This window comes from Pelophylax lessonae, assembly GCF_965119305.1.
Source record: "Pelophylax lessonae genome assembly, chromosome: 5".
NCBI lineage: Eukaryota > Metazoa > Chordata > Amphibia > Anura > Ranidae > Pelophylax > Pelophylax lessonae.
Genome location: NC_138772.1, coordinates 354984418 through 355561133, shown reverse-complemented (window position 1 = coordinate 355561133; position 576716 = coordinate 354984418). Strand labels below are relative to the sequence as shown.

The 576716-nt window shown below is 42.2% G+C and overlaps 2 protein-coding genes across 4 annotated transcripts in view; one reads left to right on the top strand and one right to left on the bottom strand.

Moving 5' to 3' along the window:
• The first annotated feature begins 103556 nt into the window (after nucleotides 1–103556).
• Nucleotides 103557–357455, top strand: KCNG2 (potassium voltage-gated channel modifier subfamily G member 2). 2 transcript variants are annotated; one of them, XM_082258197.1, is made up of 3 exons: nucleotides 103557–103719; nucleotides 279278–280115; nucleotides 356187–357455. In XM_082258197.1, exons 2-3 carry the CDS (start codon nucleotides 279357–279359, stop codon nucleotides 356889–356891), a joined length of 1464 nt encoding a protein of 487 aa, XP_082114323.1. In that variant the 5' UTR covers nucleotides 103557–103719; nucleotides 279278–279356; the 3' UTR covers nucleotides 356892–357455. The 2 variants fall into 2 exon arrangements, with proteins under 2 accessions (XP_082114323.1, XP_082114322.1); XM_082258196.1 differs by lacking the exon at nucleotides 103557–103719 and adding an exon at nucleotides 121439–121528.
• Nucleotides 357456–495244: 137789 nt separating this feature from the next.
• Nucleotides 495245–576716, bottom strand: part of SLC66A2 (solute carrier family 66 member 2) — a 217625-nt gene continuing 136153 nt past the window's right edge. For both annotated transcript variants that reach the window (XM_082258198.1, XM_082258199.1), the window contains one exon: nucleotides 495245–495571. In XM_082258198.1, the coding sequence (XP_082114324.1) occupies nucleotides 495364–495571 (208 nt within the window). In that variant the 3' untranslated portion in view covers nucleotides 495245–495363. The remainder of the gene's footprint in view (nucleotides 495572–576716) is intronic.

The window sequence follows — 576716 nt, the reverse complement described above, 5'->3', positions numbered from 1 at the left end:
GAGGATTATAACTGACAGTTATAATGGTGCATAAGTGTTGGGTTATAGACCCAAAGTGCGTAGAGGAAAGGTAAGTTCAGAAAAGGATTTCCGTGACACTGGTGAAATGAGGCGACTTTTATTGGATGAAGAACTCTGTTTTTCCAGGCTAACTTGCTTGGAATTGTGTTCACAGAGATCATCCGGTATTAATCCTACGCGTTTCGGCTAACAATGTAGCCTTTTTCAAGGATATTCGAATCACCGGTTATTTTGCCTATTCTTGTGAATTTCTCTGTGTCTGGAGATGATTCGCAACAGGAACCAATGGGATGCAGCTATGTATGGTACGGTCGTCTATTCGAGCCTTCATATAGTTTGTGAAAGTTGAACGACAAAAAGGATGTCTGGGTATTTCTAAGGTGGTTGACAATAGTGTATACTGCAAGGTCACAATCACCATGCAGCTCAAATTGCTCAGGTGGTCTTCCTTTAGGATGTGTTGTTTGCAGGGTGCAAAAGTGCAGCCGTCATCATAGTCCACCCAAGATTCTTCTATAGGTATCTGAGGTGTTTCACTGTATAGCTGCTGTTGCATCCGCTCTGTCTCCTCGCTTCCCTCATCAGATACCTATAGAAGAATCTTGCACACAAGCATTGGGTGGACTATGATGACGGAATCTAGATACAAGAACTTTTGACATCTTAATGATGTCAATTCTGCCCAACCAAGTGATTGGAATTTCTTCCACGCCTTCAGTTCAGATTGGAGTGAAAGCAATAAGGGGCCAAAATCTTTCCTATAGAGGTCTCTGAGGTCTGCCGGTAACTTAATACCAAGGTATGTAAGGGGAGATTCTTGCCGTTTAAAAGGAAACAAACTCTCTAAAGCTCATTGTCCGGACATGGAGATATTTAAGGGCATAATGATCGATTTCCCAAGATTCATTTGGAAGCGTCCTATTTCGCTCAGAAGATCAGGCAAAGTAGTCCGGTGGGTACTAAGAAAGAAAAGCACATCATCCACAAATGCAGCCAATTCATGTTCTGTAGAGCCTACCCTAATCCCAGACACTTTTGGGTTCAATCTAATCTGACGTAGGAAAGCCTCCATGACCAGAGCAAACAGTAGTGGTGATAAGGGGCAATAAAAAAGAAAAAATGAAGGATATGCTAGCCTGTCTTACAGATTGCAGAACCTAGAACTCCCTGAATACCGGGAGATAGATGGATAAAATAAAATAAAAAATGAAAAAAACAAGTGCGCTATTTTGCACAAAATAAACCAAAAAACACAATAGCAAATGTTTTAACGTTAAAAACTCATAGTGGAAACACAAGAGAAACAAGTGATATTATATACAGTATACATACCCAACCACCTGATGCTCCTGTAAATATTTCACCTCAATGCAAAAAATAAATGTGACAAATGTGATGTATTGGGTACCAATACAGATAGCAAAGCAGTGAAACAATATCATGTGGTGAAAAAAGCTTTCAAACTTCTATCATTGGAAAAAAGTTCCATATGAAAGCTGTGAATGATTGTAAAACAGTCTCAAATCTGTGAAAAAAAACTGGAAAGGTACTCCAATCCCAGTTGACGCCTTCTGAGGGGAAACCCGTCGGGCAGAGCCAGCAGCACACTGACCATACTGCAGGCGGCCGTGCTTTCACGAGTTTGACTTTATTATCAAGTTTTCTTATGTAAGTGCGACGCTTTTTCAATAAATGTTTTTTGAAAGATAATGCACTATTAGGCCTCTTCTCTCCCCCTGAAAAAGGTGGTTTTACAAAGAATTGACTATTGACACTTTTCACATATTTATCTGTAAAAAATGTTGAACACCGTTTAATATTTTCCTTCTACTTCACAATTATGTGCCACTCTGTATTGGTCTATCACATAAAATGCCAATAAAATAAATTTACGTTTTTGGTTGTAACATGACAAAATGTTGAAAATTTAAAGGGGTATGAATATTTTCAAGGCACTATACAACCTTATTTCGCAGAAAATAATGTAGATAATACTTTTTAGAACCACCCTTTCACTGCAATTACAGCTGCAAGTCTTTTTGGGTATGTGTCTACTAGCTTTGCACATCTAGAGAGTGACATTTTTGCCCATTCTTCTTTGGAAAATAGCTCAAGCTCTGTCAGAATGGATGGAGAGCATCTGTGAACAGCAAATTTCAAGTCTTGCCACAGATTCTCAATTGGATTTAGGTCTGGACTTTGACTGGGCCATTGTAACACATGAATATGCTTTGATCTAAACCATTCCATTGTAGCTCTGGCTGTATATTTAGGGTCATTGTCCTGCTGGAAGGTGAACTTACACCCCAGGCTCAAGTCTTTTGCAGATTCTAACAGATTTTCTTTCAAGATTCCACTGTATTTGGCTCCATCCATCTTCCCACCAACTCTGACCAACTTCCCTGTCCCTGCTGAAGAAAAGCATGCCCACAACATGATGCAGCCATCACCATGTTTCACGGTGGGGATGGTGTGTTCAGAGTGATGTGCAGTGTTCGTTTTTCGCCTCAAAAGTTTATTTTGGTTTCATCTGACCAGAGCACCTTCTTCCACATGTTTGCTTCTTCCACATGGCTTCTCTCAAACTATCGGACTTCATGGCTTTCTTTTAACAATGGCTTTCTTCTTGCCACTCCTCCATACATGCCAATTTTGTGGAGTGCATGACTAATAGTTGTTCTGTGGACAGATTCTCCAACCTGAGCTGTAAATCTCTGCAGCTCCTCCAAAGTTATCATAGACCTCTTGGCTGCTTCTCTGATTAATGCTTTCCTTGCCCGGCCTGTCAGTTTAGGTGGACAGCCGAGTCTTGGTAAGTTTGCAGTTGTACCATACTCTTTCCATTTTCAGATGATGGATTAAACAGCTAGCACATTTCTCCCATGTAAGGAGTAAGTATCTCCCATGGGTTAAGAGAAGTGGGATTTATCTTTCATTCTATGGATAGTGTAGGACCCACTGAAAATGTGATACTATGACACAGTGGTGGGCTTATGCATGGTATGGTCATATGGTGTGACTAAATCCCCATATTTACCTATAAGTATATATTTATACTTTAAATTTATAAGATCAGGATTTTTAACCACTTTAGCCCCGGAGGATTTTCCTGCTTAACGTCCAGGCCACTTTTTGCAACTTGGCACTGCGTGACTTTAACTGACAATTGCGCGGTCATGCAATGGCGTACCCAAACAAAATTTACGTCCTTTCTTTTCCACAAATAGCCTTTCTTTTTGTGGTATTTGATCACCTCTGCGCTTTTCATTTTTTGCGATATTAATAAAAAAAGAGCGTCTACTTTGACAGTTAAAAAATATCCAATATATTCGATTTTTGTCATATATTTAGGCCAAAATGTATTTAGCTACGTGTCTTTGACAAAAAAATTCTCAATGAGCGTATTCTTAACCGCTTTAAGACCGGAAGATTTTACCCCATTCCTGACCAGGCTATATTGTGCTATTCGGCACTGCGTTATTTTAACGGACAATTGCGCGGTCGTGCGACGCTGTACCCAAATTAAATTCATTTCCTTTTTTTCCCCACAAATAGAGCTTTCTTTTGATGGTATTTCATCACCTGTGTGATTTTTAATTTTTGAAAAAAAGAGCGACAATTTTTAAAAAAAAAACAATATTTTTTACATTCTGATATATAACATTCCCAAAATAAAAATGTATAAATCAAAATTTTTTAACATTTTAGGCCAATTTGTTTTCTGCTACAAATTTTTGGTAAAATAAAATCCCAATAAGCGTATTTTGATTGGTTTGCGCAAAAGTTATTGCGTTTACTAACTATGGGAAAGATTTATGTCATTTTTATTGTTTTTTTTTTTAACTAGTAATGGCGGCGATCTGCGATTTCTTTTGCGGGACTGCGACATTGCGGCGGACAGATCGGACCCCTAACTGACATTTTTGACACTTTTGGGGGTACCAGTGACATTAATACAGTAATCAGTGCTATAAATATGCACTGTTACTGTAATAATGACACTGGCAGGGAAGGGGTTAACACTGTTTGTGATCAAGAGGTTAAATGTATGCCTCATGCTTACTGACGTGTGTGGGGGGAGGGGGTTGTGTGACAGAGACACAAATCGCAGGTTCAGCTATGCTGAATCCTGTAATCTCTCACTGTCTGTCACAGAGGAGATCCGTCCGCTTTGTTTACACAAGCGGGCGGATTTCCTCACTCGGTACCCGACGATCGGGGAAGAGCGGCGGTGATCACTGCCTCTCCTCCCCTGGCTCGACTCCCGCTGTGTCTGAATACAGCGGAAGCGAGCCTCAGGGCACCCCGCGCACGCGCCGCCGAGAGAGAGGAGAGTCTGGTGACATAGGTCTACGTCGCCAGACCTTAACAAGCCACTTTGCCGCAGTACTGTCAATGTGAGCAGTCGGCAAGTGGTTAAATAGCCTTGTAATATTTGAAAGTAACTCTTTTTGTATGTGTGCACTATTCTCTGTGGGTCTATATATATATATATATATATATATATATATATATATATATGTATACAGTGCCTTGCGAAAGTATTCAGCCCCCTTGAACTTTGCGACCTTTTGCCACATTTCAGGCTTCAAGCATAAGATATAAAACTGTATTTTTTTGTGAAGAATCAACAACAAGTGGGACACAATCATGAAGTGGAACAAAATTTATTGGATATTTCAAACTTTTTTAAGAAATAAAAAACTGAAAAATTGGGCGTGCAAAATTATTCAGCCCCCTTAAGTTAATACTTTGTAGCGCCACCTTTTGCTGCGATTACAGCTGTAAGTCACTTGGGGTATGTCTCTATCAGTTTTACACATAGAGAGACTGAAATCTTTGCCTATTCCTCCTTGCAAAACAGCTCGAGCTCAGTGAAGTTAGATGGAGAGCGTTTGTGAACAGCAATTTTCAGTTCTTTCCACAGATTCTCGATTGGATTCAGGTCTGGACATTGACTTGGCCATTCTAACACCTAGATATGTTTATTTGTGAACCATTCCATTGTAGATTTTGCTTTATGTTTTGGATCATTGTCTTGTTGGAAGACATATCTCCATCAGGTTTTCTTCCAGAATGGTCCTGTATTTGGCTCCATCCATCTTCCCATCAATTTTAACCATCTTCCCTGTCCCTGCTGAAGAAAAGTAGGCCCAAACCATTATGCTGCCACCACCATGTTTGACAGTGGGGATGGTGTGTTCAGGGTAATGAGCTGTGTTGCTTTTACGCCAAACATAACGTTTTGCGTTGTTGCCAAAAGGTTCGATTTTGGTTTCATCTGACCAGAGCACCTTCTTCCACATGTTTGGTGTGGCAAACTTTAAACAACATTTTTTATGGATATCTTTAAGAAATGGCTTTCTTCTTGCCACTCTTCCATAGAGGCCAGATTTGTGCAGTATACAACTGATTGTTGTCCTATGGACAGAGTCTCCCACCTCAGCTGTAGATCTCTGCAGTTCATCCAGAGTGATCATGGGCCTCTTGGCTGCATCTCTGATCAGTCTTCTCCTTGTATGAGCTGAAAGTTTAGAGGGACGGCCAGGTCTTCGTAGATTTGCAGTGGTCTGATTCTCCTTCCATTTCAATATTATCGCTTGCACAGTGCTCCTTGGGATGTTTAAAGCTTGGGAAATCTTTTTGGATCCAAATCCGGCTTTAAACTTCTCCACAACAGTATCTCGGACCTGCCTGGTGTGTTCCTTGTTCTTCATGATGCTCTCTGCGCTTTAAACGGACCTCTGAGACTATCACAGTGCAGGTGCATTTATACGGAGACTTGATTACACACAGGTGGATTCTATTTATCATCATTAGTAATTTAGGTCAACATTGGATCATTCAGAGATCCTCACTGAACTTCTGGAGAGAGTTTGCTGCACTGAAAGTAAAGGGGCTGAATAATTTTGCACTGCCAATTTTTCTGTTTTTTATTTGTTAACAGAGTTTGAAATATCCAATACATTTTGTTCCACTTCATGATTGTGTCCCACTTGTTGTTGATTCTTCACAAAAAATTACAGTTTTATATCTTTATGTTTGAAGCCTGAAATGTGGCAAAAGGTCGCAAAGTTCAAGGGGGCAGAATACTTTCGCAAGGCACTGTATATATATATATATATATATATATATATATATATATATATATATATATATCTACAGTATAAATATAGTCTATCTAGTGGTTGGTGTCTTGACATCCATCTATATTTAGTAAGCAATGAATATCCTTTTATTATTTTAACACCAAAAAGCTGTGATCAACATTACTATACACATTATTAATAAATAGAGTAGCCTTTCTAAAGATGGAAAAATCCTGTAGGTGATTTTCAAATGTAGCTCAGTTACAACATTTTCTTTGGAATAGGAATTGCCATAAAATAAAATATTTAGGCAGACTTTGGCTGTGCAAAAAATAAAAAACATGATTTTTTTTAAAGTTTTGACAAAAGTGCCTTGAAGGTAGGGACTGGGCCAGTGGACTATGCATTGTAATAGCAAGGATAGTTCCTTCACTTCCAGCCTATGCAGAGACACAGTAAGAACTACAGAACATGAATATAATGGTAACAATATAATGCAGGTCCTTTCATAGCCAGACATTGCAGAGGCATGATAAGAATTAGGTATGGTACAAACTGTTTTTCTGTTGATTTCTTTGTAACATCTGCTCACATGCTGATATGCAGTTTTGCACACCTATTTGTTCCGTATACTTTATGTCTCATTTAAAAATATCCTTTGATTTCACTTATGAAAAGCATATATGTCTATTCGCTGAACTGTTTTTGTAGGTAAAGCACATACATTTGGCAACCACATAAAAGATTTCCATATTGTGTGCATATATTGTATACATTATACACTAAGCTGGTTTACAGCACTAGTATTTTTGGAACAGGTATTTCACTGTCAAAAACAATTTAGAATAGAAGAACAAAACAAAATTAACTATTTGCATTAAACTTCCTTTTTACATTTTGTTTTACCATTTTTTTGTTGAAATTTTTTCAAACAAAATGAAAATTACAAGCAATTGAATAGAACATGTTAAATTTCCTGTCTAAAGCAGGATAGGCACATGAAAACGAAACTTGGTCTTTATAATGTAATAAAAAATCCACAACAAAGTAGTGATATTGGTCATGTCATCAATATGTCTGGACACCCCTATGGGAAAAAACTGTGTCCGGGTGTGAACATGGCCAATCATCACTCCCATGTATAATTCTTTCTCATCAAGAAATACATTTGTATTTTTAAATTTTGAATTTCTGAGTGTTGTTCCGTGTTATATAAAAGTTAAAGTGGAGTTAAGGGAAATATTAAACAAGTTAGTATCGTATATGTACATAAAGGAAGCCTTTACAACTTCAAATACAGGTATACTGTAATATTTTTGAGACCATAAGTCATGGTCAATGTTATCATTGAGGTGTACCGATTAAGTGGTATCTCTGGTACGATTTATTTGTTCAACGAGGAGGGAACATTTTGAACTTTTTTCTACTTAATTAAAGTGGGAAATGTTTTTTACTGCTCTTTGTGGCCCCATTGTGGAGACATTTTCCCATTTCCTGTCCTGATACCCCAGGCTGCAATAAATCCTGGGATAAATTCCTAGCCTTTCCTATTCTAAAACTAAAAAAAATTAAGACAGAAGTCACCTTTTTTAACATAATGATGACATTTAACACTTACCCCTCTGAACTCCAACTGTAACCTCTTGTGAGCACTGAAGAAAATATAATTTATTATTTTGTGTGTTTTTTTGTTTTTGGCTGCCTTGTTTATTTCATAATGGAAAATCTGTAAAGCTGGCTGCAGCTAGTTTGAAGCCTAAACTGCTATGTGGACTCTATGGATGGAGACTACCTGTGCAAAAACTCCATTGAGTCTACCTGTTTTGTTTTGCATTTTTACTTCAGTTTGCAGTAAAGCAAGAAAGCATAAACCTCTGTAGTATAATGCGCTTTACTAAATAATAATATTGTACCTACAAACTACTTGCAATTTTAGGCACACAATGCACGACATAAAGAGTATTATACATATGCATACAGTATACACATACACAAGCTATCTATCCTTTCTAGCAAATAAACATGGGCAATGTATGCGATAGGGATATACACATGCTTTTGCAAATGCATGTCAACTAAACCCCTGTTTTTTACCTATATATTGTGAGACAGGTCTACTTGGTTGGTTGGCAGACTGGTGGGTGAGTACATCAGACTGGGGGCCGGCTGGTTTCCCTGCACCACTCTTAATCCCCTTAATTTTCAGTTTTTCTGATACAGGGATGGAGACGCTAAGCATTTCCTGCTTGTGCCTCATGTAAAGTCCCAAACAGCCTATATTTATTTATTTATTTATTTATTTATTTCAGGTACTTATATAGCGCTGTCAATTTACGCAGCGCTTTACATATACATTGCACATTCACATCAGTCCCTGCCCTCAAGGAGCTTACAATCTAAGGTCCCTAACTCACATACATACACAGTAGGGCCAATTTTTTATTTTTTTTATACAGGATCCAATTAACCTACCATCATGTCTTTGGAGTGTGGGAGGAAACCGGAGTACCCGGAGGAAACCCACGCAGGCACAGGGAGAACATGCAAACTCCAGGCAGGTAGTGTCGTGGTTGGGATTTGAACCAGTGACCCTCTTGCTGCTAGGTGAAAGTGCTAACCACTACACCACTGTGCCGCCCATCCCTCTGCCTCCCTATATTCTTCATATACTAAAATTTTCTTAACTTGGGATATAGTGTAGATTTTGTGTCATCCCCAGGTAAAGTGCAAGCCTTTCTTGCACAGGTTTTCTTTGGACTTTTGGAGTTCCCTGCATTCTTTGTTCTGCCTGGTGATATTGAGTTGTATCCCTTCTACCCAGGATCACTTTCAAACTTCTCCTTGCTTCTAAGAGTCCTCCAAAACGAGTGCTGCCCTTGAGTTGAACACATAACTGTGTTCAAATCCTTTCTTCCCTCCCCCTATTTCCTGCCAACATCACTTCCTGTTTTACTAGCCTTCATGAACCAGTCAACAAGTTAATTAGCAATTCAATAGAGAAAGCCTAGCTTCTGCTAGAGGGTAGCTAAAATGTATTACTCAATATATTCATGCAATAAAAAATCAATAAAATATCCATAGTAACAGCCTACCCCAAGTGACATTGACAGCAAGCCTGCTATAATTACACTATATTTCAATATATTATATTACTTATTAAACAGTACATTGAATGATGTTTCTGCCAATTTATAACAATTTCATTTTCCTAAAGAAATATAAAAGACATATATAAAAAACATACTCTTTGGCCACACAAATAAATAACATATACTATTATTACATGAAATATAAAATGATCAAATAAAAATGGCTAGACATAGAAGAATAGATAGTCAGGTGTCTAATTTCTCTGACCTGGATTGTCAAACTATATCACTGACATCCTTTTTGAAGTAACACATCCTTTAGATATAAGCTGACAAGTAAAACTGGTCTTAAATACAAAACAAGCATATTACATTGTTTTAAATGTCTGCTTTTTAGTCTTATTTCTGACAGGAAAAGTTGCGAATATTTTTTGCTTTAGATGATTTTTTTAAAATTAAAGTATATTTAAATGCACTCAACTCAAAGTATCTAATTGTATGACCTATAATACATCTCATTTGTTTGTCATTTAACTGTATTAACAGTTTCCCAGAAAAAAAAAATGGTAGCTCTTTTATTTTTTAATCTTAAGGTCACATGACCGCACAGTTTTCTCTACTGCATGCTGGGAGTGACATCACAGAGGGAAGACTTTCCATCACCTGTGTACATTTTCTACTGTGAATGTCAATGGTTCACAGCCATTGTCACAGCCTTCCTGAAACTGTGGTGCCAAGTGGGGGATAAATCAATAAATCTGACTACAAAGTCACATATCTGTGCATGGTGTCTCTATCAAGGGAAAGAATTAAATACAAACTGACCACTCCAGCACAGATCTGCTTACAAGCTTAAGATGACATTAAACTGATTAAAATTTGGCCTGTTCAGCAGGGACAAGCTGAATTTTGATCCATGTGTGATTGTCTCTGACCGATAGAAGTCAATCGTTAAATTCTACCAAATGGGAATGTCGGAAATGTTTTCAAGATCAGTGGCTGCAGCAATTAAAGCCCCACTTTCAGAAAACAATGACCTCCTGGTAAGGATTCATCCATCCATCTCGCTTGTGTGGATGGAGGAATCCATTTGCTTTAATTCATTCAGCCTGCTGGCTGATCGAAAAGAAAATCAGTCATCTATGGCCAGCTTTAGTGTGGTCAGTTTTTTAAATGTATATGAGAGGGACTGGCAGGATTATGAGGTATTTAAATCAAAGGCACACATTGAAACACAAGGGGCTTCTGTTTGTGACAAAACCTACCTTATTAGACACATATATATTAATTATTAATCATTTACGCAGTAAAAAATACTTTAATATAGTGTTTATAAGCTATTTTTAAGTCAAGCCACCCTTAAAAATTTTGCGCAATTTTGAGTCACTCCATTATATTATGTTAAAAAATAACTTTACATAATGCAGCAACATCTACACACGTAGGACACCCAACGTTGGGGGTGACTTATTCTTCCAAAGAAACACACCTTTGCATTCAAATACTGACTAGTATTGCAATGTTTCTCTTCTCCCTTGATTTCTCTCCCTCACTCAGCTAACATGAATCCAGTGTTGATGGAGAGGGGAAGGGGAGAGGCAACCAAGGATGCTATGCAGGTGCCCGATGTCCTCCTTATCTACCAATGACATCACTGGTTGTTAGGATGCCAGCTGCTGGAAGATTGTAATAGTGCACAATGAAAACCAGTGGCTTTATGTAACTAAAAGGCAGGCATGATCCACCCACTGGCTTGGGCACAATTTTGGGGAAATTTCTAGACATTTTACCAAAGCACCCCTGAAAAAACCTGAAGGCACCTCCGGGTGCTTGAAAAAGACTGTTTCCCTATATATATATATAAGTTTGTCCAATAACTAAAATCTCAAATAGGCTTAGAAAATTAAATGCAGACTTCATTGTACCTCTGTAGAGGGCCATGTTTACTGTCACAGGGATGCACAAGTGTTCTGTTCATCCTCTTGCGGGCGGTTACATTGCTGTCAATTGGGACGAAGAAGCTGCACAGACACACCTGCTGCACCAAATTTGATATCAATGTGCTCAGGGCCATACACCTGCACAGATGTTAGATTGGGAGCATCAGCTGTGTCTATGCAGCCACTGCACCCCAAATCACAGCAATGGGACTGCCTGTACCGGGATGCACATAAAACCTCCGTGGGGGTACGCCTATGTACTCCCCATGTGAACAAGGCCTAAATGGCTTTTATTAAAATAATACCAGGTCATCCTGCCATAAAGGTGCTTGTAGACGGGGCCCAAATGTGACCCACATGCACTCCACCAAGGCCCACCTAAAAGAGGCAGACTAAGGCCTATCTTCCAGGCCACACACAGCCCACAGCCCTCTTAGTACTCTATTTCACCCGTACACTTGCATGTACAGTGTGTATGCACTCTCTCACCATACTTCTGGTCATTTCTGTCAGCACTGCTCCTGGAAACATTTACTGCACTGGGTCAGTGTCTTGCACGAAGTTCTAGAATAGAGCTCCTACTCCCATTTCCATCTCCATCCCCTATCAGGCTTGCACATATTTGGAATCTGCTTCTTCAAGTGTGTACCTCATGAAATGCACTGTCTAGCATAGCCTAAATGGGGCACTATCTAACTTCACAGCAGCAAGGGTTGTATGCATCCACGTCAGACACTGGAAGCAGACACAGGCTCAGTCCAACTCATTTTTATTGAGGTAGTCACATACAATTCAATTAAATTATTGTCTTCTTGTTCAGTAAATCACAGTCTTTTTCTCTTTGTGGATGGATACCTTCTGTCCCCACAAACAGGGATTCCTATCCCTGGGGTAACAAGGAAAAGGTTTATGCCCTCGACCTCTGGAAGTTTACCCCCCTTCATGACCAGGCCATTTTTTGCAATACTGCACTGCGTTACTTTACCACTTAAGCTCCAGAAGATTTACCCCTTCATAATCAGGCCATTTTTTGTGCTACAGCACTGCGTTACTTTAACTGACAATTGCGCGGTCATGTGACACTGTAAATAAAGTTTATGTCATTTTTTTCCCACAAATAGAGCTTTCTTTTGGTGGTATTTGATCACCGCTGCAATTTTTTTTTTTTTGCCCTATAAACAAAAAAGGCAGACAATTTTGAAGAAAAAAAACAATATTTTTTACTTTCTGTTATATTACATATACAATACAAAAAATGTAAAAAAAAAATCCAATTACTTCATAAATCTAGGCCAATATGTATTTTGCTGCATGTTTTTGGTAAAAAAAAAAATCCCAATAAGCTTGTATTGATTGATTTACGTGAACGTTATAGCGTCTACAAACTATGAGATATATTTATGGAGTTTGTATTTATTATTTTTTTATACCAGTAATGGTGGCGATCAGGGACTTATAACAGGACTGCGATATTGCGGTGGACAGTTGGACACTAACTGACACTTTTGAAACTTTTCGGGAACCAGTGATCAGTACTAAAAATACAGTATACACTGTCACTGTACTATTGACACTGTCTGGGAAGTGGTTAAACATCTAGGGCTGTCAAACGGTTAAACGTGTGCCTAGCTAATGTTTGTGTTTACTATTTATGCTGTTTTTACTGGGGGAAGACATGGATTCTAGTCCCTGCTTTGCAAGAACACCAAATCTATGCCTTCCCCTCTGTCAAAACCAGGGTCTGCCTTTTCTGTGTAGTTTATCTGCGATTGGCGTGTGCCGGAGAACATCGAGTGCCCCACATTCACAGATCGGTTCATGCTGTGAATTTTCACTGCAGTAGCGGCCTGCCGGTGGCTCGCACATGTCCCCTGCAGCCAGAAGTCCCGAATCACAAATATATACTGTAAGTATATATATGTGATCCACAGTGTTGGGGTAGTTACTCAAAAAATGTAACTAGTTACTAGTTACTAGTTACTTCTGTAAATTGTAATGAGATTACTTTACTAGTTACTGCATTTGAAAAGTAACTTCACTACTTATTACTTTACTTTCCTCTTTCTTAATTGACCGTGTAGAAGAAGATACATGATACTCTTTCTGCACAGGCTTTGGGAAACATGAGAACAAAACCTGAAAAAACAGAATAAAACATAAAGTGCAACAAAAAGTCATAAACTTCATCCCTCTCTATTCTTCGAAATAACGATTGTATCGCACGGCTTGGGTAACGCAGGAAAGCGCGTTCCTATAGTCTAGTAAAGTAGTGTAGTTACCTCCTATTGCCTAGTAAAGTAGTGTAGTTACCAATATTAGTATTGTAACTAGTTACTTTACTTAGTTACCAAAAAAAGTAATGTAGTTACTGTAATCAGTTACTTTGTAACTAGTGACCCCCAACACTGGTGATCCAGTGCACAGCTGCCGCCCTTTAGCAGTGAAACTGCTATAGGGCAGCCGCTAAGTGGTTAAGCTTCTCAATCCAATTCTCTCTGTCTCGGCTCTTTTCATTCCACGAGCCAGACAAGTCTGCCCTGAGCTAAACTCCACCCCAAGCTTATATATGATCCTTCCAGGAAGTAAATGAAATAATTCCCCTTCCTGGAAGAATTTTTTTAATCAAAAATCAGCATCCCATATGACAGGGAGATCAAAAAACGAACTTTTGTAAAATATATAAAATATATATTTAAAATATATAAAGCAATTTCAAACTATCGGCTTGAACTATCTGGGATGGTTTACAGCACATCAAGAAAATACATTTCCTAAAAAAGCATGGACCTATACCTTTAGTGCCTCAGTATACAAATGCTATCTCTACAATGACTGAAATCAAAGAGTAGGAAGGCATGACCCAGGTGTACCTGTATCTACCAAACACTGCCATATATTCTTAAATATTTTAGGGGAATTTTAATGTTATGTTATGTTATGTTATGTTAATAAAATTTCTATGATAAGTATCCTTCTCCCGAATTAGGATTGAGTTTACTTGTTCAACCAACTTGCAACAAGTGGGTGGATGTGGTGAGAGCCAGTATCATGCTATCAATTTTCTGGAAAGGTATATTAGTCGTGTAAGTAATATATAAACTGCAGGGGTATACAATTTAGGGATCGACCGATTATCGGCAAGGCCGATATATCGAGGGCCGATATGCACGTTCCCCAATATATCGTTAACGATATTGCCGATATTACTGTATGTAATATTAGTGTATGTAAAATCCTAGCATCCACTTTATTAGTGTTTTATATAATGTCCAGTGTGTGTTTTTGTAATCTAATAGTGTGAAATACCTTCATTACATCGCCGCTTGGCCCTTATAACACACTCTGGACATTATATAAAACACTAATAAAGTGGATTCTAGGATTTTAAAGACACTAAACACACGGGATTCCTGGCAGGCAGGGAGAGAAAGGAAGACCGCACATTAAAGCTAAAAGATCTACCCCACATGTTCAGTACCAGATTTGTGCCAAAAATTGTCTTTATTTTTCAAAACTTTAAATGTACAAAATATCGGCCCATATCGGCCGATACCGATATGCAATGGCCAAAATATTGGTATCAGTACCGGCAACGAAAAACCGATATCGGTCGATCCCTAATACCATTCCTCATCCAAGGCCCCAAGGAGACATACCAATGGATCTAATGGTATTTGAACCGTGTAGGTCTGGCCTTTAACAATATCAATATCCTTCCCGTATTGTACCAGTTTAAGACACTCCCATAGCATGTGCAACAGGTGTCCAGCATTGCATTTGGGACACAATGGGGAGTCCTGCCTACCCAAAGTAAAGAGCTGCAGCGGCGTCCTATATGATCAGTGTAGAATGAAAGGCAGGAGAAGCTCAAATGCGACCCCTGCCTAAGGGAACAAGGACCAAAACAAATTGGCAAAGTTAAAGTTTAAATATGATATGATTGGTCACTTATTTGTTAAACCTTATTCAAATTTTCTGGAAGCTTCTGTGGTAGTCAGGTGACTTGAAGAACCTATGAGAAAAAAGAACAATTTTAACAGTCATCAGAACAACAGCAGCAGTACAAGAAGAAACCCGCCCCCCCTCCTCCATGTCACAGTCCTTTGTTATGTGAATTTGTCCCTTCTGCTGTAAGGGGATAGTTGGTCTATTGGTTTTATAAATTTAGTTTGAGCTTTCATGGCTGAACTATTGCTATGAATAAGATTTCCCAAGTTGTTGGTGTATTTATAGTAACGTAATATGGTCATAAGTAAATAACCTATTATTGGTGAAACTTATTTATTATACCAATAATAAAGGACTGCGGCCATTTAAGCCACAAGCAATGTGTGATTGCATTATTTATTAGGCAAATAATATTTGTGTTCGGTCTCTGGTCCCATAAGGGGGTTGAGACAAATTTTTGTGCAGCAGAGACAAAGACCATTAGTACAGATGCCTACCTGGCAGAGTCGTATGAAAGTGAAAGGGGATGTGAGTATATGTATGAAATAATGTTTTATCAGTCTCAAACATATCAGATGTAAAAAACCAAGACTCTGCTGCAGGTTGGAGTATCTAGCTCAGTGTTTCTCAACCTTTTTTCCATCAAGGCACCCTTTAAACATATGGACAATCTCAAGGCACCCTTTAACATTATGGACAGTCTCAAGGCACCCTAAAATGTAAAAAACTATTCTAAAAGTTTTACATATTGTGCCAGCCTCAACACACGTAGGACACCCAATATTAGAGGTGATAATTCACTTTTGCACACTAGTACCGACCAGTATTCCAGTGTTTCTCTTCTCCCCCTTTCCATCACTCAGCTAATGTGACTCCGGTGTTGATGGAGAGGGGCATGGGAGGGTCAAACAAGGATGCTGTGCAGGTGATCATCAACCGTCTTATCAACACTGAGGACATCACTGGTTGTTAGGTTGAAATAGTGCACAAAAAAAACCTGTGGCTTTGTAGAACTAAAAGGCAGGCCTGATCCCTTGCTGGTTTGTATACATTTTTGGGCAATTTTTAGTCATTATGCCAAGGAACCCATGAAGAAACCTCAAGGCACCCCAGGGTGCCTGGGCACCCTGGTTGAAAAAGGCTGATCTAGCTTGATCTAGGAGGGCATGGCGCTGTTGTAAAAATAAAAAAAAATGTTGTCTGGGTATAGGAAACTCTGCTCGCAGTTGATCAAAGGATATCAACACAATACCAATGTAAAGCTGGGAGAGATATTTAACACCACCCGCTAACCACTTATGAAAATCTGTCAAATTGATTAGTTCCATATAATGCATGTTACACCAAATAGGGGTACACTGGAGAAATCCAGAGAGGCCAAGCTTGTGCCTCCAGGTTCCCCACAGCTTTAACGATAAGAACACCGTAGGACATTGGGCTTACAGTATACATTAGGGAGGCCCATTGCAAATGGGAAAAGGCCATGTAGTTTGTATAAAGACCAGTCAGCATGTTATGAGATGGATCATCGGTGTTAGGCAGATCCCATTCTAGAAATTGAGCAGCCATAAAATAATACTGTAAATGCGACACTGCCATGCCCCCTGATCCTTAGTATATTTCAAAGCCTAGCCTAGCTATCTTTTTTTGTGGAAGGATTTTTAAGAGAAATCCCTCTAAAAGGGGCCACAAAGTGACCCCTGCCTATATGCCCTTTTTAGGCAATTCCTGTTATATGGTAAAAATCTTCTGTCCCTGTCTTAGATTATGCTTCTGCTTTGCGACCTAAAAGGGTTTTTTTTAAAACACATTATGCAGGGATTTTCCACTGTTGTTATCATGAGGAAACTCACTCCAAAAAAATGCCATGCAGCCATTGTTGGAGTGCAAGCATGTGAACGGGAAGTGTTTGCATACAGCCCATAAGAGATCAGCAGCAATAAAGTGCAGGATGACAAATAATTAAAAACAGGTCGTTTATTTTTAAAAAGGTAATTGTTTATGCTACACTGTGATTTACGTCTACTTTAAGACACAGTGTTATACTTTGAGTATAAAAAATAACTATTGTGTTTTTTCATACTCTATATGACAGAAATGCCCAATAGGAAACAACAGTAGGAATGTCTGTTTCATTCTTAGTAATACAAAAGCAAAGCCTTACTGTCCAGACAATAACAGTTATTCACACAGTACTCAGGAATATGTGACCAAAACGCCCACTAGTACAGTTCGTGAATATGTGTATAGCAGTAGCAGAGACTTGTTGCCCAGGTAACAATAATTATTTTACAGACAACAGTGGCAATTATGAAGCACAAAAGCAACCTATGCACCATAGAATGATTACAGAATTGTGAAAAATTGTACAATGAATGAATACAGAACAAACAGTCAAGATTAAAACTTCTTTGCAAAGCAGTGCTATTGATAAATCATGCAATGGGAGTTAAGCTAATACCTTTTGTTTCTGAATCAATGTACATATATGTGAGAATTCTGTATTGCTCAGGCTCTCAGTCTGGGATATGCAAACACCAGTAGTCCACCTACATCTCATCCTTGGCATGCTGATACCTGGAGTTCACTTGTGCTCTTAAAATAATATAGCATTGTTTTGGGAATTATTTCTGGTCATTGTGCCAACTTTTCAAGATGTCTAGGGATAGAAGTGATCGCTCAATACAGACAGGACCTCAAGGAAGAGGCAAAAGAATGCCTTAGTGGTTCAGGAGCCATGAAGAAAAAGAAGAGCGTCTTTTTCAATATGCTTGACTTTCTACGAAATGTCATAGACTTAAGATTGTAAGTGTCACCTATTGAAACATGTCATATTGACCTGTTCATAGCAATGGTTTTGCCAAGAGCAGTTCGATCCTCCTCTTCTCAGGTCCTATGAAGATAGCAGCTTGCTATGTGGGCATTTGTGCATGCTCACTACCTAGACTCACTGCCTGTGTTCACTGACACAGCCAGTGCTTTAGGCCGCCTAGGCTGAGGCGGGGCTGGTGCGCACTGCGCAGATGCGCGCCGCCGCCGCGCACTCTCCGTCTAGCGAGCCAGCGCCACGTGACGTCGTGCCGCTCCTCCGCTGTGCACACACAGATCTGATAATACACAGAAATCAATAAAGCCACATAGAGAACAGTCCTTAAAATGGAAGTTCACCTTTACATAAAATCTGTAAGGTGACGCCAAGGGGATTTTAAATCCCCGCAGCTTAACCACTTGCCGACCAGCTGCCAGCTGCCATGTATTTACTGCGGCAATTTGATGCTATTGTGCGAAACGACATACCTATATGTCCTTTAGTTCAATAGCCACTAGATCTCGTCGTGATTGGCTAGCAGGCATGTCAATCAATTGGTCCAGCAGACCCGCTGTCCGCCAGCCACCCCCAATCATCCCCTGGAGAGGCAGAACGGGGATGTGCCCATCTAAACAAGGCAGATCGCCATTCTACAAGGGGACATCTTGTGTTCCTGCTAAGTGAAACCCCCTCCCACACTTAGTAAGAACCCCCTATGGGCACACTTAACCCTTTCATTTGCATGCTAATCTTCATATCAAAAAAGAAGTGGTTACTAAAGTACAAAAATTATCGTATGACAGAATAAAAATTCTTAAGTGATGTAATGTATTGTATTTATTCCATTTGTATTGTGTTTTTGGACAAAAATTGTACTGATTAAATTAAAATCATGCGATCTGGTATTGTACAAGAAAAAACTTTGTTTTTGTCACTTCAGATAATTTCAGAGGAAAGCTGTGTACTAGTGATCAGATTATCAGTCGATCACTTCAAAAGCGGTATTTTCCACTCAAATTTCTGATCGTGTGTACAGGCCTTTAGGACTTAGGTAACCAATGCTAGAAGGTTTTGGTCCCCCAGTTTGTCCAGTGAGTGGGAGGCAGGGGCCATTGATGTGGGGTCACCCAGCTTTGAGTATCAATATGGATCCCTGGAAGAGGGAATTGATAACCGGGGATCAGAAGTGGAGGCTGAGTGGGGCTGGGAAACTGAAGGAAAAAGAAGCCCTGCAAGTTCCAGTTTGCTTTGTGAAGAAACTTAGGTCGTTCGGATGAGGTGCGCCAGGAATCTTGGGTTCTGTGAGGCCTATGCCACAGGGGGTCCCAGACCTATCCCCTTCCCACACCTATGCCCAGGCTCAGACAGAGAACGACACCTACTCCAAACTGATCGCAAAAGTGGAGACCCCTTACTCTTCAACTGGGAGAGGAGACAAGCAGAAACTTCCTAGATTCTCTCGTTTTCAACAACTTGACCAAAGGAAGGTGGCTATGGAATAGGGATACGATTATCCATATGCTCCCCAGGAGATAATGGAGGAAAATGAGAGTAAGAGGGGGGTTTGGTGTGAAGAGGCTGTTTGTGACTTCTTAAACATCCCCAAGCCGCATTGGAATCTGTCCAGGCCTCAGTTATGGGACACCTTCCTGTACATCAAGGAGAACTGGAATCTGGGGCAGTTGATATACATTGATCAAATGGAGGTCAACCACCCAGACGGAAAAGGCCAAGCTTGGGCCATCAGTCACCTGCGTCCTGAAGGAAAGATCATCCGTATACCTCATCCTGACCACTACTACTGAGGTATGCTGAGTTCTGGATTCAGTTACAAAAGTTAGAGTTACAAAGGAGCTAGTGAGCCCGAATAATTTTATTTGTTGAAGTGTGGCTGTTAGGGCTAGGAGCCCTCTTCCCAAATCTCCTTTCCCTTCTATACTTACAAAAGAAGATAGGGATCATCCAAACTGCTATAGTTTTATCACCTGGGAGAAAAGAACTTCTGCCACAGAGGACTTCTTCTTTTCAAGCCAGGGGCCGCTACATGGAGGGGGAGAGACACCTTGCTAAAGGACACTTTATAAAGATCTTTTGGGCCATGGGTAATTACTGTCGCTGAAAGGAATACTGAGAAAGGACACTTTGCAAAGATACCTTATTTAAAGGACACTTTGTGAAGACTCCTTTGGGCCAGTGGGCCAGAGTAATGTTAAAGAAAAAATTGTGCGAGTTGCTACCTTGAGAGAAAAGGGTAGTGGCTCATTGTCTATTCAGAGAGAGGGGTGCCAGAGTGAAAGGATCCCTTGAAGAGTTTTTACAGACACTCACATATAGGCAAGCTTTGCTAAGGATCCAGCAATAACAGCATGCCACCAGACGTGTTGCCGCAGTGTTGCAGAGAGAAGGACACTGTGAACACCAGTCGGATGGACTCTGCACTTCTTCATCCTAACTTGTGGGTCTGACTAGAATAGGAAAGAGTCAGTGCCCTGGTAATTGAGAGGGACTGTGCCTATTGCTAGTCATATGGTTCCCAATCTGAATAAGTACAGAAATGTTTAGTTAATTCGATTGGCAGGTTATTCTGTTTGTCTATTACAGGAACACAACAGGACGTTGAGTCAAGCGTGCCCTTAAGGGGCCAGATCTATCTGATGTCTCTACGGGAAAGCTAGTGTTAGAGCTTCCTCAGGTGAGAAGGTCGCTCACTGTTAGTATATAGAATGCAAAGTTACTACATGCTCACCCTTTTCCTTTGCAAGCGATCTTCATGCCTTTGAGAGGTTGCCTATTGCCTATCTTGTGTATACAGTATACACAAGATAGGCAATAGGCAACCTCTCAAAGGCATGAAGATCGCTTGCAAAGGAAAAGGGTGAGCATGTAGTAACTTTGCATTCTATATATGTACAAATGTTATTTGTAGTATAGTTAGTCAGGATGTTTAACCTTTACCTGTCAGACAGATTTTTGTTCAGCAGGGGGGGGGGGGTGCATTGATATATTGCACCTGGTGAAGCACTGTGTAAATTTGTAAATTTTGTACAGCAGATGTCTATATTTTTTCACGTAACTTATTGTATCTACTGGCCACATATGGGGTATGCCCCATGGCCCTGTACATATGTTATTCCCCTTTTCTCCCTTTTCATGTTTGTGGGATACCCCTTGTAAATTTTGTACAGGTATTTTTGTAGGGGTGGATGCCCGGAGCCAGTAAAGAACGTGGCTCAGTTTGGCGGGAGGGGGGGGGGATTGGATGTAGCACCCTCCTAGGTAGTTGCTAGAAGAGAGAGTATAGTTTTTGAGTCTTTCTGCTTACCAGAGAGATTGCCAGGTACATTTATATTGCTCTCTGCCTTCCAGAGAGCAGGATCTATTAGCTCAGTTTGTTTGAAGTGTTTCACACTGGTCCATTGGGAGGAAACCTGACAAATGAATGTACAGGCATTTACTACAGCCCTGGTGATTGGCAGAGGAAGGTGCCTCGGTGCATGGTGGGATACTGTATAAATGCCAGGGGCACATGTGCTTGGAGTCTTTCAGCTGAAGAGCGGGGTCCCGGAGGGAGGGGGTAGCTGCCCCTCCTCTGTAGAAGCTGCCATGTGACCTCAGGTGGTCGACCTGAGGGCCAGAGAGTCAGAGAGAAGCTGAACCCAGAGGTCCTGCAGAACTGACTGCAAGGGAGACACTGGAAAGGATTCGATTCTGCATTCATGAGTACAGATCTGTGTCATGGGGCCTGTCCTGTGAGGGCCACCCCCTTCTGCTAGAAGGGTCAGTGGATGGGTGTCAGTCAAGGGGATGCTAGAAAGTGTCCTGAAGATAATCTGTTGCATCAAGTCTGCTGCTATAGAGAGCAAGAGTACTTCAATTCTTCAATACAAGTGGCATCATGGTATAAAAAGTGTGTCTGCTTCCACAAATAACCTGGTGAGGCCAAGTGAGAGTTACTGTATCCTTATCTATAGTGAATAGTTCAACCTGGAGTATCCCACTATTCCCTTCTCCCATCCAAGTTCCAAAATAAATATAAAACCAAAGCCACCAACAGTACCTGCCAGCAGTACCTACCAGCAGTACCAGCCAGCAGTACCCACCAACATAACCCACCAGCAGTACCCACCAGCAGAACCAGCCAGCAGTACCAACCAGCAGTACCCACCAACACTAGCCGCCAGCAGTACCAGCCAGCAGTACCAGCCAGCAGTACCCGCCAGCAGCACCAGCCAGCAGTACCAGCCAGCAGTACCCACCAGCAATACAAGCCAATAGTACCCGCCTGCAGTACCAGCAACAGTACCGGCCAGCAGTATTCACCAACAGTACCAGCCAGCAGTACCAGCCAGCAGAACCCGCCAACAGCACTAGCCAGCAGTACCAGCCATCAATACAAGCCAGTAGTACCCACCAACAGTACCAGACAGCAGTACCACAGTACCAGCCAGCATTACCTGCCAACAGAAAAAACCAGCAGTACTCACCTGCAGAACCTGCCAACAGTACAAGCCAGAAGTACCAGTCAGCAGTAACAGCCAGCAGTACCCTCCCGCAGTACCCACAAACAGTACCAGCCAGCAGTACCCACCAACAGTACCTGCCAGCAGTACCAGCCAGCAGTACCCACCAACACTACCCACCAGCAGTATCAGCCAGCAATATCCATACCCACCAGCAGTACAAGCCAGCAGTACCCACCAGCAGTATCAGCCAGCAGTTCCCCCACCAGCAGTACCAGCCAGCAGTACCCACCAGCATTATCCGCCAGCAGTACCAGCCAAAAGTAGCCACCAGTAGGACCCTCCAGCAGTACCAGCCAGCAGTTTCCCCACCAGCAGTATCAGCATGCAGTATTCACCAGCAGTGTCCACCAGCAGTACCAGCCAGAAGCACCCACAAGCAGTATCAGCCAGCAATACCCACCAGCAGTACCCACCAGCACTGTCAGGCAGCGGTACTCGTCAGCAGTACCCATCAGCAGTAACAGCCAGCAGTACCCATTAACAGTACCCACCAGCAGAACCAGCCAGAAGTACCCACCAGCAGTACCAGCCAGCAATACCAGCTAGCAGTATCCACCAACAGTACCCGCCAGCAGTACCCATCGGCAGTGTCTGCCAGAAGTACCCCCCAGCAGTACCCACCGATAGTAGCTGCCAGCAGTACTCACCAGCAGTTCCCACCAGCAGTACCCACCAGCAGTACCTGCCAGCAATATCTGTCAGCAGTACCCACAAGCTTTACCCACCAACAGTAGCTGCCAGCAGTACCCATCAGTAGTACCCACCATCATTTCCTACGAGCAGCACCCACCAGCAGTACCAGCCAGCAGTACCCACCAGCAGTACAAGCTAGCAGTACCCGCCAGCAGTACCAGCTAGCAGTATCCACCAACAGTAGCTGCCAGCAGTACCAACCAGCAGTACCCACCAACAGTACCCACCAGCAGTATCAGCCAGTAGTACCTATCAACAGTAGCTCCCAGCAGTACCTGCCAGCAGTTCCCACCAGCAGTACCAGCCAGCAGTATCGGCCAGAAGTACCCGCCAGCATTACCCATCAGCAGTACCAGCCAGCAGTACCTACCAGCTGTACCAGCCAGCAGTACCCACCAATAGTACCAGCCAGCAGTACCCACCAACAGTACCCACCAGTAGTACCAGCCAACAGTACCCACCAACAGTACCCGCCAGCAGTACTAGCCATCAGTACTCACCAACAGTATCCTCCTCCAGCAGTACCAGCCAGCAGTACCCACCAGCAGTTTCCACCAGCAGTACCAGCCAGCAGTACCAGCCAGCAGTACCAGCCAGCAGTACCCGCCAGCAGCACCAGCCAGCAGTACCAGCCAGCAGTACCCACCAGCAATACAAGCCAATAGTACCCGCCTGCAGTACCAGCAACAGTACCGGCCAGCAGTATTCACCAACAGTACCAGCCAGCAGTACCAGCCAGCAGAACCCGCCAACAGCACTAGCCAGCAGTACCAGCCATCAATACAAGCCAGTAGTACCCACCAACAGTACCAGACAGCAGTACCACAGTACCAGCCAGCATTACCTGCCAACAGAAAAAACCAGCAGTACTCACCTGCAGAACCTGCCAACAGTACAAGCCAGAAGTACCAGTCAGCAGTAACAGCCAGCAGTACCCTCCCGCAGTACCCACAAACAGTACCAGCCAGCAGTACCCACCAACAGTACCTGCCAGCAGTACCAGCCAGCAGTACCCACCAACACTACCCACCAGCAGTATCAGCCAGCAATATCCATACCCACCAGCAGTACAAGCCAGCAGTACCCACCAACAGTATCAGCCAGCAGTTCCCCCACCAGCAGTACCAGCCAGCAGTACCCACCAGCATTATCCGCCAGCAGTACCAGCCAAAAGTAGCCACCAGTAGGACCCTCCAGCAGTACCAGCCAGCAGTTTCCCCACCAGCAGTATCAGCATGCAGTATTCACCAGCAGTGTCCACCAGCAGTACCAGCCAGAAGCACCCACAAGCAGTATCAGCCAGCAATACCCACCAGCAGTACCCACCAGCACTGTCAGGCAGCGGTACTCGTCAGCAGTACCCATCAGCAGTAACAGCCAGCAGTACCCATTAACAGTACCCACCAGCAGAACCAGCCAGAAGTACCCACCAGCAGTACCAGCCAGCAATACCAGCTAGCAGTATCCACCAACAGTACCCGCCAGCAGTACCCATCGGCAGTGTCTGCCAGAAGTACCCCCCAGCAGTACCCACCGATAGTAGCTGCCAGCAGTACTCACCAGCAGTTCCCACCAGCAGTACCCACCAGCAGTACCTGCCAGCAATATCTGTCAGCAGTACCCACAAGCTTTACCCACCAACAGTAGCTGCCAGCAGTACCCATCAGTAGTACCCACCATCATTTCCTACGAGCAGCACCCACCAGCAGTACCAGCCAGCAGTACCCACCAGCAGTACAAGCTAGCAGTACCCGCCAGCAGTACCAGCTAGCAGTATCCACCAACAGTAGCTGCCAGCAGTACCAACCAGCAGTACCCACCAACAGTACCCACCAGCAGTATCAGCCAGTAGTACCTATCAACAGTAGCTCCCAGCAGTACCTGCCAGCAGTTCCCACCAGCAGTACCAGCCAGCAGTATCGGCCAGAAGTACCCGCCAGCATTACCCATCAGCAGTACCAGCCAGCAGTACCTACCAGCTGTACCAGCCAGCAGTACCCACCAATAGTACCAGCCAGCAGTACCCACCAACAGTACCCACCAGTAGTACCAGCCAACAGTACCCACCAACAGTACCCGCCAGCAGTACTAGCCATCAGTACTCACCAACAGTATCCTCCTCCAGCAGTACCAGCCAGCAGTACCCACCAGCAGTTTCCACCAGCAGTACCAGCCAGCAGTATCCATCAGCAGGACCCGCCAACATTACCCACTAGCAGTACCAGCCAGCAGTACCCTCCAGCAGTACCTACCAGCAGTACCCACCAACAGTAGCCACCAGCAGTACCAGCCAACAGTACCCACCAACAGTACCCACCAGCAGTACCCTCCAACCGTACCCTTCAGCAGTACCCACCAGCAGCACCAGCCAGCAGTACCAACCAGCAGTACCCACCAACAGTACCAGCCAACAGTACCCGCCAGCAGCACTGGCCCTGGAGGATGGGCAGCAGCAGCCACCAGCCATACCCACCTGGGGGACAGTAGCAGCCAGAGATACTTGCAGTAATCTTGAGGAAGAAGTGAAGATTGAGGTCAGTTGAGGTGCAGGTAAACTGCAGTGCATTCATGTGAAAGCAGCCTTAGGCCCCTTTTACATGATCGGTCCGATTGGGTCCTCACGTATGTTTTTCCAGGTGGACCCAATCGGACACTCTATTCGCCTCTATAGAGTGGCAGATGTTAATGGACTTGTGTCTATTTACACCCGCCTATCTCCAATTTGATCCACTTAAAAAAAACTGAAGGGGATCCGTCCCCCTCTGTCTGAGCGGATCAGATCGGAGGGCCCATAGAGTAGAGCGGGATGCGTCCAAGTCTGCTCTGCATATGCTGAGTGGACACGGACCTGTCATCTGCCCGCTCAGCTCATTGTGGCCCATGACTGGTTACCAAGTCGCTAAAGTGGCCTTCGCACCTCAAAAGGTGTGTATATATATATATATATATATATATATACAGTAAAACCTTGGATTGAGAGTAACTTGGTTAGAGAGTGTTTTGCAAGACCAGCACATTTTTTTTTTTTTTAAATTTTGACGATAAATGAGCAAAGTCTTGATATACAAGTAGCCTCATGTCACAACTGAGTATAAAAGAGAAGAGAGGCGCCTCTAAGTGTAGCAATATGGTTACATTTAATGATAGTACAACATTTAGCAACTCACATGGTTAATGATAAAAGAGGAACATCTAAGTATGCAGGCATCCGGGGTAAAGCTGTCCACATATACCAGGGCTCAAATTTAAAGTCCTGAGCTACTAGCCAGGCCTTAAGGGTTACTCGGCACCAGTTGCCACACCCAACTCCTACCCTGCCCCGCCCCTAATTCCGCCCCTAAACACGCCCTCATAAATTATCTCATACAATTACACTGTTAAAAATTTTTACATTAATGCAGAAGTTACAAAAATAAATATTGATAACAACGTTTTCAGTGCCCATCAGTGCAGCCTCATCAGTGCCCATCAAGGGTCTGGAGGGCGGGGGGCTGAAGAGCATGGGGGGGGCTGAAAAGCACTAAGGGGCTGGAGGGGGGCTAATAGCACTGGGGGGCTGAAGAGCCCTGGGGGGGTGGAGGGGGGGACTGAAGAGCACTAAGGGGCTGGAGGGGGGCTGAAGAGCACTAAGGGGCTGGAGGGGGGGTTGAAGAGCACTGGGGGGCTATAGAGGGGGGGCTGAAGAGCATTAGGGGGGCTGGAGGGGGGACTGGAGAGCACTAAGGGGCTGGAGGGGGCTGAAGAGCACTAAGGGGCTGGAGGGGGGGCTGAAGGGCACTGGGGGGCTTGAGGGAGGGCTGAAGAGCACTGGGGGGCTGGAGGGGGGGGGCTGAAGAGCACTGGGAGGCTGAAGAGCACTGGGGGGCTTAAGAGCACTGGGGGGCTGGAGGGGGGGGGGGCTGAAGAGCACTGGGGGCTGGAGGGGGGCTGAAGAGCACTGGGGGGCTGAAGGGGGGCTGAAGAGCACGGGGGGCTGGAGGGGGAGCTAAAGAGAACTGGGAGGGCTGAAGGGGGGCTTAAGAGCACTGGTGGGCTGGAGGGGGGAACTTAAGAGCATTAGGTGGGCTGGAGGGGGGGGCTGAAGAGCACTGGGGGGCTAGAGAGGGGGGGCTGAAGAGCATTAGGTGGGCTGGAGGGGGGCTGAAGAGCACTGGGGGGGCTGTACAGCACTGGGGGGCCAGCAAAAGAAAAAAAGAAGTTGGATAGGAGGAGCTGTGGGGCGGCTGCATATAGACAAATTGATCTTTCCATATTCCTCCTGCAGAGAGGAGAATCAGGCATCCAACAGCTGCAGCAGTAATATGGAAAGATCAATTACTCTATATGCAGCCGCCCCACCGCTGCTCCTATCCAGTCACACAGGGGTGCTGCTAAATCCTTGGACACTTACCTGCTTCCAGCCCCTGCGAGCAGCTCAGCACAGACCGAGGGAGCAGCGCAACATGAGATGATCGGCGCGAGTACCGGCTTGACCCCCTCCATCGGTATGCCACTGCTGGCCGGATAATGTCAGAGCGGCAGATCATCCCACTGTAACAGCTTTAATTGTAATTGCCGGGCGCTCGCTGACACACACAGTCCCGCCTCCTAGCCCGGCTTCTTTGATAGACGTCACACGTCCTGGTTGGCCAGGTGTTCTGTCTATCAAAGAAGCCCGGCTAGGAGGCGGGACTGTGTGTGTCAGCGAGCGCCCAGCAATTACAATTAAAGCTGTTACAGTGGGATGATCCGCCGCTCTTACATTATCCAATCCTTCGCCTGGCCGGCTTTCCTCTCCTCTCTTCCCCTGACCGGAGCTCGCCCTACATAATTTTTCACTCGCAAAATGCGAGCAGGCGAGTGGAAAATTTGAGGGCTGACATATATACATCCTCTGCACTGCCATCAATGTCATTCCTTCCACACTGCGCTCCACGAGCGCTTTGAGCCTTGCTTTCAGATCGCTTTACTGCAGGGCAGTCTTCCCGGTCACAACTGCAGACTGACAGCGGTGAGAGTTGGCGGTGTGGAGGACGGTCTATGTGGACAGCTTTACCCCGGATGCCTGCATTTTTAGATGTGCCTCTTTCAATCATCGAGTTGCTAAATGTTGTACCTTCATTAAATGTAACCATATTGCTACACTTAGAGGCACCTCTCTTCTCTTTTATACTCTGTAGCTCCTGCTGGATTTTGCTTCTAATACCCTTGTGGAGGCTGCCATTTGTGGATATGGTTACTCAACCGATCACATTGCTATAATATTTTTATATTGACTATAAACTGAAGGACTTATGAATAAATGGTTGTGGAACGAATCATCATGAGTTTTCATTATTTCTTACGGGGAAAATAGCTTTGATATACGAGTGCTTTGGTTTACAAGCATGTTTCAAGAACGAATTATGCTCACAATCCAAGGTTGTACTGTGTATATATATATATATATATATATATATATATATATATATATCCCAAACACGAAGCTACCTGCCTGGAGTTTTCATGTTCTCCCTGTGCCTAAGTGGGTTTCCTCTGGGTACTCCGGTTTCCTCCCACACCCCAAAGACATGCTGGTAGGTTAATTGGATACTGTATAAAATTGGCCCTACTATGTATGTATGAATGTGAGTTAGGGACCTTAGATTGTACGCTCCTTGAGGGCAGGGACTGATGTGAATGTGTAATGTATATGTAAAGCGCTGCGTAAATTGACAGTGCTATATAAGTACCTGAAATAATAATAATAATAATAATATACACACTCACACAGTTTTTTATTTTTGAGGTGGGGGGGATCTTGGTGAGTTCCTACACTTTTTTTTCCAGGACTTGACCCCTGCCCTGAACTGTTTATTGAGTAACGAGCAACTTGGAGTAAGGGTGGATGAGTGAACGGTCTCTTAGCGACTATCTGCAGGTAATTAGAGGTGACCCAAGAAGTCATCAAATTGATCTGTTTCATATTTCCTTGTGGAGCCCTTGATATCCTGCACCTAAGCTGTATGTGGAGCATTAAAAAATGGCCAAGTTAAAATTAAGACCTGCCAATTATCAAAGCAGAATCTCTGTATGCACTAAAGTTCATAACGATTTCTGAAGTAAATTTAAAGGGTGATAAAACATATCTCAGCACAGATTATGTTTCTGCTAATAATCTTCTAGTGCATGTTAGATGAATGGTCAAACTAAGTAATGCGAAAGCATTGTTCTAGTCTTGAGAAAAATTATTGATTTGAACCTGTCTGGTTTATACTACTATATGGGTCTTCAGTAGGGAGATTTCTACTATTATGCTGCCATGATAAATGTTTAGGGGCCTCTGCTCTGGCTGACAAGGTGTAATAAGTTGGATGACGCTGATTAGTAAGGGTGCAGGCTGGGGGGAGGTTTGTCACTTTGCCCCTTTATGATTGATTGAAAGCTTTTCTCCTGTCTTTCTATAGATTTTTTTTTTAGTTTTTCTTTATTATATATTTTTATAGTGAACACTGATAAAGTAATTAACATTTTTAACTAGGAAATTAAGCTTTTGTAAGGTCACTTGTAGCAGTTTGGTATTATTCTTTCTTTCTTCTTCATCGATTCTTTGCATTTAATATGCAATTCTATTATTTACATTTTTCTTAACTTATTGTTTTTAGTCCCTATTTACCTTTTGCGCCTGTGTATGCATTCCTCTAAATTGTCAATTAGTTCCTATTGTTGCTATACGACACGTGAAGTTCCTGACTGTGGTTGCGTTTTGGGGGCTTGGGCTCATATGCTACATGGTGCATTTTTCATTCACCTACGGCTTTACATTTTTTGAGTGCTTTACTTATACCAATACTGAGGCGGCTGATAATCTTATTTATTCCCCTGCCACCAGCAGACCCCGATCTCCATGGCTAAGCCCTGAGGTCAGAGCGAAACATGTTGGGGGGCGTGGCCTGGATGAATAGAGCTTAGTCTGCTTTTACCTGCTAACTACTCAGGCAGTACAAGGTGTGAGACGGCCAAGCTATTTCTTTCTTTTCTGCTACTATTACTGATATGTTGTTTGTGAGAAGAAAGGGACCTTCAGCTGGTTAATTATATTTCTGTAATGTTAGGAAAATTCCAGTATAGTATCATCAGAATAATGTGTGAGGAGCTACAGTAGTCTAGGTCTTTAATCTAAAGCTTTAGCCCCTTTGGATTCCAATACAGATTGCAGCCAGTTACCAGGACTTGATGAGTTTTGAACTCTGTACCACTGCTAAAGATAGAAATATTTGGTGCATTTAAGGCATGCATTCTCTATGTTCATCCAAAATGATTTTGTGACCTGCTTTCATGCTGTGGTAAATCAGTGGCGGAGCTAGACTTTTAAAACAGGGGTGGCAAAGGGGTGGCAAGGTATTATTTTGGGGGGTCAATATACATGCGTGTGTGTGTGTGTATATATATATATATATATATATATATATATATATATATATATATATATATATATATATATATATACACACATACATATACACACACTTTTATAAATAAATGTAAACAAACATTCTAAGCGGTATTAAAACATTTTTAATTAAATAAACAATTATCAAAGTAAACATTATTCTTTTAAGGCCGCACACCGATCACAGGGCTATGCTCTAAAGGGGGATCTATGGCATATATCCCCCTTTACAGCAGGCTAGGGCAGGTCGCCCATAGATCCTCCTTGACAGCAGGCCAGGGTGAGGTGAGGTCCCCTATATAGATCCCCACTAACAGCAGGCCAGGGTCCTCCCCCAGACAGTCCCTCTCAGTCTCCGCACCGACAGAATTGGGTTCGGGAGCTGAGCAGCCAGGGGCAGAAAGCAGCAGACACAGCGGCGGCGGCCATGGCAGAAGCACTGCACGAGGGTGATTAGGGTGTGCCTAGGCACACCCGGCACACCCCGTGCGCACGCCTATGAGTAGGGCTGCACAATATTGCCCCCCATCAATGTAGGGACCAGCATGCCCCCCCCCATCAATTGACGATGCAGTAACCAGCATCCCAACCCATCAATGTAGTGAATTTGCATCGCATTTGGACACAACTCACACAGGAACCTTTTTTGGGTCCGCAGCAGAATCAGATCTCATGGGTGTTCACACCTATGTGATCCGATTCATGTCCAAACTGACAGTTCGCACTGCGATATGCCAACTGATCTGGGGGGGTTATTAACTTTGTATTGACAGCCCCAGTGTTTCGCATATGGCAGTGTGAACTGTCTTAGAGTTGAATGTGATGTGGGAACCCGCAGTGGATTTGCAGGGTTCCCGCATCGCATATGTGTGGACCGAGACTAATTGATTATGTTTTTGTAGGGGGGTAAGTGCACTTTGTACAAAATTATTCTATTACCTCAGCTATGTACATGCTAATGAAACATTTAGTGTTGGTTCACACTGGTGCGATGGGAAAAAATTGCATGTGATTCGGAGTGCACTGCTATGCAAATCACATGCAATGTCTTTGCGATGCAAATTCAGCCATACAGATTGTATGGCTGAATTCGCATCGCATTTGGACCAAAGTCATGCAGGACCCTTTTTTTAGTCCGCACCAACATCAGATTGCATGGGTGTTCACACCTAATGCGATCCAATTCCTGTCAGAATTGACAGTTCACACTGCAATATGTAAACTAATCTGGGGGTATAGTTACCTTTGTATTGACACTCCCAGCGATTCGCATATGGCAGTGTGAACTGCCTGCGAGTCGGGTGCAATGTGGGAACCCGCAGTGGATTTTCAGGAGTTATGGTTTCCTTTCCAAGTGTCGGTTCACATTGCACATTGGTGTGATGCGGTAACCCTGCAAATCCACTGCGGGTTCCCGCATCGCACCGGACTCGCAGGAAGTTCACACTTCCATATGCGAATCGCTTGGAGTGTCAATACAAAGGTACTGATACCCCCAGATTAATTCACATATTGCAGTGCAAACTGTCAGTTCAGGCAGTAATGGAATCGCATAGGTGTGAACACCCACGCGATCTGATTCTGGGGCAGACCAAAAAAGGGTCTTGCATGACTTTGGTCCAAATGCAATGCAAATTCAGCCATGCAATCTGTACAATCTGTATGGCTGAATTTGCATTGCAAAGACATCGCATGTGATTTGCACAGCAGTGTGGTGCGAATCACATGCAATGTCTTCCATTGCACCAGTGTAAATCTAAGTGTCTGTAAAAAAAAATGTTGAAGTCCTGGAAGTATTAGACATGCATTTGCATTTCTTTTTTTAGTCAAGAAATCAACTTTGAACACCACAATTCCTGCCAGTGACAAAAATGTTTTACACTGTCTGACCTGCTGCTGCTCTGGCTCTGCACACAGGTTAGGGTGGTTGGGGGATGGGTGGGGGGCTGGCTCCTCCGAGACCTCTTGTCCTCTTCCACTCTCTTCACTCTGCACTCTCTCTGTCTGCAGCATCCGACGATCTCCTGGCTGTCCCCCACGGCAGGGATGTGTGGCCCCGCCCCTCAGCTGAATTCTTCAGGAGGAGAGGTGGCCAGAGCGCCTGTCACTATCATCATTCCACAGCTCCAATAAAGCACTCTGATCCCGGCCAGCACCTGACTCCTCTCCTATAGCCGCATCCACCGCCGGCAAGGATCCATTCTTCACTGCCTTATTGGAGCACAGATGTCCTCTATTCTGCAGTGCAAGCTGTGTGGGCACCTCCAGGGACAGACTGCTGAGCCTCTCATGGGACCCCCCCCGAATGGTCAGTCCGCCCCTGCAAACAGTCACAGAGAACTTGCTGCAAAGGCGCCCTCTCGTTCAGCTAATGTTATGAGCATAAGCCAGCGGGGTGGCAACAGGGCTGGCATGGATGTCGTCTGGGGTGTCCATTGCCACCCCAGCTAGCCCTCTGGCTCCGCCACTGTGGTAAATGAATCAATAAGGACAATGGGAAGTAATTGATTGTAATAATTGGAAATTGTATATGCACCATCTAACATTCTATTTATGTCATAGACCATGGCATAATTTCAAAGACATAAGCTTAAAGCAATATTTAACCCAAAAGCAAACATTTATTATATTGCAGCTTACCAAATTTTTAGATGTGATGGCTGCATTCGATTTTTTTAAGGCTTTCTTTCCTTTATTTTCACCTGAGGATCCAACCAGCAAGTCTCTTCTTTTTCAAAATAACAAGCTTTTCTGCATATGTAGCAGTTAGTGCGTACAATGATTGGATTTTACAGTATTTATTTATGTAAAACCTTAATCCCAAAAGAAAAAAAAAAAAACAGTTGCGGTAACTGCTTGTGTAACTGCAGTGTGAGCTAGAGTTTGTCTTTATTTTGTTAGCGTAATTAAATCTGCTGGTCCATCTAACACTCCCCTTCCCCCAGATTAATGATGCTACTGTCCAAACGTGCCCCTGTACCCCTTCATCTAGAGTGGGGTTACTCAAATACAGGAAGTGTATTACTGGCCAGATCACCAGGTGAAAACAGAGGGAAAAAAGCCTAAAAGAAAAAAAAAGAAAGTGAATGCAGCCACCACATCTAATGACTAGTAAACTGCTATATTTTACATTTTTGATTTTGGTTTTTTACAGCTTTAATATTCTAGTATACCACTCTTTTATACACACAAACCTTATGAATATATAACATACTGTATATATAGTAAATATACATCATTACAACAATTATTTTTTAGTTTCTACAATAAATGTACCAAAAACAACTGTATATTTTATTTATTTATTTCAGGTACTTATATAGCGCTGTCAATTTACGCAGCGCTTTACATATACATTGCACATTCACATCAGTCCCTGCCCTCAAGGAGCTTACAATCTAAGGTCCCTAACTTGCATACATACACAGTAGGGCCATATATGACTTTAAAATGATGAAGGTAGTCAGTATGGAAGGCTAAAAATATGTATACAGCCCACCGTAAAATAATATGCTAATAAAGATGATTGTTGAAGACAATGAATATAGTAATGAGGATATTTTTGATGACAACAATATTATGATAGTAAACTTATTTGTCCATAATAATGAAATACCTTTGGTCCTCCTGTGCTACCACATACTTATTGTCCCCATTGATATGTTGTTATTTGCTCATTTTAAATCTTCTCTAAACATAATGTGCTAGGCCTTCCATAGTCTATTTTACTTCCGTTCTCTGTCCTATGGTATTCACTACATTGTGATCTTCAGGAAACTCCATTTTAGTAGGTGCCCAAAGTAACCAGACAAATAAAACCTGCCTTCCAGCAACTTGAAGCCATCTCTCTGCAAGTTTATTCAACAGGAGACACTGTTTTGTAGGTAATGCAGAAAATTATTTGCATCCGTCATTTACTACGTATCATCACATATTCAATTTATGAGTTACTCTTTTATTTTTCACTAGCATAGGTTATGATGGGCAAGACGATGACATCTTCAACTTCGCACCATTTGATGTAGTTGACCATATTGGTTTGCAATACTACTGCTGATACATTACATGTTGACTTTTTATATTGCCATCTTTTGTGGACAAAGTTGTTGACAGGAGGTGACCGTTGCTTGACCAACATCCCTTATGCCTCGTACACACGCAACGATTATCGGCCAACCGATCGGTCGACTTTTGTCCAGTGTTGTTTTGTTGGTTGAAATGTGCTCTAGACTGCACACAAATTTTCTCGGCCAACAAAAAACAACTTCAGAAGTGATGTCATGTGCTGGTTTACTTTCCGTGTGTTTTTTCTTCTCTGAGCATGCCCAGTCTTGCTCATCACATTTTTGTCTGCCGAAATCTGTACTGACTGACAAAAAATGGGCCGTTGTGGTGACGGCCAACAAAAATTTTATAGCATGCACACCAGATTTTATTCGGCCGAAAAGTCGCAGTCGGTTGGCGAAAGCATCATACTAACAACCCGAAAATCGGCCGATTGGACGTTGGCCGAAAATTCACGGCCAACAATCGTTGCGTGTGTACGAGGCATTACTCTTAAACCAGTTTTACATTTAGCTTCTATAGCTTGCTTCTCTAGAAGTGTTGCATCAACTGCATTAGGTTACTGTCCATGTAATACAGTATAGTAAACTTTTCTAGAGATCAACGGGACTATAATGCTAATGTGGCGCTACCCCTGCAGGAGTCGCTTGATTTTCTGTGCCCGGGTCTTCCACTGATTAATCCAAAGCCAGTATTTTCACACAGCCAGGTGCACACAAGCTTCCGCTCATTGTCTCCAATAACCAGTCTAGGGGATTTGTTTTTTATGTTTTATTTTGAGAACTTGGATAGGAGAAGGGATTTAGTAGGATAATCCAAAAGAACTATTCACAAGTGAGGACAACTTCTTCAATAGAACTGTGTAACAGACTGTCAGTAGCACTATGCAGCAGGCTATACAGAATTAAGCAAGTCCCTTTGCAGTAAAAGGAATTTGGTAGACCTTGCTTCTTCAAAACACTAGCCAGTGTCCCCTTTAGATTACACCCAGTATGTTGACTTCTAGAACAAGGAGGGGGATTTTAGCAACAACAGTCTATAGGATCCCTTTAGGAGGGTCTGTACTCACAAGGCCCTGGCTGCAGGTCACCTTCCTCCTTGATACCAGACAGGATATATGGACATCCTCCCTCAGTCAGCTTGCAAAGGAACCATGGGCTTCACCTGAGGCCATATGGCAGCCTGTGCTGGGGATAGGGCAGCAGCCCCCTCCCCTACTGGACCTATATCTGTAGAGGAAGACCCAGAGGTCATGTGCTCTTCAGATATAAATACAGTCACCCAGCATGCTTAGGGGCACTCCCCCTCTAATTGACTAGGGCTGTATAAATATTCATGCTCTCATCTGCATGGTTTCTACTCACTATCCAGGACCTCCCAAAGCTACTAGACCAGTGTGAAACTTCAAGACAGCATGAGCAGCACTAGAGAACACTAAGTAGCCTCTGCTAAACAATCACATCTTATGTTAAGAAAACAGGATATAAATTTGCCTAGCTGTCTCCCTGTTAGGGAGAGAAACCAAAAACGATATACACTCACTCTAGCACCCACCTAGGAGGGCGCTACACTAATTTTTGCATTTTCTGATGTTATTCTTTCTTGCAGTTTGACAATCATTCCTCGCCTCCAGGTGTTCAAAATCAGCTAGTATATGTTCTGCAATAATGGCAGCACTGGTGTTGCCTGTTTTAAGAGTTCTGCTGGTATATAAACAAAACAAAATGGTGCAGCGCAAAAAATAATAAATCCTAAATCATAAAATGTCTATCAGTGTTTCCGTTAAACAGTGTTTAAAATGAATGATGATTAGGATAAAATTTTCTTTCTGAGTGTTACACTGCATACAATGCAGCCTATGTGCAAATGGACGCTCACCTCCTTAACCACTTTCCGTCTGCTCACAGTAATATTACTGCGGCAGAGTGGCTCGTTATCGTCTGACGACGTAGTACTACATCGTCAGACACTCCCACTTCTGGGCGGCGCTTGCGCGCCGCCGGAGGCTCGCTCCTGCTGTTTTCATTCACAGCGGGAGTCGGGCCAGGGGAGGAGCAGCGGCGATCGCCGCTGCTCTTACCCGATCGTCGGGGATCGAGTCTGGAGATCCGCCCGCTGTGTGTAAACACAGCGGGCGGATCTCCATAGTGACAGGGAGTGACAGATCGGACTGTTCAGCATAGCTGGACATCCGATCTGTCCATGACTCACTCAGTCACCTCCCCCCCTACACGTCAGTAAGCACCAGGCATACATTAACCCCTCCCTCTCCAATAAAATTAACCCCTTCCCTGCCAGTGTCATTTTTACAGTAACAGTGCATATATATATAGCACTGATTACTGCAGTAATGTCACTGGTACCCCCAAAAGTGTCAAAAATGTCAGTCAAGGGTCCGATCTGTCCGCCGCAATGTCGCAGTCCCGCAAAAAAAATCGCAGATCGCCGCCATTACGCGTTAAAAAAAAAACGCCAAAAATGACAGAAATCTTTCCCTTTGTTAGTAAACGCAATAACTTTTGCGCAAACCAATCAAAATACGCTTATTGCGATTTTTTTTTACCAAACATATGTAGCAGAAAACAAATTGGCCAAAAATTTTTAAAAATTTGGTTTTTACATCTTTTTTGGGGGGAATTTCATATAAAAAAATGTGAAAAATATTGTTATTTTTTCAAAATAAACGCTTTTTTTTGTTTATAGCGCAAAAAGTAAAAATCGCACAGGTGATCAAATACCACCAAAAGAAAGCTCTGTTTGTGGGAAAAAAAGGACGTAAATTTCGTTTGGGTACGGCGTCGCACGACCGCGCAATTGTCAGTTGAAGTCGCACAGCGCCGAATCGCAAAAAGTGGCCTGGACGGAAGACAGCAAAATCCTCCGGTGGTAAAGTGGTTAAATGACCTCTCTGTACAAATAAGGTCAAACAAGCACTCAAAGATGTCTCCTGATGGGGTTTAAACCCTCGATGACCCGTAACATATGGACAGCTGTTGACAGGTATTACAAAGCTCTCTCGTTCAGTCAAAGCACAACAGGTGCAAAAACCATGCTCTAAGATGTGATACATATCTCTAAATGTCCCCAAGCATGCAGACACCACATGCAAAAATGGACGCTCACCTCCTTCCAAGACTTCCCAATCACATGAGGTCTATAAGCGCTTTAGGGTGTTTTCTGCTGGGCCTCTATACCCTTAAAGACCAGTGGTGCTTGGGCAAAGGATGACGGGTATCACATTACTTTTTCCTTAAAGCAGTTCATGATATATGTAAAGCAAAACATGGAGGACAAACCATGATCTGAATGCGGCTCTCTTTCCTAAGAGTAGTAAAGAGAGGAAAGAGAGCCACATTTATGATGCCATTTCTGGTTTGGCGGTGAGATATCCAGACCTGTGATGTTATTTTAATGGGCTATTTAACCACTTGTTGTGCTTCAGTTTTATGTGAGTGTTTTTATGCCATTTGTTTATTAAATTGAGTATATACAGAGAGCACTATTTGTCCTCTACTTTATGCTTTACATATGCCATGAACTGCTTTAAGGCAAGAGTGATGCGATACCTGTCATCGTTTTCCCAAACACCACTGGCCTTTGAGGGTATAGAGCCCTAGCAGGAAAAACCCTAAAGTGCTTAAAGACCTCATGTGATTGGGAGGTCTTGAAAAATGTTTGCATGTGGTGTTTGCATGCTTAGGGACATCCGGGAAAGAATCACATCTTAGAGCACGGTTTTGGGACCTGTTGTGCTTTCACTTTGTCATACCTGCCAACAGCCGCCCATATGCTAAGGGTCATTGAGGGTTTGAGCCCCAGCAGGAGACATCTTTTAGCGCTTGTTTGACCTCATTTGCACAGAAAGGTCATTTGCACATAGGCTGTATGTATGCAAGGTGACACTCGTGTGGAAGATTTGATCCTTATCAACATATTGATTTTAGGCACTGGTTAATAGACACGCTGATGGACATTTTTTTTTATTTATGATTTATTATTTGTTGCCCTGCACCCTTTTGCTTTGTTTATTTTGTAAGTAAGGGGAAATCTCTACGGGTGTTACAGCCTGCAACATACAATTTTATTTTATTTTTGGTCACTGGATATATAGAGTGTGGTGGTGCTGATTGTTTATATGTATATATTTCTGCTGGAATTTGGTTAAGATCTGCAGCTGTTGTTCTTCAAACTATGATTGGCTTTTTGCTGTAAAGCAAAATTGTGCGAAAATACAGATGGTCACCCTAGAAAAACAATCTATACTTATGAAATAGTATACAGTAACCATAACAGCATCAATACTTGAAAACCTAAATATAATATTTTCTGCTAGAATAATAATTAATTTGCACAGTCAGTAGAGAGCAAAGATCTGCATATTCCGAAAAACAAACAAAATAATTGTGTCATGTTAAAAAGACAGTGAAATACATTAGTTCTTAGGCTTACTCTTACCTCTAGAGATCATTAAACATGGGCTCATTAGATTTCTAATCACGAGATGTTACTATGTTTATGACAGCACTGATTGTTCTTCTATTTGTTTTTGATCAAATTACATCTCCCAATAAACAACTGAATAACATATTTACTCAACATTTCTCCAACTAGTGGCTTAGGATGTGGCCTTTAACTCTTTCTGAAGTGTCACCCAGCAGTCTGTAAAATGGTTCTTGGGTAACTATTTCAGAACCTACTAAATAAAAAATTTCTATTAGCATGAAGTCGAACTGACCCCCAGAACCCTAGCCATAAAGGAATACTGTCAGGGCACTTTTCGCAACAAAGGTGCGTAAAGACCTGGCATCCCTGCAAGTACTTTGCATGGCCGCAGGAATTCTTACTGGCGCATAACAGGTGCACAAAGGCAAACGCATGCACACTGGTGGATGCATAGATGCACGCTGAGCGAGGCATGCGCACTGGAACCCAGTTACGAATGCCCCCAGCCTAGTTTGGAGCCAAACGGCCTTTATAAGGAAGCCAATCAGTCTCTGTAGTTGCTTGTTGATCTTTAGGTCTCCAGTCCGTTTGTTCCTGTGTTCCCTTTGCCTCTGTGGTTTCTTGTTACCGACTCGGCTTGCCCTTGGACCTGTCTCCTGCCTGCCTCCTGACCTGACCCTGGCTTGTCGAACGGATCTTCTCTCTGCTCTCCTGTGGGTTTTACCCCAGCTATCCTCCTGACTACGCTTGCTCTGATCATCACCTGGCACCTGACCTGGGCTTCGAACTGACTTCTCTTCTGCTCTCTACTCTACTAAAGACCTGCTGCTTCCCTCAGGTGTCACCTGCCTGCAGATAACCATTCCAGTGCATCAGCTGTATACTGGGTGTTCCTCTGACAAGCATCCCAGCCAGACCATCCCTGCAAGCATCCCAGCAGGCAACCCGTGCTACTTTGGGCCTGTCTTCTTCTGTTCCATCTACAGGGAAGTCTGGAACTTAGCCACAGGGGAAGCCCTCTCTCCATTGGCCTCCAGCACAAGATATGTGATAATTACAATGCAGAAAGTACTATAATCTACAAAAATCAGGTTACAGTTTACAGTGATAAATATAGTTTACTACACTATTTACTCACCATGTTCTAGTAGTTCAGATGCAGTTGAAGGCCAATGTGAATCTTTGGACACGCACACGGGGAGCATACATTCAGCTTCCCTCACTCACTTGGGAGCTTGGAGAAGCCACACCTAATGAGACAGAGGTAGCTGGTTCAAGTGATCTGCAACCAGGTGAGCATCCCTCCACTGTAAGAACTAGTGTGCAGACAGCCAGGCAAGAGTCTAATAGAACACAGCTTTACTGGAAGATCCAGCTGCTGTTAGGAGCACCTCCCCAACTGTTAAAGTGAATTCCAGTTCATGTGGGGTGGCCCTATGTCTTCAGGCCTTGAATCCCTCCAGCTGTTTGCCTGTTTTACCAAAGCTACCCTACATTACACTGATTGTGAGAAAAATCACAAGTAGCTGTTTTTGTCCTGGACTGCTTTACTGAGATAGGAATTATCAACGTTCTTATAGAGTCTTATATAGACTGTGCTATGCAGCCATATGTTACCCTGATTAAGTCACAGAAACATTGCTGTGGAGTCCATGTTTGTGCAGTTTTTATAATCAAACTTTGTAGTGTATGCATGTTCTTTGCTATCCTAACCCTGTTATTGCTTTTAACTTTGCATCTGTTTTGTAAACTGCAAGTTATAGTTACTAATCATTAGGTTTACTCTTTTGAATTACTCTTTTTCCTAATGAACAGGTTCCCTAATTTAATTGGTTCATCTAAGAACTGCTAAAATATACAGTATTTGCCTACTAACATAAAATTGTGACCTCTGAATTGTTAATAAAATAAAATGATTATTTGAATTGAAGGTAGAGACCCTCTGTGTGTCTTCTGAGTGGTTTAAAATGGTTCCAAACTAGTAATATAGATTTTGGTTTATCGATGTTGCGCTGTCAATTAGGGAACAGGAAAAATAAATGACCTTAGCATCTGATTTAAAAGTAATAGTATATGTCAAATTTCCCTCAGGATACTGACTGTTCCAACAGCCCTAGTTAGAATGCCTAGAGTCTTTGAGACTAGTAATAGGAAGATGATGTTGGTCAATGTTCATTTGCATGTGTAGGGACCAATTGCATTCATATATTCCTCAGTATAAAAATCTTGCAGCGCTGTGAATTTTAAAGTGCAAAGTGCATATCAATATATATTAATACATTCATTCAATATGTGACAGAGGTGCATCAACCTCCTATATATAGTATAAACAGCATTGATCACAATAAAGTGTAAAAAGTGTGCATATAATCATATTAAAACTAATATATAAAGAATACAAAAACATTCCATGTATAATGTGTATAACAAAAAGTCCAAAGATAAACTTAAAAGAGATTAAGCCCAGAAGTAGTCCTTCAGAACTAAACAAAATTGGTATTTTCAACCAGCCAGTATACAGCAGTCCATATGTAATTGAAAATGATCAACAGAGAGAAAGGTGTAAGGATACCCTGGAAAGCCCTCTAGGAAAGATCACTCCACCACGTGCTGAAAAATAGGGGACTTACCAGATAATTTTGATCCCTAGTTAAGGTGGTCAAAATGGACTTTAGAGAACGAGATGGAACCACAATAGGCTTTAGTAAACATAATGGAACATCAATGGCCTCGTCCCTGGTATATAAAAGGTTTCAGGCACACTTTCCTGTTATTGAAGATATATGTGCTCAATCAGACCCCTGACGCTCTCTGCCAGGTTAAAGAATCATGTATGAAGGTTAAATTACTCGCGCCTAGGTAATGTTGTTAATCTAATGTAATAGGAAGTAGCTAGTAATCAAAAGCACTAACTGGTATAGTTTGTGGTTTCAAAATTGTGAAAATTGTATAATACTGCGCTAACCTGATAAATAAGTTGGTGAAATAAATAAGTAAAGTGCACGTGCAAACGTGTAACAATACTAATACTTATGCTGATAAATAGAATACAAATTATTAAATAAACAATAAATAAGCCGTGTATATTATTATTAAAGTGCACGTGCAAACATGTAAACCATATACTGCTAATATTGATGGTAGATCAATACATAAAAACAGTTCAAATATAGTCTGTGAAAGTGAACACAACTTGATAATGTGCCAAAAAAACGTGCTCAGAAAAGTCTCTGGTGCAAGATTGGGGTCGTGCGTGACGGTGATCCTTTGGGTTTTATCACTCTGTGCCCAGGGGTAAGGTAGCACACTTACCAGAGGATGTGGATTCCAATGGCGTACGCCAAAAGGAATCTAAAGCGCTTAAGCTGCTGCTCCCGTGTATGGATAGGTGGGTGGACGATCTCCTTATGGATAAGACTGGACACTCGGCATGGAAGAAAAAAGGTAGAGGCTTTTTTTTGGCATGCACGTTGCCTCGCTTTGAGCTAGCAGCCGGACCGCACGCCGAGACTCTTACTTCCGGGTTCGGCAAGACTAGCGGAGAGAGCCAGCGTCCTATCCAGCCGCGAGGCAACATAGGAGCTCAATAGCGGCTTTTTATTGCCCCTTTTTTTCATATTGGGCCAAGTTTGTTTTTGATGTGTTACCCACATTTTATTTGGAGTGGTTTTATCACCTTGGAGAGTTTTTAAAGTTTGCTGCAGTACCGATCGGGGGTTTTATGGATAATTTTTATGGACGTTGTATGTGAAGTTTTGTTGTGCATTTTTTGGAGTTCAATAAAAGGAAAACCTTTTTACACTATGAGGAGCCTCTACCTTTTTTCTTCCATGCCGAGTGTCCAGTCTTATCCATAAGGAGATCGTCCACCCACCTATCCATACACGGGAGCAGCAGCTTAAGCGCTTTAGATTCCTTTTGGCGTACGCCATTGGAATCCACATCCTCTGGTAAGTGTGCTACCTTACCCCTGGGCACAGAGTGATAAAACCCAAAGGATCACCGTCACGCACGACCCCAATCTTGCACCAGAGACTTTTCTGAGCACGTTTTTTTGGCACATTATCAAGTTGTGTTCACTTTCACGGACTATATTTGAACTGTTTTTATGTATTGATCTACCATCAATATTAGCAGTATATGGTTTACATGTTTGCACGTGCACTTTAATAATAATATACACGGCTTATTTATTGTTTATTTAATAATTTGTATTCTATTTATCAGCATAAGTATTAGTATTGTTACACGTTTGCACGTGCACTTTACTTATTTATTTCACCAACTTATTTATCAGGTTAGAGCAGTATTATACAATTTAAAGAATCATGTGTATTAAATTTGAAAGTGACCATAGCGTAATCCAGTAAAAAATGTTTATTAAAACTAAAGTATTGCACTTACATAGTAAACAGGCACAAATTATGTAATTACATCAAACAAATTCCCCTTTGCCAGTATCCAAGATAGCCACGAACGGCCTCCGCGGTATGTTCCGCATCGTATGTCCTAGCTCCACCCTATATGCCTTTCGTCATAAAGGACGTCATCAGTGCTTATACTTGGTATGCTTATACCAGAGTATAGCGCTAGCTGCTAAATTAGGAACAGAGGCCCAATCGTGGGGAGTACTCTTTTTTTTGCATGATCATGTATTCCTGCATGCATCTTGTAATATACTGTACTATTTATAAAGTGTGATGAATTACAGTTTCAGCTATTTGTTACCCTTTTTTGCTGGGTAAAATAAAGTGGATTGGCTGATTTCCTTCAGCAAATGTTAAAAAATCTTTCTTTGCAAATTAATATATTTCAGAAAGACATGAAGAAGAATCATTGTATGTACTTCATAAACACCATGTTCTTTTTAAATTTCTAATCCGTTTTTCTGCTTTTTCCACTTTTTCTACTGCAACACAGTTTGAACCACATAACTGAGACAAAGCATTCTGAACAACATAACAGAAGTTATTTTACCTAACAATCATTTTAAAAATGCTCTCTCTCATTTCTCTCTGCAGTGAAATTCTTCGGAAGTGTTATCACCCTGTGGACAGGGTAATCTTTGACTTTTTAGATGTTTTACGTAAGCAACAAACAAATAAAAACCTAATTCCAGCTAACACCTTTAAGCAGTAATAGGTGTTATTTTCTTCTGGAAAAAGGATTAAGCCATATGAATAAAAACTAACCACTGTAAAATTGTTTGTCTCAAACCATTCTAAAAACACACTTTTACTGGACAGACTGTTGAAAAGAGTTAAAAAATAGCTGGTCTACTGTCTGCTTCCTCATAGGTAACATTCACTTTCTCTATTTGTTCTGATGACCATCTCGGTGAAATAAATTGAAGGGAAATCAAAAATTGCCATCACAACAGGAGCTAGGGTGAAAATGTTCTCCAAAACTTCTGCTCTGGTGATAACTGCCTATGTTTGGCTTTGAACCAATGTATGTGCAGTTTGACATACATTATCAGACATTAGTAATAGATATCGCACATTGATTTCTAATACACCACAGTGCATTTCAGCACAGTAAACAATGCACCAAAATACATAGATTTAAGTACACATTTGTTGGGGTGCACTGCTTAAAGAAACAATACTGTAATTTGGGTATGTTTTTTGTTACACTGAGGCCTTAGGAAATGAATGGGCCAATGCAATGCTTATGAATACACATTTGGAAAGATTTCTTCTCATTTCCTGTTGTGTCTTCGGGACAGAAAGTGATTATAAGCAATCACTTATAAATAAATTTAACCCAAATCCATAAAGTTTTGCTTAATCTGGATTTTTACAGGTACTTTCAAATTGTTCTACAGGTCTTAGAGTGCAGGCATCTGAGATTGCCTACATTGCACTGTAATTTTGGAGGCTTTGCTGTGATGAATATGTTACTTTAACGTTAGCGATAGATTGACCAAATTCAGCCATCAACACAAGTGGATCATTTGAAAACTTCTGTCGATCAGTGGCTGTATCGGCTGCAGCTGCTGATCAGTGTATTCTGACAGTGTCTGGTGTCCGCTTTCAGAATACAATGTCCCTGTGAGGTGGGGGGGATTCCTCCATGTCTCTCCTTTGTGTGGCTGGAGGAATCAGATTTATTTCATTCACCCCTCTAGCTGAATGAAAACAAAACTACCTGTCTATGACCAGCTTAAGCTGTGCTATAGCTATCATCTCTCTAGATAACCTCACTATAATCATTAGATCTATCATGAAGTAGTGGTGAATACTTAAGCTGGTTACACACTGTGAGTTTTTTTCAGGGCTGGACAAAAAAAAAAAAACAACTAAGGTGGATGCAGGAATCTCCTCCACTGCGTTATTGTATTCTGACAGTGGGGACCCCTTCCCCTGCCAGAATACACTGATCAGCACTGTAGCCATTGGCTAGACACAGATCACAATTCATCTAGATCCTGCTGAAAGATATGTAAGCAATCTTCTCAATGTGTTAGCATATTAAATACCTTTTTTTAGTCAAAGTTTGTAATTTAATATATACATGGGTGTAGTCTTTTTGATTGCTTTCCCTTTCAATATATTCTTTGCAGCAAAGTTTTCTAACCAAAGACAATGTGATTTAGACTGAATCAATAGGTTTCATGACAAGAAGGTGATACTTTTTAACCCAACATAATAATATGATTTGGTAACACTGAACTATTGATTCATGTGTATTTTTGATAATAGGTCATTGTTAGAAAGACACAGAGCAATGTTCATAGTCCAGTAATCCCCTAGCCACACATCGTAAATCATTTTTCATTGTTCCTTGTACTCTAGACTAATGAAATGGAAAATCTGGTTGGTTGATACAGTTAACTACTCTTTCCATTTTCTTTAAGTGAAAGTCCACCTTTACAATCATTTCATTTCTTAAAGTTAATGCATAATGTGTTAATTTCAGCCTTCCACAGTTCCATAATCTTTCAGCCTTCCACAGTTCCATAATCTTTGCTTTCTATTTTCAATTTAGAAGTCGTCTACCATCTGTTTTTTTTTCACTAGTGTCTGGATATGGCTGCTTTCCTTTGCAAAGAGTGGGAATTATTATTGATCTGAACTGCTCTCACACTTGCTCTTGAGTTGATTATGCATGGTTACACATCAAGATCTGTATAATTACTAACAAAGGAAATACAAGAAAATGGTCTTTCTTTTATTTGTATTTGGTAGATGGACAACCTATTTTGAAGGTTCCCTTGAAAATGGCCAATCATCAGGGACACACTGATCTCAGAAGATGAATGAATGAGAGTATAATTTCCATAATAATATTCTAGCCAAGACAGATATGATTACCATAGACCTAAAGTGTATCCAAACCCAAGAACAAAACTGTAATGTATGGCAGCTTATCAGTCCTTAGACGTTTGTTTTCTATTTTTTCAGGGTTTTCTTCCTTGACTTTTCACTGTACTTCCTTTACTTTCACTGGAGAAGTGCTAATTAGATTGCTAATCTAAAACAGGAGGTGTTAGAACTACAGAAACATCCTCACTTTCCCTGATCACCAAAGAATAGGGGAAGGCGTTCTGTAACTCTCATAAATAAACTGGGGAAGGCTGATAACATTGATTAAGAGAAGACTGCAAACTGCACAGGACAGAACTGGATTTCTGACAGAATTAAAAGATCATTTTTAGTACACGTTTTCAATTGTATAATTAACAGGTTAAAAGGTGCACATAAGAAAAGTTCTTAGTTAAGGTTTAAAAAAATGAAATTTATAGTTGAACATACAGGCAGTGAACACAGACATATTACTTGGGTCACTTAACGTTGTATGGCCAACTGATTGTGGAAGGGAGAAGGAGAGCTACTGGGATAGATAGCTATTATGTCAACTCCTCCTGGGGGGGTCAGTAGCCGGCAGACAAGGTTCTTAAAGTAGACCTATAGGCAAAAATGTTTTTTTGTAATTTTGGATAGAGTAAGACAGGGTCATAACCCATGTCAATTTATTTTTTGCCATCTGTGTCCCATTGGGGATATTTCCTTTCTCTTCCTGTCCTATAGTCAAAACAGGAAGTGAGATGAAATCCCTCCAAATTTAGGGAATCCCTTGGGGACCCCAGGTCACCAGAACTGGTGTACTGATGTGGAAATGTAACAAACAACCAGGCAATACATTTAACAAAAAAAAAAAACAGGAGGTTTTATTACAGCTGCAACTGGGAACATTCATTATTTGTTCAAAGAAAGAAAGGCACTCAAGCCTTCTTATAACAATGTTTGACCATAGAATTACATGTGGTACATTATGATTGGTTGTCAAAGTATACGTCAATGTAATAACCATATATAAAAAAATAATGGACACCTGCAGTTCAGACACAGATATATGGAACTTTCTGGAACTGGCTGAACTTTATTCTAGTAAACTTTCACCAAATAAACTTGTAACTATCTTAAAATAAATACCAGTATGAAACAGAGAGGTCATCTAGAGTTCAACGTTAAAAAAAAGAAGATTTTCTATATTATGAAATAATATAGTGTATATTACTAAAGTCTAATAACTATTGCATTAATATTGAATTAATAATAGAGACAATTGAGTACTGTCCGTTGTACTTTTTTTATTTGCACTAACATACAATTTTTCAGGGCAAGCTTTCAGGGTATGTCCCCTTCATCAAGATCCAAGCAGTACTCTTGAGTACTGCTTGGATCTTGATGAAGGGGACATACCCCGAAAGCTTGTCATGAAAAATTGTATGTTAGTGCAAATATAAAAAAGTATCACGGACAGTACTCAATTGTCTCTGTCGCACTAATACGGCTACAATGACCTCAAGCATGATGGAATTAATAATAATATTGATGATAATTCCACTACTACTACTATTATAGTAATATTATAAATATCTTAATAATTATAATGATAATAATAGTTATATTAATAACATATGCAAGTTAATATGAATAATACGAAATGCATAGGTTAATATGAAATTCTACAACAGTACCCATTGAAAGATTTCCCCTCTATTACTTTTCTGGGGACAACCCAAAATTTCAGGTTTTCTTTTACTTTTAATGATAATGGTAAACATTACAAATAGAGAGGGTGGATCTCCTTAGCCAGGACACAGACAGCAATGAAAAATGACAGGTGTTCTAATTCATTTCCACTTTGTCCAAAACAAACAAAAGGTTTTTTGCTTTAAAAAGAAGCGGCTGTCCGTTCTCATCCGATCCCATCCGATCCGATCAGCCAGACGGATGGAATAAAGGGTTTCCATCCGTCCGGATTTGACAGACAGGATCGGATCGGATGTCAGCGGACATGTCTCCTCTGACATCCGCTGCCCCATAGGGATGCATAGGGCATCCATTCATATCTGCCTAAAAAACTGACAGGCGGATCTGAACGGTCCGCATGTGTGAAAGGGGCGTTAGGGTCTGGCGCGGTACGCTCTCTGCTCAGCAGGATCGATCCGCCGATCCCCGCTGAGCAGGCAGGTGACAGCTCCGTCTCTGCTCTGTGTGCGGAGACAGAGTTGTTAGATCTCCGTTGTCCTCTGTGGGGGAATTGGATGAGAATGGACCGCCTGTCCATTCTCATCCAATCCGATCCGCTGGACGGATGGAAAATAGGGTTTCCATCCGTCCGGATTTCAAGGACAGGATCGGAATCGGATAGCAGCGGGTGTCAGTGGAGATGTCTCCGCTGACATCCGCTGCCCCATAGGGATGCATGAAGGATTCGATCAGGTACGCCTGAAAACTGACAGGCGGATCTGATCGGATCGTTCGTGTGAAAAGACCCTTAGTTGTACTTGAAATTTGCCCAGCTGTCTGCTATTACCACAGGCATGAGACTCTCAATGTGTTGATCTGAAGATGGCTAGATAGGGTATCAGCAGATAAACCTGGCTGACCATTCTCGGACTTGAATAATTAGCCAGATTGTATTTTCCTCCTGCTTACCTATAGGATAGATAGTGATTGTGTCTAAGCACTCCCCATCCTCCACTACACCGTGATGCATTAGTACCATGTAAAATAAAATGCATAAATTATGAATTTGTAAAAGAATATATAATAAGAATATATGAAATATTAAAATAATGTAAAAGGATTACCATATCACTTGTACTGTCAAACTGTGATTCTTTTTGTCACCTGCAGTGATAAAACTAGCAAACCCTGCAAGTACAGATAGCTCCCAAACACTTTATAATTTTTTTAATATATACATTAAGTATATTGTCTTTTAAGTTCTTCCAAAAATATTTGGAAGCATATATTGATCATTATCTGATACATTGGTAGCTCTAAATTATAATTACTTTCTCTTTCAGCCTTAGGGGAGATGGTTTCCCTTTTGCAGTGTCCTACCATGGGAATTAATTAACAACTAAGCTGAGCAAAATGTGCAGCAACAATATCAATGATGGTTGCTTTGTGTGAATGCCACATAAATACAATGTTGAATGGCACTGTACACCCTGAAGCCATGTGGTGTATCTGTCAGTTCTGGGATTTTTCTTTCATATCTGCATCACCAGGAACTAGCAGAGAAATGTCTGAACATCCTCACAGCTGGGAAAAGTATCTTTACTATCATTCCAAGTGTATCAGAGTAGACAACATATCTCTGTAATAATGTGTACATAAATCAACCTTGAGCAATGGAAAACATTCAGCAATGTTTTGGTCTACATGTGACAGCATGACTTGTTATAGGCCCACTTAAGGGTATTTTTAACAAATTCCTTGTTGTTGATAACGAAAGTCACTGTCAAAAGATATTGTGCTTATTGTTGTGAGACTGCTCACTTTCTATACAATAATCCCAATACAGTGCTATGAGATTTTTTTTTTCTATATCTGATATTGGGAGATATAAAAATCCCAGCACATAAAAATTAAAAAAAAAAAACGTTCTCTGTCCACATCCTAAAATATATATAGAGCAAAAAAATTTTTGTAGCAAAAGATTTTTTTTCTGGGCATTTAGTAATTGACATCACAAAATAAATTCATAAAAACAAAGAATTTTGCACAAATATTAAAAATATATATAGCTGACTGAAGTCATATCCCATTTAAAAGTGATTGACGCATACGAAAGGTTATTCAAGGAAGGCTATGTCCACTTGTACAATGTAAACTGGTCACCTTGGCACCGCGCATTAGCTGATGGACTGTGTTAGTCGATATTAATGAAAGTTACTTACACTTACCATGTTAAATGCTGCTGAATATTGCTTTGGAACTGTACTTTTCTTTTTAATTTCGAGAGCACTCACTTGTTTAAATGACCTAGACCTAAGCTCCCGTGCGTCCCATAGCCCCGCCTGGCTAGGCGCACCCTCTGGGACCGTAATTGAGAGATCTCTGGGGGTGTCCTGGCCCGGTTATGTCTCACCTAGCGGGAATCGCACAGGGAAGCTGGCTCTCATGTATGTAAACATTTGTTTCTCCTTTCCTGGTCATTTTACGACGTTATTGTTGTTTTTATCATAACCTCACGTGATAAGCCTGTTGTACTTTCTGATTCCTGTTACTTATCGCTTACTTGTTACATGTTGAAAATTCAATAAAAATTTATATTAAAAAAAAAAAAAAAATATATATATATATATATATATATATATATATAGCACATAGGCGTGCGCACAGGGTGTGCCAGGTGTGCGGGCACACCCTAATCACCCCATGTACATTAACATTATCACTTTTTGTGCAGGTAGGAAGATGGGAAAAATCTCTCTTACTGGCTCTGCCATAAGAGAAGTCTTTAGGCACTTGCCTTTCAATGTGCCGGCAGGGAGATAAATGTGCTGGGGTCATATATATGTAGACACACACAAACACGTGTGTTTGAGCTTTGGGGTGCACACCCTAATTTAATAGGCTGCGCATGCCTATGATATAGCACCATATATAATATTTGCAAAGCAGAGTTTGAGCTTAAAAAATACATTAGTGTGCATGGAGCCTAACTGCTTTTTGTAGAGTACATGGATATAATGGATATGATGGGTAGAATACCATAATGACAGGTACACCTCTACCCATCCTGACTCTGATCCTTTTGGGCATATGCAATTTTTTTTTTTGGTACACTTTTTGGTATATTACCCATTTATTCTAGATGACTTTATGTCTTCGTTTTGTATCTGTGTGATTTTTTTAAAATGCATTCATTTATTTATTTATTTATTTGGTGGATTATGATTTTTATTTTACTATTGCTGCATATTATTATACACACGTTCACAAACATGTATGTGAATGAGAATGTTTGTGCAATTTAACCATTTTTTGTCTTGCTATATGGTGCCAGCTTTTGTCTTATATGTGTTCATTATCTCCACTTGATGCATGGGATTTTCCTATTTTAATCTGTCACAAATCACTGTCATGATTCACTATCTGTTCCTATATAGCATACACTGAGGGTCTGAGGTGCTATTATTCAGTGCTATGGATTGATAGCATGCTCCATTGGCTAAGGTATCCCAGCGGCTCCAGCAAGATTCCATACAAGCATGCTGCTGGGGTAGGGGGATCTACTTTCGATCATAAGGTAAATTGTTTATAATAGCTGTGACCCCCATGCTGCCACCACACAGCATTTATACATTCTTTAAAACACTAGTGGCAATTAATCTTGAAGCCTTTTTTATAGTGCCATCAGTACAAAGGTTTTTTTTGTGGTGTGTTGGAAATATAGATGTCTACATTGGATTGGTTATGCTGGAAAAGTATACTTTAACTTTACTTCATCTGAAGTCTTTTAATGACCAAGAGATCAGTCATAATAAGAAAACAATCTTTTTTCTCAGGTTTTCTCAGTCTTTTTACTTTCTCTATTGTGATGATCCTGATAAGATGCACTCTCTAGGTAAAGTGGGGTACATACTAGTAGAAAATCTGCCAAAAATTCCCATCCGAGGTAAAATCGTACAATTTTTGGCTAGTGTGTACACAACTTTCAGCAGCCGATGCCGACATTTTCAACAAAAAAAACGGAGGGACAAACACCTAAATTTTTATCGTCCACGACCAATTTTCATTTAATGTGTATGCAGTACGTCCGTGAAAAATCTGATACGAAAGACCGCGCATGATCTGAAGTTGCTGACAACCCAGAAGTCTAGAAACAAATGTCCCAAAAAAAAAAACGGACGAGAAATTTTTTGAACATTTATGCACTGTCAACTAAAAACGGCATGAACGCTGAGCGAGAGAGAGAAAAATCGGAGGATATTTCATCCGATTTCCGTCAAGTGTGTATGGGCCTTAAGATCCTAAGACTCAATTGCCACACCTAGGATGACCTTGTAAGACTATTCTGCTCTGGGAATATTATGACAGTCTCCTAGAGAAATGTGGCCAAATGTGGGGGGATACCCTCTTTCTCGTATATTTTATTGGTAAATCTCTCCTTTAGTGCAGAGGACAAGATGTGCATACGTCCTTCTATCTACACCTCCACGGCTATTTAAACTCCCACTCTCCCAGTCCTAATTTCTGATTAAAGTCAAGTCCCCCATCACCAGAGACAGCTGCATATTGTCATATACTCTGCAGGAAGATAAATCGTTCACCTTAAACGGCCCTGTATGCAAACATAGAGTATATCATATTTATACCATAAAATATATTTTTTACTATAAAATACGAAATAATATTAATAGTAGTAATAATAATAACAATAAAAAATAATATATTAGTCCATTATAATAAAGAAAGGCCAGGTATAAATTTAAAAGGGGAATATTTTAAGGAGATAAGAGGTGTAAACTAAATACTGTATCTAGACACATGTCATTTTCTTTGATTCTCGTGGCAGAGCTGTTTAGATATGTAAATATAACATACAGATAATTATGTCTCATTTTCTGTAGACAGAATGGCTGCTAATATTGCAGATTTCCTAAACCAGACAGTAAAAGTACCCAGAACACACCTGCACAAACCAGCCCCCCAAAAAATGATCAAAGGGTCAAATGTAAATCCACATGGAGATGTAGTAAGGACTCAGCAACCATTCCGCAGCTCCCAGTAGATAACGGTCTACACAACAAAAATCCCCCCCCCCCCCCAGTGCTGTAAAAACAAAATCAACAGGCTGACAGATTTGCAGTAAACTTTTTATTACAAATAAAAATAATATGCAATACAGTTTACGAAGTAAAAAACAGAAAAGGGTTATCTATGAACCAGAGTTAAGCCCTTCATCCAGTCCAGAAAAAACTCCAGCCATGGCCAGAAGCATGATTGGAGCTGAAAGGTTTCTGGGGCACTGGGATCAGCTCGGTAAACTAGATGTCACAAATGGCCAGGTGCAGTATTTAGGTGAGAGGAGATGGAATCCTCCCACTTTCAGGTCAAAGTTTGAGTGGTAACCACCACTGGATTGGATACAGTATATCATTCTGGGCTACAGGTAAACTTTTTTTAATTTCTGCTTTTGTGAGTGCATTACTCTCTGCCAATTGCTTTACCAAAAATAACTTGTTCTTCATGCTCATCCTATTTAAAATCCATCTTTATTCTATTATTTGTATTGTTAAATATCCTCCTGCCCCTCCTGTAGTTGCCTTCTAAAATATTACATGCCCTGTCCAGGAAGAAGAGAAATTGTTTTTTAGCCTTGTTGATGCTATCTCAGAGGCTGCAAAGTTTGGGCTGATATTACAAATCCTGAGGTTGGGTGATATATGAGGTTGTGTTGAATTAAAACATGCAATCATGAGCAGAGAAATTTTAAAACTTTGAAATTTCCATTGAACATGATTGAATGAACATGGATTTCTTCTTTAGTCTTTACTGTACTTTATATTTTAATAAGTCAGGCTCATAGCCTGTGAAAAGCTTAATTACACATAATGACTGCCACATGCTAGACTGAAGAATATTTCTAGTATAATATTCACTGCTTTAGGGTCAAAATACAGCGGGGGTTCATTGTTAAATATACTGGATTACCTCTTACATGTTTAGGTTCATAACAATGGAAATTAAAAAAAAAAAATCTTGCCAGGTTATCCTATCCCCCAAGAGCTCATTTGGGATATACCACATAGAAGATTATTTAGGCAACACCAATAAAATTAGAGATTATTACTGAAAGATGGGACTATGGAGGGTTAGCATAACGATGAAGGTAAAAACTGTGAACGCAATGATAAATGGTTTAAAGGCTTGGAGCATTAACACAATAAGGAATCCAGCAATAAACCGCTGTGCATTATAGATTAAATATAAAGAAGCATAACTAGTGGGTACACTGGGAGAAATTGAGCAATGTCTAATATAGCCTATGTTTATGCTAGGATATTACTAATCAAGACAATTTAATAAGGTCATAACATGTCTAGGTAGAATTATTATATTAGTGGTTTAAGTAGCAAGGTACTAAATGCATCACAATGGCATGCACTAATAATAGAAATATAATACTGCTAATATTCATTTTAATTATTACTACCATCATCAAAACAGGACATTCTAAAATTTTACCTAAACATTAATACACTTCCTAGACAATAAATGCACAGATGTCGTTATTAAAATATGTTATTATATTACACAATTAGAATATTGCCCGATCATTCGACCACTGACTAATGAAAAAGTGTTCGTTGGTCGAAAATGTTGCCAACATACACGGCCGAATATCGCCCGACCGTTGTCTGCTGACAATCGAAACTGTGTTCAGCGTGATGATGTTCTGCAGATTTCAAATGAACGACCTTAACACCAACGTATAGAATTTTGTTCATTCGCAAACGAGACGACAGATTTTTTCCAAACGGTATTTTTCGTTCACAATATCAATATCGGTCATTGATGGCTGGGCATTAACGAGTAGAATATCGGCCGATCGTTCGCTGAACGGAAATTTTTTGCCAATTTTCTTATCGTGTATTCCGGCCATAAGTATAACTCTAAATTTTGTTTCTTTTTTTATAATTGATAAATTCAGGCAGGGCAAAGAGAAATTACTTTTTAACGATGTCCCTTTCCTATCTTATTTCTTTATGTTTTCTTTATGTTTTTATATGTCCTTATTTTCTTTATTGAGGTTGATAGGTTGTTCACTTTGAAAGGGAATTTTCTCTTAGTTTAGAAAATGTGGTGAAAAGTCACTTTTCAAAGAATACCTAATGACATACAAAATAAAAAATGTAATTTATTTTTTCACATACCTGAATGATGGAAGTCAGCAGAGCTTCACTTCATTCATGAAGTTTAGGAAACATTCCCTTGTAAAGCAAGCTTATTTGCCTTCAGTAAATCAACCCCATTGTCCTTAAATAAAAAGGTTCAAATCTAGCTGGTAGTTAAATTTGATTATTTATTTGTTCATATCATATAACCCAAAAGATACATGGACATTCTCTAAATTCCTATATAATATTGAAATCAGTAATTATTTTTATAACTTATCTCAACATGAATTATGACAAAAAATGTTTGAAAACACTACTTTAGAGGAAAATTCTATAAAATGAATACATTCTAGCAATGTTAATGCTAATAGGGAAACTACTGTAACAAAAAGGTATAGGATGAAGGGCTCTGCTATGGGGAACATGTACCAATGCAGAAAAAAAAAATTCAAAATTGATTTAAAGCAGAAAATGGTCTGTTCATGCAGTTTTGAGAGCATTATTGAAAAAAACATACAAATACAAATTCTATAAATTCTATAAATAACATGCTTTTAGAATGCCTTAAAGCATTGTGTAATGGTATGAAACAGTATAATTTTCACAGACAGTCTCATTGACAGCATACATTGGTAGTGCATATATGGCTGTTGAATTGATTTTATTTTTCTTTTACAACTAGCTTGGCTATATAGCTGCAACAACATATGCTTTGTCATCAATTGGTAAGGCTCTGTTTCCACTAGTACGACTTGTCATGCGACCTTGGACACAAAAAGACGCATGACAAGTCACAGCCCATGGATTTCAATGGCACCAGTTCAATCCATGCGACTTAAAGTTGAAGCAGCTTTGAAAAGGTACCTGCACTACTTTGATGTGACTTTTGATGCGACTTTAAATCATGGAGTGTAAAGTCAGATCAAAATTGCACTCAAAGCTGCATCAAAGTCTCATTACAAAGTCACACTCTAAATCGCGCAACTTTGGAGTCGCACTAGTGGAAACGTAGCCTAATAGGCCCACTTTGGCTGGCAGATATAAACTGGTAAGCAGTTTGTTGAGGCTGTCCCTGTTCTCATTAATAAAAAAGCGTCATGCTGCTGCCCAATTTTTATCAAGCTCTCATTAAGAATTAGGAGACTGCAGATGATAAAGCAGTGTACAATTGACCAGCAACAGGACATTTTTATTAAAGAAAATTGTCTGAAATATACTAGAAAAAAAAAAAAGGAGTACAGGCAATTGTTTTTCTCCAAGAAAGACCGCAGATGACATAGCATTGTAAAATTAGCCAACAGAAGGAACATTTTTAAATAGCAAGGCTAGGCCCAATATTACTAAAGACAAAGATCAAAGACTGGGGCTTTACTACAAGAATTAGGATCCTGCAGGGAATATACAGAAGTAGTGTACAATTGAGCTTTATATAAAGCCTTACATTGAAAAGTTTGTTATGGACAGGACAGTATCTAAAAGGAACTTCTGACATTAAAATTAAGCACAAGATTAAAGGTAAGACTAAAAAAAACCCAGTATTAACAAAAAAAGCAGAAAATGGGCTGTTTGCTGAAAAGAGCTAGCATTTAGTATTAACGTACATTTATACATTAAGCTTTCTGGCCATAGTTCAAGTTATGCAGTAGATTATGGTTTAAAAAAATAATTTCAGATTAGTCGGGAAAAAATCTTTCCAGAACCACGAACCTCAATCTCACAGATTCTTCACAAATCCATGGTAGCGGTAAAATTGAACCTCATCCCTAGGTACTAAGTAACAGAAGCTCTGTTTTTTTTTAAATGCTACCATAAACATTTAAGGTAGCTCAGTATGCATACTTGGTTTGACCTCCCTGAGGCATCTGTGCCTGCATTTTGAAATATACATAATATTTAGGCCTATAGAGGAGAACGTTTTGCAAAAATCCTGGTGCTGGTGTATCAGCAGAAAAATATTAGGGATTACCAGTAAGTCTCCAGGTATGTCTGCTGGTGACCAACTTTCTACGGCTTTGGTGCCCAACATGCAGCCCTATGGCAGTTATTGTGTGGCCTTCAGAGCATTTGCAGAAAGTGATCTGTGTTTTACTTAGCTAGATTCCTACTCAAGCAAGTAAGGAAATGTATTCTTTAAACTGAGTCCTAATAGTTAAATTACTTTCTTTATGTTTATAACACTTTCTTACTTTTTCTGATTTTCTTATCTTTTAAGAATGGATCTAGGTAAAAGAAATATCAACAAGTGACACAAGTAATTTTTAAAAAACGTGTAAGCATCACTTTGTAAAAGGGAAATAATAACAGTGATCTTAACAGTCTCATGTAAGGTGCAAGTATAATCATATTTTTCTCGATGCTTTACAGAAATGCTTTCTCCATGGTGAGACATCCACCCTCGGCATCTTGTGATGCCCATAGACATGCCACCACCAGTCCTAACAAAACATGGAAACAGCAACTAATAGAAATACAGACTGAACCAGAGGCGTAACTAGAACCTTCAGGGCCCCGATGCAAGAAACCACGAAGGGCCCCCCAAACCCCTGGCCGGGGCCCTTCCGTTCAAGCCCGGGGCTTTTCCCATCAATCCTGGGGCTCTTTACTCTCGTTGCATGGCCTTTTATTATGGTCCTGCAGAAGGATCCTTTCACAAGTTCTGCAGTGGGCCCCCTTCCTGCAATCTTGGGGCCTCTCCACAGTGGTGCAATGCCAGGGCCCAGTTGCAAGTGTGACCTTTGGGATCCTGGAAGTTCACCCACTGGTTTGCTACTGGGCCCCCTGGAGCATGGGGCCCGGTAGCAATCGCAACCCCTGCAACCCCTGTAGTTACGCCCCTGGACTGAACTATACAATGATATTTTTATTTTGCTTTAGATTGGCCAACTAGAAACAATATATGCAAGCTATACAAGAGATTAGATTGTAAGCTCTTTTGAGCAGGGCCCTCTTAATCCTTTTGTATTTTATTGTATTGTATATGTACTGTCTCCCTCTAATATTGTAAAGCGCTGCGTAAACTGCTGGCGCTATAGAAATCCTTAATAATAATAATAATAATAATTCAAACATTGCTTCTGATACTCACAAAAATACTGAGCCATGTATACAACTTTACTTGTATACTGGAGAGTTAAAATAGGAAGTTCACCATATAATATATAGGTGAAGATTTACTAAAACCGGTGCACACAGAATCTGGTGCAGCTGTGCAAAGGAACCAATCAGCTTCTAGGCTTTGTTGTTAAAGCCTAATTGAACAAGCTGAAATTAGAAGACAATAGGTTACTATGCACTGCTCCAGCAGATTCTGTGTGCGCTAGTTTTAGTAACTCTCCCTCATAGATATTTTCTAACGTATGGGAATAGGTTTTCTATGAAGAAAATGAAATACAGTGTTCATTGCATGTGCTTTGTATCTACCCACTGAGTCAGAGGGAAGACGACAGCAGATTCCAGCCCTTTTCCAATTTGAGGGAGGAGAGAAAAATACCTCACCATGCACTCTCAGTAAGGCATCGCCCATTAGTGACTGGACCATCTAAGAGACATGTGTCAAACACAGGGCCTGCAGGGTAAATCCATCCTGCCAGGCTATTTAATGTGGTCCTTGCACCTCTCTTGTAGCTGCAGCACCCTCTTTGTTTCTGCTCCCACCTTCGTTTACCAGTCAGCAGCAGAGAGGAGGACAGAACTCCTCCTATAGATCCTGAGTATTTCTGTGCAAGACCAGCACCCTCTCGTCTCTGCCTCCCAGCATTCAGCAGACTCCAGCAGCTGACTCCAGGCCTCCTCTGGTCCTCCTTCAGACCCTTCACTTTCTGCTTCCCAGCTCCGCCCCCAGATTATTCCTAGTAGCAACAAGGTAAGGGGGAGCACTGTAATGTTGGGAAGGATGGGGGACTCTGGACTTCTGATGGTAGGACTCGTACATCTAGTCTTACAGATATGACCAGTCCTTTGAGAGCAGCCATAATGCTGATGGGGCCCATAATGAAAAATAATTTGACACCTTTAATCTAAGGGAATTTAAAATGTAAAGGCAATTTAATACACTGATTTTAGAATGGGGTTGGATTTATGAAAGGCAAATAGACTGTGCACTTTGAAAGTGCAGTTGCATCCTGCAATGGCAGTTCCTCCAGAGCTTAGTAAATGGGGAGAAGCTCTGCTGACTTCCATCATTCAATCATGTGCAAGCAAATATGCAGTTTTTTGTTTTTTTTTATTTTGCATGACATTGGGTATTCATTGTAAAGTGAAGCTTTACCTCATTTACTAAGCTCTGGTGCAACTGCACTAGCAGAGTGTGACTGCGCATCCAAAGTGCAAAGTCTATTTGCCTTTAGTAAAACCATCCCTATGTCCAGGTATATTTGAAAAGGCAGTGCAAAGACAAATAATTCTTAAAAAATTCTAAAAGTTGATCAATCAGAAATAACCTTTATTGCTATAGATTATCAAACTTTAAAAAAAAATTACTGGAATTTGCATGGATTTATATAATGAGGAAGTACAAAGTGCAATTACCAATAGCAACCATTCTTCTACCAGTTGACAGAAACTGGTAAAACTGTTGACTGGTTGCTGTGAGTTGTTTTGCATTGCTCCCTTACAATTTTTATTGAATTATCCATAACATGTGCTACTAAGTATTACACCAGCAGCGATAAAGGGACTGCTTTGGGTTCAACATTTTTTCTATTGTGTGTTTGAATTAAATCATAATCAGACTGTCTTATGTAAAAACTAAAGAGGACAGCTGTTCATAGCTTTGTCATACTAGGGTTTTAGTCCCAGCATATAAAATAGATAAAATAAGAGTAAGCAGAAAATTGAATTTGCTGGGAAATGACACAATTATATTTATTAGAACATGCACACTGACACTGAAGATCAGCCACCTAATGCGGAGCGGCAAACTAGTTAAAAGCTTTCATGCTTTGACTTATAATAACCTACAGTGTATTCTGGGGAGAGCCAGAGATTGTGTGACTAGCAATATAATGAAAATGATGAACATGTCAATAGAAAGGCATAAGTCTTATTTAACAATGCTGCTACCCTGTGTGTGCCTTCTAAAGCAGAATGTATGCAATGTGACTGATTCATGACTAAAACAAAAGGTGATTTCAAATCCACTTATTGCCTCCCTGCTTTACATGTGCTGATAAAATCATATTACCAACTAATGCCTATTATTATTATTATTATTATTATTAATAATAATAATAATAATAATAACAATTATTATAATAATAGTAATAGAATTTCCCTAATGGTATTCATTTGCCTGCTTGTGCATGTTTGCCTAAAGTGGTTGTAAAAGCTCAAGGTCTTTTTACCTTCATGCATTTTATACTTGAAGGTAAAAAAATCTTCTGTGTGTAGCAGCGCCCCCCCTTCCCCAGCCCTCCGTAATACTTACCTGAGCCTGATCTTGATCCAGAGATGAGCAGCTCTCCCGGGTCTCTTCTTCCTCATTGCCTGAGACAGCAGCGGAAACCATTGACTTCTGCATCCCAGGAGGCACCGGGGCACCAAGTCATTTGCTTAGGCGAATTTCAGAAACCGGGGGGCGGGCCCATCCTTTGAAAACGTGGGTAAACAAAAAAAAACCCTGATATCAGTGGAGGGGGAGCAGGATTGAGAGGAGGAGAGTGCCAAGGGAGGGTAAAGGTCCACTTTATGTTGTTGGGTTGTAGACCTCAAAGGTATTGAGATTACTATGTGTCCAGGATATTTGTGTTTTTAGCCTTGTTTTTAAAACATTGGTGAATAAAATGAGGAATATTTTAACAGTAGAATAGAATTAATAAAAGTGGTACTAAACCCAGGACCCTGCATTTGCTATATCTGGTCCCACACAGTACACAGAACATGGAAATGCAATTATTTTAGTAACTATAAACTGCTAAATACCTTTTCTCATCTGCAGTTGGAGCAGTCTTGTGACTTCTATCAGTGTCCATCCAAGCACTGGTTAAAGCTTGTAGGAGGGGTTTTATAAATGTCCTATGAGACTGCAAAACTCCTGACCCTCTTCCTGGACAGTGATAATTGGGCCTCTGCTGATCACATGCACACTCCCAAAAAAAAGAAAAATCTCTCTAGCAATACACACTGAGCATGTGCAGCCTAACTCCATAGACTCTGTGTTATCAGGAAATTCTCAGGGGACACTGGAAGGAGAGGAGAATCAGAGAAGACAGGACCAAACAGCCTTTTTTATGCAATGCAGAGGATTAAACCCTTAGGTTCCACATTGAGTATAACAAGCATGCTTGAATGCATATAAAGACTAATATTATTGTTGTGGGTTTAGCAACACTTTAAACACTTGGCGCCCATGCTATAGCCGAAAAACAGCTACAGTGTGGGCTTTAATGCCAGGAGGGCATACATGGAAATCCTCCCCTTCTCACAAGTGGCACGCTCTGTGATTGCCAAGTTCTTGTGACTCGGCTAATCACTTATCGTTGTAAAGGGCCAATCACAGCGGGCCCTTTACCCTGTGATCAGCTCTCAACCAATGACAACTGATCGCAGAGGTAAACAGAAGCCGGTTATTGGCTTTTTTTTTTCGCTGTTCATGAAACGCAATAATATTAACGTAAAACATTGGATTTAAATTGAAGTGCACTTAAGTGGAAGGCTATGCTTTTTTTTAAAAAACTTTGTGTGAGGAATGCGGTGTCAGATGACTGTCCTTCTCACCAACTCGTGACAAATGCCTGGTCAACCTCACACCATGATGTCACTGATACGCAACAATGACGGCGCACCCTACACAAAGATTTTCTAACTTGCGTGGCCACCATCTAAGTGCCAGCAGGCTAACAGCGATTGTCACTGGGATTTGTTAACTAAGCAATTAACCCTTTAAACTGCCACCACCTACTTTAAAAGTAGGAAACTTTCACAAATTTAGCAAAAATATTTATGATTTTAAAATAAACGTCTGTACACACACTGTCACCACAGACAGGTATATTCCGGGATTTATCATGTAGTAGCGCTCTTTAAGAGACAAGGATTCTTTAAGTTTGCATTAGGGCAATAGAGACAGTTTTAATACTTTTTAAAATATTGTTTAGTAATAAAAAGATAAAAAATGGTACAAAGTAAAATACATAGAGAAAAAGGGAATTGCAAAGCCGCAATAATGCAACCGAGAAATATAAAGGAGTTAAAAATAAAACACTTGCAAGTTCTGGTTTCAGCAGAGTCCAAATCAGTCAAGCAAGATGGTACATTGGCTTTCATATGAATTGACAGGTGTTCCTTGGTTTGATGTCATCTGAGAGCTGTCAATTATGGTTGCAGCCCCATTTACTTGACATCAAGGAGGTGTTGACAGAGACCATCTGACCAACCAAAAGGCTGGGAAGTGGCTGATAGAATGTCACAAGTTAACAACTGTAACGTGGCCATTCCCTGCAAACAGTTTTATACCGATATTAATATCTTCATATACTGTATGTACAGACTGCATTCTCGAAATTGGTTGATTATTGTGAGCTAGATAGGGGTAGACCAGTGGATGTGGTGTACCTGGATTTCGCTAAGGCGTTTGATACGGTTCCCCACGAGCGCTTAATTTATAAAATAAGGTCTGCAGGTATCGACCGCAAGATTTGCTCTTGGATACGGAAGGGGCTAAAAGGGCGTGTCCAAAGGGTGGTAATAAATAGGGCATACTCAGACTGGTCTGAGGTGGTAAGTGGGGTCCCCCAAGGCTCAGTCCTGGGACCAACCTTGTTCAATTTATTCACAAACAGCATTGAGGACGGGATCAGTAGTTCTATATCAGTTTTTGCAGAGGACACAAAATTGGGCAGGGCAATACCTGCACAGCATGAAGCAGATATCCTACAGAATGACCTGAACAAAATAACAGAGTAGGCAACGACATGGCAAATGAGGTTTAATGTGGAGAAGTGTAAGGTTTTGCACTTGGGGACTAAAAACATAAAAGCACAATACACTTTAGGGGGGGAAACCTTTGGGGTAATCAAAAACAGAGAAAGATCTGGGAGTCTTGGTAGAGGATAGGCTAAATAATAGCATGCAATGTCAAGCGGCAGCTGCCAAGGCCAGCAGAATTTTGGCATGCATAAAGAAAGGGATGTATTCCAGAGATAAGACTATAATCCTTCCACTTTATAAAACTCTGGTCCGACCTCATCTGGAGTATTCTGTCCAGTTCTGGTCACCAGTCCTCAGGAGGGATGTGTTGGAGCTGGAAAGAGTCCAGAGAAGAGCAACTAAACTAATTAGGGGATTGGAGGACCTTAATTATGAAGAGCGTCTGCAATCGCTTGATTTATTCTCCCTGGAGAAGAGACGCCTGAGAGGGGAAATTATAGCAATTTATAAATATCTCAATGGTGATCTCAGGATAGAAAAAAAGCTTACGAAATGACCCCTGCGCTATCACTTAGTAACAGAGAAATATCTTGCAGGAATCAGGTGTAAAGGACAGGATCTGCTGCAGCTCTCAACTCAGCCTTTCAATTAAAACTGAATCAATCAAAGTAGGTATATAATAATAAAACAGCGCTTATCCTAACATAATTAATATCTATAATCAATAAATATAAGTGAATAAACAATTAATAATGTGCTTGATCAATAATAAATGATTAATATATTCAAAGTGCTCCTAGTGCCATCCAATGTGTAAAAATAAAATATATAATAGCATGAATAGTCCATGAGGTGCAAACTGCTGTGACAAAGGTGCTAAGTGCAAGGAGATTATATATAAATCCAGGGACATCAATACATATACACTCTTCGTCCCAGTGTGACGGCTAACTGTACCTCCAAAATATATATAGTGAACAAAATGACAAGTGCACAACAGCTGCATAACAGAAGGATGATAATACGATGTATAAAACTAATAAACAATGAAATAAAAAAAAAATCCCATAAAACAAGTCCATTCAGTGATCTGTTGCAGCTTCAATCATCATGCAGTGAAAGTGGCATCAAATCAGGTGGTGTAAAATCTTTGTGACTACCTCTCCAGTGTTTTTGATATGGTGTAATCCCCCAAAATTTCAAATGTTTGGGGTCCTTGTTATGTACCAGAGCAAAGTGTTTAGAAACACTGTGCTTATCATATCCATTCATGATGTTTTTTCACATGCTCTTTGATGCTTACCCTGAGAGGTCTCTTGGTCCTGCCAACATACTGCAAACCACAGTCACATTCGAATGCATAAACTGCACCCTCAGTGTTGCAGCATATAAACTCTTTAATATTGTACTGTATTCCTGTGCTAGTTGCAATGAATTGTTTTTTCAAACGTTAGTACATTTTTATGCCCCTCGTTTTTGGCACCATATTCTATTTTTTGAGCTGCCATATGAGATTGTTCATAGCCCTAGTGCAGCGTCCTGGTCTTCCACAAGATGGCGCCAACCGGCACAATACTATTTAAGCCAGTCCTCTCCAGCCAATCACGATCTCCTGAAGAAGTCACGTGGGCCATGACGATACGCGTAGAGACGCAGGGACAGAGACTGGATGCGGAAGTGCGGCATCACTGACCACTCGTAACGGACAGCTGTATACACTGACTACTGTGAATTTAAATGTAAGTTGCTACTTTTTTTGGTCAATAAATGTTGTGAAATACTACACCAGAGGAAGTTTTTCTGCTTGTCTGCCCCCATTTGAAAGCACACAGGACACAAACAGCTCCCTCCCTCACCCCTGGAAGGTGGAAGTCAGATAGGATGCAATTTAAATACCCCCTCCCAGCATCCCCTTTGGATACACATAGGAACACGGGATTGACACCATCCAAATGCTGTAACCTTACAGCAGTAAGGTAAGGGTGTAGCACACCCAGAAGCTTTGCACATCTCGATATTACACCTCACTGGTTGATTCCTGGAATCACTCACCTGATTTTACACCACCTGATTTGATGCCACTTTCACTGCATGATGATTGAAGCTGCAACAGATCACTGAAATGGTTTTATGGGATTTTTTTTTTTTAATTTCATTGTTTATTAGTTTTATACATCATATTATCATCCTACTGTTACGCAGCTGTTGTGCACTTGTCACTTTGTTCACTATATATATTTTGGAGGTACAGTTAGCCGTCACACTGGGACGAAGAGTGTATATGTATTGACGTCCCTGGATTTATATATAATCTTCTTGCACTTAGCACCTTTGTCACAGCAGTTTGCACCTCACGGATTTTTCATGCTATTATATATTTTATTTTTACACATTGGATGGCACTAGGAGCACTTTGAATATATTAATCATTTATTATTGATCAAGCACATTATTAATTGTTTATTCACTTATATTTATTGATTATAGATATTAATTATGTTAGGATAAGCACAGCTTTATTATTATATACCTATATAGAAAAAAAGCTATTCAGTCGAAAGGATTGCATGAGGACTCGAGGGCATACAATGCGATTAGAGAAGAAGCGTTTTAACCTCAGGCAACGTGGGGGGTTCTTTACTGTTAGGGCTACAAGATTGTGGAATTCTCTACCACAAGAGGTGGTTTCTGCGGGTAGTATGGTGGCTTTCAAAAGACTCTTAGACGTACATCTCAAGGATCAGAACATTCAGGGGTATGAGAGATGATTACGGCCATACACACCTACACAGGTTGAACTGGATGGACTATTGTCTTTATTCAACCTCAACTACTATGTAACTATTGTACAGCACTGAATTTTTTGCCCAGAGATACCAAACATGGTGTCTCTTGGACAGGCCTGTTATCCAGGAAGTAGGAGGCTACTGTCTCCCCTTCGGTATACTATAGCTTAGTCATGCATGATCTCAATTTGTTCGGTATGATTTTACGCATTTAAATATATACTTAATATTATTGTGTCTTGGTCCTGTTTGATTTTATGAATTGTGTGTAGAATCTTTGAAATAGTGAATGAGGCAGGGGTCTCTGAAAGGTTGCCTCCCGCTCTGAATGGCTTTTACGTTACCCATTAGTCCTGGGTAGACTTTTTACACCACACTGTGTATTCCCAATGGGTTTAATTGCCCTACAAACCATAGGTGACAGAACTGAAGGATTTTTGTGATTGTTTTACGATGGGTCAGAGGGAAGTGATAATCTGCAGATGTTTATGTTTAGCAGAAATTAACAGACATCCTCCCAGAACCTCAATTAGATATTTACAGCTCTGGTAAAGGCCTGTGTACTGGTGTCTGCTACCTCTAAGTTGAGATAACAGGCTCTTTAAAATGTGGCTAAGATAAAAGGCTACTGAGGAACACTCCTATCTCCTGCAATGTGTATTGTTCTACAAAACCAGCATGACTGACCTATGATCCCTGAACAACATGGCCACCAGACACAGCCTTTCATGCACCCAGTATGTGATATCATTACACTTTGCTATCTGTGCTGCATCTCAGGGTCCTTTATGCAATGCAAAATATATGGGCATAAGAGATTTGCCATATTTCCATTTTTACCATATATCTGAGAGTCAAAGAACCAGTTTAAGTATGCTAAGACATCCAGATACCAAATTAAAGTAGTTTTAAAGGCAGAAGGTTTTTTTTTAACCTTTCTGCATTCTTTGCAGTAAGGTAAAAAAAAACTTCTGTCAATCAGTGGCAGTGTCGAGAGAGCAGGGGGTGGGGCCAAGCCCCGCTCTGTGTTTCTTATGGGCACACAGAGCAGGGCTCTGAAGTGAGCCTGCATGAGTGACCCCAGTCACAGGCTCCCTGCTCACTGAAGTCCGAGAACCGAGCGATCAATGGTTTTTGATCACTCGGTTCTCGATCTTAGAGGCAGCGGGGGACAGATGCAGCATCAGAGCAATGCTGCATCCATCTAGATGAGTATTTATTTATTATAGTTTATTTTTTATATTCCCATACCTTTCTTTTAACAAGAGCTTATTTACATTGCTCCATGTATATGGCACAAGAAGCCTTCAGTGCGCCACAATAATAACCCAAACCTTATTATGTTAAAAAGAACTCACACAAATGCAATAATCCACACTGAAAGAATTCAGTAGCGCAACAATAAAGTAAATACATGAATCAACTAGCCATGCAAGAAAAAAGACAGAGCAAAATCAATAAAAATTAGTCCATAAATTTCTATAATAGAGAGAAAAGTCCACTGATTTATATAATGGAGAACCCTAGTATCCCACTGTGAATGTAGAAATAGAACACCTTCAATGTCCACCACCGATACGTGTTCACACTCACAATGGGGGGGGGCCCACTTACCGGAAACTATTGCCCCCCACTCTCGTGGAGAAAGACAAACAGCGCTTGTTACTATCACTCCAATCAGCTGGACAACCGCTGGGACCACCTCCTCACTGTTATCCTCATCACAGCCAGATAGGTTGAGTGTATGAAAAATAAATAATCTCTCGTAATGCAATACCGTTTAACTATCCTTATTTTTATTAATAAACATATGGTAATACACTCACATTGTACACTAATAATAAAAGCCTTTAATAAGCCCAAGATGGGGCATGACTGCACGGCATTCAGAAATAGCCGAAGTTAACCGAAGGTGTCTCCGGCAGACTAACTCACCAGCGTGGAGAGGGTGAGAGACGCCGGACCCATTCCGGTCTTGGGCTTATTAAAGGCTTTTATTATTAGCGTACAATGTGAGTGTATTACCATATGTTTATTAATAAAAATAAGGATAGTTATACAGTTTAATATGATTACATAATATCAGGGAATCAAATATATCTGTGTATTTCATGAAGACTTTTAAAATGGTAATCAAAAAACTTGTTAAAGCAATGTTAAAGCAGAAGTCTTGTCAAAGACTTGCCAAAGAATGTTAAAGCAGAAATCTGGGGTCACCTTTTTGCCCCATCTGCTTCTGTCTCTGGTCCTTTATCTTTATCCCTCGCCTCCCCATTGTGTCCTATGTGGTGTGCACAACTTCCTTAGAGCCAGTTTCATCTGGAGGGGAAGCATCACTGCAGAGCTTGCCTTCAGTACACACTGAAGATCAGGATTCTGGAACTTTGACCTCTATGTGTGAATACAGTGTTGTTCTCAGCCAGAAAACCTGACTCTCTGCCTATACAGGAGCAGTAAAGTGTATGGAAGAGTAGTGTATCTTTTGCAGTATGATCTGGACCGCAGATTACACATTAGGCCAAAGCTGAGTGTATTGATTCAGGTAAGCATTATGTCTGCTAAATGTAAATCACTGTTAAGTAGGTTTGAAAATAACGAATATACGAATGAATCTGAATATACAAAACAAATTCCAAAAACAAATCATTCCAACATAACAAAACAAAATGATCAACTTAACAAATTCATTTGAAACTAAACAAATTTTTCCATTGTGCAGATCACTTTTTCTTAGGACGCTCCAGGCTAGTCACGTGATCTCCCTAGGAGCTGGTTTCAGGGGAGAGGATAGAGCACCAACAACAGATGGAATGTCTGGGCAGGGACATCACCCATAGGCTTAGTATGGGGCATCCATTGTCGGCTGTCCCTCCTCTTTCCTGAAGCCGCCCCCTGGGAGCCAATCGCATGACTGGACCTTGAGTAAGTATAAGCATCTTCCTTTTACTAATTAGTATAGTAGTTAGGATGGGGAGGGGAGCTGTTTTAAGCTTAGTTACTGTAGATCTAGGCTGGACTTCCACTTTAAGGGTTTCATCGGCTTATCATTTTAAAGCATTATCCAGTTTTTCTGCTGGAACAGATCTTTATTGTCTTACAAGCAACATTTGTTTGCACACATGAGCACAAAGTTGTTAAAATGCAGCTGTATTTTAAAATAAATCTGCCCACTTAATATATAGTTACTTTTTTAAGGTTTACTTTTTGCAGTCTTCTTTCTAACAGTTGCACGCAAGCTATGATTATCAGTATTTTGTCTTCTGCCCAGAATAAAATAACAATGTAGTCAAAAATTAATATTGAAGACAGTATCATTTTTTACACGCTACATTAACAAACCTTGTTTGTTCACACAAGAGTGGCCCTGAGGCCCGTTAAGAGACCCTCCACTGCTATACATATGCCTTAACATATACTTATAAAGGATTTCCTGAGTGATTCTTTACTGTCCATCTGCATCTTGTTATTTTCACCCATCCCTTTCAAAGAGGATTTGCCCATCACATTTAACAAGATTAATTTATCAGCAGTCACATACAACATCACAGAGAGAGTCTAATAACAAATAACATTTACCAGTTTAGCAATCATTTTCAAAGAGATTTTCCCTTTTCATTTATCATTTTCAAAGAGGATACGTTCCTATGTGTAATGGGGGGAGCTGATGGGAGAATTTTATATGTAAATGTAATTTCCTGGAATGTATATGTAATTGGGTGGGGGGGTTACATGTACATTTAATGGTAAGGGGGCTGATGAGGGAATTTTATATTTAAATGTATATGTAATTTCCTGAAATGTATATGTAAATGTAATGGGGTATTCCCATTTTCAAAGAGGACATGACCTATGTGTAATGGGGGGAGCTGATGGTAGAATTTCATATGTAAATGTATATGTATTTTCCTGAAATGTAAATGTAAATTTAATGGGGGTTTCCATTTTTTTCAAAGAGGATATGTCTTATGTGTAATTGGGGGGGGGGGGGGTGATGGGAGATTTTTATTTGTGAATTTATATGTAATTTTTCGAAATTTATATGTAGCTGGGGGGGGGGGCATCACAATTATATGTAATCAGGGGGCTGATGATAAAGGTTTATATTTACATTTATATGTAATTTCCTAAAATATATATGGAAGTGTAATGGTGGATTCCCATTTTCAGGGGATATCTCCTTTGTGTAATGGGGGGGGGGGGGAGAATTTTGGTAAATGTAACGGTGAATTCTTTGTTTGTTTGGAATCTCTCTGTTGTGCTGCATGCAACTGTTGACAGGTAAATCTTGTTAAATGTGATAGGTAAATCCTCTTTAAAAACGATGTGATAGGGAAATCCACTTTAAAGATGATGGACAAATAGGGCAAATCCACTTTGATAATTATGGGTCAATTCCACCAAATAAAGACAAGTAAATGTCCAGCAAATCATTTAAAAAAAGACTCCACAGTTTTGAACGCATTTTACATAACTGGTAAAACACCAAAACCCCATGTATTTACATTATTAGGGTCACATCAGTAGTGTGGACAGTACTATTCAATAGAATGTGCTGTATTTTCATTGGGTATTGTTAAATATTGGACTACACAGAGAAGCATACTTCTGTGAACATCTACTTATAATTAACCCCTTTGCACCTAAGGGTAAAACAAATGCTAATGCTTAAGCAAAATTTTGCAATTTTGTTAGTAAAACTGTACATAACATAACTACTTTGGGTATCCAGGTGTATATCTTGTTTTTTTTTTCTTCAGGAAAAATTGGGCTTTCTTTTGATGTTAAATGGTAATGGATATCTACTGATTCTTTTTTTTTAATCAAAGGAAAACTGGCAGAAAATAGTAAAAAAAATATATATATTTTTTAAACTTTAGCTGTATAGTTCTTGCTATCACCATAATTTAGCACCAAAAAACAACCCATAATAAATTCTCCTGCTCTTGATGATCGTAGCAACACCACATATGTTGGTTGTTGTTTGTACCCGTAGTAGGGCCCAGAAACAATGGTTGGCATTTTGTATTTTTTTTTATCCTGCCTAAGGCTCGATGTACACTGGTGTCATGCGGGAAACCCTGCGATCCCTATGCGGGTTCCTGTATTGCAGCTGAATTGCAGACGAATCACTCTGACATCTGTAAAGTTAATGATACCCCCAGAGCGGTTCACAGATTGCAGTGCTAACTGTGAAATGGTACAGGCATTGGAACACCCAATCGATCCGATTCCAGTGCAGACCAAAAAAAGGGTCCTGTACCATATTGGTCCGAATGCAATTCGAATTTAACTATACAAACTTGTATGGCTGAATTCACATCACACAGACATCACATGTGATCTGCACAGCAATGCGGTGCAAATCATATGTGATTTCTGTGTTCGCACCAGTGTAAACCCAGCCTCAAACACACTTACACTATAGAAGCAAAAGAGTAAGAACAACATTCTCCTGCACTCAAGTGTAGAGCAATGGTAGTGGATGGATCACAGGTCCTTGTTACTTCCAATGAAGGCACAGGCTTTGCTGCCCCCTAAGGGTCGGGGGGCAAAACCCAGTGGGCACACTGTAAGATAAAGAAGAGGGCGCACAAGCCTTGCGCATTACCCAAGTCATATCTTTAATAATGCAATAAAAAAAAGTATGCTCACAAACAACTTAATGGTAAAAGCATTTAAAAGTCCATATTACGCACAAAGCAACCAGGTCACCAAGAAAAGTTCCAGCACACCGGAGGACCTTGTAGACCTTGTAGCCCATATGAAGCCCAATCTCTCTACACTAAGCGCCTTTAGAAAAAATTAAAATTTGAGAGGTATGGAGAAAAACAAGAATACAGTAGGGCAGTGAAATTGATTATTGTTCCCTATGCAAAAATGTATTTGTTAAAAACGCATCCTGAAAACAATGGATGTCGGAGGACTTGGTTATGTTCATTTTTTACACTCTACACGCACTTCTACAATGGAAACTGCTTCTTAAGGATTACAATTGGTAATCCTAATCAAAAAGTGTGTACACTACAGGGAACCAATATGAATGATCAGGATTAGTCTTCTTCCTCATTATGATCTGAAGTGAACACCACAGTAAGCTTTTTCACCTCTGAAGCTTGAACTTGAAAATTCTACATCAACACAGAAATTTAATAGATGCAATGTCATTCGATTAGTCCTGATTCTAATTATTAGCCACTGGAATAATCCTACAATCATTTAAAAAAATACAATTAGCATTCTAATTTTCTAAAATAAAAGAGTACATCTCAGCTGTGTGTCTTTTAGATGACAAGTCTAGTCATTTTGCAATATATCTCCACCCAATAACAAATATAATAATGAGTAAAATTGGAACTTCACACTCTCAATCAACATTGATTCTTTTTATTCGTTATGCTACTAGCATTTGTAAATATATAGAAAAGTATTTTAGATTTACTTGTTTTAAACTTTTTTATACATTTCTTCATTTACTTCCTAGTTTCAATGCCTAGGCAAATTATGTCGTATATCCCAGGAGTCTTTACTAGGGGAGGAGGGGAGGGGGTTCTTTCTCAACTAAGCATACACTCGCCTGATAGCATGCCTGAACTAAGGGCAGGTGGATTACAGTAAGTAAATTCTACATGATTAATCTGCCCTTACTCCAGATGGCCACAGCCAGAAATGCTACGGGGTGTTTTTCAAAGTGATTTCTCAACAAAATAAAGGATGGAGACATGGGTGGAAGGGTGAGTTTGCTTTGAACATTAAAAATGAATTAAAAGATAAATTCAGGATTTAAACATCACCTAGGGGGATGCAATATCAATCCTATGCTGCATCTGCCCCCTGTAGCTCTGCACCGAGAACTGAGCAATTAAACCTTGCTGTCAGTCAGCAGCTCTCTGCTCACCCCTCCAGTGCTCACTGGAGCTCCATGCTGTGGAGGGGGCAGGAGGGCTGGCTCAGGCACTCAGCAGATCACTGAAAGGCTGATCCAGGTCCTGGTACAGGGTACTGGGCAGATACAAACCATAAGGTCGAACAAAGGTTGAGTTCTTTCTGAGCTTGGAGCGGCTGAGTGATGTCAGCCAGTAAAAGGATTTAATCTGCTGTTGGCTGAAAACGGGTCACAGGAGTGCAGAACGATTTGCAATCCTGTGATCCATTGGAGGAGTATGGCCAAAAAAGCTTTTACCTCCCCTTTTGAACATGTTCTGGCATGAGAGTTTAAAGGCACATGAGCGCTGCTACTGACAGTTTGTCCTAGGATGCTCCTTTTTTGACAGCAGATTAATGCAAGTGGAATCATCAAATACCCAATGCTGTTTTTGACTGCACGTAATAGAGGTCAAAAAAGTTCTGGTGAGTGGGCAGTGTGCTTGCATGTTGGTGAAGAGTAGACACTAAGCCTGGGTTCACACGTATGCAATGCAGGAACCAGCGCGATTCTAGTGCGGGTTCCCACATCGCATCTCCCCGCAGGCAGTTCACACTGCCCTCTGCTAACCGCTGTGAGTGTCAATACAAAGTTAATGACACCCCCAGATCGATTCACGGATCGCAGTGCCAACTGTGAATTCAGACAGGAATCAGATCGCATCAGTGTGAACACCCATGCGATCTAATTCCAGTGGGGGAAAAAAAATGTTTCTGCACCTTTTTGTTGCAAATCCAATGTGAGTTCAGCCATACAATTGTATGGCTGAATTTGCATTCGCACGGACATCGCTTGTGATCTGCACAGCAATGTGGAGCGAATCACATTCGATGTCTGATATTGCATATGTGTGAACCCAGGCTTACGTTTACTGGTGTTGGTGGATACATTTGGAGATTTTTTGAAAAGGACACTGTGTTTAGTTTAATTTGACACAATTTCTTTATGAGTTTTTTAGTTCACCTGTGTAAGTGAGAGCGTGGTTAAATAACTTATGATTCAACAAAAAAGCTTTAGCTATACTTCTCCTTTAAACAGCATTTTTAGTTTGTGGTGCTCCGTTGAAGTGTATTTCTTTAAGTACTTTAAGAAAAGTCATGGTCTATATTTAAAAAGCTATTAATCTTTATGGTGCATGTGTTTTACATTACAGTGATTGGTTTACCTACAGTAATTGTTTGTTGAATGTCACATTACTGATTTAGGACCTGTTAACACTTGCAGCAAGGACTGCTGTGCCTTTCAAAAGCGATCGCTTTTCAGAGGTGTTTGACAGGCTGTGAGGAGGCAATATTTTGCTTTGTCACTGCCTGTTTTAACCACCTAAATGCAGCACCAACGAGCCACAACTGTGAGAATTGCACTCTTTTGTGGGCTGATTAGAGCATGGCCGCATGCACTTTAATGAATAGCGCTCACCAATAGGGGGTATAATTCCTACCATGGCCGTGATGCCTTGCTTGCATGTGCACACCTCCGGCTGATGCCTTTGTAGCTAAAGGAGGAGCAGTTGGAGGCAGTAAAAACACAACTTAATCAATATAGAAGAAATGGCTGCACTCCAAGTATCATCAAAATTCTGTTTTATTTAACCAAGCATCCTAATGTGGCAAACAACAGGAAGACGCGTTTACACACTAGCAAGATTAAGCACACTTGCTAGTGTGTGAAACGCGTCTACTTGTTGTTTGCCACATTGGGATGTTCGGTTAAATAAAACAGAATTTTGATGATACTTGGAGTGCAGCCATTTCTTCTATATTGATTATCTGCGGAGGCGAGCCGAGGCGTGCACCTGTACATCATCAGGCTTCTGAATCCACCTGGAGCAGTGAGTTTTCCTTGTCTTTAAAAACACAGCTTAACTGCAGTATTTTATCGCATCCCAACCTCAAGTGTAAATAAACCCTTAAAATATGCCCCATAGTCTTTAATGCATATATATTAAAAAGTGATCAGAGCAATGCAATGCAACCATATCAATATGTATTAATATTTTAAAACTGTGTATCTACGTATATAGAGATTGGAACTATATACACATATTGGGTCAGCCCAATATTATAGAAAATATTATACCCCCTTGTGCAAAGAGAGATCACACAAACACTTATAAGTATAACATTTAATTAAGTAATGACAGATATAGATAACAATATTATTAGGAAATTAAGGATGCCTTGTCTGCCAAGGAGTCCCGCCTGCTTGCACAGATAATCAGACCAGACGCTTGCATGATGCAGCTTTGGAGACGAGACTGAAAATCCCATGTTATATCTGTAGTAAATAGGACTTGTGTGTAAGGAATGGCCAACTACCCTTGCAAGCAAAAATTACCATTTAAGGACTTGGTCCGTTTATAATGACAATTCTTTGGTATGAAGTCAGCTAAGATAACCAGAATATTGGAGGCTTTCTAAGATATTATGCGACAACTTTAATAGGGAAATATGAACTATGCAATTTCCCCATTAGTGTGATTGATATTTTATCTTAACTATTGTTATGCATGCAGAGAGTGGGGGAGTGAGTAAAAAATAGATCTCTCTTTTATGGCTAATCTACAAGTCTCTACATTTTAAGCGGTAGAAAGACAATGTCATAATGTGCTAGCACATTATGAAATGCTAACCTTAGAATGAATCCCTGTCAGCGGTGACAATGCACCGCTGACAGGCGTTCCATCTTTGCCTGGTCTTCCTTCTGGGTTCAAGTTCTCTGGCCGCCCGATTGGCTGAGCCGCGCTGGAGTTATAACTGCAGCACAGAGCTCTGAAGGGACAGCACGGGTATGCCGTCCCTTCAGAGTGCATGCGCCGGTGATGTCACCGACTGCATGCAATGTGAATATTTCCCAAACAGTGCGAGTTTAGGAGATATTCACTGTATTTACAGATAAGCCTTATTATAGGTCAATATCTAATAGTCACAGAATTATTTTAAGGGGAACACTAAAATAATACATAAAAATATGTGCTTACTGAAAATACATTCCCTTTAATGTTTAATGGTGAACTCTCGTGCTTCACAAATAAAAACCCTTTCAGTGCGTTTTTTAATATTCAGTTCTGACATAAAGGGTCTCTTCTTCATTCAAAATTAATTTCCACGCAGGCGTGGCGTAGGTTTGTAGAGAGGTTATGCAGACCAGACCACTACTTAGCATGGGATACCAGACTGCTCCTAGCATACTTCTTTCTTACATAAAGAGCTAGCGTTATTTATTTTTTATTGATGATGAAGATGGACCCACACATTCCACAGCACCGTACAAATTATAAAAAAGGAGTGCCCATGTAACTAACATTTCATACAAAATACAGACAGCAGTAAAAATAACAACGCTACCTAAAATGCACTGTGAACCAGTCATAAATGTCTGTGGTAAAAGAGGCTCTCTAGTAAATAGATGCCCATGGATGATGGGAATAGAAATGCATTCTGAATCTTAGATAAATCATGAGCTATTCTGGTTGCATTTTGATTTCTTGACTACATGCATTTGTACAGCCCTGCAGTCCCTATTAATAAAAAATAGATGCAAGGTTTACGCACAGTTACAATACAGAAAACATATGTTTAACACTGTGATGTTCTCATGTTAAAAGCTTTCATTTAAATGTATTGTAATTGATAAAACTCAATTTTTTTTGTATAACGTCTTGATTATCTGTACTAGATAAATTGCCATAAGAGAAATGTTAAAACATTTAACCTATAATATTGCACATTATTATAATAGATCTCACGATTTGCAGCCTACCTCCCTTTCAGATCCAGCTGCCTGAGTCAACTGCTACAGTTTTCAGTCTTATAAAAAACACTTGTGGTTGCCATGTAACATTTAAAGATAAATGTGAATTAGAAATTTAAATCCTAGAACTGACTCAGCATGATTGCAGATTTTGTTTTAATATTAGTCACCAGTGTTCTGCTGTAATTTAATAATCAAATGCGATTTTCTATTGTACTGCATTCTGCTCAGCAGATGTAACTAGTCTTCTGGTGTATAATTATCTCATTACATCACTCTGACATTCTCTGAAACATCAACAAGGTTGAAAAACAAAGTAAAATGCCTATTGGGACCACACCTTGTTGATATGACCATTTTAACAATTGCTGCAATTTGGCATTGCACATACAGTATATGCATATGACAGGCATATGAGACTCATAGGGATCAGATTCACAACATGTTAGAAATGAATGAACATTTTTTTTCAGCAGCAGACATAGTAAGCTTTGACTGATTTATTTTGAGGAAGGTTCATACTTCATATGTATTGGTTTGGCAAAAAGAAGAAAAAAACACCCGCGCCTGGATGCACAAATGATGGTACTAATGTTTGCAGGTGCTGTCTATTATGTCCAGCAAAGGGTTAATCAATAAAAATCTCAGGCAGCACTTGCTATACCATATAAATATGTTGATACGTGCTACAATTGATAAACTGTAAACATCAGTAGTGAGTATGCACAATAGTGACAAGAAATCAGGAATAAAGTGACACAGTGCAATAAAAGTGCAAAAAAGTGCAAAAAAGTCTCTAGTGCAATCTTGAATGCTTTGTGCCTAATACTAGGGGTCTCCCTGTATATTCCCTGTAATGGCTACACACCACACTCAAGGCTTTTAGGTCTCTATGGGGGACCTGTCCCACAGTTCCTGATGTCTCCTGTGGCTCTCGGGGATCCTTGCTTCTCCCCTTTACAGTCAAATATGTTCTCTCCAACGTGGTTAGGCAGGTAAAATATAAATGGAGAGACAGCCTCTCATAGTGTAAAATTACTTAGGTATGTTTATTTTAAAATAACAATTGTAAAAAGAGTCACAAATGCAATAACAATTAGAGTAAATCGGCCCTGTGGAATATGCAAAAAGATGGACACCGCCTATGCTCTGGCGTGCATTCCACTTGCTGGGCCGGAAGTGAGGCACAGGAACACGCATTTTGTCATCATTTAGCGATGTCTTCAAAACCCCATCTTGGCAAGCCATTCATGTTCCTCTACCCCAAACACGCTCATCCATGTCTTTATGGACCTTGCTTTGTGCACTGGTGCACAGTCATTCCCAAACCGTTCCCACAAAGTTGGGAGCATAAAATTGTCAAATATGTCTTGGTATGCTGATGCCTTAAGAGTTCCCTTCACTGAAACTAAGGGGCCAAGCCCAACCCCTGATAAACAAACCCACACCATGATCCTCCCTCCACCAAATGATTTGGACCAGTGCACAAAGCAAGGTCCATAAAGACATGGACAAGCAAGTTTGTTGTTTCAAGAACTTTACTGGCCTGCAGGGAGTCCTGACCTCAACCCGATAGAACACCTTCGGGATGTATCAGAGTGGAAAGTGCGAGCCTGGCCATCTTTTCCAACAAAATGCACTTCTGGAAGAATGGTCAAACATTTCCATAGACACACTCCTGAACCATGTGGACAGCCTTCTCAGAAGAGTTGATGCTGTTATAAGTGGAGAGGGTGGGCCAACTCAATATTGAACCCTACGGATTAAGACTGGGATGCTATTAAAGTTCATGTGTGTGTAAAGGCAGGTGTCCCAATACTTTTGACAATATAGTGTGTATATATATATATATATATATATATATATATATATATATATATATATATATACAGTCAGGTCCATCAATACAATTCTAATCTTTTTGGCTCTATACACCACCGCAATGGATTTGAAATGAAACAAACAAGATGTGCTTTAACTGCAGACTTTCAGCTTTAATTTGAGGGTATTTACATCCAAATCAGGTGAACAGTGTATCAATTACAACAGTTTGTATATGTGCCTCCCACTTTTTCAGCCTAATGATGGCTTGCTTCACTGATAGTGACAGCTCTTTTGAACTCATATTGAGAGTTGACAGCAACAGATTCCAAATGCAAATAGCACACTTGAAATGAACTCTGGACCTTTTATCTGCTCCTTGTAAATGAGATAATGAGGGAATAACACACACCTGGCCATGGAACAGCTGAGCAGCCAATTGTCCCATTACTTTTGGTCCCCTAAAAAGTGGGAGGCACCTATACAAACTGTTGTAATTCCTACATCTTTCACCTGATTTGGATGTAAATACCCTCAAATTAAAGCTGAAAGTCTGCAGTTAAAGAACATCTTGTTTGTTTCATTTCAAATCCATTGTGGTGGTGTATAGAGCCAAAAAGATTTGAATTGTGTCGATGTCCCAATATTTATGGACCTGACTGTATATATATTTATATTTATATTTCATAAATACAAATGTAGCCGGGACCGGACTACCATTATCTGAAAGTGCAGACTCACCTTCTGTTCCTTCGGATTGTCTTTGTATCCCTCTAGTGTTGGTTTCAGGATTAAATCATCATATTGCAGAGACTGGGAGAACGGCATTGTGGGAATTGTGGTCTTCTGTAAAGCTATGACTATGCGGCTGCATTGTTTAGGAACTATCTTTCCCAGCATGCTTTGGAACAGCGGAGTAACTTGGGAGAGGCTATAAAGGGATTGGCTAAACTGGGTTGGGGCCTCTTGCTTCCTGGAACCTATCGTGTGCACATCAGTCTGCTGTACAGAAAATGAAATAGCAGACTGCAGCCTACTACACACCGCCCCATACGCCTGCAGACTCAGCCCGAGCGGAACGGATGTTCATCGCAGCATTGCAGACATCCCTGCAGCATCTCTGATTGGACAGAGTCGACAGGACACCCTGAGACAGCAGAGTGCAGCCATATCGAGGCCACAGAGTGTGGAGGATTGCCATCGAGTGTTTCCCCAGGATCCTCATTGATGGACATCAGGATTTGGTGAGAGGGCACCTGCTCAGAGTTCAGACCGCAATTATTACAGTTCTAGTTACACTGAACACAGACCTTTTGCAGTTGAATCAGCCACCAGATCACTTAGGATTATGATCAACTATATTGCATTGCTTGCCATATCCTGTGTCCTATTGGAAATTGTTCATTTTTTGATCTCCAACTGCCGGTGAAGACTTTAGCAAAACGCCTTGCGAGTAGGACATAATTATACTATTGTTTCTTAACCAGTTCCCGACCACCCGCTGCCTTTTTACTGTGGCAGGGTGGCTCGTACAGGCAAAACGACGTAGCTCTACATCCCTCGCCTGGGAAGAGCTAGGGGGCAAATGCGCGGCGCCCGCAGCGTGCTCCCGCCCCCGCCGGTCGTCAGCGGGGAAGCCGATGTGGGTGTCAGGCGGCCCTGATTGCTGTCTGACACCCGCAATTGCTACCCGCTGAGAGAGAAGGATGGTCGGCTGTTGTAAACACAGCCGACCGTCCTTCTCCCTGAAATGATCACAGAGCTCATGTGCTCTTTCTATATAGGACTACATGTCTCTGTGGTCATCTCAGAAGCCACGCCCCCCCAAAGTAAGAATCACTCCCCTAGGGTCACATTTAACCCCTTTATCACCTATACTGTTAGCCCCTTCCCTGCCAGTGTCATTATTACAGTAGCAGCGCATATTTTTAGCACTGATTATTGTAGTAATGTCACTGGTACCCCCAAAAATGTCAAAAATGTCAGTTAGGGGTCTGATCTGCCCGCCGCAATGTCGCAGTCCCGCAAAAAAAATCACAGGTCGCCGTCATTGCTAGTTAAAAAAAAAAAAACAATAAAAATGACATAAATCTTTCGTCGTAGTTAGTAGACACGATAACTTTTGTGCAAACCATTTACAATACGCTTATTGCGTTTTTTGTTTTTTTTTTACCAAAAATATGTAGCAGAAAACAAATTGGCCTAAAATGTTTTAAAATGTTGGTTTTTACATTTTTGTTGGGGGGGGGGGGGGGAATGTTATATAACAGAAAGTGAAAAATTGTCGCTAATTTTTTTGTTTATAACGCAAAAAATAAAAATCGCACAGGTGATCAAATACCACCAAAAGAAAGCTCTATTTGTGGGGAAAAAAAGGATGGGTAAAGCGTTGCACGACCGCACAATTGTCTGTTAACGTAATGCAGTGCCGAAACACAAAATAGGGCCTGGTCATTAAGGGGGCAAATCCTTCCGCTCTTAAAGTGGTTAAAGGGGACACGTTACTGGTATCTAGATCACCCTATCTCTCATTAGGATAAAGGTTCCCCTTTAGCCTAAGTGCTTCATAGTGATAATATATAGTCATTTGATAGGTCTGTGTGCATATTCTAAGACAGATTGTGTTTAATATTATCATTGGTGTTATTACAACCTGTTTTTTCACTGTCTTTTTCATGTCAGTTCAGCTAAACCCTGGCAGTTTATTCAGGGTCTAGTTGACTAATACAATTTTACAAGTTCATCTTCTGAGTAAAATTAAAGCTCATTCACATTGTGTCAGTGTGTTACTTAAAGGTATGTACAACGTGTCTGAACTCCAGAGAGAGAGATATCATTTTGCCCCTGTACAAATCATTAGTAAGACCTCATCTGGAATATGCAGTTCAGTTTTGGGCACCAGTTCTTAAAAAGGATATCGGGGAACTGGAGAAAGTGCAGAGAAGGGCAACCAAACTGATAAGAGGCATGGAGGAGCTCAGCTATGAGAAAAGATTAGAGGAACTGAATTTATTCTCTCTTGAGAAGAGGAGATTAACCACTTGCCTACAGTGCACTTTCACCCCCTTCCTGCCCAGACCGATTTTCAGCTTTCAGCGCTCTCACACTTTGACTGAGAATTACTCAGACATGCAACACTGTACCCATACAAAAATTGTGTCCTTTTTTTCACACAAATAGAGCTTTCTTTTGATGGTATTTGATCAATACTGGGTTTTTTATTTTTTGTGCTATAAATAAAAAAAGACTGAAAATATCGTGAAAAAACGCATTTTTCTTTGTTTCTGTCATAAAATTTTGCAAATTAGTCATTTTTCTTCAAAAATTTTGGCCAAAATTTATACTGCTACTTATCTTTGGTAAAAAAAACCCAAATAAGTGTATATTATTTGGTCTTTGTGAAAGTTATAGAGTCCACAAGTTATGGTGCTATTCATTGAAAATTGATCACACTTGATCACACCTGATGTACTGAAGGCCTATCTCATTTCTTGAGACACTAAAAGGTCAGGAAAGTACAAATACCCCCCAAATGACCCCTTTTTGGAAAGTAGACATTCCAAGGTATTTAATAAGGGGCATGATGAGTTTTTTGAAGTTGTAATTTTTTCCCACAATGCTTTGCAAAATGAAGATTTATTTTTTTTTATTTTTATTTTTTTACAAATTGCCGTATTAACAGGTTATTTCTCTCACACAGCACATGTATACTTGCAACTACACCCCAAAACACATTCTACTACTCCTCCTGAGTATGGCGATACCACATGTGTGAGACTTTTTCACAGCCTGGCCACATACAGAGGCCTAACATCCGAGTAGCAGCGTCCGGCATTCTAGGAGCACAAATTACACATATCATTTCCTGACAACCTATCGCACTTTTGAAGGCCCTGGAGCACCAGGACAATGGAAACCCCCATAAAATGACCCCATTTTGGAAAGCAAACAGCCCAACGTATAATTGTTGAGGCATAATGAGTCTTTTGAATATGTCATTTTTTTCCACAAGTTTTTGGAAAATGTGGAAAGAAAATGAAAACACATTTTTTTTACACAAAGCTGTCCATTTATGCAATATTTCTAACACATCGCATGTACATAGCAAAACTTGCACCCCAAAATACATTCTGCTATTCCTCCTGAGTATGGCGATACCACATGTGTAACACTTTTTCACAGCCTGGCCACATACATAGGCCTCACATCCAAGTAGCACTTTACACAAAGTTGTCCATTTATCCACTTTAAGACTGGGCCTATTTTTGACACTTGGTGTTTACAAGCTAAAATCATTTTTTTTGCTAGAAAACTACTTTGAACCCCCAAACATTATATATTTTTTTTTAGCAGAGACCCTAGAGAATAAAATGGAGATCGTTGCAATATTTTTTATCACACCATATTTGCGCAGCAGTCTTCCAAATGCGATTTTTTTGAAAAAAATTCACTTTTTTGAACTAAAAAATAAGAAAACAGTAAATTTAGCCCAATTTTTTTCCATAATGTGAAAGATAATGTTACGCCGAGTAATTAGATACCCAACATGTCATGCTTCAAAATTGCGCATGCTCACAGAATGGCGCCAAACATTGGTACTTAAAAATCCCCATAGGCAACATTTTAAAAATTTCTGCAGGTTACTAGCTTAGAGTTACAGAGGAGGTCTAGGGCTCAAATTATTGCACTCGCTCTAACGATCGCGGCGATACCTTGCATGTATGGTTTGAACACCGTTTACATATGTGGGCGGGACTTGCGTATGCGTTTGCTTCTGCGCGTGAGCTAACGGGGACAGGGCGCTTTAATTTTTTTTTTTTTTTCCTATTTATTTTATTTATTATTTTTTTATTTTTACACAGTTTAAAAAAAAAAAATGTTTTGATCATTTTTATTCCTATTACAAGGAATGTAAACATCCCTTGTAATAGAAATAGGCATGACAGGTCCTCTTTATTGTGAGATCTGGGGTCAAAAAGACCTCACACCTCACAACTACACTAAAAAAGAAAAAAAAAAAAAAATTGTTGAAAGAGGAAAAAAAAAAAGCAAAAAAAAAAAGCGGCCCTTTAAACCGGTTGCTAGGCAACGTCTTTTGACGTAGCTCCGGTCCTCCAAGACCATAGAGTTGAGTGAGGGCCATCTTCCCCTCACTCGACTTCCTGTCTCTGAGGATCCGGGACCGGATAGTTTTCCCCGCTGCCGGCGGGTCCGGTAAGCTGGGAAAACGTCTGGGACGCGGCAGGAGGGGGGGGGCACCTCTTCCCCTGCACCGTAAGGGTAATTCCGCGGCGAATCCGCCACTGGGACCACCCTTATCTGAAAGCCGACCGCCCGCCGTTTCAAAAAATACCGGGGTTATGGGGGCTATCTGCTGCCATAACCCCAGTATTTAGCTTTTAATGGCCGACGCATATAGTCGTTAGGCGGTCAGTAAGTGATTGCATGTATATGGCAAACAGGTGACGATGACTGACGGGGTGACAGGTGACGATGACTGATGGGGTGACAGGTGACGATGATTGATGAGGTGACAGGTGATGATGATTGATGAGGTGACAGGTGACGATGATTGATGGGGTGACAGGTGACGATGATTGATGGGGTGACAGATGACAGTCACTGACGGGGTGACGTGTGACGATGATTGATGGGGTGACAAGTGACGATCACTGATGGGGTGTCAAGTGACGATGACTGATGGGGTGACAGGTGACGATGACTGATGGGGTGACAGGTGACGGTGATTGATGGGGTGACAGGTGACGGGCGATGGTCACTGATGGGTGACAGGTGATGGGCGATGGTGCACGGCGGTACTGATGGCAGTCTCTGGTGACCGGTGAACTTTAGGCTATGTTCACATGTGAGCGTAGCGATCACGGGCAGAATCACTGCGATTCTGCCCGTGATCCAGAAATCATTGCAAATTGCGGGGCGCCTGTGCGTTGCCCGTGATTTGCAATAGCACCCCAAATGCTGTGCGATGTTGCTGCGATTTCCGCCTGCCGAATCGCGGTAACATCGCGCAAACAACGCATGACGCTCCAAAGAAACTCTTGTACCTTTTTTGGGCGTCATGCGATGTTTGCGCGATGTTACCGCGATTCGGCAGGCGGAAATGGCGGCAACATCGCACAGTGTTTGGGGTGCTATTGCAAATCAGGGGCAACGCACAGGCGTCCCGCGATTTGCAATGATTTCCGGATCGCGGGCAGAATCGCAGTGATTCTGCCCGCGATCGCTGCGCTCACATGTGAACGTTATGGGTGTCAATTTCTGGGCACTGATGAGGTGACTGTTGGGTGACAGGTGACATTGGGGGGGGCTGAGGACTGTGTGGGGACCTTTATTAGTGTGATTTTTACTTTCTGACAGGTACACAGAGCAGTAACTCACTGTTTCTAGTTCTTCTCCCCTCATACTGGAAACTGTATGAGGGGAGAAGAGCTAGTAACACTGAGTTACTGCTCTTTGTTTACATTTTGTGATCGGCTGTGAATGGATTCACAGCCGATCACATAGTAAACAGTCACTGTCAGTGACTGTTTACTACCGCCGGTGACAGCTGTGTTCCTACGGAACACAGTGCCACCGACATGACCGCGCTGCGCGCTCCCGATCGCGCATGCGCGGTCATCTTGTGGGCGCCTTCATTGTGATCGGCTGTGTCATTGGAACACAGCCGATCACGTGGGAAACAGCCACGCCCATTGGCTGTTTCCCCCCTGCCGGTGACGGGGGGTGTCCCGGGGACACCCCGACACCGGCAGTGCAGGGCGGCGCGCACGCGATCGCGCGCCTGCCCTGCTTAAAGTGCCGCCGTCATATGACGGCGGCCCAGGATAATGGTCGCTCCGCTCCGCCGTCATATGACGGCGGGCGGGCGGCAAGCGGTTAAGGGGGGATATAATCAACATGTATAAATACATAAGGGGGTCCATATGGTGAATTTGGTGTTGAGTTGTTCACTTTAAGGTCAACACAGAGGACAAGGGAGCACTCTTTCCGTCTAGAGGAAAACAGATTTCGTCTCCAAATACGGAAAGGTTTCTTCACCGTAAGAGCTGTGAAAATGTGTAATAGACTCCCTCCAGAGGTGGTTCTGGCTAGCTCACTAGATTGCTTTAAAAAAGGTCTGGATTCTTTCCTAGGTGTACATAATATAAATGGGTATTAAAAAATGTTTTAGGTAAAGTTGATCCAGGGAATATCCGATTGCCTCTTGGGGGATCAGGAAGGAATTTTTTTCCCCTGCTTTAGCAAATTGGATCATGCTTTGCTGGGGTTTATTTTCGCCTTCCTCTGGATCAACAACAGGTATAGGATTGTGCATATGGGATTGTATGGTTGGGTTTTCAATACTGTTTTTTGTTTTTTTTCTTTGGACCCGATGGACTTTTTAACCTGACTAACTATGTAACTATGTAACTATGAACCTAGAGTGTCAGGAGGGCTGGACGGTTTACAGGGTCAAAGCGGTGCAGAAGAACATTCACTTAACAGCAACCCCCAAGGGGGCAGTGCTACACGAAATACAAACAAAATAATAAAAGTTACATGTATTTTCTTTCAGAAAAAGTCCTTTCACATTTATTTCATACTTTTTGCAACTCATTCCGGCTGATCTCCTTCAGTCTCTTTGCAACTTCCAGTTTACAGGCATACATTCCAACAAAGGCTGGATATCGTGACTCATGGCGGGAATCCTGATGGTGACAACAGTGCAACACGCCTGCACAACAAATGTTGGCATTGTCGTTTACATCTACTTTAAGAACATTGGAAGACTGAGTAGTGCATCTCCATTACCTGAAGGTTTCTGTAAGCACAGCAACAGATTCTCATCAGTGGCTAGAGAAAAAAGCATACATCTGGCTTTATCTGTACTCTTCCCCTGCTGTTGCTGCATCTCCTCAATCTATGAAAGTTTTATCACTATTGATGCTATACCCAGGGGTTTCTAGGATCCTAATAGGCCGAGGACATCACTAGGCACACAAATTAAAACGTTGAGGGTCTGGTATGATACAATAATGACCATTTGAATCAAATCTAAGACTAATGTAATGTAAATGTAATGTAAAATTAATTGGTGTAAACACTGTATTAATCTAAATGATTTCACATTATGACTACAAAAAAATAATAGATTGATTGAACTGTAGATTAAATATACAATGTTTCAAAACTGTGAAATGTATAGAATGCATCATCTCCATATCTCAAACAAGTCCCAGGGCACTCAGTAGAACATCAGGGGCATGTGCCTTGGGTGCTAGAATCTAGCAACCTGACTATACCATATAATGCAAATATAGTCTAACACATTCAGCCTTAGCTATGAATAATCCTGTTTATGGAATCTATATTTTTGAAATCTGTTTTTTTTTTATATATATATATAATTTCTTTATTTAGCAAAAGGTTGTGATACAAACATAAGAAAGAGTTACATCAGGTACAGTGAAATAACACAAATTGGCAACAGTACCAGAGATAACGCTCCACAAAATTTAGGGTGGCAGGAGAGTGAACATTATCATTTGACAAGAGGTGGGAGCAATGCCAATAGGGTAGAGTATATTGACAAACATAACAAGTAATACACAGTCAGGAATATGAAACAATCAACAACCAGGTTTTATAATATTAATGGGTGTCGTGTACAGAAACAGTACCGACGGGTGGACTCACAGTCAATACCAGTATAGAAATTAGACTTCAAACCATGGGGTCAGTTAAAGGAAGTATGGGGAGTAGAAGGGAGTGAGTGGGTAGGTCCCAAGGAATAGGGACATAGCATGAGGAATATACAGAGGGGACATCCAAGACAGATATGTAGTAGAGCACAAAGGGTGGAAAACAGGAAAAGAAAAAGGGGGGGGGGGGCAACAGCAGAAGGAAGGAGACATGTGAAAGGCAGGACAAGGAGAAGAGGCAGTGTCCAGGCCCCCCAGACCCGCATCCCCCACGCCCCCGTTCATCAGCAGGGGCAGAAGAGCTCCCATAAATAGGCATCAGTACAGGTGATGTAGTCCCATGGTCCCCACTTGTCTTGAAAAGCACTTTCCCGGTTGTACTGAATTATTATTATTATTTATTTATTTTTTTTGGTTGTACTGAATTCTGGTTTTTAAATATTTATAAAAGACCCTTAAATCCTTGAAGACCCAAGGCTTTACACCTTCTCCCACTTATCTGTACAATGAAAGAAGGATAGTATGGAGCACACCGCATGTCAGGCTGGGTATGCAAATGAGTGAACTGGGAAAACAATTTTGTACGTTTTTGGTACACTAATCTGGAGACAATCCTCAATATACAATGGCCTTCCAGTGACCTCCATTTCTGAAAGAAATTATTGGACAGCCACAGGCAGCTGCTAATGGCTTATAAAGTAAGCACAAGAGAATGGGCAAGAAGTTCCTAGAGCTTTACATCTTTAACTCCTGTTTCACATGATCTTGCCTTCATAAAAAACACTAGACCTTTTCTGACACCTTAATCATCTCATAAAAGTATTTTCCTTTTTGCCTCATTATAGCATTTCCTGTATGTGTGTACAGTATCTCACTTAAGTGAATACACTCCTCACATTTTTGTAAATATTTTATTATATCTCTGGATATGACGCTGAGCACATGAACTCAACTTCTTTAGTCGACCATGGTGAGGCCTGTTCTGAGTGGAACCTGTCCTGTTAAACCATTGTATGGTCTTGGCCACCATGCTGCAGCTCAGGGTCTTGGCAATCTTCTTATATATAAAAAAGGTGCGTATGGGAGCCACAGCCCACATAAACACTAGCAGCGCTAGAAAACAACCTCTAACTAGGTTGAGGGTATATGGCAAAATGGTGGATATTATAAAGCCAAAAGTTCATATGTCCATGGTACTCTCAGGGTAAAGACACACGAAAGGATAGGGTGCATAGGAAACTTGTTATATAGTATTTGACAAGACTTCTTTGCTGGTCACTCTGCAACTACCGTATCCTTCACCTCACCACTGTGCTCCCCCCCTTAAGAGTGAACACGTACCCTTAACGCTAGGGTCTAGCGCTTTGTTCAACAGATGATCATCCACTCCCAGATGGCGATCCCCTCAGGACTCCACTCCAACTGGTAGAGATATGAACAGCACCTCCTCCTCTCCTCTCACATAAAGGGGGACAAATAGGGACCCACAGCGTAATATGTACATACAAGGCTTTATTAAAAGGTTAAAATCACACTCACATGAAATCGGATGTAGTTAAGCAAAACAAATGTCCAAGGCACAAAACCCGGTCCTCCCGCTGCAAACGTCCCCACTGAGCCACACGGTACGGGTGATCCAGCCACCTGATCGCGATGTTGCCCGGACTCAATGGGCGTTATAGCTGGGGATCCTCTGGGATGTCCTTGGTATAAAACAGAATGGCCGCGTGCTCACGTCCTGACGCGTTTCATCGGCACTGCAATTCTACTGAGGGCGTCTTCTTATAGCCTAGGCCATCTTTATGTAGAGCAACAATTCTTTTTTTCAGATCCTCAGAGAGATCTTTGCCATAAGGGGCCATGTTGAACATTCAGTGACCAGTATGAGAGAATGAGAGCAATAACACCAAATTTAACACACCTGCTCCTCATTCACACCTGAGACCTTGTAACACTGAGTCACATGACAACGGGAAGGAAAAGATGGCTAATTGGGCCCAGTTTGAACACTTTCACTTAAGCTGGATACACACTATATGATTTTCTGAAGACTTTTTCCTTCAGATTTACCTTTTCTATGTAGTGCAAGGGCCTGCCAGATTGCATACAAATTGAAAGTGTTTAGGTTTGTCCTCATATTATATGGTTTTGGTAAATCTAAAGGAAAAAGTCTTCAGAAAATCTTATAGTGTGTATGGGCCATTAGGCTGGCCATACATGTTCAACTTTTGTTGTACAATTTTCTGTTAGATTTACCACAAACCACATAATATGAGGTCAAAGCTAAACAAAACTTTCACTTGTATCTAATTAGGCAGGTCTTTGAACTACATAGTTGAAGGTAAATTTCAAGAAAATTGTTCAGAAAATTGTAAGAAAATTGTATCGTGTATGGCCAGCCTTAGGTGTGTACTCACTTTTGTTGCCAGCAGTTTAGACATTAATGGCTGTGTGTTGAGTTATTTTGAGGGGACAGCAAATGTACACTGTTATACCATCTGTACACTCACTACTTTACATTGTAGCAAACTGTAAATTCTTCAGTGTTGTCACATGAAAAGATATAATAAAATATTTAAAAACGTGAGGGGTTCACTCACTTTTGTGAGATATTGTATGTGTCATGCATGCCGGATTATGATCCTAATAAATTTATAACTTATTGCATATTGAATTAATTTTGGGTTCTCAGTTGGTCAATATTTTGCTGGCCTGGCCAGTGAAAATAAGACTTGTTGCCAATGCTATTATTAGGAAAGAGATCTTAAGGCTAGTTTTTTTTTTTTTTTTTTTTCTGCAGAAAAGGTGGGAATCTTACTTGAATCACAAGCAGTTATGTATGTGTTATTGGACACAGCAGTGTAGCTCCCATTGGAATGCACAATCCACTTACAGGGGGCCTGTTGAAAAAGAGAAGCTATGCATATACATATAACCATGAATTCTTAAAGTCAATTTTCTTTTTAATGTATTAGTCATCTCAGGGCAAGGATCAATCTAGTGGGCAAGATATCATTTTGATTTTTCAAGTAAATTACTCATTGCAACTATATCCATCACTTTACTTTCTGGTGCAGGAAAGGCATATCACCACACTGTTAGGACTTGATAAACATTTTCTGGGACACAGGGATATGCTTTCACCTCTACTTTGAGTGGCACCATAAGCACTTCACTTCATTTATTACTTTTGTTCTCATCACTTGGCATAACTTTATGGAAATGAGATCTGCACCCAAAAATAAAGTACACATGAAATCACCCTAAACAATATCCTGATACCATATACAGTATATAATCAATAAAAAACAAAGGTGTGGCGCTGTGTACACAAGGTGGCTTACCAGAAAGCTATGATCCTCATACATGGAGTAGTTACAAAGGCTGTGATGATTAAAACTCTCCCCAGGTGGAGCACAGCTTAAAACCCCTCTAAATTCCTTTTACCCATAGGACACAGAGAGTAGTGATCTTGATGTAACACCCTGCACTAGTTAGGCTGCTTAGCTAAATCTATTATTTGGCTTCACTGTAATGAATGGAGCAATGATTGATTGTTTAGGTCTGCTCAGGGTTTCCTGAGCTGAGAGCTTGATTACTTCCATGAGTCTCAAAAAGATATTTCCAGAACATAGGGCTGGGAGATTCAAATGATTAGTTTAATATTTATCATGCCCCAGCCAATCACTGGAAGAAGGCATCCAGAATGTGGACAGAGTGTTCTTTCCCCTAAAGGGAGTGTTCTGGTTCTTTTGAGGCTGCTGCCCCTGGAGGCAGGTTCACTATAAACATGAAACTGCAGTCTGGGCCTCAACAGCTGCTGGGCTGATGGCCTGATTAAATGAAGACTACATTTGCTAGAGGGCGCTGTGCTGAAGTCCTGGGTCTGGAGAAGGATCTAGTTAACCTCCCTCACTTAGGATATACCTGAGGATTCTGGGGGGCAGACAGCTCCTGGGACACTGTGAGGAAAGAACTTGTTGGGGACTGATAGCTGTGAGAGTGCCATAAGGGAACTAAGTGCCAGAAGTGGTTTTATGGACTGCTGCAGTAGGGTCCTAGATACAGTATACTGGCCCTTCCCTGCTACCTTCATAAAAGTTGCTATTTGAATATTAGAGAGAGAAGTTTGTCCTCCTACTGTTGTTACTGATCATTTTGGCATATCCTGTGACCCAAAACCCCTCTCCTGTTAAAGCTCTGTAGCAATAAATACTAAAAACACATAATCTAGACTGAGCCTGGATTATCAGTGTGTGTGGGACTAAGCTTGTGTGACTAGCAGCCTCTGTACAATTTGGGAGAATATAGGCACATTCTCAGCAGCCCCTTTGGGGGTAAGCTCTACATCTATACAGAGGTCACCCTGGCTCCACACATCAGTGTGAATGATATTACAAAAAGTATTTTAAAAATATAAAGCAAAGGAATTGCTACTAATAGTGTAAAACCATATGAGAATTTTTTATTTAGTAAATGTAGTTCACTTACATATCATAGAAGTTAACAGCACCGCTATACAGGTAAAAAGCACAAGTTTTCCAATCCAAAAGGGATTACGCATGTCTTCACGCACACTGACTGGCCAGCTGCCATCTTGGCATGGAAAACTTATGCTTTTTATCTGTATAACAGAGCTGTTAACTTCTATTATATGTGTGTGCACTACTTTTACTAAATAAAGATTTTACACATTTGAGAGCACTTCCCTTGCTTTATATTTTTACATGCAATATAGATCCCATTGATATGTGGATCCAGGACGACCTCTGTATATTAAGATCACTGCTCTCTATGTCCTATGGATTAGAAGAATTTAGAGGAGTTTTACAGCCCTTTATGTAAGAGGGTCACTGTTTTCTAGTAAGCTGCTTTGTGTACACAGTGGTGGTTTGTTCCAACTAGACATATTGTTTACAAGATCCATTGCACTGGCACCAGACGAGGGATTGTTTACAAGCTTTGTTTTCACCGGCACAGCAGAATACGTTAGGTTAACTGACGGGCAGGTAAACCTCACCTATGACCATTAACTTACACAACAATAAGATTAAGCCAACCATAAAAGCATGGATGGCATAAAAGAAACATCACTGTAATCCCTAGCAATAGTTTCTCAAACAATGTTCATGGGCAGACTTTAAGCATACTGCCCCAATGGCCGGGGGGTGTATGCGTTACTGGCAAAGGGGTACCCCTGTTGGTGTTTAGAGTACCTGGCGCCTAATTGTCAGTGTTGGCAGGCTTTCATTGGGGCCCTTTTGTAGGGGGTGCACATATAGCTGTCTCCTAATTGCTGTTTGCAAAAGATGGCTGATGGGCTGCTAGGTTAGAATCTCTCTCTATTGCAACTGGGGGTGGTAAGGGTTTAAACTCTATAGTTCACTTTACCAATCTTAGCATGCAACAGGTCCAATCTAAAGGCCCGTACACACGTACCGATCGTCGGCATACAAACGTCGGTGGACGAAGGATCTGCCGATTGTACGCGTGTTAGTATGGTGCCTCCGACAGATGTCTGCGCACAATCCGCGGACAAAAGTCTTTCGTGCAAACATGAAAATATTTGTATGCCGACACCAGAACGGACGATTGTTCGCCTGTCAGTACACAATTCGGCCGACAGACCGCAGATTTGCAAGACTGGGCATGCTCAGAAAATAGAAAACACAGGGAAAGTTAACCATTACATGACATCACTTCTGCAGTCGGCGGACAAAATTCTTGTGCTGTCCTTGTGCTGTCTTTGCACTTTTCAGCAGACACCGACATCCCGGGGAGAAAAGAGGAACATTTGTAAGCCGACCATCGGTACGTGTGTACGGGGCTTTATATGCTTGATGGTCAGTTGGCTCAGCAGTCTTAGTTCTCATGATCAGCTCCTCATGATTAGATCCTCATGATTGCAGTCCTCTCTCAGGTGGACATACACAGCAACCGGTGTCCCCAGCGTGGATTCAGAAGGAACAGCAACTCTCTCTGTGGCTCAGTCTCTCGCTTTGGTACTCATAAGCTCTGTCCTTGGTGTAGGCAGCTGGTTGCTCTTTGGTGGTAAATTATGTTAACAGCCAGAAATATACAGCTAAATAATAAAAAAAAAAATTTTAAATTATTTTGGGACAGTTTTTCTTTGATAATAAAAACAAAATCGGGAGATATTAGTTACCACTTACCAGCAAAAGAAAGCCCAATTTGTCCTGAAAAAAAACCCCAAAGTATTATCCACCTGGATACACAACATAGTTTTGATGATATGTACAGTTTTACTTACACATGTCAAAGTTGCAACATTGTGCTTAGGCATTAACATTTGTTTTACCCTTAGGCAGGAAGGGGTTAATAAATGTGCTGGGCTCATTACAATATTGATTTTTAAAACAAAGGTGCAGTTGTCCTCCAGGTTGGAGTGCCCCTAGTTGCACCTTGCACTGCAAGCATTTATTCATTATTATTATAGAGCAGCTTAAATAATACTACTGGCCCTTTTACATACACAGTCCGAAATTCCTATTTAGGTTTTACGTGATGCAGTTGATTGTGATCCTACTGCTTTCTCCTCCTTAATCTAGATCCTGTCCCACCTAAGATCATCATCACCAAGCACTTGTTTGACACACTCATTTAAGTATTGGGACTCTATAAAATAATATGGAGGGCTTTTCTCGTCTTATCTATCCTTGCTAGGCTTGGTAAGATGCTCAATGTTTCCGCTTGGACAGCAGACCCTTAAAGCGGAACTACACTGCATCTGAGCATCATATATACCCAAAAACGCTATTTTGTTTATTTTTAATATTTAAACCAAAATTATTCATTCATTAATGTCCTTATGCTTTCATTTGATGAGAAATCACTTTGAAAAACACCCCCAAGCATTTCTGGCAGTGGCCATCTTGAGTAAGGGCAAATGATTAATGTAGCATTTACTTCCTGGAGTCCATTTGCCCTTAGCTCAGGCATGCATACAGGAGGGTGTGCTGCACTGTCAAAACCCCTCCTGAAGACTCCTGGAATATATTACTTTATTTGCCTAGACCTAGAGACCAGAAATTAACTTAAGAAATGTGGATAAAATGTTAAAACTAGTAAATATAATATACTTTCATATCTATTTACTAATGCTAGCAGATATAAATTGATTTAAAAAGGCTTTACTAATGTCTATTCGTTTCTTACCATTTATTAAATCTTTTGCTTATTTTCAATAGAAGTTTTCAAATACATACAGCTACGTCAATATGCTGCTATCTAAAACTGAAACCCTGCTAGTTTTTACTGGTTTTGAAGTACAAAGTAAATGCCAAACTGCACCCTTTTTCCATGGACTCCCCTCTCCTATACAAGTATTTTTATGCTTCTCAAAGGCGCCATTCACACTTTATTCAATTCAATATGTGTTCCCGTTTGTGATTTTGTTCAGAGCAATTTACACCTATTTTTGCGTATTGCTCATAGGGCAGACCATTCATTTGAATGCAAAAGGAAACAACGTTTTAAAAAAGCACAGGCTTAGTTTAAAGCACAGGACATTGATAATTATGTGTAAACAATAACCACAGCTACATCTAAAATAGAAAGTGTGCATGTGTCCCTGTGGTTTTCAATATGTTGGAAGGGCCACAAGAAAGCTAGGTATCACAATAGATGAACATGTGAACAACATTAAAAGAGGCTTCCTCAAACATAGTGTCTTAACCCACTTTAGGCTTTACCATAACGGTGACCCCAGATTACACACTTTTGTGGGATTGATAAGGTGGAAAAACATTGGAGGGGCACAGATATGAAAATAGCAGTATCTAGAAATTCGACAAAATGGATCTATGAGTTGGACACCTTGGCCCCTTTGGGCTTAAATATAGATAAAAATCTAAATTCTTTCATTTTTAATTATCAGTAGGAGTTTGTTTTTTTCCACCTTATATATTTTCTTTTACCAAGTTTATGAACACATTTTTTAAGTTTGTAACATTTTAAATATTACATTTGTTTTTGTATTTTTAATCCTATTTGCATTTACTTATGTTGCACTTTTATGATAGGGAAGCAGGGGTCACCTCCAGTAAAACACTAGAGGTGACCCCTGCTGATTTTGTTTTAATAATATATAAGATGTTCTTATGTCCAAATTTTTGTGTAAGATATCTCCATTAGTGAGAGGGTCTTTCAGGTATACATCTGAGGCATTTAGGTTTATTCTGTGAAATTGGGTGTACTAGGATGGCAGATAAGGTGCAGTAGAAGATCTGTGAAATATATAACATTGGATCTAGCTCCTGAGGGCATTACATTCTTATGATGAAACACGTAGGGAGGAACTTCAACCTGACCATAACCTAAGGAGTATGGTAGCCATCTTGGTTAAGGCGCCTCTTGGTTTTTTAGGCTACCAACAATTTTATATATTGTAAGTGCAAAATATTTTATTCTATTTAATAAACAGCAGTAATTTTAACTATATGGAACCTCTCTCTTTTTGTTGCATGTAGTTTGGCATAACTTTTCTGAGCAATATTAAAGGGGACACTGCATTACATCGTGAAACTGGAAGGAGACCAATTAAAGGGCAGAGCTGCAAGAAACCAAGACTCCAGTTTAGAGAACTATATTGAGATATTGAGGGGTCAATATCATCTGGTGAGTGCAGTGTGATACCATTTGGTCTTCCTATCTCTGGATCTATCCTGTCTTGGAGCGCAAATACTGAAGCACATTTTTTATTACCTTAATTACATGTGGATTGAAGTCGGTGAGTACTGACACATATGTGGACATTCAAATTTTAGTTATGGAGTGTTGCTCCTCTATGCATTCAATTTGTTGTTATAATTAACAACTTAAGCCCCGGAGGATTTGGCTGCTAAAAGACCAGGCCCTATTTTGCGATTTGGCACTGCGTGATTTTAACGGACAATTGCGCGGCCGTGCGACATTGTACCCAAATTAAATTGGCGTCCTTTTTTTCCCCACAAACAGAGCTTTCTTTTGGTGGTATTTGATCACCAGTGCGATTTTTATTTTTTGCGCTATAAACAAAAAAATGTGACAATTTTTAAAAAATAACAATATTTTTTACATTTGTTTATATGAAATTCTCCAAAAAAATGTAAAAATCAAAATTTTTTAAAGTTTTAGGCCAATTTGTTTTCTGCCACATATTTTTGGTAAAATAAAATGCAATAAGCGTATTTTGATAGGTTTGTGCAAAAGTTATTGCGTTTACTAACTACGGGAAAGATTTATATCATTTTTATTGTTTTTTTTTTAACTAGTAATCTGCAATCTGCGATCTGCAATTTTTTTTTTGTGGGACTGCGACATTGCGGTGGACAGGAAAAATTGCAAGAAATGTTGGACCCGGCGCTACCACTTTTAAATTAGTATTGTGCAAATATGTGCTTTATGTGTTATAAAAGTGCATGTAGTGCAATCAATACATAGAAAGTGCTACGTGCCGTTAAAAACATCAATAGGTTTAACCTGTGCTCAGTGTACCACATTAAAAGTGTCATATATCATACATCTGTATAAAGTGCCAAGCGCTAATAATACCAAGTGCCACGTGTTGTGATCCGTGCTAAAAACAATATATGGCGCCGGCGGATGGTCCACCAAAAAGCACCGCTGCTTACCGCACTCTTAAGCCTTTGACTCCACACTTCTTGGTCACTAGAACAAAGAATAAACCTCCATTGCGTAGCATATGTTGTATGTAGCAAAATAACTTAGCATCCACTCACAGTTTGGGGAGTTCACTGTCAGCTTGAAAGGTGTTCGCCGGGCCGCTTCCGCGTTCCACCGGCTCAAACCACCATTCCCGGAAGTGACGTATTGACGTAAACAAGCCACGCCCTACGCGTTTCGTCATACAACGTCATCTGGAGCGTGCCATCTCTCGCTACTCCCGGTCTTTTTATAGGCTGGGATGGCGCCATCTTGGTATACCCAATTTAAGGCCGGACACAGCGGCCATCTTGGTGCACCTATCCCATATCCTAAAAGAATGTTTATTCATCATGTGAACTCCCTTCATGTTGTGTTTGCCGTACATAAAAACAATATTCTTTATTAAACACAAAGTACGACTAAACCAATTAATAGGTTTAAAATAAATTTGTGCAAATAGTGATGTGTCTGGTTTAATCGGGGTGAACCGATAACCAGTGTGTGCCGTGATTGTGGAAATAATAGATATTTGTTAAAATAGTTTTATTATTATAGTGACAAAGTGATCAAGTGATACGTGTCTTGACTATACTTCATACATAAAACATAAAATCGTGGGCCCATGTGTCTATGCAATAGGTGCTAGACTATGAAAAAGTGCCCATACATGTAACAATTAGTCGGTGAGATAAAATCGTGCTAAAACAAAAAATGTTTTTTAATGTAAAATAGTTCTGATTAAAATCCAGAGACCTCATGAGCAGGTTCTCACGTTTTTAGACGAAAAAATATAAAAAAATAAGAATAAAATTGTATATTATAAATCCAGAAAATCCAGAAAAAACAGAAAAAACGCGTTAAAATAGAGGAACCATTGCAATAGGACACTTGAAATATTCTTATATGACGGGGAAGTCCGTGGGAGGAGAACATTGGAACAGATTACATATAGAATAAAGAATAAAATTCCAAAAATTAAAATTATATAAAATTAAAAATTCAAAAAAGTTCCAAAAAATGTGAGTTGCTATAATCCATAAAAGGAGAACTTGTAAAAAGAGAACTTGTAAAAAGGCTAGATCTACATCAGAACTCCATAGCGCTGGTACACAACCCCCCTTTTTTCATTGCGGTGGACAGATCGGACCCCTGACTGACATTTTTGACACTTTTCGGAGTACTAGAGTAATTAGTGCTATAAATATGCACTGTTACTGTAAAAATGACACTGGCAGGGAAGGGGTTAACTTTATTGGTGATCAGTGGGTTAAATGTATCCCTAGGGGCGTGATTCTAACTGTGAGGGGGCATGGCTTGTGATGTAACCACAGAGACATACGATCCTACATAGCAGGATCGCATAGCCTCTGTGCTTACATCAGGGAGAATGACAGACGGCTGTGTTTACATCAGCCGTCCGTCCTTCTCCCTCTCTTGTGGAAGATTGCGAGTGGCCGGCGGACATCGGAGCCACCGGTCACACGCGCAGGGAAGGCAGGGAACGAGTGGGGGCGGGAGCGTGCCTTCGGCGGCGCGCGCTCGCCCCCTACAGGCTCCTGGGCGAGCAACGTAGATCTACGCCGCTTTGCCCAGGAGTGGCTGACTGCCGCAGTTAATAGTCGTGCGGCGGTCGGCAAGTGGTTAATTCACCAATATACAAAAGCAACCCTGTCACCCATTGGGAGAGTTGGCATTTATTAATTTGCATCTGAGGTGGTTATCACTTTAAGACTGCAGCTACCCTTTGTAAGTTCACACAATAATTATAGCACAGGTATATCTCTTTGACATTTAATCCTCTAAAGTTAATTATATGATATGATATGATATGATATGATATGATATGATGGGAAGAAGAAATAAACAAAAGCAACTCAGTTGAAGATTGGGTTGACATCTGGTCTTCCACAGCCAGGAGCTCTTTTAATATCCTTGCTCTAGAGAACACCTATAAAGTCCTATTTAGATGGTACCTAACTCCTGTTTATTTTTCCAAGTATGTCTCCATATATTAACTCCATTGCTGTTGATGCTGTGGAGAAGAGAGGAACTATGCTACATATCGGGTGGTCATACACTAAAGCTTGAAGGCTCAGGATTAGTGGTTATTCTTTACCTAGTTTAGCTCAAGAAGATTTAAACCCCTGCATGACCAGGCCTTTTTTTTTGCTATACCAAACGGCAAATACTTTAACTGGAAATTGTGCGGTCTTGCAATGCTGCAACCAAACAAAATGTATATAATTTTTTCACACAAATAGAGCTTTCTTTTGGTGATATGTGATCACCACTGGGTTTTTATTTTTTGCGATATAAACGAAAAAAGTCTAAACATTTAGCAAAATGTATTCAGCTACATGTCTTTAGTAAAAATAAACCCAATAAGTGTATATTGATTGGTTTGTGTGAAGGTTATAGTGCCTACAAATATGGTATATATACTGGAATTTTTCTTTAAACTACTAATAGTGGTGATCAGCGACTTATAATGGGAGTGTGGTGGGCAATCTGACACTAAATGACAGCTGGGGAAACTGATTAAATTCCACTGACATCACCAGTGACATTAATCACTGATAATACTATACACTGGTACTGTACTAATGACACTAGCTGGGAAGGGGGGTAACATCTAGGGCGATCAAGGGGTTAAACGTGTGCCTAACTATGTTTAATGTGTGTAAAGTGTGCTGCTTTTACTAATTTATCTTTAAGCAAAGCAGGGATGAGAAACATAGAGATAGTTCCCTGTGTAAAGAGCTCTGTGCTGAATTTCAACACAGAGCTCTGTGCTGTGATTGTATAGAGCCGATCAGCAGGTCCTGGCAGTGAATCATTGGCCAGGACTTGCTGATAGGCTCTTCATGTGTACAATCACAGTGGGTGCCAGCCCGGGGGCGTGCATGCACGCACCTGAAACTCAGATGTAGGCGGCAACGTAGGGGTATGTTGCTTTGCCTATAGCGCCCACGGGTCCGCAGTACATTGGACGTTAAATACACACAGTCTTAAATATCAACCTGTGCAAAGACCCTATGGAAGCCCTCTTAAACAAACCAATTCAGAATATCCAAAAAAACACACCTAAAAGGAATGAATGTATATTCATGGGATTATACAACTCCACAAATAACCACTCTGATTCAACTCACACCATAACCATCTGATCACTCATGTTAATAAAGAAAATTTTGTTAACTGTTATTACTCCAGACCTTTACCATTTAATACAAAGACCAATACCACCAATACAATTTTAACCAAACCCCTTGCTCTGTTTTTCAGGACTTGAGCACCAAGTAACTGTACTAACTACCAGGTACTACCATAAACACTACCCACCAACACCTGTGGGGTGACATTGCCCCCAATAAAGTTAGAGCCACGACAAAGGGAGGGGAGATGACATCTTGACTGAAGATTCAGACCGTTCTACCTGACCACAGATGTTGCAACCTATAAAGTAAGACACTTCACCCCCTTGGGTTGCTTGATTCGCATTCAAATTTAACTTTTTTTTTTTTTTTTTTTCTTAACTGCCCAGCAGTGAGGCTCTTTTGGTAGTAGCTGTTTTCTGTGACTTCTTATGAGTGACCAGGATGTGAGGTGGGAGCAAGGAGCTACAGGACCTGAAAAGATAAACAGAGAAAGCCATCAGAAATATTCTGTACCTTTTATTACCTTAAAGGAGAGATACGTTTTTTTGCCATACTTCTCTTGGGGATCACAGGAGTGCATTTAGTTCTGCACTCCTGTGACCCATATTTGGCTGACAGTGGGCTAAAGTCCACTTTTGATTGACATCACTCAGCCAGACCCCAGTCCAAGCTCTGGGGAGATCCCGACTTTAATGTTGGGATCCACCCAGATGCCTGACCAGCAGCTGGCTCAGCCTTTCAGTAAACTGCTGAGAGACTAGGGCAGCCGTTCCCACCCCCTGCACAGTCCGACACTCCAGAGAGCACTGGAGGGGCAGAGCACAGAGACAGTGACTGACAGTCACGGAGGAGCAGAGCACAGATCCAGTGACTGACAGGCATGAAGGGGGAGAGCAGAGAGCCAGTGACTGATAGTCATGAAGGGGCAGAGCAGAGTGCTGCTGAATGACAATCATGGAGGGGCAGAGCAGAGAGCCAATGACTGACAGTCATAGAGGAGCAGAATAGAGAGCCAATGACTGACAGTCATGGAGGAGCAGAGAAGAGAGCCAGTGACTGACAGTCATGGAAGAGCAGAGTAGAGAGCCAGTGACTGACAGTCATGGAGGAGCAGTTTAGAGAGCCAGTGACTGACAGACATGGAGGAGCCGAGTAGAGACCCAGTGACTGACAGCCATGATGGGGCAGAGCAGAGTGCCGCTGAATGACAGTCATCAAGGGGCAGAGCAGAGTGCCGCTGAATGACAATCATTAAGGGGCAGAGCAGAGAGCCAGTGACTGACAGTCATGGAGGAGGAGAGTAGAGAGCCAGTGACTGACAGTCATGGAGGAGCAGAGTAGAGACGCAGTGACTGACATCCATGATGGGGCAGAGCAGAGTGCCGCTGAATGACAGTCATGAAGGGGCAGAGCAGAGAGCCAGTGACTGACAGTCATGGAGGAGCAGAGTAGAGAGCCAGTGACTGACAGTCATGGAGGAGCAGAGTAGAGAGCCTGTGACTGACAGTCATGGAGTAGCAGAGTAGAGAGCCAGTGACTGACAGTCATGGAGGAGCAGAGTAGAGAGCCAGTGACTGACAGTCATGAAGGGACAGAGCAGAGTGCCACTGAATGACAGTCATGGAGGGGCAGAGCAGGGAGCCAGTGACTGAAAGTCATGGGAAAAGCAGAGCAGAGAGCCATAGAGCCAGTGACTGACAGTCACTGGTTCTCTGTTCACTGAAAGCAGTAGAAAACACTGCTTGGTCAGTTGTATCCATAGATAAGCTTACAATAAAGCTTACCTGTAGGTACAGTGAATATCTCCTAAATTTGCACCATTTAGGAGATATTCACAGCTTTAGCAGCCGTTAATGTCACTGGCGCATGTGCACTGCGCTCTCAATGGATTGCATGGTGTCCATTGAGAGAGCTGTGCCGCGACCATGACTCCCGTGCATATGCACGGAAGAGACGTCATCTCAGCTCGGCCATTCATACGGCTGGAACCCGTGAACCCAGAAGGAAGACTGGGTTAAGATGGAATCTCTGTCACCAGTGACAGAGCCCTGTTGGAGGGATTCGTTTTATAGGTAAGCCTTTCATAATGTGCTACTATGTGGTGAATGCTAGCACATTATGTCATTATCTTGCAGAGAAAACCTTTTTTTATCGAAAGACTTAACTACCACTTGAAGACCAAAAACTGAGTGATCAGTGGTCTTTGATCGCTCAGTTCTCAATCTTAGCGGCTGCGGGGGACAGATGCGGCATTGAACCAATGGTGGGTCCACCTAGGTGAAAATATGTGGTTATTTTTTTAAATTGCTGCACTTCTCTTTTAATTAATTCAAAACTGTTAACCATGAAGACAATACAGAAAGAAATAGGAGGTGATTGGTTGTAAGGGGTGACACTTGGTTAGCCCCATGTTCACAGCAATCCCATCAAATAAACTCCAGCCCAATCATTAAAACCCTCATGCTTGGCTATTCAGAGAAGAAACCATGGGACCCCCAGGTACATACAGTAGTTGTTAGCTGTGAGATTTTTGTTGCAGGGGATGCCTGAAATCTGACTTGTATCTTAGTGCAGACTTTGGGAAAATCAATGAGCCAATCACACAAACAGGAAATTATGTTTCCGGGGGGAGGGAGGGGGGTCGTTCTTTACTCATTCTGTGTACAGAACAGCTCCAGGTAGCCACATTGCTTTGCATTTTCAGAAAATGACAGCAGCCGCAGATTGAAAAGGAAAGGTTATTTTTAATAACATTCAATTTCAATATGACTTGTGTCGCAATTGCATACTCTATTATTTTTACTTTATTTGCTATTTTTTTCCCCACGACAGTAGAGTTACCCTTTAGGCCCCTTTCACACTTGTGCGATCTAAAAGTCACGCGACTTTGCCTGGACTTGAAGCAAAGCCCATGTAATCTTAACAGCTATGGACCTCAAAACTCATCAAAGTTGTACCAAAGTACAAGCGTCGCCTATGGAGATTTTTAAGTACTGTCGTTTTTCGCCATTCCACGAGCATGTGCAAATTTAAAGTGTGACATGTTAGGTATCTATTTACTTGGTGTAACATCATTTTTCAAATTATACAAAAAAATTGGGGTAAACATTGTGTTTTATTGTATTTTTTTATTCATAACATTTTTTTTTCCCCAAAAAAATTGCTTTGCAAATACCTCATGACATAACAAAATTGCAATGACCGCCATTTTATTCCCTAAGGTCTCTGCTAAATATATATATATATATATATATATATATATATATATATATATATATATATATATATATATATATATAATGTTTGGGTGTTCTGAGTAATTTTCTAGCAAAAAAAAAATGATAATTTTTACATGTAGGAGAGAAATGAAATAATTGCCTTGGGTGGAAAAAAAAAAAACTCCGACAGGAAAGGGTTAAGAAGCATTCACCAGCAGCAGAGTGACTGGATGGGGGTCTGCCATTGCTGACTAGAATGCTCGTTGCCCGGCTGTCAGCCATGCACATGAGAAGTTGTGGAGTGCAGCTTGCTGTGGTTGTAGACGGTTATGGAGGAGTTATGTGTGGAGAAGTTGGTGTCCGGCAGCATGCTATCACCTAGGAAGGTGTGAGAGAAGTGTCTCCAGGCTCACAGCGCCGTGTCCCCGCCACATACATGCACTGTCAGGGGCGGTGCTGAGGGCGGGCGGGTGAGAGCCGGTGCCTGTGTTTGTTTCTGAGGCACAGAGCGGAGTGTACGGCACAGAGCGGGGTGTAGAGCGCCGGGATTCCTCTCCGCTCCTGACTGCTGGAGGAGTGTGCGGGACAGAGCGGAGCACGGAGGAGGAGAAGAGGAGAGAGCTCTTCACTGGACCGTCCCATAGTAAGTACCTGTCTACCTTCACTTTATTACTAGCGGATACAGGAGAGGGGAACCTATTAGACGTCATGTGTGCTAATGAGTGTGGTGTGTGTATTCATGTACTAGTGACGAGGAATGGAGCTGGGCACTGCATTGGGGGCCCATTCACATGTTGGCACTCTGGTATTTTTGCACACGCTGCCACATGTTACCTTAAGACAGAACTTAATAGGTATTAGCCCACCAGAACCTCCTAGAGATCACACATGTACTGTTATTGTACAACATGACGCATGGTAACACATGTGTTCTCCTAGTGTGTCAGGTACCATAGAAAATGAATGGCACAACAGGGGGAACGTCCCTATGTATTAGAAGACTTCAAGGTGTTCACTTTCCACCATCGATAATTGGGGTGAAAGGGGGTGTGGCTGGGTGGAGGTAAGATTTAGCTGGATAAAGGTGCGGTCTGGCTTGGTAGAAGTGTGATCTAACTGGGTAGAGGTAAGATTTGGGCAGGTACGGTCTGGCTGGGTAGAGGTAAGATTTGACTGGTTACGGGTACGGTCTGGCTGGGTAGAGGTAATATTTAGCTGGTTACGGGTACGGTTTTCCTGGGTAGATGTAAGATTTGGCTGGTTACAGGTACTGTCTGGCAGGGTAGAGGTAAGATTTGGCTGGTTACAGGTACGGTCTGGCAGGGTAGAGGTAAGATTTGGCTGGTTACAGGTTTGGTCTGGCAGGGTAGAGGTAAGATTTGGCTGGTTACAGGTACGATCTGGCAGGTTAGAGGTAAGATTTGGCTGGTTACAGGTACGGTCTGGCAGGGTAGAGGTAAGATTTGGCTGGTTACAGGTACGATCTGGCAGGGTAGATGTAAGATTTGGCTGGTTACAGGTACGGTCTGGCAGGGTAGAGGTAAGATTTGGCTGGTTACAGGTACGATCTGGCTGGGTAGAGGTAAGATTTGGCTGGTTACAGGTACGATCTGGCAGGGTAGATGTAAGATTTGGCTGGTTACAGGTACGATCTGGCAGGGTAGAGGTAAGATTTGGCTGGTTACAGGTACGATCTGGCTGGGTAGAGGTAAGATTTGGCTGGTTACAGGTACGATCTGGCAGGGTAGAGGTAAGATTTGGCTGGTTACAGGTACGGTCTGGCAGGGTAGATGTAAGATTTGGCTGGTTACAGGTACGATCTGGCAGGGTAGAGGTAAGATTTGGCTGGTTACAGGTACGATCTGGCTGGGTAGAGGTAAGATTTGGCTGGTTACAGGTACGATCTGGCAGGGTAGATGTAAGATTTGGCTGGTTACAGGTACGATCTGGCAGGGTAGAGGTAAGATTTGGCTGGTTACAGGTACGATCTGGCTGGGTAGAGGTAAGATTTGGCTGGTTACAGGTACGATCTGGCAGGGTAGAGGTAAGATTTGGCTGGTTACAGGTACGGTCTGGCAGGGTAGATGTAAGATTTGGCTGGTTACAGGTACGATCTGGCAGGGTAGAGGTAAGATTTGGCTGGTTACAGGTACGATCTGGCTGGGTAGAGGTAAGATTTGGCTGGTTACAGGTACGATCTGGCAGGGTAGAGGTAAGATTTGGCTGGTTACAGGTACGGTCTGGCAGGGTAGATGTAAGATTTGACTGGTTACGGGTACGGTCTGGCTGGGTAGAGGTAAGATTTGACTGGTTACGGGTACGGTCTGGCTGGGTAGAGGTAATATTTAGCTGGTTACGGGTACGGTTTTCCTGGGTAGATGTAAGATTTGGCTGGTTACAGGTACTGTCTGGCAGGGTAGAGGTAAGATTTGGCTGGTTACAGGTACGGTCTGGCAGGGTAGAGGTAAGATTTGGCTGGTTACAGGTACGATCTGGCAGGTTAGAGGTAAGATTTGGCTGGTTACAGGTACAGTCTGGCAGGGTAGAGGTAAGATTTGGCTGGTTACAGGTACGATCTGGCAGGGTAAATGTAAGATTTGGCTGGTTACAGGTACGGTCTGGCTGGGTAGATGTAAGATTTGGCTGGTTACAGGTACGATCTGGCAGGGTAGATGTAAGATTTGGCTGGTTACAGGTACGATCTGGCAGGGTAGAGGTAAGATTTGGCTGGTTACAGGTACGATCTGGCTGGGTAGAGGTAAGATTTGGCTGGTTACAGGTACGATCTGGCAGGGTAGATGTAAGATTTGGCTGGTTACAGGTACGATCTGGCAGGGTAGAGGTAAGATTTGGCTGGTTACAGGTACGATCTGGCAGGGTAGAGGTAAGATTTGGCTGGTTACAGGTACGGTCTGGCTGGGTAGATGTAAGATTTGGCTGGTTACAGGTACGATCTGGCAGGGTAGAGGTAAGATTTGGCTGGTTACAGGTACGATCTGGCAGGGTAGATGTAAGATTTGGCTGGTTACAGGTACGGTCTGGCTGGGTAGATGTAAGATTTGGCTGGTTACAGGTACGATCTGGCAGGGTAGAGGTAAGATTTGGCTGGTTACAGGTACGATCTGGCTGGGTAGAGGTAAGATTTGGCTGGTTACAGGTACGGTCTGGCTGGGTAGAGGTAAGATTTGGCTGGTTACAGGTACAATCTGGCTGGGTAGAGGTAAGATTTGGCTGGTTACGGGTACTGTCCGGCTGGGTAGAGGTAAGATATGTCTGGGTAGAGGTAAGATTTGGCAGGTTACAGGTACGGTCTGGCTGGGTAGAGGTACGATTTGGCCAGACAGAGGTGCGGTCTGGCTGGGTAGAGGTAAGATTTGGCCAGATAGAGGTGCGGTCTGGCTGGGTAGAGGTAAGATTTGGCCAGATAGAGGTGCGGTCTGGCTGGATAGAGGTGCGGTCTGGCTGGATAGAGGTGTGGTCTGGCTGGGTAGGGGTAAGATTCTGGTGGATAGAGGTGCGGTCTGGCTGGGTTGAAGTTCAATCTTGTTGGGCACAGTTGCAGTTTGGCTGGGTAGAGTTGTGGTCTGGCTGCATAGCCGTGTGGTCTGGTTGTGTAGAAGGGTAGTCTGGTTGGGTAGATATGTGGTCTGCCTAAGTAGAAGTATGTTCTGGCTAGTAGCTATGCAATCTGTCTAGAAAGAGGTGCCTTTTGGCTGGGTAGAGGTGTGGTCTGTCTAGGTATGGGTGCAGTTTGGCTGGCTAGAGGTGCAGTCTAGCTGGGTTGAAGTTTGGCCTGCCTGGGTAGAAGCATGTTCTAACTGGTAGAGATGAGGTCTGGCTAGGTAGGCATGCTGTCTGGCTGGGTAGAGGTGCGGTCTGGCCAGGTAGGGGTGCCGTTTGGCTGGGTAGAAGGGCGGTCTGCCTGAGTAGAAATAGGGTCTGGCTGGTAGAGATGTGGTCAAGCTAGGTAGGGGTGCCATTTGGCTGGGTGGAGGTGCGGTCTGGCTGGATTGAAGTTGGGTAGAGTTGTGGGATGGCTGGGGAGAGCTCTGGTTTGTCCAGTGATTGGGAAAGGACAAGCCTAGGTAGAGCATCCCTCTTATCCCAGCAGGAGACTAGCAAGGAGTAGGTAGGACTACACACTGTGTATGACTAGGTACAGTTCATCAGGAATGGGAAAATAATTACCAGGGCTGATGTCTGCTTGTCTGACTCATATGATTTGACCATTTGTATCCTGAGAATGTTCAGCAGCAGCCAGAGCATTGAGTACACAGACCATCCTCCCTCACCCATGCTGTTATCAGTGCACTGTATATGAAGACATGATCGTACAGGCTAACACACATGTGCTGGTATACTTTTTGGGTTTTTTTTGTTTACTTTGTACTTCAGTGCATTGCAGCACATTACCTTGTGTCGGAAAGCACTGCACAAAAAGCGGCATGCCCATTTTCCCAGCGTTTTCTCAGATCATAGTGAAGTGATGAGCTCCTTTTTACTCTGTGTGGTTGATGAAGTGAAGGTAGTTAGCTGTGCATCCTCATGAACTGAAGCCATAGGACAAATTACCTTGTTCTTGTGCTGCCCAACTATTGGTGTTAAAGAGCTCTGACTGTCTGTGATAGAAGCATTGTGTGTTGTATTATTTTGTGATAGAAGCATTGTGTGTTGTATTATTTTGTGATAGAAGCATTGTGTGTTGTATTATTTTGTAACTTAATACAATGTTTTTAGCAGTGTGTATTTTGTAGCAGAAAGTTCTAACTTTAAATTGACAGTACCGTCATATAATGGAGGAAGTGTGATGATGATCTCTAGAATTATTATTTATTTGTTTTATTGTCATTAAAGCAAACAAAACATTGGGTGCCCCTAGTGCGCTATTTGTGATAATAGAAGTGTGGAAGCAAATACAATGAATGTACTGACAACTGGATCTTCAATATCAGGAATAAAACTGCTGCTAATGGAAACCGCAACAGCACAGGGAGCTCCCATCTGCTAAAAAAGGACATGAAGAAAGTGCAGACAGGGCATTAAAAGTAATACGTTAGTTCTTAATAAAACCAGTGATCACATTCTCATGATCCTGAGTATACAGCGCTTGTCAGTCTTCGAATGATATTTTGTACTGACCGTGGCAAGTGATTGGCCCTAATGCAGGTGCAGCTCTCCCCACATACAAAGAGCCTGTAGGCTGGAGACCCACTTGTACAGTATCTCACAAAAGTGAGTACACCCCTCACATTTTTGTAAATATTTTATTATATCTTTTCATGTGACAACACTGAAGAAATGGCACTTTGCTACAATGTAATATAGTGAGTGTACAGCTTGTAAAACAGTGTAAATTTGCTGTACCCTCAAAATAACTCAACACACAGCCATTTATGTCTAAACCACTGGCAACAAAAGTGAGTACACCCATAAGTAAAAATGTCCAAATTGGGTCCAAAGTGTCAATATTTTGTGTGGCCACCATTATTTTCCAGCACTGCCTTAACCCTCCTGGGCATGGAGTTCAACAGAGCTTCACAGGTTGCCACCAGAGTCCTCTTCTATTCATCCATGATGACATCACGGAGCTGGTGGATGTTGGAGACCTTGCGCTCCTCCACCTTCCATTTGAGGATGCTCCACAGATGCTCAATAGCGTTTACGTCTGGAGACATGTTTGGTCAGTTCATCACCTTTACCCTCAGCTTCTTTAGTAAGGCAGTGGTCGTTTTGGAGGTGTGTTTGGGGTTGTTATCATTTTGGAATACTGCCCTGCGGCCCAGTCTCTGAAGGGAAGGGTTTATTCTCTGCTTCAGTATGTCACAGTACATGTTGGCATTCATGGTTCCCTCAATGAACTGTAGCTTCCCAGTGCTAGCAGCACTCATGCAGCCCCAGACCATGACACTCCCACCACTATGCTTGACTGTAGGCAAGACACACTTGTCTTTGTACACCTCACACACGCTTGACACCATCTGAACCAAATGAGTTTATCTTGGTCTCATCAAACCACAGGACATGGTTCCAGTAATCCATGCCCTTAGTCTGCTTGTCTTCAGCAAACTGTTTGTGGGCTTTCTTGTCCATCATCTTTAGAAGAGGCTTCCTTCTGGGACAACAGCCATGCAGACCAATTTGATGCAGTGTGCAGCGTATGGTCTGAGCACTGACAGGCTGACATCCCCACCCCTTCAACCTCTGCAGCAATGATGGCAGCACTCATATGTCTATTTCCCAAAGACAAACTCTGGATATGATGCTGAGCACATGCACTCAACCTCTTTGGTCAACCTCAGCGAAGCCTGTTCTGAGTGGAACCTGTCCTGTTAAACCGCTGTATGGTCTTAGCCACCATGCTGCAGCTCAGTTTTAGGGTCTTGGCAATCTTCTTATAGCTTAGGCCATGTTTTTGTAGAGCAGCAATTATTTTTTTGCCATGAGGTGCCATGTTGAACTTCCAATGACCAGTATGAGAGAGTGAGAGTGATAACACCAAATTTAACACACCTGCTCCCCATTCACACCTGAGACCTTGTAACACTAACGAGTCACATGACACAGGGGAGGGAAAATGGCTAATTGGGCCCAATTTGGACATTGTCACTTAGGGGTGTACTCACTTTTGTTGCCAGCGGTTTAGACATTAATGGCTGTGTGTTGAGTCATTTTGAGGGGACAGCAAATTTACACTGATATACAAGCTGTACACTCACTACTTTACATTGCAGCAAAGTGTAATTTCTTCAGTGTTGTCACATGAAAATATATTATAAAATATTTACAAAAATGTGACTTTTGTAAGATACTGTATTTCTCAGGGGGCCCTGTTTGTAGCTGGCCCCATCTTAGCTGTATCTCTGGGGCCCCAACTGTAGCTGTATCTCTGGGCCCCCAGCTGTAGCTGTATCTCTGGGGTCCCACCTGTAGCTGTATCTCTGGGGTCCCACCTGTAGCTGTATCTCTGGGGTCCCACCTGTAGCTGTATCTCTGGGGTCCCACCTGTAGCTGTATCTCTGCAGCCCTATGTGTAGGTATATCTCTGTGGCCCTACTTCCAACTATATCTCTGGGGCCCCACCTGTAACTCAAGTTCTGTGGCTCCGTCTGTAGCCACACCTCTGTAGGGCTGCTTGTAGCTGTATCTCTGTAGCCACACCTGTAGCTGCACCTCTGCAGGGCAACTTGTAGCTGTATCTCTTTGGCTCTGCTTATAGCTATACCTCTGTGGCTCCACCTATAGCTGTATTTTTTTGGTTTCACCTTTTAGTTTTACCTCTTTGGCTCCACCTATAGCTGTATCCATTTGGCTCCACCTATAGCTGTATATCTGTGGCTTCGCCTATAGTTGTATATCTGTGGCTTCGCTTATAGCTGTATCTCTGTGGCTCTGCTTATAGCTGTATTTCCTGTGGCTCTGCCTATAGCTGTATCTCCGTGGCTCTGCCTATAGCTGTATCTCTGGCTCTGCTTATAGCTGAATTTCTGTGGCTCTATGGCTGTATCTCTGTGGCTTTGCCTATATCTGTATCTCTGTGGCTCTGCTTATAGCTGTATCTCTGTGGCTCTTGGCTCTTCTTATAGCTTTATCTCTGTGGCTCTGCCTATATCTGTATCTCTGTGGCTCTGCTTATAGCTGTATATCTGTGGCTCTGCCTATAGCTGTATCTCTGTGTCTCTGCCTATATCTGTATCTCTGTGGCTCTGCTTATATCTGTATCTCTGTGGCTCTGCTTATAGCTGTATCTCTGTGGCGCCTATGGCTGTATCCATGTGGCTCTGCTTATAGCTGTATCTCTGTGGCTCTGCCTATATCTGTATCTCTGTGGCTCTGCCTATATCTGTATCTCTGTGGCTCTGCCTATATCTGTATCTCTGTGGCTCTGCCTATAGCTGTTTCTCTGTGGCTCTGCCTATAGCTGTATCTCTGTGGCTCTGCCTATAGCTGTATCTCTGTGGCTCTGCCTATAGCTGTATCTCTGTGGCTCTGCCTATATCTGTATCTCTGTGGCTCTGCCTATATCTGTATCTCTGTGGCTCTGCCTATATCTGTATCTCTGTGGCTCTGCCTATATCTGTATCTCTGTGACTCTGCCTATAGCTGTATCTCTGTGACTCTGCCTATAGCTGTATCTCTGTGGCTCTGCCTATAGCTGTATCTCTGTGGCTCTGCCTATAGCTGTATCTCTGTGGCTCTGCCTATAGCTGTATCTATGTGACTCTGCCTATAGCGGTATCTCTGTGACTCTGCCTATAGCTGTATCTCTGTGGCCCTGCTTATAGCTGTATCTCTGTGGCCCTGCTTATAGCTGTATCTCTGTGGCCCTGCTTATAGCTGTATCTCTGTGGCCCTGCTTATAGCGGTATCTCTATGGCCCTGCTTATAGCGGTATCTCTGTGGCCCTGCTTATAGCGGTATCTCTGTGGCCCTGCTTATAGCGGTATCTCTGTGGCCCTGCTTATAGCGGTATCTCTGTGGCCCTGCTTATAGCTGTATCTCTGTGGCCCTGCTTATAGCTGTATCTCTGTGGCCCTGCTTATAGCAGTATCTCTGTGGCCCTGCTTATAGCGGTATCTCTGTGGCTCTGCTTATAGCTGTATCTATCTGGCTCTGCTTATAGCTGTATCTCTGTGGTTCCGCCTGTAACTGTATCCTTATGACCCTGCTTGTAGCTGTATCTCTATAGCTGTATCTCTGCTGCTTCACCTGTACTTTATCTCTCTGGCTCCATCTGTAGCTGTATATCTTCAGGACAACTGCTGCCCTGTTTATAATTCGCCAGCATTTATTCAGAATGATGAGTGCATGGTGTAGTGTTTTCTCATTTCATTTACTTAGTTTAGTAGTAATCTGATATTTTTGGCTGTTCATATTTGATGAATGCAGGTAGTTATTTGAGCATCCTAGCATGATATATATTAATCAGTAAAAGACTGCTTCTGTACAAAGTGCAAATTCCATAGCAACCAATCAGATTCCATTTTGTGATTTAAGCGAGTAAAGTGAATTTTGATTGGTGCTGTAGGTTAGTACACTTTTCACATAGTGATTTTTCCCAGTTTATGGAATAGGTGACTCAAAGGGAAACCAGGTGTATTTTTCCAGATCAATACAAAAATGACATATTTTTATGGTCTGGTTTCTATTTAAGCTACGAGATACATACAGGTTACTATTCCAGCTCCATGTGTTTTAAAGCTGAACTCTAGCCAAACTATTTTTAACTTGTGTGCTGTAACTTGAATGGGCTGCCCTATGAGCGACAAACGCGGCAGAGAAACGCCCAACCCTTTTTGGATGTGGAGCGCCATGTGTTTTTTCAGTGCGTGTTTGCCACAATTGTTGTGTGGCAAAATCACACCACATTTGGGGTGCCTTAGGAAATAATGGCACCATTAGCATGTTGCACGTTTTGCTGCATTTCTGAAAACACAGGCAGAAACACACGATTCTGCCCACAATTTCACAGCAGTCAAGTGTGAATGGGGCCTTTATGACAGTAATTGATTCTCCAGCTAAGAATGGTTGGTGAAAGTTGCATTCACTGCTTTATAATTAAAACTCATACTAAACCAATGCAACATAAAATCGAGTTTGCACAGCATCAAAATGAAATGTGCAACACTTATACCTTTTCAGACAGTGACGTAGCTTTGTTTCTACTCTCCTAATACTTGCAGATTGACATGCAGTACTGGATTTCTCTTAGTTCATTAGGAAAGTCATTACTGACTCATTAGAATGGACCAACAGAGGAGACCTAACTAAAACCGTTCAGTGGTCCCTAATTTTACTGAACAAGTGTAAGTTCCCGTAAGATAAAAATGTAAATATAGTTCTATATATTCAGCAATTTTGGTAGGGCAGAAAAAACCGAACTTTCTTGTTGCTCTACAAGCTTTTGTAGGAAATATTGAGTCACGTGAGAAATGCTCAAATTTTGCTTGTTATTAGGAGTTTTGTGTATAGCTGTTGTCTAAAGAATGTTGATTAGGCAAGGTATCCATGTGGCAGCAGGCAAACTGTGATCTTTCACTGTGCGCAGTGTATTATTTAACCCCTTTAAAGTATAACCAAAGGCAAAACTGTTTTTTTTAGTTGAGAGGGTTGAGAGAGATTTGAACATCTGCCTGTTATTTTATTGCTGTCTTTGCCTCTATTAAGGCGATTCTCCCTCTCTATTTGTCCTGTTTACCTTTTACCCTTGCTAGTGAAAGTAAAAAAAATCCCAAATTTTGGGCTGTCCCCAGAAAAGAAATAGAGGGGAAATCTTCCAATGGAGATATTAGTTCTGGTGACCGGGGGGGTCCCTAAGGGATTCCCCTAATTTTGCAGGGATTTCATCTCACTTCTTGTTTGGCTTTGGGACAGTAAGTGAAGGTGAATCTCTCCGAAGGTATACAAATGGCAAAAAATAAAAATGACGGGTTATAACCCTCCCTTACTCTATTCAAATGGGGAAAAAAATAAGTTTTGCCTATAGTTCTACTTTAATGATGAAGGTAGAACAAACCGTAAAGCCTGAACCCAGTTTAGTTTGTGTTAGTAAAACTGTACATGTCTTTGCAACTTTTTTTTAATTGAATTATAGCTTCTTTTTTATTCAGGACAAATCATGCCTTCATATGGTGGTAAATTGTAAAGGATATCTCTCAATGGTGTGAATGTAGTTTTTTTATTTTTTTCTTTTATCCTGTCTAAAACACATTAGCACTAAAGCTGGTCAAAGTGTAATTTTTATTTATTTTTTTTCAACTAGCAGGCTGAATGAAAAAAAAAAAAAGAAAAAAGAATGAATTCCTCCATCCACACAAGTGAGGAAGGGAGGTGAATGAAGTAATCCCCTTTCTAGCTTGTTGAGCAATTATTGAAATTTGTATGGTCTTTGCTATTACTAAAGCCCTGTACACACGCAACGATTGTTGGCCGTGAATTTTCAGCCAACGTCCGATCGGCCGATTGTCGGCTTGTTAGTATGATGCTTCCGACAACCAACTGCGACTTTTCGGCCGAACAAAATCTGGTGTGCATGCTATAAAATTTTTGTTGGCCGTCACCAGAACGGCCGATTGTTCTTCAGTCAGTACAGATTTCGTCAGACAAAACTATGATGAGCAAGACTGGGCATGCTCAGAGAAGAAAAAACACACGAAAAGTAAACCATCACATGACATCACTTCTGCAGTTGGTTGTTGTTGGCCGACAAAATTCATGTGCAGTCTAGAGCACATTTCAACCAACACAACAACACTGGACAAAAGACGGCCGATCGGTCGGCCAACAATCGGTGCGTGTGTACGAGGCTTAACTCTGACACCAACACTATCACTGACCCTATCACTAACACTGACACTAACATTAACTTAGAACAAGCCATGATTGAACTATTTTATCTTTTTTTTTTTTTTAATAGATTTTTTTTCTTTTTATGCTGGCTTCTCTTCTTGAGAAACTCTTTAAACATAAAATATCATAACACAGTGGGCAGATTCCTTAGCTGCTTTAAACCAAAGGAGACTTAGGTGGTGGGTGGTGTAGAGTCACCACATGCAAATTTGCATACTGCTATCTGATTGTCTGGATCCACCAATCATTTTGATTAGGGAAATAAGTGCCCAGGTATGAATACCAAGAACACAAGCAGTCTATATTTTGGGCATTTGATCCCTGGGCGCATATTGTCCCAAATGTTAGTACCACTCAGTGCATGCGTGCCTGGGTCCTATTATCAGTTCAACAGGGGACCAGGTTCAGAAAGTGGGCTATTTACTTACTTTCAGTGCTGGCAGATTAATCCACGGTTCTCGACAATTAAATGATAGTGCCGGTCTGCCTGGAGGTGGAAACTTTAATTGTCAGGAGCTAAGGCATGGAGGATCACTGAGCTTGCTCCCGAAAATCATTAGTCCCTCTTCTGCCCCTGGCCCCTGCTTAACTGATGGGGCCTTGGGAAGTTTTTTTTTAATAGCTGGAGACTACAGGATTACTCTACCGGTGCCCAGATTTAAAGAGCCCTGTCTCTGCTCCCTGGCTCTATCAACTCTATTGGAGGCCCAGCCTGCAGCGCTAACATTCAGAGTGGACAGGAAGTACTGTGAGACCTATAATACACCTGACATGCAATCAAACTGATCTGGGGGTTTCATGATGGTGATTGGCTTTTGAGGAACAAGAATGTTGGTAATCCTGGTAAAAGGGAATTTTCTTTGCCAAACAGACGGTCTGCATTTATGCAAGCACCCTTTCCTCCCAACACAAATGGTGTTAAAAAGCTGATCACTTGGGGAAAAACTGATCACTTGGGGATAAACCGATCACTTGGGGAAAAAACATTGCCTGTCACAGCCTTTGTTTCTGGGGAGCACCTGTGATGCCATCATCCCTCATCGCTGGGGTAGCTGAGCATTCAAAACCCCTTGGGAATTCACTCTTGTAATGGACTGGATTCATTCTCATAGAATTCTGAGCTTCCAGCTCTTAAGGAAGGCACCATGATGTCCATGACCATGATTAACCACTTCAATACAGGGCCTTTTCACCCTCTTCCTGTCCAGTCCAATTTTCATCTTTTAGCGCTGTCACACTGTGAATGACAATTGCGCGGTCATGCTACACTGTATCCATATGAATTTTTTATCAAAATAGAGCTTTCTTTTAGTGGTATTTAATCACCGCTGGGTTTTTTATTTCTTACTAAAAAAAAAGAAAAAAGACAAAAAATATTGACCACAAACTTTGAAAATAAGTAATTTTTCTCCTTCACTGATGTGCGCTGATGAGGCGGCACTGATGTGCGCTGATGAGGCGGCACTGATGTGCGCTGATGAGGCGGCACTGATGTGCGCTGATAAGGCGGCACTGATTTGCACTGATAGGCTGCACTGATGGGCACTGATGAGGTGGCAACCAAATGAGCACTGATGAGGAGGTACTAATATGCTTCACTGATGGGCACTGATAGGTGGCACTGATGGGCACTGATAGGCGGCACTGATGGGCACTGATAGGCAGCACTGATGGGCACTGACTGGCAGCACTATAGGCACTCACTATGGGCACTTTGGGCACTGTTTTTTTTACTTTACTGTAATCAGGACACTGATGATCAGTGCCCTGATTATCTGTCCTAGACTCCCCTTTGAGGAGGAGCCGCTGATCAGCTCTCCTCACCACACACTCTGACAGTGTGAGGTGAGGAGAGTCGGTAAATGGCACTTCCTCATTTACATGTGACCAGCTGTGATTGGACACAGCCGATCACATGGGTAAAAAGCCAAGTCATTGGCTCTTTACCAAGATCGGGGTCACGCCGTGTCCTAGAAGACGGTGCAACCATGATCGCTGCACTGCGTGCCCATTCTGGGGCGCCGTCATATGATGTCGTCCCAGAATGAGAGCCGCACCAATCCGCAGTCATTTGACGTTGGGTGGGCAGTAAGTGGTTGAAGGTAATTTTTTTTTCTGGGCAATCTTTTAATTTAGCAGTGGCTTTTAAAAGCCATTTGTGTTGAGGTAGATGGGGGCTTGCAAAAATGCGTTCCTTCAGTTCCCTTCAAAAGTGGTGCTTTAAGGTAATCATGTCCGGAGTTGGGCTTTAATTTATGGCTCGATCTGGGTTAACTGCTTGCCGACCGCCGCAAGTAGATTTACTGCGGCGGTCAGCCCCTGCCAGGCAGAGTGACGTTAATTAACGTCACTAGCCTGGGAGGGTCTGGGGAGCGAGCGCGCGCCTGTGGAGGCGCGCTCCCGCGCGGTCACGCACCCCCCCCCGCGCGTGTGACCAGCGGACCCGATGTCCGCCGGCCACTCGGCGATCGTCGGGGGAAGAGGGAGAATGTCAGGCAGCTTGTGTAAACAAGCTGCCTGTCATTCTCCTCGCTGTAAAGACACTGATTACACGGATCTAGTATGTAGATCCGTTGATCAGTGTCCTTACAGCTAGAGCCACAGCCAATCACAGTAAGAATCACGCCCCTAGGGACACACACAGCCCCTCCCTCCCAAATAAAGTTAACCCCTTCACTGCCAGTGTATTTTTACAGTAACAGTGCATATGTATAGCACTGATTACTGTAGAAATGTCACTGGTAACCCCAAAAGTGTCAAAAATGTCAGTCAAGGGTCCGATCTGTCCGCCGCAATGTCGCAGTACCGCAAAAAAAATCGCAGATCGCCGCCATTACACGTTAAAAAAAAAAACAACAAAAATGACAAAAATCTTTCCCTTTGTTAGTAAACGCGATAACTTTTGCGCAAACCAATCAAAATACGCTTTTTGTGATTTTTTTTTTACCAAACATAGGTAGGATAAAACAAATTGGCCAAAAATGTTAAAAAATTTTGATTTTTACATTTTTTTTTGGGGGAATTTCATATAAAAAAATGTGAAAAATATTGCTATTTTTGCAAAATTGTCGCTCTTTTTTTGTTTATAGCGCGTGATCAAAAAATCGCACAGGTGATCAAATACCACCAAAAGAAAGCTCTGTTTGTGGGAAAAAAAGGACGTCAAATTCGTTTAGGTACAGTGTCGCACAACCGCGCAATTGTCCGTTAAAGTCACGCAGTGCCGAATCGCAAAATACCCCCTGGTCTTTTAGCAGGAAAATCCTCCGGGGCTTAAGTGGTTAAACAATGGTAGTTAAATATTTTTATATTCCTATACTTTAATTGCAATCTTATGTCTGTAAGGTAGCAAGATATTGTCTGCTTGTTTCACTTTAAGCCAAGACAAACTAGTTTATACTAACAGATGTAACTAATAAGGTCTAGGCAGAAGTTCAGCCTATTATATTTGCAGTATTATATAGAAAGCTGTGTGTTTACATTTGTTTAGTTTGTAATATGCTTACAGAACAACTATTGTATAAAATATACGTTTAATTAAAGTAAGGGCTCTTTCACACAGCCTGTCCGTCGGACAGACTCCGTTTATCTCAGCGGGGGATCGATCCGCCGATCCCCCGCTGAGCAGGAGGATGACATCTCTATGGAACCGACGGCCCGTTCTCATCCGATCCCATCCGCTGGACGGATGGAAAATAGGGTTTCCATCAATCCAGATTTGACGGATCGGATGTCAGTGGACATGTCTCCGCTGCCATCCGATGCCCCATAGGGATGCATGGGGTGACCGTTCAGATCTGCCAAAAAAAATGACAGGCAGATCTGAACGGTCCACCTGTGTGAAAGGGGCCTTAGGCTTTAACTTTGGATTTGTTATTCAATAGAAGTAGTAACTTGGGGATACAAACAAAGAAGACCTATGCCTCTGTTTACAGGGAAGTTATGTTGTGAAATATTGCTTTAAAAATGTTAAAATGAAACTCCAAATTTGGTGAGCAAAAAAGACGTAAATAAACAATTCCTTTCATGGTGGACTATATAAATTACCAGGATTTTACCAAACATTGCAGAATCTAAGAATTCTCTGTTCTGAACAAATCAATGTTTTCTAAGGGCTCTTTAACACGGGCTTTCCGTGTGAGAGCTCCGCTGCGGTCCTTTTTTTTTTTTTCACGGAGCGGATGACATTTCTGTCATCCGCTCCGTAGGTCCGCATATCATCCCATCCGTTTGCGGATGATATGCGGACCTAATGTAAGTCTATGGGGATTGCGGATGTCAGCGGATGACACCGCTGACATCCGCTTTTCCTTCCTTTCCATTTTTTGAATGGAGGAAAAATAGGGTTCTGTTCCGTTCGAAAAAAACGGAACAGAACTGAAAGGAAGGAAATCGGATATCAGCGGATGGTATTCCGCTGACATCCGCAATGCCATAGACTTACATTATGTGCGCAAATCATCCGCAAAAAAATAGGATGATTTGCGGACATACAGAAAGCCCGTGTGAAAGAGCCCTTAGTGTGTCCTTTCCCAAAATAACTGTTAAACCAGAGGGACATTATCAGTGTATAAAGGGTAAGTTCACTTTTAAATAAATGAAGGTAAAATACTTAGTGCAATCGAGTTCTCAATGTACGCTGTGTCTTAAAGTGATTGTAAAGGCAGAAGGTTTTTTATCTTAATGCATTAAGATAAAAAAACCTTCTGTGTACAGCTGCCCCCCTCAGCCCCCCCCCCCAATACTTACCTGACCCCATCTATATCCAGCGATGTTGCAGGAGAGACTTGGCTACCCGGGGATCGTCATTGGCTCCCAAAGTCAGTGAGTCAATGAGGAGAGAGAGGGGGGTGGGCCTAGCCAGGGCTCCATGTCTGAACGGACACACAGAGCTGCGGTACCCCAATAACAAACTGCTTGCTGTGGGGGCACACGTCAGGAGGGAGGGGCAAGGAGAGCTGAAGAGGGACCTGAGAAGAGGAGAATCTGGGCTGCTCTGTGCAAAACCACTTCACAGGGCAGGTAGGTATAACATGTTTGTTATTTTTAAGAAAAAAAAAATTTAGATTTTACAATTACTTTAACACATAGCCAGAATGGGGAATGCAAAAAATTGGAGTTTTTCTGCCAGGCTTTGAGGGTTAACCTACTGAGGCCTATTCCATTTTATTCAAAAAGTGAACTCAAAAGCGGAGCTCTCCCTCGCCTCCTTGTATAGTATACTGTAGATGAGTTTTTCCATGGAGAACCTGTAAAAAAAAAAGTATTTTAGAAAAAAGTTAAACCTGTTGAAGGGGTTGCTTCTAATTTGGCTTTCAGCTCTGTGCAGATTCCTAGTAAAAGTAGTAAATCTTTCTCAAACACATCTGGAGTTTTCCTTTAACCACTTCAGCCCTGGAAGGTTTTACCCCCTTAATGACCAGGCCATTTTTTGCGATTCGGCACTGCGGTATTTTAACAGAAAATTGCGCGGTCGTGCGATGCTGTACCCAAATACAATTGATGTCCTTTTTTCCCACAAATAGAGCTTTCTTTTGGTGGTATTTGATCACCTCTGCGGTTTTTAGATTTTGCGATATAAACAGAAAAAGAGCGACAATTTGAAAATAACGCCATATTTTTTACTTTCTGCTATAAAACATTCCCAACAAAAAAAATTTAAACATTTTTTATTTTTTTATCAGTTTAGGCCAATTTGTATTCTGCTACATATTTTTGGAAAAAACAATCCCAAAAAGCGTATTTTAATTGGTTTGCGCAAAAGTTATAGCGTTTACAAACTACGGGATAGATTTTTGGACTTTTTATTTATTTATTTTTTTATTAGTAATGGCAGCGATCTGCGATTTTTAGCAGGACTGTGACATTGCAGCGGACAGATCGGACTCCTAACTGAAATTTTTGACACTTGACACTAATACAGTAATCAGTGCTAAATAATATGCACTGGTTCTGTATAAATGACACTGGCAGGGAAGGGTTAATACTGGGGGTGATCAAAGGGGTTAAATGTATGCTTACTGACTGTGTGGGGGGTTCTGTGACAGGCACAGACAGATCGCAGTTTCAGCTTAGCTGAAACTGCTGATCTGTCCCTGCCTGTATGACAGAAAATCTGTCTGCTTTGTTTACATAAGCAGGCGGGTCTTCTCTTGGGTTCTCGGACGATCGTGGGAGGGCAGCGGCAATCGCCGCCACTCCTCCCGTGGCCCGCCCTCCCACACGCTGTGTTTAGAGCGGCTTCGGCAGCGCAAACCACATGCACTCCAGACACGTAGTACTACATGACTGGACACAGCTGAGCCGCCCTGCTGCAGTAATATTATGGTGAGCAGTCGGCAAGTGGTTTAAGTGGCAATAAACTTACAACAGTAAAATCAGTCTGTATATGAAGTAAAGCATGCTTGTTATTCCCACAATGGAACCTAAGGGGTAATCCTCTGCATTGTGTGAAAGGGCTGTTTGGTCCTGTTTTCTCTGATCCTCCCTTTTAGTGTCTCTGATCCATCTGCTAATAGAACAGAGCCTTGCAGGCACTCTGCACATGATCAGTTTGGTGTGCATTGCTAAAGAGTTTTTCCTTTTTTTTTGGGGGGGGGGGGGCATGTGATCAGCACAGGTCCAATCAGCACTGTCCAAACAGAAGTTCAGGAGTCATGCAGCTTCATGGGACAGTCAGAGGCAAATGAAAACTCCTACAAGCTTTAACCAGTGCTCGACCAGACAGTCACAAGACTAATATATACTACTGATGACAAAAGGTATTTAACAGTTTACTGTATATTTACAAAAAATACTTGCATTTCCATTTTCTGTGTACTGTGGGAGACCAGCTATAGTGAATGCAGGCTCCTGGGTTTAGTAACACTTAAAGGATAACATAAACAGATCTTCCCACGCTTTTGGAAAACAATATTGAGGGGTGGAGCATCTGGATTTTGTTCCACCTTTTTTGCAAACCAGCCTCCAGTTTTACCAACGCTTATAGTCAAACCCTGAGATAAATTTTCAGTTGACAGAACTACAGAAGCAATGTAAAGATGCTAAACTTAGGATGAGATGAAGCAGTTAGCAACATGCTGGAAAGGTCTGGTTTGCAGCAAAAGGTTTGTGAACCAATCCAATATGCTTTAATCCTATTTTTCTTACTTCTATGTATTTCTGGTATTTTCCTCTCTTTCATTTGTATATATAGCTATGACTTCTACTTTTAAAGTGGAAAACATTTCTGGTAGTTTAGTCTTTCATTCCTCTTTTATGTTAAGAACAGTTGATTGCTAGTGGAAGTAACAAATTATAGCTCAGAATTTCCTTTTTAGCATACTACATTTTTTTATATACACAACTGATCAGTCTTCTATTAAATGCCTAGGCCATGACTATTTTAAGGGAGTCTAACTCTGCTTGCTTAGTTTTTTTTATTTTTCTTAATGTATAATGAAGCAGGAGCAGTAAGAGTCCAATTGGTTTATTAGGAATAGTGAGACTCAGTAATGTAGGTAGAGGCAGAAACATTGCTACAGGCATCTTTCAGCTAGAGATCCTGAAAGATCATTGAATAACTGAGTATGCTAAAGTCCACTTTTGGGTGGACTGGCTTTTTTTAACTTAAATCACTTTTGGGTGGACTTGCTTTTGTTTCAGTGTTTTACATCATGATTTCTCAACCAGTAGTACATAAAGTATGAAAAATCAGGGGTACCTATATGTACACATACCACAGGGTGTTTAAAGTGTTATTTTTCTTTTTAGTTTCCGATACTATTGGCAAAGCGTAAAAGCCCTGCTGTTTTTGTGTCTGTGTCCCATTGGGAGATATTTCCTTTTACTTTTCGTCCCATACACAACAAGAAACAAGAAAAAATCTCTACAAAGCGTGGGACATCCTCACAATAGTCACTAAGACAAATAGAGAGATAGATAGATAGATAGCAATAATAATCTGACAGGGTTGCTAACCCTGCGCAACTCTTGACAAAACAAAGAAATTTTGCTTAAAGCCTGGTACACACGATGAGATTATCAGATGACTGACTGTCCTTTTTTTTTTATATCGAAAATTAAGAGGTTACTAAAAATTCTCCTACGACAGAATAAAAATTTGGAAGTGATATAATGAATTGCATTGTATTTGTATTGTATTTTCGGATGAAAACTGTGCTGATTACCTAAAATCTTACGATCTGGTATCGAACGAGAAATTTTTTTGTGTTTGTCCCTTGGATAACTTTGGACGAACTGTCATGATTGGCATTCGAAAGTTGTGTACTAACGATCAGATAATATTACGATCAATTCGAAAGCGGTATTTTTCGTCTGATTTTCTGTTCGTGTGTACTAGGCTTTAAATGTAGTTCAAGATTAGCGTACCAAGGATAAACATTTCAAAGCATTGTCTTTTAAGTTGACAAAAATAGTGAGAATCATTACTTATTAAAGCGGGTGACCTAGTACTTTATTTCCCTGCTTGCCTTTGGTTTATTCACAGTATTACACACATGATACTTTAAGATAACAGAAAAAAAATGTGGCTTAATGCATCTCGCTCCATACAGTGTTAATTTCACATAATGGGGAATAAGATTGAACTGAAGCCAACAGTACGGCACAAATCAGTGAACAGTCTGTGGGCACAGTGGATTGTTTTTAGCATGAGTTGCAAATTTGTAAATGAAAAGGTTCTTAAAAACAAATCTGCAGGTTAGGGCTGGTTTCAGTCCAATACTCTTGTGACATACAGCTGGTCCATGTCCATATTTTATCTTTAGTGCTTTGCAAACATATTCACTTAGGCAGTTCAAAGAGCCATCATGTTGTACACAGTGCAGAAACCCAAGTCTGTTACCAAAATGTGGACAACATCATTCTTACTGTGTTCTTTCTGCAGCACTTCCCTACTAAATACTTTAAGAAAAAAGGTATAGGAGATTTCCATAAACTGTTAACGCTGATGTTTTTTTTTTGTCTTTTAATATCTGCAAACTGCTATCCCATTACTGCAGTCATTTTTTATTTAATGTATCATTTCATGTCTCTAAGTCACAGTTCACTTGCAATTGGGATTTCACTGGCACTGTCACCTGCATAAGAATGATATAAAATGTGTTTAGAGTGGAGTTTAATAATGAACTGTAATTTTTAAAAGAACGGTAGCAAATGGCTGTTTTAGCACTTACCAGATATGCCAAGTATTCGCTGGCATATTCACTAACTTTAAAAGCCAAATTTGTCAATGACTTTGCAAAATTTAATTTGCTAATCACAGTAGTGCAAACAGTGGGAAACCTGTATTGTGCCATTACTCCCACATGCACAATGGATAGCAGTCACCAAAATGGAACCTGTCCAGAAAGAAATATGCCTGGGCTGATTTTTTTTGAAGATGTATGTTCTGGGGCTGTCATCGTTTTGGTCACTGACCTGGAACTAGTAAATATATCATGGAACAAACATGTATATTTAACTGCATATCAGATAGCGGGGCACCCTTATTTTCATGTGCATATTCCTAGTCTATAACTTAAGCTGCCATACACAAAGATTTCTCTCATTCAGCCCAGTAAGCAGAAAGAGAGAAATCCATAGACTCCCTTGCTAAACAGTTTGTATAAATGAATCTCACTGTTGCTAATGTATTCTGCCAACTGCTGATGCAGCTGTCAGAATACCTGAACAATGACTGCAACTGATTTGGCCAACTTTATTTTTGCCTGGCTCCTTCGATTTCTCGGTTAAAGTTTTCAAGAAATGGCAGGGCCACCCATGGTATAAATTTTAGCTGATTCACAGGAATCAAACAAAATATAAATCAGCTAGTTGGCAGCTTTACAAAGCAGACCTTGCACCTTCAAAACCAAAAACAAACAAAATCTCCTGCGCTCAAAAGGGATGTGATGGCGGTGGATATTGCCTAGGATCTCTATGGTTCTAACGTAAATGCACAGACCTTGCTGACCACCAGGGTCGGGGGGATACTGACCTTCGGTTCTGAGGAATAGGGGATCTACCCTTGAAACATGTCAGTCATTTATAAGGTCCTCCGGTGTGCTGGACACGGTCCTGATGACCTGGTCACTTTGTGTTCATTGTGGACTTTGAAATGCTTTTATAATTGACTTGTTTGTGAGTATATTTCCTTTCTTTTTATACCAATAAACATCAATTGGGTAATGCACAAGATTGGTGTGCCCTCTCCTCATTTATTTCCGCATGACACCTTCAAAACCAAGTTAGCAATTGCTATTTTATTTTTCTCATCTTTATAGTAGAGCTGCACAATTCTGGATAAAATGAGAATCACAATTTTTTTGCTTAGAATAAAGATCACGATTCTCAGAGTTACATCCTCTTTTACATTATACAAAAAAATTGGGCTAACTTTACTGTTTAGTTTTTTAAATTCATTAAAGTGTATTTTTCCCCAAAAAACTGCATTTGAAAGACTTCTTCCAAATACAGTGTGACATAAAAGATTGCAAAGATCGCCATTTTATTCTCTATGGTCTCTGCTAAAAAAATATATATATATATATATATATATATATATATATATATATATATATATATATATATATATAAGTAATTTTCTAGCAAAAAATACTGATTTTAACTTGTAAGCAAAAACTGTCAGAAAAAGGCTTAGTCTTTAAGAGGTTAAACTGCCCTCACTTACAGACGGAAGTTCATTCCTTTGATCTAAAACATGGGTGTCCAACCTTTTGGCTTCTCTGGGCCACATTGAGTGTAGAGAAATTTTCTCGGGCCGCATCTAAAATATATACTATAGTTAAGGTATGTAATAAAATGCTGCTGCGCCCTTCCCACGCCGCCGCGCCCCCCAGCACTAATTTAACACAACTAGAGGATGATCAAATGAAATGGAATCAGTATACAGAGGGTTACTTCTTCTGAGAGATAATAAAGGAACACTCCAACCACCATAACCACTTCAGTGATTTGAAGTGGTCACTGTGGTAGGAGTCAGAAACACTGCACATGCTAGCCTCTGCCTACCATTAGTTGGAAGCTGCTGGGGCTGTGGCTGTGGCCCCGACCCGACTTCCTTCCCCCTTAGCAAAAATAAATTGTCAGGGGGCAGTGGGCTGCATTGCCTGCAGCTCTGGGCTGCATGTGGCCCTCGGGCCGCAGGTTGGACATGCCTGATCTAAAGAACCAAAAGATACATTGTAAAGCATTATGTTTATAGTTATCTAGCAGCCTTAACAATGTTGATAAACATTTACGGGGCTAATGTATTTTTTAACTATTAATCATGCAGCTCTACTTTATAGATTCTCCATAACTGTACCCTTCATTCCTATGGAGAGTTAAACCGGCTATAGATGGATTGAACCTCGGCCGGTTCAGCAGGGATTGGCTGAAATTCAATCATTTATGGGAGGCTGATTGAAGTCAATCCATTAATCGACTTCAGTACAACCAGCCTGTGGATTTTTTTTTTTTTATTGGATCACTGCCGGCGGCCATAGCCAACATCAGTAACATTTGTGTTCTGCCAGCAGGGAATGTTCCTCGCCGGCAGAACACAATAGCGCTGCTGGAGGTATTCCCCCATGAACACTGACTGTAGTGGAAGGAAAAAAAAATTACATAATCCATTAGTTTGGATTACAAACTTTTCCCACTTCTGCTTCCATTGGAATAAATGGAGGACCTGTTGTGTAATATAGTAACTAATATCTCATTGAAGATAGACAGGTTTTTTATAGGAATAAGAGAGGATCTGAGAGCAGGAGGGGGAAAATGAAGAGGTTACTCAAGCTACGAAAATTTATGAGGATAACGGTTTACAGTGCTAGTAAACTTTTATCAATATACTTTATTCTAACCATCAGTGGTAAATATCCCAATCATATCACAGATGAGCACAGATAATCCTTTACCTCACAGTATGGGGCAAAGAACTGCTAATTAAAGTACAGTATCAGCAGTGACCTGTGCTTTAACCACTTCCTATCTGCCCTATAGCAGGTTTACTGCTACAGGATGGCACCTGTGTGCCAGGTAGGGGATACACAGAGCTGGAGCCCAGAGGCAGGTATTGCAGACTCTGTCTGCCAGCACCCACTGATGATTGGGCAGATGGGCACAATGGCAATCTGCCAATGTAAACAAGACAAAACGCCATTCTGACAGGAGGGAAGGCATGGATCATGTGTCTCTGCAAAGCAGGGACTAGGATCCATGTCTTCCCCTAGTAAAAGCACCTCCCACAGTTTAGAAAAACACAGGCTAGGCACAGTGAACCCTTTGATCGACAATGATATTAACCCCTTCCCAGCCAGTGTCATTAGTGCAGTGACAGTGCATATAATTTATCACTGATCACTGTATTAGTGCCACTGGTCCCCAAAAAGTGTCAGTGTCAGAATGCCCACCACAATATTGCAGTCCCTCTATAAGTCACTGATCGCTGCTATTATTAGAAAGAAATATACAAATAAAAATATCCCATAGTTTGTAGACACAAAAATATGTAGCAGAATACATATTGGCCTACATTTATGAAGACATTTGATTTATTTTTTAAAATTTTTTTATTGGATATGTTCTATAGCAGAAGGTAAAAAATATTATTTTTATTTTTTTTTCAAAATGGTCAGTCTTTTTTTTTTTTTTTTTTTTATAGGGCAAAAAAATAAAAAATGTGATCAAATACCACTAAAAGAAAGCTTTATTTGTGGGAAAAAGGGACATAAAATTTGGGTACAGTGTCGCATGAATGTGCAATTGTCAGTTAAAATAACACAGTACCGTATTGCAAAAAATGGCCTGCTCATGAAGGGGGGAGGGGGGTAAATCTTACGGAGGTTAAATGTAGTAATAGATAAACAAGGTACTCATAGACACAGACAGTGGTCAAGAAAAAATATACCCAGATATAGGGCAAGAGGTCTTGCAGACAAGACCATCTGTGCATTTGAGTGTTTTAAAGAACATAAGAGATAAGTATATTTGTTGCTAGATCCTGGGAACCCTCTGAACTGCATCTTAATTCTGGATGGTGCTTTTAGTTAATATTGGGTCATTTTATAGTCATCTGCGTTACAGAGCTTGCCTCATTGCCTGAGCCTAATATCCACATTTTTTGCAGTGCTGTTTTTATCGCAGTGTGAGGTCTCTGCAGAAGGATTTGCTATGCAGTTGAGTGCACTAAAGGATATATAGGATATATTTTGTATCAAAACAGTATTCAGTTACTTATCAAGAACTTATTTAGGCCTCATTCACATAGGAGTACTGATCGGTATACAGGTGCAGAGGGCTGTGTTTACCCGCCTGGGAAGCACAGGTGGTACATGCAGCCTCATGCAGCCAGCTTGTTTGAATCAATGATAGACGAACAGTTGTATTAGTCTTCATGCTCATCCCTGAGTGCACATCTGTGCGGGACCGATGCAGCATATTTTGGTTCTGAGCCTTCCCACTTTCATCCTCTTTCTATATCTTCCTTTCCTCCTCTCTCACTTGCTTTTTTCAGTCGCCTTCTCTCATCCTGACAGCTGCACTCTACTGTACAGGCTGTGTTGTACATTATAAAGTCCTGATCAAAGTGTTTACTGTCTTACCTGTTTCTGTTTTTCCTAAAAGTGGAGCTCCACCCAAAAGGGGAAGTTCAGCTTTAAGGACTTATTCCCCACTCCTCTTAAACAATTGGCACTTTTGCAGAGTGGGGGGGAGTGGGTACCTGATTTTGACAGGTACCCACTTCCCAATTCGCTCGGCAACGGAAGTTCTTCTTCCTCCTCCACCCCCTTTCCCCCTCAATCTTCTGGGACACTGACAGGTCCCAGAAGACTGCATACACTACTCGCGCATGCGCAGTGGGCACCCGGCTGTGAAGCCTGCAAGCTGTCACAGCCGGGTGCCCATAGTGAAGATGCCGGGGACAGGGGATGAGACCAACTGGGGTGAGCTCACTGCTGGATCCTGGGACAGGTGAGTGGCTGTTTTTTTAAAAGTCAGTAGCTACAGTTTTTTTTTTTTTTTTTACCACAGGTCACTGGAACTCCTCTTTAAGTTCATTCAATTATTCTTTAACCACTTAAGTACCAGACCTATTTCTGACACTTGTTGCTTGCAAGTTAAAATCAGTATTTTTTGCAAAAAAATTACCTAGAACCCCAACATATTATATATTTAGGTTTAGCAGAGACGCTAGAGAATAAAATGGAAAAAATTGCAATTCTATGTCACACTGTATTTGCGCAGCAGTCTTACAAACGCAACTTTTTTGGAAAAAATAAAATTTTTGAATTAAAAAAATAAGAAAACAGTAAATTTAGCAAAATTTTGTCTATAATGTGAAAGATAATGTTATGCCGGGTAAATAGATACCCAACATGTCATCCTTCAAAATTGTGCATGGTCGTGGAATGGTGACAAACATTGGTACCTAAAAATCTCCATAGCTGACAGTTTACAAATTTTTACAGGTTACCAGTTTAGAGTTATGGAGGAGATCTAGGGCTAGAATTATTGCTCTCACTCTTAAGATCGTGGCAATACCTCACATGTGTGGTTTGAACTCCATTTACATATGTGAGCGTGACTTGCGTATGCATTCGCTTCTGCGCACAAGCTCAGAGGGACAGGGCGCTTTACTTTTTTTTTTTTTTACATTTTTTGATCACTTTTATTCCTATTACAAGAAATGTAAACAACCCTTGTAATAGAAATAAGCAGGATAGATCCTCTTTAATGTGAGATCTGGGGTCAAAAAGACCCCAGATCTCACATCTACACTTAAAAGCAAAAAAAAGTCTTTTTTTTTTCAGCATGAAAAAAAAATGGGCCCTTTAAGGCCGTTGGGAGGAAGCAACATATGATGTCGCTCTGGTCCTCCAAGGCCATAGAGTCGAGTGGGGGCCATCTTGCTCTCACTCGAATTCCTACCTACGACCCGCAAGGACCGGATCGTTTTGGGTAAGTAAGGAAAACAACCAGGAAGTGGCGGGAGGGGGGCACCTCTCCCACTGCCCATAAAAGTGATCCCGCTGTAAATATGCTGCTGGGACCACTTTTATGTGAAAGAGGACTGTCCTCCCTGTAAGAAAATACCGGAGTTATGGCAGATCAAATAGGGAAGACATCGCCCTGATCGAATGAGAAAAATTCTAACATTAACCATCTCAAACAAAATTGTAACTTCATCATGAGATATGACACCCATTATAGTAACATAAAAAGAGATACAATCCCACAGGCACATTCTCCTACAGGACTCACATTTAAAGCCAACATTACCAAATAATCTAAAATGCACTTTAGACATGTAACAACCATAATAAAACATTATTGCACCAAGCAGTACTAAAGCAAAACAAGAACAGAAAGTGTTGTCTCAGAAAGCCCTCCAAGATTACACCTTGATTGGCAGTAACCACCCTCGATTTCTCACTTGTGAGAAAAAGACATGAAAGCAAAATAACATCCATCAGTCTACAGTATCTTCTCACAAAAGTGAGTACACCCCTCACATTTTTTTAAAATATTTTATTATATCTTTTCATGTGACCACACTAAAGAAATTATACTTTGCTACAATGTAAAGTGAGTATAGTATAGTATAGTGAGTGTATAGCTTGTATAACGGTGTAAATGTACTGTCCCCTCAAAATAACTCTACACACAGCCATTAATGTCTAAACTGCTGGCAAAAAAAGTGAGTACACCCCTTAGTAATAATGTTTAAATTGGGCCCAATTAGCAAAACTCCCTCTCAGGTGTCATGTGACTCGTTAGTGTTACAAGGTCTCAGGTTTGAATGGGTGCAGGTGTGTTAAATTTGGTGTTATCGCTCTCACTCTGTCATAATGGTCACTGGAAGTTCAACATGGCACCTCATGGCAAAGAACTCTCTGAGGATCTGAAAAAAAGAATTGTTGCTCTACATAAAGATGGCCTAGGCTATAAGAAGATTGCCAAGACCCTAAAACTGAGCTGCAGCACAGTGGCCAAGACCATACAGCGGTTTAACAAGGCAGGTTCCACTCAGAACAGGCCTCGCCATGGTCGACCAAAGAAGTTGAGTGCACATGCTCAGAGTGATATCCAGAGGTTGTCTTTGGGAAATAGACATATGAGTGCTGCCAGCATTGCAGTAGAGTTTGAAGGGGTGGGGGGTCAGCCTGTCAGTGCTCAGACCAAACGCTGCACACTGCATCAAATTGGTCTGCATGGCTGTCGTCCCAGAAGGACTAAGGACATGGATTACTGGAACCGTGTCCTGTGGTCTGATGAGACCAAGATAAACGTATTTGGTTCAGATGGAGTCAAGCATGTGTGGCGGCAACCAGGTGAGGAGTACAAAGACTAGTGTGTCTTGCCTACAGTCAAGCATAGTGGTGGGAGTGTCATGGTCTGGGGCTGCATGAGTGCTGCTGGCACTGAGAAGCAACAGTTCATTGAGGGAACCATGAATGCCAATATGTACTGTGATATACTGAAGCAGAGCATGATCCCCTCCCTCCGAAGACTGGGCCACAGGGCAGTATTCCAAGGTGATAACGACCCCAAACACACCTCCAAGATAACCACTGCCTGGCTAAAGAAGCTAAAGGGTAAAAGTAATGGACTGGCCAAGCATGTCTCTAGACCTAAACCCTATTGCGCATCTGTGGGGCATCCTCAAATGGAAGGTGGAGGAGCGCAAGGTCTTTAACATCCACCAGCCCTGTGATGTAGTCATGGAGGAGTGGAAGAGGACTCGAGTGGCAACCTGTGAAGCTCTGGTGAACGCCATGCCTAAGAGGGTTATGGCAGTACTGGAAAAAAATAGTGGCCACACAAAATATTGACACTTTGGACCCAATTTTGACATTTTCACTTGACAGCAGTTTAGACATTAATGACTGTGTGTTGAGTTTTTGAGGGGACAGCAAATTTACACTGTTAGGCAAGCTGTACACTCACTACTTTACATTGCAGCAAAGTGTCATTTTGTCAATGTTGTCACATGAAAGGATATAATAAAATATTTACAAAAATGTGAGGGGTGTGCTCACTTTTGTGAGATACTGTATATCCAATTAAATCTCTCATAACTTGCAACACTGACTATTATAGTATATCTTCTGGAGTGCCCATGTGGCTTGCAGTACATGGGCAGGACAATTAACAAATTAAGAGTCAGAGGGGGCCAACATAGACGGAATATCAGAAATGGCTTCACAAAGCACGGTGTCTCAAAACATTACTCTCTAATACACAATAAAACAGCCAGCCAACTACAAATGACACCTATAGAACAAATCAAAATATCAGACCAGCATGATAGATACAGAAGATTAAAATCACAAGAATCCTACTGGATCTTCACTTTAAAAACACTGCACAGGAGGTTTAAGTTCATTGAAATTATAGAAAAATGACAGGACCGTTGTTATATGTTCATTTTTTCATTGCAACTTAAAGTCACACTTTATTTAGACACATCCTGAGGAGCTTTGAGCTTGGGGTCCCATATTACCTTTGCTATTAATTTGCTATTAATTTTCTATAATGAAATTAGGCCTCCTTTTTATGTCTATAAGTCTGGAAACATTTATCGCTTACTATCACCGTTCTGTTAAGCACACATTGCATTATCTGTACTCCTTTTTATACTAATTGCCTAGAAATCCCAATTCATAGGAAGCATTATTTATTTATTTATTTATCTTTTCTATCTTATTATTTATTGTCTATCTGAATTCACACCCATGCAGCTTTTAGATTGCAGAGGACAGGGTAAATTGCTCACTGGACATGCCTCTACAATAGCAACATCATGCTTTCGTTTTTAGGAACTTAAAGTGTTACTAAACTCACAACACCAAAAAATTGGTTTGTATATGCAGTAAAGCATGCTTATTATACTCAGTGTGGAACCTAAGGGGTTAACCCTGCACATTGTGTAAACATGCTGTTTTATCTTGTCTTCTCTGATCCTCCCCTTCTTCCACAATCCCCTATCCATTTTCTGATAGTAGAGCCTTGGGGGCACTATGCACATGCTCGGTTTGGTGTATATGGAGTACATTGAGAGTTTTTTTATTGTAGAGGGGGAGGGTGCATGTGAATGGCACAGGGTCAATCAGCACTGTCCAGACAGAGGGTCAGGAGTCATGCAGCCTCATAGGACAGTCAGAGGTGAATGGAAACTCCTCCTACAAGCTTTAACCAGTGCTTGGCCAGACACTGATAGAAATCACAAGACTGCTCTATATACTGCTGATGAAAAAAGGTATTTAGCAGGTTATGTTTACTAAAATAATTGCATTTATATGTCCTGTGTACTGTGGGAGATCAGATATAGTGAATGCAGGGTCCTGGGTTTAGCAACACATAAAGAAGGGGAAAAAAACGTACAGATCCCTGCATTCACACAAGCAATGTAGATATTCCCTGCCGTGTCATTATATTCTGACAGAAGGAACACCCCCCCCCTGCCAGAATACATAGGTCAGTGCTGCAGATCAACAGCAGGTGTACATGGCTTAAAGAGGAGCTCCACCCAAAAGAGGAAGCTCCACTTGTTCGCACCCTCTCCCCTGCCATAATTGGCACTTTTCTTTTGGGGGGGGGGGGGGGATCGGGTACCTTTTTTTGACAGGTACAGGTCCCGGTAACATTGCTGAATGGCGATCTACATCAATTCTGCCTCCCCCCCCCCCCCACCCCCGCTGCCTTCTGAGGCCCACAGAGGTCCCAGAAGACAGTGGGACCATTCTAAAAAGCGCAGCGCAACTCACACATGCACAGTAAGAAACAGGCTGTGAATCCGCAAGGCCTCACTTCTTGTTTCCCTTACTACAGGTGCTGGTACCTGCACCCAAAGCCAATTGACAAATTGACTAGGGGTGTCAACATCATGGGACCCCTGGACAGGGAAGTGTCCTTATATTAAAAGTTAGCAGCTACAATATTGGTTAGCTGCTGACTTTTATTTTATTTTTTTTACAGACTGCTTTAAGATTCACCCTCAGATAACACTGTTCAGACTTTTCTCTTTCGTTCATTGATAGGCACAGCTCCTCATCTTCATAACCGTAGGGTTATACTGCCCCCTACAGGTGTAGGACACTAGGCAGAGAAAAGCTTGAGCACCCCTATGGGACAATCCCTGGGGGTATACTCCCATTCAGTTTTTTACTGCCTAGTCAGGAGTAAGGTCCTAGCTCCTTGCTGGGATCTCTGGTTCTAGCAATTTTTTTTTTAAAACTGATTTTTTTTCTTCTTTTATTATTTGATTCCTGTGAGCATCTACTATCAACTGCCGGACTGGGTGACGAACAGAATATTTCTAGATCCTTAGGGTCCCCCCCACTAGACGGGGGCTGGCCTGCGAGTTAAACATCTTACAAAGGGCACATATGAACTGGCTTTGGCCTGAGTCGCAGTGCTTTCTCCCGGCCTACAGCACCCACATTACGATGGAGTGGTGTCCTGTCCAGAGCAGTGCCCACCCTGTTCCTGGTGTGGTAATTAGCTGTTCCTCATCTACCCCTGGCAGGTTTTGGGGCGGACGTGGGCCCCTCCCTGGGATGGTCGGACCTCCGGGTTCCCCTCCTTTCCAATCGCATCTCCCCTCCCCTGAGCACGGTGGTCTATGTGGCCTGTGGCCCCCATCTGCTTTGGAACCTGCTTTGGCAATCAGGGTGTACTTTGCAGCTATGGAGTCGTTTAGAAAGTCAGACTCACTGTTTGTCCTAACGGATGGACCTCGTAAGGTGCTGGCTGCTTCTGCTGCGACCATTTCCAGATGGATCAGGAAAACTGCGGTTCAGGCTATTCTATTAAGGGTCAGGTTCCTTCTTTCCCTTTCAGGGCGTATTCTACTCAGGCGCTTAGTGCCTCCTGGGCCTCCTGGGCCTTCCATCATCAGGCGTCAATGGTGCAAGTTTGCAAAGCGGCCACTTGGTCGTCTGTGCACACATTCCCAACATTTTTTAAAGTAGATGTGTTGGCATCTGCGGATACTTCTTTTGGCTGCAAAGTTTTGCAGGCTGTTGTTTAGAGGATTTGTCCTCTTTGAGGGTGTTTTCTGGTGTTCCCACCCCTCATGTTTGACACTGCTTTGGGACGTATCTACGGTCAGGAAGATGGGGAGCTGTGTCTGTCAATGAACAAAAGAGAAAATGGGATTTTTGACTTACCGTAAATCATTTCTTTGGAGTTGGGTTTTTTCTTCTGACACTGCTTGTTACAAAACTGAATACCCATAGAGGGAAGTGGGAGTATACCCCCAGGGACTGCCCTATAGGGTGCTCAGGCTTTTCTCTGCTTAGTGTCCTACATGAATATGAGGAGCTGTGTCCGTCAATGAACAAAAGAGAAAAGGTTAAACAGTGTTACTGTAAGTCAAAAATCCAATTTTATCACCACCTGCACAAACTTTCATTAACCAGACCTTCCTCTGCAGTGATGGGTCAAATCATTTTTGCAAAAAGTCCCCTTCCAGTACGCAAGATTTAGCTCCCTCTACAGGATGCACCAATTTGCAACTATTTTTCTGCACATGCACACTAGCTGGAAGGCAGGCAAAGGAAAGAAAACAAATCCTGGTTACACAGGCAGATAATTTATACAGAAAGTATGCATAGCCTGCAAATATAATATACTCTGGGTTAAAGGAATGCCTACAGATCCCACCTTTAAAGGTAACTCTTCACATTTATTAAAAAACAATATATATTTTCCACCTTTTACCAAGATAGTCACTTCTGGATACTTTCATCAGAGCAAGACCTCTATCACTCTATCTGTATTTATTCAAAACCTATAGTAAGAAAACATAAAAAATCTAATTTTATTTAGGATACTATTATACTGATTCAGGATATGGAATGTCCTGGTGTATATTGTGCCTGTAGAATATGTGGCAAGGTTAGGAATATACCCTTCATGTAAATATGTGTTTTGGGTCATATTCAATGTTTTGGGCCATGTTCAGAAGGAGGATTTGTGTGCTAATTCTGCATATAGGAACATATGGGATAGCCCTACTTTTCTTGGGCTGGGAATTATCAATATTAGTAATCTGTCACAGGCTAAATTATCATCCCACCATGCAATGGGATGCCTGATATGAGAATATACCCATACAACAATCGCTACATAAAATTATGGTAAAAACCATCACTTTATGCATAATGATATTAAAAAGTGGTGCCGCGCTCCCAAATGCTAATGTGCTAGTATCCCTTTAAATTGGTTTGCATAGCAATTTTTTGAATGAGCATATCATATCAAACCATATATACCAGAAACAAAAAAAAACCAATGCATCAGTCCATAAAGTATCCTTTGGTATGAATTTGCTTGCATATGCTCAATCTTTCATAAAAAAAAAAAAACAGGCTTGTCTTCACATATCCAAACGACTGCTTCCTTAAAGCGGAGTTCCACCCTATTTTACAACTTTGCAGTTTCCGTTCGCTTAAAACAACCTGAAAAAGAATTAGATAGTTTTTCTTTTTTTTTTGTTTCACTTACCTTATTTTTTCTGAAAATTAACTTACCTTCCTTCCACTTCATCCCTCTTTGGCCGCGGCCCCGACATCACTTCCTCCTTTGCATTGACTCCTGGGAGATGAGCGTTATCAATCCCAGGAGTCAATGCGCCTGCGCCGCTGTCACTCGTCACCGCTGTCACTCGTCACTTCCGGTGCAGGCGTGTCATTCCCTGCAGAATCAATTAGAACAGCTTCTGGGCATGCACTAACGAGTCACATGACACCGGGGAGGGAAAATGGCTAAATGGGCCCAATTTGGACATTTTGACTTAGGTGTGTTCTCACTTTTGTTACCAGCGGTTTAGACATTAATGGCTGTTTGTTGAGTTATTTTGAGGGGATGGCAAATTGACAATATTATACAAGCTGTACAATCACTGCCTAGCATTGTAGCAAAGTGTCATTTCTTCAGTGTTGTCACGTGAAAAGATATAATAAAGTATTTACAAAAATGTGCGGGGTGTACTCACTTTTGTGAGATACTGTATTTCTACCCTTTTGATTCATATTAGAAAAGTTTGGCATATTTTTATGTATTTTATCTACTGTACTGTACTGTACACCTTTTCCTGACAATGTAGCCACAAAATGTGTTGATGGTATTCACACCTGCTTTTATGATCAGTAAATACCAACCTTCCTGAAGAATCCTCTTGGAAGCACCTTTTCATTTAATGGGTGCCTCTGCTGACCACACATTGCTCCATTTTGGGGCCCCATCATTTTTACCATTATTCACCAGATCTTATCGCACATGCAACAACTTTTAGAAAACCCTAACATTGAGTTTGACTGCGTACATGTGCTAAAATGGGTTGCTTGACCCTAGGACAGGTATCTAGAAACCTTATGAATATGAGTATATACTTACTACACTTTTTGACATACTTTTTACATACCTCCAACTCAATTCTACTCTTAGAAGAATCTCTTGTGACTTTTTATCCCTCTCTTTTTCTTCACCTCTGCTCATTTAGAGAATCACTGATGTTTTTTTTTTTTTTTTTTTGGGGGGGTTGTTAGTAAAAAAATGTGCTCTGTCAATACATTTTTCATGTTTTGTCAGTAAAAAGTTTGTGGGGGGGTTGCAGCCCTAATCAGTACACATTTTCATGTGTTTTTATTCCTACAAAAGATGTGCATGTAAAATCTTAACAGTAGTCAGCTAAAGCAAAAATGAATCACATTTATATTTTAGGCACGCCACTGCTTATGCTTGGACACTGGGGCATACACTCCATAGCAAAACACTAGTGTGTATTACTATGGAGTGTACGCCTCAGTGTCCAAGCCTAACAGCGGTGTGGTGTGTGCGTGCATATTACAGACACTTAGGATATACTGTGGAACAAGATAATTGGCAATCCACATGCAATGGGTTAAAAATATGTCCATCAGAAATATCATCATCAAGACAATAGAGCTCCTGGAGTTGCAGTTCTCAGTGCAACAGGAGGCCTGGGGGAGCCAGAATCCAGCATAGAGCATCACAAGGCTGACTGTTGAAGTACCTATGGGACTGAGGAAACACCAGAGGGCACCATACCAAGTGTAGCATTTACAATGGTACAGGTGGCACTCGCTTCCTGCCTCCTGCGTTGCAGCTGGTCTTTTCTTAAGACTAAAGGGCCATACACACTATAAGATTTTCTGAAGACTTTTTCCTTCAGATTTGCCTTTTCTGTGTAGTGCAAGGGCCTGCCAGATTGTAGACCATTCTAAAAAGCGCAGCGCAACTCACACATGCACAGTAAGAAACAGGCTGTGAATCCGCAAGGCCTCACTTCTTGTTTCCCTTACTACAGGTGCTGGTACCTGCACCCAAAGCCAATTGACAAATTGACTAGGGGTGTCAACATCATGGGACCCCTGGACAGGGAAGTGTCCTTATATTAAAAGTTAGCAGCTACAATATTGGTTAGCTGCTGACTTTTATTTTATTTTTTTTACAGACTGCTTTAAGATTCACCCTCAGATAACACTGTTCAGACTTTTCTCTTTCGTTCATTGATAGGCACAGCTCCTCATCTTCATAACCGTAGGGTTATACTGCCCCCTACAGGTGTAGGACACTAGGCAGAGAAAAGCTTGAGCACCCCTATGGGACAATCCCTGGGGGTATACTCCCATTCAGTTTTTTACTGCCTAGTCAGGAGTAAGGTCCTAGCTCCTTGCTGGGATCTCTGGTTCTAGCAATTTTTTTTTTAAAACTGATTTTTTTTCTTCTTTTATTATTTGATTCCTGTGAGCATCTACTATCAACTGCCGGACTGGGTGACGAACAGAATATTTCTAGATCCTTAGGGTCCCCCCCACTAGACGGGGGCTGGCCTGCGAGTTAAACATCTTACAAAGGGCACATATGAACTGGCTTTGGCCTGAGTCGCAGTGCTTTCTCCCGGCCTACAGCACCCACATTACGATGGAGTGGTGTCCTGTCCAGAGCAGTGCCCACCCTGTTCCTGGTGTGGTAATTAGCTGTTCCTCATCTACCCCTGGCAGGTTTTGGGGCGGACGTGGGCCCCTCCCTGGGATGGTCGGACCTCCGGGTTCCCCTCCTTTCCAATCGCATCTCCCCTCCCCTGAGCACGGTGGTCTATGTGGCCTGTGGCCCCCATCTGCTTTGGAACCTGCTTTGGCAATCAGGGTGTACTTTGCAGCTATGGAGTCGTTTAGAAAGTCAGACTCACTGTTTGTCCTAACGGATGGACCTCGTAAGGTGCTGGCTGCTTCTGCTGCGACCATTTCCAGATGGATCAGGAAAACTGCGGTTCAGGCTATTCTATTAAGGGTCAGGTTCCTTCTTTCCCTTTCAGGGCGTATTCTACTCAGGCGCTTAGTGCCTCCTGGGCCTCCTGGGCCTTCCATCATCAGGCGTCAATGGTGCAAGTTTGCAAAGCGGCCACTTGGTCGTCTGTGCACACATTCCCAACATTTTTTAAAGTAGATGTGTTGGCATCTGCGGATACTTCTTTTGGCTGCAAAGTTTTGCAGGCTGTTGTTTAGAGGATTTGTCCTCTTTGAGGGTGTTTTCTGGTGTTCCCACCCCTCATGTTTGACACTGCTTTGGGACGTATCTACGGTCAGGAAGATGGGGAGCTGTGTCTGTCAATGAACAAAAGAGAAAATGGGATTTTTGACTTACCGTAAATCATTTCTTTGGAGTTGGGTTTTTTCTTCTGACACTGCTTGTTACAAAACTGAATACCCATAGAGGGAAGTGGGAGTATACCCCCAGGGACTGCCCTATAGGGTGCTCAGGCTTTTCTCTGCTTAGTGTCCTACATGAATATGAGGAGCTGTGTCCGTCAATGAACAAAAGAGAAAAGGTTAAACAGTGTTACTGTAAGTCAAAAATCCAATTTTATCACCACCTGCACAAACTTTCATTAACCAGACCTTCCTCTGCAGTGATGGGTCAAATCATTTTTGCAAAAAGTCCCCTTCCAGTACGCAAGATTTAGCTCCCTCTACAGGATGCACCAATTTGCAACTATTTTTCTGCACATGCACACTAGCTGGAAGGCAGGCAAAGGAAAGAAAACAAATCCTGGTTACACAGGCAGATAATTTATACAGAAAGTATGCATAGCCTGCAAATATAATATACTCTGGGTTAAAGGAATGCCTACAGATCCCACCTTTAAAGGTAACTCTTCACATTTATTAAAAAACAATATATATTTTCCACCTTTTACCAAGATAGTCACTTCTGGATACTTTCATCAGAGCAAGACCTCTATCACTCTATCTGTATTTATTCAAAACCTATAGTAAGAAAACATAAAAAATCTAATTTTATTTAGGATACTATTATACTGATTCAGGATATGGAATGTCCTGGTGTATATTGTGCCTGTAGAATATGTGGCAAGGTTAGGAATATACCCTTCATGTAAATATGTGTTTTGGGTCATATTCAATGTTTTGGGCCATGTTCAGAAGGAGGATTTGTGTGCTAATTCTGCATATAGGAACATATGGGATAGCCCTACTTTTCTTGGGCTGGGAATTATCAATATTAGTAATCTGTCACAGGCTAAATTATCATCCCACCATGCAATGGGATGCCTGATATGAGAATATACCCATACAACAATCGCTACATAAAATTATGGTAAAAACCATCACTTTATGCATAATGATATTAAAAAGTGGTGCCGCGCTCCCAAATGCTAATGTGCTAGTATCCCTTTAAATTGGTTTGCATAGCAATTTTTTGAATGAGCATATCATATCAAACCATATATACCAGAAACAAAAAAAAACCAATGCATCAGTCCATAAAGTATCCTTTGGTATGAATTTGCTTGCATATGCTCAATCTTTCATAAAAAAAAAAAAACAGGCTTGTCTTCACATATCCAAACGACTGCTTCCTTAAAGCGGAGTTCCACCCTATTTTACAACTTTGCAGTTTCCGTTCGCTTAAAACAACCTGAAAAAGAATTAGATAGTTTTTCTTTTTTTTTTGTTTCACTTACCTTATTTTTTCTGAAAATTAACTTACCTTCCTTCCACTTCATCCCTCTTTGGCCGCGGCCCCGACATCACTTCCTCCTTTGCATTGACTCCTGGGAGATGAGCGTTATCAATCCCAGGAGTCAATGCGCCTGCGCCGCTGTCACTCGTCACCGCTGTCACTCGTCACTTCCGGTGCAGGCGTGTCATTCCCTGCAGAATCAATTAGAACAGCTTCTGGGCATGCACTAACGAGTCACATGACACCGGGGAGGGAAAATGGCTAAATGGGCCCAATTTGGACATTTTGACTTAGGTGTGTTCTCACTTTTGTTACCAGCGGTTTAGACATTAATGGCTGTTTGTTGAGTTATTTTGAGGGGATGGCAAATTGACAATATTATACAAGCTGTACAATCACTGCCTAGCATTGTAGCAAAGTGTCATTTCTTCAGTGTTGTCACGTGAAAAGATATAATAAAGTATTTACAAAAATGTGCGGGGTGTACTCACTTTTGTGAGATACTGTATTTCTACCCTTTTGATTCATATTAGAAAAGTTTGGCATATTTTTATGTATTTTATCTACTGTACTGTACTGTACACCTTTTCCTGACAATGTAGCCACAAAATGTGTTGATGGTATTCACACCTGCTTTTATGATCAGTAAATACCAACCTTCCTGAAGAATCCTCTTGGAAGCACCTTTTCATTTAATGGGTGCCTCTGCTGACCACACATTGCTCCATTTTGGGGCCCCATCATTTTTACCATTATTCACCAGATCTTATCGCACATGCAACAACTTTTAGAAAACCCTAACATTGAGTTTGACTGCGTACATGTGCTAAAATGGGTTGCTTGACCCTAGGACAGGTATCTAGAAACCTTATGAATATGAGTATATACTTACTACACTTTTTGACATACTTTTTACATACCTCCAACTCAATTCTACTCTTAGAAGAATCTCTTGTGACTTTTTATCCCTCTCTTTTTCTTCACCTCTGCTCATTTAGAGAATCACTGATGTTTTTTTTTTTTTTTTTTTGGGGGGGTTGTTAGTAAAAAAATGTGCTCTGTCAATACATTTTTCATGTTTTGTCAGTAAAAAGTTTGTGGGGGGGTTGCAGCCCTAATCAGTACACATTTTCATGTGTTTTTATTCCTACAAAAGATGTGCATGTAAAATCTTAACAGTAGTCAGCTAAAGCAAAAATGAATCACATTTATATTTTAGGCACGCCACTGCTTATGCTTGGACACTGGGGCATACACTCCATAGCAAAACACTAGTGTGTATTACTATGGAGTGTACGCCTCAGTGTCCAAGCCTAACAGCGGTGTGGTGTGTGCGTGCATATTACAGACACTTAGGATATACTGTGGAACAAGATAATTGGCAATCCACATGCAATGGGTTAAAAATATGTCCATCAGAAATATCATCATCAAGACAATAGAGCTCCTGGAGTTGCAGTTCTCAGTGCAACAGGAGGCCTGGGGGAGCCAGAATCCAGCATAGAGCATCACAAGGCTGACTGTTGAAGTACCTATGGGACTGAGGAAACACCAGAGGGCACCATACCAAGTGTAGCATTTACAATGGTACAGGTGGCACTCGCTTCCTGCCTCCTGCGTTGCAGCTGGTCTTTTCTTAAGACTAAAGGGCCATACACACTATAAGATTTTCTGAAGACTTTTTCCTTCAGATTTGCCTTTTCTGTGTAGTGCAAGGGCCTGCCAGATTGTATACAAATTGAAAGTGTTTAGGTTTGACCTCATATTATATGGTTTTGGTAAGTCTAAAGGAAAAAGTCTTCAGAAAATCTTATAGTGTGTATGGCCCATTAGACAGCTACAGCAGCTGAATTTTGAGTGATTCTTGTTCCATCTTCAGTGCAGAAGGACAACAAAGGCTTGATCTAGCATGAAAGCACAAATTCTTTCTACCCTATGTGAGTAGTCTTATCTTTTCTGCACCTGTACCATTGAACGCCCTTTTGATTTTTTGATTACTTTTCTGATGAGCATACATTTTAACCTATGTGAGTAGCCAATTATCTTGTAAAGTGATAAAATGCCAACACTGGACACCTTTCGGCCAATGATTACTGCCATATCCCTTTCAAACGTAGTAAAAAATATATTGTTAGGGTGTTCCTCAACTGTACCAATCCTTAGATTGGCCCCTCAAGGGGAAATGTACAGTGATGGAACCACCAAACCTGGGACTTTGGAGGCAGTGATCTTGATGGCATGAAATAGATAACTATAAACACCACAATTAAAAAGGTATAATTTTATTATCAAAAATGGTCAATCAATTGTTTAAAAACATAGACGCAAATTAGCATAAAAAACATAAATGAAATACAATACAGAGTTGATGCATGAAGTTGTGAACCAGTGAATATAGTCAGGGGTTCACCAAGGTCCGACATGTTTCGCCAACATGGTGGGCTTCTTCGGGGACCAATGATGAGGGTGACCTCTTTAGTGGTTCAGTAGTTCATAATTAGGGGCATATAACCGTTAGACAACGACAGGTATCGTAGTGTGCATGCACAGCCACAGGATAAACCCAAACCCAGGGCCCAGAGACCAGGGGGATAGTGTCCTCAGGGGATAGCAGATACCGGACCGGATTTGGACCAACAACAGATCAAGTATGCCAGAGGGGAGCAAACTTAAGTGCTTGGCACCTCAGAAAAGGTTATTGCAGAGTATATCGGTAGCTCCACAAGATTGCAGCGTCAGGTAGTCGTGTTGTGTTTCAGGACACGGCTACCTGATGCTGCAATCTTGTGGAGCTACCGATATACTCTGCAATAACCTTTTCTGAGGTGGCAAGCACTTAAAATTGCTCCCCTCTGGCATACTTGATCCGTTGTTGGTCCAAATCCAGTCTGGTATCTGCTATCCCCTGAGGACATTATCCCCCTGGTCTCTGGGACCTGGGTTTGGGTTATCCTGTGGCTGTGCATGCACACTAGGATACCTGTCGTCTAACGGTTATATGCCCCTAATTATGAACTACTGAACCACTAAAGAGGTCACCCTCATCATTGGTCCCCGAAGAAGCCCACCATGTCGGCCAAACATGTCGGACCTTGGTGAGCCCCTGACTATATTCTCTGGTTCACAACTTCATGTATCAACTCTGTATTGTATTTCATTTATATTTTTTTTAATGCTAATTTGCATCTATGTTTTTAAACAATTGATTGACCATTTTTGATAATAAAATTATACCTTTTTAATTGTGATGTTTATAGTTATCTATTTCATGCCATCAAGATCACTGCCTCCAAAGTCCCAGGTTTGGTGGTTCCATCACTGTACATTTCCCCTTGAGGGGCCAATCTAGGGATTGGTACAGTTGAGGAACACCCTAACAATATATTTTTAGCCAATTATCTTGTTTCCCAATACATTTTTTAATGTGTTACACCCACATTGCACCCTCTATTGTCCTTAACTGTTATCCTAAGAGTTATTTCAGTCTCCTTGAGGTGCTGCACAGCCAGCAATGCTCAACCCTGGAAACTCCAACTTGGACTGTTTTGATGAACTTAATGTACATCCCTACTATTTCACACTGCATTTTTGCACCATTTCCTCCCTTTTCTTTTTAGTACTGCGTAGGATATACTGTAAGGTGAACATTTTAGATATCTGTGCAATGGTCAATGCATCAGTGTATTTGCACAGGATTTAGTAACTTGGATTCTTTTTCTTTAGATAGTTTTAAATTTAGTAAAATACAACTGGACAGAAATTGGTTCAAATTCTGCCCAACATCCATAAATAGCTCTTTATTATGATATTCCTAAGTAACAAACTTCAAGTTATTTTGCTTCCTTCTGTCAGCATAAGTCTGTAACGTCTACCTGTTTGCAAGCCTCTCAGTATGAAGCAGTGAAAGAAACAAAAAAATCACCCAAAAGCTATTTCATATTGTAGTGACACTTGTAGAAAACATTGTGGAATCCCACTGTCCAATTGCTGCAATGAGGTTACAAAAAAAGGAAAACAGTACAGCCTTTAACAAAATAGCATACTGCCAAGTAAAATAGAAAGAGACAGAGGAATGGACATGAAAACTTATTCTGAAATTGACCGGAAAGAAGCATGGGGATAAAATGCTGTGAATCCCCTCCTGAAATCAGTGTGAACATACAGCTCTTCGTTATCAAAGGACTAGGCTTTCACTTATGTCAGATCTGTTTAATGGAAGTCTACATCCCCTGGTGTCTCCATTAGCTCATACCACAATCAATCTCATTAATGATGTCGACACTAGACATCTTAAAGATTAGCCTAGAAGTGTTAGATAAAATAGCAACATCCATTCTATTCAGAATGCATTCGGAAATAAAACATAGCAAATTAATGGTGTGTAGTAATCTAAATTGCAATCCCAGGAGCAGAAACTTTTTAAGATAGTAGAGTATTGGTACATCATGTGCCAGCATCATAAAAAGATTTTGTTTTGTTTAAAATAAAGTACTTATTTATAACTTACCTTGTGTGAACAATAGCTGAACCCTACTGGGGGATGCTGCATGCTTTAGTGCATGGCAACAGCTGAGTGAATTAGGGACTACAAAGCGAACACCAAAGTCCTCCACTAACTTGAATTTTTGACATCGACATACAGCTGCATTGTACTTTTAGGATATATAATTATATGTTTAGGGCTCATGCACACTGCATCTCAAAGAAGCTGCTCCTACAGGCTTTTGAGCTTTATTGAGCTCTCATTTTTTTCTGCCTGTAAACTTCCCTCCATTTTAGCCAATATTTCCATGCACAACACTATAGCTTTTTCAGGAGTTTACAGGAATATGCTCTTACAGGCAGAAAAAACAACCCCCACCAAAAATGCATTTTTGGGAGGAGCTTTGGAGCAGAAAAGACGCCGAAGTCCCCAAAAACGTGTGAAAAAGCACGCAAGCTCGAAAACGCACAAAAAATTGGTAAAATGAGCTACAGGGAAGGGTTTGTGAAAAAAAAGCTTATACTCAAAAAAGCTCAAAGAAGTTCACTCTCCAGCTACAGTATTTGTAGATGCTGACTTTTCTTATTTTGGAGGGAGCCTTGAGCTCCTCTTTTAGTCTAGGACCTGTTAAACCTGGGATACATGTGTAAACTATACAGTTCAGTTTTTGTAAGTACACCTAAACTAAAACCAGGAACCACTCGCCCATGTTTACATTGTAGTTTCATTATTAGTGTTAATAACACTTCGAGAGACAGCAGCATGGGAAAATTGGTTAGGTAAAAAAACTACTGACACCAATAATCTCAACTTCCTGACCCTGCCACCAACATTGGGGTAATTTAAAATGCCACATTAGAGCTTGTGTGAATCGGGAATGGGAAATGCAGCATTTTTTTCAGGTGCATTTTACATTTTAGATCATTCAAAGTTCATTGACCTGCAATTGGTCTTCCTCTGACATACAGTTGGATAAATCCCATGGCGCAGAGAGGAGGAGGGGGGGAGTTGTTGTGAATAGCAGTTTGAACTGAGGAGTAACGTTTGTCAGAGACACCTGTGGGGACATAATTACTGGTACCAGAGAGAAACTGCCCAGAGTGAGGACGCCCAGGATAGAGGACAAGAACCATCCAGGAGAATTTAAGATCAAGCTCTATAATATCCATTGTCTGGTAAGAGGCTTATCCTCCTATTTGAGTGGCTCACATCCTCTCCTGAGCACCTATTCCACATCTGGAGTTCCTATATACGCCCTTAACATTCTGCTCTCTGGTAAGGGGCCAGTCCTTAACATGGTGGCGGGATCTGTACCTTAAAGTTGAAGTGGATTTTTCATCTGGATATCTCCACATCTAACTGAGAATATTGTTTTGGACTTTATGCACCTTTACTTTTATTTTTCACCTTCACTTTCACTGCACCTTAAAGTTGTAGTGGATACCTCACCTGGGTATTTCCATATCCAACTGAGAGTATTATTTTGGACTCTATGCACCTTTACTTCAATTTTCACTTTCACTTGAGTGTGATTTTGTTATTAACATTGTTGATATAGTAACCATATTGTTATATTTGATGCTCATCAGTGTATCATTTACCATATATACCAGATTTGTGTGACTATTTGCTCATCATATTGGTGTTTTGGTTCACTTCAACCTGATCGGTTGACATTCATCAGTTTAGCGCACCTGCTTCGTTATATACATATTTTATCCCCGATTGGTTCTAAGGTTGCAGCTTTATCTGATTTCACATCCTGCGCACTTTTTTTACATACAGACATACAGTTGACCTCCTTATAAGCTACATGAACTTCCTTCAAGGGGTTTTTGCATTCCCATGGATTTGTATCGAGAGAAAACAAAAGCCTGTTGACACAGACCCTAATATTAGTTAACAGTGGCAAGATGCTGAGATCATTGGTGTCATTGGTTATTTATGTCTTATGCTGCTACTCTGCAGATTGTTTGCACTAGAACTATGTCATCTGTTGCGGCTAGCACATTTAATTGGAACAGGCCCAGGATGAGCCAACAGCCGATGGTGACCGTAGAGTTCTGGCACAGACATGGGCAATTGACAATTTTACTGTCAAAAGCATTGTCATTCATAAATAAGTGTGGGGATGGGGCAACACCATACATTTTGCTGCACATTCCATAGTCTGGACCTGTGGATGCCGTTCTGTATATTACACAATCTAGTGGATCTCCAAACTATGACCCAAGGGCCACATCTGCCTGCTAAGAGATTTTATCTGGCCTGTAGGTAGTCAGTTGTATATCCTCAATGTGCAAAGATTGATGATTAAGGTCAGCTGAGTTGAATAAACAAAAGGATAAAATTGCTCCTGGATTATCTCACTATATAGTAAAGTAGGGGTGAAGTTAATGGCATTCATTGTCAACTGTGTGTACCGACACACCTGAAAATAAAGCACAGGTGTGATCCTAAAGACTCAAGCATATATTAAATTAAGAATACTAAAGGTCCACAAGGTAGTCATAGGAAGGATCGAGCAGGTAAAGTATAGATGATCACAGCTTTATTGAACACTATTAAATAGCAATCCACATAGAAACAACCTCCACCAAACCACTAGTTTAAATTGATAACTTTGTCATTAGCAGTCCTAGCAGCTGCTAACATCACGCATACACACACACACACACATGCTCCCATCACTATCGGACTAGTGGAAAATAAGGCTGTAGGGAATGTTGGAAATAAATCTAAAGATTACCAAGCCTGAAGAAGCTCGATCTGATTGGTGAGTGAAACACATCAGCGTGGCGTCATCACATCTGTGATATTATATTATATTAGTGGCCGACCACTGCGAGCATGCACACCTGAGCCTGGAGGCTTGGGCATTTAAACAGTACATGCAGCTGGAAGAGTGCTGCTGTATACAGAATCCTTTGCATCGCATCAACCCATGAGCTGTACCTTTCGCATGGGTGACAGCATTAATATATACTGCTCAAAAAGAAAAAAAAAAAAGGAACACTTGGAAAACACATTAAATCTCAATGGGGAAAAATATCATGCTGGATATCTATACGGATATGGACTGGGTAATGTGTTAGGAACGTAAGGATGCCACATCGTTTAATGGAAATGAAAATTGTCAACCTACAGAGGGCTGAATTCAAAGACACAACGAAAATCGAAGTGACAAAATGATGCAGCAGGCTAGTCCATTTTGCTGAAATTTCATTGGTACTCAGTAGTTTGTATGGCCCCCGCGTACTTGTATGCATGTCTGGCAATGATACTCAGTAGTTTGTATGGCCCCACGTGCTTGTATGCATGCCTGACAACATCAGGGCATGCTCCTAAACAGACGAATCGTGGGACACCTGTCTCCCAAAAAAAACGTATTTTGGGTGACCGACGTCCCGCGATTTGCTTTGTGCGAATTTACCGTGATTCATCAGCCGACAATCGTGGCAAAATCGCACCGCGTTTGGGATGCCATTGCAAGTCACCGGAATCGCATGGGTGTCCCACGATTTGCAATGATTTGGGATTGAATCCTAGACACCAGTATGTGAACGGAGCCCCAAACCTCTGTCAGGTTACCTTCTTCCGGCCCGCGCTATAGCCGAAGTACGGCTACAGCGCGGGCTCTAATTTCCAGGAGGCCGTCTTTATACGGCCTCCCAGAAACAGGATCCCGCGAGTGCGCATCAGGGAAAATCTGTGTCGGCCGTGTCCCTTGGACACAGCCAATCACAGATCGTGGTAAATGGCCAATCACAGCGGCCATTTACCACGTGATCGGCCCATGCAATGAGAGATGATCTCATATGTAAACATATGAGATCATCTCTTATCGCCAGCTCTCCTTCCTCACACAGAGGCTGCAGTGTGAGGAAGGAGCAGAGCCGATCAGCCGTTCAGGGACACAGAAAAATGTAATCAGGGCACTGATCACCAGAGGTAAATAAAATACAATGTGCCCACCATCAGTGCCCCCCATCAATTGCGCGGTCATGCAATGCTGTACCCAAATGAAATTTGCGTCCTTTTTCCCCCACAAATAGAGCTTTCTTTTGGTGGTATTTGATCACCTCTGTGCTTTTTATTTTTTGCGATAATAATAAAAAAAGAGCAGAAATTTTGCGAAAAATTTAAATTTTCTACTTTGTTAAAAAATATGCAATATATTCAATTTTTGTCATATATTTAGGCCAAAATGTATTTAGCTACATGTCTTTGACAAAAAAATTCTCAATGAGCATATTTTTATCCACTTTACCCCCTTCTTGGGCCATATTTTGCGATTTAATGGACAATTGCGCGGTCGTGCGACGCTGTACCCAAGTGAAATTGATGTCCTTTTTTTTACTCACAAATAGAGCTTTCTTTTGGTGGTATTTGATCACCTGTGCGATTTTTTTTAATTTTTGAAAAAAAGAGTGACAATTTTGAAAAAAAAAAATATATATATTTTTCACATTCTGCTATATAACATTACCAAAAAAAATTTATAAATCAAAATTTTTTAACATTTTAGGCCAATTTGTTTTCTGCTACATATTTTGGTTTAAAAAATCGCAATAAGTGTATTTTGATTGGTTTGCGCAAAAGTTATCGCGTTTACTAACTACGGGAAAGATTTGTCATTTTTATTGTTTTTTTTTTTTTTACTAGTAATGGCAGCGATCTGCGATTTTTTTTTTTTTTTTTTGCAGGACTGCGACATTGCGGCGGACAGATCGGACCCCTAACTGACATTTTTGACACTTTTGGGGGGACCAGTGACCCCTTTCAATGCACAGTGACCAGCGTGCCCCCTTTCGATGCAGAGAGACCAGCGAGCCCCCTTTCGATGCAGAGAGACCAGCGTGCCCCCTTTCAATGCACAGTGACCAGCGTGCCCCCTTTCAATGCACAGTGACCAGCGTGCCCCCTTTCAATGCACAGTGACCAGCGTGCCCCCTTTCAATGCACAGTGACCAGTGTGCCCCCCTTTTAATGCACAGTGACCAGCGTGCCCCCTTTCAATGCACAGTGACCAGCGTGCCCCCTTTCGATGCACAGTGACCAGTGTACATGCCCCCTTCAATGCAGAGATCAGGGTACATGCCCCCAATGCAGAGACCAGCATACATGCCCCCTTCAATGCAGAGACCAGCATACATGCCCCCTTCAATGCAGAGACCAGCATACATGCCCCCAATGTAGTGACCAGCATACATGCCCCCAATGCAGTGATCAGCGTACATGCCCCCAATGTAGTGACCAGCGTACATGCCCCCAATGTAGTGACCAGCGTACATGCCCCCAATGTAGTGACCAGCGTACATGCCCCCAATGTAGTGACCAGCATCCATGCCCCCAATGTAGTGACCAGCGTACATGCTCCCAATGTAGTGACCAGCGTACATGCCCCCAATGTAGTGACCAGCGTACATGCCCCCAATGTAGTGACCAGCGTACATGCCCCCAATGTAGTGACCAGCGTACATGCCCCCAATGCAGAGATCAGCGTGTGTGCCTCCAATGCAGTGACCAGCATACATGCCCCCAATGCAGAGATCAGCGTGCGTGCCCACTTACTTACCTGGAGCAGCAGCGGCGGCGATCGACTTCTCCTCAGTCCCCCGAACGGCAACTTCTCCTCGGTCCCAGCGGCGGGTCTCCTCCAGTCCTTCCGCTCCCGCCTCCTCCTCGGTCAATGGCATGGGGTTTGCCTTGTGGCCAATCAGGGAGGGGCGCATATTGGACGCGCTTTCTGATTAGCCAGGAGGAGGATCGGTATGACAATAGCGAATTTTCATTCGCTATTGTCACACAATGGGTGGGCTCGGGACACACTTCTCTGCGCCCCGGGGCCATCCTTTGCATCGCCCTATTAGAGCCTCTGGCTCTAATCAGGTGATGCAAAAAAAAAAAATCCCCATTAAACTCCATGCATCCGGCGCCCCTAACGAACCGGCCGCCACTGGTTAAACCTTATTTGCCACATAGTTGCCCAATTAAACAGTGCATTAGGGTCAGCTTGTAAGTTGGAGACATCCTGTAAAGATTTTATTCCACTGCTTAGCTTGGTGTCATCTGCAAAGACTGAAATAGACCCTATATCAGATATTTAAAAGTAAGGGTCCCAATACTGAACATTGGGGTACACCACTGATAACCTTAGACCATTCAGAGTAAGAATAATTTACCACTACTCTCTGAATTTTAGCCAGTTTTCTATCCATTTACAAACTGATCTTTCCAAGCCTGTAGACTTTACCTTAGACGTTAGCTGTGTGTGGGGAACTGTGTCAAACGCTTTTGCTAAATCCAAGTATACTACATCCACAGCCACCCCTCTGTCCAAGGTTTTACTTACCTCCTCATAAAAATAAATCGGGTTTGTTTGACAACTTCTGTCTTTCATGAATTCATGTCGTCTGTTGCTTAAAATATTTTTTCCAGCAAGAACTCATCTATGTGGTCTTTTATTAAACTCTCCAGTATCTTCTCGACTATAGAAGTTAAACTAACAGGTTTATAGTTACTTGGTAAAGACTTTTAATTCCTTTTTAAATACAGATACCACATTAGCCCTACGCCAATCCAGTGGCACTATTTCAGTCATTAACGAGTCCCAAAAAATTAGAAACCATGGCTTTGAAATGACAGAGCTCAATTATTTTAGGATCCATGGGTGGATGCCATCTGGTCCAGGTGCTTTATCCACCCTAATGCTGTCTAAATATTTCGTTGTCCCCACTGGAGGCAGCATCCATATTCGCCCACCCTCTTTCTGGGTCTGCGGACTCCGGCTGTGCTACTGGCCGGAGCTGGGTAACGTCACTCCTGCACCAGTCATGGCACAGGGCTCTGAAGAAATGGCACAGGCGGCCGTTCCTTCAGAGCACATGCGCCAATGATGTCATCGGGGCAATATACAGTAAATATCTTAGAAACGGTGCAAGTTTAGGAGATATTACCAGTACCTATAGGTAAGCTTTATTATTTGCTTTATTATATGCTCTCTTAGTGCCCATTCACACTAGGGCGACTCATGAGGCGACTTGTGTCGCCCCAGGTCGCTTGACATAACCAAAGCAATGTAATTCAATCAGTGCCATCTTAATTGCCGCTACTAAGGTTGCTCTGACTTCAGAAAAGGGTTCGGTACTACTTTGAGGCGGCCAGTGATCCGACCTGTCCCATATACTTCAATGGGAGTCGCCTCCTTATCTTAATTGAAGCGACTTGTGATCCGACTTTGCAAAAAAATGGTATTGAACAAGAAAAGAGCATAATTTTTATTAAAACATGAATATGTCTTCTGTCAACCAGGCATGTGTAACGCTCCTGCGTTTTACGTATGATGTGGATTTTCAGCTGCAGAAATATTCCACTTCAGTAGTCATGTAGAGAAACGCTGAGACACCAATCCCAACTCTCAATGACTCATCATGTGTGGAGGATCTCAATTCAGCAAGTAAATACACACACTCAATAAGATGTTTCCTAGAGTGACTTATGTATATAGTAACACAGTGATGATAGGCTGAAGAGACAGGTTGGGTAGAGATGGTAGATGACATACACTTGAAAGGAAATGTTCTTGAAAGTAAGATAGTAGCAGATGGGATGCAGATAGGTTTAGCAATCATGTATGGTAGTAGATGACAGAGTAGCAGGTGGACATACAAGAGAGATCAACCCAGTGCAAGAACAGGTGGTAGTAGGCTCAAGAGCTAGCAATCTTAGATAATGCAGATGTAGTAATAGTCCTTAGTATGCAGAGCTAGATAGTGTAAGCTTTAGTATAAAGGTTATAGAGGTTTCCCCTGTGGGGTACTTATCACTAATAGCAATGTAGCAGAGGAGAGGTTCGGCAAGAGCGGATGATCCGGTAGCGGGATACAGGGATCAGCGCAGCGTGGTTCCGACAGCGAGGTATGCTTGCAAGCATGAGAGCTTCAAGACAGGTTAGCATCAAGGCACAAAGCAGTTTGAACGAACACATGTGAGTGAGAGCCGGCGATCTAAATAGCCATCCAGTCCGGCGCTCAGTGATGACAGCATCAGTCTTAAAGGTGTATGCGCACCTTACCAAAAGAGAATGGTGGGGCGCATACACTTATGAAAGAGTAATTAGGGTACCCAAAAGGTACCAGAACATTACAGTACCCCCCCCCCTTAAGGCCGGCTCCTGAAGGCCTCTGGAGCTGGTTTGTCTGGGTACTTCGCATGAAAATTGCGGATTAATCTAGAGGCATGTATGTCAGAGGTGTTTAGCCAGGTGTCGTCTTGGGGCCCATAGTTCTTCCATTGAACCAAGTACTGAAGTCTTCCTCTGTGGATACGAGAATCCAGAATCTCTTTTATCTCATATTCTTCTCCACCTTCAACTTGTACCCGAGGAGGAGGTGGGATAGTAGGCCTTATTCCTTGGTCAGGAACATGGGGCTTCAGTAGCGACACATGGAAAATGGGATGTATTTTGAGGTCTATTGGCAATGTAAGCTGTACTGCAGCTTTTCCAATAAGTTTCTTGATTGGGAAAGGTCCCAAGAACAGAGGTCCAAGCTTTTTGCTAGGGATTTTCAGTCTTAAATTTTTTGTTGAGAGCCAAACGAGGTCCCCGATAGCGTACTGAGGAGAAGGTCTTCTGCAAAGATCATAGTACTTCTTTTGTTGACTATGAGCGTGTGCAATGGTAGTATTAAGCAAACCCAGAGAGTCCTTTATTTGGGTAAGATAGTCTGAAGCTACTGGGTTATTTGAAGGAAGGATGCGTGGTGGAAGAATAGAGGGATGAAACCCATAGTTCAAGTAGAACGGACTCTGCTTGGTCGTACTGTGGGTTGCGTTGTTGTAGGCAAATTCTGCCAGAGGGAGAAGATCCACCCAATCATCCTGTTGGTAAGAAGTGTAACAACGTAAATATTGCTCGATGCATTGGTTGACTCTTTCAGTCTGTCCGTTGGTCTGCGGATGGTAAGGAGAAGTGAGCTTCCTCTTGATCCGTAGTATGTGACATAGTTCTTGCCAGAACTTGGAAATAAATTGTGATCCACGGTCAGACAGAAGAATTTTTGGGATACCATGTAACTTAAAGACATGTTTCATCAGGAGTTCTGCCGTTTGTTTGGACGAAGGTAGTCTGCGAATAGCAATGAAATGTGCCATTTTTGTCAGATGGTCCACTGACACCAAGATGGTATCAAATCCCTTGGAAGGAGGCAATTCCACTATAAAGTCCAAGGACACAACTTCCCATGGAGTTTGGGGTATTGGTAGACTGCATAGTAGACCGGATGGTCTCGTAGTGTCAATTTTGGACCTGGCACAGACATTGCATGAAGAGACAAATTTTTGTATAGATGTTTTCATGTCAGGCCACCAGAATTGCCTGGTAATCAGATTAAGAGTCTTTGTCATACCCATATGTCCTGCCATAGGCACATCATGCGATAATTCCAAGATCTTGGTGCGTATGGTAGGTGGTATGTAAAGTTTGTCGTTGTAGTAGAGGAAGCCTTCTGCATCAGTATTTAGTTGTGGAGGGGGTGAATCCAAACTTATACCATGCAAAACCTCTTCCTTCAAGGAACGGACAACTTCAATAATGCGTTTGTGAGATATTATAGGAACGGAAGGGATTTCGAAGTAGTTTTCTTCAGTTAGTCGTGATAGTGCATCCGCCTTTTTGTTGTTATCTGCAGGTGTATAGGTCACTAGGAAGTTAAACCTTAGAAAAAATAGTGACCATCGTACCTGTCGGTGCGAGAGAGTTTTGTTAGTCTGAAGATATTGGAGATTTTTATGGTCCGTGTATATAAGTATTGGTAATTAGGTGCCTTCGAGTAGATGTCGCCAATTCTCCAGAGCCAATTTTATAGCAAGCAGTTCCTTTTCACCCACTGGGTAATTTATCTCTGGACTGCTTAGAGATTTAGAAAAAAAGGCGACTGGATGAAGTGGTGAAGTGTGAGTTGGTCGTTGGGAGAGTATTGCTCCTACTGCCATGTTTGACACATCTACTTCCAGAATGTATTGGAGGGATGGGTCTGGATGGCGTAGTATGGGAGCAGAAGTAAACCTTGTCTTTAACAGGTGAAAAGCTTTATTTGCTTCATCTGACCATTTGAATGGTTTTTTAATGCTAGTGAGCTGTGTGAGGGGTCTCACAATGGCAGAGAAGTTTCTAATGAACTTCCTGTAGAAATTCGAAAATCCAAGGAATCGCTGTAGCGCCTTGCGTGTGGTTGGTGTAGGCCAATCCTGAATGCAGGATATCTTACTCATGTCCATCTCGATTCCTGTTTTGGATATGATGTAGCCTAGAAACAGTACCTCTTCTTTATGAAACAAGCATTTTTTCAGTTTCACATAAAGGTTGTGTGCAAGCAATCTCGATAATACTAGTCTTACATGTCTTATGTGTTCAGACAGGGATCGTGAATATATAAGTATATCGTCCAGATATACCACAACACAGACATCTAGTAAGTCTCTAAAAATATCGTTTATAAATCGTTGAAAAACTGCAGGGGCGTTGCATAGCCCGAATGGCATTACAAGATATTCGAACAATCCGTATCTGGTTCTGAATGCAGTCTTCCACTCGTATCCATCACGGATTCGAATGAGATTGTATGCTCCTTTCAGGTCCAATTTTGAAAAATAGGTAGCTTCACGCACCTGCTCAATGAGCTCAGGGATAAGCGGTAGAGGATAGTGATCTTTTATTGTAATAGCATTCAATTGCCTATAGTCGATGATAGGCCTGAGACTTGAGTCCTTATTGCGGACAAAAAAGAGTCCTGCTGCTGTGGAAGAAGTGGAAGGTCTAATAAAACCTTTTTCCAAATTCTCATCCAAATAGTCTTTGAGATGGGAAAGTTCATCCTGTGAAAGAGGATAAACATGACCGAACGGCAATTTGCTATTTGGGAGTAGATCAATGCTACAATCATAGTCTCGATGGGGAGGTAGTGCTTGAGCATTTTTCTCAAGAAAAACCTCAGAGAGATCCTGATAAAATAGTGGTGCAATCTCATCTGTCACCACAGACAGGATCTTCCCGAAAGACGGGAGGTTACACGTACCCTCGCAATAGCAAGAGAGGAAGGTCAGGGTCCGTTCCTTCCAATCTATGGTTGGTTGATGTGTGTGCAACCAGGGAAGTCCCAAAACAATGGGAAAGTGGGGTGAAGGTATTAGATCGAAGGTAGTGGTCTCCATATGAGACCCGTTAGTAGTGACTAGGAGTGCCTGTGTCTGATCAGTGATCGGACCAGAGGATAAAGGAACACCGTTAATAAGACTCACTGAGATAGGTTTAAGTTTAGAAATAATAGGAACTTTATTTAAAGCAGCAAAACATATGTCAATATAATTTCCACAAGATCCTGTGTCAATCATGGCCTTAGTAGTAATCCTGTTCTGGTCCCACTGTAATGTTAAGCAAACAGAAAGGTAAGGGTTAGTGATTGAAGTTGTCAATCCCCCTAGGAGGACATGTGAACACTCACCCTCCTTTTTGTAGACTAGGGGACAGACGTTTATCTTGTGATCCGGGGATGCACAGTACAAGCAGAGATTACCAGATCGTCTTTGGGCTCTTTCCATAGTTGATAGAGGTGGGCGTATGGTTCCTACCTCCATAGGAACGGGGTCAACGGCCGAAATCCGAGAAGAACTGGATAATGGCATTCCCATTTGTCTCAGCCTTTCTTCTCGTAGTCTTCTATCTATGGTGATACTGAGTTGTATCAATGCATCCAGGGTTTTTGGCAGATCCGCTCGGGCGAGCTCGTCTTTAACGGCCTCTGATAGGCCAAGCCTAAATTGGGTTTTCAGAGATGCATCATTCCATTCTGAATCAAGGGTCCATCTCTTGAATTCTGCGACAAAGTCTTCTACAGGTCTCCCACCTTGTTTCAAGGATCTTAATTGAAGATCGGCAGTACTCTGCCTATTGGGATCATCATATAGGCTAGTGAGTTCTGCTAGGAACAAGGCATAGGAGTTGAGAAGCTGGTCGCTTTTCTCAAAAAGGGAGTCTGCCCAGGCCCGAGGATCGCCTGTTAGGTAAGAAATAATAGTACAAACCTTAATGTGATCAGTAAGGTAGGTACGGGGTTTTAGCAAGAAAAGTAACTCACATGCGTTTTTAAATTCGCGAATTTTTTTGCGATCGCCTGTAAATACCAAAGGAGGATTTATTTTGGGTTCAGGGGACTGAGCAGTGGTAAGTTGTGTCAGTCTAATTACCTGCTGCGACAGAGCCTGATTGTCTTCTTTTAATTCAGCAAGTGCGTGTATTAACGCAGGTACTTGCTGTTTTAATTGTGTCATCTGAGTGGTTATTTCTGCTGAATCCATTTGTGGTTCGTTCAATCTGTAACGCTCCTGCGTTTTACGTATGATGTGGATTTTCAGCTGCAGAAATATTCCACTTCATTAGTCATGTAGAGAAACGCTGAGACACCAATCCCAACTCTCAATGACTCATCATGTGTGGAGGATCTCAATTCAGCAAGTAAATACACACACTCAATAAGATGTTTCCTAGAGTGACTTATGTATATAGTAACACAGTGATGATAGGCTGAAGAGACAGGTTGGGTAGAGATGGTAGATGACAGACACTTGAAAGGAAATGTTATTGAAAGTAAGATAGTAGCAGATGTGATGCAGATAGGTTTAGCAATCATGTATGGTAGTAGATGACAGAGTAGCAGGTGGACATACAAGAGAGATCAACCCAGTGCAAGAACAGGTGGTAGTAGGCTCAAGAGCTAGCAATCTTAGATAATGCAGATGTAGTAATAGTCCTTAGTATGCAGAGCTAGATAGTGTAAGCTTTAGTATAAAGGTTATAGAGGTTTCCCCTGTGGGGTACTTATCACTAATAGCAATGTAGCAGAGGAGAGGTTCGGCAAGAGCGGATGATCCGGTAGCGGGATACAGGGATCAGCGCAGCGTGGTTCCGACAGCGAGGTATGCTTGCAAGCATGAGAGCTTCAAGACAGGTTAGCATCAAGGCACAAAGCAGTTTGAACGAACACATGTGAGTGAGAGGCGGCGATCTAAATAGCCATCCAGTCCGGCGCTCAGTGATGACAGCATCAGTCTTAAAGGTGTATGCGCACCTTACCAAAAGAGAATGGTGGGGCGCATACACTTATGAAAGAGTAATTAGGGTACCCAAAGGTACCAGAACATTACAGCATGTCATTTTTTGTATTTAGTGTCTGGGGGGGTCTAAAAAGTGTATCTGTCAAGTTTCAGCTCTGTAGCATGTCCAGAACCCCTAAAAAACAGCATTTTTATTATATTTTCAGTAATACGGCTTCTCTGCGGCTGGCTTTTTTTCTTTCTGGCATTTATCGGGCATTTTTTTAGGCAGGCATGTCATTTTTTGTATTTAGTGTCTGGGGGGTCTAAAAAGTGTACCTGTCAAGTTTCAGCTCTGTAGCATGTCCAGAACCCCTAAAAAACAGCATTTTTATTATATTTTCAGTAATACAGCTTCTCTGCGGCTGGCTTTTTTTTCTTGCAGGCATTTAGCAGGCATTTTTTTAGGCAGGCATGTCATATTTTGTATTTAGTATCTGGGGGGTCTAAAAAGTGTACCTGTCAAGTTTCAGCTCTGTAGCATGTCCAGAACCCCTAAAAAACAGCATTTTTCTTATAATTTCAGTAATACAGCTTCTCTGCGGCTGGCTTTTTTTCTTGCAGGCATTTATCGGGCATTTTTTTAGGCAGGCATGTCATTTTTTGTATTTAGTGTCTGGGGGGTCTAAAAAGTATACCTGTCAAGTTTCAGCTCTGTAGCATGTCCAGAACCCCTAAAAAACAGAATTTTTCTTATAATTTTTAGTAGAAAACTAATGCAGTGTCTTTCCAGCTGTCTTTTTCTTTTTTTCAAAACATCATATTGTGATTGGCCAAATAAAAAGTCGCGCTAAGTCGCGCCAAAGTCGCACCAAAGTCGCGCTGGAAGCAACGCGACTTTAGTGGTCGCGGCAGTGTGAACCGGCACTTAAAGTTAAGTGTTTTTAAATTTCCCGTATGTTTTCGCTTACAGCTAACATTAAATTAAATAAGGTTATGGACACTGCTACCCAGATGATCTTTTATATGAATATTGGTAAAAAGGTGTGCATGGTTTGAGATTACCAGGTACAGCAGAGCATCATTCCTAGTTGGGGCCTCGATAAACTGCACTATAACATTTTCTTGTAATAGGTTTATACATTTTTGCTCTTTAACTGTTCCAGCAGTGCCACTAGTCAATTTCTGGGTAGTTAAAATCCCCAATTATTATCCCTGTCCCAGCCTTTGCAGCCCTTTCTATCTGTTCAAGGAGCTGAGTCTCCACCTCTTCATTAACACTGGGAGGTCTATAACAAACTCCAATGATAACCTTTGTAGTACACAAACCCATGTACATTTCCCCCCATAATTCTTCAGACTCATCACACTCTCCATCGGCTAGGTCCTCTTTCACACTCGCTTTGAGATGGCTTTGCACATAGAGACAGACACCGATACTTTTCCTTTTTACCCTGTCTCTCCGAAAGAGAGCATAGCCTGGAATATTAATAGCCCATTCATGCGAAAAATGAAGCCAAGATTCAGCAATACCAATTAAATCATACTTCTCTTCATGCATCAAAGCTTCCAACTCACCTATTTTTCTTGGCAGACTTCTGGCATTGGTGAACAAACACTTTAATGCATTATTACATTTTGCTTTTGTGTTTTGCATAGCATTTTTAGTAGTATAAATAGCACTATAATTTCCAATGGTTGTTTGTAACATGGGAACCTTCTTGTCACCTGCCATAACCCTCCACCATCTATCCCCATTCCACCCTCCATTAATGTCTGACTCCTAACTGACCTGTCTTCCCGACTGAATTCTAGTTCACCCTCCTCCTCATAGTTTAAATACTCCTTCAGCCTCCCAAAAACCTCTCACCCTCGGCACAGAAGACCCCCCTTCCATTTAGGTGCAAACCATCTTTAGCGTATAGGTTGCACCCCAATGAAAAGTCAGCCCTCTAGGAACTCAAACCCTTTGTTCTTACACCAGGTCTTTAGCCATGCATTCAGCTCTCTAATCCCCCCTTGTCGTCTTTCCTGAGTTGCGCATGGCACAGGCAATATTTCAGAGACTATTACCTTGGTGGTCCCTCCCTTCAACTTGCAGCTCAGTTCGTTAAATTGATTCCTAAGGAACTTCCACCTTCCATGTATTCTGTCATTGGTTTCAACATGGATCAAAACAGCTGGATCATGCACAGCCCCTTCCAGTAATTTATCAATCCGGTCCACCACATTCCAAACCCCACCACCAGGGAGACAGCAAACATTCAGTTGAGGTGATTCTGGTGACAAATTATTCTATCAGTCCTTCTAATTATTCTATTCAGTCCTTCTTCTCTCCCTTCTGTTAGGGGTAGCAGTGACATCCAGGGCTGCCTCTGTGTTTGCCACCTCCACATCTTCACTCAACATGGCAAATCTGTTCTGGTGCACAAACACAGGACTGGCCTTCTTTTTCTGTGAGTCCCTACCACTCCCTCTAACTACATTAACCCATCTTCCTAACTGATAATCCTGGCTTGCCCCTCCACCCTCCACATCAACCCCACTGACCACCTGCTCAGTGAGCAGAGGACCCCTTTCAAGCTTGTCCTTTCTGCTCAGTGTTGCAACTTGCTCCTCCAGATCTCTAATGTGGGATTCCAGAAGGGCAATCCGCTCACATCTATCACAGCGGTATGCATCCTGGAGCTGTTGCACCATTTTTGCATACATGTGGCACACTGTGCACTGAGCAAAACCTTCAGCCTTGCTTGCACTGTTACAATATAATTACTTATAGGAAGTTTAAGATGTTACTTACAGGTTAGAAGACTAACATCTTAACTCCTGTTTTCAACTCCTGGTTATTAACCTCCCTGGCGGTAATCTCAAGTGTGGCTCGGGGTTAATTTTCAGTACCAAAAGCAGTAACCCTGAGCCACCCTCAGGATTTCCCTGTAGTGAAACTTACCTCGTCCCTGCGATCCCCTGATGTCTTCCTGCTGTGTCCTCCGGCTGATGCCGGCATCCGTCTACTGTGTTCCCTTCCCTGCGAGCGCCGCAACGCAGGGGGGCAGAACTCATCGGGAAATCTAAAAAAAATAAACAAAACATGACACATACACATTGTAATACATTGTAATCTGTTAGGATTACATTACTGTGTAAAACCATTTCACCTCAGTTTTGTCCCTAGTGCTTTGTTCAGTGCCCTGCCTGCACTTTTACTGTTTTTTCTGCCTAGAAACTTGAGAACGTCCCTTGCGTCCAAAAAGCATTCCTTTAGGTCAAAAGCGGGTTTAGACCAGCTAAAAAACGGTGATAGTGAATTGGAATTACTTGAAGAATTGAGCAATAGTGATTCGTGGGGAAATTCATCAAACACTGAATGTGACGACAGCGACGATTCTGCGACTGAGCTCAGTGATGTGTGAACTTGGTGCTCTATTGACTGCGGTACAGATCAGGCAGCGCCCCCAAGATTCCCTTTTACTGGAGCACCTGGTATGAAAGTAGACATTGAGCACGTAAGCATGCCAAGGGGTTGTCAACTATTTCTGATCAATGAGGTTATTGAAAAAATAGTTACTGAGACAAACCGGTACAAAGAGCAACAATTAGCTACTCTGCATCAGAGGTTTTCAAGATGCAGAAAGTGGGAACCAGTGACCAAAGAGGACATTTTGGAAATTTCTGGGCCTAATAATACGTCAGGGAGTGGTAGGGAAACCCCTGCAGAAGTGGTATTGGACAACTAATACATTTTTTGCCACTCCATACTTTGGCATGGTCATGTCAGAGTACAGATTTTCCCTGATCATTAAATATTTACACTTTGAAAACAACAAACAATTTGATGAAACTACTCATCCTGCACCAAATTAAAGAAAATTTGGGAAGTATCTCAAATGATTCTAAAGAATTTATAATGAAGCTATGTGCCAGAAAGGGATATCAGCATAGATGAAAGTCTAATGACCTACAAGGGAAGGCTCAGCTGGGTACAATACATTTCATCAAAGAGGGCACAATTTGGCGTAAAACCCTACATGCTATGGAAATCGTCAACTGGCCACATTTGGAATTCAGTCATATGCACTGGAAAAGGAACAAAATTCAATCCAAAATACAGTAACTATTGAATGGCAACATCTTCTGTTCTTTGACTCATTGAGCCATTGCTAAATCAGGGCTATTGTGTAACAATCAACAACTTTTATATGTCTCCTGAACTTTGAGTTTCTTTTGCAAAACAAAACAGATGCCTATGGAACCGTTAGGGCTAACCAGCGTGACATGCCGCCAACGTTTGGCAATAAGAAGCTTAAGATTGGATAAATGGTTGCCTGGCAGAAAGGCAAAATGATGGCACTGTGATGGTGTGACAAAAAAATGTGTCCCTATTGAGTACAGTTCATAATACCTCCACTTTTATGGTACGCACAAAAGGTGGGAATGAAATTATGAAGCCACAAGTAGTAATAGACTACAATAACACCATGGGAGGTGTCGACAGAGCCGACCCAGCAATGAGGAAGCAGTAAAATAAGTACTACAAGAAGATCTTCGGACATCTTCTTGAGTAATGCTTGTGGAATGCCTACATTCTGTTGAAAAAAAAAAAGTGACAAGCCTGTGATTCATTCTGACGTCATTTGAAAAGTTGCCGAACGTATCTTTGTGAACCACCAAACGCCATCAATGGCTGTGAATAGAGCTGGACAGCGTGCTGTTGGCATTGTCAACCCGGAACGTCAGACTGGCCGTCACTTCTTGGACTATATCCCACCAACCGAGGAAAAAGTCATCACCTACAAGGATGTGCGTGATTTGTTGCTTGAAGCAAGATGACAGTGGAAGGAAAATCAGAAAGGAAACCAGGTTCCATTGTCCCAATTGTGACGTCAGACATTGTGCAGTCCCATGTTTTCAAAATTTTTTATACCCGGGATGTTTACTAAACCAATATGCAGTGTCTAGTAATACAGTCATAAGTAATATTGCACACTTGTTTGGACAATTTTCAGTGGTTTTGGTTTGATTACATTATTGAATATAATGTATTATTATTAGGGTCCTTTCACATGGGTGGGGTCCGTATGTCTGTTTTTCCCCCCATCCGTTTGCGGATAAAAAACGGACCTAATGTATGTCTATGAGATTGCGGACGTTAGCAGATGAGCATCCGTTTTGCGTCCATTCCGTTCAGTTCCGTTTTTTGAGATGGAAGAGAACCCTATTTTTCTTCAGTTTAAAAAACAGAGCGGACGCAAAAACGGTTGTCAGCGGATGTCATCCGCTAACGTCCGCAATCCCATAGACATACATCCGCAAACGGATGGATGAAAAACGGACATACGGAACGGACCCTACTGAAGTGTCATCTATGTCCGTTTAAAAAAAAAAAAAACAATATAAAACAGATTTCCATGCAAAACAATGTACCGCTTTGACATTCAAAAATACTGACCTAATCAGACCGCTAGGGAGGTTAACTCCACTTTTGTTCCTTAATTCCACAGGCAAACCAGCATCAGCAGTGAGCTGTATAGAAACTTATGTACACCTGTGATCAATAAACCACTTCCCTTAATTAGCAGAAAAAAGTTTGCTGTTAACCACTTGCCGACTGCTCACAGTAATCCTACTGCGGCAGTGTGGCTCTCCTGGGTTCATGTGATTATGTAAACAAAGCAGGCGGATCTTCTCAGTGACAGACAGGAGGAGATCACAGGATTCAGCATAGCTGAACCTGCGATCTCTGTCTCTGTCACAGAACCCCCTCCCCCCACACACGTCAATAAGCATGAGGCATACATTTAACCCCTTGATCACCCACAGTGTTAACCCCTTCGATGCCAGTGTTATTATTACAGTAACAGTGCATATTGTTAGCTTAGAGTAGTAGTAATGCCACTGGTCCCCCCAAAAGTGTCAAAAATGTCAGTTAGGGGTCTGATCTGTCCCACAAAAAAAAAATCGCAGATCGCCGCCATTACTGGAAAAAAAAAAACAATAAAAATTACATAAAAATGACATAAATCTTTGCCGTAGTTAGTAAACTTTTGCGCAAACCAATCAAAATACGCTTATTGCAATTTTTTTTTTTTTTTACCAAAAATATGTAACAGAAAACAAATTGGCCTAATATGTTAAAAAATGTAGATTTTAAAATTGTATTTTTTGGGAATGTTATATATATATATAAAATATATATCAAATATATATCAAATATTGGACTTTTTTTTTTTTTTCAAAATTGACAATTTTTTTGTTTATAGCGCAAAAAATAAAAATCCTACAGGTCTTCAAATACCACCAAAAGAAAGCTCTATTTCTTGGAAAAAAAGGACGTAAATTTAATTTGGGTACAGTTTTGCATGACCGTGCAATTGTCAGTTAAAAAATGCAGTGCCGAATTGTAAAATAGGGCCTGGTCAGGAAGGGGTAAAATCTTCCGGTCTTAAAGTGGTTAAAAAGGGTCAGAAAAAGGAGGGGAAGTGTTTAAAAACTGATAGCAAACTTATCAAATAAGGGAAAAAAACAACAATTGCAACCACAAGCAGTCCCCAAACACGCAGAAGCACAATTCCTGGGTATTAACTCTCCACTTTGGTTCAAAATTAAACAGGCAAGCCCAGCATTAGCAGTGAGCAAGCTCAAATGTGAGCTGTATAGAATCCTATATACACCTGTGAACAAGTAACCACTCCTCTTAATTAATAGACAGAGAAAGGGAAAATAAGTGTGCAGGTTCTTATTGGTGTCTTTACTGTAAGGCCCCTTCCACATGAACGATCAGATCAGATCCACCTGTCAGTTTTTTAGGCGGACCTGATCGGATCCTCCATGCATCCCTATGGGGGAGCAGATATCAGCGGTGACATGTCCGCCAGGGCCGGTACAAGGCGTGGGCGGAAGGGACAGATGCCCTGGGCGGTACCATTTAATAGAGGAGGGGGGGCGCAGATGAAGTGCCGGCAGAGTACACTGTCTGTGTGTGTGACTGTACACATCATTGGCTTCATATCTGCAAAAATGTGCTTAGTGCGCTCCTGCAGTCGGCACAAGCCTGGAACAGCAGAGCCTTTCCCTTCCCTGTCAGCGGAGATACTCCCCCTGACAGGACCTTCACAATTCACAGTGCCTGTTTTGTGTGATGTCACTGAGACGCCGGCCGGAGGCGGGATGGCAGGGGACCGCTGCCAGGGCTGAAACCTAGAGGAGGAACCGATTGTGTATCCCACACAGGGGCAGACTGACCATTAGGGCGCTTGGACATTGCCCATGAGAGGCTCAGTCCGCCCCTCCCTGACATTGGTTTCTGCAGCGCTCGGAGGGGACTCTGGTGCTGGTGGGGATGAGAGAGCAGGGATAATTGCAGCTGTAGCCTCTCTGGGCACTTCTTGCCCTGGGGAATTCAGCTGAGGGCGGGGCCACAATCCACATCCCCGCCATGGAGAGTGCACTGCAGAGCGGATCAGTCTCGAAGCTGGTAGCAACCTGTTTGCAGCACAGCAGCAGGTTAGTGTATGATGGCCAGCCCTCTTCCCATTAGTTTAGTATATCACTCTGCTTTAATCTATACCATCCAGGCTGAGTGTTGATTTCTGTATACACTGATAACTGTATAGTGAGTGCCACTCAGTGTACAGATATCAGTGTTATATATAGGGAATAACACTCAGATTACAGTCACGGGTATTAGCACTCTGTACAGTGATGAGTGTTATAAATAGGGAATAGCACTTAGTGAGTGCTATTCCCTATATATAACACTGATATCTGTACTCTTAGTGCTATTCCTTATAACACTGATATCTGTACTCTTAGCTCTATTCCTTATAACAGGGATATCTGTACTCTTAGTGCTATTCCTTATATATAACTCTTATATCTGTACACTGAGTGGCACTTAGTATACAGATATCAGTTTTATATATATATATATAGGGAATAGCAGTCACTGTACAGATATCGAGGAACGGCCTGACCATTTGGGCACCAGCACGGGGGCATGGGGCCATTAGGGTACCCCATGAGAGGCTCCTGTCCTAAATTTCACTCCACTCCTCCTTCATATGGAAAGGGTCAAGTTGAAGAGGAGCGGGCTGACATGGATTGGGGGTGGTGTGTACATGGAGGGCACAGTCTGTACGACTGAGGACAGTATACACTCTCACAGGTGAAGGGTCCTGTGATGAGAGGAGATGTGAGGAGAGAACCCACCCATTGTCCTATGCGGTGTCTGGTAGGGCTGAACGATAGTCTATGTGATATCGACTATCGTTCTGCGGGCGTTGGCGATATTCACATCTCCGAAGACACGATATTTAGGCATTAGGCAGGGAGGCAGAGAGAAGTCGGGACTCGGGGGGAGGAGGAGGACTCACAGTGATTGCAGCCGACACATCCGTCCCACACGTTCAGCGGTGAGCAGCGCGCCGTGAGCAGCTGCACAGCTAACCAATCACGCGTGCCTGCACACCTGATTGGTTCGATGTGTCGCTACTCACGGCGTGATTGGTTCGCTGTGTCGGTGAAGAAAACTAGCTGCAGGGAGTGTGGGCTGCACGGAAGTCGAGTGAGTCACTGTATGGCTGTGTTCTTCTACCGGCTCCTAGTCCTCCTACCACCACTGTGAGTCCCGAGAGTGAGACTGTGAATAATCCACAATTCCACACACTGACTGTCTCTGAGTGAGTACAATCCCAGAAGGCTGTGCTGCTGCCTGCATACAATCAGAAGAAACGGGTCTCTCAATATCGCAATATATATAGTTGAAAACAAAATATCGCAATTGTACTTTTTTTCCCAATATCGTGCAGCCCTAGTGTCTTGGGACAACCCCACTCATGTTCCTTCCTCCCAGGGCTCGACCCGATCACACTGTCCATCCAGTTTGGGCTCTGCTTCTCCTGCCTGTCTTTTTGTTTCTCCACCTGACTCTGAAATATGTGGCAGGGAAAAGCCTCTGCTATGCCTGAGTTGGGGGACAGCCCCCGGTGCCAGTGCCATTGCTGGGGATCATTGTCGCAGAAACTGATGCGAATGCTGTGGGTTATTTTTGCGTAAATTGGGAGCTGTTTTAAATATTCTCTTGTTTTGAAATGACACAGAATCTTTCTTTACACGGGTGGGGGGGGGGGCCCTGGGCACCAAAGTACCTTGTCCCAGCACTGATGTCTGCTAACACCCGCTGCCATCCGCATCCGATCTTGTCCGTGATGGATGGAAACCCTATTTTCCATCCGTCCAGGGGATCGGATGGGATCGGATGAGAGCTGACAGGCGGTCCGCTCTCATCCGATTCCCCCATAGAGAGCAGCGGGGCTCTGACACCTCCCTCTCCGCACACAGAGCAGAGAGGGAACTGTCACCTGACTGCTCAGCGGGGATCGGCGGATCAATCCACCGCTGAGCAGCACAGAGTCCGCCGACGGAGGCAGACCATGTTAAAGAGCACTAAGTCTGTTGGAAAAGGTTTCTTCTCATGCTTCAAGCCTGAAATTGATTCATTCAGTAGAATAGGGATAGGTTCCACAGCTTTTTGAAATCAAGCTGATTTCTTTACATATGAACAAAAGTATTCACGAGTCAGATACCACCCCTCACCTAACTTCTCTACCAGCAAATATTTTATTACCTACATGTGGCAATATCCTGAAATTGGTATGGTTGAACTATCCCATGCACAGTGTACAGTATTAATATAAATTAAATTAGCTATATAAAAGCAGCAATAGCTTGTAGCTAAAATATGTCTGTTTTATACTCCCATCCAATTAGCTGTCACACTACAACACATTTACAGTAGATTCTTGAGCAGATTACAGCAAATAAAGAATCTCAGACACAAATTTGTTAGTAGCAAAATTCCTTTTCTCCCTGTACTTCCCACTTTTTTGCCAGCACTTTAAAATCTTTACGTTAGTTTTTCTGTAGCAGGGTTGCAGTTTCATCTTTAAAGAGCAAATCAATTTGCATCAAGCACACATTCATCCACAGGCGTTGAACACAACATTTTCATTTACATTACAGGTAATTCCCAGGAGAAAGCACAGCATTATTTAGCATTTTATCCTTTGCAGAGATAGTTATTTACTCTATTTATAATTATACCTCAAGGTGTCAGGCTGAAGGTAAGGTGTCATCACCAGGAGGGTATGAGGGTTTTACATTCTAAAACTTGTTTCAGCAGATGATACCAGATCAGCAAGGACAGTTACCAGACTATATTGTGATATTGTAGCTGTGAAGTATGTTTAATTACGTCAATAAAGGGCACAGTCACCCCCTTCCTGCCCAGGACAATTTTCAGCTTTCAGCGCTGTCGCACCTTGAATGACAATTGCGTGGTCATGCAACACCCTCTCAAATGACATTTTTATAATTTTCTTCACACAAATAGAGCTTTCTTTTGGTGGTATTTAACCACTTACGGACCGGCCGCCGCAGTTTTAGGTTGGTACTTTGACGTTAAATACCGGGGTTATGAGCTGCCATAACCCCAATATTTTTTTTAAATGGCGAGTGGTCTGCTTTAACAGAAAAGTGGTCCAAGCGGCGGATTCACAGTGGGATCACTTTTATGGGCGGCGGAGGAGGTAGGAGCTCCCCCCGCTTCCCGGTCATTTTCCCTGCTTACCGGAGCCGTCGGTAGCGGGGAAAACGATCCGGTCCGATGGAGTCTTAGTCCAGTGAGGGGAAGCTAGCCTCCACTCAACTCTATTTCCTTGGAGGACCGGAGCGACGTCATATGTTGCTTCCTCCCAACGGCCTTAGAGGGCCCATATTTTTTCTTGCAGGTCTTTTTGACCCCAGATCTCACATTAAAGAGGACCTGTCCTGCTTATTTCTATTTCAAGGGATGTTTACATTCCTTGTATTAGGAATAAAAGTGATCAAAATTTTTTTTTAAGGGACATTTGAAAAATAAAAGGTTAACTATTTAAGAAAAAAATAATTTAAAGCGCCCCATCCCCCTGAGCTCGCGCGCAGAAGAGAACGCATTTGCAAGTCACGCCCACATATGTAAAAAACCACACATGTCAGGTATCACCGCGATCGTTAGAGTGCGAGCAACAATTCTAACTCTAGACCTCCTCTGTAACTCTAAACTGGTAACCTGTAGAAATTTTTAAAACTTCACCTATGGAGATTTTCAAGTATCAAAATTTGCCACCATTCTACGAGCATGCGCAATTTTGAAGCATGACATGTTAGGTATCAATTTACTCGGCATAGCATTCTCTTTCACATTATAGAAACAAATTCTGCTAACTTTACTGTTTACTTATTTTTAAATTCAAAAAAGTGTATGTTTCCCAAAAAAATTGCGTTTGTAAGATGCCACGCAAATACAGTGTGACATATAGTATTGCAACAATCTCCATTTTTTTCTCTAGGGTCTCTGTTAGAAAATGTATAATGTTTGGGGGTTTTAAGCAAATTTCTAGCAAAAAATACTGATTTTAACTTGTAAACAACAAGTGTCATAAAAAAGCCTGGTCCTTAAGTGGTTAATCACTAATGGGTTTTTTAATTTTTGCAAAAAAAAAAAAATACCAAAAATGTGGAGAAAAAAAAAGTTTTTCTTAGGCTGGCCATACACTATACAATTTTCTTATTCAATTTCCTATAGATTTACCTTAAACTATGTAGTTCAAGGGCCTGCCTGATTGCATACAAATGTGTTTAGGTTTGACCTCATATTATATGTTTTTGGTAAATCTAAAGGAAAGTTGAACAAGAAAATTGTATAGTGTATGGCCAGCCTTAGTCTATGCAAGCAAATTTTTTAAATTAGTAATTTTGCTCCTACATTGATGTCTGCTGATGAGGCTGCACTGATGGGCACTAATGAGGCGGCACTGATGGGGTGGCAGGGATGAGGAGGCACTAATGTGCAGCACTGATGGGCACTGATATACAGCACTGATGACGAGTTGTCCCAGAATGAGAGCCGCAACCCTCCACCGTCATTTGGGGGCTTTTGGGCAGGAATTAGTTAGTTAATTTAGTTATTCTGCAAGGTTTCTTTTTGTTCATGTGAAATCATACAGTAGGATAATTACTAGCCAGTTTAGTACATAGTGTGAGTATCCAAGCCAAGAAAGGTGAATGTTTGCAAACAAATTGTTCTCATGTTGTATTTATGTATTGTATGTATTGAAACAATATTACAGAATTTATAGACAAAAAAAAAAATTACTAAATGTTGATTTGCTGGACTGCTTTATGATAGCTTTAACAAATTGTGTAATGGATGGCGTTTGACATTTCCTGTGCTGGTGACACTGGTAAATATTCCAAATGGGGACATCTGCAGCAATAAAAGCCTGGCAAATATGCTAACCCTTCCTTACTTTAGTAGTTTTCGTTGGAATTATTCTTTAATAAACAAAGAACAACCAACATTTCATTTTGCTTCAGGTCAGAGAGGAAAGAATGATACATTCTAATGGCAGATTGGCATTATAAGCTAACGCACTTTGCACATTTTATAGTGGCCATTTTGAGCACTTTCCTGTGATGAAGAAAGAGCTACTTCTATACTGTCGCCATATGCACAGTGCACAATTTTTTTCAAACAGAGTTCTCTAAATAATATTGTAGTGCACTTACCATGTAAATGAATATTTGACTTTCGGGTTCTTTAAGGGAATCTGTCAGGAAGGAAGCCACTTGAGTGTTTAGGCTCCAACCTTGCCACTATTCATAAATGTATCTGCTGCACATTTGCTCTGGAGCAATAGGCCCCTTTCACACATATGGTCCGTTCAGTTCATCAATTCAGTCACGTCAAAATGTATCAGTTTTTCATTCGTTTTTTCATCCGTTGTTTTTTACATCCACTACCAATGCAAAAACAGATGAAAAACTAACCGTTTGTCCGTTTACAACCATTTTTCGTCCGATCCGTTTTTTTAACGGAATAAAAATAGGGCATTCATCCATTAAAAAAAACAGATATTGACGGAAGCGGATGAAAACGGATGTAAATGGATGATCATCCGTTGTCATCCGTTTTTCCATAGGAATGCATTGATGTCCGTTTTTCATCCATCAACAAATGGATGAAAAACAGACAAACGGTCCGTATGTGTGAAAGGGGCCATAATGGTAAACTTTTCAATGGATGTCTGTTTGAAACTAGCAGGCTGCACGAGTCAGGAAGTGGTTTCTTTGATGGGAGTCCGACCACACAGGTGTTTTTTTACCTAATTGCAAAGCCTCTTTAGAAGAACAGCCAAAGCTGCTTATGTGTTAATAAATTGAGAATAGGATTAGAATTAATATAATGTTAAGACAGTTCTTCGGGCCTGTTTGAAAAAAGTTAAATGTCAGCAGCTCCAAATACTGCAGCTACTGACTTTTAATAAAAAGCACTATCCAGGGGTCCAACACCGTCCTCACTCAAACCTGTTCTTTGCTGGTCTTCAGGTCACTGACGCTGGCATGTCCGGTATTAAATATCAAAGTAGCGACGTACATACACAGTGGGCGGTTAAGAAGTGGTTAAAGTATGACATGTTGGGTATCTATTTACTCGGCATAACATAATTTTTCACATAAAAAAAAAAAAAATTGGACTAACTTTACTGTTTTTTGTTTTTTTTTTAATTTATGAAAGTGTAACTTTTCCCAAAGATTGCGTTTGAAAGACCGCTGCGCAAATACTGTGTGACATAAAATATTGCAACGATCACCATTTTATTCTCTAGGGTCTCTGCTAAAATATATATATATATATGTAATGTTTAGGAGTTATAAGTAATTTTTACAGATTTTACCTTGTAGACAACAAAGGTCAGAAAAAGGCATAGGCATGAAAGGGTTAATAGAGGCTTTTTATGCAATAAAAAGGATCTGATTTATTTTAGATACATATACAGTGATACCTCTTAATTTCATGAACTGACTCTGGTCGCGAACCGAATTGGTCGTGAATCGAGGCACGTTTTCCCATAGGGGTCAATGTAAATCCGGTTAATCCATTCTGACCTTTTTTTTTGTTTTTGAAGCACAAAAATATAAAACAAATTACAATACACATTAGTACAGTATAGTAATGTATAAAGAGAGAACACTAACCTTGCTTGAGATCACTTCTGGCATGGAGGAAGGCAGGTGGGAGGCGGTTATTGTTTGGAGGTACAGTCCCCCTCCATAAGGACATCAGGGGGATCTCCTTCAGGGGTTTCCTCTCTCCTTTGTCTCCTAGCTGCATTTCCACTTGCACATTGTCACCTGCATTGCTGTTCTTGTCACGTTCATTGCTGCTCCGCACTTTCTTCTTTCCACCATGCTTCTTTGGAGCCATATTGGGAGTCCAGTACAGTAAGCACTCAAATGGATGAACTGTACAATACAGTAAGTACAGTATTGTACAGAAGTACTGTACAGTATTGTATAGTACAGTAGTACAGTACTGTATGTGCTAAAAAGCACACCAAAAAGCAAAAAGTCACTGAAAGTGTCTTCACAGTACTCGCAGTACTTCTTTCTGTGTCTCTTCTTCTCTCCACGATCTTCCTACAGGAAGTCACGACCATGTGACAGCCTGGAAATAGCATTAAAATGGCCGCGGCTCTTGTTCGTGAACCGAAGCGGAGTTCGTGAACCGGAGCATATTTTTATGAACTTTTCTGTTCGTGAACCAAGTTGTTTGTGAACAAAAGCGGTCGTGAACCGAGGTATCACTGTAGTTGGAGTTGGAAGTTGGAAACTGCATTGATGCAGAAAACGGATTATTTTCAGTGCTTAGCATTACACAGTAAGGCAAGTGTAAAAAATCTTAACTGCCCATTTCATTCCCATATGATTTTCATACTATAACAGATGTTTCCTATCTGGGATGAATTCCAAGAGGTATGGAATTATTCATGTATGTAAACTAGTTCCCAGTAATCATATTATATTGATTTTGTTCCTCAAAGGGGTTTATTAGCATGAAACATTACCTTAAAAATCACTTTTACCGGTATGACATTACAAATAGTTGACTACTCATACATCTGGATATATTTCCATATACATTTTTATTGTATCTTTCTTTTTAAGCCATGTTTAATTTTAAAAGGCATGACACCTCATCGGCATACTGTTTTACTGCTCAGATTATTAATAATATTACTCCTTTGTGGAATGAGCTGATCAGCCTGTTAGGAAAGCGAGCAAAGTCAATATGTTCGAATTGTTGGTAACTCACATGTAATTGTGCTTGAAAAAACATGTGCTTATATGTAGCCTGACAATACCGCCATGCTTCAGAAAACAATAGTTGCCTGACTGCAGTGCAATATGTTTGATTTTTAAAATGTATGTAAAGCCAAGACTTTTTTTCAGTTCATTGGGGTTAAAGCCCCTGTCAGGTTATTTTTTGGCTCCTGTGTCCTGCTGGGGAGATTTCTACTCACTGTCTGTTCTGGTGAGGCAACATGAAATATTGAAAGAGTAAAATCTCTTTAGTGTAAATATAAGTTCCATATTTGACAGTTATAATAGAAACAGGTGTCCCAATTTACCTCCTTTTCTGCTTTGGTGACTACTGTAAAATTGTGGAGTTTCCATCTTTCTGTCTCCTAAAATGGTCACCAGGACAAATAGAGTTATGAATCTGCCTACGAGGTACAAAGAGCAATAAAAACTTGACACAGTCTAGCCCTTCCCCATTTTCTCTAAAACTAAACAAAAAAATGTTTTTACATACACTTTAATATTTTCTGAGTCACTGACCTAAAGTTTGCATATTGGCATTTAGATAAATAAAGTTTGGCTGGAAATGGAGTCACATTGAAACTCCCTTGTCACACCTCTATCATCAGCTGTAATCTGACCTGCAGAGACTGTGGCATTTGAGAACTGATTGGTAGAAAGTATTGTTTAGTGTTTGAAGGGGGCAAAGATTCATATTGACTTTAAAAAGGTGGGGACCCGGTGAACATCATTGGCCTTGTACTGAAGGGGCTGCATAGTTACCCAGAGATCAATTTTAAAGTCTAAAAAAAGGATTTGCAGGCACCACAAGGTACATTACCTGTATTACAGCATTGTTGTTACATTGGGCACTTTTTTCTTTTAGTTTCACCTTAAGATCTAAGCAAATGGAGTATACTACAATAAGAAGACTCTTTGATGTTATTCCATTACTGAAGGTTTTTTGAACATTACAGAAATGTGTATAATAGACCTTTGTCCCTTTATATTGTTTGACTGTTACCATGACAGCACGCGGATAGGCTGTGGCAGTGTTTGGTGTTATAAATTCAACCATCATTTAACATCTAATATTATCAGTACAGTAGACAGGGTTCAACATCCTCTTTTAAAAATAACATAAAACCTTATTATTGTATAAAAAAACAGTCCCATTTCCTTTTACCTAACCCTGCAGATGCTCTTTGTGTTTCCCTCTGAATTTTCCGGGAATACTTTGTGGTCAGAGCTTTTTCACATGCATGCAATGTTCTGATGTTTTCACTTTTACCTACAAAGTTACCCGAATGTCTAGTACACACAATGAGAAAATCGGACGAACAATACCACTTTCTAAGCGATTGTACATTAATCTGATCATTAGTACACAGCTTTCAAGAGCCGATCACGACAGTTCATGTGAAAATATCCAAAGGGACAAGCACAACATTTTTTTCTAGTACGATACCAGAACTAACGATTTTAGTTTAATCAGCACAGTATTCGAATAAAATCGAGTGACCAAGACTGCGCAAGCTCTGAAGTGATAGAATACATTAAAATACAATACATTACATCACTTCCGACTTTGTATTCTGTCTTCTGAGAATTTTCATAACTTTTGTAACCTCTTCATTTTCAATATGAGACCAGCATGCAAAAATAAATGGACGATCATTCGTCCGCTTTTCTCATTATGTGTACGAGGCTTTAGTAATGCCAGATTTTTGCCTAGGGGCATATGAAATGAGGGTTTGTGGATCACTGTAGTAAGTGCAAAAGGGGCTTCTGTCTGTTTCATGAAACACAAGCAAAAGGAGCCTATATCAAAGAAAACGAGAAATTTAAACAAGTTCAATTGCCATTTAGCCCATTTGAGTTTCAGTTATAAGTTTACCACATTATCATATTAATGCCAACCTCAGTTAGATAGCAGTCTTAATGGTCAATGATGATTCATTTCCAACACACCTGTGAAAAAAGTGACTGGAAGTCCTGCTAAATAGCAGCAGAATCAATGTTCATTTAGGTTAGTGAATCAGGTAAAACTGTGTCCATGTGCAAGCAAAATTCCCCTGTTTTTTGGTTAGATGCTCAAACTTAACACAACTTCACCATATACTGTATTTACTAAGCTGAATGGTTTCTACTCCTTCAGTAAATCAACTGCAATAGATTTGGATTATCCACTTTACATCTAGACATTGTAAGTGAACAGCCTGACAGCTCCCGTAAGCCATACACAAGGGCTGAATGACAGACGACATCGACCGATTTAATAACAACCGGCCAACATTCGGGTTGTGTGTATGGCAGCCAGTCTGACAGAAGCCCGCCGTTTGGCTGAGAGTGCTGGGGGGGGGGGAGGCGGGCTGTGCCCCCTGTCAGAACACAATGGAACAGCAGGGAAGATAGCTGTACTAATATCAGCTTGTTAGTACAGTGGCTCCGACCAGAGCTGCCAGCTTTTTTTTTTGTTCAACCCACTGGGTTGAACGAAAGAAATACTAGTGGTATGTAGCTGGCTTTACGAGGTCAAATAGACATATCTGTACACCCTACACCCTTTGCTTACCTTTGTTTGTGTGTTCTGTGAACGTACAAAACCGCTGCTCCCGCTGTCATTAGTTAGCTGTCATTAGCTCTACTGAAGAGCATCAGCTAAAGATGATCACTGTGGGAGCCAATCACAGCAGTAACCAATGTAAATGGTGTAGCACTGTTTACATTGGTGAACGCTCCCCTTCCCCTGTAAATGAAGGTGGGGGGTTTAAAAGCCTTTGTCCACCACTCTTGTGGAATTTTTTTGGGGAGGGGGATTCAAAGTGCCAGCAACCACCAATAATTGGGGTAGGGGGTTTTAAAAAAGCCACTGACCACCAATGTCGTAGGATTGTTTTGGAGGAGTAAGTGTCGCTGACCACCAGTGATGGGGTGTGGAGAGTTTAAAATGCCTCCTACCACCAATTATTATGGGGTTGTTTTGGGGAGGGGGATTCAAAGTGCCAGCAACCACCAATAATTAGGGTGGTGGGGGTTTAAAATGTCACTGACCACCAATGTTAGGGGATTGTTTTGGGGCAGATTGTGCCGCTGACCACCAGTAATGGTGGGTAGAGGGTTTTAAAAATTCACCAACCACTAATAATTGTGGGATTGATTTGGGGGGAGGTTTAATATGTATAGAATTTATCTATGCCATCTAGCCTTTACATGCAATGCAATTTCAACCTAATAATGGAAGACTTGTACTTGTCTTCAGAGGGTGACAATGCCAACATGTTTCTTATTTTCTAAAAAAGTGTGGCAAAAAATGAGTTTACCTTGGGCTTTCACTTTCCAAAATGGGATCATTTTAAAAGGTGCTCATACCTGGCATTTTTTTTTTTATAAATCTTATAGTAGAAACTAAGGAAAACTTTTTTTTTTTTTGCAATACGTTCTTTATTTTTTTAAAGCCCAACTCGGGAAACTTGAAAACTCTTTTTTGCAGTGGGGCTAAATCCATGCTACAAGGATTGACTGGTTGGGTCTAGGGGCATAAAGGAGGTTTACTCACCCAAATCTCTTCTCCTTCACACTGCTAGACCAGTCCTCCCAGCGTCTTCTCCCTCATGCCCTAGTGGTCTAAGGTCCTGATGTCATTAGGACCAATTCAGGGAAAGTGGAGGATCAAGCAAGTAAAAGTTCCTTTACTCTCTCCCAGTGGCATAGCGTGGGTTGTTAGCGCCCGGGGCAAGGTAAGTAATTTGCGCCCCCTACACAAATCTACACGGACCACTACACTGACACCTACACTGACCTAGCTGACCACTACAGAGACCTACCTTATTCTTACACTGACCTACCTGATTACTATACTAACCACTACACAGACCTACCTGACCACTACACAGACACCTACACTGACCTATCTTATTCCTACACTGACCTACCTTATTCCTGCACTAACCAACCTGATCACTACACAAACCTACCTGACAATTACACTGACCCCTACACTAACCTACCTGATCACTATACTGACCACTACAGAGACCTATCTGACCACTACAGAGGCCTATCTGACCACTACAGAGACCTATCTGACCACTGCAGAGACTTACCTGATTCCTACACTAACCTACCTGATTACTATACTGACACCTACACAGACCTACCTGACCACTACACAGACCTACCTGATTCCTACACTAACCAACCCTGATCACTACACTGACCCCCTACACTGACCTACCTGATACCTTCACTGACCCCTACACTTACACCCCTACACTGACCCCCCCCCCACCACACACTGACCCCTTTACTGACCCCTTCATTGACACCTACACTGACACCTACACTGGCCCCCCTTCTTCCCTGCCCCTCCTTCACTAACCCCCCTAGACTGAAACCCCCTACACTGACCCCTTCACTGACACCTACACTGACACTTACAATGGCCCCCCTTCACTGACACTTCTTCATTGACACCTACACTAACCCCTACACTGACATTCCTGATTCCTACACTGACCTACCTGACACCTTCACTGCCCCCTACACTTACACCCCTACACTGACCCTCCCTACACTGACCCCTTTACTAACACCTACACTGACACCTACACTGACACTGACCCCCTTCACTGACCCTTCTTCCCTGCCCCTCCTTCACTGACCCCCCTAGACTGACCCCCCATAAACTGAACCCCCCCCTACACTGACACCTACACCGACCCCTTCACTGACACATACACTTGCCCCCCATCACTGACCCTTCTTCCCTGCCCCCTAGACTGACCTCTAGACTGCCCCCCCCCCTACACTGACCCCCCCTACACTGACCCCCCCTACACTGACCCCCCTACACTGCCCCCCCTACACTGACCCCCCTACACTGACACCTACACTGACATTCCTGATTCCTACACTGACCTACCTGACACCTTCACTGCCCCCTACACTTACACCCCTACACTGACCCTCCCTACACTGACCCCTTCACTAACACCTACACTGACTCTGACCCCCTTCACTGCCCCTTCTTCCCTGCCCCTCCTTCACTGACCCCCCTAGACTGAACCTCCCCTACACTGACACCTACACCGACCCCTTCACTGACACATACACTTGCCCCCCATCATTGACCCTTCTTCCCTGCCCCCTAGACTGACCCCTCCCCTACACTGACCCCCCCCTACACTGACCCCCTTTCACTGAACCCTTACATTGACCCCCCCTACATTGACCCCTTACACTGACCCCCCACATTGAAACCTACACTTAACCCCCCCCACATTGACACCTACACTGACCCCTTCACTGACACATACACTTGCCCCCCATCATTGACCCTTCTTCCCTGCCCCCTAGACTGACCCCTCCCCTACACTGACCCCCCCTACATTGACCCCCCCTACACTGACCCCCCTTCACTGAACCCTTACACTGACCCCCCCTACATTGACCCCTTACACTGACCCCCCCTACATTGACCCCTTACACTGACCCCCTCCACTGACCCCCCACATTGAAACCTACACTGACCCCCCCCCCCCACATTGACACCTACACTGACCCCCCCTTCACTGACCCACCCCCCACTGACACCTACACTGACCTCCCCTACAGTTCCACTTTCACTTTACTGCAGGCAGTGCTCTCCAGTCCAGGCTGCCCCCCCCTCCTCCTCCCTCCCTAGATGCCTTGTGTGTCTGTCAGTCCAGAAAAGCTTCTCATGGCCTCACCTCACCTCTCACAACTCTCTCTTCAGTCCTCTTCACGCTGTGCTTTCAGTGCCACAACTGGAAAGATAGAGATGAATGATTCCTGTGACAGCGCCGGGCGGCTGTGTGAAAAGAAGGCTGCTGATTCGCTGAGCTGACAGAGCTGTGCAGAACACGCCGCCAACAGGCGGGGCTTGGCTTGCAATGCTACGTCAATGGGCAGGGGAGGCACAGACCAGCTCCGCCCCGCCTCGACCCGCAATTTCCAGCCATAGGGCGCCCCCTGGCTATCTCCCAGCCTAAAGATGGCGGCAGAAGCAAACAGTGTGCGATGACACCGTGTTAGTAATATATATAATGTCAGACAGAGCGACACTGCAGGATGCGCCCCCCCAGATGTTGCGCCCGGTGCGGCCGGCCCCCCCTGCACCCCCCACGCTACGCCACTGCTCTCTCCTAGAATAAAATAGCAGTTAATCCCCTGCAGTGCAGATACAGCCCCACTGCAAGGAAGAGTTATTACATTTCCCGGAATGGGGCTTTAAATAACAACTAAAGAAAGCTCTATCTGTCACCAAAAATTATATAATTTATTTAGGTACAATGTTGCATGACCAAGTGATTGTGAGTCAACTATCAAAACTGAAAACTGAAAAATGGCCTTGACAGGAGGAGGGTGTATCAGGCGAAGTGGTTAAAAAAGGTATCATAAAATAAGTGTAACTGTTCATTTAGTAAATATATTGAATGTTTTTTTTTTACTACCCTTAATCATGTACAAGGTTAATAAAAATTAATATGTCCTCTGCCTGCCTTTTTGGGAACAGCTTCCGGAGTTTAATTCTTCTTTAGGACAGGGCTCAACAAACCCCCATGTCACCATGGCGTCAAGAAATTTTGTGCTGGCGCCAGGGGTGCCGCTTGAGTTCTTCTCACACCCAGTGCATGAACCCCCCCCCCCTCTCTCCCGCTATGTATCCCGGGCTTCACTTGCACATCTGCAGGCCCGGGACCGACAAAGCTGGTGCCGCCGGGTAGAGGGGAGGGAGAAGAGCTTTCCGTTTTATCACAACTCCCTGTCACACATGCAGTAAGGTGACTCCAGTAAGGCAAACTAATGTAATATTCTATAAACTTTCATGCATAGAATATTTTACCAAATAACCCAATCATCTGTACAATGATTGCATTTATTTTACATGAAAAGGGATTTAGGGTTGAAGGAATGGAGAAATAAGTCTTTAAGCCTCTTCTGAATTGTGAGTTGATAGCAGTTTTACATCCTAGCATTGTAAGTGATATTTTACTGAAATGGAAATAAGACAGTGTTATATAAAACTGAACAATGTCCATGGTTTAGCATTAAATGCTAACATTAAAGTTATTAATGTTATCTTTGTCTGTTTGCTAGACTTTAGTCTTAACTTTGCACTAGTTGATAATTTTCAGCAGCTCTCTTAAATGAGAAGTATAGATGAAGATTTTTTGGCAATGCTTCTCATGTGGGTCACAGGAGTGCACTTGTGCTCTATTGTGACCTAGAATCAGTCGCTCCCGACTGTGTACGGATCCTGACCATATTGTCAGAATCCACCCAGATTCCTGAACGGCAGCTGGCTCAGCCTCTCAGAGTGCCATTGAAGTGAGCACTGGAGGGGAGAGTTCTCTAGCTGGCAGGGGATGGCTGCGGCATCAGTGGTTAGAACTTTCGCCTTGCAGCAAAAGGGTCGCTGGTTCAAATCCCAACCCTGACACTACCTGCCTGGAGTTTTCCTGTTCTCCCTGTGCCTGCGTGGGTTTCCTCAGGGTACTCTGGTTTCCTCACACACTCCAAAGACTTGCTGGTAGGTTGCTTGGATCCTGTCTAAATTGGCCCTACTATGTATGTATGAATGTGAGTGAGATGATAAGCTCCTTGAGGGCAGGGATTGATGTGAATGTACAATGTATAAGTAAATTGTTGCGTAAATTGAGGCCCCGTTCACATACAAGCGACGCTACTTCCTGGGGCGACCTCCGAGGTCGCGGTGCGAGCAGCGCGCCGCGACCTCGGAGCGGCTGGCACGAACTTCATAACATTGAAGTCTATGACGGTCGCTCCGGGTCGCCCCAAAGAAGCTCCGGACCCTTTTTCTAAGTCGGAGCGACATGTGTTGCTCCTATTAGAACGGGTCCGCAGCTTCCCTATGGAAGGCGACCTACGGCGACCTGTGAGGCGGGGACTTAGTGTGAACGGGGACTGACAGCACTATATAAGTACCTGAAATAAAATAAAAAAATAAATAAAATTAATTTATTCAGAGAAGTTTGCCTTGGTCTTGGCATAGCAAAGGTGGAAGAAGGGGAACTTTTTAGTTATCCATTTATTCATTTATTTTATATTTGCCAATTCTCGGACAGAAATGGATGTGAACCACAAATGTGTTCTTTTTATGGACAGCTACTGAAAAACTATGAGCAGACACATTGCTTTAATTACCTCATACAAATAATGACCAGTGGTGACTCCATTGATAAACGTTACAGGTTGTCAAGGTTTTTAAAACATTGATTTTTGTATTCAATAAATCAGTGATCCATAATCTGCCCTTGTTCCACTATTTTAAATGCATGCCACCTTTTTTTTTCTGTGAAAGAATTAAAGCCTAAGTGCATAGAAGCCATACTACAGCTTCTATGAATCATCAGTCATTTCCTGTTCTTCATTCAGAGATCCTGTTTTATTCATAGAAGCTGCACTGCAGCTTCTATGAATGGCAGCTCAGGCAGGAAAAGGCGGGTATAGTTAGGCTCTCTTGTTAAGAACTCCAGACAGCCCCTCATCTTTATTAACCTCTGCCACACTGAAAATGTTGTCAGGGGGGTTCCAGAGCCGAGTGGATTACTACTAAAAGAAAAAGAATTGAGATGGGAGGGGGACATAAAATGTCCCCCCCAACATATGGGATGGTGGCAGACAGAAAAAAATTTCTAGATTAAACTTGTCAGTTATGTACTTACCTGTGATTTGTATTTGGTATTTCACATGATTTCTTCAATGGTTTTGGGACACGTTGACCCCTATAAAAAGAGAAAAGTGCGTCACTGGAGATGCAGTTAAATCTGGAAGAAAAGGCACATCCCACCCCTTGTCGCGACTCATGTTATGAGGTCTTGTCTCTTTCTTATGAAAGGGGACTTTAAGTTGTAGTAATTATTAGCTCGAGCTTCAATAGTTGAGCTAAATATGTTGTTGGTAAAATTAAAGATTGGTTTTACAGTGTATGTTATTTAATACAATTTTAATCAATAACTATAATAAAGGGCCGCGGCCTATTGAATCCACAAGTTTTGAGTCCAGTGTTTTGATTTTATGTTATTATATTTGTTCTGCCTACAGTCCCATTAAGATAAGGGACACATTATACTAACTGTTATGCAAAAAGTTATGTTACCTTTGCTGATTTTTCTATTTGTGTTTTTGGCTGCACTTAGATTTTAATGTTTCACATTTCAGATATGCAGTTGTACTCCTACGTTTACCTACCCTGGCAGAATTCGATTTCTTCTTTTTTTCAGAGAATATAAATGATAACACAAAAACTTTTCTTTCACTCACCGTTAGTGTTTGGCTGAAGCCATTTATTATCAATCGAGTGTGTTTACTCTTTTTAAATCATAATGACAACAGAAACTACCCAAATGACCCTGATCAAAAGTTTACATACCCCAGTTCTTAGCCTCCTAGGCGATAATCCCGAGCGTGACTCGGGGTTGATTTTTCATATCAGGATCGGTAACCCCGAGTCACGCTCGGGGTGGATTGCAGAGAGCGCAGCGGTGTTCTCTTACCTTATCCTGGCGATCCAGCGATGATCTCTCATTGCTGAGATCGCCAGCCGAGAGTCCCGCCGCTCCTCTGTCCCTCCGTCGGTCTGATCACTTCCTAGTTCCGTTCCCTGCAGCAGCAATGCTGCATGGGAGAGGAACTAGGGAGGGAAATTAAAAAAAAAAAAAAACGTTGCACAAAACACAAAACACATTTTATATTATATATATATATATATATATATATATATATATATGCATGTATGCATATATATATATATATATATATATATATGCATATACATATATGCATATATATATATATATATATATATATATATATATGCGCATATATATACACCGGTGTATATATATATATATATATATATATATATATATATATATATATATATATATATATATATATATATATATATATATATATACATATATATATAAATATATATATATATATATATATATATATATATATATATATATATACACACATATATCAATATATAATGCATGAATTATAATCTAATCAATAATATAATTTTATTATATATATATTATATATTAAATAATAAAATAATATTATTGATTCGATTATAATTCATGCGTTTGTGTTTCAAATTTATCACATCTGGGATGTCTACTAGACTCTTGTTTTGGTCAGGTTTAAGTCAGTAATTACTAAGAATTGTAGGCCTATAATACATAACGCCAAATTTCCATGAAAACAATTGTACCGCTTTTGGTATGTAATTCCTGACATAATCATACCGCCAGGGAGGTTAATACCGTGTATTGCCCCCTTTAACATCAATGACAGCTTGAAATCTTTTGTGGTATTTGTGGATGAGGCTCTTTATCTACTCAGATGGTAAAGCTGCCCATTCTTCCTGGCAAAAAGCCTCCACTTCTTGTAAATTCTTGGGCTGTCTTGCATGAACTGCACATTTTGAGATCTCCCCAGAGTGGCTCAATGATATTGAAGTCAGGAGACTGAGATGGCCACTCCAGAACCCTCACTTTATTCTGCTGTAGCCAATGATAGGTCGACTTGGCCTTGTGTTGAGGATCATTGTCATGTTGAAATGTCCAAGTACGTCCCATGCGCAGCTTCCGGGTTAATAAATGCAAATTTTCTTTCAGTATTTTTTGATAACATACTGCATTCATCTTGCCATCATGTCTGACCAAATTTCCTGTGCCTTTGTAGCTCACACATCCCCAAAACATCAGCGATCCAGCTCTGTGTTTCACAGTAAGAATGGTGTACCTTTCATCATAGGCCTTGTTGACTCCTCTCCAAATGTAGCGTTTATGGTTGTGGCCAAAAAGTGCCTCCTTATTGTGCATCTTGAAACAGCCACAACACATGTTTTCAGAATCCTGTATTTCACCTGAAGTTGTTTGTGGGTTTTTCTTTGCATCCCAAACTATTTTCCTGGCAGTTGTGGCTGAAATTTTAGTTGGTCTACCTGACCGTGGTTTGGTTTCAACCGAACTCCTAATTTTCAACTTCTTGATTAGAGTTTGAACACTGCTGATTGGCATTCTTAATTCCTTGGATATCTTTTTATATCCCTTTCATGTTTTATACAGTTCAACTACCTTTTTCCCGTTGATCCTTTGACAATTCTTTTGCTTTCCCCACTGGATGAAAGATGCAAGGGTCTGTCAGGAGTCCAGAAACTCATTGACCTTTTATGCACACACACACTAATTACAAGCAAACAGATCACAGATGGGGATGGTTACTAGGAATCACCGATTATCGGCAAAGCTGATATATCGAGGGCCGATCTGCACTTTCCTCGATATATCAGAATCAGCCCCTGAGGTTACCGATATTTCGGGAAAGTGCTGTACCGGAATGATGCCTGCAGCTAGAGGCATCCCCCCAGTACAGACGTCCATAGCCAATGGTCGGCTGTCTTGTAATGACAACTGATGTGGCTGAGAAGCCGCTCGGCTGTCATTACAAGGAGCGGGAGGGGACGCTCCCCCCTCCCGCCGCTTTCCGCGGTTCGCCCGGGTCGCCCATCCCTCCGGGAGACCCGGACATCCTACCTGCACGGCTGCCGAAGAGAAGACCCAATCAAAGACTCATTCGGGTCTCCATGTAAAAACCCGGAAGTGATGTCATGACGTCACTTCCGGGTATTCGGCGCCGGATTTTAAAAAAATGACAGCATTCAAAACAGCCAAACTTGGCTGTTTTGAATGCCTTTAAGTGCAGAGGAGAGGTTTGGGGTCTTTTAGACCCCCCCCCCATTTGGGTAGTTTCTGTTGTCATTATGATTTAAAAAGAGAGGACACAGTTGATTGATAATAAATGGCTTCAGCCAAACACTAACCATGAGTGAAAGAAAGGTTTTTGTGTTATTCATATTCTCTGAAAAATGGCCAAGAAATCATAAATTCTGCCAGGGTATGTAAACTTATGTGCACAACTGTACAATCTGAATTTTGAGAAGAAATCCAGCAAGCTTTATACATATTTAACCAAGCCATATGCCATTACCTCCCTTCTGTCTCAGCAAAACAATGTGAATAAAATAATGTTTATAGGTTCTACATTAGTTGACTACACTCATGGAAGAACTGAAACAAGATTATGACCAATGCCTAGGTCATGAATTTTAGCTGGCCAGTGTTTCTTTTGCATTTAGCAGCTCTTTTCCCTTAGGGCAGCCCTTTTCAACCAGGGTGCCCTCAGGTTTCTTCAGTGGTACCTTAAGCATAATACTTAAAAATTGCCCAAAATTATATACAAACCAGCTTGTAGATTAAGCCTTCCTTTAAGTTACACAAAGCCACAAGTTTTGACTGTGCACCATTACAACCTTCTAGGTGCTGGAGTCCTAGCAACCAATGATGTCACTGGGTGATGAGGAGAATTTCGGGCATCTGCACAGCATCCTTTTTGCCCCTCCCCTGCCCCTCTTACAGGGGTTACGTTAGCTGAGTGTGGGAGAGAAACTGAGGGAAAAGAGAAAAACAGGAATACTATCAATACCAGTGTGCCACAGTGTCTTAAACTTATAACGAGATGTGTGTCTGCTTTTCAGCTGAGCAGTTCTGAATCAAGAACAAAAAATGCCCACTTCTATAAACAAACTGGAGCTTTCTGTGTGCCGTGTCAGCCATGATGATGCAATGGCTAGCCCTCCTAGCTTTGTAAATGGACACAAAATGTGTAATACATACTTTCAGTTAGACACTTTGTGATAGTGATCCTGCTGCTTTAGTACTCTTTTGAAAGCAAAACATGTCTGTAAAAGCTTACCTTTTTTACTGCTTGTGACTTCGAAACTAGTTCCAATCATGAGAAGTTGCGTGCAAAACAAGCAGCAAGAAAGGTAAGTATATACCGTACATTGTTATTTGACAGATATGCATGTTTTTGAAAAGTGTACTTTAGCCACAGGGTTGCTTTAACCACTTGCCTACTGGGCACCTAAACCCCCTTCCTGCCCAGGCCAATTCTCTACTTGCAGAGCTTTTAAATGACAATTGCGAAGTCATGCAACACTGTACTCAAATTAAATGTTGTTTATAATTTTTTTTTAAAACAAATAGAGCTTTCTTTTAGTGGTATTTAATCACTACTGAGTTTTCTTTTTTTTTTAACAAAAACAGTTTTTTTAGTTCGTTATAATATTTTGCAAACAGGTAATTTTTCTCCTTCATTGATGTGCGCTGATGAGGCGGCACTGATGGGCACTGATATGGCGGCACTGGTAGGCACTGATAGGTATCACTGATGAGTGGCACTTGTAGGTGGCACTAATAGGTGGCGGTGATAGGTGTCACTCATGGGCACAGATGGGCACAAATAGGTGGCACTTATGGGCGATGATGGGCACTGGTAGGTGACAATGATTCAGCACTGATGATGGGGCACTGATAGGTAGCACTGGTGGGCATTGATGGGTGGCACTGGTGGGCACTGATAGGTAGTACCAGTGGGCACTGGCAGGTGGCACTGACCTTCAGTGGTCGGTGGTGCTGGTGTGCACTGGTAGGTGGCACTGGGGCACAGATTATTCTCTCCTCTTCGGGACCAATGTCCTTCTAACAGCAGTCGGCGATCTGCTTTTTTTTCTCCTCACGCTGACAGCGTGAAGAGGGAAAAAAAAGCTGATCTCCGGCTGCTGTTTACATCACGTGATCAGCTGTCATTGACTGACAGCTGATCACGTGGTAAGGGGAGTCGCACATGCTCCGCAGGGAGTGTGCAGGCAGCTCATACATGGGAGGACGTGCATGGACGCAATTAAGGTCCACGCTGTAGCCGTCTTTCGGCTATAGCGTGGACAGGAAGTGGTTAAACCAGGGCTTGACAAATTTGCTTTAAATCTAGGAGCCTGCTTAAAAAGGTAGGAGCCATCTTTTTTACTTACAAAGCTTACAGGTGGAATATGTACCATGTTTCGAAGGTTAAATTATCCTTTAACCCTTTTACGAAACGTTTTTGCTGTGTTTTCAGGCATAGGCGCCCCTCTGCATGCGTTTACGTTTGTACGTGTATATGTGGGGATTAGGGGCCTCCATTTTTTTTTTTCATGGAAGGGGATTTTATGTTTTTGAATTTTTTTTAATTAAACATTTTTTTTGTACTTAACTTTTTTTTTTTTTTTATCATATAGGGAACAGTCCCCTATGTGATGATTTTTTTAGGGACAGGTTCTAAAAGACCCTGCATGTCTCCCCTGTGCTCCAGTTAATGTAATGCAATGCGCATTACACTGCATTACATTCTTTTCTGGCCCTGATGGCTGGGGAAACTGTCAACAGGGACAACAAGAAGGGGAGGAGAGCGGATGTGTGTCCGCTCTCCTCCCTCTCCTCTACCCAGTCCCGCAGATGGGAAAGTGGAGCCCGGGATATATAGCGGGAAGGGGGGCGCACTGGATGTGTGGAGTGATCGGGCAGGTGCCCGGGCAAAATTTCTTGTCGCCATGGCGACCTGGAACCGGGGATTTGTCGAGCCCTGCTTTAAACTGTAGAAAAGCTCCTATTAGACTGGAGTTCTTCTTTTGGTACACCTCCCTTAACCCCAGAAGCTTGGCATCACAATCTGATTGGCAATTGTGCCTCTTTTCAGTGACTTTAATCTGCCCCAACACCTGTGTTCTTAAGAAGAAATGTATGTGCTTGTGCAACTGCTGTCATACTTATAAGAATATAATCTAAAAACACACATACAAAAAGGAATGCACATATGTGGGAGTCTTTTTTTACATGATCTCTGTACTTTCTGTACCTTGATGAGAAAATAATCTAGCCATTTCAGGTAAAAACATTTGTAGAATTGCCAGACAACACCACTGTTCAGATAGAATGTGCAGATCACTCTTGTAGTTAACTACTGCACACTCTTTCCCTGGAAATCTCTCATCCATTTGCAAGATTTACAAGGATTAAATCCATTAGTGCTCTTATTAATGTGGACTGTGTACTAAGCTCTGCATAATGGACACTCCTGCTGTTCTGACATCTTAGCTTGCTTTTTATGATTCAGCATTCTAGTTGTTTATATTTTCATTGAATGGTTTATAATAAGCAGCCGTTTCAACTCTCTTAAGGTAGATTGTGTTCTAAATCTACGTGTATTAAGACTAACATAATATGTATGTATTTACCAGCAGTATGTCAGTCTGTCTTATTTTTGTGCTTATTTGCTTTAGAAATCTCACATTATTTATTAGTTGTCTCTCTCTTTAGGTAGTATGGTCCATATTTGCAGCTTCAAATGTATTGCAGAATCAATTGCTCTCAGTTTATGGCTCATTAAAAAACACCACTAAATTGGCTGACAGATGGCCTTCTCATTTTGTAAGCATTATCATTTTTATTATATGAAACAGTGATTTATCAAAATGGAGGAGGAACTGTTATTGTTAACCTGTGCAAGTTGTTCTATTTCTTAAAGTGGTTGTAAAGGCAGAAGGTTTTTATCTTAATGTATTCTATGCAATAAAATAAAAAAATATTCTGTCTGCAGCCCCCTAATACTTACCTGAGCCCCATTTCGATCCACCGATGTTGCACGAGAGACTCAGCTGTCCAGGTCTCCCCTCTTCATTGGCTGAGACAGCAGCGTAGAGCCATTAGCTCCCACTGCTGTCAAAGTCACTAAGCCAATGAGGAGCAAAAGGGGGCGGGCCAGGCCAGGCCGTGACTCCTTGTCTGAATGAACACAGGGAGCTACGACTCAGCTCAGGTTCCCTCATAGCAAGCTGCTTGCTACTGGGCACTCAACAGGAGGGGGGCAGGAGCAAGAGAACCCAAGAATAGGAAGATATGGGCTGCTCTATGCAAAACCATCACACAGAGCAGGTGAGTATAACATGTTTGTTATTTTCAAACCAAAAAAAATTGACTTTAGTATCACTTTAAAGTCATTCAAAACCATTTTTAATAAAGAGAGAATCTGATTGGTAGAAGTTGGCAAGATGAGCAGTTTCTCTTCTAGACTTGGAGACATTGTGATAATACAGTATCAGGGCTGCTCTGTACAAAACCATTGCACAAAACAAGTAAGTATAACATGTTTGTTATTAACCTTCTCCCATCCGCGCTACAGCCTATATACGGCTGCAGCGCGGACTCACATTTTCTGGAGGCCGTCTTTATACGGACTCCCACTAACACGCTCCCCGCACGCTCCCGCGAGCGCTCATCGGGGAAAAGCTGTGTTGGCCATGTCCCTTGGACACAGCCAATCACAGATCGTGACGAATGGCCAATCACAGCGGCATTTCGTCACTCGATCGAGGCATCCAATGAGAGATGATCTCAAATGTAAACATATGAGATCATCTCTCATTGCCTCGTAGTAACAGTCTCCCCGCGCGCTCCCGCGAGCGCGCACCGGGGATAATCTGTGTTGGCCGTGTCCCTTGGACACAGCCAATCACAGATCGTGGCGAATGGCCAATCACAGCGGCCATTCGTCACTCGATCGAGGCATCCAATGAGAGATGATCTCAAATGTAAACATATGAGATCATCTCTCATTGCCAGCTCTCCTTCCTCACACACAGACTGCAGTGTGAGGAGAGGAGAGATCGTGAGTGTTCGACAGTGTATCATCTGAGTTGCCCACAGTGCCCACCAGTGTGCCCATCAGTGCCCATCTGTGCCCACAGATCAGTGTGCCCAGTGCTCATCAGTGTGCCCAGTGCCCGCCCAGTGCTCATCAGTGCCCACCCAGTGCTCATCAGTGTGCCCACAGCGCTAATCAGTGTGCCCACAGTGCTCATCAGTGTGCCCACAGTGCTCATCAGTGTGCTCATCAGTGTGCCCATCACAGTGCCCATCAGTGTGCCAGTGTCACAGTGCCCATCAGTGTCACCGTGCCCATCAGTGTCACCGTGCCCATCAGTGTCACCAACGATGGCAAAAAATTTTTTTCAGCCGAGGAGGCCTTCAATATCCTCAGTGTGGACATGGATTTCAACAGGGAGCTTTCTGCTTCGGAATCTTCTTCGGAGTCAGAGTCTGACTCCGAAGTAAATTACGAGTCGGTCATAAGCAGCGGGACGCAGACCGACTCCGAAGAGTAAGAATACTGCGCGCCTGCCAAACTAAGACGTTCTGGTGAGGAGGAGGCAGTGCCATCCACCAGCTCCGCAGTGCCATCCACCAGCTCTGCAGTGCCATCCACCAGCTCCACAGTGTCATCCACCAGCACCACAGTGCCTCGGCAAGAAAGGCCAAGTTCAAGTGGAGTGTCACCTCGCCCCCAAAGGGTTAGGACCAACGCCAGCCTTCCCTATGCCCTTCCACTCACTGCCAGTCCCTCTGCTAGGATAAAATGTAGTATATACTGTCTGCTGTTTTGTAAAATGAATCTTCTAAATACCTTAATCCTTCTCCCTGATCAGCGGTCATGTGACCGCCCGTCACTCTCTTCCTCCAATGTATACACTACAGAGGGAGGTCATGTGACCACCCGGCAGCCCTCAGAGGGAGATCTCGGCCCTTCCCTCTGTTGTACATACATCGGAGAAAGAGAGCAATGAGCAGCCACGTAACCGCTGATCGGGGAGAAGGATTAAGGTATTTAGAAGATGAATTTTACAAAACGGCATACAGTATAAACTACATGTTATTCTAGGAGAGGGGCTGACAGTGATTGGGAGCACTGCTTTAACCATTTTAAGCACTGCAGCAATCAGCCTGTGCCTGTTTTATTCAGACGGCTGCATACTTGAAAGTGAAAGTGATCTGACAGCTGTATAGCCACCGATCATTCAGTGTGGGTGCCCCGGCCGAAGCTCCCCCTTGTGGTTTCCGGTCTTTCTCGTTCTAAACTTCAGGATGGAGAGTGGAGGGAGACCAAGACACAGCCATGCCTCAATCTCCCCTGTACTGAAAGCAACTGGAAGTGACAATGATTTTGTCACTTCTGGTTTCAGATTCTCCATTTCCTGACCGGTACAGCCAGGGAACACATCTAACCTGTGCAGATCTGTGCTCAGGTAGCGGCTGTGAAGGGCAGGGGAGACATTGGGGTCTATTAGACTCCTAATGTCTCCATAAAGAGTACCTGTCACCTGCTCAATGCTATCACAAGGGGATTTATTACCCCTTTGTGCTAGCAATAAAGTAATAATAAATAGAAGACAAGCAACAGCGAGCACAGCATCCCCAGAGCCTGTACTCTCCAACATCACCAGTGAGGCCCAGGGGACAGGCCGACTGAGGGCCCAGAGGACAGGCCGACTGGGGGCCCAGATGACAGGCTGACTTGGGGCCCAGAGGACGAGTTCAGGTGGGAGGCGCAAGCTGCCAGGGAGCAACCCTAGCTCCCCTGGATCAAGAAGGAGACTGGCATTGAAGGTACCAGCCATCATACACAGACCTATCTGCAAACAGAGACTGGGACAGTGGGGAAAAACTGCAGATAGGGACAGAGCCAGGGGTCTCTCTCTCATCTCACCTCTCTCTCTCTCAGCCTTCACTCTCTCCGCCCCCTCCCTCTCTCTCAGCCCCCTCTCTCTCTTTCAGCCCCCCTCACTCTCAGCCCCCCTCTTTCTCTCAGCCCCCCTCTCTCTCAGATCACCTGTTAACCTGTGTGAGCCAGTAGTGTATGCAGTGGAAAGTTGGGAGCACCAACAACAGATGGGTTATTTCACTGCTCCATTCTTAACTGCCCATTGTCAATCACTCTTTCCTCTACCCTGCAGCCACCGCTGTCTTACATCGGATCATGTGATTAGACTGGAGCGAGCTGAGAATAGGTAAGTCCACGGGTTAGGGGGAGCAAATTACTTGCCTTGCTCCGGGCGCCGACAACACTTGCTAAGCCACTGCCTTTCAGTAGCAAAAAAAAAGGGAGAAGAGACTTGCATAGCGTAAAAAACAATATAAAAATAACTCACATTCCCGTGAGCAATACAGCAGTGTTTACCAAACGTCTTACTGGACACTGCTGTAATATTCCTTAGGGTGCGCACAAATGTGTATTTTAACTTTTTCTACTGGATACACACTTATATATTCTCTTTTTCATGTTCTACAAAGTTTTGTTTTCAGCACAATAGCAATTACTGGCAGCTAGGTTATACAATTTCTTCTTGTTTGGGTTAGACTTTTGCAACTTTTATTTTTCTTTTTAAGCAAGTTATCTTGTCTTTAGTCTTTGCTATTGTTTCCCTGGGTTACTTTAAATAATGTATGGTTTAATATATGAGCAAACTGGACCTTGTACGCTCCCATTTTAAAAGGCGACCTTCCTTCAGGAGGTAAGCTTGAGCTGTGCTTGATAAAAATGTTGCAAAAATTATGTTTGTTTTCTCCCAGGACTGTGTCTGTCTTGAGTCAGCAGAACAAGCTTCGAGTATTTGTCCTCTGGGAATGTCTGTGAGGCTCAAACTTTTTAGCTGCCAGGGAAAATTTGTGTTACTCTTGCCTTTTTCTGACACATTTGTTGACTAGCATATAGTAAATATAGCCTGTTAGTAAAACTAAAACTAACTAAATAGAGCAGCAGGACTATACAGTACAGTATATTGTATTGGTATTAAGCAGGCCATAGATTATTTTTTTTTTTGTGTTCAACAGGTTAAACAAAAAAAAAACTGACCCGGTTCTCCCTTTCACACATTCAAGGTGGATGGGGGAATCACTCCTACCAGGCTTTTTCTGTTCTGAATGCAGGGAAGACTTCCCAGCCCTCAGAATACACTATTCAGCGCTGCTGGCTATAGCCAGTGACTCAAATTGAGCTACATTTATCCCACAGGATGGTCAGTCAGAAGCTGTCCCTGCTGAACTGGCTGAGTTTGCCCATGAATGGCCAGCTTTAGTAAACAAGTTGTATGTTTTATTGATAACTATTAAGAAATGCTTAGAGTATAATATTATGTAACATGTTAATATTGGCAAATTACCCGCTTTGCAGCTGACGTTAATGAAACATTCTTTGGGCTCCGTGTACAAGGATTCTAGTTCTCCTATAGCACTACAATTTATGTTTTTTTTCTGATACTGTTAATTTGCCACTATAGATATGGACAGTATTTATTATATCTAAGAAAAAAAAAACAGGGTAGTATCAGGGAATAGGCATTTAGTAGAAGAGAGGGGGCACTACACAGACCACAAAGTAAGGGCCCATTCACACCATCTATTTGCGATAATTCACATGTTGCTGCTCATGGTAAAGAGGAAGTAAAGCTTCTTCTGTAACTTGTACCTATAGATAAGCCCTATGATAAGGCTTACCTATAGGTACTGTAAATATCTCCTAAACATGCACTGTTTAGGAGATATTTACTTTGCATGCACCCAGTGACATCACTGTGCCATTCCTTCAGAGCCCTGTGCCGTGAACGATGCAATGCATACTAGCTCATTATGCCTTTGTCTTTCTGGTTTTTTTTTTCTTTTTCTGAGGTTTACAACCTTTTTAAGACAGTGCACCAAACACACCTAATTTTGGGAAAAATACAATTTCATGAATTAAAAAAACTAAACACAATATAAACCCCCATTTTTTTTGTAAAATATGAAAGATGTTGTTATGCAGAGTAAATAGATACCTAACCTGTCACACTTTAAATCTGTGCATGCTCGATGAATGGCAACAAATTACGGCACTTAAAAATCTCCATTAGCGACGCTTTAAAATTTTTTTTAGGTTTCCTGTTTAGTTACAGTTAAGGTAGAATTATTGCTCTCATTCCAACATTCATGGCGATACCTCATGTGGTGCAAACACCGTTTACATGTGCATGTGCGACTTACGTATGTGTTCGTTTGTGCACGTGAGCACAGAGGGATGGGGCACTTTACCTGTTTGGGTTTTTTTTTACACGGCCCCTTTTTTTTTATCACTTTTATTCCTATTACAAGGAATGTAAACATCCCTTGTGATAGAAATAAGCATGACAGGTCCTCTTTTTGGAGAGTTCTGGAGGTCAAGAAGACCCCAAATCTCTTCTTTATCTTTAAAAGCACTTTGGTCCTCCAAGGCCATAGAGGCGATCAGAGACGATCTGGTCTGTGATGGCCTCTGTGCCCATCCAACTGCACCGAAGATCATTTCTCGGGCATGCCAGTAAAAATGGTAAGCTTGAGAAACACCGGCGAGCAGTGGGAGGGGGGAGCTTTCCCTCCCGCTGCTTCGGAAAGTGAACCTGCAGCTAATAAACTGCTCGGACAACTTTCATGAGAAAGCCAGTTGCCGGCTGAAAAAAACAATACCAGGGTTATGGCTGATAGCTTCCTCTTGTAAACCTCAACGTATATATACATATTTCGGTTGGCAAGTGGGTAAATGTTATATTTACCTGCTCTGTGGAATGGAATTTCACAGAGTGGCTCTGATCCTCCTCTTCTGGGGACCTCAATGGTGCTGTCCACTCCTCCTCTTCTAGGTGCACCTCTATTGGAAGCCACTTGGCTATTGCGGGAAACCCGCTGGCTCTCTCCCAACTTGGGCTGTGTGAGTCTACTGACCCACACAGTGCAAATTGGCACTGCTCCCAGCTCCCTCCTCACAGCTCTTGATTGACATCAGTGGGAGCCAAAAAAAACCTTTTGTCTTTAGAACCACTTTATAAATAACACCTGCAGTAATACAAATAGATGTTGTGAAAGGGACCTGAGGGTCTTGCATAGGAAAAGTGGGCTAACCAGACATTTTTTGTCAACCACAGCAGTCAGCCAAAATATCTGTTTCATTTTCAAACAATGAAAGGTAGAAACAACCACTGTAAACCAACTGGTTGCCAATAATAACAATACATGTTTCTGCTTGCCACACTTTTCATACGTAAGCCCCTGGGTGGTATGACAAAATCATCTGGTGATATGTGGACAGACCTGTTAGAATTGGAAATGATGACGCTAAAAGTGGAGGTGTTGGTGAAGACCCATCTGTGACAGTAGAGGTGGTGAGGGGGATAAAATGACAAAGTTGTGTGGAGAGCTGTGTCGCACATCAATTCAAGTAACATTTGGACAAGGAAGCATATACATTGCAGCACTAATAGATGGCCACTAAATGGAGATTGAATCTTTTTTCTACAAAAGTGAACAGTATGGTAAATTAGGCAGACCGTGACTGCATTTTATTAATTATGGAACATCAGGTTTATTATGGATAACATCAGTACATTTAAACGTTCATGTGGTCAAAAAATATACATCATGTAAAAAATGTGAACCATCATTGGAGCGGATTGCCTTGCTTGTGGCGCATTTCCAATCTCTCCACAACCAACTTGATGTAATTTGGAATCTGACCAAATGTTATATGTGCTTAAGTGATCAATAAGCATCATCTTTAACTGTTCCGTGTAGAGTTAAATTAAATCAAATAGATTGCAGTGGGCTACTGCACTTTTCACATTATCATTGCACTTTGCCCTGCTTCATTGGATAAGCCCAATAGCATGGTTACTGCGTTTTCTGTGTTCCTATTCATTCTGGAACATAAACTAAGACTATACATTTTTTACAAAGCACTGCGGTGCAGTTCTTGTCAAATCCCTGTGAACAAAAAAAACAAACTGTTAAATCACAGCACACAAAAAAATGTGAGGTTACAGAATAGGTCCATTCTCCGAAAGGAGAGGGCCTGCATCTATGGACCCCCTGGATCGCAAGGCTCCTGACAGGGGCAAGATACTTTTGGCCTACCTAGGCCATAGCCAGGTGGACCCTGTTCCCTAGGGACATGCTGAAACTGGTCCTCCAAGTACTTTGTGAGGGCTCTCCCAGAAAGAGATCCCCAGTTGAGGAAAGTAAAAAGGCCCGAAGGTCACTGATAATTTCCTTGACATCAGGGCAGGCCCCAAAAAACCTGCACCCTCTGTCTGTGAAGAAAAAAAAACACGTTCAGTGTAAGTGCCAATGATAAACACATGCATAAATAAAAAGTTCACAAGAAAAGTAAAATTGATGTGACTTAGTGCCATTAAAAATCCAGTGAGATCCCAAACCCATAGTGTTTTTCTGGCACCCTGGGCCGCCACTCCCAGGGGGTAGATTACTGGTAGCTGCCTGTGCCTCCGAGCACCTGACCAGACAAATGTAGCAGCATTCCCCAATAGAAAGGGAATTGCACTTAAGGAGAGCCTGCCTGCAACTGGTGACAAGCCCAGCTAACCAGGTCAGAATTTGCCCAGGAAAGAAAAGGATCCCTCCCCCAGTACCCACCTTTTTATATCAGGAATTACTAACCGGCATCCCAATTGGGAATAGGAACCGGAATTTTGTTCTGTTTTGTATTCAGCCTGGGATGTAAATCAACAACGTTTAGGCCTCATGCATACTTGAGATCAAAAACACTGCTTTTACAAGTGTTTAGACTTTATTTTTTCTCTGCCTCTAAATGTCCCTCCATGCTAGCACGTGACCACACACTATAAGCGTTTACAGGATGTTAGAGGCAGGGGAGTTTAGAGGCATAAAAACTAGAAGAGCTTTTGAGCATAAAAAAAAGGCTCAAAATTACCTAATGCCTTGTTTCCACTGAGCGGTATGGTTCGTTTCGGTACAGTTCAGTACGGTTCGGAATGGTACACCTTGATCAGGTTTGCGTTTCCACTGCCAACAGTACTTCAGCTCAACAGTACCTCAACAGTATAGTTCCACCCTGTTGGTACGGTACTTGGTACCCCAACGAAAGGGTCTCAAAAAAGTGGTACGGTACGGTTCGGAATTAGGGTACCATTCACAACTTTTGACAATGGAAACGGCAAAAATTGCGTACCGTACCGAAAAACAAACCAAACCGTACTGCTCAATGGAAACTAGGCATAATCGTACATAAATGCGCTTTAGTAAGACTTCCAGGAACACTATGGGGTTTCTAAACAAAGAGCCCACAAGTACTGTATATCTTTAAAAGCTTCGGCAGAGTGAAGCTTGAATAGGAACACAAATACACAGTTTCAGACCTGCAGAAAACAGCAACATACAGATGCCAGTTCATTAATGTATCTTGTATCTCATGGCTTCATGGTGCTTAAGCCAGCCATTCATGAATCAAAATTGACGCTTCAGCAGGAACCATCCGAATTTCGATGCGTGTATGGTATGGGCAGGTAGGTTATACAGCACAACCGCCCTGTCATTTTTTTGTCGCTCAAATACAGTAGATGCTGCAGGTTATGTCAAATGTGTGGATGTGTCAGTTTTTTTTTTTTTCAACTTGCTGGTTTAATTAAAAAATTACTTCTGTATAGGCTGCTTTATTCATAAATTACATAGGGTACAGTAGTTTCAGCACTTTTAGGTTGTTTAAATCAATATGATAGAATTTGGGATACCCCTATACAGTGTTTTAGTACATCTGTGTACATGATGATGACATTTAAAGGAAACTCAGTACCAGATGTAAAGTTATTATATTTAGTGACATACTCTATAATGAGAAACGAGGGAGTCTTTTTTTAACTTGATCTCTCAGATGGTCAAAAAAAGACTTAAGCTTAAGCTTTCTTTCTTTGAGATCCAGCTAAAGCTGTCATTTGTAGGTTTAGATATTAACTCACTGAAATATTTCTTACTGGATGTCATAACCACTAGTTTTTATTAGGTTATATTTACATTCGATTGAATAAAATTAGAATAACTAACACAAAATGATGATAGTCATCATATTGATAATTCTTGCAAATATTTGCAGCAATATTTTTTCTTCAGATATTTCATAATTTGCAACCTGTTAAAGAAATTATACAGATGAGGTTGCCTTTGCTGGTATTGTAGACACGCTATCCACCAGTTTCTTTCTTTTTATTGTGAAAATACATTATTTCAGTAACATTCTGGCTACTCTGTCAGTACTGCCACATTCAGTATTAGCACAAAACTTGAGATTTCTGACAGTTTCCACAATTGTAACCAGCAGCTTAATATTTCTGATGATAGAAAGATGAAGGAAAGGATTTATGAAATTAAAGGATTTTAATAAGTCACACATATTTTACCTTGTTTTTAGTTGCTTCATTGATAACCATCAATGAAGTATAGACCAGTGATAATGTGTGCTGTGCACTAACCCATAGCAATGAAAACAGATTGTCCAAACCCGTCTAAGAGATTATATAGGATTATTAGCTATATGTTAACCTTTAACAGTAACAATAAAAATATAATTATTGCACTTGCAATATAATAAAGGACCAATGCTTACCAGGAGTGTGTTGATCACCATGAGCGGACCCATAGAATTGGATAGTGATTAATTCAAAAAGCCAGTACAGAAGATACATCATGTGGGACAATGGCTTAGCACAACACTCATAAACACAATTCATGAAGACTTTGCAGATTAAAAAAAAAATGGTAGCGTTATCAACTTAAACAGGTATATATATTTCATTGTATTAAAAAACATGAAGGTGGAAAATCAGCTCTCCTTAAGGTGGTACAATTCATTGTATATTTTGTACAATCCACCATTTTTCCGTCAATATATGCCAGTTACAAATAACTTTTCTATTTGACTATCTCCACTTTGCAATTCCCTCCTCCACACTTTCCCCAGTGGATCAGCCATGTAAAAAAATCTGTATGTATTTTTCTACACGTGCTTTCAGTTTGGTCTGATGCTCTTCAACTGGCAGTGGGCAGTTCCTAATTTTTGCAGAAAATTGTGTAATATTTTAAAGGAGATCTTCACCCAAAAGGGGAAGTTCCATTATTTTTCCTCCTCCCTCTCTCCTTTGCCACATTTGGATCTGCTCCCGCTCGTATTACCTTGGGGATACAAGCAGACGTTTTCCTCCCCCTCTCCCTGCCCACAGCCTTCTGGGACATGTCCCAGAAGGCTGCAGGATCACTCACAAAGGGCAGAGGGCAGCTGACTGTGAAGCTGCAAGGAGTCTCAGCCAGCTACCCACAGTTAACATGCTGGCACAGAGGACCGAAGACCGGTGAAGAAACCGGCTTGGGTGAGGACAGTGCTGGATCCTTGGGCAGGTGAATGTCTGTTTATTAAAAGTGAGCAGCTACAGCTATTGTAGCTGCTGACTTTTAATTTTCACACACGTGACTGAAGCTCCTCTTTAATTCCTTGCCGCCAAGTGCACGCAAATATGCTGCCTCTCGGCGGCTGGGCCTTGGCGCTAAGTGGCTGCATATTTGCGTGCAATAGTGCTGGTAGAGCTGTGCCGAGAGCGCGCTCTGCACGCTCCCAGAATAGTTAGCGGCGGCTAACTGAAAGCTCCCGTGATCTTGTGATCTCCGTGACAGCCAGTCACTATGGTCACATGACCGTAAGCCCCACCCCGCCTTCCAGCATACTAAACTCCTTAAAGGGCCAGACAGACGCCTGCTCTAAGTGGTAAGTGGTGTCATTCTCAACTTTATTCTCCTGAGTTCACGGTGAAAGACGATGAAATTCTGCTGTAAATCATGGGTGGGATTGTGCCTTGACACCCTGGGCCCACAGGAATTAGGTTGTATGAATAAATGAACGGAGAGGTGTCACATTGCTAGATAGTTAAGTCTGCAGGGGCAGCAACAAAGATCAAATGAGTATGTTTGTTTGTTTATTTAGGTTTATAGGCTTCTGAGGACTGGACATGTTGCTTTTCTTTTCTACCAAACCTACAGTTATGCATTAAAATGAATCTATTTTTTGTCTAAAAGTGAAAAATAAAGCTACATCCCCAATACTAGGCACAATGAGGTAGACTGTTCCTTGACCCTTTCAGAAAAAACAGGGCATGGGTGTCTACTCCCCCCCCCCCCCCTTCCTTCCTTCCTTCCTTCGATTCTTTCCAAAATTAGGCAAATTCAATATTGCATATGAACATTCTATCTGGCTGCACTTGAAACCAGTGGACTGTAAATTCTAAGCATATGTGTCAACTCAGATAACAGGTGATGTTATGGAATAGACCTGAATAGTAGAGATATCAGATGACATACTGTGGAACACTGGAGAATGATTTAAAGTGTTACTAAACCTGGGACCCCGAATTCACTATATCTGGCCTCCCACAGTACACAGAACATGAAAATGCAATAGCTTTAGTAAATATAAACTGCTAAGATTACTAATAATACTGCTAAATAGCGCCATATCAAAATGCAGAGTATTTTGTTACCATAAAATGGAGAAAGGCCACCTAAACTCAAACCATTGCAACATTCAGTCCCTACTTTAAAAATACTATCAAAAAACATTAATATAGCACGGTTTCGATCATATCATCAATATCCACATATCAGACAAGTAAATACAACGTAACACCCATGATTAGTTGAGGCGTGTAATAAACATTCATGTTTTGTTATCATGTGTTTTGGCATGTGTTAGGAATTATTATCTTTGCTTCCTAGCTCTGAATGCCAGACAAAGGGGAATCGGTGATGAAAAACGGGAGATTCGTTCGACTAGAAGCTATGGAGGGCGACCTTTCATGACTAACCAATCCTAAGCAGCTCCTGGTGTTGTAAAGAAATGAACTCTGCCACCGTCAATCACTCTCAAGTGAGCCGTGTAAGCCATGGAATATACTCTCCCAGATTCCCTCATCTTCCTCTTGATTTCAGTGAAGATGGCTCTCTCAAGAATAGGTCCTGGTCTTTGCAATTGAGCATTCTGGCAAGTAGAGGCTGTGGAGCAGCACCAGGAACAGGGGGTTGTGCTGGCACTGTATGAGCCCGGTCCACAGCAAGAGCAGCAGAAAAGTTTGCATCAGGGAAGGGGTGCTTGAGCCACATTTCAGCAAAGTCCTCCGAATTCTGACCCTCTGCCTTCTCAGGGAAACCCACAATTCTGAGATTATTCCACCGCAGACGGTTTTCAAGGTCGTCAGCTTTCTGACACCAGAAAGAGATCTGTTTCTCTCCTGCTGACACCCTTCTAGGGAAAGGTGAAAATTCATCCTCAAGAGAAGAGATTCTTTGTTCAGTCTTAGTCTCTTTCTCTCTCACCCTCTGCATATCCTGCCTCAACAGGCTTATATCCACCTTGATTTCATCCATCTTACCTGTGAGAGAGGTGCCACAAGCGGATATAACATTCAGTAAATTGCGTGTTGACCTGTTCCAGGGTGAGTTTACCCACTTTCTCTGTGGTGGATGCATGTTTAGGTGTCTCAATACCAGCTGTCCTGCTGCTCCTTGTGTGAGGAGGGCTGCGGACTCCATCTTGCTTCTCGGCCCAAGCAAATTCTTTCAGCCGTTCTGCAGCCATAGAGGAGCGATCTTTACTCATGGAGGCAGCTGGGCACTTGAGCAATCCAGGGAGCTGTGTGATGTTGCAGGAGCAGCTAAGAATAAGCAAAATGTTGATGGATTCTAAAGGTAGCAGACATAGCTCTCTCTATACACGTCCAGCCATCTTGGCTTTAGCCACGCCCCCCTGTTAGGAATTATTTACATCACTGCACATGTGCTAAAGGGTAGCTCATGTTTCTCTGAAGCTAGAAAGCGCTTGATTTTTTTTTTGTGCATTCCAGCAATGCACAAGTATGAATTTATACAAAGTTTTCTTTCTTACTGTATTTTCATGATCTTTTCTACGTTGTTATTTAAACACCCTTTTGCCTTTCTGTTACTTTTTCAACAGCATTTTTTGTTTTTAGTTCACTAATTAAGGGGAATGGTTTAAAGTGTTACTAAACCCAGGACCCTGCATCCACTATATCTGGTCGCCCACAGTACATAGAACGGGGAAATGCAATAGTTTTAGTAAATACAAACTGCTAAATACTTTTTCTCATCGGCAGTCTTGTAACTTCTATCATTGTCCAGCAGAGCACTGGTTAAAGCTTGTAGGAGTTTTTACTCTCCCTTGATTGACCTATCAGGCTGCAGGACCCCTGACCCTATGTCTGGACAGTGCTGATCAGCCCTGTGCTGGTCACATGCATCTCCAAAGAAAAAAAAGACTCTAGCAATACACCCCATGAGCATGTGCAGCTTACCCCCAAGGCTCTGTTCTATCAGCAGATGGATTGGGACTGTAAGAGAAGGGGAGGATCAGATGGGAGGGGTGCAGGAAATGTAGGTTACCGAAGAGAGTTAATGGGATGGTTATCAAAAGGAGGGGTGCAGAAGTTTGTGGGCACCCAAGGAAGGAGATGGCACCTAATCCCCCGTTTCTAGCTCACTTGGAGGGGGCACCCTCATATTAACACAGACTGCGCCCATCACCATCACCATCTTACCTAGTACACCCTCCCGCCTACAGCTGGTTAAGAGGTGGGTTACAAATGTACAATTTTTCACAAGCAGCTTCTGCCATGGCTTAGAGGGAAAATGCACATCACTCGAGCCATGGGAGTGGTTGTCAAAATAGGGGGTACAGAAGTTGTGGGGTACCCAAGGGAGTAGATTAGGGGTATCAAATGCAGGGGTGTAGGAGTCTGTGGGGATACCCAAGGGAGTTGAGAGGAGTGCAAGAGTTGTGGGGTTCCCAAGGAAGGAGATAGAACCTACTACCCTATTTCTAGCACCACACTTGTGGGGAGCACCCTTATATTACCACAGAGTGACCGTCTCCACCTACCATCTAACTCAGCCAACATGACCACTGCCTTGCTAAAGAAGCTGAGGGTAAAGGTGATGGACTGGCCAAACATGTTTCCAGACCTAAACCCTATTGAGCATCTGTGGGGCATCCTCAAACGGAAGGTGGAGGAGCGCAAGGTCTCTAACATCCACCAGCTCCGTTATGTCGTCATGGAGGAGTGGAAGAGGACTCCAGTGGCAACCTGTGAAGCTCTGGCGAACGCCATGCCCAAGAGGTTAAGGCAGTGCTGGAAAATAATGGTGGCCACACAAAACATTGACACTTTGGCCCCCAATTTGGACATTTTCACTTAGAGTTGTACTCACTTTTTTTGCCAGCTGCACATTTATACTGTTATACAAGCTGTGCACTCACTACCTTATATTGTAGCAAAGTGTAATTTCTTCAGTGTTGTCACATGAAAATATATAATAAAATATTTACAAAAATGTGAGGGGTGTACTCTCTTTTGTGAGATACTGTATATACATGATCAACCTCATAAACTAAAAAATCCATATGGAGACCATATAAAATTCATATAAAAGTAATATAAAAGCATGTGCATAGTATGACATCTTAAGGCCATAAACTTGACTGCTAGAGCCTCACAGTTTGTGTTTGCTCAAATGCAGCATTTCCTAATTGGAGTTCCACGAGAACAACATTGGGGTTCTATGGCATTTTGCCACATCAAAGATGGCCACCGCTACCTGCTGTTTCCAGAAGGTCGGAAACAGCAGATATCGAGCAACCGCAATCTCATAAGATGGGCGGGACAATTCTAGACTGGGGGCAGGACCATCACTGAGGCAGCTGTCTGAATGAACTTTTCACATTAATCAGGAGGTGATTGGCTGCTAGGAGGCGGTCCAAGCAACCAATCACCAGCTTGCTAATATGAGAGGTTAAAGAGGTTAAACCAGCAGCTCCCGCACCCCATCCAGTGCTGCTGTGTCTCTGCCTTCAGTTCAGGATTGTCCCGCCTCCTTCTCCTCGCTCTATGTAAGGTAGGAGAGTGCAGGGAGGAAAGGACATGGCTGTGAACATGTGAAGGATGGGGAGCAGGGTCATGTAAATGGGGCAGTGCTGTGGGGGGGATATGAAGGGGGACAATGTTGTGGGGGGTATGTAAAAAGGGGCAGTGCTGTGGGGGGGTATGTGAAAGGGGCAGTGCTGTGGGGGGGCGGGTATGTGTAGGGGGCAGTGCTGTGGGGGGGATGTGAAGGGAGACAGTGCTGTGGGGGGATGTGAAGGGGCAGTGCTGTTGTAGGGATGTGAAGGGAGACAGTGCTGTGGGGGGGATGTGAAGGGAGACTGTGCTGTGGGGGGGGGTGTGAAAGGAGACAGTGCTATGGGGGGATGTGAAGGGGGCAGTGTTGTGGGGGATGTAAAGGGGGCAGTGCTGTGGGGGGCATGTAAAGAGGACAGTGTTTTGGGGTGATGTGAAGGGGGCAGTGCTGTGGGGGGATGTAAAGGGGCAGTGCTGTAGGGCTGACATGTGAAGGATGTGAAGGGGGACAATGTTGTGGGGGGGGATGAGAAGGGGGCAGTGCTGTGGGGGGATGTGAAAGGGGCAGTGCTTTGGGGGTGATATGTGAGGGGGGACAGTGTTGTGGGGGCATGTGAGGGGAGACAGTGTTGTGGGGGGATGTGAAGGGGGCAGTGCTGTGGGGGGGGATGTGAAAGGGGCACTGCTTTGGGGGTGATATGTGAGGGGGGACAGTGTTGTGGGGGCATGTGAGGGGAGACAGTGTTGTGGGGGGATGTGAAGGGGGCAGTGCTGTGGGGGGATGTGAAGGGAGCAGTGCTGTGGGGGGATGTGAAGGGGCAGTGCTTTGGGGGTGATATGTGAGGGGGGACAGTGTTGTGGGGGCATGTGAGGGGAGACAGTGTTGTGGGGGAGATGTGAAGGGGGTAGTGCTGTGGGGGGATGTGAAGGGGGCAGTGCTGTGGGGGGGATGTGAAGGGAGCAGTGCTGTGGGGGGATGTGAAGGGGACAGTGCTGTGGGGGGGTGTGAAGGGGGCAGTGCTGTGGGGGGGGGATGTGAAGGGGGAAGTGCTGTGGGGGGGATGTGAAGGGGGCAGTGCTGTGGGGGGATGTGTGAGGGGGGACAGTGTTGTGGGGGCATGTGAGGGGAGACAGTGTTGGGGGGATGTGAAGGGGCAGTGCTGTGGGGGGATGTGAAGGGGGCAGTGCTCTGGGGGGGGTGTGAAGGGGGCAGTGCTGTGGGGGGGAATGTGAAGGGGGCAGTGCTGTGGGGGGATGTGAAGGGGGCAGTGCTTACCAGATATAAGGAAATTGAAGGTGTAGCGCTAATCTTAAATGTATATAGCAGATATGCAAGTCCATATAATTAGGAAAATCCACAACATGAGAGTGTCCACTCCACAAGTAGATGTGAAAAGCCAGAAGAACTGCCACCGAGCCCGGAAGACACACTGCCTCTTACCAGAAAACAAGGACCCTCATTACAAAGGTCTTGTACAGCATTCAGGTTAACAGTCAAACGACTCCTACATTAAGCTGGCAAGTCAAATCTCCTCCAAGGGAAAATGGCTCAGATAAAACACAAACCAGGCGTCCTCATAGCGTATTAAGCATAAACATTTTATTTCACACACTAAATTAAAAGGCTTACATTGGAGCGGAATCTCGGCAGCATTGGGGATTTTCTTGAATTGCGCTCTGCATCCGGGTATACCACCAGAAAGATGGCTGCCGTGTCTCCGCCTCATGATAGCGAGCGTCGCCGTAGGCTCCTCCCGACGTGTTTCATCATAGGCTGACATCATCAAGGGGTCTTGCCAGATATAAACCCAGATATAAAAAAAATTTGCCAGCAAAAGAGAACATTACACTCTGCTCATTGAAAGGTTTGCGCTGCACCGTGCCGTGCCACACCGCGCTACTCTACGGCACATATTTTTTTGTTGGGATTCCAAATTTTTGCTATACCATGTCAAAGGGTTCCATGGGAAAAATGAATTGGGAAACCCTGCTCTAATGCTCCAGATTGTAACTCCTAGTCCCATTATAACACACTCCGATATTCACTCTTCTGGGGTGCTTCCATTCTAACTCCATTAATAAAAACACAGATCTTTTTGTTGTTTCTCTTTTTTCCTGTTTTTCGGGGCTGGAACGCAGCCCTTGTGTGCCTTCCCTGTCAAACCGATGTACGAGTCACGTGATGTGCTGCAGTGTGCAGCGCTCCACAGTCATTATTGAGAGAGTCCCCAGTGGCCAAAGGAGTGCATAGCGATCGCCATGCCCGCTATACCCCAAACTCCAAGTGTTGTAAAACACACAATGGCCTCTCCTCTGTGTCAGCATGCCATCCCGGAGAATGATGGCAAAAAAAAAAACTAACATATAATGGGCAAAGACAACAATGACTCTACCCTATTTCATCTTATTACATTAATACTTGGCCATCGAAGTGCTAGTTATAACAGGGAGATGAAATATGAGCACAATAGTATTTAACATTATTCTTAGTATTGATCTCTAGATACGTCTCCTATCTCCAGTTTCTGTCCGGATGTCAAACTATTATCTATACATGCGAGAATATCTGAAGGCATACCACAACTGTACTATACAAGTGTATGCATATATGCTTAAATACGCAAAACATACACGTACGCGCACACGTGTATCAAGCAACAACAAACTGCCTATATACACACAAATACATATACATGTCCTCATGTATTTAACCTCATCCCATATCTCTGTGTGAGTCAAAAATGTGTTTTAATATGTGTTCAAAATATGTGTGTCCATAATGCATTTTTGATTCTAAAACGGTAGCGTGTTGATACTTTTCTATGCCACCTATCAGTTTACTGCTCCATGAGTGAAGCAGTACTCTTAATCCCTAACTCTCTCACCAAGGCTACTATACTCGTTGTCAAATGTTTTTCCAATTGCTACAATATAGTACTGTTTTCTGTTTTCCTGGTCCCTTATATAACTGAAGATACCTAGTTATCACACTTGCTAACTCAAACTACTCCTAGTGTGTTAGGTTTCAGAAGCTATGTGAAAGGGAAACGTATTGGATTTCTACTTTAAGTTTCCTCAGACCAGGGAGATTGAACGAGGATCTGGAGATTCAAGGGGTGGACCATTGATCTATCTTTAAATTATAAGAAGTTTCTGGTTGGACCCAATCAATATAATATAACATGGTTACTTCCTTAATTTACAACAGTAACCATACACACTAGGAGTAGCAGATGGATGTCAGGTAAACCCGCTGGGCTATTCATTTTTACACAGCTTGATTCCAAGTGTGCAGGCAATGTGAATTTTCCAAATACATACCTGTGAAAACTGAGTAGCATGAATGCACCTTGTTGTAAACTTTTGTCTATAAATAAATATTTTATATAATTAACTAGGAAAGGTACAGTTTGTTTTCAATCCTAACAAATCAGAACCCATTATAGTTTTTGTTTAACCACTTAAGCCCCGGAGGATTTGGCTGCTAAAGGACCAGACCCCTTTTTTCAACTTGGCACTTCGTGATTTTAACTGATAATTGCGCGGTCATGCAATGCAGTACCTAAACGAAATTTACGTCCTTTTTTTCCCACAAACAGAGCTTTCTTTTGGTGGTATTTGATCACCTCTGCGCTTTTTATTTTTTGCGATATTAATAAAAAAAGAGCGAAAATTTTGCAAAAAAATGACATTTTCAACTTTGTCTTTTAAAAAATATCCAATATACTCAATTTATGTCATTTTTTTTTGGCCAAAATATATTTAGCTACATGTCTTTGACAAAAAAAAATCAATGAGCGTATTTTTATTGGTTTGCGCAAAAGTTATAGCGTCTACAAACTATGGTGTAAATACTGAAATTTACGAAGCTTTAATTTCTGACTGCCTATCTCATTTCATGAAGTGCTAAAATGGCGGGGCAGTACAAAACCCCCCCAAACTACCACTTTTTGGAAAGTAGACATCCTAAGGAATGTTCTGAGGGGCATGTTGAGCTCATTGAATATTTTATTTTTTTGTCACAGGTGTTTGAAAAATGACAAAAATAATTTTTTTTTTTTTTTTTTACACAAAGTTGTCATTGAAATGATATATTGCTCACACATGCCATGGGTATATGTGTAATTACACCCCAAAATATATTCTGCTGCTTCTCCTGAGTACAGGGATACCACATATGTGAGACTTTTTGGGAGCGTAGCTGTGTACGGGAGCCGGAAAACAAATCACCACCATCAGAATTTCAAAGGGCGTACATTTTTCATTGCATTTTCTCACTACCTATAACGGTTTTGGAGGCCCTGAAATGTCAAGATACCACAAAACCCCCCCAAATGACCCCATTTTGGAAAGTAGACACCCCAAGCTGTTTGCTGAGAGGCATGGTGAGTCCATGGAATATTTTATATTTTGCCACAAGTTTCGGGAAAATTACAATTTTTTTTTTTAATTTTTTTTTTTTACACAACGTTGTCACTAAAAGATAAATTTCTCACACATGACATGGGTATTTGTGGAATGTCACCCCAAAATACATTCTGCCACTTCTCCTGAGTATGGGGATGCCCCATGTGTGAGACTTTTTGGGAGCCTAGCTGTGTACAGGACCGCGAAAACCAATCAACACTCTCAGGTTTTCTAATGGCGTAAATTGTTCATGTCACCTCTGCACTACCTGTCGCAGTTTCGGAGGCCCTAAAATTCCAAAATAGCACAAAACCCCCCCAAATGACCCCATTTTGCAAAGTAGACACCCTAAGCTATTTGCTGAGAGGCATGGTGAGTCCATGGAATATTTTATATTTTGCCACAAGTTCCGGGAAATATATATATATATATATATATATATATATATATATATATATTTTTTTTTTTTACACAAAGTTGTCAGTAAATGATATATTGCTCACACATGCCATGGGTATATGTGAAATGACACCCCAAAATACATTCTGCTGCTTTTCCTGAGTACAAGGATACCCCATGTGTGAGACTTTTTTGCAGTCTAGCCGCGTACAGGACCCGGAAAACCAATCTGCACCTTCTGGCTTTCTAAGGGCGTAAATTGTTGATCTCACTCCTTACTACCTATCACACTTTTGAAGTCCATAAAAGGCCAAGATGGCACAAAACCCCCCCAAATGACCCCATTTTGCAAAGTAGACACTCCAATCTATTTGCTGAGAGGCATGGTGAGTATTTTGCAGCTCTCATTTTTTTTGGAAAATGAAGAAAAAACAGGAAAATGCATTTTTTTTCCTCTTTTTTCAATTTCCAAAACTTTGTGACAAAAAGTGAGATCTGCAAAACACTCAACATGCCTCTCTGCAAATAGCTCAGGGTGTCTACTTTCCAAAATGGGGTCATTTGGGGGGGTTTTGTGCTATCTTGGAATTTTAGGGCCTCCGAAACTGTGATAGGTAGTCAGGAGTGAAATCAACAATTTACGCCCTTGGAAAGCCTGAAAGTGGAGGTTGGTTTTCGGGGTCCTGTACTCGGCTAGACTGCAAAAAAGTCTCACACATGGGGTATCCCTGTACTCAGGAGAAGCAGCAGAATGTATTTTGGGGTGTCATTTCACATATACCCGTGGCATGTGTGAGCAATATATCATTTACTGACAGCTTTGTGTAAAAAAAAAAAAAAATATATATATATATATATTTCCCGGAACTTGTGGTAAAATATAAAATATTCCATGGACTCACCATGCCTCTCAGCAAACATCTTGGGGTGTCTACTTTCCAAAATGGGGTCATTTGGGGGGGTTTTGTGCTATCTTAGAATTTTAGGGCCTCTGAAACTGTGATAGGTAGTCAGGAGTGAAATCAACAATTTACGCCCTTGGAAAGCCTGAAAGTGGAGGTTGGTTTTCGGGGTCCTGTACTCGGCTAGACTGCAAAAAAGTCTCACACATGGGGTATCCCTGTACTCAGGAGAAGCAGCAGAATGTATTTTGGGGTGTCATTTCACATATACCCATGGCATGTGTGAGCAATATATCATTTACTGACAGCTTTGTGTAAAAAAAAATATATATATATATATATTTCCCGGAACTTGTGGCAAAATATAAAATATTCCATGGACTCACCATGCCTCTCAGCAAACAGCTTGGGGTGTCTACTTTCCAAAATGGGGTCATTTGGGGGGGTTTTGTGCTATCTTGGAATTTTAGGGCCTCCGAAACTGTGATAGGTAGTCAGGAGTGAAATCAACAATTTACGCCTTTGGAAAGCCTGAAAGTGGGGACTGGTTTTCGGGGACCTGTACTCGGCTAGACTGCAAAAAAGTTTCACACATGGGGTATCCCTGTACTCAGGATAAGCAGCAGAATGTATTTTGGGGTGTCATTTCACATATACCCATGGCATGGGTGAGCATTATATCATTTACTGACAACTTTGTGTAAAAAAAAAAAATAAAAAAAAAAAAAAATTATTTTCCCGAAACTTGTGGCAAAATATAAACCATTCCATGGACTCCCCATGCTTCTCAGCCAATAGCTTGGAGTGTCTACTTTGCAAAATGGGGTAATTTGGTGGGGTTTTGTGCTATCTTGAAATTTCAGGGCCTCTGAAACTGTGACGGGTAGTCAGGGGTAAAATCAGCAATTTACGCCATTAGAAAACCTGAAGATGTGGATTGGTTTTCGGGGGCACGTACACAGCTAGGCTGCCAAAAAGTCTCACACATGGGGTATCCCTGTACTCAGGAGAAGCAGCAGAATGTATTTTGGGGTGTCATTTCACATATACACATGGCATGTGTGAGCAATATATCATTTAGTGACAACTTTCTGTAAAAAAACAACAAAAAAAAAAAGAAATAATAATTTTCCCGACACTTGTAGCAAAATATAAAATATTCCATGGACTCACCATGCCTCTCAGCAAATAGCTTTGGGTGTCTACTTTTCAAAAAGGGGTCATTTGGGGGGTGTTTGAACAGTCCCGGCATTTTACGCTCAATCTTAGCCACACATCACCCACTCTTCTAACCACTTGAAAACCAAGCCTTTTCTGTGCCTTTTTGTTTACATGAAAAAATATTTTTTTTTTACTAGAAAATTACTTTGAACCCCCAAACATTATATATTTCTTTAAAGCAGAGGCCCTATAGAATAAAATGGTGGATGTTGCAAATTTTTTTGTCACACGGTATTTGCGCACAGATTTTCCAAACGCAATTTTTGCGAAAAAAATACATTTTTTTTAAATTTATTGCACAAATACACTATATAATTCCAATTTGTTTGGTAAAATTTAAAAGATGATCTTATGCCGAGTTCATAGACACCTGACATGACATGCTTTAAAAATTGCGCACACCTGCGCAGCGGCAAAAACGTACGTACATTTTTAAAAACCTTTAAAAGTCTCTACAGGTTACTACTTTAGACTTACAGAGGAGGTCTACTGCAAGAATTACTGCACTCGATCTGGCGATCGCGGCGATACCTCACATGCATGCTGAAATTGCGGTTTACATATGACACTAGACCAACGCTTGCGTGTGCCATTGCGCGCAAGCACAGGGGAAAGGGGGCGGAGCTCGATTTTTTTTTTTTTTTTGCTCTTTTATGTTATTTTGACACCTTTCCTTTAATTTTTTTTTTTTTTTAAATCATTTTTATTGCTATCACAGTGAATTTAGATATCCCCTATGATAGCAATCGGTAGTGACAGGTACTCTTTTTTTTTAAAATTGGGGTCTTTTATACTCTAGATCTCTCCTCTGACCTTAATGCTTCTGACCACGCCAAAATTGGTGTGATAAAATACTTTCCCAATTTCCCAATGGCCCTGTTTATTTCTGGCGAAAAAGAAGTCATGAAATGCTCGTAGCCTCCGGCATCTTAGGCCATAGAGATGATTGGAGCCATTCTAATCTTCAATTAGCTCTATGGTTAGATAACTGAACCACCGGCTGCACTCTCGGGTTAACCGGTGGGACAGGAGAGCCCGAGAAAAACCACGGAAGGCTGCGGGCGGCGGCGGTGGGGGGGGGAGGCCCCTCCCACTGCATGTAAAAGCAGTCTAGCGGCCAATTACCTGCTAGGATTGCTTTTACATGTAAGCCGACCGCTGGCTGTAAAAAACGATACCAAGATGATGCCTAAATCTGCAGGCATCATCCTGGTATAACCACTCAAAGTCCAGCAACGTACCAGTACATTGCTAGTCCTTGTTTGGCATATAGGTTTTTTTTTTTTTTCATGCAGCCTGTGGGCTGAACGGAAAAAAAGAGAACCTATCAGAAATCAGCACAGGAATAATGCGTAGTATTACTCATCATTAACCGCCCAAACAACCACCCACTGAATTTAATGATGGGTATACACGGCACTATCCACGTATACCAAAATAGGATTTTAACTGCAGTGCTGAAATCAGAAAATCACCACAGCTGCTATCAGCAAAGGTATCCATATATGCTGAGCGCAAACACTGTTTGTGTCAGAATATATAAAATCAATGCGTGGTAGCCGACGAGTACCTGCAAGAGAAACAGGTCACAAAAGAATGAAAAAACAAAGTACATTAAAAAAAAAGTACATTAGGAAGAGTAGGACATATAAAATGACTGACAACAACAAACGTTTTTGGATTCTCATCATTAACCGCCCAAACAACCACCCACTGAATTTAATGATGGGTATACACGGCACTATCCACGTATACCAAAATAGGATTTTAACTGCAGTGCTGAAATCAGAAAATCACCACAGCTGCTATCAGCAAAGGTATCCATATATGCTGAGCGCAAACACTGTTTGTGTCAGAATATATAAAATCAATGCGTGGTAGCCGACGAGTACCTGCAAGAAAAACAGGTCACAAAAGAATGAAAAAACAAACAAAGGACATTTAAATGTACAGTAAGAAGAGTAGAAGGACATATAAAATGACTGACACAACAACAGTTTTTGGATCCTTTTATTTTTCTTTCTAACTGTTTCTTCATGTCTTGATTTGGGACTGCGATCTTCTGCGATCTTCTCTTCCAGCTTGGGTCTCTCAAAATGTCGATGGACATCCAACATCCTTCGAGACCCTGTGTTTGTGTGCCCTACACTGTGTCGTGCTGTACCCTACACTAATACTCCACTAGTGTATGGTAGCGCTCAAAACATTCCCCGATGCAGAGACCAGGTTGGTCAGGACATTTGGGACAATAATAACGGGTGTCACGCCTAAATCCGCGCCTGCGACAGACACGACATCTTCTTTGGGGCCATCTTTGGGTAGGGGTACTCGGGAGGGCATAAGGAAAATGCCTCTCATGCAGCCGGCTCACTGCATCTGGAAGGGGAAGTTGGGCAGGCATGCCTCCTGGGTACAGGTAGGCAAGGATGATCTCTTCCTGGAATTCCCGGAAAGATCCAGTTCGTCCTGACGCCTTGTATAGGACAAAGGCGTTCAGCATCGCCAATTGGAATAAATAAACAGACACTTTTTTGTACCAGCGTCTGGCTTTACGGGCAACTAAATACGGCGCCAAAATCTGGTCGTTAAGGTCCACCCCTCCCATGTTAAGGTTATATTCGTGGACACAGAGGGGTTTCTCCACAACGCCAGTTGCCGTAGTGATTTGGATTGTCGTGTCTGCGTGAAGGGAGGACAGAACATAAACATCCCGTGTATCCTTCCACTTCACCGCAAGCAATTTGTCCGTTTTCAAGCAGGCTCTCGCCCCCCGACTAAGACGGGAATCTACAAGCCGTTGGGGGAAGCCCCGGCGATTAGGTCGCACGGTGGCACATGCGCCAATTTGTAATTCGAGCAGGTGACTAAATAGTGGCACGCTTGTATAAAAGTTGTCCACGTACAAATGGTACCCCTTTCCGGATAAGGGTGACACCAAGTCCCAAACGATCTTACCGCTGCTCCCTATGTAGTCTGGGCAGTTGGGGGGCTCCACAGTGCTATCTTTTCCCTCATAGACCCGGAAACTAACTGTATAGCCTGTGGCCCTGTCACACAATTTATACAGTTTGACCCCGTATCTGGCACGCTTGCTGGGGAGGTACTGTTTCATAGCAAGGCGGCCAGTAAATTTAATCAGGGACTCGTCAACGCAGACAACTTGTTCGGGGGTAAACAAGGCTGCAAACCGCTGATTGAAGTGGTCTATGAGGGGCCGAATTTTGTGGAGCCGATCGTATGCAGGGTCTCCCCGAGGACGACAGATTTCATTGTCGCTGAAATGCATAAATCGCAGAATTTGCTCATATCTCGCCCTGGACATGGAGGCAGAGTACATGCGCATATGGTGAAGTGGGCTAGTGGACCAATATAGCCGCAATTCACTCTGTTTAGTTATGCCCATGTGGAGGGAAAGGCCCAGAAAGATCTTAAATTCGGAAACCGTTAAAGGTTTCCAGCCGAATTGTCTGGCAAGGGGCGAATTTGGGTTGGCGGCGATGAATTGTTGTGCATATAAATTTGATTGATCCACAATAGATCTGAAAAGATCTTCAGTGAATAACAGCTCAAAAAAGTTCAGGGGCATAAAACCAGCTGTCTCCACGTGGATTCCAGGTTGGGCGGTGAATGGGGGAAGTACTGGCGCTGTAGTATCAGTGGGTTGCCAATTAGGAAATGCCAGCGCATCAGGGAGGGCACTATGGGCTCTACGGGCCTGTCTTCGAATACGCGGTGGCTGCGGGCCACTACTTGTGCTAGCCACCGCACCAGCTTCAACTGCACTTAGGGGACTCGCCACGTCACCAGGTCTTACTGCAGTGCTGGTTGTACTAGGTCCAGGGTGTACTAGGCCGCTGGCGCTTGCCAGGTCGCCAGAAGGATGAGCGGCACTAGTACCCACACTCTGCTCCATACGAGCACCCTGCGATTCCTGCATCTCATCAACTCCAGAATGGGGTCGGGTACGCCTGGGTCTAACAGGGACCCATCTGTCGTCGGAGCTATCTGTCAAGGAGCCGCTGCCGTCATCAGGTTCATATACTGACCCTGATTTGGTCATTGTAGCTTCCCCTTCGCTATCAGATGACTCGGTCAGCATAAAACTGATAAGCTCTTCATCTCTGTACGAACGTTTGGTCATTTTGGTAACTAAATTTACCCGTACAGTGATGCGACTTACAGGTAATAAAAGCACCTGGTTGTCGAAGATTATTTCAAGCGCTACCAAAAAAACTGCTAATGCTAGCAGGGATCAGGCCTGACTCTGCTAACACAGCGGTTTTGTGTCTTGTGTTTTTTTGTAAGTGACAGTAATCTATTGATTACTACACTTACCTGGGTGAAAGGGTTAAACGCAGGTGCTGGCAGGAATCAGTGCTGATCGTGCAAACACTGCGTTTTGGGAACCCTAAACTATGGGGGCGCTAGTATAGTTCTGATCAGATCAGATATTGATCTGTTCAAACACTATACTAGAAATGGAAGTGTAGGTGCGTGCGTGCGTGTGTGTGTGGCAATCAAGGGGTTATTTCTAAACTATGCGCTGGGGATCTGGGGGGGGGTGGCGGAGACCCTAAACCTCCTTTGGGAAAGAAACTAGCTAGCTAGCACAACCTCAAGTCACAATGACACCAATACAAAATACAGTAAAAACAGTATATTATGTGTGTATTAGTGCTAATGTGACAGAGGGTGTAGGGGTTAACGGGATGTGATCAGGGGGGGATCAGGGGTTAAATCTTTATTGGAAGGGGCTGGCGGGTATCCTAAGGATAAAAGGAACGGTGGCAAGCGCTAAACCTGGTCACAAGTCACACTTATACGGGTATATAGAAAATGCTATATACTGTATACAGTGTGCGTTGTGGCAGGGGGTGATCAGGGGGGGATCAGGGGATTAAATCTTTATTGGGCGGGTGGGGGGGACCCTAAACCTGCTTGGGACACAAACTTAGTCGCCTGCGCTAATTCTGATCACAATCACACTAATACAAAAATACAAAAACACAGTATATTACGTTTGTATTATTGCTGATGTGACAGAGGGTGTAGGGGTTAACTAGCGGTGATCAGGAGGGGATCAGGGGGGATCAGGGGCTCAAATCTTTATTAGGGGGGGTGGCGGGTAATTCAAGTGGAAAAGGGGGGGTCGCAAGCGCTAGACCTGACCACAAATCACACTTATACGGGTATATAGCAAAATGCTATATACTGTATACGGTGTGTGTTATGGCAGGGGGTGTAGGGGTGATCAGGGGGGGTCAGGGGCTTAAATCTTTATTGGGCGGGTGGCGGGGACCCTAAACCTTCTTGGGACAGAAACTTAGTCGCCTGCGCTAATTCTGATCACAATGACACTAATACAAAAATACAATAACACCGTATATTGCGTTTGTATTAGTGCTGATGTGACAGAGGGTGTAGGGGTTAACGGCGGTGATCAGGGGGGGTTCAGGGGGGATCAGTGGGTTAAATCTTTATTAGGGGGGGTGGGGGGTAATTTGAGTGGAAAAGGGGGGGTCGCAAGGGCTACACCTGTTCACAAATCACACTTATACAGGTATATAGGTATATGCTATATGCTGTATATAGTGTGTGTTGTGTCAGGTGCTGTAGGGGTTAATTGGGGGCGCGATCGGGGGTGAAATGTGCCTATCTAACTGTGTGTGGGTGTGCTTGGTGCAATACTCACAGTAAGATGTGCTCTCCTCTCACGCTGGATCCAAAAAGACCGTTGTGGGGGGAGGGCACATCTCCTCTAAGCCTGTGTTTACATTTCACAGGCTTAGAGGATGATCTGATTGGGCAGGACCGATCAACAGGTCCAGACCAAAAATGATTGGCCTGGACCTGATGACTGATCGGTTCTGAACCCAATCGAGTCATCGGCGGCGGCGGCAGGGCGCGGGAGCGCGCACATGGCCGGCAAAAAGTGCTGACGTAGGCCTACGTCAGTTTGCCTGGCCGGGGCTGAGTGCCGACGTAGATCGTCGTGCGCCGGTCGTTAAGTGGTTAAATTGTTTTTTTATGGTTTCTGAATATTAAAAAGTGAATACAACTCAATATTATTGAGTATTTTATTATTCTTTCAAGCACTTCCCATGGTCATTCTTTAAAAAGGAATGCTATTTGCTTCTACCGCCTTGGACCATGTAGTATAAGAAAAAAGCTGCCTTAGTTTTTTGTTTTTTCTTTGCTTGTTTGCTGTTCAGTTTGTAGTCCCTATAATTGTATTCTACACAGTTACATGCTCCTTTACCTCTTCTATGCGGGTTGCCGTACAAATTATCTTGCCCTGTGTTGCAGGTCAGTGTGTTAGTAAAGCAGTTAAGTGTTATCTGCACTTGCATTATCATTATTATTATTATTAACATCAATTTTATTTCTAACTTACTGGTGTCAAAAAATAATTTTAGCTAGAGACATTTTCATAGCTATCAAGCATCTGATTTTCTCTGAGCTCTTCGAAAGCCTGAGTTAGAGCGATTGGGGGATTGGAATGAAGCAAAGCATTTGTTGCTCTTTCAAGATTATTCCTTAAGTAGTAAAGAAAATATATTTTCTACGTGATTGTACTTATTAAATCTAATCCACATTCTGTGATATTAAGAAATGCTGCAGGCTTGGAACCTTGCATGGAACTTCTTGCACAGTTATTTCTTAATCTTGAATGAGAAAATGTGTCCTTTCAGACAAACGGAAAGAAAGAAAGAAACATGAAGGCAGCAATGAAAATAGAGATAGGGAGAAGCCGGGCTGCTGAATGAGAAGAACAGGGGAACAATATTGGGAAAGATGTGGCGTGGGAGAATGAAGAAACAAATTATGTGACAAAAAAAGCTGCTGCAAAATAGATGAGAGGCTGAGAAAGCAGAAAATAAAATGCACAAGGGTACAGTGTGGAAAGGGACCTGCAAAGCAGTGATTACATGAGCAGCCAGAAAAGAAAGGATGTGCCAACAACTGAAAAGTTAGATTCAAAGGTTTACTTAATAGCTTCATTAAATAATGAGCAGCAGCTCTGTAGTCAGACTAAAGGATGTTGATTTACAATTGGCGGTTTTGTGTTGCTATATACTTGTTAACCAAGTGTACAGTATGTTAAGCCAAAAAAGTTTTTTTTTTTTTTTTCATTTTAGATAGAGTAGGGACAATTAGAACCTATGTCAGTTATATGGTTATTGACTTTTACAAAAGAAAAACATACAAAAAGGTAGGTGCAGGAGTGCCAATGATCACTGTCTGTTTTTTACTGCTATATAGGGCTTTATAAGGGAGATCTTCCCTCACTTTCTGTCGTGCTGAAAATGATTTCACCAGACAGGAAGTGAAGGAAAACAGGGACAAAGACAGCAATAAAAATCTATCTTTGTTGCTGTCGAGAGTTCCCCTCCCTTCCTGTCTAGTAAAATGTTCCCACTGGGACAGGTAGTGAGGTGAAATCTCTCTAATGAGATTGTAGTAAAGCCCGGAAGGAATTCCGACCCTTCTCCAGTATACCTGCGCTATCAAAAACTAAGAAAAGCTTTGGCTAAATATACACTTTAAATGATACCATAAGGACATTGTCAACATTTGTTTGATGTTCGATAAGGCCCCTCTTAATCATGCTAAAAATATTATCAGCTAATATCTTCATGTGCCCTCCACCTGTGCTACAGTCGTATCAGTAACATTGGTTCCAATTATCTCTAAAAACAAAAAAAGCCCTCCTATCTATGTTATGCATAAGAAGAGGAGGAAGGTCTCTGTAGCTCTGCCCTAGAGTAATAATGCTACTTCTTCATAGACGCCAGTAAATGGGTATTATCAGGACAGGAAGTGTATCACTGGCAAAATGGTCAGATAAAATAAAGGAAAAAAACAAAAACAAACAAATAAAAATAAAAAAATGCTTGTTGCAACCCATGTCTTTTCCTGTGGAGATAGCTATATGGGAGCTGCCATCACCAACTGGCTTCACTACATAGCAGATCACTGACCTGTCAGAATCATGTAGGGCCAGACCTCCCTTTTAAGGCTTTATTTGCTGCATAGTTGCTCCAGATCAAAGACACACTAGGCAATAAAAACATGTTAAGGATGATGGCGTTGGAGCCATTAAAACCAGCAATGGCAGCTACTACATCTCAGTTCTTACATGTAACAAAAGATGCCACCAATAAATGCCAATCTACAGCATTCCCTTGTTTTCAGTGAATTTGTGCCTTCTGTACATACTGTATTTTAAGCATTCATCCCTTTGATGTAACAAGAGAAAATCGAGCCTTGCATGGCAACATGTCTTTCTTTGTATTACTAGAACAGAAGACTGAGAAAATAGTTATATTAAGGCCCTTTTTGTGCAGCCCTTGAGGCCCCTACAGACACTTTGTTTCCCTATTGCCCTGATACAGCAGTGATTTCCAGCAGTCTCATGTAATATGTCTGTAGTGAGTCTATGCCTGTCTTCTAAAGCATGTCCACAGTCTCCAACAACTCCTATGACACGAAAAACCTAGTTAAAGACCAATGCAATCAGTATATTATGAAATGTGCTCAACTTAAAAAACATCAGTATACAGGCGGTCCCCGGGTTACAAACAAGATAGGGTCTGTAGGTTTGTTCTTAAGTTGAATTTGTATGTAAGCCAGAACAGGTACATTTTTTTTAGTGTAGCTACAGCCAAAAAATTATTTTTTATGTTTTTTGGATAGCATAGGGAGTAGGGAAGGGTTAACACCCCTGAACCATTAGTTTAGCTGTCTGTGCCCCGGTTCAGAAGATTTCCTTCATTTTTAGTCCCTATGACAATTGGATTTGAAAATGTTGGGTTGCTGTGAAAACAAGGATTGGTGATAAGGCTTCAGTGGAGACACCTTTTTTCGATGCAAACTCTTACATACTGTAAGTGAATTTTCCTTCCTAGAGGTAGATGTCCTCTCACTTCCTGTTTGTTTGTTTGTAAGTAGGAGTCGGATGTTTCTAACCCGGGGACCGCCTGTATTTAAAAAAAAAAAAAAAAAAACACACACACTATGTTAAAAATGTGCAAAATAAATCACAGAAATACTGCGGCAGACACTCTATGTGTTTCCAAATGTGATTAAGAAATATATACCGGTATATATATCTTTATGTACCAGTGCCACGCAGTAGGGGTGTTATCCCTGGAGGAAATCACGTGACTCTGTGATGCAACATGTTGGGAGGAGCCTATGACACCACACCACAAAACACAAAGTATACGGGCTGCTATTTTCCATGTGCCTTTTCCTATACATTCCCTTGATTCTGATATGCACCAGCACAGTGCATCATATACAGTAAGTTGAGTTTTTAATTGTTGGAGGTAGATTTTAATAAAAATAATTGTGTATATATACAGAGAGTACTACATCTAATATCCTTCTTTGAGCTTCCCATGAATTTATATTGGGGGATTCTCGAGGATGGAGACAGATTAAAGTATACCCGCAGGAGTGAAGGTGTACAGCAGGCATCACTAAATGGCAGACCGCGGTCCGAAAACAGCCCACAATCCTGTCTAGACCTCGGCTTCGCCACTTAGCAGCCTGGGTATCCCCTCCCCACTGCATCTTCCTTCTCCCACCGCCACCGCCACAGCATTCATCCGTATCAGATGGAAGGGAGAAGGCATGGCATGTCCGGACAGAGGGTGGGACATGCTTTTTAAGTTTACAAGCCGACGACTTATTGGTGGGATGCGGAGCAGTCCTAGCAACCAATCACCTGCCTGTTAACATGAAAAGCATGTCCAGCCCTCTGTCCAGACATGCCATGCTTTCTGCCTGCTTTTCTGCTATGTAAGGTAGGATTGCAAGAAAGGAAGTGGGGCTTTGATGGGGACCAGTATATAAAAGAGGGGGACGCTGTGAAGGGGACTTGGATACAATTAAGAGGGAGGCTGTGAAGGGGACTGAGATGAAAATAAGGGGCTGTAAAGGGGACTAGAGTCCATGGAAGGGGGGCTGTTAAGTGGACTAGGGTGCCAGGAGGGGGGGGTTGTGAAGGGGACTGGGGTGCAAGTAAGGGGGGGCCTTAGATGCAAGTAAATTGGGGCTATAAAGGGGACTGGGGTCCTAGGAAGTGGGGCTGTGAAGGGGACTGGGATACAAGGAGGGGGGCTGTGAAGGGGACTGAGATGCAAGTGAGGGGGATCTGAGATGGAAGTAAAAGGAGATGTTAAATGGGACAGGGGTGCTAGGAAGGAGGCTTGGAAGGAGACTGGGATACAAGGAGGGGGGTTGTGAAGGGAGTTGGGATGCAAGTAAAGGGGGACTGTGAGGGGTACTGGGACACAAGAAGGGGCTGTGAAAGGGATTAGGGTGCAAGTGGGGGGGGTGTGAAGGGGACTGAGATGCAAGGAAGGGTGTAAAGGGGACTAGGGTGCAAGAATTAGGACTGTGAAGTGGACTGGAGTGCAAGTAAATAGGAGCTATAAAGGGAGCTGGGGTGCAAGTAAAGGAGGCTGTGAAGGGGACTGGGAACCAAGGAAGGGGGAGGGCAGATTTGAAGGGTGGAGGTCTCTTATGTAAGGTGGGGGTGCTGTGATGTGAAGGGGGACAGAGGACATTTAAGTAAAGGAGGTGCTGGGATTTAAAGGGGGGATGCAAAGGGGGTCTGTGATGTAAAACAGGCATTGTAATGTGAAGGGCTGTATGTGTTGTATGTAAAGGGGGGTGTTGTGATGTAAAGGGGAGCAATCTAATGTAAATTTTTTTTGGGGGGGGGGTTCTGTAATGTAAGGGGGAAGGGCTGTGATGTGAAGAAACCAAGTCATAGCACAAACATAAGACTCCGACCTCTGCTGGATGAAAATTTTAATGGCCGGATCTCCATGAATTTTTTTTTAATAAGCCTGGTGTACAGGATTCCTGGTTTACCATACCTAGTTTAAAGCAAAGGTGCATGAGATCTGATGTACATTGGGTCTAATCGGAAGGTGAGAGCATTGGCGCATTGGTGATGGTTTTTGCACAATAAGAATTAAAGAGAAGCACATGTATATTTATGGCATATAGTAGAAGAATATAGTATTTTTTTTTTTTAGCACAAGCAGTTGTAATATTTATGGACACAATCTTTTGATAGGGTGACTGGGTGGACTTTGATTTAACTCACTTGTACATTTGTTTTATATTTTTTTGTATATACTGTACATGTTCGCATGTTTAATGCTAATATATAAGGAGGAGTTTAGGATAAACTGACATTGTTGATATATGGTTTTTACTTTTATTTATATATGTAGAAATTGTTATACTATGCGGCACTGGTATAAACCGTACATCTTTAACTCCTATAACATGTTCACAGTCCTGAACAACTCCTATAGCATGTGCAGTCTGATAGCATCCTGCGGCATGTTCTCAGTATCTCACCATCTCCTGCATAATGTCTGCAATATCTGACTATCTCTTGTATTATGTTCAGTCTATGACAATTTCTGTTATCATGTCTACAGACACTGACAATCTTTTGCATCATAAAGGCAAGCAATCCCTTCCGGTGCTAAGAGGTCTTCTGTAGTAAAAAGCAACACGGACAAAGGTACTCCAGGACTAGACGGCTGCTGCCCTCCTCAGATGGGGTAATCCGACAGATACTACAAAAACAAAACAAAATGGAAGGTGCACGCACCTAGTGCATTACCAAATACATTTAATGAATAATAAAATCAATAAAAAGTGGGTACTAACAAAGTAGCAATAAGCCATAAAACCACACAATGTTGAGCAATAGGTACACATGTGCCATGTCACATCAAGGGGTACAAGCTGACGCGTTTCTGGGCAAACGCCCTTCCTTAGAGCTAAGCTACTGAGTAGCTTAACTCTAAGGAAGGGGGCACACCCCTGAAACGCGTCAGTTTTCCCCCTTGATGTTATACAACACATTGTGTGGTTTTATGGCTCATTAATATTTTCTACTTTGTGAGTACCTGCTAATCTTTTGCATCATGCCTGTAGTCTTTGTCTATATCCTGTTGTGTCTCTGCTGTCTATGACATATTCACTGAATTCTATGTGTGGCCCTTTGGTGATGTCTGGTTTGCACTTAAGGTCCCCAAATCGAGAAAGATGTTCACCACTGTTTTAAGGTATTTACTAACTGGCTATTGGTATAAGTTTCCCAATGCAGCTGACACTTATTCATAATAGTTTACTGTAGATAAAAATAATTGTTAAAGTAACTGCATGTGCCTACATATTACATTTAGTTTTTGGCAAATGCATGTTGTTGCTTGCTTATGTTCAGGTGCAAGAGTCCTGACCCATGCTCTCCATTAACTGCTCAAAGACCCACACTAGGGTTTCAAGAAAACGTAAGGTAAATCACAGTTATTAAAAGGTCAGCGACACAGAAGTGCCTAGAAAGTAATGACCCATTCATAGTTCTAGTTCTACAAATACTACTGTCCAAACATCATATTCAAAATCTAGTTTTTAGAGTCTGTGTTTGAAAAAAAGAGGCAATGTACTGTAACTTATTCAAAATCTCAAGTAATTGACCATGTGGTTTGTAAGTTATTCAGATATTCTCTTTCTAAAACCGTTATACAATGGGAGTTAAGCTTCTTTATGATGTGATTGACCCAGGCTTTAAAGAGGTTGTAAACTCGTTTGAGGTTTTTTTTTTTTTTTTACACCCTGCAAAAGAAAGACATAATGAGCTAGTATGCATCGCATATTAGCTCATTATGCAATACTTACCTCAGAACGAGCCCCCGCCGTGCCGCTCACTCACCTCTATGACGAGCGACATGTCTAGTCGCCCGTCTTCCGGGATCGCGGCATCCGGCCATCTGATTGGCCGGAGCCGCGGTGACGTCACTCCCGCGCACACGCGCGGGAGCCGACAGTCACGGCACGGGGCTCTGAAGGAACGGCACGATCGGCCGTTCCTTCAGAGCGCATGCGCCAGTGACGTCACTGGCGACATGTAAGGTAAATATCTCCTAAACGGTACATGTTTAGGAGATATTTACAGTACCTATAGGTAAGCCTTATCATAGGCTTGCCTATAGGTACAAGTTGTAGAGGAGGGTTTACTTCCTCTTTAAGCTTCTCAATGATGACAGATTATTTGAACATCATTTTTTTTTTTACATAAACACTGTGTTAGAGGAAATACACAAGCAATACATTCATTAGTAAAATGTGATTAAGTAAAACGTGATTTAAGCCTGTATCCCAGCACTCTGGAAGAAGGAGTCTCTCCCCACACTTTGTCAATAGTTTTCTAGAATAGCTAAAATTCACTCAGTGGAAAACCTATCAGCATCCTTACATCGTAAGGAGGAAATATTTAGACCGAAGTGTTTCACTGGACGCTCTTCACATGACTATATTTCACTGTTCTTGCTGCAGAAGAGTGAGGTTCCATTTCTCCGTTCCCCCTACCCCCATTTTTTTTTTTTTTTTTTTTTTTGCTTTTTTTTCCCTTTCCTTCTCTTCTCTTCCTTGATCCTTGATTCCCCTTTTAACAGTGGCCCCCATCTAAGGGAAGTCACACATTTCCAATCCTGTGTATCTTACAAAAAAATTTCAGACCGGAAGTAGGCCAGCTAGGATGTCACGACTGTGATGCACTGTAACAAAGTACAGACTTCTACAATGGCTTGTTTTAACACTGGACGGACATGTTATTATCTTGGGTTTGTCCAATCCTTGGACTGCTGTATTTTCCCATCTGCCTTCCTGTCTGTGTGAAAATATAAATAAAATGTAAAAAAATATTTAAAATATTTCAATATCTGTACAACTGTATTGCTATGATGCTGTTCATAACAATGTAAATAAACCAGAGATTTCCATTTGCCTTGTAATGCTGTTAACCCAATTGAGCCATCTAGAACAGACAATTGGAGATCCAGTACTAAACTGGACTTTGCTTAAAATGGTTGTTAAGCCACTACTCTAAAATAATCTAATTTTGTTGAGTTGAGTTGATGATGTGGATAGCTACAGTTGCAACATCTGAGCACATTCAGTGCTTCTTGGAGAGTCTACATTAGCCACTATTATTCAGGTACTTGTATCCTGTTACATTGTTTATAAGGTTAAATAAAGACATCAGTTCATCCAGTTTATACTATCTGTGTATATGTTCCTTTTTTTTCTAGCAATTTCCAATAGCCCTGTGTGTTCTGCTTCCTGAGAGGGGAAACTAAAAGTTTTTTTGAAGATGTCAACACTCTTGGCTAGTGCCACTTCTTTGGAAGAGGGAGTTCCACATTTGAACTGCTCTAACTTTCTGCAATCTGAGCTTCAACAAGATATCACATAATCCACTGTTTTCAAGATACATAAAATAGTTTAACATGATTAGTTGTGCAATATATTTCTTACTTAAAGGGTAACTTCACTTTCATGGGAAAATAAATAGAAAATAATACAAAATAATATAGCATATACAATTGGACTCAGGTCATATTGTCATTGAATTTTAATAAAAAAATACCTTTCCATTTCATTCTGCAGCTCTCTAATTTTCTGTAAAATGCAATGCAATATGGCTACCTGGAGGTGTTCTGTACACAGTAACATCATTTCCTGCTTGTGTGATTGGGTCACTGATTTTCCCATGAGTCTACACTAAGATACAAATCAGATTTTAGGTATCCCTTGCAACAAAAATGCAATTTTTACTGAGATACTCCCAATAGGAAATCACATCTAAAGGGATGCAGGCCCAGCAATTTCCCTCATTAGAGCCCTGCAGGTGCAGAAGCTGATTGATAATTATGAAACCACTCCCATTAGATTTATTTTCCACATGAGCACAGACAAACATAGTTATTTCTTCAGAAGAACAAAAGATAGGAATCTGCAACAAATATTGTTATAATCCTTGCAATGTAAATAGATTACCCATAGGGGAATGTTTTTTTCTCAACAAAAGTGAGAGTTACTCTTTCAACCCAGCTTCAGCAAATAAGTTAAAGCCCAACTCCAGGATGCAGAAAAAAAACCCTTGCAAGAGACCTGGCTTAGATATGAGGCTTTGCAGTAGCAGTTGCAGGAATATAGGGAGCCTATAGGAGTAAAGAGTAGGGTAAGTTTTACACCGTATTCCCATACTCTTAAAACTAATGAACAGTTCATTCTTGCAGTACAAGAAGCCCCGCTGTGAAGGCACTTTTTTTTCTTGTGCCCAGAACTGTTTTTTAAATCTGTCTGTGAACTGCTAATGCTTTCCAGCACTGTTGCTGTGGAAAAAAAGTAGAATATCTATTAGCTTCTGGTCACATTACTTTCTTTCTCTTTGTTAGAAGGTTACAGTGAGAGGGATTGTGAATATGTCCTGGATATTTACATGACTAAATACATGGTGTTTTCATAACACTAGCAATTTATTTTTAGGGAGGAGATGGCTTGATGCAATACAGGTATCTTGGAAAAGAAAGCTGAAGTCCTGATCAGGTAGGCTGTGTTAAGCCAGCCATAGATGGATCAAATCTTGGCTGGTTCAGTATTATTCGATCCATCTATGGGCAGGCTGGTTGTACTAAAGTTGATCAATCGATCGACTTCAGTACGGCCAGCCCATCTGATTTTTTTGACATGCGATTACTAATCATTGTGTCCCCACGCTCCCCACTGGCAGGACATGATAGCACTGCGGAAGGGCTTTCCCCATCAACATTTACTTGTGTTGATAGGGAAATCTAGTAATTTTCTTTCCTGAAACCCGTGGTTGCAGGAAAGAAATTCACATTATATATATCTTGCTTTAGACTTCGTTCTCTAAAGCTGGATACACACTATACAACTTTTGTTGGTAGATTTCCATTAGATTTACCTTCAACTATGTAGTGTAAGGTGCTGCCTGATTGCATACAAATTGAAAGTATTTAGGTCTGACCTCATATTATATGGTTTTGGTAAGTCTCAAGGAAAAAAATCTAAAGAAAATTGTATAGTGTGTATCCAGCTTAAGTGTTTTTCCAAGACAAAATATTCAGCTTTGCCAGGTTATACCTTTAAAATGTGCAGTCAGTGCTGTAATTTAAGAGTGCCTTCTGTTTATGCATACCTTTCATGAGATGGCGTGGAACCTACTTGGCATTGTGTGGGTGAGGCTCCCACATTATGACATTTCTTTCAGCAATGGAGGTGTTTGATGTAACAGTGTGATTCCACAGTTTAGTAAATGTGCGTTGTATATCAGTCTATAAGATGACTGCTTGAGATATGTACAGATGGCACATGTTTCCTGAAATCAAAAGGACTGCTGCCGTTTGGCATCATTTTAGATACATCCCTGTTGAGATAAGTGAATGACACACTGGCTTCCATTAAACTCAACTAGCTGCTGGATTTAACTTTACTTCAAATATCTTAGAGGAAAAAAAAAGGTTCAACCACGTGAAACAGACAAGGTACACAGTGTTCCTAATTATATTCTGGATGGATCATCTCATTATTTTTTTTATGCGCTATTGTTAGGATTTCACTTTTTTGAAGTGATCATGCTAATATGCATATTATCTACACAATCAAAATTTTGTACAGACAGTTTTATTGTCAATTTTATTGTGACAAACTGGATGAAATCCCGTATCATAGGACCCGTTTACATTTGGGAATGCTGCAATCATTTTCTTTATTGGAAAATAAATAGGTGCAACTTTTTCTTTAAGAAGAAAGTTTGTTTTTTAAAATATTATGTATTCATAAATATTAAATAGGAGAAAATATTTCTTTGGCGCAGGACTTAGTAATAAAAAGTAGTTTACACCATTCCTGTATACATCAATTTGTTTTATGATTTATAGCATTTCATGTGTTTCCCAAAACACTAACATTAAAGCGCATCTATTATGTGTGAAGCATAGTGGGTACCATTGATGTCTACTTATGAATGGGCTGGCAGCGCACCATAACAAGCAACAAATTGCACCTGCACCATTTTTACTATTCACACCACAATGCACTCTATGGTTGAAGTGAATCTGTGAAGTCAAAACAGGTTGTGGCTTGTGAGGTATCCAGAAGACATCTAATACTAAATACTAAAAGTTTGTGCAGATGATTGTCAGCATCAGAAACAAGTAAAACTCATTCTCATGATTTGAGATGCTTTTTGATTTTACGTTTTCAATGCGTTATTATTTTACATTTTGATCTGCTTTGACTTGTTCTGTTTGCAATAAAGCCCAACTCCTGGCATTTTTTTCCCCCCATGCAGTGGGTGGAATGTTCTTACCAATGGATTGTGCTCTGAGCGTGCTGACCTCAGAAACATTCCTTTTTCAATATCACAGGAGCACAGGGTGTCGAACTGGTCTTGTGCGTGCAGATCAGGTAAGTATATCTCTGCTGTCCTCTCCCCTAGGACACAACAATCAGTTAACTCATGCAGTGCATACACAGCCCACTACACAGGAAAAATAAATTTGCTCTTCTGCTTTAACAAAAAGTTAAAATGCTGCAGAAAAGAACATGCCACATTTTCCAAGACATGAGGCAACACAAATGCAGTAGTTAACATGAACACTACTTTACATATTCAAAATTCAAACATAACTCATCTACCTTACCAAACACTCAGTGTCTGCCACCCTTCTCTGCCAATCCCTCCACTGGCTTCTGATTGCCCAGCAAATTAAAGTGATTGTAAAGGAAAACATTTTCTGTAAAAAAACAAAAAACAAACCTGTCATACTTACCTGCTCTGTGTAATGGTTTTGCACAATGCAGCCCCAATCCTCCACTTGAGTATCCTGACGGTGCTCTGGGCCCCTCTCCCTTGTCAAGTGCGCCCATAGCAAGCCGCTTGCTGTGGGGGCACTTGTGCGTGCTTGCTCCCGAGCTCTGAGCTGGCTCTCTGTGTCCATAAAACACAAAGAGCGTGGCTCAGCCCTGCCCCCCACTCCTGCCTCACTGGCTGTGATTGACAGCAGCGGGAGCTAATATCTCCTGCTGCTGCATCTCAGCCAATCAAGAGGGGGAGACCAAGGAGAGCCTCGGGCTCATGCACATCGCTGGATTGGAATCGGGCTTAGGTAACTTTTAGGGGGGGCTGAGGGGGGAGCTGCACACTGAAGGTTGTTTTACCTTCATGCAAAAATAGCATGAAGGTAAAAAACCTTCAGCCTTTACAACCACTTTAAACTCAAAATACTAACAACAACATACAAAGCCAATTACAAATCTGCCCCAAGCTATATCACCAATCTTCTCTCCAAATATGACCCAAACCATCCTCTCCGCTCCTCTCAAGACCTCCAGCTCTTAAGCTACCTTATCTCCTCTTCCCATGCTTGTCCCCAGGACTTCTCCAGAAACCCTTGCATCCTCTGGAGCGCTCTACCTCAGTTTTTCTAGCTATCTCCTACTCTGGCTGCCTTTAGGCGATCCCTGAAAACACATCTCTTCAGGGAAGTCTATCACACCTCCAGCTAACTGAACTTTTACCTCTTAAATTAGCTCATCCCCCACAGTTATAACCTTTTGTACCATTTGCCCCACCCTATTAGATTGTAAGCTCTTATGAGCAGGACCCTCTTAACCCTCCTATATTTTATTGTGTTATAACTGTACTGTCTCCCTTATTATTGTAAAGCGCTGTGCAAACACTGGCTCTAAATAAATCCTGTATAATAATAATAATAATAATATTACAAATCCTTCCAAACTGTTTTAGGCCTCATCCTCACAGCCATACTTAAGCGTATATCCATGCAAGGGCTGTATTTGCCCACATGGCATGCACAGGTGTTCCGTACATCTGTGTGCAAGCAGGCCATTTCATGTCTATTGGGACACAGCCGCTGCTCCCAGTTTGACATCTATGTGGTGTGCGTTCAGGTGTGTGTTCTCGAATTCACATTATCTGCATTCGGGGACACGCACCCACATGGATGTCAAAGTTAGAGTAGCGCTTGTGTCAATGCAGCCACTGTGTCCTAACAGATATGAATTGGAATGCCTGCATGCGGATGCATGAAACACCTGTGCATCCCGTGCGGGTGAACACAGCCCTTGTACTCTTCACCCATGTGAATGAGGCCTATGAAGCAAAAAAAAAAAAAAACAAGTTTGTGCTATTACCCTTGATATAATAATTGTAATTGTAAGTACATTGTAATAAAAGCTGCATAGTTTATGGAATCTGTGAAATCCAGGTCAGATTTAGTCATTTTAGATCTTGGATCTGTATATCTATTATACTGCACATATTCTATACACTTGTCAGATAAGCTATAAAGCTGTTAAAATTGTGTGTAATACAATACTTTTTTACTCAGATCCATGGTTTTATTTTATTGCATTTTAGTGCAGCAGGTATTTCTTTTTCTATAGCCTTGTTGTTCTACTTACTTTGCAAAGTTATAACTTCCTTTTCAGACCATTACTTACATGTTTCTGCATGAGCAACTTGCAGTGTTAAACAAAAGTACTAAGCAGATGTTTTCATGATTCACCCAATTCATATACTAGATTAGCAGTTATATATAGTGCTTGCCATAGCAATTTTTGTCTATAAATAATAAACACATAAAATGGTTGCAAGAAGCCTTTAAAGTGTCAGTGAATTTGGCACATAGCCCTTTGTTTTTAATGTTTGCTCATGTTGCTTGGGCAGGGTAAGAAGGAAGGGAGTATACAGATCAATTTGGAGAAGATACAGTACACATGGTGTGTCCTGCTTTATCCACTTTACAGCCACAAGTCATTTAAAAAGTGCTGATAATTTTCCTTGACTCTGTGCCATGTGTATATCAAGCAACCAGGTTATTAGATTCAACTGGGAATATCTGACCAAAAGCAAGATTTTAAAGATAAAGCAAGATTAAAATAAAAATGTTAGCTGGCACTTTGTATTTAAATAGTCAAATCAATATGCTCAGAACTGGACACATTTTATATTGTATAGCTTGCCATGTTAAAATCAATGTTTAAAGATATCCAAATTAAATGAACAGCATATTGTATACTCAGTCAGTAGTGTTCCCCTAATCCGACCTAAGAAAATACACAAAGGACTTTTCATTGTAGAAAGTGAGATTTATCACACCGCAGCTGCAGTATACTTTCCTTCTATAGTATTATTTCAGTATCGTAAGTTATGCCTTGGAACACCTTTTCTTTCAACTACTTCCTAAATTTTTGGGAGTATTGTTGCATATGCACCAAATTTCAATAACCTGAAAATAAAAGTACCTGTGACAGTATCACAGATATGTTAAACTAATACATTGATTAATAGAACATGTTGGAAAAATTGCATTTTTCCTAGATAATATCTTATGTTAAGCCTGGTGCACATGGGCCAAATATTCGGCCCGTGTGTAGGCCATCTTCTGTCGAAGGGGCATGCTGGAAAACAAGCATCCAATTGGTATTTGATCAGCGCTGGCAGCCAATGACTGAGAGCGCTGACTGGTGTGTTCTGGCGAGGGCAGTCCCCAGGCCCCCTGTCAGAACATGATCGCACAGTGGGGAGATCGCTGTACTAACATCAGATAGTACAGTTGACTCCTCCCGAGCGCCTCAGTTGTTTTTTTTTCCTTCAACCCAGCGGGTTGAACAAAAAAACTGATAGTGTGTACCAGGCTGAAGAGTGATGGAAATCCAATTTCTGTTTTTGATACCAATCACAAAAAGAGTAATGCAACATCATTCTAACAATGAAAGCTTGCTTACAAGAGACGTTCACAGAGGGATTACCTAATCATTGTGCTCGCTGCTCAATCATTTTCCAGTTTTCAGCCTAGGATTCAATGCTTTCACCATTTTTCAATCATCCCCTTAATATTCCTGGATATATACAAAGGAAAAAAAAAAAAACCCTGTACTTTCAAAACCTCCTGTGGTTCACCAGATGCAGTTTATAAAAAAAGGGAAGGTGTACAAGAAATGTTTGTGGGAGTACCTAAATATTTTTGAGTATTTCTTGCAAAAATGGTACTCACTTTGTCATTTTACACTTCCATTTTCTTTCTAATCAAATTGATGGAGTTTTTATAAGACTTAAGTTAATGTAGCAGTCAAACATTTCATGTGAACTGTAAAAGTGCATAGGTTTTGATTTAATATCTTTGGACAAGTTTTTGACACCTGCCAAAATTTTCTACATTGTACATGATCCCTGATGTCAACATGACATGGTTTAGCAGAAAATGCACTCCCATTTGAGCAGTTTACACTAGAGCTAAAACGTGACTGTATATCTAGCACAGAATAGAAGGCTTATATGTTTAGTCCTAACTTCAAAATGTATTTTCTGTATGTTAGTGTACAGTACATTGTTTTAAATTCAATGCATGTTTACACAAATGACCGCAGTAAAAAAAGTTCAGCCACTGATTACATATTGTTATTTATATAGACTCTTATTGTGCCTTTATAGGGTATTACATTTTCCTGTCAAGATATCTAAATATTTTGTTAGATATGGTATCAAGAAATTCATTGCTAAAATAAAAGATGCAGAGAATACCATATATAGCACAAAACAAACCCATTTTCAGCCAAAGCAACAATGTTTTGATTTCGATTGTAGTAAAAAAACTGTATATAGAAACCTAGGTCCATTTTGGCTCTGCAACTATGGTTAAAATATACCAGCAAGCTGCAACATTATAGCATAACTAAAGGCAAAACTTTTTTTTTAGTTTTGAAAGGAGTGGAGAGGAATTAGAACATCTGTCAGATTGTATTGCTCTGTGACCCCATTATTCACCATCTCTACTGTGTTTGTCCTGTTTACCATTATCATTAAAAGTGAAAGTAAAAGAAAATCCCAAATTTTAGGTTGTCCCCATTGTCTTTCAAAGGGGACACTAGTTCTGGTGACCTGGGGGTCCCCAAGGAATTCCCTTAATTTGCAGGGATTTCCTCTCACTTCCTGTTTCGCTATGGGACAGGAAGTGAAGGAAAATCTCCCCAGTGGGACAAAGATGGCGAAACAGGGGTATACTTACTGTATCCAAAATGAATTCAAAAGTTTTGCCTTTAGTTCTACTTTAATTTAAGTGGATCATGTCATTTAAATGAACACAAGGTAAAATATTAAGAAAATGGCCCAAAAAATGAATGCTAGAATAATTTGCAGAAGACAAACAAGACTTCACATTTGTTTGAAGCTCTGTAAACATTAGCAGCAGAATTTTGGATGGCTTTAACCATTGATCAAAGCAAAAGACTCATGTTTCGCTATAGTAAAACTTACTATGCAATGGAGGCACCTCCAGGTGCCTAAAAGTCTGTTGATATTTTCTGCAGCATGCCCTATGAGCTCCAAATACCAGAGTACGCTGCTGTGTGAATAAAGACCACCTCCCATGGTTACCCACCTTTCCCAGTTTCTAAGCAGTACCTCTGACTATCACCTTGGTTTTACAAACCCTTTTGCCTCACCTCTGTGGGTATACTACTTGCAGTTAGTACCAACAACACACAGCCATAAGCTGCCTTGCAAACTGTAAAATAAGGGGGAAGAAGTAAATAATTTAGCAAGATTGTTTTGTTGATAGACTCTTCCTCTGCTGTTGCTAATAGGTGCAAATCGGCCTTATCCACAAGATGCAGGCAACCAAGTGAGGAGGGTCTTCTGATTGAGAATGATGGCCCACACCTCTTTTTCTGCAGCCTGCAGGTGTGACTGGGCACTCACAAAACAAGCAGTGGAGGGTGAATCTGTCAGTACTGTGCACAGGTTGCCCAGTGCAGTGGAACTGGTGCTGAGAAAGCAAAGCACTTATTTATTGATTGCTAGGCAGCCCAAGGCTGCTTGATGCTGACTGATGCATTTTTGTCAATAGTACTGTTATCCTTCACAAATTAATTCATTTGTTTAGCTGATATGCAAATTATTATAGAAGACTTATTTTCCCTGATTATTATATTATACACTAGCTGAAGCGTCTAAGCACTCATACATCTCTACTGATACAGTTGATTTACTAATTATAAATTACACTATTTCTAAAAGTATTTGAAACATGAGTCTTGTTGTCAAGTAGTTCCTTATTGCTTTCTCTGCAAAAAAGTTTATGGTCCCTTAGTAAAAATCCTTAGTCTTGAAAATCCATAATCTGTGTCATGCTAATTATACGAGAGAACCCTAAAAATAAACAAAGTAGACAGATATTTATATTGCTATATTCTTTTTGAACTAATAGTTTAAATAATTAGGATTATTGATGGAATAGGTACTGGGTAATTGTAGGGTTGGGTAATTAATGGCAGGGATTCCAATCAATTACACAGGTGTTTAATTTATTTTTGGATTTCCTGAAGCATAAGCGAATTAAAAGGTTTGAAAAAAAAATCCCGAAGACTTGGATGCCGTATGTTCACAGTCAGGCAGATAATTTGTATAGAAAGAAATTCAGCATCAGTGCTATTCTTCCTAGGAATGAATGTTCTACAAAGATCAAAGCATGGACACACTTCTGTCCTCGGACGATAATACCAAATCCTGGGATGATCGCTAAAGATCTGCTCTTTTGCACATGATGAATCTGTGTTTATGAGCCTATTTAGGCCTCATTCACACTAGCACTTCTGCTTTTAGCTTTTCTAAATGCAAGAGAAGTCTTCTGAAAAGTATAAACAACTTCCATACCTCGCAGATCACTTTATTTTCTATGTTTGGAAACTCCTGCTTTAAAGCAGATTTAGGTGTGTTTACATGCAGTTAGCTGCATTTAGAGTGTCCTGTATGCACAGAATTCTCTTTTCTCTAAACACAGCTAAACTAACCACACCTAAATGCAGGTACTCACAGTAAATAGCACCATTGAAAAATCAATAAATGCATTTAGACCCTTTGCACACAGGGCTGTCTAGTGCATCCCTCCTGGTGTTTAAATGCACCCGGAAGAGACAGTGGCCAGCCCTGCTGCAGGCAGCCTGTCAGAGTCTATGGTAGACTGTGACTGGCAGGGACTGAACACTGTACCAAGTCGTACTCTCTTTTAGATAGGACCTTATGCTTTCAGGGACTGAAACACAAAAGACCTCCATCCACACAAGCAAGGTGGATGGTGGACTCTCCCCCTATGGATAGCACCTACCACTGTTAGCAAATACTAGTTAGTGGCTTCAGCTCAGCCAATTGGCTGCAGATTAAGGAAAATGTCCCAAAATTCTACAGAAAACGATCAAGTTATAGAATTCTATCAAACAAGGATGGAAAAGCACTAATCATAATTCGTCCTGTCCCTACTGAACCATCTGAATTTCGATAAGTGTATGGTCAGCTTTATGTTTTGTGAAAACAAGACACCCCATACTAATATAACCACATCCCAGCTGTAAAACATAATAGAGAAAATAAAACTGTTTTGAGCTGTTTTACTGTTTTCAGGACCTGGATTGCATTTATTTAACTTGCTTTTAGAAATTCTGCAGTAGAACGTCAAAGGTGTCTATCTGCGATCTAGATGGGACACGGATAAATTAGAGTTAAAACATTACTTTCCAGAATGGGAAAACTGAGTGTCTCAAACAGAAAAATCATGTGATCTGAGGCAGGTCATGTATGCAAGACATCCAACTGCATTGATCAAAGACTTGCTAAAGAGATTATTGACAATAAAGGGGTCTCTAATAGTTCACATATGGGGCCAGTATATGAAAAGTTGTGAAAATAAGTTTTCCATTAAACTGGAGAACTTGCCCATAGTCACCAGTCAGGTTTTACCTTTTATTCTAATTAACTAATCTGATAAGGGAACTTTCTATTTTCTCTTTTTTTTTTTTTAATTCTAGGTTTCTGGGACGCTGGACAATGCCCTGAAGGGGGGGGGGGGGGTGAGGACAGTGCTCCTAAGAGGGGTGAATGAGGGGTGAGGACAGGGCTCTGAAGGGGGGTGAATGGGGGAGTGAAGACATTGCTATAAAGGGGGGGGCTCAAGGCCCTTCTATAAAAGGGGGGGTCACTGCTGGAAAGGGGGATAGGGTGAGGAGAGTACTATGAAAGGGGAGCTGAGAACGCTGCTTTGAAAGGGTGGGGGCACAGGATACTGATATGAAGGGGGAGCTGCAACATAAAGAGAGAGAGCTGTGACATAAAAAGAGGGGGATGATGATGATCGTGTATGAACTTTTGCCTGAATTCTTGACTCCTGTCCAGCCTGCCAATATCGTACTTACTGGCCAGCTTGTGTATGACCTCTGCCTGCCTGACCATTCTCTGGATTTCGTTTGTATACCGCTTTGACCGATCTGTTGCTGGCCCAACCTCCCTGACTACGTCTTCACCTGAATCCTCAGCACTCAAGCTCCACTTCGGACTTTACCTCACAGGTACCTAACATTCTATCAGGTTGAGGTCAGGACTGTCAGGGACTCAATACCCTGCGCACGCGCACTGGCGTCGCTAACCGGCGACCGCCTATGCGCATGCGCTGAGACTACCTTGGTAGAGTTCGAGGCTACCTTGGTAGAGTTCGGGACTACCTTGGTAGAGTTCGAGGCTACCTTGGCAGAGTTCGAGGCTACCTTGGCGGAGTTCAAGGCTACCTCGGCAGAGTTCGAGGCTACCTCAGTGTAGTTCGAGGCTACCAAATTGGCGCCAAAACGGCCTATTTAAACACAGCTGTCACTCTAGGTGATTGCTGTGTTGTGTTCAGCTCTCCTGTATCCTGTGCCTGTTATATCTGCTGTTCCTGTTTACCTGACCCAGCTTGTCTTTGGATTCTGATTACCTGCTGCTCGCCCTGACCTTGGCTTGTCCTGACTATCCTCCTGTCTCGTCCTGATCTGTTTACCTGCTAACGGCTATTGGTCCTGGACGTGTTCCTGGCTCTCCCAGGGAATCCGGGGGGCCGCGACCTGGTGTTAGCAAGCAGCCAAGTCCATTCCCACCATCTGGGGCCCTGGTGAAAACCGGCTAACACTTAGACTCCGCGCCTCTGGTGAACCTGTGCCACGCCAGTTACCCGGTAAGCCACTCCTCTTACGTCAGGTTCTGCCACGTTACCCCGTGACAAGGACTCTGTGCAGGCCAGTCAAGTTCCTCCACCCCAAACTCGCTTATCCATGTCTTTATGGACCTTGATTTGTGCACTGGTGTGCAGTCATGTTGGAACACGACTGTTGGAACACTGGTTAAATAAAAAGTTAGCACTGTACAATAATAGTAATTACAAAATGCATTTCCTATATTTGCCCCAAACTATTAATCTTAATAGTTCATGTCATTCATTATTTTAAACATGTTCAAGGTCAGTTATAAAGTATATTTTAACCTTAACAATGAATAGGAGTTTGACCTCCTGTCACATTTAGGCATGGCAGCAAGGCAGGGCAACGATAATGGGGAACTTCAATTATCTAGATATCGACTGGGCAGATAGAACTTCTCACTCATTTAAGGCTCACCATTTCTTAAATGTCTTGTAGGACAACTTCATGTGTCAGTTGGTGCATGCCCTAACTAGAAATAATGCTCTGCTAGATCTACTAATTACAAACAGCATAGATCTGATTGCGGATGTGGAAATAAAGCATAACTTAGGGAACAGCGCTCACTGAGTAATTTCACTCAGTGTAAATGATAGGGACAGGAGGCATGGGTGTAGTGCAAGAACACTTAAAGTGATTGTAAAGTATCATTGTTTTTTCTATAAAAATAACAAGCATGTTATACTTACCTACTCTGTGTAATGGTTTTGCACAGAGCAGCCAAGATCCTCCATTTCCTGGGTCCCTATTTGGTGCTCCTAGTCCCTCTCTTCTGTTGAGTGCCCCCACAACAAGCAGCTTGCTATGGGGGCAACGAAGCCAAGCCACAGCTTCCTGTATCCATTCAGACACGGAGCTGCGGTTCGGCCCTGCCCTCTCTCTCTCCTGTTTGCTGACTGACTTTGATTGACAGCAGTGGGAGCCAATGGCACCGTTGTTGAGTCTCAGCCAATCAGGAGTCACAGATGGCTGAGGGACTCTTGGAAATCGCTGGATCAAGATGGGGCTCAGAAAAAGTATTAGGGGGGCTGATGGGGGCTGTGAACACAGCAGGTTTTTTTTTTTTTTATCTTAATGCATAGACTGCATTAAGATAAAAAAAAAAAAAGAAACTTTTCTAAACTGTACTCCATACTACATGATAGTAAATGGGATTGAAGTCTAGAAACATTGAATGCTGAGGAAAAATGGGAGTGCATTAAGAATAATGGCATTAGTCGGTGTATTAAAATAAAAATGGACGGAGTCGCGCTAAAATTGGACTGGCCAATTACATCATAAATTATTCAATTTGTCAGAAAAAAAGCATAGTAAAAGCATATGGCATTAACAGTAGAATGAAGCTGTATAGTCCACTCTCAGCTCAAAAAGTTCCAACACTGTTCATGTAATATGGTACAATGAGAGATATATCCACCCTGGTGTGTATTAGGATGACAAAAACGACTTTGTGAATCCCTCCACCACATAGAGCCTCTTGCCAGAGGAGGAAAGGTGATACGCAGTGAGTAGTTGAGGACTACTACCACCTATATCCAGCCTAACAGCTCCGATGGATCAGCTACAAGGGGTACACCACCACAGATAGACCGCCAAACAGACAGGATTGGACTGGATCAACTCACTGCACCTTTTAAGGCGCTTTATGCTGGTATCTAGCTTTTGGATACTGGGCTTCTCCGGTGGCTCCAACCTCCACTTTTCATTCGATAATTGTCCATCCCACTTTTACTTGTGCGGTACCAGTATAATCTGGAAAAAGAAGCAATAATGCCCAAATAGTGAAGTATACAGTATAAGGACTCACTTTTATTGGTAAAATCAGGGGAAACAGGAACACTCACATTTAATGCAGATAAAACGGGCACAATGATCCAGCTAGCCGCACTCTTGCAGTGTTGGTTCCTCTGGGTACTTCCGGCCACGGCCGTAAAACTGAAAGTCGACGTCACCCGATGCCTCCCGACTAGTTGCGTCACAGATCACGTGGCTTTATCAAGGGATAACTGGTAATTGCGCGGTTATGCAACACCGTACCCAAACAAAATTTGCGTTCTTTTTTTCCCGACAAATAGAGCTTTCTTTTGGCAGTGTTTGATCACCACTCAGATTTTTATTTTTTTGCAATATAAAGACCAAAATTATTTATGATTATGATATTTGTTATAAAAAAATCCAATAAACTAAATTTTTGTCATACATTTAGGCCAAAATGTATTCAGCCACATGCCTTGGGAAAAAATTTAATTAAGTCTATATTTATTGGTTTGAGCAAAGGTTATAGCGTCTAGAAACTATGGTACATTTACTTGAATTTACGCAGCTTTTAGTTTATTACTGCCTATCTCATTTCTTGAGGTGCTAAAATGTCAGGACAGTACAAACCCCCCCTTTTTTTTTTATAAAGTAGACACCCCAAGAAATTTGCTGGGAGGCATGTTGAGCCCATTGCATATTTCATTTTTTTTGTCTCAAGTGATTGAAAAATGACAAAAAAATTGTTTTACACAAAAGTATTAGTGAAATAATATATTTCTCACACATGCCACGGCTATTTATGGATTTACGCCCCAAAATAATTCTTCTGCTTTTCCTGAGTACAGGGATACCACTATGCCCACCTTTAGAATACCGCACTGCATCCACCCACTTCTAGCAATGAGCATACATGCACTGTTCTTTTTTTTTTGTACAGCCCATGAGCTGAATGAAAAAAAAAACACCTAACAGATTCCTCTATTCACTTTGATCGATGTGGATGAAGAAATCTCTGCCAAGAAAAGTGAATATAAATATTGCCGAAGCAAAGGAGAGATCCACTCTCTGTGTCCACCCTATCCCCTATGCTTCCGCATATATGCTCTTTTTTTAACTGCGGTGGTGAAATCACCTCCTACAGCGCTGGAGTTATGAATTTATGTATCGTGAGAGCAAACCCTGTTGCTGTCAAAATGAACAGATCCATGCTGCAGCTGAATGGCGTTCCTGCAAAGCAAACAATAGTTAATAAAACACAGTATCAATAAAACATTGACTCAATAAAACAACTTTTTCTTTTTTTGCAATCTGTGCCAAAAAAAGAGTAAAAAATATATGGCGAAGCATAGGGGCAATCTGCCCTTACAGTATGTCCACCCCTGCCCATATGCTTTGCCATATACAGTAAAACCTTGGTTTGAGAGTAACTTGGTTTGAGAGCGCTTTGTAAGACAAGCACATTTTTTAAATAAATTTTGACTTGATATACAAGCGATGTCTTGATATACAAGTAGCGTCATGTATAAAAAAGAAGAGAGGAGCCTCTAAAGTGTAGCAATATGGTTACATTTAATGAAGGTTCAGTATTTAGCAACTCACATGGTTGATGATTAAAACAGGCACATCTAAGTATGCAGGCATCTGGGGTAAAGCTGTCCACATAGACCATCCTCTGCACAGCCATCTTCATCATCCCTTCCCCGCTGCACTCCACGAGTGATTCAAAGCCTCACTTTCAGATCACTCTACTGCAGGCTATTCTTCCCGGTCATGATTGCAGACTGACAGTGGTGAGAGCCGGTGGTTCAGAAGATGGTCTATGTGGACAGCTTTACCCCGGATGCCTGCATACTTAGGTGTGCCTATTTTAATCATCAACCATGTGAGTTGCTAATAGTTGAACCTTTATTAAATGTAACCATATTGCTACACTCTCATCTCTCTTATATTCTGTAGTTCTGCTAGATTTTGCTTCTAATCCCCTTGGGAAGGCTGCATATTGTGGATGGACATTTTATGGTTACACAACCTATCACATTGCTATAATCTTTGTATATAGACTATAAACTGAAAGACTTGTGGAACGAATCATCTGAGTTTCCATTATTTCTTATGGGGAAATTCGCTTTGATATAAGAGTGCTTTGGATTACAAGCATGTTTCCAGAATGAATTTTGCTCGCAATCCAAGGTTTTACTGTATATTCTTTTTTTTAACTGTGGTGGTGAAATCACCTCCTACAGCGCTGGAGTCACTGATTTTACGTATTGTGAGAGCAAACCATGTTGCTGTCAAAATAAGCAAATCATTGCTGCAGCTAAATCGCGTACCTGCAAAGCGAACAAGGGTTAACAATAAAACACAGTAACAGTACAGTAAAACAGTAGAATGCCATACCTGCAAAGCAAACAATGGTTAACAATAAAACACAGTAACAATAAAACATTACAGTATAGCATAAAATACAGTAAAACAGTAGGAATAATAAAATTACAACTATTTTTGGCTTTTTTATTTTTTTTATTTTTTGAATGTTTTTTTGTCTTTTTTTTACACTTTTATTGTAACTTTAAACGTTCCAGGTTAGGGTCTCTCAAAATGTGATAGCCATCTAACATCTTTCGAGACCCTGTGTGGAAGTGTGCCCTAGAATGTGCCGTGCTGTACCCTATACTAATACTCCACTAGTGTGTGATAGCGACAGAAACCGACGCATAGAGCAGGTTCGACAGGACAGGGGGGACAAAAAATAGTCACGCCTATATCCGCGCTTGCTACAGACACAGCATCTTTTTTGGGGTGTTCTTTGGGTAGGGGTACCAAGGACGACATCCAAAAAATGCCTTTAATGCAGCCGGCTCACTGGATCTTGATTTGAAAATTGGGCCACAGCACCCTCTGGATACAGAAGGTCTGTGATGATCTCTTCCTGGAGTTTTATTAGGGATCCACTTCTTCCAGACGCTTATAGTACATAAGCAAAGAGGCAATTGGAATAAGTATACAGACACTTTTTTTGTACCAGTGTCTGGCCAATTAAGTACAGCCCCATCATCTGGTCGTTGAAGTCTACCCCTCCGATTTTACGATTGTAGTCTTTGACACAGGGGGACTTCTCAATAACACCAGTCGCCATTGTAATTTGGCCTGCTGTGTCTGCATAAATGGAAGACAGAATGAAAACTTTCCGTTTGTCCCTCCACTTCACTGCAAGCAATTCATTGCACCTCAAGCAGGCTCTCTCCCCCTGACTAAGTGGGGCATTTACAAGCCATTGGGGCAGTTGGGGGACTCCACATTGCTATATTTTTCCTTGTAAACCATAAAACTACATGTATAGCCTGTTGCCCTGTCACTAAGCTTATACATGTTGACCCCATATCTGGCACGCTTCCTGGAGAAACTGTTTGAAAGCAAGGCGGCCAGAAAGCGTTATCAGGGACTCGTCAACGCAGACATCTTGTTGGTGGATAAACAAGGCTGCAAATCTTTGAAGTGGTTTACGAGGAGCCGAATTTTGTGGAGCTGGTTATATCCAGGGTCACCCGGAGGATGACAGAGTCCATTGTCACTGAAGTGCATGAACCGCAATATTTGCTTGTATTGAGCCCTGGCCATGGCAGCAGAGAACATGGGCATATGATGAACTGGAAGACAGATCAGGGATGAAGTTGTGGAGATGTTTAAAGCAGGGTTAGGTTTTAAAAAATATCCCAAGCTTTAAACATCTCACAGAGCACTGTTCAATCCATCATCTGAAAATGTAAAGAGTATGGCACAGCTGCAAACCTACCAAGACATGGCTGTCCACATTAACTGACAGGCCAGGCAAGGAGAGCATTAATCAGAGAAGCAGCCAAGAGGCCCATGGTAACTCTGGAGGAGCTGCAGAGATCCACATCTTAGGTGGCAGAATCTGTCCACAGGACAACTATTAGTCGAGCACTCCACAAATCTGGCCTTTGTGGAAGAGTGGCAAGAAGTCATTTTTGAAAGAAAGTCATAAGAAGTCTCATTTGCCAGAAGCCATGTGGGGGGACACAGAAAATATGTGGAAGAAGGTGCTCTGGTCAGATGAGACCAAAATTGAACTTTTTAGCCTAAAAGTAAAACGCCTAAAGGTAAAACGCTATGTGTGGCGGAAAACTAACACTGCACATCATCCTAAACGCACCATCCCCACCGTGAAACATGGTGGTGGCAGTATCATAATGTGGGAATGCTTTTCTTCAGCAAGGAGGGGGAAGCTGGTCAGAGTTAATGGAAAGATGGATTGAGCCAAATACAGGGCAATCTTAGAAGAAAAACTGTTAGAGTGTGTAAAAGACTTGAGATGGGGCAGAGGTTCACCTTCCAGCAGGAGAATGACGCTAAGAATAAAAAGCATTTGATACAGTTCCCCATAAGTGCTTGATTTACAAACTGAGGTTTGTTGGCATTGGTGAAAGTGTATGTACCCTGTTTGGAAAACTGGTTACAGGGGCGCGTTCAAACAGTGGTTATAAATAGTGTGTACTCAGAATGGTCTGGAGTTGTAAGTGAAGTACCCTAAGGCTCTGTTCTGGGACCGATTCTGTTAAATGTATTCATAAATGGTATAGAGGTTAGTACAGATACTTTAATCACAGTGTTTGCTGATAATGCAAAGCTAATCAGGGCAATAACTTTGCAGCAGGATGTAGAAAATTTACAAGAAAAGCCTAATAAGATAAAGGGATGGGCAACTACATGGCAGATGAGGTTAAATTTGGAAAAATGATAAGGGGAGAACCGTTGGGGGAATCAGAGATGAAAAAAATGTGGGTGTTCTAGTAGTTCACAGACTTAACAATAGCATGTAATCCCAATCTGCAGAAAGCAAAGCTCAGAGACTGTTAGTGTGCATTAAAAAGGGATTTACTCAAGAGATAAGACTATAATGCTACCACTTTACAAAACTCTGGTCCGGCCACATCTGGACTATGCTGTCCAGTTCTGGTCACTGGTCCTCAGGAAGGATGTGCTGGAACTGGAGAGAGTCCAGAGAAGAGCAACAAAGCTTGAGCACCTCAGTTATGAGGAATGACTAAAAACATTAAACGTATACCCCCTGGAGAAGAGATACTTCCTAATGGTGATTCTAGCATAAGGAGGAAGCTATTCAGTCTCAGGTCACAAAACTTAGTATTGGAAATAATAAAAAGAAACAAAAAGCACTTAGATGGGCATCTTAGTAAAACCCAATATACAGGGATATGGCAAATGGTTATAACATAAACACACACACAGGTTGAACTGGATGGGCTGATGTTTTTATTCAACCCTACCAACTATGTAATTGGCATGGTTTCAGTGATAAATATTCTTGTCATTGTTTCCTCTAGGTAGAGGCACATACAAACTGAAACTCCTGTAATTAATATGCATATTTAATTTCAACTTCCTATAATAATAAGGTGCACAAAGGACGGCTGTAAAAAAAACTTTTTAAACAATAAATGGGAAATGAATAAGAGTAAGAATGAAAAGTGAAAATGAGCTTGGCTTGGCTTGGACCATTGGCATCAGGATGTGTTACTAATTTCATGAGAATTGGAATGGACTGTGGAAGCTGAGCTACATTCTTGGAACACACAGGGTTCTGCAGTAGATTGGAATTCATTCATTGAGGTTCATTTATCTTTTTAGAACAATGTTTTTGTTTTGTCAGAACCAGATATATTTGTGTGTGTTGGTCTGCTGACCATAATTTAACATTCTGGGAAATGCATCAATCTCCCTCACTCTGCTAATAACGAACTGATACAACTGATAGAGCTTCAGATATCAGAGATATGTTTCCCCTCTGGTAGCAATAATCAGTCTTTTTCAACTCAGATCTGGCACAAGTTTCATTAGGAATAGAACACTGTATCAGATTCACATGCATCATCGATAGTCCTTTAGGCAGGACTAGTTCAACATTTTTCCATGGCAACAATTTTATTTATTATTAGGGCATGAGGGAAGCAAACGCTAAAAAAATGTAATTGGTTGAAAATCATCAGATTGCAATATGGATACTAGGAGATATTGATAGTATTCTTTATTTAATACAAGAGACTTCTTAAAGATAGTAGTTATTACAAAACACAACATTTTTACATGTGTAAACTAGAGCTTAAATGTTTGCATTGCTACATATAAAGTAGAAATACATTCACATTTATAGATTGTTCCAGTGGGTGTAACTTCAAAATTGTGACGCTAGTACAACTGCCAAAATGTTAGCCCCATCTGCTTGTCACTGACACCTGTTAGACAGTCAGTAATGAACAATGTGAACACTGAAACATATTTATATTTCTTCCTCCTGTGTTGAATGAAGGTGTCCTGATGTGTGTTTTACTTGCTGTTTCTGGATAACAGATTTCATAACACTATCTGTTGTCAAAACGTAGATAGATGCAGGAAATTGGCAAATATAATTTTATGAGCTGTGGGTCATTTAGCTAAAAAGAAATGGTAACCACCCCAATTTATAACTAGCATTTGGAGTAAGGCACACATGGAAGGGCTTTGCACAGAACAAAGACAGAAAAATGTATTTCCCAGAACACTTTCTCACACAAGCTAACCAGCAAAAAAAGAACAAATGACACTGCCTCCTAACAACATGGTTAACCACTTGCAGACCAGCCGCTGTACATATACTGCAGCAGGTCATTTCATTCCCACAAAATGACGTACCTGTAGGTCGCTTAGCTGAGCTGCGAGTGGGGGCGCGCCACGCCCATTCGCCACAGGGAAAGCTGATCTACGGGTCCGGCGGCCTCGATTGCTGTTGAGGACCCGCGATCGCTCCCCGTGGAGACAGAACAGCGTTCTGGCGTTTTAAACATGGCAGACCGCCGTTCTGTTAGCAATGAACACAGAGCTCCTGTGTTCCTCCAATTTGGGAACACAGGTCCCTGTGTTCATTCCATAAGCCCATTCCCCACATAGTTAGAAAGCACCCCCTAGGGACACATTTAACCCTTTGATCGCCCCTGGTGTTAACCCCTTCCCTGCCAGTGTCATTATTACAGTAACAGTGCAAATTTTTACACTGATTACTGTAGTAATGTCACTGGTCCCCCCAAAAGTGTCAAAAATGTCCACCGCAATGTTGCAGTCCCGCTAAAAATCGCTGATCGCTGCCATTACTAGTAAAAATAAATAATAATAAAAATGACATAAATCTTTCCCCTAGTTTGTGGACATGATAACTTTTGCGCAAAACAATCAATATACACTTATTGGGATTTTTGTTTTATTTTTATTTCCTTTATTTTTTTTATTTGGAATGTTCTATAGCAGAAAGTAAAAAATTGTAGGTGAATGGTCTATAGGACCAAATACAGCGCTTGCTGTGATATAAATTATTGGATAGCAATATCCATTAAAATAAATGTGATTAAATATACAAAATATATGTCATAAATTAATAAAATTATATATGTATAATGTGAATCATCAATTTTTCAATAAATATTTAAAACAGTGTCATAAAGTGCATATGTGATTCAAAAATTGTGAAAAAAGTCTATTAGAACTAATAGTGGCGAGGAGAAAGAAAAAACTTATTAAACTGAATGAAATTATAAAGAATCTTAAAGAACAACTAGATCCCCATATGAGTACAAATGAATATAAAGAGAAATACAAACAACTTAAAGAATACCTTGATAAACTTGACAAAGACACACAATATAAAATAACAAAAAAATATCAAAGAGATATTGGCGACAACAATCGCAATTTAGTTTATAAATGGCAGGAGAATAAAGTAGAGACCAATATCAACTCCAGAACCTCATCACCAGAAAGGGAACAATACCCTAATCTAGGCTATACACAGTCTAGCCCACAGGAGGAACCACTCACCCCGATACCCACACCTAGACCCATGGAAGATATACGACCACCTAAAACACCACACCAACCAAAGGAAACAAATAGGAATAGGCATCCATCACATCAATATGTAAGGTACAATGTACCCACATATAATTCTTACCAACCATTGGACCAATCACAAGGGTACTATACACCCAATAGACCATACAATCTGGATTTTCCAAGATGGGAACCCAGAGAACCCCCATCGGGGAATTGCCACCAATACAGGGAACCTTATTATCATCGCCCCTACAGGGGACACAGAAACTGGGATCGGCCCTATTATGGGAGGGGGAAGGGGGGGCTATTGGCAACAACACCCCTCCCACCACCACCACAACATTACAAACCCTACCCCCCAGCACCCCAACAAGGAAGAGAGGGGGAAAGAGGCGGAGAGGCTGCAGAGGGAGCAGGATCCAAAAGAAAAAGAGATCAATAGGCCAAGGCATTTTTAACCTTAGCGGCAAAACCTTTTCAGAGACAGAATTAGCAGTTTTAGATCTAGGCTTGAAATTTGCCCCTGATGTTTTATTAGATCCTTTTAATGTTTTTATTGATATACAAAAATTTATTAGAAAAATTAATATTAAGAAGCATTTTTTTAAATAAAACCAACACTAATCAGATCCCAACTGAAACCAAGCATCAACACAGTGGACTTAGAAATTCCTCCACGTTCAACCCCAAATGCGGAACAAACCACTTTGTAGACTCATTCAAATCCCTCCTAGAACAAGACTTACATAAACTGAAGAAGAAATGGCAAAAATCAAAAGAAGATATCCTGACAGGAATTAAGGAGTTAGAAAAAAAGAAAAATATCGTCATCCGACTGGCAGACAAAGGGGGGGGGGGGGGGAATAGTCATACTAAAAACTGAAGATTATTATGAACAATTAAATAAACTTGTGCAAGACGAGGACACGTATCAAAAACTAAAAGGAAATCCCTTCATACAATACAGGACAAAATGTAAGAAAATGTTAAAAAGAGCACACAAGAAGGGAATTTTAAATAAGAAAGAATATAAGTATCTTTTACCAGAAGCACCTCGATCACCTATAATCTACCAATTACCAAAAATTCACAAAAATCCCACTAAACCACCAGGTAGGCCGATCATTCGTGGGATAGACTCCCTTTTCTCGAGGATTGGGGAGTACATCGACAAATATCTACATCCTTTGGTCAACCAATACCCTTCACATCTAAAGGACAGCAAACATCTAATCAACATACTCAATACTATTCCTAGAGATAAAGAACAAAAAGTTATACTCGCCACAATAGATGTGTAGTCCTTATATACAAATATCGATCAAGAAGATGCACTTTCAGCCATTGATTGGGCTTTACAACAAAAATCAACTCTAGAACCTGAACAAAAGAGTTTCCTCCTTAAGCTTTTAAAAACCACTATGAACCAAAACTATTTTTGGCATCAAGGATGTTTTTATAGACAACACAAAGATGTAGCTATGGGCGCGAGGTACGCAACCAGCGTCGCCAACCTCTTCCTAAGTAAGTGGGAAGAGGAAGAGATATTTGGTAAACACATAGGACTACACACATACAAAAGGTTCATAGACAACATTTTTATTATGTGGACGGGTTCAGAGGAAACCTTACAACAATTCCTTCAAGATATCAATATTAACAACTACAAAATAAAGTTTATGGGATCATGGAGTATGGACGAAGTGAATTTCTTGGATCTCACTGTATCACAGCAGGATGGAGAAATATCTACTAGAATGCACTTTAAGTCTACCGACAGGAATAGTTATATACCCACCCATAGCTGTCACCATAGAAACTGGATTAAAGGTATTCCGAAAAAACAAATGATGAGACTAAAAAGGAACTGTGGAAATCAACAAATATTGGATAAACAAATTGAAACCCTCATGACAAAATTTAGGGAAAAGGGATGTAAAGGGAGTGAATTGGAAAAGGTGAAAAACTAGGTTGATCAAATGGATAGAGAGAAGCTACTGGAAGATAAAAAAAAGATTATGGATTAGCCTTCATTACTAATTACAATATTCGTCATCGAGAAATTGAAGAAATGATACACAAACATTGGCATCTACTCCTAAGGGACGAACAATTGAAAGACATCCTACCAGAGCGACCGAAGTTTATATATAGGAGAGGCCCCAACCTGAGGAATAAACTAGCAAAAAATGTCCCAAACCCCCCAAAAAAACTCTTCACCTTTCTTGATGTAAAGGGATTTTACACCTGTGGAAGATGCAAACCTTGCAAAACAGTAACAAATCGGAACAAGAGAACGTTTGAATTTACATCGAATACTACCAATAAAACCTATAAAATTAAGTCTAATAACTTGCCAAAGTACACACGTTACCTATCTATTGTCCTGCCCCTGCAAATTACAGTATGTGGGGCGCACTACGAGAAATCTGAAAACACGTATTGGGGAACACATAGATAATATAAGAAAAGGTTTCAGATACCATAGCGTCTCTAATCATTTCCGCTTAAAACATAACAGAGACCCAACCTTACTCACATTTTGTGGAATAGATAAAATTGAACCCCACTGGAGGGGGAAAAACATGAGGATTGCGGTCTCACGCAATGAATCAAAATGAATTTACCAATTGTCCACACTACATCCGAAAGGAATGAACATAGATATGGACATAAACTGCTTCATATCAAATCCATAAAATGATACATTTCTTATTTTATATAATTTTAAAAATCCTGTTCCCTCCTCCCTTCTTTTTAGTATTTTTAGTATTTTTAATATAAGGAACCTCCCCATAAGATTAAAAACCATTTAATAAAATATACATAGATGAACTATCCACTATTTATAATTATCACTATTGATTTTACTAATAATACACATCTTTATATAAATGTATTATTTTTTATCACAAAATACACTGTTAATTACAATTTTATTAAACACTATTAGATTATTATATTTAATTCATACATTAATAAATAAAAATAATTTTAAGTATTTTACACACAATTTTTTAATATCACTTTTATATTTAATGTTCACAATGTTGCACTTTCATCTTTTATATGGGGTATATTTGATAAATATATCAGGGTAATAACGCAATTTGGGCAGCCTTATTGCTAATTTATTTATTTGGGGTTTATCTAAATATGTCCAATTTAATATATATTACCTTTGTAATTTTTTAGCCCTATTTTCTGGTTTTAATATATCGCATATGAATCTTGATATTTATTGTGTCACTTATATATGTATGTACTGCGTGGCTGCATGCCCACCCATATAACCAAATCTAATTTTGGGCTTATTTGAGGATGAATCGGCTATTCATAAGAGAATCCATACTATGGGGACACCTCCGTAATACCCTTTCCTTCCGGATTTCCAATTTGCATAATTGCGGGCAGGAGTAGGGTCGGAACTCTTACTATTTAATCCTGTATCTCGCTATGCACTCCAAGCTCTGAGGACGTCACCGGAAGTGACGAAACGCGTCAGCTTGGACCGCATAGTGTCGTTGCGTCACGTAGGTGGAGCGCAAGCTGGAAGCCAGCTCACTATTCCGCGAGGAGGATGTGCAGCCCGCACCGCTGACCACCAGTGACATTGTCTACTTGCCTTTTATTGCTATAACCCATATATTGGGTAAATAAACTCTTTTTCAATTAATTTACTACACTATTTGGAGCATTCTTTCTCCCTCCCCACTACATCTGGCTGTTTTATACTGGAGCCTAAGAAGCCGCTACCAGCCCATAGGACCACGCTTAGAGGGAATCCACTTAGCCTAGGGGGCTTACAAGCTCGAATGGTCCTAGTGCCATATGGCATTTAGGACCCACTACATCTGGTAAGTGACCCAACTTATTATTCACTTGGAACCAGAAACTACTGAGATATAATCAATCAAGCCTGAGCACGTGCACTTTTGATCTTTGAAGATTCACTTCCACTTCCTTCCAAGGACATTTGTATATATTTTTGAGCACAAAAGTCACTGTTTACTCTGGACTGTTCATTTTTAATGCTGATTGTGATTTATTTACTCCTCAATTTTATATATTTATACCTATCACATATGCACTTTATGACACTGTTTTAAATATTTTATTGAAAAATTGATGATTCACATTATACATATATAATTTTATTAATTTATGACATATATTTTGTATATTTAATCACATTTATTTTAATGGATATTGCTATCCAATAATTGATATCACAGCAAGCGCTGTATTTGGTCCTATAGACCATTCACCAACAACTACCTCATTTTTCCTACAGCAGCTGCTTTCTCACTTATCTATTTATTTTACTCTCCGGTATATAGACAGATTGCACTTTATATCATACCCTTTCCCAGTGGCGCGTGGAAATATACTTTGTATATTTATCTACAAGAAAGTAAAAAATATTATTTTTTTTTTTTTCTTCAGAATTATAGCTTTTTTTTCTTTATAATGCAAAAAAATAAAAATCGCACAGGTGATCAAACACCACCAAAAGAAAGCTCTATTTGTGGGAAAAAAGGACATTCATTTTATTTGGGTACAGCGTCCCACGCGCGCAATTGTCAGTTAAAATAACGCATTGCCGAATTTCAAATAATGGCCAGGTCATTAAGGGGGAAAACCTTCCGGTCCAGAAGTGGTTAAACAACAGAGATTTAGGTTGCACAACATTTGCAAACATGTGGAAGACTCTCTGCCTTGTCAAGACTCTTCTATATAATGCAGTTTCAACTCTAGTCTTTGAGAGCCTCCATGTTGGAGCATATATAGCAATAGATAAATGCCTGGAGGCAGCGCATTTTTCCTTAAAGCAGGCCACTAATAGTTCGTATCTGGGCTGGTTAAGCAGGTAGTGACTGGGATTCTAACCATGCAGGCTGAATGAGCATGTCAAATTTTTAGTATGCGATTATTGCCAGCATCTATAGCCACCACTGACAATAATCATTGTGTTTTCCCGGTAGGGAAGGTTCCCCCCCGGGAGAACACAATAGCTCCAAACGTCCTGCTGCAACCTGTGGTTAGAAGAAAGAAAATAATATAATCTTTGGCTGTCTTAGGGCAGGCTATACACTTTGCAATTTTCTTTCCTTCAACCATGAGTTGAAGGAAAGAAAATTGCTCAATTCCCCAACAAGACAGTGAGTGTTAATGGGGAATCCCTCCCACGGGGCTATTGTATTCTGAAAATGGGAGGTTTTTCCAGCTGTACTGAAGTTGGTCGGCACTGAACCAGCCGAATTTCAATCAGTCTATGGCCGGCTTAAAGCACAGGGGCACATAAGGAGCCCAGCAGAGGACAATGGCAGCTGAAGTTATTCCCACACCAATTTCATGGGTTGATTAAACCTGGCTATTTTTGAATGATGTTGTTTGTATAGCAGCCTATTTGTAGGATAGATTGTTACGTTCTCTGGTTAAATTGTGGCATTGTACAGATTAGTATGGAATGTTAGATGTGATTTTTCTTTTCAAATGATGTGTGCAAGTACAAAGAATAATAGATATGGTGCGTGTTCAGGAACTAATCTACAAAAACCAACATAACCAAAGTGAATATGAACCAGCCACCCTTTCATTACCCTGATAAAGCACAGTTATGTTTTGACATCTTTAGGCACCTTACACATGATACTCCTGTTAGAGCATCTGCGTTTTCTGGCGTAATTGTAATGCGCGCATTTTCGCGCTTACGCGCTCGCGCGAATTCGTGTAAATGCGTGCAAATGCGCATAATTGTGTGCAAATTTATTCTAGCGTTCTGGATATTCAATTGACATTTTGGGTCATTTGAGCGCATTCACGCGTTTTTGCATGAGGCGCAAATTACTGACCAAAAATGCTGATTTTTCTATTTTGTTCTTACTGAAGAAAACGCTGCGCTCATTTACGCGGCTGTGTGCATAGGCACATTAAGAATGAATGGGCTCTATTTTAGCTCAGAAAAAAAACCGCTGTACTGAGCATTTTTAAGCTGCAGTGTGCAAGAGGCCTTAAAGCATTTGTTACCCCCAAAAAATATATAAATAAAGATCCTATTCCTTTAAAGCATGTTATACATGTGCTGTGTAATTTGGCACCCTGTATGACCTAAAAAACCTGACTGATCCTGCCAGTTTCTGCCCTCCCCCTGTAAACTGACCACAATGTATCATGGCTGCTGAGCCCTGACACCGTGGTCAGTGTATGTGCCTCCGTCAGCGGCAGCTCTCCTATCCTCCTCTGTCCCCCTCCCCTCCCTGCTTCCTGCTTTCCTGTGTCAGGTACCCATCCCCTCCCCTCCTGCTGCTTAAAAACCTTTTTATATCTTATATAATCCTCTTTCTTTCCCAATGCTAGGCGCTCCTGTCACTGTGTTTTATTAAAAAAATCCAGTCTCTACCTGTTTTCAGAGCGCCGCTTGGCCGTCACATAACTGACCGGCTCTCTCCTCCTCCCCTCCTGACTGACGTCAGCGGGGGAATCTCAGCCCTGTTTGCTGCAGCTGTCAGACGCAGAGAGGCAGCGGGTCACGTGACGGCCGATCGGCACTCTGAAAAAAGGGAGAAACTGCATTTTTTACATAAAACACAGTGATAGAAGCACCTAGCATTGGGAAAGAAAGAGGATTATATCAATTTAGCAGTGTGGGTTAACAACCACTTTAAAATGTATATGAAGTCAGTTTTCATGTAAACCCAGTTAATTTTAAAAGCTTAAAAGCTTTGGTTTTCAAACCTGTCCTGAGGCCATACATCTGGATTTCTAGTTCTTAAAAGGATGAAATGGGTACAGCTATGGAAGAGAAGCAGCACTTGACTGCTGCGATAGAATGCCACTGTTACTCATATATAGGAGGCTAGAAATAAGATAAGTAATATTTACAATATTTACGACTTTGCAGCAGCCAATATCTCAAGTCTAGCATATCTGTCTTGTATTTCACACCAAATTACTAACCCATCCAAATTAATCTGATTTGTAAATCACAAAGTAAAATATAATTTAATAAATAAACTTTAAGAACTGTTAAACCAGAAGTAATATAAAAACTGTATATTGTTTTCAAAGCAGCTTGGATTACTATGGATAAAGAAGACTTAATTGTTCTACTGTTTGCTGTTTTACTTGTAGTTGCTGGACTTGGTGTGGATATACAGGGAGTGCAGAATTATTAGGCAAATGAGTATTTTTGAGGATTAATTTTATTATTGAACAACAACCATGTTCTCAATGAACCCAAAAAACTCATTAATATCAAAGCTGACTATTTTTGGAAGTAGTTTTTAGTTTGTTTTTAGTTTTAGCTATTTTAGGGGGATATCTGTGTGTGCAGGTGACTATTACTGTGCATAATTATTAGGCAACTTAACAAAAATCAAATATAAAGTACAGTATACCCATTTCAATTATTTATTTTTACCAGTGAAACCAATATAAAATATACATTTCTGACATTCAAAAACAAAACAAAAACAAATCAGTGACCAATATAGCCACCTTTCTTTGCAAGGACACTCAAAAGCCTGCCATCCATGGATTCTGTCAGTGTTTTGATCTGTTCACCATCAACATTGCGTGCAGCAGCAACCACAGCCTCCCAGACACTGTTCAGAGAGGTGTATTGTTTTCCCTCCTTGTAAATCTCACATTTGATGATGGACCACAGGTTCTCAATGGGGTTCAGATCAGGTGAACAAGGAGGCCATGTCATTAGCTTTTCTTCTTTTATACCCTTTCTTGCCAGCCACGCTGTGGAGTACTTGGACGCGTGTGATGGAGCATTGTCCTGCATGAAAATCATGTTTTTCTTGAAGGATGCAGACTTCTTCCTGTACCACTGCTTGAAGAAGGTGTCTTCCAGAAACTGGCAGTAGGACTGGGAGTTGAGCTTGACTCCATCCTCAACCCGAAAAGGCCCCACAAGCTCATCTTTGATGATACCAGCCCAAACCAGTACTCCACCTCCACCTTGCTGGCGTCTGAGTCGGACTGGAGCTCTCTGCCCTTTACCAATCCAGCCACGGGCCCATCCATCTGGCCCATCAAGACTCACTCTCATTTCATCAGTCCATAAAACCTTTGAAAAATCAGTCTTGAGATATTTCTTGGCCCAGTCTTGACGTTTCAGCTTGTGTGTCTTGTTCAGTGGTGGTCGTCTTTCAGCCTTTCTTACCTTGGCCATGTCTCTGAGTATTGCACACCTTGTGCTTTTGGGCACTCCAGTGATGTTGCAGAAATATGGCCAAACTGGTGGCAAGTGGCATCTTGGCAGCTGCACGCTTGACTTTTCTCAGTTCATGGGCTGTTATTTTGCGCCTTGGCTTTTCCACACGCTTCTTGCGACCCTGTTGACTATTTTGAATGAAATGCTTGATTGTTCGATGATCACGCTTCAGAAGCTTTGCAATTTTAAGAGTGCTGCATCCCTCTGCAAGATATCTCACTATTTTTGACTTTTCTGAGCCTGTCAAGTCCTTCTTTTGACCCATTTTGCCCAAGGAAAGGAAGTTGCCTAATAATTATGCACACCTGATATAGGGTGTTGATGTCATTAGACCACACCCCTTTTCATTACAGAGATGCACATCACCTAATATGCTTAATTGGTAGTAGGCTTTCGAGCCTATACAGCTTGGAGTAAGACAACATGCATAAAGAGGATGATGTGGTCAAAATACTCATTTGCCTAATAATTCTGCACTCCCTGTACTGTGTGCATATACTGTGAGCCTGTTTCTATTTTCTTGCACTTTATATATAATTTCCAGGATGCTGGTCAGCATTCTTTTTTTGGCATTTTGACTGATAATTGCACTACAGTCTACACACCTTTTAGGTATTGACATTCACATATTGCACAGGCACTTTCCTTGCACAGAACATTTTGTTATTAGCATTCTTACTAGAGTAATTCAAAGAAAAAAAATTTCCGATAATATATTTCCGTTCTAGTCATATTGCACAGGCATCTTTATCACATGGAATATTTTGTTATTAACTACTTATAAGATTATTTCCACCATTTTCCGGCATCACATTTCCGTAATAGGTATTTTTTACATGGTGCACTTTTTATGCACTATGCACTTTGTTTCAGGCTTTATATAATAATTGTTTCAACATTGTTGATATACATATTTGGCTCACACATACACACATAGTGTACACATTTTTTATCATTAGTGGCATAATATTTAGATAATTTTTTTATTACATTATGACAGAATTCTACTTCAGAAGTGATGTCACGTGCTGGATTGTTTTGTATGTGCACTTTCTTTCTTTTTTTTTTTTGAAAATATTTTTATTGAAGTATAAAAGTACATAAAAACAACAGTAGAAAACAGGCACAATTTAACACATTTGCGTACAAAGAACGGCGTTGAAAACAAAGATAACACAGGACAACTATCCAATGCGTAATACATGGAAGTTTGGTGGGGACCTGAAGTGCGTAAAAGGAAGCAGCATAAAAAACGTTATGGCAGGAAACTAAGCAATATAGCAACCATCAGGCTTTATAACAAAGATTGGCAGAGCCAATCTCCAGCAGTCCACCAAGCTGAGAAGAGAAAAAGAAAAGCTCAGAGGAGTTAGGAAACCTCAAAGGGAGCACAGCTACTTGAGTTGGGTAGGTCCTCAGTAAGGCCCATGCCCTGGGCGAACAGCGCCCAGGGATAGGGAAGAGGGGAGTTGTCCGTAAAATAAAATAACAGTCAAGCTACTAATGTGTAGAGGACAGGAGGGGTGCCAGTCGCCCGGGCCTGCCCGGTGACAACTATGCGCCCAGCACGAAACGAGAAAAAGCGGAGAAAGGGGAGTAAGGACAGGTGGGGGAGGAGAGGAGGGGGGGAAGAAGAAAGAAAAAAAAAGGGGGGGAGAATGAGGTCCAAAATGAGCAGTGTAGTCGTGGAGCGGCAAGGTCCAGGGACACAAGGTCCTTATTGGCAGAGGCGGGCATATTCAGGTGTGGAGGTGTAGTGAATCCAACAGGCCCATTTTTTGTGGTATTTAGAAGGAGCGTAAATAAGTTCTTCCAACTCCGCCACCTTTTTAAGGCGTTGGAGCCATTGTTTGACTGAAGGGGTTCGTGTAGATTTCCAAAGCGCGGGGATACATTGCCTAGCAGCATTAACCATAAGTATCGTGAGGGACTTCGAGTAAGTTCTGCTAGAAGTAGGGGAGTGGTGCAAGAGATATTGGGCAGGCGTGAAGGCTAGATCAGATGTGGTCACTTGCGTGATGATCCAATGAACGTCCTGCCAAATAAAGAAAGGCGAGGGCAGGACCAAAAGGCGTGCAAAAGTGTGCCAGGTTCAGCCAAACATCGCCAACAAGTCGGCGAGGTACAGGGGAAAAGTTTGTGCAACAGTGTAGGAGTGCGATACCAAAGGGACACAAGTTTGTACCCGCTTTCTTGCGTAGTAATGTTGAGGGAACATTTGTGGTTATTGGTGAAAATATTTTCCCATTCCTCCGGGGAAAATGAAACGGTGAGCTCCGTTTCCCACACTTCACAGCGTTTAAGCTTCTGCTGGTCAGGGTTATCCAACAAGAGGGAGTGAATAGTGGATATAAGCCGGCGGATCGGACCATCCTGTTGGCAGAGACAGTCAAACGGCATCATGGATGACATAGAGGGACATGTGCGGGCTAAAGATTTGAGATATTGTTCGAGTAGTAAGTATGACCATTGAGGTATGGGGGGTGTACCCGACGTTTCCGATATAGAATAGGCAGAGAGGGGCGCGCTATCCCCCCACAAGTGATGGGCTCTCAGTTGGTCAAGAGACCAATTTGCGGCCAGGTATGTACGATGCATACCAGGTGGGAAGTCGGGGTTCAGCCGGATAGGGGTCATCGGACCTGGAATCGCGGAAATATTCCATTTCGCACACATCGACCGGAAGACTCTAAGAGAGGGGCCAATAAGGGGATGGAGCTTAAGTGCGTTAGGGACATGCATGTCCCTAAGCCAAGGCAACGATCTTAGATCCAAGGAGGTGAAACCCCCTTTGATGGATACCCAGTCTTTGTGGAGCGTGTGTACGTTCCAGTCCACTATTCTGGTGAGTGTATGTGCACTTTCGTCTCTGAGCATGCCTAGTCTTGCTCTTAAGATTTTTTTCCATCGAAATCTGTACTAATGAGACAAAAATCTGACGTTGTTTTGACGGACGACAAAAACTATATAGCCTGCACATCAGGATTTTGTCCGCCGAAAAGTCGGAGTCGGCTGTCCAAAGCACCATACTATAGACAAAAAATGCAGCGCTCATAGAATAACATATGGTGTAAATGAATATATGAAAGTCCACTTCAAGCTGTTGAAATGAGTTGTATAGTCCACCGACAACACCCTTAATGTGTGACAATCCGTCTATGAAATCACAGGGACAGTGACAACCTCCACCACACACAAAGTAGCCTGCTGGCCTCTTACCAGATGGGTATGACCACCGCTCTCACAATGGTCACACAACGCTTGTTGTTATAAAGCTTGATAATCGACCCTGAAAGCCTTCCAATAGGTGCTCCCAATTCAAATTTCGGATCCCAAAGTAGAAGTAGCCAGGCACAGTCACTCCCAAAAGTTAAAAAACTGGGAAGACCATGGTGAAGTACGTTTTTACAGGTGTATATTTATTGAAAGTAAAATGCACTCACCAGATACATCATCATAAATCAGCCTTGAATCAAAAAACAGCCTTGAATCAATAAAACCACTGTAGCAGTAAAGCACTTCCAGCTTGTGACGTCGAACCGTGCTGAAGCTCCGCCTACATGTTTCGCAGGCAACTGCGTCATCAGGGGGGGAGGAATCGGCATCGGGAGACGTCTTAAATAGTGATTGAAACAGGAAAGAGGAAGCATAAACATCCGGACACGCCCACTAGAGCCCTTGACCCGGAACGTTGGATGCTTTCGAGTGGAGAGAGGGCCTGCTGCTGGCCACAGCAGATGTGAGCTCCCTCTACACTATCATCTCCCATCAGCACGGTCGGGAGGCAGTGCAATTTTTCCTTTGGGAGGATGCTTCTCTCCCTAGAAGGCAGCAAAATTTTATTCTTGACCTCATGGATTATGCGATGGGGCATAATTTCTTTTGGTTCGGGGGTAACCACTACGTCCAATGCAGAGGTGTGGCCATGGGGGCGAAATTTGCCCCTTCAATGGCCAACCTATTTATGGCAAGGTGGGAGGAGGAGGTGATTTATGTACCTAGTATCCCTGAACTTCTCTACTGGGGGCGCTATATCGACTGATTTGGGGTGGAGATAGGGACTCCTTGGAGTCCTTTTTTTCCACGCTGAACAGCAATGATCGTGGTATAGCCCTCAAATATGACATCAGTGGAGAAGAAATACATTTCCTGGACTTGAAGATCCGGGTCCAGGATAATACACTCGTTACATCCACGTTCTTCAAAGAAACGGATCGTAACGGGTTTATTAGTCTGGAGAGCTGCCACCACAGACCATGGCTGAAAGGAGTACCTAGGAGCCAATCTCGGCGACTTAGGAGAAATTGTACCTTATTGCAGGACTATCATGCAGAGGCTCAAGTCTTGAGGGAGCGGTTTCTGGACAGAGGCTATGGTTCGGATGAACTTGACTCTATCATCCAAACGGTGGCAGAGACTGATAGGAATCTGATTCTAAATCCAGTAAGGGAGAACCTTTCAAATGATACGATAGTGGCTGAATCCTCCAGGTTTTCGCCCAGGTTCTCTTTTTTTACATCTTTTTCTTCACACCATTATATGGTAAAGAGGATTCTGTCTAGGCATTGGGACATTCTGAAGGGGGATAAGGTTCTGGGACCCATTATCCCGGATCACCCATCTGTAATTTTTAGGAGTGCCCCCCCTCTGAAGTTGACAATAGCTCCAAATATCATTGAGCCTCCTGTCAGACCTAAATTCTTTGTTGATAAAGATGGTTTTATCCCTGCAGACTTTGTGCCGTCTGCTCCATCAACCATTTGAAGCAGAGGAGGTACACCCAATTTTCGTGCAATAAGACCAGCATAACATATGACATCAAATGTTTTGCCACTTGCGCAACAAAAAGGGTGGTGTATTTGATAACTTGCCCCTGTGGGCTACACTACGTAGGGCGTACAATTAGAGAATTTAGAGTGCGAATGAATGAGCACATTGGGAATATCCGGAGGGGATTCCCGAAACACAATTTGTCTAAACATTATGACAAGCACCATGGGAGGGACCCCTCGGGGACCTCTTTTATGGTGATTGATCTCTTCCAATCCAACTGGAGAGGAGAACACCTACGTAGGGGTATCTCGCGGTTGGAGACTAAATGGATATATCTTCTAAAAAGTCTTAGGCCGTCAGGCTTGAATGTCGAACTTGACATCAATTCTTTTATCAACAATAGCTGATTCTGATTCATTTAATGTCATGTACTTACTGGTATTTTATATATTTATGATATATTTATATTTTTATTCATGATATTTCACATTATGTCTTTTACATTCTTATATGTAATGTGACAGATTTATGATATGTTAATAATGTGTGCCTTGTTTTGTTATAAGATTTCTTGCATTTTCCTGCTTGTGACCTCGTCCCTGCTACATGCTATATGTTTTCACCTTTAGCCTTTTAAATATATTAATTGCGGTCCACCAATTCCTTTTATTCCTTGTCTGTGGTTTAGAGGAAGTTCTGGGTCAAGGGCTCCAGCGGGCGTGTCCGGATGTTTATGCTTCCTCTTTCCCGTTTCAATCACTGTGGTTTACAGGACGTTCCGGGTCAAGGGCTCCAGCGGGCGTGTCCGGATGTTTATGCTTCCTCTTTCCTGTTTCAATCACTGTGGTTTACAGGAAGTTCCGGGTCAAGGGCTCTAGTGGGCGTGTCCGGATGTTTATGCTTCCTCTTTCCTGTTTCAATCACTGTGGTTTACAGGAAGTTCCGGGTCAAGGGCTCCAGTGGGCGTGTCCGGATGTTTATGCTTCCTCTTTCCTGTTTCAATCACTGTGGTTTACAGGAAGTTCCAGGTCAAGGGCTCCAGCGGGCGTGTCCGGATGTTTATGCTTCCTCTTTCCTGTTTCAATCACTATTTAAGACGTCTCCCGATGCCGATTCCTCCCCCCCTGATGATGCAGTTGCCTGCGAAACATGTAGGCGGAGCTTCAGCACGGTTCGACGTCACAAGCTGGAAGTGCTTTACTGCTACAGTGGTTTTATTGATTCAAGGCTGTTTTATTGATTCAAGGCTGATTTATGATGATGTATCTGGTGAGTGCATTTTACTTTCAATAAATATACACCTGTAAAAACGTACTTCACCATGGTCTTCCCCCTGTTTTTTAACTTTTGGGAGTGACTGTGCCTGGCTACTTCTACTTTGGGATCCGAAATTTGAATTGGGAGCACCTATTGGAAGGCTTTCAGGGTCGATTATCAAGCTTTATAACAACAAGTGTTGTGTGACCATTGTGAGAGCGGTGGTCATACCCATCTGGTAAGAGGCCAGCAGGCTACTTTGTGTGTGGTGGAGGTCGTCACTGTCCCTGTGATTTCATAGACGGATTGTCACACATTAAGGGTGTTGTCGGTGGACTATACAACTCATTTCAACAGCTTGAAGTGGACTTTCATATATTCATTTACACCATATGTTATTCTATGAGCGCTGCATTTTTTGTCTATAGTTTTTTATCACATTGTGGTTAATGCTGGCTGCTAATCTTTGAGAGCGCGGATATTCAACAATTTTACAAAGCACCATACTACCAATCCGAAAATCGGCAGATCGGTCGTCGGACGAAATTTCCCTTTAGATTTTCTTATTGTGTGTACGGGCCTTTACTATTTATTTCACTTATATGCAGATTATCTGCAATTAACCAGCTGCACTTCCTCATCCCTTGAATAATTGGCCTGGAGGTTCTTGGCGCTTGATTCTCTTTTTTCTTACTGTGAGCCTGTAGTCCGGAGGTACGTACTAAGCACGCAAAATGTGTGTATACAAATCTTACATCCTGTAAACACTATTGAATCCATCCTATTGTAGTAGAAATAATTACCGCTGGTTTACAGTAATACAAAGCTTTTAATATTTTTATTTTATTTACAGTTTTTATGAATAAATGTATGTTATTTTAGAAAAATTTATATTCTGAAATACTTCTTTGAATTGTTTGCCAACATTATTGAATAAAGGTTAATTCAAATAGTTTCTAAGTCTTTTATTTTCTCCACTTCCCTTCCCCTTACAATCCATTCCATTCTTTTCCTCTTCTTTACCTTTCTTTTTTCCTTGATTCCCTTCTCCCTGTGCCCTTTATTGAAAGTGCCAGTAGTCGATTGTTATTATTTTCTTGATGAAACAACTGTACAGCTTTCTTTTCATATATTATTGTGAGTGCTTTTACTGAATAACAATCTTCGGATGCTTCCAAATATATTATTACTTATAAATAAAGACTGACTCTATTGTGAAAGACACGCCAAGTGTCTAGACTCTAAGTAAGTGTGCTGGTGGAACATATCCAGAGTTAGTCCTGAAGATGGTGCATGCAAGACAATTTTTAACACCTCTGAGATGTATTAAATATCATTCTGCTTATTAGCCCATTGCAATGTAACATTAAAGCATAACTCCACTTTTGTTGAGAAAAAAACATTCCCCTCTGGGTGATATATGCACATTGTAAGGATTTTAACAAACTTTGTTGCAGATTCCTACCTTTTGTTATTCTGAAGAAATTGCAGTTTGTTCCTCTGTGCTCCTGTGCTGGGTGGGTCTAATGGGAGTGGTTTAATAATTAATATACAGCTGTGGCAGCTGCAGTGCACTAATGAGAAAAGCTGGTGAGTCTGCATCCCTTTAGATGTGTTCCTATTGGGAGTATCTTATCAAAAATTACATTTCTCTTTCATTCATTGACCGATACAGCTCTCCATTATTCAGAACCAATGGGTTATATTCCCCCCTACAGGAGTAGGACAGTAGGCAGAAAAAAGACATGGCTATGCATATGGGCAGTCCAAAGTTGTATACATCCACCTCTCTGCTGTAGGCTTTAAGTTTTTTTTCTGCCTAGTCAGGAGTCAGGACCTAGTTCCCTGCCTGGATCTCTGGTTCTGGCATTTTTTGCCTTTTACATGGCATTTTTTCTTCAGTTTTTTTCCTGTGAGATCTAAAATCAACTGCCAGACTGGGCGACGGGCTGCATATATAGATCCAGTGGTCCCCCCAGTCTGGCCAGTGAGCGTGCACACACCAGAGCTCCGTGCTGGGTTGGCTGTGACATAGCCCCACTGGACGGGGGCTGGACTGCGAGTTAAATGCCTTGCAAGGTCGCATACGACCAGGTCTCAGCCCAAGTCGCAGCATTCCTCTTGATCCACACCCTCCCCATATCGATGGTAAGGAAGTTCTGTCTTGAGTGGTACCCACCTGGTTCTTGGTATAATGATTAGCTGTCCCCCCTCTCCCCCTGGATGGGTTTGGAGTGGATAGTTCGATCTGCGATTTTTTTCTCCTTTCCCCTCAGAGCCCCCTTTTTGTTTGGTGGTCCCTTTGGGCCAGCTTGGTAACCCCCCCCCCCTCTGGGGTAACACAGTGGGTTGGCACGCTGCCAGTGGATGGGCTTTACAGCTGGGGGGAGCGCTGGCCGCTGATGGTGGTCCGAATCCCCCTCGCCACAGTGGCTATTGTCAGGGCTCCAGGGATCCCTCCTTGTTCCCTGGGAGCCTCGTGGATGTAGCGTCTAGCAGCCATTTTGCCATGGTCAGTGCCATTTCTTTGGGGCCTGTGTGTTTCTATTAACCGGCGTCCATGTTTTTGTAGTCCCGCAACCATGTTTGGTTGGTCCGGCGTGCTTGTGGAGTGGCTACTCTTGTGGGGTGGTGAGTATGGTGATGTTCCTCCCTCTCTCTGCTGCAGGTTGTGGGGTGTTCTGCTTGCTGGTGCCCTTGTAGTGTTACTGCTGTGGTGGGGGGTGTCCCAAAGCGGTGTGTCCCCTGCCTTCCCCTGCCTTATCAGTCTTGTTGGATTCTGAATCTGACTCTGCCACAGCGGACGTAGCCCGCCCTGCAGGGTTTGCAGCCTTGCTCCCTGATCTATCAGATAGTGAGGATGATTCCTCCACACCTGTAGCTGCACACGAGAAGGCGCTGGTTGATGCACTGATTACATCTGTGCAAGAGACTTTAAAAATAGAGGATGCAGCAGAGACTTCGGTGGAGGTGCCTGTACCCTTTTGGCACCCACAAGCCTTCTTCACGGCAAAAGTGTTTCCTTATCCCTCCTATTATGACAAGTTTGTCTATAGAGATTGGGAGTGTCCAAAGCGCCCCTTTGCGATTCCTAAATGCTTTGTCTTTGAAGAATCTCTTCTAAAGAAGTGGACTATCCCACCAGTAGTGGACCCCCCTGTCTCCAGGTTGCACAAGGCAACCATGATTCCGGTAGAGGAATCTCAGGCTTTTAAAGATCCAAGTGACAGGAAGGCGGAGTCTGTGGCCTGCAATATGTTCACTATTGCTGGTTCGGGGCCGAGGCCAGTCCTGGCCTTTGCCCTGGTGTCGGAAACACTAACTAGTGGGCTAACTTTTTGCAGTTTGTCTGCGATGCCTCTTTGGATGCAGCTCCCCTGACTTCTAAGTTATCTGCTTCGACAGTGGTGCAGCAGACGTGTATTGTGGCTTAAGTGTTGGTCTGTGGACCAGACTTCTAAAGAAGCTCCTTTTGCTGTACCCTTTCAAGGCGATAGCCTGTTTGGGGCTACCCTGGATGACATAATTTGGAGTTTCACAGGGGGGGATGAGTACCATTCTTCCACAGTCTTGGAAGGGAAAAGAACCTCGTTGCAGACGTGGACCATCTTTGTCGGCTCAAAAAAAGATTTTTTGTCCCTCGGGGTCCACTGACAATGGTTCAAAACCTTTTAAGTCCTCTTCGGTAGGTTACAAGCGGCCCTGGTCCGGCAAGCAAAGAGCGGGATTCTCTAGACCCATGGACAAGGCTCCTTCAGGATGAAGTTGCTCCCATTCCTGGGGTGGGCGGATGTCTTTGCTGGTTTCCAGGCCCATGGACCTCCCTGGTAAATGAAAAATGGGTCCATGAAGTGATACTGTCCAGTTACAAGATAGATTTTCATTCTTGCCTTCCAGAAAGGTGCTTTCCTTCGAATGTGTGCAAGCTCTCTTCGGGGCAGTGCAAGACCTGTTTCTTCAAGCTGTGATTGTCCCCATTCCGGTGTTGGAACAGTTTCAATGTTTTAATTCTAACCTGTTCACTGTCCCAAAAAGGGAGGGCAAGGTTTGTCTGATCCTGGACTACTTTGTGCGGGTACAGAAATTCAGAATGGAGCCCATTCTCACGGTGGTGGCATCCCTACATCTGGGGGACTTCCTTGCCTCTATGCTTACCTGCACATTCCAATATGTGCCCGACACCAGCGTTTCCTCTGCTTTGCTGTGGGAGAGGAGCACTATCTGTTCATGGCGGTACCCTTTGGTCTCCCCTCTGCTCCTCGGGTCTTCACAAAAGTGTCTGACTCTGGACTCAGCTCTAGCCAGAGTGTTCTTTCCTCTGGTCTGGAATAACTCCTGAAGTTGCACACTGGCATTCATCTAATGCTGTCCAGCAGGTGGTCCTTCCTCTGGACTTGCATGTGGCTGCTGGGCCTGATGGTATCCACCTTTGAGGCGGTTCCGTTTGCACAGTTCCGTACACGGTCCCTTCAAAGGGATATCCTGGTGAAATGGGGCAAGTGTCTGAGGTCTCTCGATAATCAGATTTGACTGAGCCAGGAAACCAGGGGGTTCCCTGGTCTGGGGGCTTCGCTCTTCAGCAAGGCAAATCTATTCTCCCTTTTGTATTGTACAGTGGTCACCATAGATGCCAGTTTGTCCAGGTGGGGAAGTGTCCTGGGACTAAGCTCCGCTCAGGGTTGTCCAGACTACCGGTCGATGTCTTGGAACTTCGGGCGATCAGGCTGTGCCTGGAACACTGGACGCATCGACTCCAGGGGCTCCTGCTACGAATCCAGTCGGACAATGCCACGGCGGTGGCTTATGTCAATCACCAGGCTCGAAAGAGTGTGTTGGCACCCTGGAAGTAGTCAGCATCATCCTGTGGGCAGAATGCTTTGTTCTGGCCCTCTCCGCCGTACACATTCCATGAGTGGAAAACTGGCAGGTGTCAGGCCTTGGACTAAAGGGAGTGGTCCCTTCATCCGGGCATGTTTCATTAGATCTGTCTCTGGTGGGGCACCCTGTGGTGATACTGTTGGCATCTCAGCTCAAAAGAAAGGTACAGAGGTTTGTGGCAAGGTCACGGGATCCTCTGGTGGATGCCACAAATGCTATGGTGGCCCCAAGGGGCCAGTATCGTCTGTTCTACACCTTCCTTCCTCTCAAGCTTCTGCCGCAGCTTTTGCACAGGATTGAGGCTGAAGGGATTTCAGCCGATCTAGTGGCCCCTGTTCCGTGAAAAAACCATACCCGTGAGAAAACCATACCCTCGTCACTTCCGGTGCACCTACGGAGGGTATGGATTTCTCACGGTAGTTACATTTGCTGCGGTTACATTAAAACAGCTCCTCTGCAACATTAATCATCTCCGCTCCTTCCCCTGTCACTTCCCTGATCTCAAGTAATAAATATAAAAGCGGATCACGGAGCCGCGATCGCCGTAATTTACATCTCATACACCCGCCACCGCTTTTATATTTATTAGGCGAGATCAGGGAAGTGACAGGGATAGGAGAGGAGATTATTGATGTTGCAGCCGAACTGTTTTAATGTACCCGCCGCAAGTATAACATTACACACAGTGCCGTGATAATTTCATGCCCTCCGAGCATGCGCACTTGTCAAATTCTTTGATGTTCAATTACGTATCCGGGGCTCTGAGCATGCGCACTGCTGCGCTGCTCAGCTGTTTCACACAGGAAGTGACGAGGGTATGGAAATCTAACGAGGTATGGAATTCTAACGTTACAGCCCCTAAATGGCTTTGCTGAACGATAGAGGTTTGCTTGGGTCAGTGATTCCAACACTACTGAAGGCTAAGAAGTCTATCTCTAGGAAGATCTACTATCGTACGTGGAAAGTGTACATTTCTTGGTGTGAGTCGATCGATATTCACCATCGTTCTTTTTTGGTGGCTTGGATTTTGACCTTCCTTAAACGAGCCATTGTGCAGAAGTTGGTCTTGAGTACCATCAAGGGTCAAGTGTCAGGCTTGGCAGTCTTCTTTCAGCGACCCCTGGCCACGCATTCCTTGGTGCGTACTTCTATTCAAAGGGCTCGACATCTGACTCCACCGATGTGGTTCCCCCTACCTCCATGGGATTTGAACTTGGTCCTTTCGGTTCTCCAGAAGCCTCTCTTTGAAAATATTCGGGAGATTCCCCTGCTTACGCTGTCCCAAAAGGTGGCCTTTTTGGTGGCTATCACCTCTGCTCGCAGGGTGTCGGAGCTGGTGGCGTTATCTTGTCGTACCCCTTACTTGGTGGTCCACAAATATAAGGTGGTTCTGCACCCGTGCCCATCATTCCTTCCTAATGTAGTCTCTGATTTCCATTTGAATGAAGACATTGTGTTGCCTTCCCTGTGTCCCGGGCCCAAACATCCTAAGGAATTTGTATTGCATGCCCTGGATGTGTTTCGGGCAATTCAGCTGTATTTGGCAGCCACTGAGTCTTTTCAGAGGTCAGACTCACTATTTCTGATCATGGACGGACCGAGGAAAGGGCTGTCCGCTTCTTCTGTGACCATTTCCAAATGGATCACACAGACCTATTCTATCAAGGTTCAGGTTCCTCCTTTCCCTGTAATGGCGCACTCTACTCCGGTGCTTAGATCTGGCGTCAGTGGCACAGGTTTGCAAGGCGGTCACTTGGTCATTGGTGCACACTTTCACTAAATTCTATAAAGAGGATGTGTTGGCATCTGTGGATGCTTCCTTTGGCCTCAAGGATTTGCAGACTGCTGTTTATAGGGTCTGTTCCCTCTTTGGGGGTGTATTGTTCAGGTTGGGTTCCAGTTGTTTTTTGTTAAGCTTCTGTTTACCTGGTTGGCTATTGTGTTTAGCCTTGGGATTGTTTGTTGTCCCACCCCTCATGTTTGGCATTGCTTGGGGACATCCCTGTGGTTCTGAATGATGAGAGCTGTGTCCGTCAAAAAACGAAAGAGAAAATCAATTTCCCTGAGTTCATTAACCACGTGCTGGCCGCCCCATGCAGCTATACTGCAGCAGGGCAACTCGACTGCGCATAATCTATGTGTTTATGAGCACATGGTCTCGGCTGCGCACGTGCGCACAGCCGGAGCCACGCTTCCACTGTGATTAGACCAGTTTTTCTCAACTCTGGTCCTCAGGGCACACTAACAGGCCATGTTTGCAAGAAAACTGAAATACATCACAGGTGATATCATTTGCTGCTCAGTGATTGCAGTATTCTAGTCTGCATCTCCCCAAGGTAATACTTAAAATCTGGCCTGTTGGTGTGCCCTGAGGACCGGAGTTGAGAAACAGTGGATTAGACACAGCAGGATCCAGACCGAGGGAGGAGCGGTAGCAATCGCCGCCGGCCTCCCGCAATCTTCAGAGAAACTGACTGGAGAGCTAAGCTGAAAAACCGATCTCTGTGTGCCTGTCACAGAGCCTTCCCCCCCTCAGTTAGTAAGCACAATTTAGGCTCACACTTAACCCCTTGATCACCCCCAGTATTAACCCCTTCCATGCCAGTGTCATTTATACAGTAACAGTGCATATTATTTTGCACTGATCACTGTATTGGTGTCACTGGTCCCCAAAAAGTGTCACTTAGTGTCAGATTTGTCTGCCGCAATGTCACAGTCCCGCTAAAAATCACTGATCGCCACCATTACTAATAAAAACAACAAAAAAAATTAAAAGTCCAAAAATCTATCCCATAGTTTGTAAACGCTATAACTTTTGCGCAAACCAATTAATATACGCTTTTTAGGATTTTTTTTTTTACCAAAAATATGTAGCAGAATACAAATTGGCCTAAACTGAAAAAAAAAAATGTACTTTTTTAAAAAAATTTTATTGGGAATGTTATATAGCAGAAAGTAAAAAAATATTGTTTGTTACTTTTTTTCAAAATTGTCGCTCTTTTTTTGTTTATAGCACAAAATCTAAAAACCGCAGAGATGATCAAATGCCACCAAAAGAAATCTCTATTTGTGGAAAAAAAGGACATCAATTGTATCTGGGTACAGCGTTGCACGACCGCGCAATTGTCAGTTAAAGCAACGCAGTGCCAAATCGCAAAAAATGCCCTGGTCATTAAGGGGGTAAAACCTTCCTGTCCAGAAGTGGTTAATAGACACAGCACCCACCCCTCTATGAAGTTTTGATACTTCTGACACAGCTTGTAACTAAACTGAAGGCCTTTAGCAGAGAGGGGGATGTATACCATCTAGGACTACCCATAGGCGAAGCCAAGTCTTTTTTCTGCATAGTGTTCTACTCCTGTAGGGGGCAATATAACCATGTGGTTTTGAATGGAGAGCTGTGTCCGTTAATTAACTCAGAGAAATGGATTTTACGGTAAGTACAAAAATCCAATTTTCTATTCCAGGGGATGCAATAAATCTGACTTGTATCTTAGTGCAGACTTCTGGGAAAATCGTTGAGCCAATCACACAAGCGGGAAATGATGTTTCTGGGGTGTGGTCAGTATACATTCTGTGTACAGAACACCTTCAGGTAGCCATATAACATTGCATTTTCAGAAAATGACGACGGCTGCAGATTGAAAAGGAAAGGTCATTTTTAATAACATTCAATTACAATATGATTTGGGTCGGAATTGTATACGCTCTATTATTTTTTCTTTATTTGCTATTTTTTCCCCCCACGAAAGTGGAGTTACTCTGTATTTGAATAATCACTGTCAAGCATGTTTCCTTTTCTAAGTGTTAGTTATAATACATATATCTTCTAAAATATAGTAATTCAAAAGTAAGAGTGACTTTTTTCTTGCTGTCCTGGAGATAGGAACCCTGTCAGCAATAAATATAATTTATGAGATTTTCATTATACTAGTGGTAACAAGGTTGATCTGTTGGTTGGTTATTTAAGCAGTTCTTTGCCATCATTTGTAAGTAGTCTGTTCCTTTTTTTTTTTTTTTTTTGCCTTGCCTAGTAAATATTTAACAAACCTTTATTAGGTAATGGAAGACTTGTTCACATAAGGTACACATATGTACCAGTGATTTGCTTCTTTTCAAGTACATTACCTAATGCAATATAACCACAAGCTTGGATATAAACCAAAGCTCTTTAGCTGCTCCTTAGTCCTATTAGTTCTTCTATACTGTGGTATTACAGCCACTACCCACCTTTTAGTCAGCACTATCCCAGTTATTTACTATTTACAATCCATGCCCTGTAATGAGAAACTTGCATCATTGAGGACCTTAGGTTTTGCTTTATAATATAAAATATACTTAAATCAAAAACTTTTTTTATTCACCATATACACCCTTGTAACAACCATTATTTACCAATAACCTGTGGTATAGGTCAAATCTAATAGTAAAGTCTGCACATCTGTTGCTGATGCCTACTTCAATATTATTAATTTTAAAGGTTTATTATATTTCCTATATGTTTTAGGTTGCTGAGGAAAACATGTTAAAATGGATTTGGGTTACAATCTATTATTTCCTATTACTTCAAACTTAGAGTGAGAAAAAAATTGTTAAAAACCAATAACCCAAATTAATTTTTTTTTTTTTAACATTGAACTTAAGCTATGGTTTTTTCTATATTATGTCACCCTAGAGGTTCTCTCTTTGGACTGGAACTTAAAGTGGAGCTCTACCCAAAAGGGGAATTTCCACTTTAAGGACTCAGCCCCCTGCTCCTCTTAAAGAAATGGCACTTTTAAGGAGCAGGGGGGGGGGGGTCGGACAAAAAATTCTGACAGGTATTCCCTCCCACTTCTGCTCCGACCACCTAGGCGCTGGGTGATTGGAAGTCCCCCCCCCCCTGCAGTCTTTTGGAACATATGACAGATCCCAGAAGACTGCTCGACCATTCACGATGCACAGCGCTGCTTGCGAATGTGCAGTGGGCACCCGGCTGTGGAGCCGCAAGCTGCTAAGATGCTGGAAAGAAGACAGCGGGTGAAATCAGCTGGAGTCAGCACACCGCTGGATCGTGGGACAGGTGAGTGGCTGTTTTTTTAAGTCAGCTGCTACAGTTTTTGTACCTGCTGACTTTTATTTTTTTCACAGGAGACTGGAGTTCCTCTTTAACATTTTAAACTGCTGTGAAATAGAAGGTGCGCAGAAGAGTTTAGTTTTTCCTATAGATCTTGGAGGAATAGGTTGAAACTGAAATACTGTATGTAAATGAATAATACTATTTTGGGCTCACACATACAGTACATTCATATAAGACCTTTTATTCTGTGCCTGATTACACTCATACACAGGGACTGCATTTCTTCTGAAGGCAGAATCAAGTGTTATATTAACAGGACTAGAAAAACAGAAATCATGATGTTTATTCTATTAACTGGCACCCGTGGTTAAAGCTCTTTGTAAAAGAACATATTTCAATTGAAATGTAAACTGGGCTCCATTTGGTTTGTTTGTGAATGAAAAATCTCATGAGCTACCGTGAGCGCTGAGTGATATGCAGGCAGTGGCGTAACTAGAGCATTTGGCACCGGGGCGGATCCTATATCTGGCACCCACCCCCCAACTTTAAAATTTCACAGCCCCCCATCACAGTGCCCCTTGCAGTCTGTCCCACGTCTCTCTAATCACAGTTCCCCCTTTTGCACTCTCTGCCTCCCCTGTACAGTCCTACCTTCAGCATAAATAGATAGCTAATGTGTTTAAGTTTGAGTAAGAGATTGGAGACTTGCTAAAGGAGATGGTCAGAGACTGCAGACATGATACAGGAGATGGTCAGAGACTGCAGACATGGTACAGGAGATGGTCAGAGACTACGGACTTGATACAGGAGACGTTCAGAGACTACAGACATGATACAAAAGATGGTCAGAGATTGCAGACATGATACAAGAGATGGTCAGAGACTGAGGACATGATACAGGAGATGGTCAGAGACTGAGGACATGATACAGGAGATGCTCAGAGACTGAGGACATGATACAGGAGATGCTCAGAGACTGAGGACATGATACAGGAGATGCTCAGAGACTGTAGACATGATACAGTAGATAGTCAGAGACTGCAGACATGATAGAGTAGACGGTCAGAGACTGCAGACATGATACAGTAGATGGTCAGAGACTGGCTACAGACGTGATACAGGAGTTGGTCAGAGACTGAGGACATGATACAAGAGATTGTCAGAGACTGCAGACGTGATACAGGAGATGCTCAGAGACTGCAGACATGATACACTAGATGGTCAGAGACTGCAGACATGATACAGTAGATGGTCAGAGACTGCAGACATGATACAGGAGGTGGTCAGAGACTGCAGACGTGATACAGGAGATAGTCAGAGACTGCCGACGTGATACAGGAGATGGTCAGAGACTACAGACATGATACAGGAGATGCTCAGAGACTGCAGACATGATACAGGAGATGCTCAGAGACTGCAGACATGATACAGTAGATAGTCAGAGACTGCACACATGATACAAGAGATGGTCAGAGACTGAGGACATGATACAAGAGATTGTCAGAGACTGCAGACATGATACAGGAGATGCTCAGAGACTGCAGACATGATACAGTAGATAGTCAGAGACTGCAGACATGATACAAGAGATGGTCAGAGACTGAGGACATGATACAAGAGATTGTCAGAGACTGCAGACATGATACAGGAGATGCTCAGAGACTGCAGACATGATACAGTAGATGGTCAGAGACTGAAGACGTGATACAGGAGATAGTCAGAGACTGCAGACATGATACAGTAGATGGTCAGAGACTGCAGACGTGATACAGGAGATGGTCAGAGACTGCAGACATGATACAGTAGATGGTCAGAGACTGCAGACGTGATACAGGAGATGGTCAGAGACTGCAGACCTGACACAGGAGATGGTCAGAGACTACAGACATGATACAGGAGATGCTCAGAGACTGCAGACATGATACAGGAGATGCTCAGAGACTGCAGACATGATACAGTAGATGGTCAGAGACTGCAGACGTGATACAGGAGATAGTCAGAGACTGCAGACATGATACAGTAGATGGTCAGAGACTGCAGACGTGATACAGTAGATGGTCAGAGACTGCAGACGTGATACAGGAGATGGTCAGAGACTGCAGATGTGATACAGGAGATGGTCAGAGACTACAGACATGATACAGGAGATGGTCAGAGGCTGAATACGTGATACAGGAGATAGTCAGAGACTGCAGACGTGATACAGGAGATGGTCAGAGACTGCAGATGTGATACAGGAGATGGTCAGAGACTGCAGACATGATACAGGAGATGCTTAGAAACTGAAGACGTGATACAGGAGATAGTCAGAGACTGCAGACATTATGCAGTAGATGGTCAGAGACTGCAGACATTATACAGGAGATGGACAGAGACTGCAGACATGATACAGTAGATGGTCAGAGACTGCAGAGATGATACAGTAGATGGTCAGAGACTGCAGATGTGATACAGGAGATGGACAGAGACTGCAGACATGATACAGTAGATGGTCAGAGACTGCAGACGTGATACAGGAGATGGTCAGAGACTGCAGACGTGATACAGGAGATGATCAGATACTGCAAATATGATACAGGAGATGGTCAGAGACTGCAGACGTGATACAGGGGATGGTCAGAGACTGCAGACATGATACAGGAGATGCTCAGAGACTGCAGATATGATACAGTAGATGGTTAGAGACTGCAGACATGATACAGTAGATGGTCAGAGACTGCAGACGTGATACAGGAGATGGTCAGAGACTGCAGACGTGATACAGGAGATGGTCAGAGACTGCAGACGTGATACAGGAGATGGTCAGAGACTGCAGACGTGATACAGGAGATGGTCAGAGACTGCAGACATGATACAGGAGATGGTCAGAGACTGTAGACATGATACAGTAGATGGTCAGAGACTGCAGATATGATACAGGAGATGGTCAGAGACTGAGGACATGATACAGTAGATGGACAGAGACTGAGGACATGATACAGAAGATGGTCAGAGACTGCAGACATGGTACAGGAGATGGTCATAGACTGCAGACATGATACAGGAGATGGTCAGAGACTGAGGACATGATAGAAGATAGAAGAGCACTAGGGGGGCCAGACAGCACAGGTGAAGCAGAGAGCACTGGAGGAGCTGAAGGGCACGGTGGGGGGGGGGTGGGACTGGAGAGAATTAAGAGGGGGTTTGGAAAGCATTGCAGGGGGGTTGGAAGGCGCAGGGGGTGGAGAGCACTGGGGGGGGGGCAGGGAGCATAGGGGGGAGGGAGATGAAGAGCACCGGGGGGCTAAAGAACAGGGGGGGGTCCAGTGCACTGGGGGGGTTAAGAGCCCTGAGGGGGGGTAAGAGCACTGGAGGGGCGGGTTAAGAGCACTGAGGGGGAATATGAGCACTGAGGGGGGATAAGAGCACTGGAAGGGGGGTTAAGAGCACTGGAGGGGGTGTTAAGAGCACTGAGGGGGGGGGATAAGAGCACTGAGGGGGGGGATAAGAGCACTGGAGGGGGGGCTAAGAGCACTGGGGAGCCAGAAAAATAAGTTGTATAGGAGGGGGATGGGGCAGCTGCATATAGATGAATTGATCTTTCCCTATTCTTCCTGCAGGAGGGAGAGGAGGAGAATCAGTTATTCAGCAGCTGCAGAAGAGAATAGGGAAAGATGAATTCCTCTATATGCATAATGCAGCTGCCCCATCCCTCTCCTATCCAGCACACACACTTGGGCAATGGGCACTCACCTTCTTCCCGCCGAGGCTCCATCCCTTCTTCCCGCCGAGGCTTCGCCCCCTTCTTCCCGCCGAGGCTCCGCACCCTTCTTCCCGCTGAGGCTCCGCACCCTTTTTCCCGCCGAGGCTCCCCCCTTCTTCCCGCCGCGGCTCCGCCCCCCCCACCCCCCGCTAGCAGCGCGGACTGAAGGAGCTGCCACCGCAGCTGCCTTCACACTGCAATACGGGATCTGTTAGAGGAACACGCCGGGCAGGACACCAGCTGACACCCCCCATTGGTACGCCACTGTATGCAGGGTTCATAGTTCCTGAGATTCATATTTTTGCAGTGTAACAATTTGTTATAATTTTTGTCCTTTTTAGGCTCAGTTGAGGAATTATTATTATTATTATACAGGATTTATACAGCGCCAACAGTTTGCGCAGCGCTTTACAATGTGAGGGAAGACAATACAGTTACAATACAATTCAATACAGGAGGAATTGGAGGGCCCTGCTCATTAGAGTTTACAATCTAGAAGTGAGGGTCAAGTGAAACAAAAGGCAATAACTGTGGGGGATGGGCTGATGGAGAAAATGCAAGTATAGTTGTGGGTAGGATAGGCTTCTCTGAAGAGGAGGGTTTACAGGGATCGTCTAAAAGCTAATAGAGTAGGAGATAATCGGACAGATTGAGGTAGGGAGTTCCATACGATTGGAGAGGCTCTGCAAAAGTCCTGGAGGCCAGCATGGGAGGAGGTGACTAGGGAGATAGAGAGCAGGAGGTTTTGAGAGGACCGAAGAGAGCGATTAGGTTGGTAATTTGAGACTAGGCTAGTGATGTAGCTGGGGGCTAAATTGTGGATGGCTTTGTAAGTTGTTGTTAGTATTTTGAATTTAATTTGTTGGGTGAGCGGAAGCCAGTGGAGGGCTTGAAAGAGAGGAGTAGCGGACACTGAGCGATTGGTAAGGTGGATGAGTCTGGCAGCAGCATTCATGATGGATTGAAGGGGGGATAGCTTGTGTAGAGGTAAGCCAATGAGAAGGGAATTGCAGTAGTTGAGGTGCAAGATGACCAGGGAGTGAACTAGGAGCTTTGTTGTGGCATTGGTTAGAAAGGGGCGTATTTTGGAGATGTTGTGGAGGTTGAGGCGGCAAGATTTGGACAGTGCTTGGATGTGGGGCTTGGAGAGTTCAGAGTCCAGGACAACACCTAGGACCTTGGCATGCGGGGAAGGGCTGATAGTTGTGCCATCGATATTGACAGAGAGAATGGGGGAAGGGGCATGTGGTGGAGGAAAAACTATAAGTTCGGTTTCGGATAGATTGAGTTTGAGGAAGTGGTGTGACATCCAGACTGATATATCGGATAGTAAATTAGTGATACGTGAGGAGACTGAGGGAGAGAGCTGAGATGCCCAATAAAATCTATGAATAAAAGAATACATTTTTCCGTAGGTATTTACAGTACATGTTGATGGATCACATTTGTAAAAAGAAATTGTGGGCTGACAGAGCCTTATGTTATATGAATACAGAATGATGTAGTGTAAAGGGCCCTGCTTATAACTTTTTACTCAACAAACAGATGACCTTGATAATGTCTAAATTGCCATTTTCAGGGCTATTCTTTGACCTATATGGTTAACATTTAAAAATCTGTAAAGCAGTGGCGGCTGGTGAAGTTTTAAGATGGGGGGGCGCAAGACCCCGTCCTTTTATTTTGACCCATCCCATTTCTCAGAAGCCACACCCCTTATAGACTCCATCCATTTTGTCCCCTGTATTTTGCTTGCGTGAACAAATTCTCCCAATATATCACATATTAAGGGGTCCATCAGTACTAGTATATCCTATAATAGGGAGCATATACTGTGAGAGACACCCTATTATGGGATACACTGACTGAGAGTGGCACAAACCCCACAGTACAGACCCCCTAGCACAAACCCCACAGTACAGACCCCCTTTCAATGTAGTGACAAGCGTACAGGCCCCCTTTCAATGTAGTGACCAGTATACATGTACCCTTTCAATGTAGTGACCAGTATACATGTACCCTTTCAATGTAGTGACCAGTGTACAGGCCCCCTTTCAATGCAGTGACCAGCGTGCATGCCCCTTTCAATGTAGTGACCAGCGTACATGCCCCCTTTCAATGTAGTGATCAGCGTACTGCCCCCTTTCAATGTAGTGACAAGCGTACATGCCCCTCAATGTAGTGACCAGCGTACATGCCCCCTTTCAATGCAGTGACCAGTGTACATGCCCCTTTCAATGTAGTGACCAGCGTACATGCCCCTCAATGTAGTGACCAGCGTACATGCCCCTCAATGTAGTGACCAGCGTACATGCCCCCTTTCAATGCAGTGACCAGTGTACATGCCCCTTTCAATGTAGTGACCAGCCCCTATGTGTTTAAGGAAGTAAATGTTTGGAATTTTTCGCAAAATATACAAACTTTACAATTGTTGAGATTATTAGTAGGAGGGTAGAAATTATTGAAATATGATGTGATATATGATTTTACATTTTGACCATAGATACGCTTTCATTTTTTATAGTTATTAATAGGAACATATACCACAACATTTATATGATTTGCTATGCATGCATCACAGTTTATTGTTGTTTTTGGGTTTATTTTGATTTGTTGATTTACTTTCACATGTTTACTGGTTGAGATAGATAGATAGATAGATAGATAGATAGATAGATAGATAGATAGATAGATAGATAGATAGATAGATAGATAGATAGATAGATAGATAGATAGATAGATAGATAGATAGATAGATAGATAGATAGATAGATAGATAGATAGATAGATAGATAGATAGATAGATAGATAGATAGATAGATAGATAGATACACACACAGTATGTAAGATATCAGCTTGAAAACATATAAAACTTAAATCAAACATTTTTAAAAGTGACCGGAAAACATTATAGTTATGTGATGCATAGTAGCAAACTATATTACCTTGCAGGCAAACCAGACTTTTTTTTTTTTTATATTAACTTTATTACCGCTTTAATACCGTGTTGAATAGAGGCACCATAAGATACTTACATTTTCCTCCTGTAATAAACACATATGCTGCCACATGTCCAACTACCAGCATTCGCAGATTTTAGGAGAAAAGACATGCGTCTTCCCCATTCCAGTAAAACCCACCAATAACAGTTCTTTCACCCCTCACCCCCCAAACTTAACACTTACCTCGTCCTCTCTTAAGCCAGCGCTGTGACAATCTGCAGCGCTGCTCTCTCTTCTTCCTCTTCTCAAAGGAAACACAGGCAGCAGCAGTCGGTCAAAACCTGTGATGAGGAAGATGGGGGCATGACCAAGCCGCACTGTGTGTGCCTTTAAATGCACACAGCCCAGATTGGGAGCGTGCCTTGCCCGCACAAGTGCATGACCAAGCCGCACTGTGTGTGTGCCTTTAAATGCACACAGCCCAGATTGAGAGCGTGCCTTGCCCGCACAAGTGCATGACCAAGCCGCACTGTGTGTGCCTTTAAATGCACACAGCCCAGATTGGGAGCGTGCCCTGCCCGCACAAGTGCCCCCCTCGGCAGCCGGCTTGCTGAGGGGATGCTCAGAGAAGAGGAGGAACAGAGAGTGCCAGCAGGGGACTCCAGAAGAGAAGGTAAGAGACCACTCTGTGCAATACCATTTTAAGTGCAGAATAAAAATTTTTTAATTTTAATTTAAAAAATATAGCCTTTAACCACTTGCTGACCAGCCACCACAGATATACAGCGGCAGGTTCCCGCAAATCACTGTACCTGTATGGTGCTCCGCGAGATCGATCGTGGAGGCATGCGTGCGCTGCCGTAGGGGCCTGCGCACGCCCATTCACCAGTGGGGAAGCTGATCCGCGGGGCCGGCGGCCGCGGTTTCCACCGGGCACCCATGATCGCTCCCCATGGAGAGAGAACAGGGTTTGGGAATGTTATATAGCAGAAAGTGAAAAATATTGATTTTTTTTTTTTTTTTTCAGAATTGTCGCTTTTTTTTATTGATAGTGTAGAAAATAAAAATCGCAGAGGTGATCGAATACCACCAAAAGAAACCTCTATTTGTGGTTAAAAAAAGGACATCAATTTTATTTGGGTACAGCGTTGCACAACCGGGCAATTGTCAGTTAAAGTAACGTAGAGCTGAATCGCTAAAAATGGCCTGGTCAATAGGGGGATAATCTTCAGGTCCAGAAGTAGTTAAAATCACTTTAAGCTGCCCTTGGGGTCTGAGCGACCTATCACCAGTTACAACTGTGGTCATGTGTGGGGTCTACCAAGGCAATGGAAAAACTGTTTTGCAGAAGGTCATTATTTGTATAGAATATACTCTGGGCTCCATCACTGATAAGGATTTTCTTTACAAGAAGTAGTATAAAATGGTACCTGTTATTTAACGCTGTATTCATCTTGGGCTAGGTTAACATCTGTGTGGGGGATTCCTGCTGGATAACCACACAGCTGCAGCTGCAACCACCCACACAGAAAAATGTGCTGGATGCATGCGGTTGCCAATAAACCTAATGGCACGCTGCACGCACTGGAAATATGCACCCACAATGGGAACCGCACCGCACTTGCTATTCTTGTGCAGGCTGCAATTCCACAAATGGTGCAGGGACCTTTTCCCTGCCTTTCAGGAGGCATGGCAGCTCATTCAAATGAATGGGCTGCCGTGACTACGCAAAATGCGGCTTGCAGAGCTGCATCAGTACGAACATAGCCTTAAAATGTTTCTTTCCAAAAAAAAGTTTATTCTTAAATACCACAAATAAAATGTAAAATCTTGGTTTAACAAGCATATTATACCAACACAAATACTGGCCTTGTCACAAAAACACAGTGACCTTGTATTAAATTGGTTAAGCAGACTCCCTGCTGAGTATGCTTTTTTCTTCTCATTTACCCTGTGGTATGCAGAGGGAAAGAAGGCAATAAATCATAAATCATAATCATTTCTTCATACACAGTCACCAAAAGCAGCTTTCCCTAGTACATGCAAGACTGAACAGCAGTTGAAGTTAATTGATTATGGATGTCCTATGTCTGGAACACGATTATATTTATTTGCTGTACTTTGGTCCCATAAACTGTGCCAACCAACAAACACATTTTCTTCTCTTTCAGATCTGCAGCTGTTTTGCTCAATAGGGTCTCTCCACCTGTTTTCCTCTAGAAATAGTGGTAGCTTCAATGAAGAAAACCAATGTATCAGGAAATGGCATTATTGGCGGGGAAAGCAGAGGCCGACTTTACCTCCTTCAGATTCAAAAATATAGAGAACCTGTGTGAGGTACGGACCAGAAAGGGGGTCTTCTATAAAACAGCTAAGCTGCTTCGTCCCGGTGAGGAGAGATTTTACAGAGGACAAGTGGAAGACAGAATTCGACATGTCATTATAAATGTAGGTGGCATCAAGTACTGCATCCCATGGACCACTCTCGAAGACTGTCCATTGACGAGGCTTGGAAAACTAAGAAGCTGTAATAATTATGATGAAATAATGGATGTGTGTGACGATTATGACATTAACTGCAATGAATTCTTTTTTGATCGTAACCCATGTGCCTTTAGGACTATTATGACTTTCATGGCAGCTGGGAAACTGAGGATACTAAGAGAAATGTGTGCCCTTTCCTTCCAGGAAGAGCTTATTTATTGGGGAATAGAGGAGGAACAACTGGAATGGTGCTGCCTTAGAAAACTGCAGCAGAAAGAAGAAGAACTGGCTGAGGCCAAGATGTATGAGGGAGAATTTGGCACCTCAAAGGAAAATTCCCAAAGTGCCTTGGAGGACAGCGGACGATTGGCCCAGTGCATGAAGCATCTCAGGGATATGGTTGAGAACCCGCACTCAGGTATTCCTGGGAAGATTTTTGCCTGTTTATCAGTATCCTTTGTGGCCATCACAGCAGTCAGCCTCTGTATCAGCACCATGCCAGACTTTAGAGAAGAGGAAGACAGGGTAAGTGTGATATTGTACTTTTATATCCAGCTGTTTACAAGACACTAAAAATACAGCTGCAGAGGGTTATCTATGTAAATTAGTGCATAGGAACCTGAAGTTTAAAGGAAATATATGGTGACAGCACACACATTCATCTTATAAAATTAGCATTGTAATAGCAATACAAACATTGGTTAGTGTATACGCTTGCGTAAAGAATATCCTGTCATGTTGTGAGTGCTTCTGTCTGTTGGCCATCTCTTTCCTCAACTTCCTAGACTCCTTGCTTGCTTTGCAGCCTCCCCTCTGCTGTCTCCTTTGCATCTCTAAGTACTACATTTCTCATAAGCAGGCCATGCCTGCAACCAGTGATTGGTGTACTGACACTGCCTCCTAAAACCCCCCTTCTCAGAAACCTCTGTAGTTCAGAAGGAAGGCTCTGTGGATTCTGTAATACAGCAGTGCCTATAACCAGGGCATAGTAAATACATGTCACAGAGTTCAAGGAAGAAAATATGTCAGGAACTTGAAATATAATTTTGAAATGAATAAATGATTTTAGATTTTGGCCATGAATAGATTTTAACTATATTTATCTCATTTTACCGTTAATTCCCTTACCAAAATATGTTCCGTTTTAAAATAAATAAAAATGTAGGAAGGAGTAATAATATTTTTCATTACTGGACTGAACTGTACAGAAGCTAATTCACCTGATGACTAGTTTATGAGTTTATAAGTAGTTAAAGAAGTCTGGTAGTACATAAAAAAACACAGGCAAGTAGCATTATGTGTGGTTGGATTTGAAGTGTTTTTTTGTGGTTAATGCTGCATTCTATAGGAATGTTTGAAAACAATGCTCCTAATGGGCAATATGTTTGAATATAGTCACAATAAAGTGCATTCAAATTATAGTGCATAAATAAATATCTGAAAACAGTGTAAAAATCATCTATATATAATAAATTAATTAGTAACGTAAGAACATCTTTTCTTTTGAATATATATACAAACCATCAATAAATGATTCAATGTCCGTGAAAAAAAGGGGTGCAGTCCCATACACCAGAAACTCTTCAGTAATTGCCTCTGATCACCACAGTGCCCTTCACCCCACCTATGGGTGTCTTCTCACCTGCTTGAATGGACCTAACTAATTAAAGGAGGTCTATATGCACTTTGCAGTGTTATAAGTGCCACCGCTCCCACTGGCTGTACACTCCAAATCTGTGGCTCTCAGCAGCTCTCAATCTTATAGGAGACAAGAGGAAAGAACCATAGTGCAAATCACTAATAAAAAGCATTTATTTCCATATAAATTCCACTCACATTTCAGAAGTAAAAAACAAGCATTTCACAATACAATCCTCTGCATACACAGCTCCACCTTGTCCTAGCGTGATTACGTCACCGCCCACCTTACGCGTAATGCCCAATGGCAGAGCCTGAACCTTTGAGAAAGGCCTTTGGGCACTATGCGTAAGGTGGGCGGTGACGTAATCACGCTAGGACAAGGTGGAGCTGTGTATGCAGAGGATTGTATTGTGAAATGCTCATTTTATACTTCTGAAATGTGAGTGGTTTTGTATATGGAAATAAATGCTTTTTATTAGCGATTTGCACTATGGTTCTTTCCTCTTGTCTCCTATATGATTGACACCACGCTGAGAGCTGCTGAGAGCCACAGATTTGGAGTGTACAGCCAGTGGGAGCGGTGCCACTTATAACACTGCAAAGTGCATATAGACCTCCTTTAATTAGTTAGGTCCATTCAAGCAGGTGAGAAGACACCCATAGGTGGGGTGAAGGGCACTGTGGTGATCAGAGACCATTTCTGAAGAGTTTCTGGTGACAAGGAGGGCTTCGTTTGCAGATAAGTTTCACATAATGTGCTAGTATGCAATGCATACTACCATATTATGCCTTTACTTTGCAGATCAGGGGAAAAAAGCAGCGCTTTTAAATATCCAGTGCATGTAATTTGAATAATTATAGTCTTATTATGCAAATTATTATCCCTGTTGTGTTAGTTATGATGATTAAACAAAAAAAATTGGTTTGCTGGATAGTAGACACTCTCAAGTGCTTGTATTAAGGTTATTCACCAGAGCAAGGGTCTCTGAACTTAGGATCATTGGCCAGCTTGGCCTGAATCAAACTATTTAATGTGAAATGCTGCTTTACACGTGGAGGCTGGTGCAAATCCTACACAGTTTAGTAAATTGCTTGCTATGCACTTATTTATTTCTTTTTGTATTTTTGTGCTTTTTACTCTTAATGAAGTGTGTTTTAAAAATAATTTAGAAATTTTACTCAGATGACAGGAGTAAAATCTTTATTGATATTACATTTTTTTCAAGATGTTGTATGACTCAGAGAAGGGTAAAGGTAAGACATAAGAAAAGGGGGCATATTTAGAGAAACAGTCAATGTTGCTTTCACAAAATATATGTGGCCAAATAAATAGACCCTTTTCCAGCAAAATGACTGATTTTCAGATAAGAAAAAAGGTTTTTGAACAAGGAACAATTGGGTGCCACTATGGACACTGGTTAACCAGTGCCACATCCCGAGATTCACTCAAAAGACACGACCAAAATTAATTGACCCGCAGTCCATGGACTTTATGGGCACCACCAGACATTGCTATATATAATAATACAATAAAACAATGCCCATAAACTGCGATTCAATTAATTTCGGTTGTGTCCATTGAGTGATTTTTAGATTATAACCAATCATTAAAATACATAAAAAAGGTGTGTAAAATAGCTTATATTTCAGTATTTTCTTCCTTTTAGACTGATATCCAAAAGAATAATGATGGACCTTTTTACTTAAAGTAATTTAATATTTCTTCTACATTTTACTAAGCAGTAAAACATGACATAAATCTTGTTAAGATCTCTAAACTTGCTCTATTTACTAATCTGAAGGCTGTGCATAAAACACACTTGTATACAGTTCAGAGGCTATTGTAAGATTAAAACTGTTGGGTCTAAACTCTGGCCTTTGGAGAACAATATTACTCTTTGGGACCTTGAAGGTATGTGTTTTGTTAGTACAATGACATGGCATCATTGATGCAGTTGCTATAGGTTATAACATATTATGACAAACTTCCATATGTAGGGCAGTGCAGCAAAATAATCTTTGTGATCTTTTTTTGTTGCCATATGCTTCTGAATACTTTAGGTGTTGATGGCACAGTGAAGCAGGAAACCACACATGTTCCCCTGAAGGAGTATTCCTGGCATTGTCCCTGGAATCCCACTGTGAACAATTTACAGCACAAGTGCCCACTCAGCAATCAGCCTGCACAATCTTCTATCCAGTTTCCAAAATGGTACTGCTTGAGCTATCTATGCATGCCTAGCAGCCTCACTGCACGTGCAAGTGCAGATGGCTCCAGTGGCACCATCCTGAAATCTGGATGGATAGTTGCTGAGTGGACACCTGCACTGTGCAATATTTGTTGTGGACTGCTGGGATGGCGGGGACTGTTGAACTAGAACTTGCTCAGTGTTTACATTGTGCAGCACCTTGGGGGAATGCCCTGGGACACCTGCATGAATTATACATAAAAAGCCAGACAAATGGAAGGGGGGAAGAAATGGATGCTGGACTTTCACACAGGTCATGAGCCATGGTCCACCACCAAGCCAATGGGCAAGGTGGAGTATCTTTAAAACACAATGCTGCAGTTGTATTAATTCCCTGCATTCTGCGCATTACTTGCTCCTGACCTCTGCAATTTGTGTTTTGCACACTCCTGATCACTAAATTCTGTGCATTACATACACCTGACCCCTGCATTCAGTATGTTACACACACCTGACCCCTGCATTCAGTACGCTACACACTCCTGACCCCTGCGCTCAATATAGTACATACTCCTGACCCATGCATTCTTTGCATTGCTTGAATTTGATCTCTGCAATCTGTGCATTACACTCTTTTGACCTCTGCACTCTGATCTCCGCACCTCTATGCTCTGTGCTGTCCTGGATCATTTATGTCCACTCTCCTTGAATGTATCAGATACTTTATCCCTCTTCAGGGAATCTCTGGTATAATCTGATAACTCCTCTCCCTGTAGATCCCCTTCTTGTTCTATCTCTCTATCCAGTGTGATTCTCCTACTATGTTAGAGTTCTCTCAGGGGATGCATCTTCTCAGCCACTCATTGAGTATAGTGGAATCTGGTTCTACTGATATTTTTCAGATTTATGATTCCAATGCTCCTCGGTGGATTCCTAACCTTGGCTCCTCTACAGTGTATTCTACCCTCTACAAGACCTGGTATCTCAAATCTTTGAATCTTATATTTAACATTCATCAGTCAAGCAGGTTATGGTATGGCTAGCACATCTTTTCATATAGATACAGTATAATTCATCAGCTCACCCTATGTTTCCACTAGATTCAGGGTTACTTGTCCTCTTTGCTGATCAGAGGACTCTAATTATCAATACTTATATTTTTTAAAAATTACTTTTCTTTCAGATGACATCCTTTATATATGTAGTGAGTAATGTAGTGGAAAAGTTAATCTCTTTACTAGCCCTAAAGTGGAGCATGCATTCTGGGGTCCTAAATTGGCCCATGACAACTATTTTAGAAAGCAAATACAGTTATTTAAAAATATCTTATCTGATATGGCAGTACTGGAGTATATAGAAGGATAAACGCTCATGTTTTCCCAGAGATCAGCTTTAATGAATACAATTTCATAATATGTGAACCATTTAGAATTTGATTTCTTTCACTTTTGCACAGGGTTTTTTATATGACTGAACATCATTGTCTTCCTTTCTCTATCGATAATATGTATTCCCTCTGAGATGCAGTCTGTTTAAACTTGGCATAAAAAGAGTGATTGAGTGCAGGATAAAACAAGAAAGACAGCTTCAACCACTGTATGCATTTATGTAACTATCCACTATGTATATATACTGATTTGTATAGCAAGTGCTTTTATCTACTTCTAACAGATGTAACTTATTGAATAGATGTAACATTGTAATTCAATAAGATTATACAATTCATTTTATGCTTCTGTAATATATCACAGCATCCTCAGTATTTGATGTCACAATTTTTCATATGCTTGAGGAAGCAGATAGTAAGGTACTGGATTTGTATATTATTGTATGAAGATAGTCTGCTTCAGCAATGGCTTTTATAAACTTTAGTAAAAACTTTATTGAAAGCAAACTATACTCCAATAACTCTTTGACATTATAGAGTTTCTAAAAGCAGTAGATAAGAATGAAACAAGGGGATATATGCAATGTTAACTGCAGCCTAAGATTGCATACATTATTGGACTCAGAGCCAGTACATTATGGTAACAAATTATGGTAGGGTCACATGAACAGTAGTGACTTAAGGTTTTTGCAGCACATATGTAATTTAAAAAATGCAAGGAAAAAAAAACACGGGCTTTACAGTATACAGTATATATATATATATGCAGCTATACAGTATATATATAAGTAACAGCTCCACCTGCTGTTTGTGTAATGCTACCAGACTCCACTCCACCGCGTTATGTCCTAATGGACTTTGTCAAGGGTATGACCTTGGTATCGTGGTTGTACTAGCCCAGAGCAGTGGTATAGGTGTGGGGTGTAGCAGAGATGGGTTTACAGACAAACTGCAGGCAGAAGGAAAAGCTATATGGGTATCTGCTGCTTTGGGCTGTTATATATATAGCCCACGACCACGGCTGTATATATACAGCCGTGGCCGAAAGTTTTGAGAATGACACAAATATTTTTACAAAGTCTGCTGCCTAGTTTTTATGATGGCAATTTGCATTTACTCCAGAATGTTATGAAGAGTGATCTGATGCTTTGCAATTAATTGCAAAGTCCCTCTTTGCCCTAAAAATGAACTTAATCCCGAAAAAACACATTTTCACTGCATTTATAAAAAAGGCTTCAGGGCACCCAAGAAAGTCCAGCAAGTGCCAAGACCGTCTCCTACAGTTGATTCAGCTGTGGGATCTGGGCACCATCATTGCAGAGCTTGCTCAGGAATGGCAGCAGGCAGGTGTGAGTGCATCTGGTGTCAAGAAGGGCAACAAAGAAGCCACTTGTCTCCAGGAAAAACATCAGGGACAGACTGATATTCTGAAAAAGGTACAGTGATTTGACTGCTGAGAACTGGGGTAAAGAAATTTTCCCTGATGAATTCCCTTTACGATTGTTTGGGGCATACAGAAAAGGTCTTGTCTGGAGAAGAAAAGATGAGCGCTACCATCGGTCCTGTCTAATGCTAGCAGTAAAGCATCCTGAGACCATTCATGTGTAGGGTTGCTTCTCAGCCAAGGGAGCGGTCTCACTCACAATTTTGTCTTAGAACACAGCCATGAATAAAGAATGGTACAAAAACATCAGTTTGTCAGGTTGAAAAAAGACACAAGTCCATCCAGCTCAACCAATAAAAAACAAAAAAGAAAACACAACCATACAATCCCATATACACAATCCTATACCCACAGTTGATACAAAGGAAGGCAAAACCCCAGCAAAGCATGATCCAGTTTTCTACAGCCAGGAAAGAAATTCCTTCCTGATCCCCTGAGAGGTAATCTGATATTCCCTGGATCAACTTTACCTATAAATATTAGTACCCAGTTATATTATGTACACCAAGGAAAGAATCCAGGCCTTTTTTAAAGCCATCTATAGTTACATAGGTAAATCTCCAAGAGCAACTTCTCCCAACCATCCCAGAACAGTTTGGTGACAATGTCATTGATTATGCAAGAATGGGCTGCCGTCAATCAGTCAGGAAGTGACCCAGAAGTTTATTGACAGCATGCCAGGGGGAATTGCAAAGGTCTTTAAAAAGAAGGGTCAACATTGCAAATATTGACTCTTTGCATAAACCTAATGTAATTGTCTATTAAAGCCTTTGACACCTATGACATGCTTGTAATTATACTTCAGTATACCATAGTAACATCTGACCAAAAGATCTAAAAACACTGAAGCAGCAGACTTTGTGAAAATTATTATTTGCATCATTCTCAAAAATTTTTGGCCACGGCTCTATTGCTAATGGGCATAAAACCCATGTTATTGTATTATTTTTTATATTTCTTTAATAAATTAATAAGGATATTATACTTTGTGCAATTCTCCTGCTGTCATGAATTGATTGCCATACATATGATAGGCGGATACATATAGAGAAGCGGTTGTCAGCAGCATGCATCACTTGAATGTACTGTGACTTGATAACTGAAACAGGGAGAAGGAGAGATGGTTTGCAACCCAGAGAAGTGATATATATAAAACATGATTGTCTTTTAATAATTAGAGGGGTGAAGTTTTGCTTTTAGGTGGAGGCATTCACAATTTGTGGTGGAAAGGAAGGAGGTGTTCGATACTGAGTGTAGCTGCTGTCTGCATGAGAAATGTAACATTAGATCTCTTTGAAGTGACTGTATTCACATCTTGGAGTGACTGTTTATACAGATTTTTGTGGTTGAGATTCATCAAAGGGGATCATATTTGTTTTAAGGTAGTTCTGTTTGCATCTTTGTTACCACACAGTATTGATACATAGTAGAAGCTGCAAGTGTTAAGTTATTGATATTTGTCACAGAGGTTATGTGTAAAAGCAAATCGTGCTGTGTAATTTATACATAGGCATGCTGTGTAACTTTTGTCAGAACTCATAGGATAGAAGTACAAAGTCTGTGGCAGATAAAATGACTATGTATGTATATACAGTATGTATTCTGTGAATATAGATGAACCAAGAGAAAAAGGGTGAGAGGGAGGGATCTCCAGCTGATTGACAGTCTCTGCTCTGTTCCTGTGTGCTTTGTGGAGAGTGGTATGTCTCTTCCATCCAATCAGCTCTCAGAGCTCTCCTCACTGAGCTCTGCAGAGTGTAACTTCAGCTCTCCGCCTCCTTTTCTGAACTCTCAGACAAGCTTATAAGTTCAGCAGTTTGAATGGATATAGAGAATAAAAGACTGCAGATAGTTAGATAGAACTTATGTAGGAGTATTTTTTTTATCTCTGTGATTCACTGAGGATAGTCCTTTCACTAAGTATATGTAAGGGTTTACAACCACTTTAATTTGCACTGTGAATAACACAAGCTTCGGTTTTAGGGAAACAGACATAAAAAATAGACTTCTGGAACTTTTCTTTCATCCTGTAACACTGTTGCGTTGTGATTGTACATTCTCTGTACAATTTTCCTTACCAATAACCAGGGCCGAGACAAGGGGTGGGTGGAAGGAATGGCTGCCCTGGGCATTGTGGTATCATGTGAGGTGAGGGGGCACCACAAGGAGATTGGGGGGTGGGGGGATTTATGTTGGAAGAGGGAATTTGGGGCAGCAGGGGGTAAGTATTGCAGATAGGGAAACTTCTATAGGATTCCTATAAAAAAATTTTCTCCACCCTGTGCAGTAGATATCAATACAAAATAACAGAAAGTCTAAAAGACTACAAAAAAGCAGCTGCCATAAATAATAAATAATAATTGAAAATGAAATGCTGTCATTCAAAGGAATGTACAACATTAAGCAGCGCTCATATGTAAGCATCACTCATAAAGATGGGACACTGATAGGAGTCCTCTGAGGAAAGTCCATATGTTTAATGTTAAACAGTCCAAAACACCAGGTGAAACAATGACTTGTTGGGGAAGGTAAGTGTGGCAATTCAAACTGATAGCTGTACCATCACCGCACCTCGTGGATCCCTCTCCCCATGGTAGAAAACTCACCATAATCCACCCAAAACAGGTGTTTTGGGTCACATAACCATAGGTATTCAAATAAGCCAACATTCCTCTAGGCAGAACTCCTTCCTCACAAGAACAGGATACGAGGGCACACTCAGCGATAGTACAGATAAAACTCCAGAGTGTAATCCTTATCCAAGCTGAATTCCTCACTTACATGCTCGTATAGTGAAAACAAAAGGGGAACGACACATAGCGTAATACTGCATAGTTTAATAAAGAAATCCCCCCTCCTCGGTTGAACTTACAAGCAGAATGAATATTTATACATTTAAAAGATGAATGCAGATAACGTCTGCCTCTCACCCATGGACCATCCCACGGTATCCTCTGGGCAGAGGAGAGATCAGACGTGGAACGCAGAAGCCGTGTGGTCACACCCTAACGCATTTCGTCATCACTTCGTTAGAGGGCGTCAAGGGAGTAAGTATTGTTCTAGGAGGGGAAATTTGGGGGGGGGGTGAGTGGTGGTTTGGGGGATTTGTGTTAGGAAAGGGGGGTGGGGGAATGAAGGTTTGTGCTAGAATGGGGGGATTTGTGGGGAATTTGTGCTGGGAGGGGAAAATTTGAAGTGGGGGAGAGAAAATGTGTACCAGGAGGGCACATCTAGGGTCAGGGGATTTGTACTAGGAGGGATACATTTTTCTTGGGGGGGGGCATCTGAGTTTAGGTGATTTGGGGGATGGGGGGCAAAGATTAGTGCTGGGAGGGGGTATTTCAGCAGGGGGGCGGATTTGTACTAGGAGGTGGGGAGTTTATGCTAAGGGAGTAATTGTGCAGATTAATGCTCAGTCTTTTTTTGGGGGGATTTTTGCTGACACATAATGTTCATACATCTTGTGGGGGGGGGGGCAGTTTGGCATGTTCGCCCTGGGCTCTAGAGAACCTTGTTCCAGCACTGCCAATAACTGCATATTGCAAAGGCTTCGCTGAGGCTCATTCATGCCATTTTTTCTTGCGGTTGCACGTTACCGTGTGCATGACTGCAGAGCATGGTAATTGAGTTGGTGTGATGCAATGCTGTTAATTATGCATGGCACTCCAACACACCTTGTGACGGATGTGCCCTGCAGAGCAACATGCGGCAAAGCATTAACATGCACACGTCCATCCGCAGATGTGTCAGAGTGCCATCTGCATCACACTAGCGCATGTTATTGCAGCAACATGGTGTGAACGGGCCCTAAACAGTCCATATAATTTACAGGCTCACCTTTCAAAGAAAAAATAATAAATGCACATATCTTTGCACTGATCAGCAGTCTCGCAATCCAATAGAACTACAAGTCTGTCTGCTACAATGAATCATGGGGGAACATGTCCTGGAACATGTTAAATATTACACCCTAAATACAGGTGTAAAATGTAACATGTTCGAAAAGGTGGACCCATCGTTTAAATCCAAATTGGAGTTCCTTAGAACTATATTGTTATTAGTAACTCTAAAGGAGATTGTATAATTAGGTTGAAATGTATGTGATCAACTTTACACTTGATTGAAACTTCAGTAGTATAGTTGTGTGCATTGAATTGTATTTCTTACTGTAAAAGTTTATGCTGGAAAAGTGATTGGTTCAAAATAGCCTCTAAATACCTTTGCCTGCAGTGATATGGGCACAAGTTTATTAGCTGTTGCCTATCAAGGAGAGGTACATTAGCTGGACTGTATGACCTAGAAACAAAAAAGCAGCATGCATGTGGATCTGTGAGCACTGGCTGTCCTACTTCAAAGATTTGTGTGTTTGGTACAAGGACACGTATACCAAGCCTTTGTTTTAAGCACAAATTGTTGTTAGGACTGAAGTCGTTACATATTTTGTTCCTTGCCTGTTGAACAGCATTTATTTCACAATACTAAAAGTCTTCTTAAAAAGAACACAGCACTTACCCCCTCCTATTCTTCACAATGTGCAAATGACATAATTAAGTCAATATAACTCTAATTACTGCAAGCATAGATGGAAAGAAAGCATAAAAACATTTTATGCACTCAATAAAGCAAACAGACACTTTCTCTAAATCTTCAGTTTTAAGCTCATCTGCGGTTAGGGCTTAGATAAGTACTGTAAAACCCACAGTAAACAGAAAACCAATACAAATGACAGCTAGATAATGAGTTTGCACAAAGCCTCTACATGGCCACCTACTTCTGCTCTTGTTATCGGAGTGCGTTGAAAGGCTCAGCTTCGTGGTAGAAAAGGAAGTAGGCTCAGCGCTAATTGTGAGCACAAAGACAATTCATTCAGCTGTAAATATTCAGAACCACAGACTGTACATTCAGACCAATAGAACCAAAACATTACTATTACTTGTCTCATCACCATATACAAAGCCAGTCGAATTGGGTCAGCAAGTTTAAAACAAAAAAATATATTAGTTAAAGGGTAGCCAGCCAAAAATGATGTAATGTAAAAATATATATATATTATTTCAAAATGTGTTTATAGTCAAAACTTTTTTTTTAATTATGAAGAGTAGGGAAGGATAAAAACTCCTATAAGCTCCATTTTTGCTGTTTGTCCTTATTGGAAGATTTCCACTGACTTTGTGTTATGGTGACAATAGTAAAATACTAGATATCTCATCACTTTCATTTTTAATGACAATGGTCACAGGACATAGGCAGCAAAAAAAAAAAAAAACTGAAGGGGGTTCTAATCTTTCCCCACTCCATCCAAAAAAAAGTTTTGATTATACATACCCCAAAAATATGGTACTACATTGAATCTCCGCTTGAGTTCTGGAAATTGCCATGTGTTTTTTTTTTTAAATGAAACCATTTTAGATGCTTCTACATTATGAGATATAACTTCCTATATAAGCAGACTTCCCAATGTTGTGGGTCTTTTGTCTGCCTGGGTTGATCCCTAAAACCCAACTTACCTCAGAAGTGTATTGGTGAAGCCACATTAGGGCCACACCTATTTTTATATTTGTTACATGCCCCCATTCATATATTGTTGTTCAGTTGTTTAGTCATGTCCAAACCTTCATGACCTCATGGACCATAGCGTGGCAGGCTTTTCTGTCCTCCACTACCTCCGGGAGATTGTTTCGATGATGCTTTCTATCCAACTTGTTTTCTGTCGTTCTCTTCTCCTTTTTCCTTCCATGTTTCCCAGCTTCAGGGTCTTTTACACTGAGTCCTTTCTTTGCATTTGATGGCCAAAGTATTCAGGTTTCAGCTTCAGGATCCTTCCAGTGAATATTCAGGGTTAATTTCCTTCAGGATTGACTGGTTTCATCTTCTTGCCATCCAAGGGACTTTCAAGAGTCTTCAACACCATAGTTCAAAAGCATCAATTCTTCGGCATTCAGCCTTCCTTATGGTCCAACTTTCACAGCCATAGGTTACTACTGGGAATACAATAGCTTTGACTATACGGCACTTTGTCGGTAGGGGGATGTCTCTGCTTTTTATAATGTTGTCTAGGTTTGCCATTGCAAGCGTCTCTTAATTTCATGACTAAAGTCACTGTCTGCCGTGATCTTGGAGCCTAGGAAGAAAACGCTTGTCACTGTTTCCATTTGTTCTCCTTCTATTTGCCAAGGAGTGATGGGACCGGTTTCCATGATCTTAGTCTTCTTAATGTTTAATTTTAGGCCAGCTTTTGCTCTCTCATCTTTCTCCTTCATTAAGAGACTCTTTAGTTCTTCACTTTCTACCTTTAGTGTGGTATCGTGTGCATATCTCAAGTTGTTGATATTTCTCCCTGCTATCCATCATATAGCATAACACAAAAAATATTTAAAAATTGGAGCTTGCCTTTTTTAGATGCTCTATTCTGGACCCTCCAGCAAGGAAAAATGCTACATGGTTCTCTTTGTTTATGAGGGGATTGGGGGGATTCATAATCAGTTGTAACTAGATTTGAATACTGACTGTCCTAACAAAGGGTTAGAGTTTTAGGATCTGGGTTTGTTAATAAGGACAGAGTCACGTGAGAATTGTTCAAAAAATCTTGCAGTCAGCCATGACACCTTGTCCTGGGAAACATCTAAAACATAAGAAATATTTTTAAAACATTTAGATATGCTGTATGAATGGAACTCATAACAAACATATAGTGGGGTTTTCTCAAATTTTTGGCAAAACTGGAAATACACTTTAAGTTTAAATTAGCCAAGTACATTGCTGGTACATCAACACATAGGTGTGCAAAGTCTTCCTGTTTGTTTTCTTATTGCAGTTAAGGAAGCCTATGTTATGCCTGTATCCTGTTACGAATGAACCTTGTTCTCCGTGGGGAAGCTGTTATCTTAGAGGTCAGATCTGCCGATGTTTGACTTACCATCTGCTAAGTCAGAACCAGAGCTCTCCAATCAGCAGTGATCATGGGCTTTGTCATTGTGAAGCTATAGGTTTAAAGCGGTAAAACCAAAAATGACTCTGACTGGTACATCTGCGGAACAGCTTGTTCTGTTGGAAATATGCAGACTTACTGGCTAGATCACCAGGTGAAAATAAAAGAAATTGAATGTAAAAAAAGAAATTGAATGCAGCCATCACATTTGAGAATTTGTAAGTTCAAATGTAATAAATTATTGCTTTTGGGTTTAATACTACTTTAATTTAGTAGGAGACATGTTGGACCTGTGCAGTGAGAATATTGTTTCACCAAAGAGAAGAAGGCGCCACTCTTCAGCTTTTAGAGGAGAAAGGTTTTTCTATTTAGACTGTTGCTGCTTTACAAAGAAAACAATTTGCAAGACATTAAACACCTTTTATTTTGCTTAAATGTATATGGCTAATAAAAATTGGGAGTTTAATTGCACTTTAATCCTTTTACTGCCAGGTCCATATGGCATATGGACCTACAGCACTGCTTTACTGCTATCCAGGTCCGTACAGCGGGGGGGATCACAGAATGTCCCCCACTGGAAGGCTGATCCCCCCTCTCTACTGGCCCCTGGACCCCCCATTCATCCATCCCCCAGCGGCATCCCTCCCTTTCCTTCCACACTATGTCCGGCCAGCTGTCATTCTGACTGGGGGGGTGCTGAGGCCTGGGGGGGCTTGCTAAACATGTGTTTACCAGCCCTCTCCCTATAGTGCAGTGGACCGAAGCAGCCATCGCTTCTGATGGCTCCTGTATCCACTGACAACTCAGCTGATCAGAGTAAACCAAGAGTTTACTATGTGTCAGACTGACAGTTTATGAATGAATAAGGAGTCTTTATACAGACTCCTTAGTTCATTCATGTAAAGTGCTGCACACAAATAGAGCTTTCTTTGAATTACCATTGTTTTTCTTTGTTTTTGTTATAGAATATTGCAAATAAATATCTTTTTTTTTTTTGTGAATTTAGGCCAAACTGTATTCTGCTACATTTCTCCAGGGGAAAATAACCCAAATCAGTGTATATTATTTAGTCTGTAGGAAAGTTATAGAATCCAAAAACGATGGTATATATCTGAAAATTGATCAATCCTGATGTACTGGCTGCCTCTCATTTCTTGAGGCCTGAAAATACCAGGACAGTACAAATATCTCCCAAATGACCTCTTTTTGGAAAGTAGACAGTCCCAGGTATTTAGTAAGAGGCATAGCGAGTTTTTTGAAGTTGTAATTTTTGTCACAATTTTTATGGAAATTAAAGAAATTAAAAAGAAATGTTGTTTTTTCTTTTTTACATACTGTCACAAGTGCAGTACAGTGGCATCATATAACTGCAGTGGCAGTGATTAAGGACACTGACTGGTGACAGTATGTAAAAAAAAAAAAAAAAAAAAAAATTTTAATCGGTTACCATAGTAACACTGTACTACTTTGGGAAAGTAATCAGGATTTTTTTTTTTTACACATTATGATTGCTTTTACAAATTAATTTCATTGGTATAAGTAACCATTTTTTTACTGAATGACATTGATTCATTTAGTGTTTTCTGTGGTGAGTTGCTGTGGTTGGCAACAGCTAATCACATGGTACAGATGGGCTGTGATTGGCTGTCTGTACTGTGTGATCACTGTGATCAATCACAGCTAGCAACACAAATGTACACAATGAATGGCATGAAAGGAAGCCATCAATGTTTACAAATGTCATGTTATCTGCTGTGATCGGTTCACAGGGATCAAATAGTACTGGCAGCGGGCTAGTAAACAAATCAGTTTTCAGGTGACCGAATGCACCGCAGCGCGACCCCTTGGGCACAGGGAATGTGCATTTCAGGAGGACATCATATGATGTCCACCTGGAATGACGATTGTCCTACCTGGCCGTCATTTGACAATACGCTGGGCGGGAAGTGGTTAACAAGTAAAAAACAGCCTTCATTGCCCTCCACAGTCTCACTACTCTGCAATCCAGCACCAGTCCTCTGAATGATACTGAAGCCATCATGGAAACACACGCATCTACACACCAGCCAGGACTCAGTACTACTGAACAGAATGGTGATAATGTGTGATTACATGATGAGCACCAGGAGTAAGGTCTGCTCATCATCAATGCCAGATAAAGGATGTCATATGGCCAGCCAGAGGACTGCAGGATTAGAAGTATGTAGAAATAGATTTTTCTTTAAATAGGTGCAGAGGGGCTTCAGTGGGGAGTGAGGGAGGGATCCTTCAAAACTTGGAGTTTGGCTTTAAATGCAGAAGTCATAAGGAAGCAATTTCTTTGGCTCTGGAAGTGACATCGCACATCACATGACTTACCTTGGAGAATGCCTAATTACAAGTGTGCAATCAGAGGCTGGTTAAGAACCAGACTAGATGCTTCCCTGCACAAACATATATGATTTAACAAGAATGACAGTCTATGATTGACTTGACAGTGACAACCTGACATAGCAGTGTTGCCTACACAATACTTTGTCATAAAAGTTCTCTTCCCCAAAGTATCTATAACAGACAGACTACTAATCAGTGCCTGAGCAAATACGCAGATAAATATAAGAAGACAAAATGAGAGGGGTACCATTCATATTTTTTATCAGGCTCTGCAGTGTTTGGTAATGCATTTAATATGATTTTTTTTCTTAAACTTTATGTTACTTTTCTTTTCTTTCTTATACTTGAACTCTTTCCCAAGATCTAATGAGCCATTAAAACACACAAAAGGTAATGAACGCAAAATTAACTAAGTATACATAATAGAGGTCAGATTATCTATTATTTATTTATTTTTGTTCTTCAGTAAAACCTTTTTTTGTACATTTGGTAACGTGTTTTACTAATAAACAAGGTATGTACACAATGAACATACGGTATAAAGGTGGTGGAAATGCTAGATCAGCTGGAAGTTTCCACAGGGTCTTCCATCTTGTCAGATCACATGTTCTATGGCCTAATTATCACACGCAAACACAAAAGTATTGCTTGTTATTGTTATTTTGTTTTCATCAAAACATGACGCAAGTGTCACAACTAATATAAGCACTTCGGCTACAGAGAGGTTCTGTGGAGACTCTGCTGCACATGAAAGGATCGTCAGATAGCAAAGTGCTGAATTCGCATCTAATGTCTGGAGCCCTTTCAAGGCTAAAACTGCAGAGCATCAGTGTAAAAAGGAGATTGTGGACCAAATTAAGATGTTAATTCTTAACCACTTGCCGATCAGCTGCCGCAGTAATACGGCGGCAGGTTCCCCGTTCCTGTACGGCAGTCCGCGGGAGTGATCCTTGGGGCAAGCCCACCCGCCAGTGGGGAAGCCGATCAATATTGCCACCGGGCACCCGTGATCGCTCCCTGTGAAGAGAGAACAGCGGTCCATTGTTCTCTCAGGAATCAATACAGAGCGCCTGTGATCCTCCTATTTAGGAACACAGGTTTCTGTATTGATTTCACAAGCCCATCCCCCCACAGTTTGAAAACACCTTCTAGGCTCACATTTAACCCTTTGATTGCCCCTGGGTTAACCCCTTCCCTGCTGGTGTCATTATTACAGTAACAGTTCATATTTTTAGCACTGATTACTGTAAAATTTCACTGGTTCCCCCAAAAGTGTCAATGTCAGTTAGGGGTCCGATCTGTCCACCGAAATGTGGCAGTCCTGCCAAAAATCGCTGATTGCTGCCATTATTGGTAAAATAAATAAATAAATAAAAATAACATAAAGCTTTCCCCTAGTTTGTAGACATGATAACTTTTGCGCAAACCAATCCAAATACACTTATTGAGATTTTTTTTACCAACAATATGTAGTAGAATACAAATTGGCCTAAAAGGATGAAAAAGATTTTTAAAAGTTTTTTTTTTTTTTTTGGGGGGGGGGGGGATGTTGTATAGCAAAAAGTGAAAAATCTTTTTTTTTTTTTGTTTATAGTGCAAAAAATAAAAATTTGTAGAAAAGTGATCAATTACCACCAAAAGAAAGCTCTTTTTTGTGGGAAAAAAATGACATAAATTTTATTTGGATACAGCATTGCATGACCGCGCAATTGTCTGTTAAATTAACGCAGTTCAGAATCGCAAAAAATGCCCTGGTCATTAAGGGGGAAAATCTTTCGGTCCAGAAGTGGTTAACCAGAAATACTTCAGTAGTATCTGAACAACTAAAGGTATCAGTAGACACAATGGCTCTGAAAACGAAGAACTAAAAGAAAACAAATGTGAACATATGGTCCTTCAAATAAGGATGTGTGGTATAACAGAATTTGTGATAGAGAAACAAGAAACATTAGGCCCAGAGTAAAGCTTTCTTTGTCACACTAAGGATTCAAAGAATAGAGACAGATGTATAAATCCCAACAGATCGACAGTGGTGGAAGAGATGCTTTGTAGTTTTCTCTGAGGCAGTTTTAGCACGGGGAACAATGGTATACACTGGTGAGGTAATTCCAGTGTTTGAGATAAAGTAACAGAACATTTCATCAGTGTGCGAGTGTATGTAGCCTTCCTATATGGGGTCAATAGAAAACAGTTGGTGAAGTAAGGGAAGATATATCAGTTTTAGTGCATCCTTTTAAGGGGAAAGCATAGTGTGTGGTTATCTATCTTCAGATATTATTGCAGTGTTTACCTCAAAGCGGAACTCCACTTCATCTGAGCACCTCAAAAGAAAAATCCTATTTAATTCATTTTTACTATTCAAAGCAAACTCACCCCTCCATCCATGTCTCCATGCTTTCATTTGCTGAGAAATCACTCCACTAGCATTTCTGGCCATGGCCATCTTGAGTAAGAGCAGATGATTCATGTAGCTGATTGGCATCTATTAGCCCTTAACTCAGGCATGTAGGCAGGGGATTGTGCTTAGCTGAGTAAGCCCCTCTTACCCTCCTGAAGACTCCCAGGATAATTGAGAGAGTGAAGTTCCACATTAAAGTAATTTTTTAAGTGATTTCCCACATTTAAAGCGGAGTTCCGGGCACAAAAACGATATTTTTTTTTGTGCCCCTCCGCTAGTTCGACAGTACCTGAAAAGGAATTGGATAGTTATTTTTTTTTTTTGTTTACTCACCTTGTAATTGAAGATCGTAATCACTCACCTCAGAGTACTTCCTCCCTCAGCGCCGCGGCTCACCCCGTCACTTCCTGTCTCGCGATGATTCCTGGGAGCCGAACGTCATCGCTCCCAGGAATCAATGCGACGGCACCGGCCCCGCTCGTCACTTCCGGGCGACGCCGCATTCCCCTGCTAAACAGCTTCTGGGCATGCCCAGAAGCTGTGGAGGAATGCGGCGCCGCACCGGAAGTGACGAGAGGGGCCGGTGCAGGCGCATTCTGGGACAGGAAGACGTGGAAGAAGATACAGAAGAGGACCGCGCCGGCTTCACCTGCCCACAAGAGAGATGGAAACGCTGTGGAAGAAATTTTATAAGTAAGTATTTCTTCTAAAAGGTAAGTGCGAACCGGGACAGATCAGAGGCTAGCCATTGTGGAATGTGCTAGCCCTGACTGTCCCGGGGGTATGTCTATTAAAAAATGACTTCTGTGCCCGGAACTCCGCTTTAAGTGATTTCTTCTTGTTTTTATCTGAAGTGCATTGTTTTTAATGAGCCATGCAACTTATAAACTTAATTTGTGAGAAGGGACAGTAAAGCACAACTACTGTGCAGTGCTACAAAGCAGAAAGCAGTGCCTGCATATGTATATAGCGAATATCACTTTCCCCCATGTACATACAATATATAGTTATCAACTCAGTATTTTGCAGATCTCGTTTTTTGTCACAAAGAAAAACAAAATTGTTTCCAAAACAAAGGAGAGCTGCAAAAAACCCACCATGCCTCTTAGCAAATACCCTGGGGTGTCTACTTTCCAAAAGAGGTCATTTAGGGGGGTTTTGTGCTAACTTGTCATTTCATGGCCTCCAAAACTGTGATAGATAGTGAGGAGTGAAATCAACAATTTACTCCCTTAGAAAGCCTAAAGGCAGTGATTGGTTTTCGGGGTCCTGTACGTGGCTAGACTGCCAAAAAGTCTCACAAATGGGGTATCCCCATACTCAGGAGAAGCAGCAGAATGTATTTTTGGGTGTAATTTCACATATAGCCATGGCATGTTTTAACAGTATATCAACTCTGTGTAAATATAACCACTTTGTGTACAAAAAAAAAGTGTTTTTTTCCGAAACTTGTGGCAAAATATAAAATATTCCATGAACTCAATATGCCTCTCAGCAAATAGCTTGGAGTGTCTACTTTCACAAATTTGGGGGGGTTTCATGCTTTCTAGACATTTCAGGGCCTCCAGAACTGTGATCGGTAGCAAGGAAGTAAAATGAGCAATTTACGCCCTTAGAAAACCTGAAGGCGATGATTGGTTTTCGGGGATCTGTACACAGCTAGGCTCCCAAAAAGTCTCACACTTGTGGTATTTTTGTACTCAGGAGAAGCAGCAGACTGTATTTTGGGGTGTAATTCCAATGGCATGTGTGAGCAATATATCATTTAGTGACAACTTTGTGCAAAATATAAAATATACCATGGACTCAACATGCCTCTCAGAAAATAGCTTGGGGTGTCTACTTTTTAAAAAGGGGTAATTTGGTTGGTGTTTGAACTGTCCTGGGATTTTATGCCCAATATTAGAAGCGTATACCGCACATCACCCACTCTTCTTACCACTTGAATACCAAGCCTTTTCTGACACTTTTTGTTTTGTTTCAATAATTTTATTAGAAAGTTTTGTAAAAGAGGCACAACAATACAAGTATAAAAGCAAGGCACAATGCCATACATGGAAAACATGAGAACGGCCCCCGCGTAGGAGACAATAACATAAACTGACGGCATCAAACAGATAAAGGGTCCATGACTATAGAGACTGTCAATCTGTGAAAACATATTTTAGCAACGTGCTAATATGGGTGGGCTCAAGAGAAACAACCCAAAACATGCACACCCCCCCCCCCCCCCGTCCATCCCCTTCAGCTCTAACTCCACACCACCCTAGACAAAAAACAATATGGGGGAATGAAAGTATAGGGGAGTGGGGGGACCCACCGCCTTTGACCCATAGGCCACCATGAACCGTTGTCCCCATGGGGAGACCTATAAACTAGTACCTTGAGGGGGAGGAGAAGAAGGAAGAAGGGAAAGGAGAAAGAGAGAAAGAAAGAAGAAAAGGGGAAAAAAATTACATTTACGAGCTTGCTTGAGCTCACATTAGGGGCCGATCTAAAGGACAAGCCTTGGATATTTTTTTAGGTGTACCTTATTTGCTCAAGGTCTATAATCATGTAAAGGGTTTGTAACCCTAAATTTTGATTTGCTGTAAGCCCCTCTATTTCAGGCTCTCATCCTGCACTGTATAGGTGTTTGCAAGAAACAAAGGCTCTAAATACCTTTTTGAGAAGTGTCTTCAGGCCGGTCACATGACTCCCGGCTGCTCTGCTATTACTATCCAGGGCTACAGTAGGAGGAGTCGAGCTTTCCCTTTGACGTCAGCCAGGAGTCACATGACCATCAAGCTGCCACTTGGCTCCTTCTGCTGTAGCCCTGGATTGTGTTATCAGAGCAGCCGGGAGTCACATGACCGGCCTGAAGCTACTTCACAAAAAGGTATTTAGAGCCTTAGTTTCTTACAAACACGTAAAAAGTGCAGGGTGGGAGCTTGGAAGAGAGGGGCCGGTAGTGATATTTTACTTTTTTTTTATTAACAGCAGCAGGGGGCGGGGGCAGTGACAGAGACATAGGTTCCTTAGCTGACAGGCAGGGAGGGGAGGGGTACAATAATTAAACACAAGGTGGGGTTTTGGTCATCCACAATAACTCCAAATGTCCAAATCACTAGGTTAGTGTCTTGCCCTCTAATCTAAAGCATACATAGAAGAAAAAGGAGGCAGTTAATTCCAAGAGGGAGTAAGGCTCCCCCCAGGAATAACCCAGCAGTCTTGCCCAAATAACCGCTGGGATATTCCTGGGGGGAGCCTCACTCCTTTTTGGAATTAACCACCTCCTTTTTCTTCTAGGGAGGGGAGGGGGTAGAGCAGAGAGGAAAGCTGCAGATGACAGAGGCACGCAGGCAGACCACAGTAGTCAGGGCTCAGCAGCCATGATTATCGTGGTTAGCACACAGAGGGAAGGGCAGAAACTGTCAGGATCAGCCAGGTTTTTTACAGTTTCCAGAGGCGAAGTTTAGAAACCCAAGCACTGTGCTCTTTAACCTGCAATAAGGAAACAGGATCGCTTATTGCAGTTTGAGCGCTTGTCAGTTTTTATTGTTGGCTGTGCCCCGATTAGGGAGATTCACATTTTCTACATGTCCTGCTTACTATTATAAGTGAAAGTAAAAGAAAATCCCAAATTTTGGGTTGTCCCCAGAAAAGTGATAGTAGGGAAATCTTCCAATGGGGGCAATAGTTATGGTGGCCTGGGGGGCCCCAAGGATTTCCCTTAATTTGCAGGTATTTCCTCTCATTTCCTGTTTGGTTATGTGACAGGAAATTAAGGGAAATCTCTGCAATGGGACACAAATGGTGAGGAAAAATCTGACAGGGGTTATAACCCTGTCTTTCTTTTTCCAAAATGAAAAAAAAATGTGTCTATAGTTCTACTTTAAGGCCCCTGACTCCAGTAAAAAGAAACCTACTTGGTTAATAGGGGTTATTATTGCTCTCCTTTCTGCTTTATGAAATGAGCTTACAAATACTGTAAACTTTTTCCTGTAAATACTGTACTGTAATGTGTCCCATGTTGATGTGTCCTAATAAGTAACCAGAATAAATATGAGTCTAACCAACTCCAGTACATGGAAGAGCTCTATAAAGAATCCAATAGTGGAATTCCTGGCAAGGATGTGCATGTCATGCTCTGGATACCAAATATGGTACGTATTGACTGCAAAATCAGTGGTTCACCTAAAAGTCAGTCTTTTAAAAAATGTTATAAAATGTAGACGGTGTTCTTGGAATCTAATTTAAAAAAGTACTGCACATCTAACTATGCACCAAAGAAAGAAAACATCAATTATTAGAAATGGTAATGCACAAAAGCAGCAATAATATTGTATCTGAAAAATATGGAAATCATATGCAATTTAAACGTTTGACCATAACTGCATATTAACTGTGCAAGAGAGAATAAAACTACTAGGATGCATAAGCAAATGTGTAAAACACAAGAAGATTAAGGAAATGTTGATGCAAACAGCTCACCCCTGTGAATGTTGGATAGGTTCATTCATTATGTTAATAGATTCAATATGCAGTCATTTATCTTGTGACTTATCCACTGTCCAGTGCATGCAGAGGTATTATGGTAATGCATTGCTTGCAGTGTAGTATTGGAATGTGAATGATCACACATCAGGCTCATTATATAATTTATTTTAGGGCTTTCTCTTAAAGAGACTATTTCAGTATAAAAAGGAAAACTGCTACAGGTACAAAGTTCATGCACCAAGAGGTTCCGCGTTTAAGAGCTTTTTTGTTTACAAGTGTTTGTTTTTTTTCAAACACTTCCCTGTGCTAATTTTTCACTCCCAAATGACCACAAAACTTTGCAAAACCTTACCTATTTATTATCAGGTGCCATTTGACTGATAGAGTAAGCACTGTAAGAACAGATAGCTGCCTGTCTTGCATTCAGCATGGATCCCCTTACCGACATGATTCATGAAGTAATCCTGTCTATTTTGTTGCGGAGGGTGAGAAGACAGAGACAACTTGAAGACAAGCAAACCCATCATCGCTAATGGACACTTCCTATGCTGCCACAGCGTCTTTCTTCAGGATACTTTGCAAGCATGTATGATGAACTGCAAAAATATCCCATGGTACCTTTGATGAGCTCACCCACATGGACACCAAACAGAGGATAAGTGTTTCTGCCATGGGTCGTCTGCTACGTGAAGGATGTCTATGGATTCCCCCAATAGAGCCTCTCCCATGCACAACAGAGCCAAGTCTTCCACTTGTCATCGTAACAGATGAGGCTTTTGGACTTGAAGAGAATTTAATACAGTGAACATGGCCTTATCCACAAAAAAATATTCAAGTACCGACTGGGCTGTGCCTGTCAAGTAGTTGAATGTGCATTTGGAGTCTGTACTGCAAAGTGGTGTGTACTCTTTTCTGCCATACAATTGGATGTGAAAACACCCTGAAAGGAGTGCTGGCCTGCTTTGTGCTACACAATTATCTTATTGAAAAGGAGAGATGCTCCATTAAACCTGCACCCCCAAACCCTGTTAAGAATGTACAGTTTATGGACTTATACTCCACTTCTCAAATAATGCAAATTAGAAATCAATTGGCTGATGTCTTTGTTTCCTCAGAAGGTCGACTGTTTTGGTAAGATGACCATGTGTAAATTTCTCCAGATTGAAGTTGACTTTGAATTTACGCTAATGTTTTTTACCTAATAATAAATAATATCTTTTTTCATTGGAATAAAGTTTTTAAAAATAGTATTTGTGTGCGTTTTTTTTTTCTCACCATTGCAAAGTTATGCTTTTCACTAGTGTGAGGTAAGACTTCTTTCTCAGAGAGTAGAAACGTTATCCTATGCGGGTGCAAAAGACAGCTGAACTTTTCTATCAGTGTTAGCCAGTGTGACCAGGCGCTGCAAGCTGAGGCAGAGGATGGGCATCGAAGCTCAAGTGCCAGAGTCTTCCGCTTCCTATCTCCTTCTCTCCTTGTGTGTGTCACACACAGTGGGCATCTCCCGCTGTGACACGGAACTTGGGTCTGAATTGCCACTGAAACAAAGTCCCGCTACCTAGCCTGGCTCCTGTGATAAGCGGCACACTGATCAGATGCCGAGAAATAGGATCAGTGGGATGTGTATCATAGGAGCCGGTCTAGGAGGCGGGACTTTGTTACAGTGGTTGCCTGGGACATTCAAGGTCGCTCTGTGATCCAGGCACTGATAAGGCTGCATTTGATGGAAACTGATAGGGCTGCATTTGGTGGGCACTGGTAGGCTGCATTTAGTGGGCACTGGTAGGCTGCATTTAGTGGGCACTGATAAGGCTGCATTTGGTGGACACTGGTAGGCTGCATTTGATGGGCACTGGTAGGCTCCTTTTGGTGGGCACTGGTAGGCTGCAATTGGTGGAAACTAGTTGCTTGCTTTTAGTGGGCACTGGTAGGCTGCATTTGATGGGCACTGATAAGGCTGCATTTGATGGGCACTGATTAGGCTGTATTTGGTGGGCACTGTAGGCTCCATTTGGTGGGCACTGCTAGGCTGCATTTGATGGGCACTGGTAGGCTGTATTTGGTTGGCACTGGTAAGCTGCATTTGATGGGCACTGGTAGGCTGTATTTGGTTGGCACTGGTAAGCTGCATTTGATGGGCACAGGTAGGCTGGATTTGGTTGGCACTGGTAGGCTGCATTTGATGGGCACTGGTAGGCTGCCTTTGGTGGGCACTAGTAGGCTGCCTTTGATGGGCACTGGTAGTCTGTATTTGGTTGGCATTGGTAGGCTGCATTTGATGGGCACTGATAAGGCTGCATTTGGAGGGCACTGGTAGGTTGCATGTGATAGGCATTGAAAGGCTGCATTTAGTGGGCACTGGTAGGCTGCATTTGATAGGCACTGATAGGCTGCATTTGATGGGCACTAATAAGGCTGCATTTGATGGGCACTGATGAGGCTGCATTAGGTGGGCAGTGATAAGTCTGCATTTGATGGGCACTGATGAGGCTGAATTTGATGGGCACTAATAAGACTGCATTTGGTTGGCACTGATGAAGCTGCATTTGATAAGCACTGATAAAAGTACATTTGATAGACACTGATGAGGCTGCATTTGATGGGCACTGATGAGGCTGCATTTGATGGGCACTGTTAAGGCTGCATTTGATGGGCACTAATGAAGCTGCATTTGATGGGCACTGATGAGGCTGCATTTGATGGGCACTGATGAGGCTATGTTTAATGGGCACTGTTGAGGCTGCATTTGATGGGCACTGATGATGCTGTATTTGGTGGGCACTGATGAGGCTGAATTTGGTGGGCAGTGATGAAGCTGCATTTGATGGGCACTGATGAGGCTGAATTTGGTGGGCAGTGATGAAGCTGCATTTGATGGGCACTGATGAGGCTGAATTTGTTGGGCACTGATGAAGCTGCATTTGATGGGCACTGTTGAGGCGGCATTTGATTGACACTGGTAGGCTGCATTTGATGGGCACTGGTGAGGCTGCATTGATGCATTGATCTCTTGTATCAAGTCCACAGTCTCTTACCATCTCTTGTATCCTATCCGCAGTCTTCGACCATCTCTTGTATCATGTCTGCAGTCTCTGACCATCTTCTGTAGTATGTCTGCAGTCTCTGGAAGCTGATTGTTTTCTATGCAGAGCTGCAACCCCATAGACTAACATGGAGGGGCGCATAGAGGCAGAAGGGGAAAAAAAAGCTCTAATGCCTGTAAATCAGGCATTTATAAGCGTTGGAGACTGCTGCAGCTCTGTACATACATCTCTAGGTGCAGTCATGTTTGTAATTTGTTTTGTGTTGTGTTTTTATGTATTGACAAAATCTTACTCATACTCAGAGGTTGACTTTCGATTTTGGCTGTATTAGACAGCAATCCCCGTTTCTTTGGATGCCATTTTTTGAGGACATAATCTAGCACAGGGGTCCCCAACCCCTGGGCCACAGACCAGTGCTGGTCCTTGAAAAACAACAAAGAATGGAAAGCACATTCAAAGCTGAAAGGATTTCCCCCTAAATACAATCAAAAAGAGAAGGGAGGAAAAATGGACCCTCTCACTCATAGATGTACCCCAATTATAGCTGAGTGGTACTCATATGGCCACAATAAGCATACAACAAATTAGGGACAACAGAAAAAAGAAAAATTGCCACAAAGCGCCATAATGATTTGAGTAACCGGAGTCAATAAGAGCAGCTATTTGCTAAAATTTACACCAGAACAGTACTTAAATAAAAAAAACAAGTATTTATTGAACCATCAAAGAACAAACGGTGATTGAAAAAAAAAAACAGTAAAAAACCTTCCACCTTACCAACAATAATAGACTACATAGTCATGCGACTGCTGCACACACACCACTATGGAGCAATAAGAAAAAATTAGATTGAAGCACAAGGCAACATCAAATCACATAAAGGAACTTACACAGAGCCCAGTCCAAAGTCAGAGATATCTAAAGACTAGCAAACCACACAATGCAGTCCCAAGAAGCCCGACAATCAGACTGAGCCCGGAGCGGGGCTGAAAAAGAGCAGCGATGTGAGTGAGTTCACCATACACAAGCCGATTAGGAGTATATCGTCAGTAATAAAATTCCAAATGCTCAGGCTTGTGTGGTAAAGCAATCCAGTGACACTGCTCATCATATAATAGGACCAACAAAGGCGGTTGAAAAATGACTAAATAATAAATGAAGGTCAAAAAAGATCATCTTGTGACAAATGGTAATGCGGACAAACTAGAGCTAGAGAAATAGTAACTAGCTCGAAGCATGGCCACACACGGTGTTTCCCCCAGATACTGATCTAGCCAGGCTTAAGAGTACATGGAGCAAAAAGGCAACATCCTTAAACATTAATAAGAGATAATAGCAAAACAAACAATGAGACAGCTCAATAGAGAATGACCGCTGAATGTTCATGTGCATAGCATCGGGGTCATAATGAGCACATTCCCAGAACAGCCTCCAGATACAATGATTTATGAAAGGAGCAACTAGAATGATTGTTGTCGATAGTTCAGTGATAACCAAAAAGTTATTATATTATTGCCACATTATATGCAGTCATAGTGAAGAAGAAGCTCCCGGCACATAAATAGAAATGTTCCCAATCCCATGTATCTATCGTAAAAGTATAATGGAAATTGACCAGGGCATGAGACTACACATTAGCATTGCATGGAGTCATCAGGTGTTCAGGACCTCATAATGATCACTAGTCGTCCATACATATGAATATGATGAGATCCGGGATATATTTCCGAAACACTCATAAAGTAGACTGACTGTGAGTGGTTAAGTTCATAGCCCCACTATATATTCACTGAAGCACTTCAAGCTCATAGAATGGACTGACTGTGAATGAGGAAGTACATAACCCCACTATATATTCACTGAGGTATTTAGAGCATCCATCCATCCAGGGATCTCTCACTCTATAAATGCAGTCCAGTACAGCTATGTGTGCAGATCAGGCAGGAGTACCGATGGCAGGAGTAAGTATCAAAGGCTTGTACTCACTAGGATGTTGCTGATCAAACCTCCACGATTAGGACCAGAGGAATGATCCATGGTACTCGGCCGCCATGCTGGCCATGACACCGCAACTACAGCCATAGTACTGGTCATTGATGCTCAGCTCTCCTGCTCAGGTGTGTAGCAGCAGACAGGTGGCGTGACGTCAACGCGTTTCACTGACCAATCAGCTTCGTCAGGATGAAGGTGAGGAGGTGAGGTTAACGTAGATATTGGGCATTTTAGTATGTGTGTACGAAATTAAATATCTGCTCTAGAAGCAAAAGAGTTCAAGTCCATTTAAAACCACTTGTCCACCTAGGAATACCCTGTTAGGTGACAATGTTGCTGCGTGATTTCACTGCAGAATGAGTAGTTTTCGTACACTAGTACAGGAAGTGGAAAAATTTAAAAATCTATTGACAGGACCAACAGGTAGCAGGTACCTGGCAGGACCAACAGATAATAAAAGTGTTACTTCAAACTGTTTACTTTATGAATTGGGTTGAGCAAACGCGGACTGTATTGTTCGGGATCGTACCGGACTTTTGGGTGTTCGGTACCCGGACACGGACCCAAACATTTTACTGTATATTCGGGATACAGTCCGTTGTTCGGTAATTTTATTTCATGTTTTGGCGCGGTTTTAATGTTTTGGCATGGTTTCAATGGCGCGGTTTCAACAGCTGCAGGCAGCCAATCAACAAGCGTTTAACTAGTGTGCCCTTAGAAGCCATCACAGCCATGCCTACTAATGGCCAGTGCAGCATGTGACCCAGCCTCTATATAAGCTGGAGTCACGTAGCGCCACACGTCACTCTGCTATAACTACTGTAGGATAGGAGATTATTGTAGGGGCAGGCTGGAGATTGCTTTCAGGGAAAGAATAGGAGAGTCTTCTTTAATCAGACAGCAATCGACATCAATTTTATTGTGTGGGGGTGCAGTGCACGATCTTTTTGCCCTGACCTGAGCCCAGTGAGGAGGAGGGAGAAAAAAAAAACTTTTATCGGTCTGTTAGGTGGGCGGCGTGTAGCGGCCATGTAATGCAAGCTCAGTGCATATGTGTCTGCCTAATCTGGATTTAAAAATCTGCTGAAACAGACCACCCCAAGTACTAGGTGGGGCTCTCCCGAAGAGAGACCCCATGAGAGAGGGCGAACCAAGCCAGAAGGCCATATCCACCCCCTCCCAAGACTTTCAGGGATAGGCCCAAGGACCTACACCCTACTAATCGCGCTGTGCAAAATAAAGTGTACCGCCACAATAAAAAACACAAAACGTGAGACGCACAACACATAAAAGTGGGGAAAGGGATAGTGGAGAAGTGCAAGGTTAGTGCCACGTTGCAATACTATGGCAGGCCCTTCGGCCAGGAATAAAAAATTCCTCGGGTCCAGACTCCTGACCAAAAGGCCCGGCCCTAGAGGCAGGTGTGAAAAATGTGTGTAGGAAGTGCAGTGTCCTTGGTGCCATATTCATAGTTTTGCCATCCACCGTGAATTATGGCACCCCTGGACTGCCACTCCAGGGGCACATACATCACAGGCTTTTCAGAATCCCGGTCCCTGGCAAGACCAGTGCAGCCCCATCCCTACCAGAAAGCCTCAGAACTTAGACAGCTTTGGGATAGCCCGGCCCACAACCTTTTGGGCCGGGCACAACCTTTTGAGCCCAGGACACATACCTTTTCCAAGGCCAGACTCAACCCAGAAGGGGAAAAAAAGAGCCCCCCCCCCCCCCACCGCCATTACTGTTCCTTACCATATACCATATACAGTTCCTTACCGTTCCCTACGTACTGAATGACGGGTCTGCCCCCTTCAACTTCTGGGTCTCCAAATTGGGCACATGGCCTGAGCTTGCCCTTTACGCCTTGGAGGTGCTGGCCTGAACTGCAGCCAGTGTATTATCTGAACGCGTATTTAGCACGGCTGGGGGCTTTATCACAGACAAGCGCAGCCGCTTGTCCAGAGCCAATGTGGACAAGCTCACATTCATTAAAATGAACCAGGCATGGATCCCACAGGACTTGTCTGTACCTTGTGCAGAATAGACATGTATATACCGGCCTTACCCAGCCATTGTATTTTTGATCTTTCTCACTCTTTTGGGGTGTACCCTAATTTAAAAACAAATAAAATTAAAAACAAAAACCAGTGTTGGCTACCTCGTCCTCCTCCACCGCCGCTTCCACCTACACCGCCACATCCACCGCCACCTCAACCTCCTATTCCAATAGGTGCCTCATCCTCCTAGATCAAGATGATTATTTTTTTTTTCAGTTTTTTATGTTATTTTAAGTTATTTCCCTATCCACATTTGTTTGCAGAGCACTTGCCATGCTCTTAAGAAGATTTTGCTGCCATTTGCAGCCCTCTAGCCCTTTCCATGTTTTTTTAGAGCCATTTTAGTGCTTGAAAGTTCGGGTCACCATTGACTTCAATGGGGTTCGGGATCGAGGTAAAGTTCGGGTGAAGTTCGGGTCACGAACTCTGACTTTTTTTTCAAGTTCGGCCGAACCCACCGCACCTGTGCAAAGTTAATGCACAGCACCTGTAGCAAATTCCAATCACAGAGATCATCACAATAATACACAATGAATGGCATGAAGAAGCCATCCAATGTGTACAATTGTCATGTGATCTGCTGTGATTGGTCAAAGTGATTACATGGTACTGACAGCGGCCCTGCACAATGATCTGTCATCCGCTGTGTCTGCTTAATACAGCGGGTGACAGATCACAGTGCGACCGGATTCTGGGAGGAGAGCATTGCATACAGCATTGCATGACCCCACAATCGCCAGTTAAATTAGCACAGTGCCTGGCCATGAAGGGGGTAAAATCTTCCAGCGCTCAAGTGTGTTAAAGTGAGCCCCGTCACCTTGCCTATTCAGGTCTAATTGACAAAATCACATTAACGTCTACCCCCTAACCCAATTATACTCACCTTCAAAGCGCTCCCCTGCCACTTTTACTTTGCTCACAGTCACTGCAAAATACCAGTTGTTCCTCTTTTTATATTTTTTGCTAAATAAACAAAAAAAGACCGAAAGTTTGGAAAAAACACATTTTTCTTTGTTTTATTTTTATCTTTTGTGATTTAAATGAAAAAAAAATACCAACAATTTAAAAAACACATTTTTCTTTGTTTCTGTTATAAAATTTTGCAAATAAATAATCTTTGTTCTTAAATTTAGGACAAAATGTGTAGTGCTACATTTCTTTAGTGAAAATAAACAAAATCAGTGTATATTATTTAGTCTGTAGGAAAGTAAGAAGAGTCCACAAACGAAGGTGTGTATATATATATATATATATATATATATATATATATATATATATATACAGTAGATCTAAAAGTCGATCAGTTCTGATGTACTGACGAGCCGTCTCATTTCTTGAGGCCGAAAAAGGCCAGGACAGTACAAATACCCTCCATTTGACCCCTTTTTGGAAAGTGGACAGTCCAAGGTATGACGTCCCCCAAAGACATTATTGATGATGAACGCATCGGGAGTGGTTTGACAGTGATGACATAACGCACGCTTTGTCTGTGTTTGCGGCTCTACCTATACACGAGCCGTCAGCTTGCTGGATTCTCGTTATGGAATGATTACAAGTCATTTGAAGGTACCTTTTTATTACTTTTAAATAAAGATGGAGAGTTAAAAGAGACACTATGTTCTCTTTTTCTTTCATCTTTTGATATATACTTGGATTCGCTACCGAGTGGTAATCGCTTCTATCTGATGCTGGCTCCTTTAAGTTTTGTCACATGCGTACATGACCATTATAATTTATGGTCCAACACATTTGGTAAGAAGCATACGCCTAGTCTTTATGCCTGGTGGTGGATCTTTTCATTCAACTTCATTGAGCATTGCACTTTCTGGATAATCCAATGTTGTTTTCACCTTTTTAAAGGACTGTTTATATTTCATATTTTGATTTTGCATTCTTTGTTGCACCTTCACTTTTGCACCCTGGATTGTGTGTAATTATATTAATTTGTTCACTTGATATGTAAAGGATTGTTTGTGTCCATATGAATTTTTATTGTATTTGTAATTTCTGTTTGCATTTTTGCACTTTATGTATGTATACTCATTTTTTCACTTGGTATTTAATAGCGCTGCTTATTATTTACATATATTGTTAAGAGCTGGCATCGCTGTTGACTAATTGGCTGCTTGTTATACAGCATTCTCTGACCTAGCACAGATCTCAAGGAATTAATTTATTAGGAGGCATGGCAAGTTTTTTGAAGATGTAATTTGCTGTCACAATTTTATGGAAATTTTATGGAAAATTAAGAAATTTAAAAAAAGCTTTTTTTACATTTTTTTTTTACATACTGTCACCAGTGCTAATCAATTAGCAATCAGTGCTAATGTTGAATTTTGAATCAGTCGCTATGCAGTCATGCAATTCTTCAGTGAAAAAAGGCTGTCACCACCAAACGTGAATCCTTCACCAAAAACAGATGGCACCTTACCAAAAAAGACGTGACCATCAAGGTCATCAGCGCTTAAGGTATAGCCCGACTAGGGCCTCTGGAATGGGAAGTAGAACTGTATGGTTCCAAAAGGTATTCAAACCTCCACATCCGCCTCCACTAACTACGGTTGGTGTTGTTCGCCATGAAAGAAACAACAATCCTCCATAGTGTAAAATTGTTACTACCTTTATTAAAAGATCTAGAAATGCCCTTACAGAAATCCAACAGAAGAACGCATAAAAAAAAAAGCCAGCCGGGGGGCGTACCCGGAAGCGGCCATGTGAAGGCGCGCTCAGTGACTCCCTCCGTAGCCGGCTGCACCTCCGACGCTGGAGGAATAAGGAAACGCCGAGGAGAGGTACGAGGGACTCGGGAGCCATACGGAGTCATACGGAGGAGGATTCCGGGTGGAGGAGTGTGCCACCGCAGGCTCTGAGCATCCACATCGCTCCCACACTGCTGAAGGAGGGAGAGAGTGGAGGCGCTGGTGCAGCAGGAGCGGTCTCCATACGCCGATACCGGCCGGGGGTTGACAGCTGCGGCATAGGAAGAAGGGAGAGGTACCTTCACCGCTTGTTTCAGCGGGGCTGTGGGGAGAGGCGAGAGAGGCAAAAACCGAGGGGAAGGCTGCGGGATGAAGGGGTGAGTCACCCGCAGCACTGAGTACCCACACCTCCGGCACAGGGATAGGCGGACACCACTCTTCAAATGCTTTGTATGGGTGACTAAAGAGAGAGCAAGAGACTGCCAAATTAATAAAGAAAAAGTCGTTTATTGAAGGGTGTTGGACTGCCAGGAGGGCGTGTGAAGGGCTGGAGAGCAGAGAGGGGGCTGTCCGCTCTAGCAGTCCACAAATCTAAATGGGATACATAAAGAAACACACCACTGAAGTAGAAAGACAAGAGACAACAGGTGAAGGCCATAACTACTAGGCTGGGCTAAGTAAAAGGAGACAGAAGGAAGCTTAAGGTCCCCGAAGTATATCTGGAGAGGAAAAGCCTCAATTCTTTAAGGGATAAGGAAAGCGGATGACACTTACTAAAAAACGGAAAGGAAGGAAGGGTGCAGGAAAAACAGGAAAAACAAAGACAAATAAAACGGAAGGAGAAATTGACCGTTTTTTCACTAACAACCAGAAATCCTCTAAAGGTGTAAAACTGGCATTTACAAGTCCAGAAGCCAGTGATATACCAAATTCACTGGAAACCACCCCCTCTATAGAAGGAGAGGTTAATAGTACAATGAGCAGCCAAAGAGAGACCCCGATATCCTGCATACTCACACAGACCGCTACACAGAATTCCGAACTTAAAGCCATGTTACAGGCATTACCGACAAAAGCAGACATTGAACAAACGATTAGTAGAATAGAGGAAAAACATCAGCAAGAAATACAAGAGGTAAAGAAAGATATACAAGACATCACAGCCCGCCTAGTAGAAGAGGAGACATCCATTAACTCAATAAAAGAAAGATTGCTAGCTTTAGAGTTAAAACAAGACGCTCAAAAAGAAACAGAAGATGCTATACAACTACAGTTGGAGGATATAGAGAAGTCGTCGTAGTAACCTGCGACTACGAGGTATAGCTGAATCTGTTGGTAATGAAAAACTAACCGAGGCAGCGAAGGAGATCTTTAAACAGGTATTAAAAGACAAATACCCAGGGAACCTTGAAATAGAGAGGATCCATAGAACCAGCGGCCCTAGAAGTAAAGAAGAAAAGAGACCTAGAGACGTGATCTGTAAAATACACCACTACACGCACAAAGAGATGATCCTGAGACTAGCCTGGGAGGTCCAAGACATAACAATGGAAGGGGCACCAGTAAAGATATACTCAGATATATCCAGATGAACATTGTGGAGAAGAGCGATCCTAAGACCATTACTGGATATGACTAGAAAAGCGGGGTGCACGTACAGATGGGGATTCCCCTTCCACGTAACGTTCCATAGAAATGGTAGATACTTCAACCTTAGAACCTATCAGGATAGAGCTGCATTCTTTCAATTTATAGAGACAGAACCCATACAGGTTACCAACTGGCTGAGCCGTATACCTAGGGAAGGAGTTTCTGTGTACCCCCAGCAACAAAAGAAAGGGACTGATACATTAGAAGAAAGAGCGACAAGAGAGAGATGAATAATCTTGGAAGAAATATGGCAGAGGAGAGACTTTCTTAACTGTTAACATATCTTAGATACATTTTGGTGAAGAAAGGGGTTTTCCCCTTTTTTCCCCTCCCCCCTTTTTTTTTTTTTTACACAACACATCCTTTCACTATTAAGTAATTCATTTTTTGTAATCTAATGAGAGGACTTTTTTTTTTTTCCTCTCTCTTATAATTCTAAACACTCACAAGAGTATGGCCAGCACTTTAACACTATTTTTTTCCCCCTTCGTCTTTTTTTTTTTTTTTCCCTCGCCGCCCTATACACAACACATTTCCTCACTATTAAGTAATTTATTTTTGTAATTTAATGAGAGGACCTTTTTTTTTTTTTTTTTTTGGGGAACCTCCTTTTTAATCAAACACATAGTATTTCACTATCTCACCATGTAACTATTAGGCATTATTAAGTAATCATTTTAACAATTTAATGGGAGGTAATTTTATTTTTCCACCTGGTTTAGATATAGTCACGAGTGCTTTTTTTTTTTTTTTTATAAATGTTTCTCTTTTTTGGAAATATGGGGATAAGAATATTATATGTGTATCAAGATGTGATGATATAGGAAACTATATAAGAGAATGGTAGCATTGAAAGCATAAGATAGGGAAAATGTGGTGTTTACATATTCCCTGCAGGCGTCTGCGGGGTTGGGGAGGGACGGAGGAAACAGTTGGATCTTTCTTCCCTCTCTCCCCCCCTCCTTGTCGAGTTATCTTTTTCCCGTTTCCCCCCTAGCCCATTTCATCTGGGAGGTGGGGGGGGGAACGGGGGAGGGACTAGAATAGAGGTACCGGTAGGATTATTATCTTTTCTCTCCTTTTATATTAAATTGAATAAGTCGGAGGTGCAAGAGGGCAGCGGAGGGTCACGCCGGGGTAGGCCCCTATTTAGTAAAAAAATCCACACAAGTTGCATTCAGCAACGCCGTGTGAGATAAGGATAGAATAACTATCCAGTTTGACGAGGGGAGGAATCGGCACCTTTTAGGTGCCGGAACCTCTTGGTCGTCAATTAGTTGGGGGCTTTTTTTTTTTCTTGCCTGAACGGAGATGGAGGATGTAAAAATAATTTCTTATAATGTTAAAGGGCTAAATGTGCCAGAAAAAAGACAGATACTATTAAGGGAATTGAAACAGCATAAAGTCAGTATAGCATTAATACAAGAGACGCATTTCAGGACAGATAAATTACCTTACCTTAAAAATAGATTTTTCCCATATACAGTGGGTACAGAAAGTATTCAAACCCCCTTAAATTTTTCACTCTTTGTTATATTGCAGCCATTTGCTAAAATCATTTAAGTTCATTCTTCTTCCTCATGAATGTACACATAGCACCCCATACTGACAGAAAAACACAGAATTGTTGACATTGTTGCAGATTTATTAAAAAAGAAAAACTGAAATATCACATGGTCCTAAGTATTCAGACCCTTTGCTCAGTATTTAGTAGAAGCCCCCTTTTGATCTAATACAGCCAGGAGTCTTTTTGGGAAAGATGCAACAAGTCTTTCACACCTGGATTTGGGGATCCTCTGCCATTCCTCCTTGCAGATCCTCTCCAGTTCTGTCAGGTTGGATGGTAAACGTTGGTGGACAGCCATTTTTAGGTCTCTCCAGAGGTGCTCAATTGGGTTTAAGTCAGGGCTCTGGGTGGGCCATTCAAGAACAGTCACGGAGTTGTTGTGAAGCCACTTCTTCGTTATTTTAGCTGTGTGCTTAGGGTCATTGTCTTGTTGGAAGGTAACCCTTCGGCCCAGTCTGAGGTCCAGAGCACTCTGGAGAAGGTTTTTGTCCAGGATATCCCTGTACTTGGCCGCATTCATCTTTCCCTCGATTGCAACCAGTCGTCCTGTCCCTGCAGCTAAAAAACACCCCCACAGCATGATGCTGCCACCACCATGCTTCACTGTTGGGACTGTATTGGACAGGTGATGAGCAGTGCCTGGTTTTCTCCACACATACCGCTTAGAATTAAGGCCAAAAAGTTCTATTTTGGTCTCATGAGACCAGAGAATCTTATTTCTCACCATCTTGGAGTCCTTCAGGTGTTTATTAGCAAACTCCATGCGGGCTTTCATGTGTCTTACACTGAGGAGAGGCTTCCGTCGGGCCACTCTGCCATAAGGCCCTGACTGGTGGAGGGCTGCAGTGATGGTTGACTTTCTACAACTTTCTCCCATCTCTTGACTGCATCTCTGGAGCTCAGCCACAGTGATCTTTGGGTTCTTCTTTACCTCTCTCACCAAGGCTCTTCTCCCCCGATAGCTCAGTTTGGCCGGACGGCCAGCTCTAGGATGGGTTCTGGTCGTCCCAAACATCTTCCATTTGAGGATTATGGAGGCCACTGTGCTCTTAGGAACCTTAAGTGCAGCAGAAATCTTTTTGTAACCTTGGCCAGATCTGTGCCTTGCCACAATTCTGTCTCTGAGCTCTTCAGGCAGTTCCTTTGACCTCATGATTCTCATTTGCTCTGACATGCATTGTGATCTGGAAGGTCTTATATAGACAGGTGTGTGGCTTTCCTAATCAAGTCCAATCAGTATAATCAAACACAGCTGGACTCAAATGAAGGTGTAGAACCATCTCAAGGATGATCAGAAGAAATGGAAAGCACCGGAGTTAAATATATGAGTGTCACAGCAAAGGGTCTGAATACTTAGGACCATGTGATATTTCAGTTTTTCTTTTTTAATAAATCTGCAACAATGTCAACAATTCTGTGTTTTTCTGTCAGTATGGGGTGCTATGTGTACATTCATGAGGAAGAAGAATGAACTTAAATGATTTTAGCAAATGGCTGCAATATAACAAAGAGTGAAAAATTTAAGGGGGTCTGAATACTTTCCGTACCCACTGCACATATCACTCTACGAATTTGCATGCAAAATCAAGTGGAGTATCGATACTGATAGCTAAGGATGTTCCATGGACCCTCCAGGATAGTAGATTAGACCCAGAGGGAAGATTCTTATTCGTAAAAGGACAGATAGGCGAAAATCAAGTAACGCTAGCAACATTGTACGCGCCTAACAAACGACAGGATGTGTTTATATCGAGAACTTTAGCTAACCTTATGAGCTTCGCAGAGGGCCAATTGATATTAGGAGGGGACTTTAATGCACCCCTGATGCCGGCAGTGGATACCTCCTCTGGGACCTCGGCACCCTCCACTGGAATAAGCAGACGCATATCAAAGGCATTCTACAAATTCCAGTTGATTGATGTATGGAGATTACAGCACCCCTCTAGGAAAGACTATACGTTTTACTCGATACCGCATAAGAACTATTCGAGAATTGACTATTTTGTAATACCTCACGCTCAGCTGCAGGCAGTAAAAAAATCTGACATTAACAGTATCACCTGGTCAGATCATGCACCTATAACAATAGTATATAGCTTAACAGAGAACCCTTTGCAGAAAAGACAATGCTGGAGGCTGAACGAGAGCTTATTACAAAAGGAAGAAATAGTTAGGGAAGTAACGCAAGAGCTAAAAGCTTATTTTGAGATTAATGACCAAATCGACTGCAAGATGGGCACCCTATGGGAGGCCCATAAGGCAGTAATTAGAGGGATCCTCATCAAACACGGGGCGCGTATAAAAAGGGAAAGAAGTAAACAAATGGGGCAATTATTAGATTGAGGATACTGGAAACAGAACACAAACAATCTCCTTCAGGAACAATATGGACAGACTTAGTGACGACCAGAAAGCAGATTACAGATTTGCTACAATATAAGGCTAAGGCAGATATACAAAGGTGCCGTAAATTAAATTATGAAGCGGGAAATAAATGTGGAAAACTACTCGCTAAGACGGTCCAGGGGCAGAAGTTGAGATCATATATACCTCACATAGTGACAGCAGATGGGACTAAGAAAACACTACCAATACAAATAACGGAAACATCTGAGAAATATTATGCCTCACTATACAATTTAAAAGGGGAGACACCTACACAACGGGAAATTGAAAGGTATCTAAGTCAGTTTCAATTACCTAAACTGTCAGAGGAAGAACAAGAATTTTTAGAAGAGGAAATCACTATAGAGGAAGTACAACAAGCAATAAGGTCAATGAAGCCAGGGAAAGCGCCAGGACCGGATGGCTTAACAACACAATATTATCAGTTACTGTTCCATACTTTAGGCCCATATATGGTAAAGTTGTACAATGCGACAGAACTACATGGGACACTAAATAGGGATACACTGACGGCACATATCTCATTAATATTAAAAGAAGGTAAAGACCCAGCTACCTGTGGAAGCTATAGACCAATATCTTTATTGAATGTAGATCTGAAGATATTCACCAAGGTGTTAGCAGACAGACTGGCAAGAATTTTACCAAAATTAATACATTTAGACCAGGTAGGCTTTATGTCATCAAGAGAGGCAAAAGACAATACCACAAGAATACTCAACCTGATTCAAATAGTAAATGAGAGGAAGACCCCGTGTGTGGTGCTGAGCACGGACGCAGAGAAGGCATTTGACAGGGTCGGATGGCCCTTCCTGTTTGCGGTGCTCAAACATATCGGACTGGGAAACTCGATGCTAGATAAGATAACCAGAGCATATACAAACCCAGTAGCTAGAGTGAAAGCCAATGGGATAATATCAGACGCGTTCCCAATAAAGAATGGCACAAGGCAGGGGTGCCCATTGTCACCCCATCTTTTTGCCTTGACATTGGAACCCTTCCTTTGCAGAGTCCGTATGAATTCAGACATCGAGGGAGTGAGAATAAAGGGAAAACAATATAAAATAGCCGCTTACGCAGACGATATGTTGTTTTCACTGTCTAACCCGGGTATCTCACTGCCGAACCTGATACAAGAATTCAAAAGATATGGAGCTGTATCAAATTTGAAAATCAATTTTGGGAAGTCGGAGGCAATGGGGGGTGGGGATGTCTTCGAACCAAATACAAATACTGAAAAATAGCTTTGGCTTCAAGTGGAGCGAGACGGCGGTGAGATACTTGGGGACATACATACCAGCAAAATTAACACGAGTTTATGATCTCAACTTCTTGCCCCTGATAGCAACGACTAAGAGACTTTTAGAACAATGGCACGGAGGGATGCAGTCATGGTTCGGTAAATGTAATTTGTTGAAGATGATTGTATTGCCAAAATTTTTATACCTCTTCCGAGCACTGCCAGTTAAGATACCAAGCAGATTTTTCAAGGCGATACACTCGTTATTCATAAAGTATATTAGGTCACACAAAAAAGCACGTATAGCAAGAGGAATTCTGACCTTACCAAAAAAAAAAGGGGGGGTTTAGCATTCCCAGATATACGAGCATACTACCAGGCTACATAAGTAAGTAGGATCCTGGATTGGTGGCACCATTCGGAGTCTAAACTTTGGGTAGAATTGGAACAGGCACAAACAGAGGTAAATTTGAAAAGAGCTATATGGTGCTACCGAGATCTGCCCAAAAACTTAAAACACCATTTAATAATAGGAAATACATTATGTATTTGTACAAGACCAAACATATTCCCTAAACTGACAATGGACAGATCCCCCTTATTTCCAATATTAGGTAATCCTCAGTTCCCACCGGGACTAGATAATAGACAGTTCACAACATTAAGGGAAAAAGAACAGGAACAGGCATCATCATTTTTAATACAAAAAAAGTGGCCCTCAGTGACCAAACTGATGGAGGAGGAAGGACCATATAATATGCCATTTTGGAAGGCAATCCAAGTACACCACTATTTGATATCCATACCGAAACCAGAAGATTTCGATAGAGCACTAACGAGATTTGAGCAGGCCTGCGTAAAGCCAGGGACCCTACTACGTACCCTATCGATAGCATATGGTATATTGACAAATCCAGAGGAACAACCGGAACTGCCTTGGGTGAGAGAGTGGGAGCAGATTTGAACTGTACCTTGACAAAGGAACAGATCCAGAGGATATTGAGGTTTACCTTTGGCCCAGCTAGATGTACCAGAACACAAGAGATGAATTATAAGCTTATAACAAGATGGTACATCCCGCCCAAAAAATTACAAAAGTGGTACCCAAATCAATCTAATCAATGCTGGAGATGTGGAAAAGAAGTAGACACACTGTATTATATCTTCTGGACCTGCTCTAAGATAAAAATATACTGGGCGGGAGTGAAATCTATAGTTCAGAAAGTTGTGGAATATGAAATAGAAGAGAGCCCGACCTTTTTTTTATTAAATATATCGGACACACCAGCATCTAAGTATGAAAGATCGGTGATCCCACACTTGATAAATGCGGCAAGGGCAGGCATTTCGGGTTGCTGGAAAAAAATACAACCTCCATCGATAACTGATTGGATAAATAGGATAGAAGATAATAGGAGATTAGAAGAATTAATCGCCACGACACAAAATAGGCAAGAAAAATATGAGAAAATCTGGAAATCATGGAATGATTTTATAAGCTCTGAAGAAGGGAAACAATATTTGTAAAATAAAACCAAGGAGTGACTCCATCTCTGTTGGCAAGATTATAAATAGGGTTTTTTTTTTTTTTTTTTATTATGGGGTGGGAGGGAGGGAAGGGAAAAAGGAAAAAGAAGGGAATTTAATGTATTAGCAAAAGAAGATTTCATATTGTACATTAAGTTGGAAAAGTATGAGACACTGAAAAAAAACTATGTATACTTTTTTATTGCAAATTCCTGAATAAAAAGTTGATATTTGAAAAAAAAAAAAGCCAGCCAGCTGCCTGATAGCTGACGTCACCGCGTGCTATCCCAGAACGACGGGCGATGTTGAGGCAGCCAGCTGGCTTTATTTTTATGCGTTCTTCTATTGGATTTCTGTAAGTACATTTCTAGATCTTTTAATAAATGTAGTACAGTTTTACACTATGGAGGATTATTGTTTCTTTCATGGCAAGCAACACCAACCGTAGTTAGTGGAGGTTTGAATACCTTTTGGAACTGTACAGTTCTACTTCCCATTCCAGAGGCCCTGGTCGGGCTATACTTTAAGCGCTGATGACCTTGATGGTTGTGTCATTTTGGTAAGGAGCCATCTGTTTTTGGTGAAGGATTCTCGTTTAGTGGTGACGGCCTTTTTTCACTGAAGAATTGACTGGCTGCATAGCGGCTGATTCAAAATTGAACATTATCACTGATTTATCTCTATGCACATCAATAGGAACTTGTTTTCATATTCTTATCACAATATAGATGTTCAATATAGATGTTCAACTAATGATGATTTACTTTATCAATTTTTGTCATGATATTCAGCGCAACCTTTTTGATTTGTATTGTGCTTGTCTTACACTTTTACTTGCCACTTTTACTTCTAGGTTTTTTTTATTCTTATTTATTATATGATAATTTTGGAGCTGCCAGCTACTGTCCCTGCCCGCTGGGCGTCTAGCACAAAGCCAGGGAGTTTTAGAGCACAGCACTTTTTTCTGCTTTGTGCTATAGCTCTGATAGGCAGCGGACAGGAGCTGGCAGCTGTATAATAGAAGATATAGAATTTATAGGGAAAGAAAAAGGCGCAAGATGTGGTGTGTCTGATCATTTCCCGATGCTCTGTCTAAAAATGTTCTGTTATATGCTGGAATTTCCATCAAAGGATCAGTGTGTAAAGTTCTGTGGACAAATCTGTAGATATATCTCTCGTGAATGTCCTCTGGGCTGCATGCATGTGGCAGAAGTAAGCCTACTTTTTCAGATGGGCAATGATGTAGCTGATGGTGGTGTGCAGTGAGCTCTAGGTGTTTAAGATCTTTGCTCAGGACATACTGCTTGTTCAGTGTGCCTGCTATTCATGTTTACTCAATCTATGTCTGTGAAGAGGATAGCGCAGTATGGCAGTTGTGCAAAGGGGCCTTTCACACACAAGACTTTTAACATTGACATTTGTGAAAAACAGACATCAATGCATCTCTATGTAAAAACGAATGACAACGGATGATCATCCGTTAACATCCGTTTTCATCCGCTTCCGTCAATGTCTGTTTTTTGGAACGGATGAATGCCCTATTTTTCATCCGTCAAAAAAACGGATCGGACGAAAAACGTATGTAAACGGACAAATGGTCAATTTTTCATCCGTTTTTGCATTGGTAGTGGATGTAAAAAAAATCGATGAAAAATGGATGAAAAACTGATAAAAAATGGATGAAAAATGGATGAAAACGGACAAAAAACGGATGAAAAATTGATGAAAAACGGATGAAAAATTGATGAAAAAACGGATGAAAAACTGATACATTTTGACGTGACTGAACTGATGAACTGAATGGACCGTATGTGTGAAAGGGGCCTTAGGATGAAGAGAGTTATGGGGGCTCAGATCAGTGTAGGCTAAAATTGAAAACAGTCATCAGGTTACTGTGCCTGTGTTTTTTGTCACAATTTGATAGCATGTATCTTTTTTTTTTTTTTTGCACTATTCATATTCAAACAAATATTCACAGGTCATATTTCATAACATATAATAAAAAGTATGAAGACTAATATTCATTTTAGGGCAGTGGGTAGATCCATGCAAATCATTTTTTTTTTTTTGCCCCTCTAGCCAGATGTACATCCAGAATCGCTGTGTAATGTAAACATAGCCTTTATTATGTACAGTAGGTAATACTCCAAGCTGCACGCAGCTGTTTCCAGCTATTTGACAATCCTCAGGTTAAGTAATTGGGTGAGGGGGCATAAATTACAGGGTGTTACTTGAATTGCCAGCATACAGTTTTTGCCTTTTTCTATAGAACTCCATAAATGTAGTGTGGGCCTGACACACAAATGGCCAGCTTACTGGATGCCATATGGGAACCAGCTTATAAACCTGTAACAAGTAATATGTCTATAATAAACATTTGACACCAAAACAAATCAAAATACTACATAGAACAGAGTGGAGGTCCAATTACAATTTTTATGCCAATGAATATACTGTTGGTTTGCTCGCAAATGTTTGATTTAGTTTAAATTACAGAACGATATTGCACTCTTACAGTTGTATAAAGCTAGTTGTAATTAGATGTCCTTGTTATTGTGCCCCAGAGATTTTCTGTGTGTTTTCAGAGACCCGGCAGTAGCACAATATTATCTACTCCCCTAAGTGCTTGCTGTGAATATTGCATTGCACACTGTAATAAGCATACAGCAAGGTCAGATTTATGACAGTTATAGATTATTTAGGGCTAATTGGTCTACATTAATGCATAGGAGAATATAGTATTAAATATTGTGATTTCTTATTCTAACATGCCACCATTTTCATGTCTCCATTCATTTAAAATATAAAAGCGCTTGTTACCCTATAAATAAAAAAAATAAAATAAAAGGATCCTGTTCCCTTAAAGCATGAATAACAGCACAGTGCTTATGCTGTGTAATTTGCCCCCCCCCCCCCCTGTATCATATAAAAAATCTGGCGGATCCTGCCAGTTTCTGCCCTCCCCTCTGTAAACTGACTACGGTAATCATGGCTGTTGAGCCCTGACACCATGGTCAGTTTATGTGCCTCCATCATCCGCAGCTCTTCTGTCTCTTCTCTGTCCTCCTCTCCCCCCTCCCTTCTCCCTGCCTTTCAGCTCTGTGTGTGAGCCACCCCTCCTCTCCCCTTGTAGCACCGTTCCAAGCAGTGCAAACATTACTGCTCACAATTACTGCCAGCCCCACTGCTAGTATAACCTCTAGTATATACTGCATGCGTTTTTTTTTAATTCATCTTCTAAATACCTTATTTATTCTCCCCAATCAGCCGCCCATCGCTCTCTCCCTCCGATGTATACACTACAGAGGGAGGTCACGTGACTGCCCGGCAGACGTCAGAGGGAGATCTTTGCCCCTCCCTCTGTAGTGTATACATAAGAGGGAGAGAGCTATGGGCAGTCACGTTACTGCTGATCGGGGAGAATAAATAAGGTATTTAGAAGATGAATTTTAAAATACGGCATGCAAGTTCTGAAACGCGTCGCAGTTTTGGTGACGTCACTACCCCACCCTGCTGGAGCCTTGCATCCCAAGCCTCGCTTCTAGATCCTTTCCCTCTGGTATGCCTGAACATAGACGAGGCAGAGAGAGACTGCTCTGCGGGACACCACTACATCTCTACACCAGGGAATGACCTTCCCCTGGATCTTTTGATCCGTTATGTACATCTATATGCCTGCAAACACTTACTGCATGTAAGTTACTATTGTTTTTAATCGCTATTACATTTTCAACTGCACTCAGAGGCACCTCTTCTTTCTCCTCATCACTACAGGAGAACTGTCAGTAAGAGCTACAGGAGAACTGTCAATAAAAAACAAAACATTATTTTGTTTCAGAGAAATAAAGTTTTGGGGGAGCTGATATATTTAACTCTGGACACAAAAACTCTCATTTAAATGCATTTCTCAATAACCACATTTTGTGTGCACCAAATCCCTTTGCAAACTTCTAAAATTAGCAGGAACATCAGCAAGGTGCTGTCCATAGCATGTGCAGAGATCAGAGATGTGGGAAGGACCCAGCAGGCCCACCCACTACAGGTTGCCTGCATTGAACTACAGGAGGGGGCATTGACAAGACAAGTTTTAAGTTGTACAACTAGAAGTAGGTCTCTAGAGAGCCCACAGGTAAGTATGTATTGTTACAACCATACTGTAGGAGTAAAAAAGTGGTAAAGTGCTCTGATCCCTTGACGGGAGCCTGTCATGATAGAATTTTTATCGCCAACTTGTTTGTAAACTCATCATAATGATAAAGGCACTGGACAGGTTGCAGCACCACATGCAAATACCTTTATATGCCTTCTTAAAGCTGAAGTTTAGTCAAAAATAATTTTCCCTGCATTCATATCACTTACCTGTAATGAATCACTGTATGTCCTATATTGTGCAGGCTGCTGCATCAAGTAGAAATCTTTTCTGCAAGGTCCTCTTCCTGGTGCTGAACTTTCAGAATTACGGGGATTAATAGCTTCAAGCTGAGTGACATTCAAGGTGGTCCATCTCCCCTCTCATCCATTGAGAAATGCCTGTGCATCGTTTCCACTGAATATAACATGATCTCTGAATGGGGGATAGAACCCTGTCATTTATTCACAAACTCACCTTTTTCCCCCCTACCATTCAGAGATTGTGTTACATTCATTGTAAACAATGCACAGGCTTTTCTCAATGGGTGAGAGGGGTACTGGAGGCAAATTTCATTCGGAACATCTTGAATGCAACTCTGCCCAAATATTTGAAGCTATTAACCACCACTATGCTGGAAGTTCAGGGCTAGGAAGAGGACTGGGAATTCTGTAGAGAAGATTTCTACGTGAAACAACTGCCTGCACAATGTTAGACACAATTCATTTCCGATAACTAATTTGACTGCAGGTATAGGATAAAAGTCATTTTTTACTCACCGTAAGCTTTAAGCACTTTGGTGACTTCAGTTTGGAGTGCTGTCATTGTGATTTTAAACACTTCCTGATGTTGTTCAGTGTTCAGAGTATTGAGAGCTGGTTTGTCTCCTCCCACTTTCCTTTCGACCCATCTCTATAATAGATGTCCTTACGAGCTAATAGACAATTGTGGGATTTAGGGCAACTGGGGCACTGAAGTAGGCATGAAATGGCACCACAAGGTGTCTGTATGAAAATTTTGCAGCCAGACCCGACTTTTTACTTTTAATGTCCGTTTCCATTTTTGCAGTCAAATTTGAGAAAACACACTTAGCTGTTTTATTTTCAAAGTTTAACCGAACAAGCTGAAGTTAGAAGATAATTGGTTACCATGCACAGCTGCACCACATTCTGTGAGCACCAGTTTTAGTAAATCTCTACCTATATGTTGATGTGTTCCTACTTATATGGCGGCAAAAAGGCCAGTTTTAACTAACCCTTTTTTGCTCACTGCGTGCCTACCACAGAGTGACCAAGGTTTCAAAGCCAGCTCTTGGTACCTACTAACGATCGGGAGCAGACAGGACCGGTTCACAATCATGTGATCACTGTGACAGCCAATCAAAATTTGCAGTTTTCAAAAAAAGAGCAAGAAACATGTAAGCAGCATTTTCTTAAGTTATGATAGGTGAATGAGAACAAATATAGGTGTTATCCCAATTTAGCCAAACTTAATACTACAATTTTCTCTTTCATTCATTGATAGACACAGCTCCATATCTTTTTTGACCGCTGGGTTATGCTGCCCTCTACAGGAGGAGGACACTAGTTGGAAAAAAATGGACTACTCCTATAGGGCAGTCCTAGGGGGGTATACTCCCACTTCCTGATATAGGACTTCAGTTTTTTTCTGCCTAGTCAGGAGTAAGGACTAGTTCTTTGCTGGGATCTCTGGTACTAGAATTTTTTCCTTTTTAAACGGAACTTTTTTTTCTTTTGTTGTTTTCTTTCTACAATCAAGTCTGTTCCTGTGAGAACTACAATCAACTGATGAACTGGGTGATGCACTGGATATCCTAGATCCTTACGGTCTCCCCAGTCTGACCAGTGAGCGCATGCAGACCGCAGCTCTGTACTAGGTTGGCCGCGACATAGCCCCGCTGGACAAGGGCTGGCCGGCGGGTGAAACACCCCATGAGGACGCATGCGACTGGTTTGCAGCCTGAGTCGCAGAGCACTTCTGGCCCGCAGCACCCCCCATTCCAAGATGGGGAGGTGATCTGCCCAGAGTGGTGCCCGCCCGGTTCCAAAGGTGTGATGAGTAGTGTCTTCCCCTCACCTTTGGGAAATTTTGGGGTGGACATGGGCCCCTTCTCGGGTTGGTAGGCCCCCCATGTGTCCTTCCTACCTTAATGGCACCCCCCTCACTAGCGGGGTTCCCCCTGCGCAAACACCTCCCACCTATTCCCCCTTCTAGGGTGGCAATGCTATCACTTGGTGTGGGTGTGAGGTGAGCTGTGACTGGAGGGGGGAAGGGAGCATGCGGCGGCAGCTCCATTTGCACTACGTGTGTGGTAAATGCCCTGGGGGTCCCTGTCTAGGCCCCCCTTGCCAGACTTCAGTACCTGAGGGGTCCCTGGGGGTCCAGGGAGTCGCGCACCCCTCGCGTGACACCATAATTTCCCCATAGCCTGCTGTATGAGTGCTCGGCGGCCATGTTTTTGGTGGTCTCAGTTAATGTGGTGGCCATTTTCTTGTAGCCGAATGGAGCGGTGCTCGGCAGGAAGCCTCTAGTGCCGGTTCATCAGTTTCCTCTTACTCTGATCGGCCTGCAGCAGGCAGCTTGGCACTCTCTGTCCTTCCTAATATCGGTGGTGGTGAGTTCCTGGGTTCCAAAGGTGTGATGAGTAGTGTCTTCCCCTCACCTCTGGGAAATTTTGGGGTGGGCATGGGCCCCTTCTCGGGTTGGTAGGCCCCCCATGTGTCCTTCCTACCTTAATGGCACCCCCCTCACTAGCGGGGTTCCCCCTGCGCTAACACCTCCCACCTATTCTCCCTTCTAGGGTGGCGATGCTATCACTTGGTGTGGGTGTGAGGTGAGCTGTGACTGGAGGGGGGAAGGGAGCATGCGGCGGCAGCTCCATTTGCACTACGTGTGTGGTAAATGCCCTGGGGGTCCCTGTCTAGGCCCCCCTTGCCAGACTTCAGTACCTGAGGGGTCCCTGGGGGTCCAGGGAGTCGCACACCCCTCGCGTGACACCATAATTTCCCCATAGCCTGCTGTATGAGTGCTCGGCGGCCATGTTTTTGGTGGTCTCAGTTAATGTGGTGGCCATTTTCTTGTAGCCGAATGGAGCGGTGCTCGGCAGGAAGCCTCTAGTGCCGGTTCATCAGTTTCCTCTTACTCTGATCGGCCTGCAGCAGGCAGCTTGGCACTCTCTGTCCTTCCTAATATCGGTGGTGGTGAGTTCCTGGGACTGTAAATATCTCCCTCTTTCTGTTATAGCAGCGCTGATTGGTGTGCTGGGACCTGTGTTGCCATCGGTGCAGCGGTGGGGGGGGGGTTTCAGCGTTCTTCTTTGTACAGAACATGCTGGCAGGCCCCAGGTTATTATGGAGCCCCCAGAGCACGTGTCCCCACCAGACCCACTCTCAGAAGCTGCGGGACCCTCTGGATCTCAGTCTGCTCTGGCGGCCATGATGGTGGTCCTGCAGTCACTGGTGTCCAAAGTGGATTTAGCTCTTCAAAAGAGATCCAGTAAAAATCACCTGCTTCCTCTGCATCTTCAAATTCTGAGGCTGATTTGGCCACCGCAGACGCACTTCGAGTGCTCTGATAGTGGGGATGAATCCTCTTCCACTACATCTGCGCAAGAAAAGGCGCTTGTGGATGCACTGATTGTATCAGTGCTGGAAACTTTAAAAATGGAGGACACAGCAAATGCTGCGTCAGCTGCGCCAGTGCAATTTGGCACCTGCAGACAGTCCAAGGTGTCAAAGGTGTTCCCCTTTCCTGCCTATTTTGACAAAATTGTCACTAGTCAGTGGGGTTCCCTGAAATGCATGTTGAGATACCTCAGCTCCTCAGGTGTTCACAAACGTTTTGGCCCAGGTGTTAGCCTTGCTCAGGCAGAGGATGATTGCGGTACTGGGGTACCTGGATGATCTTCTTCTGCGAGTAGAGTCTCCGTCTGTCCTACAGGATGATGTGGACATCACTGTGCGAACAAGAGTTCGGCTGGATGCTGAATTTTCAAAAATCAGTCCTGACTTCATCCAATAAATTGGACTACCTGGGCCTGACCCTAGATTCGGCCTCGGCTCAGGTGTTTCTTCTGGAAACAAAATTGCTGAAGTTGCAGCATGTGATTCGGCTCCTGTTGTCTAATCGCCGGTCATCTCTCAGGACTTGCATGCAAGTGCTGGGTCTAAAGGTCTCGCCTTTCGAGTCGTTTCCGTTTGCTCAGTTCCATACCAGACCTCTGCAAAAGGAGATTTTGACCAAATGGGACAAGAATTCTCAGTCCCTGGACAATCTGACCCTGTTGAGCCGGGGTACGAAGGGGTCCTTGATATGGTGGCTCCGTTTCCCAGTGCTCCTGCAGGGAAAATCTTTTCTTCCCCTGTATTGGAAGGTGGTTTCCCCAGACACTAGCCTGTCCAGATGAGGAGGTATCTTGGACACGGAATCGGCCCAGGGAGTTTGGTCTCGGAAGAAGTCCAGCCTGACGATAAATATCCTGGAAATTCGGGCAATCAGGTTTTGCCTGTCCCAGTGGATGGTTCATTTGCAGGGGTATCTGGTAAGGATTCAATCGGACAACACCATGGCTGTGGCATATGTCAATCATCAAGGGGGCACCAAGAGTGCCCTGGTGACAAAAGAAGTGGCCGGCATTCTAAGGTGGGCAGAACGCTTTGTTCCAGCCCTCTCTGCTGTGCATATTCCAGGGGTGGAAAATTGGCAGGCAGACTACCTCAGTCAGCAGGCTCTGAGTCCGGGCGAATGGTCCCTTCACCCAGAGGGGTTTCAACAGCTGTCTCCAGGTGGGGGACCCCTGATGTTGGCCTCTTGCCTCAACCAGAAGGTTCTGAGGTTTGTGGCAAGATATCGGGATCCTCTGGCAGACTCCAGGGATGCTCTGGTGGCTCCTTGGGGCCAGTATTGTCTAAAACTTGCCTTTCCCTTGATTCAGCTACTGCTGAGACTTCTGCGCAGAATAGAGGCAGAAGGGATTACAGTTATTCTGGTGGCCCCAGACTGGCCTCGACGGTCCTGGTACACAGGCCTGGTAAGACTGGTAGCCGATGCTCCTTGGCAACTCCCTCCCAGGGAAGATCTTTTGTCTCAAGGACCGATCTTCCATTCTGCTTTATTATCGCTGGCTTAGCTATTGAAAGCCAAGTACAGAAGGACAGAGAGTTGTCTGATTTGGTAATTCTTACTCTGTTAAAAGCTAGGAAATCTACTTCTAGGAAGATTTATCACAGAGTTTGGAAGGCGTACATTACTTGGTGTGAGTCTCGGGGGGTTTCCCCCCGTTCCTTTTCAGTGTCACGTCTTCTGGATTTTTTAAAGGAAGATGTAGATCAGCGTTTGGCCCTGGGCACCATCAAGGGCCAGATTTCAGCTTTGGCAATTTTCTTCCAACACCCATTGGCCATGAATGAGTTTGGTTCACACTTTCATGCAGAGGGTACGCCACTTGGCTCTTTCGGTAAGGTCCCAGTGCCTCTGTGAGATCTTAATCTGGTACTGTTGGTTCTTCAAAAACCACCTTTTGAAAATATTAGTGAACTTCCTCTGCTTACTTTGTCACAGAAGGTGGCTTTCTTGGTAGCTATTACTTTGGCACGCAGGGTTTCAGAGCTGGCTGTGTTGTCCTATTGGTCACCTTATCTGGTGGTTCACAGGGACAAAGTGGTACTATGTCCCTGTCTGGCGTTCCTTCCTAAGGTTGTCTCGGGGTTCCACTTAAATGAAGACTTCGTTTTGCCTTCATTGTGTCCTAAGCCAAAACATCCAAAAGAAATTGCCTTGCATTCCCTGGATGTGGTTCAGGCTATCAGGGTGTACCTGGCAGTGACTGAGTCGATTCACAAATCTGATACCTTGTTTGTCCTTATGGATGGTTCCCGTAAGGGGCAGGCCGCATCTGCTATGAGCATTTCCAGATGGATCAGGGAGACGGTGATGCAGGCCTATTCCATCAAGGGTCAGGTTCCTCCTTTCCCTGTTAAGGTGCATTCTACAAGGGCGCTTTCGTCATCAGGCGTCAGTCATTCAGGTTTGCAAGGTGACCACCTGGTCGTCTGTTTTGCACGCCACTGCAGAGGCTCCTGCCTCTTGAGGTTGTGTTTTTTCTTGGTAGGTGAGCTCCAGTTGTTCATGGTTGAACTGGATTACCTGGTTGGCTACGTTTAGCCCTTTTGGAAATTCAGTTTTTTTGCTGTGTTTCCCACCCCTCACTGCTTTGGGACATCCCAATGGTCAAAGAAGATATGAAGCTGTGTCCGTCAATGAACGAAAGAGAAAACTGGATTTTTGTCTTACCATAAAATCCTTTTCTCTGATGTTCATTGACGGACACAGCACCCACCCCTCTATGGAGTTTGGGTTATGTATTCTTCTGACATTGTTTGTTACAAAACTGAAGTCCTATAGCAGGAATTGGGAGTATACCCCCTAGGACCGCCCTAGTTTCCTACTTCTGTAGGGGGCAGCATAACCCAACAGTCAAAGAAGATATGGAGCTGTGTCTATCAATGAACATCAGAGAAAAGGATTTTATGATAGGACAAAAATCCATTTTTTTCTATCAATAATTTGTACTTTTTAGTTGCAAGCACTATTGAGTATTTTTTTAAAAAAACATTTGCAGCACAATTAGTCCTGTGAAACTGGATGTACATTTTTTCCAAGAAAATGGGGCAAAATCAAATGAATCAAAGGCAATTTTCTTTCCAGGTCAAATGTATGAATCAGGAAAATACTGCATTATGGCCACCAATGGATGATAATCACTAAATACTAAACTAAAGAACTAAATACTTATCGAATATAAGCATCATCTCCATCTAGCAGCCATAATGCATTATTTTCCTGATTCACACATTTTACCTGGAGAGAAAATAGCCTAATAACATGTATTTTCCCCCTTTCCCTCAGAATGAATGTACATGAAGTTCCCCAGGACAAGTACACAATATTACCAAAAGTATTGGGATGCCTGCCTTTACACCCACATGAAATTTAATGGTATCCCAGTCTCAGTCCGTAGGGTTCAATATTGAGTTGGCCCACCCTTTGCAGCTATAACAGCTTCAACTCTTCTGGGAAGGCTGTCCACAAGGTTTTGAAGTGTGTCTATGGCAATGTTTGACCATTCTTCCAGAAGCGCATTTGTGAGGTTAGGCACTGATGTTGGAGAGAAGGCCTGGTTCGCAGTCTGCACTCAAATTCATCCCAAAGGTGTTCTATCGGGTTGAGGTTAGGATCTTGTGCAGGCCAGTCAAGTCCCCCCCCCCCCCCAAACTTGCCCACCCATGTCTTTATGGACCTTGCTTTGTGCACTGGTTCAAATCATTTGATGTGGGGGGGGGGGAATTATAGTGTGGGGTTGATTTCAGAGGTTGGACTTGGCCCCTTAGTTCCAGTAAAGGGAACTCTTAAGGTGTCAGCATACCAAGACATTTCATGCTCCCAACTTTGTGGGAACAGATTGGAGGGTGGCTCCTTCCTGTTCCAATATGACTGCACACCAGTGCACAAAGCAAGGTCCATAAAGACATGGATGAGCAAGTTTGGGATGAAAGAACTTGGCTGGCCTGCACAAAATCCTGACCTCAACCCAATAGAACACCTTTGGGATGAATTAGAGCATAGACTGCAAGCCAGGCCTTCTCGTCCACATCAGTGCCTGTCCTCACAAATGCGCTTCTGGAAGAATGGTCAAACATTCCCATAGACCCACTCCTAAACCTTGTGCACAGCCTTCCCAGAATAGTTAAAGCTGGTATAGCTGCAAAGGGTGGGCCAACTCAATATTAAACCATATGGACACAAAACTGGGATGCCATTAAAGTTAATGTAGATGTAAAGGCAGGTCCCAATACTTTTGGTAATGTAGCTCTGCCATTTTTTTTTTTAGAAATACACCCCTTTGGAATTTTTTTGCCTGTCACAGTTCCTGATGCTCTTCCGTATTACCCACTCCTGCTGCTTATATAACCCAAATCTCATATATACTTATATAACCCAATCTCATATATGTATTAGGCTCCCCACAGCGGGAGCAGCACAGAGGAGAGCCAGCAACAGTAGCACAGATACTGTTATTCGTCTCAGAGATATCAGAAGCTCTCCTGTGTGCATTGTCTGCACTTCGCTAAAAGGACAAGCTGAGACAAATATCAGCATCTTTGCTCCTGCTGCCGACTCTCATCTGTGTGGCTCTCCTTGTCATCCTCAGTATGATATATAAGACAGTGTAAGGATCCTAATACAAACATTAGAATATGTAGTGGCAGTGGGGAATGAGGAGGGAAGAGCAGTAGGAGGTTTACTTCAAAGCTTAATTCTGAGAGTAATAAATTACAGATAATTAGTTGATTCATGACATAACTGTCACACATCCATACTTTAAATCTTTGGGGGCACAATTACTGTATCCGATCCCCCTGTGGACCCCCCTGCAGCAGGTGAAAGCCAACGAGTGGGAGAGGAGGAGAAGCCAGAAGTAGGAACAACCATAAAGGGATCAGTTCCCGTAAGTTGCCTGCCAGCTGCTCTGATCAATCCCCTCCTGCTGCCAGGGTCCCTCTATTGAACTGATGGGCACCAGGCCCCATAAAGGAGGGCCAGACATACCCCTATATCAGTGGCCCTCACTGAACGGATAGTTGTCTCAGGCAGTGCTGGTATCATTACATCTGCTTTGCCTGTAATGGTTAAAGACCAGGTGCTGGTTAAGTATATACAGTCCCCCACTCTCCAGCACCATCCTACTCTTCATAACTCTGCCCCTTCCACTCTGCTAAATATCTCCCCACCCACCTGTGGCTGTAGGATTGGTTGAGTCTCTGTAAAATCACAAGGGCTACAAAGAATAAATCCACAGCACTGGAAAGAGGTAAATAAAAACAGGGGCATGCTCTGCAAGTTGGAGTTTGTATTTATTTTTAGTGCAAGCTCATATTCATTCATGTAAATTTTTGCTTTCGTTTTTAGTGAGGTAATGAGCCAGAAAGAGTATGCAGATTAGGAGTTCCTACTTTACTGTAGGGTGACCAGATGTCCACAGCTTCTAGGGACAGTCCCTGCACTGAGGACACTGTCCCCGGACCACTGCTGTCCCCGGATTTGTCTCCGTTTTGCAGGGCCAACCCTGACCTGGGCGGGCAGTTTCTTGGTGGACGAGGGCCACATTGGCTGTCAGTCTCACAGTGTGAGAGGTGTCAGTTCCAGCTCTGTGCACTGTGACTGTGTGCTGTTTGTAGAATGTAGCGCCATAGCCGCCACTCCTCCGCATTTGTCAGCGCGATTCCGCCCCGGGGACAGTGACATGACTGTCCTTTCCGCCTAGCATCCCGCCCCTCTCCTCTTATGCCTGTTTCCTCCTCCCATCTCTCTCGGTGCAGCTGTAGTACATAGGGGAGAGAACAGAGCACAGTGTTCCTCCCTCCCCCTCCCTCCTTGATGATGTACTGCAAGGAATTATGAGCAATGTAGTCCAGAGGGGTGGGATTGCCTTTAATGAATTGAGCTACAGACTAAATTTAATGGTCACATGCCAGGAGGAGGTGAGTTTCTGATTTAGAATTTTTCAAAAAGGTAATTTTCTTCACTGATGGGCACTGATAGGCTGCAATGATGGGCACTGATGATGTGACACTGATGAGGTGGCACTGATAGGCTGCACTGATGGGCACTAAGGAGGTGGCACTGATGGGCTGCACTGATAGGCTGCAAATATGGGCACTGATAGGCTGTACTAATGGGCACTGATGAGGCTGCACTGATGGGCACTGATGAGGCTGCACTGATGGGCACTGATGAGGTGGCACTGATAGGCTCTGAGGAGGTGGTACTGATAGACAGTGATAGGCTGCACTAATGGGCACTGATGAGCCTGCACTGATGGGCATCAATAGGCTACACTGATGGGCTCTGATGAGGTGGTACTGATAGGCACTGTTGGTACTGATGGGCACTGATAGGCTGCACTGATGAGGTGGCACTACTGGGCACCAATAGGCTGCACTGTTGAGGTGGCACTGAGGCTGCACTGATGAGCACTAATGAGGTGGCACTGATAGGTTGCACTGATGAGGCCGCACTAATAGGCGGCACTGATAGAGATTGGTAGGTGGCACTAATGGGCACTGATAGGTATGTATAATTTGAGTAAAATATTCTTAGAAAATAGTTTACTATTTGCCAATAAAAAAAAATGTCCCCCGATTTCATTTTGAAAATCTGGTCATCTTACTTAACTGGCTACTTGTTCTTGGGCAATAACCTTCTGGATAGAGTAAAAGTGTAACAGTCCTATGGCTTACTCTGACATAGAGGATTTCATTTCAGAGTAAATAGCTCTTTTAATTCCATTTTATCCATCAGTAGCAAAACACAGCATATACAGTATTTCACAAAACTGAGTACATTCCTCACATTTTTGTAAATATTTTATTATATCTTTCCATGTGACAATGAAGAAATTACACTTTGCTACCATGTAAAGTAGTGAGTGTACAGCTTGTATAACAGTGTAAATTTGCTGTCCCCTCAAAATAACTCAATACACAGCCATTAATGTCTAAACCGCTGGCAACAAAAGTGAGTACACCCCTAATAAAAAAACACCTCCAAATTGGGCCCAAAGTGTCAATATTTTGTGTAGCCACCATTATTTTCCAGCACTGCCTTAACCCTCTTGGGCATGGAGTTCACCAGAGCTTCACAGGTTGCCACTGGAGTCCTCTTCCACTCCTCCATGACGACATCAGGGAGCTGGTGGATGTTAGAGACCTTGAGCTCCTCCACCTTCTGTTTGATGCTCAATAGGATTTAGGTCTAGAGAAATGTTTGGCCAGTACATCACCTGTACCCTCAGCTTCTTTAGCACGGCAGTGGTCATCTTGGAGGTGTGTTTGGGGTTGTTATCATGTTGGAATACTGCCCTGCGGCCCAGTCTCCTGAAGAGAGGGGATCATGCTCTGCTTCAGTATGTCAAAGTACATGTTGGCATTCATGGTTCCCTCAATGAACTGTAGCTCCCCAGTACCGGCAGCCCCAGACCATGACACTCCCACCACCATGCTTGACTGTATGCAAGACACACTTGTCTTTCTTGTGCATCATCTTTAGAAGAGGCTTCCTTCTGGGACGACTTTTGTGAGATACTGTAAATGGTACAATAAAACAATCACTTTATGCACTTTTACATTGCAACATTTCATGTCCGTTCAATCCTTTCCCAAGCTCCGAGTTATACACAGTACTGGAATCCCATAATGTATATATTGTATAGAAATATAAATAGCAATTAATGCTCTTGAACCTGCAAGTCCTTTAAGCTGGCCTTTTTGCATATAGTTGGATGATGCCCTGGTCCTGCCTAAGTAGCTGGGTTAACGCACAGGGGTGATAGAGTTTGTAGGGTATGCAAGCTTCTGATTTGTTAACAACTCCTTTAGTTTTGTTTTGGCAGGTACTCTTTGGGGGCTTGAAAGTTCAGTTTTCTTTGTGATGAATGCAACCTCCAGTTCTTATAAAGCCAGAAGGGCCACAGGTTAGCCATGGCCTGTGATTATTCCTGATCAATGCATAGCTTTAAAAAATATATTTAAAAGTAGAAATCAATGTTTAAGGACTGAACATTACAGAAGATTGAGAAAAGCAGTCTTGTGACACTTATATTTAGGAAAAGGGTTGAACACTAATATTTTTGCTTCAGTTTGGCAATCCATTACTAGCAGCTCCTTGAAAGCCTGTAAAATGTTGTTTGAAAATCAGACAGTAATGCAGCCACCTGCAGTCTTTTTGATAAATGACTCTTCAAATATAATAAAAAAACACATCCTAAAACATTGACTATGCATCTGAATTTGCTCCGTCTCTTCTTTCTGGAAGGCATACTGCTTTACTACATCCCAAACCTTTCTTTTTATTGTGAAGTTACTTCAATTAAGCTTTTTTTCTCAGCTTTTTCACATTGGTATTGTTTAATTGTAATCTCCACAGGAAGGTTAACAGCTATACAATTACAGGAACTGTCATACCCTACTGTGGAGAGCAATTGTAATTTCATGGCTCTAGTACAGTGATAGCAATAATCTGAGTCTGCAATACTTTACCAGTACCTCTGCACCAACAGTATGATTTGTAGTCTACAGCAAGCGTGAAACTGAACAGACACTGTTGTAATTGGATTTTGTTTACTTATGTGTTTTTGGGCTTGTAGCATACAGGTTATGTGATGTCAAAAAATAAATTGTCAGTACAATTTTAGTTCCCAAGATAATACAGTTAAAAGGGGTTTTCCGCCTAAAGCCTAAATCTGCCACCCTCTGTCTTTCTAAAAATTGATTTTCATTGCCGATATCTCCCTAGGGGATTAAATGCTAATCCATTCTTTCTTTGGCTTTCTGATAGAACTGACATATATATATATATATATATGTTTCTACAAAGAAAACCAGTGGCACCTTGTGGGCGGGAGACAATATTTACAGTGCTAATTGATTCCAGGGAAAGAGCTTACTGATGTTTTTGTGACTAAGGTGATTTTCCAGATACAGTATGTACGGTAGTGCTGTTCACATTCAAATTTGAACCAATATTTATGGCTGATTTATCATATCACAACATACAGTGTAATCCAGATATGAGGTTGGGATTGGCTTTGTTATATTTAGTTATGGCATGAATCATCTTGTCTACTTTCACTGCCAAAAGAGGACTCAAGTGGGGATCACCTTTCCTGGGAATAAGGCAGTCCAACAGCAGGTCATTTCATAAAATTTCAACTCATAGTCTGTCACGGTCTGGAGTCCGGCTCGGAGGCCCATAGCTATAGCAGTGAAGCAGTACCCACTGACAACTGAAACAGATATTCCCGCAGGTTACCCTGGCTGATGAAACAGATTCACCTGAGGTGCGGGGTCTAAGTACTAACCGGTATTTACCAGGGCTCCTGATGGTGGAGATGGGCTGGTGAAGGCACAATAATCAGGCAACCAGGAAGTGCAGAGACGTGGCTTAAATCAGGAAGTTCATGGAAGTTCCATGTGGCTCAGCAAGCAGAGTCATTGCCAAACACAGCAGAGGTCCCAGGTTCAAGTCCAGTTCCTGACAGTACTGCCCTCCTTCTAGGATGTCCCCTGGATGTCTTAGGGCCATGTTTGTGAGAAACCTGTGGTGGAGTTCCCTTGTTAATTTAGGGACATGAACATTTTCTTCAGGCTCCCAAGAATTTTCTTCTGGCCCATAACCTTACTATTAAACAAGATATTGTAATTTGTTCCTAAAGATCCTGGAGTCAAGAATTTTCACCACAAATTCTTCTTCACCCTGTACATGAGCAGGTGGAAGAGGAGGATGAATTCTTCCAGAAAAAGGATTTTCCTTAAATGGTTTGAGTAGCTATATGTGAAAACAGGGTGAATCTTCATATTGTCAGGACGTTTTAAGTGAAAAGTGACCAGGTTGATTTGAGCAGAAATTTCAAAAGGTCAACAAACATTTGACCCAACTTAGTAGATGGAACATGAACCTTCACATTTTTGGTAGACATGTTTGTAATGTGCTGCACAATGGGTATTGGGGATAATGCAGAGGCCCTTCCATTTTTCTTTATTTTAAAACGTATTTCATAACTGTGTACTCCTTCTTACTGAGCTGAGTGGAGATAATTAGAGATGTTTGTTTTGTTGTTTACCTGAAGCCGAGGAATGCCCAGAGGCTCTATTTTGTACCACTTAATTCTTTAGCTCCTTTACGACCGCCCGCTGCAGATGTACTGCGGCAGGCAGCCGCTCCTGGGCGAATCGCTGTACATGTACGGTGCTCGCTCTCAGGAGTCTAGGGGGCGAGCGCGCGCTGCCGCCGGTGTGCACCCACCCCCGCTCGTCAGCGGGAAAGCCGATGCGTGTGTCAGGCAGCTCCGATTGCCGCCTGACATCCGCGATCCTTCCTCGCTGAGAGAGGAGGGCGGTCGGCTGTTGTAAACACAGCTGACCGTCCTTCTCCCTGGGATGATAACAGAGCTCATGTGATCCTGCTATATAGGATCACATGTCTCTATGGTCATCTCAGAAGCCATGCCCCCCCCCCCCCCACAGTTAGAATCACTCTCCTAGGGTCACATTTAACCCCTTGATCACCTATACTGTTTACCCCTTCCTTGCCAATGCCTTTATAACAGTAACAGTGCATATTTCTAGCACTGATTACTGTAGTAATGTCACTGGTACCCCCAAAAGTGTCAAAAATTTCAGTCAGGGTTCCAATCTGTCTGCTGCAATGTTGCAGTCCCGCAAATAATTGCAGATCGCCGCCATTACTAGTAAAAAAAAATCAATAAAAATTACATAAATCTTTCCCGTAGTTAGTAGACGCGATAACTTTTGCATAAACCAATCAAAAAACTCTTATTGCGATTTTTATTACCATAAATATGTAGCAGAATACAAATTGGCCTAAAATGTTAAACAAAAATGTATTTAAATTTTTTTTTTGGGAATGTCATATAGCAGAATGTGAAAAATATTGTTTTTTTTTTTTTCAAAATAGACCACCAAAAGAAAGCTCTATTTGTAGGAAAAAAAGAACGTAAATTTTGTTTGGGTACAGTGTCGCACGACTGCGCAATTGGCAGTTAAAGTAACGCAGTGCCGAAACGCAAAATAGGGCCTGGTCAGGAAGGGGGTAAATCTTCCGGGGCTGAAGTGGTTAAAACCAAGAAAATAATTTTCCAATAAAAAAAAAAGCTTTCGGTGGATAACCAAACTTTCCCCTTACGTGAAAGGTGGGAATTGCTCTACAATGTCTAGGGCTGCAACTAACGATTATTTTAATAATCGATTAGTTGCCGATTATTTTTTCGATTAATCGATTAATCGGATAAAATCATAAAAAAACTCAATATGCCTTTTTTTTTCATTTATTTACAATAATAATGAACAAACAGAGTGTTAGTGCCGGTTCACACTTGTGCAGTTTGCAAAATCGTATGTAATTCGGAGCGCACTGCTCCTAAATTACATGCGATCTCATGCGCGGATGCGAGTTCATCCATACACTTTGTATGGCTGAATTCGCAGTGCAACCACAGCAAACTCGCAAACTCGCACATGAGGCTTTTTTTGAGCCGCCTCAGAATCGAATCGCACAGTGGTAAGTGGTTCACACTTGTGCGATCTGATTCTTTGCAAACTTGCAGATCGCACTGCAATATGCAATCGCAACTGGGGGTGTCGTTAACTTTTAATTGACACTCCCTGCGTATCGCATATGGCAGCGTTCCCGCATCGCACAAATGTGAACCGGAACTAAGGCCATCGCATCCGCACATCTGGCAGTTCACACTGCCATATGCAATACGCAGGGGGTGCAAATTAAAAGTTAACGACATACCCAGTTGCGATTGCATATTGCAGTGCGATCTGCAAGTTCGCACAGAATCGGATCGCACAAATGTGAACCACTTACCACTGTGCGATCCGATTCTGAGGCAGCTCAAAAAAAGCCTCATGTATGGCTGAACTCGCATCCGCACATGAGATCGCATGTAATTTAGGAGCAGTGCGCTCCGAATTACATGCAATCTCGCAAACCGCACAAGTGTGAACTGGCACTTATACCAAAACTTTTTTTTTTAATTAAGCTGCTATATACTGTAAATAATATAATAAATGCTTATCTAGATAAAAGAGTTAATATTCCTTATAAGGTGCAATATTACAATAGAAAAATAAGTGAATAAAACGTCCATGTCAACCATAGATATGAAATAGGGAGCAAAGAAAGACAACCTATATGTGTTATATGGACGTTTATAATCACTTATTTCTCTATTATAATATTGCACTTTATAAGGACTATTAACTCTTTTATCTGGATAAGCTTTTATTCTGTTTTTTGGCGGGCTGCATTGCATGGAATGGACACTAACTAGTACTAAGCTCGGCACTCACGTTTTGCTGCTTCTCCCTCTGCTCGATATGACTCACTCCCTCACTCACTGACTCAGCAAGAAGGCAGAGAGGAAAGGAGGAGGGAGGAGGGAGGGGGGAGGTCACGGAAGTGCCGAGCTGTGAGAGAGACAGAGAGGGCACACTGCTGCTTCACAGAGCAGACGGAGCTCGCTGACAGTCGGGGAATGTCAAGAATGCAGCACAACTAATCGACGGAGCAACTAATCGATAATGACAATCGTTGACAACGATTGTAATTATCGATTATTATCGATTTAGTCGATTAGTTGTTTCAGCCCTAACAATGTCTATCAGCTGCCTTCTTGTAATATTTCTTAGCCTCCTTCAATGTATCAATCAATTTCTTCTGAATCTCCTGTAATGTAGTTAGTCAGTTGGTAACAGCAGGAATTGAGATAGGGAGATCAGGAATAAAAACTGGATGATACATAGTGTTTAAGAAAAAGGGGCTTTGGGAAGTGGAGCTATGTTTAGAGTTAATATAACCAAACTCTGCCGTAGGAAAGTAGTCCACCCAATCATCCTGAAGATAACTGACAAAACATCAAAGGTATTGCTCCAAAGTTTGATTGGTCCTCTCAGTCTCACTATTAGACTGAGGATGAAAACCCGAGGACGGAATAATTGTTACACCCAAAGCTGAGCAAAATCTTCTCCTGTACTCCTCTGTCAGACACTACATCATCAGGAATTCCATGTAGTTTAAAAACTTCTCAAGCCATTACCTCTGCAGTATGTTTGGCAGAGGCTACCCCCTTAACTGGTATAAAATGAGACATCTTAGTGAGACAGTCAACAACCACAAAAATAGTGGCCATCCCTTTTGAAAAGAAAAAGTGCAACCACAAAGTCCAAAGAAATAACCCCCATGGTCTTCATGGAACAGGCAGTGGTTAAAGTAACCCCAGGGAAAAAGATTGTGGTGTCTTTTTGCGAGCACAGGTTAGACATGAGCCCACATAATTCCGGGCCACCAAAAGGCACGTGATAAGAGTTTTTCTGTCTTAGAAACCCTAAAATGACCAGCAAGTTTAGAGTCGTGAACCAACCTGAGGGCTTCTACCCGAACTGATTCAGGTACATAGAGTCGATGCGCTTGAGTCCAAAAGCCGTTTTTGTACTTGAGGTTAATGTCCTTAGTAGGATGATTAAGAAGTGGATCATTCTCATACCCCTCCTTGAGAAGATTTAAAAAATGTCTTAGAACTCGTGGCCCCTAGAAAGTTCTTTTGAGGCAGGATCGCACATTGCTTTCCTGGAGAGGCCTAGACAACATTTGTGATAGGGTACCAGCCATACCATTGCTTGATCCAGGGTGGTACAAAATAATGAAATTGAACCTGGGGAAGAACAGGGTCATATGTGCTTGTCTAGATGACAATCTTTTTGGAATAAATTTCTAAATTTTTATGATTCGTGACAATGGCTACCGGGTGCTTAGCCTCTTCCAGCAGATGCCTCCACTCAGAAAATGCTCCCTAATTGCCAGCAGCTCCTTGTTTCCAATGTCATAATTCTTCTCAGCTGAAGAAATCAGTCGAGATAAATAAGCACAAGGATGAAGCTGCATTGTTTTTCTCCAATTCGCTGAGAAATGAAAGCTCCAAACAGCAGAATCTGAAGCATCAACTTCTAAGATGAAAGGTAGTTCAGGATCTGGGTGTACAAGTATTGGTGCAGAAGTGAAAAGAGTCTTTAGTTTACTAAAGGCAGCCTGTGCCTCAGGTAACCACAAAAAGGACATCCCTTTCTTTGTCAGCTGTGTAATTTTAGCAATTACCTTGGAGAAATTCCATACAAATTTTCTGTAGAAGTTGGCAAATCCAACAAATCGTTGTATCTCCTTAGCATTTCTAGGGACAGGCCAATCCACCACTGCTTTGATCTTATCGGGATCCATGCTTACTCCTTCAGAAGAAATAATGTTTTCCAAGAACTGGATCTGAGTTTGTTCAAACTCGCATTTCTCTAGTTTGATGTAAAACGGATTCCTCCTTAGTCTTTCGAAGACAGTACAAACATGCTTGCGGTGTTCTTCCAAATTATCAGAAAAAAATTGAATATCATCCAACTATGCTATTACAAACTGATCCAGCAAATCTCGAAAAACATCATTAATGAAATGTTGAAGAGTTGCAGGAGCATTGCAAAGTCCAAAGGGCATAACCAAAGACTCAAGAAGTCCATATCTGGTTCTGAAAGCAGTTTTCCACTCATATCTGGGACGAATACGGACAAGGTTGTAGGCTCTTGAGCATTTCTTGAATCAGTAGGAGTAAATAGCGATTTTTTAATTGTGACCCTGTCTAAATCCCTGTAGTCGATACATGGATGCAGGGTGGAGTCCTTTTACTCCACGAAGAATAAGGCTGCACCAGCAGTAGAGGTTGAAAGTCTGAAGAAACCCTTCTCATCAAGCGACTCACTGAGCACCTTCAGTTCAGGTTCTGATAAAGAATAAAGGTGATCAAAGGGTATTTCTGCCCCTGGAAGCAATTCAATGGGACAATAATAAGAGCGATGAGGAGGCTGCCGATCTGCATTCTTTTTATCACAAACCTCCCGGAACTCAAGATAGTGGGGAGGCAGCTTGTCGTATGACTGGGTAGTTACCATAACTGCTTGTGAATGCTTGGTTGGGGGAGGGCTTATTTGATAAGAATGTGTCTCCCAGTTTATGGATGGATTGTGGATAGAGAACCAAGGAATGCCCAGGATGATAGGGAACTTGGATGATGTGATCAGCTGAAAGTCTCCTGAAGGTCAGTCTCAATTAGAATTTCAAATGGGACGATCTCGTAGGTAACAGGTCCTGCAGATAAAAGTGAGCCATCCACAGTTTCCAAATCAATAGGGGCAAGTTTATTTCTTATTTGAATGTCATTTTTTTAGGCAAATTCAATGTCCATGAAGTTTTCCCTGGCCCCTGAGTCCAGCATAGCAGAGCAAGGCATTTCACCACTTATAACGATAAACTTTATAGGAATGACAAAATGAGATGATAAAGAATTAACTTTATTTGCTTCCTGAATCAAAGAGAAGACTGAGAAATAGTTTATTTATTCCGATACTGTAACATCAGTTTTCGCAATTGTTCTTTTAAATTTATTGGGACAATTAACTGCGTAATGTCCAGATTCTCCACGATAAAGACATACATTCTCTGAACATTGTCTTTCTTTCTCCTGAGTAGTAATAGATCATTTAATAGCATCCACCTGCATAGGTTCAGGAGTGTCAGAATCCGGAAGAACTCTTGGACCCTTGGGAGTAAACAGACTAAACGCATGCCACCATTACAATCTAGAATTCCTAGTCTCTCCTATCGCCTTTCAGTAAGTCTCTGATCAATTTGAATACATAATTTAATAAAAGCTTCAATGTTGTCAGGATTTTCTACTCTGGCAAGCTCATCTTTTGCTTGTTCAGAGAGTCCTTGACAGAACTGACTCTTTTGCGCGGCTGGATTCCAATTGGTATCTGAGCGCCAACGTCGGAATTCAGTTGTGTACTCTGCAAAAGAGCATCTACCCTGCTGTAAATTGTGCAATTATGCCTCAGCGGTAGCTCAAATGTTAGGATCATCAAAAACTTGATTTCTAGCAGCCACAAAAGAATTGAAATTATCCAGGATGGCCCAGGCTAAGGCTTCCACAGTCAGGAGGTTGATAATAAACAGCATCTTTTTCCTGTCAGAAGTAAATGCAGCAGGTTGCATCTGAAAGTACAAACGACATTGATTTAGGAAACCCTCTGTAATGCTGACGGTCTCCATTAAACTGGAGTGGTAGGGGCATCCCTGCATTAGTATCTAAGGCAGCAATATCTCAAAAACATATGTCACGCAATTGTTAATGAAGATCAAGGGTGTCCTCTTGTAGCCCTTTCACTTCGATTTGTAATTCAGAAAGCGTTTCCTGATAGGTAACACCAAACGCTTGCATCCTTAGAGATTTGCACCCTGAGAGGAGCCACAGCAGCTGCTACAATGGCCTCCATGTTTTGGGCCAGAATTTTCTGTCACAGTCTGGAGTCAGGCTCCGGAAAGTCTGTAGCTATAGCAGTGGAGCAGCAACCACTGACAAGTGGAACAGATATTTACGCAAGTTACCCTGGCTGATGACACGGGTTCACCTGAGGTGCGGGGTCTAAGTACTAACCTGTATTCACCAGAGTTCCTGATGGTGGTGATGGAATTTGCTGCGTGTTAGTACCAGGCCGCGGTCCTCAGGCTAGCCCCATCAGGAGGTGAGTAAGCCAGGGTCCAGTAGCAGATATAGCAGGTAGGGATCAAGCAGAAGCGTAGTCGAGGAACAAGCCAAAGGTCGGTAATGAATAGTTGCAGGTTGGGATTAAGCAGAAGCATAGTCAAGGAAAAAGCCAAATGTCGGTAGCAGTGAAGATATGGTCGGCAGCAGGCGAGACAAGAGCGAGATATTCGCTGTTGAAGACACAATATTCTGGAAACCAGGAAGTGCAGAAACATAGCTTAAATCAGGAAGTTTGTGGGAGGAGCAAAGAGTTCAAAGTTCAAGGTAAGCAGAGTCACTGCCAGACACAGCACAGGTCCCAGGTTCAAGGCCAGCTGCTGACAATGTCAGTTTTATGTAAAAGGTTGCACAGAAAACAAGCAAAACAAAACCGAAAATAAATCCTTGCCATCCAGGCACTAACTAAACAGCACAGGTTCCTACCTCACAGGTGAAGGGCTTCCCCCAGTCACCAACATAAACACATTTTGCAAATCTTTTCCTTCTCTTACAGAGCAATCTCCACATATAGCTCTCTCAGGTATTAGCTTCCTTGAGTCCCAGGCCAGAGCAACCTCTTGCTCCAGTCCTTCCTTATTTATACCACCAGCTGCTGGTCACAATTGGGAAGCAAAACCTGGCTTGGATCCTACACAGCCAAGGTGGCCTGGAAAACCTGGAGTCCACCTTCGTTTCCCACTTATGAAAACATGCAAGGTGATACATTGCATCCCTCAATCACCTTGCCTTTTATTTTGTTACATGTCCCCCCCCCCCCCCCGCTCAAGCCACTGTGGCTGAGCAACTGTCCCGACCAGACAATGGACACGAGAAAGGGCATCTACGTTGTCTTTAAGTTTCCCAGCTCTATACACAACTGTAAATTTAAATGCTTATAGAGCTGATATTAAAAAGTGACAGCTAGTATGAGAAACTTCTTCCCATACTGCTGCCACAGGGAGGGGTGGGTAACGGGCAGCAGCTGCAGCATTGGGAGCATGTTACATGTTCCACCCTAAAAACAGGTGGAACGTTTACCATGTTCCCAGATATGACTTTATCCTTTAAGCTTTCTACTTAGGTAGACCACTGGGTGCTCCTCCCCATTTCAGATTTGGGACAGTTCAGCACCCAGTCCAACATCAGAGGCAACTGTACTGTACCACAAACTCTTTTGTGAAGTCCAGGCTCATGAGCACAGGTTGCGCACAAAGAGCTTGCTTTAACACGTGAAATGCTTTCTCTGCCTCATGATTCCACTTAATCATAACTAGTGGTGCACCAAAATTAAAATTCTGGACCGAAACCGAAAATTCTAAATGCACTTGGCCGACAATCAAAACTGAAATGGACATTTAAAAAATGTATATATATTTTTTTTACATATAGTTGTATTGTATTTGATTTTTTAATTAATAGTTTTTGAAGTGCTTTTGTGTTAAAAAAAAGCGCAAGAAAAGCTCAAGAAAAATGCATCTCTTTACATTCTAATGTACGCCTGCACACTGGCTTGTTGTGGTGTAATGCAGCTTCCCATTGAAATGCATTGAAAACGTGGCAAAAATGCACCCATGTGGCATTTTTGATGCGTTTTTTGAGTCACATGACTTCTGAAAATCGCCGTAAATTTGCCGCAAAATATTGTGCATTTTCCAGTGGCCATTATCGGCACCTTTTTTTCTATCTGCAAAATGCTGATAACCCTATTTTCGGCCGATACTTTTCGCCAACAAATATATCAGTGCATCCCTAAACAGGACTGACCCCCTACCTTTCGTCAGATCTGTCAGTGGGGCTGAAAAGGTGGCAAAGTTGGAAATAAAACATCTATAGTAGCCTGTGATTCCAAGAAATGCAAAGACTTGCTTTTTATTCATAGGTTAGGGCCACTTTTCAATTGCCTCCAGCTTATTGATCTGTCCTTGACCAATAATGTAGCCAAGGTATTTGGCCTCCTCCAAGCCCATGGCTCACTTTTTGGGGTTAGCAGTAAGTCCTACTGTCCTAAGGGAATCTACTACTGCTTGCACCCGGGGCAAAAGAGACTCTCAATCAGGGCTGTGGATGACTACATTGTCCAAATAAGCAGCTGTGTATTGGGGATGTGGCTTTAACATCTTGTCCATCATTCTTTGGAATGAGGAAGGAGCACCATGCAAACAAACAAGCATCCGCTTCTACTGGAATGATCCCTCAGGAGTAGAGAATGGCATCTTTTCTTTCTCAGATTTCATTAGGGGAATCCGCCAATAACCTTTAGTCAGATCTAAAGTAGTTATGTACCTGGCAGTTCCCAATCTGTCGACAAGCTCGTCCACCTGAGGCATCAGGAAAGCATTAAATTTGGACACGCTATTCAACTTTCTGAAATCATTACAAAATCCTATGGTTCTGTCTGGCTTTGCGACCAACACTATTTGACTTGACTAATCACTGTGGGACTCTTCTATCACTCCCAGTTCTAACATGTTCTTTATTTCGTTTGCAACTGCTTACTTCCCGGGTTTAGGTATTCTATAGGGCTTTACATTTACACGGACAACTGGTTCCGTAATTATGTCATGCTGTAGAACTGTGGTCAGTCCGGGTAGGTGAGAGAAAAAGACTTTATTCTTTCTTACAAACTCTTTAACTGCCAAACAAGCTGCTGATTATGGCTGTGCTTTTAACTAATACTGGATTAAATGCCATTGAAGGTCCAGTTCACTACTGGTTTGTTCACTTTTTTGCCAGTCAAGCCCTGATAAAGAGGGCACCTAGCCGTCCGAAACACGTTAGATATTTCTTGAATTGTACCCCTGACTATAATGGAATAAAGTTGTATCTAGACATCTTAGCAGTGGTGTGGAACCTAAATTTCAACCCTTTTCACATTACACTACAAGGTTTCAGTTATGGGCACCTCAGGTGTTATGGGGGCCATAACCTTTTGGGGGGGTTGGTATTTCCAGCAAAGTCTTTCTGTCCTTCCAAGGTTTTAAGAGATTAACGTGATACATTTGCTCTGGTTTCCTTCTCTCTGGCTGGTGGACTTTACTTTAGTTTACTTCCCCTACTTCTTCCATAATTTCAAAGGGACCTTGCCGCTTTGCTAGGAATGTACTCTCAACTGTGGGGACTAGCACCAGCACTCAATCCCCAGGGTTGAAGGTACGGATCTTGGCACCCTGATTATAAACCCTTTTCTGGGCTTGCACCATATGTTCCCATACAAGCAGCATGACAGCCACAATTCTATTCTGCACCATCAAGATATACTCAATGATGACCACCTTTTTTAACATATTTTGAGCGTCTTGTTAAATCTCTCCACAAGACCATCAGTTTGGGGGTGGTAGATAGAGGTGCAGAGATGGGAGATTTTGAACAACTTACACAGCTCTTTAGTGACTCTGGACATTAATGGTGTGGCCTGATCTGTTAATTTCTCTTTCAGAATACCCACACAACTAAATACTTGGACAAGCTCTTTAAAAATAGCCTTAGCTGAGGTGTTACACCAGGGAATGGTTTCAGGATACCATGTGGCATAGTCCAGTATTAGCAGTATGTGCTGATGGCCCCGGGCAGACTTTACCACTGGTCCCATCAGATCCATTCCAATTCTTTACAAAGGCACTTCAATATGGACTGTGATAATGGGGCAATGGTGCAGAATATTGACACTCTGGGCACAACTCACAATATTGTTTTACATCTGCATGTAAACCAGGCCAAAATAATCTCTGGCTTATTCTCTTCTTAGTTTTCACTATACCCAGGTGTCCACCCATTATATGGCCATGGGCTAATACCACCCAGCAATATGGTTTGGGAACCGATAGCTGTTCTACCACTTCCTCCCCTTGCTTTACCTACTTGATACAGCAAGTTATTTTAAAGATCCATGTAGGGAAAAGACACCCCAAGGTCAGGTTATTTGGGTTCCCCATCTATCATTTTAACATTTTCTCTGGCTCTAGTAAGTGTTGAATCTTTCAGTTCTGTACAAAAATTATCTTTTCTGACTTCTGAGTCAGGCACCACATTCTGTCAACTATTAGAGTCAGAGATAATATCTTGGTAATTATTTTCAAGCTGGGGGCCTGATTCCAGCTCTTCCTGTGCCCCAGTCAGGCCAGAAAATTCAGCTGTGTGTGTGACTGCAACAATGGGGCAGTCAAAGCGGGAAAAGGCTGCCATCCTTGCTGAGGCAAAGAAAAGAATACTGGCACTAGAGGGTATTTCACCATATGCCTACATCCTCCACTATTTGTGGGGGTTAGCTCAGGTGGGGGATCACCTTCCCTGGGAAATAGGCAGTCTAACGGCAGGTCTTTTCTTAAAATTCAGATTCGTCATCAGTTTTTTTTTTTAAAGGGTGCATAGAAAACAAAAAAAAAACATTTTGCAAATCTTTTACTTCTCTTACAGAAGAATCTTCACATGTAGCTCTGTCAGGTATTAGCTATCATGAGTCCCAGGCCAGAGCAACCCCTTGCTTCAGTCCTTCTTTATTTATACTACCTGCTGCTGGTCACAAGTGGGAAGCAAACCCCAGCTCAGATCCTACACTGCTAAGGTGGCTCGGAAAGCCTGGACCAGATTCCACCTTAGTTTCTCACATATGAAAGCATGCTAGGTGATAGGTAGTGTCCCTCAATCACCTTGTCTTTAATTATGTCACAGGGACCTTAAAGTGAATGATATGGCCTAGGTAATAATCAGAATATTTAAATATAAACCTTTGTTCACTGACTGTGAAGACTTAGAAAAGAAAGTTTTAAAGTTTAAACTTAACCTCCCCTCCCATCCACCAGCCCTCATGTTGCAGGAACTTTATAAATTTGCCCCATGTTCTCAGTATTCTTTAGTCCTCTGAATATCTCTTTAGTTCCCCAAAATCCCTGTTTAAAAATTAAATGTGCAAATAAAACACACTTGTGGTATTGGAATATTTTGTACAGTAAACAGAAATGTAATCTGCTACTACTGTGATGGCTAAGAAGACTCTCCTTCTCAGCACTCAGGAAGTGGCTGCAGAAATAGGAAGTGAAGGGAACCCATTTGAGCATTTCAATTCAAATGGCAGCAGGCATGGATAATAATAAAATCTGTTCAAATACTTGCAATGCATGCAGCTGATGATTTTTTTTTCAGCAAAAGTTGAGTAATGCTTAAAGTGGTAATATAAACACAAAGCAAGCATTTTTTATTTTGCAGCTCACCATTTAATAAATGTGATGGCTGCATTAATTTTCTTTTCTCTTTCGTTCACTGACGGACACAGCTCAATGTCTTCTAGACATTGGGCTTCATGCTGCTCTCTCTAGGAGTAAGACTAGGCAGAAATCTTATAGGGTACGCCCCTGAGGCAGTCCCAGAGGGTACACCTTCACTTCCTGCTATAAGACGTCAATTTTTTCTGCCTAGTCAGGAGTAAGGACCTGGCTCTCTGCTAGGATTTGAGGTCCTGGCAGTTTTTCCTTTTTAAATGGAATTTGTTACTTTTCTTTATTATTTTTGTTCCTGTGTGAACTACAATCAACTTGTTCCTGTGTAAACTACAATCAACAGCCTGACTGGGCGACACACTGGATATCCTAGATCCTTATGGTCTTCCCAGTCTGGCCTGCGAGCGCGACCCAAATATTAGCTCCGCATTAGGTTGGCCGCGAGATAGCCCCACTGGGGGCTAGCTGGTGACTGAAACACATCGTGAGGTCACATAACCCTGGTCACGACAGCAGTCACGATCAGAGTCGCTGCATACCTCAGGCCGCAGCACCCCCATTCCAAGATGGTGCGGTGGGCTGCTGGGAGAGCGCCTGCCTGTTGCCATGGTGTGGTGAGTAGGGTCCTCCCTACTTTCTTACGGAATTGCTGGGGAGGTCACGGGACCTCCCTGGGGATGGTAGGCCCCCCTCCTGTGTCCTCCCTCCCCTCATGTCTTTCCCCCATCTCCACAGCGGGGTTCCCCCTGCCTAGGTTGCCCTCACCTGCCTCCTGTCCCCCCTGTTAGCCCCTCTTGGGAGGTACGGGTGCATTTGGGTAGGGGGCTTATCTGGTGTTGGACTGGAGAGTGGTGGTTTGGTTCCAGCCTTTCGGCCCCCCTTTTCCCCCTGGGTGCTGCGGGGGGGGGGGTCCCTGTGGGGTCCCCTCCTGATGCATGACCTTTTCCGTGGGATCCAGTGGGGTCCCGGATCCTGTGTAGCGCCATTATTTTTTTGTGGATTCTGAATTTCCAGCTTTGGCGGCCATGTTTGTTTAGTCCAGCGGCCATTTTTTTTGGTTTTCCTATAGAGCACAACAACGGCCATTTCCTTGTGGTCTGAGTTTGGCGTGGCTCAGCTTAACCCCTGGTTCCGCAGACAAGCCTTCACCAGCCTGCAGGGATGCCCTTACCCACCTCTGGGGTGGGGGGACGTCTTCACCTTTTTCCGGATCCGTGGACCTTGCTCATTCAGGACAGATTGATCCACGAGTTGATTCGGTTTGGTTACACGATTGAGTTTCGGTCCTTGCCTCTGGCTTTCCTTCCAACTTACACCTGTCTCACGAGCAGCTACAGGTCCTCTACGGGACAGTGCCGGTTCAAAGGTCAGAAAGTTTTCAAGCATGTTATTCCAATCTGTTTACAGTCCCGGGAAGGAAGGAAAGGTTTGCCGATCTTGAATCTCAAGGCTCTGAACCACTTTGTGCGGGTTCGGAAATTTTGGATCTAGTCCATCTGCTCGGTAGTAGCTTTCCTTCATCAAGGGGATCTTTTGGTTCTATGGATCTCAAGGACGCTTACCTTCATATTCCAATATATGACGGGCATCAGCGTTTTCTTTGTTTTCCCGTGGGCGAGGGGCACTATCAATACAAGGCGTGACCTTTTGGTCTCGCCTCAGCTCCTCGGTTGTTCACAACGGTTTTGGCCCCAGTTCTGGCCTTGCTTCATCAGAAGGGGTTTGCGGTACTGTGTTACTTGGACGATCTGCTTCTGCGTGCAGAGTCTACCTCTAGAAGCCGACTAGGACATTACTGTGCAAACTCTACAGGAGTTTGGATGGACACTAAATTTTTAGAAATCGGCACTGACTCCATCCACCAAGCTGGACTACTTGGGTCTTACTCAGCGTCAGCCCAGGTTTTTCCTCCTCAGGCAAAACTTCTGAAGCTACAGGATGCGGTTTGGCTCCTGTTGTCCAACCATCGGTTGTCGCTCAGAACTTACATGCAAGTCCTGGGTCTGATGGTTTCAACCTTCGAGGCAATTCCATTTGCGCAGTTCCACACCAGACCTCTGCAAAGGGAGATTCTGACCAAATGGAAGAAGAATCCGCTAGCTTTGGACAATTTGATCCTGTTGAGTCAGGGTTCAAGGGAGTCTCTGCTATAGTGGCTCTGCTCCCTGGCCCTTCGTCTGGGAAAATCCTTTCTTCCCCTGTATTGGACTGTGATCACTATGGATGCCAGTCTTCAAGTCTCCAGAGGGAATTTTGTTGCCATCGCTCAAACTTTTTGAAAAGACCCTTTAAACTCTTCATCTCTACAGACCACATTTCTGGATCTCAGTATCGACAGTTCATCACTTGTTCTGGATGTAATAACTCCATAATAATAAAAGACAAAAAAAAAAAAAAAAAATAGGGTCTTAGTTCTCAATAGTCCAATAATGATAGTGCGAAAGTCCATAATGCAAATCTGGTCATGTTGCTTTTGCTTCTGGGACAGTCTTCCATGGGGATTCCAATTGGATACAGTGTATTCAGCAACAGGCTTTGACCAGCTTTCCTGGCTTTCTGAGATTATACTTTATTAATGTGGACACAGGTATCCTGAAGAGTGCTCCTAAGACATGTTCATATAAATAAATACTTATCTTGTAATTCTGAGTAGTAAGGACCTTTGTTTAGGACTGCTATAGATGTACTGTGACATAATAATGAGACCCTCTCTCATTGACACATTTAACAATTTGAATAGTTACCCCTTTCAGCCAGTTGCTCTCAGATTTTCATCACCCCTCCTTATTCATCTATTGTCATTGTCATATATGCCTGCCTTGTGCTGGTTACCACTGTGTGTGTGGGACCCTTCAAGTCTCCAGGGGGGATTTTGTTGCCGTCACAACTCACCACTAACTCCTTTTACTGAAACTTTGTTCAGTTATCCAAACCCTGATGGGCCAAAACCTTGGCTGGTTTTGTGCACATAGTTTAGTCCTTTGCCACTGTGTGTAGCTACTGTAGGAGTCATGCCTTTAGCAGGCTGAGGAAGAGGAAGAGGTCATACCTTTAGCAAGTCCAGAACAGAGTAGGCAGTTTCAACCAGCAGACAAAATAACTTGATTTAAGAATGTGGATACGTGCGATGTCACCAGTTACTTGCGGCTTCAGGAATAATCAAACTAAATTTCTCTTAAGTACAATTGTATTATACTATACTTGCTATTTGGCAATCACTATGAGTCTCATAATTCCTAGTATAACTTTATGATATTAAAGCCATGCTATTTGAACTTAGGTATGGCAACTGTCCCAAAGAAGAAACTGTTTGCTGTATTACACTAAAAGAGGAATACGAAAAACATACAGAATTCAAACCCCTATACCTTAGCCTATATCCATATAATTTTTTACTGCCATTTAATTTCTGAGGTGCTGCCAATGTACCAAAAAGTCCCAGAAATCATACGTGCCTCAAAATTTAAGTATACATGAATGTGAATGTGAATGTGTCGGCAGATAAGAACCATTTGGCCCATCTAGTCTGCCCAGATTGGCTGCAGTATTAAAGGCAAGTTTGTTTTTACCTCCCAGATCACATTTTCCTGCTTTTAAATAAAATAATTGCAGAAGACTTGTGTAAATGAGGGCAAGTGGGACATATAGAAATGCATGGAATTACATAATGCATACTGTTCAGGTCCATTCAGTTTAGCTGTGTTAAAAAAAAAAAAACAGAAATCTGTGTGTCCAGAGGCAGATTGAATACCCTGAATGCATTTAAACCCATGTAAAGGCATATACATTTAAACACAGTATGAATTGATCTAATAAGTATAAAGTTTGTTCATACTTCCCAGATCAGAAAAAACTCACAGAATGCCTATGTAAACGAGGTCTTACCTAATTTTTACTTCAAGGCAGTTTGCAAAGAAACAGTACCTCTGCCTAAAATGTGTGTGTGTATATATATATATATATATATATATATATATAATGACAATGCCTTTAATACTGCAGCCAATCTGCAGTTATTTTAGATTTGGAGGCAATTATGTATGTACATGATTGATATCTATGGACATCTACAAAGGTGCTTAAAGGAGATCTAATGCAAAATTCTCATTAAAGCTGTAATGTCCAATTCCACCCCCTTCATCCCTGCCTGGTCTTTCCCCAGCATGTGTTTCTCCACTTTTTTTGGTTATAGCTAACTTTTTACAGAAGTCTTGAACCCAGTCACGTGACATGCTGGGTCTTCTTCCTCTTTGCCTCTTCATCAATGCTGGATGGTCATAAGTGATGCATAGAGTGTTGCAGTGTACTGGGGTGGGGGCAGCTCAATTGCACAATGCAATCGAAGATGTTAGTTAAATGTTACAAGGTGTCATTCAACCTGGAAGAAGACTGGTGCTGGATGCCAGAGCCAGTCAGACTGCTGGGGAGTATAGGTGAGTAGTGCACTTGAGTGAGGGGGGCTGAGTTTTCTTTTAGAAATGGTGGGCTACTGATTTTTAAAGGACAGAAAGCTACACCATAGCTTTAAATGTTTAGCTAATTCCAAAATAAATAAATTCCACTGTTGTAACTATCAGTAAACTGCTGAAGAGCAATAATATACAGCAAATGTATGAGCAAGTGCGTGTATAAAGTAAGTGGCTGAAAAAAAGACTGGAGACTGAAATGCAGCAGCACTGATATGCACAAATTAATTTAAAAACATTTTTTTTATAAAACAAAAAAAAAAAGACATTTGTTTATGATACACAGTACTTTAGGGTTTGGATCTACTTTAACAGTATTGATGCTATAACCCTAAGGGATGCTGCATTTAAATAGAACAGACATAGAATGTTTTTCGTTGTCCTGGGACCCCTAGGAAGTATTTAATAAACTACATAGTTTGCACATTTATCGGCTTAGAATTGGAGAATCCCAAAAAACGATTTCAGTGCATCTGTGCTTTGCATAAAAATATCCAAATGTTCTTTATATGAAGTAATGTTATAGTTACATAAATATCATTTAAATTTGTTTTATTCTGTGGTATTTGGTTATGGCTAAAGGCTTGCACATTTAAAATGATTAACAGGGATCATCAGAGCACGTGGCTTTAAATATGATCCCTGGCTAGGAAATCAAAGACATTGCACACATCGAGACACTTCAACTCATCAAGACAGTAGCAGGATGACAAATTATTCCATTGGTTTCACTATATATTTATCAGCTATCTGCAGGCTAGAACACCGTTGCTGATATAGCGTACAGCTATGCTTGAAATTATATCCGACGTCTGTCAATGATTTCCTGTGACCTTACTTGTCTCACTGATTTTCATCAACCTCACAAGTTTCACCTGAGTTTTCAAAAGCAGGGTAGGAAGATTACACTTAAATCTGACATCTATAACAATTTCAGCCCTCGGTACAGACAGTAACCTGATTTATAAAGAAGAAAGTTGACATTTTGAGCACATTTTTATCTGAGTTAACTTTGAGTAGGGACTAATTCTTAATCAGCGATGCACATGTTTAAATTACAATAATATAAAAGCAAGGTGAAGCCTCATGACACATCTATACACTTGACTATATTTTGTTAAAAAAAAAATACCATTGCATAGGTAATATAACATTGAAAGGGTGCATGGCTTAAACATGGATACAAAAGTTGCATGATGTCTGTTGCCCTATTAAGTTACCTGTCATAATGACACATCTTTGTAGACTCATCCCTCTATCATGGTGTTTGAAGGCAGTTACATTTATTGCAGAAGATTTTAAGCTATTTTCTGACGATTGTAAAGTTACACACCTGGGACTTTCTCTGTTACCCAAGCTATTCTTCCATTATTTAAGCAGCACTAAAATATGCACCGAATAAGGTGATTGGGTACTATGAGAAACACGGTTATTCAAAAAAAAAAAAATGTATACACTGACATGTTGAGTCAAACCTTGTTTTATCATATGATGGTAAGAAATATGTTAACTCATAATTTTTCATGTTTTCTATTTGCAGGGTGAATGTTCGCAGAAGTGCCACGATATTTTTGTTCTAGAGACAGTTTGCGTAGCTTGGTTTTCCTTGGAGTTCATTCTACGTTTTATCCAGGCTGAGAGTAAGTGTGTATTCCTAAGAACACCTCTTAACATCATCGACATGATGGCCATCTTGCCTTATTATATCACTCTGATAGTTGATTCACTATCAGGAGAAAAAACTGGAGGAACAGGAAATAACTACTTGGAAAAGGTGGGACTGGTACTTCGTGTATTGCGGGCTTTGCGAATCTTGTATGTCATGAGACTAGCAAGGCACTCTCTAGGACTGCAGACCCTTGGACTCACGGTCAGAAGGTGCACCAGAGAATTTGGGCTACTTCTGCTGTTTTTGTGTGTTGCAATGGCACTCTTTTCTCCTCTAGTATATCTTGCAGAGAATGAACTAGGTGCCAAACAAGAATTTACCAGTATCCCTGGAAGTTACTGGTGGGCAGTAATCTCCATGACAACTGTAGGCTATGGTGACATGGTTCCCCGAAGCATCCCAGGACAGGTGGTGGCCCTAAGCAGCATACTGAGCGGTATTTTGCTTATGGCATTTCCTGTGACGTCCATATTTCACACATTCTCTCGCTCTTACACTGAACTGAAAGAGCAGCAGCAAAGAGCAAGCAGGCAGCTGCACAGACTAGAAGAAAGAGAGTTAACTGGGACTGAGTAAGATCTCCACCTAAGTAAGTTCAGCACCTAATGGGCCTTTGGTGTTCACAAACAGTACCATAGACTGTAGCGAATGGTGGTATCCTATAGGCACCAAAATGTCAGACATGGAACAATTTAAAAAGTTTAATTAAACATTTTCTTCATTCACCTTTTGTTGGATTTTAAGTTGTTCAGTTGTAGGTTGAAACTTGTTATCCATTAATAGAATTAAATTACTATATTTGGTTACGTACTGGATTAATATAAAGGAGAAACCTAAGTGACTTTTTAGTCTCATTATTTCCAGTTTTCATCAGTCATCTGAGGACATGTGCAGAATAGTTTGGACATTGGGTTTGTTTTGTTATAGTCTTGTTCTTTTAAGTAATAACTAATTCATCACTGAATTTTTGTCTTATTTTAAATCTACATTTTGAAGTAAGCTTTATTGGAAATCAAATGTTTTTAAATTAGTATATTTATATGTTACTATTCTGTAAATTAATTTATATTTTCACAAACTGCAAAAATGCTTTTCCTGTAGTAAAGGAAATTCAGCCTTCAAATAAGTTAATTTATAAAATATTTACCCTTGTTTTTGTTTTTATTATCTTTTATAAGAGAAATATTCTTTGGGGTTTATTCAATAAACGTAAAGTAAAGTTCAAAGTACAGTATCTATAACAACCAATCAGAATTAATGCTGTACTGGTCCAATTTCAGTAAAATGGATTCTGATGGGATGCTATAGGTTATTGCACTTGACACTTTCTCTTTTTGCACGGTTTATTGAATAAAGCATTTAAAATAAAAGCAAGATAAGCTGCAATATATTATATGTATGTTCTTGAGTTTAGATATACTATATACAGGCTCATAATCCAATTCTAAGTAATTTAACTTCATACCACTCCCTGGATTAACATAACTGTAAACTGAATGACACCAGTACATTTTTTAGATGCAATGCCAGTATTAATGACAGCAGGAAATTAGTTATTTTGCACAATGAAGGAAATATGCTATTATCATCAAAGCTATCTGTTTGATGTAGCTATTTTTAATTCACTGCTAATATAATCACAATCATTCTTCTGCTACAGTTTTGGATGTGTATGGGATTGGAATGAAGCATCTTGCTAACTTTGTAGAAATTTCAGAACCTTGCAACACAAGGCGATGACCCTCATCAGCGTGGGGAAAGAGAGTCAGTGTCTCTAAGCAATCTCTCCTGCTCACCTGTAAATAGTTCGGAGTTACCATAACACTGTGCTTTACTGTCAGAATACTCAATTTCCCCAGCTGACCTAGTCATTCAGTTCCTTTGATAATAATAAGTTCTATGTGGCTTACTTCATAGGATGTATTAGTTTAGACTCCTTCCTTGAGTGTGAATCATGCAGATATGTCTTTCTTGTAAGAACAAAGCTCAAATAAGAGATGGAAAGTTATGACCTCAGGTAAGTAAACATTTGCAAATTTTGTTTTTATAATATTTTATTCATTATGTATTTAAATGCAGATGGTAATATTTTAGTATTTCTTTTAATCAGGTAAAAGGGATATATTGAATATGAATGAACTCACAACTAGCAAATATAGCACTGCAATAGCAGATAAACTGTAAGGAATGTTTCTATGGCTGTTGTGGTAAAATAGAGCAGAACCACAGGCAACATTCCCATTTCTGTCCTAGTAGGGACAGATGTGACCTATCTAATTAGTGCACACAAACAGCCATATAGAATCCAAGTATTGCTGGGCTATTAGAAAGTCAAGCATTTTTTTTTGCAAAACAAATGGCTTAGTAGGCACCTGTATTAAATGTATATTTGTAAAATGAACAATTTACATAAAACATATGAATCATCAGTTTATCATTAGTCAAAATTTATTTTTTCTCTTTATTCTTTTGGGAGCAAGTAGTCTTTACCCACTTGCCTCCCAAGCCTATTCTGAAACTTCTCATGTATACTGTATGTAAAATTCTGTGTTTTTTTTTTTTTGCTAGATAATTACTAAGAACCCAAAACATTATATATTTTCTGAAAGCAAAGGCCCAGGAGAAAAAAATATTGGTTGTTGCAAATTGTTATGTTACACGCAGCTGTTTTTCAAATGCAAATTATTGGGAAAAATACACTTTTTAACCACTTTACCACTAGAGGATTTTGCTGTCTTACGTCTGGGCCACTTTTTGCGATTCGGCGCTGTGCGACTTTAACTGACAATTGCGCGGTCGTGCGATGCCATACTCAAATGAAATTTACGTCCTTTTTTTCCCACAAACAGAGCTTTCTTTTGGTGGTATTTGATCACCTGTGCGATTTTTACTTTTTGCGCTATAAACAAAAAAAGAGCGTACATTTTGAAAAAAACACAATATTTTTCACATTTTTTTTATATGAAATTCCCCCCAAAAAAATGTAAAAATCAAAATTTTTTAAAATTTTTGGCCAATTTGTTTTCTGCTACCTATGTTTGGTAAAAAAAATTCACAATAAGCGTATTTTGATTGGTTTGCGCAAAAGTTATTGCGTTTACTAACTAAGGGAAAGATTTCTGTCATTTTTGGTGTTTTTTTTTTTTTTAACGAGTAATGGCGGCGATCTGCGATTTTTTTTGCGGGACTGCGACATTTCGGCGGACAGATCGGACCCTTGACTGACATTTTTGACACTTTTGGGGGTACCAGTGACATTACTGCAGCAATCAGTGCTATATATATGCACTGTTACTGTAAAAATGACACTGGAAGGGAAGGGGTTAATTTTATTGGAGAGGGAGGGGTTAATGTATGCCTGGTGCTTACTGACGTGTGTGGGGGGAGGTGACTGTGTGACACAAGGACAGATCCAGGGTTCAGCTATGCTGAACCCTGCAATCTGACCCTGCCTGTCACTTAGGAGATCCACCCGCTTGTGTTTACACAAGCAGGCGGATCTCCACACTAGATCCCCGATGATCAGGGAAGAGCAGCGGCGATCGCCGCTGCTCCTCCCCTGGCCCGACTCCCGCTGTGACTGAATACAGCGGGAGCGAGCCTCCGGCGGCCGAGAAAGGGGAGTGTCTAATGACGTAGATCTACGTCGTCAGACGATAACAGACCACTTTGCCGCAGTACTATCAACGTAAGCAGACGGCAAGTGGTTAATGTATTTTAGTGCACACAAATACAATATAATACCCTATTGTTTGATAAAGTCTAAAAGTTGATGTTGCACTAAGTAAATAGATACCTAACATGTCACGGTTTCAAAATTGTGCGCTCCCATGGAAGGCAAAGGACAGTAGTTAAAAATCTCCATAAGCGACACTTTAAAAGCCTTTACAGGTTACAAGTTTAGAGTTATACTGGAGGTCTGGTGCTAAAATTATTACTCTTACTCTGACATTTGCGGCTCTTGAGATTTGGAGTCCGTTTGAGGGGGTCTGCCTGAACCGAGATCGGTTTGATTAGATGCTTTCACAAGCCGTAACGGCCTGTAAATACAAAACCGAAAGTGACAAAATATTTATCACTTCCAGTTTTATTAACCATAGATATGATTGGGGAACTTCCGTTCTGCCGTCGACTCTGTAGTCAGCCAGCGGAACAAGTGAAATGGAAGAGGTCAGGAAAGAGGGGCAAGGCAGCGGAGGAGGGGGACCCCTTTCACCACAGGTAAAAGCGATCTAGCGGCTTGTAGCATAGTTGTTAAAGTGGTTGTAAAGGCTAATGTTTTTTTTTACCCTAATACATTCTCTGCATTAGGTTCAGCCCCCCTTAATACTTACCTGAGCCCGATCTCAGACCAGCGCTAGGCTGTGGACTCAGTGAGAGCAGTGACTGCCATTGGCTCTTGCTGCTGTCAATCCAATCCAGGGGGGCAGAGCCGAGCCACACTGTGTGTATCAATAGAAGAAGGCTTATGGGAGTATGCAAAAGGAGCCAGGAGTGCCAGTGGGGGACATCAGAATAGGAGGATCAGGACTGCTCTGTGAAAAACCATTGCACAGAGCAGGTAAGTATAACATGTTATTGAAATGAAAAAGATCCTTTAATATCACATTAATGTTTGTGCTGTATATATTTAGACCAACCAAGACCTGGTTGGTGACATTTCATTCATTTGTCTAGCCTTATTTTTTAGAATTTAAAAAGGAAAAATCAGTCACCCAAGCGATCCACAGAAGCCAGCCAGATTCTACTATTCATTCTGCTAATGACGTATGAAAGAATAAAAGAACGTTTCTAAATGGTTACTGTTGGGAAAAAGACCAATTCTACCTTCCTTTAATAAATTAAATCTATACTGCTCTAGAGAGGTATGTTCTTATTGCATAATATACAGTACTTCCATCAAGGAACTTCACACACATTTGCCATGATGGAAAAAAGTTATTCTTAAAATACGTTGGTCTCCATGGTGCGCTATTTTTAATGTGTGTTCTAAATCAGAGCTGCTGTCGAATATAGAATATATGTGTGCTGGAAAAGAAAATACTTGTCATGCACACCGTCATATTGCTGTAACACATACATTGCAGATGTGCATTGTATGAGTTTCTGCTTGGCAAGGTGACAGCTGCTACATCCTTTCTGCCTTTTCTTATTTCTTTGTTAAAGAGGCTACTGGCATCTAATAGAAAATACTATTTAAATTATTATTTAAACTATTTTGTCAAGGGTATTTTCATTTTTTGTTTTATCAATTTTTCTGAGAAAATAAAAGATGACTAAAAAGATGATGACCAATTTGAATGCTTTTTTTTTTAACTGGGTATAAGGCTGCCAAATGTATTTTATATTCAGGTATTAAAATATTTTAGATTCCTCAAGTAAGTAATATATTGTATTGAATGCTGAGATTTTAATCCCTTTCGTTTTATGAAAAAGTTAAACAATTATATTAAATTTATCAAAAAGTGTTATGTTCACATTCTTGAGACTGTTAAATATGAACTGATCTTCTTTTCCTAAAGCGGGCCTTTCCCTGATTTCACTTTAGGTCACATCAACATGGTTTTACTAACAATTCTTGTTTTCTACTTCCTGTTTGAATAAGGTACTGGGGATGTAGCTCTGGCTTTACGAATGCATCCTGGAAGGTCTATATCACCATTGCCTACCTTTTAGAAGATGTGCATTGCCAAATGTTCCAGAAGGTAGACACAAATTTCCAAGAAGTAAACGGAGATGGATTCATCTGCCATTAGTGAAAATGGCCACTATAGGAACCTTTCTAAAGGTGCCTTTGTTGTAATTTTTAGGATAAGGGTAATGTTCCTCTTTAGGAGGCACTTTTACAGGTCAAATAGCATTGGTGATAAGGCCATTGTTTCCCTGCCAGTATTGCTCTTGGAAAGGTTTTCATAGCTATGAGATGATGATTGCTTAATCTAGATGGTCAGGTAACACTCTCATGTCTCATGAGGTACCAGTCAATACCCAATCAGAAAAGACATGAGTAGGAAGTACTAGTATTAGGAAATGTAGTATTACATTGGCAGTATCTCAATGTACATCACACTGGGTCTGATGTTTTGTTGACACATTTGATGTATATTAGCCATGTCAATTTTTATTAAGTAGCAGAATTTTTTTATAACAATACAATTATTTTATTTAATTATAAGAAAATCAGGACAAAATCATAGAGAGGCATCGTTCTAACCATCTCACTTGATATGTATACTGAGAGCACTGCCTAACATGCAAAGTCCATGAAATTCCTCTTGAATATACAGCGAATGTTTTTGGCCTATCCAGATTTTAGCATTTATTCCAAAATTGTTAAAGTGTAACTACAAGAAACAAGTAAAATCATTGATTTGCTAAAGCCATCTAGGAAAAACTACCAGGAAACTGCTTAAAGAAGAACTTCAATCCACTGATATTTTTGCCCTGCGCCTCCTCTTTTGCGCCATCATCTTTGAGTATCTCCTGCATGCACAGATGTGCCAGAAGTCTCTTCAAGTACCCATTAGAGACCTGTAGCACATCTGTACACATGTAGAGTTTCCCATGGATGTACTGTATCAATGGTGGAGCAGCGTTGTCATCCTAGGACGGGAAGTGTGATAGGACTACAGGACACCCCCTCATCTCTATAACAGAGTTGGGGGTGTTCTCTAGCCCACCAAAGTCAATTTGCCAGGGCAATAAACTGATAGAGCTGGTACGTGGACAGGCCAATCCAAAACATTGATCCTCTTCTAGTGAAGCCATTCTTCTGGTCCAGGAGGCCGCCAAGAGGCCTACAGCAACATTAAAAGGAGCTGCAGAAATTTCTGGAAAGTACTGGTTGTGTACTACATGTGACAACAATCTCCTGTATTTGTCATATGCCTGGGTTGTGGGGTAGGGTGACAAGACTTTAGCCTTTTTTTTTTGTTACTAGGAACAACATCCAAGCCTGACTACATTTTGCAAAAACCTAAATCAAGTCTGCCAAAAGCACGTGGTAAAATGTGTTATGGTCTGATGTGACCAAGATTGAACTTTTTGTCCATAATTCCAAAAAGTAGGTTTGCCGCAAAACCAACACTGCTCAACCATAACCACAGTAAAGCATAGTGGTGGCAGCATTATTCTTTGGGGCTATGTTTCTTTAACTGGAACTGAAGCTTTATTCAAGGTGGAGGGACTTATAAAGAATGGCTTCACCAGATGAGAATCAAAGTTTTGGAACGACCCAGCCAAAACTCGGACCTGAATCCAATGAAAATCTGTGAGGTGACCTGATAAGGGCTGTGCACAGTTGATGCCCTCACAATCGAACAGATTTGGAGTCAGTGGTTACTGGTGCTCAAAATTTTTGGGGGGTCGCAAACAGAAAAATGTAATAGGCATTGCTTCAGGGCAAAAAACACGGTAAAAAATTGCGTGACTTTGAGGTCACACAAGTGTGAAAGAGGCCTTCAGTAATCAAGGTACAAAAAGCAGAAAACAAATTGGCCTAAAAATTAAAAAAAAAAATTTGGCTAACAAAACAAAAAAAGTAGAACTCCTTCTAAATCAGACTTCCTCTTTTACTTTTTGGAGGCATTTAAAGCGGAGTTCCGGCCACAAAAATCGCTAAAATAGATTTTGGGCCATCTGCTTGCTAAGGGGAACCTGAAAGAGAAATAGATAGTGCAGATTTTTTTTTTTGGTCACTTACCTTATTATAGAAGAAAATATACTCACCTTCCTTCCACTTCTTCCCTCCGCACCATCACTTCCGGTTTGCGATGATTCCTGGGAGCTAAACGGCATCTCTCCCAGGAATCAATGCGCCTTCACCGGCCCCGCTCGTCACTTCCGGTGACTTCACTTCAGAAGCTGTGCAGGGATGCCATGCCTGCACCGGAAGTGACGAGCGGGGCCGGTGCAGTGCATTGTGGGACTCCGACGTCACGAAAGAGGACACGAAGAGGGACGCTGCGGCTTCAGCTGCCCACACCTGAGATGGCAGCGCTGGAGAAGAAATTTTCAATGTAAGTATTTCTTCTTACAGGTAAGGGCAACCCGGGACAGTTCAGAGGCTATCCATTATGGAATGTACTAGCCCTGACTGTCCCGGGGGTATTTTTAGCTCAAATTGACCCCCGAGGCCGGAACTCCGCTTTAAAGAGAATGTAAAAGGTAAAATCACATACATTTTAAATGCATCCAAATAATAGGACCTCATTTACAAAAGAAAATTGTTTGATTAAAATCTGTGAGTGGAGGTAAGGCCTCCTTCTCTTCTTCATAACAGGGAGGCGTTTTGTAGTTCATGGGGATAACCGGGAACAATGCTAACTGATAACAGTCCAGAAAGCTCATAACGTTTTCAGCTCACAAGATTCCTGGCTGCATGAACAGGTAATTTTATTTTGTTGGGCAAAAAAATAAATAAATACTTTTAATTGTATTTTTAGAGGAGCAATTATGAGAAATGTATTGTTAGTGTTTAAATACACTTATTCCTCCTTAATGACCAGGCCCTATTTTGTGATTCGGCACTGTGCTACTTTAACGGACAATTCCGCGGTTGTGCGACGCTGTACCCAAATTAAATTTACGTCCTTTTTTCCCCACAAATAGAGCTTTATTTTAGTGGTATTTGATCACCTGTGCAATTTTTTTACTTTTTGCGATATAAACAAAAAAAGAGCGACAATTAAAAAAAAAAAAAAAAAATATATATATATATATATATATATATATATATATATATATATATATATATATATATATATATATATCATTTAAAAATCAAAATAAGGCATACAGTATATCTTATACAGAGCATTAATGTCCAGTTAGACCCAATTCACACATATGTGATGTCAGACATCGCATTTGATTTGCAGCGCACTGCTCGGCAAATCACATGCGATGTCTGTGCAATGCGAATTTAGCCATACAGATTGTATGGCTGAATTTGCATCGCATTTGGACCAAAGTCGCACAGGACTCTTTTTTTGGTCTGCACCAGAATTGGATCGCATGGGTGTTCACACCTATGCAATCCGATTCATGTCCGGATTGACAGTTTGCACTACGATATGTGAACTGATCTGGGGGTGTCGTTAACTTTGTATTGACACCCCCAGCGATTCACATATGGCAGTGTGAACTGCCTGCCAGTGGAGTGCGATGCGGGAACCCGCAGTGGATTTGCAGGGTTTCCGCATCGCATGTGTGTGAACTGCCACTTACGTGAAGAAATTACTATGTGAACACCTTTGCTGTGACTCAGAGTTGCAACCAGGAATGATCAAAATAGATGGCATATTAGTGCATTCTGTCACATAGAACACAGAGATAAGGAAATCGCAGCAATGTGCAAGCAATAAATACATGCTCTGTTAGGGTCCTTTCACATGGGCGACCTGATCAGATCCGCCTGTCAGTTTTTCAGGTGGACCTGATCGGATCCTCCATGCATCCCTATGGAGCAGCGGATGTCAGAGGAGACATCTCTGATCCTGTCCGTGAAATCTGGATGGATGGAAACCCTATTTTCCATCCGTCCAGCTGATCGGATGGGATGGGATGAGAGCGGACAGGCAGTTCGTTCTCATCCAATTCCCCCATAGAGAGCAGCAGGGCTCTGACACCTCCCTTTCCGCACACAGAGCGGAGACAGAGCTGTCATCTGCCTGCTCAGCGGGGATCGGCGGATGGATCCCCACTGAGCAGCACAAAGTCCGCCAGCGGACTGTGTGAAAGGACCCCTAATAGCATTTGCGGAGTTAGCAGAGGAGTATTGATGTAGATTGTGGCAGAATACAGAAGTGCCAACATAAAATAAAGGCTGAAGTATATGGGTTTGAAGAAGTTAGTAGGTAAGCAGGTTAGTAAACGGAAAATGCAGTTTGAGCAGCTTATCTCCCTTATATATACTGAATGTGAGCCACTGCATGAGTTTTGGAGTAAGTGCAGTATTAAATCTGTGGAGCAACAAGCTCATAAACTGTAAAACTGGTAGGTGTAGCAAGGGTTAAAAAGATCTGTGTGCTGGCAGCAAACAGTGGCTAGAGATATTGAGTGCACAGAATGATAAGAGAAGCAGAGTCACAGATAAGAGAAGCAGAGTCAGACAAGGTACATACACTGTCACTGAATTTAGAAGAAGCCTGTGTCAGGAGCTCACCAGACCCCATCCTTTCATGTTCCTTCTCACAGCTGCTTCCGATTTCCTCCTTATACAGCCACATCTATAGGACTTTTCCCACCCAGCCACCTCCACTTACTCTTCTGCTGCGCACTTCCAAAGCTGCAGTGTGCTGATCCTGCGAGTCCTCACGCGTGGATGGAAAGACGTCTGCTGGCTCAGACAGGAAGCAGAGAGAGTGACACCTAAGCACCAGCCCCTACGATGTCAGACGTCCTGGACCAATCACAGGACGGCAATAGTGAGTGGGAGTGTTCGGGGCGCAAAGCTCTGCGCCCCGAGGACACTCTGAAAGGACGCCAATCAGCTCACAAGAAAGAGGCACATGATGCCAAAACCTCCACCCTCTCCATAGCCAGCAATGTGTCCGGCGCCCGGACCACTCCCATTAAAGGTACACTTTTTTTTTTCATGCTGATACTACAGTGACTAGCCCCTGCACCCCCTATTGACCAGCCGCCACTGTTTGGAGTGCTTTTGCAAGGAAGAGCGGGCAAAGATTCCCAAGGCAAGATGTGCCATGCTGATAAACTCCTACCCCAATAGACTGAATGCTGTCATAAAATCCAAAGGTGCTTCAACAAAGTACTAGTTTAAAGTATTCTAAATGTGAACAAATATTTTATAAAAAAAAACAAACATTCAGTTCAAAAGAGAAATGAAAGGCAAAACATTTGTGTATATAATGTATATAAATAAAATAAAAATACAGTTTTTTTTTTTAAACGTGATCACATGACCTCAGCTGCAAAAGGGGCTTAGAGAGCTAGGGGGAAAACAGCAGCACACTGAACTTCCCAGTTAAAGGCTGAGCAGGGGGTGTCAGCACAATTATGACCATTGGAGAACAGGCAGGCTGTGCTCCCAGAGCAGCTTGAACATGGACCACACTGAGATAGCTGTGCTTGCATGCCTAGCGTGGTAAGTTTAAAATAGGAAAGCAGGGGGACTGCCAGGAACTTCAGGTATGTCACACAAAGGAGGCATTACAAAGAGTAAAGGGTACTTTTTTTTAACAAAAGTACACGGTACAACAGGCACATATCAGGAATATGAAATATTGGAGTAAGATATTTTATAAGGCTGTGAATATTTATAAAACCACAATATTGTAAGTATTTTTAATTTTAATACTTTAATTTAATTTTTTACCCTGTAAGGATTTTGATTTGTTTTAAGGGAATTGCACAGGTCACATTAAAGGTGGAAAACTATATGTATGTGTGTATATATATATATATATATATATATAGTGCCTTGCAAAAGTATTCGGCCCCCTTGAACTTTACAACCTTTTGCCTTATTTCAGGCTTCAAACATAAAGATATAAAACTGTAATTTTTTGTGAAGAATCAACAACAAGTGGGACACAATCATGAAGTGGAACGAAATTTATTGGATATTTCAAACTTTTTTTAACAAATAAAAAACTGAAAAATTGGGCATGCAAAATTATTCAGCCCCCTTAAGTTAATACTTTGTAGCGCCACCTTTTGCTGCGATTACAGCTGTAAGTCGCTTGGGGTATGTCTCAGTATGTATCAGTTTTGCACATCGAGAGACTGAAATTTTTCCCCATTCCTCCTTGCAAAACAGCTCAAGCTCAGTGAGGTTGGATGGAGAGCGTTTGTGAAAAGCAGTTTTCAGTTCTTTCCACAGATTCTCGATTGGATTCAGGTCTGGACTTTGACTTGGCCATTCTAAGACCTGGATAGGTTTATTTGTGAACCATTCCATTGTAGATTTTGCTTTGTTTTGGATCATTGTCTTGTTGGAAGACAAATCTCTGTCCCAGTCTCAGGTCTTTTGCAGACTCCATCAGGTTATCTTCCAGAATGGTCCTGTATTTGGCTCCATCCATCTTCCCATCAATTTTAACCATCTTCCCTGTCCCTGCTGAAGAAAAGCAGGCCCAAACCATGATGCTGCCACCACCATGTTTGACAGTGGGGATGGTGTGTTCAGGGTGATGAGCTGTGTTGCTTTTACGCCAAACATAACGTTTTGCATTGTTGCCAAAAAGTTCGGTTTTGGTTTCATCTGACCAGAGCACCTTCTTCTACATGTTTGGTGTGTCTCCCAGGTGGCTTGTGGCAAACTTTAAACGACACTTTTTATGGATATCGTTAAGAAAGGGCTTTCTTCTTGCCACTCTTCCATAAAGGCCAGATTTGTGCAGTATACGACTGATTGTTGTCCTATGGACAGAGTCTCCCACCTCAGCTGTAGATCTCTGCAGTTCATCCAGAGTGATCATGGGCCTCTTGGCTGCATCTCTGATCAGTCTTCTCTTTGTATGAGCTGAAAGTTTAGAGGGACGGCCAGGTCTTCGTAGATTTGCAGTGGTCTGATACTCCTTCCATTTCAATATTATCGCTTGCACAGTGCTCCTTGGGATATTTAAAGCTTGGGAAATGTTTTTGTATCCAAATCCGTCTTTAAACTTCTCCACAACAGTATTTTGGACCTGCCTGGTGTGTTCCTTGTTCTTCATGATGCTCTCTGCGCTTTAAACGGACCTCTGAGACTATCACAGTGCAGGTGCATTTATTCGGAGACTTGATTACACAGGTGGATTCAATTTATCATCATTAGTCATTTAGGTCAACATTGGATCATTCAGAGATCCTCACTGAACTTCTGGAGAGATTTTGCTGCACTGAAAGTAAAGGGGCTGAATAATTTTGCACGCCCAATTTTTCAGTTTTTTATTTGTTAACAAAGTTTGAAATATCCAATACATTTCGTTCCACTTCATGATTGTGTCCCACTTGTTAATTCTTCACAAAAAATTACAGTTTTATATCTTTATGTTTGAAGCCTGAAATGTGGCAAAAAGTCTCAAAGTTCAAGGGGGCTGAATACTTTCGCAAGGCACTGTGTGTGTGTATATATATATATATAAATATATATATATACACAGTATCTCACAAAAGTGAGTACACCCCTCACATTTCTATAAATATTTTATTATATCTTTTCATGTGACAACACTGAAGAAATGACACTTTGCTACAATGTAAAGTAGTGAGTGTACAGCTTGTATAACAGTGTAAATTTGCTGTCCCCTCAAAATAACTCATCATACAGCCATAAATATCTAAACCGCTGGCAACAAGTGAGTACACCCCTAAGTGATAATGTCCAAATTGGGTCCAAAGTGTCAATATTTTGAGTGGCCACCGTTCTTTTCCAGCACTGCCTTAAACCTCTTGGGCATGGAGTTCACCAGAGCTTCACAGGTGGCCACTGGAGTCCACTTCCACTCCTCCATGACAACATCACGGAGCTGGTGGATGTTAGAGACCTTGCATTCCTCCACCTTCTGTTTGAGGATGCCCCACAGATGCTCAATAAGGTTTAGGTCTGGAAACTTGCTTGGCCAGTCTATCACCTTTACCCTCAACTTCTTTAGCAAAGCAGTGGTTATCTTGGAGGTGTGTTTAAGTTCGTTATCATGTTGGAATACTGCCCTGTGGCCCAGTCTCCAAAAGGAGGGGATCATGCTCTGCTTTAGTATGTCACAGCACATGTTAGCATTCATGGTTTCCTCAATGAACTGTAGCTCCCCAGTGCCAGCAGCGCTCATGCAGCCCCAGACCATGACACTCCAACCACCATGCTTGACTGTAGGCAAGACACACTTGTCTTTGTACTCCTCACCTGGTTGCCGCCACACACGCTTGACATCATCTGAACCAGATACGTTTATCTTGGTCTCTTTAGACCATAGGGCATGGTTCCTGTAATCCATGTCCTTAGTCTGCTTGTCTTCAGCAAACTGTTTGCGGGCTTTATTGTGCATCATCTTTAGAAGAGGCTTTCTTCTGGGGCGACAGCCATGCAGACCAATTTGATGCAGTGTGCGATGTATGAGCACTGACAGGCTGACCCCCCCACCCCTTAAACCTCTGCAGCAATACTGGCAGCACTCATATGTCTTTTTCCCAAAGACAATCTCTGGATATGACGCTGAGCACGTGCACTCAACTCCTTTGGTTGACCATGGCGAGGTCTGTTCTGAGTGGAACCTGTCCTGTTAAACCGTTGTATGGTCTTGGCCACTGTGCTGCAGCTCAGTTTCAGGGTCTTGGCAATCTTCTTATAGCCTAGGCCCTTTTTATGTAGAGCAAAAATTGTTTTTTTCAGATCCTCAGAGAGTTGTTTGCCGTTAGGTTCCGTGGTGAGCTTCCAGTGACCAGTATGAGAGAGTAGGAGCGATAACCCCAAATTTAACACACATGCTCCCCATTCACACCTGAGACCTTGTAACACTAACAAATCACATGACACCAGGTAGCGAAAATGGCTAATTTGGCCCAATTTGCACATTTTCACTTAGGGGTATACTCTCTATTGTTGCCAGCAGTTTAGACATTAATGGCTGTGTGTTGAGTTATTTTGAGGGAACAGCAAATTTACACTGTTATACAAGCTGTAAACTCACTACTTTACATTGTAGCAAAGTGTCATTTCTTCAGTGTTGTCACATAAAAAGATATAATAAAATATTTACAAAAATGTGAGGGGTGTACTCACTTTTGTGAGATACTGTGTGTATATATATATATATACCTCCAGTATATACATATAGAGTCAAGCGTGTGTGGTGGCAACCAGGTGAGGAGTATATATATATATATATATATATATATATATATAGAGATATATATATATATATATATATACCTGCAGTATCTCACAAAAATGAGTACACCCCTCACATTTTTGTGAATATTTTATTATATCTTTTCATGTGACAACACTGAAGAAATCACACTTTGCTTTAGTGTAAAGTATGGAGTGTACAGCTTGTATAACAGTGTAAATTTGCTGTCCCCTCAAAATAACTCCACACACAGCCAGTCATGTCTAAACAACTGCCAACAAAAGTGAGTACACCCCTAAGTGAAAATGTCCAAATTGGGCCGAATTAGCCATTTTCCCTCCCCGGTGGCATGTGACTCATAAGTGTTACAAGGTCTCAGGTGTGAATGGGGAGCAGGTGTGTTAAATTTGGTGTTATCGCTCTCACTCTCTCGTACTGGTCACTGGAAGTTCAACATGGCACCTCATGGCAAAGAACTCTCTGAGGATCTGAAAAAAAGAATTGTTGCTCTACATAAAGATGGCCTAGGCTATAAGAAGATTGCCAAGACCATGAAACAAACTGAAACATGGTGGCCAAGACCATACAGCGGTTTAACAGGACAGGTTACACTGAGCACGTGCTCAGCGTCATATCCAGAGATTGTCTTTGGGAAATGGACGTATGAGTGCTGCCAACATTGCTGCAAAGGTTGAAGGAGTGGGGAGTCAGCCTGTCAGTGCTCAGACCATACGCCGCACACTCCATCAAATTGGTCTGCATAGCTGTCATCCTAGAAGGAAGCCTCTTCTAAAGATGATGCACAAGAAAGCCCGCAAACCGTTTGCTGAAGACAAGCAGACTAAGGACATGGATTACTGGAACCATGTCCCGTGGTCTGATGAGACCAAGATAAACTTATTTGGTTCAGATGGTGTCAAACGTGTGTGGTGGCAACCAGGTGAGGAGTACAAAGACAAGTGTGTCTTGCCTACAGTCAAGCATGGTGGTGGGAGTGTCATGGTCTGGGGCTGCATGAGTGCTGCTGACACTGGGGAGCTACAGTTCATTGAGGGAACCATGAATGCCACCATGTACTGTGACATTTTGAAGCAAAGCATGATCCCCTCCCTTCGGAGACTGGGCCGCATGGCAGTATACCAACATGATACCGACCCCAAACACACCTCCAAGATGAACGCTGCCTTGCTAAAGAAGTTGAGGGTAAAGGTGATGGACTGGCCAAGCATGTCTCCAGACCTAAACCCTATTGAGCACATGTGGGGCATCCTCAAATGGAAGGTGGAGGAGCGCAAGGTCTCTAACATCCACCAGCTCCGTGATGTTGTCACAGGGGAGTGGAAGAGGACTCCAGTGGCAGCCTGTGAAGCTCTGGTGAACTCCACGCACCAAGAGGGTTAAGGCAGCACTGGAAAATAATGGTGGCCACACAAAATATTGACACTTTGGGCCCAATTTGGACATTTTAACTTAGGGGTGCACTCACTTTTGTTGCCAGCTGTTTAGACATTAATGACTGTGTTAATAAAAGTTTTGCGAAGGCGCCTAGCCCTTTAAAAAAGATGTTAAAACCTGCTGCCCTTTTAATTGTTTTAAAACAATAAATAGGTGTATATAATTGGTAAAAAGGCGCTGGTAATCTTTTATAGTGCTAAATACAAATACTAAATTATTTTCATAAAAATCCAATAAAAATATATAATCGATATTATAGTAAAAGTGCACGTGCTGTACTGTACTTGATGCAAAAAAAAAAAATTATTGCAAATCAAAGTGCTTACTAGTGCATCAACTTAGTAAATTAAGGTGCAAGTGCTAACCTTTACTTGTGCAAAGATTATTGCAAATCAGGAAAAGTGCTTCATAGTGCATCCACAAATAAATTAAATCACAAGTGATATATACCTTTAAATTATATCAACATTAGATTTACAGTGCTCTAAAAAATGTGATTAAAGTGTCTCTAATATATTTGGTAATCCTGAGCAATTCATGCAACAAAGGAGTGCTTGTATAAACTTGATTGTTTAGATCTATAGTGCTCCAGGTGCTGGGGTGTGCCACACGTTGCCTCTTACCAGATTATGGCAGGTCACAAGGACCCCCAACGCCTGTGATCCCTTTAAATGGGTGGATCAGACCTCTCCTCGGCTTCTTATCCAGAATATCCTGCTCCTACGTTACTCGTACGTGGACAATGCAGTCCGCACATATAAAGATATGGAAGATAGCTGTGCTGGGAACTTGGCCTGCTCTGATCCAATGATCAGACTTGTCCTGACACACCCTCCCTGCAGAGCCTTTAACTGGGTAGCTCAGTGTACTGTTGCTGCTCTTCCCCCAGCTGTTATGCACATGAGAACATAGGGAATGTGACCAGCTGTGTGCCTGAGCACTATAATGTGACATGTAGTGGCATCTTCTGACCCAAGAACAGATATTGAGCTGTCATTTGGAGTAGTAGCAGCCAGTTCCCTTTGATGGATGTATAAACAACCTTTAGGTCCAAATATCTGTAATGGTTGACTGGTTAGCGCTTGGGCTCGCTCCTTAATCTGACCATGAACCTTTATAATCCGGGCAATGGGCTGGGTAACATCAAGCCTTTGACTTCCAATTAGCACAGGCAGGATTTTTATGAAAATAATTTAGTATTTGTATTTAGCACTATAAAAGATTACCAGCGCCTTTTTACCAATTATATACACCTAATTAATGACTGTGTGTTGAGTTATTTTGAGGGAACAGCAAATTTGCACTGTTATACAAGCTGTACACTCACTAGTTTACATTGTAGCAAAGTGTCATTTCTTCAGTGTTGTCACATGAAAAGATATAATAAAATATTTACAAAAATGTGAGGGGTGTTCTCACTTTTATGAGATACTGTGTATATATATATATATATATATATATATATATATATATTTTACATACTGTCACCAGTCAGTGTTCCTTATCACCATTAGGGATGATCGAACGGTTCGGGTCGACCATCAGTTCGACCCGAACATTGGCTGTTCGAGGTTCGGCCGAATTTAGAACTTTTTGCCCATAAAGTTCGGAATTCGGCAACCAGAACCGACCAAAATGCAATGGGACAGGAAATGGGCTTTAAAAGCCCATGATTGGACCAGAACCATTAGCAAGGCAGGCAAAACATCTGAACTTGTGTATACGGGTATATATACACACATAGTTATATGTATATATACACCTAGACATATATAGGTGTGATAGTAGCAGAAATATATGCTTGCGCTAATGAAATCATTTACACAAATATGGCTCCGCTCCTATAACACCTATATATGTCTAAGTGTAAAATACATATAAGTATGTGTGTATATATACCACTATACACAAGTTCAGATGTTTTGCCTGCCTCCAAAAACCCCAAAAAATGCCTGCAACAACACACCTGGGCGTTTTTTTTTTTGGCGCTAGCGTTTTTTTGGGCATTTTTTTGGGTTCTTTGGAGGCAGGCAAAACATCTGAACTTGTGTATAGTGGTATATATACACACATACTTATATGTATTTTACACTTAGACCTATATAGGTGTTATAGGAGCGGAGCCATATTCGTGTAAATGATTTCATTAGCGCAAGCATATATTTCTGCTACTATCACACCTATATATGTCTAGGTGTATATATACATATAAGTATGTGTGTATATATATACCCGTATACACAAGTTCAGATGTTTTGCCTGCCTGAAAAGACCCCAAAAAATGCCCAAAAAAACGCTTGCTACTAAACCGGCAAGGTGTGAAAAGAGAGAAGCCACTAACCTGTTCTATAAGTGACAAAATACAAACGATCTTTTTTTTATGGTTCTGGACATGCTACAGAGCTGAAACTTCACAGGTACACTTTTTAGACCCCCCCCCCCCCCCTGATACTAAATCCAAAGAAATTTTTTTTTTTTTTTAATTTTTTCAATAATTGGCTCTCTATCAAAAATGACAATTTTTTGAAACTTTTTTTGTGTGATTAATAGTCCCTGGGGTATGACCCAGAACCCTAGGCACTTTTTAGGGGCATTTATTTGGTTTTAGGGCTTCAAAATGGTGTTTTTTGATTACCGAAGTTCAGGTCCCATTGATTTCAATAGGGTTCTGAAATCCGGGCCGAACTTTTGGGAGGTCCGGGTGTTCTGGTCGAACCGAACTTTTCAAAAGTTCGATCATCCCTAATCACCATAACCCACTTAGGGTCCCTAATCACTACCACACCAGTTGCAGTGTCCCTGAATACAGCCATACCATTCATTTTGTATCTAATTACTGCCACTCCAGAAACTGTGTCTCTAACCTTCACCACACCAGTTATTTATTTTAGGTACTTATATAGTGCCATCAATTTAAACTTTATGTATGTATTATATATTCACATCAGTCCCTGCCCTCAAGGAGCTTACAATCTAAGGTCCCTATTTCACATTCATACATACACATGCTAGGGCCAGTTTAGACAGGTGCTAGGGCCAGTTTAGACAGGAGCCAAATTACCAGCATGTTTTTGGCATGTGGGAGGAGACCGTAGTACCCAGACGAAACCCACGTAGGCACAGGGAGAACAAGCAAACTCTAGGTATGTAGGGCCATGGTTGGTATTTGAACCGATGACCCTAGTGCTATAGTGTCCTTGATCAGTGCCACAACAGTCATTGGGTTACTGTAAGGACTTGTTCGCATGTGGAATGCTCTCTTATACATGGTCAGATCGCTCTTTCCAAGAGCATTTGACAGGCAGTGAGGAGGCATGTGTAGTGCTCTCTGAAAAGCTATCTATGTTCAGATTGCTCTTCGGGGAGCATTTGACAGGCAGTGAGGAGGCATTGTATTGCCTCCTCACCACCTGCTTTAGCCCCTTGGACTCCTACACAAGAAACCCAAATCACTTGAATGGGTCACAATCAGAGAGCATACAGGGGGTATAATTTCTTCCACAGCTGCGAAGTAAAGCATCTGCAGCTAAAGTGGATAGAGGTTGAGGGGTGGTAAAACTCTGGTTCAACCGCAAGGTTTTACCCCTAAAATGTCACGTGTGAACGAGCCCTAATGGTGTAGCCAGTCACAGTCCTCCAATCACCACTACACTATCCACAGTGTCGCCAGACCAGTGTAACTAGAATCAGTGGTCTTGATTTACCTGTTTATTGACCACACTTCTGCTTGTTTCCTGTACCAACCCTTTGCCCATATGCTGACCATGTCTCTGCCTGTGCCTGAATTGACCCATCTGCATGTTTGACTCACTATGTTCCTGCAAAACACCAGTCCCAACCATCCCCTGTAGACAGCTGCACTCCTGGAACCACAGGGACTTTTTTGTTCTTCCTTTCTTTAGGCTCCTGTACTTCCTGGCCAGTAAATATGGCATTCTTGGGGGCAGCCACATACCAGGAGGCTAGGCTTGCTTAACCACTTCTGTACCGGAAAGTTTTACCCCCTTAATGACAGACCATTTTTTGCGATACAGAACTGCGTTACTTACTGACAATTGCACAGTCATGTGACGCTGTACCCAAATAAAATTGATGTCCTTTTTTCCCACAATGAGAGCTTTCTATTGGTGGCATTTGCTCACCTCTGCGATTTTTATTTTTTGCGCAATAAACAAAAAAGACAGACAATTCTGTAAAAACAAAAAAAAAAGTTTTTTTTTTTTACTTTCTGCTATAAAGCATTCCCAATACAAAAATTTTAAAAATCTAATTTTTTCATCATTTTAGGCCAATAAGTATTCTGCTACATATTTTTGGTAAAAAAAAAATATCACTAAGTGTATATTGATTGGTTTGTGCAAAAGTTATAGCGTCTACAAACTAGGGGAAAGATTTATATCATTTTTATTTTATTTTTTTTAACTAGTAATGGCGGCGATCAGTGTTTTTTTAGCAGGACTGCGATATTGCAGCGGACAGATCGGACACCTAACTGACATTTTTTACACTTTTGGGGGGGACCAGTGACATTACTACAGTTATCAGTGCTAAAAATTTGCACTGTTACTGTACTAATGACACTGGCAGGGAAGGGTTTAACACCAGGGGCGATCAAAGGGTTAAATGTGTCCATAGGGGGTGCTTTCTAACTGTATGGGGGATGGGCTTGCTGGATGAACACAGAGACCTGTGTTCATTACTGACAGAACAGCCGTGTTTACATCGGCAGACTGCCATTATGTCTCCTCTGGGAGCGATCGCGGGTGCCCGGCAGACATCGCAGCCACCGGACCCACTAATTGGCTCCCCCTGTTGCCAGTCAGTGCGCGCACGCCCCCACTAGCTGGCCTGTAAAACTACATACAGGTACGTTGTTTCATGGGACAGAGCCGACCTGCCACAGTTCAAGTACGGCGGCTGGTCAGAAAGTGGTTAATATATAGGAACAGGGACTGCTATTGGTGATACTACACTATGCTATATCTCCTAATTACTTCCATAGAGGTGACCATTACAGTACATTGCTTTTGATGCAATTGGTTGATTTGTGTGATACACAAGATACCATGTCTGGTAAAAATGGAATACAATTTTAAAACAGCGCTATCAGGCATAAAGGAATAAATATAAAGTGTACTAAAAATCTCTGAAACTGATATTATTAAAAAAAGTGCATCAGTGCTAAAAAGATATATAATCATATAACCACATGAATAAATACAGAATTATATACCATATGAAGGGTTAAGGTGCAGAAAAATATATCTTAAATATAAAGTGCCAAATGGGCAAAAAGTGCATAAAAATAAATATATAAATATAGTGCAGTCCAAAGATGGTGAATAGTCCACTTGAATATAAAGTGCTGAATATCGTGCTCCACACAAAAAGTGACAAGTGCTTCCAAAGAACCCTCTTGGGGATCCACTCACCAGACTTAGAATTAATAGCCTTATGTATATCCAGCTACACATCCAACTCCACCTCCAGCCTCAGATGCAGGATACTACACAGCCTTGGTGTCCCCCAGGATAACAATAGGAATGAGCCTCCAAAGAACCTCTGATCACCTCCAAGATTCCTCCACACATAGAATCTCAGATAAAAGAAGGGGAAGGAGCCGAAAATAGTGAAGCCCGTAGGGTAATTTTATTATAAAAGGTATTAAAAGTTACTCACAAACATACGAAAAGTCACAGCATTGTATATAGGTCGGTAGTCACAATCAGCCGATACACTTCCGGGTACGCTGCTGGCTTCCGTGGTTTGCGGAAGTGACATGGTGTGATGAATACCTGCCAGGAAGTTACGTCGACGTGTTTCGCCCGCCTATCTTGGGCGTCATCAAATCATTTTTGTTCACATGTCTGGTAAAAAATCAGTGCAGGCACTGAAAAAGTCTCACACGTTATTGCTGTACTCAGAATTACAACCCAAAACACATTTTCTACTCTTTCTAAGTAAGCCCATGCTGTATATGAGAAATATCTTATTCAATTGACAACTTTGTGTAAAAAAAAAAAATTATCTTCATTTTTATTCTGCATTGTTCCAAGAAAATAAGTCTTCAAAAGACTCACCATGCCTCCAAGAAAATACCTTTGGGTGTTTGCTTTCCAAAATGTGGTCATTTTACAGATGTTTTCACTGTCTTGGTGCTCTAGGGCAGTCAAAACGTGATAGGTAGTCAGAAAATTAGATGTGTAATTTATACCCTCAGAAAGCCCGAAGGTGGTTCTTGGATTTTGGATCCCTCTGTGTGGCTAGGCTATGAAAAAGTCTTGCATATCCCCATACACAGGAGGAGTAGCAGAATGTGTTTTAGGGTGTCATTCTTAGAATGCCTATGATGTGTGTTAGAAATATTTTATTAATTGTAAAAAAAATAATTTTCATTTTCTTTCCTGCATTTTTCAAAATTCTGTGGCAAAAAATTACATAAAAAAAAACAAAAAACCAAACATTATGCCTCTTAGAAAAATCTTGGAGTGTTTGCTTTCCAAAATGTGGGTGTTTCCACTGTCCTGGTGCTTTCAGTGCCTCCAAAAATGTGAAAGGTAGACAAAAAATCAAACACGCAATTTACGCGTAATATGTGTTCTTTGAAAGCCCAAAGGTGCTGCTTGGATTTTGGGTCCCTCTATGCATCTAGGCTGTGAAAAAGTCTCACACATGTAGTATCCCCATACTTAGTACGAGTGGCAGAATGTGTTTTGAGGTGTAATATTAAGTATGCCTATGCCGTGTTTGAAACATAACTTGTTAAACTTACAACTTTGTGAAAAAGAAACACATTTTGTTTAATTTCTTCATTTAAAAAAAATTCTGACAAAAATTGTGACTTTAAAAAAAGTCACCATGCCTCTTAATAAATACCTTCCAGAAAAGGGGTCACTAGCATTTTGGGGCCTCAACAAATTGGATAGGCAGTCAATACATCAGGATTGATCCATTTTCAAATATTCTGTATATACCATAGTTTGTAGACTCTATAACTTTCACACAGAATAAATATACACTGATTTGGGTTATTTTTATCCAAAAAAAGGTAGCAGAATACATTTTTAATTATTAAATACATTTTTAATAATTAAATAAGTTTGCAAAATTTTATAACTGAAACTAAGAAAGCGGATCTGTAGTTTGTCAGTATTATTTTATTTGTATATCAAAAAATAAAAACCCAGTGGTGATTAAAAACCACAAAAAGAAAGCTCAATCTTTAATAAAAAAAAAATTACTTGGGTGCAGTGTTGCATGACTTGTGTAATTGTTATTCAAACTGTGACAGCGCTGAAAATGTAAAAACCTAAACATGGCCTGGGAAGGAAGGGTGTGAAAGTGTCCAGTATTGAGGTTTGTAAACTAGTCATGTAGCTACTAATACTATTCAGCAAAAAGTGCAGCTGTGGTGAAGTCAACAAATTCACTCAATTTATTTAATCTGAATTCTGTGTACAGTAATCCCCCGCTACATCGCGGTTCAGTTTTTGCGGTCCCGGTAATTCGCGGTTTTTTTTGTAATGTTGTTTTACTATATAAATCATTAAAAATGAAATATTTTTGTGTTTTTCATAGCTCTTGCTATGTCTCTTAGTATCTTTTATGTGTTTAAATGAGTTTCTATTGTTTTAAAAGTGTGTTTAAAGACCTTAAAATGCTTCTACACGTACAGTGACAGTAAAAAAATCATGCCTACAATGCATTTTAATAGGGTTTTTCTATTTCGCGGAATTTCACTTTTCGCGGCTGGGTCCGGAACGTAACCCCCGCAATGGAGGGGGTTTACTGTAATCCAATACCCTGAAAGGACCTCATAGGTTTATTGGGACTATATTTCCTGAATGCTGTACTATATAACTCCTCTCTTTTTGTCTCCTGACAGCTATCACAATGAGACAAAAATTTTAAGGCAAGCTTAAATCTGACATTTTTTTTCTAAAATATGTTTACAGAAGCTTTATGTACTGTATGTATCTATAAGGCAACAAGGACCCTGCAGTAATCGTGTTGGGAATACCTTTCCTGCATCAAATAGGTTTTCTGATCACTTGATTACCACAAAAAGGGATGTGGTAAACTAGTGAAATACAGCAATACCTGAATGGAAAGTTGAGGCCATAAAAAGGTAGGCTGTGCTCGTTGCATGGGAGTGTGCATCACCAGAGTGATTGCGAAGCTGCAAAAGCTTACCATACATGTTTTGTGTTCTCAAAAATCAATTTCAATTCAACCATCCATGAACAGTGTGAACAGGGGGAATCCCCACTGCCAGCTATTGGCATCTCCACATATGGCCAGCTGTAGACAGATGAGACATTTCACCCAAGCCCATGCATATTTTCACCCAATACAGGTGAGACAATACAACCAAACACATGCATATGTTTATTTATCTGTTTTGCCCAGAGTTTTGCTTTAAAGTGAAATTTTCTTTAAAAAATAGTGGACAGGGAGGATTTTTATTGCAGAAGAGACAGTCTCTTCTGCATTAAAGTTCCCTTACCTGCATGTCAGTGCTGTACATTGAGCTGTGCACGCACAGCTCAGTATAGAATTTTAGCAACGCTGAGCTGACTGAACGCCCATGCATGTGTGAGAGTATTTTCACCTGGGGCTCACCAATTAAATTGGCTGGGAATCGATACCTGAAAGCCGCTGAGCTAAAGATGTCAGCAGCCAGCAGGGAGCATCGGGGGATCACAGCACTGGAGAACATGTGAATATAAGTCCTTTCTAAATTGATATACTGATCATTGATAAGAAAAAAAAGATGGTCTATGTGTTTAAAAGCTGTTTTCTGGCATAGTTATGATTTTAATCATTCAAGTACCATATTTTAAAGCACATATCTATCTAAAGTCTACTATATTTTAAATATAAAGGTTAATTTCACACTTAGAACCTTTCTGCATTGTAATCCTTTGAACTATGTCTGGCTGCAACTCCCCAGAGCTATCTAAACAATAGGAGTCAACCTCAGACATAGATATATTGTTAAACGTATATTTTATGAAAGACAAGCACAATCAAAGTACAGATGGTGACAAGCTATTTAAAGACGATAGTATGGAAATCTAAATCCTGCGTATATTAAAAATGACTTCTAAAATAAACCTCATACACACTTTAACTTGTTAAGCTCATTTTAAAAATGTGTTTTCAATCGTATCCACAGCTTTCGTAAAAAACAATATATGTTCTTCTGGCTGTAAAGGTCCCTTTTCAGGGACTTCTTTTTATGGGGTGACCACTATCTCCCAGTTATGCCACTGTGTTGTCACCTGGTCACATCTTTGATGGAGACTACAAAGGGCGATTCAATACAAATTATACAGGTATGATGCTTTGTAGAAGCCAATCCAGATTAAAAATGTGCAACACGTTCTGGAACATTATGTAGACATTAAATGGACTGAAAGATACCAGAGGAAGTCAGCAGAACTGAGATGCAAGCTTCCTAGCTGAAATAAAAGTTGAAATTAGAATTTTATTGAAAAATCACAGTTTTTTATGATTCATGGTGTTTTATTAAACTGAATGTTGTCCATGTGCTGCCTCCAGCAGTATATTGGAAATGCAGTTGCATTCATGTGTACAGCCTGTGCTATTCTGTAGTTATTCTTTTTGATTATGCTGCCGCCTTGTAACCATTTTGTGTATGTCATGTCTCATTTTTTGTATTTCCTTTGCCCTTTTTATGATGTAATTTCCTTATCCTTGTATCTATTCTCCCTTCAAGACACACCTTGGGACTAGGAAAGCCAATACTTATTTTAACTGCCTTAAATGCTTGAATATCAGGTCTACCAGATCTTGTTGTATTGCCTCAATAAAGATATTTGTGGATGCCAGGTGTTCAGCTATCTGATGAAGACTGTCTGCAGTGATTGTCTCTTCTATATTCAAGCCAAGCATAGAGGTCTTAAGAAGGGATAGTTACACTATTACAACATTGGAGTCAGAATAGTCAAAATTAGTAAAATTCCAACAGCCTTCTGTATGTGTATATGGCTAATCTGCACTCAAACTTAGTGCTCTTCTCTTTGTTATACATGGTCTCACATGCTTCCTGCACTTCTTCTGGGAGTGTTTAAGGGTGTTTCCCTAAAATGAACTGTGTTATCCTGCTATGCTGATATTATTTTTTTTTTTATTAGGTTTTTAAAAAACTATTTGAATTACAAAACAGAGCCTTTTGGGCATATCTTGTCTCAAGGCACCAAACAATAAAACAAAATTGAGTAAGCAAAAAAGTTAATTGAGTACTAACCTCTACACTTACTCAGGTCCACTAAAGACAAGTGAGGTGCAAAAGGACATAAAGCAGCATTCCTCAGTTCCTTATAGAGTATAGGAAATAAATACAATCCCCAGTATCCGCAATATTCAGGTCCAGCATTGGACACAGCGAGGCTCTCTTATCCCCCAAAGACCCTAGTAAACACCCCACTAATGGGGATACTCTTAAAGAAGGGGTAGGCCCAGCATCGGACACATTAGTAGATGTTGAGTTGATCCAAAAATCCCACACCTTATTACATTTTTGTGGACAACCATGGGATTGATATGTAGCCTTGTAAAGGGGAATTACAGAGTTTAACAAGGATTTCTAAAAATTTAAAATAGGGGCCACAGTCAATTTCCATAAAAAAAAAAAAAAAAGGTTTCCTAGTGTAAAACGAGAAGACACAGGGGAGTCCCGATTGCTCTACTTAAAACCAATGAGTGTACAAGCCGTAGTAAACATATTGATCTGTAATGATATTGGAATAATATAATACAGATAAATTGAGTAATTTCAGACCAAAAACTCTGCACATACAAGCACGTCCGTAATGTGCAAATAATCAGCCGGGTCGCTCATGCACCTCTAGCAATTAAGAGAAATACTGGGGTAGATTCTATGCAGTCTCTGGGCGTTAAGTATACTCTAAGCAAAATTTTAAACTTTTAACCTATCCCTAGCTGAAACAGTTAAAGGAAGGGATATTCCCACATTTCCTCCAAGTGCTCTCCATCCAGATCCAGTACCTACACCCTCCATTTAGACTAGAGCAGTTCTCAACCAGAATGAATAGAAGACATAAGGGACCAGCAAACGGAGGGACCAACCAACCTAGGATTAACCTGATGCCAGGCCCTAATTACCGCTTTCAAAGAGGAGGTGACAGGAAAGGGTGCATGTATAATGAACAAAACAAAAGAGATTCCTCAGGACTTTGTAGGAACCCAAATAGGCTGCTTCCAGGACTATGCGTTGGAATTATTGGACACTACCCAGTTATGTGCATGTGTAGGAAGAGCTGCTAAAAAATAAGAATATAGATCCGGGCAAGCCAAACCTCCCTGGGTCCAGGGCCTGTGGAGAACTGCCAAAGGAAACCTGTGGATGGGATCCCCATAAAAAGGCAGAAATGATGGAGTTAAATTGCGTAAAAAATTTTGATAAATTACTAAATTAATTTTGCCAAAAAGGTATAGAGATAAATATCCCTATGCTTTCAGACTTTGCTTCAAAAGATTTAATAGTAGGTATAAATTCAATTTACAGAAAACCACAACATTAAGGGAAATACAGTGGAGAGTGTCTGTCCAATTAATGAGGAGAGTCTGATCAACAGCTGCATGCACCCAAGGATCAGTGGGGAGAATCAGGGACTTTTCCCAGTTTAACTGCAACTCAAAAAGTTGTAAAGTGAAAAAAAAAAGCCCTAAAGCCTCACTAAGTGATGTACCCAGATCCTTGAGAAAAGGACAAGATCGTCCGCCTAGATTTTTCAAATCTAAAACCTACTCAGATCCCAACCACTCTTTCTGATTGCACAATGCTGTGGCCTACCCTTTTTGGAAAGGGAGAAGAGAGGTCCCCCCCATCATTATTTGGGCCATTGGGGATTTATAGAACACCTCAATCTATCTGCAAATAAACAGGCCAAAGCCCAATATATCTAGAACAGAAGCCATATAGTGCCAGGCTACAGAAAAGTAGAGCCACAAGTACCCTAATGGCAGAGTTTTCTGGGGGCAGCTGTAGTTATGTAATGAATCTATAGAGATTAATATCAATCGATTTGCCCATCTGAGATTTCAGATCATAGTTCAAGAATGCTAAAAGCATATAGGAGGCACAATGCATCAATGTTTCCTTTTTTGGGGATCAATACCACACGAGTTTGGTACATGGAGGAGATAAGCCATAGCCATCTAGCCCTCTTGACTTGACACATATAAGCATTGAGATTTTAGTGCTAAGATCTAGGTGCATTTTTTATACCATTCACCAGGAAGGTCATCTGGGCCTGGGACTTTATTGTTAGGAAAGGGGTGTATGAGTGCCATAGTTTCAAAAAGAGATATCTCTGCATCTAACTCACTGGTCTCGTCTGCAGATATAAACTAAAAGTATAAGGATACAAAGACCGTAACTCCTCCAAAGCTCCTTCTGTTAGGAAAGGAGGGGGCTATATTTATTATGGAACTCCCAAAGGATTCCAGCTTGATTGGTAAAAGGCCAAATTTGAAGTACAACTGTTTGAAAACGAGGTTTGGACCAGAATGGCTACGTCCACCATTTTTGTCACTGAATTAAAAAATCCTGCTTGTCACAAGCCAGGTATTTAAGTGAGTTAGGAAGGTATAATGTAGGGTCAGTTTTCTCTATGCTTGTGCTAAATGGGTGTAGGATTCCTTAGTCAGAGAAGCAGCAAAAAAGCTGCAGCCTCTGATTGACAATGCTCTGACTGATTTGTGTGGAATGCATATTCCCTCCAATGTTCATACCCATTTTCAGTTAAAAGTACAAAATGTCTAGACAAGGCTTCATTGCTGAATCAAAGCAAGTACATCATGCTGACTACACAGCCATACAGAGAGCAGATTCTACAGATATTGCAGATCAGAGCGTGTAACCCAAATGTACCATAAAACCAACTCTGAAGCTTAGATAAAAATATAAAACTATTAGAGATGAGTTCTTCATCAATCTGTCAGGCCTATGGGACAGAACTACACACTGCATGTCAGTTGTTTCACATTTTAATAACGAAGAAGCAAAACTAGGAGACTAGCCACCTATTAATGTTGTAAATGGTTCTCTGCAAAATATACAGCCTTTTTAATGGACACTAATATAGAAAATTTGTTACCAGAACTAACTAAGCCTGAAACCTTGAACCAAGAAAGAGATTTTTTTACTGCAGGGCGAAATAGAAAGGGCAGAATTCCACACATTCATCTGTAAGAGTACAAATCAAATAGAACCACATCAACTAAGCTCACAGTACAATCTTCTAGATCCTCTAACTCCAACATGAAGTGACAAACTTACAGAGAGTTGCACGAAGACAGAAAAAACTAAAGTGCGAAAATCCTTTGCAATAAAAGAAGCAGAGATAAAAAATTTAATGAAAATAAAAGAAGCACAGATGAAAGCTTGAAGAAGAATTCTTCAAGCACAAGAGACAGCAATGGAGACTCAAATGAAAATAGGAGAGGCAGTAATGGAGACTCAAATGAAAATGAGAGGCAGAGATGGAAGTTGAAGGAGACGTTTTCAAGCAATAGAGGCGGAGATAGAGTCTCAAATGAAAATACAAGAGGCAGAGATGAAGACTCAAACATTCTGAAAATGGAAAGGGAAGAAGCAGCAGCGTTTGCAATGCTAAAAGCCCTCACACAAGCAATGGGAGCAAGTAGTGATCCAGACTGTTTCATCCAAGCAGAACTGGAAGATCTGACTGAGCACACCAGCGAATATGCCTTAAAGCACAACATTTGCAACAATACAGGGCAGTCTCTTGTACCACCTACTAGCAACACTGTTCTGACTCTCAATACTGAGACCACTGCAAATGCCTGCTCCACCTCAAATTTACCAAACAGATATATTTACACAGCAAAAGATACCACCTACTACTATTAACAAGGTAACTTCCAGCGTCAAACACCCAAGCGTTTCCACAAGCTACTTCGGCACCAAAGAGTGAGAAATCTGATCTATCTGACCTCTCTAGGTATATGATATGTTGTGAGCTTATTGTTATCTGTCTTTCAGAGAACTGCCATGCCTTGAAATCAACCTTTAAAGCTGCAATCGCTGATCTTAACCTTAGTGCCAAGGAGGAACTTGATTTGCTTGTTAAGTTGCTAGGACCAGAAACTTCAGAGTGTTTCTGGTGGTAAAGGCAAATATTCCAATCACCAGTGCCCAATTCACAAAAAAAATCACCATCGTAAAAAATAAGTTCACCTTTGTAAAAAAAAAAAAAATCAATGCACATTTTTTGCAGGTAAAAAAATTTGCATTGATTATTTTTTTTTTACTATGAGCCTTAAAAGCATTGCATCTGCGACCAGACTGTACAAGCTGTCTGCTCATACCTCTTATGCAAAGGCAGTTACACATTGACAGGAAGCATCTATGAACTATGCAGTTCAGTTTTGGGCACCAGTTCTTAAAAAGGATATCGGGGAACTGGAGAAAGTGCAGAGAAGGGCAACCAAACTGATAAGAGGCATGGAGAAGCTCAGCTATGAGAAAAGATTAGAGGAACTGAATTTATTCTCTCTTGAGAAGAGGAGATTAAGGGGTGATATGATCAACATGTATAAATACATAAGGGGTCCATATATTGAACTTGGTGTTGAGTTGTTCACTTTAAGGTCAACACAGAGGACAAGGAGGCACTCTACGTCTAGTGGAAAACAGATTTAGTCTCCAAATACGGAAAGGTTTATTCACCGTAAGAGCTGTGAAAATGTGGAATAGACTCCCTCCAGAGGTGGTTCTGGCCAGCTCACTAGATTGCTTTAAAAAAGGCCTGGATTCTTTCCTGGGTAGACTTAATATAAGTGGGTACTAATATATTTATAGGTAAAGTTGATCCAGGGAATATCTGATTGCCTCTCGGGGGGATCAGGAAGGAATTTTTTTCCCTAGCTGTAGAAAATTGGATCATGCTGAGCCAGATGGACTTGTGTCTTTTTTCAACCTGACTAACTATGTAACTACCTAGAGCACCCAACAGTGCCCTGGTAGTTCATTAAGAACTACAAGCCGACAGCTACAAATGCTATCATTACTTATAGTTTTTACATTCGCAGAACTCTGGGAATGAATGATGTGGCCGGGGGGGGGGGGGGGGCAGAGATTTTTTTAAATTGACAGCGAGTGCAGAGAGAAGATCCCCCTCTCGCTGTCACAACAGGGGATCGGTGGGGGCTTTTGCATCTGTACATGTTACACCCTGAAAATACATGTAACATGTCAGGTTGCGAAAGGCGAACTTATCCTTTAAAAGATTGTGTGGGCTTGGAGCAAAGACTTTTCAAGAGCACAAGGAGCTTCTCCAGAAAATTTGGATATACTATAGAGATTGTGTCTCCCCAGACCATTTTGCTAAAGACTGTAAAGATGTTATCAAGTGCACAGGATGTAACAGTGACAAGCATGTTACAGTTATGCATCCTACCCCACTTCCTGAAAATCCACAATATCCAGGGTACATCCAGCCATGCCTCAATTTATGGCAAGGAGCCACAAAGTCATGTTCAAACCGCAAAAACGGTTTCCTCATCATGTAATGAAGTCTGGGGGAAGACTCCAATTCTAAATGCTGTGCCAAGGTATGTCCATTCAAGATTTACCCAGAGAGGCAACCAGAGAAAGCTACCAGGATGTACCCCATTATAGATGAACAAAGAAACCTCTCCGATTAAACCAAAATTCTTTGAGATCTTCGACATAAAAAGACATGCAACACATATACTCTTAATATCTATTCTGGTCCTCATTCAGAGGAAATATGCACAAACCTTTGCTAACAATAATTGAATGTGTTACTTGAACAGGGAAGATATTTCTAGTGCAGAAGCTGCATATTCTCATCCCCACTTAGGGCACCTGGCAGTTCAATTCCCTGCTATGGACATGAATGCTGGAATATTAGTCTTGCTGGAAAGAGACGTTCTCAGAGTACATAAGGGGCACCATCAGTGTAATGGCGCTGACAATGCCTCATATTCACAAAGACGATCTAAACTTGGTAATAGTGGGTGATGTATATTTAGACAAGATGGGCAAACCAACTCTCGTCTACTCCTTCAAAATTCATGTATTAAGAAATGGATGTACTACTCCTTTTTAAGCATGCCCTCATCAATATAAATTAAACATAAGCCCATAGACATCATTCAAGTTTCGGATGTAAGTCCTATCCTCTGTGATCACAAATTAGAAAGCATAGTGTTTTGCACTACACCTGACCACAATAAAATAACCCTGTCAGTCGAGGACAGAAAATGAATCAGAGAAATGGACAATTAATTCTTCAAGAATTTCTCCAATAGCTGGGTTGCACTTTTATGCCTTTGTGCTGTAAGAGTGAAGCTTCCAAACAATAATGTCCCAAAGGACACAAGGTATGCTTTCTGAAGCTAACCTCAGACTCCATAGGATTGCCTCAAACAGTGTAGCTGTCATGCAAACATTTCAGCCACAGGATATCATACCACGGGATTTAAAGACTGGGAGTAGATAAACCACCTGTGCAGAGAAGCCTTGGATTAAAAGAAGCTTATTAAAAGACGAAATTACCAAATGTGTTCCTCTCAGTTGTGAATAGCTTGTATGGTCAACTGAGGTTCGTAGCTCCCATCACCATACAAGGCAAATCCGTATTAAGACAATTATCAGAGGTTACTAAAGACAAGGACTATTTTCTACCAATTGACAAACAATCAAAATGGGAGCCTTGGAAACAATCTCTACATGCCTTGGGTGGGATTCACATAGAAATTTCTACACTTCCATTTCCCTTGCTGCAAGTCAGAGAAAGAAGATTTAGATTTTCTCAGATGCATCCACTGAGGCCATAGCAGCTGTTGCTTACCTCCAGGTGATAGACTTTTGTAATCAAACCCATCTTGGGTTTCAGTTAGGCAAAGCCACCAGACCAGTGTCCACAAGTGTCTTTGCAAATTGTTCCTGGTAACAGCTCCAGAATTCCTTCAGGACAATGCAGAAGAAAGAACAACTATTCCAAAAGAGGTTTTCTGATTTTTCTCTATGTCCCAATAGTTAATGCTCCCCCACATGTATATAACATAACATGCTCTGCCGCATGAACATAGCAAGATAGATTTTGTTCATGTCTAAATTAGTCTGGTGTGTTCACTATCTCATTGGTGGTTTTGAATAATCAGGACATAAAGAGTATACATTTTTGATGTGTCCTTTTGTGAAGCACATAGGATTTTATAGGTGGGTGGTTCGTGGGAGAGATAGAGAGGCATCACACATAGAATACTGGACTCGAACTAAAAAAGATTTAATCATGAAACTTTAACTACCTTCCTTGCAGAAGTATCTACTATGATCATTTGATTCTGAAATTGATGGAGGAAGGAATATCTTACACTTCTGCAAGGAAGATAAAAATGGGAATGTCTCAACCGTAATTTTGAAGTTGGAGACTTCGCCATGTTGAAGGACCAGCAAGCAAAGAGAATTAACTGGTCCATTAGGAGCATTCCTAGTGATGACACCAAGGTTCACAAGGTGATATAGAGATGAGGGCTGAAAGACAAGGTACTATAAAGGCTTTAATCAGACCTATACCTGAACTTGTAGTGCTTTTGCCCTTTTGGAACTGAACTTTCAAGCATAAAAAGATAATAAATGGTCTGATTTCTGAGGCACAACTAAAGCAACAATGTATTATAAATATTTTATTATATAGTTCCATCAGCTAAAAGTCAATTATATGACACATTAAAATCAAATACAAAGAAAACCCCCAATTTTCATGTTCTATCACTCAAATAGTGAACATCATAGCACCTTGGTGGATAATACCACTTGTTACTTTCTTGGAATTTGCAAGATGAAGGTTCGCAATAGACTCTGTACAGCTCGACACGTTTCTTGGAAAATATTTCACTTCTTCAGGAGTAGACAAGGGGGGAATAGCTGCTCTGTAAGCATCAAAGAAAATACAATTTCAATAATCACATAGGCTATTATTATATCATACAATCTTCATGTGTTAACTAAAGGTACCTGGTAATCCTCCAAAGAGATGGCAACCACCCATCCAGAGTGGCCCAAAGAGGGGACCAAAATGGGGGACCAAGCGTGTTATCCCCCAAAATTTGGGACAGACCTTCTTAATGACGCACAGGTAAGTATACTCTGCGGTTAGTTCTTTGATTAACTGGCAGATACAAATTGCAAAAAGAAAAAGAAAAAATTAATTATAAAGAGGAAAAAAGAAGGGGCACAAGGGCATTTATCCCCTTTACAAAGCCAGTTGTTCTGACCATAGGCAATCATTCTGCTTCAAGCCTTATATTAATCAATTTCTACTCTCTTTGGGATTAAACCTAAATGGAGTATGAGCCATTATTACCTTGTATATAAAAACTACATGTAAAGTAAAAAAAAAAGATGTATTTCTTGGAATGGTAGCTTGCCATTAGCAGTCCAGATGCAATTAGCCCATTTAACATTGTCATATACTACTTTAGAATCCCACCAACAAGTAAGTTATATACAAAATATAAAGTGCTTTTACTCATGGAGTAAACTCTTGTTTTTAAGGCAAGGTCAGGTAATCTACATTGTGAGTAATCCTTCTCCATACAAAGCCAGAGCAGGATTCTACATCCATTGAAACAAAATAAGTGGATTTTAATCAATCTAGCAGGTCAGCATAAATTATAAATGATCTCATATTCCATAACTAACCTTGTCTCCTAATCTCACACCTTAAGAAAAAGTGTCTCAGTGTCCATCAATTGAAAGTACCTTCTGAAATCCCTTTAAAGCACATGTTCAGGGTGTCATCAGGGAGAAGCCCAAACTGAGGGCACACCACCCCTATTTAGAGTCCCAAAATATGGCCACAATTGCCGCCACACTGGGTATCTATTGGCTCAAGAGAATAACAAATAGAATGCCCTGATCTCCCACGTGTCACAGGGAGGAGACAAAGTAGATAAAAAGAAATACCAGGGCCCGCCCCCATCTGCCAAGGATAAACAAAGAGGTGGCACCCTACTGTCCTACCTGTGTACTTGTATATGTATTGGATGGAGAGGCTTTATGACACTCAACAGTGGAGTGTGTCAAGAACATTCAACCCATTATGTGCTGGACTATATGACACTCCTTTGCCTTTAACATTGTCTTAGGTTTTTTGTTGCATTGTTGCATGTTTCTCATATTTTCTTTTTGTCTTTCAGGTTTAAAGACATTAGCTGCAAATCACACCTTTTGCCTATTTGCATGCACATGACTGTTGGTATGCAATTACATGGTGGTATTGGACAATACCAAACTCGGTGCTTCCTCCAGCAGTTTATGAGAAATGCGGTTGCATTTGTGTATACAGCCTGTGCTGTTCTCTAGTTATTTATTTTTGATTATGCTGCCACCTTGTGAAGGTTTACATGTATTACATGTCACTCTCTTTATTTTCTTCCCCCTTTTTTATTGTAATTTTCTTTTCATTGTTGGTAAATAACTGTATCCTCCCCTCAAGACATACATTGGGGCTAGGAAAGCCAGTACTCATTTTGACCTTCTTAAAATTTGGAAATTTGAGTCTACCACATATTGCTGTAATGTCTCAACATTCTGCATACAATAAAGATTTTCATGGATGTCAAGTGTTTGGTAAAATCAGCTATTTGCTGAAGATTGTCTGCAGTAATTGTCTCTGCTTATTCAGGCCAGGCATAGAGATCTCAGGTAGAGATATTCACTTAGCCACATGCTGGGCCGTTTGTCGTCACATGTAGAACCATGTGATGGGTGAGCACCTGTACTCTTTAACCCATTCCTACATGGTGTAGGTTGGTCGCCTTAAACTCATAGAAGTGCTATGGGCATGGGATTCTTCCCTTGTTGACAATACAGACCCCTAGGAGGCAATTAAACCAAAACTCCCTGGTAGTCCAATCCATAACTATCACAAGTCTTATTGTAATGAACCTCAAACAGCCTCACCCAACACCTGTTTGTTTCAAAAAGACGTTCCCATCTAAAGGTTAGGAGAAGGAAGAGTCCAAATAAGTGGAGAATATAACTCTACTGAATGTTTGTAAAGAGGCAGCCTGAATGAAATGCAGACATATTTGCTATATTATATTTATAAAGCCCAACTGGACTTTCAGTTTAAATTAGCTAAACACATTCCAGAAGCATCAAAGCTAAAAAAAATGTACATAGCCTAAGGCTCCTTTCACACATGAGCATCTGTTTTTCTCAGTGGGGTGGGGGATTGATCCGCCGATCCCCCGCTGAGCAGGCGGATGCAGGCTGTTCTCTATGGGGGAATCGGATGAGAACGGACCGCCTGTCCATTCTCATCCGATCCCGTCCGCTAGACAGATGGAAAATAGGGTTTCCATCCATCCAGATTTGACGGACCGGATCAGATGTCAGCGGACATGTATCCGCTAACAACCGATGCCCCATAGAGATGCATGGGGCATCTGTTCAGATCCACCTGAAAAACTGACAGGCGGATCTGAACGGTCCGCTAGTGTAAAAGAGGCATAAGAGTTTGTTTTTCTGTATAAAGCAGATGCGGCCTGAGTAGAAAAACCTCTTCCCTGCAAACATGCTATAGAGAAGGACCCTTTCGTGCTACAAGGAAGCAGCAGTACCTCTGCAGAGATCTGATACACCATTCTACTGATTCAGAGCTAGAGCTGTTCAGTCAGTTGGCAGCATGACCTTTGCTAATTGCAGAGCTTCAGTTCTGGCTCAGCAGGGGTCATGTCAAACCTCTGCAAAGGACCACTGCTTACACACAGAGAGCAAGGACTCTTAAAACTTTGCACATCTTTTGTTTTGATGCAAGTGAAATGTATTGAATTGCTTAAATTACTCAGAGCTTAAGACTTTAGGTTGAGGGTCAGCAGTAAGTTAATCTGACATTTGCTGCATTGTCAAAAGTCTAATTTCACACAGTTTTTTTGGTGTTTTATAGTAGTTGGTGTAGCCATTATTGCTCATTACATATTCAGACTTTGCAGTACTATGATTAACAAAAGATAAATGAATTGCAACTGGGTGGTAATGTGAACACTCGTTAACCCTAATATAACAACTGTGCCACGTCCCAAGATAACCTGAATATATGAGATCAATACATTGAACTGCAGTTTATGGTTTTTATAGGCACAACCGAACAAAGTACAGTAAAATTACAAAACGTTATTAATGCACAAAAAAAGAGGGTTAAAAACATTGTAGCATTTGCACCCTAAATAAATAAGGGTGGTGACCTAGTACAGATACCCTAACAGACCTAAATTCTGATTGTATAACCAATTGATATGAATAGTAGGAGGTTTCACCACCCCTTCACAAGAGACTCAATATGTTTTGGGTAGTTTGCTTCCTCGGGAGCACAAGGCGTTGAATTAAAAATGCTACAAACAGCGTGGGTCAAGACCAATAAGCCTGGTAACGTATACCATACAAAGAACCATAGACACAAAGCCCAGGTCTAAACATAAGGGGTCAGCTGGATATGAACTACAATCTAGTAGGTGCAGATGGCATTCCTTATGGTAATTCCATTACAAATAATATATATCAAAATTCACCAGCTAACAACTATACAATGAAAGGAGAAGTAGAATCAAGCATCTATAAGTATGTATTCACACTGATATCAAAATAAGGGACCTCCAGGGCAATAATAGCTGATAAGCAGCTAGTCAGGTAATAGGTATGGTACAGCTAAGTGAGTCACAATAAAACATCCTCCCAGTATGGTGTCCCCACTACACAATAATTTTACCTTATTACTCTTCTTTAGAATACTACTTTATGAAATTGGCTGACCTATTAAACACAAAGCACTCTTACGATGGCCAATATCATATTTCAATAATAAAGTAGGGAAGGTAACTATGGTTTAGTCAAATACAAAAAAAAAAAAAAATGTGCTAGCTACAAATTCTGTATATTTTGCAGTTTGATGAAAATGTTAGAATGCTGCACTGTGGAATGCTAGAACTGCAACAATAGTTTTTTTGTAATACCTATAAAAAGGTTATACATTCAAATAAAGCAAAATGTAAAATGCACATTAAGTTAGATTAAAAAAATGTATTATATTCCACTGAAGAACCTCCTCTCTCTGATAGAAAGCCCTCCACAACTCTAACCCCACAATGATGTGGGATGGAGTTGTAGAGGGCCTCCACATCAATACCCACCAGCCATGCCTCCTCAGGGACTTGGATGCCATCAATGGCTTTGATGAGATCACTAGTGTCCCTAATGTAGGAGGGAAAAACCAGTACATGGGGACGTAAATAATCATCCACTAGTTGACTGGCTAAAGTGGAATATAATGCCTTTGTCATCTCACTCCTTAGATTTATTCTGTCCAATAATGTCTTTCTGTTTAATGGTTCCCATTACCTCCAGGTGCAGGGGGTGGCTATGGGGACCAAGTGTGCCCCCTCTTATGCCAACCTGCACCTGGGGGGATGGGAGCGTGATCTTTTCTCCAGGGATGACCTGGAGTCTTTTGTATCTTGTATACTCCTATGGAGAAGATTTATTGATGACATTTTTATGATTTGGACAGGCTCTCTAAACATGTTGTTGAGATTTTTTGAGGTGTTGAAAGTCAATGACTTCAATCTCAAATTCACCTATACCTATAGCAAAAAGTCCTTGGACTTCTTGGATATTTCCATTTATGTAGATGAAGATGGCATTTTGGGTTCCACCCTCTTTCGTAAAACCACTGCAGGCAATACTATACTGAGGGCAGATAGCTCCCACCCCCAACCTCTGGTATTTAGTATACCATATAGCCAGTACCTAAGATTACGGCGTAATTGCACGAAATCTGAAGATTTCGAGAGAGAAGCCAAAAATTTACAGAAGAGACTTCTAGGTAGAGGTTACAGTAGGGCATGTTTGAAAAAATCTTATCATAGAGCAAAAAAATGGAACAGGACTGATTTGATTTTTGGCAAAAAGAAAAAGAATAAAACCAACACTAATGGGGTACGCTTAATTACACGATACTCTGGTCAACATGACCAAGTACGGTCAATTCTCAAGAAGTTTTGGTATCTCTTAGAGGCAGATGAAAAGGTATCTAGATTTATTGATGCCCGTCCCCAGATAACTTTTAAAAGGTCTCGCTCGTTAAGGGATCAATTGGTTCATAGTCATTATACTCCTTCAATCAAATGTAAAAAAACACCTACAGGCACATATTCCTGCAGAAAATGCAACTTCTGCAAATATCTGCCTAATTTGAGTGAAATTATCCTCCCTAATGGAAAATTATATAGACCGAATTTCTATGCAAACTGTCAAACAGTAGGAATTGTCTATATAATGTATTGCAGTTGTAAAGCCTTCTATATAGGCAAAACAAAAAGGCCCTTTTTCAATCGAATTCGTGACCATGTTAAACTTGTCAAGAACAAAAAGTTTGAAAGTCCCATTAGTCGACATATGGGCTTATACCATGGCTTCGACGATAGGATGATGACCTTCTTTGCTTTGGAACACATCCCACTCAATGAACGAGGTGGAAGTGTAGATAGAAATTTATTGCAACGTGAAACCAAGTGGATATTTAATTTATCAGCTACTCAGTATCCTGGCATAAATGAATCCATTAGTTTCAAGCCCTTTCTTGGCTAGGCAATGTCAATTGTATTTATTGTGGGTCTAGCACAGTATTTCTGGTGCTGGCCAGCACTTTGGATTTTGAACCTTTGCTACAAAGTCCTTCCTGTTTTGATGCCTTTGATATATTGGCATATGTACACACCTTGTTAAAATGGCTTCACAGCAATTATATGTTTATTTTTCAGATGTAGTATATCTACCCCTTAAAGAACAAGATATTTTGTGGTTTGTCCATTGGGTATTATTCCTGACCCTTGCCGTCAGGTGGATGTGACTAGGAGTGGCAGACCCTCAGGTGAGCATATTGGGGGACATTGGATCCGAGCCTAGTTCCCAGCCTCTGTTCTTGTTGCCCATATGGGCACCCGCGGTGCCCTACATTTATTTTCCAGGTAAATTGGTCCAGCCTGGTTAGTAGCAGCATCGCTTTCAAACTCCCAGGTGTTCTTTAATGGAGCCTCTCAAAACTTCTTTTTCTCTAGTTCTCATTTTTATCACAATATCGATTTATTCATCAATTGGGTCAATCTTTCTCTTTGTGACCTATTGTGTCCTCAGATTTTCCCCATTATATAGGCATTGTGGGTATTTGTTTAAATCCTGCCTCCCTATAATATTGTCAGTTCTATTTAGGATCCATTTCGGATTGTCCACTGTGATCCGTTACCTCCTCTGCATACATTATGTCCGGACCGGATGTTGTTATCCCTGACCTTCCGGTTCCGGCGGAACCATGTGATGCGGTCGCGTCTTAATGACGCACTTCCTCTTCGGTTTCCATTGGACCACTGGGTGTACCTCGCTCTCACTCCCTCGGTGACGTCAGACGCCGAAGGAGTGGAGAGGGTGTATAAATGCCGGTGCAGCACGGTCAGTATTACACTAGACCACCGGGGAACGACATATGAACTTCGAGACCACTTGCGGTAAATGAAATCTTTCGAACCTTACTTCTTTCCATATTTTTGATATATCAGATGCTGACCATGCCCTTTTGTGCCTCTCTTTTCTCTTTCCTCCCGTGCAGTCTCGTTCATTTGAGCGCACCTTTGGAAAATCTGTTCAATTACAATGGCGGTGTACTTATGAATACTGCATGACAATTTATGTGCCCAGTTTTCTAACTTAGGGTAAGTATGTATACCCTTAAACTTGACAGACTTATATTGCGTTTGTCATTGCTATTTAATCAACAAACTTTATTTTTTCTTTAAGGGATACCTCCCATTTGGGGATATCAAGGGAACATTATTTTCCCTCCCTGCCCCTTGTTTTGACATTGGGGTACTCAGTGAATTAAGTGCACATTCATCATAATCAGGTGAATATATTAGAAATCCTTCAACTAGATATTTAGTCTCACATAATTGGATATATAGCAATCTTTGGTTGAATTACATTTCCATGCTTTGGTCTCTTACTATTCCTACCCATTATTCCTAGCTTGGCTGTCACCCTCTCTATGGGTCAACTTTAAGAGGTTGGATGTCTCGGTTCCCCTCCCCCTCTGTGCTCGTTTTGGTGGCGTCACTTGTGTTGCCTCCACCTCCGGCATAAGAAAGGGTTCAGGTTATTTTAAGGTATTTTTTCCTTGTATTACTGTTTTTCAAATATGTAAATCATTTGGGCATCCAATTTTAGGACCGTTGAGATATGCCCTATGTATATAAACATGCCATGTCTTTTATGTTTTTCCTTCTGTTATCTAGAAATGTTCACTCTCGAGAAATATCTATGAAAACTCCTGAAGAAGCTATTATGAAGATGGCTAAACATGTAGAGTTGATATTTTCGAGTGCATTTTTTTGATTTTATCTTTTTATATTGATGTATTGTCTTGTCCTCACCTTCTATGTGAAATAAAATGTACAATTTTTGAGAATTCAGATTTTTCTCCATCATTTTGCACCGTTAAAGTCCCACTTCACCCCCCCCTCATTGTAGTTACTTTAATTAAAGGGATGTGGTGCTTCCTACTTCATCTATAGCAATATTTCTTTAAAATTTATATATTACAGAGCTCACCTAAATCATATTATTGAAAGAAATGTGGCAACCACTTGGCGCAGGCAGGTGTCATTATCTCTGTCAGAAAGGCTACCAGCACTCCAGAGACTTCTATCAAGTTAGCTAGATGTATTGGCATCCTTCCAAGGCAGAAGGGAATGGGGCCATCAAATCTGCAACAGAACAGGCAATAAAGAATTACCTTAAAAGTCCTACGTTTAAAGGCTAAACCTAAAGATAAACATCTAGACACCCAGGATTAAATGTGCATACCCTCAATGGACCCGATTTAAGAAGTCATTCATCCGGGACGCCACCATTCGTGATGATGTCTGCCTCCTCACACATTACCAATGCTGGGTTTGAATATACGTGTCCAAGCCAGGATGCCAGCGCGGCCGGAGACGATGACGTCATCCAGTCCAGCCACACTGAATGCGCATGTGTCCTGGGTTTAGTAACACGATTACAACTTCTTTAATTGATCAAGCTGAAATTAGATGCTGATTGACTACCATGCACAGTTGCACCAAATTGGAAGAGTGTACCTCATTAATATCTGGTGGGTAAGTGGCATTTAACTGCTCAATCCACAAAGTCTCCCTTTGTAAAATTATTTATTATCGTTCAAAGTTTTTTTTTTTAGAGTTATGTACATACAATAAATACAACAGAAGTGTAAAAAGGATACAACAAAAATGTAAAGAGGATAGAGTCCAAATATAGAGTGGCCAAATAGTATACAAGATATAAAGAGAGTCAATGAGTGATAATGAAACGTTAATAAGTATAATAAATAATGTAGAAGTGGAAGTCAATGGGGTTGCAATAATACTAATAGCGTGCCGTGTCCTCCCCATGGGTCCTCCCTAATGGGCTCAAACTGTGACCCAGAAGAACAGGTAATGGGAAACTTCCACAAATAAAGGATCTTCGAAAAAGTTACATTTCTTGACTAATAAAAGTATCTCATAGAACAGGGGTCTCCAAACCACAGTCCTCCAGCCGTCCAGGAACCACAACTCCCATCATGCCTAGTCATGCCTGTGAATGTCAAAGTTTTCCAATGCCTCATGGGACGTGCAGCTCTGCAACAGCTGGAGGGCCATAGCCCGAAGACCCCCGTCATAGAACATATGAAGAGCTGTCTAATATAGCATGGCACATAGTCATCCAATTGTTCAAAATAAATGAGGACTCAAATCTAGTAGAGAAAGTAAATTGTTGTATCGAAAGTTTACTAGAAACCAAATAATAAAAAAAAATAAAAAGAAATAGGGGGAAGGAGAAGAAAACAGAAGGCAATAATGCCAGAAAGGAAAAAGAGTGGAATTTAGAGAGAAGAAGTGGGAACAATTATCGAGAATAAGGCAAGGAAAAAGGAAACAATATAATAGAATGTGTAGCAATGTTACCAAGATAGTAAAACAGCTTCATTGAAGTCTGGGGGAAGCATCTTGGAAATCCAAGGTTTCCAAAGAATGTTGAATTTATTCAAAGTGCCATTATCCAAGGCTGACATCTTGGCATGTATCATTGAAATGTTCACTCGTTGTTTAGTTTCACAAAAGTTTAAGGAAGAGGATTTCCATGCTTTGGCAAATAGTCTGTTTAGCGGCTGTTAAGAGTTGCATAAGGAGTTTAAGCTGAGTGCGTGTAAGAATGTCTGGTTTTGCATTTAAAAGTGCAATCGTTGGGTCTGGCAGTAGTGGCATATCAAACAGCTTAGAGGCCAGTTGAAAGACTTCTCCCCAAAAAGAGGAAACAATTGGGCATAGCCACCAGGTGTGAAAGTGAGTACCAACCTCCGAACAGCCACAAAAACAGAGTGCTGAGAGTTGCGGTGCGTATTTAGCCATTCTGGAGGGCACCAAATACCAACGCATGAATACTTTATAAGAAGCCTCTAATGCAATAATGTTGGTGAAAGAGGATTTTGTATTAGACCAGATATCCGACCATTCTGTGTTATTCAAAGGGCGACCCAGATCAGATTCCCATTTTACTACATAATCAGGGGGTCCTTCTTCAGGTTTAACAAGAAGTTGCAAGTATAGTTGCGAAATAAGGCCCTTAACGTGGGGTTCATTATAGCAAACATGTTCAAATGGCGAAAGCTGATTCAGAGGGCCAGTTCCAGACGGAAGTGGGGAAAAAAAGGTTTTAATTTGTAAAAATCTAAAAAGTTCAGAGGAAGGGAGAGAAGTGAAAGCACTTAAATCTGGAAAAGATATGAAATCGGATGTAGAAACCAAATTGAAAAGTCTATTCAGTCCCAATGTGACCCAGTTGCGGAAAGATGACGGGGATACCCAGGCTGGGTAAAAGGAAGGATTTATAAGAAAGGAGAGCAAAAGGTTATGTGTTGATTGGAGGCCGTATGGTGTTTTCATTATCCCAGATTTAAAGTGTGTGTTTGATAATAAGGTTGTGAATAGGTGAACGAGATTTTGGTTTTAGCCATATAAGATTGGAGATCGAGAGAGGATCAATTTCAGTAGATTCAATAGCAACCCGCAATGGTATTTCCTGTGTTGCGTGGTATTTAGTGACTGGTGCAATCTGAGCAGCTATATAGTAGGTATTAAGGTTAGGGAACCCTAAACCACCTCTAATTTTTGGAAGGAATAAAGTCTTACTAGCAATCCTCGGTCTAGTACCACCCCAAGTGAAATTCAAAGTTTTCCGTTGTAAAATACGTAGAAAATGAGCTGGTATTGGTATCGGAAGGACTCTGAATAGATACAGAAATTTAGGAAGTATCGACATTTTAATAACTGCAATCCTTCCAAACCAGGAGGGGGGAAGAGATGTCCAATATTTAAAGAGATCATTAATCTTTTTTAACAAGGGGGGGTAGTTGGCCGAGAAAAAAATAGATACGTCAGTAGTAAGTCTGATACTAAGATAAGGAAGGTGGTTTGAGGACCAGGAAAAGGGCAATGCGGACTGTGTCAAGTGGAGTTCTTCTGTGGATAAGGAAATATTCAATGCTGTAGACTTATGAAGGTTCACATGTAGGCCTGAAATATTACTAAATTCGTGCAAAGTATGAATCAGGTTGGGTGCAGAGATATGAGGGGAAGAGAGAAATAGAAGAACATCATTCGCAAACAAACATAGTTTGTGGCGATGGCCTCCCAATTCGATTCCTTTGATAGAAGGGTTTAGTCTGATGTGTTGGGTGAGTGGTTCAATTCATAGGGCAAAAAGTAGGGGCGACAAGGGACAACCTTGTCGTGTACCCCTTTTCAAAGGAAAAAGTTCAGATTTGTATCCAGCGTATTTTATGTATGCTCTAGGTTCATTGTATAAGGCGGCCATCCATGTTAAAAAATGAGCGGTGAGTCGGATTCTTAAGTAATATGTCATTCAAATACCAAGTAGGGTCATAAGCTTTAGGGATGGCGGAAGCAAGAGTGGTGCAAACTGCACTATGTTCAGACCAAGGGAACAAAAGGCCAAATTTCTTATCAAAGAATGTAAAAGTCACTATTACAGATGAATGCAGCAAATACGTTCAGCAAAAGCCAGGAGAGGAGGATTTTCTATCTCCTTCCCCTATGATCATCACTTCAAGCCACCATATTAACCACCTCTCACCCGGGCCATTGTAAATATACGGCCGGGTGGGAGTCTCCTCCTTCTGATCGGACGTTCCGGAACGTCCTTCAGAAGGAGAGAGATCGCGCTGCCGCGGGCACCCTCAGCTGCGCAATCTCGATGTGTCTGTGTCCCTCGGACACAGAGCAACATCATTAGGGAGGAGGGCCCTGTGATTGGCCCTCCTGATCACATGACGGCTGTGTCCAATCACAGCCGTCATGTAATGTAAATAGAGCCGTTGTAACGGCTTCGATCTCTTCTCCTCCTGACAGATCCTGTCAGTGAGGAGAAGAGGGATGATCTGTGCTGCAGCGGGGGTGATCAGTGAGTATTTCTAATTACTCACTGATCACAGGGGGGGGTCTGTGCTGGTAATCAGAACATTGATTACCAGTGCAGCCCTGGGGGGGAGGGGTGCCACTAGAGCCACCAGGGATGCCCACCATGGCCACCAGGGATGGCAAACAGGGCTCAGAGAGTCCCCCAGTGCCTTCCCTATCAGTGCTGCCCACCAATGCCATCTATCAGTGCTGCCCACCAGTGCCGTTATTGCCATCTATCAGTGCCGCCCGCCAGTGCCCATTATTGCCCACCAGTGCTGCCTATCAGTGCCCATCAGTGCCCCCATCAGTGCCAATCAGTCCTGCCCATCAGTGCCGATCAGTGCCGATCATTGCAGCCCAACAGTGCCACCTATCAGTGTCCATCAGTGCCCATCAGTGCCGCCAATCAGTGCCCATCAGTGCTGCCTATCAGTGCCCATCAGCGCTGCCTATCAGTGCCCACCAATGCTGCATATCAGTGCTATCTATCAGTGCCACATATCAGTGCCCATCAGTGCTGCATATCAGTGCTACCTATCAGTGCCCATCAGTGCTGCATATCAGTGCCACCCCATCAGTGCCACCCCATCAGTGCCTGTCAGTGCGGCATCGTCAGTGCTCATCAGTGCAGGAAAAAACATATCTATTTACAAACTTTTATAACCTAAACAAAAAAACTTTTTTTTTTCAAACTTTTCGGTCTTTTTTTATTTGTGCACCAAAAAAGAAAAAACCTGACGGTGATCAAATACCACCAAAGGAAAGCTCTATTTGTGGGGAAAAAAATGACACAAATTTGGTTTAGGTACAATGTTGCATGACCGCGCAATTGTCATTCAAATTGCAACAGCGCTAAAAGCTGAAAATTGGTCTGGGAAGGAAGGGGGTTTAAGTGCCCAGTATTGAGGTAGTTAATGCGTGCTTGTTGAGATAAGTTTATTTAAGTCAGTCAATCAATAGAAGGAAGCGAATTTGCTGAAAACAGGGATCTACAAAATGGCCAGGTCAGTATGCCTATCTAAGTCAGAGGGTTCAAATTATCCCAGAGTTCAGGTACCATGGGGAATTGCTAGGGTGGGTACCAAATATACAATATACAGTAAGATCAAATATAATCTTAATGCCAATTTTCCTCAGTACCTCACCAGTTTAGAACACCTTCACAACAAGTGGGCAAAGAATGCCCATGATTGGAACTGCATTACCTAGTAAGGGAAGATTTAATGCCAGTGAAGGACAGAAAGGCATCATCAGCATGCAATGCCACCTTGTCTTTCTCTAACCTTCTAATCCCAGTCATTTTGGAGCCCTGCCACAGAAGTGCTACAAAAGGTTCTATGGCTATGTTGAAAACGTATTGTGAGAGGAGACACCCCTGCTTCGTACCCCTGTGTAACTTCTGTGTAGATAAAAAAAAAAAGGGAATGAATAAAAGGAATCATTCACCCGAATTCCATCCTTTGGTTTCACATAGAGAACTTTTACCCATTTGGAAAAGATGAAACCAAAGCCAGATTTATAGAGTGTAGCTTACAGATACTCCCACTCAACACTATCAAATGCTTTTTCTACATCATGGGCAAGTAAAGCCCTATTACCTGGATAAAATTGATTAATCGTTGTGATAGCGCTACTAAAAGTTATTAATTGATTGAATAATTTTTTTAAAATCACTAAAAATTAAAAAAAGCTGAGTTATACTTACTGGTAACTCCTTTTCTAGTAGTCTTCCAGGACAGCCCATGAGACCTTAGGGCTCCTCCCCCAGGGACAGGAAACACATTCCAAAATCCCTTAGTCCTCACCTTCAGTATTTCATGAGAACCGTAGGACATTCTGTAAAACATACATATATAGATATATATACACACATATTATTACATAATATCAGATAAACCGGGTGGGAATCCGGCTGTCCTGGAAGACTACTAGAAAAGGAGTTACCAGTAAGTATAACTCAGCTTTTCTCAAAAACGTCTTCCAGGACAGCCCATGAGACGATGAGCAAGAACTTACCAGTCTAGGGAGGGACTACTGCCTGGAGCACCTTTCGACCAAATGCCTGTTCCTGAGAAGAGAGGAGGTCCAGGCGATAGTGTCTAACAAAGGTCGAAAAGTTAGACCAGGTAGCTGCCTTACAGATCTGGTCTGGTGAGGCACCGGCCCTTTCAGCCCAGGACGTGGACAAAGCTCTAGTAGAGTGTGCTTTAATGAAAGGTGGAGTTACCTTCTTTACTAGATAGGCTTCTGTGATAGCCTGTTTTATCCTTCTAGCTAAGGTTGCCTTAGAAGCTTTTTCCCCTTTATGGGAGCCGGAAAACTGTATAAATAAAGTATCACTTTTCCTGAAGGTTTTAGTCACCTCCAGGTATCTCAGAAGGGCTCTTCTGACATCTAAACAACTAAATTCTTTTTCTTTATCGTTGTTCGGGAAATTGCAAAAGGAAGGAAGAACTATGTCCTGAGTCCTATGAAAAGAGGAGACTATCTTGGGCAAAAATCCTGGATCTGTTTTTAGCACAATCCTGTCGTCAAAGATCCTGAGAAAAGGTTCTCTGATTGAGAGAGCCTGTAATTCGCTAACCCTTCTAGCTGAAGTTATAGCTACTAAAAATAAAGTCTTTAGGGTGAGCATTTTTGCTGACAAATCTTCCAAGGATTCAAATGGACTGGTTACCATAACCTGAAGTACCAGGGATAGATTCCAAGCTGGACACGTTTTAATCACGTTTGGCTTTGTCCGGGCAATTGCTCTGAAAAAATTATTCACATTTGGGTCTTCTCTAAGGGAAAATTGAAGAAAAACACTAAGGGCGGCAGCCTGTACCTTCAAAGTTCCAAGGGAGAGACCTTTGTCTATGCCTTCTTGAAAGAAATCTAAGATAGTTGGTATATCTGGGGAATGTCTCTGATTCTCCATCATCCAAAAATGAAATTTCTTCCAAATTTTTGCATACATTTTCCTAGTGACCGGCTTTCGACAGCTGGTCAATGTTTGGATGACTTTGACTGAGAACTTCTGAGAGCTTAGTATTTGTTCCTCAGATACCAGGCCGTCAGGTTTGGATGGACCACTGGACCTTGTGTTAATAGATCCGGTCTCCAGGGTAAGGTCATTGGAGGTTTTGCTGCTAGAGCCTGAAAGCGTGCAAACCATGGCCTCTTGGGCCAGTATGGGGTTATCAGGATCATCTCTGTGTCTTCCTGGATGAATTTCTGAAGAACCTGTGGGATCAATCTGACCGGAGGGAATGCGTAACAGAGTCTGACTTTCCAGGGGTGGGCAAAGGCGTCGATGCCTAACGCCTGATCCCCCTGGGTTATAGAAATTTTTTTTTCTGTTTTCCTGTTTGCCTGGGTAGCAAATAGGTCCACTACTGGAAGACCCCATGAGGTTGTGATCTTTATAAATACCTCTGGGTTGAGGGACCAATTGTCCTGATTCACCTGGTGGCGGCTGAGATGGTCTGCCAGATAATTCTGCGTCCCTTTCAGGTGGATAGCCGAAATGGATGTTAGATTCCGTTCGGCCCAGACAAAGATTTTCTGTGCTATGGCTTGAAGACCCTGACTTCGAGTACCTCCCTGCTTGTTCAGGTACGCTACAGTTGCTATATTGTCTGACCGGATCTGTAGATGGCTTCCCTCTACCTCTACCTGAAAAAACTCGAAGGCCTTTTGGACCGCCATAAGTTCTTTTTGGTTTGATGAAGTCTTTATTTGTGATGGGGACCATGTTCCCTGCGCCCATTTGTTCTGCAGATATGCCCCCCATCCGGAAGCGCTTGCATCCATGGTGATCCTCTGTGACACCTGGATGGACCAGCTTAGCCCTTTTGATAGGTGAAGAGAGGATCTCCACCACCAAAGAGTTCTTTTTATCTTGGTGGGAATCCTTACTTTTTGTTCCAAGGAACTTGGCCGTCCATCCCAACTCTTTAGAAAGAATTTTTGGAGTGGACGTTGTTGGAACCGTGCCCAGGGGACTGCTGGGAAACAGGAGGTCATCAAGCCTATTACCCTTGTGATGTCCCTCAGAAAGACCCATAAATTGGTCTGTAAGGAGGCTATCATCTGGTTCATCTTCTCCATCTTGGACTGAGGGAGGAAGATCATCTGATCTCGGGAGGAAATCTCGTATCCGAGGTAAGTTACCCTTTGCGAGGGTATCAGGCAAGACTTTTGCCTGTTGATAATCCAGCCTAGAGAAGTTAAGAATTCCTGAACTATTAGGAGGTCTGCTTTCAGCTTCTGGTATGATTCTGCCACTACCAAGATGTCGTCCAAGTAGGGGGTGATCATGATGGATCTTAGTCTTAGGGGGGCTAGTGCCTCCCCTAGGACTTTGGTAAAGATCCGTGGGGCTGAGGATAGCCCAAAGGGCAGTGCCTGGAATTGGAAGTGTTTGACTTCTAGTCCTATCCTTACTGCTAGTCTCAAGAATTTCTGGTAGGATGTGTGTATTGGGATGTGAAAATACGCATCTTTCAGATCCAGGGTTGCCATGAAACACCCTGGGTACAATAGGTTCCCTATGGAGTATATTGATTCCATGCGAAAGCGTTTGTATGCTATAGACAGGTTCAGATTCCGTAAGTTCAGGATCAGCCGATGACTTCCTGAAGGTTTCCGAATCACAAAGATGTGAGAATAAAACCCTGTTCCCTGTTCTTCTTTGGGGACTGGGATTATCACCTCTTGGTCTAATAGGTCCCCTAACTGGAGACTTAGGGCAGAGGCCTTGGCTGGATCCCTGGGCAGACTTGTAATCAGGGTTCTTTCTGGAGGTTGGTGACAAAACACCAGTTTGTGTCCTTTGCCTACCAGGTCCAGAATAAAGGGGCTGGAAGTAATTTCCTTACATTGTGGGAGGAAGGCCCCTAATCTCCCTCCCACCCTGAGAAGGGAGTCATTGGGGCTTGTTGGGGCGTTGAGGAGGGTTAAACAGGATGTTACCCCTCCCCCTACCTTTATGCCCAGTCCAGTGCTTTTTGAAAGCTTGCTGGGTCTTGTTGGATCTCTGCTGTTTGCCCCTGCCATGAAAATTCTTTGGGGCATAGGGGTACTTTTTCTTTTCTGGGAATCCCTTCTTTTTATCTGCTGTACGCTCCAGAGCCTCTGATAGGCCTGGGCCAAAGAGGTGGTCGCCTGTGAAGGGAAGACCACAGAGACGTGATTTAGAAGTGAGATCCCCTGACCATGTCTTGAGCCATAGGCTTCGTCTAGCTGTGTTAGCCAAGGCTGAGGTTCTTGCCGCCATTCTTACAGCTTCAGCTGAAGAATCCGCTAAGAATCCTACTGCCTGGAATAAGAGTGGAAATGACTTGCTAATCTGTTCTCTTGAAGTTCCGGCAGATAAGTGTGTTTGGATCTGGGATAGCCATAACTCTAGGTGTCTGGCTATGCAGGTGGATGCCAGGGCCGGTTTCATAATAGAGGCTTCCCAAACCCTACGTAAAGTGGTGTCGGTTTTCTTATCCATAGGGTCTTTTAGTGACCCTGAATCCTCAAATGCCAAGTCAGTTCCCTTTGATACTCTGGCAAGAGAATCATCCAGCTTGGGGATTTTGTTCCAGGGCTGCTCCTTACTGTCGTCGAATGGATACCTTCTTTTTAGGTTTCTTGGAAAGAAAGGTTTCTTATCAGGTGAATTCCATTCCTGTTTAATCGTATCTAACAGGGAGCTATGCACAGGGAACACTCTAGCCTGCTTTTTATGACTGGCATACATCAGGTCATGTTTAGACAGCTGCACTTTTTCCTCCTCAATTTCTAGAGTGACATAAACCGCTTTGAGTAGGTCATCCACATCCTCCAAGCTCAGTTTAAAGTTGGAGTTACCATGGGGATTATGTTCTTTAGGTTCCTCCCCTGACCCTGATCCCTCTGCAGAGGAGTGGAAAGATGATACTTCCTCCTCAAAACCTAATGATGGTTTGGTCAGGGATGCAGGGACCTGAGCTGAGGTGGGAACCTGGGATGGTGCCTGCATTTTTTCCATGAGAGTTCTGAATGAACTTAACGTATTTGTTAGTTCATCTCTCACTGAAGACAGCATTTTCTGGGTAGAGACTGTAGGGTCATCTCTGACCAGATTTTCTATGCATGCCCGGCATACTGTTTTGTTCCAAGAGGAACTCAATTTTGCTCCGCATACAGCACATTTCTTTTTGGGGGGCTGAGGTGGGTTTTTGTCCTGAGCCTTGGTCTATAAGATAAAAGACAAAAATTTACAGTTTTAATTTAGGGATACTGTGCCCCCCCCCTCCTCCCGCTTTTCCCTTTCCACCTCGTGGACAGAAAAGAGGGAATGGTGCTCTATTTACCCCCGCCCTTACAGACATATAGAGAAAAGGGGGGAAACCGGAGTTCCTAACAGGTACCTGCAAATAGGGTGTACATTCCCCCTTGCTTACCTGAGAGGTGCCGATGCCAGAGCCGACTTCCGCCGCCTGTGCGGTTGCTGCCGTGGTGTCCATCGCTCTGTATGGTGGTCCCAGCAACTGCTGTTTCCCCTAACATCGGTCGCCCATTTGAACTCTCTGTTCGCGCCTTCGGAAACTGGAACGAGGGTTTCCGGCGCCCGCGGATGTCGTCACTGCGCCGGAAGTGACACTGTCACTTCCTGTGAGGCCAGAGTGGACGCGCCTGAGTTCCGCCCCCTCCGTTTTTGGCGCCAACTTCAAAATTACTTTCGAAGTCGGCGGTTCACGGGTACTGCTGCACTGCTGCTCCAAGGAACCTGCCGACCAACGGAGCGGACTCCCCAGCGTTCCACCAGACGACACCCGAGGTCCTGCCGAGAGGCGAAGAGAGCAGGAGACAGCGGTCAGCCCCTATTGCGGCACTAAGGGGTACCACTTTGGGCAAGAGGAGATGCATCCCCCAAGTCTTTCCATGGACAGTCCAGGAGACCGGGAGCTTCAGTTCCAGGAACATGTTACCCCCTGTCCGGAGGAAACACTAAATACTGAAGGTGAGGACTAAGGGACCGCCTTTTATTTAAATTTTTGAATGTGTTTCCTGTCCCTGGGGGAGGAGCCCTAAGGTCTCATGGGCTGTCCTGGAAGACGTTTTTGAGAAAAATCACTAATGCAACTGCGCATAGGAAAAATGTTGTGACTTAAGTGTAAAGTGTCAACACAATAAATAAATGATGCTATCCTAACCTATAAAATAGGTGTGAAGTAAAAATTAATAATTGTTGTGTATAAATGAGTGTTGATTAAATAATTGATAAATAATCAAATAGATAAATAAATAGCTGAATAAATGAGCAGCACATCAAAAAAGCAATATATTGCTCAGTGATAACAAAAAAGGGGTTATAGACCGCACTCATATACATACATAATGCATAACAATAATGATCAAATTAGTCCATAAACGATTTGTGAATCTCCTTCAGTGACCAAAAAACAAATCTCGACCAAAAATTGAAATCAGCGTGAAAACTGTGTATAAATAAAGTCCAGTTCATATGTAATAGGAAACACTTCTCTTTCCTTTTGCGTTGAATCACCCATGCTAGCGGAGATAGATGTAGCCTCCACCAGAAACCTTTACCAGAGTCCTTATGCACACACTAACTGCTTACTAGATGCATTGCAGGCAGTCAAATCAGGCACCGACTGAACAAAGATCGGTTCCCCTCAGTAGGTCCATAAAATTATGCCAGCAGTCAGACAGTCATTAGCAGATGGAAAAGACAAAAGAACTTCATGACCCCTGAAGACGTCAGTTACGTGCTGACGACGTCAGAACTAGGGAGCGCCATACGTTATTTCCGATAATTGGAACGCAGGTGGAACCCGGAACGGCGTCCCCTGCTCAGATATCGTTCCAGTTTGTTAGCCGGCTGAATGTGGATAACTTCAACTGTAAGTCTACACATGCTATAATAAAATTGGTACTTTGATATACTACACCATGAGAAGTTCTTTTGTCTCTCCCATCTGCTAATGACTGTCTGACTGATGGCATAATTATATGCACCTACTGAGGGGAATCTCAAGGGAAATCGATTTGTGTTCAATCGGTACCTCATTTGAATGCCTGTAATGGGCGTCAAATCCATCCGGTAAGCACACTTGCTAGTGTGTGAACCGTGTCTACCTGTTGTTTGCCACATTGGGATGTTCGGTTAAATAAAACAGAATTTTTAAGTTACTTGGAGTGCAACCATTACTTCAATATTGATTATCTGCAGAGGCGAGCCGAGGCGTGCACCTGAACATCATCAGGCTTCTGAATCCACCTAGAGCAGTGAGTTTTCCTTTTCTTTGTATCCTTAAATTTTGTGCTGCAATCCCCAGGTGAAGTGTCTGCTCACCTCCATAATTAACCCACTAGGGGTCTAAGGCAAATTCAAGACAGATATACATCGTCTGCTCTCTAGATCACTCCACAGTACTTGGTGTTGCTCCAAATAAACACATTTAGAAATAAAAGAAGACAATCTCCAATGGTGCAGTACCCAAACGTTTATGAAGCAATAAGCAGATCCCAGCTATTAAAATTAACCTCACATTTATTACATTAAAAAACAGCTTAACGGTCACAATTCCAAGGTGATCACATGAGTAACGTCAAATCTGCCCACCGCTTGGTACCACCTCCTGTACCCCGTCCTATGCAAACTTATATTTCGGAGGTTGGGGGAGTATGATATTTGTGAAAGAAATTTTTGTACCTTTCAGGTGTCACATTTTGAGTTGGCACAGGTAGACAACCTGTTCTTGATATGGATGGGGTCTGAGGCTGCCTTAATGGACTTCATAAAGTTACTTAATAATTTCAACGTTTAATTTTTAATGCAACAAAATTCCTTTTTTGGATTTATTGATCCTTATTGACCTGGAGAACCATATCAAGGCAGACCTCTAGCATTATTTGCATGCGTCTAGTGCGCACCCCAAACCGCCTATTTGTAGTATTTCCTACGCACAGTATTTGCGGCTATGCCAGAACTGCACAGAAGAAGGGGATTTTAGGTTACAGGCCAATGCCCTCCATGAGCGGCTTCTGGTTAGAGGGTACTCACAGCCAGATTTGAGAAAAGCCTTTAACAAAGCAAGAACTTTCCTATTGTATGGCCCTCCCAAACCCAAAGATGATACAGTCAAAGTTATCACCAAATTTCCTACCCATCAGAGCCAATTTCATTCAATGCTTACTGACCATTAGCATCTACCTACAGACCATCATATATTGAAGAAATATGTCTGAACTTTTATTCTGTAAGGCAACATCACGTCCAACGGTGAGTCACAATACCCTGTTTTATGTAAGCAAAAGTGCAACTTAATTTAAGCCTAGCTATTTGATCTATGCATTGTTAATGGTATGCCCTTAACATTACTTGCCTTTAGTATCTATGTATTACGGCACTGTGCTTTCAGTATCTTGTGCTTCCGTATACCCTAGTTATTGTCTATGGAGACCCAATGAAGTCACCTTATCACCACCCCTTTGATTGGTGCCTCTTGAGGTCATATTGGCTGAAAGTTTTATGCTTTAAATTAATGTTAAATATAAAATAGCTGATTCCATGATTCCATACCCTTTCAGGGAATTTTTGCTGCTACCAGTGCTTTTACTGCACTGTTAGATCCTATAGTGTCAACCTCATTGGCAAATTCGTGATAACCCCCCTTTTTTATCTCAACTGTCTGGATGTTCAGCATTTTGGATTGAATCCTATACCTCTCAGGGTCAAGTTATTCTTGCCCAGATTGATTTCAGGTTAGTTTATTATTTGTTTGAGGTCTTTGGCTCCTTCTACCCATGCGTACATTATATACCTTTCTCCCTATTAATTTTCCTTTCCTCTAACCCATTCCTAATGTTTCTTCTTTTTTCTTCTTTTCCAATCTTTACCTTCTTCTCTATCCTATCTTTTCCCTTTCTTATTCTCCCTTTTCCCCCTTTTCCCCACCCTCCCCCCTCTTCCACCCCCCCTCTCTTTTTTCCTCTGCCCCACTCTTTCCCCTTTTTCCCCTCTCCTTCCCCTTTTTTGCATCCCCCCCCCTTCTTCTGTCCTCCCCTCCTTTTCCCCCTTTCTATTCCCCATGAGCTCTCTTTGTCATTTCACTCTTCTTCCCTTTTTTTCTCCCCTTCTTTTTTTTTTTCTTTCTTTCCTCTCATGATAGTACGGTGGGGGCCATTATTACTGTCAGTTCTACTATTGAAACCTGTTATTCTATTTTCAGTATTTACCTGGTTATGTGTGTCTGCTTTTTGCCTCCCCGTGTTCACCATGAGAGAGTGCCTTCGGGTATCCTTTCTTTTTGTTGCGCTTCTTTGCCTGTTCCGCCTGGGTAAGCACTAGAATATTCAAAAAAATGTTCCTTTCCTCTCACATTATGTCTTATTTACAGAATAGTCTGTAATATTGATAAAACAATGTACTGCTTTATGATAGATGATTTTTGTGTAATTCCTCTTGAAGAAGCGGTTTTTACCGCAAAACATGTAGAGGATTTAGTATACTTCCAAGAGTATGGATGCCCTCAGCCTTATCTGATGACATTGCTCTTCCAGCAACACCAGCTTGGAATATTAAAGATCTTTGAGATATCACTTTTTAAAATTATAGACATATGTCTTTTCTTTTAACTATCGATAAATAAAACTTTATTTTTTTAATATGTGTGTAATCCTTGGGTACAGAGATAGTCCATTCAGTTATTTTTTTAATTTTCTCTTTACTATTAATGTTAGGAAGATGGTACACCCCCCATACCTTTGCTTTATGTTCAAACCCCGGAAGCCTACTCTTCATTTGTCGCTGGCCAGATTATAGATTAATTATGAGCATACTGCATGAGTTGTTGTAGGAGTAAATAATGGTTTGAAAAAAAAAAATAATTATCAAGATAACTACAAGTTTCAAAAGTGGCATGAGTTACCTGCAATACAGATAATTTATGGTTTATGGTATAAAGCGTTATCAACAGCGCCCATCTCTTTACAGAACCATTAGGTCCCCTCACATTCCAGTAAATTATGTATACCATTTGAGCAGCAATGCAAGAAGGTGAAGAAGAAAGGTACTTCAAACAGCACAGAGACAGCAAGAAATAGGGGTACAGGTAAATACATAGGCAGGTAAAAAGCTTACTTAAAGACAACAGTAGTGACAGTTTGAAAATCTGTGAACCTCTAAGTTGTCAACTCAAATTTGTACACAGTAGAAAGAGAACAACACTCACAACAAACAAAAAAAGGCAGGTGCCAGAGCCACACAGATTTGAAGAGAAAACAAAAAACACATATAATAAAATCAACATTCTCCAAGCAGTGCAAGCAAGGTATGTCTGAGATTTTAAAGTTAGTCCAAGGTCAGATCATCCAAGTCCCAGGAAAATTAAAAAGGAAGCCAAAGCTCCACACTATGGAAGCAAAGAAAGTTGTAGAATAACGACCCTCCTAAAAAATAGTTTTTATCCACTACAGCCGGTACCATAAGTTCCTTATTAATAAAGCCACCTGGACCTACAAATAACGAGATAATTAACATTTTGAATGAACCAATTACAGTCCATTTTCATGTTAGGTACCTCAGTAGAGAGCAATTAGGTAAGGGAGTATAACTTCTGTAGGTATAGCCCCAAAAAGCAGTATGGAAAGGAAGGCGTCCCCCTTAGATGTCTCTACACTGTCCGCCATATGTGCCGAGCCAGTCAGACCCATCACCATGAACAACCACTCACAGCCATGCTGAGGACAGCATAGAATATTGACATTAAAATTGCTGAAGGTGTTTCTTGAAAGTTCTGGAAAACTGTGTTTAGCATTCTGGATAACAAAGATTCTGCTTACTGAACATTTTTGGGTATATATTACTGATTTTTGGCTGCTAATCATGAAAATAACCCGTAATTTAGCCTGTTTATAGAAATCTTCTGATCTCTGTTTTTACAATTTCTTCCTAAATATATATTTTATGTTTACTAATTTTCACTTGTATAAGATGCTTTGTTCGTGTGTATTTTGATGTGATTACTTCAAGGCATAGCATTGTCTATGTACATGTAATTTACCTAACTAGCTCGTTATAGACTTTCTATAGGATAATTGGTGACAGTAGAAATTTTTTGCCAATGTCTGGACAGCCGTGCTAGGTTCTGCTATATTTGTGGTGAGTAAATGCCTAAACCTCAAAGATGCACCATTACTGGACTTGTTAAGGAAGCATATTAACTCTACTTTGGTTGTAAGATTGGTAATCAATACAAGGCCTGTATTCCTCACATTTGATGTACAAGATATGCTTTCAGTCTGAGCATAGTTCAGAGGAAATCAGAAGTCTATGCCATTTTCTCTCCCGATGATGTGGCGTGAACAGAATAATGACAGATTGTTACTTCTATCTGACTTATATCGCTGGTTTCCATGCTAAAAATAAGAAATCAATTAAATACCCCAATCTGTCTTCAGCTATGAGACCAGTGCCACATGGTGACAATCTGCCAGTGTTGAAGCCACCAGAGAAATAAAGCTTAGCTGAAACAGACAAAGCTGCTACATTGCACCAGCCAAGCACAGACAGTGATCAGAATTTTGAACTGTGTATGTCTGGTGAGCCTCAGGGACTTAGGTTTGTCAAAATCAAAACCAGAACTACTGGGTTCAAGACTGCATGGATAGTGTTTGCTTTATTGATTCATCAGTGTTAATCCTCAAGGCTGTCTTGTTAAACAATGATAATGTAGACCAGGCATGTCCAACCTGTGGCCCGGAACCGCAGTCAATGCGGCCCGCCAGCCGTGGAACTCCAGACCCGGGGCGGAGGCAACTGCTCCCCCGAGAAGATTTTGGCGACTCTCCCTCCTGCTCTGGGATGGCGAGTCGGTAATCCCAGATTGCGGGTTCCCGACCCGCCATCCCCGAGCATCACACCACTGTAAATAACGGACCCGCGATGTAGGAAGCAGAGCTGATGCTTCCTGTATAGCGCTGGCTCCTGTCACAGGCGGAGTGATACCAAATGTACTCCGCCTCCGCCTGTGACAGAAGCTGCCGGCACTATACAGGAAGCATCGGCTCTGCTTCCTACAGCGCGGCTCCGTTATCAGCTCCCGTGACTGTTACGTTGATTCTCAGGAATGGTGGGTTGGGAACCCACCAACAATACCCGCCGACAGTACCCGCCAACACCAGGCAGCAATACCCGCCAACAGTACCCGCCAGCACCAGGCAGCAATATCCGCCAACAGTACCTGCCAGCACCAGCCAGCAATACCCACCAACAGTACCCGCCAGCACCAGCCAGCAATTCCAGCCAACAGTACCCACCAGCACCAGGCAGCAATAACCACCAATAGTACTCGCCAGCACCAGCCAGCAATACCCGCCAACAGTACCCGCCAGCACCAGCCAGCAATAACCACCAACAGTACCAGCCAGCAATACCCCTCAACAGTATCTGCCAGCGCCAGCCAGCAATACCCACCAACAGTACCAGCCAGCACCAGCCAGCAATACCCGCCAACAGTACCTGCCAGCAATACCCACAAACAGTACCCGCCAGTACCAGCTAGCAATACCCGCCAACAGTACTCGCCAGCAGTACCCACCAGCAGTACCCACTAATACCAGCCAGCAGTACCCACCAGCAGTACCCGCCAGTACCAGCAACTAGTATCCGCCAGCAGTACCCACCAGCACCAGACAGCAGTAACCACCAGCATTACCCACCAGCAGTAACCGCCAACATTACCCACCAGCAGCAACCACACCAACAGTAACATGAAATGTTCTGGCTGCCTAAGTCATATGTGCTAGGGGTGCAACTAGCCCCCAGCACATAACTGTAAATATCCCAGCATGTGCAGTGTTTCTGACTCCTACCACCATGGCCACTTCAAATCACTGAAGTGGTTATGGTGGTTAGAGTGTTCCTTTAATATTTCTCAGACGAAGTAAACCTCTGTATACTGATTGCACTCAAATTTCTCTACACTCAATGTGGCCCAGAGAAGCCAAAAGGTTGGACACCCGTGATTGTAGACCCTTCAATACCTGTTGACTATGCTGCACACATGAAAGAAACTTACAAAAACATGGAATGAAGCACATCCAGTACACCAATTACAACTTATATCTCGGTTTGGATATACTGCCTCCACCTAACAACTGTAATTTCATTTTCTTCATCAGCTTATCCCCCACAGTTATTATCTTTTGTATCACTTGACCCTCCCTCTTAGATTGTAAGATCTAGTGAGCAGGGCCCTCCAATTCCTCCTGTATTGAATTGTATTACAACTGTACTGTCTGCCCAAACTGTTGGCGCAACATAAATCCTGTATTATATTATTAATAATATACCAAGTACTGTTGTTACATATGCGAATGGGACAGCCATGTAAAAGAGCCACATTGCATAAAAATAATTGGTTACTCTTAAAGAATTTAAGTCTCAGACAGATGAAACATTTTGAGACAAATTACTAACGCGTTGGTACGGCACCCCATCGGCTCTTTGTAGGTTCTTTCCAGAAGCCTCAGACCATTGCTGGCGATGTCCCGAGGAACAGGGAACCTTACTCCACATTTTCTCGACTTGTCTGAAAATAAAACAGTATTGGTCGGAGGTGCAGAAGATCCCTCAAAAATTCACCGACTTCCCAATACAGAGGATCCTGCCTTCTTCCTGCTCCACTGCTCACAAATTCCGTTTCAGACATACAGGAAATCTGTGCTCCATCACTTAGTTAATTCAGCCAAAGCCTGTATTACCCCCTTTTTTAAGGACCTTTATCCTCCTTCAATTGCTATGTGGTTTAAAAAGGTCAGGAGTATCAATATCATGGAAGACCTAGTGCTTACAACCTCAGACAGAAGAGAACAATGAACCAAAACATGGTCATATCGGGACATGTTTGTATACTCAGATGAGGGGAAGTAACTCCTGGAGAGCTGCTCTGAGGATTGAGGTCCTCCTGCCCTTTTTGCCAATGCACACATCATGCATTCCATCACCCTGGCTCCCTCACCCCCCACCCCCCTTCCTTTTGTGCCCATGGGCGCCCTTGTAAGATCCTGGCACTCTCAGTGCCTTTCTATCATCTCACTTCCGGGTTGCGTTCCACCACTCAGGTAGGTGGAACGCATATAAGGTGTGTATTCTTTTAACAGTGCTGACGTCATCATCAGGTGCCGCACTGAGCGGCTATTTCAACTGACGGTCTGCACTCACACATTGTTCGTGCAACCGCTCCTGATACCTGCCTAACCTGACGCTGCAGAATCTTCCAGCTACATACCCTATACCTGGATTGACCGGAGCCTCGCTACCTTGTCCTACACTCCCTCACTACTGGCTATTGATAAGTACCCCACAGGGGACCCCCTCTTATCAACAACGCTTGCTATCTATACCTGCATTATAAGAACAATTGCTAGCTCTAGGATACATGCTCTCCAGTATCTACCATCTGCATTTCTAAACCTAGATCGCTAGCTCTTGTGCCTATTATTTGTTACAACCTGCATTACCGAACTAAGCTTAGCAACACCTGTATATCTTGCTTGCTATTATCTATCACCTGTTGATTATACTAGATTGCTAGCTCTTGTGATTGCTATCTATCATCATCTACTATCATTCCTGTAACATCACTATCTGAGTGCTTATCATCATCTACTATCACTCCTCAGAGCCTATACCTTCAGTGTAACATTTCACTGCTACTTGCATAATTACTATCACTCCTGCAACATCATTATCTGAGTGTTTGTATATGTGCATACTGAATCAGGCTGAACCACTATGATGAGTCAAGAGAGTTGGATCAGGTGATTTAACAAGATCTCTACAAGACTACTGAGTGGAATTCTGCAGCTGCAAATCCAGTATCCTTGAGCTAAAACCCAGAGCGTTACAGATTGCACGAACCTTAAAAAATGGATTCAGCAGAAATGGCCACTCATGTGATGCACCTCACACAAAAAGTAGAAGCATTAGTTCATACTCTTACTGAAGTACAAAAGGAAAATCAAACCTTGAGACAGCAGGTGGCCCGTGTATCTCAGCTTACTGCTGCTCAACCCCGTGAGCCCAAGATAAACCCTCCACAAGTGTTTACAGGTGACCGGAAAAAATTTTGTGAGTTTAAAAACGCATTTGAAAATTGCTTTTCAGTTTAAAACCTTGTACTTACAATACAGACCGTATTCAAGTATGCACTACTATCTCTTATATGTCAGGTGATCCACGGGCTTGGGCAGACTTCTTCTTTGAGAAAGATGATCCTATTCACAATTCCTATCCTGCGTTTTTAGCAGAACTCTCCCATCTATATGAAGACCCAAATAGGCAAAGTAATGCTGACAGCCAATTGAGAGCTTTAAAACAGGGAAGGAGACCTGTTGAAGACTTTGCAGCAGAGTTCAAGAGATGGACTCTTGATGCAGGGTGGAATGATGCATCTCTGCGTACCCAGTTCAGGCTTGGTCTATCCGAAGCCGTTAAAGACGAGCTCGCCCGAGTGGACTTACCTGGCACTTTGGATGCTTTAATACAGCTCAGTATCAACATTGACAGACGGTTACGAGAAAGGAAGGCTGAGAAAATGGGAGTACCATCACCCAATCCTTCTCGTTTCTCGTCTTCTGATCCTACTCCCATGGAGGTAGGGATCATACGCTCCCCATTATCATCTGTTGAACGAGCCAGGAGAAAATCTCAGAACCTTTGCATGTATTGTGCTTCCTCTGATCATCTAATAAGCGTCTGTCCCCTTGTCCGCAAAAAAGAGGGTGAGTTTTCACATATATTATTGGGGGGTTAACGACTTCTTTTTCTAACCCCTATCTTTTCATCCAATTAATTTTACAGTGGGACCAAAATAGAATGACTACCAAGGCTATGATCGACACAGGATCTTGTGGGAACTACATTGACACTAGTTTTGTTGCTTTAAATAAAATACCTATTATTTCAAAATCTAAACCTGTCTCTGTTAGTTTAATTAATGGTATTCCCTTATCTTCTGGTCCAATCGTTAAACAAACTCAAGCACTTTTAGTTACTGCTAACGAGTCTCATGTTGAGACAAACACTTTTGATGTGTTACCTTCACCACATTTTCCCATTATTCTGGGACTTCCCTGGTTACACATGCATCAACCAAACATCGATTGGAAAACACGAACACTGACTTTCCCCTCACACTACTGTGAGACCACGTGTAAGATCCAATCGTACCGAAATATCCTTTCCATGGTGTCAGATCAAATCACACCACCACCATGCTATCAGGATCTGGCTGAAGTTTTCCTTGAGAAAAATGCTCAAGTGTTGCCTCCCCATAGGGACTATGATTGTTCCATTGATCTACTCCCTAACAGTAAACTACCTTTCGGACATGTTTATCCTCTATCTCAGGATGAACTTTCTCATCTCAAACAATATTTGGATGAGAATTTAGCGAAGGGGTTTATTAGACCCTCTACTTCTTCCACAGCTGCAGGACTTTTCTTTGTCCGCAATAAGGATCAGAGTCTCAGGCCTATCATTGACTACAGGCAATTAAATAACATCACAATAAAGGATCGCTATCCTTTACCTCTCATTCCGGAACTCATTGAACAGGTGCGTGGAGCCACTTACTTTTCAAAGTTGGATTTAAAAGGGGCATACAATCTCATCCGTATACGCAAAGGGGATGAGTGGAAGACGGCATTCAGAACTAGGTATGGATTATTCGAATATCTGGTGATGCCCTTCGGATTATGCAACGCTCCCGCAGCATTCCAGCGTTTTATAAATGACATCTTCAGAGACCTACTCGATGTTTGTGTTGTGGTATATCTGGATGATATACTCATCTACTCACAATCCTTGTCTGAACATGTAAGACATGTACGACTTGTATTATCCAGATTGCTCTCACACAATTTATATGTAAAATTGAAGAAATGCCTATTCCATATGGAGGAAGTGTTATTCCTGGGATACATCATATCAAAGAATGGCATTAAGATGGATAAAAGCAAGATATTGTGTATCCAGGATTGGCCTATACCAACAACACGTAAGGCATTACAACGATTCCTTGGGTTATCAAACTTTTACAGAAAATTCATAAAAAACTTCTCTACCATTGTAAGACCGTTAACTCAACTCACAAGTGTGAAAAAGACGTACAAATGGTCTGAAGAAGCGAATCAAGCTTTCCGCTTGCTAAAATCAAGCTTCACTTCTGCTCCCATATTACGCCATCCAGACCCATCTCTACAATACATCCTAGAGGTGGATGCATCAAATATGGCTGTAGGAGCAGTTCTCTCCCAAAGACCGACAAATACGTCTCCTCTCCACCCAGTTGCTTTTTTATCCAAAGCACTGACTGCCCCAGAGGTGAACTATCCAGTGGGTGAAAAGGAGTTACTTGCCATAAAATTGGCACTTGAAAATTGGCGACATTTACTTGAAGGTACCCGGTTGCCAATACTCATATATACGGATCACAAGAACCTCCAATACCTCCAAACCAACAAAACCCTTTCCCATCGGCAAGTGCGTTGGTCATTATTCTTCCTAAGATTTAATTTCCTAGTGACCTACAAACCTGCAGATAAAAACAAGAAGGCGGATGCATTATCACGGTTAACCGAAGATAACTGTGCAGAAATCCCTTCACTCCCTATAATACCACAAGATCGTATTGTTGGCGTTATTCGTTCCTTAAAAGAAGAGATTCTGCATAGTCTAGGATTGGATTCACCACCACCACATCTAAATTCTGATGCAGAAGGCTTCCTTTACTTTGATAACAAACTCTACATACCTCCTGACATGCGCACTAAGATCTTGGAACTAACACATGATGTACCTATGGCAGGACACATGGGTATGACCAAAACATTAAATTTACTCACCAGGCAATTTTGGTGGCCTGGAATGAAGACGTCTGTACAGAAGTTCGTTTCCTCATGTGACACCTGTGCTAGGTCCAAAATTGAGACTACAAAGCCATTCGGGCTACTTTGCAGTCTACCTATACCCAAAGTTCCATGGGAAGTTGTGTCCCTAGATTTCATAGTGGAATTACCACCTTCCAAGGGATTCACTACCATTTTAGTGTCAGTGGACCATCTGACCAAGATGGCACATTTCATTCCCATTCGCAGATTACCATCATCTAAAGAAACAGCGGAACTACTAATTAAACATGTGTTCAAGTTACATGGAATTCCAAAGACCCTTTTATCTGACCGGGGTTCACAATTTATTTCTAAGTTTTGGCAAGCTCTATGTCGTATATTACGTATTGAGCGAAAGCTTACTTCCCCCTATCACCCACAGACTAATGGACAAACTGAACGGGTCAACCAATGTATTGAACAATACTTGCGCTGTTACACCTCCTATTTACAGGATGATTGGGTGGATCTTCTTCCTCTGGCGGAATTTGCTTACAATAATGCAACCCACAGTACCACTAAGCAAAGTCCGTTCTTTCTGAATTATGGGTTTCATCCCACATTTCTTCCTCTTCGCATCCTACCATCAAGTAACCCGGTGGCTACTGATTACCTTACGCAAATAAAAGACTCCTTGGATTTACTGAACACCACCATCTCTCATGCCCACAGCCAACAGAAACGGTACTACGATCTTCGTAGAAGACCTTCCCCTCAGTATACCGTTGGAGATCTTGTGTGGTTATCCACGAAAAATCTGAGATTGAAAATCCCCAGTAAAAAACTTGGACCTCTGTTTTTGGGACCTTTCCCGATCGAGAAAGTCATTGGAACATCTGCAGTTCGACTCACATTACCGACGGATCTCAAGATACACCCTATATTTCACGTATCCTTACTAAAACCACATATACCTAATCAGGGAATTAGACCTTATTATACATATAAGTCGCGCTAAATATTAGATGGAGATGTGAAGTCCATAAAAGTCCAAAACAATATTATTGATAAATTCCAGGACCAAACTCCCTTAAGGGTATGTGCTTACCAGATGAAGGTAAGGAAAAGGCAGTCTCGCTGCGTGGAAACTTGTCACCTTGACAGTAGATCCAAGCTTCTATGATCGATCAACTCAGTGGACATGGGATCCAGAGAGGTTAAGGGTTGATGCCTTGAGTGATTAATGTGTATCGGTTGGAGTAGCCTCTTACCAAACAGAAAAAATAATGACACAGTGAAGAAAACGTTGAAAAAAAGGTAATCGTGCTGAACCACCACCAGCTGAATTCGCCTCTTACCCTGGATAGATATAGATTAGCCAAAGTGCACTAAACAAATCCAGTGTACCACTCAGGAGCCAGCAATTTCACACCTGTGAGAGTTGCCTCTTACCACATATGAAGTTGTATCAAGCCTGTAGGGTAAATCAAGTGGCCAAAGACCGACCCCAAATTGAATCCAAGCCTGTGTGTATACGAATAACCAGGGGATCCGACCAGAGGTGTAGGTAACTGGGTCTCAGAAGTTTCAGCAATATAGGATATCACCACTGGAAGGGATGGAGGGATGGAGGGACCTACCATTGCCTCCACCTCCAGTACAAGTAGAAGGGGGAGAAGAATTTGAGATTCGGGAGATTTTGGATTCTCGTATCCATAGAGGAAAACTCCAATATCTCATCAGATGGAAAAATTATGGACCTCAAGATGACACCTGGTTGGATGCTTCTGATGTTCATGCATCCAGACTTATACAAAGGTTCCACACCAAGTACCCTGAGAAACCAGTTCTATAGGCCTTCTGGAGCCGGCCTTACGGGGGGGGGGGGGGGTACTGTAAGATCCTGGCACTCTCAGTGCCTTTCTATCATCTCACTTCCGGGTTGCGTTCCACCACTCAGGTAGGTGGAACGCATATAAGGTGTGTATTCCTTTAACAGTGCTGACGTCATCATCAGGCGCCGCACTGAGCGGCTATTTCAACTGACGGTCTGCACTCACACATTGTTCGTGCAACCGCTCCTGATACCTGCCTAACCTGACGCTGCCGAATCTTCCAGCTACATACCCTATACCTGGATTGACCGGAGCCTCGCTAACTTGTCCTACACTCCCTCACTACTGGCTATTGATAAGTACCCCACAGGGAAACCCCTCTTATCAACAACGCTTGCTATCTATACCTGCATTATAAGAACTATTGCTAGCTCTAGGATACATGCTCTCCAATATCTACCATCTGCATTTCTAAACCTAGATCGCTAGCTCTTGTGCCTATTATTTGTTACAACCTGCATTACCGAACTAAGCTTAGCAACACCTGTATATCTTGCTTGCTATTATCTATCACCTGTTGATTATACTAGATTGCTAGCTCTTGTGATTGCTATCTATCATCATCTACTATCATTCCTGTAACATCACTATCTGAGTGCTTATCATCATCTACTATCACTCCTCAGAGCCTATACCTTCAGTGTAACATTTCACTGCTACTTGCATAATTACTATCACTCCTGCAACATCGTTATCTGAGTGTTTGTATATGTGCATACTGAATCAGGCTGAACCACTATGATGAGTCAAGAGAGTTGGATCAGGTGATTTAACAAGATCTCTACAAGACTACTGAGTGGAATTCTGCAGCTGCAAATCCAGTATCCTTGAGCTAAAACCCAGAGCGTTACAGCCCTTTAGTATCTCTGTTCTTGTTCCTCTTACCCTAAAAAACTGAATTGTTCATCCAAGCAAACTGGCACATTGTCTTTAGTCACCTCCTCGGTTTTGGAAGAGAAAAATTAACATGGGTTTTAGCAATTTCAGAATATCTTGCATTTCTGTATCTCGCTTTATAATACCATGCTAATTTGAATCACCTCTGTATTATGTGAGATATTGCATTTATTCTGATTGATGCTTTGTTCTTTTGTTCTTTCATATAAATAATGAATTTGAAAAAAATTGAGAAAATGCTGAACATGGAAAGTAAAGGTTTTTGTTATTTAAGACAGATATTTCCAAATATAACTGATGCCAAGATTAAGGAAGGCATTTTTGTTGGTCCACAGATTATATATGCCATCAATGACAGTCAGTTTGAAGATCCGTTAGTGAACCCGGGAAAACATTTAATGATGTCACTGAGAATTTTCTTGACAACTACAGAACACTAAACTATATTCAGCTGGCTGACAAACGTCTTACAGCATACGTGTTACTGAAGATTAATTTTCTGCATTCACACTTGGACTTCTTTCTCAAAAATCTAGGTGCAGTCAGTGACAAACATGGTTTCACCAGGACATTGCCACAATGGAAAAACAGTATAAGGGCAACTGGAATCCATCATTGCTGGCTGACTATTGTTGGACACTGCAGCAAGTTGGACCGGACACTGAGTACTAATAAAAAGCAGCATTAAAACACTTTTAGCCCTGCTGAACTCACACAGCATGCCAGAAACATTATGCAATTAAATAAATCAATCAAAAAAAAGGTAATTTCAAACTGCTTAAGATTCCAATGTGATATAATGTTGTGGTCACTCTTAAATTATATTTGTGTTCAGTTTGGAACAGTCTATCATAATCACCAATAGTTTTCCAGGAAGGTTTTGCCCAGTTCAATACTGTTTTGAGACAGATACTGTATCTCATCAGTTGTACTAGGTTTGAACACTGTATGCCTTAACAAAAGGTTTAGGAGCTGAGCTTCTCCATTGTATGTTGTTGAAAACTGGACTCATCCCAGTCAGTCCCCAGCCCAGCTATCAGGACAGATCACGTTGAGCTAGCTGAGAAATGTTTACAGTCAGCCATGACACCTTATCTTCAGAAACACTGAAAAGGTAAGAAATATATACTTTAGGATTGTTTTATGAATAGGAACGCATAACAAACATATAGTGGAGTTTTCTCAAATTTGATGTAGAAATACACTTTAAATAACAGTAACAGATTCACCACTAGGGAAGGGCTGTCAGTTCAGTCTTAACCTAAGTTTAGACAAGTTTTGCTTATTTGGAAATTTGGCAGGTGGCAGAATTAAATTGGAGTTGCTACAGTTGCTAAATGTGACAGCTTTCTCTACAAGGCCACATACCCTTAACAAGGGTGGGTACCTTATTAGGGAACATACCTGGAAAAGCATCTTGTCCCCATGTGAATGAGAAAGGGGTACATAGTAAACAGTAAATAAACACATTTTGACAAGTCCTTTGTTATTGGGATCCTCGTTACATAGCTGACCAAATATGGTCCTGTCCATATTTGGTCAATGACATCCCCCAGGAGACCCCAACACTTTGTTTACTTTTAGTGGTGGGGCCCCAGGGGATTTCATTTGGCCCAAGTGAGCGCTGGGGGGGGGGAGAGAGAGCAGAGAGTCGCTGCCTGACAGTCACAGCTCTAAGCTTAGGGTGGAGGAGGAGAACTGAGCGATCAGCAGTATTTGATCCCTTAGTTCTCACTGCAGAGCTGACGGGGGGACAAATGCAGTATCGGACTAATGCTGCATCTGCCTAGGTGAGTATAATTGTTTGTTTTTTTAAATCCCAAACTTCTCTTAGTGTTTCACTTTTGCTGCTTCTCGCCAAATGAAATTGGCTTCGGCACATGTTTTCTTGAGCAGCTCCCAGCCCACAATGCCATTTGTATGACAATCCCTTGCTTAGTAGCCCATTGACTTTAATCGGATTCCAACTTGCATTGATCCAGACCCAGGAATATGCAGTTCATCCCTACTTACAACCATGGAATGTCTGATGAAAGTCACATGCCCCAAATTATTTCATTTTCAAAAGTGCATGGATTTATCCTACTATTACCTCAAAGCTCAACTACATATTTTAAAATTTAATAGACCATTAATGACCTGTATGTAAAAAAAAAAGCATTCTTCACTGCAATATTTTCCTCCCCTCTAGTGCTCTTCCCAGCAGAAAGTCTGTTGTGTTCTGATGCCCAGCATTATTAAACCCACTTTCTGTAAGCCAAGGCCATCATGGACCCACCCTCGGAAGAAGTACCATCCTGCACTCACAGTAAAATGCTGCAGAGAACAGCATTGATGTTTTCATTTTAGTGCAGCTTGCGTAATAGGGGAGTGCCCATGCCTGGACAAAAAGAAGAGAATGAGATATTTGCCTGTCTCATAGCCAGCCAAAATACCATTTGAATAAAAGATATGTAAATTAAAAATTTGTAAAAATATATTTTTTTATATTACACTCTATTAACATTATTACTATAGAAAAGCTGACAAATATTTGTATTCAAAGCAGAAAAACTGCTTTCATGACGCTAACATGCTGTAGGTGCTGATCTGGTTCCTTTTCAGGTACAGTTTTTATAAATATAGATATAAAAATATACAATTATGACAATCAGTGCCTGAAGTTTGTTTCATATCTTAACTGAAATGACTATGAAGGTCTTCTTAATCATCATTGCCCATTAAAAAAATGATGGTCACCTTCTCATTTGAGTTCATTTTAAGAAACGAAACCCAAACTACTGTAAATGATGAAGTAAACAATATCTAAGTGTTTCCTGCACTCTTGCTTGTGGTCATCCGTGACAGTGACAAAAACAGCACTGCAATCCTTGGTGGCTTCATACAGACTTAGTCAGGCATATTGAAGCTCTGTGCCAGGCAATTTTCAAGAACTCTTCAAGGTGACAATTATAGACATGACTCTTTAACACTCACAGCGATGTACAAGGATCGGTTTCTAAGTTACTTTAGCAATTACCTTTTTCACATACCCATTTTATTTTGTGTAAATTGCCATTTAGCAGCAAACAGATATCACAGATCTGTGACCTAATGCAAAGAAAGGCATATTAAGGAGAAATATACCAGATTTCTAAGTATAGTTTGTTAGACTATAGAACAAGATGAGAAAGTCTTTTGAAATTTTGTGAATTCCTCAGGGTATGCTTTGGTTATTTGCTTGTTTGAAATTCTGTGAAGTTTTTGGTACTGACTACTGTTCACTTTTACTTACATTTATCCTCAGCACCTTGTTAGCAAAAAACAAGAACTACAATGGGTTGCTTAGATGATACAGAGTAAAAAATAGTCTTTTGCTAGGAAAGCTAAAAGAGAGAGTCATTTCATCAGCACTAATTGGATTGTGAGAAGTCAGTGCAGGAAGTCATGGAAAATGTCTTCAACAAGGACAAAACAACATATTAGTATAGTGAGAAAGGAATTAAACTTATTGCTGATCATGACTTCCTGCTCTGGTGACAATTGCACCCCTTACTTCTTTCACAGGTGTCACAGGGACAGTAAGGAAGGCAAAATCTCTCCATTGGGGTCACAAAGATAAAAACGAATAATATGAACTTTGAAATTTATTTCCACTTTTTCAGTCAAATTTGAGTAAAACCCTCTATATGTTTGTCATGTGCTCCTATTCACACAATATGCCTAAGCAAAATGTAAAAAAGATATTTCCTAAAGTGGATATAAAGGTTAACCACTTTAAGACCGGATGATTTTCCTGCTTAACGTCCAGACCACTTTTTTCAACTTGGCACTGGGCGACTTTAACTGACAAATTGCGCGGTCATGCAACGCCGTACCCAAACAAAATATACGTCCTTTTTTTCCCACAAACAGAGCTTTCTTTTGGTGGTATTTGATCCCCTCTGTGCTTTTCATTTTTTGCGATATTAATAAAAAAACGAGCAAAAATTTGGTGAAAAAATTGACATTTTCTACTTTGTCAGTTAAAAAATATCCAATATATTCAATTTTTGTCATATATTTAGGCCAAAATGTATTTGGCTACATGTCTTTGACAAAAAATTCTCAATCGGCATATTTTTAACCACTTTAAGACCGGAAGATTTAACCCCATTCCTGACCAGGCTATATTTTGCGATTCGTCACTGCGTTATTTTAACGGACAATTGAGCAGTCGTGCTACGCTGTACCCAAATTAAATTTATGTCCTTTTTTCCCCACAAATAGAGCTTTCTTTTGGTGGTATTTGATCACCTGTGCCATTTTTTATTTTTGCAAAAAAGAGCGACAATTTTGAAAAAAAAAAAAAACAATATTTTTCACATTCTGATATATAACATTCCCCCAAAAAAATTATAAATGAAATTTTTTTAACATTTTAGGCCAATCTGTTTTCTGCTACATATTTTTGGTAAAAAAAATCACAATAAGTGTATTTTGATTGGTTTGCGCAAAAGTTATTGCGTTAACTAACTACGGGAAAGATTTGTCATTTTTATTGTTTATTTTTTTTTTACTAGTAATAGGGGCGATCTGCGATTTTTTTGCGGCATTGCAACATTGCGGTGGACAGATCGGACCCCAACTGACATTTTTTACACTTTTGGGGGGATCAGTGATATTACTACAGTAATCAGTGCTATAAATATGCACTATTACTGTAATAATGACACTGGCAGGGAAGGGGTTAACACTGTTGGTGATCAAGGGGTTAAATGTGTGACAAATGATCGCAGGTTCAGCTATGCTGAATCTTGTGATCTGTCCCTGCCTGTCACAGATGAGATCCGCCCGCTTTGTTTACAAAAGTGGGCGGATTTCCTCACTCTTTCGCCGACGATCGGGAAGAGTGGCGGTGATCAGCGTCTCTCCTCCCCTGGCCCGACTCCCGCTGCATCTGAATACAGCGGGAGCGAGTCTCCGGCAGTGCGCGCGCCGCCGAGAGAGGGAGCCGAGCCGCTCTGCTGCAGTAGCAGCAACGTGAGTGGTTGGCAAGTGGTTAAAGTTTTTTTTTTACCTTAATGCATTCTCTGCAAAATTATTGCACAGAGCAGGTAAGTTTGACAATTTTATTATTTGAATGAATCAAATGAAAGCTTTACAATCACTTTAACTTTTATATGTTTCTTAACTGGCCATACATGGATCAAAATTTGGCCAGCTTAGCAGGGACTGGATACATTTCAATCCACATATGGGAACTAGATAGATCAACTTGTGCACAACTAGTCTGCCACGTGTTTCCTGAACGATCAGTGCCACCAGCTATAGCCAGCAACACTGATATATTGTATTCTGATGGTGGGAAGTCTCCCCACTGTCAGAATACAATACCATAACATTGAATGTGTGGATGGGGAAATCTGGACTTCAACCCGCTGATTGAATAGAAAAAAAGTGATGTATGGGCTGCCTTAGGAGAAGGGGGGTCATGGCAGACATGTTCAGAGTAAGGCCTGGCAACAGATGGTTCGATGTGTGGGCATGCTAAATGTGATCGAGCGATCAACTTAAGTACAACCATACAACCAGCCTGCGCGATTATCACTAGCAGCTGCTATAGCTTCTAGCAATAATAACTGTCTTCTCCCTTCTCCCTTCTCTCTTCTCCCTCCCATGGCTATTTATGGCAAAACAGCTTCCCAGCCCCATCATAAGGATAACTAAGTAGTATCTTTCAGTGTCATAGTTATCAGAAAACCACTTATTGAATGGTAAACAGCAATTTCTAACAATTTTTTCAAATTACGGTATGCGAATAAAAATAATGTAACAAATATAAAGTAGGTGTTAGCCCAGCATGGCTGCAAAAGTGGAAATACACTCTAATGCCTAAAACACCAATTAATGAAGCTATGTGTTCAGAAAAAAAAAAATACAATTATATTTTAAAAGTAGCTAATGTAAGATGTAGGCTGTACCTGAATATGACATGGTATCATCCCTTTGTTATCCTCTGAATAAAAGATCTCATATTCAGAGAGGGAAAGGCAGCATTAGGAGCTAATCAGGTTCTGCAGCAAGAGCATTTGTTGCTAAGGAGCATGGTGAAAGGAGAAGAGAGAAGAGGAATAATCTCATCTGTTCACTGCTATTACTTCACTGTTCAATCACAAGCTGAGCAAAAGGAGGAGACCAGGCTGTATTGCTTAACTACAGTAAAGCTGGGCATGATCTTGCCTTTGCTGTTTGGCAGGGTTTATAAATCACAGGACTAAACATAAATATTCTGTAAATATTTTGCCTGATAGAACAGATCTTGCATAGATGTGCATTTTAACTGTGTGTTGAGAAAAAAAAAATCCCCTCTGGGTAATCTAAGGATTTTAACAAACTTTGTTGCAGATTTCTACCTTTTGTTATTCTGAAGAAATCACTGTGTGTTTTCTCTGTGCCCCTGTGCCGAGTGAGTCTAATTTGAGTGGTTTCATAATTATTAATTAGCTGCAGCAGCTGCAGGGCACTAATGAAAGCTGCTGGGCCTGTATCAAGTTAGACGTGTTCCTTATGGGAGTATCTCACCAAAATGACATTTTTGTTGCAGGGGATGCCAGAAATCTGACTTGTATCTTCGTGCAGATTTATGGGAAAATCAGTGAGCCAATCACACAAGCAGGAAATTATGTTTCTGGTCAGTATACATTCTGTGTACAGAACACCTCCAGGTAGCCATATTGCATTGCATTTTCAAAAAATTACAACAGCTGCAGATTGAAAAGAAAAATTATTTTTCATAACATTTAATTACAATATGACTTGTGTAATAATTGTATACGCTATATTATTTTTTCTTTATTTTCTATTTTTTTCCCCATAAAAGTGAAGTTCCCCTTTAATATTTTATCTGCCAAAGGATCTGAAATTCTGTACAGTCAATTTTGTTTTTTACATACTTTTCCACACTGCCCAGCCAGACAGATGACACATAGTTTTTTAGATTTTTACCTCCCACGTGTAACCTCTTCAATTGATAGTGAATCAACACCATTAAATCTCCAATGGGCAGAGAACTGACATTGGAATCAATAATACTAAACCAGGAGGTAGCAGCAGGATCTTAAAGTGGAAGTGAAGTCCTGTTGTAAAAAACTGCGAGCAGGTTGGCTTTTATTGCAGAAGAGATATGCACTGTCTCTTCTGCAATAAAATCCCCCTACCTGCTTGCTTGCTGTCTCCTCTGGCATAAACTAAACTACGTATGCGCAGCTCAGCTTGCTGTGCGGGGCTGGTCTCTGAGTGATAGGATGGCAGTATCCTGCACATGCACAGAAGTGTGATCATCCCCCACCAGAAGACAGCCCGAAGACAAACACTCAGAAGAAGATGCTGGCAAAGGACCATTGGACAGGTAAGTATAGTGACTTTGGTTGCTGGATTTCCACTATAAAAAAATTACTACAGCTGGTGTTGGAAAAACATGTAACAAGGACTTGAGCGGAATTATTGCCTGTTAATTCACACACACACACACACACACACACACATGTATGTGTGTGTATATATATGTATATATATATACATACACACTACTCAAAAAATTATAGCAACACTTTGAAAATACATCAGATCTCAGTGGGGAAAAATATCATGCTGGTTATCTATACTGATATGGACTGGGTAATGTGTTAGGAAGGAAAGGATGCCACATGATTTGATGGAAATTAAAATTATCAACCTACAGAAGGCTGATTTTAAACACACCACAAAAATCCAAGTGAAAAAATGATGCAGCAGGTTAGTCCATTTTGCTGAAATTTCACTGCTGCAACTCAAAATGATACTCAGTAGTTTGTATGGCTCCCATGTGTTTGTGTGCATGCCTGACAATGTCGGAGCATGCTCCTAATGAGACGACAGATGGTGTCCCTGGGTATTTCCTCCCAGATCTGGACCAGGGCATCACTAAACTCCTAAACAGACTGAGGTGCAACCTGGCGGGGTTGGATGGACCGAAACATAGGGTTTCCTGGGGGCAATTCAATGGTATCATTTCCTTCATCCTCCAGGAACTGGCTGCATACTCTCGCCACATGAGGCCGGGAAATGTTGTGCACCAGTAGGAACCCAGGACCCACTGCACCAGCGTAAGGTGTGACAATGGGTCCAAGGATTTCATCCTTATACCTAGTGGCAGTCAGGGTGCCATTGTCTAGCCTGTGTGTCCCTCCATGGATATGATTCTTCAGACCATCAAAGATCCACCACCAAACCGGTCATGCTGAACGATGTTACAGGCAGAATAACATTCTCCATGGCTTTTCCAGACCCTTTTATGTCTGTCACATGTGCTCAGGGTTAACCTGCTCTCATCTGTGAAAAGCTCAGGGCGCCAGTGGCGGACCTGCCAATTCTGGTGTTTAATGGCAAATGCCAATTGAACTCCATAGTGCTGGGCAGTGAGCACAGGGCCCACTAGAGGATGTTGGGATGAAGTCTGTTTATGATTGTTTGGTCAGAGACATTCACACCAGTGGCCTGCTTGAGGTCATTTTGTAGGGTTCTGGCAGTGCTCATCCTGTTCCTTCTTGCACAAAGGAGCATAAACCGGTCCTGCTGATGGGTTAAGTACCTTCTACGGCCCTGTTCAGCTCTCCTAGAGTAACTGCCTGTCTCCTGGAACCTCCACTTTTGAGACTGTGCTGGGAGACACAGCAAACCATCTGGCAATGGCACGTATTGATGTGCCATCCTAGAGGAGTTGGACTGCCTGTGCAACCTGACCCTAGCCAAATGCAAAACTAGGGAAAAGCAGTCAGAAAAGATGAGTAGGGGGAAAAAAGACAGTGGCCTCCACCTGTAAAACCATTCCTGTTTTGGGGGTTGTCTCATTGTTGCCAATCTAGTGCACCTGTTGTTAATTTCACTAACACCAAAGCAGCTGAAACTGATTAACAACCACCTTAACTGACCAGATCAGTATCCCAGGAGCTTAATTGACTTGATGCTACATTCTGATTAGAAAGTGTACCTTTCATTTTTGTTGTGCAGTGTATTATATATATATATATATATATATATATGTGTGTGTGTATATACAGGCCCCTCTCAAAAAATTAGCATATTGTGATAAAGTTCATTATTTTCTGTAATGTACTGATAAACATTAGACTTTCATATATTTTAGATTCATTACACACAACTGAAGTAGTGCAAGCCTTTTATTGTTTTAATATTGATGATTTTGGCATACAGCTCATGAAAACCCAAAAAACTTTACCAGAAGGATAAGAATCTTTAATTTAGTCATGTGCCCGTATATTTTAAAATCTCACTGGGTTGAAATTACGTGTAACGTTTTTCAAATACCCCTTTCCTTGTGTATTAGCAGGGGAGGACTGGGCCAGGGGGCAGGTGGGCAACTATCCCCTGGGCCACTCCATAAAAAAAAGGCTGCACCGCTTCTGCCACAGACATGCCTAAAGGATTCCTGGTGAAGAGAAGTAAAAAGTCCCTGTCACTGACCTACTGAGTGCAGGATGAAGACAAGGACAGAGAGCCACCCCCCCCCCCCCCAGCATGGATGGTGTAAACTTTGTCTGAGTAGAGGCCGATTCCATGCCCCACTGGAGACTCTCCTCCCCCTGGCAGCCCCAACGGTGCTGACCCAGCTCTCCCCAACCCCCCCCTGGCCGGATTCAGCCAGTGAGTAGAGAGTACCTGGAGCAGGGCTTCAGCCTGGAATGGGGGTGAAGGGGAGGACAGGTAAGAGGGAGAGTGGGAGGGGGGCCGAGTCGCTGCACCATGGGCCTCTGGTTTGTACTTGCCCCCTGGGCCGAAAGTTGCCAGTCTTCCCCTGTGTATTAGCTTTGTAAATAGCACCTTATGTGCTTTTGTATTGTATATGTTTGTGCCTGTAAAGTCACTGCTTTGCTCCTAACAGTGAGGCACATAAAAAAGAAATAGAGGATGAAGCAGGCATGTGACTTCTCCTCAACATGTCATAGCTGAGCTGGTCTGAACCAGATAAGAAAAAACTTGGTTATCTTGAAGCTATATACATTATATAAGCTGCCTGTGCTTTATAGAAGGAAAATATGGAAGAAGTAATTGTATTTTTCTTCCACTCATTAAACATAACAACATGTCCTTGTGCCACTGTAGTGTAGAACTCCCCTACCTCCAGGAGCAGATTGGGACCACCAGTGGTTGGACAGGTTTGACATTTCACTTCATGCCAGATCATTGACGATAGCAGTGTTTTGTAAGCACATGGAATCCAGTCAATTTTTAGAGGCAATTTGGAGTTTATTGGCTCTGATCAAACTCCTGGGAGAGAGAGTTAGGGTACAGGACACCCATAAGATGTAGCAGACCCCAGAAGAGGGACAAAACATTACTTACAATCTTTACAGGCAAAGAACTTTGAAGCCAACCTGGAATAAATTTTCTGGCTCCAAAGTAATTAATGGTCTAGCTATCAACTCTTGGGGAGAGGTCACAATACTTCACACAAGGGCCAAGCTTCTACCCAGCTTCTCCAATAACTTATTTGGCTGTAGGTCTTCCATAGTGCTTTAATCCTCTTCCTTGTTACTTTTGGTCTCAATTCCAGGCCTCTTCTGAGCACATGGTCACCCTCCCTGGGCAACAAGCCCAAAAGGTTCAGGCATACAGCTGCATCCCTCACCCATGCAGGAGGGCTGGGAGATTACTTCCTTTCACAAGGTCACACCTGAATAGTTATACCCTCCCCTAGCATGTACCACTAGCAATAAACCTAGTGGTTAGCCAGGGAATCAAGTAAAATATAAAAAAAAAAAGAAAATCTATAAACCAGCAATTTTGGATCCTTGTGCTCTGCCAGGGACACTCCCCAGCAGCAGACAAAGGCAACAATATTGCTTGGCTTAGGGGAGAAGTGAACACAGCTTTGGCTGACTATAGCCAAGAAAGGCTACATTTAAAATGTTATTCCTGCTTAAGGCAGGGTATTTTCAATATTTATTAATTTCAAATAATCTGATCTGTACAGTATTATTTGTTAAACAAAAGCAATCAAATTTGAAACTAATAATTCATATTTCAACTGCAACTTCATTGCTATGCAAAACAGCACATTTATTGTGTTAGACATTAATATCCATTCATTCTCTACCTGTGAAAACTCAAAAAGAAAGTTTTCTGCTGAACAAACAACCATAAAGAGCCTTTAAGCTTAGCCGTGTGGTTTTCAATCTCACTTCCCAAGCTGTTGCAATAGAAATGTACACCCAATGAGCACAGTGTGAGCATTTAAATATTGACACAAAGTGAAACTGAATTATAATAATTACACTTTGGTAAATTAGCTGCATAATTGCATTTCAGTGTACTAAAAGGGACCTTTGGTGCTTAATGTAGCAAGTCCATTTTTAGAGATCTGTAAAGAGGCAATGCAAACTGAGGGTAGGTCATAGAGTCACTATTAAAGTTTACTGAGATTTTAAAGAAAACAGTTCTTAAAGTGGCCCTAGAGTCAAAATGTTTTCATGTTAAGTGTATACAGTACATGTCAAGTGATGCATGATTGTAACATAAATGTAACATTTATTACTTCTCACAGAGATCACAGTACTCTACCTGACAATGCCTTCATCTTCCTTTCTCCTTGCAACAGCAGTGCCATCTTTGTTTAGATATTATCCAGGATCAATATCTACTTCCTGCTGGCTCAACGATGACACAATCATGTAAATCCTGGGACCTGTACAGTTATTGACTGTACACAACACACATTCAACTGTGAGGCTGAGGTTTTGACAGATAAAACTGTGTAAAAAAAATTCACTTCATTTATCCAATCAAATGAAAAGCAAATCATTGTTTACTTATTCCTTTTGCACTTGATTGGAAATTTAAACTGAACATTCACACAATTACTTGTGTGAAGATTCTCAACTCCTTTAGGCCTCTTACACACTGGTGACTAATTCATTTTGATTTGGAATGTGTGTGTTTGATCATTTCATAATTTCATGTTATAATTTATTGAAAACTACCATTGAAATCAATAAAAAAAGTGCCATGTGGTGAAGTAAATCAGGAGCACTAGACATCAACGTCACTTTGTGATATAACCCTAATGAACTGGATTGTGACTGGAGATCCCTCCACTGCCAGCCTCCTCTAAATGTAGCAAAAGCAGAAGGTGCACTGGCCTAGTGTATTACCATAATACCTTTAATTGATAAAACATGAATAAATTCCAATGTACTCACAAAGGTACAGGGTAAATGGTAACACATGTAACACAATTCCATCCTAGCACTGTGTCCATCCAGATAAGCGTTGCTTATGTGTATCAAGGGCTGTGCCCTCCTCGTCAGAGCTCTGGTGAAGAGGGCACAGCCTTTGGAATTTATTCATTTTTTATTAATAAAAGGTATTATGGTAATGCACTAGGCCAGTACATCTTCTTCTTTTTGCTTTTGTTCCATTTTTGTTTTCCCTGGCTTGAAGTGGGCAGCAAGGCCAACGTGGTGTCCTGGTTCCATATGGTAATTGCTTATCTTTTGTTCCACAAGAAAGAGGAGGAGCTTTTTCCAGACCACTACTTGAACCCTTAACATGAAGGGTTCTTCCATCAGCAGCACTGAGTAAAACGTGATTAAGTTTGTGCCTCTAAATGTAGCCTGGGACATGCCCTATGACATAGGTGTGTTTGCTTGTGCTGAGAGAGGTATGGGGGTGCTGAAGAGGTGACATGCTTCATCTGATGCCACAGACTCCCCCTTGCCCTGCACATATATGGTGCCTTCTGCAGCTGTACAGGGGCTACCACTGGAGATGAGGGATGGTAACTTACAAGCAGATGTTGGACTGTGGGGACTCACCAGCATCATCATACCAAGACCCGGTGAGTACAGTAAGCAGTGGATTTGTGGAGGGTTTCTAATGGGGGGTAGGGGATTGTTTTGGGTCAAGGGAGGAATTTTTGTTTGGAAAGTACTCTATGCTTTACTTTCTTTTGGCCTCTACACTCATGCATATTTTGCATTTTTGACACAAAGCAAAGTAGACCTGTTAATAAACCATACCCCTTAAAGCCAATCCCACTGTTGGAATAATTTAGCCACACCAAACATTTGATGTAGCATGATTTGTGTACTGTATTGTCCCCACTCCTTGTTCTGCACCTGCCTCATCCCCAAGGAAAGGGGACATGGGCGGTAAGGTGTTCCAGAATTTAATTTTGAAAATCTGTGCACCTTATTGTACTGTGACTTTAAAATGAATGATGTGAACTTTTTTTTTTAATGTGTCTGTGGCTACAGAAGACTCATTTACTGAACATCAAAGTCTGTAGTAAATGAGGTGTAAAAAAAGAGAGCAAGGACACTAAAAATAGACTGGAGGCTCAGCGAACCTTGAGTAGAAGCAGAAGAGAAAGCATAAGAGGCATTTGAGGAAACACAAAGAAGAAGCATAGAGGGCACAGAAAAGGAAGGTATGGAGGACACTGGAGAGAAAGAGTACAGCAGGTACAGAAGAAGCATGGGGCATGCTGGCTAATGTATTCCTATAACCCCTATAGCCAGCATCCACAGCTGTTAGGACACTGAAACAGTGACTGCATCTGATTGAACAATTTTCCACCTAGCTCCATCCACAAAAAAGTCTAATAAAAAATCAACTTTTATCAAGCCAGGACTACCCATGACTCGAATTTTGACAAATTTAGCAGGAAAAAGCCAAAATTCCAGCCATCTTTGACAGCCTCAGAGAACAAAAACAAGAGAGTGAGATAATTAAACAGAGATGCAATCAATTATCAGGTATTGAAACAGCCGTGGGTATTACATCCATTTGAATACAGTAACTGGCAACACAGAATCCTCTGTCCACGCTGTTTAGAACAGATGCAGGGATCTAGGTATGTATAGCTAGCCCTTGGGTGGGCAAATAGGTATGATAGGAAAGCAATTGGAGAAGAAGCCAAAGTGAAAGGGGGTACAATACTGGGGATGAGAGAAGGGGGAGAGAAGGGGGAGAGAAGTGTGGGAATAATGCTGGAGCTACAAGTGAAAATGGGAAAAGCATATACAAGTTTTCCTCAAAATTAATATTATACATAATTTTGCTGAGCAGCATTAACCCCTTCACTGCCAGAGCCGTTTTTGCATAATTTGTTTTTGCACACATTTAACAAATAATTTTAGCCCGGAAAATTACACAACACCCCCAAACATTATATATTTTCTGAAAGCAGACACCCCCAAGAATATAATAGTGGTAGCTCCAATTTTTTATATTACACAATATCACCGCAAAGGTCTAGAAAACGCAAAATGTCAGTAAAAAATACACTAAAGTGAATTTTAAGGCAAAAAACACAAATATACTACCCAAATTTTGGTAAAATATAGAAGATGAGGTTACATTGAGTAAAACCGGACTTGTCAAACCCTAAATTTGTGTGTGTTCCTGAAATGGCAACAAACTTAAGGCCCGACGACCGATCGGCCGATTTTTCGGCTTGTTAGTATGATGCTTCCGACAGCCGACAGCGCACTTTCGGCCGAACAGAATCTGTCGTGCAAGCATTAAAATTTTTGTATGCCGACACCAGAACGGCCGATTGTTCGCCAGTCAGTACAGAATTCGGCCGACAGACAGCAGATTTGCAAGACTGGGCATGCTCAGAAAAGAAAAAACACAGGGAAAGTTAACCATCACATGACATCACTTCTGCAGTCGGCGGACAAAATTCGTGTGCAGTCTTTTGCACTTTTCAGCGGACACGACAGCCTGGGGACAAAAGACGGCCGATCGGTCGGCCGTCGATCGGTACGTGTGTACGGGGCTTTACCCTATATTTTCTATATACGACACTTCAAAAGCCCCTGTAGCTCATCAATATTACGGAGGAGGTGTGCACGATGATATGTAACATGTGTATCGCAATCAATGTTTTCACGCATAGACGTCCCGACGCATGCGTTTACATTACTATGTGCGCATATGTGGGGCCTTAGGGGGTATTTTATGTGCATTGGTGTAACTTTATGTTTTGACAATTTTTAACTAAATGTTTTGCAATGCAGATCATAGTTTGGAGTTTAGATTGTGTAGTTAGAGCCAGGACATGGCTAGGATTTTGTTTTTGGAAGTTTTTCAACTCTATTTGTTTGCATCACTGTAAAAAGACTTGTAAATAGCACAAATAAACACGCCATTGTTTGCCACTACATCATTGCACTGGTATCTGTGCCTCACTCCAGGGAGCTTTGTACATGCTACCTATCCCCAGCTCAGAAAGAATAATAGTAAACCCACCTGACTTATTTGGGCTCAGTAACCATATGTCATAAACAGTGAGAGTGTTTGAAAAAAGGATAGATATTTGTCCTTGTGTGTTTAATAAAAATAAGAAATCTTTTAACATACAGTTGAATGAAACGATTACTTTATTAGATCTCCATTACACGCAGTTGATGTGATCACTGCACACGCTCATACATAGAGTCAAACTGTCACATGATCCAAACTTCTATAAATCAAAAGAAAGCAGCTGTAGCAGATAAATGTTGACTTTCTGTATGTCAGCCATTTGGATTTGTGTGTGTGTGTGCATATATTTTTAGTACAGGGTGCATAGACTTACTTTGTTTATAAAAGCAGTTAAAGTATGCGTGAAATCAAGAGATAAATATTTGCTATCTATAGGGAACATAAATAAGAAGTATTAATTGTGCCCAAACAGGGCCCTGTAAATGTACTTTTTGTCTTGAATACCTCCTGCAAATTATATTTCCTGGTATGTGAGTGTGCTATGGCACTTCTGTGCCTACAACCTCATAGCCTTTTTTCTGCAGTATGAAATCTCAGCAAAGTCCTGCCTATACCAAGATGACCACCCCTACCTGTATAAACTGTATGTAGCATCAGCTACATACAGTATATAGTGTTGTGTTCTGGCAGCCGTGTGGGGACTTTCCATTCTGTTCCTGGAACAAAATCAAATCTTGCCAAGTGCTCCTCAGCCAATCACAGGAAGCCTTGTATTTATTTATTTTTTTTATAATCAGAAACAAAGTTTATTGAAAGAAAAAATAGCATACATTGTACAGTTTATACATTTCCTGAAGAGTTCCATCCCAATGCAACTACATGTCAGCATCACAATATACAGATAAACACTGTCCTGCACTTAATAAACATTTTGAAAGCATGTAAAACACAGTCTCTCCATTCCCATCCACCATCCCAGAAGGGTCTAAACAATAGTTCCATGAAAATTACTGTAATAATCTGTCCAGGACCAAATCAGTAGGGACCAAGCCCGGGGGTTGCCAGCCACGCTCCCCAGATCCTATCATATCTATGTGGGACTCTCCTATGCTGGTAAATTATACGTTCACATCTCAGAGGGGCACCCATGTTATGTACCCACATCTCCAACGTTACATAGTTACATAGTTATATAGTTGGAGGGGACTGAGAAGTCCAGTGTTGTAAAATGAGCCTGGAACAATGTCCTAGACACTGCCACCCTAATATTAAAAAATACAAGAAAATCCTGGCGCTGAAAACTGGATGATCAGAAAACCCAAAGAACCTGTGATGTCAAGCTAAATGGGATGGACGGCCATGTGTAAAGAGCCAGTTAGTCCATGTCAGGGGTTCAGCTGTCCCATGCTCAGATCCAGCTGAGAAAAGTACAGAAACACAACAAATGAATGGGAATGTAAGCGCTCCCCAAAACAATAGCAGGTGGGCACAGGAGTCGCATGACATTTCATTTGTGACTCCTGTGCCCACCTGCTATTGTTTTGGGGAGCGCTTACATTCCCATCCATTTGTTGTGTTTCCACCCTAGTATTAGCATCCTTAGTGTATTCCTCCACCATGCCTAGTAGACAGGGTTTCGGATCAATTGGTACTGATATTTGGTAAGCACTATTAACGGTCTGAACTACAGACGTCCAATGCCTTGTATTTTTTAATGCATACAAGGTCTCATCTGATTGGCTGAGGTGGAGATTGTCATGTGTGAATGGCTCAGGAACAGGACAGAAAGTACCAGTACCTCTGCCAGAACATAGCACTGTATACCGTAACCAATGCTACATGCAGTTTATACAGCATTGATAGCCACTTGATTAACAGAGATAACAAATTTTTTCAAAAGTTCTGATTCCTGAAAAAACTTTGGTGATTATGATAGACCACTTAAAATTAAATAAAATTAAATATAACAAACAGACAAAAAATTTCCCAGAGCCCTTCAAACATATAATTTCAGAATGACTGTATCACATAGGACTCTTGAGAAATATGAAATTACCCTTTAATGAACATAATGTATTTAATCGCATAATGTTTCTGACATATCTTGAGTTCAACAGGGCTAAAAGCGTTTTGTGTCCAGGGGATCTCACTGCAGTGTCCAACAATAGTCAGTCAACACTGATAAATTGTGGTTGCTTTGATCCAGTTTTTCCAATGTGGCAATGTTCATCACTGACTCCATCTAGATTTTCAAGAGAGAAGTCTTAGGCTTCATTCTTACCTAAGTGTAGTAGAAACGGGGGCAGAAATGTGCATTTCTGCCTGCAACTCCTAAAACATGTAAAAAATATGCAAACATGCACAATGAGCTTGCAGTGCTATTATTTCTTAAAGGCATGTAGAAGTTGCGTGTTTTCAGCACAACAAAATGTGCAAAAATCACAAACCGCTAGCCACTGATGTTGTATCTAATCTGTGGATCAACAAAAAAAAAAACCTTCCCTTATCTTGGCATCAGTTATTCTTTGAAACATCTGTCTCAAATAATGAAAACTTTCACCTTCTTTGTTCATCTTTCACATAATATTTCACAAGTCCAAGTTTTTTGTGAAGCGGAGGCAAAAATAACTTTGTCAGATCAACAAGTAGTTCATCTGCCACATTTTTCCTGTTCTGGAACCAAATTCTTTCAGAGTGGCCATTTCTTTTGACTGTATTGCATGATGGCCCATTCACATATGTATCAACAGTACTTTGAATATCTAAGCTGCATTCCAAGCAGCAGAGCCACTACTTTTACATCTCCACAGATATTCCAGTTGTCCTTGATGTATTGGATGTACTTCAACAACAGCTCCATGTTTGTTTAGGTTTCTTTCACATGTGCAACACAGCCAACAGGTATTGCAAATTGTAAAAACATAAGGTTTTTGGCTGCTTTATAGAAATCTTCTAAGATACACCAGCTTGGTCCAAGAAAGCAATTGAAAGTCATAATTCCTGGAGGTAGGCTTTAATTCTGCCCATTAACATAGTCTCACAAGTCTTTAACCCAAAACAACAAGCTAAGGGCCTAATGTCCATGAGCAAATGCAGCATGCTTTTGACATCAGTTTAAGAGGCTTCTGAGATTATTCATATTTTGCTGCTGATATATGGGGAGAGATGCAGTTCTAAAGTGAACAAAAGTCCATCAACATTGGCTCTAATGCAGTGGTCCTCAACTCCGGTCCTCAGGGCCCACTAACAGGCCAGGTTTGCAAGATAACTAAATTACATCACATGTGATCTCATTTGCTGCTAAGTGATTGCAGTATTCTAGTCTGCATCTCCCCAAGGTAATACCTAAAATCTGGCCTGTTAGTGGGCCCTGAGGACAGGAGTTGAGGACCACTACTCTAATGGACTCCAAAGACACATTAAAGCTGTGTAAGAACAAGCCCAATCCAACTGCCTTCAGGAACCACAATCGCAATGTTAGTTTACAAAAAACGCAGCTCAGCTGTATGTTTTTTTCAAAGAGGAGGCATTTGGGGAGATGAGCAGTATTGGAAGATACTTGCAGTGTTGGTAATAATATGGATACCTTTTATAACCTGCCAGACTGATTGCTCCCTCTGAGATCAGTCATGCAAGGGACACATGGAAATGAGATCATCAACCAAACCTGGCCAAAAGCAGCTGGAACTGGCGTCTACTATTTTATTCCTATGGGTAGCTGCCTTCATATTTTCCTTATTGGGCAGAGCTAATAGCCGGAAAAGCAATTTAAAGAAGCCCAACAGGTGATAAATATTGTTTACAAGTGTAACTCTTTGTCAGAAAATTTGTTCGAAAGGTTGAGTGGAGCTCTAAGAGTCTATAGGAACTCTTTTCCATTGTCTATTTGAATTAATTAGTTGCCGCAAGTCACTCTTCAATGACAGGCACTGTGCTATGGGAGATAAAGCGTGGAACTACTTGTCCTGATAATTCTAATATGTCCCACGTTGGAACAGTTTCTTCTTCTTTGTGAATCAGCAATCGCACATTTTCAGTACCAGGATATTTATATATTCATGAACAATTGCATAATTATTTTGCAGCTGTCATTTCTGCACAAAGATATCTTTACATAAGTGATTACAATAGAATTACAGTATTCCTATTTCTTTTTCTGAACATTACCTTTTTTAGTGATATTTATGCTTGACATAAAATTCCAGCATGGTGGAATATATCTGTCATCGATCCCACTAGTTTTAATGCTCACATATGCTTAATATACCTTACTGGTTGAGGAAGTGCCAACCAGTATTTCATTTAACGATAACCACTTGAAAACTGGTATGGTAAACCCCCTTCCTGTCCAGGCCATTTGTTACTCTACATATGATACTCTGACTAACAATTACTTGGTCATTCAACACGGTACTCAAATAAACTTTATATCTTTTAAGACGGAAAGCTTTCCTTTGGTGCGATTTCTGGGGATTTTATTTTTTACTATATAAAGGAAAAAGGCAGATCATTTCAAGAAAAAAAAATAAGAAAAAAACAGTTTTCCATAGTTTCTGCTAATATATATAAATATATATGTGTATGTATATATATATATATATGTATACACACTATTTAGTCTGTGTGAAAGTTATAGAGTCTACAAACTATGATATATATATTCAAAATGTATCAACCCTGATGTTTTGTCTGACTATCTCTTGAGGCCCTAAAATTTCCAAAGTTGTCCCTTTTAGAAGTCATTTCTCACACACAGAATGAGCATGCTTACAATTACACCACAAAACACATTCTTCTCCAGAATATGGGAATATCAAATGTGTGAGATGTTTTTTCTGACTAGATGTATAGAGGGACCTAAAATCCAAGGAGCACCTTTAGGCTTTCAAGAGGCATAAATAATGCATCTAAATTCCTGACTATCCATCATGCCCTCAAGAATCAGGACAGGAGAAAAACAAAAAGAAACAACCTTTTTTTTGCCAAGTAGACCCTCCATTGTATTTAATTAAAGGCATGGTGGTCTTCTGAGAATCATATTTTTTGGAAAATGAAGTAAATGAAAATGTATTTTTGTACACATAGCTGTCAATTAGTGATATATTTCACACACAAAGTACAGGCATACTTAGAATTACACCTCAAAATACTCTCTACTACTTCTCCCAAGTATGGGGATCCTACAAATGAGAGACATGTTTGCAGCCTAACCACATAGATGGACCCACAATCCAAGGGACAGCTTCAGGCTTTTAAGGGACATAAATTAGGTAATCAGAGAATTAAATGCCTATCACAATTTTGGAGGCCCTGGAGCAGCAGGACAGTAGAAATACCCACAAAATTACCACATTTTGAAAAAAAAAGACACCCTAAGGTATTTTTAAGAGGCATGGTGAGTCTTTTGAAGATTTATTTTTCTACCACATGTTTTTGGAAAATGTGTAAAGAAAATGAAAATGTATTTTTTTACTCAAACTTGTCAATTTAATAAGATATTTCTCATGCACAGTATGGGCATATGCCCTAGAACAGTGATGGCGAACCTTGGTCCCCAGATGTTTTGGAACTACATTTCCCATAATGCTCATGCACTCAGCATCATGGGAAATGTAGTTCCAAAGCATCTGGGGTGCCAAGGTTCGCCATCACTGCCCTAGAACATATTCTGCTGTTCCTCTTGAGTATGGGGATACCACATGCGTGAAACTTTTTCAGTGTTTGGACTGATTATGTACTGGACATTGCATCTTGTGCATCACAAAAATCAAACAAAAATTGTATGAAAAACAATGTACTGTAAAGCTTGCTTCTGTACGAGAAGTCAGGGAATACAGCTTAGTGTAGCATCACCTATAGCAGTCTACCTTCCTATAAGCCAAGCAAGTTTAGCCTACTGGTATGTGGCTACCCCCAGGAATGCTATGTTCACTGGCCAGGAAGTACAGGATTCTGAACAAAGGGCCTCCCCTGTGACATTGGCGGCCCAGCAAGCACCAGTCGATAACGTTACAGGGGGGTGGTACCACCAGGTGACATCGCCGGGTGGCCCCACCCCTTAGCTATTTAAGAAATGTCACACGGTGGAGATGGCAGACAGCAAGTTCATCGTGAGGGGAGCTTTTTTTTTGGTGGAGTGCTGGGTGTTGTGATTGAAGATGGATCTACCCCAGGGGATATTGTTTTTTCATTTTTTAATAAAAGACTTGTCAAAAACTCTTGCCCATCTCCTTTCTTTCCTAACCTGCCGGGTTGCCTGCTTGGATAACCGTCTGGTGTGGATTTTGGGGGGGACCCAAGCCATTTTTTTTTTATTTTGGCATGGGGTTCCCCTCCAAATCCATACTAGACCCGAAGGCGTCATTTTTTTCCCATTTTTTTTATTTGATGGCAACTTTTTTTTTTTACATTCAGCTGTCAGCCGGGTTGTGATGACTCATCAGTTGTTACGGATGCGGTGGCCAGCTTCCTGGCTCACTCCTTAGCAACCAGCTATTCGCAGTGTATAAAAAAAAAAAACGAACACGCAACATGCAAAATGCATGTAAAAGCACATCAAAATTGCAACACTTGCATTTTTGGTGCTGGTCCATTGAAGTCTATAAACATGCAAAACATAATCTGCTGTGGAGAAAAAAAGTACCTGACGCTTTCCAAAAATGCATGTTTGCCGGCTCTGGGGACCCTCAGCTCCCGTGGGAGATACCCGAGACCATTCCATGTTCCCCATACCTGCAACCACTTACAATGTAAGTTTTAGGGATTTGAGGTCACCACCTCCTTTCCCTTTTCATTTTCCAATATTCCTCATCAGCTGTTTTCTCATACATATTTATATATACTTTGTATAGATCATATATCAACTTCTGAAGAAGTGGACATGTTTAGTCCACGAAACGCATCAAGTCCAATGATGTTACGTTTTTAGCAAATCATTCATATACTGTAGACCCACACAGTCCATTGATATTGCTACTATATTACTGTATTGTCCCTGGTTAATTGCTATGTGGTTATTTTGGATACATTGGAACTGGGATACACATCAGCTGTTGATTTAGTTGTGTTATAATATTTCAACATGTCTTTATTGTTATTTATATGCATCTTTCAATAAATATGTATTTTTTCCTGCAAGCCGCATCATGTTGCTCATTTAAAGTCCCAACCATGCTGCTATTTTCATTACATGAATTAGGGATGGAGACGCACGACAATCCCACCGTGCGTCTCCCTTAAAGTCCCAAACCTTCTTCCCCCCCCCCACTCGTTTTTTTTTCCATCTATAAAAGGGAGGGAAAATATCCCATCATTGCATCAGAAATGTAGCAGGGGTTTTGAAGTTCTTTACATTATTCTGTGACCATAGTTACATACCAGTATTCCCATTAGCAAGGACAAACATTCTTCCTAGAGTCCCGCTTGCATTGTAGAAATGTCCATACTAGAAATGCCCACAGTGCCGACTCCCTGTGTGTGTCTTTCCATTAACAAACGTTCCATTAATAAATGTTCCATTAACTAGTTTCTCAACTACATAGGATACAGTATATAGGCTTGATTGGATAATCCTGTAGAGATTTTACTTCCCAAGTCTGCCTGGCAGTCCGCCTAGCAGATGAGTGAGTCCTCTGCCCTTTATCCCCCACAACATCGCAGATGCCAGCCGGCAGTCACCGGTATATAACGTTGCAGCGATCGTGTGCGCCCCGTCGTTGCGCATGCGCAAGATGGTGCCGATTACAATGAGCCAAAGAAAGGCCGCTGGACTGCCCACTTCCTTCAATAGAAGGGCAAGGAAAGTAAACAATAATGGCACCTGATAGAAGATGCTCATCCATCCCAAAGGGATAGTACAGGGAGCATATGTCCGCCCATCAAGCATCCGGACCACATCCGATGCATATGTGGAGGATGATCTTGCCAATACAACAAATTAAAACTTAATTGAAGAAATAAACATGAACAACATATACAGTATAAGCAAAAAATAAAATAACAAGATTATTATTATTATATTATATATATTATATAAACTTCAACCAATAGAGTCCTAACAATTGTATATACAGGCTCAAATATGGGTATATACCTAAATATTCCCCAATGGCATTACCGATAAAGGTAGAAGAATATTAAACGATCTGTTTTAGAATATACTATAGTATATTTCCCGTTGTAGGATTTTCTTATCAAAATCCCCCCCTCTCCGGGATCAGGTATTTTTCTGTTAATCTTCGCAATAAACTTCCCTGGGCAGAGAGCTGCTTACAGGCAGTTAACAGCAGTCTACTTGCTGGGACAGCTGAATCCACTAACAGATCAGTTAGGCAGATTGTTTTCCAACAATGAGTAACATAGAAACATAGAAACATAGAATGTGTCGGCAGATAAGAACCATTTGGCCCATCTAGTCTGCCCAATATATCTGAATCCTATGAATAGTCCCTGGCCCTATCTTATATGAAGGATAGCCTTATGCCTATCCCATGCATGCTTAAACTCCTTCACTGTATTTGCAGCTACCACTTCTGCAGGAAGGTTATTCCATGCATCCACTACTCTCTCAGTAAAGTAATACTTCCTCATATTACTTTTAAACCTTTGCCCCTCTAATTTAAAACTGTGTCCTCTTGTGGTAGTTTTTCTTCTTTTAAATATGTTCTCCTCCTTTACCGAGTTGATTCCCTTTATGTATTTAAAAGTTTCTATCATATCCCCTCTGTCTCTTCTTTCTTCCAAGCTATACATGTTAAGGTCCTTTAACCTTTCCTGGTAAGTTTTTTCCTGCAATCCATGTACTAGTTTAGTAGCTCTTCTCTGAACTCTCTCTAGAGTATCTATATCCTTCTGGAGATATGGCCTCCAGTACTGCGCACAATACTCCAAGTGAGGTCTCACCAGTGTTCTGTACAGCGGCATAAGCACTTCTCTCTTTCTACTGCTTATACCTCTCCCTATACATCCAAGCATTCTGCTGGCATTTCGTGCTGCTCTATTACATTGTCTTCCCACCTTTAAGTCTTCTGAAATAATTACTCCTAAATCCCTTTCCTCAGATACTGAGGTCAGGACTGTGTCAAATATTCTATATTCTGCCCTTGGGTTTTTACGCCCCAGGTGCATTATCTTGCACTTATCCACATTAAATTTCAGTTGCCAGAGTTCTGAACATTCTTCTAGTTTTCCTAAATCCTTTTCCATTTGGCGTTTCCCTCCAGGAACATCAACCATGTTACATATCTTTGTGTCATCAGCAAAAAGACAAACCTTACCATCGAGGCCTTTTGCAATATCACTTATGAAGATATTAAACAAAATTGGTCCCAGTACAGATCCCTGAGGTACCCCACTGGTAACATGACCTTGTTCTGAATGTTCTCCATTGACTACAACCCTCTGTTGTCTGTCACTCAGCCACTGCCTAATCCACTCAACAATATGGGAGTCCATGCTCAATGACTGCAGTTTATTGATAAGTCTTCTATGTGGGACAGTGTCAAAAGCCTTACTAAAATCTAGATATGCAATGTCTACTGCACCTCCACCGTCTATTATTTTAGTCACCCAGTCAAAAAAATCTATAAGATTTGTTTGACATGATCTCCCTGAAGTAAACCCATGTTGTTTTTCATCTTGCAATCCATGGGATTTAACATGTTCCACAATCCTATCCTTTAATAGGGTTACCATTAATTTGCCTACTATTGATGTCAGACTCACTGGTCTATGGTTGCTCGAGTCCTCCCTACTACCTTTCTTGTGAATGGGCACGACATTTGCCAATTTCCAATCTTCCGGGACGACTCCTGTTACTAATGATTGGTTAAATAAATCTGTTAATGGTTTTGCCAGCTCACCACCATTTTAATTTTTTATAATAATTTTTTAATAATTTTGGGTGTATCTCATCAGGACCCTGTGACTTATTTGTCTTCACTTTAGACCTCAACTAGTATTGGCTCTATGGGGCATTCCAGCTGTAGTTCTCATAGTACCTCCACTGAACATAGCCCGGCTATTGAATCAGCTGGACTAGAGGTGCAGGGATTCTCATCTGAGGTAGCTCAGACCTTGGTGAAGGCCACAAGATGAGCTATGAATGCTACATATGAGAGGATATGAAGGAAGTTTGCTCAGCAAAAGATTTCTCTCCTGTGTCCTCAGCTCTAGCCAATATCGTGGACATTTTAACAATCAGCACTAGAGGTTCGTCTGGCATACATCTTCATTAAAATAAAGGTCTCTGCCTTTATCCTCTTTTTCAGGCTGCAGATGGGTGGAATAGCCATTGACCAGATGCTTCATGCAGGCAGTAATCCATATACGACCACCAAGGAAATCCTTGTTCCCTTAATGGGACTTGGGATTGGTTCTGAAAGCACCAGTACAGGCACCTTTTGCTCTAAAAGCTTTATTTCCATTGTGGTTCAAAGCGGTAAAACTAGTTCCTCTGACATCAGTTGCTTCAGACACAAGGCTGTTGAAGATTGCAGCACTTTTCTGCAAAGATAGTGATATTTCGTCCATCTCCAAAACTCAATTCTAAAATGGTATCCAGTTTCCAGGAAAACTGGGGGCAGTCCCTCTGAGCATTCGCACAAGAGTCACTACGTAAACAGCAGAAAGACTTCAGTTCCTTACGCATGGAGAAGTTGTGAATAGTGTTCATGCAAGGGTCAAAAGACATGAGGAAAGTAGACAATCTTTTCATTTTGCCATCAGGTTCTCAAGAGTCTTCTTTAAATTGATTTACCAGGGTGATTGGATTGGCGTGCAGGAAGTAGGCCTTTCTGCTCAGGAACAGGTGCAAGCTCCTTCGACAAGAGAGGTGTCAGCCTTTGGGGCAGTTATGCCAGGATAATGGTGGAAGATTTATGGTGGAAGATAGCTAGCCTCCCATTCGACTTACAAGCTAGATATGTGGTCAGAAAGTTCTGAAAAGGTTGGGGTGAGACAAATTCTTTTTGTCTTCAGAAGCTTTTCTTTTATTGTCAATTTTTCTTTTCATGTGTTCTCTTCCGCCCATTTATTCAGCTAGTTATATCCCATTGTGTGCTGATGTGAGGTAGGGCCAGAAAAACTGAAAATTGTTACCAAATATTTACCGTAATTTTCCTTTCCTGGCCTATCCTCATGTCAGCACAGGACTCCCTCCCTAGTGGCCTGTCGCAGGCTAAGTTATCTTACACTTTAGTGGGAGAGGAGCTGTCTTTTATTTAGCTAGGAAGAGTTGGTCATGTGGGTTCCAGAGGAGGCGTTAACCCATTGTGTGCTGATGTAAGGATAGGCCAGGAAAGGAAAATTACGTAAGTATTTGATAACAATTTTCCATTAGATACTGTATTTAGGACTCCTTTGTGGGTCATTTTCAAGCTTGCTTTCAAACTAATGCAGGGTATTCCATTTACTCTACTATGTCTACAGTTCAATACATTTGTCATTTCTATTATGCTTGGCTTACATACAAGATTTCACCCGAAGGGGACACTGGAGGTCTAGATTAGCTGTTATTACTGTAAAACTTGGGAGATATGGGGGTGAATAGGGCATTGTCTTACTACAGAGCTGTCCAACTATCAGTGGAATTAATACTGAGTGTCTATGATACTCTCTAGAAGTCCATTATGTCTCTGCATGATGAATATTGGTGTGGGTGAAATATTCATGTACTTGTTGTAAACTGGTTCATGAATTTGGGGAAAGCACCACATGCCAAGCTGCACTGAAGCCAATTTGTCCATAAAGACACTCCTTCCTCATTGCAGCGGAGGTCCCTCATGCTGCTGCAGCTGTCACACAGACAGTACAGCCAAGGAGGTTTGAAGCTGGGTAGATGGAGCCTGAGGAGTCAGGGCCTCTAGTTCCCTATCATGTATGCTCCCCCCTTGTGATTGACAGAAGGCAAATTCCTTATCCACTAGACATCCTGCTATTGGCTAAAGTATCCACACCTGGTGGAGAACTGGTTACTCAGATTCCCCATCAGGCCCCGCCTACTGTAAGCATCACTGCTTGCTAAGAGCCTGATGGCTGTGAAGCTAGTATTATCTTTTAACAGGTTTGTTGAGCTGGGTGGTGCTGACAGGATCGCCACAGCTCGAATTTTGGCCAAATCAGCAGGAATTAAAATTCGAGCCATGTATGGCCAGCTTGAAGTGATTGCAAACATGTCTATACTTACCTGCTCTGTGCAACGAAATTGCACAGAGTGGCTGTGAACCTCCTTTGTTCTGGTCCTCCGCAACCGCTCCTGGCCACTCCCCTCTGTCCAGTGTTACCATGGAAAGCCCCTCCCCTCTGTCCAGTGCTTCCATGGAAGCACTGGACAGAGGGGAGGTGCACCGCGCTGGATTGAATAAGGGCTCAGGTAAGTTAAGGGGGGGGGATGCTGAGACCTAAACATCTTTTACCTTAATGCAAGGAACTCATTACGATAATAAATGTTTAAGCTTTACAACCACTTTAGGCAAGGCAGCAGGAATTTTTGAATCTCGTGCAGGTAATTTTTAAAGACCATAATGCCAGATGTCTGTCTGTAGACCAGTGTTTATCAACCTCTTTTCAGTTGAGGCACCCGATTCTAAACTGTAAAAAAAAATAAACGAATAGTGTTATACAATGCCACACTTGTAGGACACCCAGCGTTAGAGGGGATTTATTGTTCCACCTTTGCCCACTGGTACTGAATAGTATTTTCCCTCAGTTTTTTTCCCTCACTTAGCTAATGTGACCCCAGTGCTGATGGAAAGAGCAAACAAGGATGCTGTGCAGAAGCTGCATGTCTTCCTTATCAACTAATGACGTCATTGGTCTTTAGGGAACTGATGACGTCATTGGTCTTTAGGGTATCAGCAACTAGAAGGTTGTAATGGTGCACAATGAAAACCTGTGGCTTTGTTTAAAGTGGTTGTAAACCCTTACATATATCCAGTGAAGGGACTATCCTCAGATGATACACAGAGATGAAACAAATCCTCCTACATAAGTTTTACCTGTATCTGCAGTCTTCTCTTCTCTATGTCCATTCAAAGTGCCAAGTTTATAAGCTTGTCTGAGAGTTCAGAAAAAAGGGGGCATTGAGCTGAAGTTACACTCTGCAGAGCTCAGTGAGGAGGGGTCTGAGAGCTGATTGGGGGGAAGTGACACACCCCCTTCACATACCACACAGCAAAAGAGCTGAGGCCATCAATCAGCTGGAGGTCCCTCTCTGTCACTTTTTTTCTATTGGTGTCAGGAAAACTTTTCAGAAATTATACATGCTGATAGCAAGGGAATGAAGCAACAGACATATATGACACTCATTACTCCTAATTGAAATAAGTAGACACTATAGAAGGATATGCTTTGATTATATTTCATGTCTGAGGTTTACAACCACTTTTACTAAAGGGCAGGCTTGATCCACCCGATGGCTTGTATACAATTTTTGGGCATTTTGCCAAGGCAGTCCTGAAGAAAGCTGAAGGCACCCTGGTTGAAAAAGCTGCTGTAGATAATATGCACTGAAACATTAACTCATATAGTATTTAAACCCATACCAAACTTTTTTTTTCACATTTCAGCCCACCCAAGCTTAGATGTGGTGGCATTAGCTTCCTGTTTCTCAGGATTTTTATCCTTTATTATGTTTCTTATCTTTTATTGGCACCTGTTGAGCAGGGCCGGTGCTATGGACTATTTTACGCCCTAGACAAGACCAGCTACTTGCCCCCCCCCCCCCCAAAAAAAAAAAAGAAAAAAAAAGGGAAATTGTTAAAAACTCCCCTATGTCATACCCAGTGACCCTGATCTGATGCTTCCTCCATGTTATGCTCTTATACCTAGTGACCCCCATATTCCTCCATGTCACACCCAGGGACCCTGATGTTTTTCCATGTCACACCCTGGTACCCCAATATTCCTCCATGTCATGCTGTCATATCCACTGACCCCAATGTTCCTCCATGTCACACCCAGGGACCCTGATGTTTTTCCATGTCACACCCTGGTACCCCAATATTCCTCCATGTCATGCTGTCATATGCACTGACCCCAATGTTCCTCCATGTCACACCCAGGGACCCGTGTTCCTCCATGTCATGCTGTCATACCCAGTGACCCCAATGTTCCTCTATGTCAGACCCTGATGTTCCTCCATGTCACACCTGGGGACCCTAATGTTTCTCTGTGTCACATCTGGAGACCCCATTCCCCCATGGCACACCCAGGGACCCCAATTCCTCATGGCTCACCTGGTGACCCCGAACCCCTGTTACACCCGGTGACCCCTATCCCCCATGTCACACCTGGTGACTCAGATTCCCCATGGCACACCTGATGACCCCGATTCACTTTCATACCAGGGATTCTCCATGTAATACCCAGGGCCCCAGATCCCTTCTTCTGGGCACACTCACTGGGCGGTATGAAGAGAGTGGCCCGCACTCTGCCCTCCTTCACTGTGATCCTGCTGATTCCTTCTCCCATGACGCTCCTCTCCTGGACCACAGTACTCACCACAGCTCCAACTGTCTCCTGGTGGAGGGAAAAGCAGCAGTCAGGGAGCTCCACACTTATTCAATCGCCAACCTCCTCAGACCCTTCCGGTGCCTTGTCGCTTCTGCTCCAGTAAAGGTTCAGCCCTCCGGTGCCGAGCTCTGGCTCAGGTTCAGCTCTCCTCAGCTCCCTGCTTAATAATGACCCAGGGAAATGAACAGCTGCCCATCGCTCAGTGTAGAGAGTCACTTCCTGCCCGGGGTTAAGGCCACTCAGCTCCAGCCGAAGAGGATTATCATTCAGGCAGCACGCTGGTGGACTCACTTCCTGCCTCTTTGGGCCCCCTAACAGTGGTGGAAAGCCAGGGCCTGGTAGTTCCACACTGCCCAAGACACCTGCCATCTTCCACTGCCCCTTCTTCCTCCCCCACGGCCGCCCCTCCCCTCAGCTCACAAGGATCATTCATGATGGAGAGAGAGTGCCGACTCATGGCTGCGCCCCTAGGTGGCAATGCGCCCTAGGCGGCTGCCTAGTTTGCCTAGTGGAAGCACTGGCCCTGCTGTTGAGGTGACACACTTTACCTTACTAGGATGACAGTGCTTACTAACTGTACTTTATCTATGGAGGAGCAGTTTTGTCACCCTATGCTGCTCTCCTGATTTGGACTACAAAAAACTCCTCTCCTCAATTCTATTAAATAAGATCTTTAGTTCATAGATGACAACAGAGAATGAATATAATATTACCTTACTCCTCAGTCTTGATTCAAAACGCATCTTCATAGACAGTCTATTGAATCAAAGTCATAATTTCCTCTAGAAGTCAAGCTAATATCCTGCCCTAGGGAACAGTATTGTTCCCCTGTTTTTTTATCTTCTTGGACACAGTTTTCCTCACCACCACTAAGAGTTTTCCTGCCCCTGGAGTCTATGAGGGAGAGGACTCGGCCCCTGGAAGTGTCACCTCCGCCAATAGTAGATGTCCATATCATGCAGGCAGTGATGTAGACACCTTAGGAATGAACTCTGGAAGTAACCAAGTGAGAAGGATTAAGCTAGCTGTGTCACCACGGCTTCAGATAAGTAAAATGGGCATTTAAATATTTTTTCATGCAAGGGATTACTGACACTGGATTAGCAAGGAGGGCAAGTTGAAGGGTGGGTTGATAATACCCTGGAGTTGGGCTTTACATTTTTTTTCTTGGGTTTGGATAGACTTTAGGCTTGCAAACTAATAAAACACAGCAGGAATCATAGTTCTGTTTTTATCTCCCTGTTTATACTCAACAAAAAAGGTGATTTATATAGCCATTGTACTAAGAAAAAAAAAAAATAAAGTTTATCAGATTGATATGAACTGTTCTCCATGGTTCACTGATAACAGTTCAGTAAGCCCATAAATCTGAAGAAGACTCTGGAAAAAAAACATGTCAAATATAATAAAAACTACTTCAAACACTTCTGGGACAAAGTATATTTACTTGGCGTATAATATACAATACATGTAATACAGAGATACGTTCCTGCCTAAAATATTGTTTCTTGGATCCACAAGGTAAACCTAGGCTTGGGTGGTCATAGCCAGACTGTAAGAGATGCGACAACAAATAAGTGAACCAATGCACAACAAATCCCATGAATTGCCACATAAGATTCTTTGCAGACACATTATGAATCAGCTATTCACTTTAATACACAAATGACAGTCTATGCGATCTGCCATTGATCAAGCAAACGAACGTTCATATTTACAAGAATAGGGAAAAGGAGTTTTGCTTGCAGGGTCGCAGATATGTAAGGGATCATTGTTTAGTTAAGGTTAGGTGCAACCAACGAGCATAATTTTTGATAATTGGCACTGTATAAGGGTTAGCATTATAACAATAACACGTTTTAAAATGCTCAGTAACACTTGTACAGATTTTCCAAGATACAAAAATTTCTGTAATCATTGAAGGCTCTATAGGGAAAAAAGGAACAGACATTTCACACTGTTTGTCCTGTGCCTTGAACAAAAACCTTGCCCAAGAAAGTGTTGTGCAGACAAGCACTAACCCATTTCTCATTTCCTGCTGTTATTAGTCAGAGAGTCGCCCTATTGTGACCAACATTTTCCTGTACCCAGCTTCATAAATATTTTAATAGAAAATGTTTCTTAAATGGAAAGTAGAATTGTTTTTGTAGAATATTTTTCATTATTATTTTTTTTTATATTTGAATGGATGCAGTTATTGTTGGGATGAAAACTTTTTCACCAGCTTCTTTGACTATTTAATATAAAATGGTTGAGATGGGTGAGGCCGAGAGGACCACCCACAACTTGAATTTCAACCTTATCCGCAGGAATTGCCTAAAATTCGTGCCTTTTATTGCCATCTTGAGTAGGACAGTCTTGTCTTGGAGAACAGAGAAAAAGGAAGTGTGCTCTTAATTATTTAGAGGTCTTCATATTCTGATCTTTATTGCTCTTTAGGAAGACTTGGCCTTAAATTCCAAAAATATGTGGATTGCCCACAGGAGATCCATGTTAAGAGCTTATTTTATTGTACAAAGGATCAGAAATGGTAGAGCATTGTTGCCTTAAAGACTTCCACCAAAACAGCTTAATCATTACCCTTATGATTGCCCATTCTGATAATATCAAGGTGACTATGTTGTAATGTTTCTGATATTTAGTTCAATAAAGGAAACTACAAATGTGGATAGATCATCTGTGTGATCTACATCCTTCTGGATTTGTATGTACATAAAAGGAAGGTGTGCAGATTGCCACTAAAGCAAGGATGGAAACTGGCTGGTCTTCCTAGCAGCAGCAGGATTCTTTATATGGGTGTTGACCTACCTTGGATCTTGCTATTTTATGGCTATGGCTTACACAGTCATGTGTAATGTTTTATATGTATCTCTTTATAAAGAGAACAGCCTTAGATGTAGAATGGGGTATGCTTCTGAATTTTCCTAATTTTCCTTTTACATGCACAAGTTTTGTTCAAAAAAAAAGTTGGGACACTGTGTAAACTCTACATCAAAACAGAATGTAATTATTTGCAAATATCATAAACACATGAAAGGGTGTCAGATGACTGCATAAGCAGCGGGCCGTGGTTGCTAGGAATCTTAAAGTTCTGGTCCTCAGGATATAGTCCCCCCGGTGGCCATGAAAAGAAAATCACTGATAGTGTAGTACTTTCCACATGTTTTCCACAGGTTTATTAGAAAAGGTGTTGCACTTACAGTAAGTCGCTTCTAGTATGGCATCACAAAACGTAAAGATCCCGGAGGGAAGATGTGTAGAAGCCGTGGCCGCCTGCAGCGCGGTCCGCGGCGATGGATCGTGACGTTGCGGCGCTCCTCTCTGACGCGTTTCCTCCTCGACGGACGTCAACTGAGACTCAACTGTGACTGAATACAGCGGGAGCGAGCCTCTGGCAGCGCGTGAGCGCCGCCCACAAGGGGAGGAGTCCAGCGACGTAGGTCTACGTCGCTGGACGGGAACGAGCCACTGTGCAGCAGTAGAGGCACAGTGAGCGGTCATAAAGTGGTTAAAAACAGGCATGATTCTGTGAAGGACATTACTGCATGGGCTGAAGGATACTTCCAAAAACCACTGTCTGTGAACACAGTTTGCTGTACCATCCAAAAATGCAAGGTAAAGCTCTATCATGCAAATAAGAAGCCATATCTGAACATGATCAAAAAAAAAAAAAAAAAAAACGCCGTCTTCTATGGGCTAAAGCTCATTAACCACTTCCACCCTGCCCACCGCAGTTTTACTGCGGCAGGAAGGCGCTCCTGGTCAAAGTGATGTAGTGCTACGTTGCTCGCTCAGGAAACTGTAGGGAGCGAGCGCCGGCCGCCGGCGTCGCACTCTCTCCCCCGCTCGTTAGCTGGGGAGCCAGTGCGTGTGACCGGTGCCGGCCACTCATGCTCTCCCGCAGCAGAGAGAGAAAGACAGATGGCTGATGTAAACACAGCCGTCTGTCATTGTCCCTGAAGTGATCACAGAGGCTATGTGATCCTGATATATAGGATTGCATGTCTCTGTGATTATTTCACAAGCCATGCCCCTCCACAGTTAGAATCACGCCCCTAGTGATACATTTAACCCCTTGATCACCAGTACAGTTAACCCCCTCCCTGCCAGTGTCATTATTACAGTAACAGCGTATATTTTTAACACTGAATTACTGTAGTAATGTCACTGGTACCCCGAAAAGTGTAAAAAATGTCAGTTAGGGGTCCGATCTGTCCGCCACAATGTCGCAGTCCCGCAAAAAAAAAAAAAAAAAAAAAAAAAAAAAAATCGCAGATCGCCGCCATTACTAGTAAAAAAAAAAAAAAACTATAAAAATTAAAAATCTTTCCCGTAGTTAGTAAACTCAATAACTTTTGCGCAAACCAATCAAATTACGCTTATTGCAATTTTTATTTTTACCAAAAATATGTAGCAGAAAACAAATTGGCCTAAAATGTTAAAAAATTTTGATTTTACATTTTTTTGAGAATTTCATATAAAAGAAAATGTGAAAAATATTGCTATTTTTTCAAAATTGTCGCTCTTTTTTTGTTTATAGCGCAAAAAATAAAAAATCGCACAGGTGATCAAATACCACCAAAAGAAAGCTCTGTTTGAGGGGGAAAAGGACGTCAATTTTGTTTGGGTACAGCGTCGCACGACCACGCAATTGTCCGTTAAAGTCACACAGTGCCGAGTCGCAAAATAGGGCCTGGTCATTAAGCAGCCAAATCCTCCGGGGCTAAAGTGGTTAAAAATGGTCTGATGCAAAGTGGAAAACTGTTCTGTAGTCAAACAAATCAAAATTTGACAATATTTTTGGCAACCATGGAAACCGCATCCACTGGACCAAAGAGAAAAGGGACCTTCTGACTTGTTAACAGCCTAAGCTCAAAAGCCTACATCTCTGATGCTATAGGGTGCATTAGTATATCTGGAATGGGCAGCTTGAACATCTGGAAAGGCACCATCAATGCGGAAAGATATATCCAAGGTTTTAGAGCAGCATATGCTTCCATCAAGATTATGTCTTTTTCAGGGAAGGCCTTGCATATTTCCGCATACTATGAAAAAAGCATGGTTTGTAGTAAAAGAGTCCAGGTACTTAACTGGCCTGCCTGTAGTTGAGATCTTTCACTAATTAAAAATATTTGGTGCATATTAATACAAAAATTGGAACAAAACAAAAAAAAAAACCCAGGACTGTTGAGCAGTTTGAATGCTATATCAGGCAAGAATGCAACACCATTCCTCTCCCAAAACTCCAGCAACTGGTCTCAGTTCCCAGACGTTTACAGAGTGTTAAAAGAAGAGTGGATGCTACACTGTGGTAAACATGACCTTGTCCCAACTTTTTTTTAAATGTGTTGCTCCCACTAATCTCAAAATTAACTTTTTGTTTTGATGTAGCGCACACCCCCGCAAGGGGATAGATTTGTTCCAGGTTCTTCTCCTATATATGTGCAATAGCAGCCGGTCACGCAGCAACAGCCATTCCTTTGACTCAATAACCAGTCTAGTGTATTGCTGATTAACTTGCATAGCAAGCTGTGGGATACTCCATGGATACTAAGCCGTAGATTGAGGACATTCTTTACTGTAACACTACTTGTCACAGTGGCTCCTTCAGCAGTAGCCCAGAAAGTGGACAACACAGGAGCACCTTCATCAATATCCTAGGCCAGGCAAACACTAGTATCAGTAGGTTAGAGATATCAGCAGCAACACTTACCAGGATCTCTTTGAGGTCTGTACTCACAGTGGCCCTGGATACTTTAATACTTCCCTTCAATATCAAATAGGCAACAACCCCAGTGAATCATCTAGATCAGACCCCCAGTGAAATCTTGTTAACTTCAGAGGATTCAGAATAGGTCCTCTAGCTCTGTCAGAACTGGGACTTGAAGAAAAGGAAAAACTGGCTGCTGGACTGCCAAGAAATGCAGCAGCCCTTCAGGCTGGGAACTTCTCCTTTTGGACAAGAACCAGGCAGCTCCAGGCTTTAGATTATTTATGCTCATTCCCAGCCACCATGTGGGCACCCTTCCCCAGGGAAATATTTTGTTTTTAATTCATCCAGCCCATACATTCTGTATCCCTCTAGTAGGCAGGGGGAAGCAATCAAACCTGCAGCCAATGAAACCCAGAACAGCCAAAAGCAATCACAATCAACGTATTACAGAAGAGCCACAATAATTAAATTTACCTAGCTGGCAGCCTATCCAGGAGGGTGCTACACTTAAAATGGTACATTTTCACAGTTTAAACATTTAATATGAATATTTTACTACTTTGTATTGTAAATAAAATATAGGTTTATGAGATTTACAAATCATTGCATTGTTTATTTGTGTAGCTTTTACACAGCACCCCAACTTTTTTTTTTTTTTGAATTGGGATTGAATTTTATTTTTGTGCTGGTGCTCTCACAAAACATTGCTCAGAGAAATAAAAATCTTCTAGCAAAGGTTCTGTTGATCTGTGTTTATATATATTCCATACAGTTTTTTTTAGGCATTATGCACACAGGACGTTTTTTTCCTCCCCTGGATGCTTTTATTAAGCGCATCAAGCATCTGGGCATTGATCCATTCATTCCATTAGCCAGAATATTAGTTTATTCTTGGCTTTGGAATGAATTAACGTTCAATTGCTAAACGCGCCTTGCGCTTAAGCACATTTACATGTGTTTAGGTGCATCAGGACAGCAGCAAAACGCTCCTATACTGAACACGCTGGCACTGCCTCTAAATGTTCCTGCCTCTATTTGCCTGTAAAACACCTATGTGCAAGGGCAGCACAGATTAATACAGATCAGCATTTAGAGGCAGAAAAAAAGTCCTTTGCCCTTAAAAGTGGCATTTTGATGTCTAATGTGCATGAGGCCTTAAAGTTCAGAGTTATTATGTAAAACGTTGGGGCTCTTTAGGACTTCTAATTTTTAAAATGGGCAAAAAGGTTTCTCGATTTTGCTGCTAAAACAATACATTTTGTATTATACGATTCAATAAAGTCTTTTTAAATAAATAGTTCTGGTATTTCCCATGAGAATGCAGTGTCACATAGCTATAGATCAAATGTAATATCCAAAGCCCTGACAGAGATCTTTTCATTTTATAGCATTGCATCTAATGTCTTTGGGGAAAATGAAATTAGAAGCAATAATAGATGACATGAAGCAATACTAAGCACTCTCACAAACATCTTTTCTAATACTCTAATTTTAGAGATGAAAATTGACTGGATTTTTAACTCGCCATGGAATTGAAATGGTTCAAGTCTCTACTGGTCTTTGCCGAGTTCTGTTAATATTTAATGTACGGTTTGTCAATAGCACAGTGAGCTCAGGCTTCTAGATAACTTGCTGATTACCATTTGTGATTCTGGGAATTGTGCAGAATGTTTGACTTGGGTATGACAATCTCCATGCCTATAAGCTTGCTTAATGATTTCCTTCCCAATATATCCATTAACATTAAACTCTAGTTTAAAGAGATTTTCTCCCATACTTTGGGGGGGGGGGGGGGGGAGCCAGCTTGCGTAACATAATGGCTACTGAGACCAATTACAAGGTCCTTAAATGGTGGTATATTGTACCTGTCAGGATTGCCCATTATGTACCCAAATTGTCTCCCCTTTGTTTTTGAGGTTGTGAACACCGCGTTAGAAGCATTTGAGAGCATTTAGGAACGTTGTTCACCTAAAAGCTACTAGAAATTGGCACAAAAATGCATTTTTCATCCAGCGTATTTTCCTAGCTTTTTTGAGCTTATGAAAAATGCTAGTGTGCTTGGAGCCTAAAAAGGCACTGGGATTTTTTAAAGAGGTCAGTGCTGTCAGGTGAAGGAAAAACTTCAAAGCAGGTCAATAGCTCTAGCAAGGCTTCCCTCAATAGGTACCCAACAGTATATCCTAACCACTTTCAGACCAGGCTGTTTCTGGCACTTTTTGTTTATAAGTTTAAATCAGTATTTTTTTTCTAGAAAAATTACTTATAACCCCTAAACATTATACATTTTTTTAGCAAAGACCCTAGGGAAGAAATTAGCGATTATTGTATTTTTTTTTTGTCACACTGTATTTGTGCAGTAGTTTTGCAAATGCAATTAAAAAAAATATATATATATATATATATATATATATATATATATATATATATATATATTTATATAATGAATTAAAAACCCATATTAACCACATTTGTTTTATAAAATGTGAAAGGTAATGTTACGCTTGAGGAATGGCGAAAAACTACGGTACCTAAAAATCTCCATAGGCAACATTTTGACTCCTTTACAGGTTATCCGTTTAGAAAGGAAGTCTAGTGTGTGAGCATGTCGGGATGAGGGCGCTTTCATTTTTTTTTTTTGTTCTATTTATTTTACTTTTTATTTTTACACTGTTCCTTTATTTTTCTCATCACTTTTATTACTATTACAAGGAATGTAAACATCCCTTGTAATAGAAACAGGGATGAAAGGTCCTCTTTATGGTGAGATATGGGGTCAAAAAGACCCCAAATCTCTCATTTACCCCTAAAAGCAAAAGATCAGAAAAAAAAGTTATCTTTTGCTTTAAAAGCCCCCAAAAACTTGTTAATTTCCATCCTGAACTTGAAGGGATGTCATGAAGTCGCTCCGGCCCTCCAAAGCCATAGAGGCGATCAAAGCAGATCTACTCCTTGGTCGCCTGTGATAGCCCTAGCAAGGCTTCCCTCAATAGGTACCAAACAGTATATCTTAACTACTTTAAGACCAGGCTTTTTTTTGCTAGAAAAATGACTTCTAACCCTGAAACATTTTTTTTTCCATGTATTGTTTTTCCTCCATCCTGTGAAAGGAGAAGCGGAACACTATTAAGCTCATCTCTCTGCCCTCTCATTTAGTAAACATGCCTCTTGTTAGCATGTAAGCACTACAGCACAACTAACTGGCTACATGTGCTGCTTCTCCCATACATAATTTAACTTTACTGTACAGAGCCTACAAGAGGCTGGTACAATCTCAAATTCAAGCACTTACACTGCTTGCTTAGATTTAAAGAAAATGATCAAATGGTATATTAAGGAATAGACAGTAGAATCTTCTATATCTACCTGGAGTTCAGCTATTGCATGTACAGTAGGTTTGATTTTAAATTGTACAAACACTTTCAGTTTAAAAATGAACCTTTCTTAGATTACAATATACACAAAATCAAAGTAGAAGTTAATTAGTTTTCATTTTTGCATTTTTTATAGCAAACACATTTCATCTAATGTGAAAAAAGGAATAACGAGATTTATAATTTATGTTAAAAGAAAAATAGGGAACACACCAGCCTTGGCAGTCAGAAATACTTTTAACAAATGACTTTAATAATGTCTAGTTTTTTTTTTTTGCAAGTTGCTTTGCAGTACAGTGTTGTGCATGGGCTTTGAAAACCTGTGGATTCCTGCCAGATAAAATATGACATAATATGACTTAGTGGTGACAAACATCAGTGAAATATACCTCTGACAGTGGTTTCCAGCTTTAAAAATTTTTAAGAACTATACACAGACTTGTTATCTCTGTTGAATCTCCTTTAATTAAGACTGCATCAAGACTGTAAATATGGCAAATTCGTTAATTAGCAGTGTGTTGGAACTGAAACTCAGAGAAGAGTCCCTTGCAAGCTGACAGTTCAGGATCAGTATTAATCAAGGACAAAAATAATTGGACCAACTCCTCATCAGACTGACCTTTTAACGTAGGTTTTCTCAAGCACGTGTGTTTTATACATTAGTTTATTCGAACTACTGTACTTCTTAAAAATTTCATAATATAAACCACTTAAAATGTAATTCATATAAGACTATTAAAAGTTACTGTCTATAAAGGTATGCAAAAGTACTAAAATCTGTACAGACCTAACAATATTGTGCAAGAAATGTTCATTCTATAAAGACAAGTAGTGTTACTTATATACAGCCAATACATTTTACACCCAATATTGACATGGGTTACATTCTTGAGCTACCAGCTGAGGTATAGTACTGTGCAAATGTTTTAGGCAGGTGTGAATAAAATCTGAAAAGTAAGAAGGCTTTCAAAAATATATATTTTAATTGTTTATTTTTATCAATTTACAAAATGAGCAAACAGAAAAAATACTATCCATTAGCTTAAAACCAGCATCAATTCTTACACTTGCAAACCTGCACAAAGTCTAGGATTTTGTAGGATTAGAGTCAGGTGTAAACCAGAAACCAGTGGGATCCAGGCGCACGCATCTATTGTCTGGAGAGGTCTGGCCAAAAGTGGTCTTCATGGAAGAATTGCAGCCAGAAACTCATACCACTGACCTACTAAACTATGCATGAAAACATAGGAACTGGGTGCAGAAAAATGGCAGCAGGGGCTCTGGACGGAGGAGTCAAAATTTGAAATACTTGGCTGTAGCAGGAGGCAGTTTGTACGCCAAAGGGCTGAAGAGTAGTACAGTAATAAGTGTCTCCAGGCAACAGTGAAAGCATGGTAGAGGTTCCTTGCAAGCTTGGGGCTGCATTTATGTAAATGGAGTTGAAGATTTGGTAAGAATCATTGGTGCCCTCAATGCTGAGAAATACGGCAGATAGTTATCCATCATGCTATACCATCAGGGAGGCGTGTGATTAGCCCCAAATGTATCCTGCAGCAGGACAATGACCCCAAACATACAGTCCGATGTCATTAAGAATTATCTGCAGTGTAAAGAAAAACAAGGAGTCCTGGAAGTAATGTTTTAGCCCCCACAAAAATCTTTACATCATCAAGTCTGTCTGGGATTACATGGAGACAGAAGGATTTTAGGCAGCCTACTTCCACAGACGATCTGTGGTTAGTTCTCCAAGATGTTTGGAACAGTCTACCAGCCAGGTTCCTTCAAAAACTGTATGGAAGTGTATCTAGAAGAATTGATGCTAGTTTGAAGGTAAAGGGTGGTCACATCAAATATTGATTTGGTTTTCTCTATTGTTTATTTACTTTTTACCATTTTGTTAATTAACCACTTAAGGTCTGCCCTATAGCAATTTTACTGTTACAGGGCAGCACCAGTGTGCCGTATCACATATGGATGGGATCCAACTCTTCTGGGTAGGAGGCACACATAGGTCCTTCCGGCGGCTAGCTTTTGCTGTGATTACACATAGTACAAGCCGATCGGCGGGTGCACAGTACCCGATGTCCTCTGGCACTTGCCAATCGTTAGGCAGAGAGACAGAAACAACATCTAAACAAGTCAGATAGCCATTCCAACAGGAGGGAGGGGAAATAATTGGTATCACTGCAACGCAGGGAATAAATTCCACTTCTTTCCCTAATAAAAGCAACCTGCACAGTTAACCCTTTGATTGCCTCGGATGTTAACCCCTTCCGAGCCAGTGTGATTAGTACAGTGACAGTGCATAGTTTTTAACACTGATCACTGGATTAATGTCACTGGTCCCCAAAAAGTGTCAGAATGTCCGTCGCAATATTGCAGGCCTGCTATAAGTTGCTGACCACCACCACGTGTAAAAATAAATAAAAATATCTCATAAAGAAAAAAAAAAAAAATCTCATAGTTTGTAGATGCTATAACCTTTGCGCAAACCAGTCAATATACTCTTATTTGGATTTTTTTTTACCAGAAATATGTAGCAGAATACATATTGGCCTAAATTTATGAAGAAATTTGACTTATTAAAATTTGTTGGATAGGTTTTTTTTTAGCATTAAGTATAAAAATGGGACTTTTGACTTACAGTAAAATCCATTTCTCTGATGTTCATTGACGGACACAGCTCCCGATATTCATAACCATTGGGTTATACTGCCCCCTACAGGAGTAGGACATTAGGCAGAAAAGAATTCTGGCTACAGTTTTGTTACAAGCAGTGTCAGGAGAATTATAGCTCCACAGAGGGACGGGTGCTGTGTCTGTCAATAAACATCAGAGAAAGGTATTTAACAGTAAGTCAAAAATCCCATTTTCTCTTTCGTTCATTGACGTACACCGCTCCAGATATTCATAACCATTGGGACGTCCCAAAGCAGTGTTAAACATTAGGGGTGGGATCAACAAAAAAATTCCCAAGGCTAAACTAGCCAACCAGGCAACAGGAGCTCAACCAAACAACTGGAGCCCACCTGAAAAAAACACACCCTCAAAGAGGATAAGGTCTTCTTAAACAGCAGCCTGCAAAACCTTGCAGCCAAAAGAAGTATCCGCAGATGCCAATACATCCACTTTATAAAACTTTGCAAAATTGTGCACCGACGACCAGGTGGCCGCCTTGCATAGGTAGGGTATGCCTTGACAGGAAAAGGAGGAACCCGACCCCTGATGCAATAGACCTGAACCACCGTCTGTCTGATCCATCTGGAAATGGTCGCAGAGGAAGCGGACAAACCTTTTCGAGGTCCATCCATGAGCACAAAGGAGTCTGACTTCCTGAAGGACCCCGTAGCTGCCAGGTACACCCTAATTGCCCAAGCCACATCAAGGCATGCAAGGCAATTTCCTTTTGAATGTTTTGGCCTGGGACACAGGGAAGGCAAAAAAATGTCTTCATTTAAAAGAAAATCAGAAACAACCTTTGGAAGGAACGACAGACAGGGGCGAAGAACCACCTTATCCCTGTGAATTACCAGGTAAGGTGGACAACAGGATAATGCCACCAGTTCTGACACCCTGCACACAGAGGGGATAGCCACTAAAAAGGCCACCTTCTGGGACAGCAAAAAGCAGGGAAAACTCCCAAATATTTTCAAAGGAAGGCTTCTGTAGAGCTGAAAGCACCAAGTTAAGATCCCAAGGTGGCAACGGAGCCCGCACTGGAGGAACCAAATATCGAACACCCTGAAGAAAGGCACACACCAGAGAGTGTGTGTGGACAAAGGTCATTGGAAGAAGACCGAGAAAGCTGACACCTGGTCATTGATGGTACTCAAGACCAACTTTTGTTCAACCAACCCCGTTGAAGGAAGGTCAAGGTTAGAGCCACCGTGAAGGAGCAAGGATGCAAGGATTCCACCTATGATGGTAGATCTTCCTAGAGGTAGATTTCCTAGCTTTCAATGGTGTAGAAATCACAAACTTAGAGAAACCCATATATTTCAGCACCTTGCGTTCAACAGCCAAGCCCTCAAAGCCAGCGACTGTAAAGTAGGATGAAAGATCAGTCCTTGGGACAGCAGATCCTCCCTGAGAGGAAGCTGCCAAAGAAAGTCGATGACCAGCCACACCTGATCAGTGTACCAAGCCCGGAGAGGCCAGTCCGGAGCCACTAAGATGACCAGAATAACTTCTGTCTCGATCCTGCATAGAAGTCTGGGCAGAAGCTTGAGGGGAGGGAATGCGTAAATCCGACGATCCTGAGCCCCCGGGGCCACCAGTGCATTTGTGGGGTTCACCAGAGGATCCCTTTACCAAGTCACAAGCCTCTGCACCTTTCTGTTGATCCAAGATGCCAATAGATCCACCTCGGGGGTGCCCCACTGCAGACACAGCTAATGAAACAACTCTGGAAAAGAGACCATTCCCCGGTCCAACGCCTGCTGAATGAGGTAATCCACCTGCCAGTTTTCCACCCCAGGAATGTGTACGACGGAGAGGGCTGGAACGAAGCACTCTGCCCACCTTCTAATGCCGGCTACCTCTAGAGCCACCAGGACACTTCTTGTGCCCCCCTTGGTGATTGACATAAGCCATGGCTGTGGCATTGTCTGATTGAATGCAAACTGGACAACTCTGAAGATGATCCAGCCAATGATCCAGACACACTCTGATCACTTGGAGTTCCAAGACATTGATCAGGAGTCTGGACTCTTTCAGCATCCAGATCCCCTGAGCCTAATGTTTTCCGAGGACGCCTCCCCAGCTGGACAGGCTGGCATCTGGGGTGACCACTGTCCAATACAAGGGGAAGAAGGATTTTCCCAGCCGAAGCGCCAGAGAATGAAGACACCATACCAGGGACTCCTTTGTGCACAAACTCAGCCAGATCTCATTGTCCAGAGACTGCAGCATCTTGTCCCATTTGGTCAAAATTCCTTTTGCAGGGACCTCGTATGGTACTGTGCAAGCGGAACCACCCAGAAGGTAGACACCATCAGGCCCAGCACCCGCATGGAAGTCTGGAGGGATGACCATTTGTTGGACAGCAGGAGCCGAATTGCAGCCTGCAATTTCTTGAGTTTGTCCAGAGGAAGGAGCACTCTGGCTAAGGCCAAGTCCAGAGTCAGGCCCAGATAGTCCAGCTTTGTGGACAGAGTCAGAGCAGACTTCTAAAAATTCAGAATCCAGCCAAACTCCAACAGAGTTCGTATTGTGATCTCCAGGTTTTCCACCAGAGCAAAGGGAGACTCCTCTCGCAGAAGGCGATCGTCCAAGTAGCCCAGTACTGCGATCCCCCATTGGTGTAGCAATGTTAGCACCGGGGCTAACACTTTTGTGAAGACCCCAGAAGCAGATGCATGACCAAAGGGTAACGCCACAAACTGATAATGCTCCTCTCCCACAGCAAAGCGGAGAAAACGCTGGTAAATGGCACATATTGGAATGTGAAGATAGGCATCTTTGATATCGATAGAGGCAAGGAAATGTCACTGATTCAGGGATGCCACCATCGTTCATATGGACTCCATTCTGAACTTCTCTGAACTTCTGTACCCGCACAAAGCAGTTTAGCGCCTTGAGGTCCAGGATTGGAGGCACTTTCCCTTCTTCCTGGAAACTGTGAACAGGTTGGAGTAAAAACCCTGAAAACGTTCCGAGGTCGGAACCGGGACAATCACCCCTTGAAGTAACAGGTCTTGTACCACCCCAAAAAGGCCCTGTAAGCAGTCTGTGGACAGGCGCAAGTTGGAAGGAAAAAACCTTGCTGGGGAACAGAAGCAAAACTCGATCTTGTAGCCGGACCAAATTACTTCATGGACCCACTTTTCTTGCTGGAGGGGGGGCTGGATGAGGGACTTGGCGAGGGGGGTGCCTGCAGGAAGAACCACCCATGGGTCCAACCGTCCCAAGCACATTTCCACCCCAAAACACTCCAAGGGGAGAGGGGGGACAGTTACTCACCAAACCAGGAACCAGGCAGGCACTTCTTCAGACAGAACCCCTCTCCATCGAAATGGGGGGCTGTCAGCCAGGAGGAATGCTGCAACTCTGGAAATATACAGTGAACTGAACTTTTTGTGTCTCAATATATACCATTAAATGAACAGTGAAACTGAAAAGTACTCTTTACAGCTAGCATGGGATTACGTTTCGTCATTCAAGCAGAGATGGCTACTTTTTATGAACAGGTTGTATCTATACCATATGACTGTTCAGCTTGATATGGTTCATCATTCACAAGTAGAGATGAGTTCGGGCGTGTTCGAGTTCGTACATGCCCGATCCCGCCAGGAAGTAGACACTGCACTCCGCTAATCACAGGCAGTGAGACATTTCCCGATCTGTGCAGCTGCGGATTGAGAAATGTCTCACTGCCTGTGATTAGCACGTACAAACTCGAACACGCCCAAGCTCATCCCTGTTCACAAGCTAGTGTGCGGTTGTTGACACAGGCAAGCAGGTTGGTTTGTGTTGCTCACCAGTGCTCTGCATGACAATTACAAGCCAGTGTGGATTTTCTGATCATCCTGTGCGAGGGAGACATTATGTTACCTTTCAGATTAATGAATTAGGAACAAAAACTTTCACATAATAGAATGTCTCCTCTGGACCACAGCCTGTATATGAAATCCACATCGAGCATCTGAATGAACATAACATTCTGTACTAAAAAGATGTATTCATAGGAAGTGGCTCTGCAATACAACCTAACACTTACTGCCTGCTTCATTGTACAAGCATGTCAATATGGACTTTTAAAATTCATTGTGCGATGGAGACGTTGAGATCATTTCCATTTTCATGAATTCAATAATTTAACTACTAAATGTCTCCTCTTGACCACAGAATATATATGGGATCCATTCCCTCATTTTCAGTCAATTCAAACATCTGACATGAGATGATCGGCTCATAGGAAAAGGCTTCACAGCTTCATTTCATTACAGCTTTTTTTTTTTCAGATACTTTTTCATGATTCATTGACTTTATGGATTTGTTTTTCTTTTTCAATTCAATTCACAAGGAGTCTGGGATGCAGTATAAGTACGTAGAGCATAATGTTTTTGAATATATTTTTCATATTTTTGGGGGTGGAATGAGCCTTCCAAAATTTTGGTGGTATACTTTTTACCATTTTAATAACGTCTTATGTGTGTATGTATTTTATTTATGGGTTATGAATAAAGGTGCATCAAAGCTCCCATGTATGGCCCAGTAGTAGTCGCATCTTACTTGCTAACACTATTTTGGTGTTGGCATGACAAGCTAAATTTATGATAAATATTAACTTATGAATTATCTTTTTTGATTGAGTACTGACATTGATATATTTGCAAGGAGGTTGAGCTTCAATCCATTCATTTTGGTGTTTTTTATCTAGTACCCTACTCCTGTAGGGGGCAGTATAATGTAATGGTTATGAATATCAGGAGCTGTGTCCGTCAATGAACAAAAGAGATTTTTTTTTTTTTCAAAAACAATTTTTATTTATTTATAGCACAAAAAATAAATGCAGAGGTGACCAAATACCACCAAAAGAAAGCTCTAGAAAAAAAGGAAATACATACATTTTATTTGGGTACAGCATTGCACGATCGCACAATTGTCAGTTAAAATAACGCAGTGCTGTATTGCAAAAAATGGCCTGGTCATGAAGGGGGTAGATCTTCCAGAGGGCAAGTAGTCAAAAAAAAAAAAAAAAACTTTTAAACACTTCTATTTCTGAAAGCATTTTTAATTTACAGCATGTTTTTACACCTGCCTAAAACGTTTGCACAGTAGTGTATATGAATTGTAGATGCTGACCACTATATTCTTCAACTCAGGTCATATGCTTGGAAGTCACCTGCTTAATATGACCAGTTAGTGGCTAAGTGTACATTTACCTACAATTTTAGTCTAGGACAGCACTTAATTCTGCCTGGCGCCATCATAGACATCATTTTGCATATCTAGTTAAGGAGATAGGCCAAATTACATACTAGAAATAGAAACACAAACATTTTAGGTGGAACTGCATATAAAAAAAGCAAAAATTATATATTTACACTCACACTATAATATATACACACACACACTATATACATTATATATATATATATATATATATATATATATATTTTACACACACATATACATACACATACATAGAGCAGCTGCCAGTACTCGGTGAGATTCCTGCTTTAGTTTTCTTTTTTTTTTTTTTTACTGCCACTGATGTAAGGTACCCGTACCCTGCCTCTATACGGCAATAATGAAGTGAAGTTAAAAGAAGTTGTTAAAACATTAAAAGTAACACACAATCTAATGCACCCTCCCCCACATAAACATGTGTCTTTGCAGGGTCTGCGCTTCAGAAAAACATATAATGTTTGGGGCAAAAAAATTAAAAAAAGCAGCTTTGGCAGCGAAAGGGTTATAGCACACAATTCCACTACTAGCATGACAACTCTCATTTACCATACTGGATCAGAACAATACAAACCAGAAAGGACTATGTAACCTATCCCTCTGCTATTCTAAATAATATAGAGGGGTGAGGTTCCATAGTCTGCAAAGATACCTAGGAACAATGTAACTGATAGGAGTCAGCATAGATATTTATATAACAAAACACTTTCAATGGTTTATTCAAAAGACCAAATGGGGGGAAATATTACATTTTTTGGATTTGCTACACTTCCAGGCATAACTTTTTTTCCCTTTGGACAGAAAAGTGACATGTCAGATTTATATTCTTGTATGTGTACTCACTGGTAAAATTTAATTTCACTTCCCATATTAGTTGACCATACAGAAATAGAGGGGAAATCTTTGAAGGCACAGACAGCAATAAAAAAACAAAACAAAAACCAATAAAATATGAAACTTTTTCTTTTGTACTATAATAATGGTCTAATCTTACCTCACGCTATTAAATATAAATAATTAAAAAACAGCTTAGAGTTCTGTCTGTGCAGATTCGAAGCAGGAACACTGCTATTGCATCATCAATGAGAGCTGGGCTATTTTGCCGATTAATGCAGAGCTTTAAAAAAGGCAAAGAAGAAATAAATAATGTACAACTGCAGTCAAACAGAAAACTACATGGTTGCAATACAATCATGTGAAAATTTAAGTATATCTCATGGAAATTGAGGTTTTTTAACATATTTGAACAAAGATTAACTCTTCATTCAAATGGTTTCTACAGTTAGGCCTCATGTACACTGCTACTTGTGAACGGACATTTAGGAGCAGTTGGGTGTTTTTTTTCAGAAGCCCCTGAACTCTCCTCTATGTTATCTCATCTGTCCATGTACACTGAGTCGTTTACAGTCATTTAGAGGCAGTTGAGTTCAGTGCCTTTTTTTGGAAAGCAATTATTTGCGTTCAGGATGTTCAGAACGTGCGTTTACTGGCGTTTCAAAAACAAAAAACGCGACCGAATGCGGTCACCCGCATTTAGCGCTTGCATTTTTACTGTTTAAAGGGGAATGATTTTTTGACCTCTAAAAATGGATCTGAGCGCAAACGCCTGCTAAATGCCGCTATACGCGGCATGCAAACGCAACACAACAGACGTTTTAAACGTCTTTTACATAGCTGTTAAATTCCAGCGTTCAAAGGACTTTTGAAAACGTCCCGTGTACATTAAGCCTAAAAGTCATATACTTGAACAAATGCAATAACGTAAAGTAAAGATGTTGGACTTGAAGCATGTCAGTCTTCAGATGCAGATTGGTTCTTCTCAAATGGATCTCAGTGCTCGGGGAACACAGTGTCGGGATGGTTCCACAGGAATGGCAAAAAGGGGGCACAATTAGTTGGACCCACTTTTCACAGGCTTGCGGCTGCTGTCCTATTGCCCTTAAAGCTGCAACAGCTTTGGCCTCAGTGGTACTGTAATGTTATGAATTGGCCTTTTAAGTATTTCTTCTAGTCTTTTCCGGAATTTTCCTGAAGCTGGTATTACCATATAAAAAGGGGCTTCTCCAACAGTCTCCCCCTCAGAGTGGTCAGCAACAACACTACAAGCTTCTCTCCCTCCCACCCTTCGTCAGAATGGATCACAGGCTTGTCACTTTTCTTTTTTTGAGTAGAATGTAGGCATTCCACAAGCATTGCTCAAGAAGATGTCTGAAGATCCTCTTGCATTACTTATTTTTCGGTTTCCTCATTGCTGGGTAGAATGTCATTGTTTGGTTGGCTCAGTCGACACCTCCCATGGTGTTATTGTAGTCTATCACTACTTGTGGCTTCACAATTTCTTTCCCACCTTTCGTGCGAACCATAACAGTGGAGGTAATATGAACTGTACTCATTAGGCACACATCTTTCTTGTTACGCCATCGCATTGCCATCATTTTTCCTTTCTTCCAGGCATTCATTTCTCCAGTCTTCAGCTTCTTATTGCCAAACGCTGGCAGCATGTCGCGCCGGTTAGCCCCAACAGTTCCATAGGCATCTGTTTTGTTTTGCAGAAGAAACTCAAAGTTCAGGAGATGTATAAACGTTGTCGGTTGTTACACAATCGCCCTGATTTAGCAATGGCTCAATGAGTGAAAGAACGGAAGATGTTGTCATTCCATAGTTGCTGTATTTTGGATTGAATTTTGTTCCTTTTCCAGTGTATATGACTGAATTCCAAATGTAGCCAGTTGACGATTCGCATAGCGTGTAGGATTTTACGCCAAATCGTGCCCTCTTTGATACAAAGTATTGTACTTAGCTGAGCCTTCCCTTGTAGTCCATTAGACTTTCATCTATGCGGATATCTCTTTCTGGCACATAGTTCCATTGGAATTTCTTTAGAATCATTTGAGATACTTCCCAAATTTTCTTTAGTTTTGGTGCAGGATGAGTAGTTTCATCAAATTCTTCATTGTTTTTGAAGTGTAAATATTTCATGATCAGGAAGATCTGTACTCTGACATGACCGTGCCAAAGAATGGAGTGGCAAGTAATGTATTAGTTGTCCAAAACCACTTTTGCAGGGGTTTCCCCACCACTCCCTGAAGTATTATCAGGCCCAGAAATTTCCAAATGTCCTCTTTGGTCACTGGTTCCCACTTTCTGCTTCTTGAAAACTTCTGATGCAAAGTAGCCAATTGTTGCTCTTTGTAATGCTTTGTCTCAGTAACCATTTTATCAATAATCTCATCGGTCAGAAATAATTGTAAGCATGCCAAGGGATTGTCATGTTCAACATCTACTTTCATACCAGGTGCTCCAGTAAATGGGAATCTTGGGGGCCCTGCCTGATCCGTACCGCAGTCAATAGAGCACCAAGTTTGCACATCACTGAGCTCAGTCACAGAATCGTCACTTCCCCCACTAATCACTATCGCTCAATTCTTCAAGCAATTACAATTCACTATCGCTGTTTTCTAGTTGGTCTAAAGCTGGTTTTGACCTAAAGGAGCGCTTTTTGGACAAGGTAAGTAATCACTACAGGGTAATCCTGAGTGTGGCTCGGGTTACCGCTTTTGGTACTGATAACTAACCCCGAGCCACACTCGGGAATACCGCCAGGCAGGTTAATAATTTAGTTGATTAATTTATGCCTGAGTCATGACGACTGAGCAGTTTTATTGTTTCGTTTACATACACTATATTGTCAAAAGTATAGGGACACCGGCCTTTACATGCACATGAACTTTAATGGCATCCCAGTCTTAGCCTGTAGAGTTCAATATTGAGTTGGCCCAACCTATAACACCATCAACTATTCTGGGAAGGCTGTCCACAAGGTTTAGGAGTGTGTCTCCAGGAATGTTTGGCTATTTTTTAAAGAAGTGCATTTGTGAGGTCAGACACTGATGTTGGATGAGAAGGCCTGGCTCGCAATCTCTGCTCTAATTCATCCCATAGGTATAGGGTTGAGGTCAGGACCATGTCTTATGGACCTTGCTTTGTGCACTGGTCCAAATCATTTGGTGGAGGGGGGGTTATGGTGTGGGGATGTGTTCCAGGGGTTGGGCTTGGCCCCTTAGTTTCAGTGAAGGGAACTCTTAATTCCCCCAACTGCTCCCAACTTTGTGGGAACAGTTTGGGGATGGCCCCTGCCTGTTCCAACATGAGTGAGCCCCAGTGCACAAAGCAAGGTACATAAAGGCGTGGATATGAGAGTTTGGATGGAGGAACTTGACTGGCCTGCACTGACCTCAACCGATAGAACACCTTTGGGATGAATTCGAGCGGAGACTGTGATTCATGCCTTCTTGTCCACATCAGTGCCTCACCTCACAAATGCGCTTCAGGAAGAATGGTCAAACATTCTCATAGACAAACTCCTAAACCTTTTTGACAGCCTTCCCAGAAGAGTTGAAGCTGTTATAGCTGCAAAGGGTGGGCCAACTCCATATTGAACCCTTTTTTTCCTTCCATCCATATACCCTTGAGTGGCCACACTTGATCTACCCACGAGGCTTTGGATACCACAATATTTCACTACCGGACCCCACTTAGGACACTCCGGACTCCATATCACATCTCCCCTAGGAAGGGAACTACTACACAGATCCAGGATTAAAAGATACCTCTTCAGTACCCGCTCTATACCCCTGTGTGGGGTGGGTACATCTGGTGAGTAGGTCTTTCTACCAGGGGCCACTTTACCACTCACCAGTCACCCACCTTGGGGGTCACCGTAAGACATCCTGTACACCTATATTTTTGCTATCACCATTATTTTATGGACTCATTTTTATTATATGGATTGATCTAATATCACAAAAATTTTTTTGCACGTTGCACAAATAGACTTCCCGCACCTTTATATTCACCTGCATATTTAAAAAATTTTTTTGGCACATTTATTTTTGATTCACCTTGATATATTTATTGTTATCACCTTTTGTTGCACTGTATATCAACCGTTTTTTTGCACACCCATCCCGTGCATAAATAGTTTCCCGCACATTTATCACCTATTTATTTATTAATTCATCCACTATTATTTATATTATCACTTGCGGAACCAACACCTTGTATAAATTTTATTAATTCATTTAGTATTGTCATATATTCACATTGTCTATTTTATTTTGGCATATACACAAGCATATTTATTGTCACATCTTGTCATTTATTACGCCCTCTGGTGGTTGTTTCTCTTATATACCTTTAAAATATTTTTAGATTATTTTATATCCCTTACAACACTATACGTTTGATCTTTTTACTTGGTTATTGGTTTTTTCACCTCCGCATCTTTTATCTATTAACTTACTCCTCAATCATATTTATACTTAAGCATCTTATATTTATTTGCACTTTTGACAATATAGTGTATTTTGGATTCTTGTAATAAAATGATTTAACCAATAAAGTGCCACGGCCATGTTTACTCCATTTGATTGGTGTATTTGTCTCATTTGGATCATTGCAGCCTGCAATTCCATGGGAAAAACCCAGCTTGACGGGTTTTGCATGAACAGAAGGGATTAAGCGCTTGTATCAAATATGGGAACAACAAAATTTATAATGAAGGTATACTGGACAACCACTGAAATATCTAGTGAATATTTAAAAATGAACAGACACACCAAGAGCAGTTTTTATAAAAAGCATAAAACAAAAAAAACTTTACTTGACCTCAAAATACATAAAGCTGCTTACACATAAAAGTTACCATAAACATTAACAAGACTCAAACATACACTCATATTACCAATATCCCAAGGAAAGGTCAAATAATACTTAACTCTGGCAACAGCTTGCACTCGATATCTGGAACAGGCCAGTGAGGAGGTTTTTTGCTGCAGGCTTTCCTTCCACAGCTCCAAAAAAATGAACCTCTCTTCCCCCATGCTAGACTCTATTTATAGTCCTGTAGACCAGAGACTATCCACAGGATGTAATGATTCCTGCTGTCCACTCACAGGTTGTTTTGTGAGTGATGTCAGCAAGACATGGTTGCACTTGGATATGCGGCGGCCATCTTTACACACAACATCAAAGCTCACCAAACCGCCTGTGGGTGAGAGACATTACACATGTATGGGAACATTTGTTATGAATCAGTTAAAAATATCCAAAACTGATACAGCGTCAAACAATTTATTCAAAAGTCTATATATCCATTGTTCTTGACAGTATAGTCACAGCCAGTAGAAAGGAAAGTAATCAACACGTTTAAGGGGCTAAATAATACCCCTTCATCAGGCTAGAACACAGATCAATACAAAATGATACAATGTGCACATATAATGCACAGTATTTCAAATAAGTTGTAAAAAAGTTAAGTTAATAATGTAACAAAAAGTAATTTCTGCTAAAGGGGGCGATACCAGCTTTTTATTGAAAATGCTATTTTTTCAAGTATATCACATTTATTTGTAAATTTGAATGAAGATTTAATGTCTGTAAACCCTAACAATCAACTTCTATTATTTAGCCCTTTATGGCCTGTTAATTTACCATTGAAAGGCCCCTTTCAAACGGGTGAACCACCCGACGCAGTCCGTTCTGCTCAGCGGGGGATCGATCCGCCGATCCCCTCTGAGCAGGCGGATGACAACTCCGTCTCCGCTCTGTGTGCAGAGATGGAGCTGTCAGATCTCCGCTGTCCTCTATGGGGAGATGGGATGAGAACAAAAATACATTTACGTTTTTGATTGTAACATTTCAAGGAGGTATGAATACTTTTTCAGCTCCTCAATCAGCTGGTACCACTCCTGTCAGTAAGCGGTCCTTAAAAATTAGGAATACCAGTCTGGTTATAATGTGTACATTTTTGTTTGTATACATGACAAAATGTGGACATTTTCAAAGGGTATAAATACTTTTTTAAGGCACTTTAGGATATTTGCACCCTTCCACTTGGATAGCTGCCCGGTTGACCCTTCAGGAAACTAATGATGATAAACGAATGATAAACGATTAGTTGTCAGCCATCTGATTATTCATTATAAGTGAGTATATGTGATCTTACTAGTTAATGTATTTCTTTTTTCTTATAGCTTTTTTTTTTTAAACAATTGACACCTGTCTATTTCTAGTTTATGGCTCCCAGGCCTCCCCACGGGTTGGAGGATTTGGGTAAGGGGGGTGAGGGGTTGTGGAATGTGTTGGGAATGAGAGGAGGAAAAAAAAGGAATAGGGAGAGGAAAAGGGGATTTGAATAGGGAGGAATAAAAAGGAAAAAGGACAGATGTGGATTTACTTCTGGAGGCTTAGGATCCATCCACACCTATGCAGAGTTTGAACAATTTGCCGTAAATTGACTTATACAGTCTGTGCCATTTCCTCAGTAAAAGTTTGTCTAGGTATCCCACTATGGGAATACTCAGAGATTAAAGCAAGTAGGTACCATGATAAAGACCCAAGGTGAAGTTAACAGACCAAAAGGGACAGGAGAAAAATTGGTAATGTGCATCCTTACCACAAAACATGGGTAACGCTGATGCGATGGAAAGATGGGGAAATGCAAGTAAGCATCCTGGAAAGACGCAGGGGCCATAAAGCTTGCTGGATGAAGGGAAGCAATGACTGACCTTGTAGATAACAGGTGGTTTTTATTTTCTCAAGGGAAATTATTGAGAACTTTAGATCCAGTATAGGACAAATGCCTCCTTTTGCCTAGGGAACGTTGATCAGGTTTAAGTAGCAACCCTAAAATCTTTCATGCACTGTAACAATGGCTATGACCCCTTAAGAGTGGAGCTGTACCAGAGTAGTGCAAAGGTCTGCAAGTCTTTTCAGAAACATTTAAGTTAAGTTAAGTTGGAGGTATAGATTGGAACTCTTATGGCACTTTTCCACTGCAAGTACCGGCTAGTACCGGCTCGGCTCTACTCTGCCCTGCTTGGCCCGGTTTGCTTTTCCACTGCGGTACCGCATGGTATAGTGTCGGAACGGTTCGGTACGGTATAGGTTTGCTTTTCCACTAAAGTAGTACTAAAGTTAAGTGGGTGGGATAACAACGGGGTGGGTGTGATTCTCTGACCAATCAGTGGCTAGTAGTGACTGCATGCAAAGGATTGTGGTATATGGTACCAGTTTGGTACCTGTTGGAACCACAATCGAGTAGGTACTGTTTTTTCAGAGCCATACCGTACCGTTCGGTTCCATGCAGTGGAAAAGCAAACCTATACCGTACCGTACCGAACCGTTCCGACCCTATACCATGCGGTACCGCAGTGGAAAAGCACAAAAGCGTGCCGAACCGGTACGGTTCCATGCAGTGGAAAAGCACCATTAGCTTGAAGCCCCTGGTTACCATGTTCAGGCCCCAAGTGTTCAAAATATCCAGGCAGAAACAGATGTCCCCCCCTACTCTGATGTGTGTGTGTATATGTGTGTGTGAAAGGTTCTCGTAAACCTAAAGCATTGAAAGTCAAAATAAATTTCAGTATTTGTAAATCTTAAACTCATTAAATACCTGGTCTTCCTGCAATGAAATGAAGGTCCTTGTTGAGGCACTTTCTGTTATAGGGTGACAGTGATCTTTCCCTGTCTCCCAATTGTGCTCCTGCATTGCCACCTGTCATCAAAAGCTTACAATGGAGACTTTAGCTGGGCCATAACAACCCACATTAGGCAAGCATTATCCACTGGTGTCAAAATTACCCACCCTGAGATATGTAATGCAGCCTTTGCTGGAGTGCATGTAGAGAGAAGGGGCTACAGAAGATCAGCAGCACTGAAAGGCTGAAACAATGGATGATGGTGGTGGCTGGCTGCTGCTGGGCTTGGCACGCTGTACTCACTCAGTCCGGAGTCCGCACTCGTCCTCTCTGCTCACTCACAGTCTCCTCCTCCTCTCTCGTCCTTGGTCATAGAGGAGAGGGGGAATTACAATTATATCTACTGCCATCTAGTGGCGGTAGATGCAATTGCGGTAACGCAGCCGAAAGTAGCGGCAACAGCGTTACAGGGAGGGAAAGAGTAATCAGATAGATTACTCGTTACCCTCAAAAGTAACTGCGTTAAGTAAAACCATTTACTTAAAACGCAGTTACTACCATCACTGGCTAAGACCAAGATGTGTTCAAACTTACTATAGCCAGACACTCTGGAAAGGAATCTGATGTGGGGGTTCACACGCTCAGTTCAAAGAGAGAGTCAAAGGTTGAACAGTGCATACTAGGTAAGCCTGATAACTAGCACTGCTGGAGGTGTTTAGTAGGTCAGCCTAATGACAAGCACTGCTGAAACTGTAGTGGGTGTAAGCAGCATAATTGGAGGGTTAGAAAGGTTTATTATCCACAGCCTGACAACCTGTCTTTTCTTCCCAATCAACTGCCTAAACAGACAGAAGACTGAAAGATCACTTTTAAATTGTAGTAAAAACCTGCAGGCCTTTCCCAAGAATCCCACAATGCGTTACATAGGAGAGTAGTGTCTTACTGACCCTTTAAGTGAGACTCGTGTTGGTCGCTAAAAAGTTTGGATGCACTAACCTTGTCTCATTACTAACCTTGTCTGAAAAAAACAAACCAAAAACTTTACTCCTCCCAAGACCTCCTGCTCTAGCTCCCTTGTCTCCCCCTCCCATGCTTGCTTCCAGGGCTTCTCCAGAGCCTCTCTCATCCTCTGAACTCCTTACCCCAATTGGTCCAACTATCTCCTACTTTATCCACCTTTGGGCATTCCATGAAAACCCGTCTCTTTAGAGACACATATCTTGCCTAACAAATACATTTTTTATTTTCTGCATCAGTCCCCCCAAACCCCCCCCGTTATTACCTCTATCACTTTTATCACTTGAGCCTCCCTCTTAGATTGTAAGCTCTAACAATCACTTGCATTGCATTGTATTGTAACTGTACTGTCTGCCATCACTTTTTAAAGTGCTCTGCAAACTGTTGGCACTATAAAATTCCCACATAATAATAATAATAATGGTTATTTTTTATAGTGAGCCAAAACTCAATATATCTGCCTAGAAATAGCAAGCTTGCACAAGTTTCTTATGGCAGGCTTAAAAATAAACTGATGGGTTACCTGACTTACACCGAAATTTGTCCTAATGTGAAGTTATTGGTTCAGGTCAATAAACTACTGCAAGAAAGGGGTCAACACTAGGAGTTAACAGAAAAATAGTACAATGGTAGTGTTATTACAAAAACATACAGTAGCAACTGAACATGCCTTTAATGGCCTAAGAAGTTGAAAAACAAACTTAATCTTTTGTTCAATGACAGACACAGCTCTCCATATTCGGAACCATAGGGTTATATCACCCCCCTATAGGAGTAGGACACTAGGCAGAAAAAACAACTTGGCTACGCCTATGGGCGGTCCTAGATCCCCCTCTCTCTCTCTGCTATAGGCCTTCATTTCTTTTTTCTGCCTATTTAGGAGTAAGGACCTGGCTCCCTGCTGGGATCTTTGGTTTTGGCTTCTTGCGTTTAGCCTTGGGTCTTTTGACCCACCCCTTATCCATGAGTTCATTGACGGACACAGCACCCACCCCTCTATGGAGTTTTGATACTTCCGACACTGCTTGTTACTAAACTGTAGGCCTATAGCAGAGAAGGAGATGTATACCACCTAGGACTGTCCATAGACGTTGCCAAATTGTTGAGAAGTATCACAGTTTCTGTGTTTTTATTGTATTGGAGTCATTGTAGTTACCCATGTTTTACTATTCATATTTTAGATAGCTAAAACATTACCTTTACAATAGAAAGACAAAGGCACACAAATGTTTCATAGCTCTGAAGGCCACTTTGACTAAAACAATGAAGAGAAAGCATATCAAAATTTCACAAAATAGAAAAAAAGCTTACAACACTTTTGACATCTGAGTATTTTATATTTCGTGGGAATTATGCAGATATGCACACATATAACTGACATGAAAGTTTAACTTTCAAAACAAATGTGGAAACTGAGCCCTGTAGATTACAACAGAGAAAAACTTTATTTTGCGAAACATACAATGCAAACTTGATATGATAAACAACTTATAATATACCCTTATGGAATGTATTTATAAGCATATTAGCAATTTCAACTTTCAATTTTAACATCTCTAAGTCTGTTTCAGCAAAGTGTTGAGATTATAACTTGATATCTTTAAGCATATTTTATCTGCTCTTGTGTAGGTTGCATAAGCTATATCATCAAAGGGTACATAATATATTTGCAAAGACCCAAAATCCTGTCTGAGAATCAATTTTGTCTCAGAGGAACGATGGTATTGATGGGTTGCTTTAGAGTACAGACATATATTATTCTCTATACGTGTGTGGTTGAAGGTAAAAGTATGACGGAACTACTGAAGGAAACAACCAGTAATACCTAAGATGCTAGCCAGGAGGAAGCTTGATATGATCATCTGCTTTATCTTGTCTGCTTTATTGTATTAGAATATTAATATTTTTACTTATTTCTAAAACCTAATAAAATGTTCTAATCCCTGTAAAAATGGTCTGGTCTGGAATGTCAACGTGTGTTTTGGGCTAATGTGCTTTTATCTGATGTTCAGAATCCAACATTGACATGAGGATAAAGATGCAGGGGTACATGTGACACCGCTATGATTTAGATCTATTTAAGCAATTTCTGCTATAACCTTAACAAGTAAAGGGAAACATTTAAAAAAAAAAAAAGTCTTCAAGTACTTCTAAGGCACATGGTAAATCCATTTTTTAAACATAGTTGCTGTCTTAGAATGGTTGCAGGAAATAAATTTGCATGGCCTATGGCCTGCCTGAAAATAACATCCTTATTCCATTGCTCTTTTCTCTCTCAGTAGAAAAAAAGAAGTCTCCATATGCAACAGAACAATTAACAAATATCATTTACTTTAGGAGACACAAGGCCTGATCTCACAAAGTTTCTGCAGTTAAAATATGAAATTACAAGTCCCCTTTCAAATAAATCTAGGCTGTGCAGAACACACACCCCATGTTTGATACACGTCCTCACCCAAAAAAAAAATATTTCGCCTTCCCCTTAGCAAGTATCTGACATGATAGCTACTCTGTAGGGTTGATTTACTAAAACTGAAGAGTGCAAAACCTGGTGCAGCTCTGCAAAAAAAAACAATCAGTTTTCAGTTTTTTTTTTTTTGTCAAAGCCTAATTGAACAAGTTGAAGTTAGATGCGGATTGGCTGCCATGCACAGCTACATCAGATTTTGCAATCTCCAGTTTTAGTAAATCAACCCCACTGTTCCTACTACAGGGTTAGCAAATATTAACTCCGTGTACAAAATGGATTTATCTGTGCCACCGGGGCATAAGTCTTTTATAGTCAACATCAATTTTAACTTAATCTTTAAGTGCAATCCTCTAAAACTTTCCCAATTTTCCTACATATACACTTTATTTTATTGCTCAGCAGTTTTTCATTGATGTCCCTTTTCTTTTCTATCGCTGGAACAACTTGCATCTACACTATCTTCAAATGCTTCTATCTCAACCTTTGACATGAATCCAAGCTTTCTCTATCAGGTCCTGAGGCTGTGCGAGTTCCTAAGGAAGCACAAATCTACAAAGACTTCAGTTTAGATTGGATTCTGCATAGAAGATCACCATCAGTGTGACTTTTATAATAAATCATTCTAGTGTTATCTTATGCTGCAGACACTCACTGGGCACATTGTATTGGTAGGAATCATATAAGACGGTATCCAATGTTACTGCTAAAACAGTTACATTTTTTTCCTTACTCATCTATTAGTGTTGACATACATAAAATAAGTATGGGTTCCAACTTTACAAAGCGAAAGATAACCTCCCAAGTATTTTATACCTGGATCTTGTGCTAACAACGTATTTATGCAATCTTACCATTGCTATAACGTGACTTATAATATAGCTAGTCTCTGATAACCCAACAGCTAGGAACTGAGCATGCTGGCTACCTTACCATAGTAGAAGAGTGATCCCCAAAACCAGAGACTTAGGGGCCAAGTAGCTACCAATATTATTTGTTGCCTGCAGCAGCCTTTATATTACCGATTTATTATATGCATCTTATAAGCATGGAGGCCTGAAGAGACTTTTTACTTCTATAAATTATGATTCATAACCTAGTTTTTTCCCTCAGGCATTCATGGAAGGTGGATTACTTTGACAGAAATGTTGTGGTCACTTACTCATTTAAAACACATTTTTATATTTTTAAATTTTAACTGCAAATACAGAAAACCATATTCACATAATTAGATACTCAGGTAGTGCTTTTCATTTAGTAATGCAGCATTTTTGCACTTTACTATTTTCCCTCTATAGATCAAATAATGAAAAGTTGTTTTTTTAAAAAAAGATTTATAGAGGAATAAGGTATTATGAATATATAGCAAAGCTATTTGGGCTTTGATACTCCATGCCCCATGCTTTTCCATCCAGAATTCCCTTCTGCCAGTGCTCTTTGTTCCATTTGTAGAAGTCTGGGGGGTCAATCAAACACTCCAGCATAGGGACCTGCAGACAATGGGACTCAGAAATGCTTGATGCAACTTAAATGTGTAAAATGATTGGCATGGATGCAACTGATAATTACATACTACATTCCATCTCTTGATAATTGTGGTTGGTGAGTTTACCCAAAAAAAAAAAAAAATTAGGCATTTCACTCAACCATCTTCAGAATATTTGCAGGACAGGTACATTCTATCTGGACTCTAGCAGATCGCTTTGGGTGTTACTTTCAAAGCTTATCCAGGACTGTTGTGGATAAATAGAGTTCTGAAAGTGGCATTAAAGTGGACACGAGACAAGGGTTGGAAGAACAGATTATGGAACAAACAACTGCTTGAAGTAGCCATGTGACTATGGTTATGTGATGTGCACACACCTCCATGGGGCAATTACATCTGGCCTGGAAAAATCTTCTCTGCTACTTCATTCTAATTATGGAAACAGTCATTCTAGACAGGACTGCTGAGGTTTGACCCTAAAGTTGAACATAGAGGAGACTGCAGTCGGACATATGGAAAATTGAATTATTCAGGCATCTGTGGCTGGGTTCCTAAAAACTAAAGGTCATCATGTGAGACATTTTGTGTTTAGCCAACAGAACAGAGCAGGGCAGAGAGCTGCACTGCAGACACTTCCAGCCCAACTTATCAGGTGGTCAGAGATATCTGTGGATGCCTCAATGACAGGTGTATGATTGCCTGATCCTGCCAAGAAAACGTCAAATTAAGAAGACTGCCATTTAATGGCTAGGTGTGCCTGTATATGATTGCTTCTCACTCTGTTTTTATAGGACTGTTAGAGTTGGACTTTTTTTAAATCAAAAAACTTTAGGTATACCTCATATAACAAATAGAAATACAGGAACTATGAATGGTGCATTATTAAGCAAATATCAGTGAAAAAATGACTAGCTAATTAAACACCTTTGGAAGTTGATGTAGAAATCCAAATACAAAAGATAAACATATCTGGATATGTAGAAAGAATAGCAAATTAAGGCACAATCAAAAATGTAAATAGTGGAATTATCATGTTATCAACAGTAACTGAAACAGATGCTTCTTTATCCTTATTATTGTAATCATTTTATGTTGGATGGAGAGTAAAACTGCAGCCCCAATTGTAAGTGTATCTATGGTTACATCTTAAAATCCCATGTTCATTTCTACATTGTACTTCAATTGTTTCTAGCCTACTCCTATTAACCACTTATTAACCAATTAGCCCAACTGCCTGCCCGCATTTGACTGCAGGTGGGCGGCTCATATATGCACAATCATGTACCTGTACATCGGCACTGTCTTCCGGGTTTAAGGGCACGCACCTTGCCCCCTGGATGATTTCTGCTGTTTTTTCAACAGGTTTCCACCAATGATTATTGGTCGAGACCTGCTGATCAGCTGTTTCAAATAACACCCCAAAACCCTGTGACAAACACACAGGGCTCTGCACAGTGGGAACAATCTCTTTGTTTCTTCTCCCTGTAAAAGCAGGGAGAAGAAACAAACCAATATTTAGTAAAAAGCAGCACACATTACACCCATTAACACTTGATTTGATTGGCACATACTTAAGCTCTTGATTATCCCGAGATGTTATCAACTTCTCAGCCAGTGTCATTAGTAGAGTGACTGTGTATGATATCATCACTGATCATTGGATTTGGGTCAGTGTACCTCCAAGTCAGCGTCCGTTATTGTCAGATTGTTCGCAGCGCAATCATAGTCTCACTATAAGTCACTGATCATTGCCATTACAAGTATTAAAATAAATAAATAATTCCAGTATATATACCATAGCTTGTAGACACTAACTGTCATACAAACCAATCATACACTTATTAGGATTTTCTTTTTTTATCAAAGACATGTAGCAGAATACATTTTGGCCTAAATTTATGAAGAAATAGTTGTATTTTTTTTTATAGGATATGTTTTATAACAGAAAGTAAAAAATATTTATTTTTTTAAATTGTTTTGGTCTTTTTTTTGTTTATATAAAATAAAAAAAAAAAACCTCAGTGATGATCACATACCACTAAAAGAAAGCTATATTTGTGTGAAAAAAAAAGGATATAAAATTGAATTTGGGTACAGTGGTGCATGACTACGCAATTACCAGTTAAAGTAGCGCAGTGCTAAATAGCAAAAAATGCTCTGGTCATGAAAGAGGTAAAACCTTCCAGAGTCAAGTGGTTAATCTAAACGATCTTGAAGTTTGTAAACTTACTTTTCCAAGTTCTCCACACATTTACTTTCTTGAGTTATCTGACACATACACTTTACCCTGTAAATAGGCACTTCTATGTGACAGAAGACACAAAGCCTACCTTCTGAACTACAGAGGAGCTAAAAGGAGAAGTTTTACAAGTCAGTACAGGAATCACTGCTTGCAGGCAAAGTACCATGGCATATGTAGTTCTTAGAAATAGAAAGTAAACAGGGGAGAAACTGCAAAGCATGCAGGGAATCCAGGAAACTGTATAAAGCGATAGCAAGCAGCATTCCCAACATGAAAGGAGATTTTTCAAAGAAGCTTAAAATGGCGTGTAAAAAATAGCACTTGTCTATCGTTCTTACAATGCGGATTTATAAACTGTAAGTGTATGCTGTGACCACAGAACTCATGTAATGACTAAAAGTTCTTTACTGCTATTTGCATGGGAAGGATGGCGCTGTAATAAACATAGGATACTCATGCCTATCATTTTGGGTTTGCCCTATCATGACTTCCAAAAAGAATAGTTTTGAGTGATGTTCTTTCTTAAATAACCCTTCACGTCAGCAGTACGCAAATACGTGGCCCCGCTGGACTGGGCTTTTTTCCGAGGGGCCGCATATTTGCGTAGCTCCCTTTGTGCTGGGAGTGCGTCTCATAGCTTGCTACCAGCACAGAGACCGGGGTCTCACAGAGAGCCCCAGGCCCTGTTCTAAGTATTGTGACCCAGAATGGCCGTTTCCGGGTCACCTGATCGCTATGATAGCCTCTGATTGGCTATCACAGTGATCAGTCACTGTGAAGCCTGTCTGAGTTTTCTGTCTCTGTGAATAGACAAGAGAGATACATTGTTTCATTCTCTGGTCTTGCAGAGCTAGAAAAAAAAGTGTGTGAATTAAAAAAAATAAAAAAATAAAAATCCTAGATCAAGGTTTGATCCAGGTCAGTGCCAGGATTAGTATTTTTTGAACAGGAATTTTTTTTAATTAGTTTCAGTGTCAGTGTGTTTTAGGTAGGATTTAAAAAAAAAAAAAAGAAAAAAAGCAAAATGTGCACTATTGATTCTGGGCTGTACTACAGGTAAAAGCAACATACACATATGTGGTATCGCTGTGATCGTCAGGAGCAGGAGAATATATTTAGGGATGTTCTTGGTTATGGTAGTAGCTTTGATAATGTAAATTAAAAAAAAAAAAAAAAAAAAATCAGGCGATATTCACCTGGATGCACAAAGTAGTTTTGGATTTGTTTTACCCTTAGTCATGAAGGGGTTAAGGATGCATGTTCAAGTTATGCTGCAGTACACTCGAACTGCATTTGACATCTTTGCATGCTTTGTTAGAAAAAGACATGCAGACAGGCATGGACTGCGCATATCCAGCACTACAGATTAAAGGCATGAAACACTACTCAGAACAAAGGAGGAAAACCATAATAAACGTACATTACTACAAAGAAGACATTTATATATTTAATTGCCATTATACAATATAAATGAAAATTTGCAACTTACAATTTCATGTTGAAATAATCAGTTTTTTTTTTTTACACATTCTCTTCAAGCTAAACAGTACTAAAAGTATCTACAACCCTGAAACACATTTTAAGTATAAAAGCAATCAGCAGCAGGATCGACTGCTGGCAATCATAAATAATGGGATTTTTGACTTACTATAAAATCCATGTCTCTGATGTTCACAGCTCCTGATCTTCTTAACCATTGGGTTATACTGCCCCCTACAGGAGGACAACACTAGGCAGAAAAAAAAAAGTCTGGCTACGGCTATGGGCAGTCCCAGGGGGTATACTCCCTCTCTCTGCTATAGGTACTCAGTTTTGTTACAAGCAGTGTCAGAAGAATTACAACTTCACAGAGGGGCGGGTGCTGTGTCCGTCAATAAACATCAGAGAAATTGATGTTATGGTAAGTCAAAATTCCCATTTTCTCTTTCATTTATCAACGGCCACAGCTCTTGATCTTCCTAACCATTGGGGCCTCCTACAACAGTGTTAAACATGAGGGGTGGAAACAGCAAAAAAGAAATTCCCAAGGCTAACTACAGCCAACCAGGTAAATAGGAGCTCACCTGAAAAAAAAAAAAAAATACACCCTCAAAGAGGACAAGGTCCTCTAAACAGCAGTCTGCAGAACCTAAAGCTGGATACACACTATACAACTTTTGTTGTTCGATTTCCTTTAGATCTACCTTTTCTATGTAGTGAAAGGCCTGGCCTGATTGCATGCAAATTGAAAGTGTTTAGGTTTGACCTCATATTATATGGTTTTGGTAAATCTAAAGGAAAAAATCTAAAGACAATTGTATAGTGTGTATGGCCCATTACAGCCAAAGGAAGCCTCCGCAGATGCCAACACATCCACTTAATAGAACATTGTGAAAGTGTGCACCGACGACCAGGTGGCTGTCTTGCAAACCTGCGTCACTGGCTCCTGATGACGGAAGGCCCAGGAGGCACTGAGTGCCCAAGAAAAGTGCACATTAACATGGAAAGGAGGAACCTGACCCTTGATGGAATAGGCCTGAATTAGAGTCTGTCTGATCCATCTGGAAATGGTCGCAGAGGAAGCGGACACCCCTTTCCGAGGCCCATTCGTAAGCCCAAATAGTTAGTCGGATTTCCTAAAAGACTCTGTAGCTGCCAGGTACACCCTAATCGCCCGTACCACTTTCAAGGCGTGCAAAGTAATTTCCTTGAGATGTTTTGGCCTGGGACACAGGGAAGGCAACACAATGTCTTCATTAAAATGAAATTTAGAGACAACCTGAGGGAGGAACGACAGACCAGGGCGAAGAACCACCTTATCTCAGTGAACCACGAAGTAAGGTGAACAACAGGGTAACAGTGCCAATTCTGACACCCTGCATGCAGAGGTGAAAGCCACCAAAATGCCACATTCTGGGACAGCGTAAGCAGGGGAATTTCACGAAGATTCTCAAAAGGATGCTTCTGGAGGACTGAGAGCGCCACATCAAACACCGCACTGGAGGGGTCAAGTGCCTAACTCCCTGAAAAAAAAGTATGCATCAAAAAAGTATGCGGCCAAGAGGTACAATAAGTGCGTCCACCAGCGCCTTTTCGTACGCGGTTTCAGAAGTGGAGGAATCCTCCTCATTATCTGAGGATTCAGAGCGCATGGTCGCAGACCCAGCAGGGTGACCCACGTCCGCAGCGGCCGAAATAGATTCAGGATCTGATGAGACAGATGAGGCAGGGGACGCTTTTTGCCAGCCCATTGCCCAAAGCCAACTCCAGGGCCCTGCAGCCTCAGAGAGGGGATCAGGTGGAGAGATGTGCTCCAAAGACTCCACGAGTCACCAGGGGGACCCCACAAAAAAGTGTAAAACACTGCTAAAGGGACAACTGCCACAGCTCTGGCAGCCCACCCGGTTGCCAGCCACAGAGCACCAATTAATCCTCAGTAGAGAGGGAGAGGACCCCACCAGACTCCCCCACCCCACAGAAACCAGGCACCGCACCTACCAGGAGAATCTGCACTGCATGAACTTCGAACAGGAAACAAAAAGATCCAGGAGTCAGCACCAGAGGATAAAGAGGAAAGAGGGGGTCCCACCGCAGAAATCCCTGCCCAGATGGCTCCACTGTCATGGCCATCGCTATTTTCAATGGCAAACCACTGAAAAATGGCCGCTGGACTACACAAACATGGCCGTCGTGCATTAGGCATAAGAAAATGGTGGCACAATGAGGCTCCCAGGGACCCAGGAGGGATCTCTGGGACTCCGAAAACGAAACAGGCAGGAAGAATGGCCACTGGCAGGAGCCCCCACCAGGTACAGCCCCCCCTCCCACAGCCGATGGCCCGGTCGCTGGCGGAGCGTCTCCCCACCCCCTCTGCCAGCACAGCACCCTGCCCCTACCCTAGGCGATGGACTAGGCTACCCCACAGCCTAAGCATCAGTAAAGGAGGGGGGGCGATATGGCCCACCATACCAGACTGATGAGCGGGGTGTCTAATGGAAAACCCCACAGGGGGAGAGGGGGGAAAATTAATTTACCATACCAGAAACCAGGCAGGCACCGCTCCAGACAGAGCCTCCTCTCCATCGAAATGGGGGGGGGGGCTGTCAGCCAAGAGGAACGCTGCGAGTTGGGCAGAGACCTGGTCGTATGCAACCTTGTGTGGTGTTTAACTCGCAGGCCAGCCTCCGATTGGTGGGGCTATGTCTTGGCCAACCTATTGTGAAGAGGAGGTCTACAAGCACTCGCTGGCCAGACTGGGGAGACCACTGGATCTAGATTATCCAGCCCATCGCCCAGTCCGGCAGTTGATTGTAGATCTCACAGGAAAATAACCAGGAGAAAAAATATCTATCCTAAAAGAAAAAATGCCAGGACCAGAGATCCCAGCAAGGAACTAGTCCTTACCCCTGACTAGGCAGGAAAAAACTGAGTACCTATAGCAGAGAGAAGGAGTATACCCCCTGGGACTGCCCATAGGCATAGCCAGACTTATTTTCTGCCTAGTGCCCTACTCCTGTAGGGGACAGTATAATCCAATGGTTAACAAGATCAGAAGCTGTGTCTGTCAATGAACAAAAGAGAAAAATACATTTTCATTGTTTGCCATTCGTTCTCTATTACAATTTAAAAAAAAAATAAAACATGGTAAAATGTGTATTTTGATAAAGGAAGAAGGTAACATTTTATTATGATTGCGTATCCCACAGAGAACATACAATCTGTGTGGTCTGGCAAGGCATTTCAACCACAATGCATATATAGCAACATATTCATATTATTCATTGTAAATTATTCTAGATTGTAACCTGCTTGTTGGAGCAGAAAGAATCTGCAAATAAGTAACATTTTACAAGTAACTTCTTCGTGTGGACATGTCATACAGTAACATTCATATGATACCTGTAACCACAAAACAGTCTTATGCAGATACATGCTCAAGGGCATTTTACTGTTGGGCACAACAGCATTGTGCCCAGCCTTGGCAAAAGGTGAGGCACAGTGTTTGCTTTATACATTATATATGACATTTCTTTGTACCCATCAGTGATAAAAGTGAGCTGCAGGTATCAAAGAAAACAACTTGTATAAATATTTAATGAGGTAATGTTATCTATTTTCAGATTTGTGAGCATGCAGCAAAAATGACAAATGTACTGTTGTATCTAAGGGAAAACAATTTAAATATGAGAATACATTTCTTATATGAACATTTTATTGCATAACATATGATCAAGTTTAACGGAATCCATTGGAAAATATTTTACTTGTTTTGAGGAGGGGGGGATGGGACAAGGGAAACTTTGGGCTTGGTTCATAAAAATTGGGTCAAGTTGCAGTTCAATGTAGAATATGAAGTCCAAGATATTTTTTTTTTTCTCTTTCGCAACTTCAGGAATTGAAGTGTGTGTTTATATTTGAAGATAAAAGTGGTTTAATATGGCAATTTGCAGTTATGCACATTGGGCATATATATTGTAAATTAACTGGATATATCTGAACCGAATACACAAAATGGGCCACACCACCGCTACTTAATTTTTAATTAAATCTTTATTATCAACTAAACAATAACATTTATCCGAACACGGGCTCCCTCTACAATTCAGCTTTAAATAGGGCAATCTGTATCTAGGAAGTAGCCTGTGTTTATTGGGATATTATTGCTCAGTGGACAATAAAGGTTTTATTAAAAAGTATGTAGTGGCAGTACAGCCCATTCTTTGGATACAGTGCATACTCAGGGGAGAAACACATCCCGTTGGTTCTTGAGCACCTGCAGCTGGTTTGGCCAAAAGTCTTGCAGCGAGTCAAGGTTTTGCCTGAATATACCTTAACTTAGTGATTTTCCCAGTTTAGATCTTCAGTTCTTTCATTAGGGAAATCTTAGAAGTTTGCAACTTCCCTTAACCACTTTAACCCCGCCCACCGTACATTTTCTGCGGCACTCTGCCGCTGCTGGGCAAAGCGATGTAGCCCTACATCGCTTGCTCAGGAGACTGTAGGGGGCGAGCTGGCACGCTCCCGATCGTTCCCTGGGGAGCCAGCACGTGTGACCCGCGGCTCCGATGGCCACCGGCAACTCGCGATCTCCCGCAGCAGAGGGAGAAAGACAGACGGCTGATGTAAACACAGTCTGTCATTCTCCCTGAAGTGATCACAGAGGCAATGCAATCCTGCTATATAGGATCGCATGTCTCTGTGGTTACTTCACTAGCCACGCCCCCTAACAGTTAAAATCATGCCCTTAGGAACACACTTGATCACCAGTAAAGTTAACCCCTTCCCTGCCAGTGTCATTTTTACAGTAACAGTGCATATTTATAGCACTGATTACTGTAGTAATGTCACTGGTACCCCCAAAGTGTCTAAAATGTCAGTTAGGTGTCCGATCTGTGCACCGCAATCCCGTAAAAAAAAAAAAACAATAAAAACAATAAAAATGACATAAAGCTTTCCCATAGTTCGTAAACGCAATAACTTTTGGGCAAACCAATCAAAATCCGCTTATTGCAATTTTTTTTTACCAAAAATATGTAGCCGAAAACAAATTGGCCTAAACTGTTAAAAAAATGTTAAATTTTTTTTTGGGAGAATTTCATAGAAAAAAAATGTGAAAAATATTGTTATTTTTTCAAAATTGTCGCTCTTTTTTTGTTTATAGCGCAAAAAATAAAAAAAATCGCACAGGTGATCACATATCACCAAAAGAAAGCTCTGCTTGTGGGAAAAAAAGGACTTCAATTTAATTTGGGTACATCGTCGCATGACTGCGCAATTGTCTGTTAAAGTCACACAGTGCCGAATCGCAAAATTGGACCTGGTCATTGAGCAGCGAAATCCTCTGGGGCTAAAGTGGTTAAAGAATAAGGTTACCTTTTGTAACATGTTGCACCTACCCCCGCACCCCCCTCCCTTGATCCCCTGTTATGACTAGTGGAGGATCTTCTTCCTCCCCCACTAGCTGTCACACTCTGTAACAAATATGGCCATGCGAGGCTCCGCCTGGCCGGCCGCATCATCCATTTACAGTGTTCTGTGAATAAAAAAAAAAAGGCAAGGTACGTCAGCCTTTGAAGCTGTTGGCTCGTACTTTTCAATGAACTACCACGAGGCTGTGGAGCGCCTTGGTAGTCCATTCTCTCTTCTTGTCAGATTGTATATGCTTGCCCGTATGGGATCTATGGGCAAGCAGATAAACTGGTAGGAGACCTGCAAAAAAAATGGTCCCAGGGCAGGCTCTTCCATCAACCTGGAAAATTTATGTACAGCCAATGGTCACCAGTACTAAAGTAAATCTTAGGACTTCATAGACAAGTACAACTTTACACACAATGGGGTTGATTTACTAAAATTGGAGGGTGCAAAATCTGGTGCAGCTGTGCATAGTAGCCAATCCGGTTCGAACATCAGTTTTTTTCAAATAAGCGCTGACAACAAATCTGGAAGCTGACTGGTCTCTATGCCGAGCTGCATCTGATTTTGCACTCTTGAACTTTAGTAAATCAATCTCAATGTTATACAATTCTCGATTATCGAATTCTCAAAGATTACTTTGGATGGCATACACTAAATGTAACATCTGCCTAAAAAAGAGCAAAAATACAGGTTAGAAAAAATCCGAGCAATGTCTATTAATACACATAGGTCAGATTAAAAAGAATTTATTTGCACATCAAAAATTAGGGGCAGCGAATTCCCCTAATGTTTAGAGGGCAGAACATTGTCAATTATTTCAGTTCAAAGAAAAGTACATTCGATATAAAATTATATGGCATGGACAGATGATAGATCTCCCTAGGAATGTAGCTTTAAAACTCTGATTTGGCATCATACATACTAAATTGAGGAAAATGACCCAAGATTAATTCAGAAAGGCTAAAGTCCAATCAGTCATAAAAATGCAAAGAAAAGAGCCCAAAGCCCCATTCATGTAATACACATTGCATAGCACAGTGTTCCAGGCTTCTCGCACAGCAATTACCTGGAAGAGAGGAGAAAGTGGATAGCAATCTGACCGATTAACACTGACAATATATAAATATCTGACCTACTACGTGGATCAGATTGACTCGGATTCATAGCAAGGAAAAATACCACGTAGGAATACTTATACTAATGTACAGGCAGCCGTACATTAGGAATACATTTGCAATGAAATCCCCACAAAAAAATACACCTACAAGTCGGGTTAAGAAATTCAAAACAAAAGAACACAATAACATTTTAGCAAGAATCAAGAGCCTGTTTATAATGAAATTGCAAACTTGAGTCAGTTTGCATCTTCATGGTTTGTAGGTTTTCGGTCTTTGACATCATTTTCTTAGGTTTTTGTAAAAGCAGCAAACAGGCTATGAAATAAGAAAAAAATTGAATGTGGCAACTGAAAGCTTAAAACAGATGAAAACTTTTTTTGGAATGTCAGTTTGGCAAATTTAATGAAAATATGGGAACCCCCTCTATATAAAAAAAAAAAGATTTTGATGTAATAAAAATATTCCCTGAACTAAAGAATGGACATAGCAATACCTGGCCTCCTTAATATGTTTTATAAAACTGTGAAACAGGGAAGAATAAAAACAAGGAGATAAAAAGAAGCTACTATTTTTAACCATTATAAATAGGCCCCTTAAAATAGCACAAAGCACTGGTATAACCGTGAACACGCTTACTTAATAAGGCCATGCAAAGAGCAAAGACACTGTGCAAAGTGTATTCATTCACAGCAACCAATCAGATTTACTGTAGTGCGACGAGCAACAGGTTGATTCTGATTGGTCGATAAGGTTTACTAATTTAGAACCTTTGTCATTTAAGCAAACCTAAATGGAGTTGTTGTATTAGATTAGGGCAAGGAAATTATGAAGGAGTGGAGGAAGAGTTGCATGTCACGACCAATCATATTTCTTTCCTAATTTCTCACTGTAACAAAGTTGGAACTACAGTACACTGGTGTTTGTGGGCAACTGAGCTCCATTTTTCTACAGTTTTTATAAATCTGCCCCAACATGCTTTCAGGATACATGCTTTACACATACACAGTACTTGGTGCAGAAGTAGTTCTAGGAATGGGAAGCACACGATTACACAGTACATGATCTCCACATCATAGAGCTTTGGCACTGGTTGCATGGGTTACATGCGATACTGGCTTCTGAGGGTATCTGCTGTACAAATACACCTGCAGCAAGATTGTAATGTCTACAATGACCTGCAGGAGGCCACAGATGGTAAACTGAAAAGGAGCTTGATTCAAAATAAAGTATGCAGTCTTGAATGTGTCTCCGCTGGTCCACATCAGAACCATTTTGATGCTGAAAAAAAAAAAAAAAACAAATAAAAAATTAGAAAATGTGCAAATCTATTAATTGAGCAGCAAAAAATGAATTTCCAAACTTAAAGAAATTTTACCAGTGCATTTATTAGAGCTATTTACTAATAGCATACACAATATAAAGTAATAACACACTAATGATTTCATAGGTCTGAAAAAAACTTTAAAAATACACATTGTAAGGTCCCACGTGTGAACATGGAAGTGTTCTTATATTGTAAAAGCAGTAAAACAATTAAACTGAAGTGTGCTGTGCACAGCAGATGCCCTCACAATCGGACAGATTTGGAGCACTTTTGCAAGGAACAATGGGCAAAGATTCCCAAAAGCAAGATGTGCCATGCTAATAGATTCCCAAAGCAAGATATGACATGCTGAATGTCAAAAACCAAAAGATGCTTTAACAGTAATAATTCAAGGATGTGTAAATTTGTGCAACCACATTGTAAGTTTTTTTTATTTTTCCCCGTTTAAAGATTTTAGTTCGTTTTTAATTGAATTGCACATATCACAGATCATCACATTAAAAAGTGGAAAAAATACAGAAGTGACTTATCTTGGTCTGTTTTTTTTTCTACATCTCAAGAATTTTTATATCCACTGTAAGCCTTGGAATAACAAAATTTGCCAAACTTTAATACGGACCTTGGATTTTTTAAATATTTTAAGTCATCCCCAAGAAGTCTTTCCAAAATTTTGCAATCCTTTTATTCAAAATTGTGCCTTTCACTTTACATTGTTGCTCACAGCTGACATCTGCAATATATTAGGCATTACATTTTGGTGCTTTAATGGGTAAAAGTTCCAATAGACTGTAGCAGAGATGCTACAAGAAAATGTCAGAGACACTTCCATGAGTGATTTAAGACCCCAATGGGGTAAAGGACGTTTGATGATGTCAAACACATGATGTTAGTGTAAGGAACGATTACATGTGGTATTAAGTTATGGCACTTTTCCACTGCAAGTACCGGCTCAGCTCTACTCGGCCCTGCTTGGCCTGGTTTGCTTTTCCACTGCTGGTACCGCATGGTACAGTGTTGGAACGGTTCGGTATGGTTTGCTTTTCCACTAAAGTAGTACTAAAGTTAAGTGGGTGGGATAACAACGGGGTGGGTAGGATTCTCTGACCAATCAGTGGCTAGTAGTGACTGCATGCAAAGGATTGTGGGATATGGTACCGGGTATGGTACCTGTTGGAACCACAATCGAGGTGGTACTGTTTTTGAGAGCCGCACCGTTCGGTTCCATGCAGTGGAAAAGCGTCACCGTACCGAACCGTTCCTACACCATACCATGCGGTACCAGCAGTGGAAAAGCACAAAAGCATGCCGAACCGTTCGGTTCCATGCAGTGGAAAAGCGCCATTAGTAACTTAAGAACATGAGAACTGCATTTATTTATACTATTATTAATGCAGAGTATGTTAGAACTACATTTATGGTTACGTTTGATCGGCTTTAACTTCAAAAAAAGCTTTACATATATATCAAAGGCAAAAAAAACAAGGACTAGGTCCTTCAGCCAACTGTGCTTTGGGCTCAATTGTGCCAAAAGACCCTCCTCATAGCTTGCAATTTTGAGACAGAAAGAGCATGTGACCTAATGTTTGAAGATTTTGTTACACCTTCACAATTTAATTTTATAGATGAAAGTTTTTAATCCATACTGTATCTTCCAGGGGGTTTCTCTACTGAACTAGGTCTTTATTCTGATGCCTTAAATTCTGCTTTAACTATACACACACACACATTATTTTTGGATGGAAAAGAGAAAAATGATGTTCTAGCGTCTGGCCTCTGCCCTTTAATATAGCTCAAAGTTATCGTTCACAGCATCGATCATACAGGATATTAGAAAGAGCTTTAAGGGATCCATAAATGAGATATACTATAGTAATACAAAACAAAGACAGTGAAAAGCCTACAAGCTTAATGTCACTCATGAGTATTACAGCTATGGGGGGAATGCAACACATTACATGTTCTTAACGGAACATTGCATACAGTGTCCTCCAAAATTAAAGTACAGCTTTGCCGTCTAAAGAGAAAAAAAGAAAGATTTACACAAAACTCAAAATAAGTTTTTCTTCATTTACTAATTTATGGCTAAGCATAAATGATTCCTTTGAAGATCAGTTGGGTCATGAAATCATTTCTTTAGGCCTGTGAAACTGTGTATCCAAAACTGCCAGTTTATAGTACAGGCACAGAATAGTATGTACAGTCATATATTTATTAGTAATTTGATCTTTATAGAGCTCTCCCATTTAAGAACCCCACATAGGTTCACTACAGTAATCAGCTAGCCATAGACATAAGACGGTAATAAAATACAGAGGCTCAGTTCAACTGCTGAACGGTTATTCTTACTATCTTCACATCATCTTGGGGAACCTATAGAAATAATCTAGGAAATTCCAAAAGGTCTGATTCAATAGCCCTCCTTCCACAACAGAAAAATTCATTAGTATAATGAGTACAAATGGGCATATTGACTTGGTTAGACTGGGCGTTGATCTTCGCGAGTCTATAGGTATTGTACACGTAGGAGAAGGTGTTAGTCTTTTAAAGGCATGATTTTGATGGATAAAATGTTATTTATAAGGCAAGAACAGAGATTTTTGGGTTGGTGGACCTTGAGAAATAGAAGCAGGAATATGGTTAAAAAATGTAAATTAAGAATTAAAGTTATCAAAGCATTGGTTACAAAGGCGTATCACAAATGTATTTTTAAGCTTGTGACTTGAGGTACAGTTGAGATTGTATGTACATGGTCTCTACATTGAGCATAGAGATTGTTTGCACTTGCTGTGTCTATATTCAAAGCTCTACAAGTTTATTCGAAGCATAGCCCAATTAAACTGCTCACAGATAAAGCCAAACTTGTATAAATATATGTAGCGGGCATCCTCCCATTTACAATTGTTCATTAGTAAACTGTATAACATTTTGAAGGAACTCGGCTCCATCTAGTGGCCAAACTGCCACACTGCAGCTTGGTGGTTTTCATCAGAAGTTTCTAGTGGCCAAGCTGCCACACTGCAGCTTGGTGATGTTCATCAGATACTACGATACCCACAATTCAGTTGGAACACCAGGGTGCATTGCTTCACCGCACAGCCTTTTGGGGGAAGCTTTATAAAGGAAGGGAGGAGCCAGGCTCTCTCTCTTGTCTCCTGACACAACAGCTAGAAGGAAGCAAGTGCTGTGGGCTGATGCTGCGGACTAGGCCTGAAGCCTGAGCCTGAAGTGACGGAGTGGAAGCATTTCATCTTCAGTAAAGGAGCCTTCCCAGAGAACCCATTGATGCTCTGCAGAGACTGGTGTTGCCCACATCTAACCACAAGCGCGGCTGGTGACAGAAATCGGAGGTGGAGAGCTCGGGAAGAAAGAGGCCGTTTGGTGAGCAGGGCACATGCCAAAATCTGTTTCTCGCTTGGAAGAAAGTAACTTTAGCCGGTGCTAACTACACTTCAGATAGTACGCAGTACACTCAGCGGCCTAGTGCACCTTCCAGGAGACTAAGCATTTAAACACAAGTACATAAGGTGTCAGGGGCCTATATATGCACCACTAAGAAGATTAATACGCCCAATTACGCAGTAACATTGCGGGTGATTGTAACCTTTTTTTTTTCTCACCCCTTTTGACTATATATCCTTACTTTTGGATTACAAATAGCTTGTGCACCAACGATTGCTAGCGAAGATTCCAAACCAAAAGGAAGGAACTGTGTATGGGATTCAAATAGGTTCTGCCTACCTGATACAAGAGACTAGACGTATGTAAGGTATAGCCTGAATTGGGTAAAAGAAAGCCTATGAGTTATCTTTTAGTTGCATAAGTAGACAAAAATAGCTATCTTAATTATATTGTTTATTATTGTGTCAATAACTTTATCTTTCTTAGTTGACTCTTGTGATGTCTTTTGGAGTCAACTTGTACTTTAACTCTCAGTAAAGCTACTTTGTTTAAGCAAAAGTCTGTGTGTTGCACCTTGTGTCACCCAGAGGGACTACGGCTGGAGAAAGGTAACAAGTTATTATTACTTATTGGGGTGATATATCCTGAACTGTGTTCTCCTGTAGCCATTTGGTATTATAGTCCCATTTCGTGTCAGTTGTGCCTAGGGAGGGTTCGAGCCAATTTCAGGGGTTGGAAGGCAGGACGTAGACCCAATAATCTAATCAGCAGCTCCTGCGGGGGTGGTGCTACACGTGGGGGCTCGTCCGGGATATCTACGGTCCTGCAACAGTTCCCTCTCAGTGACAAAATCGCTGTTCGCACAGAAATGGACCCTGCCGCTGCAGCCCGGTGGTGCAGAGAAGAAAATGTCCTTATCGGCCATGGTCTGGTGATTGGAATCAAGGGAGAGAACTGGACAGAGGAACAACTACTCTCAGTTCTGAGAACATATTCCAAGGACAGGAAACTTTGGGTGATGGACATGAGGACAGATACCACCAATCAACACACCTACGCATTGTGTGAATGGAAGAAGGGGGTCCCAGATCACTTCAAGGGCACCAGCATAAAAACTATAGATCAAGTAGAGTTATTCCTGATACATCCAGAAGGTGAAGAGGAAGACCCTATACCCACTACTACAGGGGGACTGAGCACAGAAGAAAGTGCCAAAAAGGAGGGATTCAGTGCACCACCTTTGACTACCCTTAGCTCAGAACTATGCGCTGTCCTGGGGGAAATAGTAGCCAAATGTAACAAGGATCCTCCAAACTATCTGATGGCTGGATACAGGAAGCTCAGGACTTTTTCTGGGAAGCAACCTGTACCCTCAGTGGAAGATGGATTCGAGGAGTGGCTAGATAACGCTACTCAGGCCTTGGAGGAGTGGGAGATACCAGAACAGCATAAGAAGCAGCGAATCACAGAGAGTTTGAAGGGGCCTGCATTGGAGGCCGTACGCAACCTTAAGCTAAGCAAGAAGGATTGTACTGCACAAGACTATCTGGATATTCTACAAGATGTGTTTGGCCGGACAGAAAAGGTTACTGAACTTCTTTACCAACTGGAGCACTGTTACCAGAAGGAAGGAGAAAAACTGTCTGAATTCATCGGGCATCTGGATAGGATCATACATCAGATTCTGTTAAAAAAAGGGTTGGATCCCCGGAAGGTGGATGAGACTCGAGCACAACAGGTGCTGAGGGGAGCTCAACCTCTAGACCCTATTGCTATACTGTTGCGAACTCGCCAGGACGGTGGCATCCTGGAGTACCCTGATCTGATCAGGATGGTCCGGGAAGAAGAGGTCATGTTGGATAACAAAAGGAAGAGCCAAGAACGGGAAACAACCGCCCGAGTTAGAGTGATAAGTGCGGAAGAAGGCGACTCACAAGTTGAGCTCTTAAAGACTCAGGTGTCACAGCTAATAGAAATGGTATCCATCCTGAACAGTCAGGCATCTGCTCTATCTAATAGAAACACAGAAGAGAAGCCTGCTAAACACCCTAGTTCCAGTGTTGAACCAGAACAGAAACCTAGGAGGCCGATAACCTGTTTCAATTGTGGAGGGGTAGGGCATGTCAGAGGAGTATGTCCCAGTCCAGAGGAGGCTGCCTTCAAACACCGCAAGCCGGCGGAAAACTTCAGAGGGCTCCGGTGAAGGAGTCAACCGGGCGCCCAACAGTTTTAATGGACTCCAAGAGATCCCTTAAATTTAAGAGCCACAGTCAGGGAGTAAGGCCCTCTTTAAATGCCTCTCATTCCACGACTTGGGCTGATAAGAGGCGGGAAATCAATGCACACCAGGCCCAGGAGGAGATGAGGCCCGGTAGAAACTCAAAAAGGAAAGGAGTACGGGTGCAGGTAGCTGAGCCCGGCAGAAGGGCTACTCCAAAAGAATTTCCTGTCAAGCTAGTGGGGCCTTCCCCTGTAGTCTCAATCCAAGTGGAAGGAATTTATACAAAGGCTTTACTGGACACAGGAGCCCAGGTGACTCTCCTGTATAGGGATTTCTACGATAGACACCTCAAACATCTGCCCCTGCAGAGGCTGGAAGACCTGGAGATATGGGGTATTGGAACACAAAGTTTTCCCTATGACGGGTATTTGCCAATCAAATTAACTTTTGACCCCTCCTTGGCCAGCAAAGCTGAAACCTTCGATACTTTAGCAGTGGTATGCCCTCGCCCACCAGGGGCCAATAAGAGTTCCCTCATTATAGGGACCAACACTGACCTAGTCAGGCGATTGCTGACACAACTAGTCCAGGGACAGGATGCCCCAACTCTGAAAGTTCATCCCATGTTAAGGCAGGCCTATCAACGTCTAGGTCTGGAACAGAAGGCCCCTGCCGAAGGAGTTGGAAAGATCTGGAAGCTGGATAAAACAGAGAAGGTGTTGCAGCCGGGAGAGGTGACCTGCTTGAGGGCTTCTGTCAAGCTCACTTGGAAGCAGCCAGGCCCTTTCATGGTTCTTGAATCAGGCCCATCGGAGGCACAGAAAGGGATAGAAGTGATCCCCGAAGTGATCCCATTGAAGGCATTACAGAAAAGTCATGGGAAGGTTTTGGTGAGTGTCAGAAATACTGCTACTACTCCGGTGAAGGTGCCGGCCAGGGTGCTGTTGGGCCAGGTGAACCCGGCCACCCCAGTTGCCCCATCAGATTTGAAGAGGGAAGACGGGGGCGAAATCACCATAGAGGAGCTCTGCTCTGGAAATACGGCCCTCCCACCGGAATGGAAGAAGAGAGCCAGGGCCCAACTGATTCGATGGAAAGAAATATTCTCTAGAGATGAATTCGATGTGGGGTGTGCAAAGAGTGCCACCCATAATATCCGCCTACATGAAGATAAACCCTTTCGGGAGAGAGTCCGACGGGTTCCCTTGGGTGACTTAGAAGATCTACGGGAGCAGTTGGGGGAACTCAAGAGAACAGGGATTATTCGAGAATCCAGGAGCCCGTACGCTTCTCCAATAGTGGTAGTCCGGAAGAAAACTGGGTCCCTGAGGCTCTGTATCGACTACCGAACACTGAACAGAAGGACTATTCCAGACCAGTATACCACCCCCCGGATTGAAGACGCTTTACAAAGTTTGTCAGGGGCCAAGTGGTTCAGTGTGATGGACTTGAAGAGCGGATACTACCAGATCCCCATGAACCCTGAGGATAGGGAGAAGACAGCCTTCATCACCCCCGTGGGGTTCTTTGAGTTTAACCGCATGCCTCAAGGGTTGTCAGGAGCCCCAGCCACCTTCCAAAGACTGATGGAGAGAACTGTTGGAGATATGAACCTGATAGAGGTACTGGTATACTTGGATGATATTATTGTGTTCGGCAGAACCCTAGAAGAGCATGAAGAGAGGTTGGAAAAGGTCCTAAAGAGGTTATATGAAGAAGGCCTGAAACTTTCTCCGGAGAAGTGCCAGTTTTACCAGTCCTCGGTCCATTACCTGGGTCACATTGTGTCTGCAGAAGGAGTGTCCACCGACCCAGAGAAGCTGGATGCTGTTACTTCCTGGCCGAGGCCCACAAATGTGACTGAGCTCCGATCATTCCTGGGTTTCTGCTCCTATTACAGGAGATTTGTGGAAGGGTTTGCCAAAATTGCCCGACCCCTCAATGAATTACTCAGAACCGAAGGGGAAGATGATGTTCCAGAACTAGTCAAACCAGTGAAACCCGCCATGGGGCCTAGAAAGCCCAAGGAATCTATTCAGGATCAGTGGACCTCGAAATGTGAGGAAGCCTTCATTCAGTTGAAGAAGAGCCTGACCACTGCCCCTGTGTTGGCCTACGCAGACCCCTCAAAACCCTACGAACTACATGTCGATGCCAGCAGAGATGGGCTAGGTGGGGTGTTGTACCAGGAGCATGACGGTCACCTGCGGCCCGTTGCTTATGTGAGCAGAAGTCTGATACCTTCCGAGAGGAATTACCCCACACACAAGCTGGAATTCCTGGCCTTGAAGTGGGCTGTAGTAGACAAACTGAAAGATTACTTATATGGAGCAGAATTCATAGTCAAAACGGATAATAATCCACTTACCTACCTGCTGACCACTGCCAAACTGGACGCTACAGGACATAGGTGGTTAGCCGCTCTCTCTAGCTTTATGTTCAGTTTAAAATACCGACCAGGTGTTGGGAATAGGGATGCAGACGCCCTCTCCAGAAGGTCTCATGCCCCCAACGATCCTACTGAAGAATGGGCCCACTTGACCTCAGAGGGAGTGCGCGCCCTATGTCAGGGAACGGAATTTCGATCCAGTGGAGGAGCAAGAGCCGAAGAGATTGGGGTCTCAGCTGCTGGAGTACCCAGGTGTTATTGCAGGGTGACCCAGGTTGAAGAAGAAGGTTTGCCTAGGCTATCGAAAGGGGACTTGAGGAAGGAGCAGTTAAAAGACCCTTTGGGGAAACTTTTGCTGAAGGCCATAGAGACTCAGCGCCCTGAGCTGCTTCTAACAGACTCCCCTCGGGAAGCCCGATTGTTGCATAAAGAATGGGACCGGCTACAGATACGCCAAGGGGTGGTCTACCGAAGGGGCCCCTCTGATGATCTGGAAGAGAAGTGGCAACTGTTCCTACCAGCTAAATTCAGGGAAGGAGTCTTGGCTGCTCTCCATGACAATCATGGTCATCTGGGGCCTGAAAGGACTTTCCAACTTGTGAGAGACAGGTTTTACTGGCCCTGTATGCGGGGTGAAGTTGAAGGATACTGTCGTTCTTGTGCTCGCTGCATCCAGAGGAAAACTTTGCCACGTCAAGCAGCCCCAATGGGCCATCTGCAAAGTCAGGGGCCTATGGAACTGGTGTGCATTGATTTCCTTTGCCTGGAGCCTGACTTGAGTGGTCAAGGGAATGTCCTTGTGGTAACAGATCATTTCACCAGATACGCCCAGGCGTTTCCAACAAAAGACCAGAAAGCCACAACAGTGGCCAAAGTATTAGTGGAAAAGTTCTTTGTGCACTATGGTTTACCGCAACGCCTCCATTCAGATCAGGGAAGAGACTTTGAAAGCCGGCTGATTAAGAAGTTGCTAGACTTGTTAGGCATCCAAAAGACTAGGACTACTCCCTACCACCCACAAGGGGATGCTCAGCCTGAACGGTTTAACCGGACTCTTTTGAACATGTTGGGGACCCTGAGCTCAGAAAAGAAACAGCACTGGAGTAAACATGTAGCTGCCATCGTACATGCCTACAATAGTACCGTCAGTGATGTTACAGGATACTCCCCATACCGATTAATGTTCGGGCGGGAGGCTCGGCTGCCAGTGGACTTGGCTTTCGGCATATCACCTGATCACACCTCAGCAGCATCTCACAAGGGGTATGTGGACCGGTTGAGGAAGAGCCTAAAAACGGCCTACGAAAAAGCCCAAGTCTCATCTGATCAACGGGGGCTGAGAAATAAAAGAAACTTTGACCTGAAAGTTAGGATCCAGGATTTGCAGCCAGGGGATAAAGTGTTGTTGAGGAACTTGGGTATCCCTGGGAAACACAAGTTGGCTGACCGTTGGAAATCCCAGCCCTATGTCATCTGTAAGCAGCTGCCAAACCTTCCTGTGTATCAGATTAGGCCGGAAGGGAGAGTGGGCCCACTGAAGACTTGGCATAGGAACCACCTATTACCTCTCTCAGAAGCAGTTCGCCTACCTCCTGACCCAGTCTCACATGAAGTCCCTTCAACGTCTCAAGGGCACAGGCCAGTTACCAGATCTCAAACAGCATTTCCAGATGTGAGGGATGGAGATTCTCCAATTGAAGATCTGGAAGATGAAGAGGAGGTACCTGATTGGATGTGGTCATCTCAGTTATCAGAACCCACGACTGAGTACCTGTCTTCATCCGAACTGGTTGAAAGAGGAACCCTTCGGGCAGAAGCTCCTGAATTTGTGCCTTTCCACATGCTTACAGAAGAAGTAGCTGATGGTGAAGATCCTGAGGAGGAGGTTGCACCTTTCTCTGAAGAAGAATTAACTGCTTCTGAAACCCCAGAGTCCAATGCGTTGGGACTAGAGGAGGAAGCTCTTGAAGAATCCCCAAGAGCGGCTGGTTCCAGCACTTCTAAGATTGTGACTCCCAAAGAACAGAGGGAAAGAAGAGTCATTCACCCACCCAAAAGACTAACTTACGACCAATTGGGGAAATGCTCGGAAGAAGCTGTCCTTACTTCTAAGAGAACTCTTGATCAGCCTAGTTCTTCCACTGCAGATTTAGTGGAGGACAACCCTAGCTCACCCCTAGGCACATCTGTACAAGCCACTCAAGTGTCGGGGGTTTGTGAACAGAACCACCTTCCCTCCCCCAACAATTGGTGGGAGGTTCCGCTGTCGGCCCTGTGTTTTAATGTGCAGTTGTTGGGTTTGAACTCTGCTTCTGATAAGGGACATGGTTTACCGTTGTGCATGAGTTAATTGTTTTTTTTCCAACGTATGTGACAGGATACATGCTGTCGTTATCTTTGGGGACCAAAGTTTCTAAAGTGGGGGGAGTGTGTAGCGGGCATCCTCCCATTTACAATTGTTCATTAGTAAACTGTATAACATTTTGAAGGAACTCGGCTCCATCTAGTGGCCAAACTGCCACACTGCAGCTTGGTGGTTTTCATCAGAAGTTTCTAGTGGCCAAGCTGCCACACTGCAGCTTGGTGATGTTCATCAGATACTACGATACCCACAATTCAGTTGGAACACCAGGGTGCATTGCTTCACCGCACAGCCTTTTGGGGGAAGCTTTATAAAGGAAGGGAGGAGCCAGGCTCTCTCTCTTGTCTCCTGACACAACAGCTAGAAGGAAGCAAGTGCTGTGGGCTGATGCTGCGGACTAGGCCTGAAGCCTGAGCCTGAAGTGACGGAGTGGAAGCATTTCATCTTCAGTAAAGGAGCCTTCCCAGAGAACCCATTGATGCTCTGCAGAGACTGGTGTTGCCCACATCTAACCACAAGCGCGGCTGGTGACAGAAATCGGAGGTGGAGAGCTCGGGAAGAAAGAGGCCGTTTGGTGAGCAGGGCACATGCCAAAATCTGTTTCTCGCTTGGAAGAAAGTAACTTTAGCCGGTGCTAACTACACTTCAGATAGTACGCAGTACACTCAGCGGCCTAGTGCACCTTCCAGGAGACTAAGCATTTAAACACAAGTACATAAGGTGTCAGGGGCCTATATATGCACCACTAAGAAGATTAATACGCCCAATTACGCAGTAACATTGCGGGTGATTGTAACCTTTTTTTTTTCTCACCCCTTTTGACTATATATCCTTACTTTTGGATTACAAATAGCTTGTGCACCAACGATTGCTAGCGAAGATTCCAAACCAAAAGGAAGGAACTGTGTATGGGATTCAAATAGGTTCTGCCTACCTGATACAAGAGACTAGACGTGTGTAAGGTATAGCCTGAATTGGGTAAAAGAAAGCCTATGAGTTATCTTTTAGTTGCATAAGTAGACAAAAATAGCTATCTTAATTATATTGTTTATTATTGTGTCAATAACTTTATCTTTCTTAGTTGACTCTTGTGATGTCTTTTGGAGTCAACTTGTACTTTAACTCTCAGTAAAGCTACTTTGTTTAAGCAAAAGTCTGTGTGTTGCACCTTGTGTCACCCAGAGGGACTACGGCTGGAGAAAGGTAACAAGTTATTATTACTTATTGGGGTGATATATCCTGAACTGTGTTCTCCTGTAGCCATTTGGTATTATAGTCCCATTTCGTGTCAGTTGTGCCTAGGGAGGGTTCGAGCCAATTTCAGGGGTTGGAAGGCAGGACGTAGACCCAATAATCTAATCAGCAGCTCCTGCGGGGGTGGTGCTACATATACATTCCCCGCTTTTCTTAAAAACTGATTTTACAACACTCAACCAATTCCTGCCTGGTGGTTGTATGTTCCAGTCATTATTCTTGGCACTATGGCAGTGACAATGCCAATTGTGAGATGTTGTTGAGGCTTGGGAGGAATTTAAACAGCTCTGTGTTCTCCAAAATTCGCATATTCATTTAGGCGCAGAGACGTCAGCTTTAGGAGAAAGATTATTTCTTCCATAACATATCTTCAAGGGAAGTACAGAAAAAGTTGTATAAAATATAAAGATTTAAAAGAACAGGGAAATTACAGTAGAAGTAGATTTGTTAAAGCCCCACACAGCGCAGAGACACAGCTATCATCCGCCTGCTCAGCGGGGGATCAGCGGATCGATCCCCCACTAAGAAAAACTGAGTCTGCCTGACAGGCTCCGTGTCTGAAAAGGGCCTTAAGCTTTATGCACACGAGTGCATGAGGTTATAGAATGTAAAGTGCAGATGCTTTTCAATGCCTGGGACACACAGCTTCTCTGTACAGCTGACCACAAAAATTAATGACTGTACACAGGTTTACACCGCTACTTGCAGTCTGCATCCTGACCCAGCTCCTTGTAGGACGGACAGAAAGATTTGCTTCATCAGCTTCAAAAGCGAAAGTAAAAGGGAGGAAGAGTATGCTGTGCTCTCTGCTTCCCCCTGCAGTGCAATACCCAGTTAATTAAGAAAAAGGTACTGTGCTAGAACTTTTTAAAAGGGCTTCATACATGCTTTATTCTTGTGTGTTTGTGTTCATGTGCATGTGTGTGTATGTCTGTACGTATGTGTGTGTGTACATGTGTCTGTATATGCATGTGTGTATATATATATATATATATATATATATATATATATACATACACACACACACACACACACACACACACACACACACACGTGTGTACATGTGTTCGTGTGTGTTCATGTGCGTGTTCGTGTGTGCGTGTGTGTTTATGTCTGTGTGTATGTATGTTACTTTTAATCTTGACCGCCCCCGCCCCATTCCTGTAGCTTCAGAAATGCTTTTTAGGGCTTGTTTGTGATAGCAGCAAGGACTGCTGCTCCTCTGAAAAGCAATACATGCTCAGATTGCTTTTTAGAGGCATTTGGCAGGCAATAAAGGGGCAATATGTTGCCTCCTCACCATCTGTTTTAAGCTTGTAAACTCAGCATCACTACACGCAACCATGCAATGCACACAGTTGTGGGGTAGTTTCAGTTCAGCCCCATTCACCCTGGGTATACATCTACTCCAAAGACATGCTGGTAAGTTAATTGGATCCTGTATAAAAATTGGCCCCACTGTGTATGTATGAGAGTTAGGGACCTTAGATTGTAAGCTCCTTGAGGGCAGGGACTGATGTGAATGTGCACTGTATATGTAAAGTTCTGTGTAAATTGACAGCGCTATAGAAGTACCTTAAATAAATAATAGCTGCAGCCACAGCATGTGTACATCCCCAGCTGCTGCCTCTGCAGCTAAAGAGGGGAGAAGTTGGGGTGGTAAAAAACAGCTCAACCATGTGGTTTTACCACCCCTCTCCAACCTGACATGTGAACAAGCCCTTGGTTCACATCTGCTTGGTTTTGTGCTGCATGTAGGGCAGCCCATTCATTTCAACTGGCTTACCTACCCACAGAAATGCAGGGAAAGAAGTCCATGATCCTTCTTTTAAAACTACTCTACACCAAAAGCAACCCATGTTTTCCAATGTGTGGGGTGCCATTAAGAATTATTGGCACCCCTAAAGAGCAGAGAAGTTGTCTGTGTCAGAGAAACACTGGTCTACTATATGGCCAGCTGTGTAACCTGGGGTGTGGAAATACATTCAATGGCCACTTTATTACACAGGTTTAATTGCTTGGTAACACGAATTGCTAAATCGGCCAATCACATGGAAGCAACCCAATGCATGTATGCATATAGACATGGTGAAGAGGACTTGCTGAAGTTCAAACTGAGCATCAGAATGGGGAAGAAAGGGGATTTAAGTGACTTTTACTGTGGCATGGTTGTTGGTGCCAGACGGGCTGGTCTAAAAATTTCAAAAACTACTGATCTACTGGGATTTTCATGCACAACCATCTCTAGGGTTTACAGAGAATGGTCTGAACGCACCTGTGAGCAGTAGTTGTGTGCAGGAAAATGCCTTGATGATGTCAGAGGAGAATATGTAGACTGGTTCCAGGTGATAGAAAGGCAACAGTAACTCAAATAACCACTCCTTACAACCAAGGTATGCAGAACACCATCACTGAATGCACAACACATCAAATCTTGTAGCAGATGGACTACAGCAGCAGAAGACCACATTGGGTGTCACTCCAGCTAAAAACAGGAAACTAAAGCTACAATTCGCACAGGCTCACCAAAATTGGACAACAGAAGATTGGAAAAAAAGGTGCCTGGTCTGATGAGTCTCGATTTCAGCTGAGATGGTAGGATCAGAATATGGTGTAAACACCATGAAAACATGGATCCATCCTGCCTTGTATCAATGGTTCAGGCTGGTGGTGGTGTAATGGTGTGGGGGATATTTTCTTGGCACACTTTGGGCCCCTGAATATAAATTGAGCATCGTTTAAACGTCACAGCCTACCTGAGTATTGTTGCTGACTAGGTCCATCCCTTTATGACTACAGTGTACCCATCCTTCCAGCAGGATAATGCACCATGTCACAAAGTTCAAATCATCTCAAACTGGTTTCTTGAATAGGACAATGAGGTCACTGCATTCAAAGGACCCCAGAGTCACCAGATCTCAATCCAACAGAGCACCTTTGGGATGTGGTGGTGGAAATTCACATCATGGATCGGCAGCCGACAAATATACAGCAACTGCGTTATGCTTTCATGTCAACATGGACCCAAATCTGAGGAATTATATTTTTTATATTCATATTGATACGCTAAAACTTTTTGTAGAAGTAACTCAATAGGGTATTTATCTTTTCTTTTTTTTTTTTCTTTTTTTTGACGTCTGAATTTTGATTACACACCCCCTATATTCAGGGCTTTTTTTCTTAGACAATAGGTGCAGGAACTCTCCCCTTCTGAGCCCCCCCTTGTCTCTGTGACTTACCCACCTCTAAGCACCGACCCTACCCACCTCCCAGTACTGCCCCAAGAATCATTTTGTGGTGCTAAATAATTTGTATGGAATTTGTTCTTGTCTAATAACAAGAAAAGCAGTAAAATAGATTCCCTGGAGCCATCAACAAAAGAACCCTCACACAACAATAGACTCCCCCAGCAACAATGGACCCCATCCCAAAAACAATAGGACCCCCCAATCAACAATAAATCCCCTACACACAACAATAGACACCCCCCCCCCCAAATGCACACACACACACACACAGCAACAATGGACCACCCACAACAAAATACCACCCCCAGCAACATTAAACCCCCAGCAGCAAAAACAGATTTCCCAGCAGCCAGCATTAATAGACCCTCCAGTAACCAGCAATAGTAGATCCCTACCAGCAACATAATATCCCCCCAGCAACAATAGATCCTCCACCATCAACAATAGACCCTCACACAAAAACAGATCCCCACCAGTGACAATACATCCCCCAGCAGCCAGCATCAATAGACCATCCAGCACATATCTTGCTATTACATATTTTCAGTGCTGGAGGTGCCGGAACTGCGTTTCCCCACATTCCTGCTGAAAAAAAGCCCTGCCTATATTACAGAGGGGAGTACCTTTCTTTCTTGCTTGATGACGCAGAGCTCCCCGATTCATCTTTTTTCTTTTGTCATGAATGTTTCATGACACCTTGTTGAATCTATGCCACAAAGAATTGAGGCAGTTCTGAAGGCAAAAGGGGGTACAACCCGATACAGCAAAGGGTACCTAATAAAATGGCTGGTGAGTGAATGCCTGCAATATAGGATATACAGTCTTATACACCCATGCACATAAGGCATTAATGTAAAACCACTGTTTCCATGTAATGGTCTGTAGAACCTTCCTAGGTAGGTGTTAGGAAAAGCAAATGTGTGGCCCTGTCTGCTTATCAGGGGGGCCTGATCAGTCATTTAGGCTGTCATGTGTTCCCAGGTGTGGTCTGTTGAGTCTGGGGAGTCTCCCCACTGAATCCAATGAGGGCTCTTGTTGGACATTGGAGGAAACCTGGCCAATAGCACACCAGGGCTTATATCTGTCAGTGGGCGGAGTTTGCCATAATGCACCCTGGGACTGGGTATAAGCCTGAGGGGAGCACAGGACAGAGGGTCTTTGGCGGGAAGTAGGGTCCCAGGAGGAGGTGGACGGCTGTCTCTCCTCTTGTCAGAGCAAGTGAGGGTGTCCTGGGCGGTCGGCCTAGAGGACCGGAGGCTGAGCTGAGCTACAGGAAGGATCCAGACTGCTGTGGAATGAGTGGAGCTGCTGGGCAGAAGTTGCCTGGAAAAACAGTATTGTGAGTACTCAAAACTGCCCAGGGGTCTGCCTGAGAGAGGGGGCCACTCCAGAAGGTCAAAGGGATCCAGGAGCCAGCTAGCCAGTAGTGGTGGCTTAGAAAGGGGGTGCCAGTGTCTAAACCCTGAAGATTAGTAGTGAGAAAGAGGGCGCCGGTGCGGGCCCTGAAGTGTTCAGCAGTGCAGCAGTGTATTCAAGTGGCTACCTCAGCAGGAGTGCTTAGGGGAGCTTGAAGAGGACTATTTTAGTCAGGAAAGCAGTCCCAAGTCAATTCAGCGTTAACAGGCATCCAGCCAGCGTTAACCAGCGTCAAGTCAGCGTTGATAGGCATTCAGCCAGCATCAAGTCAGCGCCAAACAGCAGTATTCAAGTGTCTCCGCCAACGAACCTAGTTTAGTTCCAGGAGTATCCCACTCTTCCCTTCTCCCATCCAAGTTACCAAATAAATACAAAAAACCCAAAGATACTGGACTGGTCATTGTCTCAGTGATCACACTTGGATAACATGCTTAAATGTGCTGTTAATGCTAGCAGTAACCCAGGTGGACCCACAGCCAGCAAAAGAGCTGGGAATTGTGCTACAGGTCTATTAAGAAAAAATATAATTAATGCAACTGCATGCGGTCAACAATTTGTATACCATTCATAGTCAGGACTTTTCATCATCGCACCTAAACCAGCTACTGATTGCAGATAAAATGATTTTGTGTGTTCCTCAGTTACTGTGATGGATAGCTTGAACTTCTATTAGGTTTGATATATACACCATTTTATTCTATTTTTGATTTGCTAAAAAAATGACCACATATTGAAGGAAGGAAGATATGACAAAGGTCTGCAAACTGATACGTGCCCTGGACTCTGGAGCTGTCACGTTGCTCAAAGACAGATAAATAGTATTTGCCATGCCTTTGGCTTGTTCATTCTGCTTTACTACTTTATTCTTATTACAGGAGCAAAAGAACAAGTACAAAATGATCCTGCTAAGGTCAATCCTTTAAACAATACATAGAACACAGGAACAAAATATCTGTTTATTCTTTTCTGGCCACTGAACATGACAAAAGTTGCTATGACATCCAGCAGCAGTTATGAGTCACCAGTAAAAGGAAGATGTAGCCTTTTATTCTAGGAAATTAATCGACTGGAGCAAATATGTACATGTGCATTAACTAGAAATATCTTGGGAGTTTAAAGGAACATGCCATGGTAAAATGTGGGCGCTGCAATTGTTGACACTGTACATAGGCTGGGATCACATTTGTGCGATCACAGACACCGCATGCGATTTGCACTGCATCGCTGTGTGGCTCACATGCAATGTCTGTGCAACGCGAATTCAGGCATACAAACTCTATGGCTGAAATTGCATCGCATTCACACCAAAATGGTGCAGGAACCTTTTCTGGGTCCGCACTGGAATTGGATCACATGGGTGTTCACATCTATGCGATCTGATTCCTGCACCATTTCACAGTTTGCACTGCAATCTGCAAACCAATCTAGGGGTGTCATTAACTTTACATTGACACATGCAGTGGTTTCGCAGAGGTCAGTGTGAACGGCCGGGGATTCAGGTGTGATTCAGGATTTGCGCTGGTTTCCGCATCGCACAAGTGTGAACCCAGCTTAACTGTGCTTTTCTGGGGCTGTCATTCTGTATATTGCCTTTAGATTTAAAGAGTATGTCAAGTCAAAAATGTTTTCTGGATTTGGATAGAGTGGGGAAGGATTACAATGATTGGGTTTTTACTTATCCAGGGCTCCATTAAATAGATTTTCCTCACTTCCTGTCAAGTTGACCACATTTTACTAGCCAGAAAATGAGTGCAACTCTCCAACAGCAACACAAAACAATAAAAAAAATGTACTTTGTAGAATATGGGAAGCCCTTTTGTAGATTAAGGTTTCTGCCCCTGTTGCAGTTTTTTCTTCACTTCCTGTCTGGTAAAATGTGGTCAGCAGGACAGGATTCAAGGCTAAATCTATCTAACAGAGCCCAAAAATAACCATACAGGACTTCTAATCCTTGCCCACTCTAAGTAAATCTAGAAAAAGTTTTTGACTTGACATACCCTTTAAAGCGTTTGTCGCTGGATAGAAAATGCATGAGATACGAGGTGATAGCATTTAACTGCAGCAGCTCCCTAAACCTTCCTGCTGTGGCCCAACGCCAGGCCATTCTGGAAGGCAAAGCTACAGTATCCCCCTTCTGGGTAATAACCAGGGCTTGCAGCTAAGCCGCATTACCTACAGGCTTGCCTCTATTATGGGTAGACTTACATCTCAATAGGAATGTGCCAAAGGTAGTAGGATGTTGCAATCATTAGCATTTCCTGAAACCGGAGGTCAGCTATAACAGAATTTGAAGGGTGCTGCACCTATGTAAGCAAGTTTTGCCTCCTTATTCCCAATGAAAAAGTCTCCTAAATGAGGAAAGTCCGTGATTTCATTGTTTGCATACTTGTTCTAAGGTGAGTGGTTAGCCAAGTAGTGATACAAGGGTAAGGCCAACCGCTTTGCAGCGAATACCTTCAAAAACAAGCCAGTACTTACAATTCATAAAAGATTCCTTTAACTTTTAGGGCCCCATCACACTGTATGTTCTGTTCCATTGGTTTTGGAAAGCAGATTCATTTGGACTGGGTTGCCAGCGCACAGCAATGGATGAAAAAAAATGTCCCCTGCAACACTGCATGCTCGTTGTGGTGGACTACAGCAAGGATTTTTTGTCACCTACTGTAGTTGGGCTTTACGGTGCCATTCATTTAGTGCCCAGGAGTTACTGCAATGCACAGGTGAGAATGCAAGACTTACATTTTGTTGACCCTGAAAACACAAAGCATATGGACAAACAAACGGAGCGCCTCTAAGTGCAGTATGTTTTATTCCAGGAAGGCACACAATAATATACAGACTCGCATGAGATAAAAGGATAATAGGCTCAGTCTGATGCCACTGGTCCACGGAGATGGTAATAGGGTCCAGCATCCGGAGATAGGATGGTAACTGGAGCCGGAAGATGGAGAAGCCGGCTGTGAGTCTCCCGGGTTAGGCTGATTTCCGTGTACCAGGCTGGAACGCAGCTAATGCCGCGTGACGTGACCGGGATCAGGGGAATGACACGACGAGTTTCAGAGCATGCGCCAAGCTCACAACGGGCATGCGCGCTCTTTTTTCAAAGAGAACGACCACCTAAAAGTGACATTACTCTTGTGAGACAGGTTGCATACTTGTTTCTGATATGTTTTATGGTGGCCATAGACGCTTACATTTTTTAAAATTGATAAATGTGCGGGTTAACCAAAACAACTAAAGCTCCAAACGATAGAATAGATAAAACTTCCCTTCCATGTTGATCAGCCAGGGTGAAAAATCAATCATTTTGCATCAATTATCAGCACTGAGATACTTTGTTCATGAATATGATCATATGGTGATCAGTCAGATTATATGGTGGAAAGAGGAGTGATCAAGAATTTACGATCGTAAGTTATGACAGTATCTTAGTTATTGTTTCAAATCAACTTCCACATGTGTGGCTGGCAGATCGATCTAATGGGTTGTCAATTATTCAGGTCCGAAAAAAAAAAAAAAAACAGTAGTTTATCGAAGAGTGTTTGGCCACCATTAGGGACTCCATTTGTGAGATCTATTGCCAAAGTTTCTGTTTATGTTCCTAACCATCCAGGAGTTCTGGGTGTATCCTGCCAGCGTGCAGTGTTGCTTGTCCAAGTTGTAAGATATATTAAAGCAGAGCTCAACCCAAAAGGGGAAGCTCCTTTTGCTTCCTCACCCCCACCCCCCATCGGCTGCCACATTTGGCACCTTTAGGGGTGGAGGGGGGGGGAGTGGGTACCTGCTTGGTTCCCCCCCCCCTCCTTCCCCCGTGCCATTCACAAAGCGCAGCATGCTTCGTACATGCGCAGTAGGGAACCAGCTGTGAAACCACAAGGCTTCACTGCCGGTTTCCCTTACAAGGAATGGAGGCGGCACCCGAGAGCTGATTGAAAAATTGACTGGGGTGCCAACATCGTGGGACTCCTGGATAGTTAAGGGTCTTAATATTAAAAATCAGCAGCTACAGTATTTGTCGGGGGGCTGGAGCTCCGCTTTAAAAAGGTAACCCAACAAGGAGAGTGGGAGGCCTATATCATGGCTATAGCAAGTGTGTAGAACCAGAAATTAAACAAAAAGGATCCCTAAGAGGAAAAAAAAAAAAAATAAATATTAGGTGCTTTAACCCCTTATCGCCTGCCAAAAACGGAAGTTAGGCTGAGTCGTCTCCTTGGATTTAAAAGGCTTTGGGTGTTTTTTTTTTCTTTTTAATAATAAACAATACAAACAAGAAAGTGAAGCATAGAAATCACCAATCACAGATATTACAATGATTTAATACTACTAAAGAACTAGTAGCAGCCAACAAACATGAGTAGGAGAGAAGATAAATAGGAACATCTTGTTATGAAATTGATGTACCTTCTATAGGAAAACCTGATTTGCTTCTGGCATAAAATGTCACAATAACATGGAATGCCAAAAAAATAATTGCCTGAGAAAAACGTGTTTTTTTTTTTTTTTCCCACAATTCGAAGCGAGCACTGACGCAAACAATTTCAACCTAATCTCAAGAGTTTTGTTTTTCTTGCCAAGTTGTTAGTTTCCAAATGGATATTTATAGGGTCTAAAAAATATCATAGGAGTCATTTGGATTGAAATAATATGTAAATATTATGGACTGGGGGGGGGGGGTGTTTCTATTGTTATCAAGAAAGCAGAAAAACAACATTAATGAAGCCTATGGCGAACAGAATGGTTGTTCCCTTATTGACTATGCTTTTTCTCTTCAACGATTTTAGAGCTCTTCATAGTTGTATGCTGCAGTGCTTTAGATCTTGAATCCTGCTGATTGCAGTGGTTTCTAAGGTCAGGGCTGAAACAGACTGGAAAAAGTCAAGTCTCTGTTGCATTTGTCCAACAACTTAAATTCTCATAATATTCTAGATAAGCTAAGCAGTTTTTATTCTATCGTTATCCCAGAGCCAGTTGGCCAACAGCTTTTGTGCATACGTGGCTGACATTCTACGATGTAACATATAGCCAATGTCATTGAAAGACTGCAAGAGAACGTCATGGGCATCGAAGCAAGGTCTGTGCGGAACACATTGGGGGGGGGGGGGGGGATTTATTAAAACTGGCGTGCAAAATCTAGTGTAGGTCTGCATAGAAACCAATCAGCTTTCAGGTTTTATTGTCAAAAGCTGACGTTAAAAGTAATTGGCAACCGTGTACAGCTGCACCAGATGCTGTGTGCACCATTGTTAGTAAATCTCCCCCATAATATTGAGCGATGATAGAGGGCTTATGGCTTATGTGTCAACATGTGGGGGGGGGGGGGGGGGGGTGCTGATTACAAACTCCATTCACCCTCTAAAGTTTAGGGGAAATTATATGGGACCATAAAAATCTGAAATACAAGGTGACAGTAAAAGGCTGTGTGTATGCCCATAAGAGGGTGTATAAATACTCAAAAATAATAAATACCCAATAAGCCCAAGAACGCAATACAGGCAAATCACATTTCAGCTCAACTGTTGACAACAATATAAAAATTGACTAGCAACTTTGTGACTCCAGTGTTCTAAAGAGTTGTACGTATGGCTCTATAAAGTGTACAATGGATAATGGCTTCAGGACAAAGCAGCCTAGGAACAGCACTTATCTCTGCTAAGGCAAAGGTATTTTAAAGTATACAGTCATTCATAATTCAAGATGGGCTGGGTTAAGTAAAACATATTATTTTCCTTGTGACAAGACAGATGCACAGCAGAGTTAAAGCACAAGATTTCTACCAGAAGCTTTATTTTAAACCCTAAGAAAAAAATGACTGTAAATTTACAAAACGTGCAAGATAAACTAGTGCATTGCACATCTTAAGAACCTTTTTAGTCCTTGCTTTCTTTAACAAAGGCAGAAAGGGATCTCGGAACATTATTAACTAACAGTTTATAAAGAAAAAATCCATTACAGTGGAACTAAACTGCCTCTGAGCACCAAAAACCGAAAACACCAATTACTTTTTAATATTAAACGTAAACTCACCCATCCATCCATGTCCCTATGCTTTATTATGCTTAGGAATCACTTTGAAAAGCACCCCTAACATTTCTGGCTGCAGCCATCTTGAGTAGGGGCAGATGATTCATGTAGCATTTACTTTCCGTCATGTAGCATTTACTTCCTGGAATTCATCTGCCCTAGCTCACAGACGTGAAGGCAGGAGTGTGTGCTTAGCTGAGAAAATCCCTTCTCCCCTCCTGAAGACCCCTGGGATGTACAATATAATTTTGCCTAGGCCTGCAAACTAGGAAGTAAGCGATGTAAAAAAAAAAAAAAAAAGTTTTAAACAAGTGAATATATTTCCTATCTATTTACTAAATGCTAGCAGCAGGAGGATTAAAAATAGTCAATATTGATTGGGAGAGTGAAGTTTTGTTTTAAGAGTAAAGCATTTGCAACACATTTCTTGGCCGTATTGAACCTTTAAAAAGTCCTGTGCTTAATTTATGGAAGCTGTGCAACAGTTTCCACATGTGCGATAGATTCAGGTAGTTCCTTAAAGGGGTGTGCAGTGGCGTTTGGGAAGTGACATGGAAATGCAGGGGGCAGATAAAAAGCTGGGGCTGAGGGTTATTTAAAAGAAAAAAAAAAAAAAAAACTGATAGATTAAAAAATGGGGGCCAATGGCAACGAGCGAAAAAAAGTTCTGCCCGGATTTCTCAAGATATCTGAAGTTGTGTCTTGTTGTGACCAAGCCCTGTGTGAGGCTGTGTCTTGGTGTACCATCCCTTTTCTATTGAAACCATAATTGGTGTGGAGCCTTTCCTGAATTAGGTTTCAGGAAATATGTTGATGGATATTTAGACGCCCCCCCTCCCTCGATTGGGTTGGACTCTTGGATGCGGGGAGACTGCTCTCTTTTTCCTCTATGGTGCGGGAGATCTTGCCTTGCTTCCATATATGATTGATAATTATAGAGGTCTTGGCTTAGACAAATATTTACCACCCCTACTCTATTGCAATCACAATTCTATTAATTTGACACTGTGAACCCTTTTCACCCAATACTCCGGAGGAAGCCATTTAAGCGAAATGCGTCAAAACAGTCTTGCCCTCTGACATGTACATGGGCACATTGTCATTCAGTGTGTCTGTGTGAGAGGATAAGCCTGGGTTTTGGAGAAAGGGTCATTTTACTATTTCTATTTATTGCATTGTACTGTTGTGTAATGACATATGAGTCAATCATGTGTTGGATTGAATTTTAAACATTTTTTGATTTGAATAAAATTGAGGTTTTAAATCTTCTTGTTAACGTTGTCATACTGAGTGGGGTAGTCTAGCACCGGGAAAGCCCCGTTTTTCTTCTTTGCACCTTTAATACATACCTTCATTGGGGTGTTGGTGCATGACACGATTGGTTTGGACAGATATTTTTCTGCATTCGGAAAGTATTCACAGCTCTTCATTTTTTCCACATTGTTATATTACAGCCTTAAATTCATTAATTTTCCTCATAATTCTACAAACAATACCCCATAATGACAATATAAATAAATGTTTGTTTGAAATCTTTGCAAATTTATAAAAGAAAAAACCCATGTACATAAGTATTCACAGCCTTTGCAATGACACTCAAAATTTAGCTCAGGTGCATCCTGTGTCCACTGATCATCCTTGAGCTGTTTCTACAACTTGATTGGAGTCCATTTAAAAGTAAATTCAGTTGATTGGACATGATTTAGAAAGGCACACACCCGTCTATATAAGGTCCCACAGTTAACAGTGCATGTAAGAGCACAAACCAAGCCATGAAGTCCAGGGAATTGTCTGTAGAACTCCCGAGACAGGATTGTATCAAGGCATAGATCTGGAGAAGGGTATAGAAACATGCCTGAAGCATTAAAGGTCCCAATGAGCGCAATGTACTCCATCATCTGTAAATGAAGACGTTTGGAACCCACAGTACTCTTCCTAGAGGGGGCCACTCCGCCAAACTGAGTGATCGGGGGGGGGGGGGGGGGAGAAGGGCCTTAGTCAGGGAGTTGACCAAGAACCCGATGGTCACTCTGACAGAGCTCCAGCGTTTCTCTGTGGATAGAGGAGAACCATCCAAAAGAACAACCATCTCTGCACCACTCCATCAATTAAGCCTGTATGGTAGAGTGGCCAGACGGAAGCCACTCCTCAGTAAAAGGCACATGACAGCCCGCCTGGAGTTTGCCAAAAGGCACCTGAAGGACTCTCAGACCATGAGAAACAAAATTCTCTGGTTTGATGAAACAAAGATTGAACTGTTTGTCCGCAATGGCAAGCATCATGTCTGGAGGAAACCAGGCAATATCACCTGGCCAAAAACCATCCCTACAGTGAAGAATGGTGGTGGCAGCATCATGCTGTGGGGAGATTTTTCAGCGCAGGAACTTGGACACTTGTCAGGTTCGAGGGAAAGATGAATTCAGCAATGTACAGAGACATCCTTGATAAAAACCTGCTCCAGAGTGCTCTGTATCTCAGACTGTGGACAAGATTCATCTTCAGGACAACGACCCTAAAACACTAGGGGTGCGCATCTTCACTGGTCTCACGATTTGATTATCCTATCAACGATTCGATTCTGCGATGCAGCATGATTAATGTCCACATTGTTATCCAAATATTCAAGCAGTCAGAAGAACTCCATTTTTTTTTATTGTCATTTGCTCTTAGCGCAATATCCTATTTGGGGAGGGTAATTCTCATAACCATCCCAAAAGAGGGCTACAAGTTTTTTACTGTCAGTTCATTACAGAGAACAAAAGGGCATTCTTTACAATGAGAGGAAAACAGAAAGGCTTCTTTGCCGCAAGAGCTGTAAAAATGTGGAGTAGACTGACTCTCATAAACTAGTTCTGGATTGCTCAGCAGATTGTTTTACCAAAGACCGGAAAAGTGACAGTGACAGAGGGATGGTGGTGGGGGGATGATATCAGGAAGAGTGATAGTGGTAGGAGGAATGGGATCAGCCAGAGGGATGGTGGTGGAGGGATGAGATCAGGCAGAGGGATGGTGGTGGAGGGAGGAGATCAGGCAGAGGGATAGTGGTGGAGGGAGGAGATCAGGCAGAGGGATAGTGGTGGAGGGAGGAGATCAGGCAGAAGGATAGTGGTGGAGGGAGGAGATCAGGCAGAGGGATAGTGGTGGAGGGAGGAGATCAGGCAGAGGGATAGTGGTGGAGGGAGGAGATCAGGCAGAGGGATAGTGGTGGAGGGAGGAGATCAGGCAGAGGGATAGTGGTGGAGGGAGGAGATCAGGCAGAGGGATAGTGGTGGAGGGAGGAGATCAGGCAGAGGGATAGTGGTGGAGGGAGGAGATCAGGCAGAGGGATAGTGGTGGAGGGAGGAGATCAGGCAGAGGGATGGCGGAGGAGATCAGGCAGAGGGAAGGCAGTGGGGAGGAATGGGATCAGGCAGAGGGATGGTGGTGGGAGGAAAGGGATCAGGCAGAGGGATGGTGGTTGAGGGATAAGATCAGGCAGAGGGATAGTGGTGGAGGGATGCGATTAGGCAGAGGGATGGTGGTGGGAGGAATAGGATCAGGCAGAGGGATGATGGTGGGAGAAATAAGATCAGGTAGAGAGATGGTGGTGGGAGAGATAGGATTCAGGCAGAGGGACGGTGGTGGGAGGGATGTGATCAGGCAGGTGGGATAGTGGTGGAGGGATGGGATCAGGCAGAGGCATAGTGGTGGAGGAATGGGATCAGGCAGAGGGAGGGTGGTGGGGGGAGGACATCAGGCAGAGGGATAGCGGTGGAGGGATGTGATACTGGCATATGTATGTATATATATATTATATATATATATATATATATATATATATATATATATACACACACACACACACACACACATACAAATAATATATACTGTGCATGTATATTTATCCACTATCTATATGGATATACACACACTTTTCATTCGAATGTAAATTAGTCTTAGGCATGTTCTCCCTATATACTATACTTAAAAAAATATTTGAAAGCCAACTGTCATCCAACATACAGTACTGACTCTGTCCTGTTATTTGTATGTACACAGCCTAATCTGATAAAAGATAAGGTTGTGTATTAATCTCTGTAAAATATGAAAGTAGTTAAAACTGTGTTTTTACTTCTCTGGAGCAGTGTTCAGGCCTGGATATGCCTTTTTTTCTGCCATTTTCATTTCTGCAATTAACTTAGTTTCTGTAATTCTATTTTATACAGACAAATGATATTGTGTTCCACTTGGTTCATAAATCATCTCCATGTTGAACATTGTCATTTGTCTTTGTACCATTTGCAATTTGTAAATATCTCTGTGCAGAACAAAAGTGCAATCCATATCTCAGTGGCTATATTAAGACACCGGAATGTGAAATGACAGGCCCAAACCTCTTTTCCAGCTCTTTCGCAAAATCAGCATCAGTCCTGGCAGAGAAAAGTTGATGATGGCATGGCCACCTTCCAAGCTTGGTTAACAAAGACATTGTTCTACTGTATGGATATTAGATTTCCCATGTACTAAAACCCACTCTTTTTAATATAAAAATTCTCAAATGAAAGTCATAAATTACAAGCATTACCTAACACAAAAAAGTAGACATACACCGTGAGAGTGCCAGTTTCTATACATTCAAAGAACTTATTTTTATAATTAAAATGTCATAGTTCTATTTGTAAGTTGCATTTGTTTTTCTAAACCAGAATAGCAAAGAGCGCAGTGCAATAACAGCAAAAAATAAGATGAAGCACCATAAAAAAAATAAAATAAATAAAATTAAAAAAAACGGAATTTTTGTAAAATCTTACCTGTAAAATTCCTTTCTCTGAGTCCTCCGACAGTCGCCGCCTCTTCATATTCGTCACATATGGGGTATTAGACTTTGCTCCGAAGGAGTAGCTAGGCAACAGAATATGTTAACAATAAAGCTTTAACATATCCCACCCTCAAGGGGTGGTCCCCTCAGTCAATACCCTCCTACTTCCTGCAACCATATCTCAGTTTTAGTGGAATAGCAGTAGAGTATACATTCAAACCCCAAAAGAGGGGCGGGGGCGGCGACTGTCGGAGGACTCAGAGAAAGGAATTTTACAGGTAAGATTTTACAAAAATTCCGTTTTCTCTTACGTCCTCCGACAGTCGCCGCCTCTTCATATTCGTCACATATGGGGACGTCCCAAAGCAGTGCAAACATGAGGGGTGGGAAACGCATCCGCGCCGAAAGGCAACGCAGTCTCCACATCAAAGAAAGGAACCTTACCAAAGGAAGGAAACCAGCTGGGCAACAGCAAAAATAAGTGCTCAACAGGAGCAACAACCCAGGAAAAGACAAAAAACCAGGGGATACAAAACTTATCCCAACAGCCAGGAGTCCCCAACAAGGGACCCTAGGGAACAGCCGCACTAAGAACCTTGCGGCCAAAGGAAGCTTCCGCCGATGCCTGAACATCTACTTTGTAGAATTTTGTGAAAGTGTGTACGGTCGACCAAGTCGCCGCCTTACACACCTGGGCTACAGAAGCCCCATGACGACAGGCCCAAGACGTACTCAGAGATCTAGTAGAGTGCGCCTTCACAGGCACAGGGGGAACCTTCCCCTGCAAGGCATAGGCCTGTTCAATGGTCTGCCTGATCCATTTGGCAATGGTAGAGGCGGAAGCCGCCATGCCCTTCCGAGGACCCTCTGGAAGAACAAACAAGGAGTCCGTCTTTCGAAAAGACTCAGTCGATCTAAGGTAAACCCTAATCGCCCGAACAACATCCAGAGAATGCAATCTCACCTCCTTTGGATGTTTAGGCTTCGTGCACAACGAAGGCAAAACAATATCCTCGTTAAGATGGAATTCCGAAACTCGTTTCGGCAGAAAAGAAGGATTAGGTCGCAAGACCACCTTATCCAAATGAACAACCAGGTACGGAGACTTGCAGGACAAAGCCGCCAGTTCCGACACTCTGCGAGCCGAAGTGATCGCCACCAAAAAGGCGACCTTTTTGGACAACATAGACAACGAGATCTCCCTGATCTGTTCAAAAGGAGCACGTTGTAACACAGACAGGACTAGATTCAAGTCCCAAGGGGGCAAAGGATCCCTCCTAGGAGGAACCAGATGCCGCACACCCTGAATAAAAGTGCCAACCAAGGAGTTGGAAGCCACGGGACGTTGAAACAGAACGGCCAGCGCAGACACCTGACCCTTTATCGTAGCCAGCGCCAAACGCTGATCGACACCCGTCTGAAGGAAAGACAGCACACGGGAAATCGAGTACGTGCGGGGTGAAAACCCCCTGGACTCACACCAGGCAAAATAGGCCTTCCAAGTACGGTAATAAACCTTTCCCGAGGAAGACTTCCTCGCGTTGATCAAGGTATGAACAACCTCTGGAGAGAGACCCTTCTCCTTCAGGACCTCGGTCTCAACAGCCAGGCCGTCAAAGCCAGCGACTGTAAAGCAGGATGGTAAATCGGTCCTTGAGACAGTAGATCGTCCCGAAGAGGCAGACGCCAGGGGGCGTCGACCGCCAGATTCACGAGGTCTGCGTACCAGGACCGGCGAGGCCAGTCCGGTGCCACAAGAATCACCGTGCTGCGTTCCGAGTGTAACCTGCGAAGGAACCGGGACAGCAACTGAATCGGTGGAAACGCGTACATCAGCCTGTACTGATGCCACGGGGCCACTAACGCGTCCGACGCGTCTGCCCGAGGGTCGCGCGTCCTTGCCACGAACCTCTTCACCTTGTAGTTGAGGCGAGACGCGAACAGGTCCACATCTGGAAGACCCCACTTCGCGCACAACATCTGGAAGACAGCCGGGTGGAGAGACCATTCCCCCTGATCCAGGGTCTGGCGACTCAGATAGTCCGCCTGTCAGTTCTCCACTCCCGGAATGTGAACCGCCGTTATCGCCGGGACATGAGTCTCGGCCCAAGACAGAATGTCGGCCACTTCTCGAGCCGCTCGGGCACTCCTGGTGCCCCCTTGGTGGTTGATGTAGGCCACCGCCGTGGCATTGTCCGTCTGCACCCGAACCGGGCAGCCCTGCAGCCGGTCCGTCCAGCGATGAAGACAGAGCCTTATCGCACGCAATTCCAGAATGTTGATCGGGAGGGAAGACTCCCCCTCCGACCAGGTCCCCTGGGCGGACAGAACGCCCAGAACACCACCCCAGCCCGACAGGCTGGCATCCGTGGTGATTATCGTCCACGAGATCGGACGAAACGACTTGCCCCCGGACACCAACGGGGACTGGAGCCACCACAGAAGGTTTTCCCTGGTGCGATGACTCAACGAGATCTGAAGATCCAGAGATTGAGGTCGCCCGTCCCACTTGGACAAGATCTCCGCCTGGAGACCCCGCGTGTGAAACTGCGCGAAAGGAATCGCTTCGAAAGCCGAGACCATCAATCCCAGACATCTCATACACGTCCGCAGAGACGAGTTCGGAACGTCCCTGAGGGACCTGACTTCCTCCTGAAGAGTCCTGAGTTTGTCTTCCGGCAGGAAGACCTTCGCCTGCACCGAGTCCAGTATCATTCCCAGATAGGGAAGACGAACCGACGGACTCAGTGTCGACTTTGGAACATTTATCGTCCAACCGAACTCCTGCAGAGTTTGCATCGTGACAGACAGGTCCTTCTCCAGACCCTGACTGGTCGCAGACCGAATCAGAATGTCGTCCAGATACCCCAGGACAGAAATGCCCTGGGCTCTCAATAATGCCAGAACCGGTGCAAGCACCTTGGTGAAGACCCGCGGAGCCGAGGCGAGCCCAAAGGGCAACGCCACGAACTGGTAGTGATCCTCCGCAATGGCAAATCGAAGGTATCTCTGATGACCCTCGAATATGGGGATGTGAAGATACGCATCCTTCAAATCGATGGAGGCCATGAATTCCCCCGGAACCAGGGCAGCCACCACCGAGCGCAGGGATTCCATGCGGAACTTGCGAACCCGCACAGAGCGGTTCAGAGCTTTCAAGTCCAGAATTGGACGAACCTTGCCCTCCTTTCTGGGCACGGTGAACAGATTGGAATAAAACCCCCGAAATCTGTCCCGATGAGGCACCGGAACCACCACTCCCTGAGCCCTCAGGTCCCGCACCGCCAGGTGCAGATCCCGCAGTCGCTCTGGAGACAGTTGTAGATTTGAGGGGAAAAATCTGCTCTCTGGCCGAGAGAGAAACTCGATCTTGTAACCAGATCGAACGATTTCCAGAACCCATCTGTCCCGCACACGGGCCAACCAGGGCTGAAGAAAACCGAGCAAGCGTCCCCCCACCCCAAAACTGGGTGAGGGCGCCCCTTCAGGCCGAACTGTTATGGGCCGCAGGTCCGGATTGGCCGGACTTCTGTTTCCCAGACCAGGGTTTCTTCTGAGAGCCCTGGCCCTTGAACGGTTTGCCCTTGTAGTGCGGCCGAAAGGCACGAAAGGACCCCTGAGGGGGCCGAAAATGAGCATGCTTCTTCCCAGAAGCCCCCTTAGCCTTGGGGAAATGGGGCAAGAGAGTGCTCTTACCCCCGGTAATCCCCTTAATCAACACATCCAGGGACTCCCCAAAAAGGCGAGACCCATCATAAGGCAGATTGGCTAAGGTTTTACGTGAAGATTGGTCCACCGACCAACATTTCAACCAAACCAGGCGGCGAGACAACACCGCCACGCTGTGCACACGCGCGGCCAACGGAATCAGGTCCAGGTCCACATCACACAGATACATGACACCCTGGTGGATCTGATCCACCATATCCAGGGTCGCCGCCGAGGCCGAATCGGCCACTAGGACGCGCCTAAGCATCTGCGTCCAACTTGCGATCGCCTGGGCCGCCATGAGAGAAGCAAACAGAGCCTTAAGCATAGAACCCTTAACAGAATAAGTATGACGGGCAAGAGACTCCAGTCTCCTATCCGTGGCATCACGGAAAACAGGGGATCCCTCTGCAGGGATCGCAGTGGCTTTGTTCAAAACCGCAATAGCATGATCCACTGGCGGAGGCACACACCACCGTTCATCAGTGGCAGGCGAGAAAGGATAACGCAGCTTAAATTTACTTGGTACCGCAAAAGGCTTGCGCAAATCGCGCCATTGGTCCTTAACAGCGCGCTGAAAATCAGCATTGCAGGGAAAAACCTGCGGCGTCCTGCGTTTTCTCTGCGTCCCATAAGCCGCCAAGGCAGCTGGGGGACACACCTCGTCCTGCAAACGTAGCGTCTGCTTAATGGAAGCAATCAACTCATCCATGATTGCAAGCTCTTCAGGCGAGCCAGGGGGAGAATTATCAACCCCCTCAACTTCAGCCTCTACCTCAGACCCCACTAGATCAAGAGAGGAGCGGGACCCCGATAGGGGGGTCCCCGCCAGAACAGCCCCATCACCTTCACCCTCAGAATCAGAGGACAGAGCAACTCTGGGCCGTTTAGTAGATTGAGCAGCCACCAGCATTTGCACCTGTGCAGCAAGGCCAGCCACAATAGTGGCTAAATCCCCCCCTGGGGGGGAAACAGCGGTCCCCTGGCTTTCCACCAATACTGTGGGAAACTTGCCCTCCTGAGAATCCATTGCCCCTGTATGCCAGACAACCAAGGGTTAACTGCCCCCTTACAGCAAGCGCAGCCCACCGCACCACACTCAGGCACAATGAGACCCCCACAGGGAATATACAGACTGAATACAGGCAATGGAACACAGGAATAGAAGGATAAAACCTGAGGAGACTCCGCTGCTGCTGCTGCCTCGATCGGTGCTTCCAGGAGAGAGGAAGTGATGCTGCCAGGGCGCTCTATGTAAGCCTATGGAGGCTACAAGAAAATGGCCGCCGTGCATGTAAACCATGCGGCCGGAGCGGGCGCCGGTAAAATGGCGTCGTTTGGCGCCGAAATCGCCGCTCCACAGTGCATAAAATCACACACAATATTATCCCATTATATGGATACATGTTAGATCGCCGCAGCGATCGCTGTATATGCCCCAACATGCCATTAAAAACATGCCCCACAGCACACAGCTCCTCACACTGCCCAGCCTGACATACTCAGTGTCATACAGCTCCCCCCCCCTTGCAGCCCACAGCATGCAGCCGAGAGATAGGGAGACAAGCAGTGTGATTAAAGGCAGGTTACACAGTCCCAGACTGAGACCCCCCCCAGACAGACAGGTCCCCACATAGATACACTTACCTCACATGGCGTGGGGAACCCGCACAGGCGAACAAGCCGCTGCACATGAGGCAGGGAGAGTCGCAATTCAAGACGCACACAATGGCGGTTCAGAAACCGCACAGCGTCCGGTGAGGTAGCCACCTCACCAATCATCCCTGCACCGAACAGGGATGGGTCGTTCACCGTGCCAGGAGCGTTACCTGGCTGAACGCTCGATGGCAGACTGGGAAGCCACTGACCCACGACCTGCGACCAGGGGGATCAGCCCGAGACCCAGTCCGCATGATCCTCTTCGTCCGAAGAACTAACTAATGCTGACAAAAATAACAGCTAAGTAAAGGTAGAGAGAAAACTCAAACAAAATATCAAAAAGAAGAAAGAGTCTGGGACAAAAAGTCCCAGCACAGAGAGAGCCAGCCACTCCTGACAAGCTAGACATTAAAACTGAGATATGGTTGCAGGAAGTAGGAGGGTATTGACTGAGGGGACCACCCCTTGAGGGTGGGATATGTTAAAGCTTTATTGTTAACATATTCTGTTGCCTAGCTACTCCTTCGGAGCAAAGTCTAATACCCCATATGTGACGAATATGAAGAGGCGGCGACTGTCGGAGGACGTAAGAGAAAAAAGGTTTAAAAAAAAATATATATAGATAATGCAGAGGCTTCCTTCTCAATATGCTAGTGTGTATAAAGAAACTGTACCAGGAGGTTTTAGTTTAGTTATACTCTAAATTGTCCTATTGCAACCTCCATATTGTGTAGGGTCATCCCAGGCACATAGTTCTATCGCAATTTCCCTATAGTTAAAGCAGTATTAGACCCATAAGCAAACATATTGCAGTTTGGCGTCAATTTGTTAGGTATTTAAATCTGCTGGTACATTTAAAACTCCCTCCCCCAAGATGAACAATGTTATAGCCAAATGTGCCCCCTGCGCAACTTCATTGATAGTGGGTTACTAATACAGGAGGTATGAAAACGAATGCAGTCACCACAACTAAGGATTGGTAAACTGCAATACATTACATTTTTGGTTTTGTGTTTTATATTGCTTTAACGGCTTGCCGGCCATTTACATATATGGCGGCAGGGCGGTTCTCCTGTGCATAATCACGTAACTGTATGGGATACTGCACCTCTGGGTCTGGGGTGCGCACAAGCACCCCTGGTGACCCGCTCCCATGTCTGCCGGGACCCGCCAGTCACTTGGGAGTGAAGCAGAGGGAGATTGCCGTTCTGTGAGAAGGGAAGGTAGTGATCATGTGTTTTTGCAAAGCAAGAACACGGATCTCTGCCTTTTCAGTTAGTAAACACTCCCTAGGCACACATTTAACCTTTTGATGGCCCCTGATTTTAACCCCTTCCCTGGCAGTGTAATTAGTAACAGTGCAGATTTTTAGCAATGATCACTGTATTAGTGTCACTTGTCCCCAAAAAAGTGTCACTTGGCGTCTGATTGGTCTGTCGCAATGTCCCAGTTCCACTATAAGTTGCTGATCGCCGCCACTACTAGTAAAAAAATAAAAAAAAATCCATAAATATATCCGATCTGAGATTTTTACCAAAAATATGTAGCAGAATACATATTGGCCTAAATTGATCAAGAAATTCGATTTTTACATTTGTTATATTCGATATGTTTTATAGCAGACAGTAAAAAAAAAAATTTTTTTTTTCTTCAAAATTCACGGTCTTTGTTTATAGCGCAAAAACACAGAGCCCTATTGCAGCAAATGGCCTGGTCATAAAGGGGGGTAAATCTTCCGCAGCTGAGAAGCATGGACTTTTCCCCCCAATCATACTTACCTAGGTGGTTGCAGCATCAGTCTGAGAACCGAACGATCGAACACAGCTGATCGCTCAGTTCTCACAGCTCCCCGAGCAGAAAGCTGCTGACTGTCAGTTACAACACACGTTTAGCACATGCCATACTAGGTACATTTATCCATGATCTGAAACCCAAGTAACAAAAGATGTAAGATCACAAGGCTGTGCCTAACAGACTAACCTTAGTACCACATATATTGTCAAAAGTAATGGGATTCCTGCCTCTGCACGCACATGAACTTTAATGACATTCACAGTCTTAAGCTGGATACACACTATACAACTTTTGTTGGTAAATTTCCTTTAGATTTACCTTCAAATATGTAGTGCAAGGGCCTGCCTGACTGCATACAAATTAAAAGTGTTTAGGTCTGAAATCATATTATATGGTTTTGGTAAGGTAAGGAAAAAAAAAATCTAAAGAAAATTGCATAGTGTGCAGCCAACTTTAGTCTGTAGGGTTCAATATTGAGTTAGCCCACCCTTTGTGGCAACAACAGCTTCAACTCTTCTGGGAAGGCTGTCCACAAGGTTAAGGAGTGTGTCTATGGGAATGTTTAACCATTCTTCCAGAAGCGCATTTGTGAGGTCAGGCACTGATACTGGACGAGAAGGCCTGGCTCGCATGTTCAGTTCTAATTCCTCCCAAAGGTGTTCTATTGGGTTGAGGTGCAGGCCAGTCAAGTTCCTCCACCCAAAACTCACTCATCCATGTCTTTATGGACCTGGCTTTGTTCACTGGTGTGCAGTCATGTTGAAACAGTAAGAGGCCATCCCCAAACTGTCCTTTCCCAAAAACTCACAAAGTAGGGAGCATGAAATTGTCCAAAATGTCTTGTTATGCTGACGCCTTAAGAGTTCTTTCACTGGTGCTAAGGGGATAAGCCAAACTCTGAAAAACAACCCCACACCATAATCCCCCCTCCACCAAATGATTCGGACCAGTGCATAAAAAATGGTCCATAAAGACATGGATGAGCAAGTTTGGGGTGGAGGAACTTGACTGGCCTGCACAGAGTCCTGACCTCAATCCAAAAGAACACCTTTGGGATTAATTAGAGTGGAGACTGCAAGCCAGGCCTTCTCATCCAACATTAATGCCTGACCTCACAATTGCGTTTCTGGAAGAAGGGCAAACATTCCCATAGACACACTCCTAAACCTTTTGGACAGCCTTCCCAGAAGAGTAGAAGCTGTTAAAGCAGCAAAGGGTGGGCCAACTAAATACTGAACTCTACGGATTAAGACTGGGATGTCATTAAAAGTTCATGTGCGTGTAAAGGCAGGCATCCCAATACTTTTGACAATATAGCGTATCTATGGCTGGTCATACACTGTTGGGCTTTTTTTTTTGGGGGGGGGGGGGGGGGGTTCGAGCCAGCCAACAGATTCTTCTATCCACACAAACAATGTGGACAAAATAATCTGCCCCCCAGCCAGAACATTGTACTCTGACAGCAGCACCCACCACATCAGCAAGCAGCCACTGATGAAGGAACATTTCCAGCATATGTGATTGACTTCTGCAGAGCAGGGACAGCCACACTCTGATCATAATTCAGCCGGTATAACTAAACTGGATGAATTTTATTCAGTGTATTGCCAGATTTAGCTATATCCTGCATCTTTCTCCTCCTTCAGATCTTGCCACTGTGACGTAGTTTAGGCATATTGTATAAAGCTTCAATGACTGATGACTTCCCATTATCACTTCACAGTATGGTTGCCCCGATTTCCCATTATCACTTTACAGTATGGTTGCCCTGAAGACTTATCTACTTCTTCAAATACACTGTGTTGCCAAGAAAAAACAGGTATTTTATTTTTATTTATTTTTTCCTCTTATTCTGGAAAAAATTCTAACATTTTGGATAATCTCTCACTTACCTTTTATGGTGAAAGTCGTCACCAGTAAGAATAGAGGGGTAAATGTGACCAGTGGGGACACAGCAATAAAAACTTCCCATAGAATCTAACATTTCCCTACTCTATCCAGTACTAGCAAAAAAAAATAAAAAATTTGCCTAGAGAAACTGTAACCTTCTGTCGAACACACAATGCATATACGTGGTTGTAGGGTGAGTGGGTCTTAACGCCCACATGCTGCACATATGCATCCATGGCAGCCGAGGTGTTCACTCGCAGTGTATTTAGAATTAGGAGCTGGCGTAATGGGCTTCCAATCATGTGACCACTTTGACAGCCAATTACAGTCTCCACGTGATGAGGAAGCCCAATCCCTCTCCTAGCTCAAGGAAGGCTCATCAAATGGGGCAGAAAGTGGTTAAAACGTAGTGCTCAAAATGATCAAAACATACAGAAAACTCCAAAGCGCCAAGCTTATACCAACTTTGCAACTTAATATAGATATATCAGGTCCATTTATTGCCCAGACCTTGAAAGATCAACTTTGCTGTGTATGAAAAGATGACTCTGCTGTTTCAGTAGACCTTGTTATCCCCACGAGTCTACAGCCCAATCAATTCAAATTATTTTCTAGCATTCATTACCCTACTTTCCAAACTTTGTGTCAGCACATCTTACATTGTAGAATAAAGGGAAAAAAAGGTTATTATTTGCAGAACCAATTCTAAGAAATGTCATTTTTATTTTCTTTGAGCTGACAATTCTATTAAGCTTCTGGTTTATTTGGAATTCCAGTGCGCCCTCTGAGCAGCATTTTCCGCTTCAATTTACCCACAGGCAGGCTAGATGCTCTTTTGCCTTGTCTAGTATTTCTGCAAACAGATATAGAAGCGGTGCACCAGCCTCTCAGGATACATTCCTATTTCCTCCAAAAATCACACACAGTCACTGAAGAGAACATAAAAATGTTGTTGAGGAGTAGAACCAAAACACAGGGGTTCAGCAAATCATATGCTTACTCCATAGCAAAACTCCCACGTTGGACATCAGATGTTCTGAAACCTCTAAAAGTCATTCTTCAGATTTAGCTCTTATTACTGTTTAGATGCTTTAAATGGAAACCATTACAAAGAGATAACCACACTTCAGAGATCAACACCTTCCCAAGTTAATAATCATTTTAGCCATGATTTGTACATTACAAACAAAGTCTTGTTCTATAATTGATGAATAATTTTAACTGGATCATGAGGGAAATAATGAACCTTTCAATTCGTTACTACAACAGGATAGCCTTGAAATAATTTGCGTATGGGTTATGATCATTACTATTGTGATGCTTTGATAAGTTGGTTCTTGAAACCAACAGCACAGCTGAGGCTCACGTCTGTGAAAAGTGGAACAAAGAAGGAGTGCCTGTAACAAGCACTGGGATGTAAGCTTTATGGATTCTGCATGCTGGGTTTATAAAAAGCAGACAGTTTTTTGGAATGGTTCTAAAGCCAAATGAACACGGACAACTGTTTTTTTTTTCCATGTATACAATATATTAAAATTAAATTTGAATTATAAATCTAGAACTAGCAAAATGTGCCGGTTTTAGAATGGGCAAAGTTGGGGTAAGAAAATAGTGGATTGGGGTTGCAGACCTAGAGATTAGAGCAATGAGGAAGGATTTTTGGGTGCACTTCCTGCAGTGGGACAGCAGGAGAAGGGGTAAACTGTTGGCACGGAGAAAGAGCAAGGAAGGCTGCAAAGGCTTGGTGGTTAGAGGGGGTAAAAGTACGGTGGTGAAGGAGGAGGGTGCAGCCATAAAAATTGAGTGAGGGAGAGTGAGAATGGGCACATTGTGCGGACGTCGAGTGAGAGATCAGCCTACAGGTGAGGTGGTGTTAGGGGTGGCACAGGCATGTTGGGGAGAGTGGGGAAAAATGTCCTTAGATGTAGGGTAAAGTCACAGGGTTTGAGGGGATGGGGGGGGGGAAATCACCTTTGCAGGCATGGGGTGATAATGAGGTGAAGCATATACAGGCACAGTAAACCAATTCCTTATTGCTTATCAGATTGTGTTAGAGTGCATGTTCCATCTTCCACTGAGCATGCTCTAAACCAGTGGTCTCCAAACTGCGGCCCTTTGCTTGATTTTATCTGGCCCTTGGGGCACTAATTCAGTCGCTAACCGAAACAAGGGTCCACAGTTCCTCTCAATGATACCAACAATGAAGCCCCAATGATGGAGAACCATTACCCCCAATTAAACTGAGATGGAGCACAATTCCTCCCAATGACACCAAATATGGGGCACAATTCCACCCAATGACACCAAAGATGGGGTACAATTCCACCCAATGACACCAAAGATGGGGCACAATTCCACCCAATGACACCAAAGATGGGGCACAATTCCACCCAATGACACCAAAGATGGGGCACAATTCCACCCAATGACACCAAAGATGGGGCGCAATTCCACCAAATGACACCAAAGATGGGGCACAATTCCACCCAATGACATCAACAATGAGGCCTAATGACACCAGTAAAGGGGGTACATTTCCTACCAAAGACACCAACAATATGGCATAATTCATCTCCCTGACACAATAGGGCATAATTCCTCTCCCTGACACCAAAGTTGGAGCATTGTTTACTCTGATGCTGGGACTTTTTCTTCTTCCGATGACCACAGTCCGCCCCTCCGCTATGTCTGAAGGAAAGTAAACTGGCCCTTTGTATAGAAAGTTTAGAGACCCCTGCTCAAACATAGAATGAATATATATTTCTCTGCCTGTACTGCTGCCTTCCTCTACTTATGCATTCCTGTTTCTCTTTTCTCCTGCTACCATCCCCTTTTACTACTTCTGCCTCCATCTCTCTACTCTATTCCTCCTCCGTCTACTTCTCTCTACTCCATTCCTACTCTACCAATTTCTTCTATCTGTACTCCGGTCTCTTTTCTCTACTCCCTGCATCGTTCGCTTTAGCTGCTCCTATTGTCTCCACATTTTCCACAGCTGCCTCCTTCAGCGTACTCCTGCTTCTTCAGTTCTACTCTTTCCTTAATCTCTCTGTATTCCTGTAACTGCTATTTTTTACTTTGTGAACATGGATCCCCATCTTCCACTGTGCTGAACACCCAAGGTAACCAATATGGTTTAAGAGTTTCCAATGCATGCATGGTAGCGACCTCAGAGACCAACCACTACACACAAGCATAAACTCCATCCCACACTCCCAATGTTTAAAGCTAAAATGTGCATGTGTGGGCATACAGTGATTTATACTGAGAAGGCAATGGGATTAGCACTCAGAGATAAAATGGCATATATATATATATATATATATATATATATATATATATATACATACACACACACACACAGATATATATATATATATATATATATATCTGTGTGTGTGTGTATAGATGATTACGTCGCGCATTGCTCATTCCACTGCTTTCTGTACGAGTCACTTCTGAAAGGTTTTCCTGACACCAAGAGCTAAAAAGGTGACAAGGGAAGAAGCTCAAGCACACAGTCTGTGACGCACAGGCTCAACTCTGTTCCTGTGTTAAGGGGGGAAGGGGGGGGGGATGTTCCTTCCCTCCAATCAGCTCTCGCAGCTCTTTTCACTGAGTGTAACTTCAGCTCCCCACCCCCTGCTTTCTGAAAGCTCAGACAAGCTATATGAATTCTGCACTTTGAACAGCTGTAAAGAAGGGAAAACTGCAGATAAACAGGAATAACTTATGTAGGAGAATTTGTTTCATCTCTGTGTATCACCTCAGGTCAGTCACTTCACAGTGTATATGTAAGGGTTTACAATCACTTTAGACTAACATTTGATATCTTTTACCAACTACCCTATGGCTTAGCTTTTATTTTTCTTACGAGCATATTTTTTTGATTTTTAACCTAAAAATACGTGGGGAATATAAATAATGTATTATAAGCCATCCATCCTGTGCCAGAAAGTTAGAGTAACTAGGCATCTGTCAATAAGTTAAATTTTATGATAAAAAAAAAAAAAAAAAAAAAAACAAGCCTGATCCATATAAATTCACTTCTGCAGTTCACAGTTGTAGCAAAGAGGAGGAATAAGGTTACCATCTAAACTGATAAGTGGCAACAGAAAGAAGGGGTACTCGTTGGTTCCTGTATGCATGATCCCAGGATCCTTAACACCTGGGGTGCTCTACAATAAAAAAATCTGTCAGCTAAAGTGATTTAAAACTTAGGCCCAACCACTCATATACCCCTGTAATGGCCTTGGGGCAGCCTAACCTAGCTATGGTCGAAAAGCGAGGAACAGAAAGGGGGGAGAGGTACCTATCTTTGTTGGCATTGGCCATAGCTGGTGTTGGAGCTTCTTGGCTAATCTGGGGTAAGGAGTTGTCTGCAAAATGAGAAGGTGGGGGAGCTTAGTATGTATAACTGCTTGCCAACCACCCACAGTAATATTATTATATTACTGCGGCAGTGTGGCTCCCCTGTACTACGTGACTGGAGGGGAAGCGGATCCGGAGGCGAGCTACCGCTGAGTCTAAACACAGATTGCCACCTTCCTCCCGGTAAATGGAGAGAAGACCCATCTGCTTATGTAAAACAAAGCCGGCGGATCTTCTTACTGACAGGCAAAGACAGATCAGCAATTTTAGCTATGCTGAAACTGCGATCTCTGTGCCTGTCACAGAACCGAATCGCAAAATAGGGCCTGGTCAGAAAGGGGGCAAATCCTTCTGGGGCTAAAGTGGCTGAGCACAATTATCCTTCAAATTGGTTGTAAACCCATACATATACACAGTAAAGTGCCTCACGTAATAAATAAAACAAATCCTCCTACATAATTTGTACCTATTTATCTACAGCAATGTTAGGGATACAAGTGGTAGCCTGATGGCAGAGGAAGGCCCCACTGGTGCTGGAGGGCGGAGCTTAGACGGGACCCCCCAAGGTAAGTGACACAGGCTAACCTGAGGTGCGGAATCTAAGTATCCACCGGTTTTCGCCAGGGCCTCTAGTGGTGAGGATGGACTTTGCTGCGTGTGGATACCAGGTCGCAGTCCTCAGGGTCGCCCCACCAAGGGAGAAACCGGTCAAGATCCGAAGGCAGATAAGCAGACAAGGGAGATCCGAGAGAATGGTCAAACAAGCCGGGGGTCAGGACGGGCAGCAGGTCAACAAGGTCAGGAACAAGCCAAAGGTCAAACGGATATCAAACAGGTAACAGGAAGCAGGCTTCAGGAACACAGGAAGAGCTGCAGACAAGACAGCGAAGACACAGTGCTTCTGAGCTGTTTAAATAAGGCAGCCTGTTTGCCAATTACTGCAATCAGTCTGCTCTAGGTTAACCCTTTGGATTGCAGAATCATGACAGCACATCAGTGTGCTCAGGAAGCATTCCTAACATTGCCCCCCCCCTTAAAGGCAACCTCCGGGTGCCCAACAAACTGCTTTTCTGAGGATGGGCAAGAAAAAACGCCTGGATCAGGTCTCCGGCATGAATGTTACTCTCAGGTTCCCATGAATTCTCTTCCGGCCCATAACCCTTCCATTTAATAAGGAACTGAAGCTGGTTACCTCTTTTCCGGCAATCAAGTACAGCCTCAACTTCGTACTCCATGTCGCCATCCACCATCACTGGTTCCGGAGGTCCAGGGCTTTTGCCGGGGAAGGCGTCGGGAACTACGGGTTTTAAAAGAGTGACATGGAACACAGGATGGATCCGTAGGGTATCAGGTAAGGATAACTCATAGGACACGGCATTGAGTCTTCTTTTAACGGGGAATGGGCCGATAAACCTGGGAGCCAACTTCTTGGATGGGCATGCCAAGCGGAGGTTAGCTGTGGATAAAAAGACCTGGTCACCTGGTTGGAGAATCAGTTCTCCCCTCTTTTTCCCATCAAAGATTCTTTTGGATGCTATCTGAGCCTTGGCCAAGGTGTCCTGCAGAAGTTTGTTGTTACTCGTGAAGAAGCCAATGGTGACCTGAACTGCGGGCACTCCGGAATCAGATGGGAAGTTGGGCAGAAAGGAAGGATGAAACCCATAATTGGCAAAGAAGGGAGATTGGCCGGTGACAGAATGTCGTGAATTATTAAAGGCAAATTCCGCAAATGGTAGTAATGCTACCCAGTCGTCCTGGACGAAGGTGGTAAAGCACCGGAGATATTGTTCCAGGGTCTGGTTCGTTCTCTCTGTTTGCCCGTTCGTCTGCGGGTGGTAAGCTGAAGACATAGATAATTCAATTTTTAGTAGCTTACACAAGGCCCTCCAAAAGCGTGACGTGAACTGTACCCCTCTGTCCGAGATAATGTTCTTGGGTACCCCGTGGAGTCGCACGATCTCCCTAATAAAGACTTCTGCAGTTTCTTTCGCAGAGGGGGTACCTTTGAGGGGTAGAAAGTGGGCCATCTTAGTAAGCCGGTCTACAACCACAAAAATGGCGGAGCACCCGGCCGAAGGTGGAAGTTCCACGATAAAGTCCATGGCGATAGTTTGCCAGGGCCGGTCAGGGATGGGGAGTGGTCTGAGGAGACCCCACGCCTTACTTCTGGTGGTTTTACTCCTGGAGCAAGAAACACAGGAAGACACATAACTTCTGCAGTCTTTTTCCATTTCAGGCCACCAGAAGGTGCGTTGCATGAGGTCAAGGGTCCTATGAACGCCAAAATGGCCAGCCAGAGGGTGGTCATGGCAGGCAGCTAGAACCGAAACTCTGACTCCCTCTGGGACAAAGATTTTGTCCTTAGCCCACAACAAACCATCCTTGCGTGACAGGGGTATCCCAGGAGGACCGGAAATGTTGGCAGAGGCTTGCTCAAGATGGGATTTCAGGCTAGTGAGCAGGAGCAGGAAGTTTTTCTCTGACAGGATAGTGTCAGGTACCAAATCTTCTTTAGGATTATCAAACATCCGGGACAGGGCATCCGGTTTGACATTTTTCGACCCGGGCCGATAGGTAATATGGAATCTGGAGAAGAAGAGTGCCCATCTGGCCTGGCGGGGTCTAAGTCGTTTTGCAGATCTTAAGTATTCAAGGTTCTTATGATCGGTAAATATAAGAATCGGGTGTGATGCTCCTTCCAGTAGATATCTCCACTCTTCGAGAGCGGCTTTGATAGCCAGGAGTTCCCGGTCCCCGACATCATAATTTTTCTCCGCAGGAGAGAGTTTCCGGGAAAAGAAGGCTATTGGGTGAGTTAAGTCTTTAGTTCCCTGTCTTTGGGAGATGACTGCCCCGACCGCAACTTCCGATGCGTCTACCTCCAGGAGATAGGGTAAGGCAGGATCCGGGTGACTCAGGATAGGGGCAGAGGTAAAATGTTTTTTAAGAACCGAGAAGGCGGACTGAGCCTCTGGGGTCCACTGGAAGCGGACATTCCTCTTAGTAAGGTGAGTAATAGGGGCTATGATGTTGGAGAACCCCTTAATGAACCTCCTATAAAAATTGGCAAAGCCAACGAAGCGCTGTACTCCCTTTTTGTCTGATGGAGGTGGCCAGTCCAGAATGGCAGAGACCTTCTGAGGATCCATCTCTATTCCATCTGTGGAAATTATTAACCCCAGAAACGGGATACTGTTCTGCTCAAAAACGCACTTCTCGGCCTTGGCGTAGAGACCATGCTGGCGAAGGCGACCGAGGACATTTCGAACGTGCTCGCGATGCTGCTCTAGGGATGTTGAGAAGATTAGGATGTCATCCAAGTATACGATGACAAAGATATCCAACCAATCCCTGAAGATGTCGTTCACAAAGTGTTGGAACGTGGCAGGAGCATTACAAAGGCCAAATGGCATTACCAGGTATTCGAAATGTCCGAATCTAGTGCGGAAAGCAGTCTTCCATTCGTCGCCCTCCCGGATGCGCACCAAGTTGTACGCCCCACGAAGATCCAGCTTAGTAAACAAGACGGCAGATCTGAGTCTCTGAAAGAGTTCGGGGACTAGAGGAAGGGGATAACGGTTTTTAATAGTAACTTTATTTAAATCCCTATAATCAATGCATGGTCGGAGAGTGTGATCCTTCTTCTCTACGAAGAAGATACCTGCCCCTGCTGGAGAGGTAGAGGGACGGATGAACCCCTTCTTCAGACTTTCGTCTACATAGTTTTTTAAGACGTCCAGCTCACGTTCAGAAAGTGGGTAGATCCGGCCGAACGGGATTTCGGCTCCTGGGAGCAAGTTGATGGGGCAGTCATATGGACGGTGGGGGGGCAAGGTCTCTGCTCCCCGTTTGCTGAATACATCCAGGAAATCATGGTATGCTTTGGGCACCACAGAACATACATCAGGTTCAGATTCAAGACAGAACAGAGTCTTGGGGAATTCAGGAGGAGTGGGTAGACAGGAATTCTTGCAGTACAGAGATGGGAACTGGATGGTGCCTGTGATCCAATTGACTTGTGGGTTATGTGCTTGCAACCACGGTAATCCCAGGATAATGGGAAATAAGGGGGATTTGATAACATCCAAGATAATCAGTTCCTTATGGCCGGAGGAGGAGACCATAGGAAGGGGAAAAGTTTCTTGGGTCACGGGCCCGGATTTGATGTGGGAGCCATCAGCCAGGAAGATGGTGAGGTCCTGGGTCTTGAGCCGGAGAGGTACACCATGTTGCAGGGCGAACGAGCGATCAATGAAACAACGGCAGGCTCCCGAGTCAATGATTGCTGTAACTGGGACGGGTCCTTCCTGAAGCTGTAATGACACAGGAAAGGCTAGGTGGGATTAACTGGTAACAGTTGCCACAGAACTGGATGGTAAGGCCTGCAGGAACTTATTATATTTTGCCGGGCAGGAGCGCACATAGTGGCCAGCTTCACCGCAATACAGGCACAGGTTGCCCAACTGGCGACGGCGTCTCTCCTCCGGGGACAAAGCAGGCCGTATGATCCCAAGTTGTATAGGTTCGGGCGTATCTGAGGCGACTCCAGCAGGAGCGGGGTTGGTAGGAGCTGACCCAGCGGAAGAAAAGTATGCAGGAGGAGCAACTGGTAGCGTCCAGGCTGGTCTGAACTGCTGCGGAGATCGTTCTGCTCTGCGTTCCCGTAGCCGCCGGTCGATTTGAATGGACTGGGAAATCAAATCTTCCAAGGCGTCGGGGACACCTACCCGCGCCAGCTCGTCCTTCAGTCCTTCCGACAAACCGAGACGGAACTGATACCGGAGTGCTGCTTCGTTCCAGGACGTATCGGAACTGAGGCGGCGGAAGTCAGTGACGTAGTCTTCTACGGGCCTGCGACCCTGCTGAAGAACATGAAGCGCAGTTTCTGCGGTGGAGGATCGCTGCGGGTCATCATAGAGCTGTGCCATGGCCTCAAAAAATGACCGTAAGGAGTTTAAATGGGGGCTGCCCTCTTCAAGGAGCCGATGAGCCCAGGACTGGGGTTCGCCTAGGAGCAGGGAGATAACGAACCCCACCTTGGTGGTCTCCAAAGAAAAGGTTTGAGGTTGCAGGGAGAAATACAGCTGGCAGGCGTTGCGAAATGCGCGGAATTTACCGCGATCCCCGGAATATTTTTCTGGAGCAGGAACTCGAGGTTCTGGTGGCAGCATCACTACGGTAGGGCCAGAAGCAGGTCCAGAGGGTGCTGCAGCAGGAGAGGAAGCAGATAATACAGGAGGACCCCCCTGAAGTGTCGTAGAGCGCAACCGTTCCTCTAGCTGTGTGTAGCCGTTTTGAGGTGTTGGCAGATCTCTTCCAACGGTGAGGCTTCTCTTGCAGGCTCCGTCATGGCTGTCTTGTACTGTTAGGGATACAAGTGGTAGCCTGATGGCAGAGGAAGGCCCCACTGGTGCTGGAGGGCGGAGCTTAGACAGGACCCCCCAAGGTAAGTGACACAGGCTAACCTGAGGTGCGGAATCTAAGTATCCACCGGTTTTCGCCAGGGCCTCTAGTGGTGAGGATGGACTTTGCTGCGTGTGGATACCAGGTCGCAGTCCTCAGGGTCGCCCCACCAAGGGAGAAACCGGTCAAGATCCGAAGGCAGATAAGCAGACAAGGGAGATCCGAGAGAATGGTCAAACAAGCCGGGGGTCAGGACGGGCAGCAGGTCAACAAGGTCAGGAACAAGCCAAAGGTCAAACGGATATCAAACAGGTAACAGGAAGCAGGCTTCAGGAACACAGGAAGAGCTGCAGACAAGACAGCGAAGACACAGTGCTTCTGAGCTGTTTAAATAAGGCAGCCTGTTTGCCAATTACTGCAATCAGTCTGCTCTAGGTTAACCCTTTGGATTGCAGAATCATGACAGCACATCAGTGTGCTCAGGAAGCATTCCTAACAAGCAATCTCTTCTATTTATCAATTCCCAATGCAGAATTTAAAGAGCTTGTGTGAGCTACTGGATGCAGGGGATAAGTTTTACTATGCAAATTTGCAAATTTGCAAATTTCAAAAAGAAGTAAAAGTGTTTTTTTTTGTATCCATCTCACATTAACTACTTACCGCCCGCCCACAGTCAAATGACAGTGGATCGGTGCGGCTCTCGTTCTGGGACAACGTCGAATGACGGCGCCCCAGAACGGCGTCTCTCGTGCTCAGTGCGGCGATCGTGGCCGCGCCGTGTTGCTAGGACACGGCGCGACCCCGATCTTGGTAAAGAGCCAATGACTTGGCTCTTTACCCATGTGATCGGCTGTATCCAATCACAGCCGGTCTCATGTAAATGAGGAAGTGCCGTTCATTGGCTCTACTTGCTGTCAGAGTGTGTGGCGAGGAGAGACGATCAGTGGGTCCTCCTCAAAGGGGAGTCTAGGACAGGTAATCAGGGCACTGATCATCAGTGCCCTGATTACAAAAAAAAGATAACAGTGCCCACCATCAGTGTCCACAGTGCCCACCATCAGTGCAGCATATTAGTAACTCCTCATCAGTGCCCATAAGTGCCATCTCATTAGTGCCCATCAGTGCAGCCTATCAGTGCACATCAGTGAAGGAGCAAAATTACTTATTTTCAAAATTTACTGACAGAAAATAGGAAAAACTTTTTTTCTCAAAATTTTCTGTCTTTATTTAAGAAATAAAAAAAAAAAAAAAAAACCCCAGCGGTGATTAAATACCATCAAAAGAAAGCTCTATTTGTGTGAAAAAAAGATAAATATTTCATATGGGTATAGTGTAGCGTGACGGCGCAATTGTCATTCAAAGTGTGACAGCGCTGAAAGCTGGCCTGGACAGGAAGGGGGTGAAAGGGCACTGTATTGAAGTGGTTAAAATTAACATGTATAGTGATCCCATGCCTGCTTACTGATCGCTGTTAATCACTAAATTAGGTATAAAACAACCTATATTTGTCCAAATAAAGAAAAAAAAGGCCAATCAGATATAGGCAAAGATGTCTCTGTAAGGGAAATCGCTCACTAGGGTTGGTTTCTAATTTAAAAGACTGAAACTCTGATATCGTTCAGAGGATAAGTTAATTATGCATTTGCAAGTTAATAATGTATAATAACCAAATTTAACCAGCCTTTTACATTTGTCTAATTAATTTTCTATGAAACAAGAAGCTAAATGATTTTCTAAAAATCTTAGAAATGATAAAATAATTCTGTTTGTCTCTTGTGCCCAAAAAATTAACTAAACATGCTCCAAGCACAGACATCATGTTTGACAGGGCAGCACTTTCTATGACCTTAATTATAATATCACAACCTAAATAAATTATGACTGCTGAATAGGAAAGCTTGATTCATGGTTGTTGAAAGGGAGACAATTTTTTTCTTTAAACGGTGATTACTACTTTTTTGTAAGAAATGTAACATAAAAACAGATACATTTGGAGTCTAATCAAACCACAATGATAAGTGAAGAAAAGGGAGGTGCCAAAAGAAGCAAACAAAGAATCCCACACATTACATACCCAAGTACCAATCATGCAGATTATTATGTGACAAAGATTTAGTGATTATTACTATATTTGAAAACCGAATACCGCAAGTCCAAAACATTAACTATGTTGGCATGTAAACAATACGGTCCTTTTATTGTGCATCTCTAAAATGCAAGAACAGCAGGAATGGTTGTTGGGAACCAAGTGAAGGCGATCCTCCTGTACATTCTGTGACTTATGCGCCTCTAAGAATATGAAGTGGACTTCCTGGCAAATTGTTCTGTTTTAGATAAAATGGATAATGTTATAAACCACTCTCAGGAAACACAAGAAATAGAAAGAAATGCCTTTAACAGGAACACAATACAAAAGAAACTGCTTTCTAGTAATGCTTCTTTGGCTAGAGTAAGCAAGTCTAAAACCCTGTTTGTTGCAGTCGGTGTCCCCTTTGGAGATTTTGTCTTACCCCAGTCCAATGACAATACAGTACATGAGGTGTGAGGAAATGTCCACCTAGGGGCCAAAAAAGAAGGTTTAGCTGGAGTCAATTGCCACAGGGAGGTCCATCCAAACCCAAAATATCAGTGGGTGGACTAGCCCTTAATGAGGGTCCCAAGATTTCTGTTGGGGCAAAGTTGAGTTAGGATCAAACTATTATTTGTATAGCAGAGTGGACATAGATGCGTGTTTGTTCTGGAATCTTTCATGTTGGGAACTATCAGTGCTCACTTGTGGAACAAGAATGATCCCTTTTTGGGAGATGACTGCAAAGAGCATCTAAATCATTGTAAATATCAGTGGCAAGTTGGTGTGCAACGAACATATAAAACTTGTAACTTACACCATGGTTGAATACAAGATGGTTAAGCGCCTTTCTTAGCGATAGACAATCTGGATCAAAATTCAGTGATAAATGTAGAAGAGGCCACGGAATAAGTCATGTTTAGAGCAAAAAGGTAAAAAAGTATTACTAAACTCTTTTCACGTATTGCACGAACATGGTACAACATTGGCCAAATACACTGCTCGGCCCAAAAAGAAGTTGCCACTTGAAATTAACTAAGCAAATAACTAAACTACTGTATGTGCCCAAAAATGAGGTCAGCTGACTACCAGAATATACTGAATGACCAGGTTATTCCATCAAAGGATTTTTTTCTTCCCTGATGACACGGGCATATTCCAAGATGACAATGCTAGGATTCATCGGGCTCAAATTGTGAAAGAATGGTTCAGGGAGCATAAGACATCATTTTCGGATATGGATTGGCCACCACAGAGTCCAGAACTTAACCCCATTGAGAATCTTTAGGATGTGCTGGAAAAGGCTTTGAGCAGTGGTCCAACTCTCCTATCAATACAAGATCTTGGTGAAAAATGAATACAACACTGGACGGAAAAAAATCTTGTGCAAAAGCTTATACAAACAATGCCACAGCGAATGCGTGCCGTAATCAAAGCCAATGAAATATTAGAATGTGTGACTTTTTGGTGACAACTTTTTTTTTTTGGCCAGTGTATATAGCAATAATATAGATATTATCCACTTGCCGACCGTCCCATAGCAGATTTACTGCTACAGGGTGGCCACGCTGTGCATAATCACGTATATATACACATGATTCTGCACTTCCGAGTTTTGGGTGCAAGTGCGCACCGCTGCCAGTTCGATCCCACTGTGATTCTACACAGCGGTAGCTGGCCAGCAGGTCTTGCAGACCCAATGTCCGCCAGGACCTGCTGATCATTCGGTACATTGACAGAAGGCCAGTTTGCAAACTAGATTGTCATCCTGTCTGTCATCCTGTCAGTACGGGAGATGTGGATCCTGTGTTTTGTCACTGGTCCCCAAAAAGTGGAAAATGCGTCAGTTAGATGACTGATTTGTCTGCAGCAATATAGCAGTCTTGCTACAAGTCGTTGATGGCTGCCAATACTTGTAAAAAAAATAAACAAACATATCCTATAGTTTTTAGATGATATAACTTTTGTGCAAACCAATCAATATATGCTTATTGGGATTTTTTTTTGTCAAACAATATGCAGCAGAATACATATTGGCCTAAATTGATGAAGAAATTAGATTTTTTAAATTTTTTTATTGGATGAGTTTAGCAGAAAAAGTAAAAAAAAAAAAAGTTTTTTTGTTTTTTCAAAGTTGTCAATTGTTCTTGGTTTATAGCGCAGAAAATAAAAAACCCAGGAGGTGATCAAATACCATTAAAAGAAAGCTCCATTTATGGAAAAAAAAAGGACATGCTTTTTTTTTTTTTTTTTGTTTTTTGGGTTCAGCGTTGCATGACCATGCTACTGTCAGGTAAAGTAACGCAGTGCCCTATTACAAAAACAGGCCTGTTTAGGAAGAGGGGTAGGGCTACGTTTCCACTGTTACGACTTGCTGTGCGACTTGACACATGTCAAGTCGCACAGCAAGTCAAAAGTAATTCATTTCTATTTGGCCCGTTCTCACTGCCGCGACTTGAGTTGCGGCGACTTGAAAAGTAGTTTGTGCACTACTTTTGGGCCGACTTCAGTGCGACTTCCTTCTATAATGAGGGACAAGTCCCACTAAAAGCCGCGAACAAGTAACACTACAGAGTCTCGTTAGAAGTAGCATGACTCTGTAGCCGCAGCAGTGGAAACCGGGCCTAAATCGTCTGGAGGTCAATTGGTTATACAGTTGATGGGTCATCAGGAGGGTTTGAAGCCAGGAAAAAACCCTAGAAATAGAAAGACCTCTCTAGGTGGGTCATGGGGCCTCTGGTTTCATCCAATGAAGACTTATTTGACCTGAAAACATAAAGGTATTCTGGTATCTGGATGTCTTGGTAATTCAACTAAGCCTAAAAGGTGACAAATTCTCTACTCTGTTTAATCTCAGTACTAGTTTTTCCTCCTATAGCCATGCAAAACTTTGTGACTTAAGAAGCAAGCAAGTGGAATCACTGCTGTAAAAAAATTTCTTTCAAGCTACATAATTATTCAAATCATCATTTCCTAGCAACAAAAGATGTATCTAAACAAGTGCTTATTTAACTTTCGAAATTCCCACAAAGTACCGTTTTTAATTCTGCAGTTTACAAAACAGATTACTAGGAAACCGAAGCATTGTTCAATACCCCTAGGAACAGATGATTGTCTGTAGATGAATGATAATTAACAGCTGCGTTCAACGCTTCATTTACTTCATTGTAGCAGAGTTATAAAACTGAAAGCGATAGTAGCATCTGTGTTACCTATAGCAACCAGACTTCACCTGTTTTTGGTTGTGCATGTAAGAAATAGTATTTGCAATCTGGCTAAAAGCTAAGGAGGTCCCCCCACTGAAAATGACCAAGAACTATATAGCCACCTGAAGTTGATATCTAACAGTGTGGCTCATTTGCATAGCCAATTCTCTCAGCAATGTCATGTACTGTAATTTAATGAGCTGCTTGTTTTCATACTTGGAACTCAATTTACTAAACCATAAGAATAACTATGAACCATATTGTCTAATGCGGGTGGGTCAAAAGAAGCATCTCTTTTGGTAATAACCGGGAAAAAAAAATCCACCTGTATTAAATGACTGAAGTGTGCAGCTCTATTCTTCTTTCAGAGATAGGACAGCAAAACTTGGTGGAGCAGCTGCAGGCACCACAGTAACGGATGTTACTGGGATGTCACTGCATGCGACATAAGCTCTAAAGTTTCTATAGAGTGGGTAAGGATGAGCCCCATGTCAAGTTAACACATGTCCTCTGTCTGTAGTTTACGAACAGACATGTCAGACACTTCACATCCCGCAATCACTGGGTCTCTGTCTAGTGCTCTGTAGGTGAGAACTAAATACTTATTAGATCTGAAATAGGCACAAGCAGGCAGAGCAATGAAGGGAAGAGATGTTTAATCAAAATTAGCCTCCTTACAGTGCTGGTGCTACCATAAGACGGCTTAAGCAGCCGCCTTAGGGTGCCAGGATAGGGGAGGAGGGGGAGTGTAGTAAAATCCAAATCCCAAGCCACTTGCCAGGGATTCAGATTTTTACAGTGCTGTAGACATGTTTTTTTTACACACTACCTGCTGCTGTAGCAGTACTTTAGTAAAGTCAACTGTTGACTTTCATTTGAAAGGGATACAAGTGGCTGTGAAGCCGCCCATCACTTCCACCAACACTGCAATGTGCCTCCCGCCTCACAATGTTCACCTGGCTACGCTCTCCCACATAGGCCTGATGATGTCATGGCAGATGTCGCTGGGAAGGGCGGTGGGAGGTTAGCAGACCTTTGTCCGCTCAGCCTCCCTCCTGTACACAGACCAGGAACTGACGTGTATGACCTCACTTCCTGAACCGGAGAAGTCAGTCATTCTCCAGAATCACTGCTGGGAGGAGCAGCTGATGGAACACAATCTGTGTTCCTTTAGCTGCAGTGGATCAGAGAGTAGACATCCAGGGTCGAATATACACTGGGTGTCTTCATAAAGAGAACCTGTCACCTATATGTTATCACATAGGGGGCTATTGGTCCTCTATGCGATAGCAATAAAAAGCTATGTAAAAATAAATAAAAAAATTAAACCAAAAATGGTTTTAGGTATACAAGGAGATTGTAACATAAATGTGAACGTAGATGTAACAAATGTAAGAGTGAGGTTGTTTTACCAGTAGTTGAAATTTTATGTGATCTGTAGATGTAGTGTAATTGTAGATATAGCTTAATTCTGTGTTATGAGCGATACAATATTTCCTTAAAGAGGAAGCAAACACAGCTATAAAAATCAATCTTTTAGAATGTATTAAAAGGACTAACAATATTAATACATTACACATAAAATACACGCCATGTCATCTCCTGCTTTTTGCTCCCCCTGCGGATGTCATTTCCGCCCTTACTGCACTTTAATTTAATAACGTTGCTGGACTTTGATTACAAATGCTCTCAGTGTAATGCTAGCTCTAAGTGTAATGATGATGCTGCCGTTTTTCACTCCCCCTCCCCCTATAGGACCTCTCTAGTTTACTCCCCCTGTGAGATAAGGAAGCTGGAAGCGGAGGAGAAAGGTACATCTAATCGCAAGACTTCATAGCTGTGCCGTTTTCACACATACAGGGAGACCAGGCATTATTTTCTTAATGAAACGGCACACATATCGTGCCATGAATTGAATGACAAACTGGGCATGTGCCGATGACGTCCTCAAATGTTACAGGAAGATTATGTAAGTAATCTTTTACAGGCACCAATATATTGCTTTCTTTAGGCATATTAGAATGTAAATGGGGAGTTTACAACCACTTTAATCAGTCATAGACATATATGTTCACCAATTCGCATTTAAAAAAGGACAGAGCAAGCTTCTAGGCTAATGTTGACACGTAGGTGCCGATAAAATTATCACTTCCATGTAGACATAAATTTCTCACCTTCCTGAACCTTTAAAGAATACTACGAGTCATTTTGGTTACGAGAATTAGCAGGGGACTGTGAGAAGGTTCCAAACTGTCTGCCAGCTTTGATTTATATCAACAGATCAGAGGAATATATTTTATCGCTCAAATAGGCTAAAGTATTAGTCAGGGAGATGATAATTCCTTGTGATTGTGCACATTTTGGGCTACATATACATGTGCATCTCACAAGATTCGATCAAAAAGTTTATTTCAGTAATTCAATTCAAAAAGTGAAACTCACATATTATATAGATTTGCTACACTTAGAGAGATATCTTTCAAACAATTCTTTTGTTTAATTTTGATGATTATGGCTTACAGCTAGTGAAAACCCAAAATTCAGTATCTCAGAAAATTAGATTATTACATGAGACCAAAAAAAAAAAAAAAAAAAAAAAGTATTTTTAATACAGAAATTATTGGTTTACTGAAAAGTATGTCCATGTACAATATAATATGCACTCAATACTTGGTCGGGGCTCCTTCTGCATGAGTTACTGCATCAATGCTGTGTGGCATGGAGATGATCAGCCTGTGGCACTGCTGAGGTGTTATGAGATGCCCAGGTTGCTTTGATAGCGGCCTTCAGTTCATCTGCATTGTTGGGTCTGGTGTCTCATCTTCCTCTTGACAATACCCTACATTTTCTCAATGGGGTTTAGGTCAGGTGAGTTTGCTGGCCAATTAAGCACAGTAAAACCATGATCATTAAACCAGATATTGGTACTTGGCCAGGTGCCAAGTCCTGCTGGAAAATGAAATCAGATCTCCAACAAGATGATCAGCAGAGGGAAGCATGCAGTGCTCTAGAATTTCCTAGTAGAGGTCTGCGCTGACTTTGGACCTGATAAAACACATTGGTCCAACACTAGCAGATAACATGGCTCCCCAAATCATCGACTTACATGAAACCTTACAGTGGACCTCATGCGACTTGGATTCTGTGCCTCTCCACTCTTCCTCCAGACTCTGGGACCTTGATTTCCAAATTAAATGCAAAATGTACGGGGGCGTGTCCGACTTCCGGGATGTGAGGAGCGTTTCTAGAGAGCTCCGCTGCCACTGACTAATCCTTTCAGCAATCCTGCTCCATCCGCCGATATACTTACCTGGATCGGCCTCTCTTCTACTCCTGGAACCACCCGGACCTGTGCTGAGATGGTAAAATACGGCAGGGATGTGCCCCCGTCCCCGGCGGGCTGCAGCTCGGACCATCCGGAGCAGGCCCAAGATGGCGGCCACCCGCGGTCGCCGGGCCTGGAGGCCTCTAATAGCCCACTCCTGCCGTGGTCGGATGAGGGGGGTGAGTGGCCGGCACTGTCGCCTTCCCCTGGCCTTCCGGGGGGGGCGAATGGCAAGTCATCTGGACAGTCGGTAGAGCCCACGTTGCGCCAGATCATGGACGCTATTAAGGGGTGCCAGGCCTCCCTGACGTCTCAGATAGACACCCTCCGTGTGGACTTCTCACTCCTGAAGGAAGACGTGAGTAAAATTAGGCAGAGGGTGACGACTGCGGAGCAGAGGATTAGCGCTGTGGAGGATGATGTCTTCCCCCTCCCCGCTGCCATCCGGGATCTACAGCATGAGCAGAGGGCGCAGGCTGCAAAGCTGGGCGATATGGAGGACCGCCTGCGCCGTAACAACCTCCGCTTTTTAGGATTCCCTGAGGGGGCTGAGGGGGGTCAAGCAGTGGATTTCCTGATGGACTGGCTGCGTAGGTCCCTGGGTCCTGACACTTTCTCCCCGCTCTTTGCAATCGAAAGGGCGCACCGGGTCCCCTCCAGGGCCCCTGTCCCCGGGGCTAGGCCCAGACCGTTACTGGCACGTATCCTGCACTTCAGGGATAGAGACGCGGCCCTGCGCAGAGCCAGGGACCTTCCTGATCTGAGATTCAACAACAGTATTATTACCATATTCCCTGACTTCTCTGCTTCTACGCAAAAACAGCGTGCGGCCTTTATGGGAGTGAAGAAAAGGCTCCGGGACCGTCATCTCCCCTATAGTATGCTTTATCCTGCGAAACTAAGAGTGGTGCACGGAGGCAAAGTGCATTTTTTCCTGGATCCTGCTGATGCTGACCAATGGATGGATTCGTTGGGTAGAGCCTAATCCCTTGCTGAATGTCATGCGATACCTACTGTGCTGTGCTTCCTCCCTTGCCGGGAGGCTTTACTGCTTCGGGAGATTTGTTGCCCAGGTTCCTTTTCCACAGTCTTGTTGTTTTTGGGACGTTAATGAGCACTGATCTTTGTATTATTATTAACATTTTTTTTTTTTTTTTTGGCTGCTGGAACCAATGGACTCCTGTGTTTGAGGCTTCTATACTCCTGCAAGCTGGATGCTACATATCCGTGAACTTTGTTGTGGCCCCGGAGGTCCACTTGAACTATGAGTATTCATGTACTTTTCCTACGGTTCTACCTTTGGTTTGGTTTGGGGTGTAGGTTTGTGACAGTTGGGGTCATGAACAGGGTGGGGGGAGGGAGGGGTTTGTTCTTTTTCTTTTTTGGGGACTGTTATCCGACCTATGTACTTTTGTGCTATACCAGTATGCTTTTTTTTTTTCCTCTTCTCTGTCTGGCTGACTTCCCGGAGGCCTTTAGGGAAAGCTCCTACTGTGGTCCCCGTGGGGGCGCTGCCTTCCCTGGCGGGGGTTGTTGTTGTCTCATCTGCTCGGATGGCTGAGGAGACGCTGACACTCCTGTCCTGGAACGTCAGGGGACTGAATGACCGTGTTAAGAGGGCTTTGGTATTTAATTATATTCAGAAATACAAACCGCATATAATTTTTTTGCAAGAGACTCATTTGACTGGCTCCAAGACTATGGCTCTTAAACGGGCCTTTGTGGCGTACACCTTTCATGCTACGTTTTCTACTCATGCTAGGGGAGTGTCTGTCTTGGTTGCTCGCTCCTTGGGTTGCTCGGTTAAACATGTGGTCACTGATGTTTATGGTCGATATGTAATTTTGCTGTTACTCATTAATGGGGTGGTGTATACCTTTGTATCTGTCTATGTCCCCCCTCCGTTTACCATGGGTTTCTGGGACGCCTTGATGTCCCAGCTCCTCCAGGTGGCGGAGGGGCCAGTGATAGTGGCTGGGGACCTCAACTCTGTACTGTCTCCTGGGTTAGACAGATGTCCTGGAGACGATGGTCCTCCATCGTTAGCAGCTTCTCTAGCCAGGTATAACCTGGTGGACTGCTGGCGTTGGAAGAATCCACTTGGGAAAGAATATTCCTGTTACTCTGCCACCCATAAAACTCTGTCTAGGATTGATATGTGTTTGCTGTCTCCGGGTTTGCTCCCCAGACTCGTGGCTGTCTCCTATCTGCCTAGGGCCATTTCGGACCATTCTCCTGTGTTGCTGCGATTTGGTCTTTCTGTGACGCGTGGCCTCCAAACATGGCGGCTCAGCCCCTTGTGGCTAACGGAGGAGGTCTTTTTTAATGCTACGGCTAAGGAGATTGCCCACTTCTGGCGGGTTAATCCGGGGACGGCTGCTGGGGACATTGTCTGGGATGCCTTCAAGGCTTCTATGAGGGGTACGGTGGCAGGGATTATCCATCAGTTGAGAGAGGATAGGGCCTGGCGGGTGGAGTCTCTGCAGGGGGAGGTGACGGCTGCGGAACTAGAATATGTTCGGAACCCTTCCTCCTCTAATTACTCCCTCTGGCGAGACAGTGCGAGACAACTAGACCTGGTACTCCTTGAAAAAACTCAGAAAAAACTTCTCTATCAAAAACAACGTGTATTTGAATATGGGGATAAAAATAGTAAAATTTTGGCTTATCTTTCCCGCTCTGAACACCCTGTTACGGCCATATCTGCTGTGTATGATGCGGAGTCTCACTTGTGCACATCTAGGGAGGATATCAAGACGGCTTTTGTGGCCTTCTTCGAGTCCTTGTATACCTCTCAGGTTTCCTATACCACGGCGGAGCTGGACGAATACTTGCTGCGGGTACAACTGCCTGAATTGGAAGCGGAGGACAGGTTGGCACTGGATGCTCCGATTTCTGCTGAAGAGATTGGGGCCGCGGTTGCCTCTTTTGCTGCCAATAAAACTCCGGGCCTTGATGGATTTCCGGTTGAGTGGTACCGCGCTTATTCGGAACTCCTCACTCCGCGTCTGTTGAACATGTATAGGGAGGCTTTCGAGGTGGGTGAGCTCCCTCCCTCTCTCCGGGAGGCCCTTATTGTCTTGATTCCAAAGCCGGGCAAGGATCCCACACACTGTGAGTCATATCGTCCTATTTCATTGATTAATGTGGATGTTAAGATCCTAGCCAAGGTGCTGTCCCGTAGAGTGAACTCGGTTATTTCTCAACTTATCCACCCGGACCAAACCGGCTTCATTCCCGGGCGCTCTACGGCGATAAATTTGCGCAGACTCTTCACGAATCTCCAGATGCCTTCGGAGGCCGTGGACACTAGGGTGGTGGTGTCCTTGGATACTCATAAGGCGTTTGATTCAGTGGAATGGCCTTACCTGTTTGCGGTCCTTGCTCGGATGGGCTTTGGCCCTACATTTATAGGATGGGTTAAGATATTATATGGCTCACCAGTGGCGCGGATTCGGGTTAATAATGTGGTTTCTGACTCGTTTTCCGTGGGTCGTGGCACTAGGCAGGGGTGCCCTTTGTCTCCCCTGCTGTTTGCCATGGCCATTGAACCCTTGGCATCCCTACTAAGGGGGGATGGGAGGATAAAGGGTTGTAGGATAGGGGATCTGGTTGAAAAAACTTCCCTTTATGCTGATGATATGCTGCTCTATCTGGCGGATTGTACTGATTCACTGACAGCTGCGTTACAGGTGATAAATGATTTTGGCCGATACTCCGGGTTCAGGGTCAACTGGACCAAATCAGTGATTTTTCCATTTGATCCTACCATTGTCCCTACGATCCATACTCCGCATCCGCTTAAGGTAGTCTCCTCATTTAAATATCTGGGGGTGACGGTTCAACAGCCGGTCAGCTCCTACGTGGACCATAATATTACTCCGCTGATTCAAAGACTTAAGCTGACGCTATCCACGTGGACCAAGTTGCCCCTGAATTTGATGGGGAGGGTCAATATTTTTAAAATGGTATACTTACCCCGCTTTCTGTATCTATTTTGGCAGGCTCCGGTGTACCTACCCAAGTCTCTTTTTAGGGTTATAGAGTCTCTATTACTAACGTTTATTTGGGGGGGGAAGCCGGCGAGGATATCACTCCGGACTCTGCAGCTCCCTGCTACTGCTGGCGGGCTGGCGGTCCCTGACCTTCAGGCGTACTATCTGGCGGCCCAATTGACCCATGTGCATGCCTGGTTCTTCCCGGACCTCCCCAATGCTGCGGTTACGACCGCGGCAGCGGTGATGGGTTCCTATGAGGCCCTTCTCAACTCCTTATACCGGAGGGGTCCCTATCCGTCGGGGGGTGCGGAGATTCTGAAGCTTTCATATAAAATTACAATGATCTGCAACAAACGTATTGGGGGTTCCTCCTTTAATAATTCGCCTAATGCTCCGCTGTGGTATAACCCTGGTCTCCCTGAATTGTACAAGCTATCTGATCCCCGAAGGTGGGCGTCCTTTGATCTGAAGTATGCTCATCAACTGTTCGAAGGCCATGAGTTCAAGTCGTTCCCAATCTTGAGGCTGGAGCTGGGGGTTCCCGCTTCTTGCTGGTTCCTGTACCAGCAACTTAGGCATGCAGTGGCGGTACAATTTGGTCTTAGAGGGGTGCACCTGGCCGTGGCCCGCCTGGAGAAGGAGCTCTTGGCTGACGATCACTGTAAGCTTATTTCCAGATATTATGCTCTGATCAGTCTGGATAGAGACGGTAGGATGGCCAAAATTAGGGAAAGGTGGGGCAGGGACTTGCCACAGTTGGAGGAGGAGGCGTGGGATGAACTACTGGAATCCCAGTTTGAGGGGATTATTGCGGCAGGTGATAGGGTGATTCAGCTTAATTATTTGCACAGGATTTATTACACTCCGCATAGACTACACTGTATGGGTAGGCTCCCGTCTGCTGCATGTTCCAGATGCCAGGCCTCTAGGGGGGACTTTTTTCATATGGTGTGGACCTGCCCTATGATTCAGGTCTTTTGGAAAGGGGTCTGTCGTCTAATGGAGGAGAAATTGGCTCTTCCGAATATTTGTTCTCCGGATAGGTGCCTCTTGGGCAACTTGTCAGAGGAGAGCCTTGGCCAGTCTCAGAGGGTACTGACTAGAATTTTGTTCTTTTATGCCAAAAAATTGATTGCGCTACGGTGGAAGAGTCCTGACCCTCCCTCTGTGGAGGCTTGGGTCTCTATTGTCAATGGCGCTCTACCTCTTTATAAACTTACCTATCTAGCTAGGGGTTGCCCCAAAAAATTTAACAAGCTTTGGTTGGTATGGGTGAACTCGGTCTCAGGCTCCTTGGAGGTGTAGTTGGGCGGTCCCCATGGAGAGCCTATGTTACGGGGGTTGGTCAGACATTGGCCTAGTCCTGTGTGATGTGCTATTATGCTGGTACTACTGTTAGATTCTGGTGCTATATGGTCGGAAGGTTGGGTAGGGAGGGAGGGGGGGGGCGGGTTTGGGTTGGTTATTTTTCTGTTGATTCCATTCCTTGCTGTTTTATTATGATGGTTGTTTGGATGGTATGTACTCCTGATTTGTATCTGCTATCATTTATTATTTGATGTGCCTGTTATTCGTTGTCATTGGTCTGGAATTACTGTTTGAGTGTTTTTATTTTTTTATTTTATGCAAATACCAATAAAATACCTTTAAAAAAAAAATGCAAAATGTACTTTCATCTGAAAAGGAGGACTTCACAACCCTCTCAAGGCTGCGGTTATCCTTGTTGCTTCTGCATCTTTTTCTACCACACTTATTCCTTCCACTCGAATTACACTCTCAATTCCATTAATATGCTTGGATACAGCACTCTGAGCAGCCAGCTTCTTTAGCAATGACCTTTTGAGACTTACCCTCCTTGTGGAGGGTGTCAGTGACTGCCTTCTGGACAACTGTCAAGTCAGCAGTCTTTCCCAGGATTACATAACCTACTGAACCAGACCGAGAGACAATTTAAAGGCTCAGGAAAACCTTTACAGTTGTTTTGAGTGAATTGGGTGATTAGAGTGTGACACCATGAGCCTACAATATTTTTCACAATATTGTAGTTTTCTGAGATACTGAATTTTGGGTTTTCACTAGATGTAAGCCATCAACCTCAAAATTAAAAGAAAGAAATGCTTGAAGTATATCACTCTGTGTAAAGAATCTATATTAAGAAAAATGAAACTCATACACAATTACTGAAATAAATTAAATTTTTAATCATATTCTAAATATTTTGAGATGCGCCTGTAAGACTGTATTTATAGCATATTTAGGATCCAGGAGAAATTGCACAAAATTGTTATATAAATGCCCCATTGCGACAGTTATATAGTGCAGTGACTGGTACTGTTGCAATCGGACAGTCGCGCTGGTGTCAGAAATCAGTGCCATTCCGGTTCCATTCAACTCTGGTCACTTCAGAACACAGAACGTCCTGTGGGCTGGGCTAGGGAACACCAATCAGGGTTAAAAAGCCAGGGGCTAAAGTCCAGCCCACATCCATATTCCAATAAACTGAGGAGCATGGGATATGGACAGGGCGATTCCTATGAAGCCGGTTCAAATGGGGAGTTACGAAGGTTTCCGACATGCTTCGGTCAAATCAAACATTGGTAAAGTTTATTTCTGTTTTTATCCCTTATTATTTTCATAGTGAATAGCCAGCTATGTCTTTTTTGCAATTCTCTTTCTTTGTATAAATTTTAAGACCTGCCCACTTTCAGGATATTAAATTATAAAATAATAAGTAACTTGTGTGTGCTAAGCTAGAGCTCATATCTCTGGAGAGATTGATGCATTTTAGTATCTATGTGCTTGATCTAAGTTAATTGCCAGTATGTATGCAATTGCGCTGTGTGTTGGCAGATTGAAAACTAGCAGATCTGTCAGACGGAGATCTGTGTGTGTGGTTGCCTAGCAGACCAGTCTGCGGTCAAAATACTAAGTGGTGGCAAGCTACAGTTTCTACAAGTCTGGTGTGTGGACAGTGAGAAGAGTGATTAACACTGGGGTTCTAGCTTGTAGGATAGCTGGAGGAATCCTAGAAGTGTGTGCTAAATTGCTAGACTGATACCCAACCATTAGAGTGCACAAGATTGTATGCAGGGGCTGACTGGCAACTTTCGGCCCGGGGGCAAGTACAAACCAGAGGCCTATGGTGCAGTGACTCAGCCCCCCTCCCACTCTCCCTCTTCCCGGCCTCCTCCTGACCCCCATTCCAGGCTGAAGCTCCACTCCAGGTACTCTCTACTCACAGGCCGGGGGGGAAGAGAGTCTCCAGTGGGGTATGGAACCGGCCTCTGCTCAGACACAGTCTACACCATCCATGCTAGGGTGGGGGGGAGGGGGAGGCCTGTGCTCTGTCCTTGTCTTCTTCCCGCACTCAGTAGGTCAGCAATGGGGAGTTTTTACTTCTCTTCACCAGGAATCCTTTAGGCATGTCTAAGGCAGAAGCAGTGCAGCCTTTTTTACGGGACATCAGAGTGGCCCAGGAGGCAATTGCCCCCCTGCCCCCTGGCCCAGCCCTCCCCTGATTGTATGCAAGATTTGTATCTGCCTGTGTGTGGTCAGCCAGCTAGATTGGAGTGAAGTCTCTCTCCCTCTAGTGCGGCCAGGTGGGCTGTTAAAGTGCATCACGGCCAGTCTTACTTAGAATAAATCCCCTCATTCAATTATACCCCAAGTCAAGGACTACGCCCCAGTTAGTTAGTCACCGTGGCAAGTGTTTCAGTGATAGAGACATATAAAAAATGAAACATTTTTTAGAGCACCTCACTCATACCTACAAAAAAAAAAATGCATGTGTTGTGGCTACTACGTATGAAAACTGTGATTGTCCTACACATTTATATATCAGCGCGCATGCTTTTAAAACCGTTGTAGGTGCTCAGCACAACCTTATCGTTTATATTTTTAAGTGTCCACAAAATTACCTTTATTGTATTTTTTACTGAACTGTTGCCTTTCATAAATAGTTGCGCTAATGTCATGTAACAAATATTAGAACTACCAACATTTTATTCTCTAGGGTGTCTGCTTTAAAAAAAAATAAAAAAATATTGTGGTGGTCTTAAATTATCTTCAGGCCTAAAATAATTTGTAATACATGTAAACAAAAAATGTAAAAAATGTTAAAAAAAAAAAAAAAAAAGCTCCAGAACTGCCGCTGCGGAGTGGTTTGGTGGCAAAATGCACCTTCACCTAAGACAAAAATCCATGTACTGACCCTGCCTTCCCACATTTGTGAAACACAGGAGGAAAAGAGGAGGCATGGACTGGACACTGTAATCCGGAACATGAAATTGCCTGTCCCTTTAGCAATGAGGGACAAGCTAGGTGAATAAATACATGGACAGAGGAATCGATCAGCCATGACACTATAAACTGCAGCCACAACACGTGAGCCCAACAATACAAGGTAGGGCAAGGTCTTATTCTGCTGTACAACTTTCCCAACTCTCTGTCTGGTAAAAACACCCCCAAAGCATAAAGTGAGAGAAAATCTCGAACGGGCCTCAAAATAGAAGTAAAACTCTACAGAGCTTCTAACCCTTCCCCACTTTATTTTAAATTAGAAGAAAAAAGATGGGCTATAGATACTAGTTAGGACGTCTGTAGGTCAATTTAATAAACAGAATGGGTGATTTTTATGGTGTACAATAATTAATATCTTAAATCATTTCCTCAATTACTATTCATTTCACACACATAAAAAAATGGTATCACTGTGCAACTGTTAGCCCCCGTTCACACTGGGGCGACCCGTCAGGCGACCTGGTCGCCTTGCATTGAGAAGCTATGGACCCGTTCTAATAGGAGTGACACAAGTCGCTCCGACTTAGAAAAAGGGTCTGGAGCTTCTTTGGGGCGACCCGGAGCGACCTGCATAGACTTCAATGTTATGAAGTCCGCGCCGGCCGCTCCGAGGTCGCGGTGCGAGCAGCGCGCCGCGACCTCGGAGGTCGCCCCGGGAAGTAGCGTCGCCCCAGTGTGAATGGGGCCTTACTTTTTTGAATGAAGTGGTTAGTTATCCATTGCAAACATTTTAATGAAAATGTTTTTATTGAAATGTTATTTTATCTGCACCTCAAATGTTTTACAATATTTGTTTTCCTCAACAGGCATCTAATAGAAATCAGAGCAGTTGAAAGCTAGTGATACAGTATATTTAATGAGTGAAAACCTGGGTCATAAAATGTTAAGAATGTTACATTTACATACAAAAAGGCAGAAATAAAAAATCAGTGGAAAACTGTAAAAATATACAAACACATAAGGCACAATTTACAAAGCCATTACATCAAGATAAGTATCCATAATGGAAGAAATTTTTTTATTTTAGTCGAATGAAAAACTACAGTTACATGCCTAAAAATACAGTGCTTAGGCTTGTGTTATAGGTTTGTGAATTGAGCCTATATTGTAGGCTCAATTCACAAAGCTAAGACACCAGGATAATGGGATTTTTGTACTTACCATAAAATCCATTTCTCTGAGATAAATCGACAGACACAGCGCTCCATAAAATCATAACTACTGGGTTATATTGCCTCCTCCAGGAGTAGGACAAGGCAGAACAAAAACACCTGGCTACGCCCATGGGCTGTCCTCAGCTTAATATACAAGCCCCCTCTCTGCTCTAGATAATCAGTTTAGTAGCAAGCAATATTAGAAGTATCAGAACTCCATAGAGGGGTGGGTGCTGTGTCCGTCAAACTCAGAGAAATGGATTTTACGGTAAGTACAAAAATCCCATTTTCTTTCGTTCAGCGACAGACACAGCGCTCCATAAATCATAACTACTGGGACGTCCAAAAGCAGTGCCAAAAGATAAATGAGGGGTGGGGAAAATAACCCAGGGTTAAACATAAGAGCCCTTAACGAGGACACAGGAGCCTTAACCGGGTCACAGGAGCCCAGTCTGAAAAATAAAAGTTAAAAGGAAAAACACCCCTCAAGAGGGAACAGCCCCCTCTTAAAACAGCAGCCTGCGAAACTTTGCGGCCAACAGATGCATCCGCAAAGTATCTACCTTATAGAATTTTGTGAAGGTATGCACCGACAACCAAGTGGCCGCCTTGCAATCTTGCGATATTGATGACTGATGACGGAAGGCACAAGAAGCACTCAACGCCCCAGTAGAATGCGCCGTGACAAGGAAAGGTGGAACCTGACCTTTAATGGAATAGGCCTGAGCCACCGTCTGTCTGATCCATCTAGAGAGGTTAGCCCTTTTCTTGGTCCATCCGTAACCACAAAAAGCGAGTCTGACCTCCTAAAGGACTCAGTAGCTGCCAGATAAACCCAAATGGCATGAATCACATCCAAGGTATGCAAAGCAAATTCCTTTGAATGAGCCGGTTAGGGGCACAAGGAAGGCAACACAATGTCCTAATTCAAATGGAAGTCAGGGACAACTTTGGGCAGGAATGATGGACAGGGACTAAAAACCACTTTATCCCTATGGATCACTAAATCGTAACTTCGACAGGATAATGCCGCCAATTCCGATACCCTGCGGGTCGAGGTAACAGCCACCAAGAATGTCACCTTCTGGGATAACGTAGGCAAGGGAATCTCCTGAATAATCTCAATAAACTTTTTTAGAGGCTTGGTCTGCAACGCCTAGTTGAAGCAAGGTTAAGATCCGAGCCACAGAAAAAGATCGAGGATGAGTGCCAATCAACTCACACCATGAAATGTATGCTTTCCACGTGCGATGATATATCATAGTAGGGATCACTGATCCAGACAGACCTCTATCCCTCAGTACTTGGCTTTCACTAGCTAAGCCATTAAAACCAGCAACTGTAAAGCAGGATGGTAAATCAGTCCTTGGGACAACTGGTCTTCTCTGAGAGGAAGCCCCCAAGGGACATTTATGGCCACCCGGCTGATTGGAAGATCCTGGTCCTTGATTCCTCGCAGGAATTGCGGAAGAAGCCTGAGCCGAGGATGATACTGGCCACGAACCTCGGTATCCTCCTGTGGAGCCAAACCTGCTAAAGGAGCTGCATGTAGGACTGTGCAAACAGAACTGTCTTGAAAGTGGATAGGCTCCTTCCCTTTCCTAGACTATGGCAGGAAGGTACTCTTTCCCCCCCCCCCCCCCCGCGTGATACCCTTAATGAGGTCATCCAGGGTAGCCCCAAACAGGCGATCACCTTGAAAGGGCAGATCAATGAGAACTTTTTTAGAGGCTTGGTCTGCAGACCAATTCTTAAGCCACAGCACGCACCTAATCACCACCGCTGAAACAAAGTTTGGACAGCACAGGAGCTGTATCCAAAGCTGCGTTACAAATAAACTGCAGCCCATGGACCAACTGGTCCGCTAAATCAACATAAGCAGCTGAGACCTGCTCATCCCCCAGGCCCTGGAACAAAAGCTTGGCCCATTCAGTTAGGGTCTGAGACACCAGGGCTGAGGCAAAGTCTGGCCGCAATGTCAAACCAGCCATAGTAAACATGCTGTGTGTCACAGCCTTCGCTATTTCCAGTCAGCCGGGTCCTTACAGGACGGGGATTCCTCTACTGGGATCATGGTAGCTTTGTTCAACCTGGAAACAGGAGTGTGCACCACTGGTGGACTAGTCCACTTTTTTGAAAAGGGACTCCTCAAAAGGGTAATGTACAGCAAAATGTTTGGGACCACCAAAGGTCATTTTGGTTGTTCCCATTCCTTACAAAAAAAACTGTCAAAATAAGGCACATAAGGAAACACCTTTGGAGTGCGAGGTGACTAATGCGTACCAAATGACACAGCCACGTCTGTGGCTTCATTAGCCGCATCTTCCATTTAAAGAAAAAATCTCACGCACTGTAGTGATAAGTGCGTCTACCAGCTTTTTCATTCGCTGCTGCCACCATGGAGGAATCATCCTCACTATCGGATGGATCTGAGGGTGATATTAGGCACCACTTCCACGGCGGCATCAGGTTCAGAATCAGATGAGAGACTGAGCAGGGAAAGGCGGGGAACATGTCCTCCTGGGCCTTTGCCTACACGCCACTTCCACCCAGGACACTAAGGACTGCAGGACCACCTTCAGTAAAACCATGGGAAGCTGAGGTTCTGAAGCACCTGCCACCCCCATGAGGGGGGTCAGTGGGGGAGATGTGACCCTGAGGCTCCATAAGGAAAGGAAGACCTTGCAGTACAAAAACGATCTTTTGGCACCACTAAAGGATCCCCCCCAAGGCTCAGGGTACCTGTCAGCAGAGAGAGATAACAGGGACCCCCAAAGACTCACCCCAACGATCGGAGAAGCACTGAGAATTCGGACCCAGCATCACCATGGACGCCATCCCTGTTCGTATATCCCGGGAACAAGAAGAGGAAACTAAAGAGGAAGAAGAGCTTCAGCATCCCCACAAGGCTTCGGTCATCAGTAGTGTCTCCCTGACTAAAGGAAAATGGCCCCCGTGACATCGGGCTACACAAACATGGCTGCCAACCCGAGACCAGCCAGACCAAAGGAAAATGGCGGCCATCCGCTACAGCATGCTGCCAGGATCTTCCCTGTGCAACACTGCACCCTCTGCAAGGGGACTCCCTCGTGAAGGTAGGACACACGTTAGGGGAGACTCTGCTCCCCAGCACTATACCCATATTGCAAACATTGGGGCATGCACCTAGGGGTCTCCTAAACTGGGATCCCTCCAGACTACCAGGGCAGGATACACTATCCCAGGACCTTTACAGAGTGGGGATAGCGGGGAAGACCCCAAGGATCTCCGCTGCATCTTCTGCCCTGGGACCCTGACCAGACTCCAGGTCCAGACAGGGGGTAAAGGGAGTGGGGGGGGAAGCCCAGCTCACTGAGGGGTTTTTAAGGATGGGAGCAGGGAACCTGCAAGCAGGTCTGACAGTCCCTGGAGGTTACCCGCGTCCACCACAAAAAAAAAACAGCAAAAGAGGAGAAGGGGGACTGTAGTTAGCCTTCCATGGTGCAGGTAACGCTCCAGACCGAATCCTCGCCACCGAAGTAGGGGAGCTGACAGCCAATGGACTGCTGGAAATCAGACCCAAGCCCGGTCGTATGCAACCCTGCGACACGTTCAACTTGCGGGCCAGCCTCTGTCCATAAGGCTATGTCGTGGCCGACCTAGCGCGTAGCTGTGGTCTGCACGTGCTCGTTGACTGAGCTGGGGGGACCACTGGATCTAGATTATCTAGCCCGCTGTCCAGTCCGGCAGTTGACTGTAGATCTCCTGAGAGAAAACACAAAAAAGGATGTAAGGAAGGATAAAAAAAAAAGTTACTAGGACCAGAGATCCCAGTCGGGAGCCTAGGTCCTTACTCCTGACAAGACAGATTAAAACTGATTACTTAAAGCAGAGAGGGGGTTATATACCACGCATGAGCGTAGCCAGGTGTTTTTTGTTCTGCCTAGTCCTACTCCTGGAGGAGGCAATATAACCCAGTAGTTCTGATTTATGGAGCGCTGTGTCTGTCGATGAACGAAAGCGAAAAGTGTCTTTAGTTTCAAGTGCAGTCCAAATCTGAAAATGTCATCTTTTGTTTATTCCCATGGTGGTACATGTATAGTGTTTTTACGCATTTGTCAAGCGTTTAGGAAACCACTAATTATATCACCCAGCACCTGTGACAGGTGGGGGTGGACCTTTTTAAAAATCTTTTGATTAGTTTCTTTGGGTTTTGAGGAAGCACAATGTTTGTGTGAAACGCGCCAACCTGACTATTTGACTATGTCCTGATGACAGTACTTTTTGTACAGCAGGGCTCAAAATGTAAAGTCCTGAGCTACTAGCCATGCCTTAAGGGTTACTCGCCACCAGTTGCCCCACCCAACTCCTACCCTGCCCCTAAACACACCCTCATAAATTATCTCATAAAATTACACTGTTAAATGTTTTTTCATTAATGCAGAAGTTACAAAAATAAATATTAACAACAACATTTTCAGTGCCCATCAGTGCAGCATTATCAACAAAGCTTATCAGTGCAGCCTCAACAGTGCCCATCAATGCAGCCTCCCCCGTGCCCGTCAATGCAACCTCACCCGTGCCCGTCAATGCAACCTCACCCGTGCCCGTCAATGCAACCTCACCCGTGCCCGTCAATGCAACCTCACCCGTGCCCGTCAATGCAACCTCACCCGTGCCCGTCAATGCAACCTCACCCGTGCACGTCAATGCAACCTCACCCGTGCACGTCAATGCAACCTCACCTGTACCCCTCAGTGCAGTTTCACCTATGCCTGTCAATGCTGCTTCACCTATGCCCGTCAATGCAGCTTTACCTGTGCACATCAATGCAGCTTCACCTGTGCCAGTCAATGCAGCTTCAAATGTGCCCATCAATGCAGCTTCACCTGTGCCCATCAATGCAGAAAGCTGTGCCCGACAATGCAGCTTCACTTGTGCTCATCAATGCAGAAAGCTGTGCCCGACAATGCAGCTTCACCTGTGCCCATCAATGCAGCTTTATCTGTGCTCGACAATGAACTGACCAGTGCAGGGGAAGAGAGAGAGAGAGGAAGAGGAAAGCTGGCCGGATAATGACAGAGCGCAGGTCATCCCACTGTAACAGCTTTAATTGTAAATGCCGGGCGCTCGCCGACACACACAGTCCCGCCTCCTAGCCCGGCTCCTTTGATAGACGTCACACGTCCTGGTTGACCAGGTGTTCTGTCTATCAAAGAAGCCGGGCTAGGAGGAGGGACTGTGTGTGTCGGCGAGCGCCAGGCAATTACAATTAAAGCTGTTACAGTGGTATGATCCATGCTCTGTCATTATCCAGTTCGTCGGCTGGCCGGCTTTCTTCTTCCTCTCCTCCCCTGAGCGGCTCCCCGAGCAGCCCCACGCTCCTCGCCCTAATACATTTTCCACTTACAAAATGCAAGCAGAAAATTTGAGGGCTGTTGTACAGTATATTCAATAAATATTCTTGGACCAGCGGTGGTGTGCAACCAAATTTGTTTTGTATCCAGTGTTACAGAAGCAAGCCGGGGCTAGCATCCAGACTACTCAGGACATTATTTTCACCTGCAGAGTACCTTCCTTTTCTCCATGATTTATCAAGATCTGGATTTCTTCTTCTTTCCATGTTAAAATGCGGTCCTCATCAACATTCCCCTATTTGTAAAGGGGAAAGGTTACAAGATTCACCCATAACCATTTTCCACAGCACATCAACATAAAAAGTAGAGGTATCCATGGCATTCAAGGTATTTATTAAATACAGGGCTGCCCTTGAGAATCTTCATGTGCAGGAGCCCAAGCAGAAGAGTGGGACCAGGCTGAAGGATACAGAGATCTTCTATTTAAACAGAAAAACAGCAAGAGTAGGACTGCAACGGCAAGACTTTGTACATTACATGTGTCCCTGAAACCATGTGCTGCTACACGAGACAAATAAATGGCAAGATCCAGTTCAAATAAAAGGTGATCCTGATACTCTCCCCAGGTTCTTAATTTCAAATGATCTTATTGAAGTTTACAAAAGAAACACGTTTGGATCTCCCCAGGTTCTTATGTAGTATGTGTTAACTGCGTCGCCATCTGCAAAAAATGCTGTAAGATCTTTGTAGATATTGTGAATGTTTTTTTTTTTTTTTTTTTTTTTTTTAAGAACATGAAATACTTCTATACCTAATGTCTAGGTTTTATTTATATAAATGTCCAGCCAAATCCTATTGATAATTCACAGGTCTATGCCAAAGAAAAAAAAAAATAGTTATTTAAACCAATTAAAACTCAATGATTTCCCTTTCCTGATCCTTTCCTGAAGGTGAGCTTTAAACTAAATTTGTGTAGCTTGGTCAGAGCTACTGACATCTGACACTTTGAAATGATACTCAATACTGCTATTGGCTTTCAAGTCAATTTGCAGAATGTATGTTCATTTAAAAATGGCCAACTTAATCCATGTAGTTGATAAATATTCATTAAATGCGCTATTGAGTGTGGTCATTTATACTTCTATCTCGGCATGTATGCTCACTAGCAGGAGATGTGTTAATTCATTTTTAGCCAGGGCATTGCCATTTCAATCAGATGTCATCCAAAGTCAACTGCAAAGTTCTTCAAAGTGAGATTCAAGAACTATAGCATGTTTGAATAAAAAATGCTGATCATAATTAATCAAAAAAAAAAATGTGAATGTCTTTAGTGACATTGTCCAATTAATGTCTTCAGACAACGCGCAGGTGACTTGAAAGAGGGAAGGTCGCATTAAGGATTAATGATCCCCCTGGATGTTAGAATCTCTGTTCTATTTGGTAGTGTTAAACTCTGGCGTAATTGCAAACCCATGTGGATTCCTCAACTATGCAGTATCTTTAATTCTCTTTGAATGCGAATCCAAAGTCCACCTCAGTCCTAACTGAGTACATTTTAAAATAATCCAACAAAGCTTTTTTTTTTTTTTTTTCTAATCAAAGAGAAAAATGCATGTGTGCGCTCTAGTGGAACACTTGTGACGTTAACCACATAGTGACTGATTGTCATGCAAATTAGGCGTTTACCTTTTCCCGCAAATCACCCTTGTGCTTTACATATCCATATAACTTGTAAAGTCTTTTTCAGGACTGAGCAAGCCATTAGCAGGTATGGAGAGTTGTGTTAAAGGAGAAGGCCAGCCATACATGGAGTGAATTTCTTTCCTGCAACGGAAAGAAATTTGCTCAATTGCCCCATCAACACAGTGTTGTGCGGGAATCCCTCCTGTCAAGCCATTGTCTTCTCCCGGCGGGGAGGCAGGGGAAACCGTCCCCACTGGGAGAAGACCGTGATTATCGCTAGTTGCTATAGCAGCCGCTAGCGATAACTACAAGAGAAACCGTCAGGCTGGTTGTACCCAAGTTGATTGATCACATTCAAGACTGCCTATTATCAGTTCGAATCTCGGTTCCTTCTGAACTGACCGAGATTCGAACATGCATGGCCGGCCCAATTCCAGTTCATGCCTCCGAAAATATTGTGCCCAGGCTTTTTAAACAAAAGTGAAATAAAATACCGTAGCATGATAATACTCTCCAGTAGCCTGTGCAGAGTTCACTAGTTATGAAAGTCACACACATTTATAAAATGGGGCAGTGCTATAGTCAAGCTGGATTACAGAATTTGTGGCAGGATGCTCAAATGAAAAAATGGAAAGTCCACAAAAACTCCTCCTTCCATCTCAACTTAAGCTGGCCATACATGGATCTAAATTCGTCCAATGCAGTAAGGACTTGCCCAATTTCGATCCATGAATGGGGACAGTGGTTGTACAGAAGTCAATCTACGAGTCAACTTCTGCACAAATAGCAGGCCAGATAAATGCTGGTCTATCAGCAACGCAGGTTATAGCCAGCACTGCTGATCAGTGTATTCTGACAGCAAAGTGCACAATAGCTCAGCGGGAATAATTCCCACATCCACCTCGAATGTGGTTAAACCCACTGGTTGAAATAAAAAAAAACAATCATTTATGGGCTGCTTTAGTGATGGCATGTACCTCTTAAGACTGTGTAGGATTATAAGAGCTAGCAAACACTGTACTAGTCCTGTGCAGGCTAAGCAGTTGTAATAAGGGCTCGGATTGAGCCATAAAAGAGAGGTCATGTGACCTAGGCTTTTTGTGCCTCAAAATAGCTCTGGAAGTAGTATTGCCGACCATTATTTACTGTATCTGTTTTAACAAGACTGTGAAAATACATTAACATTAAAGTGAACCTGCTTAAAATAAGTTATTAAAGTAATGGGTGAATGGCAGGCAACATAAGTCACCTTACACCATACGGTGCCTATAAACACCTTTTAAATCTTTTAAATAGTTCTCAGGAAGTCCCATGTTAGGCAAGCTGACAGCAGAATTTGACTTAATATGTCCAAGTTCGAGAAAATTCTAACACTATTTAACATTGCGATACCCATGCCCAAGAGGTCAACAGAGGATATGGCATTGGACTGTTGAATGGTAAGGCGCAGGGCTTAGCTCAAGAGGGAGACTAGTTTAGATCTAAGTTAAGGCCAACATTTTGGACAATGCCCCCACGATTGGTAGTCTACAAATTTTTGGCTCTTACTGGTGACCGATACATAACCCTCTTATTTTATAAACCAATATACATTAGACAGGCTCATTCTAAAATTTGAGTACAAGTCTAAATGCTTGGTAATCATCTAAAAGTGCTTTTATGTTTTGCCTGCACAACCTTTTTAAAAATGTATAAACACAGTACTCTATGAAAAAACATGTTAATTCTTTTAGGACCATTTGTTTCTTCACTTGCCATCAACAACAGTGGATTTATTCAGACAACAAAGATTCCCTCTAAGGACTACATTTTCAATTACAAAGTAGCACTTTTTCATTAATACTGTTTCAATTTAAAGTTTTCTATATAAGAAGTTCTGATATTTTTCTGGATCATAAATATTTTTATATACAATTTTTAGAATTGATGAAACATTTCACGCCTGAATATTTTCCCTGTTTGCCTATAAAAAAAAAATAAAAAAAAGTACAGTTTTGTATTGTTTATTCTCATATTCTTTTAATACTTGTAAAAATAGGAAGTATTGGCAAAAACTTTCCATGTTTTTATTCAAATGGCTTATTTGTTGAAATGGTTTCATAATACTGTGGTTGTAACATGGTTTTCAAATGATCTCCACTGACATCTAGCTCGAACAGATAGCCAATTAAAAGTGACCTTGCTACTAGACAAAAAAAAACACACACTACAAATTCACTCCATGCAAGGTTACGCCTCACGGAGAAAGGATGAGTACGAGAAAGTGAGGGATCAGCCCAGAACTACACATGAGAAGCTTGTGAACGATCTCAAGGCAGTTGGGACCGCAGTCACCAAATAAATAATTGGAAACTCAATACGCAGCCATGGATTGAAATCCTGAAGCGCCCGCAAGGCCCCCCTCAAGAAGGCACATGTACAGGCCCATCTGAGGTTTTCCAGTGAACATCTAAATGATTCAGAGAAGGATTTTGAGAAAGTGCTGTGATAAGATGAGACCAAAATTGAGCTCTTTGGCATTAACTCGACTTGCTGTGTTTGGAGGAAGAAAACTGCTGACTATGATCCTAAGAACACCATCCCTACAGTCCAGCACAGAGGTGGAAAAAATATGCTTTGGGGTAGTTTCTCTGCTAAAGGTACAGGCTGACTTTGCTGCATTGAGGGGCCAAAATATGGGGCCATGTATAGCAAAATGTTGCTGTCCCCAATCCAGCTCCTGATAGAACAGAGGCTAGGAGACAAGCTGTACATGCTCAGTTTGGTGTGTATTGCTAGAAATTTTTTTTTCTTTAAAAAGTGCATGTGATCAGCACAGGGCCAATCAGCACTGTCCAGGCAGAGGGTTAGGGGTCCTGTAGCTTCATAGGACAGTCAAAGCAGAATGAAAACTCCTCCTACAAGCTTTAACCAGACACTGATCAAAGTCACAAGGCTGCTCTAACTGCTGATAAAAAAAAGGTATTTAGCAGTTTATATTTACGAAAACGATTGTATTTCCATGTTCTGTGTACTGTGGGAGACCAGATATAGTGAATACAGGGTCCTGGGTTTAGTAACACTTTAAGAAAAGCTGGCCATACACTAGTAGAATTTAGTTTGAAAACATTTGTCTTATTTTCTTATGGTTAATGGGGTCAAATGGAAGACTGTAGGGACATGAAAATTTCAAAAAGCAGTATGGAAATAGTTTTTCAAATTAACTAACCACTTGCTTACTGGGCACTTATGCACTTTTCCTGACCATGCTAATTGTCCTGCTTTCAGCGCTGTCGCACTTTGAATGACAACTGTACAGTCATTGAACACTGTACCCAAACAAAATTTTTATAATTTTTTTCACACAACTAGAGCCTTCTTTTAGTGGTATTTAACCACTTAAGCCCCGGAGGATTTGGCTGCTAAAGGACCAGGGGTTTTTTTGCGATTTTTTACTGCGTGACTTTAACGGACAATTGCGCGGTCGTGCGACGCTGTACCTAAACGAATTTGACGTCCTTTTTTTCCCACAAACAGAGCTTTCTTTTGGTGGTATTTGATCACCTGTGCGATTTTTTGATCACGCACTATAAACAAAAAAAGAGCGTAAATTTTGCAAAAATAACAATATTTTTCACATTTTTTTATATGAAATTCCCCAAAAAAAAAGTAAAAATCAAAATTTTTTAACATTTTTCGGCCAATTTGTTTTATGCTACCTATGTTTGGTAAAAAAAATCGCAAAAAGCGTATTTTGATTGGTTTGCGCAAAAGTTATCGCGTTTACTAACAAAGAGAAAGATTTTTGTCATTTTTGGTGTTTTTTTTTTAACGCGTAATGGCGGCGATCTGCGATTTTTTTTTCGGTACTGCGACATTGCGGCGGACAGATCGGACCCTTGACTGACATTTTTGACACTTTTGGGGTTACCAGTGACATTACTGCAGTAATCAGTGCTATACATATGCACTGTTACTGCAAAAATGACACTGGCAGGGAAGGGGTTAACTTTATTGGACAGGGAGGGGTTAAGTGTGTCCTAGGGGCGTGCTTTCTACTGTGTAGGGACATTCCTATTGGTGTAAAAGCAAAGATCAACCGTTCTACATAGTAGAACGGTCAGATCTTTACTTTTACACAGGGAGAACTGACAGGCAGCTTGTTTACACAAGCTGCTCTGTCTTTCTCCCTTCACAGGAGCGATCGCAGTGTGACTGGCGGACATCGAGTCCGCCGGTCACACGCACTGACTTGCCTGTGAACGAGCCGCGGCGGGCGCGCGCCTCGGCGGGCGCGCGCCCGCCCGCGATAGGCTCGCAAGTCAGTGACAGGCGAGTGACGTACCGATACGTCACTCTGCCTGGCCGGGGCTGACCGCCGCAGTATATAGTCGTGCGGCGGTCGGCAACCGGTTAACCACTTGCCGACTACCTAACGCCGATCTACGTCGGCAGTCAGCCCCTCACAGGCAAAGTGACGTAGGGCTACGTCACTAGCTTGTGAGGGTCTAGGGAGCGAGCGAGCGCCCGCTCCCGTGTGGTCAGCTTGTGGGGGAGAGGGAGAAAGTCAGGCGGCTTGTGTAAACAAGCCACCTGTCATTCTCCTCGGTGTAAAAACACTGATCACACGGATCTACTATGTAGATCCGTTAATCAGTGTCCTTACAGCTCAAGCCACAGCCAATCACAGTAGAAAGCACGCCCCTAGGGACACACACAGCCCCTCCCTCCCAAATAAAGTTAACCCCTTCACTACCAGTGTATTTTTACAGTATAAGTGCATATGTATAGCACTGATTACTGTAGAAATGTCACTGGTAACCCCAAAAGTGTCAAAAACGTCAGTCAAGGGTCCGATCTGTCCGCCCCAATGTCGCAGTACCGCAAAAAAAAAAAAATCGCAGATCGCCGCCATTACGTGTTAAAAAAAAAAAAACAACAAAAATGACAAAAATCTTTCCCTTTGTTAGTAAACGCGATAACTTTTGCGCAAACCAATCAAAATACGCTTTTTGCGATTTTTTTTACCAAACATAGGTAGCATAAAACAAATTGGCCGAAAATGTTAAAAAATTTTGATTTTTACATTTTTTTTGGGGGGGGAATTTCATATAAAAAAATGTGAAAAATATTGCTATTTTTGCAAAATTGACGGTCTTTTTTTGTTTATAGCGCGTGATCAAAAAAATCGCACAGGTGATCAAATACCACCAAAAGAAAGCTCTGTTTGTGGGAAAAAAAAGGACGCCGAATTTGTTTAGGTACAGCGTTGCACGACCGCGCAATTGTCCGTTAAAGTCACGCAGTGCCGAATCGCAAAATACCCCCTGGTCGGAATGGGGGTAAAATCTTCCGGGGCTTAAGTGGTTAATCACCACTGGGTTTTTTTATTTTTTGCTAAGGAAACAAAAGACTGTAAATGTTAAAAATAATAATAATCTTCACATTACTAAATAAAGCATAATAAAATGTTTTAAACAGGTAATTTTTCTCCTTCACTAATGTGTGCTGATAAGGCTGAAATGATGGGCACTGATAGGCTGCACTGATGAGCAATGATAGGTGACACTGATGGGCAATGATAGGTGGCATTGGTGGCCACTGATTAGCAGCACTGATGGGCATAGATTGGGACTGATGTTCCTGTAACAGAAGCCGGTTACCAACTTTTATTCTCTTCTCCTCACGCAGATTAGGAGAAAAAAAGCCGATAACTGGCTTCTGTATGCTTCCATGATCAGCTGTCACTGGCTGACAGCTGATCATGTGGTAAAGGGCCGCTGTGATTGGCCCTTTACCCTGTTCTGTGATCAGCTGAGTACCAAAGACTCGACGATCACAGAGCGCCCCCTGCAGCAAGCCCTTCTGACACTGGAAGCCTGCGCTGTAGCAGTCTTTCGGCTATAGGGCGGGCATAAAGTGGTTAATAACAGTGTATGTGGTTTTTGTTCAGAAAAAAAAACTCCTATACCAAAATCATATTAAAGAGCAACAAAAGTTTAAAGCCGTTTTTAACAAGATTACATTTCTGTTGGCATTATCAAATGTACTGCCAAGATTTTGTGTACATAAAAATCTACCAGAGTGTATGGTCAGCTTAAAAAGGAGAAGTACAACTAAAGCTTGTTTGTCTGTACTTCTCCTGTAGATCACAGGAGTGCAGTTCGTTCAGCTGAAGCCCGCTGTTGGCTGATGTCAGAGCCAGTCCAGGCTGGGGAAAGATCACGACAATATTGTTGGAATCCTCCCACAACCCTGGACCGGCACCCAGCTCAGCCTCTCAGCGAGCCGCTGGGGGGTGAGGCAGAGCAGACAGCAGTGGCTGACAGTCACCAGCTCTCTGCTCACAGAGTTCTGAAAACTGAGCGATCCATTGTTTGATCCCTTGGTTCGCAGTCTTAGAGCCAGTGGGGGGCCGATGCTGCATCCACATAGGCATGCCAATGCAAGCCCTCTTCCAGAGCTATAGCAGTCTAGGAACATTCAGAATCTCCTATTTCCAGTTTCTACAGATGCCTATGTCCCCAGCTGTACCAGGCACTGCGTTACTACTGTGTCCTGTATTAAGCAGCAGATGGCACCACAGCACGTAGTGGCGGACCAGACATCCAACATACCAGGAAGTCATTCGCTTGAATATTTTGAAATCAATAGCAGTTGAAACTGCAATAAAAATGAGGACTGCAGTTACCACCACCACACCAAGTTTTAATTATTTTCTTTTGTAGGGTACTTGTAGATTAATTACTTTTGGCTAGCATCATGGAGAAGGGTAGTTTCCTCAAATACATGAATATCAGGCAGTATCAGTCAGTTCAATAGAAACCAGTCGGCATTTAGATTGTGTGTGTACAGCAGCCGGTGCGGTTTCTGTCGAAGGGGTATGACCGAAAATGGTCCGACGTTCGGCATCCAATTAGTGCTCTCAGCCAATGGCTGAGCATGCTGACTGGAGTGTTCTGGCGGGTAGGCAGGCCCCCTGTCAGAACACAATAGCTCAGCAGGGAGATCACTGTACTAACATTGGATTGTTCGTACAGGATCTCAAAGCTCAGTGTTTTTTCCATTTGGCCTGCTGAGTTGATTGAAAAAAAAAAAAAAAAAAAAACAACTGATCGAGTATACTAGGTTTAAGGAGATGGCTTGCTAGAAACCATTAAAACTGAAGTAATAAAAGTTTGCAAATTAGTGGACAAACATTTTAAAAAACAAATTCTCTCATACAGGGTCGGCCTTTGGGGTGTGCGAGCTGTGCGGCCCCAGAGGGCGCCATGGGCAACAGTGGCGCCGTCAGCGCCGGCACTACCTATAGGCAAGATAGGCACTCTAGCAGTGCTCGCCCTCCCTCTCTGCATCCCTCTCTCCCCTCCAGTGTCCATCACTTGTGGAGTAACATACCTTGAGTCCCAACAGTCCCAAGCCAGAGGGGCCTACAGCTGCAATGAGAGCGTGCGTGAGTCCATGAGTGGAGCTGTCAAATTGAAACTCTGAAGTCGGGAAGGGTGGGCCCAATATGCAGGGCTCCACCCCTTTGTTCCGCGCAGAGAGAAAACAGCCAGTGTTTACACATTGGTGGGCAGGGAGGAAGGTGGCAGGGGGGAGGGACCAACAGAGCAGCTAATCCTCCTAGGTACCACCCCCCTACTCTGGCTCCAGCTTCCTGTCTCCATGTGGCTTCTACACTCCAAGGTAAGAAGGACCCTTGATTGTTGGCATAGTCTGAAACTGTCATTGTCAGGAGGAAAGACAGTCTGCCGCTGGTGCGGAGGAGAGGAACACAGAGCCAGTCCTCCCTATGCACCCCCCCCCCCTCCCAAATCTTAGTGACAGATGTACTTAATTTCTCTCTCTCAAAATTGGTTACAATGAAACTACAAGTCCCAGCATTTTATGTATCCGTCTTATTATACAGGAAAAACAAGTCACAGCATTCTAGTGTATCTGTCTTGTATACATAAAAGTACAAGTCCCAGCATTCTATGTATCACCTTATATACATGGAACTACAAGTCCCAGCATGCTATCACCTTATATACACAGAACTACAAGTCCCAGCATTCTATGTATCACCTTATATACATGGAACTACAAGTCCCAGCATGCTATCACCTTATATACACAGAACTACAAGTCCCAGCATTCTATGTATCTGTCTTTTTATACAGGAACTGCAAGTCCCAGAATTCTATGTATCTGTCTCATAAAACTACAAGTCTCAGCATTCTATGTGTCAACTTGTATACACTGAACTACAAGTCCCCGCCATTCTATGTATCAGCTTCTATACAGGGAACTACAAGTCCCAGCATTCTATGCAAATCTAGGAATGCAACCTCTGCATCTCCTGCATAATGCCCGCAGCCCCTGCATCTCCTGTACCATGCCCACAGCCCCTGCATCTCCTGTACCATGCCCGCAGCCCCTGCATCTCCTGTACCATGCCCGCAGCCCCTGCATCTCTCTCTTATTTATTACAAATGTTTTTCCTATTTGTGTATGTTTAGGTGACCAGGGGCTGAGGAGGGGGGCACAAGATTAGCTCATACAGGGCGCCTGAACACCTAAGGCCGGCCCTGCTCTCATAGATGGAAAAACAGAACAGCATAATTTTAGAATCATATACAGTATAGGCACTTTAATATAGATGATACAAGTGCTTGCTATAGTACCGAAAGAGCTTAAAAAGTTCCTGACTAAAATATCAAACAATTCAACTTTTTATTCTTAAAATTCTACTTTTTTTTTTCTTTGTTTTTTTAAAGAACTTTTTTTATGGACTTTTTAAGAAACTGAATGAAGAAACTAAATGAAAGTAGCAAGCAACCCGAGTAAACTATATTCAGTTTTAAGTTGACTTGATGCTCAGTTGGCCATTGGGACAAAAGTAACGGTTTACTCTCCTGTCCTTAATACATTCCTAATTTTCTGGAATTGTCATAGAAGAGAAGACATGTACATTTCGGGGGGGGGGGGGGGCACATGCGTCTTATAGGTGTTTGAAATGGTCATGTTGTACTATGTTGGAAAAAAAAAATGCTGATTTAATATGAGATTTGTAAGTCAAATTGATTTCTCTAATGAAGGCAGAGATGGATAAAGTTTATTCCCTCTTTGCGGAAGTCCTTCCCAACCCTATTAAAGCAAAACTAAGTAGGAAACAGACTGCCTGATGGTAGAAGAGATGTAGGTCTTCATGTCTACCAACACTCTTATCCATCTATCTCCTAGTATATGCAACATGTAGTGTACATTCTTGGTCATCTGCCAGCATCTGTAAGATGGAGCTTGAGGCTGGGACAATAAAACTGCAGAAGGAGTCAGTGTATAACATCACATCTAAAATTTCCACTGTTCATATTCCCACCTAGATTTTATTTGCACATCATTGAAAACAAGTTAAATATAACCTGTATTCAGAGTTGTATAAAGTACTTGAAACCCATAATTGAGTTAAAGTACAAGTACTCGATCAAAAAGTGACTTGAGTAGAAGTACTAAAGTATGCAAGATTTTTTGTACTTAAGTATTGCAAGTAGTTTTTAAAAAAATTTTGCTACTCAAGTACTGAAAGTAAAAGTACCAGTAGTTTTGAAAAAAAAATTGCTACTCAAGTACTGAAAGTAAAAGTACAAGTACTGTGTTATGTAGTTATTAAAGAAAGAAGTCAAAAGTTTGAACATCATATTGTTTTTTATTATTTCAAATGCAGCTTTTATTTATACATACAGTAGCTTTTATTTTCGTATGCGCTGATAATACACATGTTTTGAGCTTCATGAAACCTGCCATCTACTGTTCTGGCAGTGATAATTTTTATAATTGTAACGAGTAACTATGCAGCACAAAAAAAAAAAAAAAATTGGAGTAGAAGTATTGAAATCATTGAAAAAATGTAGTGAAGTAAAAGTGGAAGTAGGAGAAAAAAATTCTACTCTAGGAAAGTACAGATACCGCCTTTCAGTATTTAAGTACAGTAGTGAAGTAGTTCTACTTAGTTACTATACATCTCTGCCTGTATTAATAAAAACCCTCTGCCTATTCTCACCACCTTAATCACGCAACAATGTAGTGGTTACTAATGAAAGGATAAGTCCCCATTCACACTAGTCCCCATTCAC

Coding starts and splice junctions, on each gene's coding strand:
- KCNG2 (XM_082258197.1), top strand. CDS start 279,357: ATGTATCAGGAAATGGCATTATTGGCGGGGAAAGCAGAGGCCGACTTT. Junction 280,116..356,186: donor TTAGAGAAGAGGAAGACAGG/GTAAGTGTGATA, acceptor TTCTATTTGCAG/GGTGAATGTTCGCAGAAGTG.